This window comes from Erpetoichthys calabaricus, chromosome 7 (assembly GCF_900747795.2).
Source record: "Erpetoichthys calabaricus chromosome 7, fErpCal1.3, whole genome shotgun sequence".
In the NCBI taxonomy this organism is placed as follows: Eukaryota; Metazoa; Chordata; class Cladistia; order Polypteriformes; family Polypteridae; genus Erpetoichthys; species Erpetoichthys calabaricus.
Window position 1 is genome coordinate 176,503,727 of NC_041400.2, and position 565,034 is coordinate 177,068,760.

At 40.3% G+C, this 565,034-nt stretch overlaps 5 protein-coding genes and 1 pseudogene across 6 annotated transcripts in view; 4 read left to right on the forward strand and 2 right to left on the reverse strand.

Annotated features, from left to right (window-relative positions):
• Positions 1-81,278, reverse strand: part of LOC114654898 (uncharacterized) — a 352,238-nt gene extending 270,960 nt beyond the window's left edge. The window contains exons 1-4 of the mRNA XM_028805743.2: positions 81,141-81,278; positions 18,697-18,746; positions 14,313-14,412; positions 665-753 (exon numbers count right to left, since the gene is read on the reverse strand). Of these exons, the coding sequence (XP_028661576.1) occupies positions 665-753; positions 14,313-14,412; positions 18,697-18,746; positions 81,141-81,176 (275 nt within the window). The 5' untranslated portion in view covers positions 81,177-81,278. The remainder of the gene's footprint in view (positions 1-664; positions 754-14,312; positions 14,413-18,696; positions 18,747-81,140) is intronic.
• A 249-nt stretch (positions 81,279-81,527) lies between these two features.
• Positions 81,528-128,563, forward strand: riok2 (RIO kinase 2 (yeast)). The gene is made up of 10 exons (XM_028805744.2): positions 81,528-81,710; positions 98,404-98,542; positions 99,484-99,600; positions 101,430-101,605; positions 103,386-103,474; positions 109,673-109,864; positions 111,501-111,593; positions 114,888-115,352; positions 118,839-118,935; positions 128,308-128,563. Exons 1-10 carry the CDS (start codon positions 81,645-81,647, stop codon positions 128,467-128,469), a joined length of 1,596 nt encoding a protein of 531 aa, XP_028661577.1. The 5' UTR covers positions 81,528-81,644; the 3' UTR covers positions 128,470-128,563.
• A 37,078-nt stretch (positions 128,564-165,641) lies between these two features.
• On the forward strand, positions 165,642-249,607 carry lix1 (limb and CNS expressed 1). The gene is made up of 6 exons (XM_028806024.2): positions 165,642-165,929; positions 202,149-202,312; positions 219,039-219,179; positions 228,942-229,037; positions 233,818-233,895; positions 246,907-249,607. Exons 1-6 carry the CDS (start codon positions 165,848-165,850, stop codon positions 247,207-247,209), a joined length of 864 nt encoding a protein of 287 aa, XP_028661857.2. The 5' UTR covers positions 165,642-165,847; the 3' UTR covers positions 247,210-249,607.
• A 5,461-nt stretch (positions 249,608-255,068) lies between these two features.
• Positions 255,069-289,458, reverse strand: LOC127528839 (2'-5'-oligoadenylate synthase 1-like). The gene is made up of 8 exons (XM_051930045.1): positions 289,223-289,458; positions 280,662-280,830; positions 273,945-274,135; positions 268,507-268,667; positions 263,415-263,539; positions 261,644-261,833; positions 258,324-258,533; positions 255,069-255,508 (listed from the first exon to the last, which is right to left on the reverse strand). Exons 1-8 carry the CDS (start codon positions 289,376-289,378, stop codon positions 255,352-255,354), a joined length of 1,359 nt encoding a protein of 452 aa, XP_051786005.1. The 5' UTR covers positions 289,379-289,458; the 3' UTR covers positions 255,069-255,351.
• Positions 289,459-305,887: 16,429 nt separating this feature from the next.
• Positions 305,888-430,245, forward strand: epg5 (ectopic P-granules autophagy protein 5 homolog (C. elegans)). Of its 2 annotated transcripts, none has more exons than XM_028805745.2 (45): positions 305,888-306,001; positions 323,105-323,612; positions 327,299-328,342; positions 333,264-333,507; positions 335,111-335,247; positions 339,555-339,662; positions 340,057-340,130; positions 340,838-340,952; positions 342,784-342,898; positions 343,800-343,950; positions 345,868-346,029; positions 348,270-348,427; positions 352,464-352,618; positions 354,313-354,453; positions 356,182-356,346; positions 360,688-360,810; positions 361,007-361,266; positions 363,230-363,370; positions 363,819-363,960; positions 366,515-366,712; positions 366,848-366,958; positions 369,011-369,133; positions 373,908-374,074; positions 376,412-376,639; positions 379,581-379,701; positions 384,035-384,182; positions 384,742-384,913; positions 385,670-385,832; positions 387,332-387,474; positions 388,659-388,815; positions 390,095-390,289; positions 394,637-394,850; positions 395,233-395,375; positions 399,869-400,076; positions 404,347-404,422; positions 404,509-404,612; positions 407,675-407,850; positions 412,211-412,396; positions 412,479-412,685; positions 417,443-417,587; positions 417,722-417,964; positions 418,629-418,848; positions 420,655-420,870; positions 426,280-426,394; positions 427,515-430,245. In XM_028805745.2, the coding sequence occupies exons 2-45, from the start codon at positions 323,556-323,558 to the stop codon at positions 427,695-427,697; spliced, it is 7,854 nt and encodes a 2,617-aa protein (XP_028661578.2). In that variant the 5' UTR covers positions 305,888-306,001; positions 323,105-323,555; the 3' UTR covers positions 427,698-430,245. The 2 variants fall into 2 exon arrangements, with proteins under 2 accessions (XP_028661578.2, XP_051785986.1); XM_051930026.1 differs by lacking the exon at positions 305,888-306,001 and adding an exon at positions 322,674-322,742.
• Positions 430,246-469,276: 39,031 nt separating this feature from the next.
• On the forward strand, positions 469,277-470,584 carry LOC114654903 (tubulin alpha-1A chain-like; annotated as a pseudogene).
• The last annotated feature ends 94,450 nt before the right edge of the window (positions 470,585-565,034 follow it).

Genomic DNA, 565,034 nt, shown 5'->3' on the forward strand with positions numbered 1-565,034 from the left:
AAAATGGGACCCTTAGCTTCATATTTTGCTGCACAACCTTTAGAGACAATCACTATAGTTCTCAATGAGAATTCTGCTACTCTCAACAGATAGTTTGGCACACTCATCCTGAGCAAACTGCTCCAGCTGTGTCAGGTATGAAGGGGGTCTTCTCCAGACTGCATGTTTTAGTTCTTTCCATAGATGTTCAATAGAATTCAAATCAGGGCTCATAGAAGGCCACTTTAGAATAACCCAATTTTTGTTCTTAGCCATTTTTAGGAGTTTTTAGCTGCGTGTTTTGGGTCGCTGTCCTGCTGGAGGATTCATGACCTGCGACTGAGTCAGAGCTTTCTGACACTGGGTAATATGTTTCTCTGCGGAATGTCTCGATGGTCTTGCAATTTTATTGTTTCCTTAACAGACTTGAGGCAGTCCATGCCAGGTGCAGTAAAGCAGCCCCAAAACATAACTGAGTCTCCTCCATGTTTCATAGTAAGTTCGGTGTTCTTTTCTGTGTGGACATTCTCTCAGAAGCATTTTGGCTTGTCAATAAGCATTTTAGCAAATTCCAGTCTGGCTTTTTTATGTTTTTCTTTGTATATATGTGCATCTGCAGTACATCTGCAGTGACTATTGCAGATGTTGACCTTCACAAAAAACATATGTAAATGTAATATAGTACCTTATCTTGTCATTGAATGACTGTAGTAAAGTTTCAACTTCCAGATGTCGTGATGCTTGAGAACTTAGCCCCTCTGCAAGAAGTATTACCTTAAAATAGGAAAAAAAAAATAAGTAAATTAAAATATACAGAAGCATCCACAGTATTAGCATTAACAAAGCTTACACAAAAGAAGGTAAGCTGATGGTATATAAACTACTGAAGCCAGTCTAGCCAGTGTTTAATTTCAGAATTCAAAGTTTTGCTTCTCTTCTGCTCGACCCTATTAAACAAATGTTTTTATAGGTATTCAATGAATTGAATGCCTTTTCAACGAGAGAGTACTGTATTCTGTTATCAATTTACCCATTTTAATTCCTATCTAATAATTTTATAAAAGGTCAAATTACTACTTTTCACTGAAAGGCTAACGCCATTGTAACCTTAAAATAAAATAAGGCAAAATTTTTTAAATTCAACATTTGCAGTAAACAATAAATTTGGCATGTATGTGGTCAAGTTTTCTTGAGCACTGCTGCGCTCCATTAATTCCTGTAACACTGATTCAAATATTTAGTCTTTCAATGCGTGACATACTAATGTATGCAACTGTTTTATTTTTTAAAGACGGCAACCATTCATATATCATTAACATTAATTTAATCTATATACAGTATATAAAAGCCAAATACCACTGTCTCACTCATCATGAAATCTCCCAAACCATGAGGACTTGGGACTTGCTAAGAAACGGTTTTAAAAATTTTGTGGTCCAACAGTGAAATTTCTTATAGTTTTTTACACCCGTTTGTATGTCTGTCCGCTTTTCACGAGACAACTACTTAACGGATTTAGATCAGGTTTTTTTCTATAATTTGCTTGAAGATTCCATTGATTTTGTGACTTTCTCATCACGCTAAGTATCATAGTTCGCTTGCGGTACTAATTTACTAGCGCAAATCCGAGAAAGACTCATCAGGCTGCGGGGAGGGGGTCGGGGCCCTCCTTACTCACACGTCTGCCTCGGGGCATAACCTTAACTCCGTTTAGTTTAAGAGAACTACTTAACAGATTTAGATCTTTTTGTTTCTAAAATTTGCTTGAACATTCTGGTTGATTTTGCAACTTCTCTCATTGCGCAAAGAATCACAGATTGCTTGCAGGAGTGATATATTTGCGCTAATCCAACACAGAGGTTGCGGGCCAAGGGGAGGGGGAAGAGTGACATCAGGAGTAGAGAGCTGGACAGGGCCCTCCTCACTGTCCTGTTTCACTAATACGCGAGCGAAGCCGTGGGGAATAGCTAATGTAATGTACAATGACCAGGAAAGGTGGAGAGCCTTTTATCCAACATTAGAAAGTGATTGTATTCTTGAACAAATAAAGACCACAGACTCTGAGAGGTTTAAGTCTACCAGAATTCTCTTCATCAATTAAATGAACGACATTACAATTAGATTTATTAGAAACACAAATTTACAAGGATATTCAGTAGTATCTGCTTTTATCTTTGTAAATATATTTTTAGCACTAGTTGAACATGCAGACCTCCAGCTCTCAAATAAAATGCAAATGAAAGGAATGAAGCTCGCCAATACAGTATAATGATAAAACTTGAATATGAATTTTGAACATAGAGGCTCCAATAGATGTCAAAGATGTGGAGCTGTTGACCTGACAGTACAAATAAAACAGAATGGAAAACACAGTCAGAGGCGGTATAATGCGAAAGTCAAAAATGAAAGAAAAGTGTTATTGGAAAAAATAAAAAGAGCATAGAAAACATAAAGACTACCCATTGCAAGAATGTGGTGAAACATTAAACCAGAAGCTTGAAGTACTGTGTGTTTCAGCTGTAGTGGGTCCAGTGTAAACGGGGTGAAGTATGTGTCAACTTGTGGAAGCTGTATGTCGTCTGTGTGTGCTTGCAGTTTGTATTCTTCTTTCCTTCTGTTTGTAAAAGCGTAAGAGCATGGACCCCAGGGAAGGAACACCGGGTTGGCTGGTGTATGGTGTGGAAGAGATTGCTACAGAACTCTGTACTACAGGACATCACCAATAGCAGTATCCAGTAATGCTATAAATGTGATGTAAAGCTGATTTACTCAAAGCAACAAAATGAAAGAAAAAAAAAAATCAGCATTGAAGCCTAAAATTAGTACATACTTAATATACTGTGTGCTTTAATAAATGTTTACCACCAAAAAAAGTAAAATTTACTAATTACTTTTATTCACTGAAATGTGCTGTCTCCCGTTGATCTATTTCTATCACATTCTAAAAAAAAAAGAATCTCTAGGAGCTATATAAAAAAATCGGGGTCCATTCTGTTCCATCAAGGATTAGGTCCATTGCTTAGTTGGTGTTTTGTGTGTGTGTTTTTTTTAATCCGCCTGTATTTTTTTTACTTAAAAAATTGGTTAATTGTGGTTCTTGATCCATATTGCAAAGTGAACGGCAACATGAGTGTGGACAACTGTGGTGACTTTTTCAAAAATGCAAGGTTGTACATTTCAGAGTTATTGACAGGTCTGGTGTACACAGTAAAATGAACTGTATGCTTGACCAAGGACATGACCGTGGGCTGAATGCTGCATAGATGATGTCAAATATAACATCATAATATGTAGTTAATTGGTTACACTAGTACATAAGCCACTTTTGCACCCATTCATTTCTCAGAATAAAGGGGGTGTTGTTTTGTAGATACAGGGTGGTTAATCCTTACCCACAATGATATAAAAAGACGTAGTTGTGCATTGCATTTCATAGTGAGCATTTGTGAATGTAGCTGTCAGGAGATACAGTAACGCAGGTCACAATTTGGGGGGTGCTGTCACCTTGTTCATGAGTGGAAGGTGGTAAGAACTTTGTTAGGTTTTGCAAATACCAGAGTCATGTAAGACAGGGGTGTCGAACACTGGGCCTGGAGGGCCGCAGTGGCTACAGGTTTTCATTCTAACCCTTTTCCTAATCAGTGAGTAGTTTTCACTGCTAATTAACTCCTTTTCCATTCATTTCAATAGCCCTGTTTTTAAGGATTCAGTCCTCTGAATTGATTCCTTTCTTCATTAAATGGCAGCCAAACAGAAATGAGACGTGAAACGAGCCAACAGATGACCAGCTAAACCGGGATTTCAAACTCCAACCAATTTCACTCCAAACAGTCCCTTAATGAGAAGCTGATTCTTGCGGTTAATTAAGCCCGTTGTTTAATTCAATGGCTTGTTGTTGCTCTCATTCTGCCACAGCAGACATTTCCAAATCTGTTGATTTTTCTGTTTTTTCTAAGAACATTATCAAAATGTTTTGGTGACCTGAGAGATCAACTTTACAGAGATCTTCACCTTTCTTTGTTTTCAGATATTGTGTGATGGGCACAAGTGAGCTGGTCATATGGTGGCTTGTTTGATGTCTCATTATTGTTTGGCTACTAATTAAGGAAAAAGAGACAATTAAGGGGCCTGAGTCAAGTTAATAAAACTAAAGCAAAAGAAGTTAATTAGCAGTAAAAACGGCTCACTAATGAAGAAGGTTAGAATGAAAACCTGCAGCCACTGCGGCCCTCCAGGTCTGGAGTTCTACACCTGTGATGTAAGTGATAAAGACGATAAGCTAGCCTGTGGAACGCAGGTAGCATTCAGCACCTGTTGGTGTGTTTCTTGTCCTGTCAGGTATGTGGTTTGAACGTATGCACCTCTCACGCAACACATCAATCCCAGTTATTTCAACAAAATTAATGCCATGGTCATGAGTTGCCAAGGTTGTTTTAGTGTCAGACCTGCGGTGTGATTGCTTGACCATAAATAACTGGCCTTTCCTGTCAGTGGTGCAAGGAGTGTTCATATTGTCTGAAACCTTAACTCAAGGCTCGTGTCATCAAGGCCTTCATTGCAAGTGGTGTGTGTAGCTGTGTATGTAGCATCAATGCAGAATTCTGCAGCTGCCGCACCTTCAGTTTATGGCTCACACTGCACATGCTGCATGGCTGCGCTTTTGTTGTTTTTAGGCATGCTGCACTTCAACAGGGTATGTGACTGTGCAGATCCTATCAGGTCAGGCGCACCATCGCATGTGTGCCAAAATCTTGGGTCACATGGCATGTACTATGGGATAAGTTGTCACTTCAAAGGAAGATCAAGGTTCAAAGGCCAGGGGTGGGTGTTTGATAGACAACTCTTGCAATTTATATATATATATATATATATATATATATATATTATATATATATATATATATATATATATATATATAAAATTCACTAAGCCAGAAGACAAGTAGCCACCCATGGAAAGCACGCCGGAAGGGGCGTGGATTCACTAAGCTGCCGACAAGTAAGACACCCATGGCGCACGCAGGAAGGAGCCACGCCCACCAACTCTAAGACCATTTGATACGACGACAACTCGCAGAGCCACGCCCACCAACTCGGACGCGACGCCTCGGAAAACATGCCGTCATTTCTGTTTGTCTGTGCCACAGTCCACATGCAGCTCTGAGCCACATTAACTTTTCATTAGTCAACCTCAGTGGAACCTTGGTTCACACAGAGGCAGCGCCAGAGAGAGACAGAGGCACACACAGGCAGTGCGAGAGAGAGAGCCACACACACATAGGCAGCGCGAGAGCGACAGAGAGACAGAGGCACAGAAAGGCAGCCCGAGAGAGAGACAGAGGCACACACAGGCAGCCCGAGAGAGAGAGCCGCGCACACACATCAGCGCCACAGAGAGCCGCGCACACACAGGCAGCGTGACAGAGAGAGCCGCGCAATCCTTTAAAACTGAAGTTAAAACACAATGAAGGAAGCAGTCTTTAAAAACCAATAAGCCCTGTGCCTCTTTTTCATTAGCGTCTCACCTGCTTCACCGCCCTGCAACAGTCGAGACGCTTTCTCAGCAGCTGACCTTCTCTGTGCCTGACTCCACTACTGTCAATCGCCTGATTAAAAATGGTGAACTCCTGCAATGTTACTATCTTGGTTGGCTTTTAAATAGAAGTTCGGATTTGTTGAAATGTTCCTTCTTTTCCCCCTGTGCTTAAAACTCATTTAAAAAAAAAGTGTTTATACAACTGCTGCAATGTTACAGAGAGAGAGAGGGCTCGAGTGCTTCTGAGAGACAGAGGGGAAGGGGGCTCGCGTGCTGCTCAGAGGGGGGGGGGGGGGGGGGGGGGGGAGGCTCGCGTGCTGCTGAGAGAGAGAGAGAGAGCATGCAGCTGAGCAGGGAGCCTAGGTGTTTGTGTCAGTGTTATTCAATGTTTTTACTATTACACTGTGCATTCTATGGTGTAATGATTAACTATATTTGTGCTTAAAAATCTTTAAAAAAATATATTTACATACAGTTCGTACGGTCTGGAATGAATTAATTGTATTTACATACAATCCTATGGGGGAAATTGCTTCGGTTCACAACCAAATCGGTTTACGACCAGAGGTTTGGAATGAATTATGGTCGTGAACCGAGGTTCCTCTGTATATTGACTCTAGAAAACATGATCAGCAAGTCTTTGATAGGCTGCAACAAAATGATGAAAGAACGGGCACATTTTTTTCTCACAAGCTGGGTGGGTGGGTGTTAGTTAGTTAATTAGCTACTCGAAGGATTTCAAGATTTAATATGCACAAGCGGTAACCCTGCAAAAGCAGCCCAAACCAGAAAAGATGGCTGGCAAAAAGTGGCTGACAAATTAAACGCGTGTGCATTGTACTTACTGAAAGCGGCGTAACGGATTTTGCAAATGTTCATTTTTTCCCTCTGCTTAAAAAACATGATTATACGGCGTATACTACGCCGCGGGTTGGTATGCAGCGTGTAAAACAGTTTGTTTGTCGCGGATAATTTGCCTTTTACTTTAACACAAAGACAATTTCCTGTTAGATTTGCCTTTGCGATGACAATTGATAAGGCACAGGGCCAAACTTTCAAAAAGATGTGCATGTATCTGCCAAAACCAGTTTTCAGTCACGGACAGTTGTATGTTGCTCTCTCCAGAGTTCCATCTTTTCATTCACTTACTGGTATGCCTGCAGGAAAACACGTGCAGCGAGCGAGAGAGAGCGAGCGACACACACACACATACAGGCGTGGGAGAGAGAGAGCGCTGGACGCATAAGAATAATAATACTTCATTACATTGATATACCAGTGTTTTCAGTATTCAAAGCACTATCCACACAGGGAGAAACCGGGAAGCGAACCCAAAATCTTCCACAGTCTCCTTACTGCAAAACAGCAGCACTACCATTGCGCTACAAGGCAGTTAAAGAATGCACCGGCCTCGATTTTGTTTTCACTTCTGTTTACAGCGATCAGATCGTAGCGTGCATTGTTGCAATGTTACTTTTCTTGGTGGCTTATTACATTACGGATGTTTCACATGTTAATTTTTTTCCCTGTGCTTCAAAGACATTAAAAAAGTGTTTCTCAACTGTGACTCCAGAACAACTCAGTATGCAAGCTATATTAAGCGTCAACAACGAAGACTCGCTACACCTTAATGAACAAGTGCTGAAACTTATCCCTACCGACGAAGTAACTTTCACCAGCATGGCCTCCATCGTCACAGACAATCCCGCTTTCAGTCACGGACAATTGTATGTTGCTCTCTCCAGAGGTCCATCTTTTCATTCATTCACAGTGGTATCCACAAACCCACCCCATTTGGACAACTGTGTCGTTCAGCAAGTGTTCACCCATCAATACATAATTATGCGGCGTATGTTACGCCACGGGTTGGCTAGTAAATATATATATATATATATATATATATATATATATATATATATATATATATCTATAATAATAAAAGGCAAAGCCCTCACTGACTGACTGACTGACTCACTCACTCACTGACTGACTGACTCATCACTAATTCTCCAACTTCCCGTGTAGGTGGAAGGCTGAAATTTGGCAGGCTCATTCCTTACAGCTTACTTACAAAAGTTAGGCAGGTTTCATTTCGAAATTCAAAGCGTAATGGTCATAACTGGAACATATTTTTTGTCCATACACTGTAATGGAGGAGGCGGAGTCACGTATCGCGTCATCACGCCTCCTACGTAATCACGTGAACTAAAAACAAGGAAGAGATTTACAGCACGAGTCACACGCGGGAACGAAGGTAAATGACGTTAATTTTTGACTGTCTTTTAATACTGTGTAAGCATACATATTAACACATGTGCAATTAAACGTGTGCATTTACGGGGTGATTTCTCAGGCTTAAAAGCTCACCTTTTATCAAACGCGGGAACAAAGGTAACTGACGTTGTTCACTGTCTTTTAATACTGTGTAACCATACATATTAACACATGTGCAATTAAACGTGTGCATTTACGGGGTGATTTCTCAGGCTTAAAAGCTCGCCTTTTACTAAAAAGGTAAATGCAAAACTATTTTCAATCAGTTTATTGAAACGCTCCCGTTAAGGATTGCAATAACATATTCGCGAGATAAAAGAACGAAGTAGGGGGAAATGGAGGAAGAGCCGGAAACAGCGAAGAGCAAAAAATTAATTAAACAATTGAGAACGGAGCGAGTGAAGCATACAAGCATGTTCATAAGGGAAACAAAGCACGGTGTAAAACGTAAGTTTAAATTAAGTTTATAGAAACGCTCCCGCTGCGGATTGCAATAACATATTCGCGAGATAAAAGTTTAATGAGAAGACACGAGGTATAAACGAACCACACGCCGTGGCGCAACGTTAGGGGCAACAGTTTCAACCATTCTATGATCTGCTTCTCGCAACTGAAAGACGGCACATGGCGGATGTTAGCCGACTTGCTGACCGCAACGTTAGGGGCTTCAACTATGGCGCTAACGCCACATCTCAGTGCCAACACTTTGCAGACTCTACTTAAAAGACACGCCCTCCTCACTGGACAGTTAAAAAGACCAATCAAACTAACGATGACATCAAGTATTACCCAATCAAAAGTAGGAAAGGAGGCATCTTCATAAAATGCGTGTGGGATGATTTGCATGACACGCTGCTTTAAAAAAAAAATGATAAAAAAAATACGGGATAAATCCCGTCCAGTATTGATTCAAAACGGGACGCGCAATTTCATTCTCAAACGCGGCACGATTCCGTATTTTAAAGGACGGGTGGCAACCCTACAGTGCCAGGTAACCACCCATACGATCAGATTGTGATTCAGACTAGGAATGCAATGAATGTAATTACCCCGATCTACATACAAGGCGAAAGTCTTGCAACATTCAAAGATGATGGTTTGGGATAATTAGTACTTATTAAGTACACCATGGCACATAAAAGACCTTATGAAGCCTTGAACCGAAAAAAGCAAGATCTCAGAGATCGTAAAAAAAAAAAAAGGAGGTAATGTCGTTTTACTCGCTGTACATTTTAGTCAAACATTACCAGTTATTCCACGAGGGAGACCAGCAGATGAACTCAACGCGTGTTTAAAATACATGCTTCTCCCACGCTCGGTTATATGTCGCGTGTTCTCGGGTAGGTACACCAAAAAATGTATACATTTAAGCATGTAATGGGCAAACAAAAAATGAGGTATACCCGAAGGCACTGCAGTAGTACTCAATGTAACTTTACTTCTTAAATGTTAATTTTTTACTGTTTAATAATTTATACGCTTCTTATATATTGTTCAAATTCTTTTATCAAAATACCAGTGACAGCGCAATGCACGATAACATGGAGTGAATACACCATACGCATCTGCCCACGGCCGCCCTGTTGTGCGCAGATAGGAGTTGATTCTAAAATAAAATAAACATAAAAAGAGTAATACAATCATCACCCATAAAGCGGATAGCAGACATGACGTATTATATGTGTACCACATTTCAAGTCAATAGGTGAAACGGTTTGCAAGCTACAGGTGATTTAAAATCCTGGACAGACCAACGAAAAGCCACGGTAGCAAATTATAGAAGAAGATCCATCCATCCATTTTCCAACCCGCTGAATCCGAACACAGGGTCACGGGGGTCTGCTGGAGCCAATCCCAGCCAACACAGGGCACAAGGCAGGAAACAATCCTGGGCAGGGTGCCAACCCACTGCAGGACACACACAAACACACCCACACACCAAGCACACACTAGGGCCAATTTAGAATCGCCAATCCACCTAACCTGCATGTCTTTGGACTGTGGGAGGAAACCGGAGCGCCCGGAGGAAACCCACGCAGACACGGGGAGAACATGCAAACTCCATGCAGGGAGGACCCGGGAAGCGAACCCAGGTCCCCAGATCTCCCAACTGCAAGGCAGCAGCGCTACCCACTGCGCCACCGTGCCGCCCTAGAAGAAGATTTTACTGTTTAATAATTTATATTTATATGAAATGTGCTTCTTATATATTACTTCATATTCTCATATGATAATGATGTTAATGTTGTTTATATTGATTTCTATGTTATTGTAAGTTCATCTATGTGTGTATATGTATGTATGTATGTATGTATGTGTATATATATATATATATATATATATATAAAAAATATATATATAAAAAATATATGTGTATATGTATATATAATATATCTGTATATGTGTGTATATGTTTGTGTATATGTGTATATGTATATATATATGACAGCAACACTCATAACAATGACAACACAATTACATTGACAATCATGTTACGTTATTTTTAAAATGTTTCCTTTACTTTTTCATAACCTCTTTAACACACTACTTCTCCGCGGGTATTTTGCTAGTATATATATATATATATATATATATATATATATATATATATATATATATAGATTGTCATTTTGTAATCCAGCTGCATTCAATGTATGAAAGGTGCTATATAAATATATACTGTATATTATTATTATTAATGGATCATCATAACTTAATAGTTGTCATTTAATTCACAGGAACAGAGCTGAACTAATTCTCCCAGCAAGCTTCAGAAATGAAAAAGTGAAATGTATGGATAAGGATTTGAGAAATTGTGTATTTAGATGATGTAACAGACACAGACATCATACAGTTTTTGTAATGTTTATTTATATATATTATCACAGCAGACCAGGTGTGTGCTGGTGACAGTGGAGTGATCACCGGCCACTTTATTAGATACACCTTGCTAGCCCCGGGTTGGATCCCCTTTTGCCTTCAGACTGCCGTAATTTTTCATGGCATAGATTCAATAAGGTGCTGGAAACATTCCTTGGGGATTTTGGTCCATATTGACATGACAGCATCATTCAGCTGCTGCAGATTTGTTGGCTGCACATCCATGACGCAAATCTCCCGTTCCACCACTTCCCAAAGGTGCTCTATTGGATTGAGATCTGGTGACTTTGGAGGCAATTTGACTACAGTGAACTCATTGTCATGTTCAAGAAAAAAGTCTGAGATGATCTGGGCTTTGTGACATGGTTTGTTATCCTGCTGAAGGTGGCCGTCAGAAGATGAGTGCATTGTGATCACAAAGGGATGGACATAGTCAGCGACAATACTCAGGCACGCTGTGGCATTTAAATGATGCTCAAATTGGTACTAAGGGGCCTAGAAAATATCCCCCACACCATTACTCCACCATCATCAGCCTGAACCGTTGATACAAGGCAGGATTAATCTGTGCTTTCATGTTGTTGATGCCAAATTCTGACCCTACCATCCAAAATCACAGCAGAAATCAAGACTCATCAGACCAGACAATATTTTTCCAATCTTCTATTGTCCAATTTTGGTGAGCCCATGCAAATTGTAGTCCTCAGTTGTCTGTTCTTATCCGACAGGAGTGGCACCTGGTGTGGTCTCCTGCTGCTGTAACCCATCTGCTTCAAGGTTTAATGTGCTGTGCACTCATGGATGCTCTTCTGAATACCTCAGTTGTAACAAGTGGTTATTTGAGTTGCTGTTGCCTTTCTATCAGCTGGAACCAGTCTCGCCATTTTCCTCTGACCTCTGGCATCAACAAGGCATTTTCACCCAGATAATTGCCACTCAATGGATATTTTCCTTTCTTCTGACCATTCTATGTAAACCCTAGAGATGGCTGTGCATTAAAATCCCAGTAGATCAGCAATTTCTGAAATACTCAGACCAGCCTGTTTGGCACCAATAACCATGCCACGTTCCAAGTCACTTTCTTTCCCATTCTAATGCTTGCTTTAAACTTCTGCAGGTCGTCTTTTGACAATGTCTATATGCTTAAATGCACTGAGCTGCTGACAAGCAATTGGCTGACTAGATATTTGCATTAAAAAAAAGTTGAAAAAGTATTATACCTAATAAAGTGGCCAGAGAGTGTATATTTACATATTATATTCATGTCTAGGCAAGTCCATAAAAATTACTAAATAATAATAGTAAAATCAATCCATCAACTAGTTGTTATGAATTTCATCATTTGATTAAGCCTTTATCATTAATAGTTACTTTCCAGTAAGGGTTCATTGTGGCACTGAATCAGATTTTAGAATTTCTTTTCATATTAAATTTTTTTTATCAGTTATTAGAATGTATTCTGTGGGGTTTTCATGGAGATTTTGTTTTTCCCAGGGCACCACCTTGTGTTGCCATCATCATGGCATGAAAGACATTTACTAGGGTATGTGATTCTGGAAGTTACATGGCTGATGTCATCAATGCGGAGCTATGTTGTATGTGTCACTATCCAAGTTTCTAGATATCAAAGAAAGGGCTGTCTTCGTGCATTTGTTAGTTGTGTTATTAAGAAGTACTGGCTCTGGCTTTTGCTTTGATTCTCAGGATTTAGACATCGATAGTGACTTTCAAAAGGACTGATTTGTGGTCTCAGTTTTCTGCCTGTTTACGTTTTCTTTCCTGATCATCCCTTTACACTTGCTAGCCTTTCATGCACAAGAAGAACTCTAGTTGAGCCCACAATCTTCCTAAAACATTTGTGGCACTGAAAGCATGTCCCATATTTTGTCACCATTTTCAAAATTCTATACCATTAGGGTCCAGCATTAAGCTAAATACTTCTTAATGTTGCATCTTCCCACTGGACTTACTACATTTTAGCCTTGAGGCTTCAAACAGCTATGCTACTTTCTTTTCAGGTTTCTTATGTAGCCCCTCTAAATCTGGTATTTCATTTGGTCCATTGCCGAGCTAGCTATCCTCCTTGAACAAACATAAATCCAGGCATGAATGGCTCTTATACTCTGCTCAAAGCATTCTACAACATAAAAAGTATAGATGAATGAATAATTATCACAGGCTAGAGTAACGTTTGTACTATAGCCATGTACAGCATAGAATCTGTTCAGCAGTTTTATTCCCAGGAGTAGTAGCATATGTTTTGTGTCACAATGCACACAATAATGATGGTTTATTTCAGCAAGGTCCTTTGTCACCTCCTCTACTCTATGCTTTCTGGGTTCTTTTGCTCATATTTTTCATCAGGGTAATAGATGATCTGCCAAAATTTGTATATTAATTTTGAGAGAAAACTGAAAACATGCAGAAATCTAAGTGTTTGATATGAAAACAAAAACCTAAACATATTTTCCCACCTGAAATGAAGACCAAAGGTAAAAAAAAAACTTTTTTTTTATGAATAAGACCATGAAAGGACTTAGACGTTTTGTGTTAACACATACAATGGGAAATGAAGCCAGCACAGTGAGACACATCTACAGTCAGCAGTCAGATAAAAATTATGTAAACCTCCTTTACATGCTATCACAGTATCACAACTGTAAACCTAGAAACAGGGTGTAGAGACAGCTGGATGTAAAGATACAGTATGTCATTTTCCATTTCATTGTGACATATTTTTAAATTGCTTACACAATAATATAATGGTAGTTAGAAATGTCCCTGACAATCAAACTCTGCTCGGCAAAGGACTTGTTGATAAAAGGGTGCCTTAGAAAGCTGAATCTTAATGGATCTACGCGGAAGCCTCAGCAAAAAGATATAAAAAAAACACTAACAATACAGCTTACTGTATCATGTACATGAATTTCAAATTGTAGTTTAGTCTTGAGAAAATCAATAAAAAAAATATAACAACTGTCAGAGGACCGGGGAGGCTGACCAGTAAGGGCAACTGACCCCAGCCCTTCTGGCAGAGCTGCCATAAAACCCGGGCATCCTGTCATTTACTGACTAACCCGGACAGAGCCCCACTAGCAACGACTTGACTACATAGCCCATCCATTTACCATTTGCCTGAGTTTTCCCACTGAAGCACATTTTGTTTTGTTTTTGCTTTTGTCTCCAGACAATGAAAGGGTTGGTGCCCCAAAATTTCTTGTAGTCTTGAAACTGCACCACAGCAACAGATCACTAATATTACAAAAAACAATAGTAATAATAAAAATAGCATACATTTTGGAGCTTCCTATTTTACATAATTTTCAAACAGATAACCAGAAATAACTATCTCAAAAAATAACAGCCAGGTCTAAAGTACTTGATATCTTACAGAATAACAAAATTTGACTGCATCCTTTATTATTGTTCTTACAAAGACAATATTTTACCCACATAACTGTACAGAGAGAACTATAATGAAAGAAATGAGGCATTTCTTTAAAAAAATATTAGTTTTGATGAAGTGCTAATAAACAGTATATAAGCAATACCTTGGGTTTCCATCTCTAAATGTAATGAGTAATATAAAATAATGTGTGTGCTACTTCCGAAGCACGCTTATTTAAAGCTGACCGAGTACTCACCTGTCTTTCTAGCTGCATCACTTGCGCCTTTAATAAGTTCACCCGCTTCTCATCATACTTCTCTCCGCTGCCTTCATTAAGCAGCTGCTGATATTGAGACCTGTGTAGGATATTTTAAATATAACTAAATTTGTATTATAAACTTTAAAAAAATACTGTGTATACGAACTACAACTTTGTACACAATGCAAACTTTTTTCAATATAAAGCAAGCTTTTTTAAAAAAATAAAATAAAAATTAAGTTACATTCATTCTACTTTTACACTAATAATAAAAGAAAATGACACTTAAATTGAATCACAGTTTCAGAAATGAAAATTATAGTATATTTTCAGATCCTATTCACTGGACACAATTACTGTGACTTTATAGTACAGAATGTTACTGACCCTCTCAGAAGACCTTCTCTAATAAAAAAAAAACATGCCAATAAGGACAAAAATATTACTATCCTTCCACTTTTTTTTTTTATAGAAACTCACAATTTTCTCTAATCAAAGATGAAGCTGGCAAGTGCTTGTTTGGTATCTGCCATTTTTAATTTACAATTTAATAGAACAGATACTTTGTTTTCGATTTATGACTATATTACTTTAAAGGAAAAGAAAATGGCATGGCAAAATATTTAGCACTTTTAACCTAATATTTTGTAGCACTCTCTTCGGAAACAATAACTGCAATCAAGCACTTTCTGTAGCTATCAATGACATATTAACTCTTCTCCGCTGGTCATTTTGTCCCACTCTTCTAAAACAAACTGCTCCAGTTCTCTCTGGTTTGGCGGATGCCTTCTCCTAGCTGAGAGCTTCAGCTCTTTCCACCATTCTTCAAAAGGGATTTGCATCAGGACTTAAAGCGAACTACTCCCATGCAGTGTTTTCTTCTCAACCATTCTTGGATGCTTTTTGAAGTATGTTTTGGGGTCTTTATTCTGTTGGAGGACCCATGACCTGCAGCTGAAACACAGATGTATGATATTGGGCCTATATATTTCACTCCAAAACTCCCTGAACGTCTTCGGATTTCATTGTGCTGCACACAATTTGAAGGTACCCAGTGCTAGAGGCAGCAAGGCAACCCCAAAACATCACTGAGCGTCCCCAACTTTTCACAGAAGGGATGGGGTTCTTTTCTTTGAAAAACTTCATTTTGCTTTTTGTGAACACAAAGTTAGTGTCATTTATGAAAAATCTGTTTAAAGGACATTTTTCCCAAATTTTTGTCAACACGCATTTTAGCAAACTGTACTTGAGCTTTTTTGTTGTTCTGTTCTCGAAGTGGAGTTTTTCTAGGATTTCTACCATGAAGCTTATTTTCACTCAACACCAAATGATGTGACTTGAAATGGTTGTACCTTGAGCTTGAAGGTCAGCTTGGATCGGTTTTGAAGTTTTCCTTGTTTTTTTCTACATCACTCAGTCTTTCTCTTCGATTTTGGCTTAATTGCACTCATACAGCCGCATCCAGGAATGTTAGCAGCAGTTCCATCATCTTTGAACATCAAGCCATTTGGACATGGTCTTCTAGCCTTCACCTTAGCTGTGTTTGGCTATTATCTTCTTTCTTACCTTCTCAGACATCTCACTGCTTTTCCTTCTGTTTTCCATACTTAGCACGATGCACACAGGATTTCAAAGCAGCTGAGCGAGTTCATTTCTGCATTTTCATATGAGTAATTATAAGAATTAAGCCACAAAGATACTATTTGAAAGAGGATCACTGCAACACAAGTGCTTCTTATAACTTCTAAAGGCTTACAATAATTTTATCCAGGCCATTTTGGAATTGTTTTATAGAATAAGCATGAATTTAGTTCTTTTCAAACTTTTTTGTTTTGTTTACCTGCAAACCAAAGAAATGCATGGATGGGTGACAAAACATCTTCTAATTCAAATACTTTTAAAGGACATATGGTGCATTAGTTGAATAATATTCAAAGGAACAATGTATTTTAGTCCTATTTGTAAGTGGGAAAAGTATGCCCCATGATTTCAAAGTTGAGGTGCAATAATAAAATTATTGTCATAGCCTTTAGGACCAGGTAAAAAACAACAGTCAAAATGACCACTTTTCTTATTAGAAAGGGATCAGGGAATTCTTTTTTTAAGAGCAAACCAGGAGGGATTGTCAATAAACACTCAGGGCCTAAATACCAAAACAAATATGTGAAAACTGAACATCAAAAATCAAAGGAGAAAACAAAAATAGATGTCAAAAATTCCTAAAGCTAACTCAAGATCCTTAACCCTTGTCACATCCAAAAATGATGGTTTTGTTTGAGACAGTCAAAGCTTGGACATCAAAGTGAATACACAGCCATCTTTTACAACTGATGCATGATACTGTCAGATACTATGCCCACACGTCATCATACACCATGCCAGAGCGACTAGCAACAGACACTGTTACTATGAACAAAATGGCAACCACAATGAAAATAACACAGACAAACATACAACAAAATGGCACCAAAGTGATGTAATAAAAATAAGACAATAACTTTCAAAATTAAAAAGCAACAAAATAGAAATGATGTGATCATAACAACAATATTTAGCTGGTCTGACTGTTCAGACATCCTTCAGTGAAAGCTTTGCATTTCAAATTTAAACCTCTAAAAAACATACAGGATACAATTGGCAAAAAAAAGAAAACAAAAATTAAATTATATACAATAGAGTCCATATTTCTAAAACTGGAATTTTAATAGGATATTGTAGGTAACCAGCTCAAGGGCATACAAGGACTAAGACTAAATGGTATGAACTGAACTGTTTCCTAGTATTTCAAATTACCTGCTTAGTTAGTGATCAATACTGTTAAACAATCCAACAGCAGCATACACTTATTATTTACATTTTATAGCAACTTTTTTTTAACTCTACCTGCAGTTCAAAAGCTTTATTAAGCAAACAGAAGAACTTAGAAGGATAAAAGTACAATGTTGTTTACATGGATATAAAGACATATAATGAATATCAAAGTGGGGGTATTTTTATATTATCTACTGGACTGTGAAAGTATGCCCTGAATGTGAAAGGGTGCCGATGGTGTTAGAATTATTTTTTATCAGTAGACATAACGGCACAGTGGTCAACACTACTGTCTTATGGATCCAGCATCATATGTTTGACTCAATCACCATTTCTGTGGTGTCTGTACATTCTCTCCGTGACTGTTTGGGTTTCCTACCACATTCTAACATGTTAGGTTACCTGATGACTTTAATTTGGACTGTATGTGTATGAAAGACAGCCTTGAGAAGCTCTGGCATCCTATCTAGGAGTGACTTTTTCCTGGTGCTCAATGCTGCTGGAGGAGGCTTCAGTCCTTTTTCCCTTTGTGGACCTAAATTTGATTACTTTTGATAAATTGTGTTTTAAAAAGCTAACAAACCATTTATTTAAAAAATAGTAGGCTTCATGCAAATGTAATACTGTGTATAAATGTACTACTGTACTCTTTTCTCATTTTAAATTATTACCACTACAGAATAAGTCTTACATAAAATTATGTTTTGGTCAGTTTTTTGAAGATGCCTAAAATCCATTTGAGCTTTGTGGTTTTTTTCTTGATGATAAGATGAAGTCATCAAATCTAAATGAGCATCTTCTATGTCTACATCTTGTCACACACGTGTGCATGGGAGGCAGCTAAAGGGCTTGAGTAAGGGCAATTCTGAATCAGACCAGGATGTGGCAGAGTGTACTGATTCTTTTTCTCCCTTTCTTGCAGACCATTCACGAGAGATTCCACCTGGCCCTCTTGATGTCACTTCCGGGTACGAGCCTATGGAGGAAGATCTTGCTGGCTCCGGCCCGTGATGTTGTGTCCGAGCTCGAGCCTATGGCTGATGACCCTTATGAACCCGACTCCTTTGACCTCACTTCCTGTCTTCCCCTTTAAAAGCCTCCACCTTTTCCCTATTCCCTCAGTTCTATTTTGGACTCGGTTTTGTGTACATCAGTGCTGTTTATATTTTTGCAACTTTGCAGCCAGGATACCAAATGTATGGGTGGCTGCCCCAAACCTTACTATGTCTCAGAGTGGAGTTTGTGACAATCTGTATGGACATGAATGCTCCCAAACCCAAGATTATCTTCTTCTGGTGCATGTAGTTATTTGAACACCCAGGTATCTTTTACTGGTGAAGCCAACTAAAGTAACATTAGGGGCCAGTCTTCAGCAGACTTTCTTTGTCGTGGGATGCCACACATTTTCAAGTAGTCATAACTTTATATTCATTGAGCCGTAAAGTGGAATGATGGATTGATTAAGGATATTACACATGTAAAAATAAACATTAAAATAGTATAAAATAATAACATTCTTACATGTTAATTATACATGACATTTACAGCATACAAGTTAAACACAACTTACTTCAAATCTTCAAGATCCTGCTTTAATTTGATGTTTTCCTGATTAAGTTTCTGTAAAGAAAATGTTTGATTATAAAATTAGGCATTCTACAGTCATATTACAGCTGTAAAATTAATTATTTATTAAAATACTAAGAATTGTAATTTTAGAAACAGGAAAGGAAACCCTAGGTGAGAGATCTGGCAATTATGGTAGGTCCTCCATTGGATCTCCTTCGATTATGGTTTTATTTGGCTAAATTTTTACTTTAATATGCAAGTAAAAATGTTTTTCACACAGGAAAATAAAAATATCTTACCCAAAGATATACATATCTTAGTAGTATAATCCTAATTCTAACATGCAGTCAGGAGTATGACTATGCTTCTTCTCCTATGGGGACTATTTACGGGAATACAGAAAGGGATGTGGTCAAAGGAAGAAATCTTCTATCCCATAACACAAAAGGTGTACTGTAGGTTAGGATGATTGGGATGGAGCTTCCTTAATTATAACGTGCAACAAATTATGTTCTCTGAGAAAGGAAATTGACTGTCAGGATTATATTTTTCTGCCTACTGCTAGCTGGAAAATTTAAACCAGATACAAATAAAACTAAATATAATTGATGTTAATGCGACTCACCTAGCGTATCTACAACTATATGAAGAGACAAACCAGTGTAACCAGCACCAACAAAAAGTGTAGCATTAGTTACTTTAAAGTGCAAATTATATACCTGTGTGATCCTAGATGGATCCTAGAAATAGAGAAGCCCCTTAAGATATCACTATATACAGAACCCAGAGAAATTGTTCATGGATAGTCAGTCTATTCAAGTGGTAGCTGATGCAAGATGTGGACCTTGAGGTTATTATTATTGTTATTGTTTCTAATTTGGTTGATACTCTTATCCAAGTTGACTTACAACATTTGAGACATATAATTGGCTAAATTAATTTTGTTTTTTCAATTGGAGTCCAGGCAGATAAAGTGACTTGCTTATGGTCACATGGTGTCAAGAGTCAGGATTTGAACCCACAACCTAAAGTCCAAAGCCTTAACTACAATGCCACAATTCTGTCATTTTCATACAGAGATTGTAGCAAGGTTCTACATAAAGCAATGACTTAAATGAGCACAGATTAGTTAAATGAGGTAAGCTTTTATTGTGTTTAACTTTATTGACATTTGACAATTACGGTAGGTACATGCAGGAACAAGTTAAAAGTAATATTCACACTTCTATTTTTATGTTATTTCTTCTTATTTAAAACTAAAACACAGTACACTACTTGCATACATATCATAGTGATAGATTTTGCTTTCAGGCTATCTCAATTGAATGTATTAGTTTTCTCAATTCATATCTCAAATGACAAGACTATTTTCCCCCTTAAGTTTGATTAAGGCAACTCATTTTAAATATACTGCCTGATCAGATGACAAATGAAATTATTTTTATTTTTCCTTACTCCAGATTCCACATTTGCTACATGCTGCTGCTTTCTTCTCACCAGCATTCACAGTGACAATGTTCATAAGGCTGACGTTCTACCCAGCAAACCACTTTGTGCTCTCCAAGCAGTATTACTTCTGTGGTATACAGTAAATGTGTCATTATATAAAAGATTACATTCCAAAATGTCCTAATTTGATTTAGGGACCAGCACCTATCCTGGCAACATTACACACAAGGTAGGAAACAGCCCTGCACAGGGTGCCATTCCATCACAGTGCTACCTATCTATCTAGTACGGGAGTGCTCAGGTTTGGTCCAGGAGTGTTGCAGTGCTTGAAGATTTTTGCTCCAACCCAAATTCCTAATTAGAAGCCAATTATTGTTATTGACTCAGATATTGCAAAAAGAACATTTTAAGCTTCATTTTTGTTAACTCTCTTCTTAAGATTCCCAAGCCTTAATTGTGTCCTTTAGTGCTAAACTGTTGCTTCTTGTTATCTTAACCAGCTGCCAATTAACAATAAGACCATCAGTTCACTGTATACTGTCTCTTGTTCCCATTTACAACGGGGTGCGTTATGCATGAGGTAATAATAATAATAATAATATAAAATTTTATTTATAATGCGCTTTATACTTTAGCAATCTCAAAGTGCTACAGAGTAAAAATAAAATAATAAAAGAAGAAAATCTATTTATACTTTAACAAAATGTCTTTCTGAAAAGATGAGTTTTTAGATTCCGTTTAAAAACATCAGTCGACTGTGGGGCTCTCAGGTAGTCAGGGAGAGCGTTCCACAGTCTCGGCGCCACAGATGAAAAAGCCCTATCACCCATACTGCGAAGCTTGGTTCTAGGGACTTGGAGAGTGTTAGTGTGTACAGAGCGGAGGGTGCGTGAGGAGGTATGAGGGGTAAGGAGTTCCTGTAAGTAAAGGGGGGCATGTCCATAAATGCACTGATGAGTGAGGAGAACGACCTTGTACTCTATTCTGAGTGGGACAGGGAGCCAGTGAAGGGTTTTCAGGATTGGGGTGATATGGTCATGCTTTCGCACCCTCATCAGGATCCTGGCAACGCTATTCTGAATATACTGGAGTCTCTGAATACTCTTGCCAGGAATCCCGATGAGGAGCGCATTCCAGTAATCCAGCCTGGAGGAGACAAAGGCATGGACGAGCTTCTCTGCATCTGCCAGGGTGAGAGTTGGGTGGAGTTTAGCGATGTTCTTGAGGTGGTAGAAAGAAGACTTACAGAGGTGTTTGATGTGGGTGTCAAAGGTGAGTTGAGGGTCCATTTTAACACCCAAATTGGTGACAGACGTGGAAAGGGGGATGTTTTGGCCAGCGAAAGTGATACTGGTGATGGTAGAAGAGTGGAGATGATGTGATATGCCAACTAAGATGGCTTTGGTTTTGGATCTGTTTAGCTGAAGAAAACTGAGCCTCATCCACGCCTCTATCTCCTCCAGGCAGGTAGTCAATGTAGATAATGGCAGAGGAGCAGAAGAGGAGGTGGGGGTAGTCCTGAGGTAAAGCAGAGTGTCTTCAGCATAGCAATGTAAAGATAAACCATGTCTGCTAATGACATTTCCAAGAGGGAGCATGTAGATGGTGAAAAGGATGGGGCCAAGAACAGAGCCCTGTGGGACACCACAGGTGACGTTGTGGGTATGAGATTTTGCACTGCCCAGGGCGACATGCTCAGTTCTGCCGGTCAGGTAAGATGTGAACCAATTGTGAACATTTCCTGAGAGTCCAATGGTGTATTTCAGGCGGTGAAGGAGGATGTTGTGGTCTATTGTGTCAAAAGCAGCTGTCAGGTCAAAGGAGGATGAGTAAAGAAGGGGAACCAGTATCTGCTGTCATCAGAAGGTCATTGGTGACCCTGACCAGGGCTGTTTCGGTGCTATGGCCAGGGCGGAAACCAGACTGAAACCTTTCAAACAGATCATTCAGTTTGAGGTGATCATGAAGTTGTGCTGCAACTGTTTTTTCCAGAACTTTAGAAAGAAATGGAAGATTGGAGATGGGTCTATAATTGGAGAGAACTTCAGGATCCAGGGTGGGTTTTTTCAGTAGAGGTCTGATGACAGCAGTTTTTAGTGAAGAAGGAATACGGCCAACCAGGAGGGACTGGTTTATGATCCTGGTGATAAGTGGAGAGATGTCTGTTTTAATAAAATATTTGAAGGAAAAAAATGAAAGAGGACAGGTCTGAAATTTACTAATTTGCTCTGGTTCACAATTCATTTTGAAGATATCATTGTAAACAAAAAAAATCTACAGTATACAGTGAGACTGAACTGACATGGCAGAATGAAACACTAACAAACCATAAAATTACACAATTCTGCAATCAGTAAGGATCAGCCTCTAATTAAGCAATTGGGTTTGAACAAAAAAATGCAACCACTGTGGCCCCGTAGGACCATACTTGAAAACCCATGATCTAGCATATTAGAAACAATTATGACATCATATGGAAAACTATTAACTTTGATTTGCTCTAATATTGGCTTATACCATAAGAACATCAATTTAGCACTATTTTGTCCTCTTATAAATCATGTAAAGTTCGTTAAATCATGGAGGTTTTTCTGTAAATTAACATTTGGACCCATATATAGTGCCCTCTGAAATGTTTGGAACAAGAACACATTTTTCCTTGATTTACCCCTCTGCTCCACAGTTTAAAATTACAAATCAAACAATTCAGGTGCGATTAAAGTGTACATTGCAGACATTAATTTAAGGGTGTTTATATACATTTTGGTCACACTATGTAGAAATGACAAAATTTTTTTGTACAAACCCCCACCCTACCCCCGACCCATTTTCTGTGCTGGCAGTTGCTACAAACATTATGGTGCTCTATCCCAAATGATATGGTGGGCACTGTAATTTCACTGCTGTGCTTTTCATACAAGTGACATTCTTGTTCCAATAATACTTTGTTAAGAAAAGGACCTGCTTTAAAGAAAAACTCATTGGTTAAATATAATCAGACCTGAATATAAACCAATCAACTAATGCATAATACCTTTTTTGAAGAAGACAAAAGTCACAGATTATACCAAACTCTAAATATTGTAATCAAGGGCTCTTTCCTCAGTATTTCATAAGCAGGGGAAAATGTATGAAAAAAAAGATGTCTCACTTAATTGGGCCATTATATTGAATAAAAAATCAACAACAGAGAGGAACACTTGAAATATTTTTGAGAAGCAATCATTTAATTTCATTATATGCCACAACTAATCAAATAACAGGCCAAAGAATTTAGCCCAGTAGTAAAGTCTAGTATAAAATTCAAAGTACATCTCTTCATGCTGGGGGTTTGTAAGGAAGACAAAGTTACTGATGTCCTTTTTATAACCCCTACCGAGTTCTCACAAGCAGAAAAAACAAGTCTTGCTGGAAACTAACCGTGACAAAAGATTCCTTAAAAGACATCTGGCTTCACAAATGCACAGTGTCTGAACTGTGGGAAAGAAATTACAGCAGAGCCTCTAAACCAGATGGAGAATATGCAAGGCTGGCTGTTTTTTCTATAATAATAATGCATTCTTTAATTACATTTCAAGAATAGAAATTTCCAAATTTTGGGAAGGTAGCACCTGTTGATTTTAAGAGGCTTTTTTCTTTACTTTATCCATCCATTTTTGTGCAAAAAGATTACTTTCACACCATTGTGAAAGATGTTTAAGATGGTAGCACTTCAGTATAATCCTAACATAGCTCTAGAAGTGTGATTGGTGGCTTTAGTTTTCATTACAATCTGAAACAAAATACTGAAGGATCAGACACCTTAGAATTACTGCTGCAACACTTAAAGGCACATGCAATAATACTAGACCATCAGCTAGAGTATACCCCAACTTGCTGTGAAGTGGAAAAGACTGACCCCTGCATAGTGCAGTTACACCACCGCTGTCACCAAAATAGTCTGCCATTCTTATGACTTGTAGCAGACATTAGACTAGATAATGCATTTTAAGGACTACTCACATCCTTCTCCAATATGCTTGAGATTTCTCCTACTACTTGGCGACAACTTTAACAGTACATGCTTGAAATTCATGTGTTACTCACAAAAAAGCCTCCTTACTTGCTCTACTTGTTCTTTCTACAGTCTCTGACGTTCAAATTCTTCACAACTAAAAACATTTCTAATTACAGTATCTCCATATTTTTTGAAGATAGCTTTTGCCTTGCCCACTCATGTCATTTTTATACTTGAATGGTACGAATATGAATTCAGTAACTTTTTTCATCCATTTCAGCTTGCTGTTAGGGAATAAACCTTGATACCAGATTCTTGTTCACATTAATTCAGTACACTTTGGCGATTGTATACAAAGGCTTTCAGGACCCCAACAAGTATATAATAAACTAGCCGCCCCCTACGGCTCCGCCCGTGTAGTAGTGAAACAGGACAGACAGTGAGGAGGGCCCTGCCCAGCACCCTATTCCTGACATCACGCTTCCTCCTCCCCTCGGCCCACAGCCTCTGTCTCAGATAAGCATGAATATATCACTTCTGCAAGCAAACTATGATACTTAGCGTGATGAGAGAAGTCGCAAAATCAACCGGAATGTTCAAACAAATTATAGAAAAAAAACAGATCTAAATCCGTTATGTAGTTCTCTCTTTCACTAGCTAAGAGGAGGGACCCGCCCTCCTCCCCTCGGCCTGCTGCGTGTCTCTCAGATTCACACAAATCTGCACCGCAAGCAAAATATGATACATAGCGGAATGAGAGAAGTCGCAAAAGCAACCGGAATGTTCAAGCAAATTACTGAAAAAAAATAAACCCCGATCTAAATCCGTTAAGTAGTTCTCTCGTGAAAAGCGGACAGACATACAGACAGACAGGCATTGGATTTTATATATATATATATATATATATATATATATATATAGATAGATAGATAGATAGATAGATAGATAGATAGATAGATAGATAGATAGATAGATAGATAGATAGATAGATAGATAGATAGATAGATAGATAGATAGATAGATAGATAGATAGATAGATAGATAGATAGATAGATAGATAGATAGATAGAGAAAGAGAGAGAGAGAGATATTTAACAAAGACATTCAAGGAGAATGTCATGCAAGAGTCTAGTCCTTCACTGTAATCACAGATATGCTAACAATTCTTTGCTAGACAAAGCTTTTACAGATATGGCATGAATATATAAGGGCATCTTTAGCATATAGATAGTTGCTTGCAAATAGTAGGCAAACACATGTTCTTAAAAGGTAAAGTAGGTTGAACTATATATTAATAATTGGAAATACTGTATTCATGATACTTTCCTAGAGGAGCGTCTGCATACTTTAAAGCACATAGATAAAAGTCAGTATAAAAGCCTTTGTTACATCTTATACCACTACTTCAATGATAACAGTAAGTCAGCTAGAACTCTTACAACTAATCACTTATTTAAAACAGTTAGAAAAACTTTCTCAGCCTAACAGGATTTTCTCCAATATTGTTCCAGAGTTGCACATTCCCTTTAAATAGTCCATTATAAGGTGTTTTCCCAGCACAGGAACTTCTTTCAGGAACAAGGGACTTTTTAGAGACTCGGGAACTTTTGTAGCTGATTTGTTGACCACAAGCACTGGCACCATCTTACAAACCAGTTAGCAGTTTGGACTTTGAAGAGTTATCGGTGAAGATGGAGCACCACACTTTGCACTGCATCACTCTTCATAATCACCTCCCTGGTGCACCATGCCTTGCGCTGCATCAAAGCAATAATCTCTGCCGTGAACTCTTAATCGTGCCACATAAGTACCACATCACTCTTCATAGCCACCCCTCTGGTTCGTCGCAACATGCACTGCAATGAAGCAATAATCTCCCTCATGAACTCCCATGTGAACCTCACTTTGTACAACATCACTCTTCTTTGCACATCACACATTTTGCAAAGTTCCTGAGGTGGGGAAAAGGGTCCATAGTGGCGTCATCTACAAATCACAAAAAGTCCTTTGTTAATACATGATTCCCATATAACAATAAAATATAATGCCAGCCTCATGTGATCAGGGAGCGTTTCAGGGGTTCTGATTAAGTATGTAAGATTAGGAAGAACTGGTGTGTAACTTAGTTATTAACTTCCTTCCTCACTTTCAACATTGAATGGACAAAAACATTTAGGAGAACACCTGATGCCACTTCCAGTCCAACAAGAGAATTCCCACCTCTTTCACCTCCACAACTATATAAACGATTGCCAAACCAAACGTCACGTACAACCAGACCATGCCAGAAACAGAGCTAACCTCGTCAAGAGCCTTTCTCCCACCACAGTCCAACAAGTCCTTGTATTTTTGTGGTTGTTTTTTCCTTTGGCATGTAGCAATTAAATGGGACATCCAACATGGACCCCAACACTTTATCAGTGTGTGTCTCTTGTCATAATAATGACTTTGAAAGGAAATGTGTAGATCTTCAAAATCATTTGGAAATTCCAGTCAAATTTTCACACAACAGCTCCAGCTTTAGCAGCTCCTGAATAAATATTAGGACAGTGAAGTAAAAAATATCCCTTTGATCAAAAAACATCATTTCACTCTACAACATTAAATCATATAGAAAGGAAAAAATCTGAAACAAAGGTAATGTTAGACAGATAGATAATGCTTTATTTGCCCCCAAGGGGAAATTAAAATTTCACAAAAGCTCCAAAAAACAAATAAAATAATTATGATAAAAGCAAACTACAACAGCCCTCCCCAAATCCGAACACACATAAAAAATTATGGCTTGGATAACAAAGAGCAACTACTGTCAATATAGGCTTGTAGGTGGCAGTAAGATCTGGTCAGACCTGCTCGGATTCTGCCATAGGTTTATATTTAACAATACTAATATTTGGATAGAGAAATGTCCACAAAAAGAATAGGCCTAATAGGCCTTGATTCATTGTTTAAAGTTACCAGCATTAAGAATGATTCATCAAAAAGACATTGGTACAGAGTGAATCATTTACATTGCTGAGTCAGCCAGGATAATGTAACTTACTTTCTTTGGCAGTGACATGGATAATTTAATGCCTGGATCACACATTTAGGTTTAATTGTACTGCGCTCCCTTTTTCATCACTGTACATTCACAAAAATTTCCAGTCCTCCTTCTGCTTTTTCGACTCAGTTCGATCAAACTCATTCAGCATTAAAATAGCATGTGAAATAAGAAATGTAAACCAGTTCTCTGCCATACCCAATATTAAAGTACCTAAGCCTGCCATAACTTGCTATGAGATGTAAGAGTTCAAACAACTTGTATGAAAATAATAGATTATTTCTCATAATATGAATTCAGCCCAGGTTTTTCCACTTTACTTTAGTCCTCGCTCCAGATCTTCCCTTCTTCCATCTCTAGACGAGCTTGTAACTTTTATCCTTGCTCCGAATATTTGCCCTTTCACCCAATTTCATTTATGGATGAGCAGCTATTCCAACAGAGTGTAACAGGGCTCTTTAGGTTGCGGTGATCACAGTGCTACCAAGTAAACGCAGCAATTTTTTAATACATCACTCTTTAGGGCTTAGGTTTAGGCAGTCATCTGAACTTTTATGGTCACTGTGTGACATTTCTCAACTTTGCAGCCAGTCTGAGGGACAGTTGAGGTAGGCTGGTACATGGGCCTGCATTGACAGCAGCATCTCTTCAGTTTAGGTTAAAAAACGTATTCAGAAATGTTTGGTAACAAGCCAGAGGCTAAATCTTAACATTACTAATTAGCAGCATTTAAACAATTAATAATGATTCTAAATAAATTGTAAAAAGAGAAAAAGAGAGAAACAGAGCCTCTGTAAATGCTAATACATGGGGCGGTGCCCAGAAGAATGTTCTACAGTTTTGCCCAAATTCATTTATTCATCTTAACTTTAGCATTGTTATTATATACTGTATATTAAAAAAATGGACCTAAATGTCCATGCAGAGCACAATATATAAAGTCAGTTAAGCTGTCATTCCTCACCACATCTTCTCTTGACCCAACCATGCTTAAAGCCAAGTAGCCATTTAATGACAACTATAAGGAGTGCATGTCGTAATCTTGCCAGGATTTTAATTATGCTTAAATGCAGGCCCCAAGAAGTAACTGAGACATTAACTACCTAAATGTGACAGCTAAAGTCCTCATGTTAAGTAAATTGTAGAGCTGTTTATTTTTATTGTCAAAGTCATCAAGCTGAATGTTTGCAGTGGCCTCACTCATTTCTTTTTAATCTCTGTCATACACTTCATACAACACTCTCTAAATTCCAAAGCTGTTGCCACCTAACTGATTTTGGAAGAAAAGCAGCAAATGCTAACTCATTCTGTGCTATGACTGAACTATTTCCCTGAAAACATAAAAAGATGTTTGACTTGAAAGAAGACACTTTAAATCTTTAAGGTAGACTGGACTCTTTTACTAAACTTTATTTGGTCAAGGTGAATGCAAGCATAGAGGTACCCTGTATAATGCATGAATCTGTTAGCAAAAGCTACTGAACTCAAAAGTGGTGTATGACTACAGTCATTTTGCAAGACTTGTCATTACGTTCAATTGACTTGTGTAAAGCAAATGTTTGCCTTCAAGGTGCTACTTGTCTGAATTATTAATCAGGATCATTATACTTATTAATTCATGATACACATAACACATAAACAGGCTTTAGAATGAATGGTAAGAAAAGAGTCACAATAATGGATGTTTACCATGTTAATATGAGTTAAGCGGCTGTATTATATTATGCATTTTATTGTATTATGCATCATGTAAACAGATATTTGGACAGCATAGCTAAACAATTCAGTATTATGGACTGAATGGTCTCCTTTCGTTTGTGAAATTTCATATGTTCTTATATAGGGTCCTGGATTACAGTTTTGAAAACATTTCTGTTTTTTACTTTTCCTGCATTTTATAACTCTGGTGTTCCACCAATGGAAAAACAGGTACCCAATACAAAAGTAATTCCTGCTTTGTGCCAGAAGCTGTCTGGTAGGCTCTAGTCCTTGTGCAACTAAAAATGTAAAACCTAGGCAGAGAAAATAGATCAATATTTACTTATATTATGTTTACACTTTTACAAATGAAATATGTGTTTTCAATTTAAAAGCTTGATTTCTCATTGCTTTCCTCTTGTGCATGGCAGCAGTTTTTTAAGTGGTTTTTTTTTTTGTATTGTTGTAGTTAATAATATTTTAGCCCAAATACATGCATTTGGGAGTTTGTGAGCATTCAACTGGATGCCTCAAGTTTGGATTATGTGATATGAGTTATTTTAAAATTTTTTGCTTACATGTTTTGATATTGTTTGCTGTTCTTGAGTCTCCATTGATGCTCATTTCATCACAGAATTTGTGATCGCTGTTCTTCATAAAAAAAGGAGTTTAAAAGATTTTCTCCATTTCTGCCATCAATGCATAGTAAATAACATGAAAATATCATTTTTGGGTGGAGTGCTTCTTTAGGGGGATTTTGGATGTCATTTTTGTCTTCCTGACTTTCTCATTTTTATTGTGTCAGTTATGTTTTAGTCATGGTTGTTGCTCTGGCGTAAGTTTATTTTTTGCTTATGTAGGCTGTCTGTTATATTCTTATACATAATTCTGTATATTGTGATATTAATCCTGTTTTTGGTTTTGTCTTTGTAATTTTATGATTTTCTTAGTTATTTTGTTTCTACATAGTGCAGCTTGTTTTCTGCCCTGCCTCCTGTACGTAGAGTCTAAGAAGGTGGGGGCCACCTAATTATGCAGCTCTGATTTCGGCCAAAGCAGTACTTAAGCTGAAGCTTTAGGATGTTTCAAAATTTTTCAGCATAGTAGTGTTTATTATGTTTTCTTTTTGATTCGACTTGTTTCTATTCATTATTGGATTCTCTGACTTTTGACTCTCGCATTTAAGGTACTGTTTGTGGTTTGTGTTTATTGGATTTATTTGCTTTAGGCAAAACCTAATTTCTCCTCCTTTTTACCTTCCCCTCTGTTTTTTGTGATTCAGTGGAATCTCCTTAAAAATTCTTTAATATTATTTTGTGCTGGATCAGAGGTTTTTGTGAACATTTTGAGACCTTTATTATTTAACAGCCTGAGTCCTATTTTGGGCCCAGGCTTGCCAGAAAACCTGCCATTTGAGTTTGGGGTCAGGTGGATCCAACCTTAAATAAGGGCAGGTCTGGCCTTTTGTGAGTTTATTGCGGCCTGCCCCCCTTTTTGTGCATTGCGTGGAAATATTTCACAACAGTGCCTTGTTTAGTCATTTTGGTTTTGATAAAACAAAGATTTGTGCATGACCCAGGCCTGTCTGACTATGAGTTAAGTAAAAGAAAAACTCACATTCTTTCTGCAATATAATTCAATTTAAATATTTCAATCTCTCTAAGGTCTGAAAGATATTATGAAACAACTTTCAAAACAGATCCAAGAAAATTCTGAACCAGTTTAGGTTTGATAGTTTACCAATATTAAAACCTTTTCAATAATGTAGAATAGCCGTGTTACACTGATACTATACCACCATAAAGGTTAAAATATGCTGAATCACATAACATTTAAAAAGCCTCAATGGTGCAGGTCATGTATCATTTTACACTCAACAGCCAGCCAGCCTTTAGCACAACTCTGGATTTTTTATTGGACATTTATGACAAGTGAGCAGCATTGATCCTGGTAGGAAGTCCAGCAGACATGACACTTCCAGTGCCAAAACAAGGAGCTTAATTAGTGAGCAGTTCCGGTCTGACAGTCAAGGTCATAACCTCCCTAAGGGAATAATGAGCCAGGCAATGTTTGGGGCTTCAAGCTAAGGCCCCTGTAAACAACAAGAATGCTGCAGATCGCATTAGAAGTGCTAAATTGTGAAATTCAGGTGACCGGACAGTGAACCGTAGACTTGGCACAGACAAGCTGCAATATTCACAATCAAAGTACACTGGATTAACGATGTATTGAATGTTTTGTTTTTAGCAGATAATGAAGTTAAAAAGAAAAAAATTCTGCAGACCAAGCTAATCCACATGGAATTAAATATACTGCATCTGTCCAAAAATACAGCGGATTTCAGTAAGTATACATCTGAAGCCATAACAAATAAAAAATACTAATGATTAATTTAATACTTAATTACCAATTATGCCAACATGGTGAAGTAAGAACATCAGAATGATAAATAGGGATTGCCAATGTGGATTTCTGACTAAAGCACAGGACTGTAAGCCATAAACTGCTTGTTAAATCCCTGCCACAATAAGCGACCACAGTTAAGGTAAATCACTAAACCTGTCAACAGTACCAATGTAGTTTTAAGTGTCTTAATCTTTCCCATGTACTGAACAATTTAATGAAATTTTAAATTATTAAAAATTTAAATTTTGAAATTCTCCACAGAACCAAATGCAAGACAGGAATTAACCCTGGACAGAGAGAGTCAGCCACCTCAAACAAGAGCGGTTTAGAATCACTAAACCAACTAACCTATTCATCTTTACAATAATGGATGAAAAGTAAAATAATGTAAAGTAAACACTTTATTGCAATAACAATGTAAGTTGCATGGAATTTGATTTAGGACAGTTTATATAAATAAAACTTGAACATATGCATTTAACTATCAATAAACAGCAGCCCACAATCAGCCAATTTAATACAAACACACTTAGGTCTGCAAATTGGTACAGATAATTATTAAGGTCAAGATCATGCAGCTAGCAGCCTGTATATATGTACTTTTATGAAATCTAGTAGCTCTAGTCTTGACTGACTCAAGTCATTTAACAGATAGAAGAGTGTGCTGAAGCTGAGTTTTATGGCATCATTGTCATTAGTATACAGTACAGTGATATTCTTATTTGCATGTGCTAATTAACTTCTTGCTTCGCACCATGATAAGTGAATATACAGTGGTGTGAAAAACTATTTGCCCCCTTCCTGATTATTTCTTATTCTTTTGCATGTTTGTCACACAAAATGTTTCTGATCATCAAACACATTTAACCATTAGTCAAATATAACACAAGTAAACACAAAATGCAGTTTGTAAATGGTGGTTTTTATTATTTAGGGAGAAAAAAAAATCCAAACCTACATGGCCCTGTGTGAAAAAGTAATTGCCCCCTGAACCTAATAACTGGTTGGGCCACCCTTAGCAGCAATAACTGCAATCAAGCGTTTCCGATAACTTGCAATGAGTCTTTTACAGCGCTCTGGAGGAATTTTGGCCCACTCATCTTTGCAAAATTGTTGTAATTCAGCTTTATTTGAGGGTTTTCTAGCATGAACTGCCTTTTTAAGGTCATGCCATAGCATCTCAATTGGATTCAGGTCAGGACTTTGACTAGGCCACTCCAAAGTCTTCATTTTGTTTTTCTTCAGCCATTCAGAGGTGGATTTGCTGGTGTGTTTTGGGTCATTGTCCTGTTGCAGCACCCAAGATCGCTTCAGCTTGAGTTGATGAACAGATGGCCGGACATTCTCCTTCAGGATTTTTTGGTAGACAGTAGAATTCATGGTTCCATCTATCACAGCAAGCCTTCCAGGTCCTGAAGCAGCAAAACAACCCCAGACCATCACACTACCACCACCATATTTTACTGTTGGTATGATGTTCTTTTTCTGAAATGCTGTGTTCCTTTTACACCAGATGTAACGGGACATTTGCCTTCCAAAAAGTTCAACTTTTGTCTCATCAGTCCACAAGGTATTTTCCCAAAAGTCTTGGCAATCATTGAGATGTTTCTTAGCAAAATTGAGACGAGCCCTAATGTACTTTTTGCTTAACAGTGGTTTGCGTCTTGGAAATCTGCCATGCAGGCAGTTTTTGCCCAGTCTCTTTCTTATGGTGGAGTCGTGAACACTGACCTTAATTGAGGCAAGTGAGGCCTGCAGTTCTTTAGACGTTGTCCTGGGGTCTTTTGTGACCTCTCGGATGAGTCGTCTCTGCGCTCTTGGGGTAATTTTGGTCGGTCGGCCACTCCTGGGAAGGTTCACCACTGTTCCATGTTTTTGCCATTTGTGGATAATGGCTCTCACTGTGGTTCGCTGGAGTCCCAAAGCTTTAGAAATGGCTTTATAACCTTTACCAGACTGATAGATCTCAATTACTTCTGTTCTCATTTGTTCCTGAATTTCTTTGGATCTTGGCATGATGTCTAGCTTTTGAGGTGCTTTTGGTCTACTTCTCTGTGTCAGGCAGCTCCTATTTAAGTGATTTCTTGATTGAAACAGGTGTGGCAGTAATCAGGCCTGGGGGTGGCTACGGAAATTGAACTCAGGTGTGATACACCACAGTTAGGTTATTTTTTAACAAGGGGGCAATTACTTTTTCACACAGGGCCATGTAGGTTTGGATTTTTTTTCTCCCTAAATAATAAAAACCATCATTTAAAAACTGCATTTTGTGTTTACTTGTGTTATATTTGACTAATGGTTAAATGTGTTTGATGATCAGAAACATTTTGTGTGACAAACATGCAAAAGAATAAGAAATCAGGAAGGGGGCAAATAGTTTTTCACACCACTGTAAATACCTTACCTCAAAACTTCTCTTTTCCTTTTTTTTCAAAACATTCCAATATACATCAATAAATCATTTTTAAGCAATTAGATTCAACCATAACCTCATTTATTTGGAATTTAAAACATCCACGTATCCAAAGAGCAACCCTACAAAGACCTAAGGCAGAAGGTGGCAAGGCTCTACCTAACTTTCAGTTTTATTACTGGGCAGCAAACATACAAGCTATAAAAACCTGGACATGGACACAAATACAGTAGATGAACATATACAGACTTGGTCCACAATAGAAATAAAATCCTGCAGTACTTCTTTATATTCCCTGTTTTGTGCCCCTATAAATGCAAGTTATCGCCAATATACTAACAACCCAATTGTGCTTCACTCACTCAGAATATGGAACCAATGTAGGAATCATTTTAAGATGGAGAAGCTTTTATCTGTGGCACCTCTGCACGAGTACCACCTTTTAACACCCTCTCAAACATATGCAGTTTTTAATGTCCGAAAAACATTTGGGATTAAATAACTTAGACATCTGTACATAGACAATGTCTTTGCATCCTATGAACAATTACATTCCAAACTTAACTTTCCAGCAACACATTTCTTTCACTACCTTCAAATTAGAAACTTTGTTAAAACAGAACCTGCCTGATTTTCCTCATCACCCACCTTCCTCTATGCTGGAATTAAATATTGCTCAGTTTTGAGGACTCAGAAAGCATTTCTGCAATATATAAAACCATTTTACAGTCCCTCCCTTTCAAAGATCCCAGAGGACAATGGGAAAAGGATCTCTCACTCAACATATCAGAAAAGGAGTGGAAGGTAGCAATGCAGAGAATTCACTCGAACTCCATATGTGCACAGCATACAATTCAACTCAAAATTATATATCAAGCACATCTGTCTCGTTTAAAATTGTCTAAAATGTTTCCAGAGCAAGATCCAACCTGCGAATGCTACAATCAAGTTCAAGTCTCACTTGGCCATATGTTTTGGGCCTGCGCAAAATTAACATCATTCTGGTCCAAAATCTTTAAATGCCTTTCAGACAGCTTGGATGTTACAATCCCTCCTAACCCATTAACAGCTGTGTTTCCTGGGCTCACAGAGGGGCTTAAAGTGGAGAAGGACAAACAAACTGTGATCACCTTTACTACACTATTGGCACGCAGACTTATTTACATTTACATTTACATCATTTAGCAGACGCTCTTATCCAGAGCGACTTACAACAGTGTTTGTTAGTTTTTTTTTTTTTTTTCGCATACCCCCCTTGGGGTCAGAGCGCAGGGTCAGCCATTGTACAGCGCCCCCTGGAGCAATTACAGGTTAAGGGCCTTGCTCAAGGGCCCAGCAGAGTAGGATCTCTTTTGGCACTGACGGGGATTCGAACCGGCAACCTTCGGGATACCAGCGCAGATCCTTAGCCTCAGAGCCACCACTCCGCCACTTATCTTACTAAACTGGAATAATCCTAACTCTCCTCTTTTAAGTCAGTGGGTAACTGATGTTATATACTATTTGAAATTTGAAAAAATCAAACTCTCACTTAGAGGATCTGTGCAGAACTTTTTCAAAATCTGCCAGGATCTAATCAATAACATTTTAGATTAAGCTCTTAAAGCACTGAGGAAGCAGATTCTCTTCCCATTTCTTTTTCTTCTCCATTTATCTTTATCCGCTTATTAAACTTATCATCCATCCATCAATTATCCAACCCGCTATATCCGAACACAGGGTCACGGGGGTCTTCTGGAGCCAATCCCAGCCAACACAGGGCACAAGGCAGGAAACAAACCCTGGGCAGGGCGCCAACCCACCGCAGGGCACACACACCAAGCACACACTAGGGACTTATCAATTTACATATTTTTACTAGCTTTAAGTTTTACTCTGTTGGCCATGCTCTCTTTCTCAGGGGTGGGGGTTGATTCAATCCTATTTTTGTAAAAATTGATCTATTTGTATGGAAAGATTATAATAAAATCAATAAAATTAAAAAAAAAAAAAAAAAAACTTCTCTTTTCCTTACCTGAAAAATGTAAACAGGAGAGTGTACTATTTTGAAAAGGGGACATGGTTTTTGAAGTGAATGACCAGTAAACAAGACTTGTAATTAAGGTTTGAAATAAGGAGGTTAGGCTGCTCTTTCACCAAAACTAAACCAATTCACAAGAATCAAAAACATTTCTTGCAAGACGTCATTACCCAAATAATTTTGAACAAAATAAATTATGAGCAAAGTCTTTTAGAGAGTTATCCACAAACTCTGATATAGATTGGCTCCAATGGAACCCTTTAATTCTTTCACATAATTAATGCCTGACATTGTGACCCTCTTGCCCACACCTCTGACAACCAGTACCAGCATCATGATGAGTAAACAAAATGTTGGCAGAAAAGCAGCAAACATTTCAGCAAAGTTAAACTTCCAGCCAATCTAAAATTAAACTTGACAAACTGATTCCTCACTGGTGATGAGTAAACCTAGCTGAATTTGCTTTGCCTCAACTTCAGCAAAATCATAGTATTGTTCAGGAACTTTACCAAAGTCAGCGGAATGCACTGAAGTAAATGAGAAAGGAGAAGCTGAACTAGTTTTGATGGGATTATAATGGTACAATGGTATGTTAAGTGTCCCTGACAGCTAAGGAAAGTCTGCCAACTCTGTTGGACTGATTATTGTGACCAAAAAGGTGTCTGGAGTTGTGAGGCCGCAGTGCTAACCAATTTACCACCATGCCGCTCTGAGATAAAATTAAAAAAAAAATAGAATTAAAAATCAGACAAATAAAATTTCTTTCAGACAGGAAGCTTGAATACACTAAGACTGCCCCTCCACAGACTTGAAAGTATATATTCACCTCTCTGGAACCAAAAAGTACAGATTTGTTTTTTGTTTTTTTAACCTGATGCTTTTTGCTCATTCACTGCTGCTACTTCCACATGGATTCTCACTCCTTCCTGTTTGCATTAACTGTGTAATACTGTTAAAGGGGCAGACTCATTTATTACACACAGGCCACCTAAAAGTAAAAAAAAAACATTAAGTTTAAGAGACAAATACATTGACACATTGCCAGTTTACTTCTGTGTATGCATTTTGTGTTTAAATGCATTCACATGTTTTCAGCTGACTTTTAGCTCACTACTAGGATCAGCGTTGTACACTCAAGGGGCTGTTCCATCCAACATTGTTCTGCTACAGTTCTGTTCTGTCACCCTGGCCTTGTAATTCATCAGGGGGTGCTTTAAACAAAAACCTCATCTAAGCTGGTCATATGGCGAATTTCCATGAAAATATTCGTCGAACGAGGTCACTGGTAAATACTGCATATTCATTGCAAAAAATTCTTTGGCAAATTTCACAGATAAACACTACTACTCACCATCAAAAACTCTGTGACAACCATTTAAACATCTAAAATATCCCAGGTACAGGCTGACAAAAAATAAAAACAATACCAACTCATAACAGTGAGGAATTATTTGCACCAGTGCTGTTTGGTCGCGCAGTAACACCACAGAAAGATTTATAAGCCACATGAGAAAACTTTGTAACTCACTGTTAGCTTTGTGTGGAGAGATTATACAAATCAAGGAGCACTAAGTAATTCTATCGTGTCCCTCATTAGATCATTCAAGTTAACAAGAAACAAAGGATGAATATGGATGGGGACAGTACAAGACCTGACAGTACATTTCATGCCAAGCGCCAGTGAAGAAATTCATGAGAACCTCACATGGAGGTTGACTTTGAATGTTCACCACAATTCAAAAATAACTCAAACACAAAACCTCTCCTGAAAGTCACAATTGACATATCCTCTAAAAAATTGACATCTGCAGCTGTCCTTAATTACTTGCCGCTATACTGAGGCCTTATACACTATACCTGCATAAAAGATTCAATAAAGGCATCCTGGGTCAGAAAAAGTGGCTTTACGTAGTAGAGAATCCGGAGTACAAGTCAAGTCAAGTCAAGTCGGGGAGCATGCCCTGATACATAGCGTTGCTGCACCCACTACACGACAAAACAACTTGGGATCCCGGTTGGTAACCCCGCAGGCAGACACGCGGTCCAGTCCCACCCTCCGGAAATGATCCTCTATCTGCCGCAGCCAGGTGTTACGTGGGCAACTCCTTTGCCTGGTCCAGCCACTCGGGTCCCCAACAATGAGGATCTTACAAGCTGGATCACCCTCGGGGAAACACGCCACATGGCCATAGTGCCGTAACTGACACTCTCTCACAATGCAGGCAATGTGCCTCATTCGGGGCTCCATGAGCAACCACTCATTCGACACAAAGTCAAACCAACGGTATCCAAGGACTTTCCGGAGAGACACAGTACCAAAGGAGTCCAGTCTTCATCTCAGGTCACTGGTTATCATCCATGTCTCGCTACCATATAGCAAGACAGGAAGCACCAGGACTCTAAAGACTTGGACCTTCATCCTTTTGCATAGATATCAGGAGCGCCACACACCCCTTTTCAGCAACCTCATGACCCCCAATGCTCTCCCAATCTGTCTACTGACTTCATAGGAAGAGTCACCAGAGACATGAATGTCACTGCCAAGTTAAGTAAACCTCTTGACAAGTTCGACACTCTCTCCACAAACAGATACACTGCTGATGGCTGTGCCCAAGAGGTCATTAAAGGCCTGGAATACCCAAGAAAAATACATTATAGACAGGGCACTTATTGACACTGTGACTGGGTTAGGATTCAGAGCTGTGGGTCAGCAGTGCTAATCACTGTGTTGACTTGTAAATTACTTTGCAAAAAAGAATCAAACAAATGCAAGTGATGCCAGTTTTATTATTTCTTATTTAGTTAAAACAGAAAATTGCCAGGAATTAAATCACCAATTTCTGAGCTTTCAACAGGAAAATAACAATAAAACGGTTTCACTTTAATGTGTGCATTTAGTCATACATATTAACTAACTTCAACTGGCACCTTCCAAGGTCTGTTTTTTGTCTTGCACATAATGCAACCCTAAACTGGTATAAGCGGGTTTATGAAATGGATGGAGTAAATGGCTTCATTCTTTAGCCTTCACCTGCACAATTGCTGAATGTGATTTTGATGCCCTTCTGCCTTCCACCAAAACAAAATAGCTCCAAATTCCTCGAGAGTCATTTCTCATCTTAGAATCAGAGCATAAAGTTTTGTATGTCAGTTTGTTGTGAGTGTCAGCTCAAGTTACTTCCACTGGGAATGTTCTTTTCAATTGTGCCTTACACTTCGCACAGCATGCTCTAATCAGCTTCAAAGGCACAAGATGCAGCTGCTCAGAGGCGGAAGTTTCATACCTCATACTTAGCCTTATTTCTCAGAAATATTGACTGGCTTAAGTCTCCACCCACTAGGAAAACAAATAATGAAGAGGGTAAGCATTAGTAATCGGACAGTACTTGTAAAATGTGGGAAAAGCTCATACATGGAGTAAGAGTGACACTCTATGGCTACAGATTTTCAAGGGAATTGTCATAGTTCATGGAAAAATGCTTGAAATGCTTACCACTCCCAAACAACTGCATTCTCATTATACTGTATAGTTTACACTTTCTTAGAAATAACTTTCTGAAGTTAACTTTGTTTTTCCCTTGCATATCCTAAATGCCTTGTGTAAATATGGGAAGATGAGTAAGTGGACTGTGTGATGGACTGGTAATGTATATTGGATTCAGAAAGTATTCAGACAGCAAAACTTTCTGTTCATTCTGCTGTTGAAGATTTTATTTTATATCAAGATACAATCAAAAACCCATAATGAAAAAGTAAATACATGCTTTCAGAAAGGTCTGTAAATGTAATAAAAATCGAAAAGTGAAATGTTTCATTTCTAGAACTATTCAGACCCTTTGATGTGTCACTCCAAATTATGCTCAGGTGTTTGCTTTAAATATCCACAAGATGCGTCTAGAACGTGATTGGATTTCACCTGTGGCAAAATGAATTGATTGGATATCATTTAGCAAGGCACATACCTGTGTATATAAAGTTCCACAATTTCACAATGAATGTCAGGACAAAAATCAAGCCATGAACTCCAAGGACCCCTCTGTGGACCTCTTTGATCAAACTGTGGTTAGACATAGATAACAGCAAGGAGATAAAAGCATTTCTAAATCTTTGAGTGTACCCAGGAGCACAGTGGCCTCAATGATTATTAAAGGAAAGAAGTTTGAAACCACCAGGACTCTGTCCGGCCAGAATGAGTAACAAGGCAAGGGAGGTGACCAAGAACTCAATGGTCACTCTAACAGAGCTACAAAAGTCCTGTGCAGATATGAGAGAACAATCAGTCACTGGAAGGACAACCATCTCAGCAGCACTCCATCAATCAGGCGTTTATGAGCTGGAGCCAATCTTTCCAAACAACATTTAAAGGACTCAGACAGCATGAGGAAAAATACTCTCTGGTCTAATGAGACAAAAAATGAACTTTATTGACAGAACACCAAGCAATATCTTGGTTGAAGATGTGACTGGTTGCTAGAAGAGTACCTTCCTTTCACGCACAGTAGCATGTGACGTCATCGGTGTGACAGGTTAAATATCAGCACTACCCTTTCCGCCTCTTCAGTCTATTTCTCTGGTTTCAATTCTCTTGCATGTCCTTTTTAACTACTGTACTATGTTTTTGGTTTCAACCTTCTGATCCCTCTGCCCTACCAGTTCTGACTCTTGCTTTGCTTTAGGACCTGCCTTCATTTCCTGGTCTTGAATACTTTCCCCTTTTATCACTAGTTTGGCTCACCCATAGCAACTGGACCGATGGTTCACCTTTCGGAACAACAATAACCTGAAGAATACAGTAAACACATTAAAACAAATTTTAAAAATGCATTTATAATAAAAAAAGACAAAGAAGGATGTACTTAATATGACGATGCCAGACCCCTACAGATTCCCTCTTCCAACATGGGAGTCTGTGGAACCAACACCGTCGATAGTTATGACCAAGATGTGCTGACATGAGGACAATTCACTGATGATGCCAGAGGATGGTGGAAAAAGTGCTCAAGTGCCTTTATTAAAAGCAAAGTCAAAACACAAGTAAAACCAACAAAAGTGACAATGGTGCAGTGTTCAAATATAAAACATATATAAATCCATAAAATCCAGTGAAAGGTCAGAATAAAAAATAATCAATAAATAAATCCATTAAAAGCCAAGGTTAAAATGCAGTCTAACTTGTTCTGATCTCTGTCCACCTCCTTCTTATGCTCCCTGGCTCACCCATTGCTCGAGTAGCCAGCGGAGACTCAGCAGCCACAAGCTCCTTTCGGCCGACCTCCGTCTTGGCTGCCACCAGGCATCACGGCCAGACCGTCCGAGGTCGGCTCTCCTCCCTTCTTCCTTCGCGTTCACGATGGTCACACCTCGGAAGCCTAGGGAGTGCTCCTGTCTTGCTCGCCACACTCCACCTGGATGTTCAGCGCGGCAAACTAGCCCCTAGAGCGCCACAGCTAACGCTCCATTACGGGGCCCCAGCTCGTGCTGTCTCCTCCTTCCAGGTGGCCAGATCCACCTGCTAAGACTGACTTTCACAACTTTTAACCTCTTTCCTTCTTTTCTTTGATTTTCTTTCCCCCGTTCCTGATGCCGGCCAGTATATATACACTCACGTCTACTTGGGCGCAGTGCCTTAATCACACGCCGCAGAAAGCCAATGAAGCAATTGAGAATGATCGCACCCACACGTGCAGGTGCAACTCGCTCCAACTACCTTATTAACTCCCCACGGTCGTGCAATCGCACCCACGGAGAGCGACATGGCTCTATGGATTTAAAACTTGCCGCTTTTTTTTTTTTTTTTTTAAAAAGAACATTTAAATATACAACAATAACAACAAATCTTATTTTTATGGAAATATGGTAGCAACATGTCCCATTTTGCTTTTGTCCTGTTTTTGTTTTTATTTTTGTTCTTCTGTCCTATTTAAAACCCAACTACATAGATTAAAAACGGTGTAACTGACAGGAGCCCGCATGGCAACTCTCCATTTATATGGTAACACCAAAGAGATCAAAAAGTAAACAAAAATTATATGTTTAAACAAAATAAACTACAGAAAGAGAAGAACACAAAGGGAAACAAACTACTAAATAAACAAGCAAACCAAGAACCATGCAGTCTCTCTGAGTTGGCCTGCACAGATCTTAATTTTCCATCTGTCCAGTAGGGTGGCTTTTCCCCAAGCACACCACAGTGCCCCACACAAGCATTGCTTGTTCATGTTCCAAGTGAGCATGGAAATGTATTGCAAACTGACCTGAGAAGCGTGCTCTTCAAACAATTAGCATCAACGTCTCTACCATCATCCTGTACAGTGTTTGGATGGTTTCATATTTGTAGGTATTGACTCATATCCTGACTGCATCACACTCAAATGAGAATTGCACAAAAGCATGCCAGAGATCAAATTCAAATGACCCAAAAAGGACAAAATAATCCACAAACAGAACATGTGCAACCCTCATGTCCTGAACTGGAAGCTCTCCAAGTCTTGGCTACAAGCCTTCATCTTCATATATTGTCCATTAAAAATATCAACAACAGTAAGGAGAAACAAAATCCACCCCTGGCAGAGTTGTATTGCTACCTTAAACAGATTAGACTTAACAGTAAGAAGGCAAGCACAAGACTGAATAACACAAAACACTAGCCTGTAAACTCTGAAGTATTAACATACATTCCAATTTTTGATATACTGTGTATTTTAAAAGTTTGAGCGCAGGTGGGTCACTCAATTTGTTTAAGGTGAAACGGTGAGTCAGATGGAGTGATTGAACCAGGAACTCCATTAGTTAAACATGTGTCTGAACAACTAGGCCTCACTCCCTGATAAAAAAAAGCCACAAACTCTCCAGTCCCACAAAACACATTAAAAACAGATTTGGCAAACTACTACAAATACTGTATACAAATATTTGTAATAAATGTTTGTCAAATTGGTCCAGATATTCACCTTCTTTTCAGCCACCCACAGTACGTTTTTTCCAGAAAGACTGAAAGTATTCTGTCTATACTATAAAATATTCCTCAGCCTTTTTAAATAGGTTCCACTTATTCTAGCTTTCCAATCCATAGGAATGGCATGAAACACTCTGCATTTACATGTACATACATAGTCGGGTTAAGGTGAATAACCCAATTAGGGCAGAAACCTGGATTCTTAATAATCCGCATTTAACTGCAGATCTAATCTTCTGGAGTTCTTTTTTGGCAAAACGCTCAAACGTCATTAAACTGAGCAAGAAAGAGTTAAACATTGTATCATCGTCTACTACAAATCCGAAAAGAAGAATGAAGTCTGTGCTATTTTTTTGTGTTTTACAAATATGTTTAGCCCACCTGATGCCTTATTTATTGGTTTCTGTTACCAGACTGAACGCAGCTTACTCTTTTGAGCTTGGCTGTGCGACTTACCCTGCACAGAACCCAGTATGTGTGCTTCTTACCATACACCCAGTGCTGCTGGAATAATAATAATGCTGGTACTTTTACTTCAATAAGATATGTGCTTTGTTACTCATTACTTAAAAAAGTAATCTTAGTACAGTAATACCTCGGATAACGACCACAATCCGTTCCGAAAAGTGGGTCGTTATCCGAAATGTTCGCTATCCGAAACAATTTTCCCCATAAGGAATAAAGGAAATAGAAATAATTGGTTCCTAGCCCCTGTTGACTCGCTAATATATGAAAGTTACAGGTTATATAGGTATGTTTTTTAAATGGGAACAGTTATAATAGAGTACAAATGATGTTAAATAAAAATAAAAACATTAAAGAAAGCATTTAAACATAAGAAAACATAGGAAAACTTATCGTTTTGACTGACATGTAGCATTGGTAGGCTTGGCTATGACCGACTGAAAATGCAATGTGTAGGAACAAAATCATTATGAATAAGCACATAACATAATTCTGTAACTAAAAACTAAAGAAATGACACTACAGCATGGAATAAATAAAAAAAAATGTGGAATCTTACCTTTCTAGTGAGGCGATTACGACAGCAAAGGGAGGGTCACGGCAGAGGAGGAAGGGTCACGGCAGAGGAGGGAGGGCATATGACAGATACGCTACGTATGGCAGAAAACAATAGCACTGGGTAACTTTAATACGTAAACACATTTTACTGTTTACTGTACATAACTTAATTTTACGAAACTAATTTACAAAACACTTTTTTTTTATTTTTATGCTTTTTTTTTTATGGAGGTGTGGGGAGGAAGAGGTGGAATTACTGCTTAGAGGGGGACCCCCCTCCATGAGAACATCAGGGGATGTCTTCTGTCGCTTTGAGGTTGAAGAAAAAAACTTGTCCAGTGTCTGTTGCTTCTGCCTTTTTTGTAGCACTTTTCGATAATACGACATCACATTATCATTGAACATGTTCAGGCTCCTACTGCCTACCGCACTGTTTGGGAAAGATTTTTCTACAAACAATTGCAATTCCCCCCACTTAGCACACATTTCTTTAATCACTGAACTTGGGACTTCCTCCTTCCCTTCCTCTTCCCCCTCCGAAGACATATCCTCAGCCAAATTCTTTTCTTACTCAGCCTGAAGGTGCTGCAACTCTTCAGTAGTGAGTTCATTACTGTGCTCCTCCACAAGTTCTTCAACATCGTTATTATCCACCTCCAACCCCATGTTTTGGCCCAGGGAAACAATTTCATCAACAATTTCTGGTTCGAATCCTTCAAAATCTCGCTCTGGAACACAGTCTGGCCAGAGTTTCCTCCATCCTGCATTCATAGTACGGTAGGTCACTTGGTTCCATGCATTATCAATAAGATGAACACAATTCAAAATGTTGAAATGATTCTTCCAAAATTCTTTCAGAGTTAAGTTGGTATCGTTCGTTATATCGAAGCACTTTCTGAATAAGGCTTTCGTGTACAATTTCTTGAAGTTTGAAATGATCTGTTGATCCATGGGCTGCAGCAAAGGGGTTGTGTTCGGTGGCAGATAACGAACTTGAATAAAGTCGAACTCTTCTTCTAAGTACTCGTCGATGTCTGGAGCATTATCCAGCAGGAGAAGGCATTTGAGGGAAGTCACTGACTGACTGACTGACTCACTCATCACTAATTCTCCAACTTCCCGTGTAGGTGGAAGGCTGAAATTTGGCAGGCTCATTCCTTACAGCTTACTTACAAAAGTTAGGCAGGTTTCATTTCGAAATTCAAAGTGTAATGGTCATAACTGGAACATATTTTTTGTCCATACACTGTAATGGAGGAGGCGGAGTCACGTATCGCGTCATCACGCCTCCTACGTAATCACGTGAACTGAAAACAAGGAAGAGATTTACAGCACGAGTCACACGCGGGAACGAAGGTAAATGACGTTAATTTTTGACTGTCTTTTAATACTGTGTAAGCATACATATTAACACATGTGCAATTAAACGTGTGAATTTACGGGGTGATTTCTCAGGCTTAAAAGCTCACCTTTTATCAAACGCGGGAACAAAGGTAACTGACGTTGTTCACTGTCTTTTAATACTGTGTAACCATACATATTAACACATGTCCAATTAAACGTGTGCATTTACGCGGTGATTTCTCAGGCTTAAAAGCTCGCCTTTTACTAAAAAGGTAAATGCAAAACTATTTTCAATCATTCTATGATCTGCTTCTCACAACTGAAGGCACCGTGGCTGATGGTAAATGACGTTAATTTTTGAGTGTCTTTTAATACTGTGTAAGCATACATATTAACACGTGCAATTAAACGTGTGCATTTACGGGGTGATTTCTCAGGCTTAAAAGCTCGCCTTTTACTAAAAAGGTAAATGCAAAACTATTTTCAATCATTCTATGATCTGCTTCTCACAACTGAAGGCACCGTGGCTGATGTTACGTCACTTGCTGTCCGACCATAAGCTTTACCTGGTAGGTAGCCGGACACTCACTTCACTCCCTTTCGGGAATCGAACCTCTCAGGTTTTCTTTTGTTCTTAATTAAAATTTAAAACCAATACTTCACCGCTGCTAAGCCCCTCTAGCGCTGACGTCTGAGGTTCGATTACCGTAAGCAACTGCAGTGAGTGTGTAATTACATTCACGGCATTCGTAGTCTGATTCACAATCTGATTGTATGGGTGCTTACTTCCAGGTAACGCTTACACTTGGCCACCAAGTCAGCTCGAAGTGATCACTCGAGTAAAGGCAGCTTCACAAAAAAACTGATCCTTAACAAACTGTTATTAGTATATTTTCCCTCAATTTAAAAACGTTTTATTTTCTTCTTAATAAAAATTTAAAAGCGGTACTTCGCCGGTGCAAAGCGCGTGGATTTCACCGACTGACACATACAGACATATTCATGAGTGCAGGTACTTCGGAAAGAAAGCACCGCGTAAACCTAAACTTTAAATTAACTTCATAGACCTACAAAAGGTTGCCATTCATTTGAGGCAAGATTGCTTTTCTTCTGTACAACTATACGTTGCATTCTCAAAAGAGTGTGCTTGCACGGCTTCGGATATAGATATATATATATATATATATATATATATATATATATATATATATATATATATATATATATATATGTATGTCTATATATAAATATGTAAGCTTATAAGTACTGCTTTACTTCTCTTTCAGAAAGGAAGATGTAATGATACTTGATTTAAACGATTCCATGTCTTCCTGGGTTTGAGTAGCTTATTGTCTAAAAAGGAGAAACCCTCATTTATAAAACTTTGCTGCAGATGACTTAGCTTATTGTCAATATCTTTACACGTTTTTTTTAACACTTATTGACTGAAACGTGCTTTCACGAAAAAAGTTACGGCTTTGCTACAGGATACACCCTCCACAAGTTAAGCAAGTAAAAATAAAATATATATTTCTGTTTTATTTAAACCTTTTAAGTTCGTATGCATAGCCCCATTTGGCTGTTTAATTTTTTTTTTCTTTCTTCAGTAATATTTAATCTCCTTAAAGAAAAAGAACATATCCATTTTACTTCTTTTGTATCTCTGTAGTAATATTTTAGTGTAAAACAATAACCAGTATTTAAAGTTTTTATGTTACTTTATACATTTATTTTACACAATGTTGAAAAATTAATAAAAAAGCTACATATTTTGGCAGCTGCTGCTTTCATTTTCAATAAAATGAAAAAAGCTCTCCAAGAGAAAACGTCAATAAAGAAGAAACAGTTTGCACTATCTAAAAATCAGAAACCCTCATTTATAAAAGTTTGCTGCAGATGACTTAACTGAAAATAAATTAATAGTTCCTATGTGTATAATACATATTTATCTATTTTACTTATGCCTTTATTCCACCAACTTACAACATCTGAGGTACAATTTGTTACATTACTTTTGTTTTTTGCACAACATGCAGGTGAAGTGACTTCCTCAGGGTCACACAGTGGTGTCAGTACCAGGATTTGAACTGACAAGCTCCGGGTTTGCTGAAATATTACTGAAGAAAGAAAAAAAACGAAAACAGGCAAATGGGGCTATGCATACAAATGTCCATCCGTCCATTATCCAACCTGCTATATCCTAAATACAGGAGCCACTAAGTACATATGTATATATACAGTATATATATATATATATATATATATATATATATATATATATATATATATATACAGTTTATATATATATATATATATATATATATATATATATATATATATATATATATATATGTTATATATATATATGTATATATATATATATGTATGTTATATATATATATATGTTATATATATATATATATGTATATATGTTATATATATATATATATATATGTTATATATATATATATATATGTTATATATATATATATATATGTTATATGTTATATATATATATATATATATATATATTATATATATATATATATATATATATATTATATATATATATATATATATATATTATATATATATATATATATATATATTATATATATATATATATATATATATATATATATATATATATATATATATATATATATATATATATTATATATATATATATATATATATATATATATATATATATATTATATATATATATATATATATATATATATATATATATTATATATATATATATATATATATATATGTATATATATATATATATATATATATATATATATGTGAATGTATGTATGTATATATATATATATATATATATGTATATATGTAGATATGTGTATATGTAGATATGTATATAAGTATATATGTTTATGTATATATATGTTTACATAACCTCTTTAACACACTACTTCTCCGCTGCGAAGCGCGGGTATTTTGCTAGTTATCAATAAGATGAACACAATTCAAAATGTTGAAATGATTCTTCCAAAATTCTTTCAGAGTTAAGTTGGTATCGTTCGTTATATCGAAGCACTTTCTGAATAAGGCTTTCGTGTACAATTTCTTGAAGTTTGAAATGATCTGTTGATCCATGGGCTGCAGCAAAGGGGTTGTGTTCGGTGGCAGATAACGAACTTGAATAAAGTCGAACTCTTCTTCTAAGTACTCGTCGATGTCTGGAGCATTATCCAGCAGGAGAAGGCATTTGAGGGGAAGGTTGTTCTTCTCTAGGTATTCTTTCACAGCCGGGGCAAAAACTTCGGTCACCCACTCGACAAAAAATTGGCAGGTCACCTAGGCCTTAGAATTAGACCTCCACATAACAGGCAATTTCTGTTTTATTACATTATGCTTCTTAAATACTCTTGGATTGTCCGAATGGTAGACTAACAGTGGCTTCAGCTTAAAATCCCCACTGGCGTTACCGCACAATAGAAGAGTTAGCCTATCTTTCATAGGCTTGTGCCCTGACAATGCTTTCTCTTCCTTCGTTATGTACGTTTTATTCGGCATCTTCTTCCAAAACAGGCCTGTTTCATCCGCATTAAATACCTGTTGCGGGACGTAAATTTCTTCTTCTATGATTTTTTTGAATTCTAAGATGAACTTCTCGGCCCCTGCCTTGTCGGAACTAGCTGCTTCCCCATGCCTTATGACGCTGTGGATGCCTGTTCTGTGCTTAAATTTTTCAAACCAGCCTCGACTGGCTTTGAAAACAAAATCACTCAAAGCACTTGTCTCTGGGGTTTTCTTCTTCAAATCTTCGTAGATTTGCAGCGCCTTCTCACTAATGAATGCCTCATTGATGCTAGCACCTTCTAACTGTTTTTCATTTATATACACAAGCAACAACTTTTCTACTTCGTCTATTATTTGAGGCCTTTGCTTTGTTATAATACTCACTCCTTTTGACACATTAGCTTCTTTAAGCTGCTCCTTTTTCTTTAAAATCGTCGATATTGTCGACTTTGACTTGCCGTATTCTCTTGCGATATCCGACACACGCATGCCTCATTCATACTTGGCAATAATTTCTTTTTTCAATTCAATTGTTGGCCGCTGCCTTATTACTGCACTGCTACCAGCTCTCTTAATCTTTTTTGGAGCCATGATTGAGGGCTATATTATTAAATAAAGCAACAAAATCACTAAATAAGAAGGATGCACACCGATAAAGATAATGAACGTCTGTTCGTAATCGTGTCTCGAGCGCAAAGGAAGATGGGAAGCTGGCTGCTGGCCGCTGTCCACTGGTCACGTGTGTAGCAATCTGTTCGCTATCCGAAATTTTGTTCGCTATCGGAGGCAAATTTTTAGTGAAATTTTTGGTCGTTATCCGAATTGTTCGCTATCAAAGGCGTTCGCTAACCGAGGTTCTACTGTACTTTTAACGTGTTACACTGCTGCTCTTGAGATTGTGTTGCTGAGTTCAGCACTGTACGTTCAGCTTGTCAACATAAATTTAGTGATTTCTGAAATACTGAGGCAGGTTATTTCACTCATGAGAAGTAATAATGTGATCATTCAAACATTTGTGTCTGGAAGTGTATTTTGTGGACACCTCTACCTGTGCCTTCTGAAAGTGTGCAAAAGCAAATACATGCGAAGGCTGACAAAAGTAACAGAAATGTGCAGACTACAAAATCCTTAATAGTAACCCGGTTATAGCTTTACATGGCCACATTATCAGGTTATTTGTGGTGAAATCCACCTCTGTTAATCACATTTCTAAGAGGTCATTAACTTAATTTATCTAATCAGAATAAGGGCTCATTTATACTTCACGCTCAGAACGAGTACGCGCCCGCATCATGGCTGCCACGCGCAGTCGGGGGGCGCAGTGTGCTAAAAGTTGAAACGTGACATCAGAGTCTCTGGTTACTATCTACTTGTGACAGAAAGCCGCTTTGCGGACCCTACGAGATCAGTGTGCGCGCTTCGATGTTTGATGAATGGTTCGAAGTGGTGAAGCAAAATGCCGACATACAGATGGATTCGTGGTGCTTTTATATTCAAGCGTTGTATATTCCCGATCGTAATGACATGATACATTTTAAACGTCTCACATACCGTCTTCTGTGCCGTCTTTTTTCTAGGGTTTCCTCCGGTACTGACAGCAGTGGCAAACAGCAATAGATCGCCACACTGAGCACATTACATGTATGATATTCCAACTCTCTGCACATTTAGAATCCTTAGATTTATACTTGATATCACTTTCATGATAAAATGCATTGAAGTATGTATGTTACATTTTACAGATAAATCGGTAATTTTGTTTAAATAATGAATACTGTTAATAATGACACACATGGGGGTGACACGGTGGCGGAGCGTTAGCGCTGCTGTCTTGCAGGGAGTCACGTCGCTGATATTCCCTGCCTGGAATTTACATGTTTTCCTGCTGGGTTTTCACAGTGTGCTCCGATTTCCTTCCAAAAATATGCTGATTTTGTTACACTAAAATGATGCCAGCGTGTATGTGTGTGCATGTATTCACCTTGTGATGAGCTGATGCCTCGTCCAGGGATTGTTTCAGTCTCGTGCCCAATACTAGCTGAAATGGACAAATCCTTGGACTGATGGATTTAATCATTAAACATCTTTTTCAGAGATATTGTGGTAAGGTGTCATCAGAGTTTAATGGGTGTTCCAGGCAATTCACAACACAGCGAAGCCGAACCTGTTCTCCCCATGATTATTTCTCGCACTGCCACCTGGTGGATTCCTCCAGATTTACATAAAGTACACGCACAAGTATAAATAGTACAACACTCGCATAGCAGGAGCGTCCGCTGCAGCATGTGTTGTGTCGCTTGAAGTATAAATCCGGCCTAAGGGTGTACATGGCATTTTTAAAACCAGGCTTCTGTGAATAAGCAGGTTATTGAAGAGCTAATTGAAAAGGTGTGTTACCCAAAACATCTTCAACAAGGTCAATTAGGCTATTCCTACTTTCTAGTTTCTAGGCAATAACAATGATCTCATTCTCGGAAAAAGATTCATTCCCATCAGGTGATCCCAGCATTACCTCTTTATAGAAGGGTATTGCTGTCAGACAGAGAAGTCCCTTAAAGTTATTGGTCTTATCTCCAGGCCGTGTCAATATTTCCACACCTTTCCTGAAAACAGCCTTTGAGATGTTGTGCTTACATGTTCCGAATTGATTCTGCCTCAAAAGAAATGGCTTCTCAAAACATTTCTAACCACTGGGTATTTGTATTGCTATAGTTGTCACATTCTTTGTCTACCAATATCTCCTGATTAAATCCAAAGAACCTTCTGTTAACATTACATGAGTTTAAATTAATGCCTGGTGCTCATCATGGAGTCTGAGAATGTTTGCCACAACAACCACCAATCACCTTTGCACTGCAGCTGTCTTTTTCTGCCTTCACTATTAAGGTCTAGTCAACCATCTCGAGTCCATTCATACTCAATGTCTCCAATTTTTCCAAGATGCAAGAGCAGCTGTTTTGGAGGAAAGAGCTGAATTCATCCTAAACAGAGCCACCCACACAAATTCTCAGGACACTTTCACTACAGATTTGGGCTTCCTCCACACAGCTAGTTGAAGACTCAACCATCTGATCCAACTAATTAAATCGGAGACCTACAGCCTCAGATAACAGCAATACAAAATCAATCATGGTCTTTAAGTCCAAAGAAGTCTGAAACAAACTAAACACATAAACCATCTAACATTCCAACATAATGTCTTATAGACACCTTGAAGAATGGAAAGAAATAGCTAAAACAGAAAAAAACACCGTTTTTAAAAGTAGTTTGTACTGCATAGTTTAACTGTGGCACTTTGAGTAGAGGAGGCTACTAGACCATTACAGCTTAAACCATCAATATACACAAAAATGAGACAAGCTTGGAGGTTTGATACCCTTTGGCTTTAAGACAAAAAACATAAATCTGGGCAGAACAAGAATAAAATTAGTAAATTAGGATTTTTTAATTCTTATTTTTTTAATAGGAGATATGTTTATGAGCGTAACCTACATTTTTTATCATGGCACAAGGGAGCGACAACGCGTTCCACGTAAAATGGAACAGCTAGAGTTTCAACATTAGCTCAACTTTCTTTTCTTTACTTTTGATTTCTTTTGTTGTTTTGTGACTGTTATTCTATATATGTGTGCTTTGACCTTTGTGTACTATACTATTCTTGTAATAATATTATCTGGTTCTGAAAGCGTTTTATATTTTACTTTAATTCTGTTAGTTACTGTATTATATAATGATGTTCCTTGTTTTTTTGTATGTTGTAAGTGGGAGAGGGCCTTCCGTCATTGCAACTGTGTGAACGCTGACTGCTGAAGCATTAACTTGTTTTCAAGATTTGTGTTTTAATTTAAATTCTTAAATATATTAAGGAACAATGTTGCATGATTTGGGGCCATATGTTTAATGCTTCCAACCCTCCACTATTGTGATTTTTTGCCAGTCTGGTCAAATTCGGCCTGTACAGGCTGTGAAGCCTTCTTCTTGAGTTTGGGGCTTGGCCTCTTATTTAAAGCTTAATCTTGAGTTTGAGAGATTTCAAATCATACCAGCATTGTTGGACACACAAGCAAGAATTTCACTGCATTCTGTGCATGTGGCAATACTTTTACTACTACTAATACTACCACCACATGATTTTACTTTACCTATGTTCTGCAAATATGGCAAAATATACACTCGGACACAAGCATATTCTTTTTACTGAGTATCTATGCCACTTCTACAGAAAAGACTTACTATACAGACACCAATGGTACAAATGCATTATACAATTATCCCCTAAATATTGTAATTTATATATAAGTATGTAAATATTTTCAATAAAGGAATTTCAAATTGCTAATCATTAACTTGACTGATATTTAACTGTTGTGACAGTTTAAGGTCTCCGTGACCCCTTGAACCCTCAGACCAGACGTCAGACACCAGGTAAAAGTCCAAAGATGAATATTTATTATAATAATAATGTGCACAAAGTACCACCACTCCACTATACTCAATAACAAATTAATAATCAAATAACAATAACCAATCCTCCACTCCCAGACGTTTAGCCACCCTTCCTCCCAACTCAGCTCAACGTCTGGGTTTTCCCATGGTCCCCGACCCGGAAGTGTTCCTGTCCCACAATCCACAAGTTCTCAATACTTCCGGGTCAGGGTAAAAGTTTGTTTCTTCAACCCGGAAGCACGTCATTTCTTCTTGTCATGTGATCATGACGCACTTCTGGGTTATAGGGCACGTAAGAGTCCAACAGCCTCCCTACAGCGACTCCCGGTGGTCCCCAAGGTATCCAGCAGGGCTGTGTATACAAACTGCAAGGTCCATAAGGCCCTGCTGGAATTCGGGGAACCTCCATGCTGTTGGGAGGGCTCCACCTGGCGGCCTGGAGGTGTGGGACGGAATATTTAGCTGGCCATCCATCACACTGTACAATATTTTGTTATTTTAAAAAAAAAAGCTATTATAATGCTATTATCTGGTACATCACTGTGCCACCCAATAAGAGTTTACCTGGACACAGACGGACAAATCTTACCTCTACCTCGAATACTTGCTCCAACATGATCTCCACTAGCAAGATCGACAGTCTCCAGGAAGGGTGACAAAGGTCATTGTATCTCAGCTATTCAGGATTATGCTATGTTAGCTTTACCTGCCTCAAACAGCAAATTTAAATATATCAAAGTAATTCCGCCCTCAAGATGACCAGCAAGAAATCCATTAATCTACATATACAGTATATGTGCCTGAATCACTGACAAAGCAGGTTACTTTAATCCACATCACAGATTAATGTTGTGACACTGCTGCATGTCAATTAATCCGCTATTAATACAAATATATAGAAAAACTGCACTGTGTACTTAAGATCTGCAACATGTTTTCAACAGAAGTGTTAGACAAGAACTAATTAAGACTGTTTCAGAAAAAAAGTGGAGAATGTCCCCACAGTTTAAGAGGAGACTTCAGAACAATACAGTATACATATAGGAAAATGTACTGTATAAAAATATTTGCTTAAGTCCAAACTCTAAACTAACCTTTTATAAAAGGTATGAAAGCCTAACCTTTTTGGGCTTGGTGTCATTTATCACATATTACATATGTACATATTAGGGTTGTCACAATGCCAAAATTTTAAACTTCAATACAATACTAAGAGAAGTATTGAAATTCCATACTATTTTCAATAGCTTATAAAGTAAATAATGTTACTCAATAAAAATGTATTTAAATAAATGGCAAATCTGTAAACATTAAAATCTTAACATTGATAGAAACAAAATATAGAAATTTTACTGCAGTCCTTTGTAAAAGAAAAACGTTTTCTAAACAATAAAAAAGTATTTTTTAGGATTTATAGGATGTCGCCCTCATCAAAAGGCACACATTTAACTGCTAGTTTGAATAGGGAAGAACAGAAAACAAACCTTAGCAGTAAAGCAAGGTTTTTTTAATTTTTTTTAGAGAAATGTTAAAAACAATAAATAAAGACTACCAATATATCCTACTTATTTTCTGAAATGGCACCCCTCAAGAGTGTATTTTTCTGAGACAGTTTTGTCAACAGCCGTTGCTATAGCTCAGCATTCTCAAATTGTGAATTCAATTTCCCAAATACTTTGCTGTCCCCAGTCCTGTCTCTAGGTCTCAATGTACAGGTCTAGCAGTGATGACTCCTCTTAAGTGCTTTAAAGTGCTTTTGAAAGATGACAAAAAAGAAAAACAATTAAGATCAGGCAATAATATTAAAATAGTAAGTAAAAACAAAACAAGGTAAGGTCAAATGGCTTGAGAACTGAAAAACAATCTGCTGGGATTCCAAGGCCAAAAGACCACTCAGCCCCCAATGGGCATGCTTTCTAACATAAATGTTCCTAAATCAGTCCTGTTTGCTTTCATGCTTCACATGATAGGATTCAAATGAAGTTGGTCTCATGTATAGATTAGACACTCACCATCATTCCATCATCAAAGGGGACTACGTGGTGACTACGTGGTGCCTTGGTAGTGGCGCAGATCACCACCACAGAAGAACCGGAAAAGACAGCAGAGAATAGTGGGGATTAGAACTGATTGCAGATGCCCATTTTAAAATAATGGGCTTTTAGCAGGTTTTTTTTTTTAAATGTTTCACAGTATTAGCCTGGCGAATCTCTATTGGTAAAGTATTCCAGATTTTAGATGCATAACAGCAAAAAGGTTACCTCACCACTTCTTTTAAGCTTGGCTCGTGGAATTATAAGCAGACCTCCAATCGAAGATCTAAGGTTACAACTTGAGGTGTAGAGGGACAGGCATTCCAAAATATAGGACGAAGCAAGATTATTTAATCTATACTAATAAAAGGCAAAGCCCTCTCTCACTCACTCATCACTAATTCTCCAACTTCCCGTGTAGGTGGAAGGCTGAAATTTGGCAGGCTCATTCCTTACAGCTTACTTACAAAAGTTAGGCAGGTTTCATTTCAAAATTCAAAGCGTAACGGTCATAACTGGAACCTCTTTTTTGTCCATATACTGTAATGGTCTGCAGCTCGCTGGCCGTGGGAGGCGGAGTTGCGTATCGCGTCATCATGCCTCCCACGTAATCACGTTAACTGACTGTGAACGTAGTACATAGAAAACAAGGAAGAGCCCCAAAGAGCGCTGAGACAGGCTGTGTAAAGACAGCTTCACAAAAAAACAGATCCTTAACAAATTGTTATTGGTATATTTTCCCTCAATTTAAAAAGATTTTCTTTTCTTCTTAATTAAAATTTAAAAGCAATACTTCACCGCTGCGAAGCCCGGGAATTTGGCTATATGCAGTGAGTGTGTATGCCTGATGAGCCCAGAATTAGGGCGAAACACGTGTCGCGTACTCTTTGCATTATTTATCAGTAAACTATTTTCAACCATTCTATGATCTGCTTCTCACAACTGAAGGCACTGTGGCTGATGTTAGCTGACTTGCTGGCCAACCATAAGCGTTACCTGGTAGGTAACCACCCATACAATCAGATTGTGATTCAGACTACGAATGCCGTGAATGTAATTACCCGATCTACATGCTGTCAAATAAACGAACCACACGCCGTGGCACAATGTTAGGGGCTTCGCCTCTAGCGCTGACGTCCAAGGTTCGATTCCCGTAAGCGAGTGCAGTGAGTGTGTACGCCTGATGAGCCAAGAATTAGGGCAAAACACGTGTCGTGTACTCTTTGCATTATTTGACAGTAAACTATTTTCAACCATTCTATGATCTGCTTCTCACAACTGAAGGCACCGTGGCTGATGTTAGCTGACTTGCTGGCCAACCATAAGCGTTACCTGGTAGGTAACCACCCATACAATCAGATTGTGATTCAGACTACGAATGCCGTGAATATATATATATATATAAGTAGATATGTATATATATATATATATATGTGAATGTATGTATGTATGTGAATTTCCCATTGGGATTAATAAAGTATCTATCTATCTATCTATCTATATGTATGTCTATATTTATATATATATGTGCATATGTATATATATGTGTATATATATATATATGTAGATATGTATATATATGTACATATATATGTAGATGTGTAATTTGTATATGTATATATATGTATATGTGGATGTATATATGTATATGTAGATATGTGTATATGTAGATATGTATATATACAGTGGTGTGAAAAACTATTTGCCCCCTTCCTGATTTCTTATTCTTTTGCATGTTTGTCACACAAAATGTTTCTGATCATCAAACACATTTAACCATTAGTCAAATATAACACAAGTAAACACAAAATGCAGTTTTTAAATGATGGTGTTTATTATTTAGGGAGAAAAAAAATCCAAATCTACATGGCCCTGTGTGAAAAAGTAATTGCCCCCTTGTTAAAAAATAACCTAACTGTGGTGTATCACACCTGAGTTCAATTTCCGTAGCCACCCCCAGGCCTGATTACTGCCACACCTGTTTCAATCAAGAAATCACTTAAATAGGAGCTGCCTGACACAGAGAAGTAGACCAAAAGCACCTCAAAGCTAGACATCATGCCAAGATCCAAAGAAATTCAGGAACAAATGAGAACAGAAGTAATTGAGATCTATCAGTATGGTAAAGGTTATAAAGCCATTTCTAAAGCTTTGGGACTCCAGCGAACCACAGTGAGAGCCATTATCCACAAATGGCAAAAACATGGAACAGTGGTTGAACCTTCCCAGGAGTGGCCGGCCGACCAAAAATTACCCCAAGAGCGCAGAGACGACTCATCCGAGAGGTCACAAAAGACCCCAGGACAACGTCTAAAGAACTGCAGGCCTCACTTGCCTCAATTAAGGTCAGTGTTCACGACTCCACCATAAGAAAGAGACTGGGCAAAACGGCCTGCATGGCAGATTTCCAAGACGCAAACCACTGTTAAGCAAAAAGAACATTAGGGCTTGTCTCAATTTTGCTAAGAAACATCTCAATGATTGCCAAGACTTTTGGGAAAATACCTTGTGGACTGATGAGTCAAAAGTTGAACTTTTTGGAAGGCAAATGTCCCGTTACATCTGCGTAAAAGGAACACAGCATTTCAGAAAAAGAACATCATACCAACAGTAAAATATGGTGGTGGTAGTGTGTGATGGTCTGGGGTTGTTTTGCTGCTTCAGGACCTGGAAGGCTTGCTGTGATAGATGGAACCATGAATTCTACTGTCTACCAAAAAATCCTGAAGGAGAATGTCCGGCCATCTGTTCGTCAACTCAAGTTGAAGCGATCTTGGGTGCTGCAACAGGACAATGACCCAAAACACACCAGCAAATCCACCTCTGAATGGCTGAAGAAAAACAAAATGAAGACTTTGGAGTGGCCTAGTCAAAGTCCTGACCTGAATCCAATTGAGATGCTATGGCATGACATTAAAAAGGCGGTTCATGCTAGAAAACCCTCAAATAAAGCTGAATTACAACAATTTTGCAAAGATGAGTGGGCCAAAATTCGTCCAGAGCGCTGTAAAAGACTCATTGCAAGTTATCGCAAACGCTTGATTGCAGTTATTGCTGCTAAGGGTGGCCCAACCAGTTATTAGGTTCAGGGGGGCAATTACTTTTTTCACACAGGGCCATGTAGGTTTGGATTTTTTTTCTCCCTAAATAATAAAAACCACCATTTACAAACTGCATTTTGTGTTTACTTGTGTTATATTTGACTAATGGTTAAATGTGTTTGATGATCAGAAACATTTTGTGTGACAAACATGCAAAAGAATAAGAAATCAGGAAGGGGGCAAATAGTTTTTCACACCACTGTATGTATATATGTATATGTATATATATGTTTACATAACCTCTTTAACACACTACTTCTCCGCTGCGAAACGCGGGTATTTTGCTAGTGCTTTATAAACCATTAGTAGTATTTTAAGGTCAATTCTAAATGGCACGGGTAACCAATGTAACAATGATAAAACTGGTGAGATATGCTTAAATTTTCTTTTTCTAGTTATGATTCTGGCTGCTGTATTCTGCGCTAATTGAAACTGATTGATGTCTTTCTTAGGTTGTCCTGTTAGAAGCCCCTCAAATCAAAGGGGTTGGCAAGGCACCATTTACAACTTCACCTGGGGCAGTAAACATCCTAGAGTTGGCTCTGTGAACAGCACAGAATAAAACTGACCCACAAGTAAAAAAAATAATTGTAGACTCCTGTCTTGATATGTTAAACGTTTAACTAGCTACAAAAAACATTTTAACCTGTAGAAAAAAAATAAACGCCATATCCCTACTTCAAACACAACAGTCTACATGTTAATACTTATTAATGTTTCCGTAATTTAGAAATAACATAAATCTTGATACTGATTTGCTTGCAGATCTTGCATACAGGGTTGCAGGTATCTTGTCATTTTCTGTCCCCATTTGCTACAAAGTCAAAGTATTTTCAGACACCACTCCGGCAGCCCTTTATGTCAATTAAGAATGCTGGTGAATGGTCAGACACTGATGAAGTGGCCATCTTATGAACAACTCTGAGTGGATGGAAAAAGGGTTATAACTCGAGCCATGGCAAATGGGAAGTGCATTCATAATGGTAGTCTGTAGAATCAATACCATGAAAAATACAGAGTAATCTTAAAATGTTAAAATCGACACTTATCGATGTTTCAATTTACTTTTGACAACCCTAGTACATATTACACAAATGTTCTGTTCAGTGAAAATCCTCTACAAATAAGACTATTAAAAAAAAACACTTTAAGGTGTGACATGCCTAGTGTGCTATTCACTCATTATTTTAGATATCTGATTACCCTGAGCACATAGACATCTATTCACACTACTTCTTGACTATTTGATATACAGAATACAGTATAAGGATTCACAGACAAAAAAATCTGTGCTATTTCAAATTGTACGTGTACAGACAATATAAATCAGTACTTAGTAGGCTATACTGAAAGAACAGTTTTAAATGTTCTAATAGTCTAGCATAGGAGTTGTAAACTACATTATGAAAGCACCATTTAAACTAGTGGTCAAGATAAATGGTTCATATTGAACATTTTGGGCTGCCAAAAAACTAAACATACATGCCAGAAATAACATCAATGTATTTGTATAAGGCTAGAAAATGTGCATATTGCACTGCACCACAGCCACAAATTGTACCAGATATTTTTCCAAAAAGATGTGATCAAGCTATAGACATGTCTTTGAAACAGCTTAACTTAAATTGATTAAAATAAGAAAAATTGCAAAAAAGAAAACTTTCACACTAGAGGACCTAGGAAAACATCTACACTGAATAAAGTAATTTTTATATTTTCAACCAGGAAATATCTTTCTTGGTGTGCAGCCTTCAACTCCTAACACTAAACCAATAGAAAACAATTACTTTTTTGTAAGAAGCCTTGGTAAAATCAGTATAGTTTCCCTTTAATTGTACCCACCCAACAATCTGTTATCGTTTAAAGAACTATTAGATAATGTAACATAGTAATTTTCACATCTAAATTAATATTTTGAATGTACACTTGACTTGTGTTCGATCAAGTAACTTTGGTGCAGCCGACTTAATTTACCCTAAGAAATTACCATGTTCATTTTAATTATTTTGAAGAGCATAACCTAAACCTCAGATGATTAAGCTATGCATTATTAGGGCACTAACTTTAAAAGTGTTTCCCAGTATGGGTCTTTTCATACTCCCGAATCTATACAAGTTGTTATTCACGGAATCCATCCATTTATCAAAAAGTGTTCTAGTTGCACCACACCCCTAATTAAAATAATTACTTGTTTGAAAATGTGAAAATTGTTTTTAATTATGTTCATGTCTGAAACAGCAGCTGCACTCTGCAAAGTTTTAAGGCAGCTGGACAGCAGAAAGTGACGTTACCGTCTGCTAAGCTGAGCACGGGCTGCCCAAACACAGGAGCACAGATGAGAAGGGGTTTTCGGTAAAGCAGATCTATGCGCTCAATGACGGGAAACACAGAAATGATGAACAGTTACAGATGGGAGAATATGGAGGTGTCCAGCCACAGTTACAGACATGTGATTAACCAAATGCAATTCAAACACATAAACACATGCATTCTTCAACCCACTTCTTAATCCAACGCAGAGTCACCAAGGGCCAGAATGATCAAATGAAACAAATCCTTTACTTTAAACAATGGTTGTTTTCTGAGAGATTAAGTGCAATGACTATACAAGCACAGCTAGAAGATGATGCTCTGCAATACAACTGTGTAAAAAAAAGTCAAGTACATTTCCAATTCTATGGCTTTACATATGAAGACATACTGTAAGAAACAATCATGTAATCCGCAAACTCTTTAAGTTAGATATCTTTTACCTCATTTCACAAAGAACACAAAACAGATTTTACTTTCTCATTTGTTATTTATAAAAGTCAACATTCAAAACCATGTGTGAAAAAGTAAGTACAACATATGATTCTGTAGCATTTGAAAACCCCTTCAGCAACATTAACTAATAAAATTGTTTTCTACCTAAGTTTACCACTCACTTGTACCACACTGGAGGAACTCTAGCCCACTCTTCTGTCATTTCACTTCACTGAAGCTTGAGACCATTTGTTTAGAAACAGCCCCACCACAGCATCTCAGAGGGGTTGAGATCTGGGCCAGGTTTCCTAAACATCTCACACCAGTTAGAAGGAACTTAACACCAGTGGGAATGGTTTGCAAGATTCTCACTGGTTTTCTCAGAAAAGAGTGACACAGTCATATGTGAGAATTGCTGTATTTGTAAGCAGCTTTCAAAGAATTGAATGTATAAGGTACTTGTTGCATCAGTAGGTAGGAAATGGCGATTTTACTACATGCTGTCATGATCTGTACTTATTATGAATATTTTTTAGCCTTTATACTTTGAATACTAAAAGTATGGAGATCATTCTGTGGGTTTTAGAGGTCAATGAATGAAATGGTCAGTCTGTTTTTTTGATTTAAAACAGTTTAGAAGACATTATTTTTGAAATATGTTTGTGCTGTGGCACCACTTTACTTTTATTACGTTTGCGGTTTGTGATGCAGGGTTGCTCATCTGTTCCTAGGCAGGAAGATCAGGTGTCTATAATGTGTGACAGCTTTACCACAACGGTATAGAGGTCAGCGTCATACACTTCTTAACTGTCTAAGTTTGTGGATAAATCAAAACAAACAAAATTTCATTGAGTTATTTTGGTTGAAGATACATGTGGTTACAAATTATTCTCTGTTTTTCTATCTCATAACATTTTTCAATCTACAATTTTATCTCACACATTGACCTTTGGTTATTTAATTCTTGTCACTGCACATCGAAATAATAAATCAAAATTGAACGAATGAATCAAGTCAAGCATTTTAACTAGCAAAGCGACCTCAAAGAGACCAGGAAAAATAGGTTATGGAACGCTTCCACACAGCATGATGCAAAGTTATAAATACAGTAAGTCTATCTAGGCAGAGTGGTGGCTCTGAGGCTATGGTTCTGCGCCGGCAATCGGAAGGTCTGCAGTTCAAATCCCGTAAATATCAGAAGTGTTGGGCCCTTGAGCACAGCCCTTAACCTGCAATTGCTTTGTCATGGGTATGACATTATTCTGCATCCTCTAACTTGGAAGCATTGGCACCCCAGGTCCATCAACTTGGCAGCATTGGCACTCCAGTCATCATAAAAAAAAAACCTCACACTGTTCCAGTGTGGCGCTGAGGTGCCACTCGCTGCAGTCGGGTCCCAATCTAAGTGGTCCTTTGTGTATGCTCCCAACCTCCTCTCTCTATCTAGAAAATATTGTGATAATTGTCTGTTGAAATATATTTTAAAGATTAGTTTGAACTTGATGTTTAGTAGAAGGAAACAGCCTTCTAAGTAAGCATATGTTAGTGCAAAAAAACTGAGAGACGTTGTAACCTCTCACTCCAGAATTTTTAGTAATGTTATCACTGATAAGAACTTCTTTTTAGCACTGCCCTGGGGCCATCTGTGATGGGAAGGGTTGGTGGTTCTGCATAAGAATAGAAGATGCACAGAGATGATACAAAAACTGCTCGCAACTAGTCTCACAAGAGTGTTAACCTCCTGAATTTGCAGTTTCTGACATGGTTTACAAGTAATGCCTCTGAATGCAAAGCTGTCACTTATGACATTGTTTAGAAGTTACGCTTTTAAGTACAGAGCTCACTTCTAAACTGCATATAAGTCTTTAGAAGCATGGGTTGCATTCATATGAGTTTCATCTATTGAAAATTGGGAAACTTTAGATCTTATGAGCCCTTCCCCCAGGAAGAATGGGGGAAGAGACAGGAAAAATGCACGAATCAGATGATAAGCTGTTGTGACAGAAAGGGGGCGCTATCGTCCCCTCGAACCCTCGGACAATACGGCAAACAACAGATAAAAGTCCAAATATTTGATTTATTTGTACAATAATGTGCACAAAGCACCCTCCACTCCACAATACTCAATAATCAATAAATAATACACAATCATCCACTCCCAGACGCTTAGTCACCCTGCCTCCCAACTCAGCTCGCCTGTCTGGAATTTCCCAGAGTCTTTTATAGTCCATGATCCGGAAGTGCTTCTGATCCTTCAGTCCATTTGATTACCCAGCACTTCCGGGTCAGATGAAAACTCTTCTTCTTTATCCCGGAAGTACGTCGTTTCCTCTGTCGCTGTGACTAAGACGTACTGTACTTCCGGGTTATAGGGCAAATAACAGTCCCTGGGCCTCCCTGCAGCGACTCCTGGCGGCCCCCATGGTATCCAGCAGGGCTGTGCATTAAAACTCCATTGTCCATGATTCCCTGCTGGCATTCGGGGCACCTCCATGCTGCAAGGAGGGCTCCATCTGGCGGCCTGGGGGTATTGGCCGGGATGAATGGCCGGCCATATCTCACACTGTCTATGTACAGAGCAGACCCGATAGAGAGCAGACAAGAGGGAGTTGACCAGAAAGAAGGAGGCTTCATTATAACTACAAGATCAGGAGCCACCTGAAGGACTACACATCTAGCACTATCACGGTGTACAATTTTGATAGCCTCAATTTGTTTTTGTGTATGGCATTAGCTACAATATTTAAGATTAAAACTTATTAAGCCTGCTTCCTGGCTTGTACAATTTGTTCTACTTTACCACCAAGAGTTGAGAAAACTAGTTTTTTACTCAGCTATGTTAATACACTGTTTAAGAAATAAGCTACAGTGAAAGGTACTCCCGGGTAAAGCTTAGTGGATTATAGCTCTGGGTGCAAGTGCATTGCAACTGAGAACTGTAAATCTCTAAAGTTTGGTAAGTGCAAGAATAGGTAAACAGGGATAGCAACAAAGGTGTAATGTATCACTGTAGTTATAACTGTAGAAAAGAATCAGTGCATTTGGTAAAAGGGGATTTGTGTTTTAAGGAGAGGAGTGTGCAAATGGTAAAATATTTAGTGCTGAGATGCAGTGAACAGAGTCACTGGATTTTAAAGTGCAATAAAACAATAAAAACAGGACAATGCATACTGCATATCTGAAACCCCACCCTTAAACATGCAAATTCTGAGCTGCTGTTTTTTGATATAAAGTTCAGCATTCAGTATAAATGTTTTCATGTTTCTGATCCTTTAAACAAAACATTTAAGACTTTTTTTAGATTTTTACACACCTACTAGGGAACTAAATTGAAATACTTTTTAAAACTTAAAAACAAATTTTGGGCCCAAATATTGAGATAATATTGTATTAAGGAGTTTATAGCAATCCTCACATACAGAATCAATTATCTTGGACTTTTATATTTGTTTTTTCACTGTGTCAATACCTTCTCTAGTGAATCGTCTTCATGACACATTCAAAATATCGTACTGTATATTCAGCTTTATTCCAAATGCTCTACTTCAAAATTGATCAGATCTGGATAATTTGTTCATTTTGCTGTCCAAGTAAAATCTGTAATCTTTTCTAACACCTCTTAAAAGGCATCCGCTTTCGTTTCCTCTACTTTCTTGATGATCCAGGTTTCACAGCCATATGTTATTACTGGAAAGGACCATTGCCTTGACTAGCTGGACTGTTGTTGTAGTAACAGCTAAAACCTTGTTAAACATCAGCTAAGGGTTTTGTGATTTACATGATCAAATGTTGCACGAATGTAATTTTTCTTTACTTTCGCAGTGTCGGATTCAGTGTTTATGATTTTAGTGTTACTGTTTTATATAATAAATAATATTTTTCATTACTTTGTCTGTACTTATACCAAATATTCTTCTGCAGAAAATAAAGTTGTATCAGTGTGCAGACATTCTTCAGATACAGCAGTAATGCCATTTGAGAAATTTGAAATGTACATAGCAGAATCATTTGTGTTACATTAAATCTTTTAAGTGTATATATAGAAGCATTTTTCCATATACACACACACTTAAAGGTTACTTTAACATAAGAAGACATACTGTAGTTTTATTATGTATGGAATTGAAACAGAGATGCTGTTTTTCTTTAAATATTCATTTCCTTCAACTTCTATATATCTCAAAACTAATTTCTTTCTGTGCAAGAAACAGGAATATTACATTTCTACGGTTCAGATTGCTCTGTGTCCATAAAAAAGCAGCTCAAATGAAGCAGCAAATCAGAAATCAAAAGGTGAAAGCAACTTAGAGTAATGTAATTGCAGTGTCAGAAAGAAAGGCTACAGTACATATTATTTGCATAAATTATTCACAAAATAAACAAATTCCGAACATGACAAATAACTCTTAAGTGTTCACAAAAATGAAAATGAATTTAGCACTTCCCTCCATCCTTCTTCTTTCTAACCTGCTTATTTAATTAAGGGAAAAGCAAAGTCCACGCTTATCTCCGCCTCACTGGGTACAAGGTAGGAATTAACCCTGGATGGGTCACTTAGAGTCTCCAATTAACTTAACACGCATATTGTAGGAGGTGTAAAAGGAAACCCAGAATACCTGGTGGAAAAAAAATCACGAGACATGGTAAGAATGTGCAAACTCCACATGGACAATAAATGGGAACAAGGCATCAACTCATGACACTGGACCTGAGAAGCAACATCTCTAAATACCATGTCACCTTGACAAATTTAACATAAATAATGTTATGTACATTTAATTATGTTCATCTTTCAATATATTACAAGCTATAGTCTGTTAACAAAAAAATAATATGTTTTATTGTTTCTACAATGTTACTTAAGGCACTTTTGGGACAGTTGAGCTGCTAGATATTGCTAACAATATTTTCACAAACCTATGGTATATCTTTACACACACACATTGAAAAGGCAGCTACAACCTTTTCAAGACTGACAAAAACAGCATGGGCTCACCGCAAGCTCACAGAAAACACCAAAGTCGAGATGTATATTGCCTGTGCACTGAGCACAATGTTATACATGAGCAAAGTTTGGACAAGAAGAGTAGCTCCACTCTTTTCACATGTGCTCCCTCAGGTGTATATTCAGTATCACTTGAACAGACAAGGTCACCAACTCGAGAGGGCAGGGACCAGCTCCATCTTTACCTTTGTCAAGCACAGAGGTATACACTGGCTGGGTCACGTTTCACACATGGCCAATGGTCAAATACCCAAGGACCTCCTCTTTGGAGAACTGGAATCTGGAAAGAGACCAAGAGAGAGACCCCAGATGCACTACAAGGATGTCTGCAAGCATGACCATACTTGCGCACGTGCTTTACATAAATCTGGAGGATTCCACCAGGTGGCAGAGCGAGATATCATCACGGTGAGAAAACAATGTTTGGCTTCTCTGTGTTGTGAACTGCCCGAAACATCCATTAAATTCAGGACACCTTGCCACAATATCTCTGAAAAGGATGGATGTTTAATGATTATATCCAACAATCCAGGAATGTGCCCATTCCAGCAAGAACTGGGAGCAAAGCAGAAATGATCCCTGGACATTGAATACAAGCACACACATACACTAGCGTCATTTTAGCATCACCAAATCCCCAAACCTGCATGTCCTTGGAAGGAAACCGGAGCACACTGTGGAAGCCATGCAAACTCTGGGCAGGGAACACCAAGGATGTGACTCCCTACTGCGAGGCAGCAGCAATACCACTCTGCCACCATGCTGCCCCCACATGTATAATTATTAACAATTTTTATTATTTAAATGAAGTTAACATTTTATCTGTAAAATGTAATATTCATGCTTTAACACATTTCATCATGAAAGTGACAGTAAGTATAAATCAGGATTCTAAATGTGCAAAGAGCTGAAATATCATATATTTAAAGTGTTTTGTGTGGCAATTGCTGCCAGCTGCTGCTGTCAACACAGGGGAAAACCCCAGAAGCACGTAGTGATTAACAATTGGGTTGGTTTAAAGATGACATTTACGATATTCGACTTTAATGACAAAATAAACTAAGAGATTAAAGTCAAAGTTTCCAGCACATAAGATGGTATGTGAGATATTTAAAATGTATCGTGTCATTACAATGGGTAATATGCAACACTTGTATTGCCTGTGTGAGAAATAGATGAAGAAAAAAAAACACTAATATATTTGCATGTCAGCATTTAAGTTTGATGATTTGTTTCACCACATCGAACCACTCATCAAACATCGAAGCAAGCAAGATTGATCCTGTAGGATCTGCAAAGCGGCTCACTGTCACATGTTGAGACTCTGACGTCATGTTCCAACTTGAACACACTGCTCCCCCCAAATTTATTGCTGGTACAGCAACTCACGCACAAATCATGTTATTTTCTGAGGATGTGTCACTTGAATGCTGGGAACGCATGGAAGCCATGATACATGCACGTACGCATTCTGAACTTGAAGTATAAACCGGCCATTAGTGTCCTGCTGTACACAGTGTGACAAGGACTGTCACTCTTGGATTGGACTTCATTGCCACAGCAGATGTTGCAACATCCAGTCCACCAGGGGTGCAAAAGCATGATCCCTTGAAATTGAAAGCTGCCTACTACTACTGCTTAAGGTTCTGTTGAGAAAGTTGAGCTGCTAGATTGCACCAATAATATCTCCACAAACCTAAAGTACATTTTTACATATTGAGTCAAGTGAATTATGTAAATTATGTGTTTAGTAGTAGTAGTAGTTTAAACAGATAAATTAATTGTGTTTTAAAGAAAGTAAGATTTTTATCACCAAACAACGAATGAATAAGTAAAACTGTTGTATTCCAAATTGTTTTCTTGCATGTTTATAAAATTTATTCCTAACTATACCTTTTTCCCTTCACAAGGCAGACTAAAACACACCAATGTATTTTTCTTTTTACTTTCTCATATACAAAGTATAGGGAAAGTATTGTAATCATCCAAAGATTCAATGTCGAGATTTTGATGAATCTCGATGTTTTAGACCTCCCTGACTTTCTCGTATACGAAGTATAGGAAATGTATTGGAATCCCCTAAAAATTCTGTTTCGAGATTTTGATGAAACTCAATATTTTACACCTCCCCAAGTCCGAAAATACCATTTTTGGAAATCTGTCATGTGTATGTGTGTATGTAAACACGATAACTTGAGTATGCTTTCACTTAGGTCAACCAAATTTTGCATACAAGTATTAGGTACAAAACGTAGAATTCTATCAACTCTTGAGCTATTTCTGTTAACCGGAAGTGATATTTTACCTTTTATTCATGCAGTCCGATTTATTCAACTCTTCTTTTATAATAATTGTTCAATATATTATTAATTTGATCTGACTTGTTGTTGATGGTTCTTTCATGTACAGTACATGATATAAAAATATAATCATTGTCTTCTGGTTTACTTCTCAAATATACATCCCCATACCTGAGTATATGAGAAAGTCTAGGGGAGACCACTCCCGATTTTTTACCTGTATGAAAGATTACATTTTGTATAACAAACTGAAAGCTAACTTTATATTTAACCCCTGAACAGAGTTCTGTCTGTACCTGTTAAATCTAGTGTACACACTATTACTGACCTAGTGTACATAAAGCCAAAAATGTTTTTAAATATGCCTTCAAGAAGGAATGTGTTCTGTTTACCCAGCTTGGCAACAATACTTCTACAGATTGATCAAACCTTAACTGACCTTCATACAGTATATCTCGATGCCTAGCCCACAACAGCATTTTTTATGAGATACTTGTCAAAAAGACGGCTGTTCAAAATGAAGTGTCTTTTGTTATCTGTTTACCGACTGTGGCCCATTTTTAAAAGACTTAATAACAGACTGTTTAAACCATAATCTTGCTCATACTCCAAATGCTTTCCTGTGACCCACAGACATTGTTACATGACCTCAAGTTTTAACCCTTTGCGGTCGTTAGGCCAGAAAACTGGCCTTAGTAAAAAGTGCGCTATAGGTCGTCAGGCCACCGCTGGTGGCCCTGCAAGTTTCTGACCGATTTGCACAGTCGCCTGGTCGAGAAAGTGGCCTGTGTTATTCCTACGTGCTTGAAAAAAATAACTGCTGTAATTATTGGCGTTTTTTCAATAATTAATTACGACTAATGTAGCGTGACGTTGAAAATTAAATACGACTGCAAAGGGTTAAGAACCACTGTTGTAAAGAAAATGTTTACTCAATACTGTATATAAAAGTAAGATCTAGAAAACAGAAACAAAATCTTCTATTCTTAAAAAATTTATATTCAAATTCATTAAATTTTCAAAAATGTCATCATCATTTCAGAAAAAAATTTATTGCAATTAAAACAATACAAGATTGCACAAAAAGCTAGAAAGGTTTTATGATTTTCAGAAAGAAAAAGTCCTACAGACTATGGAGCGGTCTCACAAGCAAAAGAGGAAGAAGCCCAAATAGATTACAGTCCCTTAAGGGCCAATTCACTATTGTTCTATGTGTCATGCCAGAGAAGGCTGGACCACTGAATTTTGCCTAAAAACAATGCAAGTCCTGAACGAACACCCAATCCAAAACTGGCCATTGGCTTTGGATTTAGTTAAATTCTTAATTAGAAACCAATTATTGAGACTAATAAAGGGTACCATTTCATCAGACAGCTTCATTAGCTTATTATTTTTGTTGCTGTGCTAGAAACACTTATTAGTAAGTTTTTTACCTTCGTGGTAAAAAATACAGCACTATACAGCACTGAGCCAACCACAAACCTTAATTTTTTTCTTTAATTTATAATGTAAATACACTGCTGAAAAAAATGAAGGGAACACTTAATCATCACAGTCGAATACCAAGTCAATGAAGCTTCAGGGCTATCAATCTGTAAAGTTAGGAAACATAAACAATTATGAATCAACTTGAATAGGATAAGATTTTTTATCCTATCCCAGAGTAGGTCATAACAAATACTTATAAAGTGTCATGCACTCCCATGTTTGAAAATGAATGACAATTTTATGGCACCTAGAGCCACAAAGTGGTACTCATGATGACATTTTCACAGCTTCCTTGGAAATCATAATGGTGTTTTGTAGTTTTCTGATACTAATGCAAAGTCTTAACTACAAAGATACTAACAATTAGTAATAATAATCATAATCATAATAACAATATTTAAAGTAAGAAAGATGAACAACAGCTATTCGGATTACAAAAAGAGATAGACATATCTTCTGAGGGTATGCCGAATTTCCAAGAAGATGACACCTGGCAGGGGTGGGGGGGGCATCGTTACGTTCAAATAAAAGGCAAATAAAAGGTTTATGCCATTCTCATGGAGTGCACTACAATCATGCATTGCACCAGGCCACTTCACAACAACATCGATAATTATACAGTTTGCATCCTTGACCACCTATGTGTTGATACTATGATATCATTTTCAATTCACGAATGCATGCTCAACCACTCTTGGTACAATGATCTTTATGTGAGTGCCATCAATCACACCAACATCTCCAGGAAAACCAGGGATTTTCATGAATGCAGCCTGCTTTGACATTATCTCACATGGAGTGGTGGGGAAATTCATACCTCACAAGTTCTAAAGGCATTCAAAGTTTGGTGACAATTCAATAAAATGATTGTCTATGCCATATCTAAATCATTTCTAATGCAAAGCTGTATTTTCCCCATGCCAAAATAATGCAACAGTACCAACTCTTTGATTCTGGCTAACAGTACCTGGCTTTTTCATGTGACACATAAGATTTGTTGCAAAAATTATTCCATCTCCTCATTGAAATCTTTTTACAAGTTCATTGTTGTCCAGTATTTACAAAATATTACACCTTTACCAGAATGTGCATGCTGATCTCTGACTGAATGCAATCTTCTAGCAGCTCCTAAGTCATGGTAACATTAGGAGCTGTTTTCTAAATAAGGAAAAATAATAAAATGCTATTTTTCCTACTGCTAAGAGTAGGGCCAAATTTGCATCAAGACTGCTTTCCTACTTTGAAAAACTTGATGAATATGGGCATTGGTCTGACCAGAAACCACCTATATCCTAAGATCAGACTCATGTAAGATCAATTTTGGGACATGCCAGTGAGGATTCTGGCCTGTGTTTGTGGGTTTGTTTTCAAGCCTCACTCATTTTGCTATTTTGTGGTACCAGAATCAGAACATCAGCCACGTTAGTCTTCCAGAACAAGGACTGGGCACATCTGCAATAGAACGAACTTGCATATACAGTAGTGCAGAAACAAGAAGTAGCAACTAGTAATAGCCACCTGGGTGCTGAGCACATTAAATATAATAGCTATTATGAGGGGTTGCCAAAAGACTTTTTGTTCAATTTCACAACATAAAAACTGAGTAGAAGCCATTAGAAAGGGCACCCTGGTGACATGAAAGTGTGAAATTCCCATAGAAAGTAAGAGATAGACGTAGATATGACAAAGCAGAAGAACCTAAACCAATTATATTTAAAGACCGGAAAAAAATTATTAAAAACAACATAAGAGGTTTGACAAACAAGAAAAGGCCATTCAGACCATGTATTTCTTCTAGCTTACCAATAGGTAAGTTGTCCCAATATATCATCCACATTCATTTTAATAGCTGTCAAGTTTCTGCTTCAAACAACACAACATACTGTAGTAAGGTGTCCTAGATCCTCAGGTCACTTTGTGTGAAGAAGTGCTATTTTAAAGTCTAAATATGCCCCTTAATTTCCATTAGTGTTTTAAAGAACGTAATTCACTATCAAACTGACATGCAGCTTCTAAAATATGCAGTAAACATTGGACCATTGTATCCTTTTTTCAGAAATCAAAGTTGCAAGATTTTTCAAATTCTAAATGAAGGGTGGTTTTCCATTCAAGGTATGGTTCTGATTAAAAATTTAAAAGTTCCAGAAAATAAACATATTATACAAAAATGGCTTAATCTTAAAAATCAAAGGAATAAAGGTATGTTTCTTGGTACAATACTATGTCCATTAGTAACGTAAGTACTTTGGAAAATACTGAACAGAATTCTTTTAATAGGAATTAAACAGATCAGCAATACTTTATAAGACTACTACCATGTGTGCAAATATTAATCAATCAGAAAAAATGAATCAGTTAACTTCTACTGCTCCTGTCAAATGGAAACTCATATTATAATGCACTAATTACTGGCAAACGTTCAAACATCATTTGAGTCTATAACACAGAAACAAGCAAGAAGTGAGTGAAAAGGAAATTGGCAATGCTAATACCAGGATGTGTGTCAAATCTGGTGCTCAATCCAAAAGTAGTCATTCCTATTTAATATGTATTCTTTTTAAATGTTCATGCTGCATATTAGAAGTATTTATCCTCTTTTATAAACATTTTTTTTCTCTTTTCTATGAAATTGAAAAGTACATGAACAACTTAATGTGGATTATTTACCTTTGAAAAATGTAAAAAGTATATAAAATTAAATAAAATCATAATCTGTAAATCTTCTATATTAGTTCCAAATTAAAAACAGGAAATATTGAATTCTGTTATTACTCGGGCCTCCTGAGTCAATATTTGAAGAAGGTCCCTTTTACGTAACTCACAAGGATGAGCTTTTTAAATTACAGTGCCTTCCAAATTTTCCACCCTTACTTTTTTTGTCTCATTTTGTTATGCTGCAGCAGTCTGCTAAATTCATTTAAATTAAACTGTTTCCTCATCAAACAGCACTCAAAACCCCAGAAAGACAAGGGATTTTAGGAATTTGGGCAAATTATTTAAAACTAAACAATTTAAATGTCACAAGTATTCGGACCATTTGATATGGCACTTGAAATCTGGTTCAGGTACATCCAATTCTACTGTTCATCACGGACATCTTCTACACCTTGTTTGAAGTCCAGCTGTGGTCAATTTAATTGATTGGACATGATAAGGAAAGGCGCACACACTTGTCTATAGAAGGTCCCACCATGGATCATATGTATCAAACTAAAAAACAAGTCTTGAGATTGAAGAAATTGCCTGAAGACCTTAGAGATGGGACTGTTATAAGGCACGTAATGCTTAAATGCGAAATGTTTGGGACCACAACAACAACTCTTACTAAAGCTGGTTGCCTGGTCAAACTGTGCAATCATGGGAAAAGGGTCATGGTAAGAGAAGTGACCAAGAACCCGATGGTCACCCTGACTGAGCTGTGGGAGAAACATCCAGAATGACAATTGCCACTGCAACACTCCATTAGATAGATAGATAATCTAGGCTTTATGGTAAGGTGTCTAGATGACACATGAAAACTCATGTGGAGTTTGCAGAAAGGCACCTAAAGAACTCTCAGACTATGAGAAACAAGATTATCTAGTCTGATGAAACCAAGATTGAACTGTTTGGCCTCAATTGTAAGCATCATGTCTGGAAGAAACCAGGTGCTGCTTATTACCTATGCAATACCATTCTAAAGGAGAAGCATGGCGGTGCTAGCAACATGCTGTGGGGTTGGTTATCTGTGGCAGTGACTACGAGACTAATCAGGGCTGATGAGAAAGCTGAATGGAGTGAAGTACAGACATATACTTAATGAAAACCTTCTCCAGACTTCTCTGGACATTAGAGTGGGCCATAGGTTTATTTTTCAACAGGACAATGACCCTAAGCACAAACCAAAGACAACATAGGAGTGGCTTAGGGTCAACTCTATGAATATTCTAGGGTTGCACAGCCAAAGCATGGTCTTGAACCTAATTGAACATCTCTGGAGAGACCTGAAAACATTTGTCCACTGACAGTCTGAATCCAATCTGACAGATCTAAAGAGAGTCTGCAGAGAAGAATAGCAACAAAATCCTCACATCCAGGTGTGTAATGCTTCTCGCATCAGACCCAGGAAGACTCCAGCATGGAATTGCTTCCAAAAGTGTTTCAACAAGTAAAGGGTCTGAAAAGTTAAAAATAAAAAACTGAAATATCACATTGACACAAGTTTGCAAATATTTTCTAAAATCTTGTTTTTGCTTTGTCATTCTGGGGTATTGAGAGTTGCGTGATGATTAATTTAAATAATTTTATCATAAGGCTGCAACACAACAAAGTGTGTAAAAAGTTAAAGGGTCAAAATTGTTTCTGAAGGCACTGTATGTGTCAGTCTGAACATATGAATTGCAGTGGTTGTCTAGCCATATTTGACTACAGCCTTCTACAGTCTCCCTAACCAATACCTTTATTGCACTAATGCTTGTTTTTGGAGGATGCACTGTTCTACACAGATTCAAAGCTGAGCGATATTTTACTAGGTTCTTTATAAAGGAATTTACTGTACATTGGGAGATTTTCAGTGTCCTGGGATTTTTATTACGTTTTCTGATTTGAGCATTTCAGCATTGTAACCCAGCATGTGTTATAAAAAGCCATACTTTTCATGATGTTGTTTTTGAGGAAGAGCATACCAAACTATTTTTGCACTTTCTAGAGATTAGCATGGTTAAGATTAACTAACTGAAAACACATTCACTACATATAGGCGAGCACCATTCAGCTAATTATGAACTTTTAGAGAACTTTTCTAGAGAGCTATTCACACCAGAGCCTGCTATGGCATATAAATGTAAAGTACTACATGTAGGAAGTAAACATGTTTCATTTGAATACAAAATGAGAGGATCTCAAATTTCTGCTAATCATCTATATGCTACACCGATCACTCTCCCACTTGGACAGAGGCAGTGGTGTCTGTAAGAATTATGTTTCTAGACTTCTCTAGCGCCTTCAACACCATCCAACCTCTGCTCCTTAGGGACAAGCTGACAGAGATGGGAGTAGATTCATACCTGGTAGCATGGATCGTGGACTACCTTACAAACAGACCTCAGTATGTGCTTCTCAGGAACTGCAGGTCTGACATTGTGGTCAGCAACACAGGAGCGCCGCAGGGGACTGTACTTTCTCCAGTCCTGTTCAGCCTATATACATTGGACTTCCAATACAACTTGGAGTCCTGCACGTGCAAAAGTTCGCTGACGACACTGCTATCATGGGCTGCATCAGGAGTGGGCAGGAGGAGGAGTATAGGAATTTCCCATTGGGATTAATAAAGTATCTATCTATCTATCTATCTATCTATCTAGGAACCTCATCAAGGACTTTGTTAAATGGTGTGACTCAAACCACCTACACATGAACACCAGCAAAACCAAGGAGCTGGTGGTGTGATTTTAGGAGGCCCAGACCCCTCCTGGACCCCATGATCATCAGAGATGACTGTGTGCAGAGGGTACAGACCTATAAATACTTGGGAGTGCACCTGGATGATAAATTGGACTGGACTGCCAATACTGATTCTCTGTGCAAGAGAGGACAGAGCCGGCTATACTTCCTTAGAAGACTGGCGTCCTTCAACATCTGCAATAAGATGCTACAGATGTTCTATCAGACGGTTGGGGCGAGCGCCCTCTTCTACGCAGTGGTGTGCTGGGGAGGCAGCATAAAGAAGAAGGACGCCTCACGCCTGAACAAACTGGTGAGGAAAGCAGGCTCTATTGTAGGCATGGAGCTGGACAGCTTGACATCCATGGCAGAGCGATGGGCACTCAGCAGGCTCCTATCAATCATGGAGAATCCACTGCATCAACTAAACAGTATAATCTCCAGACAAAGGAGCAGCTTCAGCGACAGACTGCTGTCAATGTCCTGCTCCTCTGACAGACTGACTATGCGACTCTTCAATTCCACCCGGGGGGGTAAACGTTAACATTATACAAAGTTGTTGTCTATTTTTACCTACATTTTTATTACTCTTTAATATTGTTTTTTTTTTTTTTTGTATCAGTATGCTGCTGCTGGAGTTTGTGAATTATCTCTTGGGATTAATAAAATATCTATCTATCTATCTATCTATCTATCTAATGAGAAGGACTTAGGAGTCATAGTGGGTCCATCACTATCAACTTCCAGACAGTGCTCAAATGCTACATTATATGGCACAAATTGTAGAAAACAAGTAAAATGAGGTTATACTTAAGCTTATTAAAGCACTAGTGAGGCCTCATCTGGAGTATTATCTACAGTTTTGGTCTACAAGTTATAAAAAAAAAAGATCACAGTGCTAGAAAAAGTCCAGAGAAGAGCAGCTAGGCTGATTCTGGGACTGCAGGGTATGAGTTATAAGAAAAGATTAAAGGAGTGGAAACATTTCAGATTAAGAGGCTACTTAAGTATTTAAAATTATGAAAAGAATGAATACAGAGTGAATCAAGGCTGGTACTTTAAAATGAGTTCAATGACAACAAAGACAGAGTTGGAAATTTGTTAAGGGTGAGTTTTTCAATGGAAATAAATGTCATACATGCAATTACAGTGGTGTGAAAAACTATTTGCCCCCTTCCTGATTTCTTATTCTTTTGCATGTTTGTCACACAAAATGTTTCTGATCATCAAACACATTTAACCATTAGTCAAATATAACACAAGTAAACACAAAATGCAGTTTGTAAATGGTGGTTTTTATTATTTAGGGAGAAAAAAAATCCAAACCTACATGGCCCTGTGTGAAAAAGTAATTGCCCCCTGAACCTAATAACTGGTTGGGCCACCCTTAGCAGCAATAACTGCAATCAAGCGTTTGCAATAACTTGCAATGAGTCTTTTACAGCGCTCTGGAGGAATTTTGGCCCACTCATCTTTGCAAAATTGTTGTAATTCAGCTTTATTTGAGGGTTTTCTAGCATGAACCACCTTTTTAAGGTCATGCCATAGCATCTCAATTGGATTCAGGTCAGGACTTTGACTAGGCCACTCCAAAGTCTTCATTTTGTTTTTCTTCAGCCATTCAGAGGTGGATTTGCTGGTGTGTTTTGGGTCATTGTCCTGTTGCAGCACCCAAGATCGCTTCAGCTTGAGTTGACGAACAGATGGCCGGACATTCTCCTTCAGGATTTTTTGGTAGACAGTAGAATACATGGTTCCATCTATCACAGCAAGCCTTCCAGGTTCTGAAGCAGCAAAACAACCCCAGACCATCACACTACCACCACCATATTTTACTGTTGGTATGATGTTCTTTTTCTGAAATGCTGTGTTCCTTTTACGCCAGATGTAACGGGACATTTGCCTTCCAAAAAGTTCAACTTTTGACTCATCAGTCCACAAGGTATTTTCCCAAAAGTCTTGGCAATCATTGAGATGTTTCTTAGCAAAATTGAGACGAGCCCTAATGTTCTTTTTGCTTAACAGTGGTTTGCGTCTTGGAAATCTGCCATGCAGGCCGTTTTTGCCCAGTCTCTTTCTTATGGTGGAGTCGTGAACACTGACCTTAATTGAGGCAAGTGAGGCCTGCAGTTCTTTAGACGTTGTCCTGGGGTCTTTTGTGACCTCTCGGATGAGTCGTCTCTGCGCTCTTGGGGTAATTTTGGTCAGCCGGCCACTCCTGGGAAGGTTCACCACTGTTCCATGTTTTTGCCATTTGTGGATAATGGCTCTCACTGTGGTTCGCTGGAGTCCCAAAGCTTTAGAAATGGCTTTATAACCTTTACCAGACTGATAGATCTCAATTACTTCTGTTCTCATTTGTTCCTGAATTTCTTGGGATCTGGGCATGATGTCTAGCTTTTGAGGTGCTTTTGGTCTACTTCTCTGTGTCAGGCAACTCCTATTTAAGTGATTTCTTGATTGAAACAGGTGTGGCAGTAATCAGGCCTGGGGGTGGCTACGGAAATTGAACTCAGGTGTGATACACCACAGTTAGGTTATTTTTTAACAAGGGGGCAATTACTTTTTCACACAGGGCCATGTAGGTTTGGGTTTTTTTTCTCCCTAAATAATAAAAAACCATCATTTAAAAACTGCATTTTGTGTTTACTTGTGTTATATTTGACTAATGGTTAAATGTGTTTGATGATCAGAAACATTTTGTGTGACAAACATGCAAAAGAATAAGAAATCAGGAAGGGGGGCAAATAGTTTTTCACACCACTGTATACTGATACTGTACTATGCACTTATATGTGTTCAATTAGTAACTACCTGTGTTACTTGGCTTCGCCTGGGAAATTTCATAAGATAATGGGCCTCAGATAAAGAGCCAAGTGTTAATGGGATGTATCAGAAGTACTATGCAAATAAATAAGTATTTTTCTGTATATAATTGTTTTCTTTTTGTTGTTTTTTGTCCCCAGAGGCTAATATTAGTTCACTCAGCTTGTTACTTTTGAAAATGCTACATATAATTGCCAATGAGTAAAACATTCCTGCTGTAGCTCAACCCTTATTGCAAAACATAATTTCAGAGGAAACTTTTCCTTTTTAATTCATACAGGTAATTAGTAGGAACAATAGGAATTCAATGGTATAAATATAACTTCACCCTGTAGCACATTCTGTAAAAATGGTAGCTCCAATCAGAATTCATTGTAACAGTTTGATTTTTAATCTTGTACCATTAGAAAGTTTTGGAGGGCTTAGATCAAAAGCAATATACAGTGTATTGTGGTTTCCTTTAGCTTATTACACGCAGCATTGACATTTATAGGCTGCATATTTACATGGCCCATGGAATTAACTCAAAGTGTTGTACAAAAAAGAACAGATGAATAGAAATAATACAGTAAACTATGTACAATGTCCACATCCTCTATGTTAACATCTTTAGTGAGCTGTCCAAGCATTCAAACTGACCAAGACATGCCATCATCTCTGGTTTTTGTTGTACTTAGGCCATGAAGTTGGCTGGCATGCTGTATTGTCACTTCCCAGTTTCTGCTTTGTGGACTGGGGAGTAGCGGTGCATTGCGGTCTGACCTCCAAGGGGACACCCCAGTTCTCTGCAATATATAAGTACGTGTATATAAGTGTGACTGCTAGTCCATTCCAGCTTGAATTTGTATCATGAGGAGTCAGAAGATGCCATCAGAACAGGGAGTACTGTGTGTACCCAAGGAGGCCACTTGCTACCCACAACTTCTTTTTTTTGCCTAACTTTCCTTCGTTCACTATACATCTCATTTTCCATGCAACTTGCCACCTTGTTTCTTTTTTCTGTGCAGGGAAACTGCCCTTTTTCACTTGCCAGCAGTCCCATTTTCTTTACATCTGCTTGCAGTGTTTAGTTGCATGAACTACATACTACATTTCTCTGTGTGATCACCGCTGAGGCAAAAAAAGGACATGCTGCCTAAAAATACCCCTCTCACTACAGCATTATTACTGACAAACATTAGTATATTAAAAAAAAAAAATCATGAATCAGTAAATATTCGTTTTTATATAACATCACCAAATTTCAATTAAATCAGTCAAAGCATTTTTGAGCTTTTGGGATATTTTGTCTGATGAAGAGGTTTACCCCAAAATATTGATATATTGAAATGTTCTTTCTTAACGGTTACCTAATGCCCTAGATCAGGGGTGGCAAACTCCAGGCCTGGAGTGCCGCAGTGACTACAGGTTTTCATTCTAACCCTTTTCCTAATCAGTAACCAGTTTTCACTGCTAATTAACTTTTTCCCCATCACTTTAATGGCCCTGTTAGAAGAGTTCATCCCTCTGAATTGATTCCTTTCTTCATTAAATGACAGGCAAGCAGGAATGAGATGTGAAACAAGCTAACAGATGACCAGCTAAACTGGGGCTTCAAACTCCAACCAATTTCACTCCAATCACTTTCTTAATGAGAAGCCAATTCTTGCTGTTAATTAAACCCGTTATTTAATTCCATGGCTTGTTGCTGCTCTTATTCTGCCACAGCACACATTTCGAAAACTGTTGTTTTTCTGTTCTTTCTAAGAGCACCGTCAAAATGTTTTGGTGACCTGAGAGATCAGCCTTACCAAGACCATCACCTCTCTTTAATTTCAGATATTGTGTAATGGGCACAGGGGAGCTGGTCATGTGGTGGCTTGTTTTGTGTCTCATTATTGTTTGGCTGCTAATTAAAGAAAAAGAAACAACTATGGGGCTTGAGTCAAGTTATTTAAAAGAAGTAATCAGCAGCAAAAACTGGTCACTGATTAAGAAGATGGTAAGAATGAAAACCTGCAGCCACTGCAGCACTCAAGGCCTGGAGTTCACCACCCCTGCCCTAGATGTATCATCCTGCCAAATTTTAGTTAAAACTAGTGTTTTTGTTGATGACTGAGGAAATAATTGAGGGATGAGTCAACTTTGCATTATATATATATATATACTGTATATACACTGTCAGGCACACATGTCTAGGAGGCATCCTTAAGGCTCTAAGCAGGTAAGCAATACCACCCCTTGTCAAGATGAGGCACCCTTGTTAACGCAACATATCTTTCTATCCACAGTTAAGGAGAACGTAGTCCAGAAGACAATTGGTGTCACTTCTGGGGCCATGTCATTAGGACATGTCTCTTCTAGGAATGAGCTCCATAAAACAACCAGGGACCAGATGGAGGCACTCAGTTTGAAGACTAACAATGACTGAGATGGACCACTCAGAAGCATTTCTTTGTTTTCATTATTTTAACACACCTGTGTGTTGTTTATTTTGGCCACTTTTTTTCTCCAACTATTGTACTGTATTCCCAGGATTAAACGGGTCCCTCTGGTTCCCCAACACTCTTTGTGGATCCAAGCCTGTTATTCTTACACTACGCATGCCGATCGTGTATTACTCAACGTAAACTGACAGTTTACAGATGTGTGATACAAAGGACAAGGTGAATTTTTTGCACGTTTCTTGTTTGCTACTTGAATATGAGAAAATGATAAAACATTGAGATTTAAGGTACAAAATAGTTTTGGAACCACAATCTCTTTCTGGAACCTCTAATAATTTTAACTTTTTTGCAATTACAAAACTAACTAAAATAATTAAAGTGGTTTTTTTTTATTGGCGCCGTGAGAAAAAAAACAAAACTATGGCCACTTGACTGGTATCATTTCCATAATCTGACCCTTAATTAATAGCCATTGACTACTGCAATAGGCTCTTACCCAAGCCTTAGAAAATTAGTGGAATGTATAAATACACAATAACAAATATTTTCTCATCGGCTATATTCAATCGTTTGTACGTATTAAAAGGTGGTTTTACTTTTCAAGCAGGGTACAGGAAGTCTGTATACTACTGAACGCTATGTCGGTAACTTTCCAGCCGTTACGTCTACAAGTGCGGAGAGCTCAATTCATGTCATTCGTCAAAATTTTGTGATGCCTTACGGTTGTCAAGTCGTAATGACCAAATTCCCTTACCGATCTGGAGTCGCCACTTGGACCACCGGAGGACATTGTTCCGTTCTGCAGGTGTGCAGTGAGCTTTACATGCGTTAGCTGACAGTTGGAAGAAAATCCCCAGTAGTTGCTTGTCTGCTCCTTCAGCTTCCTATCAAATTAAAGCATCTACACTGACGCTTCACCTAGGCAGCGAAACCTAGAAGGTGTATAAAAAGTAAATATTAAAAAAATATATTGATTTAAGTGTGGCGTGTACCTACTCTATAAAAATAAAAATGTATTAATTTACAAGTGTGATGTTTGTTGATTAAGAAAACTACTATAATTTTTTTATCGATAATCCAGAAAGAGAAATCTTTATCTGTAAGGACCTTTTTCGACCTTTCACCGCTGACGTAGAGGGAAGGGGCTGTGGCCTCGCACGTGTGTACTGGAGGAAGTTTTGCTGTTGGGGTGTTCTGGACTGGAGTCTGTTTTTCTTTTTGGAAATCAACACGTTTTTGAGTGAAGAGGATTATAGCAATGGGGAAATTAAATGTTGTGATCCTGCGCTACCTTTCGAGGGATGATTTTCGAGTCCTGACAGCTGTAAGTTGACTTTGGGTTTAGGCAACGCTAGCTAGTACCAAGGCCTTAGTGTGCCGTCTTGTGTTTTGAGTAGTTCATTTTCCTAATGTAATAGGGTAAATCTCTTATATGGTTTGTTAAATATTAGGCGTTAACGCGGTTCTAGTAATGATTCAGTACTTGCTATAAGGGAAGTTCATTTTTGTAGTAATATTAGATTCTTCCAGGTTGACTTGATGCAGCACCGGGTGTTCATATGTTAATGTCAATTTTCCAAGTTGGAATATGTCAGGTTGTGTTGCCACTTCATAACGGGTATTCTTTCAGGCTAAGATCGGCGTTTCTTGTGGAATTCGCACGTTTTTTCACGGCTGTCATATTAAAGTATGGTGCAAATAGACCAGTAAGATACGCCATCATTGTGAGAGAAAATGGTAAGGAGAACTAGCGAAATTGTGCACAGGACATGTCGGCGTCATGGCAAGACGTCTCACAACGCTTAGGCTTCTCTCAGGTGTTTCCATCAGTTCTCACAAACGTTTACTTGTGCACAGTGGAGTCTGGCTAGCTGTAACCAATAGGTAGATAGTTTTAACTTTCTTTGTTCCCGGGGAGAAGCTTAACTTTTTACAGAAGACCAATGAATAAATGTGTACACCAAAATGACTAAAAAGAAAAAAAAAAAGATTGATTCGTTACAGTAGCGAGCGAGGCATGAATTATAAAGGCGTATTTCCGTTGGTTTCAAGGAATCCCAGTTTATGAACACACTGATGCAGAATGATTCGTTGTCTGAAAATACTCGGTGTGACAGAGAGAGGATGTGCAGCATTGTTCATAGTGGCACTTAGTTTTGTCTTCATTCTGTCCTCAGCTGCTACCTCCAGGGTGTCAAGCGTGCATCCCATAACTGAGCATGCATTTTCAGTTAGCTTGTTAATGCGGTGGGCTACACTACAGTGTAGGAAATCACACTGGCCATCACAGATGTAGGACATGCTAAGGCTGTCATTACCCACACCTACAGAAGGGCAGTCTCCTAAAAAAAAGGTTGTTCTTTATGACCAGACCAGCCTATCATTGATATAACAAATACCCAGAGTTCTTGTAGCAGCACCACCTTCCCAGTCACTCCCTGAATAGTGCCCAAGCAGCGGGGCTCATTGGTACAGGGAAAGTCAATAATCTGTTTCTTGGTTTTGCTGCTGTTACGTTGCAGACAGTTCTTTCACACCAAGAAACAAAGTTATCCACCTGACTCCTCTTCTCTGTCTCATCTCCCTTATCAATACAACCCATAAGTGCAGAATCTTCTGAGAATTTCTGCAAGTGATGTGACGTGGTGTTATAATTATTATCAGAGGTCTACAGAATGAAAACATGCTGGAGAGAAAAACAAAATCTGCAAAGGTTCCAAGGCCAGAAGACCACCACAGCCCACATTGGACATTCTGTCTAACATAAATGTGCTTAAGCAGGTTGGATATGGATAGATGGATAGTTCCTTGTTTTTTTTTTTGTTTTTTTTTTTAAGCTTCGTCCTTGGAGTTTTGAGGCAATGGGTCTCATAGACCGTTGGAGTGTCCAGATTCATTCCAACATCACAGGCAGCTGCACAATATGTTGATCAGATGATGGTGGCACAGAAAACCGATAAACAAAATAGGTAAATGTAGAGGTTAACAACAACTGAAAATCCATGAAGTGATATTTCGATGCATGCTTATTTTTCAAATTTTACATTTTTCATTTATAATTTTCCACAACTACCACGATTGCAGTACAGGAACATAATACAGAAGAAATTAAATGTAACAGTAGATGATTTAGAGTCCGAGTAAGTAAAGATAGTAACCTGAGAAAAATGTATTTTTAAAGGTTTGATACTCATTTTCAGAGTTATAAAATAGTTGTTGATCACTATTCAGTTTTTAATTATAACCATAAATGCATCGAGAGTTTATCACAAAGTGAAGTACATTTGATGTATTACTCTAGTGTCGTTCATTATAGAAAAAGATTAGCAGGTGCAGTTGTTAGTATTACTGCTTATTAGGTACATTAACAGAAAAGATCAGAAGTTTTGATGTGTGTTATACTCCCTAATCATTGTGCTACTGTGTAACAATGTGTTACAGACATGCTAGTAAGAATTTCACTGTTCTCTGTACATGTGACAGTAATGACCCTGTAAGCCTATAAAGCCTTGCAGTGGGTGATGAAGACAGCCCAGAATATTACCACATCCTAACTGTCTTCTTATAAAAGGCAAGCAGTATTAATAAATACCACAGCCATCCTGTGCAGTCGCTTTTTTGACTCCTTCCTTTTGGCAAATGGAACAACACCAGTGGCACTCACATCAGTAGATTCATGGAGCTTCAGTCCACATATTGTAAGGTTACTTGAACCACCAATCAAAATAAGAATTATTTTAACAAAAGCACTCTTTGCATGTGCATATATGTACATATGTATAATTTTAACATATAATAGCAAATGTGCATTGTGCAAGTTGATTTTTTTTGTCTTTGTTGGTGTTACTGTTGCTGTTCTAAGAAGACATGGAAGTAAAAATGTCACTGTACTTGGCAATAAACTTGAATTTAAACTTTTCTAAAACACACCCACATAAGATGTGTGCCAATACTGCTTTTTTTCTCCAATGTGCAAAAAATATATGTGTTTGGTCGGTCAGTGAGCTCAAAAAATAAGTACTGGTATATTCTTCTATTCCTGCTTGTGTAGTTTGCCTTATGGCTTTGTGGCACTCAGTTCTCATGGATGCTTGAGGGAAGCCTGAATTTTATTGTCCATACTCACCAACCCATACAGGTTTTTGTGTCGTCCTTCCTCACTACATACATAACATTCAGTGTATAGCAGCTCTGTGTTAAAAAAAAAAACAAAACAAAAAAAGTAGTATGGTCCCAGCAAGCATGATGCAATTGGACAGTTTTGGTGAGCGCCAGTGAGCCCTTAAAAAGAGAACAGGCAAGACACCAATGGATGGCAATCGTTCATCTGTCTGTTAAAACACTGTTTCACACATTTGGATTACCAGTTTTTTATCCGGGATTAATGTTCCTGTCTGGATGTATGGTCTGTCTTGTTCCTGCCTGTTTGTGTGAGTTTGTACAGATTTGTCATGTCTTCTTCAGAGGGAGTGTTTCTAATCGCCTCGTCCCACACCGCATCAGGAAACTGGCAGTACAAACTTTACATTGCTTACAGCAAACCGTTAACAGAATTTTCCACTCGCCATCCATTGTCAACTGTCTCTGCTATGTTGGATCATGTTTTGGACATTTTCATTAGTGTTTATTGTTCAGTGTTTACTGTTGTTGAGCTGTTTTATAAGTGCTGTTGGGTATTTGGGGAGAGCCTTTTGAATAAAGGTTTTTTGTTATATTTCGTGCTTTTTTTATATATATATATATATATATATATATATTTCATTATTAATTATCAATTAATTTGACCAATAACTGTCTCTGTCAGTGAGTGTGGGCATGCTGGGTTTGTTCCTGGAATCCCCATCATAAAATAAGCAATTCCCTTAGTGTCACCACAAACCCCTACGTGTGTGGTGAAGTCAGCACAGAATATTACTTTCTGAAGCATGGCAAACAGTACTCTTAAAGTCCTCAGCCATCCTGCACATTCATCTGTCTCTCTCCAGTATTCAAGACCATGAGCACTTGTACCACTGCATTCGGAGATAATATTTATTCACAGCTTGCAAGGATGCTCATCAGCTGTTCACATTGATAACTGCTTGAGTGTACCTGATCAGTGTTATCGTCTGATGTTAATCTATGATGTTTGCTTTCACTGTCTGTTGCTGGTATTATGCAATTGTCCCATGAGACGCAGATAAGAATTCATAGTACTATAGACACATAAGAAGAAATCTAAACTAGAAAATACAAACTGCAATATTCAGTATTTCTATATTTAGGTTAACAGTTTGGATCAGGAAATAAATATGACTGTCATGGTGATAGACACCCAACAAGCTGCTTGGAATGTCCAGTTTAATTTTTAACAACTTTGCGATGAGTCTTTGAGAGGTTTGATTTTGTCTCAGGTCCTAGGGAGAATCTCTGTGTGGATTACAACTGAAAACCAATTAGCACCCACCCGGAACTTTAGTACACAGTACACATATAATGTTGCAACAAGGTACAAGGAACATGAATGCTTTGGACTGTAGAAACAGTAGAGATGCTCATTTTTCTGATGTGTCATGTTTAACATACCATGGTAGAATGGAAAAAGGGGGACACGATTGTGGCTGAATTCATTGTACCTGTAAGAGCCATTTTCCTAGTTATATAAGACTACGCATTGTCATCTACTAAAGTATTGATTAATCTATGGGAGGTTCCTATAACCCCCATAAGTAGAATTGAATTGGTATATTCTTGCCATTTCTAACAGCTTTGAGTAAACATTATTCTTCAGTTAGATAGATAGATAGTGTGTAAGGTGTAGAAGGCATACGGTTTTAAACCGTGCCTGTGGGACTACGGGCCTTTTGAGTGTATGAAACAACTCTAAGAAAACAGTGCTTATTTAAGTACTGTACCGTACGCTTAAGGTGTACAGAAGAAGAAGTAAAGAACTTTTAAGTACAGAAATAACTAAAGTTTCTCAAGAAAAGCTAAGTATAGAGAATAGTGCTGGGCAGTATACCGGTTCATACCGAAAACCATTTTTTATTTTTTTATGATATGGATTTTTCTTATACCGCAACACCGGTTTAAATTGCCTAAACGACGTTCGAAACGTGGTGCAGTGGGAAACTGTTCAAGTGGGGACCTTTTTCACTGCTACACCGCTAAACACAGATTTGTTGCACTAGGGCTCTTTTTCACTGCTACACCACCAAATAGTGGGCGGTAGCATAGGTATGCCACGCGGTGAAAATGGACAGAGAGCCGAAAAAAAGCAGTCACATCTGTCGCCTGGAGATGCTTTAGTTTTAAAAGGTCAGATGTGTAAATACTGTTTCTATACTACTGGATAATACTGCAAGCCAAGTTGTACTTGTTTTATTTGTTTTCAATACAGTGTAATGTACCTGGGTACTGTGTAATAGTGTGACGACATTTTGACTTTATTCTCGACATTTCCACTTTAATCTTGACGCTTATGACGAGAATATATTCTTTTGACTTTATTCTCGTAATTTGTCATTAAAGTAGAACATCGTAAACTAAACATCATAAAATGAATATTTAATTTACTAGATTTTCTCAAACCCCGTCATAAGTTATATAGCACATTAAATGCTTTGTGTTAAGTGATTCGTTCAGAGATGGGCGCAACTCTGAATGGATGGCATAATTAAACATGTATAACGAAGATATTTTTAAAGTTCTGAACAGTCCGTGGGCTAAATTTATAACTAGTTTTAATTTCACAAAGACGTTTATCGTGTGGTGATTGGTTATGTGGTTATGTGGTGAAAGAAAAAGGAAGGATAGGAACTGGGGTTTTGGTAGCCTACGTCAGATAGAGACAGCATGCATGCAATAAAGATAGCCCGCTCAGAAGAACATGCATTGAATTCTGTGTTCGTGTCTCTGACCAGCAGATCACAAACCCAACATTTACACAATATTTAAGTTAAACCTATGCGATAGCTATTCATACATCCAGTTTTTTGGAGCCTCGTCACACCTGCCATAAAGTTCTCTACACTGAACATACACCTGGGGACCCCTTACTGCGAGGGAGCAGCACTACCGCCTCACTACCGTGCATGTGTAATACCTGCTTTAATGCATTTCATCATGAAAATGATATCAAGTATTTATCTTAGCATTCTAAATTTTCAGAAAGCAGGAATATCATGAAGTGAATGGATTCTGTATGGTGATCGCTTAAGAAGCGTAGTGATTAACCACTGGGTCGGGGAACGTAACACAAAGCATTTAATGTGCTGCATTAATTTATGACGGGGTAAATTAAGTAATTGATTAAACATTGATTTTAGGAAGAAGTTTAGTTTACGACATTCTACTTTAATTATGAAGCAAACTATGAGAATAAAGTGGAAATGTCGACTTTAATCTCAACATAAACGGCGAGAATAAAGTGGAAATGTCGACTTTATTCTCGCCGTTTATGTGGAGATTAAAGTGGAAATGTTGACTTTGTTCTCGACATATAGTTTGTTTTTTTCTTCCCAGTATAGCTTAGCTTGAAGCAAGGTCCATATTAATGCAGTTTGCCTAAATGATGGTTCAGCTGGTAAAGATGTCATCACCAAGTTGCACTTGTTGTATTTTATTTTAATTTGGTGAATACTGTGTAATGCACCTGGGCTTGAAGTCTTGAAGTAATAGTGCAACTATCAGTAATAATACTATTATTTATTTTATTGTTATTATTTATTAGTTTAAATATTATGCAGTTTAATGATGATAAAGTTGTTTAAAAAGTCACTTTAACGTGTCAGTGGACAGAGATTTTTAACATTAACAGAAAGTGTAGTTGGTTTACAAAAAATATTTACTATTTATTCCTTTTCTAAGACATATTCGGTGCAATACAATTTTTGACAAGCACTTCTGGATATTTTACTAAGTCTAAATGCCTCTTTGTATGGTTGAAAATATGTTGTCAAAATTATAGTTTGATTTTGCAAAATTTGTTCAATAAAAAGGTTCTATATTTTGACTGCATCTGTCATGCAATGTGATACCTTCTCCATTAGTGCCACCCCCTTGAAAACTATCACTTTATGAGGCAATGCAAAACTGTATTAATACTTGTGTGCACATTAAAATGTTTTTTTTTTGTACAATGTACAATACTCTTGACAGTGGAATAGGTTATTCTTAGCCAGTAATTGCAGTGGAAAATGTGGTTAACATCCACTCATGCATGGAGAAAAAAATACCGTCTAATACCGTGAAACCGGGATAATTTAGAAAAATACCGTGATATAGAATTTTGGTCATACCGCCCACCCCTAATAGAGAAGATACATTTTCCTTTTTTTGCCTTTTATTCTACGTGTGTAACTATTTTTTCCTTTATTCTTGTGTGAATTATTTGCTTTTAACTTTCACTAAATAATTTTAAAACGAACTTTTGGACTGAGAGATTTCTTTTGACACGCGTTTTACCCGTGCTTGATCTCACCGTACGCTTCGGCGGTTACAGTACCTGTAAACCATTCACATGCACACCAGCACTTCAGGCCTGTCCATATTGGAAGTGCAAAACTCTGCTGGAAAGGCAAGTCATGTAAATCAACATGCTCCTACAACAAGATCAACAGCTGCAGTTGTCAAGTCAGACATCCCCTTTGTCTAAAAGTCTTGTAATGTGACATTGGCTTTACTTGTTAGTGGCTGCTTTTCTTCCTTTATCATGGGAAGCTTGCAATTCCACTGTGTGGCAGTGGAAACTGTTGCACGAGTTCTTACTCACTGTATTCATGCTAAACGAGCCTCTCCGATGGTAACACCGAAACATAACAATAATGGCCTAGTTAATTGTTCGTTAAATATATACAACTTTCTGAAATCTCTCACGATTTATTACATTTATCACACCAGTTAACTAGTGAGGAAGGGGAGTGAGAGCTTTTAATTTGTTCTGTGTTTATATTAATATTGTTTGCCTTGTGGACACTTTTTGTGACTGAAGACAGAGAAGAAAATTAAAATTAGTCAAAACCTTTTATTAATACATACCAAGCAAGGGTAAAATGTCAGAGAAACACAGTCCCAGGACACCGCGCTTCATCTGCCTCGAGCGCAGATGTCCTTGTTCTTTTATACCTTTCTAATCTCCTGATCGTTGACCATGTAAGCAAAAAATAGCATCCTGACTCATTGTACTTTTCCAGTTTTTGTAAAGTCATTACCCTAAAGGTATATTTTCTTGTCACACACATCATCAAAAGAAACTTCCAGAAAGTATACATGCTTTTTGTCACGTACGCAAAACACAAACAAGTTTCATCATTCTGTCCTATTTTCTATACACACATACATTTTGTTCAATTACATCTTTTTATGTTTTCACACTCCTCCCTTTTTGAACAAAAATGATGTGGGCCTATAAATTCTATTTTGAAATGGTTGATGAAAGGGAAAGGGGAGAGAAAATGGAAGAAGCTATACGAGACATGCGCTCATCATGTAGCACATATGCCCTTTCCATAGAGGCGGTAAAGTACTTAGATATTATATAGTGAAACAAAGGGATAATACAACAACCAACCAGGAGGAGGAGACAAAATGTCACAACCAAAGAAATAAAAACAGATCTTATCCATTGTCCCCAGGATCCGAAGGAGGATGCAAACCACTGATCCCAGGGATTTGTAATGCCAGAATTAGTGGAAAGTTCTTTAGAGAGAGCAGTGAGGCCTGCCAATGCACGAGTTATTGATCCATCTGGCGCGGTATTATTTACAACAAGCATCACCAAACATAGCACAGACACCTCCCTTTTCGGCAAGTAACATGTCCAAGGCTAGACGATTTTGCCAAGTCATCAGAGAAGTACGATCAAGCTGTTCATGTATGCCTTCAATAGCGTCTTTGGTGAAGTTAAGGAAACGTTGTTGGTTATAATAAAGGTAATTAATCCAGTCTACATTCTTATTAATAGTAATTTGGGGTATGATAGATTCAAAACCGGCTGCGACCTGATCCCTAGCTTTAAATCTGTCTGGGACACCCCTAGGGACTCCAATAGCATCTATGTATACTCCAGGGCCATGTAAGGAGAGGGAGGTAAGGATAGAAGTCTAAAAGGCATAACTAATTGGATTGGAGCACAGGTACCAGACCAATTAGGGGGAAAGGTGGCAAATAATTTGGACCTACGACACATCCACCAAATATCTGATCTAGGAGTGGTTTGGGAGAGAGGAAAGGAAGACAGAACGGTGTTCAGAGAAAAGTTAACCTGAAAAGTTTGAGAACAGAAAGAAAATGGTAATTCTCCTACCCATGTCGTTCCATAAGATTTGAAACATGTATAATTTCCTTCGTGAGTTTGAAACATAGGGGTATCCATGTGACGGGTGGGGGGAAAAAGAATAGATAGATTAGAACACTTTGAACCAGAGAGGGGTTTCTTGGAAGTAAATACAGAAGGCAGGGCAACCCCACGGGGTCAGAAATGTTAGATAATGGGAAAGGGACTGTAGCTAAATGGGGACGGGCTGCAGCGCATGCATAACAATGAGAACGATTAACTTGCTTTAGCTGAATAGAGAACCCACTGCAACCATCTATTCTGATCTCCATAACCAGTTTCTACTGAAAAAGTGGATGAAAGGGTAGAAATATTCATAATCCTAACAGGAGAAAAATCTAAACCAAAAGTTGGGGAGATGGGTGTGTGTGCCAGAGAATGAGGGGTGTTAGTAACAGGATCGTCAATCTTAATTAGAAATCTCCCTAAAGGGTCTGTTTCAGATACATATACCCCTAATACATAAATACCTGAGTTACAATGGTTGTCAGCACATACAATGAGAGGCATGTCCTTTTTATGATAGAAAACCGATTTTTCAAACCGTATTTTTGGGCCTCAAAAAGGTTGATAACCCCAGTTCTCAGTTCCAGTGTTAGCAAAAACCCATTGCCAGTTGTCGCAGTCACTTCCCCTCATACACACGTATTTGTCAGATCCGGTCCACTGGGTTTGTTGACCAGTCCCACAGTTGATAATAGAGCAGAAATCAAACTGCACTGATGTGGTGATTCCTAACGGGAAAGTCAAGGTGACCAGGGCAGTAGACAAGGGAAAAGAAAAACATAGTAGCACAGCAATCAAGGGTGTCATCTCTTGCAATGTGAGGCGTGAATCCAGGCAGGCAGTCCCTCTCACGGCGTGTGGTGTGGATAGAAGAATTTGGAATGATCCTCTCCACCTAGGCTGATGCCAGTGTTTTCCTCCGAGTATCTCGAACCAGGATCCAGGTGCCCAAAGGAATTGGTAAATCCTTGGAAAGGGGGCTGGTCCTCCAGGCTTGATTAACCTGCTGGTGGATTTCCTTCAACGAGGTTCGCAAACCTGCAAGACTAGAGAGAAAATCATTGGGAGAAAAGGTTTGTTAGTGTGTTTATGAGTCCAGACTCCATCAGAGAGGGACCCTTCTTTGGACCATTTTCTCCTTTCGATATCCGTGGCTGCATTCTGTAAAGAAATAATTTAATTATCAGGGTCCTGGTCATTTCTCTGTTGGAATAAAGAAATTGGTGTGTTATTATATGCAGCCTCTTTAGCAAAGTGGTCAGCTAAATCATTCCCTTTGCTAGCAGGATCCTGTTTTCCTGTGTGAGCTATCATTTAACAATCGCTAGCTCCGATGGTTTGGTTATAACTTCTAAAAGGGATTCGATCAATTTCTGATGTTGGATGGGTTTGCCAGTACTGGTCTTAAGTTGTGCTTAAAAGTTATCTATGTAACATACTTAAACGCGTCTTTTCCTTCATGCTTATTATTAACAAGGAAAACATACGTGCTTGAACCTTTATTCGTATCAAGTGTGCTGACCACTGCGTCACCATGCTCTTCCTTTATAGTACCTAAAATACACAACTTCCATTCATATCACAATTAGACACACACATTCATATCACAATTAGACACATTCTGCTTATCGCCAAAAAACTTGTCTCCCTTCTCATGTAATATTATTAAAAGAGCATTTTCCCTTCAAACTTGATCAGGGTTTAAAAGGAAAAATACTTTTGTATATTTACAAGCCTTAAACAAAAGTGGAGACATTCATTTGCGCTAAACCAATCACACAAATCGATAATTATCTTTTTCAGTTTTTAGTTAGAGCTCTCCAGGACTGGTCTTAAATTCCCTTAGTTTCCATAGTGTTCCATGATCATGGCAGACTCCAAAAGCATACCTGGAATCTGTATAAATTGTTACGATCTTCCCTTCGGACAGCTGACATGCTTTTTGAGTGCTACGAGTTCAGCTGTTTTGTGCACTTAGCTTTATGAAATTTGATTTGCTTCCAGCAGGCGGTCCCCTTGGACCACTGCGTAACTGGTTGAGGGCGCTCCATTTTTCAATTGTAGCATTTGACAAAGTACAGAGTACATTCTGATACTCATAGGGATCCCTTTAATACACTCTATAACACACAAAATCACCCATACCATTTTCAACACACTTCACCCCAGTATTATTCTATATTTACACTATATTTGGAAACAATGCAGCAAAGGAAACAGAAACAAATGGACTCTGAAGAAAAGCAAGTTCCACTCTTCAGGACAAACAAACATAAAACAGCCTCTCAAATACACACGTCACAAGAAAAAAAGAAAAAGACAGAAGAAATTTCATGAGAACTACATCCGTGCTTACTAATACAGCTTCTGTTGTTGCAGCCACAGCACGAAGACACGGAGGAAGTGCTGCGGCCACTGGATCCAGTTTAGTTTTAGAAAAAATAAGTCACCGGTCTTTGTTTATCTCCATGTTGTTGCGTCAGTACTGAATTCATAAATCCCTGCTTTTCGTCCACGAACAAAGTGAATGGACGAGAATGATCAGGCAAACCTAGCGCGGGCGCAGATAAAAGAGTAGCTTTGAGGTTACAGAGCCTTCTCAGCCAGTCGTTGCAACGGCTGTGCTCTTTCAGTAAAATTTAGAACCCACTGTCTGTAGTAGCCCAGAATACCTAAAACAGACATAACCTGTTGTTTTGTTTAGCTGCAGCTTAACCTTAGAAACTTTATGGCCATTTTTCCCCCAGAAACAGCAACAATTTCTGAGTATCTATTGTACAATCTTCTTTCCGTAGCGCTACATATTATTTCCATCTACATACTGTATCAATGTACTACCTTTTTCCGGCCAGACGCCTTCTAAATTTTGGGCAAGAGCTTAACCAGAAACACAAAGGGCTTCTCTGTATCCCTGAGGCATGACGGTCCATGTCCATCGGCGGTACCGCGTTTGACGAGATCGGGATGTACGGCGGAGATGCCAGCCTCTGCTTCGGGAGACAAAGGATATTGGGCACGGTGCGGGCGGAAGGAGGATTTCGGGTGGATCACCAGAGGCTCACAGTGGGCTATCCTTTGAAACACTACTTTAGTTATTAAATGGTCAGGAGTATCAAAAATACCCGGAGTAATTTGTAACCAGTCTGTTCTTTCAAGGCATTTTTCCACCCATGGCCCTATTTTCTCCCATTAACAGTGTGTGATTTAGCTAAGGAAAAATGAGGCACTATTTTGCCAAGATAATATATGTGCTGTGAGCATGTAAGATGAACAGAAGCAGCTGCCTTTGTGGATGAAATAAAAACACAGTAGATGTGAAGGGTTTCGGGGCAAGTACCAGAAGTAAGGAAAGATTCTAGCCAGGTGGTGTCTACTTCTATAGGGAAGTATTGGGCAGTACAGTGTAAAATGTCAGGGGCCTGTAAATTGGGAAAAAACAAGGGGAAAAAGAGTGTAGGGCTTTGAGGAGAATGGTGTGTGGGGAAATATCTAAAAGAGGGTTTGGGGTAAGGGGTAATTTGACACAACAACTTGGGGTTGAACAAGGTATGTCCGCCAGGACGTGACTGGACTTGAAGAGGTTTTGATACTTGAAAAAGGTGAGGTTGTCCAGAAGCAGTAAGCACAGTAACAGTTTTGTTCGAGGTAGGGACCTTTGCCAGCTAGCGAGTAGATCAAGTGGCACCAGTGTCGATTAAGAAAACAGTCTCAGTGCCATCAACGAACAATGTCAGTAAAGGATCAGTCTCTGAATTATGGGTGAGCAAAGGTAGTTGAAAAGAGTGGCTGGAGGTCCCAGCGTTTTCCTATGGCCAGTATTGTTAGTCAGGGGTGTCAGAGGAAACAGGTGGAATAAGGGGAGGTGGGGGCTGTTGCTGTCTGTGAGGGCACTCCCGACGAAAATGTCCAGTTTCACCACAAGCGTAGCAAGAGAAGGAATTAGCATTGGAATTAAAGGGAGAGGGAATAAAAGGATTCTTAGTGTGGTCAACAGGAGGAGCTCTAAAACCACCTCGTCCTCTTCCTCGTCCTCGTCCCCTTGCTCTTAAGCCATATCCTCGACCTTGGTCAGGAGCATTCCTGGTATAATAGTTCATCTGTGCTGCCAATAATTTGGCATGAGAGTTCGATTCGGCCTGTTCAGCATGTCGTTTGACTTCATCAAACGTGGCACTTTCCCACTCAATACAGGAAGTGCAGACCTTGTTTTGTATATCAAAGCGCAAGCCGGAAACAAAAGGTGGAACTGCAGCTCGGGTGCGGTCATCAGCATTTCCCAAGTCCGAGTGATTAGCCATAAGGTCTTGAATCCTATGTGCCCATTCATCAACCGTCTCGTCTTTCTTTTGTTTTGCAGCAGAAATAAGGGACCAGTTCGTTCCTTTTTTATATTTTTCTGCAATATTTTGTCTCAACCCCTCCCATTGTGGGTTAAATTCGCCTTCTCCACCTATCCCCTGTCCTCGAGTTAAAGCTGGGTTCCATACCCATGGAATGTCATTGCGGACACCCCTGCTAACAGTGGCCCATGTGGTCCCAAACTTTCGACGAAGTACCTGGGTCCATTCAGCAGCATTAGGCTTATACATGCTATCTAATTGATCAAGTTGTTCAACAAATTTTAGTCCTCCTACTTCCTTTGGATCTGGAAGTGCATTCACGACATCTTTTAGTTCTTGGATATCCCAATTCCGATTTATCATAACTGTTGTGGGATTTTGGGGTCCAGCTGGATGGGCAGGGTTATAATGGGGATTGGGAACTTCTATTAAAGGGCAAGTAAGTGAATGTGAAAGATCAGAAGAGAAAAAAGTTGGAGCTGGTTTGTGAGTGGAGGTTTGACTTCGAGTGCATTTGGAGACGGGGGTTTGTCTAGTACAGGGTGAGTCATCACGATGGGTTGAGGGGTCATAGTGATCTGTGCCTGGGGATTCATCAGGGGAAACTTCTGCTAGTTGTAGTGCAGGGGGGGGGGGGGGGGGGGCAATCGGAATGGGGAATAGAGGAGGGGATAATAGAGGTGTCTGAGGTCGGTTCTGAGGAGGGGAAAAAAATAATAGGAAAAAAGGGGTACTGCTTCTAAATTTCTATCGATTCGATACGGTCCACTATTATTTACATCTCCTGTCCCCTCTATTGGCCAACGCCCACCACTCTGTCTATTCCGTTTCTTACATGCCTTCTTGAAATCTAAACCTGTCTTCTTTTCTATTAATTTTCTAGGAGACCCATTTTTACGGGGCGTCTGTTGATCCTCCGACAATAATCCTTCCAGCATTAATGATTTTGATCCCCCTGTGCGGCGATTAACAGGCTTACTGTTATAAATTCCCATTATATCCCCTTGCTCTCCCGGGTTCTGTATTTAATTTTCCAACTATATACTGATTCGCCTAATCCCTTGTACGTATGAATCAGCGAGGCATTAAGTGTGCCACTCACTAAACCTAAACTGTTCCCTTCTTAGTTTCAAGGGGAGACACCTAACTATCGGTCCTGATCCAGTTCCCAGGAGAACACGGTTTTGTTGCTTATTCCGTATGTAGATTTATTTATTTTCCCATAGCGCTACATATCTTCCATAGCTACATATCTTCCATAGCGCTACGTATCATTCCGTTCCTAACAGCAATCCTGTAATCTGTGCTCTTTTCGGTTTATTTCCATACCACCCCGTTACTCGTCCCGTTAGCCTGTCCGCTCACATCCCTGGATTCCAGCTCAGGTGACTTCGTGTCCGATTCGGTTCAGCAGAATACTACATCAATACGTCCAGCCGAGTCTAGGATATGGGTGAGGCCAGTATCCTTTCGTCAGACCTTTCGTATGCGTCAAACTGCTTGGGTCAAGTCTCCATCACCTTAAGCAACCCGTTGAGATATGAGTATGACTAGACGGTCAACAGGAAACTCGCCCTCCCGTTATTTAGAAAATAAAAAATATTCGGAAATCCCCCGGTGCTTACCCCAGCCTGGAAGTGTGCAAGCTCTGTCTGGAAATCCGTTCAGTCACCGTGGATGTAGCAAAGAGGAGACCAGGGGCTCCTCACGCAAGAACTGTTTCAGGACAGGGCAGTCCTAACTTTTGCCGGAGCTGCATGCTCTGCTGCCGGATATCTTAAGTTAACGGCAGTCCGCTGTTAAGACGGATCACTGAAATGGTCTCGCCGGAGGAGTCGACCGGCCGTCTCTTGCCCCACGTCCGGGCGCCAAAACTGTGGACACTTTTTGTGACTGAAGACAGAGAAGAAAATTAAAATTAGTCAAAACCTTTTATTAATACATACCAAGCAAGGGTAAAATGTCAGAGAAACACAGTCCCAGGACACCGCGCTTCATCTGCCTCGAGCGCAGATGTCCTTGTTCTTTTATACCTTTCTAATCTCCTGATCGTTGACCATGTAAGCAAAAAATAGCATCCTGACTCATTGTACTTTTCCAGTTTTTGTAAAGTCATTACCCTAAAGGTATATTTTCTTGTCACACACATCATCAAAAGAAACTTCCAGAAAGTATACATGCTTTTTGTCACGTACGCAAAACACAAACAAGTTTCATCATTCTGTCCTATTTTCTATACACACATACATTTTGTTCAATTACATCTTTTTATGTTTTCACAGCCTCATAATGACATTTTTGCATTAGATTGTAGTAGGAGAGCATTTTGAAACAAAACATTAATGGTTTGATGAAAAGAAGCAATCCAACCTGTCCTAGCTCATCAAACATTATTTATGATGAGACCTACAATGATATTTAACTTCTTATGATTTAAATTAAGGTGATTCCTGTCCTCCTTCCTGAATTCTGTATTTTGAAATTAAAATGGCTAGGCCCTAACATTTATTTTGTGAGGAGCCACCAGTGTATGGGACTGTGTGAATGAAAAGACTAGTTGATGAGGCTTAAAGTTATGAATTAAGTATAGTCAGTCTCTTGATGTGCACGCACACATCTGTGGAGCAGTTTAGTTTTACTACTAGTCTTTGTAAAGTGAGAGGATATGTTCACAGTCCTGAAGAAAAAAAGTGTTTTGTATTAATATTTTTGTAAAACAGCTTTTTAAATAAGAGTTAATTGTTTCCATTTCTTTTATAGTACCTTTTATCATGATTGTAATTAGCAATTGCATTACAAAAAGTGAATCATGAGAAAATAATTTGATAACCATTGCCAAAATCCAGCACATACACTTGAAATGTAAGAATAAACCAAAGACCTAGTGTTCTGTTAAGAGGTTTTTAAACCATCCATCCATTTTCTAAACTCGCTAATCTGGAGGCAGGTTGTGGGGAAGCTGGCACATTGCAGAAACAGTCCCTGGACTTATTGCCAGCCCATTGCAGAGTGAACACATACACACCCTCATACTTCAGTGGCCAATCCAAGAGTTTCAAATTTAAACATTATATTAAAACTAATAGACGTTAATGGGGCACAAACATTAAATAAAACTTCAGCAATAAATCACTGCAGCATGGAGACAGACCGTCCAACAACTCTTTAATGTTTGTGTTGAAGAGGAGATCAGTATATCTCTTTAAAATTCTTGTAAGCAAAGCACATTAATTAATGCTAGACATTACAAAACCTAACTTATTTTCATCTGTTAACAGCAGATATATGACCTGAGGATCACATCACAAGTGGATTGACAATAATGACTTACTTTCTTTATTTTACTTTGTGTACAGGTTGAAATGGGAATGAAAAACCATGAGATTGTACCAGCTAGCCTTATTGCATCAATTGCCAGTCTCAAACATGGAGGATGTAATAAGGTATTAAGAGAGCTTGTCAAGCACAAACTTCTGGCTTATGAACGTACCAAAAGTAAGTGTTACAAGTGTGGTCCAACATAAATATGTGAAATAAAAATGAATTGTTTATCATACTCTTTAAATATTTTAGGAATAAAATGACATGAAATATAAATAGATAATTCTAACATTTAAAACAATACATTCTGTAGCAGCAGCAGAAGTACTCACCCAGATCTTAAAGGGGTTAAATTACTGCATTCTCATCTGTCAGATAAGAAGCTCAACAGTTCTTCCATCTGTCCATCAATACATTTTCTTGATAGCTTACCTCGCTTAGGATCATGCTAAAATTTCTTCCATTATTTATAAAGCCATTTCCTTTAAGCGTGTAATGCATTTCCAGCTAAAGCATTTGTAATTGTATATTTCTGTTTTAAAATTAAAGGGTAAGGATGACAGTTTTCAAGTCAGTTATTTTTTCTCAGTTATGTTCTACATTCATTTACGGTGCGAAATTGTGTTCTTAAGTGAAGTGTTTTTATACATTGAAAAAAATAAACCCCTTGCCTGTTTTTGTGGTTTAAAATGGGGTCTTTGAGACACTCTACTTCTCCTCAACTCAGCGAGGTATATGGCACACAAATCAGCTGGCAGCATTTGAATAACATTTCCAGAAATCTGTTTAGGTGTTTTGTTGCCATCCTGTAAAGGAGAATTAGGTTAAATTTTGAATTAACATATACAGTACATTTATTTAGTCATTTTTTTCCCCAATTATAATATTTAAACATAATTTAGAATTTCAAATCTGATAAATGCACGGGTATATTTTTAAACAAAAAGATTGTTTTAGTAACAAAAAATGTTTAGTTTCCGCTACTAGTAAAAGTTAAATTGAATATATTTGAAATGGGAACATTAGTTACTTTAACATTATAAACCTTGCTCATGTATGTAGGTATGCATGTGAATACATACAGTAGATTTTGTTTCTTTTCTTTTCCTTTCCAGCCGTGCAGGGTTATCGTTTGACTTATCCAGGTTATGATTACCTTGCACTCAAGACCCTTTCCTCCCGTGACATCCTGAACTCTGTTGGAAATCAGATGGGAGTAGGAAAAGAATCAGGTACTTCACATAAAATAATTATCCTCATACCTTCCTTAGAATCACCATGTGTAAGCTTTGTTACTGATTATGCAGAGTGTTGAATCTGTAACTATACAGCTAACAGTATTCAAAAAAATTTTAATGGACTTGTGGTAGATGATTACTTATTTCGCAAAATCTATTGCAGCATTAATGGAAGCTCACTTGGGAGATTTACAGGTTTACTAACCTCTGAGTTAATCTTGTAAAGTATAATAATTATTAAATGATTAAAGCATTGGGCTGCAATTCACAAAGTTTGTCAGTTCATTCTCCACCACTGACACATTGTATGACACTAAGCAAACATTTTAACTTCAACTGCTGTAGTTGTAGTATGTAAACAGTTGTAATTTTTGTTTGCTTTTTTAAGTTGTTTTGAATTTAAATTAATACAAAGAATTTATCATTTAATGATTTAAAAACATTTTCAAGAGCACAATCCAGCTATTATTATTTACTGAAGCATTGTGTTCATAGTTGTTTTTAAAAGAATTATATGGTCAGTGACTACAGTTTCTTTGTCCTGATCATGATAAAAGAGAAACCCCTAAAGATACTAAAAACATAGTACACTTTAACTGTTCAATTTTTCATTTATTTTATTGTTTGTAAATGAATAAAGTTTTACAGTGCATTTACTCCATCTACTATTTTACTATTTCAAAGGCTGAAAGCAGTGTAACTATCCATCCAACATATTTGCTAATCTGAGGGGATTTACAGAGCTTTTGTGTGATTCACCATCAGAAGTATTTTAATACTGTTTGTTCATATAAAACTATCAGATCTTATACTGGTTATATATTGCTTAAAGCAAGATTGTTTTATATTTAGTCAAGTGTGAATTAAGAATTACAGATACCTGACACACCCAAATGAAGGTGTACCAGACAGCAGAATGCTACAAGAAGTTTTTATGTGTTTGCAAATGTTAAACAACTTATTATTTATTAATAATTATTTTTTCATAAGCTTTTTATTATTTATGTAGGTTCTGTAAATCCAGTATCATGTATCATTTTATAGACAGTATTTTTGTTCTTGGAGTAGGTACTTTGCAAAATAGGGATAGGCAGACTTTTTTTTGGTTGAGGGGAAAAATGTCAATAATAAGTCTATATAAAATTTAAACCAACACCAAAAAACTGAACTACAGGAATAATATGTTTTTGGACATTCAGCTAATAGACAGTAATTTTTCTTACAGCTTTTTTTTCCCACATTTGTAAATGGTGCACTTTATACTAATTTGTGTACAGACACAAATTCACACTCAAACCCCTGCCTTCAGGGATCCCTGTGCCAGCCAAATCCACCTTTTGTAAATTTGGCATTCCACAAATTCATATTAACTGACATACTTCAAGAACTCATATTGTTCAAGGCAATCAAGCAGCTAAAAACATAAACACATAAGGTAAAATTTTGGGGTTTTTTTTGATGACACTGTATGGCAACTTATTATGCATACACCAGCCAACTGTAGCATCATTTTTTCAAGAACACCTGATAAGGGCTGGAATATCAAATCTTTCTACAAGTAGCCCTTAATGCATTACTTTCAATTGTGTCATGAGCTGAATGTGGCCTGGGGAACGTTGTTTGTCCACTATTGTTCTGAAGGAAAAAAACTAATGGAAAAACTGACTTTCTAGTAAAGATGTTTAAGAAAAAGACATTATTTTATTATGACTACATATGACTATATGTTTTAGTGTTCACGTAAGCATTCAATATCCCTTTTATTTTACTAATATAATGTAATCATATGCACATTAATACAAATGTGTTTTGTTTTCCTGCAGATATCTACATAGTAGCAAATGCTGAAGAGATGCAGTTTGCTTTGAAACTTCACAGACTTGGTAGAACCTCATTTCGAAATCTAAAAAATAAGCGTGACTACCATAAGCACAGGAACAAGATGTCATGGCTTTATCTTTCTCGACTTTCTGCTATGAAAGAATATGCATACATGAAGGTAAACTACTTTTTTTTGTTTTGTTTTTTTATTTGCCCTGTGTTGTTTGTAGTGATGGCCAAGATAAATTTTTAGTCTCATGTTTTCATGCAGAACGGAGATAATAAAGTTTCTGATTTAATGAGGTTCAGTGACGATCAACAAGACAAATGCTGAACAACAGCAAACAATATTAAAACTTCTATGTAAAAAGATATTAAGTCACTGTACGTGTCAGTTATCCAGTCATATGCTCATGGCCTCCAAAAATTTTTTTGCAAATATATTGTTAAATATATAGTGTGTAAAAATAAAGCGGGTTCAAGCAAATTTAAACTTTTGAATTGAAGATATACTCCCTCCTTGCTCACTGGTCAAGAGCTCTGTCCTCCAATAAAAAGCTTGTATTTGAGTAGGAAAAATAAAAACACAAACGCATTTAAAACTCCAAACAAAAGTGGCGCCTACAAAGATTTCTGACAAAAATAATATAACGATATGTCGGTTTATGGTAAAAGGATGGCAAGTGGCACCGTTCCATACTTTTATGCAACTTAAGGTAGCTCTTAGTTATGCAGAGTCATTTTGGGGGTGGGTTGTTTTGTTCAGTTCAGTGTGAGCTCTTGAGAGTCAACTCTTGTTGCTTTGCCAACCCCATCAGCAGGGCACTGCAGAGCAACATAATATGATCATGGATACTGTTTCATTGGTTAGATGTTGGTAAAATAAGCTGCAGCAGAATTTCTGTCAAAATTATAATCATATTTAAGAAAGGTGTTCTGAATAATTGGAAAAAATGGCAGCCCTGTGTATTGGTTAGGGGAAAAAATAAAATATTTTAATATGGTTTACAAATATTAAGTGTTTTTTATTTCAAAACATTTGTGTCATACTAAAAAAGTGAGGGGCCACGAAAAGGAGATACATATTTCTGTAGTGACTGCTATACACAGTTTATTTCTAGATTTTGACCACTTAAACTATTTTGCTCTGCCAGAGTTAAAGACATACAGCACTCTTTCAATTGTTTGTATTAAGGCTGAAAAAATGATGGGTGACAAAGATATTTTTTAGAATCTTATTATCAATTAGTTTCCTTGTAATATTGACCACATTTTGATGTATGGCAGAGATGGAGAATGTAAATATCCTGGAAAGTTGAAGGCAGAAGAACTGAAGTCAGTGTGTTGCAGGGGATGCTGGAGCCTATCCCAGCTAGCACAGGGTGCAAGGCAGAAACAAACCCTAGACTGGGACCCAGTCCATCGCAGGGCAAGCACACACCAACCCCACACTAGGGCTAATTTAGTATCGCCAGCCCACCAAACTTACATGCCTTTGGACTGTGTGAGCAGATACGGAGAGAACATGCAAACTCCATGCAGTGAGGACCCAGGACATGAACCCTGGTCTCCTTACTGCAGCAGTGCTAACATTGCACTACCGTGCTGCCCATAAGAACTCAAGTGTGGAGTCATTTTAACTTTACTTCTGGTAAGAACCATGTCTTGCAGAATCTGTTTAAAATAACTAATTTAGCAATGGAGCACAATTGTGATATGGAAACACTTGAAAAGGAAATAAACAGTCATGCTTGGAAGCATTCTTCCTTCATGGGCATAGCTGTATGATACTTGGTTTGATGTTCTAGTAGTACAAACGTGTGCTTTGCCAATTATGATGGCAGTCATGGTGATTGTCATATTAAAGATTAATCAGAGACAGAGGCAATATTAGGTATGTTCCAAGTCACTTTTTTTAACATGAGTATTAAAATACTAACTTAGTAATTTGCTTATAGGCTTTGTATGACCGAGGATTTCCAGTTCCTAAACCAGTGGACTATAACAGACATGCCGTAGTAATGGAACTGATTGATGGTCATCCCTTGTGAGTATCTGTAGTACCTAAAAAAAATAAAGAGTTCTCTTAATGTGACATTTTTGCACCTTATTTAATCAAATTTGCCATTAACACAATTATTTGTCTTTAAAAATTCTACATTTTAATATATTCTGTGAATGTTAATAATATAACATTGTATCTGTCTTTATGTATTCTTGAAACCATCTTGGGATATAAAGATTGCATTGAAAATGTAGTGAACTGAAAGGATTGTCAACCTTTGTATTTTAATATCATTTGCTTATTTTTTTAATAATATTTTCCTTATAGTATCCTAATGTAAAAATAGACAATGTTTTAAGGACCTTTCAAGTGTGTAAGTCTGTAAAGCAGAATGTGCTTACAGTTTTCCATTTTTTCCCCACGCCTATGCACACAGTGGTCATGCTCCTGGATTTGTTTTCTATGGCAGCATGTAATGTTATTACTGAATCTGTCTTTCAGTGATGATGTACGCTTTTTATCCACTTTTATGCAGCTACATTCTTTTTATTTAATAATTTCTAGGCTTGTTGAGTTATGTCATTCAGTTATATCGTGTTTATATTTGATACATTGGTTGTGCGATTGTTTAGTGGTAGCATATACACATCTGAAGAAATCTGTTCTGCATATTGATTTACTTTTAAATGCAGTCTTTTTTGTTAACTTTGTGTATTTAGCTATTGTTTAATTCTTTCATACTTGTATATTAAACTTTGACTTTTAACAGTAAGGGTTTAAAATATTTCTACATATACATAGAAAAAAGTGTTTCACTTATCCATTTCTGGGTATTTTATGCTGTGAGATCCCTTAAACATTAACAAGGGAAACCTGGTGTAATGTACAGTATTTAAGTAAGATTTGAGAAAGATCATCAGCAGAGTACAGAGCATTGTGGCTAACCTCAATTGTTACATAATGAAAAATAGGAAAAATGTTGAATAGCCCAGGAGCAATGATATTAAAACCTTACTGTGTAGGTCAGTCACAGTATTAAGAACTTTTTTCCATTTTTATGTGTACATCCTTCCAGATGCCTTATTGTTTCAGAAGTCATTTCTGGTCCAGATGTTTTCTCATAGAGAATTTCTCTCTGTATATTTTGTTAATTGCTTGCAGTCAATATTTGATATCATCTGGGATCCTACTTAAGAAAAAGGTTTTAAAGCTACTCTAAACCATCCATGAGAAGGATGTGATGATTTGTTTTTACAGCTGAGGGCACAGGGTCATTTTGGGAACATAAGGAAGCACCCTATGACCTGCTATGCGCTGTCTGAACCCTTCAGTAGACTGTCAGCAATTTCAAAGGCATAACATGGCACTCTGCCTGCCTGATAAAGTGCATGTTTTTGTTTTTGCATCTTCAGAAAGAAACGTGCTTTTAATTTTATTCAAAAATCAAAAACAGAAATAAATGTTTAAAAAAAAAAAAGGTGAGGGCACATCTCCGTTGTCTGCAATTTATTCTAATTATTCATTGCTTTGGACAGCTGTGGGCAATTTATGTAATTCATCTTTATTCAATTGTTGCTTACTTGTAATAGAGATTATGCACATACAATAGAATATCTAGGGAGTCAAATTTGTATATAAAACTGTTTTTTCTTTATGTTCGTGCATATAGAAAACATATTTAATGGCTGTAACGAATAATTACCAAATATCAGGATTGTCTTACTCTGTTTTGACCTTCTTCCCCAGTGGTTTACACAGTGGAAAAAGTAATGTGTTAATAAGTTTAAGTAATAAGTTTGTGGATTGTGTGCCAATGGCAAAGAAAAAAAAAATGAAGCTTGTATTTTGGTTACAGTATGTGATTCAGGTTAGGTTCAATGTTAACTATTCAGTACTTCACAGTGTATGTGATCCTGCTGTGAATCCACTTCTGTCAATTCTCTTGCTTATAACATATTTTAATGTAATAAGTAAATTTCCCCATTACAATGGAAGAAGCTGTGTATTTTAAAATTTCCCTGGTGCAGACTTTTTGACAAAATCCCAATGTTCAGTATTTTCAGTATCGTATTTTTATATAATACAAACATCATGATTTTAAAATATGCAGTTTCATCTTCAGGCTTCTATATAAATATATCAGGTAACAGCGCATGCACAAGTATTTAATGTAACAAGCCATATTTAGGAAACAATATCTCTTATTGTAAAAAATGTCAAAGGCTAAGTTGCCTGTAGCTTCGTTAAGGATGCTGCATTTTTCAGGTTAATGACTTTTTTTAAAGCAATGCAATATTGTTTTCACTCATATTAAATGTACATGGAGAGAAAATAATGTCATTTTTAGCCTATGCTATGCAGATTGTGATCAACAGTGACTTTAAGTTCTGTAAATAGTTTTGTTATGGGGAAGAGGGGATAGCATTTTAAGCAAAATATGGGTAGCACAAAAATACAGTGGTTAGCTTAGCAGCTTCTAATTCTTAGTTCTGAGATTTGGCATGCATGTTGGGTCACCGTGCAGTGAATTGGTATCCAGTCTTGTTTCCTACCTTGTACTTAAATGCGTCCAGGATAAACTCTGGACCTCAAGACGGAGCTGGATTAAGTGGGCTTCATAATGGATATATAGACAAAGGTGTGGTTGTTGCAGCATAATCTCTGTGTAAGCAGAGTGGATCCTCTTGTCTAATGAAAGTTTTTGGATGCTAAATTAGTTCTCCACTTTCTATGCTTGTATCAATATTTTTGAGGAAAAAATCCGTTTGATTTTGTAAGTTATTCTAAAATGTCTGTGGTGGGTTGGCACCCTGCCCGGGATTGGTTCCTGCATTGTGCCCTGTGTTGGCTGGGATTGGCTCCAGCAGACCCCTGTTACCCTGTGTTCGGATTCAGCGGGTTGGAAAATGGATGGATGGATGGATGGATGCCTTCTAAAATGTCCAGAGCACTTTGCTATTAGCAAGTGTAATGTGGATGGCTGAAACTGGATACTAACAAACTGATAAAAGCTTTTTGAACATTCCATAATCCACACTGAATTGTAAACACGGTGTGCGTGTGTTATTTTCCTTTCTTAAACACCAATGTCATTTTTTTGGTAATGTATGTTGTTTGTCTCAATCATTATCACAATCATTCCATTGTTTTAGCATTGCTTTTAGGAGACAAGATGCAGTTCTAGGAGACAAGATTTAAATCCTGAATCTGTTACTGTCTGTATGCAGTTTACATTGTCTCCCTGTGCCTGAATGAGATTTTAGTGGCAATAATAATAGTAACACTGTTTTATTTTACAGTGTTTTCCTCATCCCCAATAAAAGGAAGAACCCACAATAAAATAACAAAAACAGAATCATCAAAAACTTAAGTTACAAAGGTACAGCATGTAATAAAAATCGTCTCAGAATGGGAAAAAAAGAAACAATCTAGGAAACTAGAAAATAAAAAATAAAACAATATTGGCAGAAGAGAAAGGTCTTGAATAAAGATAGTGAAGAACACTCTCGGATGCATTGAGGTAAAAAAATTCCAACATATGGGGGCCAAATTGCTGAATGGGTTTCCACCCGACATAGCCAATTTTGCCTCGAGGATCTCTAGTAGACTGGGCTGTAAGCGATTGACTGTTGTACTATACTATGATGGCATAGAAAAAAGTGTTAATGGGTGGGTGGGGGAATGGAGATTGCGACTGAATTCACCATACCTGTAAAGCATTCATACTTTTATTGGTACTTTAAGAATGAGGCAGGTTCGCAGTACTGCAAACAATTGAAACAACTTTGGTGAAAATATAGTATGGAGTTGTGTAATTTGTCACCTCATTCCATTACTCTAGTTGTGCAATCTGACATCCATAAGGCAGTGAGATCCACCAACAGCCGTCATTAAGTTTAATGTGCATTCCAAGAAGAAATTGTGTAATTTGCTGGCAGCTATGTTTGGATATTTTCTAATGAATTTATCTTTTACCATTTTGTTTACTCAAATGAATGAATATAAGTAGCAGTCATATTCTTCCACCCGGTTGACATTTTCCAATATGTCATCTAAAAACAGTTATTTCAGTCACTTGGAAAGGCCAGTGGCATCCATAGATAGAAAGGGTCAATTTTATGCCTGTCTGCTATCTTCATAAAGTTAGGAGGGGAGAAAGGATTTACTTTTACTGTGCATAACATTAAGTTCTGAAATATATTTTATGCATTGTTTCCAAAAGAATTCAGAGACGGAGGCATTTAGATACGTACTATATATTCATATATTCTTTATTCATTCCCTAAAGTAAATTTGCTCTCTGTGTATTGTTTTATTTATTTAGATTTTTGGTAATCATACTTTTTTGAAATTCTTTCCAAATATCTTAGTGCAGAGAATATTGGTTTGTTTAGTTGTTTACCCAAGTCTTACAGATTGTGTTGTATACCGTCTTTCTTAACATATGGGAAAATATGGCCCACGTTTGTCTTTGTGTTGCTACTTGCAGTGTGACAACATTATTTACTTTCCCAAAGGAGTAAATAGCTATAAGTGAAATATGATCTTTACTTGGGAATATTTGCACATCCTAAGGAGATAAGAAAGGCAATAACCTCAGAAGGTTCTAGTTGAAAAGTACAATCAACCATACAGTTTGATATTGTTAGCAATGCTTGAAAAAGAAAAAAAAAAAAAAAAAAACACTGTTAATGGATCCCAGTTCATTACAACATCACTACATGCAGGCCTGGCATGAACATTGTGTGATGGGATAGTTTTGCCAGGTTACATGTGTGTCTGTATTCATATTCTGTAGTAGGGACCAGAGATGAAACCAGAGAAAATGTGATGTTCTCAAACATGCTTGATAACGAGGCTCTGGAGTTTATTCTGACAGAATTGAACTTAAGTCAAGAGCTATCTCTGGACAGATGAGTCTTTAATCTTAATAGGTATATATTGCCTGTCTTGGACTATATTGTTTGAATCACAGTGGAGTTAGTGTGGCCTTTTTGACACAGCGCATCATAAAAAGACTCTTAAATACCAAAGTAAAAACAACCCACTGCTAATTGATCTCAATTTATTACAGTCACTAAACAAAATAATAGCTATAATTCATTGTTGTAAACCAGTAAAACATGAAACTGTTTTTGACAGCATTTTTGTCTTTTAAATATTTATACCACTAGGTAAAGACTTTTGGGATTAGAAAGAATTTTGGGATCAGATTGGAACACATCCTGAAAGCAGTATTATAAGTCCAATGGATGCTATAGTTCAGCATTTTGAACAAAACCTGAACCCATGAGATAACCTTTTCATTTTAATAAAGAATTCGTCTTTGATTTTCAGGATATTGTTTCCAAATTTGCATGCACTTTATTTCAACTTGATTCATTAAGTGATCCTATTTTATTTAGTTCATTGTGTGTGTATTACTATGGCCAAGGAATATTTCTTGGTGTCAAAGAAATTACTGTGTCTGGCCATCCTTCTAGCCTCTTGCTAACAGTCTCCAATCAGCTTACTTTTTATTCTGATGTTGTCATTTTATTTTTCTCAATTGTTTCAATTTAATTGGTGGTGCAGTTTTGTTTAATTATTAATTTGTACTTTGACTTCGAAACACTGTTGTCAGTCAAGGTTAGATTGTTGATTAAGTGATAAACGAGCAGAACTTAATTTTTCTGACCACCAGTAAAATTAATACTAAGAAAGGTAATGTTATTTTTTGGATACTTTAACACAAGCGTTTGCATTGTTTGGAGTTTAATTATGTAGCACATAATCATTTGCAGTCATCTGTGTAATTTCTCCAGCTGAAGACACAGAAATTAAACAAATTTGCCTAGTCTTGCTATTGTTTCCCTTAATGTAAAGAAGCTAACAAAGGAGCATGCCTGCACCTAAGATAAAACACTTAACTTTGATTGTTATGTACTCAACATATGTGCATCAAGCAGGCCAAATACTTGCATCTGTTAATATTAATGGCCATTTTACCTAATGATTTGCTAACTATTAATAATTGGTAACTTTATTTAAAGCTAGGATCATTAGAATCTCTGGTGGTTTAGAAAGTGATCTGTTTGACCCTTCACATACATTTTTAAAGAAGTCCACAAAAAAAAAAAACACTTTTGTGACTCCGGTAGTTCCATCTAGTCATCTGTAACACAGCATCATCATCGCATCACACAGAGCAGTCACTCTACTTGGCAGCAGTCTCTTATTTTGTGTTGTTTACTTTTTTAGGTGTCAAATACGTCACATTGATGATCCGGCTTCTTTGTACAGTGAGTTAATGGAACTAATAGTGAAACTTGCAAATCATGGCCTGATTCATGGAGATTTTAATGAATTCAACTTAATGCTGGATAATGAAGATCACGTCACAATGATCGATTTTCCTCAGATGGTCTCCACATCTCACCGGAATGCCGAATGGTTTGTGTCCTTCATATGTTTTAGTGAGTTTAAGAGGTGGTGTGGGGTGTTTGAGAGAAATATGTGAATGTCTTTTTGTAGGTCTCCCACTCTGCTGCCGATGCATAATACTGTTGTAAATCCACTTGTTCTTTGAAGGATATTAATTTGATGAGAATCTGTTGTAACTTTAATGAATTTTGAAGAACTTCAATGGGAAAATATTTTAAATTCTTATTTTTCCTGACAAATAATTTTCATTCAATTATACAAAATAATACTGACTGATTGTATTCAACACCTTGTCTTATGTTGATTTTAAACATCAAGGAAAACTTTAAGAAATAAGTTTGGCAATATTTTAATGTAAGTTTTTACAGTTTAAGGTGAATCAAACACTTCATTATTCTTGTATGAATTGAAATGAATGTGAATAAACAAATACATGCATAAATATGAGGCTTAGGTTAATAGGTAATAGATAAATATTATGTTAATTCCATTTGTGTGCATACATTGGGTTTAGGAAATATACTTAATAGTAAAAAGTGCTACTCCAATAATCCACCTAGACAGAATCCTGCTTATATCCTCAAAAGATATTCGAGTTATCAACCATCTTCCCAAGGTCCTCAAAACAGTTGGGTATCTCTGTTTCTGAGGTGGATTCCCACAAACACTGCTACACTATGATAGATTAAATTTACTTCTCTTGCTTGACAATTATGCTTTGAATACTATGTTGCATTAAAATTCATCCAAATGGGAGTAAGCTGTGATAAATGTCCATTCATCCATCCATCCATTTTCCAACCCGCTGAATCCAAACACAGGGTCACGGGGGTCTGCTGGAGCCAATCCCAAACCACCACAGGACACACACAAACACACCCACACACCAAGCACACACTTCCATTCAATGGCACCTAAAAACCATGGCAAAAGGTGCAGATAAAAATACACATTTATAGCACCCAAGACACCTGTAAACAGCCATTATATTCTACTTAAACAAAGGTAGTGTTATATTAAAAATCTGACTTTATGTAATATACTTAGCTTTTTATGCATAAAATTTATATCATATGGTATAATCTATATATATATATAAAAGTCAATGTATGTATGTTCCAGCATCACTTCCGAACGGCTGGAGCAATTTTCATGAAACTTGGTACACGTTTCTCATTAGTCAACTAAAAATACTGTAGGGTGAAATCAGCCGTGGGGGGTGATCTTGTGGTCTTGTATGCACATTATCATCCAATTGACACTCTGAACGACCACCAGAGGGCGAACAGGAGGTGACTGCCAGCATTCTTTATGTTTGAGCACCACCGCTCCCCTGTTGCTTTTGAAATTAAATAGAGTTGGCCGGTTCCGAGCGTGAACTTGATGATAACATACATACAAGGCCGCAAGACAAGCACATTACTGAGTCTTCTTTGTTTATTAGTTTATTTTTAAAGTTGTTTTTTTAAATTATATTTTTCTCAAACAATTAAAAACAAAAAAAACTATTTTGTTCCCGGGCAACACCGGGTATTTCAGCTAGTATTAACTACAACATACTAGACCGAACAATTTGGAGTTGTTACAATTTCAATTTTGGCATATTATTATTGGTTGATTTTCTATATCTGTTTCATTCATTTAGGTATTTTGACAGAGATGTGAAATGCATACGTGATTTTTTCATTAAAAGATTTGCATATGAAAGTGAACTTTATCCTACTTTTAAAGATATCAGGTTAGTATTATGTTTGTACTCTTTGTATTTTAATAAGATGGTGCATGTTAGATGTTATAGGAATTGAAAAGCAGTCTGCCTATTATATCAAAATAGTGTTAGTGTTGTTTTTTTTGTGCCAGACTTGGCAGATGAAAATGAAAACTTAGAATGCGCATGGGGCATAATGATCTGATGGAGGCGTGAACAAGTTATGAGGTGATAAAAATGAATGTTATGGGGAAAAAAAGTTGTGTGGAAGGAAAAAAGGATTGAGGTATTTCTGAAATGTGGAACAAAAGAAGGAAGATTAATGAGTGAAAAGATGAGCCATTATGGATGTCAAAGGGGCCATTACAGTAGACACTCTGAAAACTGGAACAAAGAAATTTGTTAGATATCTAGTCACCAAAGGACTAAATACAAATAATGAATGGTAAACTGTTGTTAGCCCTGCTCTTTTCCTTCATTTAAATCAGAGCTTCTAAACTGGGTGTCACAACATTGCTTTAAGGTAGTCTCAAAGTTTAAAATTTTATCTTTTAATATACAGCTAACAGATCTGCAATAGAAATATCAGATTAGCCAAAAAATTAAGATTCAAGTATTACATAGTTTACTGTCATATAATGCAGAGAGTATGTGACACGTGTTTCGCCCTTAGTTGGGTTCATCAGGTGTACACACTCACTGCACCCCACTTGGGGATCGAACCTCGGATGTCAGTGTCAGAAGCAAAGCCTCTTTACACCATGGCGTGTGGTTCGTTTATTTGACAGCCTGGAGATCGGAGTAATTACATTCACAGCATTCGTAGTCTAAATCTCTATCTGTTACCTACCAGGTAACGCATGTGGTTGGTCTGCCAGTCTGCAAACATCTGCCGCAGGGCCCTCTCGGTTGCAAGAAGCAAATCATAGAATGTTACATAGTTTACTGTTAAATAATGCAAAGAGTACGCAACACGTGTTTCACCCTTATTTGGGCTCATCAGGCATACACACTCACTGCAACCCTCTCAATTACTATATATACAGTATATATTTATATATATTTCAAAATATGCTCAGAATTACCTTAGTTATTCTGCATGGTTCATTTACATTTGTGCTATATGTGTTTTTCATTTATATTGCTTCTTATTATTTTCTTTTTTGATGATGGTGTGTTTGCAAAGCATGACATTCTTATGACTTGTGAACAGTTGCTTAAAAAAAGCATGTGACAACTTCTATCTTCAAACCTCTGTCTTGTGACACTAGGAAAACAGCACTCCACGAAAACAGGATTCTCTGCATGCTTAAAGTAATGTGTTAAAAGAAATCATATGTGATTTCTCCTACATGTTAAACACAATTTTAAAAAATACAGCTGATGAAAACAGATTAGATGTGTGGGACCTGACCGAGTTCGGCACCAGCTGAGTTTCGGGAAGGAGATGATGGTCAATGAATTACAGTACATGCAGAACTAAACTAGACTACGTTTCTCTTTTTCTCTTACTTTTTTTTCTCCATAATTATAAAAAGAACACTGGTAAGCTCAGTATTTATTTTTCACTAGCTAGCCTAGTCCACAATAAATTGTGAACTATTAGTGTAGCACTTAAATAAAAGGGCAGAAGCATCATCTAATTGAAATGAATTCCACAGACTGCAACTGCTGTCTTTAGTGCCTACAGTATCACTTGCAACATGATTACTCAAAGGAATCTTTTTTGACACATTTATTCCAATAAAATGTGTTGCATTTTAAATTCTAACAAAGGCAAATATAATTGATACTGTAACATAATAAAAGAAATATTGAAATAGAAAAAATGGTAGCAAAACAAGACTGATAGAAGAAGCACTAATTCCACATTGAGCCCATTGACCTTCAGACAGAGTGAAATAAGTACCTGGTGGTTTCATGGCAGGAGTCTCAGACTCGGGTCCTGGGAGGCCAGTGTACCCACTTTATACCAGTTAATGGAATTTATTATTTGTTTATACAATTTATTCCAACTCTCATTTTCCCATATTATTGAGGGAAGACCAGCAGAATGTTTCAAGGACTCAGTTGAAATTAGTGTTCTATCTGTAATTCTTTTGTATGTCCTACATTTTTTCTATTTAAACTTTTCTTTATTAAGTTATTGTATCAGTTTGTCTGCTGTCTCGGTTATATGGTATTTGGTATTGCATTCTTGATAGTAGTGCTAATGTTTCTGATGTGCCATTTGTTGGAATGAAAAATGCAATCCATTTAATTACTTCATGAATTACAAATACATTCCAATAAATTGCACACCACAGACTTTAAAGGAGGAAGCTGGGAGCATCCACTGATAGCGCGTTGCTGTACCCACCACACAATGAACTACCTGGATTGGGACCCGACTGTAGCGGGTGACCCCTCAGCACCACACGGGAACAGTGTGAAATTTTGTAACAGTGGCTGGAGTGCCAATCCCACCACTAATCCCAGAGTTTTCCCTGCAAGTTGTTGGACCTGCTTACAGGGCTGGGTGCAGATTAACGTCATACCCAGGACAAAGCAATTGCTGGTTAAGGGCCTTACTCAAGGACCCAACAGAGTACACTCATTTACGGGATTTGAACTGGCAACCTTCTGATTGCTGGCGCAGATCTGTAGCCTCAGAGTCACCACTCCACCCAGACTTTAAAGCTGTTTATAATAAAAAAATGAAAATCAGAAAAATATTGCTGTATAAAAACATTACAATGCATAAATTTTACAAATGCTTGATAATAAAATGCAAGTTAACTTGTCTCACATTTAACCTAATATTCAAGAAATTTGTAAAACTCGCCAGTCATATGTGAGTTGCTAACTGAAAAAATCTTTTATTTGAAAATTTGCAAATATGAACCTGGCTTTTTTCCTCTACTGTATTTCTTAAAATATAGTTACATACTTCAGCAGACAGGCATACTACGCTGGGATGTCTGGCAGAAATTTGGAAGATCTTGGTGTGTTTGAAAAGCTCTGATTTAAATATTTGTATTTCAGTGCTTGAGCTGTATAGACATTGGCTACTCAGGATCCTATTCAAGAGAAAGCAGCTATAAATAATTTATGAACTAGTACTAAAATATTGTGTTATGTGTTTTTATAAAATGTTTATATTAAAATGTTCAGGATTTCAAACATCACTGAAAGTACATACCCACCACTTTATTAAGTCTATATGCTATATTAGAAGAGAAATTAATGCATACTTCAGGAAAAAAGTTTTATTAGAGATATTTATACTGAAGCCTTAGTAGGAAGTGATATTTTTCTAAATGGTGTTTTTCTGCTTATGCACAGAAGGGAAATGTCACTTGATGTGGAAATAGCTGCTAGTGGTTATACCAGAGAGATGCAGCAAGATGATGAACTGCTTCACCCTGAAGGACCGGATGAAGAATGTGAAGATGGGGACTTCAAAACAAAGGAAGGCGATTCAGAATCTAACAGTGAAGAAGAAAGCAGAGGTGAAAGTGAAGTAGTGTCATGCCTGTCTGAAAATTCCTGTAAAGCATTTAACCATATGGAAGAAGATATAGATCTGACAGAGTTCAAACGTTCTCTACTGGAACTTGAAGGACAGAGTTGTGAAAGGAACGATAACTCCAGCGTAGGCTGTTCTGTAAATGACTCTTATGAGGAAGCGGACATGCTGAGCAGCACAGCAAATCAGCAAGAGGATACAAATGTAGACAGCTGGACATCAGAGAAAGAAGATACATGTCCTGATTTAGTTAATCCCTCAGTGACCAACATGGAATTTTGGTAATGTTATTTATCATTCACTTTTTTCGTCTGTAGTGTTAATGAATTACAGGGCTCTTTCATAATTTCTTAGGCATTGTTGGTTACCTTTAATTTTAGAAATAGCCAAAAATGAATACTATTGACACAGAATACATTATTCTGCATAAATGTCTTCTCTTCCCGTGCTGCTCTTTCTAATATTCTAATACCGCTTTTTAATAGAAATGTGTCTTAAAGCATCTGATTCAACAATATAAAACTGAACATTTGAAATTTCATTGAGGCCCTGTCCATGTCCGTTTCATGTCTTGCACTCAGTGCTGTCAAGATAAGCTTCCGCCCCTGCTTAATCCTAAATTATATTAAGCAGATATGAGCATGTTATGCTGTAAATGCTTTTATTACATTAAATTCATAACATGCACACATTTCTTGCATGTTATGTGTTGGACCCTGACCTGAAAGGTGAAAAAAAAAATATGCTAAAACAAGATCCTGTCCATTAGTTGTTCATCTTATTCACTTTGTTTCCTTTTACATCACTGTGCATTTTGTTGTCATCTCCCAGCCCCCAAGGCCTTGAAGCAACAAAGGGAAAGTGGTGTGTACCACTTATAAAATCATAGAAGCCCTTCCTCCTAGTATTCCACACTGAAATGGAAAGACTGAAAAAGCTTCCCTGACTTGTCACACTTCTTTGTTTGATCTTTGTTTTGGTACACGGTTCAGTCCTTACTTTTCTAATGTACTAGTTTAATGAATACATGATGAGGTTTGTTAACTTGGATGCTTGTTGACTATTGGGAATTAATTATTACAGTTGTATTTATGTTGTATGGTTGTATTGATGTTTTATTTATATCAATTTGACAAAACTTTTTTTATGGCGCTAAAGTAAATAAAGTGTATACATTTTTTATTGTATTACAGTAATACCTCCTCCATCGTGGGGGTTGCGTTCCAGAGCCACCCGCGAAATAAGAAAATCCGCGAAGTAGAAACCATATGTTTATATGGTTATTTTTATATTGTCATGCTTGGGTCACAGATTTGCGCAGAAACACAGGAGTAGAGAGACAGGAACATTATTCAAACACTGCAAACAAACATTTGTCTCTTTTTCAAAAGTTTAAACTGTGCTCCATGACAAGACAGATGACAGTTCTGTCTCACAATTAAAAGAATGCAAACATATCTTCCTCTTCAAAGGAAACAGAGAGGAAAGCAAACAAATCAATAGGGCTGTTTGTTTTTAAGTATGCGAAGCACCGCCAGTACAAAGCTGTTGAAGGCGGCAGCTCACACCCCCTCCGTCAGGAGCAGGGAGAGAGAGAGACAGAGAGATAGAGAGAGAGAGAAAAACAAAGTCAAAAATCAATACGTGCCCTTTGAGCTTTTAAGTATGCGAAGCACCGTGCAGCATACTTAACAGCTGCACACAGAAGGTAGCAACGTGAAGATAATCTTTCAGCATTTTTAGACAAGCGTCTGTATCGTCTAGGTGTGCGAACAGCCCCCCTGCTCACACCCCCTACGTCAGGATCACAGATAGTCAGCGCAAGAGAGAGAGAAAGAAAAGTAAGTTGGGTAGCTTCTCAGCCATCTGCCAATAGCGTCCCTTGTATGAAATCAACTGGGCAAACCAACTGAGGAAGCATGTACCAGAAATTAAAAGACTCATTGTCCTCAGATATCCGCGTACCAGCAAAAAATCTGCGATATATATTTAAATATGCTTACATATAATATCCGCGATAGAGTGAAGCCGCGAAGCGCGATATAGCGAGGGATCACTGTATGCATGTGTCTAGTAAATTACCAGTGGCTCTCTGACTAAAGGATCTGATCTGGTAAGTCAGAGGTTGCCGGTTTGAATCCTGGCAGTGACAGAAGGAATGCTACTCCATTGGGCCCTAGAGCAAGGCCCTTAACCTGCAATTGCTCCAGGGTCACTGTACAAATAGCTGACCCTGTGCTCTAACCCCCATAAAAAAAAACAAAAAAAACTGCAGAGTAAGTTGGGGTATGTGAAAAATGACACATTTCTAATACAAGAAATTGTGTATGGTAAATAAATAAAGGATTAAAATCACTAAAAATCACTAAATTCCTATTGTAAATTTGGCAGTTGTGAGGTTCAGAGGTTTCTCTTCTGATTATTCAAGCACAGTAAAATAATTTAAATGTTTTTCTCTTAAATTATGGATAATTTGTCTGATTATATATAGTCACTGACTACATGTTTATTTCATGACATTTTTGGAGCAAAAAGTTGTTCAGTCGATAGCTAGCCACCCATTAATGGCATGTTTCCATAGTGACTAAACGATATTATGTAATCTAATTAAAGTGGTCTACTGTGTGTTAATGATTTTAATCTGTTTTGAGTTGGGTGGTATCCATCTTCCAGTTTTGTCCATGTCTTTTTTTCTCCCCCCCCCCCCCCCCCATGTTTATTTTTGTTTCTTCCTTCCTTTTTTCAGTTTTTAGTCATCATCCTTCTAGAATAGTATTACGCTATTCATATTGGTAGATAATTTGTATAGTCTTTGTGTTATATGGGACTATGTAGCCCATAAGCAGCTTTTGGAAACCATGAGCTGTTGCCATCACAAGCGTTTGTGCATGACATCATCAGGTTAGTGCTTGATTTTAAACCTTAAGAGAAATTAAATAAACAAAGGGCTGATACTTGTATAGTGTAGTATAAGCAAACAAAACCCCAACAACCTTATCACATGTGTGTTGGGTTTTTTTTTTTTTTGCCTAATCCCAATGTACTGGTTATGATTTACTGAACTCAAAACAGTTTTGCTTGCTTGTTGAATGATCTCCATTTACTAAACAATCTTGTCATAACTCCTCTTTAGAAAGCATACCACATATGTACCATAATTTAAACCTAAAACAGAATGCATATAGGGAAGTTAAGCTTGAGAAAAGCAGAAAAATAATCAGAATGGGAGTTCAAATTCTGCCTACCCCCAAACAGACTAAGCACGACTGGGGGAGGCGCACAAAGCCTGCAAGTCATGACATGGGGGCAGAGGTCAATATATATACAGTTTAAAACAAATTTAAAACCATTTTATCATAAACTAAATTCATCCATCCATCCATTTTCCAACCCGCTGAATCCGAACACAGGGTCACGGGGGTCTGCTGGAATCAATCCCAGCCAACACAGGGCACAAGGCAGGAACCAATCCCGGGCAGGGTGCCAAACCACCGCAGGACAACTAAATTCGATATTATTAAATGAATCTGGATTTTGGGGATATTAAATATGTTAAATTAATCCCTTTTACATATATAGTGGGTGTGAAAATATAAAATATGGTGTTTGGGGCTCTTATAGCCTCACATATGAAATTTTGTACTTATGGTATATGTATTGTGCTAAAGTTAACAAATTATATAGCTTTTTTCTTTTTTTTTTTATTAGCGTCCAGTAATCAGTCTTTATCATTAAAGTTCATTAACTTGGTATATTTTCTGATTCAGTAATAAGGGGATTGTGGCACATGCAAGTGAACCCCGACAAAGAACAACAAGCATGATGTCATCCAGTAGTATGACAAGCTGTTCAACAATACCTTTGGTAAGTATGACTTGGTTGTAGAGACATGATCATTTGAAGGGCAGTTTTAAAAATGTTTCTTTTATTTAATGAGGATTTTTAATTACATGGTTTTTTGTTTAGAAATCTTTTAGTTTCCATAGTAAAATGTTGAGATTTGTTTACATACTATACTTTGGTTCTGTTGCACTAAACAAGGTAGATAATGGACTAGACTGAATTGATTATTGTCTGTTGTTTATACTTCAAGCAGAGCATAGAAAAGTAGAAAATGATCTGAAATAATTCTTACTACAGTAAATGGTTTATCATTGCTACGACTTCTTCACTGTGTTTTTTCTGTTTGATTTCATACTAATCTAGTAGCAACAGATTTACCATTTTTGTTCTCAACTATTATCTCATTTGGTGCAGTGCATAAGAAAGCAAGCAAATGTATTTTCAGTCGTACTTCTTTATTTTCTGTCCTATCTTAAATGCATTGAATAGTTTTCTAGTATTCAAACAAATATACTACCTTAAATGTTACAGAGTGGTGCTATTATGAGTTCTTTTTGTTGAATAGCATAATTTTAACTGAACTTTATACAAATGTAAATGAAACCATGGTAATATATAACATATTCTTTGTGTGTATTCCATCTAGGTTTGTTGCTACACGTTTTTTGTTTTTTATATAGTTTTATATAAAGTAGCTAAATAGCATATCAATATTTTGTTATCCTTCAGGCCATGTGTGTTCAGTATTTATGTTTCAGTTGTGTCTCCCCTTAAGCATACTTCATATTATCCAGTTTTAGATTTGTTCATTTTTTTTTTCTTTAATTTTTTTTTATTTTGATGTGTTAAATAGTTTGTTTGGGACTTAGATATTATTCTAAGTAGTATTTATGCAAACTTAATCCAACTTTATCTTAAAGCTTTTGAATTTTTGTTTATTTCTGTAGCATGAGTGCCCCTCTGTGGTACAAATGTGTTCTTGCACTGAAATAAATTGGCTCAGGGATGTCCTCTTGAAACAAGTCAAAGTTAACATTTAGAGACAATGTGTCTGTCTCAAGTGAATTTTAAAATGTCTTGTAATGTATTTTAAAATATATTAAAATGAATTATAAATATCTGGTAAAATGTTTATTTTCTGATATTTTAAATGCACTTTATAGTGTATCTTAAAAGAAACCCTGATCACTATTAGAAATATCTCAAGTGCATTTTGAGATATCTTAAAAGTAATTGCCCATGTATTTTGAGATGCACTTATTGTAAAGTAACTTTTATGCATTTTGAGATATCCCAAGATGACATTCTGTAGTGTCTGTTTCAAAAGAGCGACCTGTCATTTTGAAATATCTTGAAATGCGTTTGAAGTATCTGACAATGATCTGGTTGCTATTTCATGACATTTTAAAATGCAGTAAAGATATCTTATATAAATGCACTTAAGATATTCAGTTTCCTGTCTCTGTATCCAGCAGCTAAATTGCCAAGTTGCTGCTTTCCTGCCCATGGGAAGTGCCACCTGAGATAATGGGAGTCTTGGAATCTTAGGTCACAAAGATTTAATCTTCTTACTGGACTGCCCATCACATATTGTACTTAATTGTTGACTGCCTAGGAGGGACTGTGCACACTGTTGTGATTTTATCTGATTTTTATCTGGCTGTGTAGACCCCCAGGGGTTCATTTTCGCTAGAAGTGCTACTGATTGGAGTTTTTGCTTTTCTCTCCTCCATTGTTAACTGGCTATATTTCAATTATAAGGTTAACCAACATATATTGTTATGGTTTTATGCTAATTGTAATGAAATTGCTTTGTTTTACAGTGTATTCAACCTAATTTGTGCATTCTAATTGTGTATTTAAATTAAATGATTTACAGTCATATGAAAAAGTTTGGGAACCCCTCTCAGCCTGCGTAATAATTTACTTTCAACAAAAAAGATAACAGTGGTATGTCTCATTTCCTAGGAACACCTGAGTACTGGGGTGTTTTCCGAACAAAGATTTTTAGTGACGCAGTATTTAGTTGTATGAAATTAAATCAAATGTGAAAAAGTGGCTGTGCAAAAATTTGGGTCCCCTTGTAATTGTGCCGATTTGAATGCATGTAACTGCTCAATACTGATTACTTGCAACACCAAATTGATTGGATTAGCTTGTTAAGCCTTGTACTTCATAGACGGGTGTGTCCAATCATGAGAAAAAGTATTTAAGGTGGTCAATTGCAAGTTATTCTTCCCTTTGACTCTCCTCTGAAGAGTGACAGCATGGGATCCTCAAAGCAACTCTCAAAAGATCTGAAAACAAAGATTGTTCAGTATCATGGTTTAGGGGAAGGCTACAAGAAGCTATCTCAAAGGTTTAAACTGTTAGTTTCAACTGTAAGGAATGGAATCAGGAAATGGAAGGCCACAGGCACAGTTGCTGTTAAACCCAGCAGGTCTGGCAGGCCAAGAAAAATACAGGAGCGGCATATGAGCAGGATTGTGTGAATGGTTACAGACAATCCACAGATCACCTCCAAAGACCTGCAAGAATGTCTTGCTGCAGATGGTGTATCTGTACATTGTTCTACAATTCAGCACAATTTACACAAAGAACATCTGTATGGCAGGGTGATGAGAAAGAAGCCCTTTCTGTACTCACGCCACAAACAGAGTCGCTTGTTGTATGCAAATGCTCATTTAGACAAGCCAGATTCATTTTGGAACAAAGTGCTTTGGACTGATGAGACAAAAAATTGAGTTATTTGGTCATAACAAAAAGCGCTTTGCATGGCGGAAGAAGAAAAACATTCCAAGAAAAACACCTGCTACCTACTGTCAAATTTGGTGGAGGTTCCATCATGCTGTGTGGCTAGTTCAGGGACTGGGGCCCTTGTTAAAGTCGAGGGTCTAATGAATTCAACCCAATATCAACAAATTCTTCAGGATAATGTTCAAGCATCAGTCACAAAGTTGAAGTTATGCAGGGGTTGGATAGTCCAGCAAGACAATGACCCAAAACACAGTTCGAAATCTACAAAGGCATTCATGCAGAGGGAGAAGTACAATGTTCTGGAATGGCCGTCACAGTCCCCTGACTTGAATATCATCGAAAATCTATGAGATGATTTGAAGCAGGCTGTCCATGTTCAGCAGCCATCAAATTGAAGTGAACTGGAGAGATTTTGTATGGAAGAATAGTCAAAAATACCTCCATCCAGAATCCAGACACTCATCAAAGGCTATAGGAGGACAGCGTCTAGAGGCCAAAAGGAGGCTCAGCTAAGTATTGATGTCATATCTCTGTTGGGTGCCCAAATTTATACACCTGTCTAATTTTGTTATGATGCATGTTGCATATTTTCTGTTATTCCAATAAACTTAATGTCACTGCTGAAATACTACTGTTTCCATAAGGCATGTCATATATTAAAAGGAAGTTGCTACTTTGAAAGCTCAGCCAAATGATAAACAAAAATCCAAAGAATTTAGAGGGGTGCCCAAACTTTTTCATATGACTGTAATTATTTGGTCCAATGCATTATAGACATATACTCATGCAAGTCTCCAAGAACTTGTAATAAGTTATAAAAATTAAATAAAATTAAGTAAATAGAAAAATGAATGTTTCACATATCTAAATTTCTTTATATTCTAATTTTTTCTTAAAATGCAGGTTTCCTCCATCTGAGATATTTTCTAAGGGCTTTGTTGAGATATGACACATTCTTCAAAGAAATTTGTTGAGACAGTTTAATTTTTGCTCAGTCATCTCAAACATATTGCGCTGTACAAAGTCTTACAATTTTAAGATTTCTCATTGAAAAGCATTGGTGAATTTGTAGACTCATCCATATTAAAGCAGCGAAACATTATGTGAGACTTCAAATAAGAATTAGTTTACTGGTTTAATTTTACCTTGAGAGCAGTTACTTGAACTTGTATATTTTGTATATTTTTCTCTTTTATTCATCTGACAGGCACTAAGATGCCCAGTGCAAATGAGTCAAACAGCGGACAGAGCAGCTCATACATCAGTGCCTCATCCTGTTGCTTTAGATAAGTTACCTAATAGAGTACAAAAAAGTCACTTCCATGGAGATCAATGGAAGGGGAATGTAATTGTGTGTTCATATATGACTGAATTGATTAAACAATATTATCTACAGATTGTTATTGTAAAGAACCAACATTATCAACTTGCAGCTAAATGTTATTTGAATGAATTACCGTAATTACATGGGAAAGGTGCAGCTGTCCTAATATAATAAGCACGGAAGTAGTTTAGAAATGGGCAGTGGTGTCAGGAGTTGGGAGGCTTCAGTGGCTTAACATGAACATGAACCCAGGTAGACATGAACAATCGTGGCAAGCCCCTGATCTTCTTGCCCATCATGTGTCATTCGCATTTACGTAATACATGAAGTCAGTTTCTTTGCAAGTTCTTATTTATATAATTTTAACGAATTACTGTGTTCTAACTAATATTAAAAAGTAAACGGGGAGCTTATTTCAGTTTCTTTTCTCCTTTCATAGGTTAATATAGATAGTGATTTTTATGCTAGTATTGGTCATAAAGTATTAATAGATATTTTTCAATTGCTAGTTATTAGATACTGTTCTATTGGGTGTACTTTCAAAAATATTATTTTTAAGAAAATTGAGGAACAATTAGTCAAAGACCCTCCATCATTAACACACCTGAATTGCATGCTGCTGTGTATGAAAGTTATTCAGCTACCACAAGTTTGTTTGTGCTCCGTTTTTCACTCTTTTGTAAAGTGCTGTTAAAAAGCACATATGTAATATAGTCTACTAGCATGTGGAACTGCATTCTATTATCACTATTACTTTTGAATATGACTTACTGTTATAAAACTATTTAAAAAGCAAAAATGTAATGACTGACTGTTGGATGAAATAAATAAAAAATGTGGGAAAAAAGGGGGGAATACCCTTCTGTGGTAGATTACAAGGTAAAGAAGAGAAATCTAAAAGTAGGATTATATGAGACAAAGAGGGATGTTGATGGATAGGCTAGATGGTGGAAACTTCTGAAAATGCAGAGTAAAATTTATAAATTGACAACAGTCCCAAAACTTACATAAAGTTGTGCCTGAACTTGTAACTTGCCAGAACTAGAAATAAGCATTAGTAGACTATCCCATGGCATAGTGCTTACAAGGGGTGACATATGTGCAGTGTACTAGTTTATATTTTAATGGTTGGGATTTTTTGGAAGATAGAAATATTTTCTTGAATACTAAATTCCATGAAATGTACAAGGTAAAGAGAAGATCCCATTGCTGAATTCATTACATTGGTAAAGGCTGGTAGGAAATACTGCATAACAACATGTATAAAGCATAAACTGGTCTTGAAGTTGGAGTTAAAGAGGAGAAAAACTATGGAGTTGATGAAATGGAAGTGGAGAGAACAGAGGAACACCATAGGTTTTAAAAACTCATATTTGAGTAGCTGGTAGAAAAGAAAAGGAAAAAGGAATATCCAAATAGGACCTCAAACCCTGAAAAGTCTCAACTGATTGTTATCACATATGTTCGCAATAGTCTATATTCCCCAATTCACTAATGTCAGGAAAATATAAGATTTGCCACCTTTGCCTAAGATAGATAGATAGATAGATACTTTATTAATCCCAATGGGAAATTCACAAGGTTTGATTATGAAAGACAACAGTTTGTTAAAGCTACTTTCAGCTGGTGTTTAAATATCTGTTGACCGTATGACAAATTTCCAGAGCTTAAGAGACCAGAGGACTCTTCAAAGTGTCTTAAAAGGAAGAAATTACAGCGGTTTAGGAAGTATTAAATGAGATGAGATGGACTGGCATTCTGTCAGGGATGGTGGCTGCCTTGTGGCTGATGTTACAAGGATAGGCTTCAGCCCCATAGAACATTTTAATCAAGAAAACACTGAAAAACTAATTCTAGCTTTTATTTGTATTATTCATATACCTTTTCTTAACTGTTTTATTTCAGAAGGGGATTTATTAAAGAATTTAATGTGATTCCCAACTAAAATGTACCAATATACTTTTAGAAGAAACCAGGCCGTGAGTACCAAATGTGAAAAAAATGAGAGCTGCATGTGTTTTTAAAAACCACACATAAAGGTATCAAACAAACTCATGTCAAGTGCCTTTTGTTTAATGCCTGTCAATGTCATAAAAGCTTCCCTACGAGTGCTTTTTACCTAATGTACATTAGTAACACAATCACAATGATTCTTTTTAACATGTAAAAGGTCATTTTAAGACTTGCAAGGTTTAGGTATTAAATGAGAAGCCTAATGCATTTAGAAACACTGGGTCCATTAATAACTGCAGAAAGTAAAGGCAAAATCAATTGCCCTAGACACAATCCTTCATTAAATCCTCGGATGAAAACAGTGCTTGTGTACCTTAAGCAGTTAAGGCTGGCCAACAAATGTAAGGCCTGTGGGATGTAGTGTTTGTCTCTTCTTGCTCACTACAGATTGAGTTACACATGTTTTGGAAGGGAGTGAATCTGTCTTGAGAGCAGGATGTGGATCTATTTGGCTTATAATGCATATGTCAGTAATATAATATTTCCATCCTCAGGATTCAGTGCCTGCTGTGTCGGACAGGTTTATTTTCTAACTGTTCCACTCAAGGGTATTGGATTTTATACACAAGTTCATAATAAAACAAATGCACATTCATATGTAACACAATCTATGTATGTGTTAAATATACATTTAAATATTTAGGTCATTGTCTTTAAAAACAAAAGTATTCACATAAAGCTAAGTATTTCTACCACTTAAGAAGAAAGGGTCAGTTCTTCTTGTAAAAGCAAGTGTTAACTTCAGATTGCAGCGTAGATGTAAATTGAACTCGCCCAGCTCTGACTCTTATTAAAATTATTCAAAGAACAAAACATTGTCAGACATTTGCTTGTATAATCATTACTTTTACTATCACAAATGATTAAAAAAAGGATTGCACTTACTACTGTACGCTAAATAGTTGTTTATATCAACACAAACCAAATTTCAAATTGTTAGAGTGAAAAAAGGTTTTTGAAATTACGCTGTATGGCCAAAAATCTGTTGACATCTAACCATAACACCTGTATGAACTTGTTAGACATCTTATTCCAAGACCTTGAGTACTAATATGGAGTTGTTTTGAACTTTGTGCCTATAATAGCCTCCACTTTTCTGGGAAGGCTTTCCACAAAATGCTGGAGTGTGTCTGTGGGAATTTGTGCCCATTCAGCCAAAAGAGCATTTGTGAGGTCAGGTAGAAGGCCTGGCTCACAGTTAGCATTCCCATTTATCACAAAGATGTTCAGTAGAGTTGAGGTCAGGGCTCCATCAAAGGCACTCGAGTTCATAAGGGAATGGATCCCCCTTTTTTCAGAGTGGTATGGATCCACTGCTTTACAGCAGGTGGACTGACAATAATTTAAAAGACCCTGTGCCATTAGTTCTGGGGTGAGTATAGGTGTCGCTTTTATGCACATTGTGATATTTTTTTTTTTTTTTTAATTTGTTATTGGCTGTTTAAAATGGCAATTTCAGCCTTGTTAAGCCTGGGTGCCTCCTAGTTCTGCTATGGTGTGAAATATAGAATTTTGGCTGTTACAGAGCCATTTGGTCAATTATCAGCCTTCTTTTTTCCCCTTCTTTACTTTAATTTTTAGTATTTGGCAGCATTGGACTATCAGCATTTATGGAGCCCTTGCCAATAATTTCAGTTATTGAAAGTTTGTTATTTATTGAAGTTTTACTGATTTCTCAGGGACGACTATTTGTCAGCATGTTTGAGGATTTTGGAAAGACGCAGCTAAAATAATGTAACCTCTGCTATCTGGAATAGGAAGCACTACGTGTGGACCTAAATTGAGTCTTTAGAAAACTAAAATAGACAACAAAGTAAGTTTCTCCCCTGAATACTTAAAGGTAATGAGTGAAGCAAATATTGAAGATCATTGGTGGAAAAAGAGAAAAATCAAATATCAGTAAGCATCTAAAGAATAGGTCATCGTAACAAGTGTTGAGCATATTGCTAAAAGATAGGAGAAACTTTAAGAATATGCTGGATAAAATATTATGGAAAATTCAGCATTAACTAGACATACAAGACTGCTGGTGTGAGTGGTCTCCTCTATTTAATGGAAACCTAAATTTGGGTTGATAGAGAGAGGTTTATATATTGTATGTATATATGTATGTTTGCGTGTATGTATTTAGCTTATGTTTTTTGATTTATCCATATTGCAGATGAATTTGAGTATCTTTAACATGTGTCTCTCACTGTAATTGGTAGAATTTAGACCTTCTTATTTTTATTAGTTTGTTTGTTTCTGGTCTTCTGCTTTTTAAGCATTTATTCTGGTAACATATTTACATTTCTCCATAGTTGTCTATATTACGAACCTTTCTTTTAGCAGTTATACTTTATTTGTAGATATTTAAGTAATTTAATTAGTAACAGGGCAGCACAGTAGAGCAATAGTTGGTGTAGCTGCTTCACAGTTCCATGGTCCTATGGTTAAATTATGCTTCCAGTTGTCTTCTGTGTGGAGTTTGCACATTCTCTTTAAGCATATGTGGTTTTTCTTTTTGGATTCTCCAATTTTCTTCACACATCCTCAAAGGCGTACACATTACATTAATTGCCAATATGTATGTGTGCGTTGGCTCTGCAGTGGAGTGGCACCTCATCTAGGGTGGGTTCCCACCTTATGTAAAGGCTGCCAGGATATGCTCTGGCCACCCACAACCCTGAATTGGATTAATTATGTAGGACTGAGAGTGTTATGTTTATGTTACAAATGATTGCATTGTAAAGCCATTAGGGTGCTGACATTTTTTCCAAATAATATTCGAGTACTATTAGCTGTCTTGCGCATTTCTGTCAGCTAGTTTTGATGCTCATCACATCTATAGATACTTATAGTAGTTACAAAATAGTAATATTTAGCAAATATTGTTTAGGTTGCCATGTAACAAATGATTATGCCTGAAAGCTTCTGAATGGTTGTGATCTATTTTTTTTTTTTGCTGCCAACTGCAAAATCTCACATTTTAATAACTGGATAATGTCTTGGTGTCGCCATAAATCTCTAAAGGAAATTCTTTTTGATTTCTTACAGATTGTTTATTTTTAATTTTCCTGAATTATGTTTTTATAGTCAGTTAACATTTCTCCAAATCAAAATATATAGAGTTAGGGTTTGGATGAATGCATGAGAGAGAGCCTTAAACCTGTTGTATATTAAGTCAGTTTTTTAGGTTTCCAAAATGTCTGAAAAACCGTATAGTATATTTTAACCCATATAATTAATTTTACATTATATTTATCATTCCTCTTTCAATACATATGGATATTTTTTGTTTTGCTTGTCTGATCTTCTAGGAAATGGTGAAGCAAAAAGTAAAGCGACAGATGTCAAAACAACAAAAATCTGCACAGAGAAGACGTTTGCAAAAAGGAGAAGCCAACTTGATTACAAAAGAAAGGCGAGAGAACATGCAGAATATTAAATGGAGTCTGGAGGCAGCAAATTTCTGGGGCTGAAGTGTGCTTTATGTAACTGAAGTTAGAAGATGGTGAAATGGTGTTACTTTTTGAAAATCTGTTATCTATAAAATAATCTTTCAAAATATAACTATTGTTTTTTTTTTTGACACACAGAAATGGACATTGATTAAAGCTGACCTCATTTTGAGGTGTTTCAGCTTAACCTTTATTTCCTCCTTCCTTATTCTTGGTATTAGCCCTTCATTTGGGCTCCAAATACTAGTCTTGACTTTTCTTTGTTCTCGGGCCATTCAGAGTACCCCTTCCAGCTATTTTTGATCCTGTCGCGCTCACTTGAGACCACACCTTGCCCATCTTTTATCTACTTTATGACTTAAATCCTTCTTAGCCTCCATTATTCTAAAATTCCTACTCTCTCCCTCTTGTATATCCAGTTTTTCATACCCCGTCATCCAAGACTCTGACTTGGCTCCAGCTACTGCACTCTCTGCCCCCTTGTTTGTCTGCCTATATCCTCATTGGTACTATGGTCCTCTTTTCCTTTTTCTTAGCCGTTATCACATCCTACACCTCTGTGTTCCACCGCCTTGTCTCTTTGACCCCAGGTACTTTCTTTCTTGTCATTCTACCCAACACCTCTTCACCTACTTTCCACTTTGCTATTTATCTCCCTCCTTTCCTGCATACTCTCAGATGGTTGTGCTTCATGTAACACTTTCTCCCTAAACCTGTTCCTAAGCCCTGACTCTTTTAACCTCCACCACCTTATCCTTGGCTCTGCTTGCTCTGGTTTTACTCTTCCTGGTGATTCTGATTTCCCAGTCCGTCACCACCACTTTATTCTGAGCTGTCACACTTTCCTCATTTATAATGTTATAATTCTTTATCTTTTTCAAATGAGATCTTCAACACATTCAAAAGTCTACTTGGCTTTCTCTTCTCCGCTATTGTAAGTCACAAACTGAATGTGTTCACTATTGTTAAATGCCATGGCAAAATCTGCTCTTTCCCTTAATCCCCCATCCTCCATGTACTGTCCCTATCATCTCCATACTCCTTCCCACATGCCCATTTAGATCACTGCCAACAATCACTTTTTCTCCCTCTTGTACCACTCTAGGCTCTTCACCCATTTGTCTCCTCTTCCTCACAGCCCACTTGAGGAGCATACGTATAATTTACATTGATTGCAATCTCCTCAAGGCCAGGCTTGGCACTCTTTACCCTCACGTTCCTCGTGTTCAGACTGACAAGACTGTACTTCAGTTCTTTGAATACTACTACTGCTGCAGATTATTAAAAATGCACTGGCACATCTGGTGTTCAAGCAGCCGGGGTGAGCACGTGTCACTTCTCTCTTCAGGTCACTCCACTGGCTCCCTGTAGCAGCACATATTAAGTTCAAATCCTTGATATTTTCCTACAGATTAGTCAGTGGGTCAGCATTATGTACTGTATATGGAGACATTTGTGAGATCTTATGCTCCTTCTTGGCCATTGAGGTCTGCTGATTAAGATCATCTAGTGATGCCACCTCTGTACTCCCTCAATGTGTTTAAGAAGCATTAGAAGACTCTCCTGTTTGGTGAATTCCTGTCTTAACTGAGCTGTTAGGTTTTTGTAACTTAGGAATTATAACTCCTTTGCATTTTGTTCTGAGCTTCTCAATTGTGACAATCAATTTTATAACCTTTGTTACATAACACTTGCTCCCAAACAGTCCCCAGATTGATTTTTACTCATTTACGTTGATCTGATTTGTAGGTTGCTTTGGAGAAAAGCGTTCTGCTTAGCCAATAAATGTAAATGTAACTTTACTATCCCAGCACCATTTCTTCCTTGCTTATTTGCTCCACTGTACTACAACTTCTAGCCTCCAAACAAATCTCGTGCCTTACTCCCCTTCCATCTAGTTTCCTGCACAGCACACTCCTACCTTCCTCCTATCCATCAAATTATTTCCCATTCATTGCTCCAATATTCAGTCTCCCCACTCTTAGCATTCTCCTTCCCTATCATTTTCTTCTTCTGGACTAATTTCTTTAGCCAGGCCCACCTTTGTCCCGGTAGCGCTCGCACACTTTGCTGACGAGGGTCAGGAGAGGCGTCTACACTTGGACTATAGGGTACACCAAAGTATTTTCCGAAAGTGATTGGATGAATTTCATTAGTGAAGAATAAGGCTAAAATATTCTAGACGGATGCTCATCCTGACGATAACCCTCTCAGTTAATCAGGGCTTGAGGCTGGAAGCTTGTTGGGCTGGTGTGCCCCCTTAGTGGCTAGATTAATCATTTGTATTTATTACAAATAGCTTTGGGTGTAACGAGGATGGACAGGATTAGAAATGAGTACATTAGATGGTCAGTTTAAGTTGGACGGTTGGGAGACAAAGTCAGAGAGGCGAGATTGCGTTGGTTTGGACATGTGCAGAGGAGAGATGCTAAGGATAGAGCTGCCAGGTAAGAGGAAAAGAGGAAGGCCTAAGAGAAGGTTTATGGATGTGGTGAGAGAGGACATGCAGGTGATGGGTGTGACAGAACAAGATGCAGAGAACAGAAAGGTATGGAAAAAGATGATCTGCTGTGGCAACCCCTAACGGGAGCAGCCAAAGGAAGAAGACAAATAGCTTGTTGGACTTTTTAACAGGTAGAATTCAGGTAGTTAGGATTGGCAACAAAATAACATCACAGATGGTAAAAACAGGAGCTTCAAAAGACAGTTGTCTGAGCCCAAAGTTGTGCTCACTGTTCACTTGGGACTGTGCAACCAGACATGACACTAATGATGTCAATTTATTTATGTAGCACATTTAAAACAACATAGGAATGCTGTGGCCAAATTGCTTTACAATAATAGAATAAAAGAAAAACATACAGTTAATATAAATAGAAATAAAATAAATGAACATAAAATAATAAATAGAAGTAATGTTACATAATCACAATGAGGAAACAATCAGTATTACTGAAGGTCACGGAATGCAAGTGAATAGAAATGAGTCTTTAATCTCATTTTAAACAGTTCAGTTGTAGACGACTCCTTTATGTGATGAGGTAAAGAGTTCCACAGGTGAGGAGCAGCAGCTGCCAAACCCCTGTCTGTCCCCCTTAGTTTTACACTTGGTACGAGGGACAACAAGAGACAGCTGACCAGAAGATCTAAGCACTCTAGATGGCTGCTGTAAAGCACACAATTCAGATAAGTAGGCAGGAGCAAGCCCACGTAAAGATTTAAAAACTAGCAACAAGATTTTAAAATCAATTCGAAAACTGACAGGCAGCCAGAGTAAAGAAGCTAATATTGGAGAAACAGAATCAGACTTTCTTGCCCCAACCAGAAAGCGAGCGGCAGCATTCTGGACCAACGGTAACCTGCATATCAGGGATTTGCAGTAATCAAGGCGAGAAAACATAAAAGCATGAGTAGCTTTCTCAAGATCCCTAGAAGATAAAAAGGCTTGATCTTACCTAAAAGATGAAGCTGGAAAAAGCAACTCTTGACTACAGAATTAATCTGTTTCTCAAAAGAGAGGTTACTGTCAAAGATAACACCAAGATTGCGAACTTGAGGTTTGCAAAAGACGGAGAGAGAGCCGAGAAGTCCAAGACCAATGATATAATTCTTAATCCTGCTGATGACAGCACAGGCTCATTAAGAACGACAGTAAGACTGCATACCATCAGCAGATTACCAGTCTGGCTGACTGAAGTTAATATCAGCTACCTCACCTTAAACAAAACCAAAGAAATGATTCCGGACTTGAGGAGGAGAGAGGTGGACCACTCGCCAGTCTTCATTGATGGGGCAGTAGTGGAGCATGTGGGCAGTTTCATATTCCTTGAAACTAAACTGATCACAAAACACCATTGCCATACCCTCATGGGGCCAGACGTGATTCTCAGATGAGAATACACTCTATGGTAGGGGTCTCCAACACGTCGCTCACAAGCTACCGGTAGCTCGCCAAAGGGTTAATGAATCCTACATAAATTTGAAAACTTGATTAGTCAAATTAGAGGTGGGCAATCTTTCCAAAAAATCATATCACGATCCACAAGCTCAATTGTAATCAGTCTTTTCACTTGAGAGAATATCCGGACTCAAACTCATCAAAACCTAAGTGACACTTTATTTTGAATATCAAACAAAATTGAACTCAATTGTTCTTTTGTTCGCTAGCTAAGCGGAGTTAAGGAACACACCCTGTTAGGAAGGCCCCGAGCCCTGCTGCCTTTTTCTCAGATTCGCACAAATAAATCGGTACCACAAGCGACCTATGCTACATAGCGAAATGAGAGAAGTCGCAAAATCAATAGAAAAAAAAAAAAAACAATCTGAATCCGTTAAGTAGTTCTCTCGTGAAAAGCGGACGGACAGACATTGGATTTTATATATTATATTTTAGTAAACCTTCAAAATAATGTGCAGTTAAAGTCTCAACAGCATTCTCAGCATTTCTGGAGCTTAGTAGAGCGAGATAACTATAAGAATCTTCACCATGCAGCTCTGCTTTGTTTGGGTCTCCATACCTCTGTGAGTCTGACATGAATGTCATGAAATCAAAGTTCAGAACGAGACTGACAGACGAACATTTAAATGACTCCATACGAGTGAACCTCAGTGGCTCCACTCCACCATACACCTCTCTTGTTGACTCCATGCAGTGCCAGTCATGTCACTAACTAAACAACACGTCACACATGCAATTGCACCTGTGAATAAAGTGACACAGTGACATGTGACAAAGTGACAAATGAAGAAGTCATATCTGTGTATTTGGAAGTGCATTGTTTTGTTTTGACAGCATTCATGTTTTAATTCAATAGTGTGAGATACGCTAGAAAATGCATCCAGACATACAAAATGCACTTGCAAGTGAACTCAATATTTTTTTGTGATGTTTTAATGCAAAATGTGAGTTGTGGACACCAATATTCTGTAAATGATCAGGCAAAACAAGCTTATTCAGTTTGTTTGGGTTGAAATAAGCTATGAGAATAAACGTTAGAAAACATGAGTAGCTCTCAGCCATTTTCATTTTGTAAAAGTAGCTTTTAGGGGGAAAAAAGGTTGGAGACCCCTGCTCTATGGAATGCTTACTTGTATGCTACTAGAAAAGACCAAGTATTTTTAAAATGTATTGAAAAAAATACTTTCATCCACAGTTTTATGTGTCAAATTAAAATTAGTAAATCATGATTGTGTAGAAATAATTTTGATTTAAAAAATAAACATCCTTGAAACTTAAGCCCCATGTAGTGCAATATTCAATACTGCCAGCAGATGGTGCTAAAGATCCAGCGTGAGTGTGAAGTTGGAGTTCCGGCCTTCACAAATGCGAAGAGCTTCACGCAGGCACACGTGACATTCAGATGTCTGCCTCCAGGGGCCAGTTGTATTTTTACAGAGGCAGCTGTCACACAAACAGCGTTACGTCGTTCAATCTGTGCAGGAAGTTCAAAGTGCAGAGTTGTTTTCCTAAATGAAGTTTGACTGTTTTATGTGCTGTGTGAGTCCCTGGCTCGAAATACATACCAAGACCACAAAGAGAGATTTCAAGTGAATAGAAGCAGGAACTTGCCCGCGGCACTGCCACTCAGGTTCCAATGGTGAGAGGTAAAAACTTAAAATCACAGAAGGTGTCTGCACTACTTTAGTCTAATTTTTCTTAATAATAATAGTAAGCATTTGATACATTTATAGAACCCTTTTCTCACAATTTAAAACATTTCAGTGAGTGGGGAGCCACTTTAACCACCACTAATGAGTGGCATCCACCTGGATGATGCGATGGCAGCCAATTTTGCATCAGTACGCTCACCACACATTAGCTGTTAGGTGGTGAAGGGGTGAAAGAGAGAGACAATTAGAGACAGGGGATGATTAGGGGGCCAGAATGACCAGGTCGTGGAGGGCAATTTAGCCAGGGCATCGGGATACACCCTACTCTTTATGAAGGATGCCCAGAGATCTTTTATGACCACAGAGAGTCAGGGCCTCAGTTTTGCATCTCAAATGAAGGACGGCACCATTTCTCCAGAACAGGATCTACATTTAGACCGCAGGGTAAGTGCCCCCTGCTGGCCTCACCAACAGTTCTTCCAGCAGCAAGCCAAGCTTTTCCTGGATGGTCTCCCACCCAAGTACTGGCTGGGTCCAAACATGCTTAGTTTCAGGTGGATGTCTTCCTCTGAAGTGCATGTGTTATGGTTTCCATTTTCTTAATAACTAGCATCCTTCTTGGGGTTATGATTGAATCTGTGAATGTGGAATGAGCAAAAGGAGGAGACTCCGACAGTCAAACACTGCAGTTTACACTCAGCTCTTGTACATCATGGCGATTAACTTAAAGCGCTAATATAGTACACTTAAATTTAATTAACATATACTATGTATGGCTTCATATTTAAAACATATCCACTTTCAATAAAGGATGTGTCTGTGTGTGCGTTTGGTTGCTATGTCTCGGTCATTCCAACAAATGGCACGTCACAAACATTAACACGGCTTTTCTGAATCCCATACCAAATGGCATATAACAGAGACATAACAGAGTGCATGGTGCACAGTAATCGTTAAAGATGAGGTCTGTGTTGATTACTTCGATTTCAAGCCACCTTAGACAGCACAACTAGTAGTTAATATATATAAGGGGGAGTGAAGCTAAAGTTAGAAAATGGGAATTATTAGAAAATGAAATGAACCTTCACAAAACTGATCATGTCATATCTCAATGTCATCTCCACCCTTCTCAATGCACTTGTGCCACCTGCCTGGGTTCCAGCAGAGTAAAAGGTTTTGTCTCATCCTCACTACCACTCGTGCACCCGAGTTATTGTCGAACACGACCTGCCAAGACGTACTCCAGTCACTGGTGCAAGTTACTGTGACTTGCTGGAGACCACTGTGAAGCCTGATATTTGATCCAAGCTGTGGGGACTGCTGTCTCAACGGGATTTTTTGCTGCCTGCCTGCTCACCCCCTTGTCTGCCCACACACTGCTAAAACACCAAGGCTTGTCTGCAAAAACTGAAATTTGAGGTATTGCCACACCCTCGTTATTCGCCACATTTGGCACCGTGGTGTGATTTCCATCTTTTTTGAACCACTGAAAAACATCTGGGTGGTCATTGATTCAAGACAGATAACAACGTGAAGAAAGCGGTGCAGGAGTGGTTCAGAGGACAAGACAAAACCTTTTATACTGCTGGCACTTCCAGACAGGTGGTGCAAGTGCATTGAGAAGGGTGGAGATGACACTGAGAAATGACAATATCACTTTTGTGAAGGTTCATTCCATTTTCTAATAAATCCCATCTTCTAACTTTAGCTTGACTCCCCCTCATAAAAACAGTAACGTTATTCCCATTTATGGTGGTAGGCTGTTGCTAAGTTAGCATGGAATATTTCTCAATGGATCACTCGGTCATCGTTCTCATGAGGCCACACTGTATACGTCACCTTCAGAAAGTATTCAGACATTCCATTTTTTTGACATTTTGTTATGTTGCAGTCTCACGCTAAAATCATTTAATTAATTTTTTTCATACTTCAAGTGACATTGAATACCCCGCAGTGATAAAGCAAAAAAACAGGACTTTAGAAATGTATTCAATTTTTTTAAAGATACAAGTACTGTATTCAGACTCTTTGCTCAGTAGTCAAAGCCACTATGGCAGCAATTATGGCCTGAAGTCTTCTTGGGCCTGACGTGTCAAAATTCACACACCTGCATTTGTGGATTTTCTGCTCTTTTTCTCTGCAGATGCTTTTGTCAGGTTGGATGGAGAACATCAGTGAACAACTGTTTTTAGATCTCTCATAGACGGAGACATTTGATTGGGGTCAAGTGTGTTCTGTGTATGGGACACTCGAGGACATCCACGCAACTGTCACTACGTCTCTCCGGCGTTGACTTTACTTTGTGCTTAGGGTCCTTGTCATGTTGGAAGGTGAACCTTCAGCCCAGTCGGAGGTCCAGAGTGCTCTGGGGCAGCGTAACTATCTATCACTTTATATAGAGCCTTTCTATCTATCTATCTATCTATCTATCTATCTATCTATCTATCTATCTATCTATCTATCTATCTATCGTGATGATAATAAGTCACCAAACAATTACAGAGGTTTGGGGATTGGCCCCGTATAATGATGAGCTTGAGTTGGTCAAGATGATAATTAAATTTTTATCAGACAATCGACAACAAACTGGTGATTCTGTCGGCTTTTATACAATGACAAAATGGCTACAGGAAATGGTAAGAACAGGAAGTGATGTCACCATGGAGAAGACCGGAAGTGACGGCATCAGCAGGAGCCAGAGGTGACGTTATGGATGTGGAAGTGTATGATGAACCGTTTTCCGAAGAGTGAATTATTGCAGGCATTAGCACCATCATACAACCCCCCATCTTGTAACCATTCACTCACCTCTGGACCTGTTCATTGCCTCCTAAGCGCACGTGTGTGACACTATCTATCTATCTATCTATCTATCTATCTATCTATCTATCTATCTATCTATCTATCTATCTATCTATCTATCTATCTATCTATCATATAGTGCCTTATCTATCTATCTATCTATCTATCTATCTATCTATCTATCTATCTATCTATCTATCTATCTATCTATCTATCTATCTATCTATCTATCATATAGTGCCTTATCTATCTATCTATCTATCTATCTATCTATCTATCTATCTATCTATCATATAGTGCCTTATCTATCTATCTATCTATCTATCTATCTATCTATCTATCTATCTATCTATCTATCATATAGTGCCTTATCTATCTATCTATCTATCTATCTATCTATCTATCTATCTATCTATCTATCATATAGTGCCTTATCTATCTATCTATCTATCTATCTATCTATCTATCTATCATATAGTGCCTTATCTATCTATCTATCTATCTATCTATCTATCTATCTATCTATCTATCTATCTATCATATAGTGCCTTATCTATCTATCTATCTATCTATCTATCTGTCTATCTATCTATCTATCTATCTATCTATCTATCTATCATATAGTGCCTTATCTATCTATCTATCTATCTATCTATCTATCTATCTATCTATCTATCTATCTATCTATCTATCTATCTATCATATAGTGCCTTATCTATCTATCTATCTATCTATCTATCTATCTATCTATCTATCATATAGTGCCTTATCTATCTATCTATCTATCTATCTATCTATCTATCTATCTATCTATCTATCTATCTATCTATCTATCTATCTATCTATCATATAGTGCCTTATCTATCTATCTATCTATCTATCTATCTATCTATCTATCTATCTATCTATCTATCTATCTATCTATCTATCTATCTATCATATAGTGCCTTATCTATCTATCTATCTATCTATCTATCTATCTATCTATCTATCTATCTATCTATCTATCTATCTATCTATCTATCTATCATATAGTGCCTTATCTATCTATCTATCTATCTATCTATCTATCTATCTATCTATCTATCTATCATATAGTGCCTTATCTATCTATCTATCTATCTATCTATCTATCTATCTATCTATCTATCTATCTATCTATCTATCTATCTATCATATAGTGCCTTATCTATCTATCTATCTATCTATCTATCTATCTATCTATCTATCTATCTATCTATCTATCTATCTATCATATAGTGCCTTATCTATTTATCTATCTATCTATCTATCTATCTATCTATCTATCTATCTATCTATCTATCTATCTATCTATCTATCTATCATATAGTGCCTTATCTATCTATCTATCTATCTATCTATCTATCTATCTATCTATCTATCTATCTATCTATCTATCTATCTATCTATCATATAGTGCCTTATCTATCTATCTATCTATCTATCTATCTATCTATCTATCTATCTATCTATCTATCTATCTATCATATAGTGCCTTATCTATCTATCTATCTATCTATCTATCTATCTATCTATCTATCTATCTATCTATCTATCTATCTATCTATCTATCTATCATATAGTGCCTTATCTATCTATCTATCTATCTATCTATCTATCTATCTATCTATCTATCTATCTATCTATCTATCTATCTATCTATCTATCTATCATATAGTGCCTTATCTATCTATCTATCTATCTATCTATCTATCTATCTATCTATCTATCTATCTATCTATCTATCATATAGTGCCTTATCTATCTATCTATCTATCTATCTATCTATCTATCTATCTATCTATCTATCTATCTATCTATCTATCTATCTATCATATAGTGCCTTATCTATCTATCTATCTATCTATCTATCTATCTATCTATCTATCTATCATATAGTGCCTTATCTATCTATCTATCTATCTATCTATCTATCTATCTATCTATCATATAGTGCCTTATCTATCTATCTATCTATCTATCTGTCTATCTATCTATCTATCTATCTATCTATCTATCTATCATATAGTGCCTTATCTATCTATCTATCTATCTATCTATCTATCTATCTATCTATCTATCATATAGTGCCTTATCTATCTATCTATCTATCTATCTATCTATCTATCTATCTATCTATCTATCTATCTATCTATCATATAGTGCCTTATCTATCTATCTATCTATCTATCTATCTGTCTATCTATCTATCTATCTATCTATCTATCTATCTATCTATCTATCATATAGTGCCTTATCTATCTATCTATCTATCTATCTATCTATCTATCTATCTATCATATAGTGCCTTATCTATCTATCTATCTATCTATCTATCTATCTATCTATCTATCTATCTATCTATCTATCTATCATATAGTGCCTTTTCTATCTATCTATCTATCTATCTATCTATCTATCTATCTATCTATCTATCTATCTATCTATCTATCTATCATATAGTGCCTTATCTATCTATCTATCTATCTATCTATCTATCTATCTATCTATCTATCTATCTATCTATCATATAGTGCCTTATCTATCTATCTATCTATCTATCTATCTATCTATCTATCTATCTATCTATCTATCTATCATATAGTGCCTTATCTATCTATCTATCTATCTATCTATCTATCTATCTATCTATCTATCTATCTATCTATCATATAGTGCCTTATCTATCTATCTATCTATCTATCTATCTATCTATCTATCTATCTATCTATCTATCTATCTATCTATCTATCATATAGTGCCTTATCTATTTATCTATCTATCTATCTATCTATCTATCTATCTATCTATCTATCTATCTATCTATCTATCTATCTATCTATCTATCTATCTATCTATCTATCTATTATATAGTGTGTTTTCTGTACAGCACCTTTTCTATTTTTCTATCTATTTTCTATAGTGCCTTTTCTATCTATCTACTGTGTCTTATCTGAACAATGAGATCAATTACAAACGTGAGCGGCCCACTGATCTGTGATGTTGGTTCGAATTGTAAACCTGCAGCCACAGGAATATTCCGGACTGAATGTGAGAACTACTGGTGCAAAGAACTATAAACTTCAGGTAGATCATCAGCACATTAGTGATGTTTTTGTAAAAGAAGGTGAAGGAGGAGGAAGAGAAGATGGAGGAGGAGGTGGAGGAGGAATAGTAGCTGTAGCTGACAGAGTAGGGGGCCCACTGATTTGCGTATCTGCCTCTCGGCTCCAGAGTCATGGGATGAAATCCCAGCCTGTCCACCTTCTGTGTGGATGTTTCCCTCTTTCTCTGTGCACTTATAGGATTTCTTCCAGATACTCCAGCCTCCCATTGACACCCTGAACATGTGCAGGTTAGGATGGTTGATGATTCCTATTGAAACAGGTAAGTGTCTTAGCCCCACAATGGACTCACATCCAGAATTAGTTCTTGCCTTGCACATGAGGCTGCTAATATTGGCACTGGCTTCCACAATCTTGAACCAGAATAAGCTGCCCTTATTTTTATTATTATTATTGTTAGAGTTGGTGATGTTCAGAAGACCACAGTAGATTCTGCTCATTCACACACTTGTTTTTGGTATCGGTGTGCCAGTAGGTTAAATGACTTGCTCATATTAATCCAGGGTGGTGGAGGTGCAAAACAAACAAGCAAGTTCAGTACCTTGGGCTACATCCACACCACCGGGATGTCATTTAAAAATGGTGTTTTTAAACAGAAACAATTTCCATCCAAATTAGCATGTTTATATCATTCATGACTGCAGTGGGTTGGCACCCTGCCTGGGATTGGTTCCTGAGTTGTGCCCTGTGTTGGCTGGGATTGGCTCCAGCAGACCCCTGTTACCCTGTGTTCGGATTCAGCGGGTTGGATAATGGATGGCTGGATATTATTCATGAAGGGATAGTGCCCTCCGTAACGACACATTTTTTCTTTATTTACACCTCGGGTCAACAGTTTAAGAGTTTGGGATTGTGCACTTTGTCACACCCACCACACGACAAACCACCTCAGCACCGCAGTAGTTCAAATGGAATAGGACACTGTGAGGTTTTTACGGTGGCTGGTTCTGCCACCAACCTCCAATTTCTCCCTGCAGGTTGGAGGACCTGCTTGCAGGGCTGGATGCAGATTAACGTTATACTCGGGAAGAGCAATTGCAGGTCAAGGGCCCAACGGAGTGGAAACACTTCCATCATTTACATCCGTAGCCTCAGAGCCACCACTCCACCTGTTTAACATTACAAACAATACAAATAATTGCATAGATGTCAGTCACACCATGTAGAAATGGCAACATTTTTTCTACACGGCCCCCCCATTTCAGGGCACCATAATCTTTGGGATGTGACAATGGCAGGTCGATTTAGTTCTTTGTTGCGTATCCCTTATATGCAATGACTGCTTGAAGTCTGCGATTCACGGACATCAGCAGGTGCTGAGGGTTTTCTCTGGTGACGCTCTGCCGAGCCCCTAATGCAGCCATCTTCAGCTCCTGCTTGTTTTGGGGTCTTGTCCCCTTAAGCATTTTTGTGATGATGCGGGTTCTACTCCATGCTTCCATCCAGCTTCTGGGAGCTCTGAGCCCGACACCATCAGTAAAGTCACTGATGAGCTAGACAGTGAGGCACAACAAAGCAAGGGGATGGTGCAAAAGTGCCAAGTGCTTTTATTAAAACCAGCAAACAAACAGTGTTCAAATAAATAGTGCAGTGCATCTCAAAAATCTTTAAATAAATAATCCAATAAAGCAAGTGAACTGGTGAAGGTTAAAATCCAATAAATAGAAAAAAAATCCTTTAAAAAAAAATGCAGTTATAAAACAATGGCTGGAAGCTGTCCTTCTTAAAAATAAAGCCCGCTGCCTTCTTCTTCTGGTGACTGGTGACTCCCCTGCTTCTCCCATCCAGGCAATGCACCAGGGGGGTCACCCTAGCAGCAGCTGACCTGCTCTGCCTGCCGGTCTTGAGGCTTCCCGATCCCTGGCTTCAGTTCTGCTCTCCCCAGACCGAGACTTGGGTTCCCCAGCGACCAGGACGATCACGCTGGGGCATCCAACTCCCAAGCCTCCCAACTCCCGCTGTCTTCCACGGCGAGCCATCCTTCTTCCAGTCACTCCTGCTCCTCAACTACACACTCAGCAGGAGCGACCACTACCGACTACCGACACCCTGCTAATGCTCACTGCTCAGCTGCCTTCCTTGCTCACTCACACATCAGCTTTCTCCTGCCTGCTTCCTGCCACCTTCTTCTCTTCTCTTAACCTTCTTTCACTTTTTTCTTTTCTTCCCCCCCCCACTAGCCATCTCGCGCTTTCTATTTATTACAGGGACGTGGATCAGATGTGGCAATTAGCAGCTCCCGACACCAATTACGGATGCGGACGACTCCTCGCCAGTGCATTTAAGTGAGGACCATCTGCATCACGCATCACCCTGGAACTGCTCTGGCCACACATACCACACCCCCTCGCTAAGCTGCGAGTGCAGCGATTATTTATTTAAAAAGTGGCCTTTTTGACGTGAGCTGTGGACCCGCTACACCACAGTTTTCTCTTCAGCATATGGAAGGCCTGCTCAATTGGATTTAAGCTTTTGACAAATTCCTGTGCTGCCACAGCAGTCTGTTTGAGTCATTATCATGTTGTAGGATGAAGTGTCGTCCATTGAGTTTGGAGGCCTTTACTAGAACTTGACCAGATCAGATGTTTCTCTACACCTCAGAATTCATTGTGCATCTACCGTCAGCAGTTCCATCATCAATGGAGAGAAGTGTACCAGGACCTGTGCCAGCCATACATGCCCAAGCCATAACACCGCCACTGCCATGTTTAACACATGAGGTGGTCTGCTTTGGCTCTTCATCAGTTCCTTTTTGTCACCACACTTCACTCTGATGAGGTTCATCTTTGTCTCGTTTGTCCACAAGACCTTTTCCCAGAATTCTGCAGGCTCCTTGAAGTCCTTTTTCACAAACTCTAATCTGACCGTCCTGTCTTGGTGGCTAACTAGTGGTCAGCATCTTGCAGTGTGGCCTCTGTGTTTCTGTTCATGAAGTCTTCTGCTGATCATTGTCTCTGACACACACACATCGGCCCACTGAAGACCGTCTCTGGTCTGTCACACAGGCGTTGGGGGCTTTTTCTTTACCATAATGAGGATTTGTCTGTCATCAGAAGTGGAGGTCTTCCTTGGCCCACCAGTCCCTTTGTGATTACTGAGCCCACCAGTGTGTTCTTTCTTCTTCATGATATTCCAGACAGCTGATTGAGGTCATCCTAAGGTTTCACTGATGGCTTTAATGGTTTTACTCTTCGATGCGGGTCCTGCTCCATACTCCCATCTTACTTCTGGGAGCCTCTCACCCCAACACCGTCGGTAATGTAACCGGTTGAGCTGTGCATTGAGGACAAAGCAATCTGAGTAAGAGGATGTTGTAAAGGTGCAAAAGTGATGTTTTTAAAAAACACTCAAAGCAAAAAAGTGCAGTGCTTCAAAACGACAATAAATAAATAATCCATAAAATCAGAGCGATAAAAGTGGAGGTTAATATTCCTTTAAAACGAGGTTAATAACAACAGGCTGGAACCTGTCTTCTTTTAAAACCCGGTGCCTTCTTCCTTCTCCCCTGCTTCTCCCATACGGGCTTTGCAACATGGGAGTCGCCCTACCTGCATTCATCAGCGAGCCTGCTCTCTCTAGGGCTAGGGATTTGCACTGGTAATTGGAAGGTTGCTGGTTCAAATCCCATAAATGCCAAAAGTGACTCTACTCCATTGGGCCCTTGAGCAAGACCCTTAACCTGCAATTGCTCTGTCCTGGTTATGACGTTAATCTGCATCCAGCCCTGCATGTAGGCCCTCCAACCTGCAGGGAAAACTTGGGGATTGGTGGCAGAATTGGCACTCCGGCCACCATGAAAAACCTCATGCTGTTCCATTCCATCTGAACTAACTGCCACATGGCTGCACTTGGGTCCTAATTTGGGTTCCTGAGTTGATTTGTCATGTGGTGGGTGCAGCAATGCGCTGTATCAGTGCGTGCTCCTAACCTTTGCTATCTCACTCACTCGTTCCCGCACCGACTCTTCACTTCTCCAGCCTTACCTCTTCTTCCCACTAACCTCTTTTTCTCTCCCTTCTGCACTCGCGCTTCTCCTATTATAATGGGCACACGTGGCACAAGTGTGGCGATTAGCAACTCCCGGCATCAATTACGGACACAGGCTTCAGTGGGGAACTGCCCATGCCCGTATCGCGCCCAAGGAACCATCTCTGGTCACACTACCACGCCCCATCCTTAAACCACAAGTACAGCGATTATTTAGTTAAAATGGCAGACAGTCAGGGTCCTCACTTTACCACATTTCTTTGACTTTCATTGACGCAGCTCTTGTCCTCATGTTGAACAATGGCAACTACAGACTCCAAAGGGTAGAAGTAAGCCGCGGTATCTTGTGAAGCAATGAAACCCACCCGAGGAATCACAAACACCTGAGATGCCAATGGTCTCAAACATTATGGTGCCCTGAAGTGGTGGGGCTGTCATTTCTACATGGTGTGACCAAAATGTGTTCGATTCGAGTTTTGATGTCACTACACTGGTTACCTGTGTCTTTCAGAATTGACTTTAAAATTCTGCTTATGGTTTATAAAGCCTTAAATAATCTCGCTCCATCTTATATATCGGAATGTCTGACGTCTTATATTCCAAATCGCAACCTCAGATCCTCAACTGAGTGTCTCCTTAGAATTCCAAGAGCAAAACTTAAAAGAAGTGGTGAGGCGGCCTTCTGCTGTTATGCACCTAAAATCTGGAATAGCCTGCCAGTAGGAATTCGCCAGACTAATACAGTGGAGCACTTTAAAAAACTACTGAAAACACATTACTTTAACATGGCCTTCTCATAACTTCACTGTAATTTAATCCTGATACTCTGTATATCCAATTCATTATAATAACTATTCATGGTGGCTCTAAAATCTGTACTAACCCCTACTCTCTCTTCTGTTTCCTTTTCTGGTGTCCTTTTGCCATCTACCCAAAGCACCATGATGTTCCAACAATGATGGATGGATTAAAAGCCAGAAGTCTGTATGACCATCAGCATCAAGTGACTCCGTGAGAACCCTAACTACAAAGAGGACTATCTCATTTATGTTAGGTAGAATGCCCAGAGGGGACTGGGTGGTCTCGTGGCCTGGAACCCCTGCAGATTTTATTTTTTTCTCCAGCCGTCTGGAGTTTTTTTTTTGTTTTTTCTGTCCACCCTGGCAATCGGACCTTACTCCTTTCTATGTTAACTAATGTTGTCTTATTTTAATTTTGTATTTTGTCTTTTATTTTTCTTTTCTTCATTATGTAAAGCACTTTGAGCTACTTTTTGTATGAAAATGTGCTATATAAATAAATGTTGTTGTTGTTGTTGATTCCCCTTAAGTGAAACTCTGCATTGTGCAGTTTAATCAAGATGTCTGAATTGTTTGGTTTATAATTTCAAGCTGTGGAGCAGAGGGGGAGATCGAGGAAAAATGTCTCTTTGTCCCAAACATTATGGAGGGCACTGTATCTCCATCCACTCTGAAATGACTGAAATAGCATATTAAAGAGATGTTTGTCTGCACTGAGTAGGCACACATCATTGGAATAATTCCTTGAAGAGATGGGAATACCGCTGGCCACAAGATTTTTGCGACTGTTAAATTATTTTCCTTCTACACATATATGTAGCTTTCAAACTGAGTAAAATTCAATGCAGATGCATACAGGTGAGCAACACCACGTGCGTCATGAAAAGCAACTCCAGTGAGTCTGCTATGTGAGAATCTGAATGTCTTCCATGAAGGGTGACCAATCAGGGAAGGGCTACATAATTAGCCAATCAGAGCACCATTAGCGCCTGCGTTTTTAACTTTTTCCTTTTTATTCGTTCCCACTGCAATGGCGAGCTGGCGTTTTCTGAAGTTTCCATCTCTCGTTTTCAAAGGTCTCCCTTTTTGGGGATTAAAAATGTTGGGGTAGTGTGGGTGACAGTTAAAAATGGAGGCTAACGTCTGCTTTTTTTAAACGAAAAATGTCACAATGTCTGAATGTCTAACAGAAGTGGCTGTGCACCAAACATTACTGACACTCAAATGTTTGGATTTTTTAAATTTTTTGAGTGTTTATTTGTGAATCATTTTCTCAAAGGGTGGGCTGTTCAAGCTGCCACCTAAAATGCAATGTGATTGTTTGATTAATTGCAAAGATATTCCACATTTATTCACTCCTTTTAGCTTTCCCAGCCCTTCTGATCTTATCTTTGGGTGGTCTTAAGAATGAGGGGCCCGTGTGAGAGGGGAGCCACGAGTCGTCACTGCATTAGACGGATGACCCTTATGTTAAAGTCACTCGCTGCTGATAAGAGGCAGAGCGAGCCACGTCTTTTGTTTCATCACACTTGGCGCACTTCCTCAGCAGTTATTTATTTTAAAGCCTGCCGCTGTTGAAATGTAAACAGAGAACAGGCAGTGACATCTTTGGAAGCCCCCCACCCCCCTTTATTAATCTTTATATACAATGAGATTCCTGTGGCTGATGTGGAGACGAACTTTGCAAACTTTGGTGAACAGCAAAGCCAGTCACAGGCTGAGGTAGTTAGGATGGAATTTGAAACGGTCAAAGCAGGAGCAGTTCGATCAAAATGAGCTGAATGATGATTAGGTGGAGTGGTCAACAATGTCAAAGATGCTTGGTGGTTGAACTTGCAAGTCGAAGAACAGAGCAGTTTATCCCTCTTGAAACATCATGCTATATAGCTTCACATCTCACAACTCTGAGCCGGCCTTAGGGCGAAGTGAACGAAGCAACCGCTTCGGGCCCACAGCTGGAGGGTGCCCACTGTGCCCAAGGTTTTCTTTTTTTCCTGTGATGCGACGCTGCTGCGGAGGGTCCGATGGAGCAACAGACTCCTTCACTCCAACCTCTATTACTCATTTTTTATATATATATAATTCACGGGCAACATATTCCATCACCTAATTACTCCACGTGGACATCTCCACTCGGCACTTCAATCTTCATTACGCTTCACTCAGGCCCGCACGCCTGTTGTTGCCTCCACGGCTCATCTGTGCCTCTGTCCTCAGTAGGTGGCCACTTACGCTTCAGTCAGGGCCGCTCCGCCGCACTGCATTTTCGACAGAGCATAAAAGGGGCCCTTCTCTTCGTAAAGCCATCACTTTCCTTCATATCAATATATTTCCATTTGTTAGACAAAACGTCTTGTAGATAGTAGTTAGGCCTTGCCGAATTTCCACATTTTGAATTTATTGTATAATATAATACAATGTCAGTGTGTTACGGTTACGGTTGTCAGTGTCAAATGGAAATCGTCAAAAAGTGATGGTTGTAGATGCCGGGAAAACGCATTTCTGCGGGTCAGAATGCAGGTAATTGCTTGGTGGCCAGGGCTCTGCCCCAGACCCCCTAGCTGCAGGGGTCGGGCCCCATTTGCTTTTGGGCTCGAAATTGTCTAGGGCTGGCTCTGCACAACTGTCTCAAGCTCATTTCACAATCTGATTCAGTTAGTCAGGAGAACAAAGGAAAAGGTCACAGAGCTTGTGGCTGACATGTTAGGTGAAGCCCCTTCTGGGTCACCATAAGTAGCGATTTTGCACGTCCTCCCCATTGCTGTGTGGGTTTATCTCTGCGTATTCCTGCCTGCCTCTCACATCTCCAACAAACGTGTAACTCAAAACTGGCCCAGTATGGCTGAGCATATTCTGTGATGGACTGGTGCTCTAGTCAGGGTAACCTTCTCAGTCTTCTCCTATGTTGCTGTCATTCTGGTGACCTCGTATTGAAGGAGGCAGCTTGACAAGCTTAATCGATTAGCGAATGAACAGATTAACAATGAAGTGAATGAACAGTTGTATTTGCTGCAGTGATGGCCATGTTGTGTTTGTCATTCCTTGATTGCCTCACAGTAAACTAGACTTTGAAAAGCTTAACCTTCTCCATCTGAGGCATCCTGACATTTTACATGCGATTCAGTAGATTCAGAAAGCACTTCACTTTTTATATTTTGTTATGCTGAATCCTTGTACTAAAAATAATTTAAATTCATTTTCCCAACATCAAGCAACACTCAATACCCAAGAATGACAAACCAAAATATCCCCTTGACACAAGTTATTAGACCCATTGCTCGGTATTTTGAAGCTCCTTTGGCAGCGATTCCAGACTGCAGTCTTCTTGGATCTGACACGACAAGCTTCATGCACCTGAATTTGGGCATTTTTTGCTTTGTGTCCTCTCCCACCATCTATGGGGGGGGCGGGTAGTGAAAGCTTCAGATTCATCAAAAAATTCAATCTCCAGTTTTCAACGAATCTCATCTTTTAGGGTCCACCTGATATCAAAAACATTGATATCTCAATGATGGATGTGTGTCTGTGTCTGTGTGTCACAGTTTCTTGAGGACAGTCTAGAGCTAAAATGGCTGGACGGAAAAATACCAAACTCGAAACGTAAGCCTTTTATGAGATGGTGATGTGCTGATTAATTTTTGAAGCACACTAGAGCAGCGGTTCTCAAACTGTGTAACAAAACAGGAGGTGTGAATTTTGCCATAAGTGGCGTAATTTCGCTATTCGTATGGAAATTTTAAACTTGTATCGGTGTATCGGCGGCAAAAAATATAGGAATAAATTTTATTAGGATTTCAAAAAAACGTTAGGGGGGCGCGATTAAAACTGTTATGAAAACTCAGGTCGCAGATACTTAAAGGTTGAGAAACACTGCTCTAGAGGAACCCTCAAATACCACAATTCTGCAATTAATTATGAATTCTTTTCATCAATTGCTATCGTAATGACCTATTTTAAGATCAGAGCGGTAAATAATTACTGAAATGTTATAGAATAGTTTGGGTAACTTGGTTCCTGGAGTACAAAGCCTACTGATACTCACGTCCAAATTTTTGCCATTCTTCTCTGCAGATCAGGGTTGCCAGGCTACTAAAGGTTTATATGCCAAGAACAGCTTAAGAATAGCAAATTTCCCCCCAAAAAATAGCCCAAAGCCTGAGGTAGACAAAATGACACCCCAGAAGGCAGTAGGGGGTCGGGACGGTGTCAGTGCCAGTGGATTTCGTACATACCATCAATATGGGGGGGGGGGGGGGGTGAGTAATAGAATGGGTATATACCATCACACAACTGGGGTGGGAGGTTCTTCTCAGAGATTTTACAACAGTAAAGAACATATAAAAGTGTGAATAGCAGGGACAGTGGTGCCAAATGGATGAAAAACATGGTAAAAATTTGTCGGCTGGTTGAACACTTGCCCAAAATGTCACATTGTTTTTTTTTTAAAAAAGTAACCCAAAAAACACAACCCACAAAGGCCCATTTTTTACAAGTGGACGATGATCAAAAATCATCGGCGCCAGGCTGTCTTCGCAGGTCTCGGGGTGGGGCATTGACAGCAGCGGCCATATATAGTCACAGTGCATCACAATCTGGTTTGCATTGTAAGTGGTGGTCCTCCCAGGCAAACTTCACAGGTATGTCAGCTACACGAACCTGTTCAACACCACGATCAGCTTGGGATCAAGCAGCCGGGGACCGATCAGCTGATGCTGGTACCTCTCGTTCATTTTCGATCACTTGTATCAAAATCAGATTCGGACAAGTCAGAGCCTCAATTCAGAGATAACGTGCAAAATGTCGTCCATGGAGTATTTTACTTTACATATTCTCTTGAGGGGCAGCACGGTGGCGCAGTGGGTAGCACTGCTGCCTCGCAGTTGGGTGACCTGGGGACCTTTGTTCACTTCCCGGGTCCTCCCTACGTGGAGTTTGCATGTTCTCCCCGTGTCTGCGTGGGTTTCCTCCCACAGTCCAAAGATATGCAGGTTAGGTGGATTGGCATTTCTAAATTGGCCCTAGTGTATGCTTGGTGTGTGGGTGTGTTTATGTGTGTCCTGCGGTGGGTTGGCACCCTGCCCAGGATTGGTTCCTGCCTTGTGCCCTGTGTTGGCTGGAATTGGCTCCAGCAGACCCCCGTGACCCTGTGTTCAGATTCAGTGGGTTGGAAAATGGATGGATGGATGGATGGATATTCTCTTGATGGCGGCACGGTGGCACAGTGGTAGCGCTGCTGCCTCACAGTTAGGACACCCGGGTTTGCCCCCTGGGTCCTCCCTGTGTGGAGTTTGCATGTTCTCCCCGTATCTGCGTGGATTTCCTCCCACAGTCCAAAGACATGCAGGTTAGGTGCATTGACGATCCTAAATTGTCCCATGTGTGTGTGTGTGCCCTGCGGTGGGCTGGCACCCAGCCCGGGGTTTTTTTCCTGCCTTGCACCCTGTATTGGCTGGGATTGGCTCCAGGAGACCCCCGTGACCCTCTGTTAGGATATAGCGGGTTGGATAATGGATGGATGGATGGATATTCTCTTGATCTCTCGCCAGATGTCGATGCCATTTTTATCGTTGTTTGCTCCTTGCTACTCAGGCAAGCGTAAAGAATCTCAGTCAAACCAATGAACAGGGCCGGATTTATATAAAAAGAGGCCCTAGGCTATTCCACTTATGAGGCCCTTTCACCTTCCATTTTTAAGTTTGTAAATTACATGAGAGATAATAAAATTTTGCTAACAATTTGAATGTAGGCCCCTCTTGATCTTGAGGCCCTAGGCTGAAGCCTAGCTAACCTATAGGAAAATCTGGCCCTGCCAATGAAGCTAACTTTCCTTCTAGCAAAGAGAATCCAACTAAAACATAACGGCAGGTTTTGTCACCATTTACAGTTAATTACCACCGTCAACCCCTTCTTTTGACAAAAATTGACATCCGCCCTGAAAGAGTTAAGCTGCCTCGCAAGCGCACACTTGTGAGAACACAAAATAAAAAGCTACCATTAATCCAACTTCATGAGGTTTCACTAACATTGCAGTCCCTGAACTAAACCGCACTTGTAGCCTTTTATGAGGTGCACTTGGGGCAGAGCAGTTGAAGTGAGTGGCCGGAGTCCTCTTTGTGTGCCACACAGATCTGCGCCTGTAACATACAACATGTCTTCTGTGTAGAATGCTGTTTGAATGCCAGCCCCTAATCTCTTTCAAAGTGCATGGCAGCCTGGCATCATTTTTTTTTTTCCTTCTGGATCCGTGGCGCCACTAATGAATGCCATTGTCCCAGCATACATCTATGAAGTACCCAGAAGCGAGAATACGATTCAAACTGCTGCCACTGGCTGAAGTGTCTCAGCAGGCGTCTCTCCATCTGTGCTGTCGTGTTTTCAAAGATCACATGAGTGGAGGAGCCTCTGAGCAGGCAGTCTTTGTGAGCGCCGCACAAAGGAAAGCTGCTCCGGTTTGGCACTTGCCAAATGAAGGCTGATTGAAGAGCTGTGAAAGGCTGACCTGATCTGAGACCTCTTAGTGAAGACTGAATAGCTCTGCTGCCTGGAGGGGTCAAGCCGCTGTAGTACTCCTTTATTTGGGGAACAAAGTATTGATTCATGAAGTGCTAGCTCAGACAGACAGTAATGACGTCCAGGGAAATTCCTCCCAGGCATGTTTCATATTATCACATTTATACTGTCGATATAATTAGAAATGTAAGTTCATATATCCAAAGCACGTGGGTAAGAAGGATATGGAGGCTACACATTACAAAACTGTGAGGGCTGCAGAGTTTCCAACCACTTGAAATGTGGAAAAATGCTTTTAAATCATCGGACCGACTCCCATTCTTATGGAGGTTAATGCGGCGTATGATTGGCGGTAAGAGAATCGCTCCTGCTGTGAAACATGTGGTTGGGACTTTCGTGTTCTAAAGTTGTTATAACATCTGTAGGAAAAGTGTAGGTAGCTTTGTAAAGTGTTCATCATGAAAGGTGTTAAATAAAAGTTTGATATTATTGTGATAGACGGCCGGCAGCTCAGTCCAGCCGGGACGCCCACAAAGTGGAAGGATGGGGGAACGCAAACTCTTTGGGACACTACTTCCCCCGAGACATTAGATGGCAGCTTCATGCAGTTGGATTCCCGCAGGGCACTATGGACATGGAGTTCGGCAACACAGCAGTGCTGGGTACTGTGGGTGCTGCCAGGGGACTCTGCAAGAGAACCGGAGGAGTCATGTCTCATCCATTGCCCGGAAGTACTCCCAAGTCATGAGAATGGAAGCCCCAAAGTTCTTCTGAAGAAAATTCAAGTTCTTCATCTGACCCAGAAGTGCTGGCAAGTCACATGGACAAAAGGACAGAAGCACTTCCAGGTCAAGGACTATATAAAGGAATGCTGTGAACCCAGTAAGTGAGCCAGAGTCACTAGGAGGTGTGGAGGAGATAGAGGGAGAATTGTGTGTGATTATTGTATTTACTTACCTGTGTATGGCTGTGGCTGTGGTGCTTAGGGGCACTATTTATAAAAGAATTAAAATACTTCTTAGTACTTTTACTTTGTGTCCTGAGTGTCTGTCTATTGGGTTTAAAGGGGCAACAGCGACCCCTAGCGTCCACACTATCCATTTTCTTCCACTTATCCAGGTCCAGGAAGAACGGGCCAACAGTCTAAGGATAGATGCCCAGATGTCCTTTTTCCCCTTCAACTCTTGTGGGGGATACCAAAGCATTCCCAGGCCAGCAGAGTGATATAATTTCCCCAGCATTACCTGGGTCTGCTCTGAGGTCTCCTCCTGCATGGACAGGGCCGAAAAAGCTCAGTAGGGAGGCGTCACAGAGGCATCTGTTTTCAGATACCGAAACCACCTCAATGGGTTCCTTTCAATGAGGAGGAGCAGCGGCTCTGCTTTGAGTTCCTCCCAAATGTCTTCGCTCTTTACCCTCTCTGTAAGGCCAAGTCCAGAAACCCTCTGAAGGAAACACATATCTGCCACTTGTATCTGTGATTTAGTTCTTTTGGTCACTACAAACAACTCATGACCAAGGGTGAGGAAAATGATGTGAATGAACTGGTAAATCGAGTTCTTAGACTTTTGGTTCAGCTCTCTCTTCACTATGGTTGACCAGCACAATGTCTGCAGCTGCTTCAGTCCACCTGTTAACCACCTGCTCCCATCTTCTCTTACTTGTGAACAAGACCCTGAGATACCAAAAACTCCTCCACATGAGGCAGCACCTTCTCCCCAATCTTGAAAGGACTCTCCACCCTTTTCCAGCTGAGAACCATGACCTCAGACTTGGAGGTGCTGCTCCTCATCCTGGCCAGTTCACACTTGGCTGCAAACCACCCCAGTAAGTGTCCGAGACCACAGCCCGATGAAGCTGGCAGGGACACATTATCTGCAAAAAAAGCAGAAATTAAATCCTGAGGTCACAAAATTTGACACCCTTCACATCTTGGCTGTGCCTAGAAATGTTGTCCATAAAAATTATGAGCAGAATTGAGGGGGAAAGGGCAGTCCACACCCACCAGGAATGAGTCTGATTTCTATGTCCCTAGAGTCAGTTCTGGTAGCATTTGTCTTTGACTGCCACCCAAGCCACAATGCACCGGACCCTTATGGCTCCTCCTGCAGGTGGTGAGCCCACTGGAGGATGGACCCATGTTGTTCCTTCAAGGTGTGTCCAGCCAGGTCCCATGGGTGAAGGCCCAACCTGCACATGCTCTCCTAATGAGCTCCTCTTCTCCAGGCCTGGTTCAGGTCACTTGATCCTTGCTAGTTTCTTCTATAATATTTATATGAACCGGACTTTGTCTGTGTCCTCAACTAAAACCAAATTTTATTTCCTTCCAAATCCATTGACTGAAACAGCTGAGAACCACAGATGGGTTGGATGCCTCGCCCCATTTAATCCCAGTCTGCATAAGACGATGATTGATAGATATGGATAAAGACAAAACGGGTGGAACTGGGAACACAGCATCAAGAAGACCATGACAACAGTAATAGTGAATAAGTAAAGTTCACAAAACCAAGAAGGATTTTCCTGATTGTAATAAAAGATGCACTTGTTCTGTATTTTTATATTGTCACGTCCAGGAAGACCCCAGGACTCCACAACAAACACTAGGGGGGCCGGCAGGGCAATCCTGTTTAATTAAAGAACCACAAAAGTATTGTGGCTTGTGACCAAAAGTAAAGTTGGCCAATTCAGCCTTTTAAGAAAACAGAAAACAACCACAAAAGCGATAAATCAAACAAAAAAAAACATGAGACACGTCTGGTTACAGGCAGCTCAGGAGGTCCTTACATTTCAGAGTCCAGGGTTGAAATGGGATGTGGCATTCAGGGCACATTCCCATTTCATTGGTACAGACTGGAAGGGGCGGGGCCTTCTCCAGGCTCCAATGGCAGTGTCCGTAGCGAGGTGCTTCTTGAGACTGCAGAGAGAGAACAGTTAGTAACAGCACCTCTTCTCAGTCTGGGCTGGAATTGCTTACCTTGCTTATGCCCTGAAGGTGATCCCCAGATTTGTTCTTTACTTTGCCTTATATGATATCTTGTATTAGGAATTTGTTAGTTTTTGAATACTCCTTGGGGTCAGAGCGCAGGGTCAGCCATTGTACAGCACCCCTGTTAAGGGCTCTGCTCAAGGGCCCAGCAGAGTAAGACCCCTTTTGGCAGTAACAGGGATTCGAACTTGCAACCTTCCAGATACCAGCGCAGATCCATAGCCTCAGAGCCACCACTCCACCCTAGAGGAGATGCACATATATGACAATATTTATTGTTTCACCTTGTCACGTGTACAAATCAAGTGGAGAGGACTCATTAACCAGCATCTTGTTGAAATGTCGTTGCTAACTGTGTCTTCCTTATCCCTCTGATGTTGCTTCTGCTTCGACCCAGAAGGTCCTGTCTCTTATAAGATATTTAAAGATGAAAAGCACTGGAAGTTAACGTTCATTTGCAGACTGGGCTAGAGAGACCACGGAGCTCCAAAAGGTGAATAAGGGAAAGCCTGGAAAGAGGAAGCACCCGACGAGCAACTTTCATTTTGTCAATTGGACTTTTTCTTCTCTCATTTTCATACTTTGCCCCATTAAACGGGGTACTGGTTGACCTCCAACCCTTCGCTGTCTCCATTAATTTCCTTGTCATTACATTCTCAACTTATTAATGCTACAAAACAAAAAAGATGCCATAAGATTATTTGATATATGTAGTTTTAAAAATGTAACTTTAATTAGTAAGACTACAGTTAGGGAAAGGCTTGGGGCAATTAGGATTTTACATAATTAATTTTATTATTATGCATGAAAATGATTTTAAATGCAAATGTATGCTAATTAAATGCACATAATTGTGTGATCTCAGTTCTTGTAATTGGCAATTATCTATGGAGAGAAAAATAACAGGTTAATGATATGCATGGTCTGCCAAGTAGAGAATTTGATAAGATTCAAAGATAAAGGTCTTTAAAAGGGCTAACCGTAATGAGAGTCGAGGTCCAGGCTAAAGATCTAACACCAGAGCGAGGGTCATACACTCTTAAATACTGTATAAGGGTGCCAGTGAGGCTCTTCAGAGTGATGCCATGGGAGAACCATTTTTGGTTCTGTGAGAGAATAAATTAGAAGTAACAATAGTGGTTTGACGGGCACATTGAACTATATACCATATATACTCACATATAAGTCGGGTCTTGGAACCCAAAAAATCAATCATAAAATCAGACCCCGACTTATACGCCTGTTCAAAAATGTGACACTTAATTTTTTTTTTACATCTTCTTGCCTCCTCCAATCTCGCATCAGTTTCTTAGACACATCGAATTTTGTTGCAGCAGCGCAGTTACCAATTTCTTTCGCCACTTCAACCACATTTAATTTAAAACCAGCTTCATATTTTCTTCTGATCGAATGCTCCATCATAGATAAGGGATGCTCTTACGATAAAGGGGTATGAGGGTGTGAGATACAAAAAACACAAATTAGTGCAAACATTGCTTCGGAATAGTTCAGGTATTACTGTGTGGTCACGTAGGCACAATACATAGAAAAAAAAAGGCCATGTGCCCCATGGTTACTCTCTCACGTGGGTGTTAGCACATCATAATCTCTTGGACCAGTAGTGTGAGTTTTCCGCATTCGACTTATACGACTGACATTATAAAATACCAGAAATTATATGGTAAAATCAAGCCCTGACTTATCTGTGAGTATATACGGTAAGAATTTTCTTATGGAGATCTGCTGAAATGGTTAAGTAAATAAAATACAAGGATGTACCAGGAGAAGGTTGACATCATACACAAAATGTACTTGGAGATGATTAAGAGATCAGCAGAGATCTTGTAAACAACAAGCCTGGACAGTTGTCACATACACAGATATTTCCAGTGTAATAGCTTTACATTATAGATATAAGAACAAGAGTGTGGTAGAACAGACTTTTATTTCAATAAGTCATTTGGATGTAAACTAACAAACCAATCAGAGAAATGTATGCATTAATCAACAATGTTATGGAAATTCCGTTATTTATAAAATAGACCACTGCCCTTATTTCTTTAATCATTTTGTAACAGACTGCTGTGATGAATGTTCCCTCTTCGGAATTTGATGAAAAGATAATTAAAGACGCAATGGACAAGCTTCCTCCTGCCCGGTTTCTAACTAAAAGATGCTTTACAAGACTTATCCTAGTAGATGATAAGTTTCTTTGTTTAATTAATATGTTGATTTTTATCCCACAGTTTTCAAAAGGCCCATCTACATAAAGGTTCCAGAAAGAACCTTCATTTATTTAGACCCATAACAGGCTTCATACAGTAAATAGCCATGAGGTTAACAGATTTGTGAAATACCAATGAGCCAAAATTTTTAAAGGACTCTTCCTGCATAAAATAACACAGGCTAAGTTCAGCTTTTCTTAACCTGTTAATGTCCTGCCTGGTAGCCTACCACACTTTAGAGATTTCAGGGTTTTCTTCTACATATTAGAAAAATTTTCAAAGCACAAAGAAAAAACTTAATATGCAAAGAACCCTTTCCAGAATGAAATGGTGCTTTGTCAAGCAATTTTTCTATAAGCAACCACACATCCCAGTAAAGAACCACAAAATGCTGTTAATGATCCATCATTTTTGCTTTGCACCCTCACCCAACATAACCTATTGTCTGTGGGAGAGGAGCAAACGCTTTAGATTTGTCAAAAATTTCGATCTCTGGTTTTCAATGGATCTCGAAATTTTAGGGTTTCCTGATCCTGAAAACATTGATAACTCGATGATGGGTATGTGTCTGTCAGTGTGTGTGTGTCTGTGTGTCATAGTTCCTTGAGGACAGTTTAGAGCTAAAACAACTGGACGGAAAAATACCAAACTTGAAACTTAAGTCTGTTATGAGATAACAATGTGCTGATTAGTTTTTGAGCCAAATTGTGCATGAGAAAGAGGTACTCTAGAGCAGGGGTAGGCAACGTCGGTCCTGGTGAGCCGCAGTGGCTACATGTTTTCATTCAACCCAATTGCTTAATTAGAAACCAATCATTGCCAATCTCAGACCTTATTTAATTTTATGGCTTGTTAGTCTGTGCAATGTAAGGCTTTTATATTGTAGATTTTTTTCCTTTCCAAGGATATCATCCAAATGATTTGAAGCCTAAAACAGATCATTTTCAGTCTGTCACATTTTTCTATTAAGTGTTTTATTAAATCAAACCGTGCATGATGAACACACACAGATGTAATTGGAAAAAAGCTAGCTGGAGAACTGCTGGCTGCTTTGTCTTTTACATCTTATTGCTAATAAGGAGCAATTAAAACACTGAATGCAGCAGTTTAAGATTGAAATAAGCAATTAAGGTTGGAGAACCTTAACAAGCGAGACCACTAAAATGAAGCATTAAAATGTCACTTAAGCAATATGTGCTTCATCAGCAATAATTGAGTTCTCGTTAAGAAACTGGGTTGGAACAAAAACCTGCACATACTGTGGCACTCCAGGACCGACGTTGCCTATCCCTGCTCTAGAGGAACCCGCAAATTCTGCGATTAATTCTGAATTCTTCTCACCAACTGCTATCCTAGTGACCAATTTTATGATCAGAAAGATCAGCATCAGAGCGGTAAATAATTACTGAAATGTTATAGAACAGTTTGGGTAACTTGGTTCCTAGGGCGCAAGGCCTACTGACGCTCACGTCCGAATTTTTGAGATTGTAATTACAAGTGGAGGAGTCAAAATAACAAAACGAAGGTGATAATGATGAGGACACCAGGAGGTGACTAAGCCAAAAAGTGTCTGACAAGAGAAGATGGTCTGGGGCACAGTTAGAGGGCCTTGCAAAGATTAGCCCTCATAATCTCATAAATTTGTAGAGTTTTGTTTATTTAAGGAAGCCCAAAGTGAGGATGGCACATTATGTGAGCCCACATCTTTTATGGGTGCAGGTTGGTTGACATCTCAGGTCACGAGTCAAGGGATTACTAAGGACAGTTGTGTCTACAAACAAAATGGCAGTGACCACATATCCGAAAGAAAGCCATTATGAAATGTCAAGGTCATAGCAAACATGCGAAAAAAAACAAAAAAATCCCAACACCTGGTCTATAATAATTTCCCTAACTATCTAGGAAGTTGTTAAGATCTTACACAGAATGAGTAAGTTACTGAGGTAGATTCAAAGGAAAAAAAATGCTGGATGAACACAGCAGGTTGTAACAGGCAGACTCTTCGCCGGGAGACTGATGGAAGGTCGAAACACAGAGAAAAAGAAAAGAAAATCCAACCTTCTGTCCTGCCAATGTATACCTGTGCATTGTCTGAAGCACAGCCAGAGAGAAAAAGATGGAAAGGATCGGGAACAGAACGACAGAGTGAAGACGCTAAGAGATGGAGCGAAGAGTTGTAACAAGGAGATAATCGAGGAGAAGTGTCCAGGTCCAATATGTAGGTTGACCAGACCTCCATAGTCCCAGGTCTTTCAACCTTGTCTATCCATTCAGATTCAAGTCTTTCATTCTTGCCTTTGCCATGGAGGACTGGAGAGTTAGGGTGTCTGGAAGCCATCCTTTGAGGAGGGGGTTATGTTGTATCTCAGCCAGAACTTCCCCACCGACTCTGGTTCAGTGTCAAATTTGGTCATTTTTGTAATTTGTTGAGCCATTTATTTATGTTAATATGTGCTGTATTTTCTTTGCCTTTGCTATGTTCCATGTGTTGTTTTGAGTGGTCCCCAAAGAGGTGGTGTCACCAGCCAATCACCGCCAGGAACTGCTCCCCGCCCTAAAAATCTGGAGGGTCTCCCACAGTTCCTGGCAGTTCAATTTGAATGTACCAGGGAGGGGTGAGTTCTTGTGCTTTATTTTCTACTGCGATTATTCGATTCTCTAAATGTTTTGACCTCATGCTGGTTTTCACTTCATTTCTGGCTTAATGTATTGTGACTTTGGTTCCTTTGGATTGCCTTATTGTTTACTACAAATCTTTTGCCTTTATGCTCCATGGAGCTTCATTGTTATTAAAGAGAATTTTTGTGATATTCAACTTTTATTTTATAAAGATTCTACAAATTAATTTTTTGTCTAGACTGGGATTTAATAGAATTTCCCCCTCTAGTGAGCATTTTTTAAATGACTGTGTAAGTGCCATGTGGGACAGATGGGCATCCATCCTGACCAGGAAAGGGGAAGGTTCCTTCCCGGACGGGAAGCCCCAGGTGGATGGACAGGCATCCTGGCTAGATGTGTTTTCAGTACAGGATAAAATGAACGGACAGGGAAGGACTGCCGCTGGGGTCTGCTTGTTCCCCCAGTACGCTAGGTGGCAGAGCTCCCATTCATGCAGGGCATCAAGAGACATGTAGTCTTGGAGAACAACCCTGTTGGGGTGTGTGGGTGCCACCAGAGGGAGCTATAAGAAAGACACACACCTCAAAGGAGGTTCCGCCTGACTTGGGAGTGCTGCCAGGCTCTAGTCACTTGACACTGGAAGCACTCCCAGGTCCTGAGATAAAAGGAGCCTTCTGGCCTCATCCAGGGGAGCCAGAGTCGGGAGAAGGTGGACAAAGCTTGCCTGGAGGAGAGATGGAGGATTTATTTATTGTGGCGGTTTCTTCTATTGAAGAAGAACTGAAACCTGTGTAAGATACTGGATCTAATAAAGCCACATTTATGGAAGCCTTTTGACTGTGTGACTGTACTTGTGTTCCGGGTTTGGGGAGCTGCAGTGCCCTCTAGTGTCCATAACTGTTTGGAAACTCACATGCTTTGAGACTCCAAGTCAGAACAACATGTGATGAAAAAATAAGAAGTCCTGAAAAAACTAGAGAATAATGAACTAAAAAATTATGCATGCATAGTAGTGAAACAGGACAAACTTTAAACATCAATAAACAAAAAGGTATCGCTAGCTAAGCCGAGGCAAGGTACGCTCCAAAACACAGAGGTAGACCAACTCCCCACCACTGACATCAGGCTTCCCCCTCCCCTTGGCCCACAGCCTCTGTCTCGGATTAGCGCAAATATATCACTTCTGCAAGTGAACTAAGATTCTTAGCGCGTTGGGAGAAGTTGCAAAATCAACCAGAATGTTCAAGCAAATTCTAGAAAAAAACTCAATATAAATCCGTTATGTAGTTCTCTCGTTCGCTGAGAAGGGTCTAGCTGCAGCTTACAATACCTATGACATAGATCAGGTAATGGCCACAACGTCATTCACAAAACGCCCTTTGACTCAGATAACCCTCCTACAACCCTAATCTTAACCATAGTGTAATGGGGCCCTGATGTTAATCATAATCTAATGCAATAGGTGTTACGTGACTGACGTTGAGGGCGTTTCGTGATGTTGGGGCATTACATGATTGACCTCATAGGTACTGCGGTCTGCAGTTACACTCAGTGGGGGTACTGCGATCTACTCTGTTCGCTAGATAGATAGATAGATAGATAGATAGATAGATAGATAGATAGATAGATAGATAGATAGATAGATAGATAGATAGATAGATAGATAGATAGATACTTTATTAATCCCAAGGGGAAATCCACATACTCCAGCAGCCTCATACTGATAAAAAACAATATTAAATTAAAGATTGATAACAATGCAGGTATACAGACAGTCAATAACTTTGTATTATGTTGACGTTAACCCCGCTAGCTAAGCGGATGAAAGATACACCCCAGGCTGGCACGTGAGTGAGGAGGACACCGCCCCCCTCCCCTCGGTCTGCAGCGTCTCTCTCAGATTCGTGCAAATAAATCAGTACCGCAAGCGAACTGTGATACTTAGCGCTACAAGGGAGGTCGCAAAATCAACCAGAATGCTCAAGCAAATTATAGAAAAATACCCGATCTAAACGTTAAGTAGTTCTCTAGTGAAAATCGGACACACATACAGATGTTGGATTTTATATATATATATATATATATACTGTATATATATATATATATATATATATATATACTGTACATATATATACATACACATACATGCATACATACATACATACATATATACACACACATATATATATATATATGTATATATTCAACCCCAATTCCAATGAAGTTGGGACGTTGTGTAAAACGTAAATAAAAACAGAATATAATGATTTGCAAATCCTTTTCAACCTATATTCAATTGAATACACTACGAAGACAAGATACTGAATGTTCAAACTGATAAACTTTATTGTTGTTTTGCAAATCTTCACTCATTTTGAATTTGATGCCTGCAACACGTTCCAAAAAAGCTTGGACAGGGGCAGCAAAAGGCTGAGAAAGTTGAGGAATGTCCAAAAAACACCTGTTGTGAACATTCCACAGGTGAACAGGTTAATTGGAAACAGGTGTTTGTCATGATTGGGTATAAAGGAGCATCCCCAAAAGGCTCAGTCATTCACAAGCAAGGATGGGGCGAGGTTCACCACTTTGTGAACAACTGCGTGGGCAAATAGTCCAGCAGTTTAAGAACAACGTTTCTCAACGTACAATTGCAAGGAATCTGGGGATTTCATCATCTACTGTCCATAATATCATCAAAAGATTCAGAGAATCTCAAGGCCGAATACTAACACTGGATGCCCGTGACCTTCGATCCCTCAGGCGGCACTGCATTAAAAACCAACATCATTCTGTAAAGGATATTACCATGTGGGCTCAGGAATACTTCAGAAAACCATTGTCAGTTAACACAGTTTGTCGCTACACCTACAAGTGCAAGTTAAAACTCTACCATGCAAAGCGATAGCCATATATCAACAACACCCAGAAACACCGCCAGCTTCTCTGGGCCCGAGCTCATCTGAGATGGACTGACGCAAAGTGGAAAAGTGTGCTGTGGTCTGACGAGTCCATCCATCCATCCATCCATTTTCCAACCCACTGAATCCGAACACAGGGTCACGGGGGTCTGCTGGAGCCAATCCCAGCCAACACAGGGCACAAGGCAGGAACCAATCCTAGGCAGGGTGCCAACCCACCGCAGGACACACACAAACACACTCACACACCAAGCACACACTACGGCCAATTTAGAATCGCCAATTCACCTAACCTGCATGTCTTTGGACTGTGGGAGGAAACCGACGCAGCCACAGGGAGAACAAGCAAACTCCAAGCAGGGAGGACCCGGAAAGCGAACCCAGGTCCCCAGATCACCCAACTGCGAGGCAGCAGCGCTACCCACTGCGCCACCGTGCCGCCCTCTGACGAGTCCACATTTCAAATTGTTTTTGGAAATCATGGACGTCGTGTCCTCCCGACCAAAGAGGAAAAGGACCATCCGGATTGTTATCAGCGCAAAATTCAAAAGCCAGCATCTGTGATGGTATGGGGGTGTGTTAGTGCCCATGACATGGGTAACTTGCACATCTGTGAAGGCACCATTAATGCTGAAAGGTACATACAGGTTTTGGAGCAACATATGCTAAAATCCAAGCAACGTCTTTTTCAGGGACGTCGCTGCTTATTTCAGCAGGACAATGCGAAGCCACATTCTGCATGTGTTACAACAGCGTGGCTTCGTAGTAAAAGAGTGCGGGTACTAGACTGGCCTGCCTACAGTCCAGACCTGTCTCCCATTGAAAATGTGTGGCGCATTATGAAGCGGAAAATACAACAATGGAGACCCCGGACTGTTGAGCAACTGAAGTTGTACATCAAGCAAGAATGGGAAAGAAATCCACCTCCACAGCTTCAACAATTAGTGTCCTCAGTTCCCAAACGCTTATTGAGTGTTGTTAAAAGGAAAGGTGATATAACACAGTGGTAGACATGACCCTGTCCCAGCTTACTTGGAACGTGTTGCAGGCATCAAATTCAAGATGAGTGAAGATTTGCAAAACAACAAAAAAGTTTATCAGTTTGAACATTCGATATCTGGTCTTTGTAGTGTATTCAATTGAATATAGGTTGAAAAGGATTTGCAAATCATTATATTCTGTTTTTATTTACGTTTTACACAACGTCCCAACTTCATTGGAATTAGGGTTGTACATACAGGTGCTGGTCATAAAATTAGAATATCATGACAAAATTGATTTATTTCAGTAATTCCATTCAAAAAGTGAAACTTGTATATTAGATTCATTCATTACACACAGACTGATGTATTTCAAATTTTTATTTCTTTTAATGTTGATGATTATAACTGACAACTAATGAAAGTCCCAAATTCAGTATCTCGGAAAATTAGAATATTGTGAAAAGGTTCAATATTGAAGACACCTGGTGCCACACTCCATCCATCCATTTTCCAACCCACTGAATCCGAACACAGGGTCACGGGGGTCTGCTGGAGCCAATCCCAGCCAACACAGGGCAGGAACCAATCCCGGGCAGGGTGCCAACCCACCACAGGATACACACAAACAGGCCAATTTAGAATCGCCAATCCACCTAACCAGCATGTCTTTGGACTGTGGGAGGAAACCCACGCAGACACGGGGAGAACATGCAAACTCCACGCAGGGAGGACCCGGGAAGCAAACCCAGGTCCCCAGGTCTCCCAACTGCGAGGCAGCAGCGCTACCCACTGCGCCACCCTGTGCCACACTCTAATCAGCTAATTAACTCAAAACACCTGCAAAAGCCTTTAAATGGTCTCTCAATCTAGTTCTGTAGGCTACACAATCATGGGGATGACTGCTGACTTGACAGTTGTCCAAAAGACGACCATTGACACCTTGCACAAGGAGGGCAAGACACAAAAGGTCATTGCTAAAGAGGCCGGCTGTTCACAGAGCTCTGTGTCCAAGCACATTAATAGAGAGGCGAAGGGAAGGACAAGATGTGGTAGAAAAAAGTGTACAAGCAATAGGGATAACCGCACCCTGGAGAGGATTGTGAAACAAAACCCACTCAAAAATGTGGGGGAGATTCACAAAGAGTGGACTGCAGCTGGAGTCAGTGCTTCAAGAACCACCACGCACAGACGTATGCAAGACATGGGTTTCAGCTGTCGCATTCCTTGTGTCAAGCCACTCTTGAACAAGAGACAGCGTCAGAAACATCTCGCCTTTGGACTGCTGCTGAGTGGTCCAAAGTTATGTTCTCTGATATAAGTAAATTTTGCATTTCCTTTGGAAATCAAGGTCCCAGAGTCTGGAGGAAGAGAGGAGAGGCACAGAATCCACGTTGCGTGAGGTCCAGTGTAAAGTTTCCACAGTCAGTGATGGTTTGGGGTGCCATGTCATGCCATCTGCTGGTGTTGGTCCATTGTGTTTTCTGAGGTCCAAGGTCAATGCAGCCGTCTACCAGGAAGTTTTAGAGCACTTCATGCTTCCTGCTGCTGACGAACTTTATGGAGATGCAGATTTCATTTTCCAACAGGACCTGGCACCTGCACACAGTGCCAAAGCTACCAGTACCTGGTTTAAGGACCATGGTATCCCTGTTCTTGATTGGCCAGCAAACTCGCCTGACCTTAACCCTATAGAAAATCTATGGGGTATTGTGAAGAGGAAGATGCAATATGCCAGACCCAACAATTCAGAAGAGCTGAAGGCCACTATCAGAGCAACATGGGCTCTCATAACACCTGAGCAGTGCTACAGACTGATCGACTCCATGCCACACCGCATTGCTGCAGTAATCCAGGCCAAAGGAGCCCCAACTAAATATTGAGTGCTGTACATGCTCATACTTTTCATGTTCATACCTTTCAGTTGGCCAACATTTCTAAAAATCCTTTTTTTGCATTGGTCTTAATTGATATTCTAATTTTCCAAGATACTGAATTTGGGACTTTCATTAGTTGTCAGTTATAATCATCAACATTAAAAGAAATAAACATTTGAAATACATCAGTCTGTGTGTAATGAATGAATCTAATATACAAGTTTCACTTTTTGAATGGAATTACTGAAATAAATCAACTTTGTCATGATATTCTAATTTTATGACCAGCACCTGTATATATAGTGTAAACACGCTTCTTTTTATGCAGCAGTATTTGTTCTTACGATTGAGTGCTCAGCAGCCTTAAAATCTGTGGGTAGAAACTGCCTCTTAGTATCCACCGGTTCGATTACCGGCGCAAAATTGTGTTTGTACGTTCATCTCAGTACCTAAATGTGCGGTGGATTATTAACTTGTGAGCACATCGCATGCTTTGTCCTGACAGCCTTGGCCAGTAAAGTAAAGGCGCACAGAGTCTCTCTTATACTTTGGCTCCTTTCTTATTTGGGTGTCATTGCTCTTCTAGTGTGAGCCGCAGCGGACTGCTTGAACTCCAGTCCCTCCGGGGAGTGAATTTAACGGCGGGGCTGTGGGTCTGCCGCACAGCTAATTAGTTGAACAAAGGTAAAGCAGCCAAAGAGGAACAGCAGGAGGAGGAGAAGGAGGAGGAGGAGGAGGAGGAGGATCGGGGGAAACGTGGGCGCTCTCCGCTCCGCGACAGACTGGCAGACGGACGGACGAGTTGAGAGAGAGAGAGAGAGAGAGACCGCGAGACAGCGTACTTCATTTGGATGAACCAAAGTTAACGAAAAAGTTGTCCATATCTTCAGGCATGAAGGCACTGCGAACAGCTAACTGCGTCAGGAGTTTCCAGAGATGGAGAGCGTGCTGGACTCGGTGGAGCAAATAGTCTGCAACGTGCTGCCCCAGGCGGACGCCGACAGCGTCTTTAAGGACCGTGAGTACGATTATACTGAACAGGGAGCGCAACAGCTTGGCGCTTGGGCATCGTGCCACCCTCGGTGCATTCACGCAGGTTTCAAAGCAGGCATTCAAGAAAGAAAGAAAGAAAGAAAGAAAGAAAGAAAGAAAGAAAGAAAGAAGGTTAATTTCTTTCGAGAATATTATTTGCTAATTTATTGATTACATATTCTACGCATACCCAGAATTCAGCATTGAATATTTTGTATTTGTATGGAATCTACTATCTAGTTATATAATATATAAACATTCAATATATAGTACGTGACTTTACTAACAACTAACATTTAACTTTAAGCTTGATTGTCCCTTTTCGTGTGGTGCATTTATACTTCAGTTCCGCAGTCTTTATCTCCTTAATATGTAACAGTGAGAAAGTGGTCTCAAAACTAGTCATAAAGAACGACCTTGTATGGCTAAATGAATACATATTTTAATTAGGAGCTGTAGAGTGTGGGAAGTTGATGAGAAACAATTTTAGATCATTTTGTGGCAGTGGCTACAAGTTGACCACTTTATTTATAAGAAGAGAGCCCAGAGGTGCAGGTCTAATTGTCGAATACCTGTTGCTTGTCAGCTCGGCAGTGTTAGTGACTGGCATGGACGTTGATCTCAGGTTTCCCTTCTGTTTTTGAGCAGCAGCGCTAATTGTCCTCCCAATCTTATGTAGACTCTTAAAAAATAACCGGTTCTGTAATGGCACTTTACTGGTTTGTGTGTTTCCTCGTAGAGCCATTGCTTAATAAAGAGTCACGTCAGGCTGAGAAGGGTTCACTGCATTTGAAGTTGGGTCTTTGGGCTTGAAAACGGCTGTTAATATATGAAAGAAAAAAGAAAAAAAGAGAAATCTTTAACGAATAGTTGCCTACCTAGGAGAATGTTAACAGATCAAGAAGATTTGCACTGAGTCCGCGTGATTGTAAGAGGACTCTCACTATACAGACAATCAGGTATTTCCCAAATCTCTTACCATCCATTCATGGTTATTTGCAGGACCTGCTACAGATATAAATAAATTAACGTTCCTTGTGGAGCCTTCAGGTATTTGTTCTTTTGGGAGCCAAAAACGTTTCCTCCCTGCTGCATCGCCCTGCAGAAGCACCTTGGCACCTTTATTTTATAACGAGCCTGTTAATTGTATTTCTCTTTTTCCACATGGCACTGCTATTCACAGAGTAAAGGAGTTGAATTTTTCAGTTTAAGCCAACAGATGCGGTGACATGATTGAAATGTTTAAAATTATAGAGCAATTAGCAGAGTGGCTCCAGACTGTTACTTTAAAACGGGTTCAACAAGAATAGAGGGACGCAGTTGGAGCTAGATTTGTAAAGGTTTGTTGAGGAGGGCTCTCTTTAAATACTCCTAAATAAGTGCGGAGAGCACCATTGCAATGAGCCAGATATCCGTTATTATAGCACTGGACCCAATGGAGGCTGCATTTTAACAGCGGAGTTGTCTAAGCCGACTGGCGTATGGCAGAGCAACACTCGTGAAAAAGCTGAGATCATTTGCATTCATATTTGTAAAAGTCCACATTGTGCACCAATTCACACTAACATAATGAATACAGTCCAGCTTATTATCTCTTGTGAAGCACCGGGATGAACTTAGCCTGGTTTGGTGGTCTTAGGAATGGAAGGTCAGCAGGTGAGCGGCGATATTCCCTTTCCATGCCAGAACATGAGAACAGAAAGACTTTACGGCCACAGCAGTACCAGGGCTGGGGTCCCATCAACCATGGAGAGATGCGCTTGTTGGGCACCTGCAACGTCAGGACAGTGGGTGACTCTGTGTCCTCTGTACCCTGGGTGGCAGCATGCGATCTGGCAAGCTCCAGTATGGATGCCTGCAGGGCAGCATGGGAGTTGTGGTCTTATGGGCCTGCGCCCTATCAGGTTCTGTGGGAGCCACCAGGGAGAGCTGTCAGATACTTGTAGCACAAGGACCACTGGGTTCCTGCCTAACCTGGAAGTGCTTTCCGGTGACAATAGATTAAGCACCAGAAGTACTCCCAGGTCTGGAGTTCACAGAGAGTCGTCCACTCGTCCCAGTGACTTGGAGTTGGAAGAGGAGATGGATGACGTTCACCTGGGTGGAGTGGAGGACAATGGAGCAAATCAAGGAAGGGCTGTGCTGTGCTGTACTGTCAGGCGTGAGAACCCTTTACGGCAGTGTGGGGAAGAAACCTGTGAAAGGAACGCATGTTATAAATCAGTTTAACTGGTTTTGAACCCAGGATTGTGTCTGTAGTAGTTGTATCTGGTGTTATGGGGCTCAGTCTGCCCCCTGCAGGCCACACTCTATCAAAAGATTTCTAAATATTTATAAATTTAAAGGTGTTGGCAAGCATTTAACTATTATAAGTCTGGAAAAGGTCCAGAGGAGAACGACTAGGCTGATTCCAGGACTGACTGCAGGGTGTGAGTTAGGAGGGAAGATTAAAAGAGCTGAGCCTTTTCAGTTTAAGTAAAAGGAGATTAAGAGGTGGCATGACTGAAGTGTTAAAAATTATGAAGGGAATTAGTCCAGTGGATCTAGACTGTCATTTTAAAATGAGTTCCTCAAAAACACGGGGACACGGTTGAGAACTTGTTAAGGGAAAATTTCACACAAACATTAGGAAGTTTTTGTTCTCACAGAGAACCACAGACACTTGGAATAAGAGAACCAAGCAGTGTGGTGGACCATAGGACTTTAGGGGCCTTCAAAACTCAACTTGATGTTATTTTGGAGTGGATAACACTGGTGAGCTTTGCTGGGCTGAATGGCCTGTTGTCGTCAAAGCTTCCAATATAAGAACTTCCTATACTGTATATAAATTCTACAGAAAACAATAAAGAGTTAAATGCCATATTATCTCATCATCTAAATGCTGAATGTGCTGGCAAATGTCGTTTTGGTTACACTGTAGCGGTGGTGAGGATGCTAAGATTTGGCAGTTTGTTTGTTTTACTATAGGGGACCCCTGGAACACCCCCAGTATTGAGCTGGCACGCACACACTCACACACAGAGACACAGATAAAAAGGCTCAATAAATAACAAACATAATATGACAAATATTAAGTAAATAATGAGGGGAAAAAAACAACTATTAAACAAACAACGCGTATGCAAAAGCCCATCAAAATGTCAACCATGGCGTTAATTATTTACAAACTCTGCACAAATAAAACTGAACGAAACACCAGACACTACACAGTAAACAATTAACACTCGCGATAACGTCCAAACACAGTCCAGTACAGCAGGAGAGGATGATGATGGTACGTGGAGTGGCAACCCCCTTGTGGACAGCCCTCTGAATAAAATATAAAGCGTTGTACTACGAGGTTTCAGTTGTTGCGTGAAGATTTGGGGTGACTGGGAGCGCTCCCCAGAAGAGGACAAAATCACACGGACACGCAGGCACAGGACAAACACATCCATCCATGGCGGTTGTAGAAAAATATACACAGGTGATGGCAATCCCTTCGGCATCCTTTTGCGGCTTTTTAAAGAGTGTGCCTAATTCTTAGCAACCCTACCCACTCAGAACCTGCCCAATGGGGTAACACCACTGGGGTTGCTGGGAGTTGTAGGAAAATAAAATCGCATATAATCAAATCAAACTTATACAACACATAACCTCATAGTCAAACTAGAAAAAAAATAAATAAAAGCAAAAGCATGAAATAAGACAAAACCTAACAAAGCAGAATTTAACCCCCAACCAAGATAAAGAGCGACGAGCAAAGAGCATTGGCAAAAACAGTTAGAAGAAAATACAAACGAAAGAAAAAGAAGGGGAAATGTCCTTACTCCCTGTTATAAATGCTTATTCTAAAATATTATTAATCACATCTTGCCATATTTTAAAAATATTTTGAACAGATCCTGTAAGTAACAATTTGATTTTTTCCAATTTCCCATAGTATATAACATCATTTACCTACGGACTTATAAAAGGTGGGTTTGGATTCTTCCAGTTAACCAAGATAAGTCTACGTGTTCGTAGTGTGGAATCGGCAGTTACAATCAATTTGTCCTTCTCCAATTTTAGCCCACCAAACACAGCTGTTAACGGGTTACGAGTGATTGTGACACCACAGTACCATATAATCCATGTACAGTGATATTTTCTGTTCAAGTCCTTCTCTGATAATCCTCTTTATCTCTAATGCATTTTGAAAGTGAATAGCCAATGGCTCTATGGAGACTGCAAAAAACAATGGTGATAGAGGGCACCCTTGATGAGTACCATGTTCTACAGGTCTTAATTTTAAAAAACTCAAAAAGCCTGCAATACCTATGACACAGGTCAGGTAATGCCCACAACGTCAGCCACGTAATGCCCTTTGAGTCAGTTAACCCTCACATAACCTTAATCTTACTCATAGTGTAACGGAGCAGCAACAAGCCAGGGAATTAAAAAACAGGTTTAATTGTGGGCATCTAATTAAGAAACTGGTTGGAGTGAAATTGGTTGGACTTTGAGGACCTGACTTAGCTGGTCATCTGTCCGCTCACCTCACATCTCATTTCTGTTTGGATGCCATTAAAGGATCAGACGAAGCAATTCAGAGGACTGAATCTTAAAAAACAAGTTAATTAGCAGCAAAAACTGGTCACTACTTTAAAAAAATGGCTAGAATAAAAATCTGCATCCATAGCAATGGCCAGTGACCTCTTTTATAAAACTATCGAGCTTCACGTGTACACCAAAAAGCAGGAAAATACGTAGGGTAAAAAAAAAAATTGGATTTATAAAACGTGACATGCGCTCATTTCTACACAATTTACCCTTTATATATCACAATCACCTTTGTAAATGTGTGTTTGTAAAGTTCACCTCCACCCTGAAACAGCCCTCTATGCACTATGCTAGTTAACCTTATGCATATGCAATCACAATGCTGCAGGACTTCATTGGCTGGCAGTGCAGTCACATGACACATCCAGAAGTGTGAGACAGAGGTTCTCGTCTCTAAATTAGAGGCACACAAAGTGCCTTCTTTTGGTGTCAGCAACAAACGCAAATTATGTTAAGGTGGTAGTTCATTACTGCTGATGTAAATGCTGTGAGCTCCAGCCACACAATGCCTGAAATAATAAAAGGTCCGATCTCTGGTGACGAAGCAGATTATTAGTCGACTGTGTGTGTAACGGGACGAGTGAAAAACACATCTATTCTCTCTGATGTTGACCTGTGAATGACATGTGTAAATGGAGATGTCGTTTTATACGGCATCATGCCAGAGCAGTTGTCATTGTCAGTCTCATCTTAGCATCACAGATGACTTGTGCATTCATAGGATTTAACTACTCATGGTTAACAAAAGCAGCTTCATTTGCGCCATGTGCAGTGTAGTGCTTCCAAGACATTAGGAAAACCAGATACTGCAGCAAATTGCCTTTTTATGTTGGTAACAGCGTGTTATGATTGATGTGTATATTCACCCACACCACACAAAAACTGGATGTAGCACTTGGTCAATCGGTTAAAGGCTTCCAGCACAGCGGGCACAACGGAGTGAAGCTTGGCTAAGATATTCCTAAATTGTCAGCCAATACCCTGAGAAGTGACAACAGGTGACAGAGTGACGGATAAAAACAAAAAGTTCTTCGGTGCAAATACACAGCATTGGTCCTCTTAAAAGGAAACTAAAATACAGTTTGTGCATCTTATTCATCACTTTTGAGATGTAATATTTCTATTGCACTATTATACTGTATTGAGGTTTAACTGTTTTCTGTTCTATCTATTATATTGTATTTATCCCTTTTTTGACACCCACTGCACTCCCAAACTACCTGGAAAGGGGTCTTTCTTTGAACTGCCTTTCCCAAGGTTTCTTCCATTTTTTTTCCCTAAAACGTTTTTTTTGGAGTTTTTCCTTGTCTTTTTAGGGGGTCAAGTCTGGGTGGCTGTCAAGAGGCAGGGCCTGTTAAAGAGCCTTGTGTGACTTATATATATACACAGTACTATGCAAAAGTTTTAGGCAGGTATGAAAAAATGCTGTAAACAAAGAATGCTTTCAAAAATGGAAGTGTTAATCATTTATTTTCATCAATCAACAAAATGCAGTGAATGAACAAAAGAGAAATCTAAATCAAATCAATTTTTGGTGTGACCACCCTTTGCCTTCAAAACAGCATCAATTCTTCTAGGTACACTTGCACACAGTTTTTGAAGGAACTCGGCTGGTAGGTTGTTCCAAACATCTTGGAGAACTAACCACAGATCTTCTGTGGATGTAGGCTTCCTCACATCCTTCTGTCTCTTCATGTAATCCCTGACACACTCGATGATGTTGAGATCAGGGCTCTGTGGGCCATACCATCACTTCCAGGACTTCTTGTTCTTTACGCTGAAGATAGTTCTTAATGACTTTGGCTGTATGTTTGGGGTCGTTGTCCTGCTGCAGAATAAATTTGGGGCCAATCATATGTCTCCCTGATGGTATTGCATGATGGATAAGTATCTGCCTGTATTTCTCAGCATTGAGAACACCATTAATCCTGACCAAATCTCCAACTCCATTTGCAGAAATGCAGCCCCAAACGTTCAAGGAACCTCCACCATGCTTCACTGTTGCCTGCAGACACTCATTATTGTACCGCTCTCCAGCCCTTTCGACGAACAAACTGCCTTCTGCTACAGGCAAATATTTCAAATTTTGACTCATCAGTCCAGAGCACCTGCTGCCATTTTTCTGCACCCCAGTTCCTATGTTTTCGTGCATACTTGAGTCGCATGGCCTTGTTTCCACGTCGGAGGTATGGCTTTTTGGCTGCAACTCTTCCATGAAGACCACTTCTGGCCAGACTTCTCCGGACAGTAGATGGGTGTACCTGGGTCCCACTGGTTTCTGCCAGTTCTGAGCTGATGGCACTGCTGGACATCTTCCGATTTCGAAGGGTAATAAGCTTGATGTGTCTTTTATCTGCTGCACTAAGTTTCCTTGGCCGACCACTGCGTCTACGATCCTCAACGTTGCATATTTCTTTGTGCTTCTTCAAAAGAGCTTGAACAGCACATCTTGAAACCCCAGTCTGCTTTGAAATCTTTGTCTGGGAGAGACCTTGCTGATGCAGTAGAACTACCTTGTGTCTTGTTGCTGTGCTCAATCTTGCCATGACATGAAACTGTCTTCCACAACCTCACCTTGGTAGCAGAGTTTGGCTGTTCCTCTCCCAGTTTGAAGCCTCCTACACAGCTGTTTCTGTTTCAGTTAATGACTGTGTTTCAACCTACGTGTGACATTGATGATCATTAGCACCTGTTTGGTAGAATTGGTTGATCAGACACCTGACTAGAATCCTACAAAATCCCTGACTTTGTGCAAGTGTACCTTTAAGAATTGATGCTGGTTTGAAGGCAAAAGGTAGTAACACCAAATATTGATTTGATTTAGATTTTTCTTTTGTTCGCTCACTTTGCATTTTGTAAATTGATAACAATAACAATCATTATTTATATTTCTGAAAGCATTCTTTGTTTACAGCATTTTTTCATACCTGCCTAAAACTTTTGCACAATACTGTATATATATATATATATATATATATATATATATATATATATATATATATTCATGGCATTCGTAGTCTGAATCACAATCTGATTGTATGGGTGGTTACCTACCAGGTAACGCTTGTGATTGGTCTGCAAGCCGGCAAACATCCGCCACGGTGCCCTCTTTCAGTTGCGAGAAGCAGATCATAGAATGTTACAAAGTTTTACTGTCAAATAATGCAAAGAGTACGCGACACGTGTTTCGCCCTAATTCTGGGTGCAGTGAGTGTGTACGCCTGATGAGCCCAGAATTAGGGCGAAACACGTGTCGCATACTCTTTGCATTATTTGACAGTAAAACTTTGTAACATATATATATATATAAATTATATTGTATTGTAATATGTTTGTCACATCATGGCACATTAAAATAATGGCTCGGTGATATGAATTATTACACCTGCGAGTCGTCATTTAGCTCGTTTGGCTGCATTTCCCTACTTGACCAAGGGTGTCATCATTTCCCAGTTTCTCTGAAATGTTGCGTACACCGGGTCAAAGTTCCCCTAAATATGCAGTACACACATTTCATCATAAAGTTTTCTTTTATAAATCCTGACGTTTCTGTGGGAAGTTGTGTACAAACATTTCAAGCCTCTTGTTGTGTGTAAACAAGCTTTGTAAATGAGACCCCTGGACTAGAGTTGAAGACCCCGTGGTCTATAAAATACCCCAGGCTAAATTCAGAATTTTATAATCTGGGGTATCCTGCCAAGTAGCCTGCTAAAGGTTAAAGATTTCTGTTTCATACCCAAATTAAAAATCCTTACAAAGCCCAAAAGACCCAATTTTATACGCAAAGACCCCTTGCTAGAATTAAATGGTTCTTTGTTAAGCAAAGGTTCTATGAGGAATCACCCAACCCAGTTAAGTGCCATTAAACAATCAGCATTTTTAGAAGTGTACTAAATATATTCATTTTACTTACAAAATCACAGCCAGGTCTTACTCATTTTTCCGTTTTCATTGCCACTTCTAGAAATCTCTGACAGTGGAGAACAGAAGGCTGTCAATGGGGCTGAGGGCAGGGGTTGAGATCTCAGAGATTAGCCGTCAGAACTCACTGTGAGATACGAAAAAATCGGGCTCTTTAAAGCCAGATGAGTAAATAACTGTGCGGGCGAACCCCCCCACCCAAATCCTTTTTCCTGTAATTATTCCATTTCACCAGAGCGCAGCCTCTCAGGATCAATGTCGGAGATTTCTAGAAGTGGCAAATGGTTCCAGTTTTACACTGAGCTAAAGAATAGGTAGCTCCTATATCTGGCAAGAACTTTAATTTTGCTGTTACCTTAATGCTGTTGAAGATAAAATTAAACAAATAAAGGTCATTGTACAACATTTAAATAACATTTCGACTGAAGGACTATGGATATCAAATCACTCGCAGAATCAGGAGAGTTCAGGGAACTGGAAGGCAAAAGAAGGACTCATCCGGCCATTTAGCAAACTGCAGCGTTTGAGGACGCCATCGTCTGAGGCAGGTGCTCCTACTATAGGGGGCTCTATTAGAAGGATTCAAAGTAAATGAAAGTATATACTAAACAAGGCAGCAAGCTCCTCAATCCAACAACTGGACCAAGTAGGATGGATGACAATTAGATCTTTATTGTTGATCTTGTTGCTTCTGATGAAGGTCCACACATGGGTTGCCTTGTTCTGTTGTTGCTCAACACTGTGAAAAAATTGATCCTGATTTAACGATTAAATGACCGGCTGGTGAGCTACCAATCATTTAACCATCAAGAAGCATTCAGGAGCACAGACCAGGATGTGGCTTCCCTCAGTAAGATTAATGAAGTTGAACCGTTTCTTTGTGCTTCTAATTTGCATCTTATTACAATACACAGTTCATTTGCCTCTAAGAGACTAACAACGATGTCTAAGTATAAGAAAATATAAAAAATGTAAACAAACAGGTTTTACTTTGGTTATTGGACATGATTCAATAATTACAGAATTAAAATGCATGTTGTCCAGTGGAGTAGGAAACTTAGCTCCTCTGATGTATAGGATGTGCTTCAGTTTCGCCAGCATATCGAAAATAACTCTGCATAAATCAGCATCCATTACCACAGAAATATTCAGAACACAATCTTCTTCTTCATCTTCTTTTGGCTGCTCCCTTTAGGGGTTGCCACAGTGGATCATCTTCTTCCATATCTTCCTGTCTTCTCCATCTTTCTCTGTTACACCTTCATATCCTCTCTCACCACATAGGCCTTCCTCTTCCTGGCAGCTTTATCCTTAGCAACAATGAAAAATAACTTTGCTAACCATCATTACATTTTTGTTTTTGACAATGCACAAGTATTGGCGAGTATGAGGGACCATTTGGGGGCGCTTCCTTATGCAAATATGCTAACGTTATGCAAATTTAGAATTCTGTACCATTATGAGTTTATGGCAATACAACAATTATTCATAAAATAATCTTGCCCAGTGAAACAATTGATATTGATAGCTAAACACTTCTCAAATGTAAATTGTATTTTATTTATCTATTTAATATCATTCTTTTAACTGTTTACTGCATTACTGTTTTTTACTGTGAAAATATATGGATAATGTAGGGTATTTTTACAGGTTTTTTTTACAGTGTACTATATATTCCTTAGCCAACTTTTTCCTTGTCGTAAAATCACCTGTAATGAATTGCCATCTATTCTTACAGTATATGATATTTTAGCATCAGTCATATTTTATGTGGCATGGTGGTGCAGTGGTAGTACTGTTGACTCATAACAAAGAGGCTGGGGTTCACACCCTGCATGGAGTTTACATGTCTGTGCCCACCTGGCTTTCTTCCAGGTGCTGCCGTGTCCACCCACAGTCCAAAGACATGCTGGTTAGGTGGAATGGTGAAGCCAAATTGGCCCCTGTTAACATGTACTGTATGTGTGTTCACCCCATGATTGACAGGCGTCCTTGTACACAATGCTTGCTGGGATAGACTTCAGTTTCTCTGTCACCCTGCTCTGGATAAGAGGGTATAGAAAATGAATGGATGGACGCATGGAATTTATATCACAGAAATAAATCAAATAACTCTTACTTATTTAGTTTATTTGTGATGGAGTGGCATCCATCTACGTTTATGTCCTGCTGTTTACCCAGAGTTGCCAGGAGTGGCTCCCTGTAACTGATGGATTGGGGTTGGAAATGGATAGATGGGTGGATATTTAGCTAATGTTTGCATCCAAAGAATTTTACAGTATGGAGTAGTTTCCATTCTTCTACTGTGTGATATGATATGATATGATATGATACAGTTAGGTCCATAAATATTTGGACAGAGACAACGTTTTTCTAATTTTGGTTCTGTACATTACCACAATGAATTTTAAATGAAACAACTCAGATGCAGTTGAAGTGCAGACTTTCAGCTTTAATTCAGTGGGGTGAACAAAACGATTGCATAAAAATGTGAGGCAACTAAAACATTTTGTTAACACAATCCCTTCATTTCAGGGGCTCAAAAGTAATTGGACAATTGACTCAAAGTCTATTTCATGGGCAGGTGTGGGCAAGTCCGTCGTTATGTCATTATCAATTAAGCAGATAAAAGACTTGATTTGAGGTGTGGTGCTTGCATGTGGAAGATTTTGCTGTGAACAGACAACATGCGGTCAAAGGAGCTCTCCATGCAGGTGAAAGAAGCCATCCTTAAGCTGTGAAAACAGAAAAAACAAATCCGAGAAATTGCTACAATATTATGAGTGGCAAAATCTACAGTTTGGTACATCCTGAGAAAGAAAGCAAGCACTGGTGAACTCAGCAACACAAAAAGACCTGGACGTCCACGGAAGACAACAGTGGTGGATGATCGCAGAATCATTTCCATGGTGAAGAGAAACCCCTTCACAACAGCCAACCAAGTGAACAACACTCTCCAGGGGGTAGGCGTATCGATATCCAAGTCTACCATAAAGAGAAGACTGCATGAAAGTAAATACAGTAATCCCTCACTTATCGCGGGAGATAGGTTCCAAGGCCGACCGCGATAACTGAGTTTCCGCGAAGTAGGGACACCATATTTATTTAATTATTTAACGTGTATTTGGACGTTTTTAAACCCTCCCTGTATTGTTTACAACCCACCCTTTACTCTATCAATAACAGAGACAACTGCTAAGCTTATGAAATCGGTAGATAAGTTTACACTTACTGTATAGCGAAGTACACGTAGCAGCTTGTAGGCGGTCATGACGTTGTCGACCTTGTTGCAAAGATTCCTAAAGCAGATTCCATCCAGACTACTGCCTTATCACGTCCACTTGCAACTCATTTTGCGCCCTGGTTAAAGGACACTGCGGCCGTAGATCTTATATGCTTTTCCTCCTTTTTAAATAAAAAGAATCGTGGACTCATTGATGCTGTGATGGTGTCCTGCAGCGGTGTAGCTATTCCCTTCCTTCAACATATCCAAAACTTTTACCTTTTCTGCAATCATTTGCATCTTCTGTTGGCGCTTGGACACGGCACCTGAAGCAGTAGCAGGAGCACGTTAATGCTGAATGAGTGAGATGAGACTTCCTGGTTAATGCAGCACTCCATCGCTGAGCCAATCAGCAGCACACAGGAACTTAACTGCGTGCTCTGATTGGGTAGCTTCTCAGCCATCCGCCAATAGCATCTCTTGTATGAAATCAACTGGGCAAACCAATTGAGGAAGCAAGTACCAGAAGTAAAAAGACCCATTGTCCGCAGAAACCCGCGAAGCAGCGAAAAATCCATGTTATTTATTTAGATATGCTTACATATAAAATCCGCGAAGTCGTGAATCCGCGAAAAGTGAACCGCGAAGTAGCGAGGGATTACTGTACAGAGGGTGCACTGCAAGGTGCAAGCCACTCATAAGCCTCAAGAATAGAAAGGCTAGATTGGACTTTGCTAAAGAACATCTAAAAAAGCCAGCACACTTCTCGAAAAACATTCTTTGGACAGATGAAACCAAGAGCAACCTCTACCAGAATGATGGCAAGAAAAAAGTATGGAGAAGGCGTGGAACAGCTCATTATCCAAAGCATACCACATCATCTGTAAAACACGGTGGAGGCAGTGTGATGGCTTGGGCGTGCATGGCTGCCAGTGGCACTGGGACACTAGTGTTTATTGATGATGTGACACAGGACAGAAGCAGCCGAATGAATTCTGAGGTGTTCAGAGACGTACTGTCTGCTCAAATCCAGCTAAATGCAATCAAATTGATTGGGCGGCGTTTCATGATACAGATGGACAAAGACCCAAAACATACAGCCAAAGCAACCCAGGAGTTTATTAAAGCAAAGAAGTGGAAAATTCTTGAATGGACAAGTCAGTCACCTGATCTTAACCCAATTGAGCAGGCATTTCACTTGTTGAAGACTAAACTTCAGACAGAAAGGCCCACAGACAAACAGCAACTGAAAGCCACTGCAGTAAAGGCCTGGCAGAGCATTAAAAAGGAGGAAACCCAACATCTGGTGATGTCCATGAGTTCAAGACTTCAGGCTGTCATTGCCAGCAAAAGGTTTTCAACCAAGTATTAGAAATGAACATTTTATTTCCAGTTATTTAATTTGTCCAATTACGTTTGAGCCCCTGAAATCAAAAGTAGTTGCCTCACATTTTTGTGCAATCGTTTTGTTCACCCCACTGAATTAAAGCTGACCGTCTGCACTTCAACTGCATCTGAGTTGTTTCATTTAAAATTCATTGTGGTAATGTACAGAACCAAAATTAAAAAAAGTTGTCTCTGTCCAAATATTTATGGACCTAACTGTACGATATTAAAGTGACTATCTATGTAGAGCATGGGTGTCGAACTCCGGGCCTGGAGGGACTCAGTAGCTGCAGGTTTTCATTCTAACCCTTTTCCTAATCAGTGAGTAGTTTTCACTGCTAATTAACTCCTATTCCCTTCATTTTAATAGCCCTGTTTTTAAGGATTCAGTCCTCTGAATTGATTTGTTTCTTCATTAAATGGCAGCCAAACAGAAATGAGATGTGAAACGAGCCGACAGATGATCAGCTAAACTGGAACATCAAACTCCAACCAATTTCACTCCAACCAGTCTCTTAATCAGAAGCTGATTCTTGCTGTTAATTAAGCCCGTTATTTAATTCAATGGCTTGTTGTTGCTCACCTTCTGCCACAGCAGACATTTCCAAATCTGTTGATTTTTCTGTTTTTTCTAAGAACAACGTCAAAATATTTTGATGACCTGAGAGATCAACCTTACTGAGAACTTCACCTTTCTTTATTTTCAGATATTGTGTGATGGGCACAGGTGAGCTGGTCATATGGTGGCTTGTTTGATGTCTCATTATTGTTTGGCTACTAATTAAGGAAAAAGAGACAATTAAGGAGCCTGAGTCAAGTTGATTAAAACAAAAGCAAAAGAAGTTAATTAGCAGTAAAAATGGCTCACTAATGAAGAAGATGGTTAGAATGAAAACCTGCAGACACTGCGGCCCTCGAGGTCCGGATTTCGACACCTGTGATGTAGAGCTTCCATGTCATCTCCATGTGTGGAAGAAATTAAGTTGGAAATATATTAAAGAAATCTTGCCCTCAACCAGGATCTCTTTGAGTCAGAAATCAGGAGAAAGCTTGTTCAGCTGCGTCTCTAATCATCTCTTCATGAAGAGCAAGCCCCCTGTACAGTAGTCTACTAAGGGACATTGCCCTAAGTCAAGGTTGCCAGAAAGTGGTCACAGAACAGAGACGGAGAGAATCATTCTTATAGATAACTGAATTGGCTTAATAGTGCTGAATCTCTGCTTACTCTGATTGGTTCACTAGCTTGCATTCATTCTGATTGGCTCAAGACACATGGGATGTTTCCAGCCAAGAGCATAACCAGCTTACATTCCCCAAAATAAAAGTCTCCTTTCACTGTGTTCATGGTTCTTTACATTACTCTTCAATACTTCTTGAATTCCTGTGCACATGACAATGGTAAAGTCTTACTGGGCACATGATAGTCAATGTAAGTGCCACACGGGATGGACAGGCATCCCAACCACTAGAGGGGATGGTTCTTTACCGTTGACGGGAAGCCTTGACTCGTCATTGGCCATTCCAGCTGAAGTGGTGGTAGTTGGATGGTATGGGGGGACTGGTCATTAGAAGAAGGTGGCAGTGAGAAGAAAAATCTTAAAAAAAAATTGGTTCGGGGTGTTAGCTTGAACCACATCCCATTCTAACACCTTGGCCCTGAATTGCGTGAATCCAGTAATTATGCCCAGTCCATTCCAGACATCCTTCTTGTTATTTGGAGTGAGTTTGTTTTCTGTTTTAGCTTTGTAAGCTTCCATTACTTCACACAGTTTTTTCTTCAGCACCCGCTGTGTATTCTTCTTTGACGCCGGATTTGATTGCTTTCTTTTTTTCACTCAGACAACTTTTTAGCTCCTTTTTAGTAATCCAGGGTTTGCTGTATGCTGTTGAGGGTGCAATAGTGACGACACTGATGTTAACATTTGACTCCTTCTTCCAATTGTTCCATCCGCACTGCCCTCTATTGGTTATCTCTGCATCTACCACTGATTCTAAATATTTAAATGTTATCCACTTGTTTCAGTAGCTCTCTCTGTAGGCTAACTTCTGAATCCTTATTGTCATTAAACCTCTGATATTCTGTCTTCTGGGGGGTGTTCCGGGCATGCCCCACTGGGAGAAGGCCACGAAAAAGACCCAGGACACGCCGGAGGGATTATATCTCCCGGCTGGCCTTGGAACGCCTCGGGGTCCTCCCAGAGGAGCTGGAGGAGGTGGCCGGGGAGAGGGATATCTGGGCTTCCCTGCTTAGGCTGCTGCCCCCGCGACCCGACCACAGATAAGCGGTGGATAATGGATGGATGGATGGATATTCTGTCTTCTTCCTATTGATCTTCAATCCTCTATCGTCCACAGCCCTTCTCCATTCTTCCAGCTTCCACTCCAGTTCCTCTTTTTCTGGTGCTACACAACACGATGTCGTCAGCAAAACACCTGCACCAGAGGGCTTGGTCTTGAATCCCCTGGCTCTGCACATCCATAATCAGATCAAAGAAGTAAAAGGCTTTCAAGAAGATCCCCAGTGCAGAGCTCCTCTAATTGGGATCTTGTCTGTTGCCCCAACACTGCTTTTAACCCGAGTCCTCACTCCCTCATCATATCCTGGACAATCCTCACCATCGTCTCTGGTCCTCCTTTCATTCTCATGTACCTCCAGACCTCTTGACGTGGCACTCTGTCATAAGCCTTCTCTAAATCTGTAAACACCATATGGAAACTTTTCTGATTTTTCTCAATGCTTCTCTACGAGTAGCCATGGGATTTATCACAAAACTGTGGCGACCCAGACATTGTGAGACTTGTCCGGACACCACCAGACTGAGACCACATCTTTATCAAAAGATTTCTTTTTATTGTCGTCCACACAACACAAGTCTATTCAATTCACAGTCCCGCACAACTCACAGTGCTTTAGCCCCAGTCTCCCTTCTCCTGGGCCTTCTCTCGCCTTGTCCCTGGGCCACCTCTACTCTCTCTCCAGGAGCTTCGTCCTGCTCCTGCTTCCGACTCCAGCTCATTGATAGGAAAGAGGCGGCCCCATTTATCCTCAGTTCCAGGTGCTCTGCCTGACGTCACTTCCTGGTGTGGCGGAAGAGTCAGGAGAGCACCCAGAAACACTCCGGGTGACCCTGGAAGGATCATCCTCCATTGGTGTGGCAGCATTAAAATAGTCCCGGGCGGTGACCAGAGGCCCCAACGGTCTCTTCTTGTCCAGGGTGGTTGCCCCCTCATGGCCCGGAGGACGAAAACGCCACCACCTCGTCCTTCCAGGCATCCCGGCCGAGTCTAAACCCCAGCCACGTACCACAACATTTTTTAACTTTTGTGCATGTATGCAGCATTCAAAATGCACAAAACACAATTTAGATGCATACAGGCAAACAACACAACAAGCACCATGGAAAGCAGCTTCTTTATGACCACTATGTTGGAATTCTAACATAGAATTAGAATTAATTGGTCACCTGAAGGGTGACCAATCAGGGAATGAGATGTTGTAATGAGCAGGACCCAATCAGGGTAAAGGCTGCATAACAAGCCAATCAGAGTGTGATTACAGTTGAAAAAAACTCCATTTTTGCCCACCCACATTACAATATCAAGCCGGTGTTTTCAGAAGAATGCGTCTCTCGAGAGCGTATTCAAAAGTTTCCATTTTTGTAGGTTGAAAATAACAGGTTAGTGTGGACTGAAGGTGAAAACAGAGAATAATGTCTGTGTTTTTAAATGAAAACGGTAGTGCGGGCTTGGCCGTAGACTGGCGTCCTGTGCAGGGCTGCTTCCTGCCTTGTACCCCGGTGCTGCTGGTATACGCTCAGATGGCCCTGAATATGTTAGAGTAATTCTAAGCATGTATGTCTGTGTGTATTTACTGTCCGTTTTCTGCTCTTCAGGTCTTTTCTTCAGTCTCCTGTGTACCTCCCAGAATTCCCTCTTTTTGAGCCTGGCACAGCCAGGGTTAATATACTTTAAAAGAGCTCATTTGTCCGGTCACGGCCAATTTTTGTTTAAAAATCGCACTGTAAAAACATGCAGATGGGATTGATACACATTGTCTCCCCACTGAGTGCGTATGCCTCAATTATGATTGTGTTAGGAAACAAAAACAAACAGATGCCGGTGGGGTCCACTTTCTGAGGGGGGCTTGGTGTTACAGACATGGGCTGTCTGATGAAGAAAAGATCCAGATGGGCCTCTCAATGGTGTGGCATTTCTTAAATGTGTTCATCACGCTGGTGTTCAGTCACGAGGCACAGCATTAGTACCCCACCGAGGGGCCATCAGGCTGCGTCAGCCGCTTTTAACATCAACAGGAAACTGGGAATGTAAATGCAATGTAAAAGAGCGCCTCCTATCAGCCAGAAACAAGTGCTGTTCATCATGACAGGTACTTTAAAATGAAACAGCCTGAAGCCACCCTAATTCATGGTGTTTGTGACAAATGAAATGATTTACTTCATGAGGTAGAAGTACACGATAAACAAGAATTCTTGTTTCAAATATTTAAAATCTTAAAACTGAATTGTTTAAAGTCTACAATAGTAATCAAAACTGGTCATTTTTCCCCACTCTGATTAACATCCATAGAGCACTACATCCCTAGTAAAAGATCCAAAATCAAAAATAACATCTTATTCATAATCACTGACCTTGAAACAGTCTGAAACGATACCCCACATGCTTATGTTTAAAATTTGTAATTTTTAACCTTCTGGCAGTGGCTCTTAGAGGGCTAGGACCAAAAGTAAACTATCAAATATTAAATATATTATCAGAATCGTGGACACCAACCTCATAATAACATAAAATGTCACTCCATATGTCTATATTACTGAACCACCCCCCATTTTTTCAAAGTTTTGTGAAAAGGAGTATCTTTGACCCCTCACAGGGTGTTAGCTGACATGGGGAAAGCGTACATACACCACACAGGGAGGACATAAACCCTGGTCTCCTTAATTCAGGGGTCTCCAGTCTTTTTTCCCCCGAGAGCTACTTTTACAAAATGAAAATGGCCGAGAGCTACTCATGTTTTCTAACGTTTATTCTCATAGCTGATTTCGACCCAAACAAACTGAATAAGCTTGTTTTGTCTGAACATTTACAAAATGTTGGTGTCCACATTTTGCATTAAAACATCACAAAAAAAATATTGAGTTCACCTGCAAGTGCATTTTGTACAACTGCATGAATTTTCTAGTGTATCTCACACTATTGAATTAAAACATGAATGCTGTCAAAACAAAACAATGCAATTCCAAATACACAGATATGACTTCTTCATTTGTCATTTTGTTCACAGGTCCAGTTGCATGTGTGACGTGTTTTTCAGTTAGTCAGATGACTGGCACTGCATGGAGTCAACAAGAGAGGCAGGTGTATGGTGGAGTGGAGCCACTGAGGTTCACTCTTATGGAGTCATTTAAATGTTCGTCTGTCAGTCTTGTTCTGAACTTTGATTTCATGACATTCATGTCAGACTCACAGAGGTATGGAGACCCAAACAAAGCAGAGCTGCTTGGTGAAGATTCCTATAGTTACCAGAAATGCTGAGAATGCTGTTGAGACATTATTTTGAAGGTTTACTAATATATAATACTAGCCAACCTGCGGCGTAGCATACGCCGCATAATTATGTATTGATGGGTGAACACTTCCTGAACGACACAGTTGTCAGTACTTGTAGATTAAGGTGTAGCAGGTCTTCGTTGTTGACGCTTAATATAGCTTGCGTACTGTGAGGCTCCGGAGTCACAGTTGAGAAACACTTTTTTAATGTCTTTTAAGCACAGGGGAAACAATGAACATGTGAAACATCCGTAATGTAATAAGCCACCAAGAAAAGTAACATTGCAACAATGCTATCTATGACCCGATTGCTGTAAACAGAAGTGAAAACAAAATCGAGCCCGGTGTATTCTTTAACTGCCGTGTGGCGCAGTAGTAGTGCTGCTGCTTTGCAGTAAGGAGACTGTGGAGGATTGTGGGTTTGGTTCCCAGTTCCTCCCTGTGTGGATAGCGCTTTGAATACTGAGAACACTGCTATATCAATGTAACGAAGTATTATTATTCTTATGTGTCCAGCTCTCTCTCTCTCGCACGCGTGTGTATGTGTATGTGTGTGTCACTCGCTGTCTCTCGCTCGCTGCATGTGTTCCTGCAGGCATACGCCACATAATTATTTATTGATGGCTGAACACTTCCGGAAAGACACAGTTGTCTAAAAGGAGGGAAAAAAATGAACATCTGCAAAATCCGTAACGCTGCTTTCAGTAAGTACAATGCACACGCGTTTAATTTGTCGGCCACTTTTTTCCAGCCGTCTTTTCTGGTTTGGGCTGCTTTTGCAGTGTTACCGCTTGTGCATATTAAATCTTGAAATCCTTCGAGTAACTAATTAACTAACACCCATCCACCCACCCACACACACACACAGCTTGTGTAGAAGGTCAGCTGCTGAGAGAGTGTCTCGACTGTTGCAGGGCCTGCATCAGTGAAGCAGGTGAGACGCTAATGAAACAGAGGCACAGGGCTTATTGGTTTTTAAAGACTGCTTCCTTCATTGTGTTTTGAGAGGGAAACATTCAATTGTCCGTGACTGACAATTGGAGGACCGCTGTCGCACGCTTATTCAGCGATTCACATCCGCGACAAACATACCTCTTCTTACATGGTCCTGCCACGTCCACCCTCGTTCTCAAAGCATACACACCGCCTGGTCATGCGCCCGCTCGCAAGAGCAACTCACGGAGACCTGCCCACCAACTCTAAGACCATGGCGTGTAAAACAGTTTGCGATGGTGTTGCGTGCGTCATAACCGAAAAGAATAATGAAAAGTCAACGTGGCTCAGAGGTGCATGTGGAGTCTAGAAGAGACGAACGTGAATGACACCCTGTGTTGTGAGGTGCTGCGTCCGAGGTGGTGGACATGGCTCGGCGAGTTGTTGTCGTATCCAATGACGTCGTGTTTTGTGAGTTGCTGCGTCCGAGTTGGTGGGCGTGGCTCTGCGAGTTTTCGTTGTATCCAATGGTCTTAGAGTTGGTGGGCGTGGCTGTCTTACGTGCTTTCCATGGGTGGCTACTTGTTGGCGGCTTAGTGAATTATATATATAGATATAAAATCCAATGTCTCTCTGTCTGTCTGTCCGCTTTTCATGAGAGAGCTACATCAGGTTGTTTTCTATAACTTGCTTGAACATCCTGGTTGATTTTGCGACATCTGTCATTTCACTATATATCATAGTTCGCTTGCGGTACCGATTCCGAGATCCACGCAACAGGCTTGGGGGGGAGCGGCCTTCCTCACTCATTCGCCAGCTTCGGGTCGTGTTCCTTAAATCTGCTTAGCTAGCAAACGAAAGATAAAATTGAATTCAACTTTGTTTGATATTTAAAATAGTGTTACTTACAGTAGGTCTTGATGAATTTGAGTCCCGATATTCTCTGAAGTGTATTCCACACATTGAAAAGATTGATTGCAATTCAGATTGTGGATCGTGATGTGATTTTTTGGAAAGATCGCCCACCCCTTATTTGACTAATCAAGTTTTCAAATTTATGTAGGATTCATTAACCCTTTGGCAAGCTACTTGGAAAGGGGTTGCGAGGTACCGGTAGCTCGTGAGCGACGTGTTGGTGACCCCTGCCTTAATGTGAGGCAGCAGTGCTACCACTACACCACTATTCTTCCTTCCTATGAGGATTATCCACTTTCATTAAAGGATAAGTTCAGTATTTTTCAAGTTAAAGTTATTTCTTCACAAACACCGTGGGTATAAAATTAATCAGAAAACATCATTGCACTAATGCAATGTCCCATATATTTGTCTCTTTCTTTTTTTTCTCCGTGCTGCGTCGACATTGTGCACTAGAAGGCGTGAGCATATTCAGTGCAGCAGGAACACTCAATAAAACTGAATAAAAAAAATAAAGTGACGGTGAGATACGAAGAAGGCAGATTCACCAACGTTTGTGAGTCAGCTTTTATCCCTCCAGATCAGAGAATTTCCAGTTCCATTGCCTCAAAACACCACTCACATCTACAGTTATTCCCAGTTTCAAATAAAAACTAACAGCGTCAGATCGCTAGGGCGGTGTATGTATGGTGATCGTGACTGAGAGAATAAAAGTGAACAAGTGAAAAGTTACAAGTACAGTACTATAAATGTACACGGTCTGTTACAGACGCAAACCAAATGTATGTGTGCACAGTATAATCTATCTTACTAAACCACAGTTAATTTATGCACGGCGGACGCACCGATGCGCATGCGTACTGCGCTGTGGCGCCCGTCCCAGAGTCAAACGCAGTGGCTTCCCAAAACGCGGCGGCTTCCCAGAGTCAGTAGGTGGCGCCCAAACAACACAACCTGTAGGGTCAAACGCAGCGGCTTCCCAGAACGTGACGGATTCCCAGAGTCAGTGGGTGGCGCCCATACAACACCACCTGTAAACTAGACTTAATGAACGAGCGCGCCCACAACGCACTTTTGACACAGCACAGGCAAAGGAGGCACGTATCCAAATGGAGGGAGCTCAACGATTAGTAATACAAACACGAGCCCGTATGGCTATGACCTGTAAACGAGCCTGTATGGATACAAACAATGAACGAAGGCGCCCACACAAAGAAACCGCTTTATTTCAAATAGGGTTATTGAATTAAATGGAAACTTTACCATGCCTACAACCTGTGAACTAAACCTGAGGTAAAGCGTGCACGCCAGGTTGTACAGCCGCCCGGACGCGACCGCCCACACCACCGCATATACCCTCCATGATTTTTCATCACACAGAAACTGATTGCCATTCTTGGATTTCCGATTTGCTAGCCAATCGCGGGCTTACTTGTATTAACAATAAGAGCAGCTCACTACAGAAAATGGCAAATACAGGAGACAGTCGGGATCAAAGTCAGCATATCTTACCGCTACGCCACGGAAGCTGTTGTATTGTTCTTGAACCTTTTGTGAAAGTGTTTATTTGATCTTTGGACTTCAGGCTTCACACATTCTATAGTTTATGCCTACATTTTGTAACATTTATTACTAAAATATGAAAAGGTTTCTGTTTTAAAAATGTGTTTACAGAGATTACTGTAGAAACGGAACACACATGAAATGCGTGTGTTCCAAATAACGATCTATTATTTCCACTCTAAAACTCCAGCAGTTCACTCACTCCCAGATAATCAAACAAGGCATGAGCTGGGAAAACTTAGTGAATGTTCTGCGACAGCGGGGTAATGGAATAGCCGGCTGCTTGCTGCTCGTCTTAATCAGCACATTTAGAAGACAAAAGACGCTGATGGAGAAGTGCGAATGGATTTAAGGTGGGCCGGATTTACAATGAGTTTTCTCGTTGGCCCTGGTAATTCTAGTGTTAAAACTCCAAAACAGTGTTAAAAAGTGCAATGCAAAAGTTCCAGAGTAAATAAATAATCAATAAAAAGAACCGAATCATGGAGGTTAAAATCCAAATAAACAATCCATTTAAACAAGGTTAAAAATCTCACAAGCAGGAGTCTGTCCTGGTGCTTCCCCTTTAAACTGGATGTCTCCCCAGCTTACCCATCTCAGTGAGTGAGTGAGTGACGTCAAACCAGCAGGTATAGATGACCTTCTTCCACAAGTCTGGGTCCCTGATGTCCAATGGCTTGCAGCAGGGCTGTCCAGTCCAAACCAAGTCTCTGGTTCCTACTGTCTATGATTCCAGTAGGGCTCCCCATCTGAGCCTCAGCCTCCCGCTGCTTTACCAGACTTATGTGGCAAGTCGCACCATCCAGCACCGCCTCACTCCAGCTCCCACAGCTCAGCCAGCATGATTCACTTCAACATCCCCTGAGCGTCAGCCACACGCTCCCCTGAGACAGGGGTCGCCAAATCCAGTCCTGGAGGACCACCGTGGTTGCAGGTTTTCATTCTAGCCCTTTTTAATGAGTGCCCTATTTATGCTGCTAATTAACTTTCAATTTTAATTGAATTGCTTTTTTAAGATTTGTGAAGTGAGTGAGCCAACAGAACACCAACTAAGTCAGGGCCTCAAACTCCAACCAATTTCACTCCAACCAGTTGCTTAATGAGGCGCCGATTCTTATTGTTAATTAAACCCGTGCTTTAATTCCATGGCTTGTTGCTGCTCTCGTGATGCATTAACAGACATTTCTGAAATTGCTGATTTTCTCTTTTCTAACAGCTCTGGTCAAATGTTTTGGGGACCTGACCAGATCAACATTCCTGACACGTTCACCTTTCTTTATTTTCAGATATTGTATGATGGACACCAGTTGTTTTGGCTCATTTTGTATCTCATTATTGTTTTTACTGTTAATTAAGGAAAAAGAAACAATTAAGGGGTCTGAGTCTTCAAGAACAGATCAAATAAAATGAATTCAAAAGAAGTTAATTAGCAGTAAAAACAAGTCAATAATTAAAAAGAGGGTTAGAATGAAAACCTGCAGCCATGGTGGTCCTCCAGCACCGGAGTTGGTGACCCCTGCCCTGAGGGACCTCCTCACAGCTGCCTGCTTCCTCTCTCTCGCTCACTCGCACCGACACTCTCCTGTATTCCTGCCTGCTCTCTCTCTCTCTATCTATCTCTCTCTCTCTGCCTCTCTCTCTCCTCCATTCTTCTTCCTTTTGTTTTTCTTTCTTCTCTTGCCTGCTCTCCCTTATATGCCTCTGTGGGCGCAGTGCCTCACTTTCACTGAAGAAATTGAGACAGACCCCAACCTCATGTGCAGTGCGTCTCACCCCAATTATCTCACCAACTTCCCGAGCACACGCACCCACAGAGATCGAGCCAGTCATTCACTTATGTATTTAAAACGGGCCGCTAATTTTCTAACTGCCAACCTTTTATTCCACAATCCCATAACACACAGGCATACAGCATTACCAAATATGTCCATTTTTCAAGCCTAGACAGTTGTCAAGTGTTGATCCACATCTTACGATTACACAAACATTATAAAATAGCTTATACATTAAATGTCAGTTTTGAACAAAAAAAAAAAACAATATTATGAAATTTAACCATTTTAAATGAAGACTGTGTATGCATCCTCAGCTCTTCCCTTTTTTCAAAATAACCTTTCACCCCATCAGAGTGTGTTTTCCTCTGAAAACACAAAATCAAAGTGAACTTTTGATTTTCTTCCAAATTTATGTGAGGACTCACACAACCGAATAGAAAACATATTCTTACCATAAGAAAAATAGTACCAGGAATATGCGATAAAACGATTATTTCCAGATTCTTTTTGTTGTCATAAACATACGTCGTAGACAGGGAAGGCATATTTTCCCTTATCAAAACTGAAATAGGACATATTTGGTACGTTTTTAGGCTTTTTATTTTCTACTAGCCACGGTATCTGTCACAGACAGGTAATTGAATGATTAAAAAATATTTGCTATTTCTTGCCATATGTGTACCTTCAGTGTCTTTTCTCCGTATTCATGTGTGTGATTGTCTTTTCACGGGCGCTCCCTCTCTTGAACACATTCCCATAAAGCCTGCTTCTTTTACTTTTTCATTATTTGCGAGGGGTCTTTCTCACCCCCTGTCGTGCTGTCTAATGGGATATGTAACAGGGAGAGCGCCTTGCGCAGTGCACGCTGATACAGTGAGAAGAATACATCAAGGTTTTATCTTAGCCCGGGGCTTCCTTGCATTGGTTCCATTTTGTTGGGTTTTTCTGTTTTAAGTGTTGCAATAAACTGGATGTGGTGCCATTTTGAGTTTATATCGTCATTTTCCAAACTTTGCATCTTACATTACTTTGACATTCGATCTTTCAAATCCAGATGAACTGCAGACAACTAAATTGAAGTTCCACCCTTTCTTTGCAACAAGCTCATTCATTAAAGAAATGCCGTTCATCTCCATCCTTGCATTAATATTGTAATATCCCCTTTCCAGGCAGAAGAAAGAAACCTGTGGACTGGTCGTGGTGCAGCAATCAAAGCGATTTATTTCTTTTTTCTTTAAACCAAACATTCAAAGGAACAATAAACAAGTCAACAAGTATTTACAATCCTCCTATTGCTTCGATCATGGGAGATTCCTTCACTTCAACATTCAGTCTTTCCTGGATTCGCTTGCTTTTACTGCCTTCTGCTTTGAAGACACAGCAGCCCACAGAAACCTTACCTGCCACAGTCCCGCAGCCTCTAAGTCCTGCACGGCAGAAAACCTTGATGTCCAACTTAACCACACATAGCACTATTCTTATCAAAACAAGCTCAAAAAGCTCACCACTTCTTCTTGGGGCCCTGTTTTTCATCCCCGTCTAACAGCATCTCGATTGCTGAGTGGGCAGATCAGATAGAGGGCCTCTGTGCCCACAATTTTCACAGTGCTCTGACAGGTCACCAGGTTGCCAGGGCATGACATGAAAAAATTTCCAGCACAAGAACAGCTAAAAAAACCTGCATAGTGGTGCAAGAAAATAGCCCAAAACTGACAAACTGACACACCGAAAACAAAGGCATGGATTTTAGAGTGAGGGTTAGGTACATACCACCAAACATAGTGGGAGAGCAATACATTGGGTACATACCACCGAAGACAGTAAGAGAGCAATAGATTAGATAAATACCACCGAGAGAACAAGAGAGATGATAGATTAGGTACATACCACCGAGAGAACGAGAGAGCGATAGATTAGGTACATACCACTGAGAGAACGAGAGAGCGATAGATTAGATACATACCACCGAGAGAACGAGAGAGTGATAGATTAGATACATACCACTGAGAGAACGAGAGAGCGATAGATTAGATACATACCACCGAGAGAACGAGAGAGTGATAGATTAGGTACATACCACTGAGAGAACAAGAGAGCGATAGATTAGGTACATACCACCGAGAGAACGAGAGAGCGATAGATTAGATACATACCACCGAGAGAACGAGAGAGCGATAGATTAGATACATACCACCGAGAGAACGAGAGAGTGATAGATTAGGTACATACCACTGACAGAACAAGAGAGCGATAGATTAGATACATACCACCGAGAGAACGAGAGAGATGATAGATTAGGTACATACCACCGAGAGAACGAGAGAGCGATAGATTAGGTACATACCACTGAGAGAACGAGAGAGCGATAGATTAGATACATACCACCGAGAGAACGAGAGAGTGATAGATTAGGTACATACCACTGACAGAACAAGAGAGCAATAGATTAGATACATACCACCGAGAGAACGAGAGAGATGATAGATTAGGTACATACCACCGAGAGAACGAGAGAGCGATAGATTAGATACATACCACTGAGAGAACGAGAGAGTGATAGATTAGGTACATACCACCGAGAGAACAAGAGAGTGATAGATTAGATACATACCACCGAGAGAACAAGAGAGTGATAGATTAGATACATACCACAGAGAGAACGAGAGAGCGATAGATTAGGTACATACCACAGAGAGAACGAGAGAGCGATAGATTAGGTACATACCACCGAGAGAACGAGAGAGCGATAGATTAGATACATACCACTGAGAGAACGAGAGAGTGATAGATTAGATACATACCACCGAGAGAACGAGAGAGTGATAGATTAGGTACATACCACCGAGAGAACAAGAGAGTGATAGATTAGATACATACCACCGAGAGAACAAGAGAGTGATAGATTAGATACATACCACAGAGAGAACGAGAGAGCGATAGATTAGGTACATACCACCGAGAGAACGAGAGAGCGATAGATTAGATACATACCACCGAGAGAACGAGAGAGCGATAGATTAGGTACATACCACCGAGAGAACGAGAGAGTGATAGATTAGGTACATACCACTGAGAGAACGAGAGAGCGATAGATTAGATACATACCACCGAGAGAACGAGAGAGCGATAGATTAGGTACATACCACTGAGAGAACGAGAGAGCGATAGATTAGGTACATACCACCGAGAAAACAAGAGAGCGATAGATTAGGTACATACCACTGAGAGAACAAGAGAGCGATAGATTAGGTACATACCACTGAGAGAACGAGAGAGCGATAGATTAGATACATACCACCGAGAGAACGAGAGAGATGATAGATTAGGTACATACCACCGAGAGAACGAGAGAGATGATAGATTAGATACATACCACCGAGAGAACGAGAGAGATGATAGATTAGGTACATACCACCGAGAGAACGAGAGAGATGATAGATTAGGTACATACCACCGAGAGAACGAGAGAGATGATAGATTAGATACATACCACCGAGAGAACGAGAGAGCGATAGATTAGATACATACCACCGAGAGAACAAGAGAGTGATAGATTAGATACATACCACCGAGAGAATGAGAGAGTGATAGATTAGATACATACCACCGAGAGAACGAGAGAGTGATAGATTAGGTACATACCACTGAGAGAACGAGAGAGCGATAGATTAGATACATACCACCGAGAGAACGAGAGAGTGATAGATTAGGTACATACCACTGAGAGAACGAGAGAGCGATAGATTAGGTACATACAGTACCACTGAGGAGATCAGGAGAGTGATAGATTAGGTATCTATAGTACCATTGAAGAGAGCAGGTGAGCGGCAGATTACGTAAATACCATTGAAGCGAGCGGTAAATTAGGTAGGTACAATATCATTGAAAAGAACAACAGACCGGTTAGTTGGGTCCATACTATCAGGCGAGTGGGAGCAAGGTAGATTAAGTACATACAGTACCACTGAAGAGAGCAAGAGAGTGCTAGATTAGATACATACTATCGAGTAGAGCGGGAGAACAATATATTAGGTACATACAGTACCATTGAACACAGCAGGAGAGCGGTATGTTAGGTAGGTACAGTATCATTGAAAAGAGCAAGCAAGCAGTAGATTGGGTCCATACTATCGAGTAGAGTGGGAGAACAATATACAGTGGACCCTTGACTTACGAACTCAATTCGTTCGCGAGGGCTGGTTGTAACTCAAGTTGGTTGTAAGTCAAGACTATTTTTCCCATAAGAAATAATGGAAATGCCCTTAATGTGTTCAGAACCGCCCACAGCAACACTTAACTTTTTTTAATAGAAAAGTGTTGTATAATGTGCATAATTTACCAAAAACACCAATCATTTTTCTAATGTGCTAACCAAAAAGTTATAAAAAGTGCCTAGCCTACCAGAAACAACAATTTCATACTGTACTCACCATTTAAGTTGACATCTTTGGCTTGCAGGAAAGAAGGAGGAGGAGAATGAAATGGAAGGTGGTTATTGTTTGGAAGGAGTTTCCTTATACAAATGATTCCTTTGTAAAATTGTCGAGATGGTGAATCTCGACATGCTGTACATATTAGCGAGATCGGTCACACGAACGCCACTCTCATATTTCCACACAATTTCCTTCTTCGTTTCGATTTTGATCGCTTTCTTTACCTTCATTATCTTCGCTTCCTTCCTTAGCAATTATCGAAATAAATTATATAAATCACTGCATTGACTGAAATTACATCCACAAACACATGTATCTGGGCTCCGACTGACGCTTACAAATGCTCTCGGCTGTTTGTTTACAATTGCACAAGCGGATACATGTGACCACATTCGGTTCGTAACGCAAGACGTTGGTCGTAATTCAAAACAAAAATTTTGGTTGTAAAGCAAGTTGTTCGCATGTCAGGGCAGTCGTATGTCAAGGGTCAACTGTATTAGGTACATACAGTACCATTCGAAAAGAGTGGGAGAGCGATAGATTAGGTAGATACTATCGAGGAAAGTGGGAGAGAAGTAGATTAGGTACATGCAGTACCATTGAAGGTATGTTAGGTAGGTACAGTATTATTGAAAAGAGCAAGCAAGCGGTAGATTGGGTCCATACTATCGAGGAGAGCGGGATGAACGGTACATTAGGTACATACAGTACCACCAAAGAGAGCAAGAGAGTGCTAGATTAGGTACATACTATCGAGGAAAGTGGTAGAGCAGTAGATTAGGCACATGCAGTATCATTGAAGACAGCAGGAGAGCGGTATGTTAGGTAGGTACAGTATTATTGAAAAGAGCAAGAAAGCAGTAGATTGGGTCCATACTATCGAGGAGAGCGGGATGAACGGTATATTAGGTACATACAGCACCATCAAAAAGAGTGGGAGAGCGATAGATTAGGTACATACTATCGAGGAAAGTGGAAGAGCAGTAGATTAGGTACATGCAGTACCATTGAAGGTATGTTAGGTAGGTACAGTATTATTGAAAAGAGCAAGCAAGTGGTAGATTGGGTCCATACTATCAAGGAGAGCGGGAAGAACGGTATATTAGGTACATGCAGTACCATTGAACACAGCAGGAGAGCGGTATGTTAGGTAGGTACAGTATTATTGAAAAGAGCAAGAAAGCAGTAGATTGGGTCCATACTATCGAGGAGAGCGGGATGAACGGTATATTAGGTACATACAGCACCATCAAAAAGAGTGGGAGAGCGATAGATTAGGTACATACTATCGAGGAAAGTGGAAGAGCAGTAGATTAGGTACATGCAGTACCATTGAAGGTATGTTAGGTAGGTACAGTATTATTGAAAAGAGCAAGCAAGTGGTAGATTGGGTCCATACTATCAAGGAGAGCGGGAAGAACGGTATATTAGGTACATGCAGTACCATTGAACACAGCAGGAGAGCGGTATGTTAGGTAGGTACAGTATCATTGAAAAGAGTAAGAGAGTGGTAGATTGGGTCCATACTATCAGGAGAGCGGGAGAAAGGTAGATTAGGTACATACAGTACCACCGAAGAGAGCAAGAGAGTGCTAGATTAGATACATACTATCGAGGAAAGTGGGAGAGTAGATTAGGTACATGCAGTATCATTGAAGACAGCAGGAGACGGTATGTTAGGTAGGTACAGTATTATTGAAAAGAGCAAGCAAGCGGTAGATTGGGTCTATACTATCGAGGAGAGTGGGATGAACGATATATTAGGTACATACAATACCATCAAAAAGAGTGGGAGAGCGATAGACTAGGTACATACATTACCATTGAAGAGATCAGGAGAGTGATAGATTACATACTGTACATACTATTGAAAAGAGCAGGAGAGCGGTAGATTAGGTAGTTACAGTATCATAGAACAGAGCAAGCGAGCAGTAGATTGGGTCCATACTATCGAGGAGAGCGGGATGAACGGTAGATTAGGTACATACAATACCATCAAAAAGAGTGGGAGAGCGATAGATCAGGTACATACCATGAAAAATAAAATGGAGGAGGTCTATCTTGGAGATATGAGAGTGATAAAATGGGTATATACTATCAAGCAGGGTAGTGGGGGGGTTCCCAATAGGTGAGCAGTGCACTAATACAGCAAAGAAGAGGGTTTGAAAAATAACCCAAAACACCACATTGTTTTTAAAAAAGAAGCTCAGAAAACAAATCCTCCGAAAGACCGTTTTTCCCCACATGGACACTAATCAAAAATAGTCCAATTGGGCTACAAATCTGTGGACAAAGCAACACATCTGACAGCCCCTATTTGAAGGCCTCTTGTCAGGACTCGGCTTTTCAGACACAAATTTGAGCAAGACCACTACAATATGTTTTGACTGTGCACACATACCTGGCTGATCAAATTGAGGCGATCGTTAGCCTGATTTTTATTTTGATATTTGCTTGACTGTTTAACTGTAACAATAGGTACATAAAAAAAATACAGGAGTTTCGATTTTGAATATTACTTGAAAATCATTTCATCGAACAAAACACCCAGACCTATTCCCAGCATTCAGCAGGGGTGCACAAGAGCTGGCAGGGCATTGGCTGACTCTTAAAACAAATGTTGGCATTTACCTTTAGATCTCAGCGGAAACCAGAATGGTCCAGGAGAAGCTGCAGACAGCTTTTTAACTATATACATCATGAAAAGTGTCTTTTCTGTGTAATGCTGGCATAGGTTTGGTTTGCAGACAGTCTATCGACGTATAATGCATTTCATATGCTTATCTTAACTGATAATCTTCTCCATATCTAAATTATTGTGTGTTCTGTAGTTCCAGTGTTCAGCTAACAGGACTCCCCTGACTACCACAGGATATTTCTCATGCTGACCATGAGCTTGTGTCAAGCTAGAAATAATGATCTGCACTATTTGAATAAAAACAAGTATTTAAAAACATGGGAGTCTGAAACGTTTTCATTATTATTATGATAAAGCCACAGTAGTTTACTCCAGAATTGCAGCAATTCGGCCCCTGCTAGCTCAGTCTTTGAAAACTTGTTCCTTTGAAGAGTTTCTGACTACAGTGTAGGGGCAGGTGGATTTAAAATAAATGCAGTTTTTTTTTCGGTGTGAGGGTCCAACCTCCGTGTCTGTGGGAGAGCCCACAAATTTTGTGCTACACCAGTGAATTGAGGGCACCTTTGTCGATAGTTTAAGAAGAACACAGTGTGGACACCAGGGGGAGCTCCAGCTCCCCAAGCACCTAACACAAACAGGCACGGACACAAGTTAAAAGGCACAAAGGGTCTTTTACTGTGGGAAACTCTTTGAATCAAGCGTTTCCCACCACAGCCACAAGTACAAGAAGCAGAGTAGCACACAATAACTCATTTCTCCCTTCTCTCTCTCGATTACTCTTCCATTGCCTCCTCCGCTCCTCCCCGCAAGCTTCATCCACCTTCCACCCGACTCTGGCTTGTCCATCTGAGGCAAGCAGCTCCTTTTATCTTCCTTCCGGTCTTCCATGAACTTGGTCTGAAAGCACTTCTGGGTGAGACAGAAACCCCATAAAATAGGGCTCCCCAGTCCCTGCAGCACCCCTTGGCGGTACCCACGGTACCTAACAGGGCACAGTCGAAGAACTCCATGTCCCATTCCATGTGGCACCACTGTGGCCCAGGGGGGCTGCCATCTAGTGTTCCAGGGGAGATAATGCCCTGTGCATGTCCTCTCCTCTGGTCCTTCCATGTCATGTGCCGTTCCTTACAACGCGTAATTCACAAAGGCGGCAACAATTGTTTAAGAGCTGTGCGTGGTGGGCTGACAGGCTAACTATAAATTTAATCAAGGGAAAATGTTTTTAGATCACGTAATAAAATATTGTTAGCTATAATCCAACGACAGAACTCTCTCTTTGTTATTTTTATAATATATTTTTATCCTGTAATGGAACAAAGTAGCCTTGGATAATTCTGGCATCTCAAACTTCTGGAGTTGTTAATGTCAGATGTCACAGGGGTTCAAGTCGCCCCCCCAATGGGCAGCATTGCCAGTTTTGTTTTCAGTCGTTTCATTTCTGTGGACCGATGACTGGCATTGATGTACTTCTTTGAGTGCATTTGCCTCAGTAGAGAGAAGTTGTTAAAAGCTGACTTAAGGCACTGTTTAAATTACATATGAAGCTTTTTAAATTATTATTTTAATAGTCCTGTTGGACCTGAGTTCAAATTAATTCAACACAAGGTTTTTATTGAGGCCTGAAGAAATCAGTTAGTCTGTCAAAACTGAAAGGTAAATGAATCATTAGCAGCTCTCTGCTTCCTCTGTAAGTTATGAAAAATTCCTTGGCGTCTGGTCAGGTCAATAAACAATTTATGGAACTGGCTCCATTTTCTGTGAGGGTCTTCTCGCTGTCAGCCACTACTGCAGATCCAGTACATGTTGTTCCTGGTTTCCCATAAAGTGAATATGGAATGATTAATGGTGTGTAGTCAATCAAATGTTACTCATAAATATATTATTAAGGTCGAGGCAGTGATGAATGCTGCTCGCTACGTCAAACCCAGCCACTGGGGCTGCATCAGAAAAACTCCAGTGCTTTCTTTACAAATATATAAAAGGGCAACTTTCTGAATGTTTCATGGCCTGTGGAGCAATGATCATACAGTGCCATTCTCAAGTCACTATTAGATAGATAGATAGATAGATAGATAGATAGATAGATAGATAGATAGATAGATAGATAGATAGATAGATAGATAGATAGATAGATAGATAGATAGATATGTAAGGCACTATATAATAGATAGATATGTAAGGCACTATATAATAGATAGATAGATAGATAGATAGATAGATAGATAGATAGATAGATAGATAGATAGATAGATAGATAGATAGATAGATAGATAGATATGTAAGGCACTATATAATAGATAGATAGATAGATAGATAGATAGATAGATAGATAGATAGATAGATAGATAGATAGATAGATAGATAGATAGATACTTTATTAATCATAGATAGATAGATAGATAGATAGATAGATAGATAGATAGATAGATAGATAGATAGATAGATAGATAGATAGATAGATAGATAGATAGATAGATAGATATGTAAGGCACTATATAATAGATAGATAGATAGATAGATAGATAGATAGATAGATAGATAGATAGATAGATAGATAGATAGATAGATAGATATGTAAGGCACTATATAATAGATAGATAGATAGATATGTAAGGCATTATATAATAGATAGATAGATAGATAGATAGATAGATAGATAGATAGATAGATAGATAGATAGATAGATAGATAGATAGATAGATATGTAAGGCACTATATGATATATAGATAGATATGTAAGGCACTATATAATAGATAGATAGATAGATAGGTAAGGCACTATATAATTGATAGATAGATAGATATGTAAGGCATTATATAATAGATAGATAGATAGATAGATAGATAGATAGATAGATAGATAGATAGATAGATAGATAGATAGATAGATAGATATGTAAGGCACTATATAATAGATAGATAGATAGATATGTAAGGCACTATATAATAGATAGATAGATAGATAGATAGATAGATAGATAGATAGATAGATAGATAGATAGATAGATATGTAAGGCACTATATAATAGATAGATAGATAGATAGATAGATAGATAGATAGATAGATAGATAGATAGATAGATAGATAGATAGATAGATAGATATGTAAGGCACTATATAATAGATAGATAGATAGATAGATAGATAGATAGATAGATAGATAGATAGATAGATAGATAGATAGATAGATAGATAGATAGATATGTAAGGCACTATATAATAGATAGATAGATAGATAGATAGATAGATAGATAGATAGATAGATAGATAGATAGATAGATAGATAGATAGATAGATAGATAGATATGTAAGGCACTATATAATAGATAGATAGATAGATAGATAGATAGATAGATAGATAGATAGATAGATAGATAGATAGATAGATAGATAGATATGTAAGGCACTATATAATAGATAGATAGATAGATAGATAGATAGATAGATAGATAGATAGATAGATAGATAGATAGATAGATAGATAGATAGATAGATATGTAAGGCACTTTATAATAGATAGATAGATAGATAGATAGATAGATAGATAGATAGATAGATAGATAGATAGATAGATAGATAGATATGTAAGGCACTATATAATAGATAGATAGATAGATAGGTAAGGCACTATATAATTGATAGATAGATAGATATGTAAGGCATTATATAATAGATAGATAGATAGATAGATAGATAGATAGATAGATAGATAGATAGATAGATAGATAGATATGTAAGGCACTATATAATAGATAGATAGATAGATATGTAAGGCACTATATAATAGATAGATAGATAGATAGATAGATAGATAGATAGATAGATAGATAGATAGATAGATAGATAGATAGATAGATAGATAGATAGATAGATAGATAGATAGATAGATATGTAAAGCACTATATAATAGATAAATAGATTTGTCCCCATGTGATAATCGGTCCGTGGCATTGTGCAGGCATTTAAAATAAATAATCAGGTCCTGAGCACATGCAGGCTCAGAGTGGGTGCAGGTGGGCACATGATGGCGCTGCTCTGGGGTTGACTGTGGTACTTGGCTGATTGTGCGCTCACATGTAAATGCGGGTGGATCAGTCAGACGCTGCAGTCACACCTCGGAGAGAGTGGAGGGTCTTGGCTGCACCCGATTAGGTAGTATAAAGAAGACTTCATCGCAGACAGATGGAGGGAAGAAAAGACTAGGAAGGACAGAAAAAATAATGAAAGGGAGAAAGACAGGTTAAGGTTGAAAGAGAAAAAAAATAACACGAGCAAAAGGCAGGACCAGGAGAGCCCGTGGGAAGGGAATGACGGTAGGCGGTCAGGGATAAGCCTCACAGCGAGGAGTCTGGCACAACTGTTGAGCAATGCTAGGGAGTTTGAGTGGCCTGATATGCGGTGTCTCCCGAGGAGGCAGACGGACTGGTGGTGGGAGACAGGTGTGTAGCTTTGAACGGCGCACCATGGATGCTGCAGGCCTAGCAATGGGAACCCGAGCCAGGAATTAAAGGATGGCTGCACCTGTCAGTGGGCATCTCCTCTTACTGCAAGGTCTGGACAGAATAAGTGGAGGAGACGCCAGGTTTTAGAGGGGAGCACTGGGGCTCACATTCTGAAGAAAGGACTGGGATTTTAACCTTGTTTTATTGGATTACTTATCCTCCACATTTTCACCAGGTTTATTGAATTAGTTATTTTTTAGAAGATTTTTGATCCATTGCACTTTAATTTGTATTTTTGATTGTCTTTAATAAAAGAACTGAGCCCTTTTCGCACCTACCCCTTGCTGCATGTGTGTGTCCTCATTTGCCCGGCTCATCTCAGTTCATGACTATTGATGCACCAGAATACAATGGGGGGCATGGAGTTAACCGGGCGGTCACACCCCATATCTGTATTATATAAGTGCGCACTGATTTATTCTTATTTACTGATTTTGGTATTTCATTTATTTATTTATATCTAATTAGTTGTTTTTCTTTCTTTTCTTGCAGTGTTTTCTTTAAAGCACTCTGAGCTACTTGCCTTGCATAAAATGCGTTATAGAAGTAAATGTTGTTGTCGTTTTTATGCATGAGCTGTGGTGGCAGATTTGATGCCATGAACCTGCACACCAATTCAAGCTGATCTCCACCACTGCTTTTCATGCACATTTGTCTCCTGATTTTGGGGGCCACTATTATGATTAGTGTTACAGCTTCTTGTAACTTGGAGATATGACCTTTCACGTGTATTAACTCTTTTATTGCTCTCCATGGTTTCCCCTCAGTTAATGTAGTTGGAATGCTTCATGAGTTCTGGGAGAGGAAACAGACAGGAGGAGCCCTGAGTCGGTCTGAGAGCCTGGTGGTATATGAGTCGGTGCCGTCCCCCAGCCCACCATTTATCTGCTATGTGACTTTGCCAGGCGGGAGCTGTTTTGGAAATTTTAAGGTAACTTTTCTCTATATAATATCTGTGGTCTGGCCCCAAATTGTTTGCATTGTATCTTAAGTGAAGTGTACAGTGGATTCAGAAAATATTCACACCTCTTCTCTTTCTGTGTATGTTGTTATCCTGCAGCCTTCTACTCAGTAAGTCAGTCAGTCAGCCATTGTCCAACCCACTATATCCTAACACAGGGTCACGAGGGTCTGCTGGAGCCAATCCCAGCCAGCACAGGGTGCAAGATAGGAATAAACCCCGGGCAGGGCGCCAGCCCACTGCAGGGCACACACACACCAAGCACACACCAAGCACACACTAGGGACAATTTAGGATGCACCCAGTGGTTCTCCCTAGGGGGGCACGAAGATGTGGTAAAAAGAAAACAAGAATCAAAAATATGAAAAATACATCTATTGAAACCAAAACAAATTAACTTAAACTACATTCTGATACTAGAAAAATAAATATAGAGTTAGATAAATGTCGATAAAAGTTAAGTAGGTATAATAAAATATGCATCTATGATATAGCATTAATTAAAAAAATTGGTATTAGTGGGCTCCTTTCAAAAAACATTAGGGGGGCGCGATTAAAACTGTTATGAAAACTCGGGTCACAAATACTTAAAGGTTGAGAAACGCTGACCTAACCTGCATGTCTTTGGACTGTGGGAGGAAATCGGACCACCCAGAGGAAACCCACGGAGACACGGGGAGAACATGCAAACTCCACGCAGGGAGGACCCGGGAAGAGAACCCAGGTCTCCTAACTGTGAGGCAGCAGTGCTACCCACTGCACCACCGTGCCGCCCAGCCTTCTACTCATTTAAATTTTATTTCCTCATCAAACAACACTTTGTATCCCACAACAACAAAGTGAAATCAGGCTTTTAGAAATTTTTGGGAATGTATTAAAAATAAAAAAAACTGAAATCTTACACTAACACAATAATTCAGACCCTTTGTTATGACCCTCAGATGAATCCCATTCTGTTGGCCATCATTGAGATGTTTCTAAACCTTGTTTGGGAGTCCACCTTGTGGTCAATTCAATCAATTGATTCAGTGCATTGTGCCCATTGGTGCATTCAGAAACTTGCTACGTTTAGTCACCAATGACGTTGGTTCAATCCAAAACAGACAAATCCTGAACCATCAGAAGTTCTTTGATTGTGAACAGCGCCAGTCCAATGTCAACTCACTTACCCCAGCCAAGTATGAACTCAAAGAAAGATCATTTGGAGTGTAAGACACATCGCTTGGGCAAAGAATGGGCAAACCAGAACCTCCAGTCAAGAAAGCACATCACTACACTATGTTCTTATAAATTATTGTGCAGTTCTCATTTGTCTATAAAAAATTCAAGCTTGAGATTAGTTGTTTCCATCCAGTGAAGTGGTCTGCTTTATGTTTAAGTACTTATGGTTATGCTGATGTGTATAACATGTTGTATATTTAGTCTGACTGGCTTGAGTGGCCATGTAGGGCCTCCTGGTATTTTAGTGTTAATGCAGGTGAACATTATGTGTGTACTTATATTATAATATAACATTATATAACACATTATAAAAATCATTCCCAGAGTAGTCCCCTTGCCACTCCTGTGCTGTTTTTGTTTATACTTGCAATCATTAGATTAGATTAGATTATACTTTATTTGTTCCCAAGAAAATATTAAAATTTTACAGACACTCCCAAACAACTTCAACAGACCAGAATGATGAAACAAAAACAAGATTTTCAAAATTTTTGCAAAAGTATTAAAAATAAGAAAGTAAAATATCACATTGACACAAGCATTCAGACCCTTTGTTCATCATTGAGATGTGCACTGAATACCAATATGACCAAACTTGAAGTTCTAGAAAGTACATCTCAGGAGAAGGAGTTATAGCAGATTCATCAATATCTGCATTAAAACAGGGTACAGAAGCTAAGGAGGATCACACAATGTCAGGTTACTGTATATAGCACCCTGATGTGTGGAGTACAAGTCCAAGGATGTTCTGCTCAAGCTTCATAACACACTGGTGAGGCCTCATCTGGAGTACTGGGTGCAGTTTTGGTCTCCAGGTTACAAAAAGGACATAGGTTATGACTTTCTATTCAGCCCATTCAGCCCAACAAGCTCACTCATTCTATATATATACATATATATACTGTATATATATTAGTAAAGGATAGCCCGGCCACAGACAGACATGACAATGCAGTGTCCACCATTATTTTACACAAATATATACAACTATTATTTACAGTTCACAGTCCTTGGTTTTCTCTCGGCCGCCTCCACTCCTGCCACGCAAACTCCGTCCGTCTTCCACCTGACTCCGGCTCTCTGATTGGAGTGAGGCGGCTCCTTTTATCTCGTCCCGGATGTGTTCCAACAATGACAATGTACTTTCAGCAGCACTCCTCAGTGTGGCGGAAGTGCTGCCCTTGCACCCGGAAGCACTCCGGGCATAAGCCATCCCTGGTCTGTTTGTCCTCCAGGGAGCAAGGACCGGCCGAGTGCCCAGAGAAAAGAAGCGCCGCTCTCCCGGTTCCTCCTTCCTCCAGGCATCCCGGCGGGGCGGGGATGCCATCTATCACTATATATGTATATATATATATATATATACAGTGGTACCTTGAGATACGAGTGCCTCAACATATGAGTTTTTTGAGATATGTGCCTTCACTAGGTTGATTTTTTGCCTTGAGTTACAAGCCAAAATTCAAGATATGAGCCATCATAGAGCTTGTCGCCGCACATTCCAAGGAACTGACGACAGAGGAGTTGACGAAACTACAGACGCAGCAACACACAGAGATTCTTCAGGAGATTGGTATTGCAGAGGAGCCAGAGGTGGAGGAGGTTATCTCTTCAAATGAGATAAAGGAAGTGTTGGCAATGTGGGAATAAGTCTCGGACTTGAATGAAAAGAAACACCTTGAAAAAGTTGCAACTGGTAATGCGGCGGCGCTATTTAATGACACTTGCCTAACTCATTTTAGAAACATTCTAAAGGGGAGGAAGAAACAAAGCTCCTTGGACAGGTTTCTTTTGAAACGCCCTGCGAATGAAAGTGACGAAAGCGTAGCAAAAAAGAAAAAAACTAGTGAAGACGAAAATTAAGTTAAGCAAAAGTGAAGTGAAAGAAAAAAATAATACAATACACTAATCGGCTCCGCCAACATCGGTTTATTTCTTTAGATTCTCTTTTATGTATTAGGTTTTATTTTACTTGTATACAATATTTGTTCATTATAAATACATTTTTCTTATGTTGAAAACATTTAACAAAAAATTGGGGTGGTTTCTGGGGGGCTGGCACGAATTAATCTCATTTCAATTAATTTCAATGGGGAAAATTGATTTGAGATACAAGCATTTTGAATTGCAAGCTCGGTCACGGAACAAATTAAACTCGTTTCTCAAGGTGTATATATATATATATATATATATATATATATATATATATATATATATATATATATATATATATATATATATATATATATGGGTGTGTGTGTGTATACAGTAATCCCTCCTCCATCGCGGGGGTTGCATTCCAGAGCCACCCGCGAAATAAGAAAATCCGCGAAGTAGAAACCATATGTTTATATGGTTATTTTTATATTGTCATGCTTGGGTCACAGATTTGCGCAGAAACACAGGAGGTTGTAGAGAGACACGAACGTTATTCAAACACTGCAAACAAACATTTGTCTCTTTTTCAAAAGTTTAAACTGTGCTCCATGACAAGACAGAGATGACAGTTCCGTCTCACAATTAAAAGAATGCAAACATATCTTCCTCTTCAAAGGAGTGCGTGTCAGGAGCACAGAATGTCAGAGAGATAGAGAGAAAAGCAAACAAATCAATAGGGCTGTTTGGCTTTTAAGTATGCGAAGCACCACGGCACAAAGCTGTTGAAGGCGGCAGCTCACACCCCCTCCGTCAGGAGCAGACAAAGAGAGAGAGAGAGAGAGACAGAGACAGAGTTTGTTTTTCAATCCAAAATCAATACGTGCCCTTCGAGCTTTTAAGTATGCGAAGCACCGTGCAGCATGTCGTTTCAGGAAGCAGCTGCACAAAAGATAGCAACGTGAAGATAATCTTTCAGCATTTTTAGACGAGCGTCCGTATCGTCTAGGTGTGCGAACAGCCCCCCTGCTCAATCCCCCTAGGTCAGGATCAGAGAAAGTCAGCGCAAGAGAAAGAGAAAAGTAAGCTGGGTAGCTTTTCAGCCATCTGCCAATAGCGTCCCTTGTATGAAATCAACTGGGCAAACCAACTGAGGAAGCATGTACCAGAAATTAAAAGACCCATTGTCCGCAGAAACCCGTGAAGCAGCGAAAAATCCGCGATATATATTTAAATATGCTTACATATAAAATCCGCGATGGAGTGAAGCCGCGAAAGACGAAGCGCGATATAGCGAGGGATTACTGTATACACTTACTGGCCACTTTATTAGGTGCAACGACTTGTTAATGAAAAATCTAATCAGCCAATCACATGGCAGTAACTCACTGCATTTTGGCATGTAGACATTGTCAAGACAACCTGCTGATGCTCAAACCAAATATCGGAATGGGGAAGAAAGGTGACTGAAGTGACTTTGAACATGGCATGGATTTTCATGCACAATCATTTCTAGGGCTTACAGAAAATGGACCAAAAAAAAGGAAAATATCCAGTGAGTGTCAATTCTCTGGGCAAAAATGCCTTTTTGATGCCAGAGGTCAGAGGAGAATGGCCAGACTGGTTTGAGCTGATAGAAGGCAACAGTAACTCAAATAACCACTCGTTACAACCGAGGTGTGCAGAAGCGCATCTCTGAACACATCAAACCTTGAAGCAGATGGCCTACAGCAGCAGGAGACCACACTGACTGCCACCCCTTTCAGCTAACAACAGGCAACTGAAGCTACAATTCACACAGGCTCACAAAAATTGGACAACAGAAGACTGGAGAAAAGTTGCCTGGTCTGATGAGTCTCAATTTCTGCTGCCACATTCAGATTGTAGGGTCAGAATTTGGAGTCAACAAAATGAAAGCGTGGATCCATCCCACATTACATCAACTGTTCAGGCTGGTGGTGGTGGTTGTATAATGGTGTAAGGGTATTTTCTTGGCAGACTTTAGGCCCCTTAGTACCAACTGAACATTGTTTAAATACCACAGCATACCTTAAATTTTGTTGCTGATCACATCCATCCTTTCATGACCACAGTATACCCATCTTCTGATGGCTACTTCCAGCAGGATAACACACCATGACACAAAGCTCAGATCATCTCAAACTGGTTTCTTGAACATGACAATGCGTTCACTGTACTCAAATGGCCTCCACAGTCACCAAATCTCAGTTCAAAAGAGCACCTTTGGAAGGTGGTGGAAGATTCTCATGTGGGAGATTCTCATCATGGATGTGCAGCCAATAAATCTGGAGCACCTGTGTGATGCTATCATATCAATATGGATGAAAATCCCTGAGGATTGTTTCCAGCAGCTTGTTGAATCTATGCCAGGAAGAATTATGTCAGTCTGAAGGCAAAAGGGGTCCAACCTGGAACTAGTAAGGTGTACCTAAAAAAGTGGCCAGTGAGAATGCGTGTGCGTGTGTGTATATATACATAAAATTAGACATAACATTAAACAAGACCTGTTAAACCGCCCCGAATCTCACTCAAACACAGAGCACAGCAGGCCCATGGAAACATACAAATTGCAGACTTTCTCTGTACACTTCCAGTTAACCGTGACCTTGACATTTTTTTCATATCCACCCAAATACCACCATAATTAGTATACCGGCCTTTCGATTAGATAGGGTCACAGGTTTTCACATTTTTGGAAGCAGCATCGGGGTGTGTGTGCGCATTAAATGAATACTCACATTCTTCCTGGCTGCCCGAAATTTACACAGCAAAGTAACCCTGCAGTTTCCTGGCTGGCTAAGCAGTCGGCCTCAAATCAACGAAAGAAAAGAGCCGAATGAAATACTGTATGAAGAAAAATAATCAACCCTCGGATTTGTCCAAATTGCAGTGGATCAGCACGGCTTAAATAATTAAACATAACAAATCCCACTTGAAACTAATCAGTCGAGTGTTGTCCGCGAGTCAGACAGGAAGGCCTTCACGTTGCCGGCACCCTGGTAGGAGGATTACTTTTTATAATGTGTTCATGCTGAAGATGGAGATATGAATTTGCAACAGATGTCTCTCTTTGTAAGAAATCCCTGGTATAAGTGTACCATCCCAGGGCATACAGCACAATAAATCAACATCTCATTCTAAGTTTGCCTTCAAATAATATTGATAACATTCACGTAAGCCAAAAAGTGAAAATGTGCAAAAGTAAATGCACTTTGATTTGACCAGCATTATCATCCCATTACAAGAAGTCACAGATGTTGATTGGAATAAATGTCAAACAGTCAAGCATCCAGAAAGTATTCCCAGCGCATCACTTTTTCCACATTTTGTTATGTTACAGCCTTATTCCAAAATGGATTAAATTCATTTTTTCCTCAGAATTCTACACACAACACCCCATAATGACAACGTGAAAAAAGTTTACTTGAGGTTTTTACAAATTTATTAAAAATAAAAGAACTGAGAAATCCCATGTCCATAAGTAGTCACAGCCTTTGCTCAATACTTTGTCGATGCACCTTTGGCAGCAATTACAGCCTCAAGTCTTGTTGAATATGATGCCACAAGCTTGGCACACCTATCCTTGGACAGTTTTGCCCATTCCTCTTTGCAGCACCTCTCAAGCTCCATCAGGTTGGATGGGAAGCGTCGGTGCACAGCCATTTTAAGATCTCTCCAGAGATGTTCAATCAGATTCAAGTCTGGGCCACTCAAGGACATTCACAGAGTTGTCCTGAAGCCACTCCTTTGATATCTTGGCTGTGTGCTTAGGGTTGTTGTCCTGCTGAAAGATGAACCGTCGCCCCAGTCTGAGGTCAAGAGCGCTCTGGAGCAGGTTTTCATCCAGGATGTCTCTCTACATTGCTGCAGTCATCTTTCCCTTTATCCTGACTAGTCTCCCAGTTCCTGCCGCTGAAAAACATCCCCACAGCATGATGCTGCCACCACCATGCTTCACTGTACGGATGGTATTGGCCTGGTGATGAGCGGTGCCTGGTTTCCTCCAAACATGACGCCTGGCATTCACATCAAAGAGTTCAATCTTTGTCTCATCAGACCAGAGAATTTTCTTTCTCATGGTCTGAGAGTCCTTCAGGTGCCTTTTGGCAAACTCCAGGCGGGCTGCCATGTGCCTTTTACTAAGAAGTGGCTTCTGTCTGGCCACTCTACCATACAGGCCCGATTGGTGGATTGCTGCAGAGATGGTTGTCCTTCTGGAAGGTTCTCCTCTCTCCACAGAGGACCTCTGGAGCTCTAACAGAGTGACCATCGGGTTCTTGGTCACCTCCCTGATTAAGGCCCTTCTCCCCCGATCGCTCAGTTTAGATGCCCGGCCAGCTCTAGGAAGAGTCCTGGTGGTTTCGAACTTTTTCCACTTACGGATGATGGAGGCCACTGTGCTCATTGGGACCTTCAAAGCAGCAGAAATTTTTCTGTATCCTTCCCCAGATTTGTGCCTCGAGACAATCCTGTCTCGGAGGTCTACAGACAATTCCTTTGACTTCATGCTTGGTTTGTGCTCTGACATGAACTGTCAACTGTGGGACCTTCTATAGACAGGTGTGTGCCTTTCCAAATCATGTCCAATCAGCTGAATTTACCACAGGTGGACTCCAATGAAGCTGCAGAAACATCTCAAGGATGATCAGGGGGAACAGGATGCACCTGAGCTCAATTTTGAGCTTCATGGCAAAGGTTGTGAATACTTATGTACATGTGCTTTCTCAATTGTTTTATTTTTAATAAATTTGCAAACATCTCAAGTAACCTTTTCACGTTGTCATTATGGGGTGTTGTGTGTAGAATTCTGAGGAAAAAAATGAATTTAATCCATTTTGGAATAAGGCTGTAACATAAGAAAATGTGGAAAAAGTGACGCGCTGTGAATACTTTCCAGATGCACTGTAAGTAACAAGATGTATAAGTTTACAGATGATACAAAACTTAGGTGGATTGGCAGATAATCTTGAAACTGTTGAATCATCACAGGAGGACTTGGACAGCATACAGGCTTGGGAAGATTTGTGGCAGATAAATTTGAGGTATTAAATGTAGGAAGTAAAAATGTGAGGTTTGAATACACAATGGATGGGTGGTTTGAAAATTGAAAGTACCCCTTAAGAGAAGGATTTAAGAGTTGTAATGGAGTCAACCTTATCAATGGCCAGACAGTGTTCAGAAGCCATTAAGAAGGCTAAAAGAATGTGACGTTATATAGCGCCCTGATGTGTGGAGTACAAGTCACAGGAGGTTCTGCTCAATCTTTATAACACAATGGTGAGGCCTCATCTGGAGTACTGTGGGCAGTTTGGGTCTCCAGGCTAAAAAAAGGACATAGCAGCACTCTAAAAGGTCCAGAGAAGAGCGACTGGGCTAACTCCAGGGCTACAGGGGTTGAGTTATGAGGAAAGATTAAAAGAGCTGAGCCTTTACAGTTTAAGCAAAAGAAGATTACAAGGTGACATGATTGAAGTGTTTAAAATTATGAAGGGAATTAGGCCAGTGGATTAAAACTGTGACTTTAAAATGAGTTCCTCAAGAACACATAGACACCGTTGGGAAAAGGAAAGGGTAAATTTCACATAAATATTAGGAATTTTTTCTTCACACAGAGAACCACAGACACTTGAAATAAGAGACCAAGTAGTGTGGTAGACAGCAGGACTTTCAAAACTCGACTTGATGTTATTTTGTAAGAATTAAGTGGATAAGACTGGCAAGCTTTGTTAGGCTGAATGGCCTGTTCTTGTCCCGATTGTTCTAATATTCTAACATAAAGTTAAGCCAGGGAAGGAACTTGGCCAAAGTATAACAAATATGGGACTATAGCATTAAAAGTCCAAAAATACTTTCAATACACAAAATACCCTTCAAGGGAGAGGATAGATGTAAACCTTTGGCTTGAATTAGCCAGGGTTAAAGAAAATTCTTTATAAATAAACAAAATAAGAACAAAAATAGCACAGTAGGAGGAAAATCAGCAAAAAATGGGTTTTCCTTAAAAGGCAGCCCAAGTCTAAAATGAATTCCAAGACAAAATCCAGAAAACAGAAACAAGAAAAGAAAATTAAAAATGAAAATTGAAACTCTAAGCAGTACCTACAATAAAATGTCTGAACTCCACAAACACCAACAACTCTCTGCCAGCCCTTAGCTGAAATGTTAAGTCTGTAGTCGTCCGACTCGGGGGGTTGTCAAGGTGGCCCACCTCGACACCCACAGAAAACGAGAAAGATACTCATGAGACCGATGAGGAGGTGTTACGTTTTATTGGTACACAAGTTTGAATCAAGTGGATATTATTTGGCTTTTTTGACCCTGATGAATAGAAAAGGCTCTTTAATGCCACAGTCAGAGAGAGATCCCTGCGTTTAAATCCCAGCCTGATCACTGCCAGTGTGGGGTTTGCATGTTCTTCCTGTGTCTCCATTCCGTCTCATATGCACACTTACACTATTTTTTGAATCCAGATCGACCCATCTGAGTGAATGTGGCTGCCTGAGGATGCCCCACAATGGACTGGCATGCCCGGTTGCCACCCTTCACTCAGTGCTTCTACAGTTTAAGAAGAATTCACGTTAAAATACAGTATGGATATTTTTTTCTAATATTGATTAATGAAGGGCATGTTAATTCACGATTTGAGCGTATTTCAAGTGCATGGCTTCCTCTGAAGGGTGAGGCAATTTCCTTTCTCCTCAAACTTGCTTTAGTAATCAGAAAAGAACAGCAGGGAGCCATCCTGTAACAGAGGGGCGAAAGGCAGACCCTGAATGGAGGAGCAGAGGGTGCCGGGATTAACGAATTCCCGGGATTGTTAACTCTTCATGAAAACAGCTGAAAAAAAATCTTCAGCTGCAGCTCTTGTTGTTAACCCACAAAGAGCTTGCCATGTTTTTATTATTTCCTTAGTAAAAAAAAAAAAGTAAAACTTTAAAGAATTAAAGAGCAAAACCTCAGAGAAAATAAAATGAAGCTGAATCAGCCACCATTCAGCACATGGTGGGCAATTTCATACAAATCCCATCTCAGAAATTCTCAGTTCTTGTTCCTTGGCTTTAGTGCCAGTGAATAATTCAGTAAGCATAAAGATCTAGGGGGTATGGCGTGAGTTCTGATTAATTGAATCATTTCAGTCCTTCACACATTTGATAAAAAGAGATGAATTCTGAGGGGCGAAAAGGGAAGTTTAAGAAAACAAGCAAAGGTGCAAACGCATTGCAGCAAAGTCCAGCTGAGAGACTTGCCTTCTTGGTTTGCATTCTGGGTGCACTTTATTAAAACGTGCAATTAAAATGGTAATTAAGTGTAATCAGCGTACTGCTTTAAGGTCATTAAGTATAACCATTATAATGCTTTAAGGCTATTAACTGTAATCATTTTACTGCTTTAACATAACTAAGTACAACCTGTCTACTGATTTAAAGTCCACTGGACACCCAAAGGCTGCAGCTTCTCCAAACTTGAAATTAGTTACTACTTCACTGTTTCTTATTAATATGACATGCCATTCACAAAGCAGTTTATTTCAAATTAGAATCTTGAAAGGTAGAGCCGATCTCAGCAACACTTGGATAAGGCAGGAAACAGGCGGTCTGTATCAGGACCACACTGGGGCCAGTTTAGAAATGGCAGTTAACCGAGTCCAGCAAGTCCCTGTGGATGTGGGAGAAAAACCGGAGTAACTGGAGTGAAACTGACACACACGGAAAGAGACAAACCAGTCTGAGTAAAGGGGGGCAGGAATGTAGAACCAGCCTGTAAAATAAAATAAAGTAGTTTGTGAAACTGCACAGAGTGTGTCAGAGTGAGGACTTAAATTGATGGAGCACCAGCCCACTGTGTATAAAGATCTTCAAAGCAAAAAGCAAGTGCATATAAAGAAGGAGAAGGACGCCATGTGTAAAGCCACTCGCATTGTGCCTATGAAATATTGGAAAAGCGCCACAGGTGTGAGTATAACATCTGCAATGGAGCCATCCCTAATTCTGCAGGTCTCAAGCTTCCTGTCACTGTCATTGTTCCTGTCTTGCTTGGCCATAATGTCTACCCATTACATTGTGCCTTTTCTATCTATCTATCTATCTATCATATAGTACCTTTTCTATCTATCTATCATCTAGTTCCTTTTCTATCTATCTATCTATCTATCTATCTATCTATCATATAGTTCCTTTTCTATCTATCTTTCTATCTATCATATAGTGCCTTTTCTATCTATCTATCTATCTATTGTGGAACTTGGCCCATACACAGACAGGCGGACACCATAGGTACACAACCCAACACACGTTTATTGAACATACTATTTACAGTGGACAGCATGCAGGGACTGGCATTAAATTGGGATCCTTAACCAGCCAGGAAGCCTCTGCAATGGAAGGACCAGAGAAGATGACCATTGCTGCTTAATCTCTTCCCCTACGCTCTAGGTGGCAGCCTCCCTGGATTAGGATTCCCACATGGACGCCTACCGGGCATGCTGGGACCTATAGTCCTGTGGGTCAGCCCTGTTGGGTTCCGTGGGGAGCTGCCAGGGGGAGCTGAAGGGTTTCACAATTCCTCCTCTTTGAGACTTCCGATTGACCTGGAAGTACTTCCATTGGACTATGCCCAAGCACCAGATGTACTCCTGGGTCCAAAAGATAAAAAGAGACCACTTGACCTCATCTAGGTGAATCAGAGTCGGGTGGAAGAGGACGAAACTTGCCTGGAGGAGTGGAAGGAGAGAAGAATAAAAAAGAGAATAGATTTGGTTTATGTCACTTTTGGTGCCTTTTATGCAAGGAATTTGTGTTATTAAACCTTTTATTATACCAGGAAGTGTGTCTGTGCAGTTGTCTCTGGGGTTTGGCGCCCTGCAACGCCAGAAATGATGCTTGGCTGAGTTGTTTCTGAGGCATCTACTGGTGGTCACAACTTGTACTTGGAACAAATTGTGGTTTGGAGTTTTGTTTCGACTCCAACTTTGGTTTTGTCATTACAGCTTTGTTGAATTATCAAACAAGTTTTTATTTCTATCTCTGTTCAAAGATTAGACGACTTTTGTGCTTTGAACCTTGCTGAACAACCAAATGATTTTGTGTTTGGACTTTTGCTGAACTACCAAATTATTTTTCTGTTCTGACCTTTGCTGAACAATCAAGTGGGTTTTGTGTTTTAACTTTTGCTGAACAATCAAAAATGACTTTTGTGTTTTAAACCATGATGAACAATGAAGCAAGTTTTGTGTTTTGATTTTGCTGAAAGATGATACGATTTTGGAGTTTTGACTTTTGCCGAATGGTCAAATGATTTTTGCATTTTGACCTCTACTTAACAATCACATCAGTTTCCTGTTTTGACTTTTGCTGAACAATCAAAAACGACTTTTGTGTTTTGAACCATGATGAACAATCAAACGATTTTTGCATTTCGATTTTTGCTGAACGATCAAACGATTTTTGGGTTTTCACCTTTCCTGAGTGATTAAGCGATTTTGATGCTTGACGTTTCCTGAGCGATCAAATGTTTTTTCTTTTCTGACCTTTGCTGAACAATCAAAAGACTCTCGTGTTCTTACCTTACTTTACTTTGATGAATGTTTTTTTGTTTTTTCTCCCTTGAAAGGAAGACCTCTTTTTGATCTCTGCCACTCATTACCAAAGCGTGTCCAAGAGGGTGTGCATTGCAGTATGCCTTGACTGAACATGACTTTAAAGGTTATCGATCTGACTTTTATTGAAGCACAAGAGCTTTCACCACATACTATACTGAAGTTTGTTTTATTTATCTCATGTCTGTCATCCTTAATTCAGTGTCAGGATCAAAATTCTGTTTGTTTCTCCAAACTAATGACCCGTATTTAAACTCTACTGTTGCCTCACTCCCGCACTCGGCTCCTGCCTTGCATTGTGCTTGACTCACTTGGCTTTTTTTCTTTTTTCTTTAACAGAGAAGCGGTGTCTCTTTGATCCTCTGCCCTATTTCTCTCCCTCCCAATGGACCTTCGCTTTTATCTCTGACAATTAATGTGCTTTTTATTTTGCGGCTCTGTCTGTTGATTTTTTTTTTTTTTTAGCCTTTTGGAGTTCTTTAAATCAAAAAGATCATTTGCATGAAATTCTACCGTGGCAGATCAAAGAGGCACAAACTATCCTGTGAGGTTTTATTGTACCCATATTATTCAATAAAACATTAAAGGCTGACTTTTCCATCCATTTAGAGTGGATTCTAAACTTCAAAAGAAAGTATATTGCAAAAGGAGTTTTGTTATTGTTGATGTATAACTATTAAGTCATTCCAACATAAAATGTGCTTGGCTTTTCTCAAGATGACTAAACCTGCAGGTTCAGATACGCCTTCAATGCATCATTTGATTACTGAGTAAGCGTTTGCTCTCTTCAGGGAGCTCATTTATAAAGTTTGCGTACGCTCAAAAAGATGCCCAAAATGTGTGTACGCAACTTCCCACGAAAACTTTGGAATTTATAACAGAAAACCCGATGGGGGAAAGTGTTCATATTTACAGCCACTCTGACCCATGAGAACGCAACATGTCAGTGAAACTGGAAAATGACGACACTCTTGATCAAGTAGCTAAACCAAAAATACACATTTACAAGGGGATTGTGATTAATAAAGGGGAAGTAGTGTAGAGATGTGCGTAACCCAGATTCTATACATCTGATTTTTTATTTTTTGCTGTATTCATTTTCCTGTTTATTTTTTAATCGTGCACAAATTTTCACCCTCGACTCCACGCAAAGTTTTATAAATGAGACCTCAGGTACTTCTTGTTCTGACTCGGCAAGAAACTGATAACTAATGTTTTGAGTATAACTGGGAGATGCATGCAAAAGGCAAAAAAAAAAAAAATAATAATAAAATTAAACAAAGCAACCAAAACCCAGCTGAGAGGCAGAAATCACAGACAAAATTCAGGCAAGACGCGAAAATCAATCATAGAGGGAATTACTAAAAGGGTGTGAAGGATTTATCTACAGATTGGATAAAACTCAGTGTAACTGCTGACCTTTTGTCCCATCTGCTAATGAACTCAAGGTCACGACCCTGTAGACCACGCCCCTAGAAACGCAGGTCGCCACCCTAACAACAGTACGCAAAATGGCTTCCAATGTAGGAAAAGGCTTTAAAACCCAAAAATTCAGTCCTTACCGTGACACTTATAGATTTCATTTTAAATGTTCATTATAGTGAGACAAATATTACAATAGAAGATTGTTTTGTTGGGGGGGGGGGTGTCACAGAAGCATACTTCTTCACTTATAGTATCTCAATATTAACCTTTATCCATTTCTCTATTAGTCATGTGTTAGGATTAACTGTACATGTCGTTATTAGGCCCTGCGGTGGGTTGGCGCCCTGCCCGGGGTTTGCTTCCTGCCTTGCGCCCTGTGTTAGCTGGGATTGGCTCCAGCAGACCCCCGTGACCCTGTAGTTAGGATATAGCGGGTTGGATAATGGATGGATGGATGTCGTTATTAGATAGATAGATACTTTATTAATCCCAAGGGGAAATTCACATATTCCAGCATACTGATACAAAAAACAATATTAAATTAAAGATTGATAACAATGCAGGAAAAAAAAACAGACAATAACTTTGTATAATGTTAACGTTTACCCCCCAGAGTGTAATTGAAGAGTCGCATAGATTGGGGGAGGAACGATCTCCTCAGTCTGTCAGTGGAGCAGGACAGTGACAGCAGTCTGTCGCTGAAGCTGCTCTTCTGTCTGGAGATGACACTGTTTAGTGGATGGAGTGGATTTTCCATAATTGACAGGAGTCCGCTCAGCGCCCGTCGCTCTGCCACGGATGTCAAACTGTCCAGCTCCATGCCTACAATAGAGCCTGCCTTCCTCACCAGTTTGTCCAGGCGTGAGACGTCCTTCTTCTTAATGCTGCCTCCCCAGCACACCACCGCATAGAAGAGGGCACTCGCCACAACCGTCTGATAGAACATCTGCAGCATCTTATTGCAGATGTTGAAGGATGCCAGCCTTCTAAGGAAGTATAGTCGGCTCTGTCCTTTCTTACACAGAGCATCAGTATTGGCAGTCCAGTCTAATTTATCATCCAGCTGTACTCCCAGGTATTTATAGGTCTGCACCATCTGTACACAGTCACCTCTGATGATCACGGGGTCCATGAGGGGTCTGGGCCTCCTAAAATCCACCACCAGCTCCTTGGTTTTGCTGGTGTTCAGTTGTAGGTGGTTTGAGTCACACCATTTAATAAAGTCCTTGATTAGGTCCCTATACTCCTCCTCCTGCCCACTCCTGATGCAGCCCACGATAGCAGTGTCGTCAGGTATTCATCAACTTATTCAGATTAACCCAACCCCAAATAGGGATACCATCAATGTCTGCAATCTGTAGGGTGGCTCTTAAGTGGATGAGTGATAATAACATGAGAAACAGAGAAATTTGCAATTTTCTGTCGAGTCGATAAACACCCTAGCTGGGAGGTTGTTAAGCAGGGCCAAAAAAAAAAAATTTATAGATCGAGTTTGACTACAAAGGCTCATCCCACCACCCTAAAATGAGATGGTCTCTCGATATACCCGTGAGGTTTGTTACAATTGGAAACTACATAACCCAGTTTGCCATAGTAAAAATAAAACTTCCAGTTTCTCTCTAAGACAGTCACACAGTGCTGACTGTCTGTGTTCCTGAACATTTGCCCAAATAGGACCCTTCATATCCCAAAAGAAGGTCATCATGATTTTCTTGGTGAAGAACTGTCATCTGGATTTCTTCTTTACTGAAGAAAACAGGTGTTTCCACTGCATGCTTTGCCCGAAGGAATCCCACTGTGGTGCGTTGTTCAACGATGGTGCAGTCCCACACTGGAGCATCCATGTTCATTTGACCTCTGCTTCAACTGGGCTAATGGTAGAGCTCTGTGCTCTGCAGGTTTGAGCTACCCATAAGCCATTGCGAACGTGTTGTATTGCTTCAGCTTCCATCCGTTGTGGTTACTGCATATTTTTCAAATTGCCTTTACTTTTTGATTCACCCTCTGTAAGTGTCCAAAGTGAGGTGGTCTGTCTAGTTTCCCTGAAGTTTGTCAAAAGTGGAAACTACGTGACCTGGTTTGCTGCAGTAAAAGCAAAAGATCTTGTGCCATATATTGGCGTATTTTTGAGAACCCAAGTGATGTTCTGCCCAGCTCCATAGGCTCATGGTGCAATGGTGCTCTGATGTACAGAGGGTTTTTTAGATGATTTAATTATGAAGGGTCTGAAACTCCTCCTTTCACATCTGCGTTCCACTCCAGAAAATCACAATAAGCACAACGCACAACAAAATCATAAGAAACGCTCATTCAAGTGACCTGCAGGGAACTGTGGGCAGTACCTTGTGATGATGTACTGGAGGCACCGCCTCCTGAGGCATCACCCACAAAACACACTAAACTTAACACAGGAACAACAGAGCAGATAAGTAACAAAAGTAACAGTAAGACAAATAAATAACATAAAATACATAAAACAAGGAAGTGAACCCGAGCCAGGGGAGGAACCTTGGCTGAAACATAACACTGACTAATCATGATGTGTCCTTTTATGTTTTCTAGTGCTGTTTCACCAAGGCAGAAGCCAGACGAGATGCAGCCAGAGTAGCCCTTATGAACTCCGTGTTTAATGAGCTGCCCTTACGCAGGATAACACAGGAATTCATTCATCGCAGCATCGAGGAGGCCGTTTCCATGACCAGTGTAAGTCTGACCAATATTTAATACTCCTTTTAGAAAGTCTTCCCTTCTGCTTGTCTGGACTGCCCATTTCGAATCACTCTAGTGGGTCAGTTTGTTAAGGACAGGGTTAGGGTTTGGGTCAGGACAGAAGACGCGATGTCCCACCTAAACGTGTCTAACATGTGGGAGTGAAAGGCACAGGCCACAGAGTGACCCAACAGCGGCTTTAACCCGGTGGAGACATCATCCTATTAGTGTGAGAAGAGAACTGATCACAAAGGAAAGAGCAGGCCACTTCAAAATGACAAACTGAATGCTGGGACGGGATCAGTTTTAATACATAAGTCAGCCTTAATTAATTAATCTCAAGTGGTAGAGAGGACTACATCAAAGGAGCCATGTTAGTTTATCATAACGCTCTGCTCTGCTGAGAATTCTGTTAACGATGCCAGGGACGAAACCTTGAATAAGGAGCAATGTTTGTGGGCCTTGATGAATATGAAAGAGTGAGTTTATTTAAAATGTTCTCTGCTCTTGGTGTTTGATCCTTTTAATCTTTAAAAAATTAACATGAAGATGTAATGCATGTATTAAAAGTGAAAGATAGTGTTATTATCTAAACAGTGTTGCTTTTGATAAAATGCATAATGTGTTTCACCTGTTAGACTGAAATTATTTTAATTTGTGAATACGGCTTGCCTGTAAGACAATTTTATTTCTTGAAGGACATTTGATAATCGGCAATTTGTGCTGCATATTATCCTTGGAAAGTTACGGCCTCATAGCCAACCATTCCAGCCATCCCACTGCTGCCAACCATTTGCAATGTTATGGGTTGGCACCACACTCCCTAGTTGCATCCAGGAGCCTCTTGAACCCTGAATTCTCCATAACGGTGAGCTGGGCGAATGAGGACATACCCACAGTCAGCAAGGGGTTGGTGCAAATTATTAAATTATTAAAACCAAACTGTCAAATAAACAGTGTCCAAACAGTGCAGTTCAAGAAGATCATCCATAAGTAAATAGATCAATAACATCCAAGTGAAAGGCTGTGAGTTTAAAATTCAATCCAATGATAAAATCAAAATAAAACACAGTCAACCGGGTCCGTCATCGTCTTCCTCTCCTGTCACTGAGCTCAGCTCGCCTTCCTCTCTCCTGTCTCCCCAACTCAACCCATAGCTTGCTCAGCTGGCGGAGACACCAGCAGCTGCAGTCCTCCCTGCCAACTCCCATATTAGCTGCCTCCATCGGTGTCTGCCAAACCGCTCGGAGTTAGTTGTCCCCTCATCAGCCTTCACGTTCTCTCCTGGAATCCCTTGGATTCCTACGGATGACTCCACCACCATCTTATCCACTCCTCCATTTAAATCAGTGGGTAACGATCCACCTCATGGAATGCAGATTGTTCACTTTACTGCAAGGTTACTGACCGCTCTGCTAACCCAAACCCCCCCAATACTGTGCCCACTCATGGTTCTCTTTTTTCTTTTCATTCTACCCCTTCTCGTGCCTCAGTTCTCTTTTAAAAACTCTGTGGGCTGCAGCTGTGGCAGTCATTACTCCAGCACTAATGAGGGATCGGGTCAATCTCACACATGTGCACGTGGATGTGGGATCACTTGCCCTCACATCTGCCAATGAAGCTGCTCCGCCATGCTATCTGCGACCTACCCGAAAACTTGAGTGCATTTATTTATTATAAACTGCATGTTCTGCAGACCCTCTATATCACAATCCTACAACCATTTTCTAACACGCTTATCCACTTCAATGTGGCAGGGAGTCACTTCCCAATCCTTAAAAGGTCGAGTGTAAGGTGTGAACAAACCCTGGACAGGATGCCAGCACATTACAGGTGTTTTGTCATGGTAGACCGTAACAGAATGCCCCAAATCCCAAAATCTTACCACACTGTAAGAATGAACTTCTGTTGCAGCTCAATGATTTACCTCTTTCTTTTACATGTGTAACCCCTGACAATTAGACAGAGTACCAGAACAGGCAGTAGAGTAAGTTACACATATGTTCATCATTTATTATAGACTAGATGTTCCCCGTGGCTCTGCCCGTGTAGTAGTCAAACAGGACAAACTTTACAAATCAATAAACAAACAGGTATCACTAGCTAAGAGGAGGCAAGATACGCTCCAAAACGTGGCCAGAGGTAGACCGACTCAAACGGAGCCTGGCACGTGAATGAGGAGGGCCCCACCCCCTTCCCCTCAGCTCTCTCAGATTGGCACAAATAAATCGGTACCACAAGTGAACTATAATACTTAGTGCGATGAGAGAGGTCACAAAATCAACCAGAATATTCAAGCAAATTAGACAAAAACCCAATCTCAATCCATTTAGTAGTTCTCTCGTTTGCTAGCTAAGCGGAAGCAAGGTACGCTCTGAGGCTGGCGCATAAGTGAGGAGGGCCCCGCCCGGCTCTCCACTCCTGACGTCACGCTTCACCTTTCCCTTAACCCGCAGCCTCTGTCTTGGATTACTGCAAATAAAATGCTCCTGCAAGCAAACTATGATACTTAGCGCTCTGACAGAAGTCGCAAAATCAAATGGAATATTCAAGCAAATTATAGAAAAAAAACTAAATCGAAATCTGTTAAGTAGTTCTCTCGTGAAAAGTGGACAGACATACAGATAGACAGACAGATGTTGGATTTTGTATATATTAAGAGATAATATGCCCCCAATAAAAGCAGAATACGATGAGTGTTGATAAAATAATACAACCTGATAATATGCTACCAGGTGGCTCTCCGTCTTGTTATTTTGACGGTCCTGCTTGGTCTTTGCTCCTCCATGGCTTTTAAATAGGGTGGCAGAAACAGGCAGCAATATGGCCGCCAAGAGAGATGGTCTGCTCAGGATGAAAAATGGCAGAGAGAGAGAGAGAGAGCAACACTTAACACGTCTCTGTAGCCGCTGACACACCTCCTGGACCAGTGTAGGTTGGAAGCATGCTCTGATTACAGCGCATTGCCACTCCCACCACACGACAAACCACCCAGATTGGTGGTGACACCTCAGCACCATTGTAGGGGTGCAACATTCACCAATGAAACCATCTCAGGCATGACCTTGGCCCCAGTTCATTTGATTTGTTCCTACATATCAGACAAACAAGAAAGAAAGGATATACCGGTAATTAGGCCATAAACTGCCTTCCCAAACCTTCTTCTCTTCCGGTGTCATAGATTCTACTTTTCCTTTCCACTGTAGCCTTTTATTTCCAGGGATCACAGTTTCCCTGCACACCTGACCAATTCTGGTCATTTCTCCCCTTCCCCACCAAAGATGGCTCAAAAGCCATCTGAGTTACTGGGGTCATAAATTGTGACAGAGCAACAATTGGTTATGCAGCTTCCTTCCCTTTAAAATGAGATATTAGACTTTTAACTTCCCTGCCTGTTAAAACATTTTAATATATGGTGATATTAGACATTAATTAACAAAAAAACATCATTGACCCATATGGTATATACTATTCTCTATTACATTAGGACACATTCATAACCCTGCATTCAATGGGTGCTGAAATAGAATGGGATAAGACCATCATTCAACAGCAAAGCCACGTCCAGGTCAAGAAGGTAAAGCCCATCCTAGTAATAGAAATCACAAATGAATCAAACTATACGTCCAAACCCTGTTTTTAATTCTGCACCCCAAAGTCTTGCATGTTACATAAATTACATAACGGCATAACAGACAGGGGTAGGGGGCAGAAGTCAATGCCTGTAGATTGGCCAAGTACAAGAGAATGTGCATCAGGATGGACTGACCTTGTGCCTGACGTGGCCAGGATGACCCTTGTAACTCCAAATTTGGATTAAATGGGTAAGGAAATTGTTTGATAGGTGAATGACATGATGTATGTGAAAGCTGAATCGATTACCCTAAAACATGTACACATGGTAAGTAACATAAAATAAAACATCATTTGTATTATCGTAGTATTTCCCTCTACTTACCCTTTACCTGTTCTCTCAAGGGTAAATGTTCTCATCAGGTTCGTTATCGGGTTGGTCTACTGTTGCACTTTAAAATGAACACACACACACATAGATAAACACACACACACAGACCCTAACCACAACAGTGCCCCATGAATGACACACACACGCTGATTAGCCCTTAGCACTTTAAATCACACATCAGCCTGTCACTCAGCACTTCAAGAGACTTACTTATTATCGGCACGGACAACATATGATGTTTTAAATAGACCTCAGACCTAAATGTTACTTTTGGTCTCCAAGAAAATATTAAAACATACAAAGACTCAGTATCCTTGACTATAGGCCATTTATCAGCCAAGAATACCTTCTTCTCATACTGTCCCTTCTTTTGAGTGGCGCTTCTCGCTCTCAGCCTTATAAACCTCGCAGCACAGAAATAATGGCAAAAATCTGGCTACCCCAGGTGCTCAAAGAAATCTAACTTATTAATTCAATCACTCTAGACATTAAAACGAAGCATAGAAAGTTAAAAGCAGCATGGTATTTATTACAAGAATAATAATACCACTGGAACAAAGAATAGAAAATAAGTACTGATAGGAAAGTCTGAATATATATAGTCTTTAGGAAAAGCTTACAAAAAAGTTGAAATGACAAGGATGAATGTCCCAGGGAGGCGTTTGATTTAGCAATGGATGTTCATGCTGCCTTTCTGACGACCAATGCCGTCTTGGTCTGTTCCTCTTCTTCTCCTTCCTCCTCCTCTCCTTCTCCCTCCTGCTCCTCCTTCTGCTCCTCTTCCAAACCAAGGCATATTTATTATGAAATATCATGCCTTGGTTACACAACACATGAACCTGATTGGCTGGCTGTCAATGTGATTGATGAATTTTGCTCAAACTCTTTCCCAGATAATAAAGTTCTTTGATATTGCCTGTTTCCCTTTCCCAGGCCATAAATCCCAGATGTCCATCCATAAAGTAATCAATAGCCTGGGGTGTCAGCAGAGCATCCTTTCCCAGGTTGTAAAATAATTGAGCCCCAGAATGTCTTCCTTTCAATGTAGGAAACAGCTGTTTGAAAGTGAGGTGTTACAAAACCTGCTTTGATCTGTCTTAGTTCATCTGTTGTCTTGTCTCGAACAAAATATAATGGAAACCAAAATGTACAGATTTTATACACCATAACATCATTCATAAAGGCGCTTGACCCAATTTAGAGTAACAGGAAGCCCAGCCACGAGGCATTGGACACAAAGCATGCATGCATTTTATCTGCAATCTACAGTGGATTCAGAAAGTATTCAGACCCCTTCACATTCTGCATACTTTATTGTGTTGTAGATTTAATTTTAAATGGATATGTTTGCTATTTTTACACATCAGTCTACACTCAATAGCCCATAATAATAAAGTCAAAACATGCTAAGAAATGTTTGCAAATTTATTGAAAATCAAAAACTGAAATCTCTCAGTCATATAAGTATTAAGACCCTTAATGTAGTATTTTGTAGAATGCTCTTTGGCAGCAATTCCAGCTTTAGGTCTCTCTACAACCTTTACACACCTGTAGTTTATCCCATTCTTCTAGGCAGATCCTCTCAAACGTCATTAGATTGGATGGGAAATGTCTATAAACCGCCATCTTCAGGTCTCCCCACAGATGTTCTATGGTGGACTTTGGCTGGGTCACTCAAGGATGGTAATAGACTTTGGCTGGATGTATTGTAGTGGAGAAAATTTCAGAGGGAAAGACGCACCAAGAGGTTTTCACCTGAAATGAAGGCTATTAGGAGACATAGGATAGGCAAACAGAGTATATGGCTTTATTGCAATAAAACAATAACACGGACTCAACCCAATTCGGCCAAATCAAGCTGAGCCCTGAACAGGCTGAAAATCATCAGTTTATATAATCATTTCTTATCATCCTGACCGGCTCATTCGCTGTTCCCTTCTGACTCCCTCCTGCACCTGGCTAGCTGTCTTCTCTTCATGGGAACCATTATTATCTCCTGACTTCCTTCTGCAGCTGGCTACCGGTATTTTTACTGTCTATTGTTCATCTTTATTTTCTGCTTCACTTATTTTTCGTTGGCCTTGGGTGGGCAGATGTTCCCTCTCTTCCATTCTTGAGCTTTCCCTATCTTTTCATTTCCCTTCCTTGGCCTTCAAGCTAGTTTATTTGGTGGCCAAAGTTAAACTTTAATTAAAAGGAAATATGGCATGTGCCTTTATTTAACCATTTGCTTGGCAGGCCTAACTTGCATTAATATCTGCAGTAAGGTTAATTCTTCTTTTTAATAAAACCCCTGTGTGCGTCCATGTGTACGTGTGTCGGTGTCTTCTGGTGAAGCGCGCATGCGCGGGGCACAGTGCGATGCTTCAAAGGCCGCCTAACGTGTCACACAAGACAGAGAGAAAGGGCGGGACCTATAAAATATTGTGCGGCCGATCCAATCGGATTTCGGTAAATGAGGTAAGACCTAAAACAGAAAATACGAAAAATCCAATCGGGTACTGAGACGCGGAGACCAGCTTCCCCATTGTTGTGCAAGTGTTCACTCTGAGGATATCAGATTTGCGATTAAGAAGCTTGGCCCAGTAAAGTGTAAAGTAAAAGTAGATTTATTTTCGCGCACATTACATCAGTTGCTGGGAAGAATCTGCTGATTGCCCACTGTTGTGACAGAAAATTAAACGCATATTACAGACAGCAGAGCCAGTATTACTGTCAGAGAAAATTACAGGCATTTTACAGAAAAAATTTAATGAGGTAAAAGGTCCCTTGCCATTTAATATAGACTGTTCCTACTAATGTTTATGGACTACTGTTCTAGCGCCCATTATTGTAATGGGCTTAATGTCTAGTGCTTATATATTTTTCTAGATTTATTTATGCTAATACATAAATATTCTCATTTTATTTACCATATATTACATCATCTTGACCTTGTTTGTATCAATGCCTTTGCTGTCTTTTCTGACTCACTACTTCAGCTGGCTTCTCACGTGCCTACCATGACCATCTTTCTGTATTCCGTCATTTGGTATCATTTCTTGCTTCCTGGCCTTCAAACAACAGGTGTTCTTATTCCCCCTTCTTTTGTCCCTGGGTAGTTTCTGTATGTCATTCTCTTTCTGTTCTATCCTTCCTTTCCCAATATTGGTAATTTAGCTTCAAGCTTAACTAGTAAATGCAATATGACTAATATCTTTATTTAACTATTTGCTTGACATATCTTATTTGCTTGACATGTCTAATTTATGCTAATTTTAATGCTTATAGAAGCTGTTAATTACTTTTATGCTAATACATAGATTTTTATTTTCCATAGTATCTAGTCATTGTTATGATTTGGCTGCACTCTGGAGCACATTTTCTTCAATGTTCTCTCATTATTTGGCTGCATTTGTCCTTCCCTCAATTCTGACCAGTGTCCTTGTCCCTGACAATGAGAGAAACACCATAGCATGATGCTACCATCACCATACTTAACAATGGGAATGGTATTAGGCAGGTGACAAGGAGGGCCTGGTCTTCACCAGACATAATTCTTGGAGTTCTACCCAAACAGTTCAAATTTTGTCTCATCAGACCAGATAACGTTGCTCTTCATGTTCTCACAGTCCTATGCCTTTAACTCAAGAGTGACTTCCATGTAGCTATTCTACCATAAACACCTGATCAATGGAGTGTTGCTGAGATAAGCATCCTTCCCACAGGTGCTCCCGTCTCAGCAGAGGACTTCTGAAGCTCTGTTAGGCTGACCATTGGGTTCTTGGTCACTTCCCTGGCCAAGGCCCTTCATGCCTGGTTACTCAATTTGGCCAGACACGCCTCTCTACGAAGAGTGCTGGTGATTCCAAACTCCCTCCATTTCATGACAGTTGAAGCCACCATACCCCAGGGAACACTCAAAGCTTTAGAAATGGTTTAATCCTCTTTCACTGATCTGCTGTATGTCAACTAAAATTTGATTTTGGAGGTTTTCTGAGAGTTTCTTGGACTTCATTGTTTGGTTTTTCTCCTGACATGCAGTGTGAATTGTTGGACCTTTTATACACAGTGTTGACTCTAGGGGTCACTGTTACCCTTTAAACCCAACAGACAGATACATAGGACACAGGCTAAAAGCACTAAGAAGTATTTTTTGTTCTTTGTTCTTCTTGTACAGTGCCCTCCAAGCACCACAGCCACTATAAACAGGTACATACATAAGCACAAACACAAATCTTCTCTCTCTTTTCTCCTCCACACCTCCCAGCAAGCTTCGTCCACCTCCACCCAACTCTGGCTCTCTTGATAGATGGTCCAACCCGGAAGTGCTTTTCCTCTTCTGGGTCCACATGACTTGTCAGCACTTCCGGGTCAGATGGAGAATTCAGGTTTTCTTAAGCCCAGATGTACTTCTGGATTTCCATCCTCGTGACTCACCAGTGCATCCAAGCTATGAGGGAATTTTGACTCCCAAGGTCCTTCCACAGCACCCCCTTGCGGCACCCACAGCACCCAACAGGGCTGAGATGCCGAACTCCAAGTCCCACGATGCCCTGTGGGAATCCAGGGCACCGCTACTAGACTCCAGGGAAGCTGCCATCTAGCATCTTGGGGGAGGCAGTGTCCTAAAAAAGCTGCCTTCCCCAATCTTACCATATCAGGGGCGTCCCAGCCGGGCTGTGCTGTTGGCCGTCTCTTACAACAGGTATACGCTTTTCTAAATGATGGTCGATCATTTCAATTTGCTGTAGGTGGACTCCAATCAAGTTCTCGAAACATCTCAAGGAGAATTAAAGTAAACAGAATACATCTGACACAGCAAAGGGTCTGAATACTTACAGAAATGAGAGATTTCAGGTTTTGATTTTTAATAAATTTGCAAATTTTTCTAAAAACTTGTTTTCTCGTTATCTTTATGGGCTGTTAATGTAGATTGATGGTCAAAACTGGCAAATGTATCCATTTATAATGAAATCTACAGCACAATAAAGTGTGCAGAAAGTGAAGGGGTCTGAATATTTTCTGAATTCACCGGAGTAGATTAGGCAGCAGGATGGAGAAGAGCGCAATATTGCTACCTTCTCATTTGAGTAAACGGGGGTCCAATTCCGGCGCTCCGCCAGTTTCTGTGCCGTTTGCATCTTCTCTCCACCTGTGTTGGTGTTTCTCCGTTTTATCACCCGCACCCCAAGGAATTCCACATTATGTTAAATGTCGTCTCCAAATTGGCCACATGTGAGTGAAAGGTGCCTTGTGATGGACTGGCTGTGCTGGCAGAATATGCTAAAGCCCAGCGTGATCCTAAATTTGGGTTAAGCCGCTTCTGAAATGGCAGAGTGAAGGAAGGTGATGCAGAATTCAGTCCAGTAAGGGGTCCTTTCCAAGCACATGTGTAGTTTTGGTTCAACGTGTAGCATTTATTGTGGCACAGTGGTTAGTGCTGCCACCTGTCACCTCACCTCCAAAGTCCCGGGACTGAATTCCGGGATGGTCCCCATCTGTGCGGAGTCTGCACGTTCTTCTCTGTCGGTGTGGGGTTTCCACTGTGCTTGGATTTGCGCGAGACGTTACTTGGACATTCCACGTTGGCTCGGTGTGAGTGAGTGAGTGTGTCCATGTAATTTACTGGTCTTGTGCCAACTACTGTTCAAATGGTCGCCAGTCCCCCACCCTGCCCTGTGACCCTGGATTGGGTTGAGTTGATTCAGAAAATGGATAAGTGCAGGAACCTTGTGCATGTGGTTGTGCAACCCATTTAATGTGGATTTTGTTTTTTTATGATATTTTCTTCTTTTTTTGTGTGTAACAAGGGCAGTTTAGGTGATGCCAAGGATCCTGGAACAAGCATTGGAGCCTACTGCTATATGCTGCAGGCAAATGAGGGAAAAACCATGTTGGAATTTCAGGTAAGAGGTGTGTTACATTGTGGGGCTATCGTTCAAATGCATCACCATAGGAACAAACTCTGCTTATGAGTTGAGGAACTAACTGGCATAGCGGACCTCCGTTGTCTTTGTAACCTGTGTGACAGTTTTTCACATCCACTCTGGACAGCGTGACAAAGCAATTAGAACAGGGAAAGGTGCTATTTGGGCACAGTCCGTAAATAACATTGATAGCTCAGATGGCAGTTGCCCATAGGTTCATAAAAAACTCGATGAATATACAAATATGTGAGTATTTATAATGGCAGGGATCCATCAAGAAGGGAGAAGCCGTCCAAATGCTGCCGACACTCTGCTGCATTGGAAGATGTACATTTATCAACATGACCCGCTGAAGAACTGGATGATAATTGTACTGTTCCACAGGCTTCTCTTCAGCCTGGATATCTATGTATAAATGATACTACATTGCAGTTTGGGAGTGGAGGCTACATTTTAAATGAAGTTAAATAAACTGCGCAAAAAAATTAAAGGAACGCTTTGAAAACACATCAGATCTCAATGGGAAAAAAAAATCCTGCTGGCTATCTCTACTGCTCTGGACTGATATGGCGATGTGTTAGGAATGAAAGGACACCTCATCGTTTGATGGAAATGAAACTGATCAACCTACAGAGGGCTGAATTCAAAGACCCCCCGAAAATCAAAGGGAAAAAATGATGCGGCAGGCAGGCGAGTCCATTTTGCCAAAATTTCATTGCATCAACTCCAAATCGTACTCAGTAGTTTGTATGGCCCCCCCATGTGCTTGTATGCATGCCTGATAATGTCGGGGTTGGGGGGGCATGCTCCTAATGAGACAACAGATGGTCTCCTGGGGGATCTCCTTCCAGATCTGGACCAGGGCATCACTGAGCTCCTGGACAGGCTGAGGTGCAACCTGGCGGCGTTGGATGGAGCAAAACATAATGTCCCACCCAGGGGTGTTCTATTGGATTGAGGTCAGATGAGTGAGTGTGGGGGCCAGTCAATGGTATCACTTCATTCATCCTTCAGGAACTGCCTACATACTCTCGCCACATGAGGCCGGGCATTGTCGTGCACCAGGAGGAACCCAGGAGCCACTACACCAGCATAGGGTCTGACAATGGATCCAAGGATTTCATCCCAATACCTAATGGCAGTCAAGATGATGTTGTCTAGCCTGTAGAGGTCTGTGCGTTCCCCCATGGATATGCCTACCCAGACCATCACTGACCCACCACCAAACTGGTCATGCTGAACAATGTTACAGGCAGAATAATGTTCTCCATGGCTTCTCCAGACTCTTTCCCGTCTGTCACATGTGCTCAGGGTTACCCTGCTCTTATCTGTGAAAAGCACAGGGCGCCAGTGGTGGACTTGCCAATTCTGGTATTCGATTGCAAATGCCAATCGAGCTCCACAGTTCCAGGCAGTGAGCACAGGGCCCACTAGAGGACGTTGGGCCCTGAGGCCACCCTCATGAAGTCTGTTTCTGATTGTTTGGTCAAAGACATTCACACCAGTGGCCTGCTGGAGGTCATTTTGTAGGCTCTGGCACTGCTCATCCTGTTCCTCCTTGCCCAAAGGAGCAGAAACCGGTGGGTCCTGCTGATGGGTTTAGGACCTTCTACGAGGGGCCCTGTCCAGCTCTTCTAGAATAACTGATTGTCTCCTGGAATCTCCGACATGCCCTGAGACTGTGCTGGGAGACACAGAAAACCTTGTGGCAATGTCACGCATTGATGTGCCATCCTGGAGAAGTTGGACTACCTGTGCCAGCTCTGTAGGGTCCAGGTATGGCCTCATGTTACCAGTAGTGACACTGACTGTAGCCAAATGCAAAACGAGTGACAAAACAAATGCTATTTAACTGACCAGATCAATAGCCCAGAAGTTTCATTGACTTGATGTTATACTCTAATTAAAAAGGGGTCCTTTAATTTGTTTGAGCAGTATATATTTTATATATATCTTTTTGTACCATATTTCTCTCGTCTGATTATTTCCACCATGGCTAATAAAGGGATTTGTATAAGGTTCCCGTCTGTTCTGCTTTTAATAAAGAACACAATCCCAGGGAGCAAGCACCCCCCTGTTAAGTAAAGAGGAAAAGAGAAAGAGGAGGAGGAGAGGCCAGAAGAAGGACACAGCTTAGCTGTTAGCTAAACAAAACAGGCTTGATGGACTGAATGGTCTTCTCTCGTTTGTCAAATTTCTTACGTTCTTATGTAAAAGATCAACACAAGTTATGTGAGGTTTTTTCACATCGTTCGGCATTGGTCACGTATTGACCATGTTGACTTGAAATATTTAATACTTAATTTCTCCACGAAAACATGAGAATACATTTTTTTAATGCCTAAGAATATCATTTTAGGAATAAGTATTCCTGTAGTAGTGTGAAATTTTGTATATAAGTTGATAAATATTTTGTATGTCTTTATTGGTAACTTAGACAAAGCAATGAAATTTAGTGTTACATTATTGATAAGAAGAGCAATGGTTTGATGGTTCTTCTTCTTCTTCTTTCGGCTGCTCCCGTTAGGGGTTGCCACAGTGGATCATCTTCTTCCATATCTTTCTGTTCTCTGCATCTTGTTCTGTTACACGAACCCCAAATGTCTTTAGGATGGTGTTTTGTCTTGGTAGAGTAATATATATTGCTCTACTTTCCCCTATTGTATTATTAATATGTAGCCTTAGAATGCCTAATCTCACAGACTTACCACTGTTTATAAGGTATTATTGTATATAACTTATCCTCACCTTCCCTTCTATATCTATAACCTCAGGCAATTAGATGTAGTAAAAAGACAAGCAGAAGTTAAGTTACAGTTTAAACAATGTAATAGTATTATTGATAATATTCATAAATAATAACAAAATGCAAAGTACATTTGAATATTGGCAACCATACAACCTGATTAAATGGTGATATGTAGTTCAGGCGGCACAGACTTGTAGTTACTTAAATGTCTCTATTTAAGGCATCATTGGTGCTCAGCTTTCAGCCACATGTCTGTTCAAAATGGCTGCTGAGCTGTTCTCTTCATTGTGTGGTCTTCATCATCAGGTTAGCAAGAAAGATGCTTCTTCATCATATGTTGGTTGGTAAGAGAGAGATACTGAGGTTAAACACATACATTTATAGATGTTCTGTCCAACCCCGAGAGCCAATAGGACATCATGGTACTTAAAGGCCTCTGAGACAAGCCAATTCCAAACAGCCATACCTCAGACCAATGGGGGAAATAGAATATCTTAACACCTGCCCCCAAACCATATGTTAAAGTACACCTTAGCCCATTTGTGGGGGTAGAAATGACTTTAGCAAAGAAACACTTGCCAAACTGGTTTAAAACACACATCCCCCAAATCCTGTCGTAAAATTCAAACAGACCCATTCCTAAAGGGGGGGGGGGGGGGGGGGGGGGTTAAACACTAAATTACACTGCTTTGTCTAAATTACAAATAAAGATATACAGTACAAAATATTCATCAAGTTATATGTAAAATCTCACATCACAACAGATGGAGTCTTTGTAATCTGATGACAGGGTCGGGTGGAAATGCCTAAAACCAGTTTGGCAAGTGATTTTCTGCAGGACTCTCTTAATCAACCCCCACTTGGAGGCCAACCACCTAGCTGGCAAGCTTCACCTTAACAAATGGTATTGGGGGCAGGTGTGAATCCATTGTGTCACACCAGAATTCTATTGGTCTAAAGTTGCCTGAAGACATCAAGTACCATGACGCCCTGTTGGCTGTAGGGTTTGGACAGAGAATCTATAAATTTGCTTGCTTTGCCCCTCCCTCTCTCTCATACCAACTAATGAAGGAGCATCTCACACACCATGAACTGAAAAAAGACTACACTGAGAAACACAACTCAGCAGCCATATTGAGACAGGCATGCGGCCTGTTCTGAAGAAAGCTGACCAAAAATGAACTAGAGACATTTAAAGTAACTACAAGTCCGTGTGCCACCTGAAACTACACATCAGCATTTCTCAGGTTGTATGGTTGCCAGTATTCACTTGTACTTCGCTTATTGCTATTATTTATGAATATTATCAATAATACATTATTTAAAGTGTAACTTAACTCCTGCTTGTCTTTTACCACACCTAATTACCTGAGGTTATAAATGTAGAAGGGAAGGGGGGAGCAGTTAAATACTACAATGCCTAATAAACAGTGGTAGGTCTGTGAGATTTGAGACATTCTGACAAGAATGTAAAAGAGGAAAGTAGAGTAATATAGAACTCTACCAAGACAAAACAACTCCTTTAATGGTACATTTTGCACAATTTCTCTTCACACAAAGTATCGTAGACACAACCAATAAGTTACCAAAGTAGTGTGGTAGAGAATAGGACTTTAGGGAGTGTCAAAGCTTGACTTCACGTTACCTCAGAGAAATTTGACAAATGGGATTGATGAGTTTTGTTGCAGTGAAGGGCCTGTTCTCATTTACATTGTTCTAATATCTGCATGGATTTGGTCTTCCTTCAGGTTTTCCAGTTTTCCCGACAAATCCTCAAAGACACACGTGTGTTAAGTTAATCGATGGTTCTAAATTCAGATCCTGCGATGGACTTGTAACCCACCCAGTTTTGGTTTCTTCATTGCATCCTCCACTGCCTGCCTAGCTCAGCCTGCTATGGCTTTGAATAGGATCAATCAGCTTTGTCAATGCTATATTATTGATTCCATATTGTCCAGTTAAGGGTTTGAGATATTTCAATCTCTTGTGTTCATTATTTCTTTTATTTAGGAGCTGATGACAGTCTTCCAACTGCTACATTGGAATGGCAGCCTTAAGCTTTTTAGGGAGCAAAAGCTCTCCAGACAGGTAAGACCATGACCAGTGGTGATTTTTGTAGACATTACCTTGATTTTAAATGTTACATTTGAACTTCTCGGCATTACTCTGAGAGTCTGGCTCACTGATCTTGCTTGGCAGTGTTGTGAAAAGCTGTCTCAAAAAAGAGTGTCTGGGGCTTCCACAAGACCCATAAAGCAGGCCAGGACCTTCACTTGCCAGTCCAGGAGCGGCTCACCCAATCTAGCTAATCCTCCAACTGCTACCTGCAAGCTTTGGCATAGGGAGGCTGAAAATGGAAAACTGGCTTTACAAGTTCAAAATGTAGAGAAATATCTCAACATATACCAAAATGCCACATAAACATGACCATTAACTTCTAAGTGACTTCTAAAATTGTAAAGGTCTTGATTGAAGGTCAGTGAGTGTGTTTACGTGTGCTTTAATGACCTGGGGCCTCATGTATAACGCTGTGCGTAGAACTCACACTATAACATGGCGTAAGCACAAAAACGGGATTGTGCGTACGCACAGAAAAATCCAGATGCAGGAATCTGTGCGCACGCATACTTTAACGTTCTTCCACTACATAAATCCCGATTTGCGTGAAAAGTAACGCACGTGCACGTGCCTTCTGTCCCGCCCCAACTCCTCCCAGAATTACGCCTCTTTGAATATGCAAATCAATATAAATAGCCTTCTGTGAAAAGACAATGGGAAAAGCACGGGAGAAAATATAAGAATTTCAGCGAATACCAAGTGGAGGCAAAGGAAAAACGTACTATTTGTTGGTTTAAACAGTGGTATAATCAACAAAAGGAAGCTGATCGAGTGACAGAGTGTCGGAGAAACTCGAAGGCTCAACTTCACAAAGTCGCACAGTGCCCGAAATAAAAAAGAAATCACATATCAAAGTCGCCGTGAAAAAGCGAGTCGTAGCCCACCGTCTGAGTGTCATATGAAAGCTTATTAGGGTACAGACAAAAAAAAGGCACACAGTGGGGAAAAAAGCACGAAATGTCAACTTTAATCTCGAAATTTCCACTTTAATCACGTAGTTTATTTTGCCATTAAAGTAGAACATCATAAACTTCATCTTAAAATTGTTTAATTTACTAGTTTCTCTAATCCCATTGTAACTAAAGTAGGACGTTAAATGCTTTGTTCTGTATTTGATCTTCTATGTGCTCTATGTGTATGAATCACTACCTGCTTTTTAAACGGGCTTTCTCTTTCTCCGACAGGACACATAATCCATTACATTCGTGATATTACAGCTCTCTGAATAATTAAAATACTGAGATGTATACGTGATATCTTTTTCATGATGATAGGAATGAAAGCATGTTATTAAACATGGGAACACGGTGTCGCAGTGCTTGTTCATGTCTCACACAAGAGGCTTGCTGCGCCATGCGCGACCTTCAATGAAATAATTTATCACAGCAGTACTGTCTCTTTCAAACGTACTAACCTCCAATTCCTGTCCTTACTTTTCTTTCTCCAAAAACTCAATCGCCACACAATAAGCTATGTAATAGACGTGAAGCCATCTGTAAGCTTAGAACTTCGATTAAGGAACATTGAAATATCTTAGTAGTACGTGTTTAATTATTATATCCGTCTATCTTTCCAGTGTCGCGTCAGCACCAGCAAGAATACAGCGCAAGACAGGAACAATAACTAGCTAGCGCTGCGGCACCGTGTCCTCACATGCATTATTAACAATACAGATTATTTAAATGAAGTTAAAGTTTTATCTGTATAATATAATCAACATGTTTTGCTGCATTTCGTCTTAGAAATGAATACCGTCATCACATGTAAATACGCGCTTTATAAAGTGGCACAGGTTGTGCAATATTATAACTGTAGTGCAAGTTTACAGTGAGGTAATTGTACTTATAAGTCCAAACATTTCTACAAGGAGCACTTGATGGACTGATTTAGTGCCTTTAGAGTTCTTGGGATGAAACTGTGTCTAAACCGCGAAGTCCGTACAGGGACTAAAGCGTTTGCTGTGGCTCAGGCAGCATCTGCTTCATGCTGTGTACCGATAATTCTCTTTCCAATCAGCTGCTGCTGTGATTCCCCACTTAGATACAGTGATATAAATACTCCGAGTGGTGCAGTGAGAGTAATGTGGAAAAAGATGATCTGCTGTGGCAACCCTTAACGGGATCAGCTGAAAGAAGATGCAGTGAGAGTTACAACGCTAAAGCAGTTATGGTATTTGGAATACTATGGCTATTCCCTGGACCATTATATTGCTACAGGTTAATTACAATCAGATGCATTACACTAATAAACAATATGCTGTTAATTTCAGTGTATTTATAAAGCCGCGCCAGGAATGTGGATTTAAGAAAGAAAGGGTGATCACACAGGAACAGTAGCACTGCTTTGACACTGGGTGCTGCCAGTCTGCAAAACCGGGCGGATAAATTGCGTACGCCAAGGAATGAGTTACCGTGGAAATGTGCATGGCTTTACGCCAAGTTTAGGTTTTATACATCGCGATTTGAGCGTGGAAAGGTTCGTACGCAACATTTCTGTGCATACGCACCGTTTATACATGAGGCCCCAGGTTATTCACAGAAGTCTAGTTTCTAAAAGGCCATATGACCCTTATTCTGGTTAGAGATACCAGGTTATTGGCCTCTGAGAAACCTGGTCAACACACGCATAGACGAGGACAAATTTGTTGTTATTGTGCATATGGAAACCATTTATGAATGTTAATATCCATTTTTATTTTACCAAATCAATGTTTCTACATGTTTGTTTACTTTGGAGTAAATGTTACAAGATGTTATTTTAATTTATAATCTGATTTTCACTTTAGCTTTGTGTTCCTGGGAATCAAGTAGCTTACTGCTTTACTTAGAGGGCGTAATCATTTCTATAATTGTGTTTACATTACGAAGTACAGTATGCCAGAACTGGTCAAGGAGCTATTGATAAAATGCACAAATAATATAAAATATGCTTTTTTTTGGCAAATTCAATACATGATGTCATGTTGGCTTTTCCGCTTTTCTTGGTTTAAAGGCTTCAGAAGGAAAAAGAAGCTTATTGAACTCCCTTCTTTTTGAGCATGAAGGTTTTGAGTTAAATTAAATGAGGTTTTATGACAAACACACAGAATGACAGCGATGGATGGACGAATCTATCTATCTATCTATACTAAAATTATCTATCTATCTATCTATCTATCTATCTATCTATCTATCTATCTATCTATCTATCTATCTATCTATCTATCTATCTATCTATCTTGTGTAAAAGGTTAAAAATGATAAGTATAAAGTTAATTGCATCACAGTTTTGCTAATATTTTCTAGTGCTTTGAATGTCTAATTCATGGTGCTTGGTGCTCTGCTGTGAACACTGTGGCAAGGAAAATACTCATACACGTCACTAGATGGCGCTATCGCTAGGGAGGAACCCTAAAACACCACAGAGGCAAGCGCGGCAGATTAAATCCTGCAGCCAAGCTGAACACAAGTTAAAGTTTGTGCCTCTTTGTTTCTAACGAACAGGTGGGTTAATTTTCCTTCCAAACGAGATGTAATACTCCTGAGTAAGACATAAGAGTGTTGTGAAGCTGTGTACATAATGTGCAAAGCTGGGAGTTAAGTAGTTTGGTGTAATTTGGTGAAATTAAGATGTTTAGCTATACACGGCAAAGCTAAAGCCACAAGGGTTGTTTTCACATTAAGCGCCAGACACGTTTGATAATTGATAAGCTTTCAATCATAGGGTTTTAGAAAAAAAAAGAAAGATGTCAGCTGGATAATTTTACAAGTGCTAATTTATATGGAGTACAATATGTGTTCTGTAATATTGTTAATACTTGAAATTATGGTATATAGACTGTAACATGAGTTGTTCCAGTTAGTGTTGCATACCTGGTGTTACAATGGACATATTGTGTTAGCTCTGGAATAAATGTTATGTGTTTGTGGTTATGAAAAATGAGATTAAATCCTGCAGCCAAGCTGAACACAAGTTAAAGTTTGTGCCTCTTTGTTTCTAACTAACAGGGTTTAGGAATACCCTTCTTGGATCGAGGCCTCGGAGCTATGTTGTCGGGAGCTACATGCTCCAGGTAGGGCTTCCCAAGGCAAATAGGTCTGAGGTGAAGATCCAGATTAACTCGACCCTGAGACCCCATATGGATTTAAAACAAGGATCGGCGTTTCCCTTGCCCGGGAAAGGGTACCCGGGGCCCCACACTGGAGCCAGGCCCGGGGGAGGGGCTCGCTGGCGAGCACCTGGTGGCTGGACCTTCGACCACGGGGCTCAGCCGGGCTCAGCCCGAAGGAGCAACATGGTTCCGCTCTTTTGTGGGCCCACCACCTGCAAGAGAGGCCATAGGGGTTGGGTGCAATGTGATATGGGTGGTAGCTGAAGGCGGGAACTCTGGCGTTCCAACCCTTGGTTGCCGAAACTGGCTTTTGGGACATGGAATGTTACATCTCTGGGGGGGAAGGAACCTGAACTGGTGCGAGAGGTTGAGAGGTACCGGCTAGATATAGTCGGGCTCACCTCTACACATGGTCTGGGCTCTGGAACCATTCCTCTTGAGAGAGGCTGGACTTTGTTCCACTCTGGAGTTGCTGTGGGTGAGAGGCATCGGGCAGGGGTGGGCTTGCTTATGGCCCCCCGGCTCGAGGCCTGTACGTTGGGGTTCTCCCCATTGGACAAGAGGGTTGTTTCCCTACGCCTTCGAGTTGGGGGAAGGACTCTGACTGTTGTTTGCGCTTATGCGCCGAACAGCAGTTCAGAGTACCCAGCCTTCTTGGAGTCCCTGGAAGAGATGCTGCGAGGTGCAGCTCCTGGGGATTCTATCGTCTTGCTGGGACACTTAAACGCTCACGTCGGCAACGACAGTGAAACCTGGAGAGGCGTGATTGGGAGGAACGGCCTCCCTGATCTAAACTCAAGTGGTGTTCAGTTGTTGGACTTCTGTGCTGGTCATGGATTGTCCATAACGAACACCATGTTCGAGCATAAGGGTGTCCATAAATGCACTTGGCGCCAGGATGCCCAAGGTCGCAGCTTGATGATCGACTTTGTAATCATGTCATTGGATCTGCGACCTTATGTCATGGACACTTGGGTGAAGAGAGAGGCTAAGCTGTCAACTGATCACCACCTGGTGGTAAGTTGGATCAGATGGCGGGAGAGGCTGCCAGACAGACCAGGCAGACCCAAACGAATAATGAGGGTCTGCTGGGAACGTCTGGCGGAGGAACCGGTCAGAAAGATCTTTAACTGCCACCTCCGGCAGAACTTCAACCTCATTCCGAGGGAGGCGAAGGACATTGAGTCTGAATGGGCCATGTTCCGAGCCTCCATTGTCAAAGCAGCAGAACGGAGCTGTGGCCGCAAGGTTGTCGGTGCCTCTCGTGGTGGCAATCCTCAAACCCGGTGGTGGACGCCTAAGGTTCAAGAGGCCGTCAAGCTGAAGAAAGAGTCCTATTGGGTCTGGTTGACCAGTGGGACTCCAGAAGCAGCTGAGGGGTACCGGCGGGCCAAGCGTGTGGCGGCATCGGCTGTTGCAGAGGCAAAAACTCGGGCATGGGAGGAGTTTGGGGAAGCCATGGAAAACGACATTCGGTCGGCACCGAGAAGGTTCTGGCAAACCATCAGGCGCCTCAGGAGGGGAAAGTGGTGCTCCACCAACACTGTGTATAGTGGAGATGGGGCCCTGCTGACTTCAACTGTAGACATTATTGACCAGAGGAAGGAAAACTTCGAGGATCTTCTCAATCTCACCAGCACGTCTTCCTTAGAGGAAGCAGAGCTGGAGGACTCTGGGGGGGGGGCCTGTCCATAACAGGGGCTGAGGTCGCCGAGGTAGTTAAAAAGCTCCGAGGTGGCAGGGCCCCTGGAGTGGACGAGGTTCACCCTGGGTTCCTCAAGGCTCTGGATGTTGTGAGGCTGTCCTGGTTGACACGTCTCTGCAGCATTGCATGGACATCGGTGGCAGTGCCTCTGGATTTGCAAACCGGGGTGGTGGTTCCCCTTTTTAAGAAGGGTGACCAGAGGATGTGCTCCAACTATAGGGGGATCACACTCCTCAGCCTCCCCGGTAAGGTCTATTCAGGGGTGCTGGAGAAGAGAGTTCAGTCGATGGTCGAATCTCGGATTCAAGAGGAACAATGCAGATTCTGTCCCGGCTGTGAAACACGGGACCAGCTCTACACCCTGGCCAGGATCCTGGAGGGAGCATGGGAGTTTGCCCAACCAGTCCATATGTGTTTTGTGGATTTGGAGAAGGCATTCGACTGTGTCCCTTGAAGCATCCTGTGGGGTGTGCTCCAAGAGTACAGGGTACAAGGCTCGTTGTTACGAGCCATCCAGTCCCTGTACAGGAGGAGCAGGAGCTTGGTCCGCATTGCCGGTAATAAGTCGGACTCGTTTCCTGTTGAGGTTGGACTCTGCCAGGGCTGCCCTTTGTCACCGATTCTGTTCATAAGTTATATGGACAGAATTTCTAGGCGCAGCTAAGGAGCGGAGGGGGTCTTGTTTGGTGACCTCAGAATCTCGTCTCTGCTATTTGCAGATGACGTGGTTCTGTTGGCTTCATCGGACAGTGACCTCCAGCTCTCACTGGAGCGGTTCGCAGCTGAGTGTGAAGCAGCGGGGATGAGAGTCAGCACCTCTAAATCTGAGGCCATGGTTCTCAGTCGGAAAAGGGTGGAATGCTCTCTCCGGGTTGGGAGCACAGCACTGCCTCAAGTGGAGGAGTTCAAGTATCTCAGGGTCTTGTTCATGAGTGAGGGAAGAATGGAGCGGGAGGTTGACAGATGGATCAGTACGGCTCTGCAACGGTCCATCGTGGTGAAGAGAGAGCTGAGCCAAAATGTGAGGCTGTCGATTTACCAGTCAATCTACGTTCCTACCCTCACCTATGGCCAAGAAATTTGGGTAGTGACCGAAAGAGCAAGATCACGGATACAAGCGGCTGAAATTAGTTTTCTCCGCAGGGTGGCTGGACTTTCCCTTAGAGATAGGGTGAGGAGTTCAGTTATCCGGGAAAGACTCGGAGTAGAGTCGCTTCACCTCCACATTGAGAGGAGTCAGTTGAGGTGGTTCGGGCATCTTGTTAGGATGCCCCCTGGACGCCTCCCTGGGGGGGGTGTTCCGGGCATGCCCCACTGGGAGAAGGCCATGGAGCAGACCCAGGACACGCTGGAGAGATTATATCTCCCGGCTGGCCCTGGAACGCCTCGGGGTCCTCCCAGAGGAGCTGGAGGAGGTGGCCGGGGAGAGGGAGGTCTGGGCTTCCCTGCTTAGACTGCTGCCCCTGCGACCCGACCTCGGATAAGCGGTGGATAATGGATGGATGAAGGGTTTAGGAATACACTTCTCCCTGACACCCACCAGGCCTGGGAGGGTAACACTTGCCTACTATACTAAAATATAGGGTTCAAGAGGTGGATACCCGCCTCTACTGCTACACTATCTATCTATTATACACTGCTTTTCACATCTATCTATCTATCTATCTATCTTTTATATACTGCCTTTGAAATCAATCTATAACTTTATATAGTGCCTTTCAAATCTATCTATCTATCTATCTATCTATCTATCTATCTATTATATAGTGCCTTTCATATTTATTTCTCTATTATATGATGCCTTTCAAATCTATATCTGTTTTTCATTTTCTTGTTTCTGAGCATTCTAAAAAATATTGCATGTTACAAATCAAAATGAATTAAAGTCCATCAGGTCCATGACTTTTCTCTTCTGTGTCTTTTTCCATCTGCACTCCTGAGAGCGAACTTGAATTTTATCCACCATCATCATTTTTGCAGTCCATGTTGTAGCTGTATCCTGTCACAAAAGTAATGACTTGGTGCTCATAAGTGGCTTGCGATTTCACGTCTGTGCACTTTATTCCGTGTCTCTCCATTCTACTTTTACATTTATTCGCTTATTGGGTATTTTTATTATCCAACGTGGCTTACAAAAGAGTTCAACTTCGTTGAGTAAACATCACCCTGTGAGACTGTTTTACACAACAACATTATAAAATTGATCATCACAAGTGATAAGCTCTAAACCAAACAGAAGAATGCAAGACTTGTTAATCTTTCCTTAGCTACAAGAATCAATCAAAGCCATTCACAGGTCCAATTCTTTCAGGTGCCACCTTCACAATGTTCACAGCATTAGAAGGTGACATCAGCTAGAAACATGTAGCCATTTTAAATGGAAACAAGATAAGATTTGAGTTTGATTGTGAGCAAGCCTTTTGAAATAAACATATGATTAACTTGGCTCATTCCATATCCTAAAGATGTATAAGGTATTTCATCTCATTAGAAAAGTGTTCCGAACCCTGAGCAAACAAGAGGTAGAGTAGCCATTGTAGGAGGAGAACGGGCATCCCAGCTGGAAAAGAGAAGAAGCCATGACCTGAATTGGAGGCCAGATTGACAACGCAGAAAGACTGGCTGGCAGAACAAATAAATAACTTTATACCTGGCTGGTGTAAGTTAATGGAAGGACCAGAGATAGTTGGGAGTTGGGAGCAGTTCAATCCCCAATATGATAGGTGGCAGTGGTCCTCACATGGGAATCCAGTTGGGACACCTGCAGGGATGCTTGGGAGTTGAGATTCTGGTAGCGCAGCCCTGTCAGGGTCTCTGGGTATCATCGCTAGAGGCTGCTGTTGGGTGAGGACCTCCCTACTTTCTTTATGGCCTGGAAGTGCTTCCTGGAAGATACAGCATGACACTGGAAGCATTCCGGGGTCCGTCTTAAAAAAGGAGCCTGCTGTCGCTCATGGACGAGTCAGACTTGGGAGAAAGTGGGCAACACTCAACTGGAGGACAGAAGGAGGAAGATTGATTGATTTATTCTGATTGTAATTGCATTTGTGGCTGATCGTTGGAAAGAGATTTGTGGAAAAGTCAAATCACGTTGGGGAGCATGCACTGGTACCCACCACACCACGAAACAATAAGGTGCATTGCAAGAAATAAAAGTCCTTTATTTATTCACCAGCTGTGTAAGCCCGTGCTGTAAAAAACCTGGGCTCCTAGAAACTATTGAAATTGTCAGAAAAAAAATGAAAATGCAGTCTGCAATTTCATTTTGCTACGTGCTCGCCTCCGTTGTCTATCAGCGGTTAAGCGAGTTCCTCTTTTGTAGGCCATTTCACTTTGGCGACAGAGTCGCTTTCTTTGAGCTTCATGCTGTAGCCTCGCACTTCCGGGACAGACAGACAGACAGACTTCCACGCGTAGATGTTTATATATAAGACTAGTGGGCTTTGCCCCCCCTGCTCGCTTCGATCATCAACCCCCGGGACTGTGCTATGCACTAACCACTTTGCAGATCTGCCATTCGCGTATGGGGATCTGGATGTACAATTTAAACAGATTTGTTATTTTCATGGGAATTGTTACATATGCATAATAGAGCTAACTATTTTACATTACAGTGAGTAATTAACCATAGTAAAAAATAGTAAAACGTAATACAATTTTGTTCTTTTGGCTTTGAAATTAACACGCAAATACTTTTTAAACTAACATTTTTACTGTAAAACTTCAGTAAAAACAATTTTTGAAATCAATTTTCGTCAATATTGCATTGAATTTTGATTCTGTGTTTGGACTTTCATCATGACAACGTATAACTGCCCGCGAGTGAATTTTATTTCTTTCTATTAAATAGAATGACTTTTTCGAATGTTTGTCTCTGTGATTTGTTAATTGTCTTTACAAAAGCTATTCTAACAGGAAACTGTAAACGTTTTAATATGAATGGCATATAAAGATCTCCCTTTTTGTCTAATGTTATCCTATGAAGATGTACTACATAACGTTTCTTGGATACATCCTTCTTTCTACAGTAAATCGGGCGGTGGAAGACCATACGGTGTTAACGGTTATAGATATTCTTCATGATATTGTAAGTTTATGTTTTCATCTTCTGCACCATCACCACCAACTGTTTCAGCAGAGTCTATTGATACGCTTTTAACCAATTTGCAGTGTAAACCGATTATCATTTTTGGCGTTAATTCATTTGACTTCATCGTTTCTCGCTGCTAGGATTGCCCGTGTACAGTAATTCCTCCTCCATCGCGGGGGTTGCGTTCCAGAGCCACCATATTTTTATATGGTTATTTTTATATATTTTAAGTCCTTATAAATATTCCCCGTACAGTTATACAGCATAAACCCTTTATATTCTCTTAGTTATTAGGTAAGATTCATTGAAATTATGTACGTAAACACAGTTTATATACTGCTCACAAACATACGTATCGTATATCATTGAGGAGTTTTATTTAATACGTAATACAGTTTTAAACATATTGTAATTGAGTAGGTAATATAAAAATACGTGAAAAATCTATAACATGTAAATGCTGTACATAAAACCAAAATGTTATTTTAAAGATACTGTAGAGCGTCTCCGATATCACATTTGTTACAGCCATTACGATAGACAGGCCACCGGCAATAAATACTAACAATGCAAGGAAAAAATTGTATAAAATGTGTGCACAGTTACAATAAACGTACATACATGTACTAAGTAGATAGATAGATAGATAGATAGATAGATAGATAGATAGATAGATAGATAGATAGATAGATAGATAGATAGATAGATAGATAGATACTTTATTAATCCCAGGGGGAAATTAACATACTCCAGCAGCAAAAAATATTAAATTAAAGAGTAATAAAAAATGCAGGTAAAAAACAGACAATAACTTGAATAATGTTCAACATTTACCCCCTCTGGTGGAATTGAAGAGTCGCATAGTTTGGGGGAGGAATGATCTTCTCAGTCTGTCAGTGGAGCAGGACAGTGACAGCAGTCTGTCGCTGAAACTGCTCCTCTGTCTGGAGATGACACTGTTTAATGGATGTAGTGGATTCTCCATAATTGATAGGAGCCTGCTGAGTGCCCGTTGCTCTGCTACGGATGTCAAACCGTCCAGCTCTATGCCAACAATAGAGCCTGCCTTCCTCACCAGTTTGTCCAGGTGTGAGGCATCCTTCATCTTAATGCTGCCTCCCCAGCACACCACTGCGTAGAAGAGGGCACTCGCCACAACCATCTGATAGAACATCTGCAGCATCTTACTGCAGATGTTGAAGGACGCCAGTCTTCTAAGGAAGTACAGGTGGCTCTGTCCTTTCTTGCACAGAGCATCAGTATTGGCAGTCCAGTCTAATTTATCGTCCAGCTGCACTCCCAGGTATTTATAGGTCTGCACCCTCTGCACACAGTCACCTCTGATGATCACGGGGTCCATGAGGGGCCTGGGTCTCCTAAAATCCACCACCAGTTCCTTGGTTTTGCTGGTGTTCAGTTGTAGGAGGTTTAAGTCGCACCATTTAACAAAGTCCTTGATGAGGTTTCTATACTCCTCCTCCTGCCCACTCCTGATGCAGCCCATGATAGCAGTGTCGTCAGCAAACTTTTGCACGTGGCAGGACTCCGAGTTATATTGGAAGTCTGATGTATATAGGCTGAATAGGACCGGAGAAAGTACAGTCCCCTGCAGCGCTCCTGTGTTGCTGACCACAATGTCAGATCTGCAATTCCCGAGACGCACATACTGAGGTCTTGTTTGTAAGATAGTCCACGATCCATGCCACCAGGTATGAATCTACTCCCATCTCTGTCAGCTTGTCCCTAAGGAGCAGAGGTTGGATGGTGTTGAAGGCGCTAGAGAAGTCTAGAAACATAATTCTTACAGCGCCATTGCCTCTGTCCAAGTGGGAGAGGGATCGATGTAGCATATAGATGATGGCATCTTCCGCTCCCACCTTCTCCTGGTATGCGAACTGCAGAGGGTCGAGGGCGTGTTGGACCTGTGGCCTCAGGTGGTGAAGCAGCAGCCGCTCCATGGTCTTCATCACATACGTAGAAAAATAGTTTTGGGTACTCACCAACTTGTCAGATAACGATGACATTTACTGTACTGTCACAGCTGTTCTAAAGAAGCCTCTTCAGGCGACTGTGTAGCACCGCCGTCGTCTTCTTCTACTGAAGGTGTACTAGGCAGTGTTTTGCGTGTAAGGAACATCGTGATGGGCAGTTGCTGGCGCTGCTTTTTCATTTGTGTAAAGAGGTTCCTATACACTTCCATGGCGCCATCAAGAGCATTTTTAAATTGCAAAGAACGAATCATTTGCGGGTCCCATTCTTCAACTAATGTCTGGAGATCTTTTGCCATTCGTAGAATGGTTGCGAGACGCTCGGGAGTTAGCACAGCACCCAGGAGCTTAACCGCGTGCTCTGATTGGTTAGCTTCTCAGCCATCTGCCAATAGTGTCCCTTGTTTGAATTCAAATGCGTCCCTTGTTTGAATTCAAATGGGCAAATCAACTGAGGAAGCACACGTACTGTAGACCGCAGACATCCGCGAAGCAGTGAAAAATCCGCGATATATATTCACATATGCTTACATTTAAAATCCGCGATGGAGTGAAGCCACGAAAGACGAAGCGCGATATAGCGAGGGATCACTGTACTCATTTTTACTGTTGATAACCCTTCATGATGAAATTCTTCAATAAGATTTGGACTTAATACGTCTTCTTTAATTGGGAACTTAAAATGAGGAAAACGTTAAAATTTATAAGAGTGGAGAGAGCAGGAAGTGTGTCTGTCAAAAGCATTCACACCAATGAGAGCTGAGAATACTGTGTGCGTGGTTCAATATGGTTGAGAGGGGGGCGGGACTTGAAAAAAATCTTGTCTCGTCCCAGGATTTTTTTATATAATATAATATAATATATAGTGTGCTGAACTGCTGGGTCTGGTGGTTTGGGGATCTCTGGCACCCCCTTGTGGTTACACCGTTCAGTTTGTTTCACATTTCATACTTTCAAGCTCTGAGAAAGCTGTCTCTTCCAAAGCAATCCCCCAGACTGAGGTTTACTCCATTATGTTGACCTGTTTTGCAAGTTGCTTTGGATAAATGCATCTGCTAAGCAAATAAATGTACAGTAAAAGTAAGAAAACTTTGTTTTGTCTCAACAGGAGGTCATTTCTTATTACTCCCAGCATCCACTTGATGGTTTCACAAGAAGTCACATGGCACTGGACTGGATGGTTAAAGAACAAGAGACGCCTGGCCTCATTTCTCAGGAGCTACAGGTTGCACTTAAAGAGCTGGGAGAAGCCAGAAAAGCTGGACGAGAGCTCCGGTTTTACAAGGAAAAGAAGGAAATCCTCTGCTTGGCTCTCAGTCAGATGTTTGAGGTGAACGGAGCCCCTTGCACCATGGAGAGGACCCTCTGTGAACGCTCATGGTCCGAGTCGAACCTCAGCACAGAACCATGACGGTAAATGCAGAGAGAATCATTTATGGTCTGGGGTGTGTGTCCTCAGATGATGAATCTGAAATGTCTCCTATGGTGATGCCTCTGGCTACCACTTCCTTTGAAGGATTAAAGCTGCCTTTGCCTTAGCTTGTTTAGTTAGTTTAGAATATTAGATCCTGTTAAGGCAGCTGGTTTCTTTTTGTGAATAAGTTTCTACTTTGTAAGATTTGCATTGAAAGACTTGCTCACGTACGTACATTGTGATCTCTCTTTAGACTTTTCACATTCATTAAGCTAATGGGCATCAGGGTATTCGATTGGCAAAAATGCTGTGATGATCCACATGATGGGGAGAACACAAAGCAGGTCAGTCTCCTTCAGCCACACCTTGATTAGCCAACCACTGATGGTCACTCATCTTTAATACAGGGTAACATCATCACTGCATTGGTTTAAACAACCAACTCACCTTCCCTCCATTAATCTCTTTGCTTGACATTTTTGACGTAGCCACTTGCGTTATAGACTTAACCAATATTTAGACAGCTGAACTCCTCCCTGTATCAGATTTGCACCTTGGACACCAGGGTGGTCACATCTCCAGTTGTATTAATAAAGATCATTTGTGAAACTACAAAGCTAACAGACAAGTAATATTCAGCACGTAGCTCAATAGTATGTGAAACAGTACGAGTAATGCAGTGGCAAACACATCTGACTGGCATGTGAACACCAACACACAAATGTCTGAAAATAGCCCAGTAGCTAATTGTAAACTGGTATATAATGGTAAAATGTCTTGTATGTAACTTTCCGACAATGCAACCAAAAGCTTAGATAGGCAGGATGGCTGGGGATGCTTAAAGAATGCATGTGGCTCAAGCACAGGGGTCGGCAACTCTGGTCCTGGAGGACCACCGTGTCTGCAGGTTTCCATTGTAACCCTTTTTTTAACGAGTGACCTGCTTGTGCTGCTAATTAACTTCTTGTGAATTCATTTAAATTGTCTTTTTTTAAGATTTGTTCCCCTGAATTTCTTCATTGTTCCCTTGGTTTGCCTTATGTTTACATAAGGACTATCAGCCACGCAGTGCGACAGCAAAGGACTATTCCACTGTTAACATCAATGTACCAGGCTGGCACTGTATTTGCTGTTAGACTCTAATTAAAGTAAACTTCCTGTCTCCAGCAAAGAGCTATCCCACTGTTAACACCAATATAACAGTTCAGCTCCATATCTGTGACAGAGACGTACATCCTCAGTGAGGTCACATTGACCAGTCCAGCCAAGGAATGGATGTGATGGCCACTTCTTCAGTGTCAGGGTGATGACACCATTCAATGTATCACGATCGCACTGTAACATGATATTTTTGACTACAATGATTGTGTAAATTATATATTATTGTATATTTTTAACTTTGGCTTACAGGAAAGGATAAAAGTTTAAGGGGATTACTGGGAGAAGAAATGTAAGGCAAGCAGTGAACTGAAATCAGAAAAGCAGTCCTATCTTGCAACTTAGCCAAGTTGTTAATTATGTAATCACAAAGAACCAGAAGGTCAAACTATCAAAAGTAATGAACCCATTTAATCTGAGTATTGGCCAGCTTAGATAAGGACATGTGAGAGGTGCCACTTCTTATACTGTACTGTCACATCCATTATATTAAGTACAGCATTTCTGGAAATGTGTTCTTAGTAACCGAAATGGCATACTGTAGTAACCATGGAAACTCAACATGTCAGCATCCATAGAAAAAACTACAACATAAATAGTGCAATTATTTTTACTAATAACAATATTAAAAATACTAAATAAGAACACAGAATCATGATACATACTTTGAAATATTTTATTGTCGCATGTAGTGGCATTTATATCCTGAAGCAGAAATTCATTCGCTGTTATTATACATTTATGTACAGTAGTGATGGGAAATATACATTTCTAGAGTTTCTGTTTAGCCATGTACATTTTTATTTTATGTGTTATTTTTATATTTTTATATTATTTTGTATATTTTGTTATTATTCATGTTTTTGTAAGTATATACTGAATATTATTTTGTTGATCTGTAGTGTTTTTAATATATTTAGTTTTATGGCCTGTCTCCTTAAAATAGAATTTTGGGGGCGGGGCCACCATGATGTCACCACTGAGGGACCGCCCTTCGCCTTTATATTCAGGTGGAGGAACTGCATTACCTCAGAGGTTCATTGGGGTTGAAGAAAAGATCATTATTGCGTTTACTGCTCTTTTGTTTTTCTTGCTTCTGTCTTTAGATTTAGTCTCTGAAAATCATATTGGAGTTGCTTACTTTAGATTCCCTTTTTAGACAACTCCTTTTTGTACTTATTTCATCTTTGGCCATTTTCTTTTTGATTTTCTTAAATAAATTCCTCATTTAAAAAGATGCTTTTGTTGGCCTTGTCCTTTAAAGCCAGGCGTGTTATGGTTTCCTCTCCTTTGAAGGGCAGTTTCATGTATTTGGGTTGTTTTTAAAGTGTTTTTCTGAACTTTGAAAGCCTTAACCCCATTTAGGCATGTACAGGCCTTAAAGCCTGCCTCTTGATTTTGTGGTCAGGCTGCCTGGGGTGAAGCCTGCTTTTGGGTTCTAAACCAAGTGAGTGCTGGTTTAGGGTATTTTGAGGCCTACACCCTTTTTTGCCATTTTATGTCACTAATCACAAAATTTATGAAACAGATATGTTTATGATATTGAAGTGTTAAAAACAAGTTTCTAATGTATCACCGGCATACACACTGTTTTATTATAAAGTCCTTGTACAGTTTTAAATGGTCATAAATTCAGTTGTCTGCATGATAAAATCAATGTGTAAAGAATATTTTGAGGCATGATTCATTTATTTTATCACAGTTTATTAATAAATTATTCATTTGTTCATTACTTTGTCTTCAGAATTGGAATTAGTTCATGACTTCAATAATAGAAAAAGTAAACCACACCCTGCAGTTTACCTGAGCTGAAATCAGTCTTCGCAGTCTAAAGAAAATTTAGAAAAGCACCATATAACTAAGCTACGCTCTTTAGATGAATTGCATAACTAATGTGGTTCGGATATTACTGAAAATCAACTGAAAAACGTTATTTGTAGAACTTGAGAGTCACATCACATTTTTTCATATATTGTAAAGGACGGCTGGCATCGTTACCCGGCTGGGACGCCATCAAAATGGCTAATTTGTGAAGCTTCAGTTTGTACAGCCAGATTTTTGAGTTGGGAGGTTAAGCTGCCTGTGGTGAAGCCTGTGTACCTTGGGGAATTCATAACAGTTGCTTTAAATGGCATCCTTCTGTATTTAATGCTTTATGCAGGAGGGCTTTCATTGTGAAGAGGAAGAGCTAATACAGGTGGAGGAATATTTTGGACAAAATGAAATAAATATAGTAAATGCACAAATAACTAAATGTATTGTGAAACATGAAAGTAAATCATAACAGTATGATTTATGAATATAATTATTTAAATGTCATGAAATATGCTTATTTCTTCATTTATTTATTTCAATTCATGCAACATGAAACTTGACTTACAATGAAAACTGTCACCTTCACCCATCAATATACAAATTCGGAGTCATTCTGAGAGATTCGCCTCTAAAGGCTGCACATACTCAAAGCTGTGACTGTGCCTGTCTGTGGTGGTCATGAGTGGAGGAAATAGTTAATTATAATAATAATACATTTTATTGTTTAAAGCTCTTCACAGAGTCTCAGAAAGAACAGTGGGGTATATGTAACATTGGATACAAATATCTTCTTCACAGAACACGAAAACAGATAAATGTAGGATATACAAAGCATTAAATAGAATAAAAGATAATAAACTAGAGTAAAATACTAAATGCAATGCTAAAAAGAAAAGCCTAAACAATTAACATAATTTGTGATGTAACACACATACACATTATCCTGAGCATCTGGACAGAAAGGTAGTGGCAAGGTTAACACGAATTTTAAAGAAAAGTGTTGTTAACAGGGAGGAGCGGTAGCAGGGTTGCCAGATTTCCAAAATCACAGATTGGTACAGCCACCATTTTGAGCAACCACAAAAAAGATGTTATGGAACTAAGGAAGACAAAAAATAGATCATTTTAATCAAATTATAATTATAGATATATAAACATGTATAATCTAAACATATAAGTATATATAAATAAGTACATATATAGATGAGGACATATTACCTCATTTATTTTTTTTCCATTCAAAATTTAGTTATGCGTATGGTTGATATAACTTGCAACATGTTTTCTGTTTCATATAATACAACACAATATATATATAAACAGAATGTAGATATGCAGATACGACCTACCTTGTCAGTCGGAAAGTCTTTATCAGTATCACTTCACTTTCAAAATGAATTCCACACGAGCACGAGCAGCCATGATGAGCACAAGAAACGTATGACAACACAAGCACACGATGTACAAAAACGCGCACGGCTCAGACACTCGGATTCAGCTGACAGTTACAAATTGTATTCATAAAAGATGGTAAGCTAGGCTATCTATAAAAATTTAGCCAGCCTCTTTTACTAGATATTCAATATAAGAATTGAATTAAGATTTTTTTTTTCTACATACAATTTTTGTTCAATTGGGATTTTTCAGAGGCAATGCAGGACTCAGGATTTGTCTGAACTCGGGACAGTCCCACTCCAATTGGGATGTCTTGCAACCCTGAGCGGCAGTAACATGCGTGTGCCAGCATTCCCTCACACCAAAATACTTACGATAACTATTTTTACTTTAAATTATTTTCTCAAAGTTGCCCCTTTGTGACTTTTTTTAAAGTCCCAATAAACCTCTGAGGTCTAGATTCCTACTTCAAGAACAAATATGTCTCGCCTTTGGTGCTAAAAAGTAAAAGATCCCAGGCCAGCTGAATTTGGGAAAAAATAGTAATCAATGTAAATCATAAATACTGAATATAATCACATAATCCTCTTTAATAAAATCCCTCTCTGTGTCCAGGTGTCCGTATGTGTGTGTCTTCTGGTGAAGTGCGCATGCGGGGGGCACGGTGCGATGCGCGATATTATTGTCAGAGAAAGTTACAAGCGTTTTACGGAAATACAAACCAGTATTACTGCGAGAGGAAATTAAAGGTACACAATACAGTGACGCATATTACAGCCACATACAAGCCAGTATTACTGTCAGAGGAGATTAAAGGCATATTACCGACGCGCATGCCTGTATTACCACCAGAGAAAATTAAAGGTATATTACGGACGTACAAGCCAGCGGACGTACAAGCCAGTATTACTGTCACAGAAAATTAAAGATACACAATACACGGCGGCAGCCCATGAAGAACGGTCAGCTCAGCAAGTAAACATCAACAAAAGAAAGGCTGAAAGAAAGAAAAATACGACCAACAAAAAGAATGTGGTCAAAGTCCCTTGCCATTTAATATAGACTGTTCCTACTAATGTTTATGCACTACTGTTCTAGCACCCGTTATTGTAACGGGCTAAATGACTAGTAGTATCAATAATATTACTACTAATAATAATAATTCTTTATAGTTCCCAAAAATTCCTGTGCAACATGGCTACTTTAATTCAAGAGGCTTTGAAGTCATCATCAGAGTTTGCATCTCACATGTCTGCTGTAAATGTAACACTTGATGGCCATAGAGTCACAATTTATGGTTGATTCACCAATCATAAAATAGCACTTGCCTGAGCCCGCCCTCTCAATTTTGACAGGTGAAAATGACAGCCTTAATTTGCATGCAGTGTCACTGAAATAAGCAAATAAAGAAATAAATACTTAAAGAAGTGAGCAGCAAAATTCATGTTTGTGTGACACAATTATTTATGCCCATGTATCTTTTTGTAAATAAGTGTGTTTGTTTAATTTTGCCAAAAATGAATAATACAAAGTGTTTATTCCACAGACCCTCCCAAGGAGAGCCACCCATGCAAACAGCATACAAAATGGCCACACTCATGAAAAAATTGCACAAATGGCTCTATGATTACATTGCCAAAATAATGTACATATGAATCAAAAGTAACAAAACAGTATACTTATAAAAATATACTAAATGAATCAAAAAGAGCCCTAAAAAATTCTTTACATTTTATTCATGAAGATCCATTTTGTTTTTCTTGTTTATAAATATTAAACATGATAATTTATATTTTGTAAAAACAGAATTGAATGATTTAATTGTCCATAGAAGCAAATGCATATAGTATAAAAGGTGTTTATTGTGTTATTTCTCATAGGTGAGAATTAATGATGAGTGACAGAGTTCGCTTTGCCACAAGTTTGGTGAAATCATGGAAATGTTCGTGAATTTTGCCAAAATCCGCAAAATGCATTGAAGTCAGACGGGAAGAAGGAAATAGTCTTGATTTAATTACAATGGTGCAATGGTCGTTTAAACGTTTCACAGGACTAGAGAAGTGTCTTACATCTATTCTGCAACAATTATATTGGTCAAAAATATGATATGAGCTGTGAGGTGGCAGTGCTAACCACGTCATCACCATACCTGAAACAACAAAAATCGCAGATGCAGATAACCACAAACAAAATGCAAAAAAATGGCAACAAACTAATGCTAAGTAAAAAAAAAAATACAGTGATACCTTGAGATACGAGTTTAATTTGTTCCGTGACCGAGCTCGTAAGTCAAAATGCTCGTATTTCAAATTAATTTTCCCCATTGAAATTAATTGAAATGAGATTAATTCGTGCCTGCCCCCAAAAAACCAGTTCAGTTTCTTTTCAATAAAGTCAGGCGTTAGGCAAGTGACATTAAATAGTGCCGCTGCATGTTCAGTTCCTTTTCAATAAAGTCAGGCGTTAGGCAGGTGTCATTAAATAGCGCCGCTGTATGATCAGTTGTAATTTTTCCAGGGTGTTTTCTTTTCTTTAAAGATCGAAACTTTTTCCCACATTGCAAACACTTCCTTTATCTCACTTTAAGAGATACCTCCTCCGCGATACCGATCTCCTGCAGAACCTCGGTATGTTGCTGCGTCTGTAGTTCCGTCAACTCCTCTGTCGTCAGTTCCTCGGAATGTGCGGGGACAAGCTCTTTGATGGCTCGTATTTCGAATTTTGGCTCGTAACTCAAGACAAAAAAATCGACCTAGTGACGGCTCATATCTCAAAAAACTCATATGTTGGGGCACTCGTATCTCAAGGTACCACAGTATATATATATATATATATATATATATATATCATTCTGCTCACAGAGTTTCAATCATGGGCATACATTGGCCATGCCATGAACCTGCAGCATGGGACTGGCTCATTCAACTGTTTGAAGTCACAGCTCTGGGTGCAGCAGGAATGCCTTTTTTGTTTCCACTCTATCCGTGCAGATACTTTGCACTTTATTCTTCCATAAAGAAGAACGAAATGCCTTGTAAATAGTAATAAAATGTTTCATTATTATTGTTATTATTATTATTTCACAGGGTCTGATTCCTTTAAGGCTTGTTTTGTCTCGTGCTGCACATGCAACTTAGCTATGTGGTGCTGCCAGCGCACACACGGTTCAGTGCTTTATGTCCATTGGCAATACTTTGAATTATTTTCATTATGGTCAGCTAATGTTCCCCTTAAAGTAAAATACTGCAATTTGTTGGGCATGGGCAAAGCAGAATGGGTAACAACCATATAGTACACATGGAAGTTCTACACAGGGCTGCTACAGCTCTGTGATGTCATTCTACCCTTGCAAAGCATTATGGGGCGCTGGGAAAAAAGTGTTCATCTAAGTCAGGGAATTTCTGGGAAAATATTCCTATAAACAAGGTCACCAGCATACACAGCATATTCATTCTGAAAAAAAACCATTATTAAGAATATTTGGTTACTGGGGTATGATTTTCAGTCACAATATATGTTGCATTAGCATTGCTGGCACAAAGCTCTTATTCATAATTAAAAAAATTTTTTGATATTCTGTGTATAAAAACAAAACACAAAATATGTTCAGCGAACTGTAAGAATGAGGTAGGTTTACAACTCCCAGCTCATCCACTAAGAATGTCTAGACAGCTGAAATATCAGCATTTCCACCAGCTTCACTCTAAAACAGACACATTTGCTATCCTGTATTCCTTAAATGTGTTTAATCTCACATCATCCTCTCAGAATCTAATTGCCGTCTATGAAGCTCCAGGGTCCGGTGCACTGCACTCCATTCAGAAGTGGCTTCAGCAAGCTTTGTTTGGCAACAACGGCTACTTCATCCCAAGCATTGCAGTTCTCGCAGACATTAAATGTGGGATTTGCTGGGTCCAAAATGAATGGTCTAGAATAAAAACAAAAATGTTTTCTGTAAATGAAAAAATCTTATTGTCTATAATATAAACTAGGGGGCTCTGCCCCCTGCTCATGTCGCTTGCCAATCCCTGTGCGGGTGCTACACACTAGCCATTTTGCGGCTCTGCCACTCGCATATAGGGATGCGGATGTACGATTTAAACAGATTGTTATTTTCAGGGGAATTGTCACATATGCATAATAGAGCTATTTTAGATTTCAGTGAGTAATTAACCATATTAAAAATAGTAAAATGTAATAAATTGAAAGAAAATTATGTTTCACGTTGCGTTAGAACAAAAATGTATAACACAACGAATACCTCTGTTTGGCTTTGAAATTAACACGCAAATACTTTTTAAACTTACACTTTTACTGTAAAACTTAAGGAAAAACAATATTTGGAATTAACTTTTCATCAATATCGCATTGAATTTTGATTCTGTGTTTGGACTTAAATCGTGACAATGCAACATATAACTGCCCGTGAGTGAATAACGTTTCTTTCTCTCTAATAAATAAACCAACTTTTTCGAATGTTTGTCCCCATGATTTAATAATTGTCATAGCAAAAGCTATTCTAACGGGAAACTGTAAACGTTTTAATGCGAATGGCATATCAAGATCTCCTTTGGTGTCTAATGTTATCCGCGGAAGATGTATTACATTACCTTTCTTGTTGCCTGTTAAAATTTTACATGTCAGAATTGTTCGACCAATTTTTAATACAACTAATCTTGTCCTATTGCATAGCCCATCACTCATACATAAATTATGCAATAATATTACGATACATCTTTCTTTCAACAGTAATTCGGCCGGTGGAAGACCGGACAGTGTTAACGGTTGTAGATATTCTTTGATATTGTAATTTGATATTTTCATCTTCCGCATGATCACCACCAACTGTTTCAGCATAGTCTATTGATACGCATTTAACCAATCTGCCGTGTAACCGACAATGTTTGCGTTAATTCGTTTGACTTTATTGTTTCTCGGTGCTAGGATTGCCCGTGTACTCATTTCTTCTGATGATAACCTTTTGGGATTAAATTCTTCAATAAGATTTGGACATAATAACTCTTCTTTTAGTGATAACTTAAAGTGAGGAAATCGTAATAATTTATAAGAGCTGAAAGCGCAGGAACTCACATGAATGAGAGGTGAGAGGACCATGGGCATGGGCCGTTAACCGGAACTGGTTGAGAGGAGGGCGGGACTTGAAAAAATCTATTGGCAATAGTCAAGATTTTCTTTTATAATAGAAAGATAATGCCCACTAGTCAAAGGGCAAGCACCAAATCTCTCTATTATAATAAAAAAATCTTGGCTTGAGGCGTGATTTTCTCTGAGACACTTTAATGTCCCACAAGACAAGGTAGTGAGACAAAATTACAGCTGCTGTACAAGCTTTTAAATGTTCGATGTGCTGCGCAACATTCAGATCATGCATCACGGCACCAACAGCAGCAGCAGCAGTAAGCCAGCTGATCAAGCAAAGAGGAGGTAAAAACACTGTATTTGTTTCCCATTGTATCACCTTTTAAAAGGGGGTTTCGGAGGAGCGACCGCATCTCCTTAGCGTGCGTTCAGCCCCCCTCTTCACAACGCTAGAGGCAGAGACGCAAAGTGGATGGCGCATAGTGTGCCTCTCCTGGAGGGGGAATAACTCATTCACTACAGCTTTATAACTGGCAAATATCAAGAAATAAATGAATGAAAATAACAATCTCTTTAAATTGTACATCCAGTTAACCAAACCCAGGGGTGGGTAAGCGAAATGAGGAGGGCGTGGAGCCCCCTAGTCTTTATTAAATAAAAAGGTTAATTTCACCAAAAAGCTCAGTAAATATGTGATGCTCCATAGAGCACACTAAGCAAAAAAGAGTTGCAAGCAAGGGCAATCCAAAGCAAACATGTCCCAAAACAGAAATCCAAAGGAAGATCAAAAACAGGACAAGCAGGTGGTCCGCTGCTGGTTCCTGGTGGTGACTGGCAGATGGCCCTGCCTTTTGGGGAACCACCCACTAAACACACAGATCGTAGCAAAGGTAACTGATATAATTAGATCCATCCATCCATTATCCAACCCGCTATATCCTAACTACAGGGTCATGGGGATCGGCTGGAGCCAATCCCAGCCAACACAGGGCGCAAGGCAGGAAACAAACCCCGGGCAGGACGCCAGTCCACCGCAGGGCACACACACACACCAAGCACACACTAGGGACAATTTAGGATCGCCAATGCACCTAACCTGCATGTCTTTGGACTGTGGGAGGAAACCCACGCAGACACGGAGAGAAAATGCAAACTCCACGCAGGGAGAACCCGGGAAGCAAACCCGGATCTCCTAACTGCGAGGCAGCAGCGCTACCCACTGTGCCACCATGCGATATAATTAGATGAGGCCAAAAATACAGAATGGTGCCCATAATCAACATAACACAAAAGAATCAAGAAAACTGAAAAGAGACGTAAAAAATTAATTTGACCTCCTTCTGGCTGAGATATAACAACTGCAAAGCAACACAATGTGAAAATGTAAAGGGGTCTGAATACCTTCTGAAGATACTGTATACATATTTTATTTTGTGAGGAGTGTGCAGTCAGGTTAAGTGAGGACAAAACAATGAGTCAGATTCAGGCACTAAAACAGTAACCTTATGCTTTATATATGCAATAAAAGTCGATGAGTGGGTTAGATTAACTAAATGTAAAAGTCAAAGAATTAAGGGGTTTCTTTCTTTTAAAAGTTGTCACGAGCAACATTATATTTGAAAGCAGCTAAAATTGTTGCTTACCTTGTCTGATGCTGAAGTGCCTTCCTGACAATCCACGAAGATGGACTGTAGTGCTCATACCAGACGATGCAGATATCCAAGTAGTTCACGAGAAGTAACAGCACAGCCCTCAGCCCCTGGAGCAAATTGAAAAAAATGGGCTTCCCTGCCTGCTGCCATGCATAGAGCGTGAGGAGTTCCAGTGTGTAGGATGAGGGCAATCGACGAAACCTGAAATGAGAGTCGTGATTACAAAGGAAAAACATAACATGCGGAGCCCGTTTTTGAAAACACTACAGAAAAATCTGACTGTGGGAGAAAAAGTATGATATTGATTGCCAATGTGTTATACAGTGATCCCTCGCTATATCGCGCTTCGCCTTTCGCGGCTTCACTCTATCGCGGATTTTATATGTAAGTATATTTAAATATATATCGCGGATTTTATGCTGGTTCGCGGATTTCTGCGGACAATGGGTCTTTTAATTTCTGGTACATGCTTCCTCAGTTGGTTTGCCCAGTTGATTTCATACAAGGGACGCTATTGGCAGATGGCTGAGAAGCTACCCAACGTACTTTCTCTCTCTCTCTCTTGCACTGACGTAGGGGGGTGTGAGCAGGGGGGCTGTTCGCACATATAGGCGATAGGGACGCTCGTCTAAAAATGCTGAAAGATTATCTTCACGTTGCTACCTTCTGTGTGCAGCTGCTTCCTGAAGCGACATGCTGCACGGTGCTTCGCATACTTAAAAGCTCAAAGGGCACGTATTGATTTTTTTAATCTCTCTCTCTCTCTCTCCCTGCTCCTGACGGAGGGGGTGTGAGCTGCCGCCTTCAACAGCTTTGTACGGTGGTGCTTCGCATACTTAAAACAGCCCTATTGATTTGTTTGCTTTTCTCTCTCTGACGCGCACTCTGTTGAAGAGGAAGATATGTTTGCATTCTTTTAATTGTGAGACAGAACTGTCATCTCTGTCTTGTCGTGGAGCACAGTTTAAACTTTTGAAAAAGAGACAAATGTTTGTTTGCAGTGTTTGAATAACGTTCCTGTCTCTCTACAACCTCCTGTGTTTCTGCGCAAATCTGTGACCCAAGCATGACAATATAAAAATAACCATATAAACATATGGTTTCTACTTCGCAGATTTTCTTATTTCGCGGGTGGCTCTGGAACGCAACCCCCGCGATGGAGGAGGGATTACTGTAATGGTGTTTTTACAAATTATAAGCCTGGAGGAGAGTACAGCCTAAGTGTTCTCTACTGGAGATCATGTCGTCATTTCCTGTCAAGCCCCCATGCCTCTCATATTATTTGGTCTAACTGATAAATATGCATAACTATTCAGAATTCATTCTTATTTAGAGATTTTGGTTTTGATGCTTGAAATGGATACCATCTACTGACTCTCTAGTTCTATAGGAAGTGAAGGAGATGCCTGAGAGGTTGCGATTGGGGAAAAAAAACCTGACCTGCTTAGTCTGAATCATGAATTGCTGATAATGAATTGTCGATAACAAACCTCACATTAGACATCCCAAGACTCAGAGCTTCTAACACAAAGATGCTCATAATTGTACCTGGCACTAGAACAACTTGCAAGACACCTCACGCTCTTGTTTTCAGTCGACTAGATTACTGTAATGCACTCCTTACAGGACTACCTACGAAAAACAACAATCAGTTACAGTTAGTGCAGAATGCAGCTGGGTGAATCTTAACTAGAAAACGAAAATCTGAGCACATCTCGCCAGTTTTAGCGTCGTTACATTGGTTACCCGTGTCACTCAGAATGGACTTTAACATACCACTAATGGTTTAAAAAGCCTTAAATAATCTCGCCCCGTCCCATACTTTGGAATGTCTGTCCCCTTACACTCCAAGTCGTAACCTCAGATCTTCAAATGAAGGTCTGTTTATAATTCCAACAGCCAACGTGAAAAGAACTGGTGAGGCGGCCTTTTGCTGTTATGCACCTAAAATCTAGAATACTTTACCAATAGAAAATTGCCACTACTAGATAACAATTTAAAAATCTGCTGAAAGCCCATTATTTTAAAATGACTTTTTCATAGCTACATTTTAGTTGTACCCCTATTAATCTATATGGACATTGAATTATCATTCTCGTCCAAGTTCTTCAGACCCCTACATAATCTTTACTATTCTCTGCTGCCTTTTCCGGTTCTTCTGTGGTGGTGATCTGCACCATCACTATCTGATCAAGATACCATGCTGCCCCCTGCGTTTATGAATTAGGTTTCGGGGGTCCCAGATGTCCACATGACCACCATCATCAAATTCTTCCATGTGAAGCCCATAAACCATGAGGACTGATTTAGAACATCTGTGTTAGGTAGAATGCATAGTGGGGGCTGGGTGGTCTTTTGGCCTTGGAACCCCTGCAGATTTTGTTTTTTGTAATTTGTTTCTTTATCCTCCTTCATGTTCGACTTTACCTTTTTCTTTGTTACATACTATATAATATTATTGCCTAATCTTGTTTGCTAATGTTTTATATTAACGTCCTTTTATTTCATTTTTAAAGCACTTTGAGCTACATTATGTGTATACAAATGTGCTGTATAAATAAATGATGTTGTCATGGACTGTGGGAAGAAACCAGAACACTCAGAGGAAACCAACACAGACAACAACAACAACAACAATTTCTTTCTGGTAAAGCCCAAAATCACACAAGGAATGCCACAATGGGCTTTAACAGGCCCTGTTTTTTGACAGCACCCCCCCAACCAATTGATCCCTAAGAAAACAAGAAACATAAGGCGAACATGCAAACTCCACGCAGGTAAGATGACATTACAATAGTAATGGGAGATTACATTGTCTAATTATGTCAAAAAATTGACAAGCCAGTCAAAATTGTCTCTCTATTATAAAAAAAAATCTTGTAAGGCATGGAAGGAGACAATACGTGATTTTCTCGGAGACGTTTTAAAGTCCCGTGAGACAAGGTAGTGCGATAAAAGAACAGCTGCTGTACAGGCTTTTAAATGATCGACGTGCAGCACGACATGCAGATCACGCAGCTCGTCAGCAGCTGATCCGACCGCATCTCCTTAGTGTGCATTCAGCCCCCTTTACAATGCGAGTGGCAGAGACACAAAGTGGCTGTCACGTAAAGTGCCCTGTGTTCGGGGTGGGCGAGCGAAGCGAGTAGGGGGCCCCCTAGTTAAGTCTATAAAAAGAAACATAAAGATAATTTCTATCAGATTCAAAATTAAGGCTCTGCTATTCTGAACTTTTAATATTTGCTCGTTCTGTGCATTACAAGGCTGGATTCAGAAAAGTCCACAGGCTTTCATGATTCTACTTTACAAACCTGTTTTCCTGGTCTGGTCTGGCAAAAGAAGTCTTCATCCAATATTTCGCCAAGCAGATCAGATCCTTGACTCCTTTGGTAGTTATCTTCACAAAATCAACTTGATCTTGTAGTAAACAGAGGGAATAAAGCTGAACTTCGCTGCTGTCTCCACAACTGTAGAGTTTTTTATACAATAGATTTTTTTCATCTGAAAAAAAAAAAAAAAGTCACGGTATGCAAAGTTACTTTTTCTAAAGAAACATAATACCTAAAACAAGCAGAATATTTTTAAGACTATTCTTTGGGGCAATTGAAGCCAAATAGTATAATTGCTATAGGGATGTGTAAGCTGGAAATAGACCAGAAAATGATCAATGCAGAACTGTACAAGATGGAGCAGGGCAGGCAAGAATCAAATCCAGCAGGAACGAGAACCGAGCGTCAAAGCTTTAAATAAGAAACCAAAAGGAAGTCTTAAACATAACAAAGTCAAAGTGAAGACCTGTAATAAATCTCACCACTTCGTCTTTGAAAGCAAAGCTGAATGAGAAGGAGTGCACCAACAAAGTTTGACCCACTGAGGCACAACTCAGAGTGCGATTGCCGCCATATTTCTATTGACAATCACTGTCACATGACCCAAACTAAAATGCATTATGTAAACAAAGAAAAAATAAAATGTTAACAAAGTGTATATTATTAAATGGTACAAAAAACAAAAGTTCATGCTAAAAATCGAGTTTGGTCTCCCCTAGATTTTCTCGTATACTCAGATATGGGGATTGATATTTGAGGAGTAAACCACAAGTCAATGATTATAATTTTTATATTATGTACATTAAAGAATCATCAACAACAAATCAAATTAATAATATATTGAACAATTATTATAAAAGTAAAGTTGAAATAATCTGACTCTGCAGCTGCATGAACAAAAGGTAAAGTACCACTAGCCCAAAAGTCGATAGTACCTAATACTTGTATGCAAAATTTTGATTGAGTGAAAGCGTACTCAAGTAATCGTGTTTACATACACACACAAACACACACAGACATAATTCCAAAAATGGTATTTTCAGACTCCTTCGGAGGTCTAAAACGTCAAGATTCATCACAATCTCGACATCGAATTTTTGGACGATTACAGTATTTTCCCTATACTTTGTATACGACAAAGTAAAAATGAATTCTTCACAGTGTCCAACTAGCCAATCCCTAGTCACAGGAGAACATCAGAACAAGGATAAAATACCAGCAAGACATTTGGGAGGGTAACATCTTTTGTCTCCCATTGACCTGGCTGACTCCTTCAGTATCTGCGTTATTATGTTTCTTTGATCTGTGCCACCACCACCTGATCAAGGCACCACGCAGCCACCCCAGCTGTCCATGAGACCAACCTCATCAAATCCTATCATGTGAAGCATGAAACAGAGGACTGATTTAGAACATCTATGTTAGGTAGAATACCAAGTCAAGGGCTGGGTGGTCTTTTGGCCTGGGAACCCCTGCAGATTTTGTTTTTTTTTTTCTCCAGCCTAACTGAAGTTTTTTATTTTGTTTTTTTCTGTCCTCCCTGCCATTTGACCTTACCTTGTTTTGTTGTTACTTATTCTTTACTATTATTGCCTTATCTTAATTGTTTTTCTTTTCTTGTAACTTTCTCTTTGTCATCTTGTAAAGCACTTTGAGCTACACTGTTGTGTGAATATGTGCTATATAAATAAAAGATGCTGTTGTTATCATCTGCCTTTTCGAATGATTTAAAAGTAAAATTTGCCTTGGGTACCTTGAGAAGGTCTGTGACTGAGCGCATTGTAGCAGAGCATAACATCAAACTGGTGGCTGTGCAAATTTTTGAAACACATCATTTGAAATCTTAATGACACCCGAGTCTTCTTTTCAATCAGCATCCTGAAAGAAACGGGAAGAGGTGGATGAGATGGAGTACCTGGAATATCACTGCAAAGAAAGATATAGCACCGAAATCCATAAGTAATTAATTGTGCTTCCAATCGACAATTTATCTAGTATGCACTCTGACATTCTAATGACCCATGGCTAACCCGGGAAAGGGGATAATTCTGTTTCAGAAAGTTCAGTAAGTCCCTCTTTTAGGGAGCTCTTAAGTAATAATGATAAATGAAGCTTAAGGGTGAATCACATAATTGAAGACATCAAGACTTAAAGACATGTTCTATTTTAACTCACTCAGAGAATAAAATCTGTTTAGTTTCGAGCAGGGGAGTCTGCCTGAGGACCTAACCCAGGCTTTCATAATCCACAAAAGGCATTAACCTCCTTAGCGTTACATTTTCTCTCTTATTATACTAAAAAAGTTTTCCGTCGTGTCCGCGTTATAGAGCCTTGACCACGCCCCTCCACGCCGCTTGCCCAATCATTACTCCTGCTGCGCACATCCTCTCTCCATCCCACCCTGTGACTCTCTCAGTGCTGTTAACTCACCCTTCAATGCAGTCGGTTATAATGGCATGGCAGAAAAGCGAATTATCTATTCATGAACGTCGAATTTAAGATTGCACTAGAAAAACAGCGGCAAGAGCTGATAAAGAATGTCGAAAAAAGAAAATGAACAAAAAAGGGCAGCATATAATAAAAATCAAGAACAGAGTGTACAATATGCGAACAGAAATGCAAAAAAGTAACTTTAATAGAATTGAAGTTAGAGGATAATGTAATTCATAATACAGTGGAACCTCGGTTTGCGAGTAACTTGGTTTACAAGTGTTTTGCAAGACGAGCAAAAATTTTTAATAAATTTTGACTTGATAAACGAGCGAGGTCTTGCAGTACGAGTAGTATGTATACGCTTTGTCTGCTGAGTGTCATGTGATCACAACTGAGCTGATGGTTCTTTTCTCTCTCGTTGCGGGATTGTGGGCAATCGTCTCCTATTCTCTGTCTGAGTCGGTGTGCCTCACTCATAGTAAACATCCGTACGAGCGTATACTGTATACTACAGCATTAGCATTGTGACTGTGTGTGCGCGCGCATGTGTGTGTGCTTGCTCGCGCTCGCATGTGTGTGTGTGCTTGCGCGTGTGAGCTGTGACGTTCGAGTCCCCGTCTTGCACACTAAAACACAAAGCTGAGTCTCAGTACTTTAGCAACACCAGCTTTATTCAGCTTGAAACAGAGACAGCAGTCAGGCAGGGCCCTGCGCATTTATAATGTTCCTTGTTCCTTGTATCACCCATTGACGGCAGGCGCTTATAGCATGTCCGCGATCTTTTCAGATTCGCTTTTTTACGGCGAACTGCTACAGCGCTGGGAGACTGCGATTGCTTTGGGACGCTCTTCCACGTGTCGTCCCGTTGGATGGAATCCCACAAGAGTTTAGAAACTCACTCACACCAGCCATGATTCTTTTCAAAGGTAAAGTGCAGGTTAATTTGTTTTATGTATTTTTACTTTATATTTTGTATTAATCATTTTTATATGAATAGTTTTGGGTTGTGGAACAAATCATTTGAGTTTCCATTATTTCTTATGGGGAAATTCACTTTGATATACGAGTGCTTTGGACTAAGAGCACGTTTCCGGAACGAATTATGCTCGCAAACTGAGGTTCCACTGTATTGATTTTGATGAGACGTTAATGCTATTTAATTTATTTACTTTTTATTCCATTTTACTTGTTCTTTTTTACTTTTACTTTTTACTATATTTTATTATTCATTGATATTTAAAATAGACAGTTGTAGTGAAATACTCAAGTAAATGATTTTCTGTCTATAATAACTAAGGACAAACCGTCATCCTCCTGCGCCCCATGTACTCCAACTCTTAAAATAAAAACGCATTCTCTAATGGAGGAGCGCCCCAACTCCCTTCGAGTGGCTCAGCTGCAATATAACGGGCAGGGGTTGGCAAGTGAAGTGAGCAGGGGGCAGAGCCCCCTAGTTTCTCAAAAAAAACCATGTAAAAAAGCATTGCATTTTTTTGTTTCTTGAAAAATGACATTTTTATTAAATCTCATCTTTCTAATATAAAATGTGCAAAACACCGAAAGTACAAAGTCAGAAGTGTAAAAAGTATAATAATGATACAAATAATAATGATGAATATTTTAATTATATTTCAGTTCTTTGGATCTCATACAAACTGAAAGGCTGTGTGATACAAAGAACTGAAATATAGTAATAATATAAATGATAATAATAATAATATCAAATGAATAATAATAATGATGATGATAACGCTGATCTATATATATATAAAAGCCAAATACCACTGACTCACTCATCATGAAATCTCCCAAACCATGAGGACTTGGGGCTTGAACTTTGGAATGTAAGTTACCCTTGGCCCATAGGTGCTCGCTAAGAAACAATTTAAAAAATTTCGTGGTCCAAGCGTGAATTTTCTTATAGCTTTTTAGACCCGTTTGTATGTCTGTCCGCATTTCACGAGAGAACTACTTGACGGATTTAGATCGTTTTTTTTTTTTCTATAATTTGCTTGAACATTCCGTTGATTTTACGACTTCTCTCATTGTGCTAAGTATCAGAGTTCACTTGCAGGAGTGATATATTCACACTAATCCGAGACAGAGGCTGTGGGCCGAGGGGCGGGAGAAGAGTGACGTCAGGAGTAGAGAGCTGGGTGGGGCCCTCCTCACTGTCCTGTTTCGCTAATACGTGGGCGAAGCTGCAGGGGATGGCTAGTCCCATATCCATCCATTCATCCATCCATCCTCTTCTGCTTATCTGAGATCGGGTCGCGGGGACAGCAGCTTGAGCAGAGATGCCCAGACTTCCCTCTCCCCGGCCACTTCTTCTAGCTCTTCCGGGAGAATCCCAAGGCGTTCCCAGGCCAGCCGAGAGACATAGTCCCTCCAGCATGTCCTGGGTCTTCCCCGGGGCCTCCTCCCGGTTAGACGTGCTCGGAACACCTCACCAGGGAGGCGTCCTGGAGGCATCCTGATAAGATGCCCGAGCCACCTCATCTGACTCCTCTCGATGCGGAGAAGCAGCGGCTCTACTCTGAGCTCCTACCGGATGACCGAGCTTCTCACCCTATCTTTAAGGGAGAGCCCAGACACCCTGTGGAGGAAACTCATTTCAGCCGCTTGTATTCGTGATCTCGTTCTTTTAGTCACTACCCATAGCTCATGACCATAGGTTAGGGTAGGAGCATAGATCAACTGGTAAATTGAGAGCTTTGCCTTATGGCTCAGCTCCTTTTTAACCATGACTGACCAATGCAGAGCCCGGATCACTGTGCACGTCACACAGATCCGCCTGTTGATCTCTCGCTCCATTCTTTCCTCACTCAAGAACAAGACCCTGAGATACTTGAACTCCTTCACTTGGGGCAGGATCTCGCTCCCAAACCCATATATACTGTCAAAATACGTCTTTTGTGTGGTAGATCTTTGAACGGGAAAACTGCTTAGGTGTACGGTCATTTACCCAACACTGTTCAGCACAACAGTTCGTCTCAACAACAATTCTTTCAATCACATCATCATCAACAAATAACTTCAATTAAGTAAGTGGATCTTGGTGGTCAACGTTCACCTTTATTCAAAATCAAAACGAGGTGATACTGGTTTATTTGAAGCAGGGTCAACAGAAACCCAAATACGAGCGTCCCTTCCGGATTCATCAGAATCACTTTTGGTTTCACTGTTCATTTCAGTTCGTTGCCTGAAGACAGATTCACTTCGTCATCGTGGTTCCTCAACATCACTGCTTGTATCAACTGTCAAGAGCATACAACATCTGGGCTGCTAAAAAACATATCTAATGAGATGCCATTATGAGCCTAGGAGAAGATGCGTCTACACCGTTGCCCAGGTAATGCTCCAGTCTGACGCTTAAGTAAGACATGCCCATACTGTTGCCCGAGTAATGCTTGGCATTACCGTTGTTGGCACTTTTCCAGTCTGAGTAATCCTCGAATCGATTACACAAGACATGTCTAGAGAGTTGGCTGAGTGACTAACGTTTTTTACCACTGTCTTCACAGCCCGAGTGACATTCGGGTCTAATTATAAGGAGGTTAATAAAATAGAACCAGCAGAATTCCTTTAGCTTAAGAGTGACTCACATACTTGAAGACACCAGTGGAAATCAAGAGGAAGTGCATTTAGAATTGAAGCCAGGAAGCACTTCTATATGCAAAGAGTTGTGGGAATCAGGGACAAACGTCCAAGTCATGTACTTGAAGCAGAAATCTTGACAGCCTTTAAAAATTATCTGGATGAGTTATTGGCTAAACAGATGAGTTTGATGGACTGAATGGTTTTCTATCATTTGTCAAATTTCTTATGTTCTTAAAAAAAACAAACTAAGACAATAAAGGAAATTGATTTTCAGCAAGGTTTCCCAAACACAATCTAACCAGATTAAGGTGAGGAGCAGGCACTGATACAGTGTGTTGCTGCACCCACCATGCGGTGAACCACCTCAGGAACCCAAATTAGGACCCAAGCTCAGCTGTGCAATGGATGACACCTCAGCACCACACTAGTTTGAGCTTCGTGCAAATTTTAAAACAGGCTTGCACGTGACTGTCACTCCACTTTTATTTTTATTTAATTTTATATTATGCTCAATCAGAGCTTTTTTGGGAACTAAATACATTTTATCTGTTTTTATTTCTAGCGATATCTTAATTAGCTTACATTTACTTTATTTGTGCTCAGCAGAAGCCTTTATCCAAAGGAACTTAGAAACATTAGTCTCTCCAATAGTTGCAGATGGTGGTTGAAGTCTGAAGCCGGGATACCATATTGTCTGCTGTCAGGATAATTGCATGTTGAAGCCAAACAAAGTAGACAAATAAACCTCTAGGTTATAAAAATGATAAAACGTTGGGTGAGTTGTGAATTACTGCTCGAGTGGTGTCACTTACCTGTTGGCCATCGAGGTCTTCTTTAGGTTCTCTTCCAAGGCTTCAAGGGCTGGTGTTATATTTTGTTTGCAGTCCTCTAAACTTCTGAAAGACTCACTGAAGAACACAATGTCGATGTCAGACCAGTCTTGTGTATCTGTTCCTTTTATAAAAGAGCCACCCTGTAGTAGAAAGTCATAAGAAGCTTTACTTGACTGTGATATAGCGGGTCCGCGGCGCTAAACGGACGGCCAGTTTTTAAAGAAATAATCGCGGCTTAAGGAGGGGGCGTGGTGGCATGGCTGGAGCGGTTCCCAGGCACGATGCACTGCAGGCGTTTCCGCACTTAACCGCACAGGATGAGGGGTCGCCTGTGGCTGTAATTGATGCCGGGAGCTGGTAATCGCCACACCTGTACCATGTCCCCATTATAAAAAGGAGAAGCGCGAGTGCAGCGGGGAGAAATAAATAAAGGGAAAAGAATAATCAGAGGTGAAGGAGAGAAGAAGGCAGGAAGCCGTAACAGCTGGTGTGGGAACGAGCGAGCAAGCAGGTTCGCTGGTGAAGGCAGGTAGCTGGGAAGGAGAGCCCCGAAGGAGCAGCAGTGTGTGGCCGACACTCAGTGATGGGCAGTTGGAAGTGGTCATTCCTGCTAAGCGGTTTCTAGGAGCTGGAGTGACTGGCAGTATGGATGACTCGCTGCAGAAGGCAGCGGGAGTTGAGGAGGCTTGGTAGGGTGAGCCTCAGCGTGAGCGCCCTTGCCATTAGAAACCCAAGTCTCGGTCCGGTAAGGTAGCTGTACGGAGCCAGGGGACGGAAGGCAACCAGACAGATGTAAGGTCAGCTGCACCTGCAGATAGGGCAACTCCCCTGCTGCAAGGCCCATATGGGATGAGTAGGGGAGCCACCAGGTAAAAGGACAAGATACGGGCTTTTTAAAAAAGGGACTGCTTCCAGCCTATTGATTTTTTAACCTCGTTTTAAAGGATTATTTATTGATTTTTAATCTCCACTTATTGCACCTGCTTTTGTGGATTATTTATGAATTTTTGAAGCACTGCACTATTATTTTTAATAAAAGCACTGAACACCTTTTTCTCCATTCCTTTACTCGGTGTGATTTGTCCTCATTGCACAGCTCATCTGGTTACATAACCGAAGGTGTTGGGTTCAAGAGGCACCCAAAACAAGATTAGGGAGCATGGACCTGGACCTGCACCATCACATTGACAAGGCTGGTTCCTCATGTCCATCCCACTTCATCCAAGTTTGCTTTCTTCCCATAATGCACATGCTGTTGTAAACCTACATACTTTCTTTAATTTGTTTTGTCATGTGAGTTTGTCTTCATAGTTTTTTTGCATCTTGGCAGGCTGCGATTTTATTTTTCTTATTGGTGCCACCCATTTTGTGAGGTTCTTTGTGTACAGTTGCTAGCAAGAATGTAACCACTTGATTGCAGGAAGGATGGATAATGTCACCATCCGATTAAAGGTGTTGTGCTCTTCCAGGTTATCCGAGATTCTGGATTCAAAATAAAAACTTTTGTCGTGGTGAGTGCTTGTTTCTCAACTGCAATTTTGTTTGTTTTTTTGGTTTTGACTCGCAGTATTCTTTTGATTTTTCAACTTTTTTAAGTCCCTCTCCGGGTACCTGCTATCTACTGGATGCTATAAGTTGTAACAGGTAACTTAATTGATTTTCTTAACTGTAAAAGTGTTTTAGAGACCTGTGTAAATAAAAACCGGAGGACTCACATCTGTTCAAGTTTATTACTCTTCAGTGCCATACAAATCCAGTGCTTTTGTTAGCTCGGCTATTGTGGGTTACGGAGCACACCTCTAAAACGTTACACACTTATCAAAGTGCTATAGCTTTACTATCTAATATACTTTACGTATCTGTCCACTGCACTTGTCACCACCATCTATCACCTTTATACACTAATACATTTCACCCCACACTTCTGCCCCCTCTTAAACCTTACACCTCTCACTCACCCCCATAGGACGTATGACCGCCCCTTACAATTAGAACCCTCTCCTTCCAGACCTCCCATTTCCTCAGAAAAAGGTTAGAAAGTGACAACCTTCACATCAAAGTATAAAATGTAAGTATGGAAAATAAAATGATATCTAGATATGAATGAAGTGCCCTGTGTCATGTAAGCCACCAAGCACAGAACAAATAAACATTTACAATCATATGAAAAAGTTTGGGAACCCCTCTCAGCCTGCATAATAATTGACTCTACTTTCAACAAAATAAGATAACAGTGGTATGTCTTTCATTTCCTAGGAACATCTGAGTACTGGGGTGTTTTCCGAACAAAGATGTTTAGTGACGTAGTATTTAGTTAGTATGCAGTATGAAATTAAATCAAATGTGAAAAACTGGCTGTGCACAAATGTGGGTCCCCTTGTCATTGTGCTGATTTGAATGCCTGTCACTGCTCAATGCTGATTACTTGCAACACCAAATTGGTTGGATTAGCTTGTTAAGCCTTGAACTTCATAGACAGGTGTGTCCAATCATGAGATATAAAGGTATTTAAGGTGGTCAATTGAGTATTTGAGAGTCCCTTTGACTCTCCTCTGAAGAGTGACAGCATGGGATCCTCAAAGCAACTCTCAAAAGATCTGAAAATAAAGATTGTTGAGTCTCATGGTTTAGAGGAAGGCTACAAAAAGCTATCTCAGAGGTTTAAACTGTCAGTTTCAACTGTAAGGATTGGAATCAGGAAATGGAAGGCCACAGGCACAGTTGCTGTTAAACCCAGCAGGTCTGGCAGGCCAAGAAAAATACAGGAGCGGCATATGCACAGGATTGTGAGAATGGTTACAGGCAACCCACAGATCACCTCCAAAGACCTGCAAGAACATCTTGCTGCAGATGGTGTATCTGTACATCGTTCTACAATTCAACACAATTTGCACAAAGAACATCTGTATGGCAGGGTGATGAGAAAGAAGCCCTTTCTGCACTCACACCACAAACAGAGTCACTTGTTGTATGCAAATGCTCATTTAGACAAGCCAGATTCATTATGGAACAAAGTGCTTTGGAGTGATGAGACAAAAATGGAGTTATTTGGTCATGACAAAAAGCACTTTGCATGGCGGAAGAAGAACACCGCAAATCATGCTGTGGGGCTGTGTGGCTAGTTCAGGGACTGGGGCCCTTGTTAAAGTTGAGGGTCGGATGAATTCAACCCAATATCAACAAATTCTTCAGGATGATGTTCAAGCATCAGTCACAAAGTTGAAGTTACACAGGGGTTGGATATTCCAACAAAACAATGACCCAAAACACAGTTCAAAATCTACAAAGGCATTCATGCAGAGGGAGAAGTACAATGTTCTGGAATGGCCATCACAGTCTCCTGACTTGAATATCATCGAAAATCTATGGGATGATTTGAAGCAGGCTGTCCATGCTCGGCAGCCATCAAATTTAACTGAACTGAAGAGATTTTGTATGGAAGAATGGTCAAAAATACCTCCATCCAGAATCCAGACACTCAAAGGCTATAGGAGGACAGCGTCTAGAGGCTGTTAGATTTGAAAAAGGAGGCTCAACTAAGTATTGATGGCATATCTCTGTTGGGGTGCCCAAATGTATGCACCTGTCTAATTTTGTAATGATGCATATTGCATATTTTCTGTTAATCCAATAAACTTAATGTCACTGCTGAAATACTTCTGTTTCCATAAGGCATGTCGTATATTAAAAGGAAGTTACTACTTTGAAAGCTCAGCCAATGATACACAAAAATCCAAAGAATTAAGAGGGGTGCCCAAACTTTTCCATATGACTGTACTTTCATTTACCTTACACTAAAGCAACCTCATAGCTCCATTACCTGCAGTGTATAATGATTCACTATTCATTACGAAAAGTCCCAAATTCAGGCTATGTGACCTGATAAACAACAGGTCAGGTCAGGTTGGGGAGCATGCACTGGTACAGCGCATTGCTGCACCCACAACACGATGAAACAGCTTAGGATTCCAGTTGGCAACCTTTGCTGTCCAGTCTTAAGGGAAATGACCATCTATCTGCTGAACCAAGGTGTTATGTGAGTGTCCCCTTGGCCTGGTTCAGCTGCTTGGCTCCTCAGTAATCAGGATCTTGTAAGCTGGATCACCATCGGGGAATCACGCCACATGGCTGTAGTGCTGTAACTGACACTCCCTCACAATGCAAGTAGTGTGCCTCATTAGGGACTCTGTGAGCAACCAGACCAGCGGTACCCAAGGATTCTCTGAAGAAACACAGTACCGAAGGAGTGCAGTCTTAATCTCAGGTCACTGGATAGCATCCATGTCTCGCAACCACATAGAAAGACAGGAAGCACCAGGACTCTAAAGACTTGGACCTTCATCCTTTTGCAGAGATATTGAGACCACCACACACCCCTTTCCAGTGACCTCATGACCCCCCAATGCTCTCCCAATCCGTCTACTGACTTCATAGGAAGAGTCACCAGAGACATGAATGTCACTGCCGAGGTAAGTAAACCTGTCAACGAGGTCACCACTCTCTCCGTAGACAGACACACTGCTGATTAGGCTGTGCTTAAGAGGTCATTAAAGGCCTGATCTTGTTTTTTTTATCAGGACACTCGCAAGCCCAGACACTCAGACTCCTCACTCAGTCTCTCGAGAGCCTCAATCAGAGTCTCCATTGACTCCGCGAAGATCAGCCAAGGGGGTGGGCTCACTCACAATTTTGCCTAAAAAAATGGTCATGAATAAAGAATGGGACCAAAACAACCTCCAAGAGCAACTTCGCCCAACTATCCAAGAACAGTTTTGTGACCAACAATGCCTTTTCAAGCATGATGAAGCACCGGGCCATAAGGCAACAGTGATAACTAAGTGGCTCAGGGAAGAAAACATCGAAATTTTGTGTCCATGGCCAGGAAACTCCCCAGACTTTAATCCCATTGAGAACTTGTGGTCAATCCTCAAGAGGTGGGTGGACAAACAAAAACCCACCAATTCTGACAAACTCCAAGCATTGATTGTACAAGAAGGGGTTGCCATCAGTCAGGATTTGGCCCAGAAGTTGATTTCCAGCATGCCAGGACAAATTGTAGAGGTCTTGACAAAGAAGGGCCAACACTGCAAATATTGACCCTTTGCATAAACTTAATGTAATTGTCAAAAAACGGCCGTGAAACTTATGAAATGCTTGTCATTATACTTCAGTGTACCATAGACAAAAAGATCTAAAAATGCTGAAGCAACAAACTTTGTGAAAACCAATACTTGTGTCATTCTCAGAACTTTTGGCCACGACTAACTTGTAGTTTTTGACTCCTGTTCTCTTGACTATTCTTTGTGTCACCCATTCAAACAATCTTCATTTCTTGGTCTATCAAATCTTAACTGCTTTTTGGTTGTTTTTTCACAACAGTTATAACAATCAATTTTTGAGGAAGAGGAGGCTCTCACCTTGACAGCTCTGTTCACAGACACCGGGCAGCAATCAATAAGTAATCTTATCATTGTTTCCACCTCTGCAGAACAATCGATCTTTACAAGTCCGGTTACAGGTCGAAGCTTTGCATCCACAAACTGTCTCAGCTGCTGTGACCCTTTACTGAAAAGTATGCTGTGAGGTGAAAATCCAGTGGACATTCTAGCTGTGAAAAACAGAGAATTGTTGGGTCGGTAATGGTCAAGCTTGATGGTAAATTACACGAGGGCTGATTAGTCGGTCATTTATGGCAGTGAGAAAAGCAAGGCCATTGAGGATAAGTGCAGAAAGCTGGATTTTGCATTAGGTCTAAATTTTGACCCCTTGCCTGTTCCCAATTACAGCATTGCCCACTTCCCAATCATACCTATTGTTCATGGAAGACAAAAATTTTTTTCCTTTTTGAGATCTAGCTGGAATTCTATAAGAAAGCAACAAAATAATACAATAAGACAGAGAGGGGTTGGAGGCATGCGCTGATACAACATGTTGCCATACCCACCACACAACGAACCACCCGGATTGGGACCTGAGTGCAGCCGTGCAATGGGTGACAACTCAGTACCACACTGGAGCAGTGTAATGCTTTCTTTATGGTGGCTGGACTGCCAATCCTGCCACCAACCAACACCATACCCACCTTGCTCAAGGGCCCAAAGGAGTAGAGCCACTTCTGGACTTTACAGGATTCAAATCAGCAATCGCAAGGAGATCTGTAGCCTCAGAGCCACCACTCTTTGCATGGGTTATTATTTATGTGGATTTTCAGAAGGTTTTTGATAAGGACTTTGTGATCAAACTATTAGAATCAGACATTCAGGGTGTGATCTGTACGTGGGTTCAAATTGTATTCAAATGAATGAAGCAAAGGGTTATGCTGAGGTGAAATTTTCAGTATTTGGTGATGTCTCTTCTGTTATTAAGTCGGGTTTACGTAACCTTGGGGTTATTTTTGACCAGTCCCTGACGCTTGATTCATACGTAAAATCAGTCAGCTGCTCGTGTTTCTTTCATTTAAGAAATCTTTCTGAACTAAGAAATGCTGTCAGAATTGGAGATGCTTATTCATTCTTTTATTTCCTGACGACTTGATTACTGTAATGCTCTCTTTACGAGTTTGAGTGAGTCTCCTCTATCATGTTTCCAGTTAGTCTAAAATGCAGCCGCCAGGCTCCTAACTCGTGCTGTGATCATATCACTCCCATTTTGCATACACTACACTGGCTCCCAGTGTTTTATAGAATTAATTTTAAACTTTTGGTACTTACTTTCAGAGCTTTGCATGGACAAACTCCTGAGTACCTAACCAGCCTGCTCCAACGCCATACAGCTTGTCAGACTCTTAGATCTGGGCAACAGGGCCTCATAGTTGTCCCACACACTCAGCTGAAAACACGTGGGGATTGAGCCTTTCAGTCTGTGGCACCAAGACTATGGAATAGCCTGCCTTATAGTCTGTGTGCAGCTGAGTCTGCTGATTCTTTTGAAAAACTAGGGGGCTTCGCTCGCCAACCCCCATGACTGCGCTAAACTTGTGGATTTCACTTTCACCAAACAACAAAACTTTTCATTTTCGTAGATACGCCTCTTCATTGGGAAGACACACTACTTTTCCCTGATGGCAACACAAATTAGACGATCTACAAGTCTCCGACTTAAAGTTTAAAGCCAAACAATATCTACATACTTCTGTCATATCACCTATGTCCATATATTCGATCTCTTTTCGCTTTTACTTTTATCAATATCGCATTGAATTTTGATTCCATGTTTGGAATTACATTGTGACAACGCAACGTATAACTGCCCGTGAGTGAATATCGTTTCTTTCTCTCTACACGAACCATGTCTGACAACAGCATTCACACAAATGAGTAACGATTGAACCGTGTGCATTGCTGTAAATGTTTTAGATGTGGACAGGATTTTTCCAAATCTCTTTACATAAAGTCTTGTCTCACAGAGCTTGAAATTTTCTCTCGCAGGATTTCATTTTCACCAAACAACAAGTCTTTTAATTCTTGACGATACGCCTCTTCATTGGGAAGAAACACTACTTTTCCCAGATGGCAACACAAATTAGATGATCCACAAGTCTCCGATTTAAAGTTTAAAGCCAAACAATAATCACATACTTCTGTCATATCACCTACTGTATGTCCATATGTTCAATCTCTTTTCGCGTTTAACTTTTCATCAATATCGCATTGAATTTTGATTCCGTGTTTGGAATTACATTGTGACAACGCAACATATAACTGCCCGTGAGTGAATATCGTTTCTTTCTCTCTACACGAACTGTGTCTGACAACAGCATTCACACAAATGAGAAATGATTGAACCGTGTGCGTGGTTGTAAATGTTTTAGATGTCGCCGGGACTTTTCCAAATCTCTTTGCATAAAGTCTTTTCTCACAGAGCTTGAAATTTTCTCTCACAGGATTTCACTTTCACCAAACAACAAATCTTTTAATTCACGCTGATACGCCTCTTCATTGGGAAGAAACAATACTTTTCCCTGATGGCAACACGAGTTAGACGATCTACAAGTCTCTGACTTAAAGTTTAAATCCGAACAATATATTCGATCTCTTTTCGCTGTTCCGTTATTTCGCCGAGTAATAATTTCCGTTTGTTAGCGCTAATGCGATCTTTACTATCATTTTTTTGAGACTTTTGAATTTTTATACTTCCATTATCTCTAACCTGCTCTGCATGTTTATCGCGCCAACGTTTTTGAATTCTTTACGATGTTCTACTGTGTCATCTACTTGTTGTCTTTTATTTCCAGCCTCGGGCGTGGTTAAATCTCTTGGCACAAAGTCTCATCTCATGGGACGTGAAAGTGTCTCTCTGAGAAAATCACGTCTCGTCTCTCTTCCCAAGATTTTTTTATTATAATAGAGAGACATCTGGAAACATTTCTATTTAAACAGGCTTTTAATGAGTGTTGAGTAGTTCCTGTTTTGTTTATTTATTATTTCTGTTTTAACTGTTCTATTTGTAGTGTATTGCTGTTCAGTACTCTGTGACCTTTTGTCTATGAAGGGAGCTACAATATGTAATTAAACAACTACTACTACGTTGTTAAAAGTGATGTTCCTTAAGGGTTAGTGTTGGAGCTGCTCTTTTTAATATCAATAAATGACCAGGACAAGAATATAATCAATAAGCTGGTTAAGTATGCAGATGATACCAAACTCAATGGGCAGACAGTGAAGAATCAGCTAATTTCTTGCAGAGGGACTTGCACAACATGCAGGCTTGGGTGGACCTGTGGCAGGTGAAATTTAATGTAAGTAAATGATAAGGATTACAAGTACTGAATACACAGTGGCAGACACTTGACAGTACTCCTTAAGAGAAGGACCTGGCAATCAGAGTAGACATATCACTGTCTACATCCAGAGGGTTTACAGAAGTAATCAAGAAAACAAGCTTTTTTCATTTGCTAAGAGACAGTTGGCAATGCTGAAGTCGCTTACTCAAAACTCCTCACAGAGTTGGCACAACATCAGTTTATGTGGGCCAAACTGTGAATCGGTTTCCATTGCTTTCATACAAAATGCAGTCAATGACTAAACATCTCAAAATTCACAAATTCTTTTCTCACTCAAAATCCACCACCATCAAAACATGCAGATGCTTACATACTGTTATCAAAACTGTTAAAAAAAACTGAATGACGAGAATTTGCTAAATCACTATCAAGACCCTTCTAAAATATATTGTAAACACCAGATAATATAAAATAAATGTTGTCAATTAAAACAAGATCAAACACAGCGGGTCTGTGGCAGCCGAGTACCCAATGAGGTGTTTTGCTGCCATCTATATATATAAGAGGTCATCTTTGGAAACATGGACCAAGCAGGACAACAAGGAAGAAGAACTGATGCAGGAAGAGAAAGAGGGAGAGGCCATAGAAGGAGGGGAAGACCAAGGACAGTGGTCGCAGATAAAGGCTACAGTCATTGACCACGTACAGTGAGGAAGGGTTAAGAGTGCAGCCAAATCTGCAGAGTGCCACAGCTGCATCAATCATGACAATATCCCACCAAACCAGCAGGTAGGACTGTGGTACAGTGGGGTCCGGAGCTGATCGCCACCGTTTAGAATAAATAATCGTCACACTCGTGTCTTGGTAGGAGGGGGCGTGGTGGCATGGCAAGAGTGGTTCCCTGGTGCGATGCGAGAGTGGACGGCCCCACAGGTGTGGGATCGTCTGTGGCCCTAACTGGTGCCGGGAGCTGCTAATCATTACAGCTGTGCCACGTCCCCTTTTTAAAAGGGGAAACGCGAGTGCGGGGGGGGGGGGGCATCAGATTTGAGAAAGGAAAGAAAAAGAGACAAGAGAAGAGAATGAATGGAAGCAGGTGGATGGGAGTGAAGCCCTAAGAGGAGCGAGTGGCCAGTGCTCATTAGGGGGCGGTGAGTCACTTCTGTTGAGCGTTGTGGAAGCAGGAGCAACCATCATGCTCAGGGGAACTTTTCCTGGGTGGAGAGATTGGCAGCGGTGGAAGTACAGAATGCCCGTGCCAGATGGAACATGGATTAGCAGCGGTTCGGGTGGAGCAGGGCTCGGGGTTGCCCACAGATGCCGTGGACACGGGGGACACGGGGGACACGGGCCGGATGAGAAGGGAGTCTGCACCTGCTGGTTGACGTCTCTCCGGGCTGCGAGGTCCAGATAGGATAAGCCGTAAATGACGTCAAGTTTAAAGGAAGGCACCAGGGCTTGTTGGATTTTAAAATGAGTTTTGTGCGCTGCGTTGTTTTAACCTCATTTTTAATTGATTTTTCTGTTTATTAATTTTAACCTTCACAGTTCATTTTATGGATTATTTATTTGACAGTTTCTAACACACTGCATTACTTTGGACACTATTTGGTTTTGTTTTTTTTTGTTTTTTTTTTAATAAAAGCACTAAACTCTTTTGAATCTTCCTTTTGCTTCATGTGGTGTCCTCATTTGTACAGCTCATCCCAGTCACGACTATCGATGGTGTCGGGTTCAAGAGACTCTCTGATGAGAAGAGGGAGTATGGAGCCGGACAAGGATGCAGCCTTCAGCAGTTTGTCACAAACAAGGAAGGATGTTCGGTGATACATCATGGTGTGTGGAGTACAAGTCCTGGGAGGTTATGCTTAAGCTTTGTAAGCCACTGGTGAGGTCTCACCTGAAGTGCTGTGTACAGTTTTGGTCTCCATATTAGCACTACAGTAAGTTTAGAGATGAGCAACTAGGCTGATTCCAGGACTGAAAGATATGAGCTATGAGGAGAGACTGAAGGTGCTGAACCTTTACAGATTAAGAAAAGTGACAGGAAGAGGGGACATGATTGGAATTTTTAAGACTATAAAAGAAATTAACACAGTAGATCCAGTTGTTACTTTAAAATATGGCAACAAGAAGACAGGGATACATGTTAAAGGCAGATTTCGCACAAAAGTTAGAAGTTCACTCAAAGAACCAATGACAGATGGAGTGCGGTTCCAAGTACTGCTTTGGAGAGCAGGACTTTAGGGACTTTCAAATCATGACTTGATGTTGTTTTGAACAATCTACTGTAGGTCATGAGAATGATCACACTTGTTGGACTGAATAAACTGTTCTCGTTGCAACTGAATAGGCTCAATAAAACTGGACACTTGAAGACTGGAAGAACATATCCTGGTCTGAAGAATCTTGAGTTCTGCTGAGGCACACAGATAGTTTGGTCAGATTTTGGCACCAACAGCGTGAAATCATGCACCCAAACTGCCTTGTGTCAATAGTCCAGGCTGGTAGTGTAATGGTGTGGGGAATGTCTTCTTGGCACACTTTGGACCCGATAATACCAATCAGGCATCATTTGAATGCCATGACCTATTTGAGTATTGCTGCTGACCACGTTCATCCCTTTATGGCCACAATTAACCAATCTTCTAATGCAGGGGTGGGCAATGTCAGTCCTGGAGGAGGGCAAATATTGGCCTGAATTAAGGACTCCCCCACAGTAGTCCCCATCTCAGCTATCATGGACAGTGACTAATTCTTGTGATGGTTGGCAGTCGGCATCATTACCCGGCTGGGACACCTCCTTAATGGAATGACAGGGGAAGATGGCTTATGAAGGGTGCTATCTCCCTAGAGTAGTTATCTGGCAGCCCCCCTTGGGGGCTATGTGGGAGTTGGTATTTTTTGGCTCAGCCCTGTTGGGTTCTGGGGGTGCCACCAGGGGGTGCTGCAGAAGCTACAGAGCCCTATTTTGTCAGGCTACCGCCGCACCTGGGAGGACTTGAGGATCTCACTTACGAGCCACCTGGAGTATTCCCAGGTGCAGAATAAAAGGAGCCTGAGTCGGGAGGAGGAGGACAACACTTGCCAGGAGGAATGAAGGCAGAAGGAGATGGAGAGCCAGGTGGTGCTCTTTATTTGTGCTTGCTGTGTGATTCTGTGGACTGTGTACTGTACTATAGGTATGGGAGACGAGGGAAAAGTGCTTCCCCACTTAAATAAAGTGTGTGCCGTGCAACACTTGTGCCTGTGTCTGCTGTGTTTGGGACGGCTGGAGCGTCCTGGTGGTCACACTCTATAAACAGAGCTGAAGAGCAGGAATGATATACTGTATTCTCCAGTGGCTACAAGCAGGAACTGTTATGTGGAGGCTAAAGAAGCTTAACACAACGTCTTGACCCAGGATTCTTACCTCGCTTGCTGGTAGTAAAATCATGGTGCTGTCTCTCATGTTGTTCTCTTCCAAATATTGTGCCAAAGGCCTTTCGACACAAGCGACATGTCAGACAAGTTTCTGTGGCTATGAAGAGTGTCTCTCTTTGGGGTGATACCAAAGCCAGCCTCTGATTAAAGTGAATAACCTTTTGTGAGAAAAATGAATATAGTCGTTACATTACAATGAACATGAATGTAGTGGCACATTTCCCTTTACTTAACCAAATACTCTTAAACCCACTTAATCGATTCAGGGTTGTGGAGGTCCGGAGCCTATCCTGGCAGCACTGAGTGCAAAGCAGTGATATTTCAGTTCTGATACTAATTATAATTTTAGCTTTTATTTTATTTTATGAAATTAATTTTTATTTTTATTTCGTTCTAGTTTTCAGTGGAATCAACAATTTTTATTTTTATTTAGTTCTGTGCTTAAAATTTTAGTTTTTATTGTTTTTAGTTCTGGCCTATTTACAAAATATAAGCACAATTTTTGTTTTTTTTCTGTTGGAAGACCAAACACGTCGGCCTACACATATTTCAATGCAAGATATGCTTCTGTCAACAAAATACACTCACAGTTCATAATGTCATTAAATACAGCTTGACTATCAACGATCAAACAGATTAAGTGGCCTAATGATGGATGCATTCAAGGTGGAGATGGGATTACATCAGGGATCAGCTCTGAACCCTTTCTGATTTGCAATGGAGATGGACAAGTTGACAGACGAGATTAGACAGGAGTCCTCGTGTACTATGATGTTTGCTGATGCCATTGTGATCTGTAGCAATAGTAGAGAGCAGACTGAGGAGACCCTGGAGAGGTGGAGATATGCTCTAGAGAGGACAGGAATGAAGGTCAGTAGGAACAAGACAGAATACATGTGTGTAAATGAGAGGTAGGTCAGTGGAATGGTGAGGATGCAGGGAGTAGAGTTGGCAAAGGTGGATGAGTTTAAATACTTGGGATCAACAGTACAGAGTAATGGGGATTGTGGAAGAGAGGTGAAAAAGAGAGTGCAGGCAGGGTGGAATGGGTGGAGAAGAGTGTCAGGAGTGATTTGTGACAGACGGATATCAGCAAGAGTGAAAGGGAAGGTCTACAGGACGATAGTGAGACCGGCTAAGTTACTGTATATGGGTTGGAGACGGTGGCACTGACCAGAAAGCAGGAGACAGAGCTGGAGGTGGCAGAGTTAAAGCTGCTAAGATTTGCATTGGGTGTGACGAGGATGGATAGGATTAGAAATGAGGACATTAGAGGGTCAGCTCAGGTTGGACGGTTGGGAGACAAAGTCAGAGAGGCGAGATTGTGTTGGTTTGGACACGTGCAGAGGAGAGATGCTGGGTATATTGGGAGAAGGATGTTAATTATAGAGCAACCAGGCAAGAGGAGAAGAGGAAGGCCTAAAAGAAGGTTTATGGATGTGGTGAGAGAGGACATGCAGGTGATGGGTGTAACAGAATGAGATGCAGAGGACAGAAAGAGGAACAGATGATCCACTGTGGTGACCCCTAACGGGAGCAGCTGAAAGAAGAAGAATAATAATAATGAGTATAGTCAACAAGATCAAATGTTTCAACCCAAGAAACCAGTCTGTGCAAGCACGTTGCTGTTGAGCTTTAAACAAGCACGCATTCGAGAGATTTGTTCATGTTGCAGTGACGTTTGTTACACAGGTAAGCCACACAGTGAAAATATTCGCTTGACGAATGCCTGTGATGCAGGTGCACAGACAAAGTCCTCAGCCACTGGCGCCATGTTGACGATTTCTGCTGCCAGTACTGAAGTTCAGTCATGGTGACAGAGAAGTGCTGGACTTCCACTAAGTACTGGTTCAGCTGGTCCTGCACTGAATCTCTGAGACTCTTTTTCTTCTTCTCGCACGCTACATTTGCTTCTGCCTGTAATTAAAGTATTTACACACATTACTTTCTTGCTTTCTACCCGCAAACTTCTGTGCAAAACTCGCCATCGTCAACCACACGTGCTTATCGCTTCTAACTGACGAACCAAATGTGCTCAACAAACAAATAATGGTCCTTTATGGAAGCTGTGCCACGTGACTACAGTAGGGTTGAGGTACAAGATCACCGCATAGTAAACAGCGCAATATAATTGAGCACTCAGTGCGACCTGCAAAAAAACCCTCTGCACGACTGAACCGCATTGAACGAAAATGCTGTTGCATTTTATTTCGTTTTTAATCAATTTTTGTTCTCGTTTTAGTTCGTTCACATATCACTAATTTGTATCTTTATTTAGTTTTAGTTTCTCCCTTTACCTTAATTTCAGTTCTCGTACTTATAAAACAAAAAACAACATTTTAAGTTTTAGTTCTCCTTTTTGTTATGAAAATATTACTGGTGCAAAGGAAGGAAACGGTCCATTGTCAGCACTGACGTTCACACTGCAGGCCAGTTTAGAGTCACCTGTTAACCTGCCATCTTTGGAGTTGTGTGCGGAAAATGCATGCAGATACAAAGAGAATGTGCAGACCTCACATGGACAACAACTGGACGCACCGTTTAAGCAAATGAAGCAGCAGCACTCACCACTGTGCTACCATGCTGCCCCATCCTTTTACTTGATTTGTGGACACGTAGCTTAACCCCATGAAGATTAAACCACATTTAGTACTCTCAATGAAGAAGTACATTGAATTTGAAACATTTAAACTTTTCAGATGTGCTTAATAAGATGATAAATTCCTTTATTTAACATTGTGAATGGGTATCAGGCAGCTATCCCAGCTTTAGATAGATAGATAGATAGATAGATAGATAGATAGATAGATAGATAGATAGATAGATAGATAGATAGATAGATAGATAGATAGATAGATAGATAGATAGATAGATAGATAGATAGATAGATAGAAAAGTAGGAGGAGAAGGAGGATGCTAGGAGCATGTGCTGATTACAGTGTGATAGATAGATAGATAGATAGATAGATAGATAGATAGATAGATAGATAGATAGATAGATAGATAGATAGATAGATAGATAGATAGATAGATAGATGATAGATAGATAGATAGAAAAGTAGGAGGAGAAGGAGGATGCTAGGAGCATGTGCTGATTACAGTGTGATAGATAGATAGATAGATAGATAGATAGATAGATAGATAGATAGATAGATAGATAGATAGATAGATAGATAGATAGATAGATAGATAGAAAAGTAGGAGGAGAAGGAGGATGCTAGGAGCATGTGCTGATTACAGTGTGATAGATAGATAGATAGATAGATAGATAGATAGATAGATAGATAGATAGATAGATAGATAGATAGATAGATAGATAGATAGATAGATAGATAGAAAAGTAGGAGGAGAAGGAGGATGCTAGGAGCATGTGCTGATTACAGTGTGATAGATAGATAGATAGATAGATAGATAGATAGATAGATAGATAGATAGATAGATAGATACTTTATTAATCCCAATGGGAAATTCACATTGGAGTGATCAATAAATAAAAATAGAAAAATAAAAGTAGAAAAGTACACATACATATACAGTCATACACGGAGCTGCTGAAAAGGCTGCCACTCACGGCGGCGCCAGATGTTGATTGTTTACCACTCAGTAAGTGCTATGAGGTGGAAGGCAGATCGTACAAGACCCTGAATTATTTCAAGAAGACAGTGGGAAATCTCCATAATTCTGTTAGGCACTATTTGGTATGTCTATTCATGGTGTATTGAGTCCTCTAGCCCAGGGGTCCCCAACCACCGGTCCGCGACCCACTACCGGGCCGCAGCCGTCTGACAGCCGGGCCGCGAGAGAACTGCCGGCAACGGAGACTCAGACTTTTCAGAATGCTTGGTGGGCGGGGCTTTGCAGCGGCGCAGAGAGAGGAGAGAGAGACCGAGGTGAGAGAGTATTACAGTACAGCAAAGTATTGTTACAGTCCCGACAGTTTCCCCATATGACACGAGACTATAGAAATCTCGTTACTACGAAGTACATTCAACAGATGATTTCATTACAACGAGGTGACCTTGAAATGCTTGAATGAATCATCCACAGAGTAGTTAGATCTGTGGCCGCAGCTCAGTTGTACACATTTAGGCTAAACAACGATCCCCAAACAGAAACATTGTAAAAAAAATTCTTTCTTTGAACTTTCCTCGTACTGTTTTTTTTTTTTTTGATGTTTTTGTTTTCTGTGGTTTTCAGTGATACATTTTGCTTATTGCTTGTCAACATCTGAAAAACATCCATTGGAATTTAACTCATTGTCACCCTCCTATAGAAACGGCAGACACGAAAAAAACGATAACAGTGTTAATGTTTGTGATGTGCAGTCTGTTGGAATGGCAAATGCAAAGCATAGGTCTTTGTTATATGCAAAAAAAGAAGAAAAATCTCGGGTTGCAAACGTATGCGAACTGCTGAATAATAATAGAAATGTTATGTAAATTGTGTATAAAACTGCAACACACAACCCCCCCCCTCCAACACCGACCGGTCCGTGGAAAAATTTGCATCTAATAAATTGGTCCTTGCTGTCAAAAAGGTTGGGGACCACTGCTCTAGCCTAACGGAGAGGACCTCCTATCTGTGCAGAAGCAACTGCTGCTGACACAGGGAGCTCTAGGTGTGGTCTAGGACTTCTATATGGAAGTGACTCTCAGGCTACAACTAGGAGGGCTTTTAGAACATTAAAAGTGGCGATGACAATAAGCCATTTAGCCCAGTGAGCTTGAAAGAAAAAGAAAAAAGTCCTTGAAACTGCCCCCCCCCCCCCCCCCCCCCCCCCCATTACACTAAACCATCCTGACTTCATTTGTACCAGCACATTTTAAGTTAGGTGGCATGGTGGCACAGTGGTAGTGCTACTGACTTGCAGTAAGGAAACCAGGGTTCACGTCCCAGTTCCTCTCTGTGTGGAGTTTTCATGTTCTCTGGGTGCTCTGATTACCTCCCTTAGTCCAAAGACGTGCAGCTTAGTTGAACTGGTGATATTAAACTGGCCCGACTGTGTGATTGGGGTGTGTGTGTGTGTTTGCCAAGCGATGGACTGTCACTCTGGCCAGGGTTTGTTCCTGCCTTGCCACCAATGCAGTCTGGGATACCCTCCAGCAGACTCCTGTAACCCTGTTCAGAACTAAGCCAATGACTGAGATCATATATAACATTTAACCTTGTGCTTTGTTCTCTGATAACAGTTTATATATATGAAGTCTTATTTTTATACTTGGGACTTTTAATGTTTAACTAGTTCGGGACTTTACATAATACTTAATTCAGATGTGTGTTTCTGGAGTATACCATTTATCAAAAGCTGACTGGTGAAAATGAAAGTTCATTCAAATATGTTATGTAAATGAACCTGGCTGATATAAAGAAGTGCTGTGCGTGATTTCTTCAATCTGCCCTGCTGCTTTAACAAGAGCCTGTGGCTCTCCACGTACAGGTGCAAATAAACGACGTCCATGTTTGGAATTTCAAATATAACAATGGCTCAAGACTGTTCTTTATTGACTAAGCATTTTCCACAACTCTGTCCTATTCAACTGGACTGTCCAGGGCTTTGTAACAAAGGGGAAATTTTTGTTTACGACTGACATTAACCATTTCACAAAAAACAAGAAAGAGATAACTACCCAATTCTTATGATGCTTTCTTTTTAATTAAATGGCTTTACATATTTTTATTTAAAAGGTTATTTACATCTAAAGTAATATAGAGTAATATTCATGCAGATTATTAAAATATGTACATTGTTAACTCTGGATTCAGGTTTTATTCTCCAGTAATGTAACGATTACTGGTCTGTAGTCAATGAAATGTTACTCATAAATATATTATTAAGGTCGAGGTAGTGACGAATGCTGTTCAATAGGTCAGGCCCAGCTGTGGGTGCTGCTTCAGACAAACTCTGGTGCTTTCTTTACAAATATAAAAAAGGCAACTTTCTGAATGTTTCATGGCCTGTGGAGCAATGATCATACAGTGCCATTCTCAAGTCACTATTAGATAGATAGATAAATAGATAGATATGTAAGGCACTATATAATAGATAGATAGATAGATAGATAGATAGATAGATAGATAGATAGATAGATAGATAGATAGATAGATAGATAGATAGATAGATAGATAGATGTGAAAAGCAGTGTATAATAGATAGATAGATAGATGTAGATCTTTTATTGATCCTTAGGACAAGCTGCAGTGTTACAGTACCCCATATGTAATAAGTCTAAAGGCAAAATCACCACTACAACCCTAACTAGGACACATGGAGTCAAAATGAATGAATAAATTAATATCAATAATCTGGTAAAACTTTAGTTTGGATACTGCAAACTTAAATCTATTGCTTATTTACTATTATGTAACAAGACCTTAGCATACACTTCTTTGGGTCAACAGAACACTTTCAAATCATTGGTAAAGTGCAATGCGGCCTTCTAACATAACTTCACTTTGGGGTGGTCTGAGGTGGCTTAACTGAGACACATTACTGTTAATATTATATATTGTAGCAGACAGACTGGCATCCCAGCTGAGACGGATTACCTTCCCTTACCTAGCTGGTAGGCCAACATAATGAAGGGAAGAGCAACAGCACTGGAATCCCTGCAGCAATGGATGTGAATCACATGTCTAGCTGGGAGGCCATAGGACAAAATAGATGGAGCAGTATTACTCTTTCTCTTTTCCAGTAGACCACATACATGGGACAATGGGAGGCTGCCTCTCACATGCAGGTTGATCTCCCCATACATTGGGTGGCAGCATCCCTTATGGCGAACCACAGTATGGATGCCTGCCGGGTACCATTGGAGTTGTGGTCCCATAACCCTGCCCTGTTGTGTTCCATGGGTGCTACCAGGGGAAGCTGTCAAGTAGGGATGGCTCAGGTTCCACCTGACCTGGAAGCGCTTTCTGGAGGCATGCAGTTGTAACTGGAAGTATTTCTGGGTTACTTAAAAGAAAGCCCTCCACTTCACAGTGGGGAAAGGTGATGGACAAAACTTGCCTTTGAGGAGTGGAAGAGAGAAGGAGAAATAAGGATTGTGCAGTGTGAAAAGAAGCCTGTTAAAAAGGCACACAATTCAATAAATACTTGCTTTGAACGCGGACTCCTGTGTGTGGAGCGGTGTCTGGAGTTTTGGGGCTCAGTGACGTCCCCTACAGACCACAATATTTGGTTTAAGACCTGTGAATCCTTCATATTAACAAGTAATTTAACCATCATGTCCATATGCCACAATGCACAGAAATAGATAACAGATCGACTCTTTAATTCCATCTGGGGGGGTAAACGTTAACATTTAACATTATATATAGTTATTGTCTGTTTTTTACCTGCATTATTATCATTCTTTAATTTAATATTATTTATTGTATCAGTATGCTGCTGCTGAAGAATGTGAATTTCCCATTGGGATTAATAAAGTATCTATCTATCTATCTATCTGTCTGTCTATCTATCTATCTATCTATCTATCTATCTATCTATCTATCTATCTACTTGCAAGTGTTATGAAGACCCAATCAAGCCTTTATGAAGGGTCTTGTTACATGAGCTCTTTCAGGGCTAATGTCGACTTTTGTCAAAATTCAGGGGAAGAGGACGGTAATCAGCTGTAAACTGCAAGAAAACTCACCCTTACGTTTTAGTTCGACTCTCTTTGCTAGAAGGAAAGTAGCAAAAAACAAACAACCTCTAAAATGATATCGACATCTGGCGAGAGTCCAAAGCGAATGTGAAAAGCAAAATACTCCATGGACATTTTACGTAATTTTGTTGAATAGGACTTTGACTTGTCAGACTCCAAGTTTGATGAAAGTGATCTGGAGATGGATATCGAAAATGAAAGTGAGGTACCAGCATCATCTGATCGGTCCCCAGCTGATCGTGGTGCTGAACACTTTTGTGTAGTTGATGCGCCTACAGCAGCATCTGCCTGGGAGGACCACCACTTATGATAACCATATTGCGTCACCGCCACCCACTTGCTGTGCGAAGACAGCCAAGCAGCCAGTCCACTGTGCATTCCTGCTGACCACCTAGGTGCCCCCACGCAGCCACTGCCACCAGACATGCCAAACATGCACCATCAACAGCCACAGCACATAGCAACAGACGTTTTATGTTGATTTATGTGTGAAACCATCGCTTTGTGTTTGAGTTTTTTGGAAAAAATATTCAGCCCTCAAAGAGTTAGACTGAACGAGTAATTGATGCATTTTTGCAGTACCTAAACTAAAGTGTTACCAATGCTGAATGGTAACTAGGACCTCCAATAGCGCTCCCTGCAGGACAGTGACAGAATCAGACTTCTGCTGCAGGTGTCAGGGTGTCAAGCAGAGGGTGTGAGATGTCGTTCATGATAGACAACATACCTCTTTTTGCCACTGTCTCCAGAGAGTCCAGGCCTGCGCTCAAAACCAACCCAATGTATTTTTAGTGTACAACTTAAAACTACCTAATAAAAGTAGTCAATTGATTTAGAGGTTATGTCAAAAATGATGCTATTTAAAAATGAACGTATTGATATAAAGTATATCTCTTACCTGCTTGTGCTCCTGCATGCTTTCTCGTAAAATTTCTCTTCCACACATATCGCAGATGTCTTTACCAATATGCTGGGTCCGAAAGTGAAGTTTGAGGGCAATTTGGCTGGCAAAATCATTCCCACATCGATCACAATTATAAGTTCTCCAAGACATAATCTCTGTGACGCTTTAGCTGAGTTTATAAAAACAAAACAAAACATAAAGATTGTTACAAATCTTTACAAATCTTTGGGTGTTGCGCATATAGTGTAAAGCTTGAGATTCATTTCATTCACTTAAGGAATCACTAAGGTGCTGCTTGTTGTGTAATTGCCATTGTTAAATGCACATTTGCTCTGAGGCACTGAGCTGGAAGGGTGAGTGTGTACGGCGTCTCCAGGATACCTGCTAGGCAATAGCCAGCACTCGCCCGACAGAAACAATTAGCAACCTCCATTGCAGTTCCATATAGTCTTGATAAAAGAAGACAATATGTATATATGATCAAAGGAACAGCAAAATCTATGGAGCCCAATGCATTCAATTATAGTGCATAAGTGAGGTTGACACACACTTTATGCAAGTATGTTCCTCTCTGTTAAAGCACAAATAAAAAGTAAATGGATGAATTTTTATTCTTACTATATTTTTAATTATTGCATAGTATGCTGACTTATGAGTGAAGCGTTGTTTTGAACTGAATAGCTTGCACAGCAAACAAATCACCCTTACAATAAGTAAACACATCCTTAGGCAATTTACAGATGCAATCTAATTATTTACACGTGTTTGAAACTGGCGGGTCAAGTGGCTTGCTGAGATGAGGGTGGTGGTCGTTGGTGACTAAAGTGTTGTGCTTTAAAGCACTGGTTGCTGGATGAACATTTTTTAAGAAAGCAGTTGTAATGTAATTACCTTGGCTAAAGGCACCAACCCAATATCTATACAAATAAAACTGTAAACTCCAGTCTTTTAAAGTTTTCAGCTTTATTTGATGTTATTTATCCAATTTGCACACTAAGGACCTCATTTCAACCCTCAGATTACATGTGTCTGTTTGTTTTTTTGTTTGAATACCTTCTTCTTCTCCTTCTTCTTTTGGCTGACCCCATTAGATGGATCACCATATCCATCTATCCCCATCTTTCATGTCATTTTCTGCCACACCCACTGCCTTCATGTCCTCCCTCATCACATCCATAAACCCCCTCTTTGGTCTTCCTCTGTGTGTCCTGTGGTGGGTTGGCACCCTGCCCGGGACTGGTTAATAATCCATCCATCCATCCATTTTCCAACCCGCTGAATCCGAACACAGGGTCACGGGGGTCTGCTGGAGCCAATCCCAGCCAACACAGGGCACAAGGCAGGAACCAATCCCGGGCAGGGTGCCAACCCACCGCAGGACACACACAAACACACCCACACACCAAGCACACACTAGGGCCAATTTAGAATCGCCAATCCACCTAACCTGCATGTCTTTGGACTGTGGGAGGAAACCGGAGCGCCCGGAGGAAACCCACGCAGACACGGGGGGAACATGCAAACTCCACGCAGGGAGGACCTGGGAAGCGAACCTGGGTTCCCAGGTCTCCCAACTGCGAGGCAGCAGCGCTACCCACTGCGCCACCGTGCCGCCCCTGGTTAATAATAATAATAATAATAATTCATTACATTTATATAGCGCTTTTCTCAGTACTCAAAGCGCTATCCACACAGGGAGGAACCGGGAAGCGAACCCACAATCCTCCACAGTCTCCTTACTGCAAAGCAGCAGCACTACCACTGCGCCACCTGTGAGGATTGTTTCCTGCCTTGTGCCCTGTGTTGGCTGGGATTGGCTCCAGCAGACCCCCGTGACCCTGTGTTCGGATTCAGCGGGTTGGATAATGGATGGATGGATATTCTTACCTTAACCGATTATATAAATATACCCAGCCAACACCAGGTAATAATAAACTCTATAATGTACACATGCTGTAACATTCAGGAGCATTTGGCGACTTAATATGAAACTTGAAGCGTTTCACTTTCTTTATTTACTTCATCCAAGTGTCTCTTGTTACACTTTTGTTTATGAAATAAGTTTTGTAACAATGAGTCACACTGAAAAGTAATAGTGATAAGAGAATGCAATTGCATAAGTTAGTAGTCTACATGAAATACTTTCTTTTTAACAACACTTTACAATGGAGTTAAAAACAGAGCACAAAGAGACTTGTGGTGGCTCAGTGGCTCTCATAAACAGCAGACTACAATTCAAGTGATGGTGTTAGTTGTGGTGGGTCTGTGACTAATTGTTGTTCAGTTTTCTTAAATATAACATTTCTGAAAGTACGCTCAATATAGTAGTATCCAATAATTGGCAATTGAAAGATAACCATTAATACCAAATGACCAATGCTAGCATAAAATCACTATGTACTTTACTCTATGAAAGAAGAAAATTTGAATATAACTTTAAATATTAGTATTAGTTAAAACACAGACATTCGTTAAGATTTTATAAATAAGTAAAAACTTGGAAAGGAACTGATTTATTGATGGAAGGGATGGCCGGTAGCCTTATCTGGTCGGGACACCCATGAGATGAAAGGACCTGGGGAGAAAGCATGCATAGGGCATTATCTTCCCAGGAACGCTAGATGGCAGCCCCCCCTGAGTTGCAGCAGATTCCCACAGGGCAGCATGGGACATGGAGTTCTTCAACTCAGCCCTGTTGGGTTCCATGGGTGCTGCGAGGGGGTGCTACAGGGACTGGGGAGTCCTATTTCATGGGGTTTGCATTTCACCCAGAAGTTCTTTCGGACCACGTGTACGGAAAACTGGAAGTACTCCTGGGAGGATGATAAAAGGAGAGTCCTGCCTCAGATGGACGAGTCGGAGCTGGGATTGGAGATAGGCAACACTCGACTGGAGGAGTAGCGGTGTGGTAGAGAGAGGGGGAGAGAAGAAGAAGAGACACCTGTTTCTTGTTGGTACAACGTATTTTGTAATAAAACCCCTTTATTTGAAGCCAGGACTGTGTTTTGTGTGTTCATGTTTGGGGTTTTGGGGCTCCGTGGTGCCCACTAGCCTTTACATTGTATAACAGGAATACGAATGGTACACAATGGGCAATAAGATTAGGGGCTTGCTTGCTGTGATCATTCGTGTACATCTAGGACTGAAAGATCAGGGGCTGGGCACCACAGAAGCCCCTCACCTCCTGATGTCACTGTCCATTTCTAAACTTATCTTATATTTCTATCAGTTAGGGCGGCTGCACCTTTTCCATGTTATTAATTAGTTCAAACACCATTTAGCTGCAGGTTGATATTGTCATTTTTTACAATAATAATCTGTAGATAATATTAGTTCAATCATTTCAGTCTTATATAAGCTTACATGATTGCTGTCCATCCATCCATCATCCAACCTGCTATATCCTAACTACAGGGTTACGGGGGTCTGCTGGAGCTAATCCCAGCAAACACAGGGCGCAAGGCAGGAAACAAACCCCGGGCAGGGTGCCAGCCCACCGCAGGGCACACACAAACACACCAAGCACACACTAGGGCCAATTTAGAATCGCCAATCCACCTAACCTGCATGTCTTTGGACTGTGGGAGGAAACCCACACAGACATGGGGAGAACATGCAAACTCCACGCAGGGAGGACCCGGGAGGTGAACCTGGGTCTCTTAACTGCGAGGCAGCAGCGCTACCCACTGCGCCACCATGCTGCCCTGATTGCTTTCACCATCTATTTATTTCCAGAGAAGTGCTTTTTTTTTGCGTTCCATTAGTTGATTCACCTAAACCAGCAGGAGAAGGGCACTGTTTGCCCACTCTACTCAGCATCTGACTACCTTGCATTGGGCATCTGAGCAGCTGTCAGACAAGTAAACCAGGAAAATACACAAAATATACAAGTTCAAGCAACTGCTCTCATGGTAAAATTGAAACAGTAAACTCATTCCTAGTTAAAGTCATACGGAACATTCTCCATTTTAAGATGGACAAGTTTGCATATTTGCCAATGCTTTTCAATGGGAAATTTTGAAATGTTAAAACTTTGTATAGTGCGATGTGTTCAAGATGTAAGAATGAAAATTGAACTGTCTTGACAAATTTCTTTGAAAAATAAGACTGTCACATCTCAACAAAAATTGGTCCACTGGGCAAGTTGATTCGTGTGGACAGACAGACAGACATGGGCTTTCACAATAAGTGCTTCATGCATTATATGCAAACTCATCTAAATATGATTAAATATCTCAGATTCGACTTTAAAGTTCAATGACTAACCCAATGGTCACATTAACTGACTACATAAACCTCCTTTATTTCATACAGAACTTTTGTCTCGTTGTTTCTTTAGTTTGTCACTCACATTTTCCAACAATATTCACATTTAGTTAACTAGCAACCCCATGCCATCCCAATATGTGTGGGTGAGAGTGTGCCCAACGATGGACTGGTGGCCCATTCAGGGTGGGGTCCCACTAACACCCTGTACTGCTGGGATGGGCACAGGTCTCCAGTGACATTAAGTGGGATACACAGGTTAGGAACTGAATGGATAAATGGACCTTTCAGCAGTCCAATCCAAGGCAATTTACAAATATAGAGCCAAAGTCAAAGAGTTTTAATAAATTTAAACTGGCTGAATGATTGAAACGGAGTGGAGAAACGTGTGTTTTAGAGACTTAAGTCTTAGCCACTGGGCTGTGCAATAAACTTATTATAATGATTAGGAAATGCAGGTTTTTAACTAATGATGTATTTTTCCAATTAACCGTACATTGAGCTCTAGCAATAAATCCCCAGCAGTAGACTTTAAGCGCCAATTAAATTGATGCAACCTTTCAGTTAGTGCTACAGTTCCTTAATAACTAATGGTAAATTATTTTCCAAAACTAATGGAAAAACAGTATTTTGGGAGCACTTAGAGAAAACAATTGAAGAGCAATTAAACTGATGAAACATCTAATGATATTTTCAATTGAATTTATGAGGTAGGTCTTGATTAAATTTGTTCGGGTTTATGCTGAATAGGCAAAAACAGATCATAATGCATTACACTACAGAACCATTTTGTTGCTTAATTAGAGAAGTGTTATGACCGATTAAGCTCTATTTATCACATCTCTAGTCTGTTGTAGTGCACAGAAAAGTTGCATTACATGGAATAAAAAAAACTGAAGGCACGGACACTGAAACTAGGGGATCACAAATTTCCTCTTTGACAAAATATTTCAGGCATGAATAAAGATGGTTCCTGTATGTAACCACACTAAGTCTATCATAAAACTGACCAGTTTGTTAGTGCCATGGTCTACAGAGGACAGTTGTCTTTTCCAACACCCCAACTCAAAAACATCTGTTTTTTTTCTGTGCACATAGGTCAGGTCATATTGGGGAGCATGCATTGGTACGGCGTGTTGCTGCACCCACCACATAATGAAACAGCTTGGGATCCCCGTTGCCACTCATCCCAAGACAAACATGTGGTCCAGTCCCACCCTCTGGAAATGACCCTCTATTTGCCGCAGCCAGGTGTTACGTGGCATCTCCTTGGCATGGTTCAGATGTTTGGATCATCAACAATGAGGATCCTGCGAGCTGGATTAACCTCAGGGAATCGCACCATGTGGCTGTAGTGCTGTAACTAATGCTCCCTCATAATGCAGGTGATGTGTCTCATTCAGGACTCCGTGAGCAAAACAAAGTCAAACCAGTGGTACCCAAGGATTCTCCAAAGAGACACAGTACCAAAGGAGTCCAGTCTTCATCTCCGGATCACTGGATAGTGTCCATATCTCGCAACCATATAGCAAGACAGGAAGCAACAGAACTCTAAAGACCTGGGACCACATGCATAACGCCGTGTGTAGAATTCGCACTATAACATGACGTAAGCACAAAAGCCGAAATGTGCTTACGCACAGAAAAATCCAGATGCATAAATCTGTGCGTTCACCAACTTCCACGTTCTTCCGCTACATAAATTCCGGTCAGCGTGAAAAGTAACGCTCATGCACGCGCCTGCTGTCCCGCCCCAACTCCTCCCAGAATTACGCCTCTTTGAATATGCAAATCAATATAAATAGCCCTTAGACTCAGCGTTCTGTGAAAAGGCAATGGCAAAAGTATGAGGAAAAATAGAAGAATTTCAGCGAATACCAAATGGAGGCAAAGAAAAACTTATTATTTGTTGGTTTACACAGTTATATAAGCAACAAAAGGAAGCCGATTGAGTGACATAGCATGTCGGAGAAACTTGAAAGCTCAAGTTCACAAAGTCGCACAGTGCCTGAAATAAAAAAGAAGTTGTCACATATCAAAGTCGGCGCGAAAAGGCGACTCGTAGCCCACCGTCTGAGTGTCATATGAAAGCTTATTAGGGTACAGTGGAAAAAAAGCACGAAATGTCAACTTTAATCTCAAAATTTCCACTTTAATCACGTAGTTTATTTTGTCATTAAAGTAGAACATCATAAACTTCATCTTAAAATCGTTTAATTTACTAGTTTCTCAAATCCCATCGTAACTAAAGTAGCACGTTAAATGCTCTGTTGTGTATTTGATCTTATATGTGCTCTATGTGCCTGAATCACTACGTGCTCTTCCTCCGACAGGACACAGAATCCATTACATTCACAATATTACAGCTCTTTGAATAATTAAAATACTGAGAAGTACATGTGATATCATTTTCATGATGATATGAGTTAAAGCATGTTATTAAACATGGGAACACGGTGGCACAGTGATTGTTCATTTCTTACGCAAGATGCTTGCTGTGCCATGCGCGACCTTCGATGAAATGCTTTATTACAGAAGTACTGTCTTTTTCAAACGTACTAACTCCCAATTCCTGTCCTTATTTCTTTCTCCAAATACCCAATCGCCACAAAATCAGCTCTGTAATAGACGTTAAGCCATCTGTAAGCTTAGAACGTTGATTCAGCGCGAGGCAGGAACAAACCGTGAACGAAGCTCAAGTTTCTTGCTAGAGCTGCGGCACCGTGTAGTTAAAAGTTAAATCTGTATAATATAATAAATATATTTTGCTGCATTTCTTCTTAAAAATGATATCGTCATCATATGTAAATACGCGCTTTATAAAGTGGCTCAGGTTGTGCAATATTATAACTGTATCATAAGTACAATTACCTCACGGTAACTTGCAAGTACAAACAGTTCTGCAAGGAGCACTTGATGGACTGATTGAGTGCGTTTATAGTTCTTGGGATGAAACTGTTTGTGAACCGTGAGGTCCGTACAGGAAAGGCTCTGAAACGTTGGTCGGATGAGAGCAGTTCAAATAGCGAATGGCTGAGGCAGCGTGTGCTTGATGCTGTGTACCGATAATTCTCTTTATGATCGCTGTAGATCTGTGATTCACACTCAGATACAGTCATATAAATACTCTGAGTGGTGCAGTGAGAGTAATATGGAAAAAGATGATCTGCTGTGGCAACCCCTAATGGGAGCAACTGACAGAAGAGGAAGAAGAAGAAGGTGCAGTGAGAGTAACAACGCTAAAGCAGTTATGGTATTTAGAATAGTTTGACCATTCTGTGGACCATTATATTGTTACAGGTTATTTACAATCAGATGCATTAAACTAATAAACAATATGCGGTTAATTTCAGTGTATTTATAAAGCCGCATCAGAGATGTGGATCTAAAAAAGAAAGGGAAACCACACAGGAACAGTAGCACTGCTTTGACGCTGGGTGCCACCAGTCTGCAAAACCAAGCAGAGAACTTGCGTACGACAGGGTATGAGCTACCGTGGAAATGTGCGTGGCTTTAAGCCAAGTTTAGGTTTTATACATCGCGATTTGAACGTGGAAATGTTCTTATGCAACATTTCTGTGCGTACGCACCGTTTATACATGAGGCCCCTGGACCTTCATCCTTTTGCATAAATATCAAGAGCATAACACACCCCTTTCCAGTGACTTCACCAGGAAGAGTCACCTGAGACATGAATGTTGCCGCCAAGGTAAGTAAACCTCTCGGAAAAGTCGACATTCTGCAGACAGACACTGCTGATGGCTGTACCCCAGAGGTCATTAAAGGCCTGAATCTTGTTTTTTATCAGGACACTCACAAGCCCAGACACTCCGATTTCTCACTCAGACTCTCGAGAGCCCCAATCAGAGCCTCCATTGACTCTGCGAAGATCACAGCATCGTCAGCAAAGTCAAGATCCGTGAATCTTTCTTCACCAACAGAAGCCCAACAGCCGCTGGACCCCATGACCCTGCCAAACACCCAGTCCATGCAAGCACTGAACAGAGTAAGAACAAGAACACACCCCTGACAAACCCCAGAATCAAATGGGAAAAACGCAGAGATTCTCTTTGTTTATATTTATTTATTTGGCTGACACCTTTATCCAAGGCAACTTACAAAATTTATGATACAATTTCATTTGGTTTTCCAATTGGAGCACAGGCAGGTCAAGTGACGTGATCAGGGTCACACAGTGACAATAGTGGGATATGATCTCACAACCTCAATGTTTGAAGTCCAAAGCCTTAACCACTAAACCACATTAACTGATTGCCTGCCTGTTTACAAATGCAGCAAAACGAAAATGTCAAAAGGAGGTGAAATGGTATCAGATGAGCAAAAAGCCTTTGGAGGACTTCACTGGTCTTCCTCAAAAACTGGTCTCATACCAGGCAGCCTGACCCCAAAACTCAATAGGTAGGATTCAAACCCTGTACTGTACATGTCCAAAATGGGACTCAGACCCTTCAACTTTAAACTTTAAAAAGTCCAATAGAGAGAAGGAAAGCTATAAAACAATCTCTGGCCAAGCAAAAAAACAAAGCAAGTTCTTTAAATTTAAAGAATTTATTAAACAGTTTCAAATTCCAACATAAAGGCATTTTATTGTCACCAGCTAGACTGGAGTTTGGAACGAAGTTTGTGGGAGGAAAGAAAAAAATAAACGTGACTTTCTGTGTTATCAGATAAAATTAAAGAGCCCCGCCAAAGGTAAACACTGAAATACACAAAATCAACAACGTCAGCAGCCTCTCCATTTATATTGTCAGGACAGCTGCATAATCAGTCGGCCTGCCTCCTCGGCTTCCACTTTAAAGGAATACTCCACAAAAATAAAATATTCATTCAGTATTTTACCTACATCATGTAGCTTGTAGTTATGGCCAAAAAAAATCATTTCATGTTTTAATGAAGAATGGAGATAAAAAATAAGTTTATGACACAATAGAAGTCAATTACAAAAAATTCCAAAACAATGCATGCATTTTTATACTAAAATATTGTTAAATAGATAATTCCAGAAAAAAAATCACATCATAAACAGGAAACAAAAGTCACATGGGATTGATTTTGGAATTAAAGATCCGTCTCTTCTACTCATTCATTGGTCAACAAACTTAACATCAATTAAAAAGATATTTTTTTTATGGATGATTTTTATATTGTTGCTGTGGTTCAGAGTTAGTGTCCATAGACATCCAGTATATCAGAAAGTTTATCTCCATTCTTCATTAGAACATGAGATTTTTATTTTCCTCAAACATTAATATAAACTACTGTACATAGGGTAATTAACATATACAAAAATATTTTTGGGTGGAGTATTCCTTTAAGACATTGTGGCATGTGGGTAGAGTACTGGGCTATAAACCACAGTTACCAGTTCAATCCCTGCCTCTAACGTACCGTGTTGAGCCTGGCCTCCGAAAAATTAAACAGTCAGTCAAATGGGTTATATATCCCAGGATTCCACACTGGCACTGGTAGGGCAGAAACACCTTTCATTAAAGCATCGGCAAAAGAGACAGATGTATCATCAATCGATTTAGCCTTCAGGGCAGTCAGCTCTATGGAGAGAACAAGCCCCTCTGGCAAAGAGCTTTGACCCTTCATGTTTCCCCAAATCTATCTATCTATCTATCTATCTATCTATCTATCTATCTATCTATCTATCTATCTATCTATCTATCTATCTATCTATCTATTATCCAACCCGCTGAATCCGAACACAGGGTCACAGGGGTCTGCTGGAGCCAATCCCAGCCAACACAGGGCACAAGGCAGGAACCAATCCTGGGCAGGGTGCCAACCCACCGCAGTCTGTCTGTCTATCTATCTATCTATCTATCTATCTATCTATCTATCTATCTATCTATCTATCTATCTATCTATCTATCTATCTATCTATCTATCTATCTATCTATCTATCTATCTATCTATCTAACTTTGGAGCAAGAATGCAGAAGTATTGTTCAGTCTTGGCATGATTGTAATTAAAAAAAAAGCTCAGTACTTCTTTTGTCAACATTTAGTCCTTCCTATGCTCTTATCATCAAAATACAGAATTTCCACTTAGGCAAACTATACAAGGGGTTAGCAAAAACTGCACCCCTTCAATGTTGTCTTTTTTCATTCTGTTTGTGGGTCTCACCCTTGTAACACTCTTGAGACTGCTGGGAGGGCAGTGTAGTAGGTGGACTGTTAAGACTTTAAACCACAAGATGGCTGTTCCAATTCTGGAGTCTACACCTACTGTGAAACCCTCAGCAATCTGCTTAACCTTCCTGTGCTCCAATTACAAATAAATAAGCAAAATCAACATAAAATGAATCCTGAGCTTAATAAACCAACATGGATAAGGGCACTTGCCAAAACACAGCAATAAATACCCTTGTTAATTTCTTCACTCTTCAGGCAATATGCTTACACAATTATTTTTACGATGCATACCCACTGAGCCTTTCATTTTCAATTCTGCTGTTCCTGGTGAAGATTCAAGTGGGATACGTGTACACTTTACAATTACCAAAATCTGAAATTGAATTCGACAGTATTATATCGGACACATACCTGTATAAAGGCATAAAGATTACTTGGGCAAATTGTGTCTAACCCCAGAGTTTAGACGTTGGTTAGGTAGACGTGTGTCTCTAAATAGGCTCAGCGTTGTCTTTGTGCGTGTGGCCTGCAGACAGACTGGCTTCATTACCCAGTGCTCGTTTCTATTTAAATGACTAGGTAACTGCTGCTCAAAGTAATGGATATGTGGCATATTTGCTATAAACAAGTTAAATAATACTGCATAATATATCACAATCTAATACAGAGCCCATTCATTACATTATGTGTCTAAAGTTATTTGGAAACAATTATAAAATAAATTGTTTTGTAACATAACATTGCCACACCCATTTCATTAACCTTATGATTGTGAGAGGCCACAGTCTATCCCTGTAGCATCAGGCTCAAGGCACATCAGGAACCAACCTTGAATGAAGCGTCAGTCCATATCATGGTGTACAGACATATCTTTGGGATGTGAGAGGGAAATTATGGAGCACTTGGGGCAAAACCAATGAAGACATGGGGAGAACATGTAAATTCTGCATAGAGAGTGACTGAATGTGGGACTGGAATTCAGGACGATGCACCCATGAAGCAGCAGAATGAAACACAGTGCCACTAGGCTGCTCTGTATGACATATAAAAATCAAAGTATAATTGTAAATGTATATATGTAGTTTAGTACAGACTCCTTCAGTATCAATCAGTTTTCACCATATACTTTAACAAAGCACATATTTTACGACTGAGAACTGATAAACTGTAGGCATTATCAAAAGTAAAATGTAAAAACATACAAACGTACTTAATATGTTAGATTGTCTGCAAACTTTCTAACATCTATTGAATCATCTTTGTTAATACTCATGTTGCTTGTATTGTTTTAATAAAATGGAACAAATTGGGGTACATGACTAGGCTTACGTTAGAGCCACAGTAGAACTGGAACAAATTTTGGTTTGCTAAAGGCTTATCTAGTAGATCTGAGACTACTCCAAACTGAAAGAGGGGGGGGGTTCCAAGTGGGTTGGATATAAAACATAAGCAGATGACCTCTTTAACTTTTATTAAAATGCAGCTTTACTAACTTATATTTCTCAGCCAAACTTAAAGATTATTTCTATTTTCTTCACAGTATATTATTATAACAGGGTCCTTGATCATATTTCATGTTTTGATAGAGGTTATACTAAATTTATGCAATATTATTATATCCCAGATTAGTTACTTCATTGTTTATTCTCCCCCACCTCTTTGATATGGTACTTTCCCACACTTACCACTAATATTGTTGTCAGTATTGGCCAAAACCTGGACCACGTTAAATGTACCTGCATTTTAGAATAACAATAAAAATGCTGAAAAGGTAGTCTACTAGAGGAGAGGAAAGCAAGTAACCTATGTATATTTTTAAATGAGCAAGTAACATATGTATATTTTTAAAAGCGTTAAAAAGGATTTTTTTAATTAAATAAAATGTACAATCAAACATACTGAACAAAATGTTGAAAAGATCCCCATATTTACCAGCATTAATATTTACTTTATTTAAAATCTTCAAAAATTCCATAACTGATTTTTGTTGTTGTTGTTGTTTAATTGCGATCTCGAATCTGACTCTTTCTGACCCGATGGACTTTAGCATGCCTGCATCTGAATTCATCTTGTTGGGATTGAGCAAAATATAATGAAAATACAGAGAAAAAATTAGATTTTATACAAGACAACATATATATATATATATATATATATATATATATATATATATATATATATATATATATATATATATATATATATATATATATATATAAATACACACAATGATCATCCACAACAATAAATCCAGGTCCTCCATATGCCACCAAAATGGCACTGACCCAACCAGGCATGGACTCCAAAGACCTCTGAAGGAATGTTTTTGTGGTATCTGGCACCAAGACATTTGCAGCAGATCCTTTACATTCTGTAAGTTGTGAGGTGGGGCCTCCATGGATTAGACTTGTTTTTCCAGCACATCCCAGACATGCTCAATTGGATTGAGATCTGGGAAATTTTGAGGCCAACTAGAACTCTGTCATATTCTTCAAACTATTCCTGAAGTACTAGGGTGTTGTACCGTGTTAGCCATTATGAATGTAGAGAAAAGCCAAGCAAAATGACACCTTTTATTGGCTAACTAAAAAGATTACAATATGGAAGCTTTCGAGGCCCCTTCTGCAGGCAAGATGTACATGATGAGTTGCCTCGAAAGCCCTCGAAAGCTTGCATATTGTAATCTTTTTAGTTAGCCAATAAAAGGTGTCATTTTGCTTGGCTTTTCTCAACTATTCCTGAGCAATTTTCACAGTGTGGCATGGTTATTATCCTGCTGGAAAAGGCTGTTTCCATGAAAGTGTGTACACGGTCTGTAACAACCTTTAGGTAGGTGGTAATGTGTCATTGTGAAATCCACATAAAGGTGAGGACCCAAGGATTCCTAACAGAACATTGTCCATTGACAGTGGCATCATTCTGCCTCTGTCAGCTTGCCCTCTTCCCATAATACATTCTGCTTGCATCTCTCCCCCAGGTAAACAACACACGCACACACATGGGCATCCACATGATTTAAAGGAAAACGTTATTCATCAGACCAGGCCACCTTCTTCCATTACTCTGTGGTCCAGTTCTGATGCTCATGTGCCCATTGTAAGAACGTTCGGTTGTGGACAGGGGTCAGCATGGGCACTCTGACTGGTCTGTGGCTATGCAACCCCATACACAGCACGATGTGATGCACTGTGTGTTCTGACACTTTCTCTCATGGTCAGCTTTAAGTTTTTCGGTAATTTGTGCTAGAGTAGTGGGATCTGACCAGACAGGCTAGCCTTCCCTCCACACATGTATCCATCAGCCTTGAGCACCCAGGATCCTGACGCTAGTTCACTGTTTGTACTTCCTTGGACCACTTTTGGTAGGTACTAAATACTGCATACCAGGAACACTCCACAAGACCTCCTGTTATGGAGATGTTCTGATCCAGTCATCTAACCATCACAATTTGACCCTTGTCAAATTTCTCAGATCCTTATGCTTATTCATTTCCTGCTTCCAACACATCACCTTCAAGAACTGACTGCTCACTTTCTGCCAAATAAATTCTACCCCTTGGGAGATATCAATGTTATTCTCTTCACCTGTCTTGGTTTTAATGTTGTGGCTGATTGGTTGTAACCACTAGGTGGTGCCAGAGAGCCCCAAACCCCAGACACAACCTCAAAGACACAGGTCCTGGGTTCAAATGAAAGTTTTATTACAATAAATACCTTCAAATTGGCTTCTTGTCAATCACAATTCTTTATCTCTCTTTTCACTCTTCCAGTCCTCCCAGATGAGCTTTGTCCTCTTCCACCTGACTCCAGCTCCCCGAGGTGAGGTGCCGGACTTCTTTTATGATGGACACGGGAACACTTCCAGTGTCAGGATAAAGCCTATAGGAGGCACATCCAGGTCAGGTGAAAGGTTCCCAAAATAGAAACAGTCCCTCACTGCAGCTCCCCTTGACAGCCCCCATAAAACCCAGCAGGGCTGTCCCACCAGACTACAATTCCATGCACGCCCTCTGGGCGAATATATGGGAGCAGCAATACAGGAGCACCGACATCCATCATTTCAGGAGAGTATGCACTCCAGAAAAGTTGCATCCCCTGGACATTCCATTACTTTGGCCTTTCGGCCAGGTATGAAACTTCTATCCAACCTTCCAGGAATGCCAGTCCATTCATATTGGTAGTTATGTCAGCTTCTTGTTTACGGCAGACAATGTCAGAACATTCATGGCCATCCCCACTCATCCATGTCATCCATTACACGTTGTATATGTCTGTTTAAATTTCTTATACATACGCATCTGAGAGTCACCTTCCAGGCTCATCCAATGTAAGCAATATCACCCTGGGATGAGAGGGGTCACTGTTGCTAACAGTACCATTTCTTTCTTTTCCCATAGAACAGGGAAGATGCTCAATGAGGGCAACTGACTCCTCCTCTTTCAGTCTGAGGACTGTAAATTCAAGGCACTCCTGGAAGGCGGCATCTCATTTGGACATAAGTTCAGCCCAGGATGGAATTCTATCCCAGACGTAACCAGGGCCGTTCTTAGGCATAGGCAAAGTAGGTGACCACCTAGGGCCCCCACTGCCAAAGGGCCCCGCCCAGCCTTTTTTTTTAGCCGTAAACCAAATACAACTTACAGGTCCATATTTCAGAAGTACAAATTTTCGGTGGGAGAATTATCAGTATGGTTACATGTGAGCAGAGAGGAAACAGTGAGGACAGGCAGCATCAACGGTGACGGTGGGTCCTGGGGTAGTGGGTGGGGCCCCAATGGGAGGGCAGATCATGCTCCTTACCTGCCAGGGCGTCTGCACATCAGATTGATTATAATGGCTTTGCATTAATATCAGCTGAGCACGAAGTTATCGACTCCCTCGATTATTCACACTTAATGTAACTTATTATTAATCAAAGACTTTGCAAAAATGAAAGTATGCAAGATATTTTTACATTAAAGGTTTGATTTACATGCTACGTTAGCTTTAGTCAGTAGGTTCCTTTGACATGTTCCTCTCAAATCTGGTATATATAATATAGAGCATAATCATAACATGATAAGCTTTACCTCACTAACTGTTACACATTTATATGGATAAAAGAATTATTATGCATTCATATGGATAAAATAATTATCATACATTCATACAGATAGAAACATTAAGGCCCCAACAGGTACCTTTGCCTAGGGTCCCCAAAAACCTAAGAACGGCCCTGACGTAACTCATTGCATAAGAAGGCACTGCAGCCTTGTGTTTTTGTTTGTTTGCACCACCAAGCGCTATTTCTGTTACAGTTGACTCCTTTATTAAATGGGGTGACCTAGCCGCCACCACAACATTTATTTTGGAACCCATATTGTACTAAATTTTCTATTTGGCCTGAAATGCTTTTCCAAGGGCAGCACGGTAGCACTGCTGCCTCGCAGTTGGGAGATCTGGGGACCCGGGTTCGCTTCCCGGGCCCTCCCTGCGTGGAGTTTGCATGTTCTCCCCGTGTCTGCGTGGGTTTCCTCCGGGCGCTCTGGTTTCCTCCCACAGTCCAAAGACATGCTGGTTAGGTGGATTGGTGATTCTGAATTGTCCCTAGTGTCTGCTTGGTGTGTGGGTGTGTTTGTGTGTGTCCTGCGGTGGGTTGGCACCCTGCCCGGGATTGGTTCCTGCCTTGTGCCCTGTGTTGGCTGGGATTGGCTCCAGCAGACCCCCGTGACCCTGTGTTCGGATTCAGCGGGTTGGAAAATGGATGGATGGATGGATGCTTTTCCAAAAATCAATAATACTAATTACAATAGCAACAGAAAACCATTTATATATAATCAAACCAGGAGCAGATCTTGTAGAATCCACTCTTAGAGGAGCCCCAATAATGAAACCCGTATCCCACTTGTCCTTCTATTCCACCCTAACACTTTATCTATCCCACGTTATTAAAGAAAATTTTCCAATTCTGAAAACTAATCTTTCCTGAAGAAGCCTCTTTTTTCCCAATCCTAATTTGAACCACCTCTGTCGACGACTTAACCTATATAAACCTCTCGTCCACAGCTCATTTCACAAAGAAGAGCCTTATTTCTCTTTACAGTTGACAAAAAAGTATTCAATCCGCGCGGATGCAACAAATTTAAAAGTCTACACTATGATGACGTATAATTTTCGCGTTTTTCGCGTACAGTTTGACACTCTTTGCTTGCCGTATGAAAGAGAAAGGCGTGAACTGTGCTCACGTGACTGAGTCTTGATTTCCTGCAAAACAACAAACAAGAGCTCGACCTGTCTTCGGAAATCATGTCTATCAAGCACAGTTCGTTGTATGTCGAATGACAGCGCCTTTGACTTCATGAAAGAGGTATATTTTGTGTTTTTTTTCTTGTAATGTTTGTTCTTTCCTAGTAGAATAATGATTTGGGAACGATTGTCTGGACGTTCACTTGGGTTTATTATAATACACGCTGAGGTTATTTTCTTCATTAATAATGGGCTTTTTATGCTTGCAGGCGTGTGGAATACTTATATAACAGTGTTTGAGCCATTTGTTGAAGTTTCGCTTTCGTAATTATTTTATTCTCACCAGAGACACTGAGTTAGCTCAGTGGCGTGTTGTTTAAACGAACGCAATGTGTATTTACTGACATTAAAGTAATATGATTGCGACGCATTCCGTTCTCGATTAAAGTGAAATAACTTAATCGTTTTCATTAATAAATTAGCTCAAAGAGTGTTTTTGCACAGTGTTCAGAATTACGACGTCTGCTTGGTTTTGTGTGTAGTTTGTTAAGATGCTGTACGGAGTCCGTGCCTCTTTATACACTACGTGCTTTTGTATTTTTCTGTATTAATCATTAGAACAACATCCATGTTGCAGACTGGTCTGTCGTTATCATTATGATTTAAAGCATTTTTTAGAAACGGCTGTGTCTCCTCCTTAGTTTGTGGGTAGTACACCGAAACATTTCAGTCAGTTTTTACTTTTTATACTGGTAATGCGAGTAATGGTAAACACGATATTCAGAACTATGAGCTGGCATTCCTTTTAAATTCACACATTAATTTTCCGGATCTAATCCTGGTAGCTCTGGGCTTGAGGCGAGAACCACTCATGGACAGGATGTCAGTCCACTGCTCGACACACTTACATTTACACCCGCGCCGTTTTGATAAATCTTTGTGAAATAGTAAAATATATTTCAAGATTTCATTAGACTTGGTTATGCCCCCAAAACAACAGACACTCAAATAAGTAGTGCTACTGCCAGAACCAGAGACAACCTTCTGGAATATAAAAACAAAGACAACAAGAACCACATTCTCCTTGTTGTCATCTATAACCCACATCCTAAAACTTGAAACTTGCACTTCGAAAAATTATAAAAGAACTTCACCCAATGCTAAACAATAATGAAACGCTGAAAAATGTATATCCAGAACCACCCCTCCTGGCATAAAGACAACCACCAAAACTGCAACAACTAATTGTCCGAAGCTCTCTAAGTGAACCAACAGATAATGGCTCATCTCCCTGCCTACAGAAAAGTTGTAAAATGTGTCCTTACATTTATGATGTAGATTGTGTGGTTCTGCCACATTAATGGCTAGAACATCACATAAAGGGATCATTTTCCTGTAGATTGTTTAATGTGGTCTGTATGAAATGTCCCAACACTGCACTCTCTGTGGGAGAAACTGGACAAACACTCCGCCAAAGAATGAATTTCCACGGTTCCACATTAAACTTGGCAACAGAGATGTTCCTGTTGGAGCTCACTTCAACAGCCACTGTGAGAGGGACTTTAAAGTCACAGCACTTATGGGAAACTTCAGAACATAGCAAGAGAGAAAAGAATGGGAAGTTAAACTCATGCTAAAATTTAACACATTAACAACATGGTTTAATTAGAGACAAGAGTTTTATGGCCAGGTATGAGGATTGTTTGCATGTCTTGGACTGACCCAGACATCATGACTACAGATCCACTTTGTATTAAAAACTCATCAGAAACTTCAAAAGACTTTGTTGGACAGTTATCTTATCAAAAGATCTCAACTATACATTGTTCTCCTCTCCTTCTAAATGAATCTTAGCCTGGAGAGGTCTATTCATTTTAACATCTAAGATGTCTCACTTAAAGGTTTTCCAATGTTGTATCTGTCCTGGTGTCTATATAAACACAAGGAATTCCAGTTTCTGTATTACATCTCGCCTGAAGAAGGGGCCCGAGTTGCCTCGAAAGCTTGCATATTGTAATCATTTTAGTTAGCCAATAAAAGGGGTCATTTTGCTTGACTTCTCACTACATTCATAATGGCTATGGTACAACACCCCAGTATTCCAGACATGTAATAACTAGGGGGCTCTGCCCCCTGCTTGCTTCGCTCGCCAACCCCTGGTCTTGGGTAACCCGAATTACTGTAATGTGATTCACATATGCTGTGTAGTTTGGACGTGTGAGGATGCCGTATGTTTAATACGGAGCGTTCGTTTATTCTTATTACCCATCTGGTGTCGAGCCTGTGTTTTCTGTGGTTGTACTGTTAATATTGTATTACTGTAATGTGATTCACATATGTTGTGGAGTCCGGATCTGTGTGGTTTCTGTACTATCTCGTGTTTATGCTTACGGTGTGTTAGAAGCGCGTGGACCAAGCTGTGTGGTGTGGACGTTTAGTTCAGAAGCGCATTGTAGGCGCCTGCGCCTTTCGTACTTTCCCGCGCCTTCTGTACTATCTTTGTGGACCTGTGGGGCCTCCATAGCCTCTTCCGTTTGACTCTGGGGTGCAGCACAGAATCCTCTTTTTTGTGTGGCTGTGTCGTTAGTCGTTAGCTATGGGCGTGTTGTTCCTTCATTTCTCATTCACGTTAGTTGAGCTCTTTCGTTTTTGGGCCGTGACTCCTTCGTTCACGGTGGATCAGACTTCGCTTGCGGTTTATGAGACGCGCGCTGTAGGCGCCTGCGCACTATGTCTCATGGTCCCATCGCCGTGTACTTGCGTCCGTGCCTTCTGGTTTACCATTCCTGGTTAGTAATATGGATAAAAATGAAATACAAACTTTGTGCCAATATACACAGACTTATTTTGTAAATGTTACAAATAAATAGTATTAAAAGGTTAAAATAAAGGAGGGATTCATGGCTTTACAATAGGTTATAGTTTTTTGTTTTTTTTTTCTTTTTGCTTTAGCATTTTTCATTCCTTTCAATGCATTAATATAATGAGCAAATTCCGGGATACTTCTTAATAGATGTCAAGGTATCTTCTTCAACTCCATGTCTCGGTAGTTTGTTCCAGATTCCCACAAACTCTTGGCTTAAAGAAGTGCTTCCTGGCTTCAGTCTGAAATGCACTTCTACCTTATTTCCATTGATGTTCTCGAGCACGTGTTTCTCCCTTAAGCTAAAAGAATTCTGCTGGTTCTAACTTTATCAATATCTTTTGAAGACCTGGATTAGGTCCCCATGCAGTCTCCTCTGCTCGAGACTAAACAGGTTTAACTCTCTGAGACTGTCACAGTAGGACATGTCCTTAAGTCGTAAGTTGCTTGCCTCTGCATGGCTTTGAATGCTGCTATGTCTTTTTTTTTTTTTCTATCATGGTGACCAGAGCTGCACACAATTCTTCAGATATGTTCTCACTAGTACATTACATAGTATAAGCATAGTGTCTCTGGATTTATATTGAACAGTTTTTGCCTTTGGCATTTTTCATTCTTCCTAGTGTATTAATCAAATGATCAACTTCAATTTTAAAGTTTGTAAAGTTAGGCATCTTCTTGGACCACTTACATTTATGAATGTGGAATTTACCAAAATAAATACTGCCGAACATTGAGCAAAACTTCTTTATCCTTTAAGAAAATATTAACAGCAGTAGTCATTTTAGAAAACAATTCCAGATCACTCAAAAATAGTTTTGTGTAAATACATTCAAAAACAAGTAAATAATACTTTCCTCCTCAAAGTTACAACAAACACAGGTTATTCAATATCTATTTTAAACCTCATGAGCACCTGGTTTACAAGATAAATACAATGAATAATGTTGAAAGTAACCTCTCAAATTTTATTTGGAATTCAGTACTTTCTTGAGATATTATATACTTACTTCCAATTAATGTCTTCAGACTGGGAAAGCCAAAAACATTTTGCTGAAGGAACCCACACTTACTTATACTGGGCCAGTTTGTAGTTGAAAGTCAACCAAATCTGCATGTCATTAGGAGGAAAATAAATGCAGACAGAGAGCAAGCCTGTCTTCTGGAGCCATGGGACAGCAGGGTTCACACATCCTACCCACCCATCCAGGTCTAACACACTATCTATTTGCACTTGCTAGCCAGCCTCTCCTGCATGCCTTTGTGCATGTTGTTTTTCTGCTTTTCCTCCCAATCATAATTTGCAAATGTCCCAAAAACACTGCAAGGGCATGTCCCCTTGAGCTGTGAGGCAGCACAGCTATTTAAAATTGGTATTTATAAGAACAGCATTAGCATTACTCAGAATCATTACAGATGTATATGGCATAGTAAAAGTTTAAGTTTATTGTTGTATTTAGAGGCAGTCTTATGACAGTAATGCAGTCAGTCAGAAATCTGAATCTGTTGCGATTCTTCGTTATCAGCTCTCTTAATGGCAGTTCTTTTCACCTCCTTTTGACAGGGTGTGACACACTATTTATTTCAAATGAATATTTTGAAATTCATATTTTCACAAACATTGTAGCAGTGCTACTTAAAAACTGCATCTCCCAGCAGTCGCTGCTGGGGTCAAAGGTAGCCACAGGCAGATAAAAGGAGGGCAGAGGGCAAAGAGAGGAAAAGTTTTTTGTTTTTGGTTTGTATTGTTGCGGTTATTTGTTGTCTCTCCTACTGTTATTTGAACTGTGATCATTTTTGTCTTGGACTGTATTTGTTTGTTGGGGACTGGATTGTCTGTCTACTTGTTCACTGAGAGCTGTATTGGATTATTGGATTTTTCGGAACAGTGGAGCGCTCCCGAATCAACCATCAACCTCATCAGTAAATACCGGTAGGACTGTATTTTCCCTTCTCCATTGCAACTTACAGATTCGCTGGACTTAACTTGGTCACTATTCATCTTTCAACCTGTTTCTTATATATGGACTTGGCTGTGTGGTGTTTGTGTTTATTTTGTGTATGTGTAATATCGCCGAAGGGGTCAGGGGTGGTATTACTGTTTTCATTTCTCAATTCATGTCATTATATTTATAATTGTTTGTCATTCCCAGTGTGCTTATTTGTCTCTGTGGTGAGAGTGTGTGGGTCGATCCAAGGCTGGGGACGTTCCTGGGATCTCTGCTTTTAAAATAAATAAATCACAGTCTTCGTTGGCGGTGTGAATCTTAGCAGCTCCTGACCGCTACAGATTTTGGCGAGCCGGGTAGGAGCCAGGTTAATTACGTTCCCTTCTGACTGACTTTACATACACATCCGACAGAAGCATGTCTGTTGTAAGCGCAGTGCAGGCCGAGGAGCTTGAGCTGAGTGGACCGCTGGTGGACGTGCGTCCACAGCCTAGGCCACGTCACGTTACGGTCAGAGCCCCGGAGGAAGAATTGAGCCTGCTGGATTCCCTGTGTGTCTCCAGTCCGGAGCAGCCCGAGACGGATGAGGGACGGCTTCTGCATGACCTGACGTTGCGCCTTGAACAGCTAGAGACGCGGGTGGATCACATCGCCGGCAGTTTTCTCAACCGAGATGAAACCATCCATGATCTCATCGATGCCATGGCCTCCCGAGTTTCCGGTGAGGCGGTTGTGAGGGTGCAGCGTCTGGAGCAGTCCTTCGCGAAGTGTGTGCAGCGCCTGGAAGCCAATATGAGGGAGGAGATCAGGAGGCAGGTGCAGGATAGCTGGCGTGCCGTCACGCAGCCACTGGGGCAGTCGACTCCTTTAGCGGGAGTGGGGATCAACTGGGGACAGTCGTCCTTGTCCGTTGCGATGCCGCGGATGGAGTTCCCTAAGCTGGCCCCTCAGTGTGCACCCATGGGCATTGTCGACTTTGTGGAGGAGGTCGACTTGTTCGTGGAACTGCATCCTCTGAGTGGAGCCGAGCTGCGGGGATTCCTGAACACGGCACTCAGCGGGCCGGCGCGCTCTTGGTGGTTTGCTGAGCGGCACAAGTGTAACACCTGGGCGGAGTTTCGCGCTGCCTTCCTGAAAGCATTCCTCTCAGATGAATACCAGGTGCTGTTGGAAGAAAAGCTCCGGACCTTTGTACAGAAGTCATCGCAGAGTCTCAGGGACTTTGTCTCTGAGTTCCGTGCGTTGTGCCTTAAGTGGCGATCTGCCATGCGTAAGGAAGAGATATTGCGACGTGTCCTTGACGCTTGTGACCCTCGGGTGGCGGCTACTTTGAGGGGGGTCGTGAAGTCGGTAGATGAGTTGGTGAAGGTGGGGTCCCGAGTGGAAAAGGACTGGGCGGCTATCGGGATTAGTGGGTCTCGAAAGGGTCCCACGTCTCGGGATGTCCCCTGTCCCAAACCACGAGGGAAAGCCTCAGTGGATCCCCGTGCCGATCTCACCCTGGTGCAAGCCACCTTGCCCCTCTTAGTGCTGCCCGTTCAAGTGCGAGGTGTCACTGGAGAGGCGGTCGTAGATACAGGGAGCACTTATACCCTTATGAAATACAGCTTGTGGTAAAAACTTAAAGTGCCTCATGAGCAATTAAGGGGAAGTGCAAAAGTAAAATTCTTTCTTGCGGATGGAAGGGCGCACGGGGCCAGGGGAAGGGTTCCTATGAGGCTCTGCTTACATGAGACACACTGGGAGACAGAGGTTTACATCCTGGAAGATGACCACCTGTCGATGCCCTTATTACTGGGAATGGACTCTCTTGTGTCGGTAGGTCTGACTATCCATCTGTCGCGGCTGGAGTATGAGTTGCCGGGGGGTGAAGTCCATCGGTTTGGGACGAAGGCTCAAAGCAATCTGGTTTGGCCTAACTTGTGTTATTATCTCGCGCAGTTGGTGGATGAGCCCAGCCCAGTAGAGAAGGCTATTCTTGAACAGCCGGAGCTCGTTCAGCCACTGCTTAGGAGGTGGCACTCGTTGTGGACGGACAAATTGGGTCGGACTGAGGTGGTGTGTCATCACATTCACACAGTCGACCCTGTCCCTGTTCGGCACAGAGCCTACAGAGTGTCTCCTCTGAAAAGAGGAATAATCAAGGAGTGGGTTGACCAGATGTTGGCAGAGGGGGTCATCGAGCCTTCCACCTCGCCATGGGCTAGCCCCACGGTACTCGTTCAGAAGGCCGACGGGACCTACCGATTCTGTGTGGACTATCGGGAGCTGAACAAGAAGACCTTGGATGACGCTTACCCCATGCCACTCATTCATGACATCTTGGAGTCTTTGCATGGGGCAGCAGTGTTCAGCTCCCTTGATTTGAAGTAAGGGTATTGGCAGGTGAGGATGGGGAAGAGTAGCATGGAAAAGACAGCCGTCATCACCCCGGAGGGGTTGTTCCAGTTTCGGGTGATGCCCTTTGGACTGAAAAACGCTGGGGCGTCATTCCAACGGCTAATGGAGCAGGTACTCCGGGGACTCATTGGGAAGACCTGTTTTGTTTTTATTGATGACATCATTGTATTCTCCCCATCTGTCCAACAACATCTTAAGGACCTCGACCACATCTTCCAGAAACTGCATAAGGCTCATCTCACCCTTAACATCAAGAAGTGTAGATTTCAGCAAGACCATCTGAACTTCCTCGGCCATGTGGTGTCAGCAGACGGAGTCCGAGTGGACCCGAAGAAAATTAAGTCCATCTTGGACTACCCAGCGCCCCAGGAGGTAAAAAGTCTCCAGCGCTTCCTGGGGATGGCTGGGTGGTTCCACAAATTTGTGCATGGGTTTGCCGACATCGCTGCCCCTTTGTTCCAGTTGCTGAGGAAAGGATCCCCCTGGGAGTGGTCACCAACGTGCCAGGACTCTTTTGAAAGACTCAAACAGGCCCTGATATTGCCACCAGTCCTGGCACAGCCTGATCCGTCATTAACCTTTCAGGTCCACACTGACGCAAGTGACCTCGGGCTCGGTGCCGTTCTATGCCAAACTAGCCAAGGAGAGGAAAGAGTGGTGGCCTATGCTTCTCGGTCACTAAAGGGCGCCGAGTATAATTATTCCACCACCGAGAAGGAATGCCTCGCTGTCGTGTGGGCCGTGGAAAAGTGGCGGCACTTCCTGGAGGGAACATCGTTTGAAGTCTACACTGACCATAGGGCTCTGACCTGGGCATTCAATTGCCCGAAGACCACGTCTAGGCTAACAAGGTGGGTATTGCGCCTCCAACAGTTCACGTTCAGGGTGTGCTATCGGAAGGGTTGTGCTAACGTTGTGCCCGATGCCTTATCACGGGTTCACGAGCCCGCGCCAGTGGTATGTGCGGTATCGGTCTCTAACCCTTGGCCTGATCTTCCCCTGAACATGCAGGAAATCGTTCAATCTCAAGCAGCCAGTCCTGTATGTCAGGGGTTGAGAGAGGGCTCGGGGGGGAGGCCTGACCGCATACATTATAGGGAACTTCAAGGGGCACTCTATCGCTGCGTTCCAACAAAAGATCGGGGTTACCATTATCAGTTGGTAGTGCCCGAGACATATGTGCCCAAGTTCCTACAGTATTATCATGATAGCCCGATCGGTGGTCACCTTGGACGTACTAAAACACTGTTTAAAATCTTGGAGGTGGCATGGTGGCCGACTGTACGCAAAGACGTCTGGTCCCATGTCCAGACTTGTACCACCTGTCAGCAATACAAAACCCCACCTGGTCTCCCCTCAGGACAGCTTCAGCCAGTAACCGTCACCACCCCGGGGGAAAGCCTAGGCGTGGACCTAATGGGACCATTTCCTTCTAGCAAGGACCGGAAGACCTACCTGATGGTGGTTGTGGACTATTTTACTCGCTGGGTGGAGCTATTCCCTTTGGCTAATGCCACCGCCAAGAAGATATGTTCCACCCTGAAGGATGAGATATTTACCCGATGGGGGGTGCCGAAGAACATCATCACAGATCGGGGCCCGCAATTTACCGGCTCAGAGGCCAAAGAGTTGTGGAAACAATGGGGGGTGGTTCACCTGAAAACTACAGCATACCATCCCCAATCAAATCGCACTGAGCGGGTGAATCGGACCCTGAAGACCATGATAGCATCCTTCGTCGGAGACCACCATCAGGATTGGACAAAGTGGCTGCCTGAGCTGCGGTTCGCATTGAACACGGCGGTGCACGAGGTTACAGGTGAAACCCCTGTGTTGTTAGCTTTAGGCAGACAGATAAACGGTCCTCTGGAAAGGATTATTGAACTCAACCCACCTAAACCAGACACATCACTACACAATCACCTGCAAAGTATCCAACACATCACACAACAGGTAAAGGAGAGGATGGTGAAGTCCCAGTCCAGACAATCTCAATCGTACAACCAGAGACATAAGCTTGTGCAATTCTCGGTTGGGGAGAAAGTCTGGATCAGGACTCATCCCCTCTCCAAAGCCTCTGAGAAATTCACTGCTAAACTGGCTCCTAAGTGGTTCGGCCCTGCTACGGTTGTCCAAAAGAAGGGACCTGTGACCTACGCAATAGAGTGGGGATTGCCAGGGACTAAAAAAATAGACACGGTAAACATCTCCAATCTCAAGCCTTGGTTCGGCCGTACACCACGGCCTGGGGGTGGGGATTGTAGCAGTGCTACTTAAAAACTGCATCTCCCAGCAGTCCCTGCTGGGGCTGCTGGGGTCAAAGGTAGCCACAGGCAGATAAAAGGAGGGCAGAGGGCAAAGAGAGGAAAAGTTTTTTGTTTTTGGTTTGTATTGTTGCGGTTATTTGTCGTCTCTCCTGCTGTTATTTGAACTGTGATCATTTTTGTCTTGGACTGTATTCGTTTGTTGGGGACTGGATTGTCTGTCTACTTGTTCACTGACAGCTGTATTGGATTATTGGATTTTTCGGAACAGTGGAGCGCTCCCGAATCAACCATCAACCATCAACCTCATCAGTAAATACCTGTAGGACTGTATTTTCCCTTCTCCATTGCAACTTACAGATTCGCTGGACTTAACTTGGTCACTATTCATCTTTCAACCTGTTTCTTATATATGGACTTGGCTGTGTGGTGTTTGTGTTTATTTTGTGTATGTGTAATATCGCCGAAGGGGTCAGGGGTGGTATTACTGTTTTCATTTCTCAATTCATGTCATTATATTTATAATTGTTTGTCATTCCCAGTGTGCTTATTTGTCTCTGTGGTGAGAGTGTGTGGGTCGATCCAAGGCTGGGGACGTTCCTGGGATCTCTGCTTTTAAAATAAATAAATCACCGTCTTCGTTGGCGGTGTGAATCTTAGCGGCTCCTGACCGCTACAACATTGCTTCCAATTCTTTAACCTTGCATCGACTCCAAAATGATACAGGGCAAATCCTGTTATAGCGAATACCGAAGTAACAAAATTTTCAGAATAATGAATACTTTTTGTTGGCCCAGACAAATGTTCATACAATATCATGTTTAACAGATTTTGTTTTAACAAGATGTAAATTGCAGTAATATTTTCTCAATCAAAAATGGCCACCGAAGATAATAATGCAATACAAAAAATACTTAATGCCTACATTTTCGCCAAGTCTCAGGATCCCTGCAACAGACGGTCTCTTTCTTTTTAGACCAAAAGAAAGTGACAGTCTGTAGCAAAACTTCCAGTCTTGGTCAGTCTTGGCAACAGTGTAGGCGTGACATAATACAGGTATATCTGAACTCTGAGTCAGTGCTCCACTGAGCGTCCATGTGGGTAGCTGAGTCGTGTGAGATTGTTGTGTGTTTTTTACCACGTTTCATAGCACTTCTCAAGTTCAAGTACACAAGACAGGACACGGCAGTTGTCCAGCTTTATCTCTCATCTTCACATTAGAAGAAAACCTGCGGCTCAGAATCACCTCTGTAGCAGACCAGGAGAGTGTGAGGAAGAAAACCTGCGGCTTAGACTCACCTCTGTAGCAGACCAGGAGAGTGTGAGGAAGAGCAGGTTAAAGCCTGGTGCTATGTGTTCTAAACATCATGCAATAATCATGTTACGCAGTAAACTTGATCCTGCAGAGGACGATTATTTACTGTGCCCTTGGTTTAATGTTTAACAGACACAGCACAGCAGCTACGGAGATGCCCTTGTGCTGCTGCCATTACAGATGCCCAATACAATAGTATACATATTTTTCCATATTTGTTTTAACAAAATTTCTATTATTATAAACAAAATATTTTTATGGTCCCATGATTTACATTACAACGGAATTCCACCAGTAGCCGTAACTGAACAACAGGGAGCATACACAGCACTTATGACAACATATTGTTAACTTTTAACCACTAGTCTCTTGATGTCTTTGAATGACAATGAATAATCTGATTTTACAGATAGGTTTTTCCCTTGATAAAACTTGTTTATTTTTAGCACATGTAACCTGCTCTCCACGCTCATTAATACGTATTTATATGTTTACTAGAATTCTGATTAATCAAAACTTTTCAGCGGTAGACAGTTTATCATAATCAGAAGCTTGCTTTCTGTCAGAGCAGCTCTTTGTAATTCAAAATCACTGCACTTACTTTTAACACCACCTTCATGAGGTGCTGCATTGGTTTTGACATATGACACTCTGTGACTGTTTAATTGTTCCCACACACTTTTAAGCAATATTCACTCATGGTTGTCTCCAGACATAAATATTGCACATCTGGCTCTGCAAGACTACATATTGATTAGCACACGCAAGTAAAAATTTTACTGTACTCTTTACATGTGACAATATTGACTCAATGAATCTGACTAGTAAAGGCATTAAAGACAGTCAAATACATGTTGGTTAGGTTGTCTAGCACTTCCAAAATTGACCCTTACAGAGTGCAAGTGTGGTTATACATGTATTAGTGGACTCTATGATAGACCTAAGCAGGTCTACAGATGTTTACTGCCTTCCATCCAGGGCTGCCATGTTAGGCTCAGCCCCCATGGCCATAAAATGATTACATGTGTTTGTGTATTATATGTTATGTAACTATTAAGTGTCACGGACATTAAAAACAAGTTATCATAGTAGAAATTGCACTATACAGAAAATAAAATTCATGATCACAAATCAGCAAAATCTGAATAACATGGTAGTCAAATTCAGAAACTGTAACTAACTGTGGGGCATAGGAGTGCAATAATTTGACTTTTCTGAAGGACAGAGAGTTGGTAGTGGTTTAAGTTCTCCAGGACTTCTATTAAATTTTTATTTTCCACTATTGTGTTGTCAGGGGGGACATATCTTACTTAGGCATACTAAAATGTGGATCCATAAAGTAGAATGACAAGAGAGTTTTAGGTTTATGAATCTATGAACAAAAGTAAATAAAGATATACTATATGTGTTCATATAGGTTGTATTTTATTTAATGCATTACATTTTTAAATCTGTGCAGAACTCTAATCCTGACCACCAAGATGTGAACTAATTAGAAATTAAATTGACCTAATCATTCATGATTGTCTGAAAAGCACACCAGTAAGCATCATGGGCTCAAACGTCTAGGGACCTGGTTTCAGCCAAATCACTTTTGTGTGTTGCTTGCAAATTATTTCAGTTTCACCATGGGCTTTTTTTCAGTTTTCTTCACATATCCCAAAACTTTTGTGGCCGAGTGTGTTTTACCCTTGATGTAGTTGCGATGTGATAGCCTCCCTGGCTCAAAAGCAAAATTGAAGAGGGCAAAGGAGGTCTTTAAAACAAACTCTTGGATATTTGGTCAATACCCTTAAATTATCACTGCAACTTAATCAGTTCATTATCTTTGAACCACTGAGTAAGCCAAATCTCATTTATCGACTGAAAAAGTTGTATTCTCTAATGAGAAAAAAAGCATGTTACGTGTAAAGTAAAATAAAAAAATTTGTTCAATCTCTATGTTTGCCAATCCACTAAAGAAAGAAATTGTTTAGGATACTTCAAAAAGCATTACTTGTGTGTGTAAATTCTTATAAGGTACAAATGCTAAGCAGTTTACTTATCTCTATGTACTGAATTTATGACAATACTGCTATATAATGCCTCACTGTAACTACTCTTATTATGTTTAGGCAAGTCAGAAATTGTCTTTCTTTTAAGTCATTCTGGTATATATTTAGAAGGGGGTTTGTTGTTTGTCATATACAGTATCTCACAAAAGTGAGTACAGCCCTCACATTTTTGTAAATATTTTATTATATCTTTTCATGGGACAACACTGAAGATATGACACTTTGATACAATGTAAAGTAATCAGTGTACAGCTTGTATAACATTGTAAATATGCTGTCCCCTCAAAATAAGTCAACACACATCCATTAATGTCTAAACTGCTGGCAACAAAAGTGAGTACACCCCTAAGTGAAAAATATCCAAATTGTCCCCAAAGTGTCAATATTTTTTGTGGCCACCATTATTTTCCAGCACTGCTTTAACTCTCTTGGGCATGGAGTTCACTAGAGCTTCAAAGGTTGCCACTGGAATCCTCTTCCACTCCTCCATGATGACATCACGGAGCTGGTGGATGTTAGAGAGCTTGCGCTCCTCCACTTTCCGTTTGAGGATGCCCCACAGATGCTCAATAGGGTTTAGGTCTGGAGATATGCTTGGTCAGTCTAGCACCTTTACTCTCTGTTTCTTTAGCAAGGCAGTGGTCAACTTGGAGGTGTGTTTGGAGTCGTTATCATGTTGTAATACTGCCCTGCGGCCTAGGGAGGGGATCATGCTCTGCTTCAGTATGTCACAGTACATGTTGGCATTCATGGTTCCCTCAATGAACTGTAGCTCCCCAGTGCCGGCAGCACTCATGCAGCCCCAAACCATGACACTCCCACCACCATGCTTGACTGTAGGCAAGACACACTTGTCTTTGTACTCCTCACCTGGTTGCCGCCACACACGCTTGACACCATCTGAACCAAATAAGTTTATCTTGGTCTCATCAGACCACAGGACATGTTTCCAGTAATTCATGTCCTTAGTCTGCTTGTCTTCAGCAAACTGTTTGCGGGCTTTCTTGTGCATCATCTTTAGAAGAGGCTTCCTTCTGGGACGACAGCCATGCAGACCAATTTGATGCAGTGTGCGGCGTATGGTCTGAGCACTGACAAGGTGACCCCCCCACCCCTTCAACCTCTGCAGCAATGCTGGCAGCACTCGTACATCTATTTTCAAAAGACACTCTGGATATGACGCCGAGCATGTGCACTGAACTTCTTTGGTTGACCATGGCGAGGCCTGTTCTGAGTGGAACCTGTCCTGTTAAACCGCTGTATGGTCTTGGCCACCATGCTACAGCTCAGTTTCAGGGTGTTGGCAATCTTCTTATAGCCTAGGCCATCTTTATGTAGAGCAACAATTCTTTTTTTCAGATCCTTGGAGAGTTCTTTGCCATGAGGTGCCATGTTGAACTTCCAGTGACCAGTATGAGAGAGTGTGAGAGCGATAACACCAAATTTAACACACCTGCTCCCCATTCACACCCGAGACCTTGTAACACTAATGAGTCACATGACACCGAGGAAGAAAAATGGCTAATTGGGCACAATTTGAACATTTTTCACTTAGGGGTGTACTCACTTTTGTTGCTAGCGGTTTAGACAATAATGGCTGTCTGTTGAGTTATTTTAAAGGGACAGCAAATTTACACTGTTATACAAGCTGTACACTGACTACTTTACATTGTATCAAAGTGTCATATTTTCAGTGTTGTGTCATGAAAAGATGCACAGTACACATTTTTGTAAATATTTTATTATATGTAATATTTATTTATTCATTAAGCTTCTGTACAAAGTCAAATCCCCTGGAGACAAATGAAGTGCTGTCTTTCTATTTTGCATTTTATTGTTTGTTTAATATTGCTCAGAAACATGACTAATAAGATGACAGCTAAGAAGAGTAAATTAAACTGCATTTAATGTATGATCCAATATTCACTGACTTTGCTTGTATTGATTGACTGCTGTTGGGACTGCATTCTTGTCATAAGACTGCCTCATGAATGTAACAGTTTCACTGTACTGTGTAAATACAACAATAAACTTGAACTTTTACTATGCCATATATATCTGGAATGATTCTGAGTAATGCTAATGCTGTTTTTATAAATACCAATTTTAAATAGTTGTGCTGCCTCACAGCTCAAGGGGACATGACCTTACAGTGTCTTTGGGACATTTGCAAATTATGAGTGTGCATGTTGTTTCTTTGGTTTTCCTCCCAAAGGCATGCAGGTGAGGCTGGCTAGCAAATGCAAATAGATACTGTGTTAGACCTGGATGGATGGATGGATGGATAGGTAGGTGGGTAGGATGTGTGAGCCCTGATGTCTCATGGCTCCAGAAGACAGGCTTGCTCTCTGTCTGCATTTATTTTCCTCCTAATGACATACAGATTTGGTTGATTTGCAAAACACATGAATCAATAAATTTACCTAACGCCACTGATACAACTCCTGCATACCTACAGAGAAGACACATTTAAACTAGTAACTAAATAACATTACTGTCTAATTAGAAATGCAAACATGCCATACCATAATACAGCTGCTGCATTTTAACATGTTGTATATCCATGGATCACAATGCTTATCTAAACTCTGTTGTTGATTTGCCAAATATAGATGAAATAGTTAAAATGACAGAAAGCTATTGTAGCAGACAGAAGCACTTCTCAGATCCGTGGGGCTAAATATTCTGTGTTTCTGTGTCCTTACAATGTATAAATTAATAATTAAGTTGAATTGTGCTACTGAGCTCCTGAATTGATAACGGCAATTTTAGCTTTTTATTTTCTCTCAACGTCAAGTCTTTTGTTCAATTCCTTTTACTCTTGCCATGAAACACGGTCGTTTAAAGTGCACAGGCTGGAGGAAATTGGGGTGGGTTTTCAGGTAGAAACTGTGTTGGTGGAGCCTGTTTAATGGCAGATTTTGCTTCTATTCACAACAAAATTTTGGGTTGCCCCCAGGTGTCTCCAGGCGTGTGTTCTCATTCGAGAATCATGTCTGGCCCTCCTAGACTAATCACTGTGCAAAATGTTGTCACTCTGACATTATAATCGGCAAGTATTACTATGTTAATTCAACACTTCCTTCTTCAACTCAGCTTTTATGTTCATTCATCCATTTGCAGTCCCAATGCATAGGCAAAACAAAAGACATTTAATATACACTATAGCATTACCAAAACCAGCACAACAATACAATGTAACACAACAAAAGCTGCAGGACTATACAGCTCGAACAGTGCTCAATATCCATAGTAAAGTGCAGAGTGTTAAGTGACAGTATATAATTGGAGGAATTTTATAGGAATATGGTACTGCGGGACATGTGGAGTTCAGAAGTCTGACAGCTTGGGTAAAGAAGCTGTTATAGGACCTGGCAGTGCTGGTCCTAATGTTGCAGTATCTTCTACCTGACGGCAGTAGGTCAGACCGTATGTGTGATGTGTGAGAGATGAGATGTCTTCCTCAATGGCAGAGGCTTTATGCATACAGTGTGTCTGAAAAATGTCCTGGATCAAGGAGAAGAAAACCTGTATGATCCTCTTGGCTGTCCTCACTACGTGCTGCATAATGTTGCACTCATGGGATTTGCTGTTCCCAAACTACACAGTGATACATTTTGTCAGGACACTCTCCACAGTTCCTCTGTAAAAGGTGGTAAGAGTAGGTTGTGGCAAGTTGATTTGCTTCAGTCTTCGTGGAAGAAAAAGGCATTGTTGTGCCTTCTTGACAACAGAGTTGGTGTTCTTCCTTTCCTCAAAACTTCTCTTAGTTACTGTTCAATTCCTGCTTTTTTGCACAATAATTCTGTAACAGAAACCAGCTTGAACTTTGCACTGAACTATAGCTTATTGGGAAATGAGATCTGTTACCTTTGTACAAATTAAACATGTTATAATTGTTTGAGTTTAGTCTACTACAAATATTTGGATGAATACTTTTGCCTTTAGTGTGTCAGTTGTTATCAGTGATACACCATCAGTTTCTGCCCAGCCTTACCGGGTGTTTTTTCTTAAAGGGTATTGTTCCCTGTTCATAGACTTTCTTATTTAATCAACTCTCAATGTATAATAATCTGCACAAATCAGGCATTTCCAAGCAGTGCTTTCTTATGTATTGTGTGCACTTCATATATCAATTAGTATATCAAAGAAGTTTTATAGTTTACATAGTGATTGGGAAAAGTTTGATTTTAACTATTTCCTAAAAAGTGCAGTTATTTTAAAAAATTGCAGTTTTTTCTAATCATATCAAGTAAAAAATGCTGTTTATTATGTTAATGCTTTGTACTTAATCAGTATGTTTTTGACAATTGCATATGAGTTTAATCAACATGTATATACAATATAAACTGCTTTTGTATTGTTTTGTTGTGAAATAGCCAAGAAAACAAAGAAGTGCCTCTGCTGAATCACCATGTCTGTATGGAGTTCAAGAAAGACAAGTAATCAGCAAAGAAGTGTAATCCATGTCCACCACTTCTGAAAGAGTTGCCACGCTGACAAGATCAAATGCTGGACTACAAGCAGTATAAACAGATTGTTTCTCAGATGCCAATCTTGCACAGTAAGAGACATAGCATGAAGAAGGTAACATTCTCAAAGATGCAGGATGATGTTGTACCTGGCAGAAAAATGACTGCAAAGCACATATAGGTCCATCAGTAGGACCAGGCTTAACTGCCTGCACTGCCATCAAACCTGGTAGGAAAAAAATGTTTATTGTTGATAGCTGTAAATTAAGAGACAAAGCACAGCAGAAAAAACATCAGATAACTTTAAAGAAATTCATCTGAAAGTCATAAAGAAAATACATCTGTGAACCCTGAAAAAATGGCTGAGGCTGTAAGATCAAAGAAACAGAAGAGTAAACAGAGTGGAAAATCCCAGGTAAGGCAAACGGGTATGCTGTAAGAATTTTTAAAACTTGCTTTTCTAGTTTTACTTTTTTAATGTTCAAAACATTTTTCAGCCTTTTTGAAGCCACTTGCAAGGCAGTTTACAAAAATAGATTTTAAAAAATGGACAGAAAAGCATAATTATGAATGTTTTCAATATTAAAAAAAAAGTAGATGTTGTATTGAAAAAATAATTGACTTTTAATGGAACTGTCTTGTTTAGAAGAGTTTTGAGTTTTCTTCTGTAGTCATATTTCAGCCCACTATTTTATGTAGACCGACATGTTCTTTCTGGAATATATGCATTAACCTAGGGTTTGCCACGGAAGCTTAAACCATGTAATGCTTTTTATGTTAAATCAGCCCTAATCCTAACAAGGATACCAGAGATAAAAGTGTAGAAGTTTGAGAACATGAATTAAGATTGTAAACGTTAACACTGAGGTCTGCATTGATTACTTAGATTTCAACCTGTGTTGGATAGGTAGCACTGCTAGTTAAATTTTAAATACTTTGTTTTATAGTGCATTGTCCATAAAATTTTAAATGTTTAAAATTTTCAAAAGTGTTTTAAATTTTACTTTAACCTTTAAAGGTAAAGCTGCCAAAATTGTTGTCAATATTGGTCTAGTATAAGTAGCAGAAAGGCATGTTTGTCTCTAGCTTAATTAGCAGAAATACAAATATTATGGGCCATTGTGGCTTTATATGTTTATGTATTTCAATGTGCTTAAATTAAATTAAAAGCTATAACATTTTTTTCAATTTTATTGTGTGGTAAATGTCAACCTGTTAAATGTTTTAGGAATTATGTTTAGGTACTGTTTTTTTTTTGTTTTGTTTTTTTATTTGTAAAAATGCTCCCAGTGCCTATTGTGGTCATTTCAGTAGGACATTGCTATGCTAATAGGGCTTGGCAATATAATAAAACTCAATATGCAAAATCTAATACTGTAATGTTCACCACTTTTATTTAAATTTCAGCAACTTATGCTAAATGTTAAAAAAAATCCAGGCAATCTTTGGAGCTCTTTCTAACTGTGTCTTCGTAGACTCTGCTCTTGTAACCACACAGTATTGAGCAAGAAAAAAACTGAGCATGGCTCAGACGAGGAAGCATGTAAAACAGACTGAGTTAGTGTTGCTGTTTGTAAATGGTTTGACTTTCCCAGGATAACAGTTCAAGCAGTACAGCACCTAAAGATAAAATATATTTCCGCATATGGGAAGGTCATTCTGACACATGCAATGTTTCCCTGACAAAACGAGTCCCTGCTAAGCAAATTTCCATAAAATGTATAATGTTCCAATGCATAGAATGTGCATGGACGAACAGTGGAGGAGTGGGTGTTTTGAGAATGTATTGAAATATATAATATAGTTTTATTCCTAATAATCACAATATGAATTTAAGTATATATTGCCTAGACCATTGTACTAATGGTTTTTGTGTGCAGTGCACTGAGCTTAGATCCGTGTAGTTTTATTGCATTCCAGCAGACAGTAATGTTGGGTCACTGTTTTGTGTGGTTCCTGAAATACACTTTCCATTCACTGTGCCTAAAATTCTACAGGAGGTGAAAAAATTAATGCTGCAGAAGTAAAGAAGATTTTGCAGACTTTCCTATTGAGGCTACTAAGAGACAGATATATAAACATACAACTGAAACACAATAAAGGCAAATATAAATAAAAAAATAGATTCTATTGCTGGTGATAGTGAAGCATACAAAAGTGATGATTTTGCATAAACGGTAAACTCTGAAGCCACTGGTGAGTGTGTGGTGTAACAAGTGTATTGGGTTACTTTCAACACTACCATTCACTGATTCCCAGAGTTCACAGCAGATTTATCATATGTGGATTATCCTTTGCTGAATATCTGTCTATTAACAAGTGACAACACATTAGATGTAATTGTGACTGAGAACAACCCATATGCACAGCAACTTGTCACTGACCATTGAAAGCTAATGATTTAATAATCTAATGCTCATTTATGAACTGCTGGGTTTCATTGTCCTTATTGTATACACTAATTCAAAAGCCTAATGTTGAAATGTATTGATAAACAAAAACATTATGGACCATCCAAGTGAAAAACTTGTTTGCATTTTGATGATAGCAGTTACTTTTCACTTTGCACAGTAGTGAGAATTCTTCTTTGAAAATAAAACCATTCTGTACACATTCCTGAGCAGAACGTTGAGTTGGACAAATGCAGTGGTAGCTCTGCTGCCTCGCAGTTAGGAGACCTGGGTTCGCTTTCCGGGTCCTCCCCGTGTCTGCGTGGGTTTCCTCCAGGTGCTCCGGTTTCCTCCCACAGTCCAAAGACATGCAGGTTAGGTGCATTGGCGATTCTAAATTTGCCTTAGTGTGTGCTTGGTGTGTAGGTGTGTGTGTGTGTGTCCTGCGGTGGGTTGGCGCCCTGCCCAGGATTGGTTCCTGCCTTGCACCCTGTGTTGGCTGGGATTGGCTCCAGCAGACCCCCGTGACCCTGTGTTCGGATTCAGCAGGTTGGAAAATGGATGGATGGAAATACTGGACATTTCATACAGTTGTGTAAATGTTTCATTTTGTTGACTAGATATCAAAAAGTTTAATTTTTTTATTTTTATGTATTCCATTGATCAGATTAGAATAACAGCAGAACACAACATTCCCAACCCTGCATAATCTAACTGATGTTCATGAGGAACCAGTGCCTCCTGGGGGATACCTGAAGCACCTAGTACGATGCAAATTAAGTGCAACTAGTGCACACAACTACACACGCACACTGCCAGTTTAGAATCTATATTGATCTTACACACACACACACACACACCCACACAGATGCAAGATGTCCTTGTGGAGTTTGCATGTTCAATGACTAGGTACAGGACTCCTATCTAGAAGATGTGTGAGGTAACAGTACTAACCATTTTATCACTGTGCCAACCATAGTAGAATAGTTAATTGTTAAAATATTGTACTGGCCCTTTACTAATAAACATATGTAATTTTAGTATAAAAGCAATGAAGAAAAGTGCTTAAAGCAACTTTTATCCTCACTATGATGGCAGCTTTGAAGACCCTTTTTATAACAGATGTACTACTTTAAAGACATGTGTACCTATATCATTGCACAGTAATTTTTCCTTAACAGCGTCCAGAGCCCCAGTGCCCTTTTATGGAATTATGAAAAGTTTGTTGTTGGTGTTTTTTTTTTCTAGTTTTAAAAAAATAGAAATAATTTGCAAAAATGTTAAGTTCATATATTGATTAATATCAGAGTTACTGTGATTAACAGTGCAGATGTCTGTTTTCGTTTTTTTTTTTTTTTTGCATTTTTTAGTCAAAAGCAAAAAAAGATTCAAAGCTTTGTGCATAAAGCTTATTCTCATAAAAAGGTAGGTGTAAATGTATGGTGGTGGTGATGATGTGGAGGCATTGCATTCAAGACTTTGGAGTAAAACAGTCCTATATGTATGGCTTTGACATTGAATTACAATTTTATTTTTCCATGTGTCTCCACCTAAGATCTCCTGATAGTTTGATAAAAATGTCCCTTAGTCCAGTCTGCAACTGTTTTATAGTATTAACAGTGTCCAAGTCCAAGTAGTGTTTTTTTTTTGTTTTTTTTTTTTGGGTATTCTTTTAGATTACATGTACTATTCTTTTTTTTTCCCCCATTAGCACACAAGGAAGAAATCATCCAAAGAACTGGATAAAGAAATACATTCAAGCTCTTCGGGTACCACTGTGAGTCCTTTTCAGCAAAATGAAGCTGAGGAGTCTCCACAGGATAAAGTAAATTTTAAGAAAAATCTGCAAGATGTAGAAGAGTTTACAGACATACCATTGGGGGAGTCGGAGAGTTTATCTGCCAAGGATGGAAAGAATAATCTTTCATCAATGCCTTCATCAGTGATTAAAGATGATAGATTAAAAGACTCTATAATAGTTGCAACTATGAATGGAGAGGAAAACACTTCTGCTACCCAACCTGTGTGTCAGGATATAATGTTCAGTGAGCAGGGGGGCACTAAAAATGAAGATTCTATTAGTGGACATCTGAATATCAGTGATGTTGAGATAAGCTTTTTAGAAGATGAAAAAAGAACAAATGCTATACAAGTACAATTTTCTGAAATTAATCTTCACCCCCAGAATGTAAAGTGCCAAAATCCCAAAGCAGTTTTCGAAGTCAGTAGCAATAGTGCTATAATATGCCCTTCTCTGTGTTTCTCTGCATCTGGAAAAACTTTGACTGAGAAAAACGACTGTGAATCATTGGTGGATCTGAATTTTACTCCTGGACCTATGTTAGGTTCCATGGAGGTGGTCCGATCAAGACAGAAAACTCCAGCTGTTCTGGCATTATCAGAACAGGAGAATACTGCAAGTTTGATTCCTGTTGAGCATGTTAAAGCAGACAAGACGCATCAGAGCCTCTATCCTCAGCTGTCTCACTTACAAACGTCTTGTCGGGCCTTTACTAAAGAACAGTTAAGGTTGTGGGAACCTGGTTCTTGGCTAGAAAATGTAGAACACCATTTGTTGCAGTTCATGGCTCTTGCCCATCAGGAAGGCCATGAACTCTATGAACTGCTGATGAACTACTGGCGGTGTCGTAAGCAGCTCTGTCAAGCCCAGGCAGAGTTGCAAGCAACCAGTTCAGACTGTAAAAGTGCCCAGAATCGCTTGTGGACCTTCCGGGATGAGCAGCTTACCCTTCAAGTAAGCCAAGCCTCTTATGTCAAAATATTGATCCCTATCTGATGTAGCATTCTATTGTTTGTTCTGATTCATATTATGAATTACCTCAAAACACTTAACCTATATTAAATACTTTTATGTGAATCAATGCTGGGGACATAAGTAATTGGGAAAAAAACTTAATTTCCAATAGCTTTTCTTGAACTTTACATCATAGTTCATTTCAATCAATAAGTATACCATTTGGTTGCAAAGGAAACAAATGAAATGCTGTGATGCATGATAAAACAGCCAAAACTATATGAAACAAACCATTTGTTGAGTTGGTATTGAATATACAGTATCTGTCTGTAATTGCTTTTAATTAGTCAGAATATGAACACAATAATCAATGGGCAATTTACTATGCTGTGCTTCGCTTCAGTTACCGGTCAAAAAAAGTAAAAAAAGAAAAGATAGGTCTTGAAAATGTGTAGTTGATTTGAAGTTTTCAGATGCACTTCCCATCTCCTACCTGAAGATATATATATTTTTTCTGCTTCTGTGTGTTACCATTTTTTTTTCTGAGGTGCTCAAAATTGTGCTATTCTAACCATTAGTTTTCAGCTGTCTGTGTGCTTGCCAGATATGGAAAGAAAAGAATAATCTACCTGTCCAAATATTTTCTCAGCCCACTTAGTCCAATTCAGGATAGATAGATAGATAGATACTTTATTAATCCCAGGGGGAAATTCACATATTCCAGCAGCAAAAATATTAAATTAAAGAGTAATAAAAAATGTAGGTAAAAAAAAAACCAGACAATAACTTGAATAATGTTCAACGTTACCCCCTCTGGTGGAATTGAAGAGTCGCATAGTTTGGGGGAGGAATGATCTTCTCAGTCTGTCAGTGGAGCAGGACAGTGACAGCAGTCTGTCGCTGAAACTGCTCCTCTGTCTGGAGATGACACTGTTTAATGGATGTAGTGGATTCTCAATAATTGATAGGAGCCTGCTGAGTGCCTGTTGCTCTGCTACGGATGTCAGACCGTCCAGCTCTATGCCAACAATAGAGCCTGCCTTCCTCACCAGTTTGTCCAGGCGTGACGCATCCTTCTTCTTAATGCTGCCTCCCCAGCACACCACTGCGTAGAAGAGGGCACTCGCCACAACCATCTGATAAAACATCTGCAGCATCTTACTGCAGATGTTGAAGGATGCCAGTCTTCTAAGGAAGTACAGGCGGCTCTGTCCTTTCTTGCACAAAGAATCAGTATTGGCAGTCCAGTCTAATTTATCGTCCAGCTGCACTCCTAGGTATATATAGGTCTGCACCCTCTGCACACAGTCACCTCTGATGATCACGGGGTCCATGAGGGGCCTGGGTCTCCTAAAATCCACCACCAGTTCCTTGGTTTTGCTGGTGTTCAGTTGTAGGAGGTTTAAGTCGCACCATTTAACAAAGTCCTTGATGAGGTTTCTATACTCCTCCTCCTGCCCACTCCTGATGCAGCCCACGATAGCAGTGTCGTCAGCAAACTTTTGCACGTGGCAGGACTCCGAGTTATATTGGAAGTCCGATGTATATAGGCTGAATAGGACCGGAGAAAGTACAGTCCCCTGCGGCGCTCCTGTGTTGCTGACCACAATGTCAGATCTGCAATTCCCAAGACGCACATACTGAGGTCTGTTTGTAAGATAGTCCACGATCCATGCCACCAGGTATGAATCTACTCCCATCTCTGTCAGCTTGTCCCTAAGGAGCAGAGGTTGGATGGTGTTGAAGGCACTAGAGAAGTCTAGAAACATAATTCTTACAGCGCCACTGCCTCTGTCCAAGTGGGAGAGGGATCAGTGTAGCATATAGATGATGGCATCTTCCGCTCCCACCTTCTCCTGGTATGCGAACTGCAGAGGGTCGAGGGCGTGTTGGACCTGTGGCCTCAGGTGGTGAAGCAGCAGCCGCTCCATGGTCTTCATCACATGTGATGTTAGAGCGACAGGCCGGAAGTCATTCAGCTCACCAGGACGTGATACCTTTGGGACTGGGGTGATGCAAGATGTTTTCCAAAGCCTCGGGACTTTCCCCTGTTTCAGGCTCAGGTTGAAGATGCGCTGTAGAGGACCCCCCAGCTCTGATGCACAGACCTTCAGCAGTCGTGACGATACTCCATCTGGACCTGCTGCTTTGCTGGCACGAAGTTTCCTCAGCTCTCTGCTCACTTGCGCTGCTGTAATTGTGGGTGGGGATGTCTCTCCTATGTTGGTATCAGCAGAAGGATGTGTAGAGAGTGCAGTACTCCGAGGTGAGAGTGGGTTAGGGTGGTCAAACCTGTTAAAGAAGATGTTCATTTGGTTTGCTCTCTTCACGTCTCTCTCGATGGTGGCACCCCGCTTCGAGCTGCAGCCAGTGATGATCTTCATCCCATCCCACACTTCCTTCATGCTGTTGTTCTGCAACTTCTGCTCCAGCTTTCTCCTGTACTGCTCCTTCGCCGCCCTGAGCTGGACTCGGAGCTCCTTCTGCACGTGCTTGAGCTCATGCTGATCACCGTCTTTAAAGGCCCTTTTCTTCTGGTTTAAAAGGCCCTTGATGTCACTTGTAATCCATGGCTTGTTGTTAGCATAGCAGCGTACTGTTCTTACTGGAACTACAATGTCCATACAGAAGTTGATGTAGTCAGTAGTGCAGTCAACAACCTCCTCAATGTTCTCACTATGTGATCCCTGCAGGATATCCCAGTCTGTAGTTCCAAAACATTGTCTCAGAGCATTCTCAGCCTCCGGGGTCCACTTCCTGAATGATCGTTTGGTTACAGGTAGGACTCTCACTTTTGGTTTGTAGTGAGGCTGAAGCAGAACTAGGTTATGATCTCCTTTCCCAAGCGCAGGCAGCGGGGTGGCACTGTATGCGTCTTCAACGTTTGCATACAGTAAATCAATAGTCTTATTTCCCCGGGTGTTACAGTCCACATACTGGGAGAATGCAGGTAATGTTTTGTCCAGCGTCACATGGTTAAAGTCTCCAGCGATTAGCACAAGTGCCTCGGGGTGCTGCGTTTGTAACTTAGCAACAGCAGAATGGATGATGTCACTCGCTATCTCCACGTCCGCCCGAGGAGGAATATACACAATGACAACAATGACATGTCCAAACTCTCTGGGCAAGTAATAGGGACGCAGACTTATGGCCAACAGTTCGATGTCCCTGCAGCAAGTGGAGATTTTGACTTTAACATGTCCAGAGTTACACCACCGTGTATTAACATAGAGAACGAGTCGTCCTCCTTTGTGCTTCCCACAGGTACTTGCGTCTCTGTCCGCTCTAACGGTGCTAAACCCGGGTAGCTCCACATTAGCATCTGGGATGGTGTTAGTTAGCCACGTTTCGCAGAAACACAACAAACTGCATTCTCTGTAGGTTCTGACATTTTTCACCAGCGCAGCCAGTTCGTCGATCTTATTTGAGACTGAGTTCACATTCCCCAGAATAACAGAAGGCACCGAAGGCTTAAAACGCCACTTTCTCGCAAGCTGCTTCATTTTTAGCTTAGTGCCGGCTCTGCTGCCACGATACCGCCTTCTTACCTCGTCAGGTAAATAGGGAACCACACCGGCACTGGCATTTGTTTTCAGCGCTCGAAGTTGAGTACTTGAATAGGCGAGTCTCGGCGTGTAAAAATCCATGCCCATGTTGTAAAAGTAAGTGTGTCCAGGGAACGAATCCACATAAAATAAAGTGGTAGGAGTGATCAATAAATAAAAATAGAAAAATAAAGGTAGAAAAATACACATACACATACAGTCATACACGGAGCTGCTGAAAAGGCTGACGTACAGAGTCTATCTTTGCATCATTTTGTGCAAAACAGGTGTAAAATCTAGAAGTCCAACTAATGGGTTCTCTCACACTTAGTAATTGTGGACCAATTTAGAGTTGACATTTAATGTAACGTGTATGTGTTTGGGATAACAACCAGATTGCTGGGAGAAGGAGGAGTCAATATTCTAGACATTTGACCCGTACAGACCTTGTTCATGAAGAATGAATTCATTTGACCCAAAACTAACAAATCCTAGTAATGTCCTCTATATGCTGCAGGTTAGAAATAATCTATGAAGCTTATTTAACATTTACTTACACTTATGATACAATTGGTTACATTTCTTTTGGTTTTTACAATTGGAGCAACAGGCAGGTCAAGTGAATTGCTCCTGCTCACACAGTGGTGTCAGTAGAAGGATTTGAATCCGCAACCTCTGGGTTTGATGTTCAAAGCCTTAATCACTACACCACAGTGCCTGTTGTTCTCTAGCAGCTAGAAATTCACTGATAACATAATACATGATTTTGCAATTATTCATGTTCAGTTGTTTCTGAAATAAGACACTATAAACCAAAAAGGCTAGAAACATGTAAAAACCAAGGTCTGGTTTTTGACATCCTATAAAGTCAGCACCTTATAATACTCCATTGAGGTTTAGGCGCAAAACATTTTGATCACCTCTCACAAGCCTGAATTAAATAAGTACAGTGACTTTTGAAAAGATTCTATCCTCTTGAAAGTCATAACTATTCTGTAAAAATGCAAGCAGTCTTTTTACAGTGTTTATTTTTTAGAAACATAATTTTGACAAATAATTTACTTTGGCTTTAAATATAAACAGTGAGAGTACCTAGATTGTCAGTAAAAATACTTATTGGAAGAATATGTGAATTTTTTTAAATCCAGAGAACGGTAATGACTTTCAAGGGAGCTAAATACCTTTGTAAGGTACTTGATATTTAGGAATGTAGAAGCTTGGTGACATGTTCTGATTGTATAGTGTTTTAAGTTGGTGTTTATATTGGCCCACATTGCCTCTGGAAATCTGTTCAGTGTATGTTAATAGCCATTGTGTGATTTGATTTTACTAGTCTCAAGACTGAGAGATATGCATATAAATTTATTTTTTTGCAGGGTGTGTGTGCTGACCAGACAAAAGTTTCTGGCTATCATCGTTTTCAGAAAGTGCTGCTTAATGAATCTGTAGTTTTGGAGATAAAAAAACTTTTTGAAACAAAGGCAGAGTTGCTGCATCAAACTCTTGCTTTACATTCATACACTGTGGTGCTGTCAAGACTTCAGATAGAGTCTTTTCTGTATCGACTGCTAAACAGCATTCCACCGGCAAGGAAAGTGGCAATAAAAGATTATCCTGCAGGTGAGTTTACAAAATGAGAATTATCATATTTTCTTAGAAATGAAAAATCTTTGGTAGGATCATATTAATATTTTTCAGAAGGTGTTGATTTTTTTTTTATTTCACAGAAAACTGTGAAGTATTAGAATCAGTAACGAGAACATTTCACAAGTGCACAATTATTTCCATAAACTATTATGCCATTTCTCTCTCTTTTTCTCTGTACAATATGTATGTATGTGTGTACACTACTGATGAAAAGTTTTCAAACACCCCCATTTTTCTAGTTTTTATTGAAATTTAAGCAGTTCAAGTCCAGTGAATAACTTGAGATGGTACAAAGATAAGCAGTAAACAGGCAGAGGTTAAAAAAAAAGTTTAGGTTTCCAAAAACTGGAAAAAAATTAATTTTCACAGTTGCACAAATAATGTGCTAGCAACTTGCCACCTGCAACAATTTAAGTTAATTAAGCCTTGACATTTCCTAGTTATGTCACAACTTTTGTTGTTTACATACAGAACTTCTGAATCAAAGCAGACTGGCAATGATATGTGTTGCTATAACATCTGAAGTCTTATTTGGACAATGTTGCAATCATAATGGTGAGAAAAAAGGACAGCTAGACCATTATAACCCTTAAAAGTGTAGGTGTTTCCTTTACAGGAATTGCAAAGAGCTCCAAGGTGTCAATGAGTACATTTTTCTATAGCATCAAAAGGAATTTGGCAACTGGAGTAAACTCTGTAGGAACAGATCTGGAAGCCCAAAAGTCACAACAGATTCAGAAGACAAGTTTTGAGTCAAGAGCTTGTGTGATAGGCACCCCTAAGGACAACAGCTTCAAGCACAGCTTTAACAGTTATTGAAGTAAGCAAGTCGCACATTCTGTGCTTTAATTTCAAAGTACGTTAAGACATTAAACTGCCTAAATTTCAATTAAAACTGGATAAATGGGTTCTAAAACGTTTGACTATTTTTGTAATGGCTTTCCCACTGCCACTCAGCCTGTAAATCCTGTGACTCAAAGCCTTGTCTTTACAGTCAAAAGTGAGACTTTCTTATGTAGACCACTGTTAAGCTGTGCTTAAAGCTGTTATCCTTTATGTAGGCACTACTGATAATTCAAAACAGCAATTTGAAGCCTTAAAATAAGATTTGTTTGTTCATTCTTTCTTTTCCCAAACTCAGTTGTACATATCAGGGTTGATACCAACTGTCGGTTGGGGAATTTAGTGTTGACTGCCTAGACTCAGTACTTGTGCATTGCTCATAAAACTATTTTCAAGGACGGGTGTTGAACTTTTCTACAAGTGTATTTATTTATCATTGTACATTTTCTTTTTTCTTTTTTTTTAATGACCTCTTGTATCTTAAAGTTAAAAATACATATATTTTCGTATTTGTCATCATTTTTGGTATATTGTTGCTGTGAGACCTCTCCCCAACAGTTTGTTTGCAAAATCCATACACTCTGTATTACAATATTTTTGTTTCATAGTTTTTTGGGGGGTTTCTTTTGATGTGCACAATTTGTAGCAAGAATAAGGTGTACTTTGATAAATTACTTGTTATATGAGTATTATCATGAAGCACACTGAATTGTATTTCCAATATTTACTACAGAATACGCCGATATGGAGTCTCATTCCTGTTCACTTCAACCCCTAAAGGAGAGTATTAGTGTTTTGTTCTGCTTTACTCGACGGGTACTTGACGACTGCCAGTTCCAGGCAGACATCCATCTTTGGCTACAAAAACTGGTAATCTTGTACATTTTTGCTATCTGTAAATTATTTATTTTTGCTGGTTTTATACTGCCGCAGCAGATTTCGCAAATGTCTTTAAATTACCAACGCTTAAAAATTTGGATAAGTATGAAATCTGTTAATTCAAAAGAAAATGAAAACAAAAACATGACAAGACCTGCTTTCAACAAAGTAACCTCCTAACATAAAGTATAAATTGTATAACTTTATCTTTCATTATAGTTGCAGTAGAACTTTATTTGTCCTAAAGGGAAAACTTGGCTTTTCAGAATGTGTATAAATAAATAAATACATGCATACATAAATATTATAACAAGCAAATATACACAAAAACTACTAAAAAGAAATAAAACCTCTGATGCATCTAAAAATAAAAAGAACAGTCAACAGGGAAGTATTATATTAGTGTATTGCAATTGGTATAAAGGAGCACCAACAGAATTTGTTTAGATATGTCTGCTGAATAATTTGTTGGCTAAAACTTTCTTAAAGCTAGTGTGTCAGACAGAGGGTGGTATGTAACATAAAGGCTTAGGATTTTGCCTTCATCCTTTCCTCCTTTACTACCTCCAGCAGACTGAGAGTGCATACAATAACTGAGCCTGCCTTCTTAATCAACTAGTTAATACGGTGGGCCTTCCTTGATGTGATGATGCCAGCCCAGCACACCACAGCAAAGAAAATTGCACTGGCTATTACAGAGTTTTAGAGCGTGAAAAGGGTGTTATGACTCATGTTACAAGAGCTTAGTCTCCTAAGAGAGAGTCTCCTCTCTCCTTTTTTATATGGTATATCTATTTATCTTAATTTTTTTGGACCCCAGGGAGAAATTTGTAATAATATTATCTTGTCTTTCAGTAGTTACTCTATTTGGCAACTGTCGAAGGATTGTACAAGATTGATATATACAAGCACAAAAGTGGAACCAAGCAGGATTTTTAAATAATAGGTGTGATAGCTGCAATACTGTACTGAAATTCAAGCCTTGTACCCTAAGTTCTTGTCTATAAGCCGGACTCATGTATTAGCCGGAGACCAAAAATCATACGAATTTTTAAAATAAAATCGTATCATAGATAAGCCGGACTCATGGATAAGCCGAACGTACTATAACCTATAACTAATAGAAGGGAGGGAGGTCAGTGGTCTCACTCGCGCCCATTTAATTTCTTTAAGTGGGGAGAGAGTGTGAGATATTGGCGTCTCTCTCACTCCCTGCATGGCGCGGTTAATTGGAGCGGCCGGAGCGCGTTCTTTCTGCTCTGGGCGTCAACACGCGCGCGTAGCGGTCATTTAAATTGTGATTTTGTTAAATTTGTTAAAATGGATAATGTAAAGAAGACTCGAAAATCTTATCCCAGTCATCGAAAACTTGAAGCGGTGAGCTATGCCGAAAAGTATGGCAATGCGGCGGCAGCTAAAGAGTTCAGAACAGACGAGTCAAACATCCGGCGATGGAAAAAACAAAAGCCTGTTATAAAAGCAATGCATCCGAAGAAGCGCTGCCGTCGGTCCCGAAAAGAGTTTTGGCCGGAATTGGAGTCACAATTGAAGACATGGATTATCTCCAGACGCAATGAAAATAGAAGAGTGTCGACCACTGGAATTCGTTTGAAAGCGAAAGAATTGGCAAAACATTTAAAAATCAATGACTTCAAAGGCAGCAAATGTTAGTGTTTTCTGTTCATGAAAAGACACAACTTATCTGTAAGAGCCATTACATCTATTGGACAGAAGTTATCACAGGATTGGGAAGAGAAAATTGCTGTCTTTGGGGTTTTTGTCAAAAATGCGATCAATGGAGTCAATTTCGAACACATCGGGAATATGGATGAGGTCTCCATCAGTTTCGATATGCCCAGTGGTTTCACAGTTGAGACAAAGGGATCAACTGATGTCAGAATCACTACCACTGGCAATGAAAAGTGCAATTTTACTGTTGTCTTGTGTGCTACAGCCGATGGTGGAAAATGCAAACCTTTAGTGATTTTCAAACGAAAAACTATTCCTAAAGATGTCTTCCCTAAAGGTGTTGTTGTCGCAGCAAATGAAAAGGGATGGGTTGACGCGGATATGGTCAGCTATTGGTTAGAAAACATTTGGCGTAAACGCAAGAATTCATTTTTTTGCCAGAAATCAGTTTTAATATACGATTCGGCTCGACCTCACATCACAGAAGAAGTCAAAGAAAAGGTGAAAAAGTATTCACAATTGGCTGTTATTCCTGGAGGACTGACATCTAAATTACAGCCACTGGATCTAAGCGTTAATAAATCTTTTAAAATCAAAATGCGTGAGAAATGGGAGGACTGGATGGTCAATGGTTACCATTCATTCACTAAGTCTGGATCAATGAAAAGGGCCTCTTATGCTGAAGTATGTCAATGGATCGACGAATGTTGGAGTGAAGTAACCGCGGATTGCATTAAAAATGGATTTAAAGCCGCGAATATCTGCGAATATCCAACCGAAGTGCTAACAGCTGTGATATCTCGTGCCACTGATAGTGAAGAAGAATCTGAAGAAGAATCCGAAGATCAAATCGAATCTGAAATTCCAGAATCTTTTAACGAGCTGTTTGATCTCTTTAATACTGAATCTGATGAAGAATTTGATGGCTTTGATTAATAAAAATTAATTTTTAAAAATGTATAACTGTTTTTAATAAATTGATTTTGTGTACGCGCTTCGCCTTTTGCGGATTTTATATGTAAGCATATTTAAATATATATCGCGGATTTTTGCGGACAATGGGTCTTTTAATTTCTGGTACATGCTTCCTCAGTTGGTTTGCCCAGTTGATTTCATACAAGGGACGCTATTGGCAGATGGCTGAGAAGCTAGATTGCTTACTTTTCTCTCTCTGTTGCGCTGCCTATCTGTGATCCTGACGTATGGGGATTGAGCAGGGGGTCTCTCTCTCTCTCTCTCTCTCTCTCTCTCTCTCTCTCTCTCTCTCTCTCTCTCACTCTCTCTCTCTCTCCTGACGGAGGGGGTGTGAGCTGCCGCCTTCAACAGCTTTGTGCTGCGGTGCTTTGCATACTTAGAAGCCAAACAGCACCATTGAATTGTTTGCTCCTTTGAAGAGGAAGATATGTTTGCATTCTTTTAATTGTGAGACTGAACTGTCATCTCTGTCTTGTCATGGAGCACAGTTTAAACTTTTGAAAAAGAGACAAATGTTTGTTTGCAGTGTTTGAATAACGTTCCTGTCTCTCTACAACCTCCTGTGTTTCTGCGCAAATCTGTGACCCAAGCATGACAATATAAAAATAACCATATAAACATATGGTTTCTACTTCGCGGATTTTCTTATTTCGCGGGTGGCTCTGGAACGCAACCCCCGCGATGGATGTATAAGCCGGACTTATGTATAAGCCGATATTCTATTTTTTCATTTTCACAACTTTTTTCCTTAGATAAGCCGCGGCTTATAGACAAGAACTTAGGGTAGTATCAAAATAGCAAAACCGGACTAAATTGTTTAATTTCGATTCTTTCTTGTGCCGTGCATATCTTCTTAATTTGAATCAAACACCTACCCCTTCTGAACATTCTCTGTATGTGCCTGATTTTATAGATATCTGATGTTTACAGATTCTAGTAAAATTTTAATATAACTGGGAAAAAACATTTAGAGGAGGATGACTCTACACATATACAAATAAATGAAGTTTAAAGAAAACACCTTTTAGCCTATATACTGAATACATATATGTTGCATATAGATGCATGTTTATGACATTATAGTCATGCAGTGATTTATAGTATTGACGTATTCCTACAGAGGCATTTACTCATGTTGCATATTCTGTCATTATCTGCACTCTTCTCACTCTGTCCAGTGTTAGTTTAAGCCCTGTGCCTGATACTGTTACCATTATCTTCATTTAAGTGTATGCTTATATTAAATTGAAAAAATGATCATGTATTGATTAAAAATATTTGATTAAAATTCTATAATACTGACAAGACACATACACCCCACCATCCTGGATTAAGGGTTTTTGATCATAGAGATGTAGACTGATATTTCTCCTAATAATAAGAATGTAATGTTTTTATCCATCATGAACAATGCTTGTACCTTTGAGTTTCAGTGATTAAAATTTGCTGCATTGATTTTTAGATATCTATGTAAATAATAGCTATTTAATTATTGTGTCCATAAAATAGCCCAAACAGAAATATTTACTGTTGTTGGGAATTTACAGATTATCCCCCTTCATTTGTAAATAGTGCTCGGTTCTTGGCTGTGCTTATTTCACAAGTCTTGATTATTTGAATTCGGTTTGTTTTAGGTGGCTATCTTACAATGCATCGGCTCAACGGGGGATCAGTTATTCCTTCTTAATCACATACTTCATTGTCCTGCTGGAATTGGAAAGTGGGCAGCACCTTTCCTTCAGGTGTGCTTTTGTTCAGTTTCACATTAACCATCAGAATATATGTAGTTGTCCATTATAAGTTACTGTCAAAATGGTGTTAGTTACCTCTCTAATTATTTGTGCAAATGTGAACGTGTTAAAAACAACTTTTTTTTAAGTTGCTTTCATGAGGTAGACATGAAGAATCCTCCACCTTATATTTAAAAGATCAGATCATTCTGAATAGTTTTTTATTTAAATATTTGATAGTTAATATTATTGATATTGCTGTTGTTATTATTGTATGTATTATTGTCCAGCCATAATTATTAATTTAATTACATTTTTATTAGTAAGGCATACTTGTCTTAAAGAAGGTTTAATGAGTGTCTGTGTTTTGTTTGTTTTTTTTTTTTGTTTTTTTTTCTTCCCCTAGATAAAGGTTTTAAATAACCCATCTGGAGTTTACCATTTCATGCAGGCTCTGGCCATACTTATGTCTCCTGTGAAGTAAGTCATCTGGAGTACTACTTGTCAGCTTCTTTTGAAAAATATCTTGTGTACACACACAGTTTATAAACCTTTTTACATTGCATTTTTGTACTTATTTCTTAATGTCTTGGTGTATTGTGGGTACTCACTGTCTTCTCTTTTCTTTGTTGTTTTTACTAATTGAAAGCACTTTACAGCTTCTCTTAGGCTTTGGAGAACTGCCAACATCACAAGATATACTTTGGGGGCCATTATTAAATACAATTAAGGGTTATTTTCACAATAACACTGCAGTAACACAGCAATGAATGCAGACAGTGAGAATGCTAGAGGCTGGTTTAAAAACCCTTTCATATTGACACGTCAGCATGGTGAAAATGATGCTGGATTTTTGCTGCATGCATAATGTGGTGATCGTTTATTTCTGGAGTCATTGGGTACAGGGATTCTGTATACTCTTCTATGGAAAAATATATATATATATATATATATATATATAAATAATGTGTATGTATTACTGATATTGCTTATTACTTGACTATAATTTTCCTGTCTTCAGTTTAGGCATTCATTTTATGGATTAAGGCTGCTGCATTTTATAGGGAACGAGAGACAGTGCAGTAAAATTATTTCTTACATGTGCTAATCAACAGGCAACTTAGGTAGCCATTTTAAAGTTTAAACAATTACAGGGTTTTTAAACTTTTTTTTTGTATCATTCAAAGAAACCGTGATGACTTTATGTGTTACATGAAGCCTACCAAGTTAAAAAATGAGTCTGCTTCTAGTTTTGGAAAAGAATCGGGCAACTGGACCCTTGTGGATGAAGGAGGAGAGGAGGTTAGTAACAAAACAAATTATATTCCATGATAGTTAAGTTGTGGTTGTTCAATTCAACGGTGATGTTGTAGTAATACTAGCTTTTGATACAGTTACATTGTATCACAAAATGACATTAGAAAGAAGTAAACTTCACAGTTGTATCCCTTTTAGGGAAAATAAATTCATTAATAGTTTTCATATGTCTTCTTTAAAGAATGTGAACAGGGCTATTCAAAGAATTTTGTAAGAAAAAAAGAAGAAGAAATATTTGATTGCTGAAGTGGGATTGAGTTCTCATGGCTTATTCTGTAATGGGTTACCTGCTGCTTTGGGAAAGTTTAACTAGAATGTTGTGGAAGGTTTATGAAATCTTGGACTTAAGATTAATTTGAACAAGAGTATATTGTTTTCTGTAAATAACTTTGCATTTAAGAAAAATTTTGATCAGTTTCTCACAACATTTGACATGCTTAGTAAACATTTAAACACCATTTTCAGTGTATTCCAATTTATATTGGCAAATTCTGCTTTAAAATTTGTAGCTGTATATTTGGCCACGAAGGCCTTAAATAAACAATGAATCGTTCAGTAATCTAAAACAGAGGAACGTAGCATGAAGTAACATCCTGTTATATTAGCGAGTTGTAAATATACTGCACATACTATAATATTATAAGATTTATCAAAACATAATTGCAATTGCCTGATTAGTCATAAACAGGAAATCCTTATAGATATTTCCAAATGATAATTTGGCTTAGCTTTTTTCTTTTACTTTCACCCAGTAAAATATTTACAATCATCATAAAATGGTTTTAAGATATCTTTAAATGAAACTGAGATATTTTGAATTGATTTAGGTACCTTTCATTGAATTACAGTTTAAATGAATTAGTCACATTTAAATAATTGTCAATTGCCCCAAGATATATATAAATAAACTACAACTATCTTTAACTGACTTAAAGGAATTACACAATTCTTGTTGAACCTCCATGATAATTTTTCCCTGGAAAAAATGTTTCTGATCAACAGAGGAAGTTCACAACATGGTCATGGGGTGTTTATTGATATGTATAGATCGCTTGAAAATTTGCAATGTGAAACACAACTGAACTAAAAAGAAATCAAAACTAAGTTTAAAAAAAAAAAAAAAAATAGCCCCCTGATTCAGAACAAAGCTGGTCTGAGTATGAAAGCACCTTTATAAGTGTTTGACAGGTGCACAAGATTTAAAAAAGAGAGAGAGAGAGAAATGTGACGACTGCAGTTTGGTGCTTTGAGGAAATTTTGGGAAATGTTTGGAGTCCATCAGTGATTTTTATTTATCTCAGTCATGTGGCCTGCCAATCGATGATAGATGTTTTCATCGACCATTGTTTCAGACCTATTGCACATTTATTTATTTAATAAAGAGGAAGTGATTTAAAGATACCTGTAACTGATTTAAAAATGTCTGTAAATTACTTTTAAGAGTTTCCCTGCTGTCAAGTACTAGGATTTTCTAGATTATACAACCCCCAATAGTGTTCCACACGCATGAAATATTTTAAGTGGGATTAAACAATTTGGAGTTTATAGATGGCAATCTCCTACAACTTAAACCCTTAAAAACAACAATAAATCTTCAGCATTTACCCCTAAAGACATCAAGGAAGCTATAGATTTTTTTTTTTTAAACCTTTAACGTTTTTTTATTTTTTTGATCACTTAAAATGTCTATTTAATTGAATGCAAAATTGGTTATTTCCAATACATTAATCCAATTCAGCTTTATTAACTCTGTTAGTCATGTAAAAATAAACTGAAAGCATAAACAGTGGTCTCTGATTCTGTTATCTTTTTTAAGGATGAAGATCCAGAAACAAGTTGGATGCTGCTGGCAGAAGACGATCTTATTACTATTTTCTGTCAGTTTCCATTTGATGAACTTTTCAAACATTTACTAGGTATTGGTTCAAAAGGTAAATCTTTGTTACATTTCTCACTGTTAGTTATGTAAGGAAAAATAATTTTTTCTTTCTAAATTGTTTATTAATTACATATCCTGGAAGTGTCACTTTACCACCACTTTGTGTAGCAGGTCTTTCTTTACATACCTTAAACTTGTAATCTAGAAAATGTTTTATTTTTATCATTTTCTTATACATGCATTGTTTGTTAAAATTTGCACATTCAGTGTTAAAAGAAGTTGTATTGATTTTCTCTTTGACAAATTCTGGTAGTTCTATAAAAAGATGTAAAAAGATGTGAATTTCCCCTTGGGATTAATAAAGTATCTCTGTCTGTCTGTCTGTCTCTGTCTGTCTATATATCTATCTATCTATCTAAAAAGGAGACACAACAAAGTGAAAAAGTTGGGGCGCCTTTTTGGTGACTTTATTTAATTTGAAAGAATGCATTAAATTACAACATGCAGTAATTTGCAGAGTCGTCTCTCCAGATGCTAGTTCAGAACAGAACTGAGAACTAAATGGTCAGTTCCCGGGTTGTATAGTCACTCAGCAGGAAGAGGCGGGTCCAGGAGGGTGGGCAACAGAGGTGACATCAGTGATGGAGCGGCTGTCAGACTTTCGTTCTGCAGTGGGAAGAAGAGGGAGGGCATTAGGTGACAATCAACCATTGGTTCCACGAGTAATTACCATCACCAGAGCCCTTAAGCTGTCTCCCATGCGCACACGTGACGGAGGATATCGGTTTCTAATACACAATATGTCTTCTCATCTTTTTTAGTTTTTATGTATACCAGTAACTCCAATGTGTATTATTCAACTTCCAAGTTTTGTTTTTATAGAATTTCTTTCTAACATTTATTCTCTGTTTAGAGAATGAAACATAAAAAATGTGTTCTTCCTTTTTGAATAGGTACTTACCAGCCTAAGGCAACATCAAGCCAGAAAATGCTGAAAATCTTTGCTTTTGCTTCTAACCTTGTGGAATTATTGGCTGTCGGTCTAACCACATACAACAGGGCTCGGTATCGTCAGTTTGTCAAACGCATTGGCCACATGATCAGGTGATTATGCCTTTATTTTGTTTATCCAAAATGTAAATTTTCACACTCATTTCTTACTATGAGAAATGCATAGAATGTGTATGTTGGTTTCACTGAAAAATTTCACGCAGTGTGAAACTAAGGAGCTTGACTCCTTCCAATTAAAGATAAAATTGTTAAGCCCATATAATACTAGGCACTACCACCACACAATCCCTCCATAACAGATGCATTTCTGCCAGCAAAAGCAGAGCCATATTATATTGGATATGAAGTAACCACAAAACTGCTTCACATGAAAACTGATCTTAGTGCAATGTCAATCAAATATTTGTTCTTTGTATTTGGCTCTTTTTCAGTTTGCAATCAATAGAATTATTATGTCTCTTGTGTTTATCTGTGTTTAATGCTGTAGAGGGCAGTTTAAAATTGTGGTCACAGGATCCTGCTTCACCTGAAGCAATTGTGACAGATATTTTACTATGCGAAGATGTATAAATTGTAATCTTACTTGAGGAACTAGCTTACAAATATCTCTTCTCTACTGATCCCAGTGAGCATACATACTGCGTGAACACTCCGTGGCAAACTGTCTTCTTTTACTTGGTTTACAAATACAGAAACCCTCTGTGGTGTGTTTTTTTCACAGGTGATGTTGGTTTGTAAGCAGCTGACTGTTGTATGTTTCTTTCAGGTTTATTTTGACAGATGAAGAATATCAGAGTTTTAATGTTTGAAAGATCATCCAGCTTCTTGAAAGCTTGTTGCAAAAGCAATATCTATCCATCCATCCATTTTCCAACCCGCTGAATCCGAACACAGGGTCACGGGGGTCTGCTGGAGCCAAACCCAGCCAACACAGGGCACAAGGCAGGAACCAATCCCGGGCAGGGTGCCAACCCACCGCAGAAAAGCAATATCTTGGATGCAAATTACTTTTTCATTAATAAGCATTCACAAAATGCTGTATGTTGCTGAACAATATATTAAATTAGAGTCGTTATTTAGCACGTCTACATGTGCTTCAATAACCCGATTATTCACAGAAACAAGATATCTAAAGTGCCATGTAAACCCCTATTCTAGTTAGAGAAATCAGGTTATTGGCCTCTGAGAAATCTGACTTAATTGAGGTAGATTTCTCCATGAATAACTGGGTTACGGTTAGGGATTTTGTAGTCTGTGCATATATTTGCTTCACACAGACTTTCAGCAGCCAGGGTTAGATGTGTCCACAAAATACATTTCCAAAGGCAAATATTTGGCTGATCACATTTTTCCTTCACCTGTTTGAAGTAATCTGTCTCAATATTTCAGAAATTGGTAAATTTCTGAGCTGAAGATGCAGTGCTAAAATCAGGAACACAATCTCAAGAGCAGTATGATAACACATTAAAAGTAATGTGCATTATTTAGTTTAATTACTTTTTAAGGGATGTGTAATCTAGCGCAGCACGTATCTTTACTGAAGTAAAAATACCTGCATTGTTATTATTCCTGCAGCACTGGATGCAAGGCAAAAAAGTATATGTACCACATCCTTCTCAGGTTTCAATTGCACAGCCAAGCAGAAAAGTTTTCTACATACAATCCAGTAACAAAAACCAATAAACAAACCATCAGTTTGATTAAACACTAAACAAATTTATAAAACTCAAGAAAATTCACAATATCCAATGATAACTCTTATCTCTTTTTTTGCGCAGTTTAGTAACATTAGAGCATTTTGCCAAAGGAGGACTCCAGAAGATTTCTTGCATGTGTAAATACGGATTATTAAGAAACCAAGTTTCTGCTTTAACCTGATTATGTGTGTGCAAGGAAATACATTGATTGAGCAAACTGCACATATATAATTCGACAATAGAAATCTTACATCAGTTTTTTGTCTTTGCATAGTCTAAGTAATTCCTATTTTTTACCTTCTTTTTCTTGCAGAATGACATTATGTTATGTGAGTGACCACTGGGCCCAATATGTTAATGGTGTTGACATTTGCAAAGCAATGCTGGAAGTCCATTCCTTCTCCATGGAAAAGCTACAAGTGGAATTTGATGAGCTTTTTCTGAAGGCTGTATTACATGTATTGAAGGCAAAAAGGTAACTAAAATGAAATTGTCAAAAGCTAGCAAAAATATTTGGAAATAAAGTTACCTGATTTAAAATATAATGCCTGCAGTCTTGTCCGGTGCCTTGTTTTAAGATCCTTTACCCGATCATTTTGTTAAATATAAAATATAGAGTATGCAAAGTTTCAACAATTTCATGTGGTGAGCAAGACTGAAGATGATAGAACAATCAGGATCTGCACTGGTTAATAAATGGGAGAATATAGAATATTTAAATTTTGGATAAATACAACAGCACAGTAAATGTAAAATAATAAATTAGCAACAAATTGGTGACACAATGATCGTGCTGTAGCCTCACCAGAAGGAGACTGGGGTTTGTGTTCCGGATTCTGTCTCTGTGTGTGTGTGTGTGTGTGTGTGTTTCCTCCAGGTTCTCTGAATTCTCCCACATTCCAATGATGCCCAGGTTTAATGAACTGACATTGTTCAATTGGCCTTAGTAAGTGGATGTGCGTGTATTTTCACCCTTTGATGAACTGGTACCTTGTCCAGGGATTGTTCCTACCTTGTTCCCAGTTCTTGCAGGGCTCTAGCTTATCTTTGACCCTGTTCAGGTTTGGAAAATGGGTGGATGGAATGAGAACATTTCCTCAGGAATCACTTTTAAATCTGTGAAAAGTTATGTAAAAACTTGAGTGCATTTTTCATGAAAACATTAGTTCTTGCTAGGATAGTTTAATTTAGTTTAAAGTTGTATGTCAGCTTAATTTTTCCATGATTGGGATGTCACGAAAGTATTTGGGCTTATTCTGCCATAATGCCTACTTGCCATGGCCACATTTTTTAGTTTTCGTACATTCTATAGTACTTCTGTTTTAACTCTTTTGGTGTCTTCTATCAAGCTGATCTTGTATCAAGGAATAGTTTGACCATAAGACATAGATCAGAATATGGGTACATAAACATGGCTATTCATGTATCACTTTCACTTCTTTAAAAAAAAAAAAAAAAACATTAACAGGGTACTGTGCTTACCCAGAAAAGTGGCTTGGCTATTCTACTCATGTTTTAAAGAAATACAGAGTCCTGATGTGAAAAGAAAAGGTTTGTAGGGAAGTGCTGGTGGTTTCCCAGCCTTGCATTGTTGAATAAAAAAACTGGCTGCACCATGATTGCAGTGTACCACTTCAAATCACATTGTGTGTGGAGTTAAATTTTAACATGTTATTAAATAGGGGTGGCTTTTCAAATCTAAGTCGCACAATTGTAAATTGCTAAGAATCTACATGTGCTATGTGATAGGTGGTGCCTTTTCTAGAGTCCAGCAGCTCCCGTAACCCTGAAGAGGATAAGTGAATCAGAAAAGAGCCTGATGGAAAATACCTCGTACATCCAAGTTGCAGTTTCAAATGTGAAATTGGGTAGCTAGGTACAAGACACTGCTAACAATATTTACCATTTCATTAGTCAGTTTAACTTTTTTTTTATGCTGCTTGTTCCTTTGGTACAGATTAAATGTGATTGTTGTATTCTCTGGGCTTCATTTGCTTTGTTTGTATTATTGTGAAATAATGAACAACATCAACCTAATATTTTTAGCCTTTATTTCCCTTCCTATCAAAAATGCCACCAAAAGCTGACTAAATAATTAGCAAAGAAATGTATACTGTTAACAGCCCACACTTGCGTATAAGTGTACTTGTAGACAAGTACAATATTTTGAAAATCCATATTACAAAAAAAAAAAAAAATTACCTTTCTCAAAATTTGAATGATATGGCTGCTTTACTTTACTCAGCTGGTAAGTTAGGATCCTTCTGCTGTTGCCACAGCACACAAAAAATTGGTAAGTACTCATGCGCTATGGTGTTCATCTTTATTTATTTGGCTAGGCTTAACATCCACCTTCAGAAACCCATACCATTTCCATGGTGGTAGAGAACTGCATTTCCAGTCTGGAGGTACTGGCTATAGGTCAGAGTTACTGAAACTATTGCTGTACATCACTTGCAGTCATTTAATTAACATTGTCTTGCTTTTCCCAGTCCGTCGTAGTGGATTTGGAATGTTTCCAAGAAAGGTCTGAAGTTACTCTTATGATGCATACAGAAAAGTAGGAAGAATATGGGGAGGTGGAGTTGGGTAGTCACTGAGAAGTGGAATGTCCAATATGAAACAGTTGTTTTGCATTTAGTTTGTAGGTACTTTATTCTTCCAGAAAATAATAAATGCTTTGTTATAATAACATTTTTTAAAATTTTTGAACAGACTTGGTATTTGGCTTTTCATGTCAGAAATGCCATATGGAACTCTGTCAAGTGCGATGCTGTGGAAAATATTTTACATAATGCAATGCACAGAGAATGACAACTTGGAAATGCTAAGCACAAACCTGAATCCTTGTGATTGCATCCAGAGACTGAAAGGTGACACCTCTTGTTTACTTTGAAAAATGCAATCCGTGCAAACATTATTTAATCGTTACTTTGAGATGTTCATATAGTAAGTATATTTTTGGACTATTGTGGGCAAACATGCATCTCTTTATACCTTTACAGATTGCCTTAAACTTTGACATTCTACTCCCGTACATCAAGTTGTTTTAAATAATGTGGAACAATGCATGTACTGCACAAAATTATTAGTGTTGTAATGTTTCTCCTATTTCAGTTACACTTGTATAAAGCTGGATAACCAGTACTTGTTGTTTATTTCTGGTGCTAGTTAAAAATTGCCAACATAAGCAGATTTAACTGGGGAAGAGGTAATTTTAAGATCACTTCTCTCTGATATATGTTAAACATTGCAGAATAACATAACATTCTCAAACCTTTGTAATTTAGTGTTGGGCTTTAACTTCCCACCACCCATCTTAGAAACAACTAGCTCAAGGGAGAAAAAAATGTATTGAATAGGGCCCTCTCATGCATACATCCACACTCACACAGGGAAAGTTTCTCTATGACAAATAACCTAACCATTGCATCTGTGGGCATGTAGGACAAAAGCCCACTAAGATACACCTTGGGATTCAAGCCCATGGTATGTAAATGTATGAAATTTAATTATATGAAACCTCAGCTTGATCATTGCCTATGTGGATTCACGTTCTGCATATTTGTGCATGCTTGCAGTAGTATGCTGTGTGATGCACTAGCAACCTAACAATAGATTCTTCCTTACATTCGTTGTTGCCTTGATAGCTTCCAACTTCTCATCACTCTGGATTCTAGAGCTTCAGGAAATACGAAGCTGGATGGATAATACCAATGTTTTTAAAAGTTTCAAAACCAGTTCATTTTCATCCTTTGTGCATATAGCAAAGTATTTCCATAAAAATTGTCATTCAATGTTTGTAAACATGTCCCAAAAATGTTTACTATTTTATGTTTATACATTTAGGGGAATCCCATGTTAATATCCAGAAAAGGAGCACAAGTAGCAGAATGCTGTCCCATTAGCAGTGGGTAAAAGCAAGGCTTGACTGGATGACATTAGGTCATAAATACGTACAGTGGGTACGGAAAGTATTCAGACCCCCTTCAATTTTTCACTCTTTGTCATATTGCAGCCATTTGCTGAAATCATTTAAATTAATTTTTTCCCTCATTAATGTACACACAGCACCCCATATTGACAGACAAAAAAAAGAATTTTTGAAATTGTTGCAGATTTATTAAAAAAGAAAAACTGAAATATCACATGGTCCTAAGTATTCAGACCCTTTGCTCAGTATTTAGTAGAAGCACCCTTTTGAGCTAATACAGCCATGAGTCTTCTTGGGAAAGATGCAACAAGTTTTTCACACCTGGATTTGGGGATCCTCTGCCATTCCTCCTTGCAGATCCTCTCCAGTTCTGTCAGGTTGGATGGTAAACGTTGGTGGACAGCCATTTTAGGTCTCTCCAGAGATGCTCAATTGGGTTTAAGTCAGGGCTCTGGCTGGGCCATTCAAGAACACTCACAGAGTTGTTGTGAAGCCACTCCTTCGTTATTTTAGCTGTGTGCTTAGGGTCATTGTCTTGTTGGAAGGTAAACCTTCGGCCCAGTCTGAGGTCCTTAGCACTCTGGAGAAGGTTTTTGTCCAGGATATCCCTGTACTTGGCCGCATTCATCTTTCCCTCGATTGCAACCAGTCGTCCTGTCCCTGCAGCTGAAAAACACCCCCACAGCATGATGCTGCCGCCGCCATGCTTCACTGTGGGGACTGTATTGGACAAGTGATGAGCAGTGCCTTGTTGTCTCCACACATACCTCAGTGCAAGACACATGACAGCCCGCATGGAGTTTGCTAAAAGACACCTGAAGGACTCTGAGATGGTGAGAAATAAGATTCTCTGGTCTGATGAGACCAAGATAGAACTTTTTGGCCTTAATTCTAAGCGGTATGTGTGGAGACAACCAGGCACTGCTCATCACTTGTCCAATACAGTCCCCACAGTGAAGCATGGCGGTGGCAGCATCATGCTGTGGGGATGTTTTTCAGCTGCAGGGACAGGACGACTGGTTGCAATCGAGGGAAAGATGAATGCGGCCAAGTACAGGGATATCCTGGACAAAAACCTTCTCCAGAGTGCTAAGGACCTCAGACTGGGCCGAAGGTTTACCTTCCAACAAGACAATGACCCTAAGCACACAGCTAAAATAACGAAGGAGTGGCTTCACAACAACTCTGTGAGTGTTCTTGAATGGCCCAGCCAGAGCCCTGACTTAAACCCAATTGAGCATCTCTGGAGAGACCTAAAAATGGCTGTCCACCAACGTTTACCATCCAACCTGACAGAACTGGAGAGGATCTGCAAGGAAGAATGGCAGAGGATCCCCAAATCCAGGTGTGAAAAACTTGTTGCATCTTTCCCAAGAAGACTCATGGCTGTATTAGCTCAAAAGAGTGCTTCTACTAAATACTGAGCAAAGGGTCTGAATACTTAGGACTATGTGATATTTCAGTTTTTCTTTTTTAATAAATCTGCAACAATTTCAAAAATTATTTTTTTTGTCTGTCAATATGGGGTGCTGTGTGTACATTAATGAGGGAAAAAATTAATTTAAATGATTTTAGCAAATGGCTGCAATATGACAAAGAGTGAAAAATTGAAGGGGGTCTGAATACTTTCCGTACCCACTGTATATCCACAAACATATGCAGTTATTCACACTTGACCAGCTTTTATATTTTTCATTCAACCTTATAACATATTTTTTGTACTGTATATGAGCAGAAAGCCACAGGTCCTGCATGTAGACTTCACAAAGCAAAATCAAATCTGGATGCAAGCCCTGTGAGACAAATTCTGATCTGTAAAATTCCAGTTTTCATTAAATAATTGCAAACTGTAAAACAACTTATTTAAATGATTTCAGATTAATGCTAGACTTAAACTCTAGGTTTAAAATTGAATCTACCCTTAGCAAACTGTTCAGTAGATACTGCAGTATTATGCCTAACAGATTCTGTGATCAAACTAACAGAATACCAAATGATCATTGACTCATTGTCTACTTTTGGTGGGCAATAGTGATATTTATCTCCATAGGCATTATATTACATGGTATGCATATAGATACACTCGGCTTTAATTTTGCATTTTCTTTTGTTAAAAGAACTAGTTACTTGTTTACTAGATTAGGACAGGACAGTGGCGCATTGGTTAGTGCTGCTCCCTCACTGTACCTGGTGCCTGCTCTCATATCCTATCTCTGCCACTGTCTGTGTGAAGCTTGTACATTTGTATGAGTTTTCCTCCAAGTGCACTGGTTTCCTTTCCATCTCAAAGACCTGCAGGGTGAGTCTGACTTACTCATATGCATCAGTCAGAGTAGGCATATTCTGTGTATATGATTATACCTTGTGAAGAACTGGTTATATAGATTTCATTCATACCTTGCTGTTGATGCTGTATGGCTAGACTACTGTATATTAATTAATTTTATAAGTCAGTGAATAGTTTAGAATTCTACTGATTTCATTTTATGATAATTTGTTCAGTTTATCTGTTAGATGCTAGTTTTAACAGTGCTGTTTAATTCCAAAAAGATTGTAGAATCAAGTAAATAATCACTTTTAGAAATGGCACTAGGAAACTGCAGGTAGTTTTGTGTCCTTCACTTTGTCATTGAAAGAGGAATTCATTAGTATATTATCATTAACTTTTGTTGTTCTTTTCATGAACATCAAGTGCTCTAACAGACAACTTTCCTTTCACTTACAATTTCAAGTTCAGCTATTTAGTTTCTTACGAAACCTATCTAATAATAAAAGCCAGCACAGTTTAAATAGCTTAGCCCTGTTACCGAAAAAAATGAATAAAATATATACTACCATGTTTATGAAATATTCTAAGTGATACCAATACCTAAAAATTGTTAATTTTGATTAGGAAATGTCTGATTAATTAAAATGTATTATTATTATAAAGAGCAGCAAAGCTCCAACTATAAAATTGGTTTGTTTATTTTTAGATCCAGAGGAGCAGAGCAACTTTCAGTGTTGCCTGTCAGAAATGAATAGTTCAGATGGAATTTGTCTCCTTACCACCTTTGCTCACATGGCTCAGCCAAAGCGAACTAGTGCAGATGCTGAGTTTGTCAGAACCATTGTACTTCAGATTTATGAGGTAAATTTTAAATTTAAGGATAATTAAAAAGATATTTTTTGTATTACAGTAATCCCTCCTCCATCGCGGGGGTTGCGTTCCAGAGCCACCCGCGAAATAAGAAAATCCGCGAAGTAGAAACCATATGTTTATATGGTTATTTTTATATTCTCATGCTTAGGTCACAGATTTGCGCAGAAACACAGGAGGTTGTAGAGAGACAGGAACGTTATTCAAACACTGCAAACAAACATTTGTCTCTTTTTCAAAAGTTTAAACTGTGCTCAATGACAAGACAGAGATGACAGTTCAGTCTCACAATTAAAAGAATGCAAACATATCTTCCTCTTCAAAGGAGCAAAAAAATCAATAGGGCTGTTTGGCTTGTAAGTATGCGAAGCACCGCGGCACAAAGCTGTTGAAGGCGGCAGCTCACACCCCCTCCGTCAGGAGCAGAGAGAGAGTGAGAGTGAGAGAGAGAGAGAGAGATAGGGAGAGACAGATAAAAAAAATCAATACGTACCCTTTGAGCTTTTAAGTATGCGAAGCACCGTGCAGCATAGTTAAAAGCTGCACACAGAAGGTAGCAACGTGAAGATAATCTTTCAGCATTTTCAGACGAGCGTCCGTATCGTCTAGGTGTGCGAACAGCCCCCCAGCTCACACCCCCTACGTCAGGATAACAGATAGTCAGCGCAAGAGAGAGAGAAAGAAAAGTAAGTTGGGTAGCTTCTCAGCCATCTGCCAATAGCGTCCCTTGTATGAAATCAACTGGGCAAACCAACTGAGGAAGCATGTACCAGAAATTAAAAGACCCATTGTCCTCAGAAACCCGCGAAGCAGCGAAAAATCCGCGATATATATTTAAATATGCTTACATATAAAATCCGCGATGGAGTGAAGCCGCGAAAGGCGAAGCGCGATATAGCGAGGGATTACTGTATTGCTGAAAAATGATATTTTCATATTCTAAATCATTGTGTATAGAAATTTCAAACTTTTTTTGGTGGAAAGGTCAATGAGCCTTGATTTAGATTATAAGCAATTTTCCTGGCCTTTTTATCATTAAAATAAGTTAATATAAAAGCAACATCTAATTTGGAAATGGATTTTAGCAAAGCCAACTGAAAACATAAGACTCAGAACTGAATTTGTAACGATTATGACTAAAATGTTTAATAAAATACTTTAAAAACACATTTTTGTGCAAATTGTATTGCTTTAAAAATGTTTGAGAACTAGCACATTTATTTTTAGAAATGAAATTTATTTTAACTATGTATTTTTGTACATTTCCTGTTTAATCAGTAAATTCCAGAAATTATATTTTTTGTTCGTAAAACGCTAAAACCATTACAGATAGAAAATAAAAACAAAGATTTTGCTATTGTAAGCAGTAAGAATGTATCAGATTAATCAACTGAAAAGCCAATCAAATAAGAAATATGAGTAGCAACACTGAATGTTTTTCCACGTTTTAATTATTAAAACTTGACAATGAAACCACTTAGTGTGACAGCTGTAGAAAATACAGATATAATAAACAGAATGTATCAAATTTTATATTTCAATTGTAAAATAATTAGTTTCAGAAACTGAAGGTTAATTCAGCACTAACGTAATGCCTCTGATACATTTACGCTTGTGATACCTTTGTACAGTAGGCCCCTTATATATTTCTACTTTGTTTAACTGTATTTGTATTGTCTTTTTAGGTATGTTATGTGAGTCTGTCCACAAGAGAAACTTTTTCTAAGGTTGGAAAGGAGCTGCTTGCAGCAATAGCAGTTGCTCATCCACACATCATCTCGGTATTGCTGGAGCAAGTTTGTAAAACAATAGAAAAAGTAGGCATGGTAAGTTTGTTTATTTTGTAGATAAATAATTTGTGTAAATCTATAATACATTTATGATTATGATTACATGTTGATGTTTACACCATGTGTTTACTTTTCAAATGAAATATCCAGATTTCATGTATAAAACTTGTAGCAACTAAGTATACAGAAATAATTTAAAGGAGGAAAACAAAATAAAGGCTGCCTAAATTGCAAGTTGTTACATTGTCAATAAAATTTAAATTTAAGACAAAAGCATTTATCAAAAATCAAACGTGCCGCAGGGTTTTGCCTGCTGTCCTCATATGCAGCAGCAATAGCATCTTTTAAATATATACAGTCCATACATATATGAGGGGGGTATCCAAAAATTCTATGTGTTGGTCAATAACAATGGAGTTGGGTGAAGTTCTTGAATATGCCACTAGATATCATGTTCCTACAAGTATGTAATCAGTCTGCTAAGCTGACCGAGGGTGTTATTTCTGGCTTTTATTGTACAGTTGTGCTGGTGACTTTTGGTGATTTTTTTTTTTTTTATTTTTTTTTCCCTTCTCCATGTCACCATGGCAGATGTTTTAGAGGCAGTGGTAATTGTTTTCTTCAACACTGATGACTGATTTTTATACAGTTTGTTCCTCATGTACAGATTTTTAATCAGTGACATTACCTGCTGTGGTGTCTATGGGAAAGCATCTGAGGGAAAAAAAAAATAGAGTCTGAAGCAATGGCACACGAAATCTACATATTGCACCTTGTAAACACACCTGTGCACACTACATTGTTAAAGAGTTTAGGAAAAAAAACAATATGGCTGTTGCTCTTCACCTTCAACTGCGCCTGACCCGCCACCAGATCTCACTCACTGTGACTGTTTTTTGTTCCTGAAAATCAAATTGAGACTGAAAAAGGTTTGATGCAATGGAAGAAACTGTGTGACTTTGTTAAATTCCTAATGTTACCAGTGGTTTGAGGTTTCTCATTAAAAAATATGCAGATAAGGTCTGTTGGCACAAGAGTTGTCCTCATACCGTAATTTAACTGAATCCCTTTATGACATTTGCTTATAAAACCAGATCTTGTAAGGAATGTCTAAAACGTTTTGACAATCAAGACAGTCTTCTAGCTTTTCTTCTGCTTCTTTAATCCAACACTGAACTACTTTTATTGCCAGATGTCTTGTAAGCTGGCTGCAGAAGTACAAACAGGTGACCTGATAGTGAAGTGTAGTAGTGATCTAGAAAATTGGCACCCCTCATGGGGCAGGTGACAGGATGATAATATTTAGGGTAAATATTCCTTAGATTTGAAATGTCTGAGGTTGTGCACACCTATTTCACACAAGTGGACTGTACAAAGGAGGAATTGTTTCTTAGGCAGGGATTGTGCCTTGCCTTGATTAGTCAAGCTAAAAGTTTATTGGATAGACTGTGCATTTTACATATGTTTGTAACCTGAAAGGGTCTCTTTATCTGATTACTCGCAAAAAGCCTACTGCAATAACAAATGATTTTGTATTTTGGGGGCTTTAGAAATAAAATTCTATTTCATAAACATTTTTATTATTGATAAACTGTAGCAAGTCTAATATTGTCTAATATCAAATGTTTAGTCATGGAATAAAGTAGATACTGCCTTATTTTATAGAATAGCAAAAGAAGTAATAGACGTGATGATCACTGGAGAAAAATGTTTGTTCCAATGTATGCTAAAAGAAATATAATGTATGCTCTTTTCTTTCCATAGGTGTCATTATACTTGTTTAAGGATCTACCTCTTTATCTTTGGACACCAGCTGCAAGTGAAATTGCTTTGATTCGCCAGTGGCTGCTTGACTATAATCTTTCTGCTGTTGAGAATAAGTTGGCATGCATAATATTAGAAGGTCTTAACTGGGGAGTTAATGAACAGGTACAAATTATAACGAAAGCTGATACCATGTTAATATGTGATAGGCTACCACATGTGATCAGTGAATTCTCTGTAAACAGTGAAGGGAAGTCTGTTAGCAACTGAAATACTCTTTAGGAGAGCATTTTTTTTATCCTGAAAAACATCTCACCAATCCTGTGACATTCTGTAACATGGAAAGGACATCATCATTTAGTAGTATTCAGTCTTTGGTGTTTTTTACACCTTCAGCCTGAGAAATTCGCTTGCCAACTTAATATTGACCTTAAATTCTCATTCTAAGTAAGTGTCTAAGGATTCTAAAATTAATATTTTCAGGTATAAAAAAATAATAGATTTGTGAAAGGTTTTCCCTACTGTATGTTTATGTGAGAAATATAAGGAATTGTTACATGCTCAGGTTGAATTTTTAGGTTTAAAATATAAGTATATGTTTTAATAGCATAAAACATATTTATTCAGTTTTCTTCCTTAACAGCACTTCTTTGCTTATTTAGACTACCTGCCTGCCTTCCCCCTTCAGGGATATCTGCAATAACCGCTTTTATTCTCAAACAGTTTATGAAAAAGCATATATTTTTTAACACAATTTCACATTTCATTTTAGGAATCTGAGATAGAATTTGTTGTTCCCATATTAAATGTAAAGTAATAAAGCTCGGCATAAGGAATGATACTGTTAGACCCTGTAATGCTTATTTAAAAATTAGGAACACCAAGGTTCAGATTTCTTGTTTGTTAAACTATCCACATGTCCTAATAGTGCACAAGGAGTGTTTCTGTTTTCATATATTAATTTGTGATAGTAGAATAAGTGAGCTTGGTAAATATTTAATTTTTTATTTCAATATCAGTACATTTTTCTTTTTTTTTCCCCAAACCTACATTTTAGCTGTTGTCCCATCTGTGCTCAAGTTTACAGATTTCAAATTTAAAAGAGTGTGTACTGTCTTTAAACAATTCTGAGTTTCTTTTTTGCTCTAGATACTTTTGTTTTGAGAGGAGCTGGTTACAATTATTTAACTTTGTATTATTTTTCTCAAAAAAAAAATGTTACAGTTTATGCTTAAACTGGTGGCACATTACATGACTTATAGGGGATGTTGCACTTGATAACTGCAGTTACTGATTTCGTCGCCTTATGCTTGCAAACAACAACATTTATTTCTATAGCACATTTTCATACAAACAATGTAGCTCAAAGTGCTTTACATGATGAAGAAAGAGAAAAAAGTCAAAATAAATCATTCAAATTAGGGAACACTAATTAACATAGAATAAAAGTAAGGTCCAATGGCCAAGGAGGACAGAAAAAACAAAAAAAACTCCAGACGGCTGGATGAAAAAAAAAAAAAAATCTGCAGGGGTTCTGAGGCCACGAGACCACCCAGCCCCCTCTAGGCATTCTACCTAACATAAATGACCTCAATCAGTCCTCATTGTATTCAGGGTTCTCATGGAAGAATTTGATGATGATGGTCATGTGGACTTCTGGCCTTTAATCCATCAATGTAGGGACATCACGGTGCTTTGATTAGGTGGTGGTGGTGCAGATCACCACCACTGAAAACCGGAAAAAACAGAAGAGAAAGCAGGGGTTAGTACAGATTTTGGAGTCACCATGAATAATAATGGTAATTAATTGAATATACAGACTATCAGGATTTAACCAAGATAAAGCTATGAGAAAGCGATGTTAAAATAGTGTGTTTTCAGCAGTGTATTAAAGTGCTCCACTGTATTAGCCTGGCGAATTACTATTGGCAAGCTATTCCAGATTTTAGGTGCATAACAGCAGAAGACCGCCTCACCACTTCTTTTAAGTTTAGCCCTTGGAATTCTAAGTAGACACTCTTTTGAAGATCTAAGGTTACGATTTGGAGTGTAAGGTATAAGACATTCCGATAATACAGTATAAGATGGAGTGAAATTAAGTCTTTGTAAACCATAATTACTATTTTAAAATCAATTCTAAATGGCACAAGTAACCAATGTAATGACATCATAACTGGGGTGATGTGCTCAGATTTTCTTTTCCAAGTTAAGATTCTAGCAGCTCTATTCTGCACTTGTTGCAATCGATTGATGTCTTTTTTTGGTAGTCCTGAGAGGAGTGTGTTATGGTAATCTAGCCAACTGAAAACAAAAGCATGAACTAATTTTTCAGCATCTTGTAATGTTATAAGCGGTCTAAATTTTGCTGTATTTCTTAAGTGAAAAAATGCTGTCCTAGTGATCTGATTAATATGTGATTTAAAATTCAGGTCAGAGTCAATAGTTACCCCTAAATTCTTTACCTCCATCTTGACTTTTAATCCTAATGCATCAAGTTTATTTCTTATAACCTCATTATATCCATTATTGCCAATCACTAAAAATTCTGTTTTCTCTCTATTTATTTTGAGAAAATTACTACTCATCCATTCGGTAACACAAGTGAGACATTGTATCAGTGAATCAAGAGTGTTGAGGTCGTCAGGTGCTATTGATAAATACATTTGTGTGTCATCAGCATAGCTCTGGTAGCTCACGTTGTGCCTTGAGATAATTGAACAATTCTGTGACAGCTTTACAGCACAGATTGATATTTTCAAAATGTCATAATTTCAGTGCTTTTTCTGACAGCCAACATGCTGCCTGATAGAGACGATGCTGTATGAATGTTTTCCTGGTATGGAGAGTTCAGCCACAATTTCTACTCCTTTTTTTTCTTTTTACAATTCTGTCATTGTATAAAAAATAAGGAGATAACAAACAGACAAGTCCCTTCTGGTTGCAAGGTCCAATACAGTGATCCCTCGCTATATCGCGCTTCGCCTTTCGCGGCTTCACCCTATCGCGGATTTTATATGTAAGCATATTTAAATATATATCGCGGATTTTTCGCTGCTTCGCGGGTTTCTGCGGACAATGGGTCTTTTAATTTCTGGTACATGCTTCCTCAGTTGGTTTGCCCAGTTGATTTCATACAAGGGACGCTATTGGCAGATGGCTGAGAAGCTACCCAACTTACTTTCTCTCTCTCTCTCTCTCTTGCGCTGATGTAGGGGGTGTGAGCAGGGGGGCTGTTCGCACACCTAGACGATAGGGACGCTCGTTTAAAAATGCTGAAAGATTATCTTCACGTTGCTACCTTCTTTGTGCAGCTGCTTCCTGAAGGACATGCTGCACGGTGCTTCGCATACTTAAAAGCTCAAAGGGCACGTATTGATTTTTGACTTTGTTTTTCTCTGTCTCTCTCTCTCTCCCTGCTCCTGACAGAGGTGGTGTGAGCTGCCGCCTTCAACAGCTTTGTACCGGCGGTGCTTCGCATACTTAAAACAGCCCTATTGATTTGTTTGCTTTTCTCTCTCTGACGCGCACTCCGTTGAAGAGGAAGATATGTTTGCATTCTTTTAATTGTGAGACAGAACTGTCATCTCTGTCTTGTCATGGAGCACAGTTTAAACTTTTGAAAAAGAGACAAATGTTTGTTTGCAGTGTTTGAATAACGTTCCTGTCTCTCTACAACCTCCTGTGTTTCTGCGCAAATCTGTGACCCAAGCATGACAATATAAAAATAACCATATAAACATATGGTTTCTACTTCGCAGATTTTCTTATTTCGCGGGTGGCTCTGGAACGCAACCCCCGCGATGGAGGAGGAATTACTGTACACGCATTCCTTACTCCTCTTGCTATATTATATGCATTGTGTTTCTAGGCTGAGCACTCACTGGTTGTCAGCTGTCTCACATGCACACAGACTGCCCCTAAGACTTAAGATAAAATCAAACATATTTGTTTTTTGTCAGGGCAGGTTGTAGAATGGTTAAACTGAGTTACTGGGTATGACTGACCGTGCAGCTGGCGGTTACAGGAGTATGTTGTGACTGCCTCCAACTCGCTAAGATTATATATATGAAGTCTGAGACTGGAAATTACTTGAAAAGTCATTTAATGTGACAGGGTTGTAGTTTTAAAGGAATTTGTGCTGAGTTCTCAACAAAAGCTTCAAGTTGTTTTTAAACATAGATGTTGCTTTGTTCTAATTTTTAACTAAAGCTGAGTCAGGTTAAATGCGTTTATTTCAGTCTAGTAATACTTACATTTTTAATATCAACACAGCAAGAGATTAATTGAATTAGCACATACAGTACCTGGGTGTCTGTTTGACCCTGTTCAGTTGTATATAAAATCACATTTATCTGAGAAACACTGATTATGAAAATTTAATCTGTCTTGACTTTGAAGCTACTCAGGTATAAAGAAAGGTGTATTTTTCTGTAAATTGAAACATGATATTTGTTTTTTCAGGTTCTTATTGAAACTGTGACGCTTTGATTTCTTTGTATTTTTTAGACTGGTGATTTAGTTTTAGATCCTTTGCTTCATTCTGAGGTTGCCTTACTAGTGGTGGAAGCTTACCAGAAGTTCCTAACTGATAAACCCTACAGTGGCATTATTTCAGAAAGCATAAAACAGGTAGTCTTTGATAAAATTCCTTTTTCACCATAAATATTTTGCAATTGTTAGTGTTTATACCTTTATTTTATTATTTTGTATACGGAATTTCTTAGTATTCTCCAAATCCAAATTTATATAGACCCACTGTTACAAATACCTCTGGTTAATTAAAACTGCTTAATACATCCACTCAAATTTTTTCTGTTTTATTTAGGTTTCCTACCTAGCAAGTGTGGTCCAGCTGAGTCAAAATCCTGAAACATCTTTTAACCAGTGGGCGTGGGATCTTGTGCTGAGGTTGAAGCTGCATTCAAATGATCGCTGGCCCCAGAATGCTTGGTCCCCAATTCCTTCTATTTCAGCTGTACCGGAGATTGCAGAAGCACCCTCTTTTCATCCTTTACTTAAAGCAGTGAAGGCCAGAATTCCTATTGGTTGTTACCTTGCCTTAAACATGACATCACTTGGGCACAGGTAAGCACATCTAAATATTCAAAATATTGTTTATAAAGGTGAAAAAAGTTATTGATATATTATTTAGTTTTGACTGTCATTTAATTTAACTTGATTCACTTTTTATTAGCTTTTGATGATTTGTATATGCAAGTAAGAATTTCACTATATTTTGTTCATGTGACAGTAATGACCCTATATATGTATGTAATATTTACATGTATTATGTTTATATTAGACTTGACTTCTGAAGCAGCTAAAATGTCCCAGTATTTGTATTATAAATACTGAAATGCTAAATCATTTAAAAATGTTATTTAGTAAATGATTAATCTATCCAATCTTTTATCAATAAATCAATTAATCTACCAACTAATTTTAATCAAATAAATTAAGTAGGCATATGAATGTCAGCTGTATTTAAATACTTTTATATGTAGAATTAAAAAATATCAGGATATGAAAAAACAAATCTAAAATAACTCCCAGGAGAGAAACAAGACAGCACTGTTAGCCATAAAACCTTTAATTTCAAAAGCGTAAACATTAAAAAAAATAAATTGATTAATAATGCAGTTATTAACATAAGTTGATATCAGCAGTGCAACTTGAAACAAGACCAAATAATTAGGCTTTTAGGCTCCTTTAGACTTTAGTGCTACAGTGGATTTATTCTAATATTAATTTTCCACGAATCTTTTTAGAAATCCATCTTAGACTGATATAGATGCTATCATAGAAATCATTAATATAGCAGCTAGGCATATTTGATATGAATCAGCAACCCCCTAAATATCTTAATCAGCAGGTTACTCTATATAGTAAGTGAGTATTAATAATCCATCAAAATTCCTGTGCAAAAGCTTCTGTCAAACATGAGAGAGTTCACTAAGAATGGTACAGCTAAAAAATTACTGTTTGTAGTTGATACAGATATGGGAGGCAAAGTAAAGTGGAGGAAAACCTTTACATCGATGAACACTTCCTATGTGGGATTCAGTACAACACTTGTAGGGTGCTCCTTTCTGGTGAGATGAGGGCAGCAGGACAGTTATCAGGCTGTCTGCTCCGATTTAAGAGAGAATGGGGGAAGAGCCCAGAACAATCATACTTAGATGTGCGTAGAATCATGAATAGAACATTGTGCGTAGAATATTGCTGCTCAATTTTTACAACTTGCTGATGAGCAGTTTTCTGTTAGATCCATGAGGTGACAGTTTCAAATTGTAGGCCGTGGTATAAATATCTGGTAAACAGAGAAAAAGCAGCTGTATTTGAAATAAGCACACTTGTGAGTAATAATGGTGGAAAATGAAAAGTGCATTTAGCAGACAATTGATCTGTTCTGTCAGAAGAAATATTGTGGTTCTAAATTTTGTTCTAGTGCTAGTTCCTAGTATCAGTTTTTCAAGTTAAGTAGCTTAATTCACAACACTAACAGAACTACAGTCGAACAGCTAAGTATGTGTAAGTGGGTTATTTGCAGTATTGTTGTCTAATAAGTGTAAATGGGTTACTTGTGGTATTGTTAGTTTGTTCATTGCTATACTTCAGCGTGCTTCCTCTTCAGGTCAGATGCATCCATTGACCTACAAGTCAATTAAGAAATTTGATTAAAATTTTTAACCAATTACATTGATTAATCACAGAAACCCTGCTTAATATGTGCTTCATGCTGCTTTGCTTTCATTTTCTGAGAGTTTTGAGTTTTAGAGTCATAATATGTTCGACAATTGAAAAACAAATAGACGCTGAGTAGACCTGTACTCAATCTGAGTCTTAACATCATGTGCTTGTTATTACTTACTTTGTGTTTATTGATTTTTCAGCATAACATTTTTCTGAACTGTACTACTTATAATTGAAGGTTTGTTGTTTAGTTAAAATATAATCGGTGAATTCCAGATTTGAAAGTCCTGTTCCCTGCTACGTTGCTGTTTATTTTGTTAATACATCTAAATTGTACAATATTCTTTTATTACAGTTTAGATCAGTTTTGTCAAGAAGGTGTTGGACTACTGAAAGTACTGGTCCAGTCACGATACTTGAGATATGTGGTGCACGTTCTGAAGAACCTTCTGCCACTTGCCTATCCCTGCCAGTACTACCTTCTTAAGAGTGAAGAGTTAAGCACTGCTTTTGTTTTATGTTTTGTCCAATACTGATAGAAACTGTTTTCAGTATAATTGAAAGCCTAACCGTTTTTGTTTTATTGTTTCAAATATATCTTAAACAATATAGAAATTATAGTAAATAATGAATGGTGCTTTTATATAAAATGTTGTTTTTTACCTTTTTTTTAATAATTTGTTTACAATAACTGAAATCATTTTGTGTATTGATGGTTGTTTTAAATAAAAAACGTAATTTTTTTGAAAAATTTAATTAATCAATAGTTACCCTTGTTAATATCCGAGGCTGATGTGATTTTAAATAGTTTTCTTTGTGTAATATTTGTATTTATTTTAATGAAAACAGACACTAACTTTAAAACTTTTGTATTTTTTATATATTTGTTTGGAATTATAAATTACCTTTGTTTTTTAAAGTATCATTTTTTAAATAATTTACAGGTTTCTGAGCACCATTCATCTCTTTCTCCACATCGACAGTGGGACACAAGGAATGACACAACAGGTTACACACAAAGTAACCCAACATTTGACAAAATCTAGCTGTGGTGAAAACATTAAATATCTTAACAGTGTCATCCAGGTGTGTCAATCTTTATTTTGCACAAATTGTTTTTTGTTCCAGAGAATTGTTACAAGTATTATGCAATTTACTGAAGTTAAAAAGAAAAGGTAGTCTCACTTTTTTAAGTAAATAATATATTTAAATTAGTTTTTTCCTATTTTTTCTTAAATTGCTCTACTTATTTATTTAGCAAGTAATGTTTGCTGAATTAGTCTTTTGAACATATTTTCCTATTACACCTTACCTGTTAGCTTATTAGTATACAAAGCAGAGTATTCACATGTATTATTTAAGATGATTCTTCTTTTACCTGGTATAGTTTCCAAAGGTGTTGCGATTTACTGATCACACTTGTTTACCTTTTGAGTTCAAAATTTTTTGAAGGAATTCTATCATGACTGCAAAAGAGACAGCTAATGAGACTATTATGCTATGACAACAAATTAGTACTCTAGATAGTTATTCCTTGTGCAGTAAATTTTCGTAAGAGGAGGATTAGATTCAGAAAAAGACAGTAAAAGCTGCAAAAAGTATTTTTTGAGATAGTACAGTAATCCCTCACTTATCGCGGGAGATAGGTTCCAAGGCCGACCGCGATAACTGAATTTCCGCAAAGTAGGGACACTATATTTATTTAATTATTTAACGTGTATTTGGACGTTTTTAAACCCTCCCTGTATTGTTTACAACCCACCATTTACTCTATTAAAAACAGGGACAACTGCTAAGCAAAATGAAATCGGTAGATAAGTTTAAACTTACTGTATAGCGAAGTACACGTAGCAGCTTGTAGGCGGTCATGACGTCGTCGACCTTGTTGCAAAGATTCCTAAAGCAGATTCCATCCAGACTACTGCCTTATCACGTCCACTTGCAACTCGTTTTGCACCCTGGTTAAAGGACACTGCGGCCATAGATCTTATATGCTTTTCCTCCTTTTTAAATAAAAAGAATCGATGTCCTGCAGCGGTGTAGCTGTTCCCTTCCTTCAACATATCCAAAACTTTTACCTTTTCTGCAATCATTTGCATCTTCTGTTGGTACTTGGACACGGCCCCTGAAGCATTAGCACGTTAATGATGAATGAGTGAGATGAGACTTCCTGGTTAATGCAACACTCCGTCGCTGAGCCAATCAGCAGCACACAGGAACTTAACTGCGTGCTCTGATTGGGTAGCTTCTCAGCCATCCGCCAATAGCATCTCTTGTATGAAATCAACTGGGCAAACCAACTGAGGAAGCAAGTAAAAAGACCCATTGTCCGCAGAAACCCGTGAAGCAGCGAAAAATCCGCGTTATGAATTTAGATATGCTTACATATAAAATCCGCGAAAAGTGAACCGCGAAGTAGCGAGGGATTACTGTAGAGAAAAAAGAAGAAGCAGAAAACAAAAATGGAGAAGGATAACAACGAAAAATGAGAGAGAAAGTTCTATGTTGTTTTAGCACAATGTCACCTATTTGGTATTTGGTACACTGCATTTACACTGTGCACTTTAAATTCTGCACTCTTCCAATATGTGAAATTAAGTACTTGCAGTAAATCCTTACTATCTGTAGAATCTGTTCCTGCAGATTTGCTTATCCATGATTAAATAAATATAACACATTTAGCAATGCTTGTGCATGTTCACAGTAATGCACTGTATTAAAAAAAATTCCAAGAGGTCTACCATGCATCAGCAGCATGTGAGATTGAGCAAAACAGCTCTGTAATTCCCTTAGATGTCTGGGGTTGCATATTTGCTACGCTGAATGGACCAATGTGTGTTTACATAGCACTGAGAGGCATTCATGATGGGGACTGGGGTTTGCAATTGTTCCCGCAAACGAGGAATTCTCAGTAAGTGCAGGTCAGAAGCTTGCACTGATTAAGTCCCATGCCTTTGTACACAATGCCTGTCACTGCTACCGATTGGATGGTATAGGACGGTTCTTGGATCAGCCTGTAGCGGAGTGCCTAGAAAGACGATGAACTTGACTATAGAGTAAGTCAAATCTGTAAAAAGGTTTCCATAGGTGAATCTCAGAAGGATCATAACCAATCCTTGAGGGGTAAAAGTGGAGAGCTGGCATGTTCTCCCGACCCTGTCTCCCCCTGCCAGTCCCCCACTAAGCTGGTGTCACAGAGGAACCTTAGCTGTTTTTTTCCGTAGCATCAGTGCTTCAGTTTTCATTTCTGCCAGATAATTGGCTGTATTTGCATATTTGGTTGTACTGTACTTTTGTACATGCGGTGCATTTGGTAGTATTTAAATGTTGTTATTAAATATTTTTAATGCTGACATTTGGTCTTGCTTGGTAGGTAAGATGCTAAGTAAGATAAAGGTTGGTCTCATCTCCATAACTTTTGAATGCTTTAGTCCTTCATAGATTTCACATAAAATTACAGGGAGACCAATGTGATATTTCAAATCTTTTATTACAATTAAAAATACTAAATATACTTATAATAAAAGCAAAGAGGAACCCTGCTGCTGAGCAATTATTAATTAATTAGTTCTAGTTTAACAGAAACACTGTACTTCTGAAACCAAATGATTTTCTTTTCTTGTAAATATTTTTATTTTAGGCTCATGTATCTGAGAGTAGCCTTTCTGGACGCGTTGGCCCGGCAGCTGTCCTAGAGTTTTGGGCACAGATTCTAACTGATCAACATGGTTGGCATAGAGACAAAACATTTCTATATCTTTTAGACCACCTATGTAGAGCTGCCTTTTTATACCAGCAAGAAGAATGTCTGCATAAACTGTTATATCAACAGCATAAGGTAGCTTTTTAACTTACTTGACCAGATTACTTTTTATGACACCACCCCTTGCTGTTTGGTGTTATCTTGTAATAGTTTTTACACTACAATAATATGAATATTTTGAAAATGCCTAATTTTTGTTTTGCCCTTTAGAATGCTTTGGGGTATCATGGGGACAGAGGGCTTTTTTCTTCTGTAATAAACTGGATATGGGCAGGAAATGTAACGCCGTCTTTCATTGAAGGAAGTTATCTGTCTGCTGAGGTAAGTCACTGCTTGACTTGCACTTTATTTGGAAAGACTATGCTAATATATAGAATAGTACACTTGATTTGTTTACTTCTAATATTGCAGATTAATCCAGTTTAAGGTTGTGGGAGTGGGTACTTATGCTAAAAACTATGACAGGAGTCATTGTTATACATGATACAAGTCCACTGCAGGGCAGTAACACACTTATACCCTCACTCACCAATGTCAATCCATCATACATGTCGTTGTACTGACCAGGCCATAACTGAAAGCCACTGTTAAGGACCTTAGGGAGATTATTACTAATTACTGTTCCACTTTTAAGAATTTAGATTTAAATTAAAATATTAAATCTGAAAAATATGTAAACATTATTTCCACTTAGTCAGTGTTTCATAATTTGAAGATGATTAATTTTTTTGCAAGCCACAGGATTATTTAAACAATTTAGAAAATGTACACATGGCATATATTCAGATACATTTGATGATTGTGCAGGCACTGTAGCCCCCAATGGACTGAGTTCAGTAGGTCGATTCTATAACATTGTCATTCCATTTAAGAGTTCTGGGGCCCAGAGGGAAAAAGGCTGAAAACAAGCCTGGGCAGGACTGTAGTCCATCACAGGCAACACTCTCATTCACATACACCATATTCATTCAAAGTGCCAATTTGCAAGTGCCAATTAACATAATCTAAATAAGTAAATAAAACCCTTTTACAAATTACTGGGCTTGTGGATGACTGGCTGTATTAAGTTTTATGAAATGGGACTTGCAAAAACAAGTAAGCTATGACAAATTTTAGGGAATAACAAAAGTGAAAGGCAACCTTTTATTACAGCCATTGACCATCTTGAATGTCAGTTGAATGTGGTAAATTATAGGGCATCCAGATTTTCAAAGTCCCAAATTGGGACGCATGTATAACACGTGTGCTCATGTATAAAGCTCATCATCATTTGTTTAATGGCTGCTTTATCTCATCGTCATTAGAGAAGGATCAGGGCATGGAAAAAATATAAACGTTGGTGCGCTCTATTTTTTCAGTCACTATTGAAATGATGCTCAAATTCAACATGTGTTCATAATGAAGCTTTCACCATACCTTTGACTGTATCACTATTCATATTTTACATTTAAAGGGTTTTGTGCCCCTTGGAATTTTGTAAATATATTCTAAATATATTGTGAGGCTGCTTGTGTCAGCAGAGCAATGTTTTATTAGATGGGCAACCTATTAAAACCTGGATGTTTTTGGTATTCTTCAGTTATTTATTGGGTCACATTGCATTAAATTGGGACCGTGTCTGTCACTGGGACATCTGGTCACCCTAGTAAATTATAGTGTCATTAAAATAGTGAATCATTATAAATTGCAGATAATGGAGCTGTGATGTTGGTCTAATGTAAGTTAAATACTAACTAAATATTGATTTGCCCTGTGCACAGTGGTTTACATGCCCCATTGCTCTACATTTATATCTAGATAACCTCTTTTTTCCGTGCTTGCATTTTAGACTGTTACAGCTTAAAGCATCTGTTCTGCTTTCTGGTATCTGTTCTGTTTGCACTCAAGAATTTTTTAGGCAGAAATAACTTACCGATGTATAGGTTTCTCCACACAAGAAGTCACTGACTGCAGCTTTATACCCGCACACGCTTTCTGTGTCTATTTTAAGTGGAAAAGAGGAACGTATACAAGTTGGTGTAACTTCTGTCAAGATAAAATTGAACTAGTAAACTAATTCATAGCTGAAGTCACACATAACATTTCTCTGTTTTAAGATAGGCGAGATTAGGGCTTTTCAGTGGTTTTGAATTTTTTTAAACTGTGTACAGTGCAAACTGTTCAAGATATCTCGATGAGAATTGAACTGTCATGATAAATTTCCTTGAATAATAAGTGATCCACGTTTCAACAAAATTGGTCCATGTGTAGGCAGACAGACATACATGGGCTATTGCAATAGGTGATTTGCGTGTTATGTGGGAACACATCTAAAAAAGTGTCTAGCAGAATACGCTTTCATGTAACTATGTTTTATATCTGATTTGTTCATAGGTTTGGTTCTCCTGGATAGTTCTGAACATGGAATCTATATTTGAAGAAGATTCCCAGCTTCGTCACTGTATGGAGCAGGAATTGTTAGCAAATTCCTGTATAACACCTGATCATGCTCTTAAGGTACCATTTCACGTTATAAGTTTTTTACATTATGATGCTACGCCTGAAAGACTTCAGTCACAAATTATCATTGTGGATGAAACATGAATACAATGACATTATCCAACATTTTCCCCAGAGGAAAAAGCTTAAGATTATAAATTTTGACAACTGCTTTTTTTTTTTTTTTTTTTGAGGGTTTGATTTTGGACATAATGCCATATGGTCAAACTGTTAGCTCAGATCTGTACACAGAATCTGAAAAAGTTGCTAAAGTATTTTAAGGTGAATTTCTTGCAAAACTTTTGTTGAATTTTTCTTTCACTACAACAATGTACAGCTATACACATTTTAAACACAGAAAGCAAGTCGATACCTTGATTTTCTGTTATACAGTACTGTGCAAAAGTTTTAGGCAGGTGTGAAAAAAATGCTGTAAACAAAGAATGCTTTCAAAAAAGGAAGTGTTAATCATTTATTTTCATCAATCAACAAAATGCAGTGAATGAACAAAAGAGAAATCTAAATCAAATCAATATTTGGTGTGACCACCCTTTGCCTTCAAAACAGCATCAATTCTTCTAGGTACACTTGCACACAGTTTTTGAAGGAACTCGGCTGGTAGGTTGTTCCAAATATCTTGGAGAACTAACCACAGATCTTCTGTGGATGTTGGCTTCCTCACATCCTTCTGTCTCCTCATATAATCCCAGACACACTCGATGATGTTGAGATCAGGGCTCTGTGGGGGCCATACCATCACATCCAGGACTTCTTGTTCTTCTTTACGCTGAAGATAGGATAGTTCTTAATGACTTTCGCTGTATGTTTGGGGTCGTTGTCCTGCTGCAGAATAAATTTGGGGCCAATCATACGCCTCCCTGATGGTATTACATGATGGATAAGTATCTGCCTGTATTTCTCAGCATTGAGAACACCATTAATCCTGACCAAATCTCCAACTCCATTTGCAGAAATGCAGCCCCAAACGTTCAAGGAACCTCCACCATGCTTCACTGTTGCCTGCAGGCACACATTATTGTACCGCTCTCCAGCCCTTCAGCGAACAATCTGCCTTCTGCTACAGCCAGATATTTCAAATTTTGACTCATCAGTCCAGAGCACCTGCTGCCATTTTTCTGCACCCCAGTTCCTATGTTTTCATGCATACTTGAGTCGCTTGGCCTTGTTTCTACGTCGGAGGTATGGCTTTTTGACTGCAACTCTTCCATGAAGACCACTTCTGGCCAGACCTCTCCGGACAGTAGATGGGTGTACCTGGGTCCCACTGGTTTCTGCCAGTTATGAGCTGATGGCACTGCTGGGCATCTTCCGATTTCAAAGGGTAATAAGCTTGATGTGTCTTTCATCTGCTGCACTAAGTTTCCTTGGCCGTCTACTGCATCTACGATCCTTAACTTTACCCATTTCTTTGTGCTTCTTCAAAAGAGCTTGAACAGCACATCTTGAAACCCCAGTCTGCTTTGAAATCTTTGTCTGGGAGAGACCTTTCTGATGCAGTATAACTACCTTGTGTCTTGTTGCTGTGCTCAATCTTGCCATGACATGCAACTGTTTTCCACAACCTCACCTTGGTAGCAGAGTTTGGCTGTTCCTCACCCAGTTTTAAGCCTTCTACACAGCATTTTCTGTTTCAGTTAATGACTGTGTTTTAACCTACGTGTGACATTGATGATCATTAGCACCTGTTTGGTATAATTGGTTGATCATACACCTGACTAGAATCCTACAAAATCCCTGACTTTGTGCAAGTGTACCTTTAAGAATTGATGCTGGTTTGAAGGCAAAAGGTAGTAACACCAAATATTGATTTGATGTAGATTTTTCTTTTGTTCGCTCACTTTGCATTTTGTAAATTGATAACAATAAACAATCATTATTTATATTTCTGAAAGCATTCTTTGTTTACACACCTGCCTAAAACTTTTGCACAGTACTGTATTTCTACCTCTTTGGATTCATTGTGGATATTAAGCATCAGAAAAATGTTGGGACTGATGACCAGCTTATTGAAGTAGCTGCAAGTGCAAGGTTCAGACTGGTACAAGAACAGGACACATGCTTTTTTTCTCGGTGAAGTATATGGCATAACTTACTTAGACTTTCAAAAAGGCTAAAATATAATTCCTCACCAAATTATAATTCTAAACTTAACTAGAAGCCATTGGAAACAGAGAGGAAATTTATAAAGACCGATTTTGTTCCCAGCATACTAGGATTAAGAGTGCAGACAAAAAGAGGATGATCTTCACAGAGTGAGGTCATAATTTATAAAGGATTTTTGTTTGAACACTTATTCTTTTGCTGTTGATTCTAATACATTTAGCAAACCTCTTAAATGTATAGATGACAGTAACATTTAACAGGTGGTAAAGTACTGTATGGGTCTGCAAAGAAAACCAAAAAGACTTTATAGACATTCTTTAAAACTGGAAACAGCATTGCAAATACAGTTAAATTTGCAAAGTTCTAGACATAGGCAAAGACAACAAACTGAAGTGGATTTAGGAGTATGTATGTACAGGTATGTATTTAGCTCTGCTTAAGAGTTGATGAATCCGGTGTATCTCTCCATTATAGTGCAGGTTGTACTCTTTCTAAGAGAAATGAACCTCTTTGTTCTTGAACCAAGATAGCTATGTTAGACCTAAATTTAGATCTTTAGAATTTTCGAAGGCATTGGTAAAATTAATCCAGAAGGATTATTTTATCTTTATTAGTGAAATATCTTCATGGTGAAATACAGCACGTTCTTAAAAATACTATTGGAAATCGAGGAAATGCATTTAAAATGGAATGTTCAAAGCACTTCTTCACACAAAGCAGTGTGGTAATCTGAAATAGAATACTTTGTAACGTAGTTTAAGTAAACTCCTTAAAAACGTTGAAAAACCTATGTGAATTAGATGTTGGAACAATCTAACTAGTTACTAACCAGACATGCCTAATAGATAGATAGATACTTTATTAATCCCAAGGGGAAATTCACATACTCCAGCAGCAGCATACTGATAAGGAAAGAATATTAAATTAAAGAGTAATAAAAAATGCAGGTAAAACAGACAATAACTTTGTATAATGTTAACGTTTACCCCCCCTGGTGGAACTGAAGAGTAGTATAGTTTTGGGGAGGAACGATCTCCTCAGTCTGTCAGTGGAACAGGACATTGACAGCAGTCTGTCACTGAAGCTGCTCCTCTGTCTGGAGATGACACTGTTTAGTGGATGCAGTGGATTCTCCATGATTGACAGGAGCCTGCTTAGTGCCCGTTGCTCTGCCACAGATGTCAACTGTCCAGCTCCATGCCTACATATATAATATACCAAATAGTTACTGTATCTTTAATTTTGTCAAATTCTTCTTGCTGTTATCTTTTGGATATTGTGTAACTAGAAATGCCCCAACTGATATAGTGAACATTTATGTTGAATGTCAGTGCTCCAGAGTTTTGCTAAAGTGATTTCCCATTGGGATTAATAAAGTATCTATCTATCTATCTATCTATCTATCTATCTATCTATCTATCTATCTATCTATCTATCTATCTATCTATCTATCTATTATATAGTGCCTTACATATCTATCTATCTATCTATCTATCTATCTATCTATCTATCTATCTATCTATCTATCTATCTATCTATCTATCTATCTATCTATCTATCTATCTATCTATCTATCTATCTATCTATCGCTGTTCAGAGTAGTTGAAGGTAAGAGTGCTAAGAGACATTTCTGAGGTGGTAAAAACAGAAGGTTTGAGGGTCTAGGAAATTAAGATTTGGACTTTCTTCTAAAAGGAGATGAGTAAACTAAATAGTTTTCCCTAGGCTACTTTTTTATCTTCTCTATATCGCCCATGCTATTCTGAATGCATTAAGACCATAGACAGCACTGTAAGTACAACATGTGCGCAGTAAGGTTGCACAGTATACCAGTACTGAAAAAGTAGTTTCATTACCAGAAGTAAATGTTAATTTCGAAAGACCTTGTGGTCCGCTGTTTGTTCTTAAAAATTTTCAATATGCTGTACACTCCTCAGGGGAAATCAGTTGACATGCAGGAAACTTCATAAGGGAAGTCATCCACCCCACCCCCAACATGCTGGAGAATCCATGGTGGACAGCACTCTCTTTGATGTGCTGTAGTCTCCAGAAAGGAAACAGCAACCCTAAAGGGCTTTGATGTGCGGGAGACTCCACGGGAAACCCTTATCTGTTATATCAAAGTCAAAATTTTAGTATCGATCCAACATCGGTGAGCAGTATTAGAACTGCAAAGCAGAATGGCAGATGATTTCAGTTTCAAATTAATCAATTTACCATAAACTAAGGCAATTGTATTTTCACCCTCCCATCCTTGTAAATATTTAGTATTGGCAAGAAATATTCATATATGTACACCTAATACATACTTACTGCAATACCACTCATCTCCTTGTACTTTTTTTTTTTTTTTTTTAAAGTAAAATACTTAATGAACTATACATCATTTGCATTTTGTGAACAACAAAGCAACTTTTTCTATTGTCTTGTTTCAGACATCATAATAAAATTAATATATCCAAGAGAGTTCCTTTTACTTGTCTATTGTCTTGTTTTCAAAAACATTGGAAAAATTGATGATTAGAGCAACCCAAATGTGTTGAACAATTTGAAAATATATTTGCTAAAATATTTATTTTTTGTAATCACTACCACTTTTCACAAAAACTGTATATTTGGCATATTTGGACTTCATACATTCCAATTCAATTGTTCTTTTATCTTCTAGAAAGCACAGAGTCGACTGAAGCTACCCATTGTCCCATCTCTTTCAAGACTTATGATTTATCGCTGGGCACACCAGGCCTTGGCAACACCTGCTGATCATCCACTGCTTCCTTTGATATGGCAAAGATTTTTTCAGCTCTATTTACGCCAGCCTGGACCAGAATTTGGGTATCTGCTCTGTTTTGTGTACCTTTTTAATAAATAGAAAATCTCTGTCCATGTCCACCAAAGAAATACTTTTGGCTGTGATCTATTTCACACTTCTTCAGTGGTGACCCTGCAGTTACCCAAGCTAAATATTTTCTACCATGGGTCAACTTGAGTTCAACGTTTCTTTACCGATCAAGTACAATTTTATAAATGCCTTCACACCTACAAATAAAGTACAGTTGTTTCTTCTAAAAGACCTACTACCTAGTGTTGGTATATTTTTGTAGATTGGAGTTAAATCAGAGGATTAAGTTGTACTTTAAATTTATTGTCATAATAGCACACTCTAAAACAGGCAAGTGTCTGTGAAAAAAGCTGCTTTTGCCATTTATTGCAGAGTAACAATACATGAGTTGTCTTAATCAGTGAAAAACTCTGCCAGGGATCTCTCGTTGGATTGGTAGATTTAGTAAAGAGCCCTGGTCCATTTGGTTTTCTTCTTTGGTCTTTCTTTTTTAACACTATCTGTTCTTCTAATTTCTTAAAAACCTCCTGGGTAAATGGAGGAAACAACAGAAAGGCCCCTTCTCCATTATAAAAATATCAATATTTATTTATGTAGCACATTTTCTTACAAAAGTTTTGCTCAAAGCTTTTCAAGACTTACCAAAGGAGACTTATAGCTGTAATTGCTGCCAAAGAGGCTTCTATAAAGTACTGAATTAAGGGTTTGCATACTTAAATGAATAAGAAATTTTACTTTTTGATTTTTAATAAATTTGCATACCTGTCTGAAAATGTGTTTTCACTTTGTCATTATGGGTTATTGGGTATAGATTGATGGACAAAAAAAGTAACTTCATCCATTCAAAATTAAATCTACAATACAATAAAGCACGCAGAAAGGAAGGGGTCTAAATACTTTCTGAATCCACTAGTTTTTACTGCAAATCTTTGATCTGCCAAGGGATGTCTAATATTTTTGGGTGCCATCTTTTTATAAGCTTATAGTGATGATAAAGAGCATCACGAGATCAGGGTTGCATGACCAAAAACAATCAATCCACAACCAATATTTTTAATGAAATTAAATCAGTGTCACTAAAATGTTGTTTATGATATGTCTATCCCATAAAAAGATAGAATTGTGTAAATTGATAAGGACAAATAACCCAAATTAAAGCAAACAAAGCTGTTTGAATATTTAAGATGTTATGCAAAATCATTTATATTTATACCAGACTGTTTATAGTTTTTTACACATCTGTAACTAGTTATATTTATAAACCAATGCATCTCTTTATGAAACCTACTGCAGATTTGTTGTATTTTAATATATGCTGGTTGCTACGTTTATATGAGTAAATAGTCATGAAATGCTTTATTACCTTGCTGTTGTTATCTGAAAGGATCTTGGAGCTTTTGCCTACTAGGATGCAAGTCATCATATCTGAAGTAACAGGGCCATTTCCAGAAGAGGTCTTAGTTGTCCCCATTTCCAGGACTATACTTTTCACAGAAAAATTTCAGCCAGTTGTTCAGGCACAAGAATCTACTTTTGGTCCTATTCCATCAGCAAGGATCTAGAAAGAATGACTTTTACAACAGTGGTCCTCCTTTTTGTCTGGGGAAAAAATAACTAATGAGGCCAGTTTCAGCATCACTGAATGGCAGTGACAAGTTCACACATGTCTTCTCTTAATCTCCATTTACTTAAATTGATAAGGTTCAACTCCTTAAATCTTTCTTCATACCTCTCAGTCATGCAATCAGTCTTCTAGAGGTGCAGTGCCTTTTTCTAATTATGGAGACCAAAACTGTACACAGTACTCCAGGTGAGGCCTCACTAGATAGATAGATAGATAGATAGATACTTTATTAATCCAGTGAGTTATAGAGGTTAAGCTGTCCAGATGTAGACAGTGATGAGTTCGCTGTGATTTCTTACCACTTTGCCTTGTTCACTCTTCTGTTTTTCAAGCTGGAGTACTTCTTTAAACAGTGCAGAATTATTTTTTTTTCCTCTTAAACTGTTTCAAGAGTTCAAAATTAAGTTATTTTCTGTGAATCGATGAAGTATCAGTTCCATTATGTTTTTTTTTTCTTCTTCATTTGAAACTAACAAAACTGGTTGGTTGCACTCTAACATTTATTTTTGTTAATCAACAGGCATGTCAGAACATTTTAGTTCATATTTTCAGTAAATTTGTAATGTTTAAGTTAACTGTATGTTACTTGTAATTAGTCCATATGTCAGATATTGTAAACTTCCGCTTTAAACTAGTAATGTGTTTCTATGCTTTCAGAATGGAACTCTTGCTTTTAGTTTTTATTTTTATTATGTTTTTACTTCAGATTGGAAGCCAAAGGTTGCATTGGTAGACGTTACTTCCACAGCTCAGCCCATCTGAACTTGCTGAAAGATATGAGACATCGTCTGACAGAAGTAGCTGATTTTCATCATGCAGCCAGTAAAGCACTGAAAGTGCACAGAGACCTGGAACACAGTGATGAGGAAAGAAACTTAGAGACACCAACAAGAGAACATATGACCTCTCCACAGTTGCATGAGGAACTTGTTCGGTAAAAAATGTTACATTTATTTATTAAAAAAAAAAAACAACTTAGCATAACAAATATATTGTGTTAAAACTAAAGAAAAAATAACACATGACTACATTATGTCAAGATATACATTACGCACATTAAATGTTGTTAATCATGACATCATCTGGAAATATTTTGATGTTTTTTTTAATTTCACAGCTAAAAAGTACTATTGACAAACTTAAACTTACAGTCCTCTTGATGTTATTTCATCATGTCTCTTAGTTGAAGCTTTTGATGTTCTGGGTCCATTTTTCTTAGCTATTATCAATGTTTCTATTAGTGAGGGTGTATGCGGTGGTAGGACTTTGCCTGAAAAAGGCAGAATTAAATCCTGGAGTGCTAGCTAATTTTCGCCAGATTTCCCCAATGCCATTTCAGGCTAAAATCTATCCATCCATCCATTTTGTAACCCGCTGAATCCAAACACAGGGTCATGGGTGTCTGCTGGAGCCAATCCCAATCCCAGGCAGGGCGCCAACCCACCAATCGCCAATCTACCTAACCTGCATGTCTTTGGACTGTGGGAGGAAACCGGAACACCTGGAGGAAACCCATGCAGACATGGGGAGAACATGCAAACTCCACGCAGGGAGGACCCGGGAAGCGAACCCGGATCTCCTAACTGCGAGGCAGCAGCACTACCACTGCGCCACCGTGCAATTTATTTGAGATCTACCAATCTGGCCTTCAGCGTTACCATGGCATTGAGGCAGCCCTCCTAAATATATTTAATGACATCTGTTTCATTACTGGCTCAGGTGGGGCTGCAGTCCTTATCCTCCTAGACCTTTCTGCAGATTTTGACACTGTTGACAATCAGATCTTGCTGTTGCGGTTTGACCATCTGGTTGGGCTTAAAGGAGCTACTCTTAACTGGATCAGGTCATATCTTGCCAGCAGACACTTTCAGTGTCTTTCACTTCCTCTTTCTCGTTTATTGCTCCTGTTAAATGTTGTGTTTCTCAGGGATCCATTTTGGGTCCTATTTTGTTTTCTATATATCTTCATCCTATAGGCTAATATTTATTTTCACTGTTACGCTGATGATACACAGGTTTATATTCCTGTGTGTAACTCTGCAATTAGCTGTGCAATTGTCTTTTTAAACTAAGGTCCTAGATAGCTGACAATTTCTTGAGCTCGGTCAAAATAATCCAGAAGTGCTGATAGCTGGTCCTTCAGCCAAACCTCAAATTAGTCTTGAACTTTTTGGCTCTGTCACTGACTTTTGCAAACTTCAAGTTTGTAATATTGGTGTCATTATTGACAGTAACCTCTCTTTTGAGAGAAACATTAACTGTGTAGTCAAGAGTTGCTTTTTCCAGCTTCATCTTTTAGCCAAAGTCAACCCTTTTTTTATTTCCTAGGGATCTTGAGAAAGCTACTCATGCTTTTATCTTTTCTTGGCTTGATTACTGCAACTCATATTCTGGGATCAGCAAACCCCTGATACGCAAGTTGCAGTTGGTTCAGAATGCTGCTGCTCGTTTTTTGGTTGGGGCAAGAAAGTTTGATTCTGTTTCTCCAATATTCGCTGCCTCACACTGGCTGACTGTTAGTTTCAGAATGGACTTTAAAATTTTGTTGCTAGTTTTTAAATCATTACATGGGTATGCCCCTGCATATTTACCTGAATTGTGTGTTTTACACCAACATCCAGAAAGCTTACATCTACCGGTCACTTGTCTCTTATGGTCCCTTGCACTAAGTGTAAAACTAAGGGGGACAGGGCTTTTGCAGCTGCTGCACCTCATCTGTGGAAATGTTTACCTCATTAAGTTTAGGAGTCACCTTCAACTGAGCTGTTTAAAAGTAGATTGAAGACTCATTTCTAGCTTTCAGTGACCTTCACGGATACTGATGGTTTCCATACTCTTAGTCTCTTCTTTCTTTTTCTTTAACTCACAGCTGGTCATACTTTGTTTTATTGTACTTTATTTCTATTTATTTTATTTATGTTCATTTTATGTTTTAATGTAAAGCACTTTGTCTACAGTATTACTGATGTTGTTTTAAATGTGCTCTATAAATTGACATTGACACAAATTATATATTATTTAACAAAAAGTGACATGCTTCTATTGTTATTTTGAAATCGGGCTGACTTTAAGCAAGCAATTTTGTATCTTAGCCATAAGGGCACAATACCTACCATTTTATCCTAGTATATTTTTACTTTAAATAGGTTGTCAGAGATTCTTATTAATGAAAGCTAAATAAAAGCAGTAGACAATGTTTACCTCAGCCAAAAGGCCAGAAAAAAAAATGTTATTTTAATCTGAAATGATTGTAAAACTATAAGATATGTGTAATTATCCGGCTATTCCAAATGGTTAAAAATGAAACTAATTTTAATTAGCCAATAAACATATTGTACTATTTTTAAATGGTAAATGAATTAACAAAAAGTGATACTTTATCTTTTTTTTTTTTTGTGGTTAAAATCAACTCTCATGTTGTTGAACAACATCAAAATATGTTTTTAATCAGTTTTTTTTTAAGATAGTAGAAGAAATATAAATTATTTTTATGTTTAATGCAATCAGTTTTTCTGCAGTTTTATAATGATGGAAAATCATGTTTTCAAACAAGTTCTTGATAGTTGGTTGTGGTGGTGTATGAGAATTAGCAGTCTTGCTGAAATAAGCTAAGGAAATATTTAAGGATCAAATATGAGTATATTATGTGAAATATTACCTTAAAATAGAGTGAAAATTTCCATAGTAGGATTGTTATTATTAGGCACCTTAACAGTTACATTTTGCATTCACAACTAAGTTATCTATAGCAGATTCATCCCTAGCATAATTTTTTCCTGTATTTTTATTCTGAAACATTGAAAATAACTAAACTAAATTTAGTTCTCTTGAATTTTCTTGCTGCCCTTTGACTTTTTGATTTTTTTAATCCACAGTCTTTTCCAAGTGTTTTCCATTTGGCTCGGAGATGACAACCTACAGAGGCAGGAAGTATACTTGCCTTCCTTACCAAAGCAGTATGATGCACACAGGTTGGCCAAAGTAATGCAAAAACAGGTAACACAAAATATTACATACTGCTAATAGAAATCGGTTGTCTAACTTCTAATTAAATGGTTGGCAGATTAAGAATGTATGTAAGTATGTTTGCTATTTTTGACTTGTATTTAACTTGTAGTCAGAGCTGTCCCTACAAGGGTGTAGAACACAGGACAATTCAACCACATTATTTCTACTGCAGAAGTGTAAGTCTTTCTGAAAATAAAATTTCCACCTTTAAGGATTTACAGTGGATATAAATAATCTACACACCCCTGCCAAAATTGCAGAGTTTGTGTAATAAAAAATGAAAAAAAAGAGAAATCCTGTCAGAACTTATTCCACGTTTATTTCAAAACTGCAGTCTAAATTCAGAAGGGGAAAACAGATCAAAAACTTTAGTAAAAAAAAAAAAAAAAATACAAAACCTGGTTGCATTAGTGTGCACACCAATTTAATAATTAAGTGGTTTAATAACCAAGGATGTGACTGCTTTCAGAATCAACCAATCACAATAAGTCTCATCTCAAATAGTAATTAGTACATACCTGACATCAATTAAAGTGCCTGTGATTGAGCTTAGAGAGAGTTTAGCTGTTCCTGTAGGATTATTCGGATATCCTCTTGGTTGCAACTCCAAAAGATGTTGGCTTTTAGAACATGAATGGAACCTCAAAATTGAAAAGTATCATTCAGGACAAAGGTACAAAAAGTGTACAAAGCATTAAAAATCCTATGGAGCATGGTGAAGACCGTCATCAACAAATGGAGAAAATATGACTCAACCAAAATCGAGACTGATGACCAAGTCATCTAAGACTCTCAAGACTGATGAGAAGACAAGGAGAAAACTGGTCAAAGAGACCACCAACAGGCCTACAGCAACATTAAAGAAGCTGCAGGATTTCCTGGCAAGTACTGGTTGTTCCCTACATGTTACAACAGTCAGTCGTATTCTTCATATGTCTGGATTGTGGGGTAGGGTAGCAAGACGAAAGCCTTTCCTCATAAAGAAAAACACTGAAGCCTGGCTAAACTTTGCAAAAAGGTATACCCAGGCTCCCGCCACATGTACAAATGTATTATAGTCTGACGAAGCCAAGGTTGATAAATTTGGCCATAATTCTAAAAGGTGTATTTGGCTTAAAAATAACAGCACATCATCAAAAGCACACCATACCGACAGTGAAGTATGATGGAGGCAGCATCATGCTTTGGGGTTGCTTTTCTTCAGCTGGAACTAGGGCATTAGTCAAGGTGGATGGAATCATAAATCGCTCCAAATATCAGTCTATTTTGGCACAAAACCTTCCATGATTCTGCAAGGATCCTGAAGATGAAGAGGAACTTCACCTTTCAGCATGACAAAAGCATACATCCAAATCAGCAAAGCAATTACTTCATCAAAGGAGGATCAATGTTCTGGAATGGCCCAGCCAGAGCACAGACTTTAATCCAGTTGAAAATCTGTGGAGTGACCTCAAGAGAGCTGTACACAGGAGATGCCCTCAAAGTTTGACAGAACTGGAAAACTTTTACAAGGAGCAGTGGACAAGAATTGGCAAGTACAGATGTGCCAAACTGATAGACTCTTAACCAAAAAAACTGAGTGCTGTAATAAAATGTAAAAAGGTAATTAGTATTAGTTTAGGGGGTGTGCACACTAAAGCAACCAGATTTTTGTTATGATCTTCTTTTTTCCTTAATTCACTAAACATTTTGATTTGTTTTCATCCTCTTTGTAGAGATTGAAATTTTGCAGTAAAGGTGAAATAAGCCCTGACCGGATTTCTCTTGGTTTAATTTTATTATTACACAAAACATGCCATTTTAGGAGGTGTGTGTGGACTTTTATTTTACTTATACTGTATATATACAGTGCATCCGGAAAGTATTCACAGAACATCACTTTTTCCACATTTTGTTATGTTACAGCCTTATTCCAAAATGGATTAAATACATTTTTTTCCTCAGAATTCTACACACAACACCCCATAATGACAACGTGAAAAAAGTTTACTTGAGGTATTTGCAAATTTATTAAAAATAAAAAAAATTTAAAAATCCCATGTACATAAGTATTCACAGCCTTTGCTCAATACTTTGTCGATGCACCTTTGGCAGCAATTACAGCCTCAAGTATTTTTGAATATGATGCCACAAGCTTGCCACACCTATCCTTGGCTAGTTTCGCCCATTCCTCTTTGCAGCACCTCTCATGCTCCATCAGGTTGCATGGGAAGCGTCAGTGCACAGCCATTTTAAGATCTCTCCAGAGATATTCAATTGGATTCAAGTCTGGGCTCTGGCTGGGTCACTCAAGGACATTCACAGAGTTGTCCTGAAGCCACTCCTTTGATATCTTGGCTGTGTGCTTAGGGTTGTTGTCCTGCTGAAAGATGAACCGTTGCCCCAGTCTGAGGTCAAGAGCGCTCTGGAGCAAGTTTTCATCCAGGATGTCTCTGTACATTTCTGCAGTCATCTTTCCTTTTATCCTGACTAGTCTCCCAGTCTCTGCCGCTGAAAAACATCCCCACAGCATGATGCTGCCACCACCATGCTTCACTGTAGGGATGGTATTGGCCTGGTGATGAGCAGTGCCTGGTTTCCTCCAAATGTGACACCTGGCATTCACACCAAAGATTTCAATCTTTGTCTCATCAGACCAGAGAATTTTCTTTCTCATGGTCTGAGAGTCCTTCAGGTGCCTTTTGGCAAACTCCAGGCGGGCTGCCATGTGCTTTTTGCTAAGGAGTGGCTTCTGTCTGGCCACTCTACCATACAGGCCTGATTGGTGGATTGCTGCAGAGATGGTTGTCCTTCTGGAAGGTTCTCCTGTCTCCACAGAGGATCTCTGGAGCTCTGACAGAGTGACCATCGGGTTCTTGGTCACCTCCCTGACTAAGGCCCTTCTCCCCCGATCGCTCTTTTTAGATGGCCGGCCAGCTCTAGGAAGAGTCCTGGTGGTTTTGAACTTCTTCCACTTACGGTTGATGGAGGCCACTGTGCTCATTGGGACCTTCAAAGCAGCAAAAATTTTTCTGTAACCTTCCCCAGATTTGTACCTCGAGACAATCCTGTCTCGGAGGTCTACAGACAATTCCTTTGACTTCATGCTTGGTTTGTGCTCTGACATGAACTGTCAACTGTGGGACCTTATATAGACTGGTGTGTGCCTTTCCAAATCATGTCCAGTCAACTGAATTTACCACAGGTGGACTCCAATGAAGCTGCAGAAACATCTCAAGGATGATCAGGGGAAACAGGATGCACCTGAGCTCAATTTTGAGCTTCATGGCAGAGGCTGTGAATACTTATGTTCGTGTGCTTTCTCAATTTTTTTATTTTTAATAAATTTGCAAAAACCTCAAGTAAACTTTTTTCACGTTGTCATTATGTGGTGTTGTGTGTAGAATTCTGAGGAAAAAAATGAATTTAATACATTTTGGAATAAGGCTGTAACATAACAAAATGTGCCGTTAGAGATGGCAAATTGCCAGCATCCCCGGTCACAATAGTATACATATTTTCCCCGTAATATCTCTTATAACGACATATATTTATGGTCCCATGAGTTTTGTTGCAGAGGTATTCCACCTTGTATATACTCCACTTTTTATTAATGTACACATACAGTTTTGCAAGGCGTTGTTGTCTTCTTGATTGAAGAAAAAAGTGTGAACCATCTGATCAAATTTGAAACAAAAACGACATACCTGCTGCGTGAAGTGCAATTTCAAACAAATACTACATAGCATGATTATTCTGTGCCTGAAAGATTGTAGCTGTGTGAGTGCAATGATTTTTTGTTTTCAATAATTATTGCTAGTTTATGGTCATTTTATTGGTTGCAGCGTCAGTAGAGGAAGGAAGACAGCCAAGAGACTGCTACCTCTGCACAATTCTTCTATTCAGTGTGTCATTCTATGGCTGAAGACACTGCCACAAGTACATGATAAACAAAAGGCTTGTTTTGGCAATTTCTAGAACATTAGTACTGTATTGTAAGTAAATACAGTAAGTACTTGCCTACAATATGGTAAGTACTAATGACTTCAACTCAGTCAACCATAAATTGGTCTGCAGTAGAAATAATGTTAGGTTTGTTTAATACTAATCAGCAAAAGCATAATTCCCTCCACTGTACAAGTTTAACAGCCAACAGTTTTCTGCTATTTAGCATACTCCTCTGTTAAGATGTATCATAATAATATTAATAATCTTTTAAAAGTAATTTTAATTGAACATAAATAAATATTAGACCTTTACATATGTTGTGGACTGTAAATGTATTTTGTTGTTTTATAATTTTATTTCTTTGTTTTATTTTTGTGGTTTTATTTTTCTTCAGGACCTGTGGATTGAATATATCGACATCAAAAGAGTACAGCATGAACTAAAAGAGCTTCTTAGTGTTTGGACTAATGGTTGCCTTGAGCCAGCATTTGTTCATAATAACAGTGTTTCTATCTTTACTGACTTTATTAACCCTCAAGCAGGCAAGTACCTTATATTATATTTTTACAGCTTTTTGTAGTTTTAATTGACAAATAACTTCATTAAAGGTAGGTGCTGTCTACAATACCAAAAATGTTAACATTTTAGTGTTTCAGATGCATCTGTAAGGTAGAAAAATGTTAGTTTAAGGATAAGTGTGGTATTTTTCAAGCCAAAGGTATTTCTTCGCAGTCTTGGTATGTATCAATTTGCCACATGAAATTGCTTTCTAAAGGGAAGCATTGTTTATAAATCTTCAAAAATACCTAGTCTGCACTTTATAATAGAGGTTAAAAATTAAGAGAATGAAATTGTATGATATATTTTTGATTGATGCCAGTCAACAACAACAACATTTATTTATATAGTACATTTTCATAAAAACATAGCTCAAAATGCTTTACAAGATGAAATAAACAATATTAGGAAGTATTATCAATGGCACAAATTGTGTTTTCAAAATCCAAATTGGTAAATATTTTAGCAGTTATAAGCACATCATAAAATGTTGTTTTCTTTCTTATTTATGAGCCAAGTTATCTCATCTACTTATACTTGTAGCACAAGAGCGAATTCTGACAAATCTAAAGAAGCATGATTGCTCACAGCCGCCATTACCTTTGGTACCAATGAGAGCTCCTGTCCAAAATATATCCATTTCAATGATGTCTGATGAAAAAGCACTGAGAAAACTTGTACACCAGAATCTGACTACACTGCAACAACAGGCCAAGTATGTAAGACAGTACCATAATTAAAATAAATTTTTTTTGCTATTTGCTACAGTTTCTTGATTTTTATTAGTTAATGTGATGGTGTTCTTCTTTCATTGAAAATATATTTAAGCAGAATTCTACTTGAGCCAGAGCTGACTGTGAAAGTTGTGTTAAACATTTTTGAAATTTTTTTATTCATAGGATTTTATTAAATATAAACCGGCATGAATAAAACATCACACATGCTGAACGATATTATCACTTCCACAGGATGTACAAATTAAAAAAACTATTTGGAACATGTTTACAGTAATTTGCAGTGTTATTAATATTTTTTTATTTATGTAATCTTTTTACCTTTTCATTTGGTGCTGATGCTACTGTAAAAGTGTTTTATGTAATTGGTAACACTTTTAATATATATTTTTTGTAATTTTGCTTTTACAATTTCAGCCAGTTTCCTCATCTGTTTATGCATATATTTCAAAGAAAGTAAAGATCTTTAACTGTTATCATATCACCTCTAATCAAAACATGCATTTAATTCATTTTGTTGTCCAATGAACAAATTAGACCCTGTTGCTTTAAAGTTATGCTTTTGATTATTAAAAAAGATTTTCAAATAAAATATGTTGTTTTCCAAATCTGTTTCACTAAACTTGAACTCTGTTCAAATAATGCATTTTGATACTAAAATTGGTTGCTGAGCGATCTAATCATCATGTTTATCTTTGCAATTTTAATTCAAATGCTTTCTCTCTGTGGAATTTCAGATTGGCAACTTTATGGGAGTTCCAGCAGGTAGCACTAGATAGTGAGTTGTTGGACACCCTACCTCAGTTATATAGTAACCGAGAAGAACAGCTCTCTGTACAGTTGGAGTGCCATGGAAGTGGTGGACGGTCTTGTCAGGGCTCTGCTATTGTTAATGCCAAGGTTAGATTTGCTTGTTTTCATATTTCTTTGCACATATGTCAAATTTTATATAATTAAAGAAGAAAAATATGCAGGAAACCAGTTTCAATTCAAAACATGATGCAAGGAGCATTAATAATAAAATATAGTTTATTATGTAAAATAAATAGTTGTTTACCATGAACACTGTAAGCTGGCAGAGCCACTTAGTTTTTTACTTTTTATATATATATATATATATATATATATATATATATATATATATATATATATATTAGACAAAAAGCCTGTTTCGACAACGTAAGATGAAACGGGCACGAGTTTGTGTCAGCAGTGTATGAAGAACAAATGATAAGTTAAGAAATAAATAAGAAAGTGATGTAAGTAATGATAATTAACTAAGAGGTTTGAGATATGTATGACTTTACCATGGCGAAAAATACGGTACACTTACAAAATACATGCCGAAAAATACGGTACGCTTACAAAATACATGCTATCTATGACAATGTTTTTTGTTTGTATACTGGAGGCCTGTCAGTATGCAATTGAAGTTGTAAAATCTCTCTGTAGACTACATTTTTTGTGAAGACACTCTCACTGTTTGGTAGTAATTTCCCTTGATGTGGCCCATCTTTAACTTGCACCTTCACATCACTCGCCCTTCTGACTCTTGAAAAAGCCACATACAATTGACCATGGCTAAAAACGGGTTCGGCAAGGAATATTCCTACCATGTCAAATGTTTGTCCTTGTGACTTGTTTATAGTCATGGCGAATACTAGTTTGACAAGGAACGCCCTTTGAATTTGGAAACACATGTAGTCTTTAAGCTTAATTTATTTTGTGTCATGTGCATAAAAATTGCCATATTTTATAATTATGTAGGCCTATGGCAGTAAAAGGGAAAAAATGAGAAATACAAATCAACGAAAAGTAGAAGAAGAAATGAAATTTTTTTTGTAATGATTTTAGTCCGCTTTACTCATTACTGTACAGGCTTGTACTATTAGTTGATGAATTTTCCAGGCCTATAGTATAATATTGAATGATGAATGTTCCAGTAAAATATGGAATAGTAATAAGTATAAGCACCACAAACCTGATATAGGTGTCTTGAATGAATGTGTAATTGAATCAGAATGCGTAATTAGGCCTCGAGCTGTAGTCGAAATCGCCTTTCAGGCGTTTATTTATATATATATATATATATATAAACTCTCTGAATATACAGAAAGTTTAAACTCTCAAATTCTCTCGCCTTACCAGAATTGTTTCAAAAGGTTTAATATTCATAAAGATTTTGTGGCTTAATTAAATCCCTGAAGTGGTAAACAAAATGGTTTGGCTAAGGCTGGTTCTTGAAAAATAAGTGAATATTTTGTGAATACATTAATAAATGATATTTTATGAATACATTCAAATAATAATGATAAAAGGAACTTATTAATATAATTGCTTTGCGTGATGTATGCAGTTCTACTTTGTTCATATGAATGTATAATTGACATTCTTTACAGTTTGAAGGCATGCATAAGCATGAAGCAGTCCAGAACCAGATTCAGAGTCTTAAACGTGACATTAAACTGCTTCAGGCAGATGCTACAAAACCTCCTCCTCAAAGTGTTGCTGAGGCAGCTGTGCATGTGGAAAATTTAATCACGTAAGTCATCATGTCTTCAGTAACATCACATGTGTTCACAGTTTAAAAAAAAAAAAAAGTATTAATGGTTAAGTAGGTTATCATAGTGATTTAAAGCATATTATTGTTCTATTTATAGTAATTAATGTTTTTTTACATTTATTTCCTTCACAGTTGCTTTTATCCAAAGTGACTTACAAAAGAGGTAAACATAAACAAGTAACATGAGGCTAGGGCATGTTTTGTTCAGCAAGTATAGTGTTTTTTTGTTGTTTTTTCTTCAATCAGTTAGACAGATATTTACAGAAGAGGTGGATTTTCAATTACCTATTTATTCTGCAGCTTAGATAATTAGGACTCAAAACTTTTTCCGAATAACTGTTTTAATTGTGCTAATGTATAACAAAACACTTAATATTATTAATATTATTGATTGTGCTGTAAATCAAAATGTATCATATGCTGAATGTAACATAGGTTTATGGAAAGCAAGGAACCACTTCAGTTGCTTATGCAAACAATAATAGATAATTTAAGATGACAGATGGGAACTTGATTGGAGGAAAAATTATTGGGTCTGCAGTTGTAGCAGACCTCAACAGCCTAGTATCTGTCTTCTTACTTTGTGTTCAACCCTGATGATTACTTTTAAAAAATTAATATGCAGCCTTCTCAAGTGTGGTGCTGAGGTGTCACCCGTTGCATGGCTGCACTCGGGTTCTAACCTGGGGTCCTAGGTTGGTTTGTCATGTAGTGGGTGCAGCAATGCGCTGTATCAGTGCATGCTCCTAACCTATATTTTTTCAGAGTGATTGAAAAGGAATTATGTCTGTTTCGGTTTTTGCTGGAGAGGAAGTGTTTTTCCAGTTTTGGGAAATGTTTTGACAGTGTTATTGCTTTTTACTGACAAACTATTAAATAGCGCATAAGCAAGATGTTTTTATCAAAATAAAACTGAAACATGTATAAAAATTATTCTCAAATATTTTCATTTACTTTTGCAAAATTAAAACAGCCTGTTGACTAATGTGATGGCGTTCATGAGAATAGAAATGTTTACAGGATATATGCTGAATACATAGGTTTATTTGTACATTTTATTGTGAGCATTATAATAAATTATAGCTGCGATAGGCTTTTTTGTTTGGTTGTCATGCAATTAAAAGTGTTTAAAATTAATTATTTCTTTTATCCTTGTATTTCAGTACCCTCGTAAACACATACAAACTCCAGTACACTGCTTTGTTGCAAAAAGTTGGAATTTCTACGTTTTACCAGGTGGTTTCCTTTGTGTGTGATGACACCCAGCGGCATCCACCAACAAGACAATTTTTTTCCTTCTGCATTGAGATGCTGGGACAGGTGGGGACACTTTTTTTTCTATTTTTATAAAGCTCTTTATATTGTTTTAACAGAAACCAATACCTAGTCTGCAATATCAAACAGTGTTTATCTATGCCAGAAACATTGTTCTTGAAAGAGAATGAATGTCTTTTGATTGTATGCTTCGGTTAATATGAAATGCTAATATAAACCTCACCATCAGCCATGCTGCAAAATAGTACATATATTTTTTGTGTTTACAGTTTTACACTTCTATATCTCTGCATCACAAACATTGTACAATTCAGTGAAGTTTCTTTTAAAAATGCTGCTCATTAATTTGATTACAAAATGTGTTAAATCCAAGGATATTATATCTTTCACAAAGTATGAGTATTTGATGTTTAAGGCATTTTCTTTTTACTGTACTGTAGTTAGTATGTATATTAGGTGTTGACTACAGAGCAGAGGTTGGCGAACTGTGGCCCTTTGGTGATCATGGAAAATGAGTACTTCATTTCTTTTGTGAGATTTAACATCCCTTAAAGAAAAACAACACTAGTGCAATAGATTAAGAAGGAAAGCTACACATGGTCATAATCATAATATCCTCTTTAATAAAACCACTGTGTGCGTCCAGTGTCCGTGTGTGTGTATCTTCTGGTGAAGTGCGCATGCGCGGGGCACGGTGCAATGCTTCAAAGGCCGCCTGACGCGTCACACAAGACGGAGAGGGCGGGACCTATAAAATATCGTGCGGCAGATCCAATCGGATTTCGGTAAATGAGGTAAGACCTAACACATAAAACATGAAAAATCCAATCTGGTACTGAAACACGGAGACCAGCTTCCCCATTGTTGTGCAAGTGTTCACTCTGAGGATGTCAGATTTGCGATTAAGAAGCTTGGCCCGATAAAGTGTAAAGTGTCAGTCGTTGAAGGGGTTTTCCGAAATATATGAATTTTCATGATATTACAATACAATGACTTTTAAAAGTAGATTTATTTTCGCACACATTACATCAGTTGCAGGGGAGAATCTGCTGATTGCCCACTGTTGTGACAGAAATTTAAATGCATATTATGGACAGCAAAGCCAGTATTACTGTCAGAGAAAATTACAGGCATTTTACAGAAAAAATGTACTGAGGTAAAAGGTCCCTTGCCATTTAATATACACTGTTCCTACTAATTGTTATGGACTACTGTTCTAGCGCCCGTTATTGTAACGGGCTTAATGTCTAGTTCTATTAATAAACACAATAAAAAACACTTTAAGCATATAAAAATACATCTTTCTTTTTCTCTTAACATGCAGGTATTTATTCGAGATACTGCCTTTGAATGCAAGAAAATGTTGGCAACCATCCTTTGCAGCAGACATCTGTGCAATCTCTTGTCTCCTTACTTTACCCCAAATGCATGTCCTTCAGATTTTGTTTCCCTTTATGATGAAGTAGTACAAGCACTTTGCTCAGACAGTAATGATGTAATATTCATGCTTCTAACTAAGGTATGTTGCTTAGTTAATTTGTATATTGACTATTATATCACTGAAGTATTGATGTTTCTTTTAGACTTATTTCTAAACTTCAGCTATATTTCGTCTTGGAAGTGTTGCCTGTTTTGGACATTTATGGTTCTTTTTATTTTCAGTTTATTTTTTTTCCCATTTTGGTTTTGCATTTATTATGCTAATAGTTACACATTTGTGTTTCTGCAAAATATTTCATCAGTACCTTATATGAAACATTATTAGAGACTAGATTGTAATACAGCTGGACTTGTGCCAGCACACCAAAGTGACATGCCTACTATTCTTGTAAAATCTTGCTTACTGGCTTTTTTTTGGCAGGGTTGATAAATTTGAAAAATGGATCAGAAACCTGTAATAAAAAAATTTAATAAAACGATACATTAAAATGTTAATTTTAAAATTTCAAAAATAAACCGCAGTATGAAAAAAATACAGAAACAATGCAATAATAAACCACAGACATCATGGAAACTATCCAAATGGGCCAAAGCTCTTAAACAACAGCAATATTTATTTATATAACACAAGATGAAGAAAGAAAAATATTAAAATTTATGTCATTGGATCAGTTTTTTTGAGCATTATTTTGACAATTTTTGCCCTTAGTTCCAGTTACAGTGTTTTGGGGCGAAAAAAAATACTGTTCCATTAGTGATCTTAGCTAAGAATAATAAAAAGGTTTAACATTGAAGACAGATATTAATTTGAACCCAAGTAGTTTAGGCCCATTTTAGTTTTTAAACCAAATGATAAAGAAGAGTCTGAAAATTAATTTAAGGCTATTTACTGGCATTACTCCAAACAAGGCCAGTCATTACATTTTCCAAATGCAAGCAGTTTGCAAACAAACCTAAATACAATCCCCCAGTTTCTTTTGATGCCCTCTACCACTTAGTTGATGGTTTCAATATCCACGCTCTTTTTCTGTTAAGATTTTTTTAAAATGTCTTATTGTAATTTTGTTACAATTAATTTTTTAAGCAGTTAATACCTTTTTATGTATTTGTTATTTATGAACTACAATTTGCAGTAAAGCATTTGTTTATACATACACAGAAATCACACTTTCTTTTCAGTAGAAAAAAATGCCATATACTTATGAATATTCAAGAGGCTTCTGTTAGTAGTGAATGTATGCCCTTGTTTCATAAAGTTGTTTGTTTTTTTTTTTTTTTTGTTTTTTTTTAAAGTAAAAATGTGGTTCAACTATTATCACACCACAATCATGCCCAAAACAAACACAACATCATTATAACAGTTTACTATATGTATGTGTCGTAATGGCATGCCCCGATGCATCAGCTTATTTATGTAAAAGTTTCATAAGCATAGGGCTCCTCTCCTGCTGTAATGCGTAGATTTAAATATTAAATGTGCTCTTTACTGTTTTTGTAACGTCTTTTGTATTTATTTGAATATTATCTATAGTATATTCTCATTCAATCATTTTATACAGACATTTTAATATGGTAGAGGTTGATTCACCTAGTTAGAACCTAAACGGTATATGGTACCAATACTACATTTGAGATTTGAGACCCCATAACTGCTAAAGCACCATACCTGTTAACCTGTTCAACCCTGGGACTTCTGAATTCCAGCCCTCTGTAAACCTCCCTGCAAAAAATGTCGGCATTCTCCTGCAGCATCTAGAGAATCTTAACAAGGCAAGAAACATCCATGAAACAGGACACCACTCCATTGCAGTGCCTACTCACACTTGCATATGCCAGTATGGAGTTGATAGTTGCCTGAACTGCACATCTTTGAACAACAACAACATTTATTTATATAGCACATTTTCATACAAAAAGTAGCTCAAAGTGCTTTACATAATGAAGAAAGGAAAAATAAAAGACAAAATACAAAATTAAAATAAGACAACATTAGTTAACATAGAAAAGGAGTAAGGTCCGATGGCCAGAGTGGACAGAAAAAACAAAAAAAAACTCCAGAAGGCTGAAGAAAAAAATCAAATCTGTAGGGGTTCCAGGCCATGAGACTGCCCAGTCCCCCCTGGGCATTCTACCTAACATAAATGAAAATGTAGGTGTTAAACTTAAGTACCTTAAGAAAACCTCATACATACAGTACATGTGACAGACTATGTCTTGGGGTGGTATTTGACCCCTTAATATTATGGTATTTTAAAAGCATGGTCTTTTAACATGTGCTACAATGGTCACAGGCTCTCAATGGCCTTACAATGGAAAAAGCCAGTTCAGAAAATGAATAAATAGGTGGTTATTGATATAAAACATTTACAAATAAAAGTATTAGTTTTTTTTTGTTTGTCAAGTGCATTGGTCCATAGGTTCAGTCATGCAGGAACCCAACCAGTTTTAAAATCATTGCACCATTCTTTCTTTTAATTGGTCTGACCTTTTTATATTTTATTCTAAGAAATCCCAGAATGTTTGCATTTTTGCCAAAACTGTAAATGCTGTGTCTTTTTTTTTTTTTTTTTAAATTCATCCTTATTTACAGAGTTGGCTATCTTAATTCTGTCCAGACTATTGATAACACTGAACACTAAAGGAGAACAATTACTTCAGTGCTGTATTCACAGGGCCACTGGTGAAAATGGCAGTGTGGCAATGAAGTACTTGTTCCCTTTACCATTCAATGTTGATTTCACCCGTGTATGTACTGCTCGTTGTTAATCACCAGAATTTGATACTATTAAGCAAGCAAACTCTACAGAAAAGGGCAAATTAAAAAGAAAATGTCAAAAGAAACCACTTAAAACTGTGGCTATAAATATTTGTGAATTTCTAGGTGGAACTGGAACATAGACAGAGAGAGAGAGAGACACTGGTGCTCTGGGTGGAGGTTCAAGTGATTTCCCTATTTGACCTAGGCAGTAGGCAATCCAGCACACATTTGGACTACATGATATGACTAGAAAGAAAAGGTCATGATGTGTTAGCAAGAGGGGTCAGAAGATCTCATGTAGGCCAGGTTGCAGTTTAAGGTCTCTGGATGTACAGGCTTGCCAGGTAACACATTTTAGGTAGGACATGGATCCTACTGGAAAGAATGGGTCAGTTAAACCGTAGAGCAAAAGTAGCTGGGTAACTTCCATGGAGAGATTGCTTTTTATTAGCTACATAGTACTGCTTGTAGGAGATTGTTTCTTGTTTGGTGTCGCTAAAACCAAAATGAGCCTCAGACTCAACCCAAAGCTTCTCAGACATGCAAGTCTAGAGTGTGGTAGTATGTTAAGTTAGAATGGGATGGGTCAGGGCAATGTGTTTGTCAAAGAACAAGAGTCCTGAAGCAAGAAGAGATTATGCTTTAGCAGCAGTAATGGTTTGAGTAAGCGAATGACCCATTTTGTTTGGTTAACCGGGTTTCAACACTTGTGATAGCTGGGCCCACTGGGCAGTTAGAGTTTGCCTTGTTTATGTATTTGCTTTGTTTAACCCTCCCCAGAGTATTTTATTTTATTTAAAATGATAAATTATTTAAAATACCCAGTGCCTTAACATTATTCTTGTTTTGGAGAGAAAATTGGAAGTGTTCTTCATTTGTAGTGGTCCAGTAACACTCAGATTCACACCGACGTACGGACAGTGATATGTTTATTTATTTATTTATTTATTTTTGGTAGGGATCCCACTTGCACATATAGACACAAAATAATAGTATATAAACTAATAAAGCTGTATATTAAATGAAACAAAAACAACTAATAAACGGAACCCTCCCTACTCCCCTATGGCGATAAGATGATAAACACCTAACAATAAACACTAACAACCAAGTCCATAAACAGTCTAAATGCAATGGTAGCGGATGAAGTGGAACACAGGAAAAGATGACGAGCCAGGGAACAGCTTTCTGTAAGTAATGCATTAAACAGTCCTACTGGTAGACCTGATGCAGCAAGGGGTGAAGAGATTTTGGGAGCGCTCCCTCCGACAAAACACGATGACCATTCCAATACTACTCACATGACAGACAGGCACAGGACATCCTTATGGGTTCATCAGTCCAGGATAGAAGCAATATTCAACGGTGGTATTACAGATGAGACCAGACGGGTGACCACTAACACCAAACAATGGGACTTATTTCACGGTTTACTCAGCTCCCTTTTAAAGTTCCCGCCGGCCCTTGTTGTCCCCAGCAGCCCATGTGCCTGTTGCAGACGTTTAATCAGGGTAATACCCCTGGGGCAGCTCGGAAATGGAGTCCCTTAATCTATAGCGCTACTACATATTTATACCTAATGAAAAAATGTAAAACTGTACATGTTATGGGGAAGAAATGTATTGTTACTTTGTTGTTGTTGTTAATAATTTTTTTTTTTCTCTCCAGTTTGATTTGGAGAACTGGTTGACATCTAGTCAGCCTCCTTTTACAGAACGATCTAGGCTGATGGAACTTATACACCAAGCACTGATTGTATGTGGCCTGAAACCTGAAGAAGATGTTTTAATGCCTTTTAATATCTTCTGCAAACACTGGGTTAAACTTCTGCGCTTCCAATTTCCAGATCACTACAGTGATTTTCTACGACTTTTAATGCAAAGTAATTTTGTTGTGCATTTATCTGTTTGAAATATATGCTTATTTAATAAGATAACTAAAACTTAGCAGCCTTGCTAAATAGTATAATTTAAATACAGAACATTTTTAGTAATATTAACATATACACTAGACTACAATAAGTTGTCAATTTAATAGTCCTCAGTTCTACATTCTGCCTGTTTTTGTTTAGTTCACTTATTTTTGTAGTGATGTTAAGCATTTTTTGGTTTTGTCAACCTATGTTGGTGATTCATACAATGAAAACATTGAAATGAATGAAAGCTTCAAGTGATGGGTTACAGTTCTGTTATAAAAATGTAGACAGTAAAATAAAGAAAGCCAAACACATTACAACTCTCTATGAATTTCCTTTTTCTGAACAGGTTCTGCTGAACAATTGATAAGTCCTGATGTCTGGAAGTCATCTCTAACTGCAATAGGATGTTGTACCTTGACAAAATATAAATCATCGAAGAGTCCTTTGCCTCTTCAGAAGGATTCAAGGAATATTCTTTCTTCTCAACAGGTTTCTAATTATCATCATTTTTAGACCAACATGCATACACCATTCTTTTCTTTAATATAATTTTTAGGGTTTGGTAGATTTCAGCGTCATGGTTTTCAACTTAGAAAAATTAATTTTATTATTTAAAGCTTTGCGTGGGTTGGTAATGTTGCCAAAGCACTGTTTAAAATAACTAAATGAATTTTTTTTTCTTTAAATGACTAAGGATTATAAACCTTTCAATAAATCAGAACTAATACCAAATACTATGCTGTGTTACAGTGGCGCAGTGGTAGCACTGCTGCCACGCAGTAAAGAGACCTGCGTTTGCTTCCCAGGTCCTCCCTGTGTGGAGTTTGCATGTTCTCCCCATGTCTGCATGGGTTTCCTCCGGGTGCTTCGGTTTCCTCCCACAGTCCAAAGACATGCAGGTTAGGTGCATTGGCGATTCTAAATTGTCCCTAGTGCAGTAGTGGGCAACCTTTTTTCGCACTAAGGCCACTGACTACTGCTTTAACTCGAACAAGGCCGCACCATGATGAAGTCATTAACAACATATTATTATTAAACTTTATACTGACCCCAAAGTGTGTAAAAGTGTAAGAATAATCCATAACACATATTAATTCTGTAATTTTCAATGACTTTGTTGAGTCTGTTTGTTGGTTGACAGTTCATTAAAACTTGGCTCAAAAGTTGTTGTTCTTAAACATAGCTGGCCTTCCGAATGGTCATCTGTCAGGACTGCGGTATCGATTTTTAACGTACTTCATATGAGAGAATGTACATTCACAAATGTACGTGCTACCAAAGCATGTTAACACCCGTTGAGCGTGTTTGCGCAGAATGGGGTAGATGTGAGCATCACGCCAAAATGAAATCAAATCCACAGAATTTTGGGATAGCTTGTGTTGAGCATTTGGATCTTCACTAAGTTCCAACAATTCCATTTGGAACTTTTCTGGCACATTTGTCAGGTTCCATCAGGTGTGGCTCTGAAACCAGCCGTAAATCATTGTCATTGACACGGATATCGGAGAATCGAGCCTCAAATTCAGCGACTAGTGAACTGAGCACTTCACAGAACTCATCAAAATGTATTTTTACAGATGGGTTGTTACTGGCAAAATTACTGAGAGAACTGCTGCTTTTGAAACTTGCCATGAAACAATTTCAGCTTGCGCTGAAAAATTTTTATACTCTGCCAGAGGTCACAGACACTTTGATTTCTGCCTTGGAGTTGCTTATTCAGACTGTTGAGTTCACTCAAAAGATCGCTGAAAAAAGCCAGGTTCATGCAAAAGTTGATGTCATCGAGTGTACAAACCACTGATTTGCATGAATAGAACTCTTTGATAGTGCCTTACAGTTCATAAATTCTATTTATAACAGAACCTCTTGACAACCAGTGAGCATTTGAGTAATATAAAATGTCGTCTTTCTCAGTTGAATCATCATTTTGGAGGAGTTCTCTAAACTGGCGATGATTGAGGGCTTGTGCTCGAATGAAATTCACAATACCGATGGGGTCTTCCAATGTGTTGTTCAAGGTTGCAGACTTGGCACATAGAGCTTGTTGGTGTATAATACAATGCAGTGACAATAATGTGGGAGATTCCGGATATTGAGAGTGAATTTGTTGTTTAAGTACAGTCACAAAACCGCCCGTTGTTCCTTCCATTACAGGAGCTCCATCTGTACACACAGCAACAAGTCTCTTTAGATCCAATTTCTTCTCTACACAAGTGTTGTTAAATGCTGTGAGAATATCTTGTGCCTTTGTTGTTGATTTGAGACTGATTAGAGACAACAACTCTTTCATGGATGTCAAATGTTGGTGACATTGTTCTGATGAAAATAAGCAGTTGTGCCGTATCTGTTGTATCGCAGGATTCATCCAACGCTACAGAATACAAAGTATTGGACTATTGACATATTTTGTTCAGTTGATTTTTTAAGTCGACTGCGATCTCACCTTGGTGCCTCACAATTGTCCTTCGTGATAGAGATAAATCTTTAAATTTTTGAAGTTGAGATGGTTCGAGACACTGAACAACTTCAAGCATGCATGATTTGAATAGCTCTACATCAGTATATGGTTTTCCAGCGGCACCCAATTTGAAGGCGACTCGAAACGTTGCCTCAACTTCGGGATTGTGAGAGGATGATTTGAATTTGGCGAACATGGATGTTTCTTTTGTATGGCTCTTGTTCAAGGAATCATACGCTTGCTTTCTGGCCTCATCTTTTAAATTGATGTACTTCATCTGTGACCTACAACTCTCATAGTGCTGTTTTGCATTTGATCTCTTTAATGTTCTTATTTGCGTCTTGCATCTTAGGCACATCATGGAGTTTCCTTGTTTTGACATGAAGAAATCCAACTCCCATTCACTGTTGAACTGTCGATTTTCATCGTCTACATGTCTGGATTTCTTTGACGGCGGTAACTGCATTATATGTCCAGTAGAACACAACAATAATTATCAGATGAGGAAATGATGGATCTGACTACTTTCGTTTAAATTTAAGCATGCTGAACTTTAACCCTTTTCGGTGCCATTTGATTGGCCACTTTAGTTACCGCGGGAAATAATTACAGCGGTACTCGCGAAAATATACAGTGTGCATGCACTCTATCCGCAGTAAATATCTAGCTTGACTGCTATTGGCATAACTTGCATTCAGTTTGGCTGTATTTCGTTAGCTGTCATTGACCATTCCGTCAGGTATGAACGTGGAGACCAAACGAATCTTCGTTTACATTGTTTGTTTCGTTGAACATTTTCGGCTAGTGTGAACAAGCCAAAAGGTGCAATCACTTGTTTCACTGATACCTTCATGATGGCCACAAAAAAAGACCTTGAAGGCCGCACTTGCCCACCTCTGCCCTAGTGTGTACATGTGTGTGCCCTGAGGTGGGCTGGCACCCTGCCCGGGGTTTGTTCCTGCCTTGCGCGCTGTGCTGGCTGGGATTGGCTCCAGCAGACCCCCGTGACCCTGTGTTAGGATATAGCAGGTTGGAGAATGACTGACTGACTTGACTGACTATGCTATGTTACACTGTGATAAATAAGTTATGAAATACAAAGTGTGATATTGTGATAAATTGCGTTATTATGTTTTTTCTATATGGGAGCCCTATGAAAGCCCAGCATGAAGAGGTTTATTTTGCAGCTAATGTTCCATCTATGAGAAGTTTGCATACATTTTCTTTAAAAAATCTGGTTGTTGTTAAAAGCCATGTTTTGTGTTGTTTGTCTCATTATGAGTGAGTGTGTGGCAGTGTCCAAATCAATGCGTTATTATTACTGGAGATGTGTTGGTACAATTGCTAATATTGCTGCTTCATTGCAGCTTAATTATTATTGGGTTAAAGGTGAAATTTAAAAGTTTAATTCAAACTAATCCAGTGCATTTTATACTGTAGTCTTAGTGGATGCTTTGAGTATAGTACAGATAAGATAGCAGTAGTAAAGTACAAAATCTGTGTAACGTAGACATACATGTTCACTCTTATCTATTAGTACGTTCATATCAACAGATCACTACATTCAAAGTTATGTAATCATCCTGTGTCAGCTTTACTAATTATGATAAAGTAATGGGAAAGTAAAATAAATACTGTTCAATATAGGAGAGGAAAGCAAAAACTGTGATAAATTTCAGATACACTGCCACCCTGAGAGTTCAATCCTTCTGAAAAGTCAAAGCCAAAATCTTACTGATCTAAGTTTTCTAAGTGCTTAACCTGTCAGTGGGCACTTTATTCTATGCTACAAAGGTATTATTGATGATGATGGCTGAATCCTACAATCTTCTGATACACGAGGCTGCCCTTTTATCTCTTAAGGTCAGAGATCTACTTCCTAAGGCACTTGGAAATATAGTTTGTAAGGAATACAATAATACAAAGACTAAAGTGAAGTTATCATAGATTATGTTTAAGTTCCATTTCAGCCCCTCAGACAAATACTATTTTCTCACTCATTTATTAATTGGTTAATAATGCAGAAGACAAGAAGCTGGAAATTATTGGCAAGAATAGCTACATTTTATCATAAGAATGCAAATGATTATTATGCTTCAGAATTCAGAGGGACACATTATCTATATTTAGACTGTAGTGATTGAAAGCTACTATCACACTTTTTCATACACTGAAAACATAATTGATATGCAGGACTTAGACCACCTAATAATGGCATCTGACAGTTTGTCATTTTTAAACCTATGTATTACAGTACTAGTGAAGACTCTGAAAAAATTATGTGACTCAGCAATACTAGGTTTAGAGGTTGAAAGTTTAAACTTAAGTCTTATGGTGCTTTTTTTATAAACATTCTGTCCTTGCAAATTATTTTGAAAAAAAAAAATCCTATTAAAAAAACTTCTATTTTTCTATAGAAAGACAAAATACCCCTATCTGTATCATTTTGCTGTTGTTTTTAAGTTTGCTTTTTTGTTTTATTCTTAAATCAACAACTTCTGATATTTTGCCTTGATTTCCACAGATTAAAGAGACAATTGAATGGCTTTCAGACTTTCTTTTAAATTTGCGCCTATCTAATGCTGATTTTCGCAGCTTTAGTCTTTTTTCCAAATGGGGACCATACATGGAAGAAGTTAAAACTTTTTGGTTCTACTTGATAAAACAACTTATTGAAATGACATTTACTGATGTATCCAAGGAGCCAGTGGGAAGCAGCCTTATTTTGCAAAGTAAGTTTATTACTTAAGAATTTTCATGTTGTTTCAAAAGTAGTTTCTCTGTTTATTAAAGCAATGTGCATTTTATTCTTAGGTGTCCTGTTGTACTGTTTTCTGAAATGAAAGTGAAATTACTTCAATATGGACCACTGCAGTGTGCAGTTTAATTATATAAGATGTAATATTCAAGGTTCACTTTTCTGAATACTTTAGCAAAATATGCTGGTTTGATGGCTAGCAATGAACACGGCTTCTTATCTCTAGTCTCCTCTAGTGTTGCAGCAATGGAAAGAATAATAAGCTGTTTATTTCTTTAATATCTGTTTCTATCCATTTAAATTGTGTAATGCGTTTTTCTTCTATTGTCCAATTTTGATGATCCCATGAGAATTGTAGCCTCATTCGCTTGTTCTTAGCTTGATTGGAGTGGTACCAGGTGTGGTCCTCTGCTGCTGTAGCCCATCTGCTTCCAGGTTTGAGGTGTTGTGCATTCAGAGATGCTCTACTGCATCCCTTCTTTGCAACGAGTGGTTATTTGAGTTACTGTTGCCTTTCTATCAACTCGAACCAGTCTGGCAATTCTCTTCTAACCTCTGGTATGAACAAATCATTTTCACATAGACATCTGCCGCTCACAGTGGCCGATGCGTGTGTATATATGATAAATGTTGTCTGGTCCCACTTATTTGTTAGATATCAGCCTATTTAATCTAAGGAGCATTTTTCCATCTATAATTTACACATCACTAATTACCTCCCTAGCAGTCTCTGTTACTGTTAGGTTATCACAAGTATAAACTTTAGAAAATTGAAATTTCAGAGTATTTGCTGTTTCCATATATTGTAATTTACCTTTAAAGTTTCAAATATACACTTCACTTCTTCTTCCATGACCACTCTTTTACAATTAAAATAATACTTCTCTACAACTGCCTTTTAGCTTTCCTTTTTAAGTGTTACTCTCATGAACCCTACAGTTAACAATGCCTTATATGCACCTTAATTATCTACTGCAGTGTTTTCTTCAATTACATATTTTGTTTAAACTACTGGATACTGCTATCATGCATTGTATGTAAAACACTTATAAACCTGTCCCACATCTCTTCAAGTGACCTCCACATTTAACAGCCTATCCAAACTGGTATTATTTAGGCTTTGCCACATCTGCTCAAAATTTGCCCTCCTAAAACTAAACTTTACAGTTTTAGTTGTTGACGGTGCACACTGTTAAAACACTGCAAAATGCATTATAGACACTAGATCCTAACAGCTCAGTCACACTTATCCCATGATGTCTATCCTGCTTATTACAAAACACTAAATTTAGACAGGCTTTTCACTTTGTTGGTACTCTAAAATACTGTGTTAAAAGACGTACACTGATAGCATCCAGAAATTACTATGCTTGTGCTCTTTACTTGTAACTCCGTTAATATTTGTGAAATTAAAGTCCTCCATGACTATAATATCCCCCTCTAAATTTGCTTTTTTACTATTATGTAAAAAATGTATATTTACCATTGTTTGCATAGTGGGATCTATAACATACTCCTAATATAAGGCCATTGTCGCTAATGGTCTCTAGTCAAATTCGAAACATCCTCACTCAGATGTGACTCATCATCTAATTAAAAAAATATTTGCAACCCATCAATGCCAACTCCAAATTATTTCAGTGTTGCCCACCTTTCCAAAAAAAAGTACCCTTCTTTTATATGTATCCCCATCGCTATTATTTATCCATTTTTCTGTTATTGCTGTTATAATTATGTGTAGATGCATATAAATCCAGCTCAATTAATTGTATTCCTAATTCTCTTAGCATTAAGGCTGGCGATTTTTAATGTATTACTAACTTTAGTTTTTTAACAGTGGCCTGCATCTCTCCATGTCATTTTTGTATATTTATAGTTATACTACAGTCTGTCATCTTATGTGAAGTTCTAAAACTGGCCTGTCCTGAACTCACTGTTCCCCAATCCATAGCATAAATGATGCTCATCTAGGCCACTCAGACCCCTCCCCAGTATTTTGGTAGTCCACTGCTTCAGTTGTAACTAGTCATGGTTGAACAAGCCCCATCTGTTTCAAAAGGAAAATCAATGTCACATAAACCTATTTCCTTCTTTGCTAAGATTTGAGCCATGCTTTAAACCTCATCTACCCAGCCTTACCTGGGCTGTGCATAGAACATGCAGAACTTTAGAAGATACCACCTTGTCATTTCAGACCTCAGATTGTCACCTAACTCTTAAAATTTGAATTGGAAAATAGGTGAACAGCTTTTACATATGTTACTGGTTCCAATATGAAGAAGTACTCCTGAAGCCACCCCCCACCTTTTGCCAAGATGATATGTTTCAGAAGGCAACACAGTGTACGAGACTTTTTGTCTTTAGAGCAAACTTGCGTCTCAGTCCCCCTAATTATTTAGCCACTGTTTCTGTTTTCCTCTTTTCTTCTAGTGGCTTTGAAATGACCCTTTGTCACTTAATTATCAGAGTGACTGTTCAGTTCCAAATGGCCTTGAAAGCTGGTGGACTCATCCAGCTCTGGGGTTGATGCCTCAGATGGTGTGAACTTCTTACTTTGTGCTTCTATCTGACCCGGATCCTCCTATTTCTATTTCTGTGGTTTGGAGTCTTCTCCCTTATCCCTTTGGTGGTCCACATGATCTGGCTGAAAGATCCGTTTGCAAGATCAGCTAATCTATCACTACAACATACTCTTCAAGTCAAGTTCAGCAACACAGAGCCACTGCTTTACCTGCCACTGACACTTCACCTGTTGTGCTGCAGAGCTGCACATACTCTTCACTAAAATTCATCCTTGCTCCTGGGCTGCTAAAAAAAACAAAAAACTGGGGAAAAGGCTATAGAAAGTCCTGCCCTGCACCTCAGTGCAACAAAAATCAAAGTTTAGGAGCAAACATCATAGTTATTAAGTTTAATGTGCAAGCACCACACAGCACCCAGCCCTCAGTATAATGCAACAGGAAGAATGATGTCAGCATGCATTATATGATCTGTATATCAGCAAAGCAGTATTGAGCAGCTAATATTAAATACAGAAGTTGAGCAGTCAACATTTTCATAAATCTTTGTGAGACACTCTAGAAGAATGTTATCTTTGGCCTCATGTTTATCTTACACAGTAGTAGGTATAATCCCCTGCTACTGAATTTTAGTGAAATGGTTTTGAAAGTGAAATGAAAGTGATGTTTCTTGGAAGACTGAAAGAGTTATTTAGGGACGGAAAGGGCAAAAGTGTTTCAAGGAGTGCCTTGTTTGACATATATGCTTTTGGAGTGAGTGGATGGGTTGTGGTTTCTGAAATGAGTTTGTTTTGCTGTTGCAAAGAAAGTCGAATCTTTTGCCCTGTTCTTCTAACTACTAGTTTAGGCTTAGTAATTTTCAGATGTGGTTTTCATGAAAATGAAAACCATGCAGAAAACCTTTCTTGACATAGAATTATAATTTTGATAGCAGAATATGAAATAATTGCTGTCTGAGAGTACTAAAAACTAAATACTCTTTATATGAATGGATCATGCCTAACGTAACAATTTTAAACCCAAATGGGGAAGCAGAGCTTATATTTGAAATGCTGGGTGTAAGGCAGGAACCAGTTCTAAATTAGTCATTGACCCAATGCAGAGCCCGCGCAGACACATAGACATCCACAGACAGACAGTGTTGGATTTCAAATACTCAATCAACCCCACACTTTCATCTTTAGGATGCAGAGGAAGACCAAAGACGACAAATAGTTATATAAAGAACATGGAAGCTACACACAAACAGTGACTGGGTGCAGAATTTGGAACCCAGTGATGTCCAAGAGGCGACAGTGACGCCATAATTCCATTCAAAAAATGCACATATAGTTATGTTACTTTTTTAACAGTGCTTTAAGTTTAAAATCAATATTATTGGCACCCTTGCATTTTAGGTATATCATGTACGTTATGTTCAATTGGAAGTCTATCAGATGTTGATCACCAGAATATGTTACTTGGGTGTCCATTTATATACAATAAAAAGATTCCTTACCAACTTGCATGTAGTGTTTTCAGAGCAGAAAATGAAAATATGACTTGGGTGCTGTTAAGGCCATCCTTTTCCTATCTTTTTTTTTCCTTTTTTCTGGTGATTCTGTACATAATATAGCTAAAACGCAAGGTGTCAATGAAATAAACTAATAACATACTGTATACAATGTGTGAGATGTGCACATTCAAAGTTTCGCAGTTTTAAACTTTATTTTTTCCCCACTTTAGCGATTAGAACTTTGCATAACAAGATTGTTGGACTTTTTCAACCATGGATCCTAGTTCTTGATACTGGAGATGCAAAGTATGTATATACAGATGTTTTATTTATCATTAAATGATTAGCTTCTATTTAAACAGAAGTTAATTTGACTTCATTTGCTTTACCAGCAATCCCCGCTGTTATCCATGGATGGAGACTGACTCTGCTGTTGCTGCTAGTATGGTTACATTGTTTACTGAATTAATTGATATGTTGCATGGAAAGTTTAAAGGTAAGCAAAGCATCCTGTGCTCTGTTTAAGTTGTTTATTTACAAATTTGAAGTTAATAAGACCCAGACAGAGGAAACTTATTATAATGCCAATACCAATGTCAGTTGCATATTCAAGTCTGGTTTCAACTGTACAGTTGCTAGTACACTTAGATATTATGTTGAATGGTACGTTCAGTTGCTTAGCTGCTATTTTATGCAGAGTTATGTTAAAGTACCTTGTTAGCCATTGTGAATGTAGTGAAAAGTCAAACAAAATGACACCCTTTATTTTTAAAGTACCAGAAAGAAAAATTGTTTTTATATAGTTCTACAATTGGAGCACTAGCCTATTCTGAGAATTGATCAGGTCCGGTCAGGCCCTGTCATTCTGGGTAACAGAGCTAGCAGCCTTGTAGTTTATATACTGTACAGTGATAGTGGTAATTCTTTTTCTGTCTGTCAGTATACTTGAATCACAGTTTAAATATAAATGACATGTTGATGAGAATTTTGAAAACTAAAGCATTTATATATCTGTATTTTACTGTTGGAAAGAGCTGAAAGTAATTAACTTCCCACAACATGCAAGCCTTGATATTCACAGATACATAACTACTTATCTGTCTCTTTGGAAAAAACAATGTAAAAAGCTTGTCATTGCTTCCTGTGAAACTGAATTTTTTTTTTTAACTTCCTCTGGAAAGAACAGTCTCTGGTCCCTTTTTATATCTATAATGGGTCTGTTAACTTCAGATAGTATTGTGTTGGGACAGAGTTTAATTCTCTTTTGTTAAGAGATATGAATGGTTAATAAACAGTTTATGCAAAGCCCTTTTTTAATACTTTTTGGATTTATAAGCATTCGTTTTATCTATAAATATCCACAAATATATATATACAGTACATAAAATCTAATACACTGTATCGGTAGAAGCAGAACATTTCAGCTATGAAGCCTTGCTCAGTAGCTGAAATTTTGTGTGTAGCTTTCTTTAGCTATTTTCTATTTACAGAAATACACATTTGTGCATTTGCCTGTTAAATCCTTTTAAACAATTAAAAGGCATTGCATCATCCTATCCACCCCTTAACCTGACATTGACTTAGAAATGCAAGTGTTTTTAAGAACTGAAGGTATTTATTCTTAAATAAACTCAGATAAATGAACATAAAGTACAAAGAAGAAATGAGTAAAATTCCTGTTCAGGTCTATCTTTTTTATAGATCTACATTATAATGGATTGTTAAGTACAGGAGTATGTCGCCACTTACCGTTCACACTGTACATTTTTCATCTCCCAGTACCTGTTCTCTCTCCATTAATTTCTCACCTTTACTTTCTAGCTATCTGAGTACTTTTTTCTTCAGCCTCTAAATTCCTACCTCACTGTGCTTTTATGGGGCGGCTATTTAAACACCAACCAGGGTTAATTTCAGGCATAACAAATAGCCCTGTAAAACTTTGAAAAAGCCAAAAAAGAAAAGTTTTCAGCGTCTTCTAGAGTCTCCTGTGCTTCAGATATTCAGGAGCAATCCTGTTTTTAGATATAATTTTTATAAGACAAATGTGTTAAAAGAATTTCCCTCTAGTGTAGTGCTCTCTAATCACTAACTGAATGTAGGAAATATAATACTTTGCATAATTTCTTTGTTTTTAGCATATTATAGTGCAGCTACCTCACCTTGACTGACATTCTCTGGCTTTTGCCTACTGTTGACAGTAAATCCACTGCATTCTTTTGGCTAACAGGGAGAAGTCACTCGGTGAGAACATACAGTATATACACAAACTCTGGTTGTCACTATTTCAACATTTAACACTTTGATACAATACTATGAAAAGTATTGAAATTCAATGCCATTTTCGATACTGAAGTATATAATGTAACTCAATAAAAATCTTAAAATAAATTGCAATTCTCTATACAATAAAATCTTACATTGATGAAAACAAGTAATAGAAATTGTAGTCTTTATAATTCAAATATTTCGAGTAGTGCAATCGTTTGTAAGAGGTAAGAGTAAAGTTCTGTAAACAATAAAAAGTTAAAGAAGTCAACAGTTTCTTACTTAGTGAAAACAGATGCTTTTACTAGGGTAGTACAATGAAATGTTATAAATGTCATTAACCTTAATTGAATAAGTAGTGTAATTATTTGTAAACTGCACACAAAAATATTAAAACAAACATAAATAAATACTCAAGTAAAAAGAGCAATAATGTGGTCTTTTGTAAATAAATGTTCAGAATAGTAACACATAAACAGACCACTAACAAACTTAAAGACTTTTTGTTATATGTAAACAGTGCACTTTGCATTTTTGTTTAAATAAACTACAATGTCTTTGTAACTTCTAAGTGTTTGCAAGAAAGACTAGCATGTCAGTGTGGCCTTCCGTGAGGCGTGCCTTTTGGTGGGCTGCAAATAAGCCCCAAAATATTAAATAAATGCTGTAAGTTTATGAATAGCCAGGGGGGTAGCGCCACTGTTAATGCAATTAAGCACTTTAAAGTTATATCGCCTCACATTTTGTAGCAATTGTGATGAAATATAAATTTAAAATTGCATGTAATAAAATAAATTAATACCCTATAGCAGCACAATATGTGGTGACAGTTTAAAAATCAAGGGAACGATGGAGCTATAGTGCTAAAGATTTGTGTACCTGTATGAAGAGCACAGAATGAAACTGGCCTGCAGGACAAAGTAACTGCAGAACCTTAATGTTTAAATGGTTTCAGAATAACGTTTTAACCTACAGAAATAAACATCACAATACTACTTCAAATGCAACTGTAATAATAAGTATATTATTGAAGTAATTTTAAAATGTTAAAATCACTACCTTTCTAAATTTTGATGTTTTTGAAAACCCTAACACAGATATACCTAGCACCCCAGTAATATGAATATTTGTAAGCAGTGTAAATGTAATAACTGCATGTTTTATCTGAAACTCAAAATGAGTTTGATTCTGGTTAAATTACAGTAAAGATATTAAGTACTTTAGCAATGTATTCTAGTATAATTTTTATCTTAATATATTTTAACATCCTGAATATATTTTTGCTTGGTGCAGACAAGTTGCTTCCTGGACAGCAAGGGACAATGTGGCTTCATCTTATGCATTACTGTGAGACATGTACTGCATCGAAAATGCCAGAGTACATCCTTTACACCTACCATAAAATATACAGCAAACTGCAATGGAAAGACTTGCACCCTGATCAAGCTCTGATGGAGCAATTCTTCAAAGTAAGAAAAAAAATTAAGTTTTCCTGCTTACTTTGTTAAAACAATTGCCAGATTTATTTAATTTGGTAACGTACATATTGCATATATCTGTATAGACAGGGGTTGATATATAGTAAGTGGTATGCAAGTATGCATATACAGCAAAACGTTTTTCTGTCATAAGTGCCAAAATGCATACCTGTTTTTTGCTCTACAAGTTGGAGCACAAGATATCATTACTCTAAACAACTGAAGTAAGTCAAAAGAACTAATTTTGACATGTAAATTACGAAGTTTCAGATTACTATGGTTATACAGTATCCTAGTTGAACAGTGAAAGCCTATGGTAGCATCTGTGTGTACAGACGGGGCTAGCGTTAATCCTGGTATATACAATACAGCTGTTCCAAAGTTATGGCAAACGGCTGCCGTTGTGGACTTATTCTGAACTGTGGAAGCAATAAGAATTTAAAGAGAATTGTGCAATGGGTAAATAAGGAGCTAATTAAGAAACTGCAAAGAAAAATCAGTTCTATAAGGTGCAGAAGACCACTAATTCCAATGTTAATTATAGGGCTAATGAGATGTAACATGACTGAATTCTTTAACATTTTGAAGGAAAGTAAAACCGTAGATTCCAGCTGTTATTTTAAAAAATGTTCAACTAAATTGTTAAAGGTAGATTTTAAACAAATATGGTTTTGCCTTCACACAATAAACTGAATACTCAACTTGATGTCATTTTAGAGGAAATTGGTAAATTGAATTGGCGAGTTTGTTGGCCTGACCTGGCTTTTCTTTTTAAAATTGCCCTAATGTTCTGATTTTTATGTGCTTGAGAGCTGCTTTAATTTAACTGATCACTTGGTTTCATAGTGTACTATATTTAATCAGGTGCATTGTCAAGCTTCTTAGTTTCTGTTTGTGGAAAGGTGCCATGAAGAAAATTAATGTGTTGTAGTGACTTTGTGATGAGGAAGTAGATGTGTTTGTTAAACTAGGCAAGTTTCACTATACACACTGGTGCGCATGGAGTCATTAAACCCTAACTAAAAATTTGGAGACTTTTTGTAGCGATTAGAAAGTGCAATGACTTCCAGACTTTCAAGAAATCTGTACTGAACATTTTCACTGCTTCTTATCTAATTTACTTGATATTGGTGGTATATTTTGGGAAAAGTCTACTGCATTACATTGTCAGGTAGAGCTGACATATTAGACAAAAATTAATATTTGAATATTCATATTAAAAATAATTTTATATTCTAATATACTCAAACATGGGTAAAAATTCTTAGTGCCATATACATGTCTATGCTGTATGCATTGTTATTTATATTTTATTTATTATTATAAACATTATTACATTTTTGTTTGTTACACATCTGCAAATGATGTTAAGCATATAAAGTTACATAAAAAAATCAATTGAAAACTGCCTCCTGTAAACAAATGTGACACTTGAAAACACAGGCCTTCACTAAAGCATGGTTCTCAGGACAGAAGAAGTGATGTAATCAAAATGAAAGTGGAATGGGGCACAGGTCCCACTGCCTCTTTACACACTTAATACACATAAGAAACACTGTGGGGGGGAGTTATGATTGTTCAAATATATTAAATACAATCTTTTACAAATTTTTATTCATTTATCTGTCATTCTTTAAAAAATTCAATTGATTGCCGCAATGAATGCTTAACAGTTTTAGTAAAATATAGTTGTAAGTCGGGGTGTGTCATGTTTAAGAGTTAACTGGGAAGGTATCAGGTGCAGAATGATATTTTTAGAGTGCTGGATAAGTATTTAAAAACTGCTGTTTGTACTAGTGTACTGTATACAAAAGTGCAAAGCAGTGAGGCCAAAGTATGTTTTTAGAAGCAAATGTCTGTCCATTTTTCAAAAATATAAATAGTACCATACAAAAATGGATCTGTATCATACCACTATACTCAATGTGTATAGAGTGACATGATGCCAAAATTAGTGTGCTATAAATAACACTAATTTGAATAGCGAAATTAATCTATCCAACTCCTAATTGGACAGTGTATATATGAGCTCAGTGTAGCTGTGGGATAATTCATGCTTTTATTGAAAATGGTAATTTCAGGGTCATTTCAAGTCATTACCTCCTTCTTTTCAGATGCACATGCTAACAAGAACAAAGTGGATCTGTTAATAACTTTGATTTCTGAATTTGAAGCACAGAATGCATCATTAAATGCATGTGACAAATTTCTGATTTTTGATCCATCTACTTGGTTAAGGAGAAGCAAGAAATATGCAATTTGGGAAAACAATTCAGAATGTGGCTGAAACATGAGTTTCTCTGCTTTGATGCATGTTCATATTTGCAAACTGATCACTTTGCCCCCAAGTCAGCAGTTCAACTGTGGTTGAAAACAGCGTATCACCGGGTATTTTGTGAACAATGAAGATAGGGTGACAGTGAAGATGAGACAGAGTCATACAGGTTCTTAATAGAGTACTACTAAAACATTATGTTAATAAGACCCAAACATTATGCCCCCTTGTGGCCCGGGGACGTATAAGCCACCTCCCGGTCCTTCCAGGCGTCCCGGCTGGGTCTGTCCCCCAGCCTCCTGTGACAACTTTCAGACAACAAGTATTAGTGCTAGAAACAGAAATAGTCCTATATGAAAGGGTCCTGCTGAAGGTATGAAAAATATAAAAAGAAGTTAATACTTAAGTCCATTCAAATTCCATGTTTCATATTTATTAAATTGTTATATACACTGCCTGGCCAAAAAAAAAATCGCCACCAAAAAAAAGGTCACACACTCTAATATTTCGTTGGACCGCCTTTAGCTTTGATTACGGCACGCATTTGCTGTGGCATTGTTTCGATAAGCTTCTGCAATGTCACAAGATTTAGTCCCATCCAGTGCAGCATTCATTTTTCACCAAGATCTTGCATTGATGATGGTAGAGTCTGACCGCTGCGCAAAGCCTTCTCCAGCACATCCCAAAGATTCTCAATGGGATTAAGGTCTGGACTCTGTGGTGGCCAATCCATGTGTGAAAATGATGTCTCATGCTCCCTGAACCACTCTTTCACAATTTGAGCCCGATGAATCCTGGCATTGCCATCTTGGAATATGCCTGTGCCATCGGAGAAGAAAAAAATCCATTAATGGAATAATCTGGCCGTTCAGTATATTCAGGTAGTCAGCTGACCTCATTCTTGGAGCACATACTGTTGCTGAACCTAGACCTGACCAACTGCAGCAACCCCAGATCATAGCACTGCCCCCACAGGCTTGTACAGTAGGCACTAGGCATGATGGGTGCATCACTTCATCTGCCTCTCTTCTTACCCTGATGTGCCCATCACTCTGGAACAGGGTAAATCTGGACTCATCAGACCACATGACCTTCTTCCATTGCTCCAGAGTCCAATCTTTATGCTCCCTAGCAATATTGAAGCCTTTTTTTCCGGTTTGCCTCACTGACTATTGGTTTTCTTACGGCTACACAGCTGTTCAGTCCCAATCCCTTGAGTTCCCTTCACATTGTGCGTGTGGAAATGCTCTTACTTTAACTATTAAACATAGGAGTTCTACTGTTGTTTTTCTTTGATTTGATTTCACCAAACGTTTAAGTGATTGCCGATCACGATCATTCAGGATTTTTTTCCGGCCACATTTCTTCCTCGAAGATGATGGGTCCCCACTATCCTTTCAGTTTTTAATAATGCGTTGGACAGTTCTTAACCCAATTTTAGTAGTTTCTGCAATCTCCTTAGATGTTTTCTCTGCTTGATGCATGCCAATGATTTGACCTTTCTCAAACAGACTAACATCTTTTCCACGACCACAAGATGTGTCTTTTGACATGGTTGTTTAAGAAATGAGAAGCAACTCATTGCACCAGTTGGGGTTAAATAACTTGTTGCCAGCTGAAAGATAATCGCCCATGCAGTAATTATCCAATAGGAGGCTTGTACCTATTTGCTTAGTTAAATCCAGGTGGCGACTTTTTTTTTGGGCCAGGCAGTGTATATTACGCTACAATTAAACTTTAAGGAAAATATAAATTTGTGTTAATATTTTACTGGAGAAAGTGCAGTAAATTCATTCTTGTTATTAAATTGTTACATATGTTACACTACTATAATAATTCTTTACATTTATATAGCGCTTTTCTCACTACTCAAAGCGCTCTCCACACAGGGAGGACCCGGGAAGCGAACCCACAATCTCCTTACTGCAAAGCACTACCACTGCGCCACCTGTGAGGTCATGAAACTAAGTACGCTATAGACTTGCAATATTTTACAGAAAAAGTGTAGTAAATGTATTTTTGTATACTCATGAATTCTCAAAGAATATAATTAATCAGCCTAATATTTCTTTGCAGGTGGAAAGAGGTAGTCCAAAAAGTTGTTTTCTGTTCTTGGGAACAGTTCTGTGTGAGGTGAACTGGGTGAGTGTTTTGAGAGATGCCTTAAATCCCCATCCCTGTCCAGACTCCCAGTTGATGGTTGTCTACCTGCTGTATTTAATGATCTTCTTGGCCAAGGAGGATGAACTAATTTCCAAGCCCGTAAGTTTCAACAGAGAACTTTTCTTTATACTTAAATTTTAATTTCAATGCAGATATTTTAATCTTCTCTTTCTTCTCACAGGAGTCCCCTCTTCTAAGCCTGCTAGGCCAGTCCACATCTATTCCGTGGAATTATGTAGACATTGCTTCCTATCAGAACATCCTAGGCTATGTTAATAGCCATTACCCACCAGCAATTATCATCAAAAAAGATTCTTCCTCTGAACTGACTGTGAAATTACTAAGAATGGCAGCTGGTTTTGATGCTGGAGAGAAAATACCTCATCAGGTATGTAATATATGTAGTCTTTTTATTAGGGATATCATTTAATTTTTTTCAGTTATTCTGTTATAGTTCAACAAATCACTTGAGTATTTATTCTGAATCACCACTAGTATATTATGTTGCACAATAGAAACATTTTAATTTTTTTTTTTATGTAATGCACTTACATTTAAGAAACAATTTTGACTGTAGTACTGTATAATTAATATAACATGCAAATACAATTATTATAACATACACATACAGTCATGGCTAAAGGTTTTAAGAATGGCACAAACAGTAATTTTCACAAAGTTAGCTCCATCGGTTTTTATGATGGCAGTTTGCATATACTCCAGAATTGTATGAAGCGTGATCAGATAAATTGCAATTAATTGCAAAGTCACTTTTTGCCATGAAAATGAACTTAATCCCAAAAAAAAAACATTTCCACTGCATTTCAGCCTTGCCACAGAAGGACCTATTGACATCATTTCAGTGGTCCTCTAGTTAACACAGGTGAGAGTGTTGACAAATATAAGGCTGGAGATCACTCTGTCACGCTGATTGAGTTAGAATAGACAGGTTCATTTGTTGTGAAGAAGTCTTCATGGCGCCCAAGAAAGTCCAGAAAGTGCCAGGACAGTCTCCTAAAGTTGATTCAGCTGCGGGATCGGGGGTGGATGGGGTTCCTTTGGACTCTGCAGTTGTAGATGCTCTATAGAGAGGGCAGTGGGGTCCTGGTGATCTTCTCTGCAGTCTTTACCACTCTCTGCAGGTGTTTGCGGTCCATAGCAGTAGTGTTGCTATACCATATAGTGATGCAGCTGGTCAAGATGCTGTCAACAATGCAGCTGTAAAAGTTGCTGAGGATCTTAGTCAACATACCAAATTTCCTCAGCCTCCTCAGAAAGTACAGCCGCTGTTGAGCCCTCTTGACTAGCTGTGTGGTGTTAAGTGTCCAAGTGAGGTCCTCACTGATGTAGATGCCCAGGTGTTTAATGCTGCTCACCCTTTCCACTTCAAGCCCTCATATGAACAGTGGTCAGTGAGGTCTCCTCTCCTTCCTCATGTTCACTATTATCTCCTTCGTCTTGTCTGTGTTGAGGGTGAGGTTGTTGTCCTCACACCATGATGCCAGACTGTCCACCTCCCTCCTGTAGGCCACCTCATCCCCCCAGTGGCACTGCGGTGTTGTCTGCAAACTTTAGGATGATGTTATGTTTGTGGGAGGCAACACAGTCGTGTGTGAACAGGGTGTAGAGGATGTGGCTGAGGACGCATCCCTGTAGGGTGCCTGTGTTTGTGATAATGGTGGCTGAAATCCTATTACCAATCCTGACAGACTGGGGCCTGCCAGTCAGAAAGTCTTGGAGCCAGTCACAGAGGATGAGGTGCAGGCCAAGTGCAGACAGTTTATGGGGGATAACCGTGTTAAAGGCGGAGCTGTAGTCAACAAAGAGCATCCTGATGTAGGAGTCTTTGTTCTCCAGCTGGGAGAAGGAATAATGTAGTGTGGCCGCGATGGCATTTGAGATGGACCAGTTTGGCCAATAGACATACTGCAGGGGGTCCAGAGGGTCCAGTATGCTGCTCTGAATGTGGGCCAGCACCACTCTCTCAAAACACTTCATGATGATTGGAGTGAGTTCTACCAGCCTGTAATCATTCAGGCAGGTGGGTGGGCTTTTTTTTTTAGCAAGGGGGACGATGATCGTAGTCTTAAAACAGGATGGAACTGACTGAGGGAAAGGTTGAAGATGGAGGAGAAAACATCAGCCAACTCGTTGGCACATGCTCTGAGAGCCCGCCCAGGGATGTTGTCTGGTTCAGCTGCCTTACGGGGGTTGATCTTCCTTAGTGCTTTGTGTACCTGACCTGAAGAGACCATTGGGGGAAGGGAGAGGGGGTTGGGTGGTCCAGGTGTATGTATGCCTCCACTCTGTGTTATTGCTGGATGTCTCAAAGCGGGTGTAGAAAGTGTTGAGATCATCCGGCAGACTGTCTGTGGAGCTGATTGTGCTGGTGGTGGTCCTGTTCTGTTCTGTGATGTGCTGTAGGCCCTGCCACATACTTCCAGAGTCAGCAGTAGAATAGAAGCCCTCCAGCTTCTCTCTGTACTGCCTCTTGGCTGCTGTGATTGCTTTTCTTAGTCCGTACTTTACAGCTTTGTACTCCGTCTCAGTGCCTGATCTAAATACAAGAGAGTGAGCACGCAGCATGTGGCATACCTGACTGTTTATCCACACACCCCTTTAGCCTTACTGAAGGCTGCGGTGCGGTCTCCTCGGTGCACAGAGTGAGTCTGTAGCTGAACGGCGCATTCTGGGACTTTGTCTGAAAGCCAGGTCTCAGTGAAAATTAGAGCGCAGCACTCTTATTTCCCACTATGCTGTAATCCTGGCTCTTAGCTCATCCAGTTTGTTTTCCAGAGACTGCACATTGGCTAGCAAGGGTAGTGGTGGTCGGCTAGCGCGGGCTTTCAGCCTAGCGTGGAGCTCTCCCCTCTTGCCTCGCTTGCATCGCCATCTCCGGAGCACTCTCCTGGGGTCAGCTTGGTCACTCGAGCTTGGTGCTACAGGGTCTTCCTGGGTGTGGTTGTGGTTTTGGCTGCAGGAGTGAACAATGAACTGTAGCTCAGTTGGTATAAAACCGGTAAATTCCAGAGGACTGTGTGAGTTAGCAATGTCCAGCAATGCCTGTCTGCTGTATGATAGTAGTGCAAAGCATTTGTGTGCTGTAAAGAAGGCGAAAAACAAAAACGCAAAACAAAACAAAAAACGGCATGGAGTAGAGCGAGCAAACGCGTCTGCCATGGATGGCGCCATGATGAGTTAATTTACATTTTTCATAATTTACATAGTTCATTTACATTTAAAAACTTGCATTGCTTTCTCTTCTCAACAAACAGCATTTCCTTAAGCCAATTCAACCTGCTGTTGTAAATGGTTTTGTTCCTTTGTTGGATTTACTAGGCAAGATAAGTTACAGCACTTGCTAATGTGAGCCAGTAATTGTAAAGTTTTAGTAGCGGCTGGAATGATTGATGGCTTTTTATCTATTGATAGTTTTTTAAACTACAGATAATTTGCTTTCTTAAGTTTAATTTCCCTTGTGTGTGCTTAACATGGATTATCTCTTTGCAGCCATGACATTTGTCTAAAGAAACAGTGGAACAGAAACACCTATGTTCAAGCAGTTTTGCACTCACATCAGACATATCAGATTGGGGGGGCATATAATCGACAAATATAAAAGATAAATAATCGAGCATAACATCGCAAGAAAATTCTGTAACAATGTTTACTGTGCTATGTTTCATGCAGGTGTTAGAAAGGGTGATTTGCTGATCAGAAAAGCTTAATAATGTCTCTTGTCTTGGCAACGTTTCCTTCTTTTTTGCATTTGTCACTTTTTCCTGTGTTAAATTTCTTCAGACTACTAATATTCAGCCTTATCTCTATCTGCCAAAATTATCCTATTTTGGGGAAAGTTGTGCATTATTACTCCTTACATCTTGAGAGATTTCAGTGTAGATTTTTAAATTTCCAACTCTGATAAAGGACATGGGTACAAAAAGCAATCCTTACAGATAGAAGCAACTCATTCAGAGTCCCTAAAAATAGATTTTAATTCCAGTACCCTCTACCTTTCTCCCCAAAGAAGTGCATCCAGTATAAAAGCTTATTTTATGCACACTGCTAAAAATTGCCTGTAGTTTTTTAAAAAAACACTTTTACATTTCTGAAACAGACTAGCAGACTATTGATATTACATGTTTAAATGAAAAATATAGTGGTGTACAGTGTTCATTTGCATGGTCTATAATGAGAATGTTAATTATCTATCCAATCTGTATCCCACTTAATTCAGTTCAGGATAATGGGACAGTCTGGTTTAAAAAAAAAAAAAAAAAAAAAAAAATCTTATTTGCGATAGTAGGGGGCAGGTTGAGGAGACCGTAGAGAGGTGGAGATATGCTCTAGAGAGGAAATGAATGAAAGTCAGTAGAAACAAGACAGAATACATGTGATGAAAGTCAGTAGAAACGAGACAGAATACATGTGTGTAAATGAAAGAAGGTCAGTGGAATGGTGAGGATGCAGGGAGTAGAGTTGGCAAAGGTTGATGAGTTTAAATACTTGGGATCAACAGTACAGAGTAATGGGGATTGTGGAAGAGAGGTGAAAAAGAGAGTGCAGGCATGGTGGAATGGGTGGAGAAGAGTGTCAGGAGTAATTTGTGACAGACGGGTATCAGTAAGAATGAAAGGGAAGGTCTACAGGACGGTAGTGAGACCAGCTATGTTATATGGGTTGGAGATGGTGGCACTGACCAGAAAGCAGGAGACAGAGCTGGAGGTGGCAGAGTTAAAGATGCTAAGATTTGCATTGGGTTTGACAAGGACAGACAGGATTAGAAATGAGGACATTATAGGGTCCGCTTAAGTTGGACGGTTGGGAGACAAAGTCAGAGAGGTAAGATTGCATTGGTTTGGACATGTGCAGTGGAGAGATCCTGGGTATATTTGGAGAAGGATGTTTAGGATAGAGCTGCCAGGGAAGAGGAAAAGAGGAAGGCCTAAGTGAAGGTTTATGGATGTGGTGAGAGTCTCTTTGAAAATGAGCATTTTTAAGACTAAATACAAATCATAACCAATTCAAGCTTTAGATGTTACTATTCAAGTGCATTACAGCAAATTGAACTTAACATGTTCTTAATCTTGAAGACACGTCCACCTTTTGTTCTAGAGAGTAAAACATTATGTGTTTTGTTTATAGCATATGACTCTGAAATGTCAAGCATTTTTGCACCTTGTGGTTGAATTCTTATGTGCCTTGGACCAGAGTGGAAGCATCAGCCTTGTGGCCCTGGATAAAGAAATGGAAAACCTGCTAGAAAATATGATATTATTTAATCCACCAGGTATTTATTTTAAAAGATTCCTAAATATTAATAAGAATGGATAAGTTCCTAATCGTCACTGACATGTCTGAAGTCTTTCAGATAAAAACAAGTAAAATAAAAATAAATATATGTAATATTTTCTCTTTTTCCAGAGACAGACCTTCAGCAACGACACATGGCAATATGTGGTCTGTTTTCAGAAATATTAAAGCTACTGAATACTGCCAGCATATCCACATCTGAGGCTCTACAGAACAGTCTAAGGAAGTGGGTGGAGAGGAAAGCCCGGTCACCATTGGTTATGCCTCTTCTTACAGCGGCCTGCCGTAGCCTTGCCTCTGTTCAGCATATGGCTCACATCACTGAAGCGTGCATTTTTGCCTATTTTACAGATGGTAAGATTCAGGGCTATAAGGCTAGCAACCAAGACCATAGACTATTACAACTCATGCTAATTGTGTACATTTCCAGATTGGCCAGCTAACAATTTATTATGCAATTTTTAGTTACTCTTAATTGTGGACTATGTCTTTTTTTGTAAAATATTTTGATTAAAATGTTTTTACCAAAACCCCCATTGGATTTAGATAGAATTGTATTAATTATTATTTACATTACTATTTAATGTGAAATTTCCAATTTCTGATTTTGCATCAGAAGCATCGGACTTTATAATGTATAGCCATTGCTTGGACACATTTCAGCCCTACAGCATTTCTGCTACTGCATATAGTAATTGATTTGATTTTTAGCCCATAACAGTCTGTTCTACATACCTTTTAATTCCTTGTAAAATATGACATTCTCACCATTCCTCTCTGATTCAGTATTTTATTAACTTTTATCTTTTTGTGTTTTTTCTTCCCCCTAATACGTATGATTTTTTTAGCACATTTTGTGTTAATCAGAAACTTTTTAAGTTTGTTAAGGCTGGTGTTTGCCTTAATAATTATGACCTTCAGGTATTTTGTGGTTTTCATGTTAAGATGTTTTAGAAAAGCAGTTATAATTGATGAATGTCTCCGTTTCACCTTTCTGGAACCATCTTTTTCTTTATAGCTACTTGCCATGATCAGTACTCGGGTTGGGGTTCTATCCTTGTTTCTCTTCAAGTGCCAGAACTAACAGCAGAGGAATTCTTGAAGCAGTGCCTCACTTTGGGAAGCTACTTGACTCTGTATGTCTATATCCTGCAACTCCTTAATCTAGAGCAGACTTTGATCTGTGAAAAGAGATGTCTTATTCTACTAAGAACCTGGATGGAAGAAGTGTTTCCCAGGTTAGAAACATCACCAGAAACCTCGTAAATATATTGAGTTCCTAAATAGCATCAGAAATAAGTAGTTTCACTGGAGCATTTTAAAATTTATGTTTGAATGTGTAGTGCAGTTGTTTTTCTAATCACAACTTAGATTTATAGCCCATTGATTGTGTTTTATGTACTTTAAAACTATAGATCTAGAGTCTAAGATCTGTTGAATTTTTGTTAGTGTTAGTAGTATTTCTTTTTACTTGTTATTGGCTTTGTTACAGTTAACACCCATTGATATCCAGTAACATAAGAATTTGATTAATCAAACTGTCCGTATCGGGAATGCACAAGTGCGCATATGTTTCTTTTTAAAGGCTATAGTACTTATTTTTGCCCATACCAGGAATTTTAAATTGATGTAACATAGTTTGAAACCATATAGGCTAACAATGTCTTTTTGACTTCATGAACGTCAGAAACATTCCACATTAGTGGTTGATACTGTTAAAATCATGTGAGAAAGTGAAATGAAATCACTCTTGTCTATTTCTAAGACGTAATTTACAACTGTTTATAAAGACTTGTTTAGCTGTCTGTTACGCATCCGTCTCAGCATTCCAATTTAAACAGGTTTGTCACTTCACTGTCACTGCTTACTAAATACAACACTTTCACCTTAAGTTTCTTTGTCTGTTTTATTCATTAATTCATTTTCCAAACTTACCTAATACAATAGTGGGTCACATAACGTAAGAGCTTACTCCAGCAGTATCTGGTGCAAGGCAGGTACCATTCCTAGAAAAGATACCAATCTGTTGCAGGACATACTTACCTAAATGAGACAAATTCACAATCAGAAATCAACACATCCTGTCTGTCTTTGAAAGACGGGAGTAAAATAGAATATCTGGAAAAACTCAGATGGACACAAGTCTTAACTTTAATGTGTATATATAGTAGTTTTTTGATCCAAATGTTAGCAACTATAAATTATACTTTTATTTACACATATGCTTCAACATTTTTAAATAACTATACTTTTCCTGCATGGATTGCATGTTTTGTCAGGTTTTCATTTATAGGATGACAGATATGCTTAGTTGAATTTAGTAGCATTGGGGATGTATGAGTGGAAAATTACAAGAAGGATATACTCATTTACCAGAAATAAAATGGAGTTTAACCTATACAATACAGAAGCAATACCCAGCATAGTACTATTTAAACAGCAGTGAATTTGTAGAGCAGGAGTCATAAATTGAACCTTATTCATATACTGTACATTATAGTATGCACACATTCTTGAGAGTACTGTCCTTATCGCCTGTTTTTATCATCCATTTTTTCATGCCAGAACACAGTCATTTCCACATTTATTTTTCCAGTACCACCATGCATTTCTTTATTTTTTTAAACTTATCTGTAATAAATAAATGATACTATTAAAACAAAGTAAACAAGTTATGTATGGACTTCTGTTTCTGTATTGGCTGCTAGACCTGCACTGACTTTCTTACATCTTCCCTGAAGAAGGGGCCTGAGTTGCCTCGAAAGCTTGCATATTGTAATCTTTTTAGTTAGCCAATAAAAGGTGTCATTTTGCTTGACTTTTCACTGCATTCATAATGGCTAACATGGTACAAAACCCTAGTACTACATTAATAGAAGACATAAATACATAATCAAACAGTGAAGCTAAGAAGAAAATAATGGACTGCATTTTGTAAGATAACACAACTAGTTTTTAAATGGCATATGTTTCCATGCACTACACTGAGACACACAAAGTTGTTTAATACAATAATATTAATATACGTTATTTCCATCTTTTAGTAATGCTTCAGATGAAAGCAAGCTGTTCTTGTGGTGGCATAAAGCTCTAGAACTGGTATTGATACAAGCCGAACAACCTGATGTTTGTGGACTGCGTCATCTGCTGCAGACTCTTCTTGCACTGCAGACTCGGCTCAGTCTTTTGGGGGAGGAGAGACTCGCATCTGGAATTCTTGGAGCCATAGGCCTTGGGCGAAAGTCCCCACTGTCCAGCAGGTATAGAGCTACTTTTCCTATTTTTTGTAAAAAGAAGTAAGATTTTCTTAAATATATTTTACATTATCATTTCTATGTTGTAACCAGTATCAGGTTAACATTTTGATTCTAACCTATTAAGAGTAATAGAAGTGATTAATGTCTCGATGCATGCTCAATAATCCAGGTAAGGAAATCCTAGAAATTTGATTCTGTTCATCTGGACAAAGTTTTTTAAGTGGGAGAAATATTTCGAGACTTATCCAAAGATTGGTCCATCCCAAGGATCGGGTCCCACGGCACAAACAGAGTAACATAGTTTACGCAGTTAAGTGCCAGGAGGAGTGCCATGAATTGTACATCGGGGAAACCAAGCAGCCACTAGCTAAGCGCATGTCACAACACAGAAGAGCTTCCACGTCAGGCCAGGACTCCGCAGTCTATTTACATCTACAGGATAGTGGTCACTCCTTTAAAGATGAAGAGGTGCACATCCTGGACAGGGAGGAGCGCTGGTTTGAGAGAGGAATCAAGGAGGCCATTTACGTGAAAAAGGAACGACCATCTCTGAACAGAGTAGGGGGCCTAAGGGTACATCTGTCGCCATCTTACAATGCTGTGATTGCAGCCATTCCTCAACCCTCTATGAATGGTTCACACGTCTACTAATCAGTGGACAATTTGCATATCACTGATCAACTGGCCCTTTGTCAAAGGTGCTAGTTTCTGTGATTAAGCAAAGGTACTGTTTATAAGGTTGGGGAAACCTGCAGTCAATTGAGACTGAGGAAGAGACTTGGATAAATCTCGAAATATTTCTCCCACTTAAAAACTTTGTCCAGATGAACAGAATCAAATTTCTAGAAGTGATTAATCATGTTGCATTTTTCAACATAATCCCTGTAAGCACCAGTTACTTATTTTTTGATGTTTGCAAAGCTTTCCAGTGCCACTCACTTAAGTCTGGAGATAGTGTGAAAGAAGAGTTAAAAGTTAAGAAAACACCTTTTAAAAGTTAAGCTGATTGAAACATCATGGAGATTCTTTTAACACAGCCACAGAATTTCAGATAAAAGATGGATTTTCAAGCTTCTACATAGTTACATATGGTAAACAAAATACTAGGTCTGCAGTGCTATGTGCCGTCTCTGTACTGCAAGAAGGATATGAAAGATGCTAGACTAATTTCGGGAGTATTGGTCATGAACTCAGGAGAAAGATTGAAGGAATTTAGTCTTTTCACCTTAAGCAAGGTGGGATTAAACATTGGCATCAGAGAAATGTTTAAATTGTAAAAAGAACTGGTAAAGAGTTGCAAATGATAGCGAGTGGTGCTGCCTCCCTCAGATACAGCTTCATAAATTCATATCTTGCTCCTGGCCATTGTCAGTGGGGTTTTTCTCTGACATTGCCAAAGATGCAGAGTTAATAATTCCACATTGGCTCTAATATGTATATGAATGTGTGTGTGCGATTAGACCATACAATGGACTTACACCCTGTCCAGGGCTGTTTTCTACCCTGGCACCCCATGACCCTGTATTGGATTAAGCAGGATTAAGATTGTTCTGTAAGAACTGCTAAAATGAATGGCAGCTTTTATTTCAGTATAATACATTTAACAAAAATATATTGAAACAGGGGGCGGCACGGTGGCGCAGTGGGTAGCGCTGCTGCCTCGCAGTTGGAAGACCTGGGGACCTGGGTTCGCTTCCCGGGTCCTCCCTGCGTGGAGTTTGCATGTTCTCCCCGTGTCTGCGTGGGTTTCCTCCGGGCGCTCCGGTTTCCTCCCACAGTCCAAAGACATGCACTTTAGGTGGATTGGCGATTCTAAATTGGCCCTAGTGTGTGTTTGGTGTGTGGGTGTGTTTGTGTGTGTCCTGTGGTGGGTTGGCACCCTGCCCGGGATTGGTTCCCTGCCTTGTGCCCTGTGTTGGCTGGGATTGGCTCCAGCAGACCCCCGTGACCCTGTGTTCGGATTCAGCGGGTTGGAAAATGGATGGATGGATATTGAAACAGATAGAAATTATTTTTAAGTTTTTGCAAAATATTTCCTCACTCACAGAGCAGCTTACCTACAGCAGTTAGGGTATTTGAAAGCATCATATATGTTGACTTGACATTATTTTAGCAATGTCAGTAAAATATTTATTAAAGAGCTGTGTTGAACTGAATGACTTACAGTATAATCATTTAAGAAAATTAATAGTCTTTTGTTATTTTTTCATATACCCTAAGTTCTTGTCTATAAGCCGCGGCTTATCTAAGGAAAAAAGTTGTGAAAATGAAAAAATAGAATATCGGCTTATACATAAATCCGGCTTATACAGTAATCCCTCCTCCATCGCGGGGGTTGCGTTCCAGAGCCACCCGCGAAATAAGAAAATCCGCGAAGTAGAAATCATATGTTTATATGGTTATTTTTATATTGTCATGCTTGGGTCACAGGTTTGCGCAGAAACACAGGAGGTTATAGAGACAGGAACGTTATTCAAACACTGCAAACAAACATTTGTCTCTTTTTCAAAAGTTTAAACTGTGCTCCATGACAAGACAGAGATGACAGTTCTGTCTCACAATTAAAAGAATGCAAACATATCTTCCTCTTCAAAGGAGTGCGTGTCAGGAGCACAGAATGTCACATAGATAGAGAAAATAATCTGTAGCAAACAAATCAATGGTGCTGTTTGGCTTTTAAGTATGTGAAGCACCGCGGCACAAAGCTGTTGAAGGCGGCAGCTCACACCCCCTCCGTCAGGAGGAGAGAGAGAGAGACAGAGTTTGTTTTTCAGTCAAAAATCAATACGTGCCCTTCGAGCTTTTAAGTATGCAAAGCACCGTGCAGCATGTCGTTTAAGGAAGCAGCTGCACAAAAGATAGCACCGTGAAGATAATCTTTCAGCATTTTTAGACGAGCGTCCGTATCGTCTAGGTGTGCGAACAGCCCCCCTGCTCAATCCCCATACGTCAGGATCACAGATAGTCAGCGCAAGAGAGAGAGAAAAGTAAGCAATCTAGCTTCTCAGCCATCTGCCAATAGCGTCCCTTGTATGAAATCAACTGGGCAAACCAACTGAGGAAGCATGTACCAGAAATTAAAAGACCCATTGTCCGCAGAAATCCGCGAAACAGCAAAAAATCCGCGATATATATTTAAATATGCTTACATATAAAATCACAATTTAAATGACCGCTACGCGCGCGTGTTGACTCGGCGACGCCCAGAGCAGAAAGAACGCGCTCCGGCCACTCCAACCGCGCCATGCGGGGAGTGAGAGAGACGCCAATATCTCACACTCTCTCCCCCCTTAAAGAAATTAAATGGGTGCGAGTGAGACCACTGACCTCCCTCCCTTCTATTAGTTATAGGTTATAGTACGTTCGGCTTATCTATGATAAGATTTTATTTTAAAAATTCGTATGATTTTTGGTCTCCGGCTTATACACGAGTCCGGCTTATAGACAAGAACCTAGGGTAATTAAATTCAGTCGCATCTTCATGTCAGGGTCAAAGAGAACAGCTTTGTTTATCTGGGTGGTTGCTACTCCACTGAAAACAATATACAGTCATATGAAAAAGTTTGGCAACCCCTCTTAATTCTTTGGATTTTTGTTTATCCTTGGCTGAGCTTTCAAAATAGCAACTTCCTTTTAATATATGACATGCCTTATCGAAACAGTAGTATTTCAGCAGTGACATTAAGTTTATTGGATTAACAGAAAATATGCAATATGCATCATAACAAAATTAGACAGGTGCATAAATTTGGGCACCCCAACAGAGATATTAGATCAATACTTAGTTGAGCCTCCTTTTGCAAGTATAACAGCCTCTAGACGCCTCCTATAGCCTTTGATGAGTGTCTAGATTCTGGATGGAGGTAAATGTAATGAATTATTATTATTATTATTATTATTTTTGACCATTCTTCCATACAAAATCTCTCCAGTTCAGTTAAATTTGATGGCTGCCGAGCATGGATAGCCTGCTTCAAATCATCCCATAGATTTTCGATGATATTCAAGTCATGGGACTGTGACGGCCATTCCAGAACATTGTACTTCTCCCTCTGCATGAATGGTTTTGTAGATTTCGAACTGTGTTTTGGGTCATTGTCTTGTTGGAATATCCAACCCCTGCGTAACTTGTGACTGATGCTTGAACATTATCCTGAAGAATTTGTTGATATTGGGTTGAATTCATCTGACCCTCGACTTTAACAAGGGCCCCAGTCCATGAACTAGCCACACAGCCCCACAGCATGATGGAACCTCCACCAAATTTGACAGTAGGTAGCAGGTGTTTTTCTTGGAATGCGGTATTCTTCTTCCGCCATGCAAAGCGCTTTTTGTTATGACCAAATAACTCAATGTTGGTCTCATCAGTTAAAGCACTTTGTTCCAAAATGAATCTGGCTTGTCTAAATGAGCATTTACATACAACAATCGACTCTGTTTGTGGCGTGAGTGCAGAAAGAGCTTCTTTCTCATCACCCTGCCATATAGATGTTCTTTGTGCAAATTGTGCTGAATTGTAGAACGATGTGCAGATACACCATCTGCAGCAAGATGTCCTTGCAGGTCTTTGGAGGTGATCTGTGGGTTGTCTGTAACCATTCTCACAATCCTGCTCATATGCCGCTCCTGTATTTTTCTTGGCCTGCCAGACCTGCTGAGTTTAACAGCAACTGTGCCTGTGGCCTTCCATTTCCTGATTACATTCCTTAGAGTTGAAACTGGCAGTTTAAACCTCTGAGATAGCTTTTTGTAGCCTTCCCCTAAACCATGAGACTGAACAATCTTTGTTTTCAGATCTTTTGAGAGTTGCTTTGAGGATCCCATGCTGTCACTCTTCAGAAGAGAGTCAAAGGGAAGCACAACCTGCAATTGACCACCTTAAATACGTTTTCTCATGTTTGGACACACCTATGAAGTTCAAGGCTTAACAAGCTAATCCAACCAATTTGGTGTTGCAAGTAATCAGTATTGAGCAATGACATACATTCAAATCAGCAAAATTACAAGGGGACCCACATTTATGCACAGCCAGTTTTTTACATTTGATTTAATTTCATACAATAAAATTCTGCTTCACTAAAAATCTTTGTTCGGGAAACATCTCAGTATTCCTAGGAAATGAAAGACATACCACTGTTATCTTTTTTGTTGAAAGTAGAGTCAATTATTATGCTGGCTGAGATGGGTTCCCAAACTTTTTCATATGACTGTACGTGCTTGTTAAAAATGTAAAACAACTAGGCATTATAGAACCCTGTAAAGTGAGTGATGCTTATTTTTAAAGCATTTCTTGGCAGATCACAAACTTCTCAGAAATAACCAGTGTTGGCAGATTAATGCTAAAACATTTTGGCCTATTGAATGTACTACGTCAGGTTAACCTCTTAAACACTGATCATTTCTAATCTGCAGATTTCGAGTGGTGGCCCGAAGCATGTCTACATTCCTATTAGTACAGGTCCCTTCAGAAGAGAGACTACGACTTCAGCCAGGAACTGATTTACAGCTTACATCAAAAGCACAGCAGGTGTGTTGGCCACTGAATATTTTTATAAGTAATTTTTTATAACCCATTTAATGTGACAAATATACAAAAATAGAGACTATCAGGAACAGGGCAAATACTTTTTCAACGCATAACTTTAAAATCGCACATAATAAATGAATGTGCTGTGGCACCACAGTTCACAGCAACAGTTCGAAAATTGAGGGACCAAAAGAGCCACAGTACTACAAAGTGTTGTCCCTGAATGAACAACATAGAATAAAACTGTCCCACAGGTTAAAATAATTGCAGATCCCTGCCTTAATACCTTAAATGTTTAACTGATTACAAAAAAGATGCAACTTTTAGAAAAAAAGTTAACATTACAGCCCTATTTCAAGTGCAACAGTTTATAGATTTATATTTATTAATGTTTCCATAATTTAGAAATAAGATGCATATCAAATTCATTGTATTGACTTGTGTCTTGGTCCTTTAAGCAGAGCTGGTCAGCCTATTAAATGACGTAGGTGGTCGCCATTTAGGTAAGTTATGGGGTGTGGATCCTGAGGGGGAACCCATATGAGCTTTGGCCATCACTACCTTTAACTGTTTCACTAAATTGATTGTGTTAGCCACTTTAGTTGGTATTGTGCAAAAGCAAATCTTGCATATATGCGTGCATGTTATTGCATGGTGTTGTGTCCCTATTTGCCACAAAGCCAAAATAATTTTAGATGCCATTCCGGCTGCCCTTGTTGTCAGTTAAGCGTCCTAGTAAAGGTTCTGAAGCCACTGACGTTTCCATGCTAACACCTTTTAGTGGGTGGAAATAGGGTTACATCTCTATCAATTGCAAACCGAAAGAAAGTACATTCATAATGGAGGCTGCAAAATAAATACCATGCAAAATTAATATCAGAATAATTTTCAAATGTTAAAATTGATACTTATCAATATTTTGATACTTTCAACAAACCCTAGGTGCTGCAACCAAGTATTAAAATTATGGGAAAAAATTTAATTCTCATAAGGTGATACCTTATTTGGGTAACTTTGTTCCTTAAATATAGAATTATGACTGAATAATGTGCTCATTCAGATTTCCCTTTGTGTAATATTTTAAGTAAATGTTAATGATTTGTACTTTTCCTTTTCTCAGGCACTGGATGTTTTGGAATCAATGCCTTCAAATAAGCAGTATGCTGATTTTCAACAATCAATCAGTCACGCCACCCAATTTATTAGACATCCTGGCCACTGTTTACAGGATGGTACTCGACTTCTGGCCCTGCTTATTAACTCACTATATCCGGATATTTACTATCTCAATATAATACGATAGCTAAAATGGCTTCTTGTATAGACAAGCACTTTTAATTGAATTGATAAACTTCTTTAAAAACAGTGTTTGAGTTAAAGAAGCCTAGCAGAAGCACTTGTGGTTTTGTTTGTTTTTTTTATATGTACATAAAGATTGTTGCCCTTGTTGAACATCATTTCCTCTTTCTGGAAAAAAAATGTTATGGTCTATTGCACAGGTTTTAGATATGCTTGGTTTTTACCGCACATCTAAAACTTAGTAATTGAGAACTGACTTTTTTGCCACACATGATTTACAGCTTCTGGTGAATTTCTTTAAAGATTGCTATTCTTACTCACTTGTTTTAATGTTCACGATAAGCAGTATTCAGTTATCTGTTTTTATGTTTGAACCTAAGCTTTATTATAAATTTTCAATCACTGAGTGGCAATATATTCTTACTACGTTAGAATAACAAATTCACTTTATATTGTAAAATATTAAAGTATACAGCTCAAAAATGAAAAACTGAGATGCAATGACCAATTTTGTGAATGGCAAGCACCCAAACTTTGCTCAGTTACAACAGTGGTTTTGCAATCCTGTACACCAACTGTAAGTTTAATAATTCCTTTCCTGTGTTTTAACAAATTACTGTGCTTTCAGACTGTTTTCATATAAGACTAAATGATGTGAAACACTATTTATAATAGTACTTGTAATGGGGTTGGAGCAGGAAGAATATACAGAAGAAAGTGCATAATCATCAACACTATAGCAGTTGTCAGGAATAAAATATATAATTAAAATTATTCATTTTGACATTTGCTAGTTTTTCTTTGCTGCAAGAAGCTTTATGTTTGCAATCCTTGCAACGTTTTGAAAATTACATTTTTACTGTCTCATTTAGTACAGTATGGCCTCTAAAATGTATTCCTGACAAAAGTTTTGCTCCTTTACAGTTGAATGGTATTTACTGCTTTTTCAAAAATTAGGTAGGTTTTTCATTTTCTGAATGGTTATTTTATTGTGGAGGGTGTAGTGCATTGGCAACATTTAGTGGATTTGCTTTTAGAAATTTTAAAGTTGGTTTCATGAGCTAATATTTCACTTGAGTACAGTATTGTTGTCAAAGTTATATGTTTAAATACTGAAATAAGAGATTGGCAGATCTGACTTCATTTTTAAAAATGTATAACAGACAATCAGGAGGCAAACAAAGATAGAGTTCATTGAATCTGTATGTGATTTAATCTAGATTGGAATCTTAAGGGTTGTTAAACGAGCAGTATTATCTGTTTAAATGAATCTAATAAAAAATATATAATTTATATAAAATAAGTTATTGGGGGAGTGAGACAGCTTGGTTTATTTATTGAAGGAGATTTTTTAATGTGGCATCTTTAATCAGGCCTTTGTTTATTTCCTAGAATTTTCACCTAATAAAAAAGCTTTATGCTAGTCCTTTAGGTTTCACAATCACTTATTCACATATAATTTAATAAAAAAAAACAGCTTAAACAAGAATGAAATCATTCTTTTCACTGGTCACTGCTTTTTCATGTGTTTATAGGTGATACACAAAACCTGTTTTCATAAATGTCATTTGTGTAAAAGTGAAAAATATATAAACTGTTTTGTATTTTTTTGTTTCTTTTGTGAATTTGATTTAATGATCATTCCAGAAAAAAACTTTTAAATAAGTGTCTGATGATGTGAAAAAAATTATAGTGTGTAAAAAGTCTGTTAACATCTCCTAAAAGTGATGGAAAAGTAAGAATCCTTTTTATGATTTATGCATAATCTGTTCTCATGATAGGCCTTGCTTTTCAGGTTCTCTAGTTTATTTTAATTTGACTTTCTGCAAACATAACATTTAAAGTAGACAGAATTAACACTGAGCTAATGAAAATCTTGATATGTGCATGTATCAATTTTTATATATGTAATTCATTTTTGTTTTAAGTAATACAATGTTACTATCAAAATACTCAGTAATCTAATATCAAAGTTAAAATGTGGCTTGTCTTATAAAAAGAAATTTAGTACCTGACCTACCAGCACCATTCTGAGGACTACTAATTCAAGGTTTGAAACTTTTTTCCTTCAAAGCTTTATATGTTAATGTTGCATTTTGCCAAAAGCATTGAACAGTACAAATCATCAGAGGGCATATTCATAAATTACTGAACCATTTAATGCACTGATAAAGCAAAAAGATTTTTTTTATTACGTATTGTTTGCAATTAATGTTTTTGCCATTCAGAAATGAGACTTGATTATACCCAGTTTTTGTATACTTTTAGTATAAATTATTGTGCTCTGTTTATGAACAGATATTCTGAAAAATTAGCATTTGAAGTTAAAACTGGTACTGCTTATGTCAGCAGTTAATTGCACATAATATAGATGCAGTTTATTGCTGTGTCACACAATCTGTTTTTTGTGCCATTCTAGTGTGTTGAACTTGTCTACATTTTATTGTAATTATCCTTCAAACACCTGGTCATTTGAATATGTGTGGAAGAAGATTTTCACATTATTTGATGATCAAATTATGTGTTATATAATTAAAATAACTCTGGTTGCATTTTTGTTTATTGTGAATTATTAAACTATAGTTCTTTCAGTAGCTAACAAAGTAAGCATATGAAGTGAATACTCAATTAAATAGTTACAAGAATAACATATATCCAGTAACCTGGTTTCCAAATCCAAAGTTGCAGGGACCCTAAACTAGAAGGGTAGAACCTACAGTATTGGGCTACCAGACTTCGCAGGAGTACAATGACTCACATTACCCTGTTTCAGAAATCACATGCATACCTCTCAGATGTGCTTAAGTACTGGAGTGGAAGAAGAAAACTGTGGCAATCACTCCAACAATGTTTAAGTGCTCCACAAATGTTAGATTATTTGGGAATTGAACTCCAGTCTATGGAGCTGTGTTAAGGACGCTCACTCCACAGAAAACAAGTTACAGCCTATAAAAAGTATTCACCCATTGACAATGTAAATTAACACTTTACATTGAATCACTGTGGATTAAATTTGACTTTTTTGACATTGGTCAAAAGAAAAAGACTCTCTAATGATGAAGTGAAAACATTTTTGCAGAGTGGTCTAAATTAATTACAAATATAGAACAAAAAATAACATAACAGAAGTATTCAATGCCTTTAATTCAGTGTTTAGTAGATGCATTTGTGCCATCCATGACAGGCTCGAGTCTCTGTGCACTGGTCTCTCCCTTTCAGCTTTGCACATCGGCTCTTTGCCATTTTTACTTATTCTTCTTTGCAGAACTGTTTAGGCTTTTTCAGGTTGCATCAGAGTTATTCTGAAGGAACAGTATGTCAAGAGTGTTTTGGAGGTGAAAAGAGTGTCAGGCAGAGTAATGATTATGAAGCTGGAAATTGGAGGTGTGATGGTGAATGTTCTTATTGCATATGCACAGCAAGTTGGGTGTGCAATGGGTGAGAAAGAAGATTTTTGTAGTGAGTTGGATGAAGTGATGAACAGTGTACCCAAGGGACTGAAAGTGGTGATTGGAGCAGATTTCAATGGGCATGTTGGTGAAGGGAACAGTGAAGAAAAGGTGGTGATGGGTAGGTATGGTGTCAAGGAGAGGAATGAAGAAGGTCAGAGGATAGTGGATGTTGCCAAAAGGATGGACATGGCTGTGGTGAATACGTATTTTAAGAAGAGGGAGGAACATAGGGTTACGTACAAGAGTGGAGGAAGATGCACACAGGTAGATTACATCCTATGCAGAAGAGTTGATCTGAAGGAGATTGAAGACTGCAAAGTGGTGGCAGGGGAAAGTGTAGTTAAACACCATAGGATGGTGGTCTGTAGGATGACGTTGGAGATCAAGGAGAGGAAGAGTGAGGGCAGAGCCAAGGATCAAATGGTGGAAGTTGAAAAAGGAAGACTGCAAGGTTGAATTTAGGGAGAAGGTGAGACAGGCACTGGATGGCAGTGAAGAATTACCAGACAGCTGGGAAACTACAGCAGATGTAGTAAGGGTGACAGCAAGAAGTGTGCTTGGCGTGACCTCTGGAAAGAGGAAGGAGGTAAAGGAAACCTGGTGGTGGAATGAGGAAATATAGGAGAGTATACAGAGGAAGAGGATACAGAGGATGGCAAAGAAGAAGTGGGATAGTCAGAGAGATGCAGAAAGTAGACGAGAGTACAAGGAGATAAGGTGCAAGGTGAAGAGAGAGGTGGCGAAGGCTAAAGAAAAGGCGTATGATGAGCTGTATGAGAGGTTGGACACTAAGGAGGGAGAAAAGGACCTGTACTGATTGGCTAGACAGAGGGACCGAGCTGGGAAAGATATGCAGCAGGTTAGGATGATAAAGGATAAAGACGGAAACGTACTCACAAGCGAGGAGAGTGTGTTGAGCAGATGGAAAGAGTACTTTGAGAGGCTGATGAATGAAGAGAACGAGAGAGAGAAGAGGTTGGATGATGTGGAGATAGTGAATCAGGAAGTGCAACGATTAGCAAGGGGGAAGTAAGGACAGCTATGAAGAGAATGAAAAATGGAAAGGCCATTGGTCCAGATGACATACCTGTGGAAGCATTGAGGTGTTTAGGAGAGATGGCAGTGAAGTTTTTAACCAGATTGTTTAATGGAATCTTGGAAAGTGAGAGGATGCCTGAGGAGTGAAGAAGAAGTGTACTGGTGCCAATATTTAAGAATAAGGGGGATGTGCAGGACTGCAGTAACTACAGGGGAATAAAATTGATGAGCCACAGCATGAAGTTATGGGAAAGAGTAGTGGAAGCTAGGTTAAGAAGTGAGGTGATGATTAGTGAGCAGCAGTATGGTTTCATGCCAAGAAAGAGCACCACAGATGAAATGTTTGCTCTGAGGATGTTGATGGAGAAGTTTAGAGAAAGCCAGAAGGAGTTGCATTGCGTCTTTGTGGACCTGGAGAAAGCATATGACAGGGTGCCTCGAGAGGAGCTGTGGTATTGTATGAGGAAATCGGGAGTGGCAGGCAAGTACATAAGAGTTGTACAGGATATGTACGAGGGAAGTGTGACAGTGGTGAGGTCTGCGGTAGAACTGACAGATGAATTTAAGTTGGAGGTGGGATTACATCAGGGATCGGCTCTGAGCCCTTTCTTATTGCAGTGGTGATGGACAGGTTGACAGACGAGATTAGACAGGAGTTCCCGTGGACTATGATGTTTGCTGATGATATTGTGATCTGTAGTGATATTAGGGAGCAGGTTGAGGAGACCCTGGAGTGGTAGAGATATGCTCTAGAGAGGAGAGGAATGAAGGTCAGTAGGAACAAGACAGAATACATGTGTGTTAATGAAAGGGAGGTCAGTTGAATGGTGAGGATGCAAGGAGTAGAGTTGGCAAAGGTGGATGAGTTTAAATACTTGGGATCAACAGTACAGAGTAACAGGGATTGTGAAAGAGAGGTGAAAAAGAGTGCAGGCAGGGTGGACTGGGTGGAGAAGTGTGTCAGGAGTAATTTGTGATAGACGGGTATCAGCAAGAGTAAAAGGGAAGGTCTACAGGATGGTAGTGAAACCAGTTATGTTTTAATGGTTGGAGACGGTGGCACTGACCAGAAAGCAGGAGACAGAGCTGGAGGTGGCAGAGTTAAAGATGCTAAGATTTGCATCGAGTGTGATGAGGATGGACAGGATTAGAAATGAGGACATTAGAGGGACAGCTCAGGTTGGACAGTTGGAAGACAAAGTCAGAGAGGCGAGATTGCGTTGGTTTGAACATGTGCAGAGGAGAGATGCTGGGTATATTGGGAGAAGGATGCTAAGGATAGAGCTACCAGGGAAGAGGAAAAGAGGAAGGCCTAAGAGAAGGTTTATGGATGTGGTGAGAGAGAACATGCAGGTGATGTTGGTAACAGAACAAGATGCAGAGGACAGAAAGATATGGAAGAAGATGATCCGCTGTGGCGACCCCTACCAGGAGCAGCCAAAAGAAGAAGATGATAGCTAGTAAGTTTTAATCCTTAAATAGTATATCTAATGTGATACAAATAGAATGTGGCTTTGCAAACCATACAACCTGTTACTGATAGATGTGTAGTTTCAGGCAGCACATAAACTTGTAGTTACACTTGATTCTCTTCTTAGCCAGCTCATTGTCTGCATAGGGCCAGACAGATTATGGCTACTGAGAAAGAGAGAGAGTTTTCTCAGGGTGTAAAATGGCAGAGAGAGAGAGAGCAAGTCTCCTCCTCCTCTTGCTGTCACTCTGTACCTCCTGACTCCCCTTTGAAACAGGTCAAGCACAACACCTCATACCAGCTTTGTTCCTGTCAGAATTTTGTTGAGTTTCAAACAATCAAAGAAATGGTGCAGGTAATTAACTCGTAAACTTGTCCCCCTTTGGCAATTCCATAGCATAAGTTAAGGTTTGGGGGTTATTATGTGGTATAAACGGTTAAGATTAGGACTAATGTAAGGTTAAAGGTTAGTGTCATGAGTGGTGTTGTAGATGTGCGGTGTGGCTCTGCACTTGGATACTTCTTCATCTACCCACACAAACACCTCGTACGGGGCTCTCCGTGCTTAGAGCGTCTTGCATCCGGTAAAATAACACTGGTGCTTATTGTCCCCTTGCAACTTGTGTGTCTTGTTCAGGGTGATTATAATTTCAGTAAAATTAGTGACCCAAGTGTGATACCATCTTCCAAATCGACAGAGCTTGAATGAGGATGAGTTTTCAGAGTTCAGTTAAAGGGTGCAACTGCTTTTGTAATAGGGAAAGTTTCATTAATGCTGGATTTTAAACAGAAGATTGTAACAGTGTTCAGCGTGAGAGTGTTAGGGTCCAGTGATGGCCCTGCTGCTGCTGATAACAGGTGCTGACCTTGTAGGCCACAATTAATCTTTCTGGTGTCATCAAGTTATGTTCACAGTGGAGCTGTTAGTATGAGACCCAGTTTAAGAAGAAGAAGATTGTAACAGTGTTCAGTGTGTGAGCTTGTTAGGGTCCAATGATGGCCCAGCTGAGGCTGATAACAGAGTTGCTGACCTTATAGGTCACCCATCTTTTGAGATGAAGACCTGTCTCTCCTTATTTGCTGGTCAAGAGCCCACATTTTTGATTTTGTTTGTTGTTGTCCAGCATTGGTCACTATAGATGCCTGTTCTTTCAGAAACATTTTTATCATCACTCTCCATGAAGATATGGGATTCAAAAAGAATGTGGCCATCACTACAAACTACATGGGGTAAGTAACATATAAAAAAATCTAATTTTTGAGTGGAGTATTCTTTTAACTGTATCACTGGATTATATGAGTCCCACTCTTTGCATTAAATCTTTAACTTGAATTTAATTACCTGAACAAAATTTATTTTTTTTTAAAAAAGGTTCTGCTGATTGCTCATTTCAAATATGATTTTAATGGCTTTTTTTTTACATTCCATTATTCTAAGAATACTGCATCACTGAAATGAATTTCAAAGAAACCACTGCGACCTTGAACATAAAAAATAACCTACTAATTTCAAAATGTGCACACTAGAGGGTGCTCTCTGCAAATGTTATCCGGTATCTGTTACTGGTTCGTAAGGAAAAACGTGAAATGCATTGTGTAATGTCTTGTTGCAATGTGCATATCTGCTGTCATTTACAAGGTTACATTTTAAATTGTTCCTTTAGTGTCCACCATTGTGAGCCTCTTATGACCCAATGACGCGACCGTACTGTAAAATAACACTGATGCTTATTGTCCCTTGTCACTGATCTGATTTCAGTAAGATTAGTGACCAAGTGTGATACCATCCTCCCACTACACAGAGCTTGAATGAGGATGAGTGTTCAGGGTTCATTTAAAGGGTGCAACTGCTTTTGAAATAGGGAAAGTTTCATTAATGCTGGATTTTAAACAGAAGATTGTAACAGTGTTCAGCGTGAGAGTGTTAGGGTCCAGTGATGGCCCTGCTGCTGCTGATAACAGGTGCTGACCTTGTAGGCCACAATTAATCTTTCTGGTATCATCAAGTTATGTTCACAGTGGAGCTGTTAGTATGAGACCCAGTGACATGAAGGCTCAGCCCAGTCTCAATTACAGTGGTGCCAGAAGTGGGATGCTCTTCCACAAGAACCTTTCATTTAAGCATTAGTTATGGTGCTGTCTCTCAAGGTTCCTGATCAGTTTCTTTGGTTATCCTGATGTTGTCTTGTAAAAAAAAAAAAATTAAATCTGATGTTAGAACAAATGTAATTTTAAATCTAACATTGTTAGATTTGTGGCAAACTACTGTAAGGTGCTTCAAATCAAATCACTGTTGCATTTTGTTTATTGATGTATTGGCATTATATCACATTTATTATATAACTAGCTGTGTAAGCCTGTGTGTGCTGTAAAAAGTACAGGGTCCTAGAAACTATTGAAATCGTCAGGAAAAAAAATTGAAATGTAGAGATGTCAGGTACTTAAAAGGAACTACTCTGGGCGTCTCTCTCCTAGGAGGTTTCATTCATTCATTCATTCATTCATGCTTGCATCACTTGTGTAGTAGTGGCTAAGCGACTTTGTCTTTCTTCGGAAGTTTCGTTTTGCCGACATGCTGGCCTCACTTGCGTATCCTCAGAGGTGTAGCCCTTACCCTGTCTCCACCTCTCACTTCTGGGCCAGACAGACACACACACACACTTCCATGCGTAGATGTTTGTATACAAGATTTGTTGCTGCTAGGTTATGGCAAATGTGTTCTAAAATTTTACACGTACAAAAGATCTAAGTTTTGGAGTATGGTGGTTATCGTCCCTAGTCATGACGGTAGACCGTGATTATATGTTATTAGCACATACAAGTAAGCATGTCACTGAACTTTATACATGCCTGTGTTGCTTGATTGGACTGGCACCCTCTCTTGGGTCGATTCCTGCACAGTACCAATAGCAGTTTTTATGGGTAGCATAGAGGTTGGCACGGCTTCTTCGCTTCCCCAGTCACTGGGGTTCAATTTCCAACTTGAAAACTCCCTACATGTGTGGAGTATGTGAATTTCCCCTTGAGATTAATAAAGTATGCTATCTGTCTATCCATCTGTCCATCCAATTATTCAAGGTTCACCCTACATTCCAGAGAAATGTGTATTTGGTTCATGAACACCTCCAAATGAGTTTGGGTGTGTGCAGGAGTGCCTGTGCTGAACTAACGGGCCTTTCATTCTCATTCATGTAAATATTTAGACTCTTAGTTGAGCACTTTTGGAAACAATTACACCGTCAGGTTATCTTGGCTAAGTCTCCACAAGCTCTGCACACCTGAATGTGGACAGTTTTTCACATTTTTCCAAGCAGATCTTCTCAATCTTTGCCAGATTGGATGAGGCGTGTTTGTAAACTGCCATCTTCAGGTTCAGACGTTCTCTGGGTTTTAAGTCTGAACCCACCTCATGTGATTGTGATGAGTAAAAGAAGAACCCATGTATCTTGACTGTCAAGAAAAAGTTGTAGTTGTTTTTTGAAATATTCCAGCATGTGTTGGATATCCATCCATTTTCCAACCCGCTGAATCCGAACACAGGGTCACGGGGGTCTGCTGGAGCCAATCCCAGCCAACACAGGGCACAAGGCAAGGAACCAATCCTGAGCAGGGTGCCAACCCACCGCAGTGTGTTGGATATATAAAGTGTTATTTTTGCCTCTCAATGTGAATTTTCCTGCCCTTTTCTAGTGGATGAAGCAGGTTCAGAAAATGGAAGGATAGACAGATTTGTGTAGCTAGAATGAGTAGTGGATACATATGAGGGACATGGTGGCTGCAGGTGAGGTAAACTAAAGGCTTTCCTAATTTATCAGTGAACATTCAAATGCAGGTAATAAAGCTGTGATGTTTGGAGGTGACATGAGGAATGGCAAAAAGGGAGGAGTAGCGAAAATCAGTCAAAAAAATACAGCGCTGGGCAAGATACTTGAAAATGCAACTTGCACACGATAAGACAAATGTAAATTTTAGATGGACAACATCCATGAAACAAATGAGCTAACTGAGAGCAAACTGGCCAGATGTGCCCAAATGGCAATCGGACGACTCCCCTCATCATTCCTTTGTCATTTGCAGTAGAACATTTAGCACAGCATAAGATTGACTTTTTTGAAATTAAGGTCATTTTTTTCTACAATCTTAACCTGCTGATAATTTGGCCCTGATGCTTGCTTTGGTTGAATAAAGTCATATTTAGTCATTTTGCAAAATAACAAGTCTCAAGTTAATTACAATTGCTGCCTATGGAGCACAAACATAAAACTTGCCAGATACAGTGCATCCAGAAAGTATTCACAGCGCATCACTTTTTCCACATTTTGTTATGTTACAGCCTTATTCCAAAATGGATTAAATTCATTTTTTTCCTCAGAATTCTACACACAACACCCCATAATGACCACGTGAAAAAAGTTTACTTGAGGTTTTTGCAAATTTATTAAAAATAAAAAAATTGAGAAAGCACATGTACATAAGTATTCACAGCCTTTGCCATGAAGCTTGAAATTGAGCTCAGGTGCATCCTGTTTCCCCTGATCATCCTTGAGATGTTTCTGCAGCTTAATTGGAGTCCACCTGTGGTAAATTCAGTTGACTGGACATGATTTGTAAAGGCACACACCTGTCTATATAAGGTCCCACAGTTGACAGTTCATGTCAGAGCACAAACCAAGCATGAAGTCAAAGGAATTGTCTGTAGACCTCCGAGACAGGATTGTCTCGAGGCACAAATCTGGGGAAGGTTACAGAAAAATTTCTGCTGCTTTGAAGGTCCCAATGAGCACAGTGGCCTCCATCATCCGTAAGTGGAAGAAGTTCGAAACCACCAGGACTCTTCCTAGAGCTGCCCGGCCATCTAAACTGAGCGATCGGGGGAGAAGGGCCTTAGTCAGGGAGGTGACCAAGAACCTGATGGTCACTCTGTTAGAGCTCCAGAGGTCCTCTGTGGAGAGAGGAGAACCTTCCAGAAGGACAACCATCTCTGCAGCAATCCACCAATCTGGCCTGTACGATATAGTGGCCAGACGGAAGCCACTCCTTAGTAAAAGGCACATGGCAGCCTGCCTGGAGTTTGCCAAAAGGCACCTGAAGGACTCTCAGACCATGAGAAAGAAAATTCTCTGGTCTGATGAGACAAAGATTGAACTCTTTGGTGTGAATGCCAGGCGTCACGTTTGGAGGAAACCAGGCACCGCTCATCACCAGGCCAATACCATCCCTACAGTGAAGCATGGTGGTGGCAGCATCATGCTGTGGGGATGTTTTCAGCGGCAGGAACTGGGAGACTAGTCAGGATAAAGGGAAAGATGACTGCAGCAATGTACAGAGACATCCTGGATGAAAACCTGCTCCAGAGCGCTCTTGACCTCAGACTGGGGCGACGGTTCATCTTTCATCAGGACAACGACCCTAAGCACACAGCCAAGATATCAAAGGAGTGGCTTCAGGACAACTCTGTGAATGTCCTTGAGTGGCCCAGCCAGAGCCCAGACTTGAATCTGATTGAACATCTCTGGAGAGATCTTAAAATGGCTGTGCACCGACGCTTCCCATCCAACCTGATGGAGCTTGAGAGGTGCTGCAAAGAGGAATGGGCGAAACTGGCCAAGGATAGGTGTGCCAAGCTTGTGGCATCATTTTCAAAAAGACTTGAGGCTGTAATTGCTGCCAAAGGTGCATCAACAAAGTATTGAGCAAAGGCTGTGAATACTTATGTGCATGTGCTTTCTCAGTTTTTTTATTTTTAATAAATTTGCAAAAACCTCAAGTGAACTTTTTTCACGTTGTCATTATGGGGTGTTGTGTGTAGAATTCTGAGGGAAAAAATGAATTTAATCAATTTTGGAATAAGGCTGTAACATAACAAAATGTGGAAAAAATGATGTGCTGTGAATACTTTCTGGTTGCACTGTATGTCTTCGTCCACACAGAAAAGTCAGTGATTTCACAACAAATGCCTGCATGACGAGAAAGCAACGTTTGGAAATAATCACTTCTGTCACCGACATCTGCCCATATATTTATTTTAGGGAGGAATAATAGTCACAGATTCTTAATGGTTCATGACTAGTGTGGGTGGAATCTTCATGTAAATAACACCACGTGATGGAGGTGACAGAAACGACAGGAAGCTCTCAGTAGTAAAATAAAAAAAAAAGAAAAATACAGAAATGAAACAAGCATCTTGAATGTTTTAGTACAAAATACTGATACAACTGTAATGATCAGTACCCAAACCCTGGATAAGAAAACAACTGAATTATGATATACTGTTGTGCAGTAGTCAGAGAAGTCGCCATTTTGTGTATCATTTGTGTGCCCCCACCGCTATATTGTTAGCAATGGCTTCGCATTGCTACCACTTGTCGACTGGAATTGTGACAGGTGACCACGGGCCCCTATAGGGTTGAGCTTCCATGCTGTGTTCCCATGATCCCCATACCAACCAGGGCGGCTGCCCCCTCACTGTCCGGAGGAGGCGTAATCCCTTTTCTGGACCTTCAGGGTGTCCCGGCTGGGTACCACTCCCAGCCGCTCGCCACAGTGCCCTGTCGCCAGCTGAGACACATAGGCCCGTCCCGCGAGGGCAGGTCTACCACGGCAGGGAGCCAACACACTCCAGTTTAGGGCCCGGTCCTGCAAAACATAAACTGGAACAAGGAGTGGAGACTTTGCCTTGACGCCGCCACTCAGCATCTGTCTTGTACAGAGGCAACGCACCCTCCTCTGACCAGTATCCCGGCACTTGCCACTTTGCCCCCCGGGCTGGGACATCTGACGGGACCACTCATACCCCCATCACCTCAGCTGGCTTCGGGGCTTCCCTCTGCCTCCACAGAGGGCGGCCCTTCTCTGGACATGAGCACCCTGCCTCACGTCCTTCTTTATCGGAGGAGCCGGCTCTCTTCCTCCGGTTCCTCCTCTTTTTCTGGGATGCCATGACGGTTTGGGTCTCACTATGGGAAAGGAATAGACCCCGTGCCGTGTGCATCCCAGTAAAGCGACATGAGAACAACGGCACACATCAGCTGGTGTCCTGACGGCCCTCACCGCCGAATCCACTATCGGAGTCCCCGCTACTTGAATCTGATCACCCATTCACGGTTCTTTTCGCTGGGGCCTCCCTTTTCGTTTACGGTGCCAGTTTTACTCACCTGCACCACCACGCCACTCCGGCCAGAGAATACAGCGTCGCGCCGTTCCACCCACTGTCTCAGCGTCTTCATGGACGCGGCCACCTTCCCCTCCAGCTCCTTCAGTCCATTACGGAGGGCACGTATCACCTGAAAGAGCGACTGCGGGCTGAAGGCAAATCCTCCAGCTCACGCAGAGCCGCCAGCAAACACAGTCCATCAGCCAGTGGTGGACTTACCTGTCGATCAGCCCTACATGCTGGCTGTGTGCTGTGGGGCCTTCTCCGCGGCCCAGTCGGGTCCTTCTCTGGCCTAGGATGGACATTTGTTGGTCCCGCCTCCTACCAATCATCGGCAGGCACACAACACACACCGTCCAATCCCTTGCCTGTCTCGGGGAGGGACTTCCGGTTCTCAGCCATCTTCCCCTTCAAGCCCCTGATGCAGTGACGAGCCTCCGGGCAGCTGCTGCAACGGCTCATCCTCCACAGCTCTTCATGGTGCCGCCGCACTGACGAAGCCCCACAGATCGACACGCATCTGCCACTGACGCGAATCCAGGAAGTCCCTGCCTGCAAAACAGACACAAAGTCCGGCCCCCCAGGGCCGACTGCTGTTGGGCAGGGAACTTACCTCCTGGGTCCCATCTGTCCAAGGGGATTTCCCCGGTGTGGCCTTGCTAGGTGTGATGCCATCCCTTGTGTCCTCAGCAGTGGTGCACTCGTGGGAGTCTGCTGCACTCCTGCTATGCCAGATATTGTCTTCCTGCTTCAGGTGGGGATGGCACTTCTGGGAACCGTTGGTGGTTCTCTGGGTGAGTCGCTGCCACGGGGTGGTGCGTGTGTGGGCTCACCTGCTGTGCCGGGCCGTCCAGAAAATTATTTACGTAGGTGGGTCCCCACCTTCAACCAGGCGGACAGTCCCATCTGGGATGCCATTGTGAAAGGTAGCCCGGACACAGAAAGGCAGACACCAATGGTTCAAGCACCAACACACGTTCATTCATATTTTTCATATTTACAGTGCACACAACCCAGTACATCTGTCCAGGCCTCTCAACAATGTCTCTCTCTCTCTCTGGACCGCCTCCACTCCTCTCCACCGAGCTCTGTCTTCTTCCACCCGACATCAGCCATCGAATGGAGGGAGGCGGCCCCTTTTATGCTCATCCGGATGTGCTCCAGGTGTCTCCCAATGAACTTCCGCCAGCACTTCCTGGTGTGGCAGAAGTGCCGGCTGAGCACCCAGAAGCACTCCGGGTGTCCCTGGTATTCCTTCCGCCAGCACCTCTGGGTGTGGCGGTAGTGCTGACGTCCAGGGCTCTGTAGGCATCCAGGCGCCCCCTGGCGGTGACCTTATAGGGTTGAGCTTCCATGCTCTGTTCCCCTAGTCCCCATACCAACCAGGGCGGCTGCTCCCTCGTGGTCCGGAGGAGGCGTAATCTCTCTTCTGGTCCTTCAGGGCGTCCCGGCTTGGTACAGCCCCCAGCCGCTCGCTACAATAGTCAAGTGGGAAAAGTATAATAATGATATGACTACTGCTAATAATAATACCACCATATATACTGTCAAAATAAGTCTTTTCTGTGGTATATCTTTGAATGGGAAAATTGCTTTCCCGACATTGTCAACGTTCACTTTTATTCCTGGCTGCCCCACAAAATCGAAACAAGGTGGTGCTGATTTATCTAAAGTAGTTCTCTACAGAAACCCAAATGTGAGCGTCCCTTTCAGATTCACCAGAATCACTTTTGGTTTCACTGTTCGTTTCAGTTTCACTGCCTGACGACAGATTCACTTCGTCATCACTGCTTGTATCAACTGTCAAGAGCATGAAACACCTGGGCTGCTGAAAAACGTTTCTTACGAGATGCCATTATGAGGCTAGGAGGAAACACTCAGGCCTGACACTAACGTGAGATGCGCCCATACCGGTGCCCGAGTAACACTGTTAGCACTTTCACTACCCGAGTATTCCTATACCCTTATTGTAAGACGTGTCTATACTGTTGCCGGAGTGACACTTGGGACTATCGCTTTTAGCACGGTTTTCACAGTCCGAGTGACGCTCAGGTCTAACACTAGAGAGTTTAATTCTCTCCATAATATGAATTGTCTTGTGGTGAGTTTAGCTTGTCCTGCTGTTCATCTTTATCTGCAGTTGTGGCATAACAATTTACTGCTGTCCAAATAAGATTAGCTTTCTGGATGCTAACTACTAGTAAGCAGGCCTCTGGAATAGGAGGAGTAGTCAGACCCAAATCCCTGAACTCTACCCTGCCACCCGACTATTATCAATTTAGTAGTGCCCTTATTTAATGTGTGTGCAATTGGGAAGACAAAGTGGTCTTTTATGGCTTTCGAACTGCATGCTCGATGATAATATTAAACTTGTTTGTTTTGTTACTCCGGATGCCATCAATGGGGAATACGACGCATGTTCTTAATGTTTCACATTTGAACTTCTGCCTCATTGCCTCAGCAGAAGGAGTCAGAATTTTAAATGAAAGGGAGCAGTTTGATGAGATGGTCCTCTTAACCCGGCCAAAGTTTATTCATGGGAATTTCAGTCACATGTTTTATTGACTCAAAGCAGTAACCAGAGATCATAGATGGAAATATCGATGCCAAAGATCAGGGCCGTCTTAACAGCATCATAGGCCCCCACACAATGTAGTGAGCTAACAGAAACATACACGGGAATCAGAAACATCGTGGGCCCCCAGCCAGTGCCCATACGTTAAGAAAGCCCTGCCAAAGATCAGTGCATGAAGGTCAAAATAAAGAAACATACCAGACTCTCAAGGTTTAATCCAATATTGGATGACCAGAAAGTGCATCATGTCAACCTTTAAACCGTTGTGGTGATGACATCACACAGCATTACACACTCGGGTAACAAAACCATAGCAGCAGTTGACGTAAACAGTCCTTAAAATTCAAGGCTCTCATAACCAGTAGGTCCAATGGGACTACAAATAAGATACATACATATATATTTAATGTTCTTAAACACACTCCCAATAATTTTATATGAAACAAAATTGAATTCTACAAGTAGAAAAAAAAAAAGGATGAGCTTACACCTAAAAAAAAACATGCTGGAGAAGATCAGAAAAAATTTGAAAAATAAATTAAGATCATGACATCCTTGAACGGAGCAGTGGTAGTGCTGCTGCCTCACAGTAAGGAGACCAGGGTTTGTGTCATGGGTCCTCCTTTTGTGGAGTCTCTGTGTGGGTTTATGGCGGGTGTTCCGGTTTCCTCCTATGCAGGTTAAGTGAATTGGCCCCAGTGTGTGTGTGTGTGTGTGTGTGTGTGTGTGTGTGTGTGTGTGTGTGAGAGAGAGAGAGAGAGAGAGAGTCTGGTCACCCAGCGATGGTCTGGCGCCTTGTCCAAGGAGTGATCCTGCCTTGTGCCCAAAGCTAGGTGGGATAGGCTTCACCGAGGAGGCTGTCACATGCCTTTGACTCAAAAGTGGCCTGTGACCCTGGTCTGGATTAAGCAGGTTAGAAAATGATATGACGGGGCATTCTTGAGCGTATACAGGAGCCTCATGTTCGTACAGTCCCACCATTGGGTATGAAGTGGACAGCAGCCCACCATTGGTCAAATGCACACACACCCCTGACATTCAGGGCTTCTAGTAGTTCATGCTGTCGTTCTTCAGCTCCTTACTCCTCCTCATGTGTTCCTGTGGGCTGACCATCTTGTTTTCTTCCTGATGATGTTGATGGTGTGTAGGTGTCTCCTGCTTGGTCTTTAACGATTCAGTGCAATGGCTCAGAATCTCCTTCTTCAGCTGCCTCCTCTGCTGCTGCTCTCCATCTACACCCCTTTAATGAATCAAATCTTTCATTTCCTTCTTGACATCCTTCTCTTTACTTTCAGTGCAGGCACTTGCTCACAGGCTCAGTGAGGCAATTGTGGAAGACACCAGAGACATTTTTACGATATAGTATAGTAAAGAAATATAGTATAGAAATAATACTAATGATGTAGTAAAGAAATATTTAACAGGTGTTCCCACAGTCGCCAGGTATGCCAACTGCTCGCTACAAGCCTCCAGAAACGAGGCATTCTTGAAGCAGCGCCAGCTATATGGGACACAGTGTGGTCTAATTCAGGTGACCCACATGGGCAACACCAGGGACACAAACCTTAACAGAAGAGAAGACCTCAAGACAGGAGTGAAAGCAAAGATAAGTAACAGTCAGCAATAAGGCAGGGGTCTAAAATCATAGGCACATGGGGGGAGAGAACTGAAAGGAAGGCAATAACATCCACCTTCGGCCCGGGGTTCACATTTCAGTCTGGGAAGTGTTAAGGATGCTCATTCTCCTCATGGCTTCATGCGCATTGTCCCACATCTAAAAGACCTTTCTCTGTTATGGTCCACTCTAGGGTTGCCCAGTACACCCAACTGTGTTCAGATTCCATGGGCCGCTGTCTGTTCACAGAAGTCCCCCCCACAGGCTCCCAGACCATGAGCTCATCATGAGAAGTGCATCCACTTGAGCCAGAAGAGACTTCCTTCAGTACTATTGGCTATTTAGGCTGTAGTTGGGTGCATTGGGGGGGGTTTCTCTTCTTCACAGTGGGCCCATTTCATTTGAGCCCTGTAAAATAAGTGCAATTGCACCCACTAATAGACTGACAACCCCCTTAAGGTTGCGTTCTTCCTACTGCACATTAATACATTTCCATGGTCTCTGTCTGGTCAGGTCAGGTTAGGGAGCATGCACTAGTACAGCTGCACCCACCACGCAACAAAACAGCTCGGGATCGTAGTTGGCAACCCCCCAGGCAGACACGCGGTCCAGTCCCACCCTCCAGAAATGACCCTCTATCTTCTGCAGCCAGGTGCTACGTGGGTATCCCCTTGGCCTGGTTCAGCCACTCGGGTCCTCAGTGAGTATCCTGTGAGGAGGATCACCCTCGGGGTATCGCACCACATGGCCGTAGTGCTGTAACTGATGCTCCCTCACAATGAAGGTAATGTGCCTCATTCGGGACTCCATGAGCAACACAAAGTCAAACCAGCGGTACCCAAGGATTCTCTGAAGAGACACAGTACTGAAGGAGTCCAGTCTTCATCTCAGGTCACTTGATAGCGTCCATGTCTCCCAACCATATAGCAAGACAGGAAGCACCAGGACTCTAAAGACTTGGACCTTCATCCTTTTGCATAGATATCTGGAGTGCCACACACCCCTTTCCAGCGACCTCATGACCCCCCATGCTCTCCCAATCCGTCTACTGACTCCATAGGAAGAGTCACCAGAGACATGACTGTCACAGCCATGGTAAGTAAATCCTTTGATAGAGGAATCCGACTAGCATTGATTAGTTAATTCTCTGACTACTGTGAATTCTTCTGCAACTCAACCCAACCATTCATTAATTATCTTGTAATAATAGTCACATATTATAAACAATGTAATGAATAACTAGCCATCCTCAATTCATCTAAGTAGGTTTATAAATTAACAGGTGGATGGTCTTAGAACTAAGATGACTATGTGTGAACTGGGTCTCGAACCTTGATCTTGGTCTTAATCAAAAGCTTCTGGTAATGTGATACACGCTGGTGAAGCAAACCGTTTGGGTAGACGCTACCACCACAAGGATCTTGGGATTTGCGTCTTTCTTTTGGTAAACTGCTGGACAGGGTGATATGCCAGAAAGGAAAAGAACAGCAGTGACATCTTCTGAGTGCAAAGCACATGGCTTACCCCCTCATATGAAGAACAACAGCTGTGCCATCTGCTGGCTGTCAAGTATGGGATACAGAATGCACAAAGCTAAAGACAAACAAATGTCCCCGCAAACTGACTTTTGCTTCTGACCTCCCTCCAGACTGACTGTTCTTACCTTAAGATACAGTGCTGCACACTCTGGTGGCGCGATAAAGAACTCAAGAGGTGGCATCTCATGAGGATCAAGCCAAAGAGTGAAGCCACTTGAGTGATGAACTACGAGAGGTAAGCCTGAATATAGAGCCATGTTTTGGGCATATTATCTATAATACCGAATAAATGTTATGTGTCACATTCTCACCTGACTGTTCTTTTACTCTGTCGAATTTCCTGCAGTTACAGATGTACAGTAAAAGAAAGGCAGACATACAAAGGTCATGGGTAGGATTTGAGGCAGCCTGTGAAGGTCTTCACTGGGTGCCGTGAAAAAGTATTTGCCCCCTTCCTGATTTCCTCTATTTTACTTCTTCAAAACGCTTAACTGTTTCTGATCGCTAATCAGACTTAGCATATTAAACACAATGCACAGTTTTTAAGCGATGATTTGATGTATCGAAGGAAAAAAAGTTGACCAACACCTGCGTCGTCATCCATGTGAAAAAATTAATTGCCCCCTTAGTCACTCAATCAAAATTAAGAGCTCTCTCTACCAGAAAATATGGAAGGAGAATGTTTGGTCATCAAGTCCATGACCTGAAGCTAAAACGCAACTGGTTCAATCTCCCAATGAATCAGATTTCAGTGATAACATTAGTCCAGACACACCCAAGCTTGACAAATCTAAACATCACTTGAGTAGAACCTTTCCAGCAATGTGAAGTTGGATAAAAGATCTCAACAAGCAGCCCATCATGCTTTGATCCATAAAATTTCAAAAGACCTGAGAAAGAAAGTCACTGAAGTACTGTATATCTGTTGGAAAAAAGTTCTAAAGCAAGCACTAAAATGTGGGTGCTCCAGTGAACCAACATGAGAGTCATCATCTCCAAATGGAGAAAATTTGGAAAAGCAGTAAATGTGCTCAGAAATGGTCGACCTAGCGAAATGACTCGGGAGAATGCGTAGGAAATTCTGCCAGAAGGTCACAGAAGTACCCAGACGAACAAGAAAGAACTGCAGGCCTCTCTCATCTCAGTTAATGTGAGTGTTCAGCCATTAGAAAGAAACTGGATGAAAATGGTATCCATGGAAGAACTGCAAGGTGAAAAGCACTGCTAAACAAGAGGGACATAAAGGCTCATCCAACATTTGCCAAGAAAACACCTTGACTACCTCCAAATGTTTTGGGGTGATGAGTCAAAAGTGGAGCTAATTGTTTTAGAAGACATGGGTCCTGTTACATCTGGCCTAGCTTTCCACGGTAAGAACATCGTGCCCACACTCACATGCTTTGCTGGGATGCTTTGCGGCTTCAGGGCCTGTGCAACTTTCCATATTTGCAGTAAGCAAGAATTCAGAGCTCTCTCTACCAGAAAATATGGAAGGAGAATGTCTGGTCATCAAGTCCATGATCTGAAGCTAAAGTGCAACTGGGTTATACAGCAGGACAGCAAACTGAAACCTAAGCACAAGTCCACCTCTGGATGGATGAAAAGAAAGGAAAGTGATGTTTTTTTATGAGTGGCCATTTCAAAGTCCTGACTGGACTCCAATTGAGATGTGGTGGTGGGACCTTCAAGGGGCTGTTCATGGTGGAAAATCCTCCAATGTGGCTGAATTAAAGCAACTTGGTAGAGAAGAGCGGGCCACAGCAGCGCCACAGACTGATCTCCCCCAACACACAACCATGTATGAATTTTGGGGGGGCAATTATGTTTTCGCATGAGTGATGTAGGTGTTTCTGACCTTCTTCTTTTTGTTTTTCTCCCATTGTGTTTTCTCAGGTTGTCTTTTGTGTTATGCCAAATTTGGAGATCAGGAACAATTCAGTGTTAAGAGTAAGCAACAATGTAAGAAATCAGGAGTGGACGGCATCGTACATAATAAAAGTGTATGCAGGGAAGAATAGCACCACCATAAGACCCTGCCATGACTTAACAGGTGGCCCCTGGTGGGCTGCGGCTCCATCATTTTCTCTTTCATTTGTATTTTGGCTCCATGACCCTGCACCTTTTCTTATTTTATTGTTTTTTACCCTTTTGGCCTCGTCCAGATTTACTTTCTCCGCTTTCTGTTTCTCAGCTTGTGTCCATTAACGGTTTTGTGCACAGTGTCGGTTATACATGGCTGGCATATAATCCGGGGCTGCTTAAGGATGGCTGTCAGTCGGCCTTTTTCCTAGCACAAGCTCTCTGGTGTGTTTTTTTTTTTTTTTTGTAATGAAATCCCCACAAAGCCCCCCCAATTTCGAGCTCTGATGAAGACACCGTGCAGCCCGGCTCTCACTTGTGCTTTTTATAGAAATGCTGGCTGGGTCTCTGATGCACTCCTAGTGGACTGAGGCCGACAGCTTATCAAGAGCGTGACGCTTCCCACAGCATGGAGTGAAACACTGCATGAATTCTAACTGCGAGGAGGGAGTGGGCACCACACGGCTCCCTACGCTCATTTCCTGCTTGGGCTGCTGCTTCCTTAGTAGTGTTGCCTGCCTTCCGTCTGAAAGCTTCGAAGTGTAGGCTGCATTCATTAAGGATCTCTCAGCCGCTGACATATCAACCAGCAGACGGCAACTGTGGAGAAAACTGCTTACGAGTGCCTCCATTTTTAGATGCAGTAAGCACATCTTCAGTATCGGGGGACCGCAGAGTTAATGAGCACAAGAAGAAGCAGAGCCATCAGACCTCAAATGATACCGTAAATAAAATTAGGGAAAACACAAAATGGCATCTTCTCATAAGAACGTAAGAAATTTTATAAACGGCATGACACCATCAGTCTCATTTAGCTAATAGCTAAGCTATCATGATATCTCATCTGCATCCTTCTTAAAGATTGTCATGGTTTCTGCTTCAATTCTGAACCAGGTCCTTCTTAAAGGTTTTCAGTTTTTCTGCTTCATATCTCACCCAGATACTTCTTTAAGGTTGTTGAGGTTTCTGTGTCAGCTCTCATCCAGATCCTTCTAGAAGGTTGTCAACAGTTCTGCTTCATATCTCATTCAGATCCTTCTTGAAGGTTCTCAGTGTTTCCACTTCAACTCTCATCCAGATCCTTCTTGAAGGGTATCAAGGTTTCTGCTTCAATTCCGTGTCTCTGTATTTTGTTTAAGATTCCCACAACTCTTAGTGCCAAATGCACTTCCTCATAATTCCTTGAGTATTTGATTCACCAGCAAGTTGAAAGAATTCTGCTGGTCCTAGTTTATCAAAGGTTCTCTGGTAACATATACTTACTGGGACCAGGTCATGACTGGAATATAACTACTTCTTCTTCTTTCGGCTGCTCCAGTTACGGGTTGCCACAGCGGATCATCTTCTTCCATATTTTTCTGTCCTCTGCATCTTGTTCTGTTACACCCATCACCCCGCATGTCCTCTCTCACCACATCCATAAACCTTCTCTTAGGCCTTCCTCTTCTCCTCTTGCATGGTAGCTGTATAATTAGCATCCTTCTCCCAATATACCCAGTATCTCTCCTCTGCACATGTCCAAACCAATGCAATCTCACTTCTCTGACTGTCTCCCAACCGTCCAACCTGAGCTGACCCTCTAATGTCCTCATTTCTAATCCTATCCATCCTCATCACACCCAATGCAAATCTTAACATCTTTAACTCTGCCACCTCCAGCTCTGTCTCCTGCTTTCTGGTCAGTGCCACCACCTCCAACCCATATAACACAGCTGGTCTCACTACTGTCCTGTAGATCTTCCCTTTCACTCTTGCTGATACCCGTCTGCCACACATCACTCCTGACACTCTTCTCCACCCATTCCACCCTGCCTGCACTCTCTTCTTCTCCTCTCTTCCACAATCCCCATTACTCTGTACTGTTGATTCCAAGTATTTAAACTCATCCACCTTCACCAACTCTACTCCCTGCATCCTCACCATTCCTCTGACCTCCCTCTCATTTACACACATGTATTCTGTCTTGTTCCTACTGACCTTCATTCCTTTCCTCTCTAGAGCATATCTCCACCTCTCCAGGGTCTCCTCAACCTGCTCCCTACTATCAAGTCCAAGGGGACTCCTGTCTAATCTCGTCTGTCAGCCTGTCCATCACCATTGCAAATAAGAAAGGGCTCAGAGCCGATCCCTGATGTAATCCCACCTCCACGTTGAATGCATCCGTCACTCCTACCACAGACCTCACCACGGTCACACTTCCCTCGTACATATCCTCTACAACTCTTACATACTTCTCTGCCGCTCCTGACTTCCTCATACAATACCACAGCTCCTCTCGAGGCACCCTGACATATGCTTTCTCCAGGTTCACAAAGACACAATGCATCTCCTTCTGGCCCTTTTCTAAACTTCTCTATCAACACCCTCAGAGCAAACATCGCATCTGTGGTGCTCTTTCTTGGCATTCAACCATACTGCTGCTCACTAATCATCACCTCACTTCTTAACCTAGCTTCCACTACTCTTTCCCATAACTTCATGCTGTGGCTCATCAATTTTATTCCCCTGTAGTTACTGCAGTCCTGCACATCCCCCTTATTCTTAAATATCGGCACCAGTACACTTCTTCTCCACTCCTCAGGCATCCTCTCACTTTCCAAGATTCCATTAAACAATCTGGTTAAAAACTCCACTGCCATCTCTCCTAGACTCCTCCATGTTTCCACAGGTATGTCATCTGGACCAACAGCCTTTCCATTTTTCATCCTCTTCATAGTTGTCCTTACTTCCTCCTTGCTAATCCGTTACACTTCCTGATTTATTATCTCCACATCATCCAACCTCTTCTCTTTCTCGTTCTCTTCATTCATCAGCCTCTCAAAATACTCTTTCCATCTGCTCAACACACTTTCCTCGCTTGTGAGTATGTTTCCATCTTTATCCTTTATAGAAGTAGTGGCAGGGGACACTCTTTTCACCTCCACAACACTCTTGACATACTGTTCCTTCAGAATAACTCCTACCCCATTTCTCCTCCCATCCACACCATGATAGAACAATTTGAATCCACCTCCGATCTACCTGACCTTACTCCCCTTCCATTTAGTCTCTTGTACACACAGTATATCAACCTTCCTTCTCTCCATCATATCTGCTAACTCTCTCCCCTTACCAGTCATACTGCCAACATTCAAAGTTCCTACCCTCAGTTCCACTCTCTTTACTTTCCTCCTGCCTCCGGACACGTCTCCCCCCCTCTTCTTCTTCTTCTTCTTCTTTGGCCAACAGTTTGGCCAACCCTGTTGGCTAACAGTACTGGTGGCGGTCGTTGGTAACCCGGGACTCGACCAATCTGGTATGGAAATTTGTATTGTTGTCCGCATATTGATTTGGCAAAATTTTACACCGGATACCCTTCATGACGTAACCCTCCCCATTTATCCGGGCTTGGGAGCAGCATGAAGAAACACACTGGTTTGTGCATCCCCTGTGGCTGGGTTCATGACTGGAGTATGACTGATGGTCATAATAGGAGACTGCTATTTCCACCTGAACAAGCCACTACACCCTTCAAACCAAACTTAGTCTTGTGGTCTAGCAGTCCGAAAGCTGTGTGAATCTCGCGCTGCCCTGGGAAGACACAGTCGGTCTGCAGGTGCTAAGCAGCATGGATGGAAGGTGCAAATTCTTCCAATGGTCAAGGCTGCTAAAGGGATGGGGTGCCAGAAGTTGGTACCAGTGGAAAAATATAATGGTAAGGTGAAGAGGACACACCAGTGTGCAAAGTTGGGCTCTCTGGAGATGATGTGGGTTTAAATAAATGAAACCTCTCCCTCTCCGAGTTGATAACATTTATCTCCATTCTTTTCACAAGAGCAGCGATGACCACAGTTGGTATTGTGGTTGATGCCTGCTCAGAATACAGTTTACAATACAATACAATATTTATTTTTGTATAGCCCAAAATCACACTGGAAGTGCCGCAATGGGCTTTAACAAGCCCTGCCTCTTGACAGCCCCCCAGCCTTGACTCTCTAAGAAGACAAGGAAAAACTCCCAAAAAAAACCTTGTAGGGAAAAATGGAAGAAACCTTGGGAAAGGCAGTTCAAAGAGAGACCCCTTTCCAGGTAGGTTGGGCGTGCAGTGGGTGTCAAAAGAAGGGGGTCAATACAGTACAATACACAGAACAGAACAAATCCTCAATAAAAAATAAAAAAATTTTAGAAGTACGGAGCAGAATTTAACAGTAGATGATATCACGTAATAAGATTTGGATAATTTTAGTCTCCTGGAGACCTCATCCATCAAGCTGCCTCCCCCATTTGGCCATTCCACGGGTGAAACAGTGCTGGGCCAGCCAATCCGATGAAAGGACCCCTCTTTCTCACGATTCCTGCGATCCTCCATCTGGGATGACTTTACCTTAGGCAGGCAAAACAACTTGGCAGGTGGGCCGTGGCACCAAGTGCCACATTTGAGTACCGAGAAGAGAAACAGAATAGGTGAGGGTTAGTATCCAATTCTAACTATCATGTTACTTATGTTTTAGTGCTAATGACTAACAACAGAGATACAGTCTGTACAGTTAATCAGCAGCTCTAGTCAGGGTGTGCTAAACTGAAGTAGTGAGTCTTCAGCCGGGATTTAAAAGCTGAGACCGAAGGGGCATCTCTTATAGTAGCAGGCAGACCATTCCACAGTTTAGGGGCCCTGTAACTAAAAGCTCGACCTCCCACTGTTATTTTATTAATCCTTGGAACCATAAGCAGACCAGCATCTTGAGGTCTTAATGTGCGCACTGGTTTGTAAGTCATGATAAGTTCAGACAAGTAAGCTGGACCTCGGCCATTTAATGCTTTATATGTTAAAAGAAGGATTTTGAAATCTGCCCTAAACTTAACCGGGAGCCAGTGTAAGGATTTAAGAACTGGAGTTATGTGTTCGTATTTTCTTGTTCTTGTAATAATTCTTTCAGCCGCATTTTGGATTAACTGGAGGCTGTATAAAGAACAGTTTGAACATCCAGTGAACACCGCATTGCAGTAGTCAGTCCTAAAAAGCGCCTTAATTTCCTAACATTTTTTTAACATTTTTTCCTAACAGTTTTGGAACTCAGAACTCTTTGTTGTACCGGCAATCAAAGTGTACCACGTGAACATCACTTTAAGGATAAAAAAAAAGTGCTAACTTTACAAGTAGCCAAAATTTACACTGGGTGTTACAGACTCAAATCAAATGTATGTTTTTATTATGTTATAGTCTCTCTATTATAAAAAAAAAAAAAAATCTTGGAAGGTTAGAAGGAGACGGGACGTGATCTTCTCACAGAGACACTTTCACATCCCGCGAGACGAGTCTTTATGCCAAGAGATTTAACTACACCCGGGGCCGGAAATAAAACAAAGAGTAGATGACAAAGTAGAAAGTCGTAAAAAAAAAATTCAAAAATGTTGGTGTGATACACATGCACAGTAGGTTAGAGAAAATGGAAGTACAAAAATTCGAAAGTTCTTAAAAAAATTATAATAAAGATCGCATTAGTGCAAATGGAAATTATTACTCAGTGAAATAATGGAACAGCGGAAAGAGATTGAATATATTGTTCGGATTTAAACTTTAAGTCGGAGGCTTGTAGATCATCTAATTCGTGTTGCCATCAGGGAAAAAAAAAAAGTAGTGTTTCTTCCCAATGAAGAGGCGTATCCATGAGAATTAAAAGATTTGCTGTTTGGTGAAAGTGAAATCCCACGAGAGAAATCATTTCTCATTTGTGTGAATGCTATTGTCAGACACATTTCTTGTAGAGAGAAAGAAACGATATTCACTCACGGGCAGTTATACGTTGCGTTGGCATGATGTAATTCCAAACACGGAATCAAAATTCAATGCGATATTGATGAAAAGGTAAAAGCGACAAGAGATTGAATAATATCGACGTAGATGATATGACAGAAGTGCGAGCAAATCGCATGGCATGGCAGCAGAAGTAATGCAGCAGCTGATTGAGCAAAGAGGAGGTAAAAAAATATATATATATTTGTTTCCAATTGTATCACCATTTAAGAGGGGGTTTTGGAGGAGCGACCGCATCTCCTTGGGGTGCGTTCAGCCCTCCTCTTCACACGCAAGCGACAGAGATGGGGTCTGGGTTGGCGAGTGAAGCGAGCAGGGGGCAAAGCCCTCTAGTAGTAGTAATAATAATAGCAACTCACTACTCAAAAACACGCAGCGCCAGGACTCAAACCGCCAACCTTTTGGTTACAAGGCAGCAGTTGTTACCTCTGCACCATCCAAAAATATATATTTACTTTCTGACAGTTGACATTTGCGCTTGGGTTTTTAACTCATTGACAGTAACATGTAAATTGAAATTTACCTTTGATTATATTCTTGAATAAAAGCACACATTTATTTCATATTTGGACTAAAGTCTTCGCACATTATACACTTCACATCATTATTAGTATAAGATGGAAAAAGTTTCTGCTTTAGGTATGTGTTCAGCATTTCCTTTCATCCTACACTTACCCAGATCTTTGTAGACATGGAACACACATGAAATGCATGTGCTCCAAATAACGATATGCTGTATTATTTACCCTATACAACTCCAGGAACCTCACACACAGATACCTTGAACTGGGAGAACTTTTTGCCCAAGTTGCACTCCGTCAAGGGAGGGGATAGGCCAGCAGGCTGCTTGTGCTGAGCGACACATTTACAACACAAAAGACGCTGATGGAGAGGTGCGACGGGATTTAAGGTGAGTCGGGATTTCAAGTTTGTTCGTAGGTTTCAGGGATTCTAGTGTTAATAGACCCAATACATGCAGAATCGTCTTTGAGAATTTCTAAAAGTGGCGTGAGCTGCTCTTATATTTATAGTTGGAGGTGTTGCGCTTTACAAGCCTGGGAAGGTTCAAGAAGGCAGGGGTAGCTTCCCAGGGCAGTGGACAAACAGCCACACAGATGATAATGAAGGTGGATCACAGAGAAGGTCACAGCACCCGACTCTGACTTCTGTAGCAGAGCAAGAATAGCCGTTACTTTTACTTCACGAGGTGTTTCCTGTGACATTAACAGCAAAGAAGGTGATTCTTCTGGAAGTACGGCTGTGGATCATTCGTGCTAAATAAACGTGGACATTATCAGGATTTACTCTCATTCGGTGTGAGTGTCTCGGGTTTCCATCTCAGTGCTTGTTACAGGATCATTCTTGGTGCTGGTGTGAAGTAGATAAGCACAATATCCTACCTTATTATGATCTTCTTCTTCTAATATTTTGATTATTTTTATTATTATCATCTTTGAGATGAAGCCTTAGTGTTGATATCAGAAAACTATGAAATGTCGTCATGAGTCCCTCATGGGGTGCCATATCATCGTGACGTCATTCATTCTTTCATTCGTCATTCTGCTCTCGTTCTTTCACAGCAGACTGTCGATTTTCTGTTTTTTCTAAGACCAGCGTCACGATGTTTGGGTGACCTGAGCAGTCCAACATGACCTAGACCTTCACCTTTCTTTATTTTTAGGTTTGCTGGTCATGTGGCGGCTTGTTTTGTGCCTCATTCTTGTTTGGCTGATCATTAAGGAAAAAGAAACATCTAAGAGGTCTGAGTCACGTCAATTAAAAACTAAGGCAAAACAAGTTAATCAGCAAGAAAGACGGCTAACTAATTAAGAAAATGTTTAGAATGAAAACCCGCACTTGCTGTGGCCCACCAGGACTGGAGCTCGACACCCCTGCAATAAATCATGGGGGTCTGAGTGTTCTTTCAGATTTGGAAGCACACAGGTTGATTTTCTCCAGCGTTCCTCCAACTGGAGTTTTTATTTTCCTGTCCACTGTGGTCATGTGGCCATAACTTGTAATTTGGTTGCTCATTAAGTTTCAGTTCTTAAGTTCTTACTTTCTTTTTGTGGCTCTGTTTAGCTAGCATGTATGAAAATTTGCTGCAGAATCCTGAAATCACAGTCGCTCGATACCCGACACTGCATCAAAGCCGGGGTATCCTTTCCTCTCAGTCTCCATCATTTCGATGACAAGTGAGACCAGGTAGTCGGCCAGTTGTTCCAAATGTTTTTCCAAGCATCAAATCAGCAGTATATTTGAGTGCTGCGGGTTGATCTTTGGATGCCTACAAGTTTTCCATTTGTAAATCTGATGGAGACAAAATGGGAGCTGGTCAGGCAAAGATGGGGAGGGAGGATAAGATAGTATGGTGGACTGTGTGGTCGTGGTGACACTTGTGTTTGTTTGCTCCAGGGGCTGAACAATGAGACAAAACAATGTTCAGATTGAAGGCCTTGCTTGAGGCCCCAACAGATTAGGACCCCTTCCTTCAGTAGCGTGATTTGACCCGACAACTTTTCAGACTCCAGTGTCATGCTTTCTTCCTTTCTTCCTCACAATTTTCCAGCTACGACTTCAACGATGGTCAACTCTTCCCCTTATAGTTTATTTGCACCTTTCTTCATGAACCATCGGCCGACCTTACAATTCCACCATCATCAGGACTCAGGAAAGGCACAAATGGCCCATGACACCAAACACACCACATGGCTACCACTACATGCTGAGGTGGCCATCTTGTAGTTTTATTTCCTTTCATGGTGTTGGTATGGAAAGACCCAACCAGATCTCAACAATAGATAGATAGATACTTTATTAATCCCAATGGGAAATTCACATTCTCCAGCAGCAGCATACTGATACAATAAATAATATTAAATTAAAGAATGATGATAATGCAGGTGAGAAAAAGACAATAACTATGTATAATGTTAAATGTTAACGTTTACCCCCCCAGGTGGAATTTAAGAGTCGCATAGTTTGGGGGAGGAACGATCTCCTCAATCTGTCAGTGGAGCAGGACGGTGACAGCAGTCTGTCGCTGAAGCTGCTCTTCTGTCTGGAGATGATACTATTAAGTGGATGCAGTGGATTCTCCATAATTGACAGGAGCCTGCTGAGCGCCCATCGCTCTGCCACAGATGTTAAACTGTCCAGCTCCATGCCAACAATAGAGCCTGCCTTCCTCACCAGTTTGTCCAGGCGTGAGGCGTCTTTCCTCTTAATGCTGCCTCCCCAGCACACCACTGCGTAGAAGAGGGCGCTCGCCACAACTGTCTGATAGAACATCTGCAGCATCTTATTGCAGATGTTGAAGGACGCCAGCCTTCTAAGGAAGTATAACCGGCTCTGTCCTTTCTTGCACAGCGCATCAGTATTGGCAGTCCAGTCCAATTTATCATCCAGCTGCACTCCCAGATATTTATAGGTCTGCACCCTCTGCACACAGTCACCTCTGATGATCACTGGGTCCATGAGGAGTCTGGGCCTCCTAAAATCCACCACCAGCTCCTTGGTTTTGCTGGTGTTCAGGTGTAGGTGGTTTGAGTCGCACCATTTAACAAAGTCATTGATTAGGTCCCTGTACTCATCCTCCAGCCCAGGGATATCTTCAGAGAAGACAATACAACCAGGAGATTCAAGACCCACATTGTTAACTGCTTTCATTCTGGGTACCATCCCATCCATTATTTGTAAGCTTTGTTATTCTGGTATTTTTATTTGTTAACACTGTATGGACATCAGAGTCCAGGCTTTTCCTAACTTCTCCTTCCCGACCATCTCTCTCTCAGAATTAAACTCTTACAAGGCCCTACCTGCTTTGGTTCACCAAAGTTCAGCTTACGCAGTTCTCGTATCTACCATGAATTAAACTTTTAGATGTCTTAGACTTGCCCACTTCCTCAGCTGACAACATCTCTCTTTGCATTTGTGTTTCTAACGGAATCATTTTTGAACCACTCCTGCCATCTGACTTCATTCTCCTCGGAATCAATCCTCATAAAATGACAAGCTGCTGTCCAACAGTCAAATTCTTCAGACTCGCATGCGTTTTGCTCTTCTGCGGATGAGAAAGGAAGAAACCTGTAAGATGAAAAAAAAAATGATGGAAATCTCTCTGCCCGTCCTCTTGTCAGTGATCAACATTTAGTTTAAGCAGCAAATCCTATACAGTATATGAAACAAGAGTCAACAAATCTGGAATGAGCAAAGGAGAAGATTCACAGATCGTCTGCTGCCATCTTCTGTTGCAGTTATTGTTAAATAATGAAGGATTCATTCTGTCTCCTGTTGTTTCCAACTGCTATGATTTCCCCCCAAAACAAATGTCAGACTTAGGAGGGAATTTATTGCATACCCTAATGACAAAGATGAAACTTAATTACTTCTTTTAATTAAAACATTTGATGAGAAGAGGCCTTTCAGCCCAACAAGGCTTGCTAGTCCTCCAAAATAACATCAAGTCGCCTTTTAAAGGTCCTTAAAGTCCTACTGTCTGCCACACTACTTGGTCGTTTACTTCACATGCCTATGGATTTCTGTGTATAGAAAAACTTCCTAATGTTTGTGCACAGTTTCCAACTGTGTCCTGTGTTCTTCATGACCTCATTTTAATGTCGCCGTCTTCATCCACTAGACTAATTCCCTTCATAATTTTAAACACTTCAGTCAGGTCTCCTCTTAATCTTCTGAGACGACTCAGCTCTTTGAATCTTTCCTCATAACTCATCCCCTGTAGCCCTGGAATCAGCCTTGTTGTTAATTTCTGGACATTTTCTACCACTGCTGTTTCCTTTATGTAGCCTGGAGACCAAAACTGCACCCAGTACTCCAGATGAGGCCTCACCAGTGAGTTATAAACCTTGAGCAGAACCTCCTGTGACTTGTACTCCACACATCAGGGCGCTATATAACCTGACATTCTGTTAGCCTTCTTAATGGCATCTGAGTACTGCCTGGCAGTTGATATTGTTGAGTCCACTACGACTCCAACATCTTTCTCATAAAGTGGACTTTTCATTTTCAGACCTCCCATTGTGTATTCAAACTTGTAATTCTTTACATTTGCTGATATTAAATTTCATCTGCCATAAATCTGCCCAAGCCTCTCTGCTGTCCAAGTCACTCTGTGATGATTCAGTCCACCTGTCTTGGTATCATCTGCAAACTTAACCAGCTTGTTAATTTTATATTCCTATCTAAATCATTTATATATATTAAAAATAGCTGCGACCCCAGCACTGACCCCTGTGGAACGCAACTCTTAACATCGGCCAATTCTGATAAAATTCCTGGCACCATCACCCTCTGCTTCCTGTGTCTGAGCCAATTCTGCACCCATCCACACACCACACCCTGAACTCCCACTTCTTTTGGTTTGACATCCAACCTCTCATGTGGCACCTTATCAAATCCTCTCTGAAACTCCAGATGAATAATATCATAAGTGCTTCTCTGATCGTATTTTGTTGCTTTCCTCACGAAATTCTGTAGTGAAACACGACCTCCCTCTTCTAAAACCCATGCTGACTGTTCAGTAAAACTCCGGTTCTTACCACGTGAAGCTCAATCTTATCCTTCATAATTCCTTCCATTAATTTTCCTGTGATGCACATGAAGCTTACTGGCCAATTGTTTCTTGGATCTGCCCGGTCACCCATTTTATATGACGGGATGATATTTGCCATTTTCCCGTCCTTCTGAATTTCCACCGTTTCCAGTGACTTCCTGTGTCAAGGGTTTATATCTGTACTCGCTAACCTCCTTAAGAACTTGAGCGGAAATATTATCTGGTCCTGGTGATTTGTTTGATTTCAGCCTCTTTAATCTGAGCAGCACTTCTCTCTCTACGATTTCTAAATCACTCAGAACCTCCTTAGTAGTCCCTGTTACCTCTAGGAGGTTATCCACTTCCTCACTTGTGAAGACTTCAGAAAAATGTAAGTTTAGGGAGTCCGCTATTTCATTGTCCATATCTTTTAATTCCCCTTCAGTATTCCTGATGCACTTCACCTCCTCCTTAACTGTTATTTTACTACTAAAGTAATGAAAGATTCACTACTAAGATTTATGACAGTTCACTACTAAAAAAATGAAATATTGTGTATATATGTATATACTGTATATACAGTACAGTATATATATATATATATATATATATACACACACAGGGTGTTCCAGATCTAATTACGCAACTGTTTCACTGACAACCGTCTCCCCGCCATTTTGGAATGCAGGGCAGGTGCTGCCATCTATCGGCAACAAAAAGAATGTTAAGTGAAATCTCTGTGCAGGGCAGGTGCTGTGAATTCTCTATGTAATAAACTTAATAAGTTATAGCGTAATGAAAATTGCATAATTAGATCTGGACCGCCCTATATATACTGTCTGTGTGTATATATATATATATATATATATATATATATTGTGGTGGATGGCCGGCTAAATATTCTGGCCCTCACCCCCAAGCCGCCAGGTGGAGCTCTCCCGACAGCGTGGATGTTCCCTGAATTCCAGCAGGGCCTCATGGACTTTGTAGTTTATATGCACAGCCCTGCTGGATACCATGGGGACCACCAGGAGTCGCTGTAAGGGAGGCTGCCGGACTCTTACTTGCCCTATAACCCGGAAGTGCGTCATGGATCACATGAGAAGAAGAAACAACGTGCTTCCGGGTTGAAGAAAGGAGCTTTTTATCCAACCCGGAAGTGTTCAGGATCACATGGAGAGAAAAGAGAAATGCTTCCGGGTCAGGGACTGTATAAAGAACTCTGGGAAACCAGTACGCTGGGCTGAGCTGGGAGGAAGGGTGGCGAAGTGTCTGGGAGTGTGGAGGATTGATTATTGTGTTGTTTATTGATTATATGAGTATTGGGGAGTGGAGGTGCTTTATGCACTTTATTAGTGTCCAAATAAATAATTCTTGGACTTTTACCTGGTGTTTGGCGTGGTACCTGAGAGTTCGAGAGGTTGATAAGGGCCTCAACTGTTACAATATATATCTGTATATATACAGTAAAACCTTGATTATCCATCAGGGGTCAGGATTAAGGCCATGAAAGATAAGAGAAAGGACGGATAGCAGAACAGCTACTTTAAAAATGATAACACAGTAGATTAGTTTAGCAAATAGTCATATTTAGTTACGAAACAAAACAATTTTAACAAAATATAATATTAACAAAATTAATTAATTCATAAAATTAATGACCAACATAATAAACAAGTATAACTCAGAGGTGCTGGAGTTTTCTATGTTTTATGTAACAAACGGTGCCCTGTCTTATACTCCGTCATCTTGGTCACATAGCACACACCTCCAAAACAATAAAAGACAGCTTTCCCTACCAATCGTTTTATCTCCTGCCACTCATGTTCTGTCTTTTTCTTTACCGCAGACACTCCTGCTTATGGTCTCCTGACTCTCTACTCCAAACGTCCTTCCGCCACACCTTCCTTTTTCTCCTAACTTCTCTCGTCACTCATCTCCTGAGAGGCCTGTCCACGCCTCGCAGAACAGAAGCCCTTCACTCAGTCCCATCACTTACAGCTTTCAAAGAGAAAAGCTACAGAACTGAAGGTACGTAACTAACAGTGTGATTTCAACATGCAGCCTGACAGGTGGTGCTGAGGAAGAACACTACGCGCTAGCGCAAGGGACGAGTTTTTTGGTCCTGATGGTTAATTGAGTGACAGATAATCGAGGTTTTACTGTGTGTGTGTGTGTGTGTGTGTGTATATATATACATCCATCCATCCATTTTCCAACCCGCTGAATCCAAACACAGGGTCACGGGGTTCTGCTGGAGTCAATCCCAGCCAACACAGGGCACAAGGCAGGAACCAATCCCGGGCAGGGTGCCAACCCACCGCAGGACACACACAAACACACCCACACACCAAGCACACACAAGGGCCAATTTAGAATCGCCAATCCCCCTAACCAGCATGTCTTTGGACTGTGGGAGGAAACCCACGCAGACACGGGGAGAACATGCAAACTCCACGCAGGGAGGACCCGGGAAGTGAACCCAGGTCCTCAGGTCTCCCAACTGCGAGGCAGCAGCGCTACCCACTGCGCCACCATGCCGCCCTGTATATATAATATAAATTGTGGCGGACGGCCGGGTCCCGTGCCCAGCCAGGACGCCCCTTCACTATATATTCAGGGGAGCAGCCCTGGACAGTGCAATACCTCCCCCTGGATGCTGGATGGCCGCCCCCCTGGGTTGCAGCGGTGCCTCAGCCTCCCACAGGGCTCCATGGGGGTTAGAGATTGGTGCAGCCCTGTTGGGCTCCCCAGGTGCCGCCAGGAGCTGCTGGACACTTCTGGGCATTAGTTTCACCGCACCTGGAAGTGCAGCCGGATGTCTGAAATCAAGCACTTGGAGTACTTTCGGGTGCCCAATAAAAGGGGCCAGCGGCCACCACTCCATTAGCCTGAGTCGGGAGGAGGAGGACGAGGTTGCCTTGGAGGAGTGGTGGTGCAGGAGAAGAAAGTATGTGGTGTGTTGGTACTTTGGGGACTGTGTTGTGGCTGGGGGACACGGGGAAGACGTGCCCTCCAGCTGAAGAAAATAAGTTTGGACACGGGAGGCACATATAAAAATATAACAATCTGTGTTGAGTCGGGCACATATATAGCGCCTTGTTACAATATATATAATATTGTGGCAGATGGCTCCTCTGATGGAAGGACTGGGGGAGAGGGCATATTCAGGGCAATGCCTCCCCCGGAACACGAGAGGTCAACACCCCCTTAGAAGCTCAACCCTGCTGGGGCCCGTAGCCACTGCCAGGGGGTGCCTGGACAGTTTCAGAGCTCTGGGTCGCAGCACTTCCAGGCGGTCTATAAAAGGGGCCGCCTCACTCCAGTTGAGGAGCCGGAGTCGGGAGGAGGTATATAGATATATACACACACACAGAGGTAGAGGGGGCATGCAGCACCCCAAACCCGGACACAACAGACACAGAGCCCCGTCTTGCCACACAACACCCGTTTATTTTAAGTGCTTTTCCTTTGCTCTCCACTACACAGCGCAGTATGAGCACCAATGCACTGTCCCTTTCTCTCTCTTTCTCTGCCTCCACTCCTCCTCCAGCAAGCTGCGTCTTCTCCCACCCGACTCTGGCTCCTCGAGTTGTGGCTCTTTTTATGGAGCACCCAGATGTGCTCCAGGTGTTCCTCGATCTCCTTCCGGCTGCAGTTCCGGGTGTGGCGGTAGCCCTTCAGAGGACGGGTCGGCTGTACTCCATGTGCCCTCTGGTGGTGGCCACGGCCCCCAGCAGGGTTGAGCTTCCATACTCTAAACCCGTGGCACCGCAGCACGCCAAGGGGGGGCTGTCCTCTGTTTTTACCCCATGCAAGCTCCTTCCCTTGGTCCATCTGTTATGGAGGCGTCCCAGCCGGGTAAGAATCCTGGCTGTTGAATGTTCAGGTAGTTGTATATACAAGGAGGGATATAAGTACTGATCAGTAAGTACAGATACCGTGATATGAATACAGTAGAGTCTCGCTTATTCGACCTTCGCTTATCCAACATTCTTTATTATCCGACGTCCCACCGCAAAAAAACAAAAATAAAAAAACGCATCAATTGGCAACAAGAACTGCAAGTTGTGAGCGTGAGCGTAGTCGATTTTTTGTTGCCAAGTTCATTTTTTCAGTTAAATTTTTCTGTTGTTTTGTTGTAAAACATGATTACAGTAGATTATGTGGCCAGCCCTCTCTGGCGTGTGTGCGTACGTGTCTCTCTCTCTCGCTCGCGTGTGTGTGTGCGCATGTCTCTCTTTCTCTCACGCACATGTGTGTGTCTCTCACGCGCGTCTGTCTAGCGTGAGCGTAGTCGATTTTTTGTTGGTAAGTTCATTTTTTTAGTTAAATTTTTCTGCTGTTTTGTTGTAAAACATGATTACAGTGGATTATGTGACCAGCCCTCTCTCTCCTGTGTGCGTGTGTCTCTCTCGCACGCTCGTTTGTGTGTGTGTGTGTGCGCGTATGTCTCTCTTTCTCGCGCGCGTCTGTCTGTGTCGCTCTCTAACGCTGCACAGCGAGAGACTGAACACGTGTGGAAATCATCAGCGCGCACAAACCGAAAGGGAAACTGGCTTGTTCGTATACCGAGTGTGTGGTCGTGAACAGATGCAAAAATTTGGCAAACTTTTTGGTCGTAACCCGATTTGTACGTGTTCAGAGATGTTCGTGAACCGAGGTTCCACTGTATTAGGTTCGTAATGTGTAAAATTATAACATAGTTTGAAATTTAATAGGCTTTTTCTTAACACCTCCCATTATCCGACATTTTCGCTTATCCGACGTTCTGCCGGCCCGTTTATGTCGGATAAGCGAGACTCTACTGTAATACAAATATACGTATCAAGTATTTCCGTGTACAGAACAGATCAATGTAAACAGGTGAATATTTACAAAGAGCACAGTCAGAAGTCATTGATATTTAGAAAGGTCAGCTATCGAGTGTGAAGGGTTGAGAGTTCAGAATGGTGATGGGGTTTTAATTTAGAAACTGTTCCTGCGCCTCCTAGTGAGGGACTGAAGGCTCATGTAGCGCCTCCCTATTGCGAGAAGGCTAAACAGGCCACGGTCCGTGATGATGCTGTGAGGCACCGTGTGAGCTGTCGGCAGCAGGATGCCAATGATACGCTGGCCAGTTTTCACCACCCGTTGCAGGGCCTTCCTGTCCGCCATGGAGCACTTGCCATGGCACACCATAACGCGGCGGGGGACAGGAGAAGCTCAACAGGATCAGAGGTGGCAGGCAGGCTTTCATTAGCATCCAGAAAAAAAAAAAGTAAAGTCGCTGTTGCGCTTTGTAACCAGACTGGAAGAGTTCAGTGTCCAAGAAAGGTCCTCAGAGATGTGGACGCCCAGGAATTTGAAGCTGGAGACGCCCCCCACCTCAGCCCCATTTATATGGATGTCTGCTGCCTTTTAGTTTTCTGGTAATCCACAATGAGCTCCTTGGTGGTCTTGGCACATCCAGACCAGCGTCACCAACTGGTCACCCATTCTCATTTTGAAATAACAAACATGGGGAGATGGCACAGATGGGTTCAAATCCAGTGCCCCCCTCCCGCCCTCATCTGTCTGTGTTTGCCTCCCACTTTCACCAAGACGTGCAGGTCAGGTGACCAGGAGACTCCAGATGTGTGGTCTGAGGGTGGACTGGCTCCCTGCTGCCCCCATGACCGTGGACGCCCTTACACGGCCCTCCTTTGTGGATGACGTGTGCGTCGAATTTCATTCAAGAGTTTCTTTCTTTCTATTTTTTTTTTTCCAAATTTCACAAATTAATCAAAGAAGCAAATTCTGTACCGGAGTGCAATTAAGACAACATTTTATCATCACGCTGAGAGCGTCACTTGTGCTTCAAGGATGAAGAGCTGTAATAAGTGGGTTAGCAGATAACCTCTTGAGAGGAGTGTGGGGGCGGAGGGGGCGTCGAGGCCGCAATCCATCGCTAAGCCGACTTCACGAACGTTTCCAGACGCCCACGCCGGAACACTCTGCTGCACATGAAGCCCAGACATTCCTCGGCTGCACTCTGAAATTCATTGATTGATTTCTTTATTTTATTTTTTTTTCCTGAATAAGCCGGACCTGCCCAGTGAGCAGAATCAATGGAGCGAAGTCACCGAGTCAGGTGCCGTCACACCTCCCCGCCTTTCAACGTCTGACAGGTGTCACCTCAGTGTGCCAGCAAGAAGTCGGGCGCGAAAGGTGCCTCCCACCTGCCGAGTCCTGGGGGCAAACCCACCGTCGTCAACACGGGTCAGGTCAGCTCACTTAACAGGAATGTGCGAGGCGAGGCCCACAGCAGTAGAGCACCATTAACATAATCCACTTAAGTGTGAAGAAACCAAAGCACATTACGGGAGTTTCACGCGCAGACCTACTGTACTCTTAATAAATTCAGTCATCAAACAATCAACAGGCCGTGTGCTGTAGGAGAACTATAAGTGGATGACCCTCCATTGGCAGCAGTGACCACTAATAAGAGCGGCCCGACACTCACACGGAGTTCTGGACCCTTCTTAGGGCATCTCCATTGGGTGAAGGCCTGAACTCTGACTGGACCACCTCAAATGGTGGGCTTTCTTACGTTGTAGATTAACTTTTTTGACGTTCATGGTCATTGTCCTGCAACGTCTACCAGTGGACAGCCACCAGCAGGATACCTTGTTAAACTTGGGAATGTATTTTTCCCCTTGATGATGGCAAGCTGTCCAGACCCTAAGGTAGCAATGCTGCCCCCAAATCCTGGTTCTCCCTCCACCGTACTTCACCGTTTGGGTGTGATGATTCCATGTTGGTATGCAGTGCTCTCTTTGCGCCTTACGTACTGCACGATTCATTCAATCTTCGTTTCATCAGTCCGCAAAACATTTTCTCGGGGGCATAATGGAGTATCAAAGTGGTCTTTGGCAAACTTCAGCTGGGGAGTGATGCTCTTTTTTTTATTTCCTCCTATTTTGCATATGATAGACCCAGTGGTGTCACTTGGCTTGGTGTCACCCAAACAAGGCCAGATTAAGACCCCTACAGGTCCCTGGAGCTCCTTAACAGAGAGCTGATCATTCTATAAACGACGCAGCACACGGACACCCGCCCGTGTAATGCTGTATGGAAATCCCATCGTCTCATCGAGTTAGGGTTGGGGGGTCCACCCCTAGTGATTTCAGCCTAAAACACTGCCCTGATATTTTATAGACATTTGGGTGTCAACCCTCTGATGGTGTCATGCAGTGTGGTCCTTACGCCAGTGACGTGGACTCGTGAACAGAGACGTCCGCCTGCTCCAATGATTCCTTCCATTTTTCCTCGCAGAGCATTCTGCACTGTGCCTCAGCTTCTAGAAGGAGCAGCCACAGTCCTCCATCAGTACTGGAAGTTCTTGTGGCAAAATTGGATGGCATCATGAAAAATCCCCTCCGTCCCCTCCCTCTGGGAGGCCTTTTAACCACAAGCTCACTCCACCGCAGAGAGCTAAGTAGCAGCTGTTAGGGGGTCTTTTCTGCCCACTGCTATCAAGCAATTCAATGCTTCCTCCTGACTGTCATCTCCATGCTTCACAGATCCTACTCCCACCTGGACATGTTCATGATCTTTGACTTTTCCAGTGCCTTTCATCATCGACTGGGGGCTTTGAATCTTGATGCCCCCATAATCTCTTGGATCATGGACTACCTGACCAACAGACAGCAGTTTGTGAGGCTCGGGGACTGGTGGTGTGTAATACTGGAGGGAGCTGTCATGGCACACAACAGTCTTCTAGCACAACATCAGCGCTTGTCATCTACAGAAATTTTCAGACAACTCATCCATCATGGGCTGCAATAATAACGGAGATGAGTCGGAGTACAGGAAGGTGGTCGAGGACTTCATCTTGTGGTGCAGCGACAGCAACCTGGAACTCAACATCAGCAAGACCAAAAGAGCTGGTGGGGGGCCAAGGAGCCTCTGACACCATTCAGGGGGAGGACGTGGAACTGGTGCAGGGGTACAAGTACCTGGGGGGTTCACATAAAGAACAAACCGGACTGGTCTGACAACACAAGAAGGGCCGGAGCAGACTGGACTTGCTAAGGAGACTCAGATCTTATTGATGGGTGCAGCAAACTGCTGGAAATGTCCTATCAGTCCATAGTAGCCAGTGCGGCGTTGTACACTGTGGTCTCAAAAGAAGCAAAACTTACCAGGAAAGCCCGCTGAATCACAGAGCGGACCCTGGACACACTGGATGCTGTTGTGAAAAAGAGCATGATGGCACAATTGGAAGCAATCATTAAAAATCCCCTCCAGGAGGCGCTCACTTGGTCACTTTTAGCCGCCGACTCATTCCACTATGGTGGGCTAAGAAGAACCTCGTCTTATTTACCTACTGCTATCAGGCAATTTAGTGCTTCCTCCCAATGCCCCAAACTAGATGTCTACACTCTTATTGCCTTTATTTATTTTTTATTTATCTCTTGTGGTATCTGTCCTCCGAGTCTGGGATTTATCAAGTGAACACATTCAATCTAATTTATACACTGGACTGACAAACATCTAAACTCTCTGAAGCCACTTTGTAACTCTGTCCATATTTATGCAAATCAACAATTCTTGACCGTAGACCTTCTGCAATCTTCTCTCTGCTTTTTGCAGGGCATCCTTCTTATCAGCAGATGCTTCTTGTGAATAGCAAACACAAAATATTTAACCCTTTTTAATTGGTCAAAGTATCACTAAACCACGCCTCCAAACTCATTTCATTGGTTGGCCTCCAAGTTTGCTAACTCCTGGTCATTAGCCTTGGGGTTCACAGACGTTTCCCAACCTACACAACCTGAAAATGTTTGAATGATCCAAATCTGTGAGAAGGTGACACCCCATCTGTGGTCCAGTGACTCACGTCCTGCTTACAGAGGAATCGAAGCATTACGCACATCCCAATCTGTTCCTCGGAGAGTCGCAGTCAGGGCGGGAGATGGAATGGTCCTTACGGATGATACTGCAGTTGTGACCCTCTGGGCTGGCTACTCTGAGCAGCTGTTTAAAGCTCATCCTCCAGCTAGGACGTCGGATATCTCGGGGTCCACGGTTCTTGAGGCTGATCCTCCAATTAGCTGTGAACCACCCAGTCTCACTGAGGTGGCACAAGTGGTGAACCAGCTAAGAGTAGGGAAGGCTGCAGGGATCTGTGGTATCCGGGGTGAACTTGTCCAGGCTGGTGGTAAGACTGTCCTCCTGGCATTGCAAGAAATCTTTGCTTCCATCTGAGAGACGGGCATGTTCCCAACTGACCGGAAAATGGGACTTGTTGATTCCCAACTTCTATACCCGAGCACCTTGATGTCAGAAAGAAGCACATTCCAAAAATATGTGAATGCATTTCCATCCATGTTGGCCAAGCTGGAGTCCAGATGAGCAATGCCTGCTGGGAGTTTGTACTGCTTGAAGTATGGGATCCAGCCAGATGAACAGATGCCTGGTGACAAGACTATTGGAGGTGGAGATGAATTCTTTAATACCTTCTTCAGTGAGACTGGAGCAGGAAAACATGTCCCTAGAGCTGTCTTTGTGGCCCTGGAACCTACTGTAGTTGATGAAGTCCATACAGGAACATACTGCCAGCTTTTACATCCTCAACAGCTTATTACAGGCAAGGAAGATACAGCTAACAACTATGCCCATGGACACTACACCATTGGCAAAGAGATAATTGATTTACTGCTGGGCATAACCAGTAAGCTAGCTGACCAGTGTACAGGTCTTCAAGGCTTCCTCATCTTCCATAGCTTTGGTGGAGGCACTGGCTCTGGCTTCACCTCCTTGCTGATGGAGCACCTACTGTATATGTTGACTATGGCAAGAAGTCCGAGTTGGAGTTTGCCATTTATCCAGCTCCTCAAGTGTGTGCACCTGTTGTGGAGCCCTAAAACTCCATCCTGACAACCCACACAACCCTTGAGCATTCCGACTGTGGCTTCATAGTAGACAATGAAGCCATATATGATATCTGCTACAGAAATCTGGGTAGTGAGCGTTCCACTTACACCAACCTGAACCGTCTAATTGGCCAGATTGTCTGCTCCATCCCAGCCTCCCTCTGTTTTGGTGGTGCCCTGAATGTTGACCTCACTGACTTCCAGACCAATTTGGTGCCTAATCCCAGTATTCACTTCTTTCTGGCCACCTATGCCCCAGTCATCTTGGCTGAAAAAGCCTACCATGAGGCAGCCAACCAGATGGTCAAGTGTGACCCACATCATGGGAAATACATGGCCTGCTGTATCGTGGTGATGTGGTGCCCAAAGATGTCAACTCTGCCATTGCTACTATCAAGACCAAGAGAACCATCCAGCTTGTAGACTGGTGTCCCAGGGTGGTATCAACTACCAGCCTCATACAGTAGTCCCTGGTGGTGACCTGGCTGAGGTACAGAGGGCAGTGTGTATGATGAGCAATACGAGCGCCATTGCAGAGGCCTGGGATCACAAGTTTGATCTCATGTATGCCAAGAGAGCCTTCGTTCACCGGTACGGTGGAGAGGGAATGGAGGAAGGAGAGTTCTCAGAAGCTTGAGAAGACATGGCCGCTTTGGAGAAAGACAACGAGGAGGTGGGAACAGACACAGTGTAGGTGAAGAGAATGAGGAAGGTGAAGAACATTAAACAGTTCAAGAGACATTCCATGTCATTTTTGATGTACAAAGTTCACTGCTTTATAGTGCCTTGTTTTGACATGTTCAGTTTACTCTCAATATTTGCAATAAATGGAAAACGGGACTCGTCGTCCCTATCTGGAAAGGCGGCCACAACTACAGGGGGATTACACTGCTCTTGGTGCTGGGTAAGGTCCTTACAAGGGTCATCCTCAAGAGGATCTGTGATCACTTGCTCGCCTGCAAGCAACCAGTTTTATGTCTATGAAGTCTACCATCGGCCGCATCCTGGCACTGAGGGTTCTCATGGAGCGCAAACACAAATATCGGCAGAGCTTCTTTGCAGCCTTTGTCGATTTTCACGAAGCATTCGACTCAGCTGATTGAGCTGCCCTGTGGGACATACTGAGGATTTGCGGGATCCCCTCGAGGTTGCTGGATATCATGGCCAGCCTGTACGCTGGTACTGTGAGTGCTGTGCAGAGTGGAGGCAGGACCTCTACGTTTTCCCCAGTTGAGTTCTGGGGTCCGTCAGGGGTATGTTCTGCTCCTACTCTGTTCAATGCTTGTATGGACTGAGTGTTGGGCAGGATCGTGGGGTCCAGCGGCTGTGGGACATCTGTCGGCAAAGAAAGATTCACGGATCTTTCAGTGAAGGCTCTGATGAGACTGAGTGAGGAGTCTGCGTGTCCTGATCAAACCAAGATCCAGGCCTTTAATGACATCTTAGGCACAGCCATCAGCAGTGTGTCTGTCTGTGGAGAGAGTGTTGACCTCGTTGAGAGGTCTACTTACCTTGGCAGTGACATTCACGTCTCTGGTGACTCTATCTATGAAGTCAGTAGACAGATTGGGAGAGCATGAGGGGTCATGAGGTTGCTGGAAAGGGGTGTGTGGCGCTCCCGATATCTATGCAAAGGGACGAAGGTCCAAGTCTTTAGAGTCCTGGTGCTTCCTGTCTTGCTATATGGTTGCAAGACATGGACGCTATCAAGTGAAGACTGGACTCCTTCGGTACTGTGTCTCTTCGGAGAATCCTTGAGTACCGCTGGTTTGACTTTGTGTTGCTCAAGGAGTCCCGAATGAGGCACATTACCTTCATTGTGAGGGAGCATCAGTTACGGCACTACGGCCATGTGGCACTAATACCCGAGGGTGATCACAGGATGAGGACCCGAGTGGCTGGACCAGGCCAAGGGGTCGCCCACATAACACCTGGCTGTGGCAGATAGAGGGTCATATCCGGGGGGTGGGACTGGACCGCATGTCTGCCTGGGAGGTTGTTATCCACAATCCCAAGCTGTTTTGTCGTGTGGTGGGTGTAGCAACGTGCTGTACCAGTGCATGCTCCCAGACCTGACCTGATTATTATAGTTATTATATTATATACTGTAAATGAAGGCTACGACAGAAAAGTCATTGGAAAAGCCGTGAAACGTGGCATGGCCTTTAAGTCTGTCCTCTCGTCCTCTGCTGCCCTTTGTCCAGTCTTCTGCCAGTTTGGCACAGCAGTCCTCCCTGCTGTTGACTAGAATGTCATTTTTAAGGGGATCATCCCAATCACCCACATCGTTTGGATTCAACCCCCTGTGGACCTTCCGGATGACCCCTCGTGTTCCCTTCCTGCACATGTTCCAGGAGGGCCCCTCGGTGTCTCAAAGTTCCTCTCACTGATTTCTTTCCTACAAAATTCCATTTCTCCCCTCAAATTGTTCTTCTCTTGGACTTTTCTGTTCTCTTTTTAAATTTCTTCTTCCCAGCAGAGGCTCTCCTCCCTCAGTACAATCACTTCTGAATTGGCCTGAGCCCCCTGCTGCAAATCCCCTGCTGTGCTATCCTTTAATTTCTAGAAAGCCTCTTTTTTTAATCTTACATTATTAGAATTATCTAGCAAGGATCAAAGGTGCGCTCGGCTCCCGGATTCTAAATTAGCAGTCCTCAGCACGACTTGTCCGCACTCATTTGGAGGGGAGTGCTGATCCGGCGTCCTTGTTGGCTTTTTTATTTCTTTTTTATTCTTCCTCCTCCTTTGTTCTTCTTACGCTGTCCCCTCTCGGGCCGCTCTTTATTCATACAGGACTGAGGACGGGGAGTCGCATTGTGGTGTTTGAAAGTGTGGTTTGTTATCTTAATTTAAATAATACAAAATGTAAAAACAAAAAGCCTCATTGGCCACTCTTAGCTTGTTTGATGATTCCACCTCATTTATGAATTCTAATATTAAATAATTAACGTCTCTGTCTGCAGGATGTGACAGCCTGACTCGGTGACAGTGTCTTCCAGGCGTCACCTCAGTACGTCAAGCAAAAGTCACAGAATTCCTGAATGGGCTGAAGGAGATGCAGGAGCCCGGGGTTCAAATCCACTGGCGTCACGTCACGAAAGTACAAGTGAGTGGAAAAGAATTGTGGGCAAGGCCCACCGCAGTCGAGCACCTTCAACATAAGAAATACGTTTACAGAATAATATTAATAACATGATAAAAAGATATTCAATATTCAAAATAACTACGACAAAAATATCACCAATAAACAGGCCGCATCAAAGGTTTCTAATAAAGACTGTTAATGTTTAAAAGGTTGTCAATGCATGGACAGATAATGATAAAAATAATCATAATCCATCCATCCATTTTCCAACCCACTGAATCCAAACACAGGGTTATGGGGGTCTGCTGGAGCCAATCCCAGCCAACACTGGGCACAAGGCAGGAACCAATCCTGGGCAGGGTGCCAACCCGCCGCAGAATAATCAGAATATCCTTTAATAATAATAAAAAGATTACTAATAAAGAGTATTAACAGTTAAGAGGTTAACAAAAGGACAGACAGATATGATAACAATCCAACCTCTGCTCCTTAGGGACAAGCTGACAGAGATGGGAGTAGAGTCATACCTGGTGGCATGGATCGTGGACTATCTTACAGACAGACCTCAGTATGTGCGTCTTGAGAACTGACAATGTGGTCAGCAACACAGGAGCGCCACAAGGGACTGTACTTTCTCCGGTCCTGTTCAGCCTATATACATCGGACTTCCAATACAACTCGGAGTCCTGCCATGTGCAAAAGTTCGCTGACAACACTGCTATCGTGGACTGCATCAGGAGTGGGCAGGAGGAGGAGTATAGGGACCTAATCAATGACTTTGTTAAATGGTGCGACTCAAACCATCTACACCTGAACACCAGCAAAACCAAGGAGCTGGTGGTGGATTTTAGGAGGCCCAGACCCCTCATAGACCCCGTGATCATCAGAGGTGACTGTGTGCAGAGGGTGCAGACCTATAAATACCTGGGAGTGCAGCTGGATGATAAATTAGACTGGACTGCCAATACTGATGCTCTGTGCAAGAAAGGACAGAGCCGGTTATACTTCCTTAGAAGGCTGCCGTCCTTCAACATCTGCAATAAGATGATGCAGATGTTCTATCAGACAGTTATGGCGAGCGCCCTCTTCTACGCGGTGGTGTGCTGGGGAGGCAGCATTAAGAAGAAAGACGCCTCACATCTGGACAAACTGGTGAGGAAGGCAGGCTCTATTGTTGGCATGGAGCTGGACAGTTTAACATCTGTGGCAGAGCGAAGGGCACTGAGCAGACTCCTGTCAGTCATGGAGAATCCACTGCATCCACTAAACAGTGTCATCTCCAGACAGAAAAGCTGCTTCAGCGACAGACTGCTGTCACCGTCCTGCTCCACTGACAGACTGAGGAGATCGTTCCTCCCCCACACTATGCGACTCTTTAATTCCAACCGGGGGGGTAAACGTTAACATTATACAGTTATTATCTGTTATACCTGCATTTTTATTACTCTTTAATTTATTGTTTTTAATCAGTATGCTGCTGCTGGAGTATGTGAATTTCCCCTTGGGATTAATAAAGTATCTATCTATCTATAAAGAAAAATAATATGATAAAAATCATTCACAATAAAATATTAACAATAAAAATGTTACCATTGGATGGACAGATAATAATAATAATGTTTATACTACTGTTGTTAAAAGTAATATTAATAAAATTGTTACAATAAAAGTCATTAATAACAAAAAAGGCTACCAATAATTAGAGAAATAATAATAATGATAATAATTTACATATATCATAATTATTTTATATACTGTATATACTAGCTGTCCCCTGCAGCTCCGCCCATGTAGTAGTCAAACAGGACAGTGAGGAGGGTCCTGCCCGGCGCCCCACTCCTGACGTCACGCTTCCCCCTCCCCTCGGCCCGCAGCCTCTATTTCAGATTAGTGTGACTACGAGGTGAGACACAAAGGTAACCGGACAGGGCGTGGGGCTTTCCTGGAAAACCACCCTCTCAAACCGCCGACCGGCTAGGTGTATCCTGTGAAGACCCCAGTCAGGATTTGCCAAACCAACAATCGCTACACGAGTTGCTGTTATAATGTCGGGTGAAAAAATGAAACAGCGAATCAACATCAAATTTCTTGCGAATTTTCTCTTTTGTCGTAAAGCAGTTTTTGACTGAGAAAATCATTCCTGTCCTCGATCATCCTCCCTATTCGCCCAATTTAGCTCCCTGTGATTTCTATTTGTTCCCAAAAAATCAAAAGTGACCTGAAGGGAACACATTTTTCTTCAATGGATAACGTGAAGACAGAAACGCGAGCCTGTTGAAGAACCTCAAGCAAGAAGACTTCCAGCACTGTTTCAATCAATGGAAGATAAGTATGGAGCGGTGTAGAGATTGGGAGGGGGAGTATAGAGAAGCTGACAGACAATGTTTAGAATGTGGTAAGTCATCAATAAATATGTTTTTTTACCAATCCTGTTATTTTTGTGTCTCACCTCGTATATCACTCCTGCAAGCAAACTGTGAGAGAATAAGAGAAGTCACAAAATCAACCGGAATGTTCAAGCAAGTTCTAGAAAAAAACCTGATCTAAATCCGTTAAGTAGTTCTGTCATGAAAAGTGGACAGACAGACAGACATTGGATTTTATATATACAGTATATATATATATATATATATATATCTATATATAGAGAGATATCTATATATAATTTTAATATTGTCATTAATTTACTAATTAAAATTGTTACAATAAAGTTCTTTTATAAAAAGAAAGGCTACCAATAATTGGAGAAATAATATTAATAATAATAAGGCTATTAATTTAAAGGTTGCCAATGGATAGACTGATAATGATAAAAAATAATAATAATAATATCCTTTAATAATAATAAAATGATTACTGGTATTAACAATAGAAAGGTTACCAATGGAAGGACAGATGATAATAATAATATCTTTCATAATAATATAAATATTATTCATAATGAAAACATTATTAATAAAGGTTATTAATAATGCAAAGAGTACAAATAAAAATGATATCAATGGATAAACACATAATAATAAAAATGTCACTAAATGGTTATGAAGAAAGGTTATCAATGGATGCATCATGATAATAATAATAATAATAATAATAATAGTCCTATTGAAAAGATCCAAGGTCACCACTGGAATGGCGCTGGAAGCTCCAGACCACCCAAAGGCAGATGTCGCGCCCCTCTCTTCTCACAGACAGAACAGCACAGCGGTAGCCACAAACTCATCAAACTCCTATTTGCGTACATCGCCGCCATCGTTCGCTTGAGCGACTACCCTGAGTTGGCAGAGATGAGTTCCCCAAGCTTGTGAAGACCCATGGTGCCGGCGGAGGTAAAACACTCCCTCATGGCAGCAGCAGATCAGGAGCCAGTACTCGCCAGCGTGGCCCGATGAAGCTGAAGCTGAGAAGATCCAACTGCTGAAAAAAAAAATGCCATTGCATGGCCAGTCCTCCCAGAGTCTTGACAAATCATTCGTGGACAAAACAGCAAGTGTGGCGAAGAAGAGATTGAAAGTCTAATCATTACAGCACAGGACCAGGACCTCAACACCAGGCACCATCAGCAGAACATCTTGAAGCAGCAGGCCAGCAGTAAGGCAGAGGACAATCGCAGCTTCTACTGAATACATAAACTGGCACAACTAGTGGTCAATCTGTGGTGAGCTAGGTGGACAAATGCCTGATAAATGATACCAGCACCCAGTGGATGGGGGCTGTCACCATCATCGGAGACACCAGCATCATGTGGGACGTGGCGTAGTGTTTCAGCAAACCATCCTGATATGGTGGTCCATCCCAAGGAGAAGCAATGCCCCTGGCTGTGGTCATGTCCTACGGCAGGTAGGATGAGGTCCTCAGTCCAGTTCAGTTCCCTTCTCCAACTTCTAGTAGGTCCCTGAGCCAGTCGTGTAACCAGCTGGTGCTCAAAGTGTACTTAAACCACGGGACTGCATGCTCATCTGGTTGGTCACCTTGGATAAAAAGCACCAGCCAAGTATGTGATAATAATAATAATTATTATTTAGTATTCGGTACACTGTTTTAATCCCCAGGCGCAATTGAATAATAAGAATAATAATAATAATAATAATAATGTACTTCAGTCACTGAAAGGTCACCCCAGGACTCTGATGTTGTCTTAGATGTATGGAATATGGCGTGTCGCACCGAGTAGTAGCACCACACACATCACTGTGTTCCTGAGAAGAGGGGTCTGAAGCTTCAGCAGCTTGTGTCTGCTCTTCTGACACGGCGTCTGTGCTGACAAATGGCAGCGATAGAAGTCTTGTGCGCAAGATGGTGAGGGGTGATCACAGGCCGAGGGCGACAGCACGGCTTTACAGCATTTAACGACACGGAAAAAAATTCAAAGGCACTCAATCACATCTGATTTTCTCGTAAAAAGTTTAATTGGCACATTTACTCCGCAGTCTCCTCAGCTCGGTCTTTACTTCACGTTCAAGTCCTGGCTGCACTGCCATGTGTTCTGGTGATTGTGTGTGGCTGACGGTTCTTCTCCTCAGTATCTCCTGTCTTTGTGTAGTTGGATTTACTTGGAGTGTAGGTGGAGTTACGCAGAAAAAAAGACATTTTTAATGTGGCGAGAGCCTCCTTATTGATCGCTGACACAGTTAGTGGTGATTAGTTATTGAGCAGCGGCGGCTTCAGTACTCTTAATGAGAAAAAAAGACATTACATCAAAATAAATAAATAGAAAACACCGCTGCACGTAGATGGTTTAAACAAGCTGATTAGAATGTGAATTCTATTAAAAAATAAAAAAAATAAATACATTTGCCTGTCACTCTGAACTGCTCTATCTATTATATAGTGCCTGTCCCTTTTATCTAACAAGTACGTAACGAGTCAGGAGGGTCTCAAATCTTTATCTTGATACTATCTAACTATTATATAGTGCCTTTCATATCTATCTATCTATCTATCTATCTATCTATCTATCTATCTATCTATCTATCTATCTATCTATCTATCTATCTATCTATCTATCTATCTATCTATAGTGCCTTTTAATCAATCTCCCTATCTCATATATACTGCCTTTTTATCTATCTATTGTAAAAGAAACATACAATAAAGAGTTGGGGTGCCAACCTGGCCACCCCATATAACTGGAATCAAAAAAAAAAACAAAAGAACACAATTTTTGCAGAGTTGTCTTTGAAGACTTTAGTTTAAGACAGAACTGTCCCATGACTGAGCTTTCCAGTTTTGGGCCCTTCTGAAAGGAAGAGGTGGACCCAGGTGCCATACATTTTTTTTATATACGGTATATATTATAATGTACCTTTCTATATACTGTACAGTATATATTTTAAAGGTAACATATATATCTAGCAGGGCGGCACGGTGGTGCAGTGGGTAGCGCTGCTGCCTCGCAGTTGGGAGACCTGTGGACCTGGGTTCGCTTCCCGGGTCCTCCCTGCGTGGAGTTTGCATGTTCTCCCCGTTTCTGCGTGGGTTTCCTCCGGGCGCTCCGGTTTCCTCCCACAGTCCAAAGACATGCAGGTTAGGTGGATTGGCGATTCTAAATTGGCCCTAGTGTGTGTTTGGTGTGTGGGTGTGTTTGTGTGTGTCCTGCGGTGGGTTGGCACCCTGCCCAGGATTGGTTTCCTGCCTTGTGCCCTGTGTTGGCTGGGATTGGCTCCAGCAGACCCCCGTGACCCTGTGTTCGGATTCAGCGGGTTAGAAAATGGATGGATGGATGGATATATATCTAGCATTACCTGGCTAAAGCTTGCATTATCCAAGAGAGCTGGGTAAAGCTGGAAGAAAATAGGACTTTTTAACTTTACCCGGGTACTCTTAGGTTTACCTTTTGGATAATGTGAGCTCTACCCGGATAATACTCGGTTTATCCAACTTCTGGTTTTACCTGTAACATATATATATATATATATATATATATATATATATATATATATATATATATATACTAGATGTAATACCCGTCTAAGACAGGTTGAGATCTAAGTAATCAATGTAGAGCTCAGCTTTAATATTTGCAGTGTACCATGCAGGGGGCATGTCTCTGTTATATGCTATTTGGTATGGGATTTATAAAAGCAGTGTTAATGTTTGTGCTGTGCCATATGTTGGAATGACAAATGCAATGCATTTTATTACTAAAAATGTTTAGCATGCACCATCTTTTGGAGTGACAGAGACACAGCAACCGGGCAGACACATAGACAGACATGCACATACTGTACGTATCCTTTTATGAAGGTGGATATGTCTATGATATAGCCCCTTATCTATCTATCTATCTATCTATCTATCTATCTATCTATCTATCTATCTATCTATCTATCTATCTATCTATCTATCTATCTGTGGTCATTGCTGATCTCCATCTCCATTTCTTGTTGCCTCTGCTCGTTGGCTTAACACCTCAGCAGCCTCAGCTCTCTGTTCTTGGCTGACAGGAGTGGAACTCAATGTGCTCTTCTGCTGCTGTAGCCCATCTGCCCTAAGGTTCAACGTGTTGTGCATTCTGAGGAGCTCTTTGCTTCCCACAGTTCTCCAGAGTGCTTATCCGAGTTACTGTGGTCTTCCTGTCTGCTCGAGTCAGTCTGGCCATTGTCCTCTGACCTTTCTCATCAACAGTGTATTGCTGTCCACAGAACTACGACTCACCGGATGTGTTTTTAATTTTTTTTTCCAAGTAAACTGTAGAGACTGTTGTGTGTGAAAATCTCAGGAGATCAGCATTTTAGAACTCAATCCAGCCCGTCTGGCACCGGTTGAAATCGCTGAGATCACATTTTGCCCCCATTCTGGTGTTTGATGTGCACAGTAACTGAAGCTCCTGACCCCCGTATCTGCAGGACTTTATTCACTGCGCTGCTGCCACCTGATTGGTTAATTAGATAACTGTATGGATAAGCAAGTCAGTGGGTGTTCCTAATAATTTTCCCCATCTGGCTATACTGAGATTAGAGATGACGCCATAACACCCACATAAGGTGGTCTCCTTTGGACTTTGGGTAGTCAGTTCCCTTTCATCTCCACACTTTGCTCTCGCCATCACTCTGATGAGGTTCATCTTTGTCTCGCACTGTGCTGCTTTCATTTTCAGCAAGTCTCTCATAACCCTTTGTGTGGGGCAACGCACATCCTCCTCTCAGCGCCTGGGTCAGGCCGTCATCTAACCCATAGGACCCTCACGGTGACAAGTGTCCTTGTCTCAGCGTCCTCTGCTGCCCTGTCTTCCTCCTTTGGCCTACACGGGTTGCCCGTGGCCTTTGTGAAGAGGACGGCGTGTAAACTGCATTTGCTGTGATTACATAACTACAGACATCGCACTTCAGTCCATCCTGCCAGCTACCTGCCTTTAGACGATGAGTGGGCGTCTGTGAATTGAAAAGAATGAAATAATGTGGAGAAATTGGCAGAGAGCGGCACGTCTGCCTGCCATGTGTTAAGTGCCACAGCAACTGGGGTGGGGGGAGAGGAAGCGGCAAATGTAAGTAACACAACCAGGCAGAGAAGAAGCCCTGCGATCGTGAGGGGCTCTTGAGAAGTAGAATGTAATTAACCAATCAGAATCAGCCAATCCTACGTCACGAGGTACATAGAATATTCATTTTAAGCCACATTCATTTTTACGTTATGTATTCATCTGTCCATGCTATTAAATGATGAGTTGAGGTCAGGGTCATACCAAACGGCGGGCACACGCCAGAGCAGATCCAAGCACTGGGTCAGTTTGGAGTCGTCCCTCAGTTTGTGGCGTCAGATTCTGACAAATTCTTAAACCATCCTCAGGGTGACCTGCTAAGTCCGAGTTTGAGCCACACCCCTCTAGGCCATTGGGCCTTTGTTGTCATGGTAACTCTGTTCTCCATTTCACTCGAGACCCTCATTTTTGACTTCTCATGCTATGCAAGATGCAGGCTGCTGCTCTCACCTATAGGGAGATGTGAGACGTGAAACCCGGCCTGTCTTATATAAACGTAGCCGTGCCACTCGGCTTCGCCTGGGACATTTCTGGAGACAACGGGCCTCGGCTTTAGTGGCGTCAGGTAATCGGATGTGTCACAAGTGTACTATGCAGCTAAATGAGAGCTTTTCTACAGTATACGTGATGTTTGTTATTTTTTAAACGGGAGTAATATTATTAGTTCACTTGAATATGCCCACCATAATGTTTGGGACAAAGACACGTTTCTCCTTGATGTACCCCTTTGCTCTACAGTTTAAAATTACAAATCAAACAATTCAGGCATTGTGATTAAAGTTCACGTTGCAGACGTTCATTTAAGGGAATTTACCTACATTTCAGTACACACCATGTGGAAATGACAACACTTTTTAGACAGGGTTTACACATTTCAGGACACCATAATGTTTTGGACACAGCAATGGCCGGTCTATTAAAGCCATCATATTGAATAATGTCCCTCACATGCAATGACTGCTTGAAGTCTGCGATTCACAGACATCAGCAGGTGCTGAGGGTCTTCCTCTGGTGATGCTCTGCCAAGCTGCTAATGCAGCCATCTTCAGCTCCTGCTTGTTTCGGGCAGCTTGTCCCCTTAAGTTTTTTGGAAGGCCTGCTCAGTTGGATTTAAATCAGGTGACTGGCTTGGCCATTCAAGAGTCTTCCATTTTTTACACGCAGTCTGTTTGGATCATTATCTTGTTTTAAGATGAAGCGCCGTCCAGTGAGTTTAGAGCCCTTTTTTGGAAACTGAGCAGATCAGATGTTTCACCTACACTTCAGAATTCATTGTGTGTCTGCCATCAGCAGTTCCATCATCAATGAAGACAAGTGTGCCAGGACCTGTGCCAGCCATACATACCCAAGCCATAACACCCCCACCGCCATGTTTAACAGATGAGGTGGTCTCCTTTGGATCTCGGGCAGTTCCTTTTCGTCTCCACACTTCACTCTGATGAGGTTCATCTTTGTCTCGTTTGTCCACAGGACCTTCTCCCAGAATTCTGCAGGCTCCTTGAAGTCCTTTTTCACAAACTGTAATCTGGCCGTCCTATTTTTGTGGCTAACTAGTGGTCCTCATCTTGCAGTGTGGCCTCTGTGTTTCTGTTCATGAAGTCTTCTTCTGATCGTCGTCTCTGACAGACACACACACATCGGCCCCCTGAAGACTATCTCTGGTCTGTCACACAGGCGTTGGGGGCTTTTTCTTTACTATAGTGAGGATTTTTCTGTCATCAGCAGTGGAGGTCTTCCTTGGCCTACCAGTCCCTTTGTGATTACTGAGCCCACCAGTGTGTTCTTTCTTCTTCATGATATTCCAGACAGTTGATGTTGGTCATCCTAAGGTTGTACTGATGGCTCTAAGTGTTTAATTCTTGTTTCTCATCCTCATGATGGCTTATTTCACTTTCATTGGCACAGCTCTTGTCCTCATGTTGAACAAAGACAACCACAGACTCCAAAGGGTAGAAGCAAGCCGAGGTATCTTATGGAGCAATGAAACCCACCTGAGGAATCACAAACACCTTTGACGCCAATAGTCCCAAACATCATAGTGCCCTGAAGTGGGGGGAACCTATAGAAAGTGAAATTTCTACATGGTGTGTCCAAAATACAGTATACAATACAATTTATTGTTGTATAGCCCAAAATCACACAAGAAGTGCAGCAATGGGCTTTAACAGGCCCTGCCTCTTGACAGCCCCCCAGCCTTGACTCTCTAAGAAGACATACTGTATGTGCAAATCCCCTTAAATGAAAGTCTACAATGTGCACTTTTAACCACATTTGAATTGTTTGATGTGTAATTTTTAACTGCAGAATAAAGGGGGTGTGATGGATGGCCGGCTTCATATTCCAGCCCTCACCCCCAGGAGGAGCTCTCCTGACAGCATGGATGGGCCCCGAATTCCAGCAGGGCCTCATGGACTATGTAGTTTTTATGCACAGCCCTGCTGGATACCTTGGGGACCACTGGGAGTCGCTGTCGGGAGGCCCGTGGACTCATATATGCCCTATAACCCGGAAATGCGTCATAATCCAATGACAGGAAGAAACGACGTGCTCCCGGGTTGAAGATAAGGACTGTTTACCCTGACCCGGAAGGAATAAGGACTTGTGGGTAATGGACAGGAACACCTCTGGGTCAGGGGGTATAAAGGACTCTGGGAAAGCCCAGACACTGAGCTGAGCTGGGAGGTAGGGTGGCTAAGTGTCTGGGAGCGGAGGAGAGAGTATTATAGTTGATTGGTTTATTATATGAGTAGTGTGGAGTGGAGGGTGCTTTGTGCACGTGATTATTGTAAAATAAAGAAGTCTTGGACTTTTACCTGGTGTTTGGAGTGATACCTGAGGGTTCAAGAGGTGGATCAGAACTTCTACTGCTACAGGGGGAATCAAGAAAAAAAATGTCTCTCTGTCCCAAACATTATGGGGGCGGGGGGCACTGTACAACCGTCCATGAGTAAAACATTCGTGACTTTCATCATTTCTTGCTTTTCCTACTGACTGGCCTTGGCAGTTGTTGATGGTCATTGGAAAACACAATTTTAGAGGACACTCGATTCTTTTGTGTTTAAACAAGTAATTAGTTGTAATAATGGGAATTTTGGGCATACATATAATTTCACCCTGTAGCACCTCCTGTAAAAATGGTGGCTTCAATCAGATTTGAATGTAACGCTTTGATCTGTAGTCTCGTACCGTTACCAAGTCTTGGAGGGCTCAGATCAGAAGCAGTACACACTGAATTGTGATTTCCTTTAACATTTTACATACAGCACTGACATTTACTGCCTGCACACTTACATGGCCCATGGAATGAACTCAACATTTTAAGCATTGTACAGATATAAACAGGTGAGAAGAAACAATACCGTGAACTATGAGCAATGTCCACCTGTCTGTCTGTAAGGGACCCCCCCTCTTTGCTGTTGAAAGTTTCCAAGGAATGCCATCGCTCCTGGCTTGTGTTATACCCAAGGTTCAAGTGGGCCGATATGATGTACCTGCACTTCCCTGCTTATGCTTTGCGAACGGTAAGCGTAGCGGCACATCAGGTTTCAGACCGCTGTGGGGACACCCCAGTTCTCCGCAATGCTGCATGCATTTTACCACCAAGAGCCCATCTGTCAGGATCAGGCCTTAATTTTAGGGTCTTATTGCTTTTTCTCTATTAGACACCACTTTGCATAAATGTCGTTAGAGTCGCAGTCCATGTTTCTAGAAGCATGGTCCCCAGAGTTCATCGGCAAAGTCAGCGTTTGCACCAAGCTTTATCTCATCTATGGATACATCCTTCAAACACAAAAGGAAACTCTCTCTTTGCTTATTGATTTTCGTGTCTGGTCTGATTTTTGACTTTGATTGTTGCTCTCGTTTGGGTTTCTATCACTTCATTTACATTTTATTTGTTTTGTTTTGCCTTTTGCATGTATCTAGCAGTTCATCTGAAAAAAATGAGCTGCTGAGCCAGGACACCATTGTCCCCCACCCTGTTTTTTGAAGTATATGTTGTCACGCATGCACGTCTTAGCGTCACCATCTCAGTTTGTCAGAGGTAAGCACTACAACCCCAGGACTCCAGGGGGTGTGATCACTAACTTTTCAGTCTCTTGTGTCACCTTCATGTCTCATGTTTTACAGTATGTAGCACAATGGAATAGAAAAAGATATAAAAGAGCAAAGATTGAGGCTGAACTCGCCATACTGTTAACCCTTCGTACACTATAGGATCAGTCAGGCAGCACAGTATTATTGGCGGTCACAAAAAAAGGAACGAGTGTGGGAAGGACGGCATGCAGTCACTAAGTTTGACCTGGCCAGCGATTTTCAGTTGTGTAAACAGATCAGGGGATACAGAGACACAAGATAAGAAGCAGTAACTGAGAAGAAGAAGAAGGCAAGAGGGGAAAACAATGATAAATGGCAAAATGAAGAGAGAGAAAAACAAAGATAAAAAGTGAATGGAATTGACAGTAACAGGAGGAAAATCACCACAGAAGAAGAGGGATAAACAAACACTGAAGGGGCTAACAAAAAAATGTAGAAGAACGGGGGACAGAATACAAAAGAGAGTAACGGATCACGAACATGAGAGGGAGAAACCCGAAACAAAAAGAAAAAGTGAGAAACATAGAGACAAAACAAAAGATTAGGAGACAAAGGCAAAAGGTGAGAAGAGAGAAACAAATACAGATGGTGAAGGGAAGAAGGAGAAACAGACACAACACGAGAAGAAGACAGAAGGCAAGATGTAGAGACAAAGACAGAAGAGGAAAAACACAGACAGAAATCAAGAGGCGAGAAGAGCAGAATGAAAACTTAAGAGACGATAACAGAGACAGGAGGCAATTGAGGAGAAACGATGACAGAAGGTGAAACAAATACAGACAGAAACTGAGACGAAAAATTAGAAGGAAAGGGTAAAAGGAAGAAACACATCCACAGACGTGAAGAAGGAAAGGCAGAAGAAGAAACAAAGACTGAAGGAAATGGGAAGTAGCAGATGGAGAACGTGATGGGGAAAAATGAAAGGGGGAGATTCAGAGACAGGAGGCTACAGATAGAGAGAGTATGAAAGATTAAGAGAGAGTGGCAGAGACAGATAATGAAGGAAAGAGGAAGAAATAAAGACACAAGATACAAGAGAGGGAGAAAAAGTTAGAAGAGGAGAAAGAGGTAAGGTGAAGGGACTAAATGATGAGCGAGACAGAATCTGAAAGGAGTAACGAAGACCAAGACAGAAATCGAAACAAAATCAGACAGTCAAGTCAAGAGGAGAAAGAGTGACAGAGACGGAAGGTGAAAGGACTAAACAATGAACGAAACTGAATCTGATAGGAGTAACATAGGAAAACAGAAAACAAGATAAAAGCAGAGTCAAGACAAGAGGAGAGACCGTGACAAAAACAGAAGGTGAAAGGACTAAACGAAGAGTGAGGCAGAATCAGAAAGGAGTAACACAGAACATGACAGAAAGTGAGACAAAATCAGAGAGTAAAGTCAAGAGGAGAGACAGAGACGGAAGGTGAAAGGACTAAGCGATGAGCAAGACTGAATCTGAAAAGATTAACATAGGCCGACAGAAAACACCAACAAAATCGGAGAGGAGAGACAGTGACAAAAGCAGAAGGTGAAAGGACTAAACGATGAGCGAGACTGAATCTGACAAGAGCAACATAGGCTGACAGAAAACAAGACAAAATCAGAGAGTAAAGTCAAGAGGAGAGACAGAGACGTAAGGTGAAAGGACTAAATGATGAGCGAGACTGAATCTGAAAGGAGTAACATAGGCGAACAGAAAACAAGACAAAATCAGAGAGTCAAGTAAAGAAGAGAGACAGAAGGCGAACGGACTAAATGAATAGCGAGACTGAATCTGAAAAGAATAACATAGGCAGACAGAAAATGAAACAAAATTGGAGAGTCAAGAGGAGAGACCGTGACAAAAACAGAAGGTGAAAGGACTAAACGATGAGTGACAGCAGAATCAGAAAGGAGTAACACAGAACATGACAGAAAGTGAGGCAAAATCAGAGAGTAAAGTCAAGAGGAGAGACAGAGACGGAAGGTGAAAGGACTAAGCAATGAGCGAAACTGAATCTGAAAAGATTAACATAGGCTGACAGAAAACAAGACAAAATCAGAGAGGAGAGACAGTGACAAAAGCAGAAGGTGAAAGGACTAAACGATGAGCGAGACTGAATCTGACAAGAGCAACATAGGCTGACAGAAAACAAGACAAAATCAGAGAGTAAAGTCAAGAGGAAGAGACAGTGACAGAGAGAGAAGGTGAAAGAAAGAGGGAGAAACTGATATGAAGTGGAAGAGAAACATGGGAGATAATTAAGGAGGAGTGACACACACATATAAGGTGAGAGAACGAGACAGTGACAGAAACACAAAGGGAAAGGGAGTAACAGGGATACAGACAGAAAGCAAGAGGAAGAGTCAAGGGGAAAAGAAGAAGGAGAGGCAGAGACAGAAAATGTTGGGCTGACCACTGTGCCTCACAAACACCAACAGATCCCATCAATTTCACCGATTTTTTTTTAGTCAAACTTTAATGTATTAAATTCAAATCCCATCCCAAACATTATTGTTTCCCTGCATCTGTGTGGCTTTTTCTCAGGTACTTCTTTATTCCTCCCACATCGTCAAAACGTACACATTAATTTACTTCATAACTGAAAACTGGCCCCATACTTGTGAGCGTGGGTGTTATTCTGCCCGAAAGCTGGAAGAGAACCAGGAGATGAAATGTATTCAAACCCAGAAACAAATCAAAACTCTGAAGACAAAGACCTTCGCACCAAAGCCTAATCGCTAATCAGGAATCAAAGTCAGAGGGAAAACAGAATGTTCAATACACCAGAAAATTGAGAAAGAAATTCACACTCCATTCGATTGTGTTTCTATCCAAATCATGGATACGACAGAATAATCCATCTTCTGTTTAAGGGGTCGCCTTTAACTGGGAGAAGCATGCCGCTAACAGGAATGACACCATGACAGCGCCCATATACAAGACAACATAACGTTGCGGTACCATAATCAGGAACTGAAACAATGCAGAAGTAACTGTGTAGAATTGTTCCAGACATAAAGAGACCCACATCCCCATGTATGTTTATGCTTAGAAAATTCGATCCCAAGAGAAATACATTTTCAAAGTGAACACCTCATGTCAGGTGTACTGTATGTGAGGTGCTGCCATCCTTCTTGAGTTGGTCCCTCAGTTGTGGTGCCAGGATCAGTAACAGTAACCCTGAACTGTAGGAGCGAATGAGAACATGGATGTACAGCAGTGTAAGTAACCCATGATCAGCATCATCTGGCACTGCCTGGTCACCATCTTTCAATACTGAAGCCAAAGCCCAGTCCTCGCTGATCTCTGATGTAAACTGCACCGTGGATTTTAGATAGGACTGTTATATCAGAGAGGATGTCACACATGCCAGATTTAACATCTCAGCCACGACACTCTACAACTGTGTCAAATGAGACGTAATTTGGCCTCGCCTAATTCACGTTACACTTAGAGAAATCTGTGGAGACAGCAGTGAAGGGAAGCGAGCGAGGAGTTGTGTTTTTTTTTTAGCATTTCTCTCTCTCTCTTTTTCCAGGTCCACAGCAGCTTCCTCCTCACTGGAACAGTTACATAATCCTAGGCATAAATGACAGAATTGGGTGAAGGAGACGATGTGCCTTCAGGCGAATGGTCCACATTAAACAGGCTATATATCATCACTTCCTGTCTGCTCCTCATCTTGCCACCTGAACTCACTAAAATCCTCTCTGCCAGTCGGGCATCACAACGTCTCATTGAACCTGAGTGGATAAACGGTATGAGATGCTATCGGTATATTTTATCTGCACACTCGAGACACAAAGGAGAGAAATAAAAAATATTTGAATGGTTTACATAACCCTGGATGTGAAAACAACAAAACTGGAATAATATACTAAAGCCAACATAGCATAAATTCCCTGGAAATTGAATCGGTGGCACTGAAGGTTCATAGCAAAGCACGATTTTGAAATAAACTATCGGATCCCGGAGCTTGCAGGTTCACAACGGGTGCGGGTGTGTGCATGATGGCGCCCCTCTGAGGTTGATTGGGAGGCTTGGCTGATCGCACATTCACCATCAAATGGGAGCGGGTCAGTCAGGTGCTTCATTCACACCTTGGAGTAGGTGGAAGACAAAACCTGCCACCATTTGGGCATTATATAGGGGAACCTGCATGGCAGAGACGGGGATGGAATCAAAGAATGAGGATCAGAACAAAAACAAAAAAAAAGAGAGAAATGAATGAAGGGAGGTTACAAGAGGCAGGATGGTGAGGAGGTGGTCGGGAGTATGCCCGTGTGTATGCCAAGTGTGGTGCTGGCACTCCGACTGAGCAACGAAGAGGAGTAGGTGCGGCCCCGTTGTGCAGCATCTCCCTGTTGGAGCCGACCGACTGGCTGAGGGGGATGTGAGTGGGGATCAGCTGGGCGGGGGGGGGGGGGGGGGGGGGGGGGGTCCTAAGGATGCTGAACAGACTGGTGTTAGGACCCCGAACCCAGGAATTAATTGAATGGGTGCCCCTGTTGGGTGGTTTTAGAGAGAGACGTTGGGGCACATGACTGTTTTAAAAGCCTGGGATTTTCACTTCATTTGAATGGAATTACTTATTTGGATTTTAACCTCCACTTGGCACCTTTGATTTTATGGATTATTTATTGTTGGACTATTGACGGAAGATTGTGTGCTCTACTTTGGACACTGTCTGGTCTTTAATAAAAGCACTGAGCACTTTGCACCAACCTCCTTGTAAGTAAGTAAGTAAGTAACCAGGGAGTGTGCAGCCAACCCACACCGTCACAGGCCCTCTGATGCTTTATAACACAGTGGGAGTCGTCAGAGAATAACGAGTGTATTTTCGTATTAAGTACCCAATTGGTTTTATGCTTGATGGCAGCTCCCTGTGCTGTGAAACATTGTAAAGAGCACCGCATACCATTCTTCCAAATGCCAACTGTCTTTCCGTGTTCATATTCATTAACTGTTAAAACCTATTCCTGCAGGACTGGGCAGACAGCTGGAGTTAATTCTGAAAGGGGTGCAACACCAACACAGGGCACAATCATGAATACAACCTCCCATGGGGCCAATTTAGGCTATGTCCACGCTATTACACTTTTGGGTGAAAAAGGCAGACATTAGATTCCATTTTTACCCTCTGTCCACACTACCCTGGCATTTTCAACCACCAAAAATATAGACTTTTGAAAATGCTCTCCAAAGCCGTTTATTTCTGAAAATGTCGGCTCGCTGTTGCAATGTGGATGGGTGAAAATGCAGATTTTAGAAAATGCCAACTCTAATCGCACTCTGATTATACTCTCTACATCCTAACACAGGGTCACGGGGGTCTGCTGGAGCCACTCCCAGCCAGCACAGGGCGCAATGCAGGAACCAATCCTGGGCAAGGCACCAACCCACTGCAGGGCACACAAAAACACACACACACACATACTAGGGACAATTTAGAATTGCCAATGCACCTAACATGCATGTCTTTGGACTGTGGGAGGAAACCCACGCAGACACGGGGAGAACAAGCAAACTCCACACAGGGAGGACCTGGGACATGAACACTGGTCTCCTTACTGTGAGGCAGCAGTGCTACCCACTGCGCCACCCCCAATTCTCATTCACTTGATTCACAAATTGAATCATTACCTGAGAACGAGGCACACAATTCTCATTCATTTGATTTGTGAACTGAATCATTACCTGAAAATGAGTTACATGATTCTTGTTCATTTGATTCACAAATTGAATCATTACCCGAGAATGAGGCCAAGAATTATTGCTCGTTTGATTCATGAACAAAATCATTACCTGAGAACGAGGCACATGATTCTCGTTCATTTGATTGGTGATTTGAATCATTACCTAAATAATGAGGTGCACAGTTCTCTTTCATGCGATTCACAAATTAAATCGCTACCTGAGAACGAGCTTTATAATCTCGTTCATTTGATTTGTGAAGTACAGGCAGTCCCCGGGGTACATACAAGATAGGGACTGTAGGTTTGTACTTAAGTTGAATTTGTATGAAAGTCGGAACAGGTACATTATTTTAATAAATGCTATTGTTGACCGACTGTAACCAAGTGCTCTGCCAATGAATGATGGAGTTTCACCTCTCTCTGACCTTTCTACTTTATTTTCCATGGTGATGGTTTTTCTCTTCTATACTGTATCATCAGCACTTGCATCAGATTTGTGTTTCAGAGACATTGTTGAAGGGTGAAGACAAAAGGTTAAGATGAGCTCTTCTGCACAGCACTGTACACGTTATCACAGCAAGAAGGCACCCATCGTCAGCAAGTCTGGTGTACTGAACAAGAGACAACTCCCTCTTGCTATTGAGAATGAATGGGGGCAGCGAGGGGCGGTTCATCACCCACCTACCACACAGTCACCTCCACTACAGTATGCAGCCTGCAGCGTGCGTCTGCCCACCGAGAACGAACACGGTGCGGCCAAAGGCATGTAGTGAATTGCCCACCACCGCCCACATTCAACAGTCAGCCACCCGAAGCACACTACAATGCTACCCCCTGCTGCCCCGTTCACCCTCAATGGCCTCCGTTCAGCCACAACCGGGTCACCGCTTGCAGCATTACCAGCCACCCACCGAAAACGATTCGGGGGGAGCTGTGTGTAGTGGGCGGGCAGTGAAACGCTCTACACCGCTCCATTGTGCCTGCGTCCAGTCAGGAGCAGTAACTGCGGCGGTGTAGTGGGCGGACAGCGAACCGCCCCATTAAGCCTCCATCCTGCACACGAGCGATAGCTGTGGCCCCAGTGACTATGGACCACGGGTCACCGCTCACTTGCCGCCAGGACCCGTCCGAGGGACACAGGGACACTACACTGCACAAGCAGCGAAATCGCAGCCCTCCAGCCACTACTTGCAGCGTCCTCCAGCCAAAGATGACGGAGCGGCAGTTAATGAGGCACATGTGTCACAGCTGCGGCCTCGTTCGTAAGTCGTAGGTCGACTGTTCGTAACCTGGGGACTACTTGTATATCATTACCCGAGAATGAGGCACATGATACTCGTTCATTTGAATTGTATCACCTTATTTTTAATGGTGCATTTAACTACATGTATGTGCCTTTTGCTTCTAAACAGGACATTGTGAAATGATATGAATTATCTGCATGTTAAAAATATAATTTATTATATATAATTACTGCGGCGGGTTGGCACCCTGCTCGGGATTGGTTCCTGCCTTGTGCCCTGTGTTGGCTGGGATTGGCTCCAGCAGACACCCGTGACCCTGTGTTCAGATTCAGCGGGTTGGAAAATGGATGGATGGATTATATATAATTAACTATGAATTATTTGATTATACATTTGCACTGAGATTCACTCCAATTTGTTAACTGTTGCCAGCCCAGGATCCTGTTAATCAATGAATCAATTCACTTCAAGGGATAGTTTAAAAGACTCAAATCAGTAAAGTAGTTCAAAATCCCCACCACTAGCACAGCAGCCGCTCATCCTTCCTGACATGGCATGACTTGAACTTGGGTTGCAGGATTACAAAGTAGCCTTCCCACCCAGCTGCACTAAAGGAAACCTCCTTTAATGCTGTGGTAGAGAAGTTCTTGGGTTCACAACCTGCTGCTTCTGCTACTGCAGTGTCTTGGATGACAGGTGGCTGAAAGAGAAGGCATCACCCTGAGTGAGTTCTTGAGCAGAGGCACATGCTAATTGTGAGAGGTGAGGAGTGGATATCTCCAATGGATCCATCATCTTCTTTAAGCCACTTACATGGTTTAGGATTGCAGCACTGGGGGTAGAAACCGACCCTGGACAGGGCACCATTTCTATCCTAAACACACAGTGCCCTGACAAATGAAAGGTTTTTGACTCACGCTCCATGTCAACCTGAGGGAGGGCATCAAAGCCCAGCAGGTGTAAATGAAGACCTACTCGTCCTGCATACAAAGTTGTCATACTGTCCTGGAGCCATTCCACCCTGAGCCTCCCTTTCAGTCTTTTGTTGCTCCCTGCACATTTTCACATTGAACTGCATATGAATTCCAAGAGAACAAAAGCAACACATTGCAGATGTACAGTACGAACAAAGATGAATCCAATTCCTTGAAATGTTCTAGTCAGTCCTCGAATGAAAGCGTTCCAGGAAATTGTCTGCAGGCCTCTTCGCTTGTCGCCTTGCCAGATGGAAACAAACATTTTTGTTTTTCAGTAAAAGGACATGTACGGTACACCACAGAAGATCCAAACACATTGGCAGCCGGAGCGGACACATTTATTCTGCAGCGGAACGTCGTTTTCATACTTCAGGACAGGCAGATCTCTGGAGACAGAAAAAATAATCGAGAGTTCTTTGGCACCTTATGAAGGAAAGCATTTGAGCAAGCGTCTGAAGGCCTGTACATGAAGGATGGCTTTTAGTAGCTCAGTTACCCCTTTCAATTAGTCCTCATACATTGAGGGATAGGAGAAGCGTGGCACAGCCATTGGCACTGCCATCTTATAGGCCCAAAGTTCAAATCTTTCGTTCAAAATTTTCTCAAGTAGTTGGGTCTCCTGTCACATTTCTGGGCTGCACGTGTTTGCTTACAGTGCTAATGAATAGTGTTTGCCCCCTTTATTGTTATTAAATAAATTAAAATAAATTTAATTTGGCTTTTTTTGACACATCAATCAGAAAATCTATTATCAAAAGAAAAACAGATCACTGCAAATTGATGTAAATGAATTACAAACACAGAGAGAGAGAGGTTGGGATCAGGGGCTGATTGTCGCGCCCACCACACGACGAACCACCCGGTTTGGGACCCGAGTGCAGTGGGCGACACCTCAGCACCACGTTGGAACAGGGTGAGGTTTTTTTTTTTTTTATGGTGGCCGGAGTGCCAATCCTGCCACTAAAAGCCCAAGTTTTCCCTACAAGTTGGAGGGCCTGCTTGCAGGTCTGGATGCAGGTTAACGTCATACCCGGGACACAGCAATTGCAGGTTAAGGGCCTTGCTCAAGGGCCCAACGGAAACAAACAATAATTATAAGTATTCACCCGCTTCAATATGACACCCCTAAATTTTGGTGGTGCAGACAGTTGGTTTTAGAAGTCTGACAATGAGTTCAAATGGCGATCACCAGTCTAGGATTTCAATAGAATGTAATATAAATACATTTAATCTGTAAGGTCCACCTTGAGGTGAATCACCACGGTGGTCTAACCTACACAATTAAGACCAAGGAACACTTCAAGCAACTCCATGAAAAAGAGTACAAGTCAGAGAATGGAGACAAAAACATCTCCAAGTCACTGAATATCCCTTGGAGTTCAATGAAATCGTTCATTAAGAGTGTGGCACAGCTGGATATATGCTAGAGCAGGCCATCCACAAGCAGAAGAGGAGTGAGGAAGGCCGCCTAGAGACCCTGAAAGAGTTACAAGCTGCAGTGGAGGAGACTGGAGAGACTGTTGCCCGAGTGCTTCAACAGTCATGGCTTTATGGAAGAGTGGCAAAGACAAACAAAAATGGTGTCAGCAGTGGGAATGGGAGCCCGAAGGAACAATCAGTTTAACGAGCTCGTCAATCCAATTTACGTCATTTTGTTCAAAAAGACGTCAAGTTAGGTTTTGAGTTGAAATGAATGACGCTGACGGTCTCGTCACGACAGTGCATGTCAAGGCCAGGGTTATATTAAAGGTGACATTCAGTACTTGTAGTCGACATGTTGAATGCAGAAGATATTGGCAGGTGCACAGACCTGAGTGACTTTGATAAGGGCCAAGACCAGTTTGACTGGGTCAGAGAACTTCTGAAACAGCAAGGCTGGTGTGGCGCTGACAGTCAGCCATGGTGACTACCAACTATCGGTGATCCCAGGAGGGACTTATCGATGCAAAGCTGTCCTGTGTGACATGAATCAAGAGAAGAGCTACAGTGATACAAATTGCAGGATAGTCCCAGGAGTAATGGTTCCTGACACACACAGTGTACTGAACCCTGATGGGTATGGGACATCATAGCCACATCTAGTCAGACTGCCCATGCTAAGCTCTGTCACTATAAAAGCACCTGCAGTGGGCATATGAACATCGAAACTAGACCTCGGGTCAATGGAAGAAGGTCACCTGGTACGATGAATCCCATTTTCTGTTCAATCACGTGGAAGGCTGGCTAAGTGTCCTTCATTTACCAGAGAAAGAGATGGCACTGTGGGAGGAAGACAAGCCAGTGGAGGGAGTGTGATGCTTTGGGAAACGTTCTTCTGGGAAATTCGAAACATTTCTATGGACGTTCATTTAACAGGTACCACATACCTAAACATCGCTGCAGACCAGGTGCACCCCGACAGAAGTGGCATCTTTCAGTAGGATACTGTACCTTGTCAGTCTGCACAAATTGTTCGGGAATAATTTGAGGAATATGATGAAGGGTTCAAGGTGTTGCGTTGGCCACCACATTCCCCAGATCTCGATCTGAATGAACATTTGTTGGGTGTGTTGGACGACTCTGCGTCAAAAATTACAAGAGTTAGGGGATCTTCTGCTTACATCCTGGTGCCCGATGCCACAGGACACCTTTAGAGGTCTTGTAGAGTTCATGTCTCGGTGGGTTGATACTGTTTTGGTGGCACATAGAGGAGCAGCAGAATATTCGGCAGGTGGTCATAATGTTTTGGTTCACCAGTGTATAGCTTAATCATAACCTCCCATTCTATGCTTATATATTTACTGTATATGGGTGGTTGGCACCATTACATCAGGGAACTCACAATGGAGAACTGAATAACATGACAGAGTGCCATTTAGTTGAGGATTGTACTGGGCTGGCCCATCCAGAAGATGTTTATTAACTTGTGGCAAAAAGCATGCTGGGCTGCCCGCTGTGCCCTCATGGCACTGTTAGCCTACACTCAGTACCTTGTATTCTATTTGAAAAATGTGGAGTGAGGGTGCCCTGCCATGGACCAGCACCCTGTCTCGGGATGGTGAATTTGAACTGGAATGAGTGGATTCAGGATGGGCTGAAAAAGCTAAAGAAGAAGCCTCAATCCTCCAGCACGTCACTTTAATTTGTGTCTCCCCTTTACTCCATTAGTCTCATACGGTCACATTTTAGGGGTTTTGCAGCCTGGCATCTCAAGGCTGAGCCACCATGTCTACCAATCTTGGACCAATTTGTCTGGACACTCTAGCCGTTGTGTAACACACAATCATGCGTTTTATTTTTATGTCTTGTTATTTTCTTTCCTCGTTTGCTCCGCTTATGAAAGCACTTGGCACTCGAAAGATGCCAACCTCCAAAACTCACAAATAAAGCTGAGGACTGGCATACAGTCATGTACAGTATGTGCTCCTTAAGACGAGGATTACCTTGCCTCGCAGCACATTGTGCGTGGGCGTCCTGCGCCAGCAGACGGCGGTTAATGAATCCTCAACTCGTGCCACGATGTCAATCACGGAGTTCCCAATACGAGTTATTTTTTTGTCACCAAAGCAAGCAGCTAGGACCTCAGTGGGGTCACACATGATGGAGCCTGTCACGGTTATGGTCTTCATTATGTGTAGATGTGGGTGAGACACAATGACAGATCATTGATTTACATAACGCTGCATAAAAGTACTGAAAATCCGCAGAAGGTGAAGTCGAGCCTCCTGGATGCCAGCCTCTCATCAGCACAGGCTGATATAAGGGAACCCCGACTAGTCAGGTGAACAAGGGGGCTCCTGATGTCTAATGGAAACTTTGAGGGTCCCATAGTGGCCATCAGGCTCACTCTCTCGACCTTGCTACCCTTCGTTACACTCAGCCCTTTCCAATCCCAGATAAGCCTCCATTATCTCGCCAGCAATAAATCGCTCAGGGCCTGCACTCCTGTCCTGGAGTGTAAAATTATCATATTTTGAAATTACACACTGCTTATATTATAAGTTTAAATTTGCTCAAACGAATGAGGATGAACTGAATTTACAGGACCCTTAAAGCAATAGAACTACAAGGGCAATTAATATTGAAAGCGTCCTTTTTTGTATATTCTTCCCACAATGCACCAGTAGTTTATGACCTTAATGATTCTGTTTCAGTTGGTTTATAACTTAATGGTAAAGGGAAAGAAACACAAGCACAGACACCACAGGATCAGAAGATGTTTCCATTAGTTTATAATTTGAGAACAGAAAAGACTTCCTGATGTCACACAATCAGAAGTTGTTTTCATTCGTTTATACGAGATTAAATGGACAGAAGGAGTGAAACCTGCTGAAGTTCATTGAAAGATATTGGCGCAGCACGGAAGTGAAAACAGAAGTCTCAACGAAAAGTTTATGAATAGGAAGAAAACATGAAAAACTTATGTAAGTGACGAAGCTCAATCTGGTCGACCATCAACATTACGCACACAAGAAGGCTGACGAATTACGTTGCCCATTGTTGTTGTACATTTGGATATCAGCTATAGATCTACACATGCCATACAGCATGATGACTTGGGGTACCATAAGGTTTGTGCAAGACGGGTACCCGAACAGCATACTGATCTGCAACAGCCAACTTCGTTCTGTGAATTTCAGCAGGTCTTACTCTGCAGCAGACCCCAGATGGCTTGTGAGGGTGAAATGAACACAGCAAAATACAGAGAAATGCTGGAGCAGAGCCTGATCGAGTCTGCAAGAGAAGTGCACCTTGGGAGAAGATTTGTTTTCCAGTAAAGAAACGATCCCAAGCAGAAAGAAGAAAGGTGCCCAGGAATGGCTTAAAAAAGTTGATGTGAGTGTCGTGGAGTGGCTGAGTCAGAGTCCAGATCATGTGGTGAAGCTGAGCAGGTTGCACTCCATCTGCATACAGGAATCTCACTGTGGCGCATTGTTCAACAACGGTGCAGTCCCACAGTGTAGCGTCCATGTTCATCCTTCGCGTGCAGAAGGAACTCCGAGTCCAGCTCTGGGTGGCGAAGGAGCAGTACAGGAGAAAGCTGGAGCAGAAGTTGCAGAATAACAGCATGAAGGAAGTGTGGGATGGGATGAAGATCATCTCTGGCTGCAGCTCGAAGCGGGGTGCCACCATCGAGACAGACGTGAAGAGATCAAACCAAATGAACAACTTCTTTAACAGGTTTGACCACCCTAACCCACTCTCACCTCGGAGTACTGTACCCTCCACACATCCTTCTGCTGATACCAGCATAGGAGAGACATCCCCACCCATAATTACAACAGTGCAGGTGAGCAGAGAGCTGTGGAGACTTCGTGCCAGCAAAGCAGCGGGTCCAGATGGAGTATCGCCACGACTGCTGAAGGTCTGTGCATCGGAGCTGGGGGGTCCTCCACAGCGCATCTTCAACCTGAGCCTGGAACAGGGGAGAGTCCCGAGGCTTTGGAAAACATCTTGCATCACCCTAGTCCCAAAGGTATCACGTCCTAGTGAGCTGAATGACTTCCGGCCTGTTGCTCTGACATCACATGTGATGAAGACCATGGAGAGGCTGCTGCTTCACCACCTTAGGCCACAGGTTCAACACGTCCTTGATCCTCTGCAGTTTGCATATCAGGAGAAGGTGGGAGCGGAGGATGCCATCATCTACATGCTACACCGATCCCTCTCCCACTTAGACAGAGGCAGTGGTGCTGTAAGAATTATGTTTCTAGACTTCTCTAGCGCCTTCAACACAATCCAACCTCTGCTCCTTAGGGACAGGCTGACAGAGATGGGAGTAGAGTCATACCTGGTGGCATGGATCGTGGACTATCTTAAAGACAGACCTCAGTATGTGCGTCTTGGGAACTGCACGTCTGAAATTGTGGTCAGCAACACAGGAGCGCCGCAGAGAACTGTACTTTCTCCGGTTCTGTTCAGCCTATATACATCGGACTTCCAATACAACTCGGAGTCCTGCCATGTGCAAAAGTTTGCTGACGACACTGCTATCATGGGCTGCATCAGGAATGGGCTGGAGGAGGAGTATAGGGACCTAATCAATGACTTTGTTAAATGGTGCGTCTCAAACCACCTACAACTGAACACCAGCAAAACCAAGGAGCTGGTGGTGGATTTTAGGAGGCCCAGACCTCTCATGGACCCAGTGATCATCAAAGGTGACTGTGTGCAGATGGTGCAGACCTATAAATATCTGGGAGTGCAGCTGGATGATAAATTAGACTGGACTGCCAATACTGATGCTCTGTGCAAGAAAGGATAGAGCCGACTATACTTCCTTAGAAGGCTGGCGTCCTTCAACATCTGCAATAAGATGCTGCAGATGTTCTATCAGACAGTTGTGGCGAGCGCCCTCTTCTACACGGTGGTGTGCTGGGGAGGCAGCATTAAGAAGAAAGACGCCTCACGCCTGGACAAACTGGTGAGGAAGGCAGGCTCTATTGTTGGCATGGAGCTGGACAGTTTGACATTTGTGGCAGAGCGAAGGGCACTGAGCAGGCTCCTATCAATTATGGAGAATCCACTGCATCCACTGAACAGGATCATCTCCAGACAGAAGAGCAGCTTCAGCAACAGACTGCTGTCACTGTCCTGCTCCACTGACAGATTGAGGAGATCGTTCCTCCCCCAAACTATGCGACTCTTCAATTCCACCTGGGGAGGGTAAACGTTAACATTTAACATTATACAAAGTTATTGTCTGTTTATTACCTGCATTATTATCAATCTTTAATTTAATATTGTTTATTGTATCAGTATGCTGCTGCTGGAGAATGTGAATGTGATTAATAAAGTATCTATCTATCTATCTATCTATCTATCTATCTATCTATCTATCTATCTATCTATCTATCTATCTATCTATCTATCTATCTATCTATCTATCTATCTATCTATCTATCTATCTATCTATCTATCTATCTATCTATCTATCTATCTAGGATCTCCTTGTAAATGTTAATCCCAAGGTGTGGGAGTAGACCAACTTGCTAAACAAACTTGGTAAGTCTCACAAGTCCCATGATAACACACATCTCCTCTCCATTTCACATTTTTACACGAATACACTGGCCATGAACTCAGGTACTCAGAGCCAGAAAGCAGCATCTTTCCTGGCCAAGTTATAAAGGAGTCCTTCTGTATTCCAAAGGCCCACCGAGTTTGAATCCCACTCCTGCTATGGAGGACAAGCAAAAAATGGGCTCCACCTGAGCAAATTCCTCAGCAGACACATAACCCTTTCTATAAACTTCTGGAAATCCTCCCTCCTTTCCATTCCTCTGTTGATCGAAGCAGCACTTTCACTGCAACTCCCAAGTATTTTGAAGTGAGGGACCACAGATGGACTTGTTCACAATCACTTTTGGGATCATGGCCCATAGTCCCTCTAAGGACATTTCTCCCACCATTTCCTTTTGTTATGTTACTTGCCTCTGGGTTTTCCCTCTCCTTCTCCTTGGCCAAGTTCTCCAGCTTTTCTTTCTCCCTGAGGTCATAGAGATCTCACTGCTCACCCATGTTTCACTAAACTTTTCTGGTCACATGAGACTGCTTATGGGTGGGAGTGGGCGCCAAGGGATGGACATTCTTATCTTTTGATACTTTAATGGATCAACACTGGTTGGTACTATCCTACACCAGTGTATGGTCAATTAATACTAAGCAAATTTATTTTAATAAACGTATCCTGGCCGGGATGGAACCTGCTCCCTTACCTGGTCTAGAAGACAAAATAAGAAATGGTCAGGAAAGGAGCTGCAATCTTCCCCCTTTGTGCCAGGAAGTGGACATGGAGGGACGCTGCGGCAGCAGGCGCACCAAAGCCGGCGTCTTAGTAGCCACAGATGGGCATGCTGGGTGGGGAAGCAACCTGACCAGTGAGGCTGGGATCAGTGGGACACTGCCTGATATAGTCAGGTCATTCCCCCGTACACTGGGTGGCAGAATCGCTTCCAACAGACCTCAGTATGGACACCCGCAGGGCAGATTGGGAGTTGTGGTCCCATAGGGTTGCCCTGTCGGGTTCTGTGGTGGCCACCAGAGGGCAAACTGTGAGTGACCACCTGACCCGGAAGTGCTTCCTGGACAGAATGGATTGAGCAGCAGACGTACTCCCAGGTTGGGAGTTAAAAACGAGAGACCAGACGAGTCAGAGTTTGGGAGCAGAGAAAGGCAATACTCATCTGGGAGGAGTGGAGGAGTAAAGAGGAAAACGAGAGCAAAGGAAAAGGAAATTGGAAAAGAAGCAACTGGAAAGGTACTTTGTTAGACAAAAACATTTAATTGTGAACCCGGGACTTGTCTGTGCAATTGTGTCTGGGGGTTTTTTGACTGTTGTTTTGCCCCCTAGAGACCACATAAGGAAAAAGCAATGCAGTTGTCATTTTGTTCCTCCATGTAAATGTGGACTCTTGCATAACTTCTTTTCTTTTTTTAACGACAGAATCCAAATGATTTTCAACTCTTTCAACATGTTCCCTCCATGTGAAGAAGCTACATGACTTTGCATTACTCATTTTTACAACAGCCTTCTCCTGTTAGTCATGCAACATCCCATTAATCACTGCAGTCTTCAAGGATGTAAATTGCTGAAGTGCTCATCTAAGGTTTACAAAGCCTGCCAAGACCCCCCGAGTGACGGCTCTCAAAGGTCCTTTTTAAAACATTGTGGTCATAGCTCTAAGGGTCACCTCCTCCTCCTTAGTTGCCCACCACATTGGAAAGAACACATCTGAACTTGTGCCCCTACCAAAAGAGAAGAAGTAGAATGAAGAAAGAGTGGCCGTCACTGCTCTGGTCACTCTGGAGTGTGAAGACTGGCCGTGGGCCACCAAGCTAACTATTTGGTTAAAAGGGGGTAGACCACTCACCCAATGGAGAGGGTGTAACGCGCAAGTGGTTTAAAGTTGAGCCTGTTATGAGGTGAAGGTCTACTATGGTTGGCCACTCCCACTTTTCCGTTATAAATGTTGTGCATTGTGGTGGACTTCCAGGGCCCTTACCTGGCTGGGAAGCCTCAATAGTGGAAGGGCTGAAGGAAAAAACAGGCACAGGACACTACCACCCCAAAGCACTAGGTGGCAGCCCCCCGGACCTGTTACAGCACCCCCGATTACCACAGGATACCCTGGGACTTGGAATTTGTAGGCTCAGCCCTGCTGGGTACCAGAGGTGCCATCAGGGGGGGCTGCAGGAATCGGCAAGCCCTATTTTATTGGGCTTCCGCCACACCCGGGAGTAGCAGATCATGCTAATGGGCCACCTGGGGTGCTCCCCAGCATAAAACGGACCACCTCACTTCATTCAGGGGGCCAGAGTTGGGAGGAAGAGAGACAAAGCTTGCTGGGATCAGTGGAGGTGGAAGAAGAGGCAGAGAAAGAGAGAAAGAAGAAGAAAAGAAAGGCATTGCTGTTGAGGTATTGTGCTTGTTGTGCTTTGCTATTGTGCTGTGCAGGTGGTAAATGATTGGGAAGCATTTCCCACAAGAAAAATAAACACTGTGGGTTGCTTAACTTGTGTCCTGTGTCTGCCTGTGTCGGGTTTGAGGAGATAAGAGCCTGCTGCAGACCACAGTGCCTGCACCTGCCATCCCAGCTGTGTGTCATGAATTTTAATTTAGAACTCAACCTAACATTATGTTGTGGTTTTACTTTCATTTTGGAATTGAACTTTTACCATTACTTTTGTATCTCTGTTCCTTTGACTGGGTGAAGTCATTTTTGTGCATTTGTCGACTTTAGCAATAAGGAAGTTCTGTCATAAGATGTAAGCTGGTGACTGTTAATTAAGATGGTAGCCTGGAGAAATGAGCAGGGTTGGTGTCAGGAAAGGCATTAAGCTGTAAACATCACCCATATATTCATACATGAAACCCAAAAAATCGATTATAAACTCAGACCCCGACTTACACGCCTGATCAAAAATGCGATACTTACATTTTATTTGTTACATTTTCTTGCCTCCTCCAATCTCGCATGTTTCTCAGACTCATCGAATTTTGTTGCAGCAGCACAGTTACCAATTTCTTTCACCACTTCAACGACTTTTAATTTAAAACCAGCTTCATATTTTCTTCTGATCAAACGCTCCATCGAAGATAAAGGATGCTCTTATGATGCATACATTGCTTCGGAATAGTTTGGGTATTAACGTGTGGTCACGTAGGCACAATACATAGAAAAAAATGGCAGCGTGCTCCGTGGTTACTCTCTCAGGTGGGCGTTAGCATATCGTAATCTCTTGGACCAATAGCGTGAGTTTGCCGCATTCGACTAATATGACCAACATTATAAAATACCGGAAATTATACAGTAAAATCAAGTCCTGGGAGAACTTGTCCGCGTGTATATATGATATGCTCTCCACATGGCCCAAAATTCGGGATTCAAACAAAACAAGTTTTTTAATGTAGTCAGTGACTTTTCTGAAGAACAAATGATTGTCATCTTAGCAAGGTTTCTGACTATGGCTTCTGGATTTCATATTGGGCCTTGGTGCTTTCACTTTTGTTGATTTTTCCTGGTTTTGACCTTTGCCCATTTCAGACAATGGTTTTCTCCTGTTCTCCTGATCTGTTTCTCACTGTTTTCCTTCTGCCATTTCATAGCACCAGTAGAGCACTGTGATTATCAGCATCAGTCCTCTTAAGATGGTGACACAGTACACGACTTCTAGTTGAAGGAGATGGAACAGAAAAAGGAAAAAACAACTAAGGACTTCAACCAAACTCCACATATCTGGAAAACATTTGGACAGTCACCAGCACTGTCAGGGAGCACATTAAGTAGCTGTCAAAATTAGGTGAGCTTGGGATGCTTTTGTGGTGCACTGGGAAGGATGAAGCTGTGCTGAGAAGTCACAAGGGAGTCATGTAATCCATCATCCCCTGCGATTCTTAGTCGCATATTGTGACATCGTCAAGACAAGTTCCATCGACTCAAAGTGGCACAATAGGAAATGTAAAGCTGTGTTTAGATATATACAGGCAGTCGTGTAATCCATAATCCCCACCAATTTCAAGTCATGTAATCAGTCTGTCATTAATCCTTCATTCCCCTGCCATTCTTAGCTGTGTTCAGATATCTACAGGCAGTCATATAATCCATAATCCCCATCGACTTTAAGTCATGTAATTCATCATCCCCTGCAATTGTTAGGTGTATAATCTCACATCTTCAAGACAAGAGCCAACCATTTGAAGAGGTGCAATAGAAACTTTTAAGATGTGCGGAGAACTTTTGAGGGATTTATGTAATCCATTATCCCCTCCGATATCCTCTACCATTCCTAGTCATGTAATACATCATCTCCTGCAGTTGTTAGTAGTATAATCTGACATCCTTGAGACGAGATGTGGTGCATTATGAAGTTTGAAACTATGCTAAGAAGTCATGTAATCCATCGTCCCCTTCAATTCCTAGTCATGTAATCAGTCATTCCCCTGCCATTCTTAGCTGGATGATCTGATACTCTCAAGATGAGATCCTGAAACTCAAAAGTAGTGCAATAAGAAATTTATTTACATGGCTGTCAAAATTAGGCAAGCTTGTGATGCTTTTGTGGTGCCTTATGAAGTCACGAGGAAGTCATGTAACCCATCATCCTCTCCAATTTCTAGTCATGTAACCCGTCATTCCCTGCCATTTTTAGACGTATAATCTCACATCCTCAAGACGTGATCCAGCAACTTGAAGTTGTATGGTGTGACGCCAACCATTCATTTGTCCATAAGAGACCGTGCATCATAAATCAAACATAATGGGGTGCTGCTTCCAGGCTGCAATTGATAAACAAAAGTTTATTCTTTTTTAACTGTGTGATTTATAATCTTGTGAGCAGCACTGTACTGCATAATGCTTTCTGAAAGCTCACATGGTGGCTTAGTGGTTAGTGCTGCTCTTTCACAGCTCCCTTGACTGACTTGGGTTTATTTCAGGCCCTTTTCGCTAATGGCGTTCTTCTTAGGCCCATACAGGTTTTATCTGGCTATTAGTGCTTCCTACCACACATCAAAGATGTGCATGTTATGTTAGTCTGTGGCTCTAAATTTGCCTGGAAAGAGTGAGTGGGGGTGCCTCCAATTCAGAAATTCTTCCAGCATCACTCCCAGTGTTGGTGGGATATGCTCCGGCTCATCTTGGCCCTGAAATGTTAAAAAGCAGCCTAAGGAAAAAAGATGGATGGATGTCTTTCCAAGCTGTATGGCCGCCCATCAGAGCTGCATGTAACTTTCTGTAGTTGATTCTCAGCACCATAAAATCATCTTTATGATTTGTAGAGCGCTGGAATAGGCCAAAAAATCTGGCGAGCCCCTTGAAGAGTAAACCCATACCCGCTTCTGTCACCATATCATGCCTGCATCTCTCAAAAAGTGTTGCCACCCTGGCCTGACCGTTAAAGCTGGCTTCATAAAATACACCTCAGCGCTTTCCAGGCTTCTGAATCTTCAAAATGTTTCTCTCCGTTATGAGTTAACCATGCGGGCCTGATGGAGTGAGTGGTCTCCTTTCGTTTGTCTTATGTTCTTATCCCTTGAATAATCATGTAGCAGCTGGTTAGATGTTCTGTACCGTGCTTGTCACATATGCTCTTGAACAGAAGCGCACCATGGACAGGATGTTTCACGTTAGCTTTTAAAACATTGACAGTTGGCGAACATCTGAAACTGAACACGTTTTCCTGAAGGATGAGACATTTCTTAACTTATTGTTCATACCTTTCATTATGAATCAAACGCAGTGCTCTTCAGTGACGGCTGCACTCCAGTTACCTGCCCCATTAGGAGACACAGGGATCTTATTTAGAGGGGTCAGAATTTATCTGCTCAGTGCCTTCGTTGTGGAGCCTTACAAAAGGCCGTTCCATTCAGAATTGCAAGTCAGTTGCCTCCATGAGATGAAACTTCATGAAAGGAGGCTAGTTAAAGTCCACCACAGGCCTGAAAGTGAAGGTGAGGGTGGCATAAAATACTACTGGGACATGGCCTCATTCTGTTCAGGACATACACAGCACTCTCCATGTTAGAAAGGCACACAGGACAAATGAAGACCTCAGCCATACTGCACAGCTGCTTTCTCACTCTTCCCTTCTGGACCATCAGCACTCGCATCAGCAGATTCTGGGGGGTTTCTACCTACAAATCGTAAGGCTGCAGGACAGTCAATCATGAAAACAAATATTGTAACATAACAATCGGTGTGTATACATACACTGTGTTTATTGAGGTCAACATAATTCCATCCGAAGTGGTGTTCCCATTCCCAGCCAGGAAGACATTAGAAGTGGACAACAAAGATGGATGGGTGACCCGACCAGATTGGGTGCTGCTCCCCGTCTCAACTGGCAGGCAGGATTAATAGTTGGACAGAGGGAGACTCCCCCCCGGGAACAGTTACTCCCCCAGTACACTAGGTGGCAGTGCTTCTCTATCATGGTTCAGAGTTGGACATCCACAGGGTTACATGGTACTTGTAGTTTTGGAGGTCAATACTTTTGGGTTCCATGGGTGCCACCAGTGTATCTTCTGGCTCTTACACCTGGACTGAAGGTGCTTCCTGGGTGCAATGTTCTGCCACTGAAAGTACACCCCTGGTCCGATATGGTCCACCTTACCCGGGGAGTTGGATTTGGGAGAGGAAAGGGACAACGATCGCCTAAGTGGCGTGTAGGAAAAAGGAAAGAGGAGATTTGTGCTGGTCCTTGCGGAGAATTGAAGAAGAAACCCATGAGAAGGTAATAACTTAATTGAACCTGGGTCTGTTGTTGGTCTAGTTGTGTTTAGGGTCCTAAGACACCCCCTTCATGCCACTATATATACAGTAATCCCGCGCTTTGACTTTCGCGGATTTACACTATCGCGGATTTTATATGTAAGCATATCTAAATATATATCACAGATTTTTCGCTGGTTCATGGATTTCTGCGGACATTGGATCTTTTTATTTCTTTTAAATGCTTCCTCAGTTGGTTTGCCCAGTTGATTTCATACAAGGGACGCTATTGGCAGATGGCTGAGAAGCTACCCAGTCAGAGCACGAGGTTAAGTTCCTGGGTGCTGATTGGCTCAGCGACGGACAGCAGCATTCGATTCTGCTTTGCGTTAGCCATTCAGCATCTCGTCTCGCTCATTCAGCATCAACGTGTTTCACTGTTGGTGAGTACCCATAACTAATTTTCTACGTACTTAGTACATGTATGTACATTTAGTGTAACTGTACACACATTTTTTAAAATTTTTCTTGCATTGTATGTATTTATTGCTGGTGGCCTGTCTATCATAATGGCTGTAACATATGTGATATCGGAAGACGCTCGATATCTTTAAAATAACATTTAGGTTTTATTTATATTTACATGTTGTAGATTTTTCATTTATTTTTATATTACCTAATCAATAAACTACATTTTTCTTAATAATAATAATAATAATAATAATACCAGTAATAAATTATGTTCTGAATGAACTGTACCATTTTAAAACTGGCAACAATTGGCGGTGTTACCAGCTGAAATCAGCTGAGAATGTAAACATTACCAGAATGCAAATGGCACATGACTGCAGTGTTCGTATTTTAGAAATATGATACTAATACTAAAGGAATAATCATAATATGTCTAATATAACTGGGTAAGTAAGTAAAATGAGTGCATTACTGTATATACAGTAAATATAAAATTATTTTTGTTAAAATATGTATTATTACAATGTGTTTAAAACTGTATTACGTATAAATAAAACTCTTCAATGATATATGATACGTATGTTTGTCCGTAGTATATAAACAGTGTGTTTACATACATAATTTCAATGAATCTTGCCTAATATCTAAGAGAATATAAAGGGTTTATGCTGTATAACTGTCCGGGAAATGTTTATAAGAGTGTGGGAGAGTTTATAAGGGCTTAAAATATATAAAAATAACCATATAAACATATGGTTTTTAGTTTGCGGATTTTCACCTTTCGTGGGGGTTCTGGAACGCAACCCCCGCGATCGAGGAGGGATCACTGTACACTGATCAGCCACAACATTTAAACCACCTGTCTAATATTGTGTAGGTCCCCGTCATGCTGCCGAAACAGTTCTGACATGTGGAGGCATGGACTCCAAGAAGTTAGCAGCAGATCCTTTAAGTCCTGTAAGTTGTGAAGTGGGCCCTCCATGGATCAGACTTGTTTTCCAGCACATCCCACAGATGCTCAATCGGATTAAGGGAATTTGGAGGCCAAGTCAACACCCTGAACTATTTGTCATGTTCCTCAAACCATTTCTGAACAATCTGTGCATTGTGACAGGCCGCATTATCCTGATGAATGAGACCACTGCCATCAGAGAATACTGTTGCCATGAAGAGGTGTATATGATCTGCAACAACCTTTAGGTAGGTGGTACGTCTCAAACTAACATCCTCGGGAATGTCACGGCCCAAGGTTTCCCAGCAGGACGTTGCCCAGAACATCACACTGTCTCGGTCAGCTTGCCTTCTTCCCATAGTGCATCCTCCTGCCATCTCTTTGCCGGATAAACGATGCACATGCACCTGGCCGTCCACATGATCTAAAAGAAAACGCAATTCATCTGAGCAGGCCACCTTCTTCCATTGCTCTATTGTCAAGTTCTGAGGCTCACGTGCCCATTGTTGGTGTTTTCTGTGGTGGACAGGAATCAGCATGAGAAATCTGACTGATCTGCGGCTACACAGCAAGCTGCAATGCACTGTGCACTCTAACACCTTTCTCTCATGGCCAGCATTATGTTTTCCTGCACTTTGTGCTACGGTAGCTCTTCTGTGGGACTGGACCAGACGGGCTAGACTTGACTCTCTACATGCATCAATGTACCATGACCCTGTTGCCCACTCACTGGTTTGTCCTTTCTTGGACTACTTTTGGTAGGTACTAACCACTGCATGCTGAGGACATCTCAGAAGACCTGCCATTTTGCAGCTGCTTTGACCCAGTCGTTTAGCCATTAACGTTTGACCCTTGTCAAAGTTGCTCAGATCCTTAATGCTTGGCCATTTTTCCTGCCTTCAAGAACTGCCTGTACATTTGCTGCCTCATCTATCTCACCCTTTGACAGGTACTATTATAAGATAACTAGATAATTAACGTGATTCACTTCACCTATCTGTGGTTTGAATGTTGTGGCTTATTTTTTTCAATCAGTTCAAGATCCTGGAGATCGGAGCTCACTCCAACAGCATCGGGCACAAGGCAGGAACCATCACTGGAAGAAAAGAAGTGAGCTCACAAAGGACTTTCATCATTCCTTCCATTTTCTGTATTTTGTATGTGATTACCTGCACAGCCACAGGTCATTTTTGAAAAGTGTGGCCACTAAGGGTCTAATTTTAGCAGCAGCAGACACGTTCCCACACAGAATAAACAGAAAAGGATTTTTCTAGGCTTATAGTAAAACAATGGAGTAAATGCCGTCAAGGACCATAGACAATGCCACTCATGGGCCAATTTGAAACCGCTTGAGTTTTAAATGACAGTCAGGAAGGATTTGGTATTGAAGGCCACCAGCATAATTTTTGTTAATCCATTTAAAAAGAAATAAAAGATGTGGGATGCCTGCCTCGCAATGGATTTCCTGTACCTTTCAAGGCAGGCGAGACGGTACAGCGACAGCCCGGAAGTTTCCTGTTATGTGCCACACTTCAGCCTACTCACATGTGCTTGCGTGTGAACGCTGAGATTCAGTATGTGGGTGTAGCGGTGCGTTGGAGGAGCAAGAAGAACAAAAAAAAAAAAAAAACGAGGGAGAGAGGGAGAGGGAGAACCTCTGCCGTCAGTCTTCACTTTCCCTTTCAGGGAATGTGCTCTAAGCCATCCCCTCGTAACATACGCGCAGCGTGACTAAAGGACTGAAAAGACGAAAATGATAACTTGTGGGCTGCTATAGGAACTGTTACCACAGCAACCGACTCTCACAAGCCCATAATCCTGAATTAACCCCTTCAGAGAAGTGTGCTGCTATGTGCCGAGAGAGAGAGATAGATGAACAGGAGACGTGGACGAGTCTGGGGCTGGGCGGTTTAAATGGAGATTTCAATTTTCTGCTAATTAGGCTCCAATGTAGGCTGGAGATGAATGATTATGCTAACACGCTCTTAGTGTTTGATTGCGTGAATATTTCAAACGCAGCCTCCATTCCTAATGATGCTTGGCATTTTACAAGTCTTTAAAAATCGCCCCTCACATTTTCCAGGCTGTTTGATCTCCTCGCTTCCTAAGTGATTTTGTGAAGCTGTACAAGCACTGGCCTAGTGGGCACAAAGCTCTGGACTCCACAGCACAGGGATGCTGGTGCAGCTCCCACCATGCCACTGATTCATTTGGTGGTCCTGAGCAGGGCGGAGCTTCCATCTGCACCCTAAATGTAAAAATATGATTTGTAAGTCACTTTAGATAAAAATCATTTTCTAATAGAGTGGAACAGTGACAGAGCAAGATGTAAAGGACAGGAAGATATGGAACAAGATGATCCGCTGAGGCAAACCCTAATGGGAAAAGCCGAAAGAAGAAGAAAAAAATAGAGTGGAACAGGTGTACAGTATATTAAATAAGGATACAATGAGAAATGATTTTTGGAACAAAAACTCACTAGGCAAATTATTATTATTACTATTATTAATAACAATAATAACAATTACTTTCAATATAATATAATGACTGCGGTGGGCTGGCGCCCTGCCCAGGGTTTGTTTCCTGCCTTGCGCCCTGTGCTGGCTGGGATTGGCTCCAGCAGACCCCCGTGACCCTGTAGTTAGGATATAGTGGGTTGGAAAATGGATGGATGGATGGATAATATAATAACTGCGGTGGGCTGGCTCCCTGCCCGGGGTTTGTTTCCTGCCTTGCGCCCTGTGTTGGCTGGAATTGGCTCCAGCAGACGCCCGTGACCCTGTAGTTAGGATATAGCGGGTTGGATAATGGATGGATGGATAATATAATAAAATATATAATATATATTTTATATAGTGCAGTCATGGAGGGACACCACTTCACCCCACTCCCACCAATGTGTTGCACCCACCTGGACAATGCGATGGCAGCCATTCTTGTGCCAAAACGCTCCCACACATTAGCTATTAGGTGGTGAAGGGGTGAGACAGGAACACCTGTACACCTGCTTATCCAGGCAATTATCTAATCAGCCAATCACATGGCAGCACAGCATGAAGATAAAGACCAGGAGCTTCAGTTAATGTTCATATCAAGAACCAGAATGGGGAATAAAATGTGATATCTGGGATTTCAGCTGTCACTTGCAGTGATGTGCAATGAATGAACGCAGTAGTTATTTTGTACCTGTCTTGGTCTTTGAACAAATATACTGGTATAATGACATTAAAGAATGAATCTTTTCGAGGCGTGCACAGTGCGTGCTACGTTTTATACTGACTTCCGAGACAGTCCGGAGCTATCATCTTAACTTCACTTAAATGAATACCCTATCAGGAAACTGTTTCAGCAAAACAGTCATGACAACAACTAGCCAATGACTGACTTGGTAGCTGACACCAAGCACCGCCCATTGATTGCTTCACTCTGACTGAGTGACTACTACATGACTGATTGAACCAGTATGCCCCCTAGTGATCTGGAGTACCATTGCACTCACTCCAGTACAGTACACTGAACTAGATCACTGAAGGGAGGAATGAGCTGCAGACACGTGGCACACATAACATTGAATCTCAGCTCACTGACTGAATGGAGAATGCACTTCAGGGACATCAACTGCAAATTGCTAATATTTTTATGGAACTGCATTTATAAATGTACGATTATAATATGAACAATATAACTTTGTTAGCCTATGTTTTAACTGTAGCACACACTAACAGCATACTACAGGCAGGGCTGGCACCACTATTGGGGCAAATTAGGCATTCACCTAGGGCACAAATCATAAGGGTGTTGGGGGACCCAGCCACACTGGTTAGCTACTGAAAAGTTGGTTGGCACACTAATAATCTTGGCCCAATGGCGCAAAACAACCTAACACTGGCACTGACTAGAGGCACACATTGTCATGCACAACCTGTCCCATTCTAGTTATGTAGGTGACAGGCTGGCTTAATCCAAAACTGTAATCAATTTTATTTAGTCATAAAAGATGTACGCACTCACATGTTATGTTTTTGACATCTAGGCTATAAAAATGTTTGCTTTTTTGATTATTATGCATTAATTATTTATTTTATTGCTTGGTGGTTAAAATTAGGGTGCAAGATATAATCACTATAGATAACCTGTTTCCCACAAATGCCACAGTCTGGTTTTTATGTCCTTAAAGTTGCTAGAGGATGATGAAATGTCAGAAGCAAAATGGAATACACAGCCAGCCGATGCCAGCACTGATAACGTTCAGTCCTACCGCTCAATAATTTGGCAAAAATGTTCATTTTCTGTGATGCGTCTCAATTGTAATCCTGAAGATCAAAATCCATCTTCCAGCAGGTGGCTCCTGTTGTGGATTTTCTGTGTTAACATGCTGTCGCACCTCACCTCCTGATGTCTCTCGCTCTCTCTGTTTCCGGGTTAAGTCCCCTTTAGGCCAACACTCCAATCCGCGCTGTGTCTCCTCCCCAAAGGCGGAGATCCCCATCATGGGACAAACCCACAGCAACCCATTTCCTCAGCATTTCCAGCGTACATTAAGGAGAGGCAAACTAACAAAAGGCCAATAGTACATGTGGCACCTGCTATAACTATTATGAAACTATTCTAGATTTTAAAATAGAATATAGCTTCTTGTTGTTTTTAACGTGAAGAAATCAGTGATTCAAAGATTCAAATCATTTTGGTGAACCGAACAAATAAATCAATTCATCAAGAATTGTTTTGTGCATCACTAGTGGCTTGACAGTTAGTTGCCAGACAGGCTGTAACTGCTGATCTTCTGGGATTTTCACACACAACAGCCTTTATTGTTTATCAGAAAGACATGAAAAATAAAAAAACATCTAGTGATCGGCAGATCTGCAGATGTAAATGCCTTGTTGGTGAAGATGGTGATATGCTGAATTGAGCTCTGGTGATGAGGCAGCTAACCACTACCATGACAATCTCCACAAAGAGAGGTGCCAGGCTCAGAAATGAACCCAGGGCCCTGAGACTTTGAGGCAGAAGTACTGACCAGGCCACTCTAAATGGTATATGCTGAGGAAACATCACAAGATTAGAACATTAGGACAATCCAGACGATGACAGGCCATTCAGCCCAACAAAGCTCACCAGTTCTATCCACTTATTTCTTCCAAAAAAACATCAAGTCGAGTTTTGAAAGTCTCTGAAGTCTTACTGTCTACCACACTACTTGGTAGCTTATTCCAAGTGTCTATCATTCTTTGTGTATCGAAAAACTTCCAAATGTTTGTGCAAAATTTACCCTTAACAAGTTTCCAACTGTGTCCCAATGTTCTCGATGACCTCATTTTAAATTAACAGTATCGATCCACTGGACTAATTCTCTTCATAATTTTAAACATTTCAATCATGTCACCTCTTAATCTTCTTTTGCTTAAACTGTGAAGGCTCAGCTCTTTTAATCTTTCCTCATAACTCATCTTCTGTAGCCCTTGAATCAGCCTTGTTACTCTTCATTGGAACTTTTCTAGTACTGCTATGTCCTTTTTGTAGCCTGGAGACCCAAACTACACACAGTACTCCAGATGAGGCCTCACCAGTGTGTTATAAACCTCCTGTGACTTGTACTCCACACATCAAGGTGCTATATAACCTGACATTCTGTTTGCCTTCTTAAAGGCTTCTGAATACTGTTGGGAAGTCGATAGCTTAGAGTCCACTGTGACTCCTAAATTCTTCTCATAAGGTGTACGCTCAATTTTCAGACCTCCCATTGTGTATTCAAACCTCACATTTTTATTTCCTGTGTGTAATATTTTACATTTACTGACATTAAATTTCATCTGCCACAAATCTGCCCAAGCCTGTATGCTGGCCAAGTCCTTCTGTGATGATATAATGGATTCCAAATTACAGTATTTGCCAATCCACCTATCTTGGTATCATCTGCAAACTTAACCAGCTTGTTACTCATGTTCCTATCTAAATCATTTCTATATATTAAAAACAGTAATGGCCCCGTCATTGACCCCTGCTGGACACCATTCTTAACATCGGCCAATTCTGATGAGGTTCTTTGCACCATCACCCACTGCTTCCTGTGTCTGAGCCAATTCTGCACCCATCTAAAAACATCACCCTGAACTCTCACTTCTTTTAGTTTGATGCCCAACCTCTCATGTGGCACCTTATCAAATGCTTTCAGAAAGTCAAGATAACTAATATCATCTGCTCCACTTTGATCGTATCCTTTTGTTGCTTCCTCATAGAACTCCACCATGTTAGTAAAACACGACCTCCCTCTTCTAAACCCATGATGACTGTTCAGAATAACTCCTGTACTCGCCATGTGCTGCTCAATCTTATCATTAATAATTCCTTTCATTAATTTTCCTGTGATGCATGTTAAGCTTACTGGCCTATAGTTGCCAGAATAGGGACCTACAACTTTAGGATATTTGCCATTTTTTAGTCTTTCAGAATTTCTCCAATGCACAGTGACTTCCTAAAAATATGTGTTAAGGGTTTATATCTGTACTCACAAGCCTCCTTAAGAACTCACAGGTAAATATTATCTGGTCCTGGTGATTTGTTTGATTTCAGCCTATTTAATCACTTCTCCCTCTACAATATCTAAATCACTCAGAACCTCCTTAGTAGTCTTGTTTACCTCTGGGAGGTTATCTACTTCCTCAATTGTGAAGACCTCAGAAAAATGCAAGTTTAGGGTGTCTGCTATTTCACTGTCTGTATCGATTAATTCTCCTTTACTATTTCTGACACACTTGTCCTCGGCTGTTCTTTTACTGCTAAAATACTGAAAGAATCTCTTAGGGTTATTTTTCACCTTATCTGCTATATTCCTCTCCAACTGTCTTTTAGCCTCCCTGATATCCTTCTTAATGGTTGCCCTTATGTTCTCATATGCTCTATGATTCACTTTGGAGTCATTAGCCTTATAAATTGATGGCTGGGATTTGAAATCAGAACCCATTGTATGACACCACTGTAAACATCCTTTACTGAAACTAAGTCCTCCAAGATCTGAGGTAGTAGCACAAGCCCTGGTCAATCACACCACCTGCTACTATGTACAGTGCCTTCCCAAAACATGCAGACATCTTCACTTTTTCAGGTTTTGTTAAGTTCCAGCCTTGTAAAAAATCATTTGATTTCTTTTTTTCCCTCAACAAGTAACACTCAATACCCCAGAATGACAATTCCCCAGAATTTTATCATTTTTTGTGAACTATCCATTCATTCATCCAACTCGCTATATCCTAACACAGGGTCACAAGGGTCTGCTGGAGCCAATCTCAGCCAACACATGGAGCAAGGCAGGAACTAATCCCGGGCAGGGTGCCAACCCACCGCAGGACACACACACACACACACACAGTAGGGACAATTAAGAATCACCAAAACACCTAACCTGCATGTCTTTGGACCGTGGGAGGAAACCAGAGCACCCAGAGGAAACCCATGCAGACACGGGGAGAACATGCAAACTCTATGCAGGTCCCCTAACTGCGAGGCAGCAGTGCTACCACTGCGCCACCATGCAGCCTTTTTGTGAACTAATATAATATAATATAATATAATATAATATAATATAATATAATATAATATAATATAATGCATTACTACAAATGTTTGTTAATTGCCATCTGCTGGAATGACAAATGCAATACATTTGTCCCCGTTATATGCTATCTTTTTTTTGTTCTTTATTTCGCCTTATACAATTTCTTGTATTAGGAATTTGTTAGTTTTCACATACCCCTTGGGGTCAGAACGCAGGGTCAGCCATTGTACAGCACCCCTGGAGCAATTACAGGTTAAGTTTCTTGCTCAAGGGCCCAGCAGAGTAGGGTCTGTGGACGAAGACTCAGACAAGACAGCAGGTGTGGTTATATAGCAGCTTTATTCTTCAGCGTCACAGTGAGCAGAGTTTCAGAAAGCAGGCAATCAATATTACTTGACAGCGTTAGGGCTCTTCTGAACCCCGTCTGTCGGGTGGGGCAAAGTTTTATACCCCTAGAACCCGTGATTTAATATCATTCCAGTCATCTCTCAAGGTTGAAGTTTTAAGCAGCTTCATTTCTAAAACAATGATCTGCTTAACCCTCTCAAAGTACACCGTGTCCTTGACTGAAGTTTTTAAGCTTTGCAGCAAAGATATTGGTGGCTTGCAGCTGCAAAGAGAAAAATAATAAAGTAGGCAGGCGCAGGCTTTTCATGATTAGAGGAAACGGGATAAGGCAGACTCATGTTTGGAATGCTTAGACCTTGAGTCCCTTGGACAAATATTTTTCTGTTTGCTCATTAAAGCATGCTTTTACATAATGTATGATTTCGTAAAGCTTACTTCTGCTTAACTCAGACATGGATTAGTACAAGGGAACGAAGAGAACATTCATCTTCCACAGGTCTCTTTTGGCAGTGAGGGGGATTCGAACCGACAACCTTCTGGATACCAGCACAGATTGGTATGGGATTTGTAAAAGCAGTGTTAATGTCTGTGATGTGCCAACTGGTGGAATGACAAAGACTTAGCAACTGGACAGACACACAGACACTTATTCTATTATTACGTTGGAAGATAGATAAGGTTAAACTAATAAATGTATGTTCCTTTGTACATTTAAAAAATTAGTCACACCAAATTGAATCTTATAATTTTAGTTTAATTTCAATTATTTGCTTTCAGCTTTGCTTTAGCACACAGTTTCTTTTGACTCATTGACTGCAATGGGGAGGTATCATTCACTGATTCCTTTCGGTTCAATCTGAATCATTACCTGCTAACAAGTCACACAATTTTTGTTCATTTTATTCTGAATCTGACTCATTACCGAAGAACGAGGCACAGAATTCTTGCTGATTTGATTTGTGAACTGATCACTACCCAAATGAGGTGTGTGATTCTTTTGATTCAAGAACAGAATTATTACCCAAGGACAAGTCACACAATTCTAGTTCATTTTATTCTCAATCTGACTCACTGACCATGAACGAGGCACACAATTCTTTAATTTGTGAACTGATCTTCACCCAAACAAGGCACACAACCCTCTTTTATTTGATTCAAGAACGTGATAGGGGGTGCCACTTAGCTCCCAGACTCCAGACACAGTGCATGTACACAGCCAAGGGTTCAAAATAAAGTAAATTATTCACAAATATCTTTTTCATGCCTTTTCTTCAAAAAGTACTCACAAGCTCAATTCATATATTAATTCTCCTCTTCTCTTCTCCTCCAGGCAAGCCTTGTCCTCCTCCTCCTGACTCCAACTTATCTGGATGAGGCTGAACGGCTTCTTTCATGCCAGACCTGGGAGTACTTCTGGTGCCACAGGATTACACCTTTGAAACACTTCCGGGTCAAATAGAATCTCCGTAAAATGTGCAAGTTCTCTCTCCACAGCTCCCTCTGGCAGCACCCCTGTACCATGACAGGGCTGTCCATCAGGCCTACAATTCCCAAGCTGCCCTGCAGGTGTATAAATGGGAGCTCTACCCAAGGGATGCTGCCATCTGGTGTACTGGGTGACTACATGGTCCTTTCCTGTCCTTTGATCATATCTTTCTGACCAGGAAAATTATCTGTAACTACCCAGGATAGGACACCTGTCCATCCATATCCTTCCCTTATGGCCTCCTGTCCAGGTAAGGAATGTCCTACCCTCCTGGTCGGGTTGCCAGTATTATCCACCTTGGCACCTACACTACATAAAATGGAAAATGGATGTAGAGATAGCAAAATTTGTACATTCTCCCCATGTAGTAGTAGCAGTAGTAGTGCCATCTTATGTACAGAGGGCAGTGGGTTTATCTCTGCAGAGCTCCAATTTCCTCCCACCTTTGCCACAGGTCAGTATATGAAGTTTCTACTCTGATAGATCTGCCCCAGTCAACTGTAACTGCTGTTACTGTAAGGGTGAAGTGTTGAGGAACAACAACAGCTCATCCTTGAACTGATAGACCTCACAGAGCAGGGCGGCCAAGTGTGCGTAAAAGTCGCCTACCTTCTGTTGCTTCACTATCAACAAGAGGGTCAAACTGCCTCTGGAGGCACCATCAGCACAAGGACAGTGCTACATGAAATGGGTTTCCATGGCTGAGCATCTCCACACAAGTCTAAGAACACTATGTACAATACCAAGAGTTGGCTGGAGTAGAGTAAAGCACACCACCACTGGACTCTGGAGCAGTGAAGATGTGATCTTTGGAGTGATGAATCATGCTCCCCTATCTCACTGTCCCATGCACGAATCTAGATTTGGTGGATCCGAAGAGAACGCTACCTACATATTGGTCAGTGTAAAATTTGGTGGAGGATGGACGATGGTCTGGGGCAGTTCATAGCTAGGCTCCTAGGATCCAGTCAAGGGTTCTGCAAATGCTACGCCAAAGACATTTTTGACAATTGTGATCTTTGAGCTTTGTTGGGGGACCCTTAGACACAGCAGCACTTGAAGCTGTGCAGAGGAGATAAACCAAGTGCAGCCCAGAATTTAAGGACCTGTCTCACTCTGGCAGACTCAGAGAATTAAACCTGTTTAGTCTCGAGGATAGGAGACTCCGTGGGGACCTAATCCAAGTACAGTAGAGTCTTGCTTATCCGACATAAATGGGCTGGCAGTACGTCGGATAAGTGAAAATGTCGGATAATGGGAGGTGTTAAGAAAAAGCCTATTAAACGTCAAACTATGTTATAATTTTACACATTACGAACCTAACATCTCTGAACACGTACAAATCGGGTTACGACCAAAAAGTTTGCCAAACTTTTGCCTCTGTTCACGACCACACACTCAGTATACGAACAAGCCAGTTTCCCTTTCGGTTTGTGCACGCCGATGATTTCCGCACGTGTTCAGTCTCTCCCTATGCATTCCCTGTGCAGCGAGAGAGAGCGTGAGAGAGACAGCGCGAGAGACACAGACAGATGCGCGAGAGAGAGACACATACACACGAGACAGAGACACGTGCGCACACACGAGCGTGCGAGAGAGACACGTACTAGAGAGACACACACACACAGGAGAGAGAGGGCTGGTCACATAATCCACTGTAATCATGTTTTACAACAAAACAACAGAAAAATGTAACTGAAAAAATGAACTTAGCAACAAAAAATAGACTATGCTCACGCTCGCAACTTGCAGTTCTTGTTGCCGATTGATGCGTTTTTTTGTTTTTTTTTTCGGTGGGACATCGGATAACACGGAATGTCGGATAAGCGAGACTCTACTGTATTTAAAACTCTCAAAGGTATTGATAATAATAATAATAATAATAATACATTTTATTTAATAGGTGCCTTTCTTATCACTCAAGGTCACCTTACAATAAAGTTAAACACAATTAATAAAATAAAAACAAGAAAATGATAAATCACAAAGCAATAATTAGTAAACAAACAAATATGACAGGCAGTAACAGTGTAGAATTCACAATTGATATGCCAGCTTGAAAAGATAAGTTTTGAGAGTAGTTTTAAACTGTGCTATTGAATCAAGCTGACAAATATGAGAGGGAAGAGAATTCCAGAGTTGAGGAGCACTATGAGAGAATGCTCAAGCTCCCATAGAACTGAGTTTGATGTGTGGTACAGAAAGCAGAGCTGCAGATGAAGATAAATTGATAAAGCAGATCCAGCTGAATTATTTCAGTTTAATGGTGAGTCACATACTTGAGGACATCAGAGGAAATTAGGGGACATGCATTTAAGACTGAAGCCAGGAAGCAATTCTTTACACAAATAGTTGTGGGACTCTGGGACAAACTACTGAGACGTGAAGTTGAAGCAGAAGCCTTGACAACCTTTATGAAGAATCTGAATGAGATATCAGGACAGCTTAGCTGTTAGCTAAACAAATAAGCTTGATGGACTGAATGGTCTCCTCTCGTTGGTCACATTTCTTATGTTAATGTTCTTTTCCAGCATGCCTGTGCCCCTGTACACAAAGTCGGGCCCATTAAGTCATGGAGGACCTAGAATGACCTCAACCTAATTTAATACCTTTGGGATGAACTGGAATGCAGATTGAGAGCCAAGTCTTTTCGTCCATCCTAAGCACCCGACCTCATAAATGACTTCGTGCCTGCTTGGGAACAAATTCACACAGACACACTCCGAGATATTATGGAAAGAAAAGCAAAGCCTGTTATAGGCACATGGCAGAGCCAAGGCCATATTAATACCATGGCTTTGGAATGGGATCCCCATCAAGCTCATATAGGTGGGATTGTCCGCTGTTCAAACACTTTTGGTGATAAAGTGTATCTGGTGTTCCGGGTTCCTCCCACTGTTCAAAGACATGCAGGTTAGGTGTATTGCTGATCCTCTATTGTTCCTGATGTGTGTGCTTGGTGTGTGGGTGTGTGTGTGTCCTGTGGTGGGCTGGCGCCCTACCCAGGGATTTGTTCCTGCCTTGCACCCTGTGCTGGCTGAGATTGGCTCCAGCTGACCCCCGTGATCCTGTGTTAGGATATAGCAGGTTGGAGAATGACTGCCTGACTGACTGGTTATGAACTCTTGCTTGACTCTTTTTGACTTTGACATTAGGAACCCATTTGTTTTAGACCCACGATATTAGCCTTTCTGGTTATGTAAAATGTTATGTTATATCACAAAAACTATTGAAGATAAGTTGAGGGATGTTATGCTCAAACTACATAACGCTCTTCTGACACACCATCCTGAGTTTTGTGTGCAGTTCTGGTCATCACATTATAAGAAAGACATAGCAGCACTTGAAGCTGAGAGCAACCAGGTGCATCCTGGGTATTAAGGATATCTTCTACTCCAACAAACTCAGAGAATTAAACCAGTTTAGTCTCAAGCAGAGGAGACTACATGGGGATCTAATCCAGGCATTTACAATCCTCAAAGGCATTGATAAAGCAGATCCAGGAACATTCTTTCAGTTTAATGGTGAATCACGTACTCGAGGACATCAGTGGAAATTAAGGGGAAGGGTGTTTTATAATGAATCTAGGAAGCACTTCTTTATGCCAAGTTTTGTGGAACCTTTGAACAAACTACCAAGACATGGAGTTGAAGCAGAAACCTTGACAACCTTTAAGAAGAATTTGTATGAGATACTGGGACAGCTTAGCTATCAGATAAACAAACTGGGTGGAAGGACTGAATGGCCTCCTCTCGTTTGTCAAATTTCTTAGGCTGTTTTTTTGACTCTTCCTTTTTGCGTGTCACCTTCTCACTCATCTTGTATTAAAATGTCTGCCTACCCTTCTGGCTTCAGGCTTTTATGGCATCTGCCAGGTCAGCTGTCCTCTACACTCTTCCTTCTTCTCTCTCTTTTCTACTGCTGCTGTCCTAGTCGGTGGTCCTTCTGGGCATTTTGCACTCCTATCTCTCCGGTGGCCTTTCTGACACTCTCTCTGTTTTCTGCATGCTTCCTGTGAGGTTAAGAGATCTTGTGCCAACATGCTGCTCTTGCTAATTTTATACCAGACTGGTACCTACCTATTAAAAGTTATAACATTTTTTATTTTGTCTTAATGTATTTTACAAAAGCCAGGACCTCTATTTCAAGCACACCCTCTATTAAGGACCTCTTTGACGCTTCTCTTTATGATGACAGAATGAAAAGGAAGTACAATTTAAAATCATGCGCTTTACTACAAATCCTCTCAAGGTGTGCCAATGTACTGCATCACAGGGTCACCCTTATGGTATCGGGGTCTCCATACAGGAAGAACTCAAAAGCCTCTGCTTTTAATTGGAATGTCTCCACAAGCACATAGGAATGCAATTCTGCTAATCTGTCAGCAAACAAACGTTCATCTATGGTGGAACCAACTTAATCGAATTCAAGGTATCTGCAGGCTGGAGTCTATTCTGGAAGCACTGGATGCAAGGCAGCAAGCGATCCTGAATGGAGTGCCAGGACAGACTCCCGCATACTTGGCCATTTTAGAGTCACCAGTCAAACTGACAGGCATGTCTTTGGGGTGATGGAGGATGACCCACACATATGCAAATCTGAACCTGGAAAGGCAGCAGCACTAACCAATCCGCCAGCGTGTCCGGCCCACAAGAAAAACAGCAGATTCAAATGGTGAAGACAAGAAGAGCAGGGGAAGAAACAAGTGCTATGAGTTTGCGGAGCAGCTCTTCCCGTGGACTAATGTGCCTGCATAATTGAGGCTTTTTCATCAAAGTCATAATAAATGGCATACATAATTAAACACATTTTTTTCTTTCTTTCAAATCATTTTATTCTTTTTATACGGTAATTGCTGGCTATTATTCAGAAGTTCTGACTAATGCATGTAAACAGGACAATGAAGGAGGCACATTAAGCCCGCTGGCTAGCTGTATAATTTTAATTTCAATTTCCATTTGACTGCTGGCTGTTCGATGGAATTTTCTGATTTTCACAAGATTCTAAGATCACACTGGTAAGTTGTTGTTGCTGCACTCATGCTGGGTTTATAAATATCTGCTTGTTATTTCAAAGGGTTCACTTTGTTGTAGATGCACTTTGTTAAAAGAATAAAAAAAAAAAACAGTCTTTAAATATTTAAAAAATAAAGTCGTGTCGTGACTCTACTGCACCTGTAACCGTGAGTTCATGCAGACTGCTAGGTCACAATCACAGATTGTCCTGGAGGATAATATCATTTTCTGAAGCTTCAGACAAGTTTTTTTTTTATTTTAATTTTACTCAAATGAACTATGATGAACCGCAAAGGACCTAACTAATTTACAAACGCATTTACACGACCCTCGAAGGTAATACCAGCTTTTGATCAATAATTGTACATTGTCTTCTTGTAACCAGTAGTTGACCTATAATTTATAAACTTAATGCATATGCCTTATTATTTAAATCATTTATGGTGCTTTGAGTTGGATAGATAGATAGATAGATAGATAGATAGATAGATAGATAGATAGATAGATAGATAGATAGATAGATAGATAGATAGATAGATAGATAGATAGATAGATAGATAGATAGATAGATAGATAGATAGATAGATAGATATTTTATTAATCCCAAGGGGAAATTCACATACTCCAGCAGCAGCATACTGATACAAAAACAATATTAAAGAGTAATAAAAATACAGGTAAAAACAGACAATAGGGCGGCACTGTGGCGTAGTGGTAGTGCTGCTGCCTCACAGTTAGGAGACTCGGGTTCGCTTCCCGGGTCCTCCTTGCGTGGAGTTTGCATGTTCTCCCCATGTCTGCGTGGGTTTCCTCCCACAGTCCAAAGACATGCAGGTTAGGTGGATTGGCGATTCTAAATTGTCCCTAGTGTGTGCTTGGTGTGTGGGTGTGTTTGTGTGTGTCCTGCGGTGGGTCGGCACCCTGCCCAAGATTGGTTCCTGCCTTGTGCCCTGTGTTGGCTGGGATTGGCTCCAGCAGACCCCCGTGACCCTGTGTTCGGATTCAGCGGGTTGGAAAATGGATGGATGGAAACAGACAATAACTTTGAATAATGTTAACGTTTACCCCCCGGGTTTTAATCGAAGAGTCGCATAGTTTGGGGGAGGAAAGATCTCCTCAGTCTGTCAGTGGAGCAGGACGGTGACAGCAGTCTGTCGCTGAAGCTGCTCCTCTGTCTGGAGATGATACTGTTTAGTTGATGCAGTGGATTCTCCATAATTGATAGGAGCCTGCTCAGTGCCCATCGCTCTGCCACAGATGTCAAACTGTCCAGCTCCTTGCCTACAATAGAGCCTGCCTTCCTCACCAGTTTGTCCAGGCGTGAGGCATCCTTCTTCTTAATGCTGCCTCCCCAGCACACCACCGCGTAGAAGAGGGCACTCGCCACAACCGTCTTATAGAACATCTGCAGCATCTTACTGCAGATGTTGAAGGATGCCAGTCTTCTAAGGAAGTATAGTCGGCTCTGTCCTCTCTTGCACAGAGCATCAGTACTGGTAGCCCAGTCCAATTTATCATCCAGCTGCACTCCCAGGTGTTTATAGGTCTGCACCCTCTGCACACAGTCACCTCTGATGATCACAGGGTCCATGAGGGGTCTGGGCCTCCTAAAATCCACCACCAGCTCCTTGGTTTTGCTGGTGTTCAGATGTAGGTGGTTTGAGTCGCACCATTTAACAAAGTCCTTGATGAGGTTCCTATACTCCTCCTCCTGCCCACTCCTGATGCAGCCCACGATAGCAGTGTCGTCTGCGAACTTTTGCTTGTGGCAGGACTCTGAGTTGTATTGGAAGTCCGATGTATATAAGCTGAACAGGACCGGAGAAAGTACAGTCCCCTGCTGCTGACCACAATGTCAGACCTACAGTTCACGAGACGCACATACTGAGGTCTGTTTGTAAGATAGTCCATGATCCATGCCACTAGGTATGAATCTACTCCCATCTACTTTACAACTTAATGGTAAAAGAACTGGAAACAAAAACAGACTGCACAGGTAAGTATTAGGATGAAAGCATTTGGGCAGAGCCATCCTTCACCAGGATAGGTAGGGTGGTCAGGTGAAAGATGACAAAGTCCTTAGAAATGCTGGGGCACCAACAGTGTCACCCCATTTACTTTAAAGACAAGAAAAAGCAAAACAAGCACACAATTGAACAAAGTCTAAACAAAAGCAAAAGCAACAGCCACCTTGGCTCTTCTTTTAAAGAGTCTGTACACTAGAGTTCCGTACTCATTCCTAGCCAGGGTCTAAATGAGATGCAATCTCAGTGTCTGTCTTTTATGGTTCTCAGACTGGAAAGAGTGAGGATAGTTGGCCTCTTTTCAGTGCTGAGGAGGGAAAAAAGAGATGACACCATTAGCGACGGCACCCCATGTGGCCCCCGTGGGTTATTAATTATATCTTTGACAAGCCTAGAAGGTGGTCTTCGGACGTGCATGTGTGACACTAGCCAGTCATATATGTGTAGTATCACATAATCTGGAACCCCACATGTACTTTTGTCATAAATAACAGCCCATCAGAGGGACAAAAAGAGAGTGAGGAGGGGGGGGGAGTATGACATCGAAGATACGTCAAGAAAGAGAGATGTGGTTCCATCTGGACATCAGTGAACGCAACTCATGCATCAACCCGATTGCCAAATCAAAAAGCTGCCTAGGACAGCATCCATCTTTGACATTGTTACAGACTTTTAGTAAGGTTTCTAAGACTATTGTAACAAAATACACAGACAAGATTTGGGGCACCTGCAGGAAAACCTCGTATTACTGAAAATAAATAAGAGTTATAAATGCTTTGAAAAGAGCAAAAAGATGTCTTTATAGATGCGAATCTCAATGTGACTGTTCCAAAAGTGGAGATACTTCCAGTTAAGTACAGGCCAGGGAGGAAGAGGCAGGACATACACCGGAAGTGATGTCAGATGTAAGACTGTCAATCATCCAGTCTGAAGAGGGAGGAAGAGAAGAGGCATTAATACACAGCACCATTTTGTGGATTGGAAAGGAATCTCCACCATCAGTGTCTTTAAGCTGTCCCCAAGGTGCACGTGTGTGACAGTAAATATGCATCCAGTCTTCACTGTCTTATTTTCTAATATACTGTACTTTAACAGTACTATTCTACTTTAATAAATACCACGTTGCCCTTAAATCTAGAGTTATTGAAGTAATAAAGTAAATACAGGGTACCTGGTGCAGGGGAAGATCACTGCTCTTCTTTTAATACAGTGATATCAGGCTGAGAGGGGCAACCCAATAGTAGAACAATGTGGTAGAAGTAAAACATTGTTGGCTGGTATATGGGATATAACTAGAGGCGGTATCAACCGTCATGTGTCTAGGATATTCTTGAAGACCACAGTAGCATTAATGTCTAAATTATGTCTGGGGACACCCGTATGTTGTTCATGCCAAACACAGTAAGTCCCTATGTTGCGTACTAGGGAGTGAGAGGCAGTTTAGGTGGCACTCATATGTACTTATGTGAGTAGGCCTCTATGTGGAGTACTAAAGGAGTGATCATCATTGAGATGCTTATACACCTTGTTTGGAGTCCATCTGTGATGGCACATGATTAGGAGAGACACACACCTGTCCTTAGAACAATGACCAATGGAATGGAAGGTGCTTAGTGAGGGAAGAAATTAATTTAAATTATTTCAACACTAGGCTACAAGCATAACAAAGTGTGTAAAAAGTGAAGGGGTCTGCATACTTTCTGAAGGGACTGTAACCGTTAAGGAGAGGTTCTAGGAACACAGGACCACTCCAGAGAGCTTTCCTGTCTGTTCTTCTTTTCACTCTGCATACAAATGGTTTTAAGTACAACTTTGACTTATGAAGTTCTCTGATGACTCCTCTATTGTAGGCTGTATTGATGACAGAGAAGAGGAGGAGTACAGTGGAGGACTTTGTCAAGTGGAGCAATGACAGCAACCTGCAACCAAATGCTATACAAACAAAGGAGTGGAGAGTGAGCTTCAGGAATACCAGGGAGACCTTGAGATGAGTCATTATGAAAGGGAGGAGTAGGAGGAGAAGGCCTACAAATATCTGAACATCCATCTGAAAAGTAGATGGAACAGGGTGGACAGAACAACCCTGCTTTATAAAAAAGGGTTAGAGCAGGCTTTTTATTCTGAGGAAACTCCATCCATCCATCAGTTTTTTAAACCCAATTATCCAGGGTAGGTTCACAGGCTTATAATGTGTGGGACAAACTGCTGGGAATGTTCTACGAGCTTGTAGGGGCTACTGTACTGTGGAATGCTGATAACACCAGCTCAGGGTATGCCAAAACACCTATGTGACATGGTTAGAAAACCCAGCTGGATTACTGGACTAACCAAGGACTCACTAGAGACATTGGCAGAAAAGAAAAGGATGCAAAAATTAGAAGCCATCTTCTCCATTATCTATCGATCGATCGATCGATCGATCGATCGATCGATCGATCGATCGATCGATCGATCGATAGATAGATAGATAGATAGATAGATAGATAGATAGATAGATAGATAGATAGATAGATACTTTATTAATCCCAAGGGGAAATTCACATACTCCAGCAGCAGCATACTGACACAAAAAACAATATTAAACTAAAGAGTAATAAAAATGCAGGTAAAAACAGAAAATAACTTTGAATAATGTTAACGTTTACCTCCCCGGGTTGAATTGAAGAGTCGCATAGTTTGGGGGAGGAACGATCTCCTCAGTCTGTCAGTGGAGCAGGACAGTGACAGCAGTCTGTTGCTGAAGCTGCTCCTCTGTCTGGAGATGATACTGTTCAGTTGATGCAGTGGATTCTCCATAATATATAGGAGCCTTCTGAGCGCCCGTTGCTCCGCCACTGATGTCAAACTGTCCAGCTCCATGCCTACAATAGAGCCTGCCTTCCTCACCAGTTTGTCCAGGCGTGAGGAGTCCTTCTTCTTAATGCTGCCTCCCCAGAACACCACTGCGTAGAAGAGGGCGCTCACCACAACCGTCTGATAGAACATCTGCAGCATCTTATTGCAGATGTTGAAGGACGCCAGTCTTCTAAGGAAGTATACCCGGCTTTGTCCTCTCTTGCACAGAGAATCAGCATTGGTAGTCCAGTCCAATTTATCATCCAGCTGCACTCCCAGGTATTTATAGGTCTGTACCCTCAGCACACAGTCACCTCTGATGATCACGGGGTCCATGAGGGGTCTGGGCCTCCTAAAATCCACCACCAGCTCCTTGGTTTTGCTGGTGTTCAGGTGTAGGTGGTTTGAGTCGCACCATTTAACAAAGTCCTTGATGAGGTTCCTATACTCCTCCTCCTGCCCACTCCTGATGCAGCCCACGATAGCAGTGTCGTCAGCGAACTTTTGCACATGGCAGGACTCCCGAGTAGTATTGAAAGTCCGATGTATATAGGCTGAACAGGACCGGAGAAAGTACAGTCCCCTGCGGCGCTCCTGTGTTGCTGACCACAATGTCAGACGTGCACTTCCCGAGACGCACATACTGAGGTCTGTTTGTAAGATAGTCCACGATCCATGCCACTATCTATCTATCTATCTATCTATCTATCTATCTATCTATCTATCTATCTATCTATCTATCTATCTATCTATCTATCTATCTATCTATCTATCTATCTATCTATCTATCTATCTATCTATCTATCTATCTATCTATCTATCTAACATCATGCCTTTCTCTATGTACTGTATCTATAATATAATGCCTTAAATATGTAATGACCCTATCAATTAATCAATACATCTCTTTCATATACTGATTTTTCTATTTATGATATAGGGCCTTTTTCCTTTGTACAGTATCTTCCCAATTTTGCCTTTTATATCTAATGGCCCTATAAATCAATTGATCTGCCTGTGTTATATACTGTCTTTTCCATGCTTGTGTATAGTGCCTTTTTGCCTACTGAATCTACTTGGCTTTGAAATGCAGTTTTTCATAATATGTACATGTTTTAAAAATGTGTGCAACTTACACAGGCTGCAAATTTAATCTCCCTCTCCCTCGTACAAAGCTGTCACACCAGTTTGATACTTTTCCATCTTGACTGTGGAGGAGATTTGAATAAAAATGAAACATGAAGTTATGGAAAAAGATTTGCTCCACTTCATCACGTCTGTAAATGCTGGCAAAACCTCACCCCACTGATAAGAAGCTACAGCAATTCTTTTGTCTTCAGGTAGAGATGAAGTTTCTCCGCACACTAATTTAGACTAATCCACAGACAGCTTTTAGAGTGGGCAGGTGATGTGGGACATAAAATCTCCATTGCGAACAAAGTGTGCCCCCACTGCATTTCAGTGCTGCTTTAAGTCAACTAAGTTCACTGCTCCTTGCTGAACACAGACTCAAAGCACTTGCACAGAATTACAAACACTAAATGCTCATAAAAAGTACATTTGTGCATTAATTATTTTTCTTCTTTACTGCCAATTTTATCGACTGTGTTTTACAAAATCAATGTACAGTACACACAATATATTTGAGTTTACCATGACGACCTTTAAGAAGGATCTGAATGAAATATTTGGACAGCTGAGCTATTTGCTAAACAAACGAGCCTGATGGACTGAATGGTCTTCTCATATTTGTCAAATATTTTATGTTTTTCTGAGTGATATATATGATAACACTAACACACCATACAGAACAAAACTGAAAGGCAATCAATGATTGGTGATGAAGGTGATCAATGTGTGTGTGAGTGTGAGAGAGTGGGGCCTGCCATGGGCTGCTGTCCCATCCAGGGTTGTATTATATGCAACATATGAAGTGTAGCAGATAGAGGCTTTGTCCACCTCTTGAACCCTCAGGTACCACTCTGAACACCAGGTAAAAGTATAAATGGTATTTATTTTGTTATAACGTGCACAAAGCACTCCCCACACCACACTATTCATACACTACACAATTCTCTCTCAATAAACCGATACCTCCTCGCCCAGACACTTCGCCCTCCTACCTCCCAGCTCAGCTCAGTGTCTGGGCTTTCCCACAGTCCTTTTATATGCCCTGACCCGGAAGTGGTTCCTGGTCAAACCCACAAGTCCGTTCTCCTCCCGGGTCAGGGTAAACAGTCCTTTTATTCATCCCGGGAGCACGCCGCTCCTTCCGGTCACGTGATGCTGACGCACTCCCGGGTTATAGGGCACACAAGAGCCCACTAGCCCCCCTACAGCGACTCCCGGTGGCCCCCAAGGTATCCAGCAGGGCTGTGTATATAAACTACAAAGTCCATGAGGCCCTGCTGGAACTCGTGGCACCATCATGCTGTCCGGAGGGCTCCTCCTAGCGGCCTGAGGGTGGCGACCGGAGTCTGTAGCCGGTCGTCCATCACAGAAGGTACATTAAAAGGTAAAGGCAACTTAAAAATTATGTGGTAACCACAATGGATAGAAGCTGATGCAATACAACACATTCATAACGGCTTATGGGAGGGTAGTCTGAACACACAGTGCAGCACAGCACTCTACCATTAGTCGAGTGGAAGCCAAGGTCAAATGAACATGGACATTCTGCTGCTGGACTAAACCATTGTTGAGCAACACGCTGCAGTGAGATTTCTTTGGGAAGAGGGAGTGCAACCTGCTAAAATTCACCAAATGATCTGGACTCTGACTCGGCCACTCCAGGACTTTCACATTGTTGTTTTTAAGCCATTCCTGTGTAGCTTTGGCTTTCTGCTTGGTGTTGTTGTCTTGCTGGAAAACAAATCTTCTCTCAAGGTGCACTTCTCTTGCCGTGTAGGGTCTCTTGTGGAGGAGCATCTCTAATAACATCACATTGTCACCAGAATACTTCATAGATGGGGACAGTGTAATTTTGATAACATGCAGTGTCTGGCTTATAGTTAACCAAATATCCTTACCATAAAAGCTCGGTTTGGGTCTCATAAGACTATAGAACCATTTTTCAGCTGAACTTCAGAGTTTCTGGCAAACTCTAGCTGAGATGTCACATGGTGTTTTATGCTCTTTTCTGCTCTCCCATAAAGCTGACTGGTGAAGACCCCAGGCAATAGCTGTTCTGCAAACCTCCAATCATAGCCACTGTAGTTTGTAACTCCTTCAGAATTCTCACAGGCTTCTTGGTGGCCTTCTTCAGTTATCTTCTTCTAGCTCATCACTCAGTGTCCGTTCATGGCCTACTTTAGGCAGATATACAGATCTGCCATACTCTTTCCATTTCTCCATAATTGATTTAACTGGACTGCAAGAGATAATCAGTGACTTGGATGTTTTTGTCTCTCTGTCTACTGACTTGTGCTTGAAGTGTTTGTCTTCATTGCGTAGGTAGGGCCACCATACTGGCTCATCTCAATCTCAACTGATACCTGAGACAGGTGAACTAATACATTGAACTAATTCTGAGATTTCAAAAACCAACTGGCTACACCAGTGAGGATCTAGGGTGTATATGAAAAGTTATGCAATCAATTACTTTCGTGTTCTATATCTGGTAATTTAGTCCACTTTGCAGATATCTGCTTTCACTTTGACATTAAAGAGTCGTTTTGTGATGGGTCAAAAAAGCCAAACTAAATCCACTGTGATTCAATGTTGTATAACAATTAGGGTAGAGTAGAATACTGCTCAGAAGAGCATGCTCTGGCACATTTAGTCTAATAAATATTCAATTTAGTCTGTCTTGATCCACTCAGACCTATCACACACTAAATAAACAAACAAACAAACAAATAAAAATAGATAGATAGATAGATAGATAGATAGATAGATAGATAGATAGATAGATAGATAGATAGATAGATAGATAGATAGATAGATAGATAACAATACTCAATAAATAATTAAGGCTCTACAAATATTCATTCGTTAATGCTGAAATTATCTTAAAATTAATATTCAAATATGTATAAAAAATGGTTAAAAATTGTAATAAAAAATCTTGAACCAGTTGTGGATTTGTGGAAGAAACCTCCTCCTTGTGGTGATCAATAAAAATTGCCAATTAAACCAAATTAACAAAACTTTAATTAATATTAATATTTCAGATTAAAATACCGCTTTAAAATCAATTAATTAAAATGAGCATCTAAGTTTTAAGCATTACATTTCAGTTGATGTATTTTAATATTAATATAAAAAGGAGTGATTTAGGCAAAGTATCGGGGCCCTAAGAAAATTTTGTAAGCAGGGCTTAGGTTAGGGTTAGTAACATGGGAAACCTTGTGAGGGGTGAACTCTTTTTATAGGCACTGTAATCATTCTGTATCGATGTACATACTGATGGTTTAACTTAAAGCAACTTACAAATCACAGTGAAACAGTTGCTTACTTAAGGCCGCTAACCTTTCTGCCAACTGTTCGATTTTCTGCCAGAGGTCTTTGTTACTGATGGTATTCAGCCAGTGAACATGGAGGATCTCTCTTAGGTAGTTCATGAATGTCTGACCTTTCTTAATGTTTGTCATTGCTGTCCTCTATGTTTCTGCTTTATATAGGTCAACTGACTTGATGTTGGTATTGAACAGCCTGACCCTAATCTGTAATGGTTCTTTAGAGCTCTAGATGCTCTTCCTTTTATAGGAAAGCTGTTCTTGCCTTTCCAGTTCTTCCCCTTGTATGTGTGTCAGTTCTGCTCCACTTTTTGATGGCAATTCCCACATAAGTAAAGGCTTCCACTTCTTCTAGTGCCGTGCCTTCCAGGCTGATTGGGTCTGGGGTGACTGCAATGGTCTTCAGGATCTTAGTCTTTTCTTTGTTTATGTGGAGACCAACTCCTTCTGAAGTATTTACCACACTATTTGTTCTCTCCTGCATCTACTTGGGGATGTGGGACAGTAAGGCCAACTCATCAACAACATGCAGACCCTCAAGTTGAGCAAGGTGAGAGTAAGCATCCTTGTATGGATTACTCTGCTCTGTATTTCTTGCTTCATACATGGTCCCTACATTCCCACATGTTCTGATTATTGATTGTCCTGGTCAAAAGAAGGGCTATCACACTTGTGGCTTCAAGATACCTCTTGTTTTTGCCACATGCTGTCATAAATTTTACTAGTGAAGACTCTACCTCTCCAAAACCTGATGCATCTTGGGTTACCTATGCTGTTTCCATAGTTATCAATTTGAAATAGTGGGGTCCCAACGCCCTCCCCTCTCCTCAGCTCGGATTGGGACCGGCCATAACAGAGTTTTGTATATTTCTAATGTATGCTAATTAGGGTCACATGGTGCATGTATGGTGATCACTGAGCTCACATACTTATGGCACTGAGTCCTCTACCTCTGCCTCATTTCTTATTTGAGCACCTTCAGCAGCCTAGTAGAGGCCATTTTGAATCTTTTCCCTTTTTATGTTCATCTCGCAGTACTGCAAGATCCTTCATACAGTTTGCACCTCTGCATCCCTTAAGGTCATACGTGTCCAAACATTAAACAAACAAGGCACTCAGGAAGGCACACAGCGAGCTTCAGAGTAGATCATTACATAAGTGAAGTGTTAAGCTAGAGTCAATGTGCACTTTAACAGGTTTGGTCATTCTTTGATGGTTGAGCCAGCTGGTAAAGCACCATGAAAGTTGTTTATTACCATCTGGTCATCTGACTTACTGTCTGTCAGCTAAACCTTTCAAATCTGTTGTGTCTTTGATGATGTACTTCAATGTTATTCAATAGCTGGTAGGACACCACAGCTAGGTTTGACATTTCCCAACACTTGGGCTTCCACTTCATACATACACTGACATCAGTCTGTCGGTTTTTCTTTAATACCAGCCTGGCATTACAAGGTGCTTTAAGATCCCATGTGGGCACAAACTGAAGGGGTCAAAAATTCAGGAAGATTCAAACTCTTCATATTGTAAACGGATTTCCATCACAATTTTGGATTTTGGGACAAATATAATTCTATCAATCTAAAACTATGAGATAATTCCTGTTGTTTACATTGATGTTCCCTTCTGCACATGTTTCATTGATTAACGTTTTTTATCTGGCTGCTATTAATTCACATTGTTATGACAATGACATCATCACTGTGATATTTTAGATCAGGGTTTTTGTTGTGGGCACTGTGGTTTTTACACTCATTTTCTATGAATGCAGTCATATTATATATAATGTAGCAGTGACAACCATTTCCTCCCAAGTGGTCTCCAACTTCGCAAGGTTTCACTATAAAAGTTGACGTTATGGTAATGCATTCAAGCCTTTAGATAACTTACATGAAAACTGTCACAGTGTACTTTAACTGGGGTTTTGTTAAGAACTTTTCTGACAGTGAAACATTTTCATGAAGGTCTGTAAATTTTTAAAATATCAAATTATGAAATCTCTCATTCATTTAAATATTTAGACCCTTAATTCAACACTTTGCGGAAGCCCCTTAGGCAGCAATTAAGACTTTGAGTCTTCTTGATTAAGTTTCAACAAGCTTTGCAAAACCGAACTCATGCAGTTTATCCTATTCTTCCTGGCAGATTCCCTCAAGCTCCATTAGATTGAAAAGGAAGTGTCTGTAAACTGCCATCTTCAGGGCTCACCACAGATGTTCTATGGGATTTAAGTCTGGGCTTTGGCTGAGCCACACAAGGACAGTCCGAGACTTGTCCTGAAGCCACTCCAACATTGTCTCAACTATATGCTTCAGGACATTGTCGTGCTGAAAGGTGAATCGTCACCACAGTCTAAGGTCTTGTGCACTCAGACAAGGTTTCCGACCAGTCCACCCATTCCTGTCGCTGCATGATGTTGCCAACAATATGTTTCACTGTAGGGGTGGTACTAGGGAGGAGATGAGCAGTGCCTGGCCTTCCCCAGACATAGTTCTTGGAGTTCCGCCTAAAGAGTCCAACTTTTGTCTCATTAGAGCAGAGAATTTTTTTCCTCTTGTTCCAAGTGGGCCTTCATGTGCCTTTTACTCAAGAACGACTTCCATCTTGCCACTCAACCTTAACCGCCTGATGGATGGAGTGCCACTGGGATGGTAGAACAACTGACAAGTCCTCCCATATCGGAATAAGGTTTCTAAAGCTCTGTTAGAGTGATCATTGGGTTCTTGGTCACCACCATGACCAAGGCTGACCCGGTCACTCAGCTTGACCAGACAGGCAACTCTAGTAAGAGTCCTGATAGTTCCAAACTTCTTCCACATGACAATTATTTAGGCAACTGTGCTCCTTAAAACACTCAAAGCTTTAGAAATGGTTTTATCCAGCCTAATTTGATCACAGGGCTCTACAGAGAGTTCTTTGGATTCCATGGTTTGGTTTTTGTCCTGACATGCAGTGTGAATTATGAGACCTTACAATAGACCTCACAATGTGCTGCCAGGAACTGTGGGAGATTTACTGAGTGGAAGGCAATTCCTGGCGATAACTGGCAGATTGTCCCAAACCTTGGAGGGACCACCCAGAAAACATAAGGAACACCACCAAGGCATAGTACACAAAGCACATAATATTGTACATGAAAGTGTCATACACATAAAATAATGGCCTAAAAGTGAACAATAAATACATAAAACAAAAACTTGAACTATAGCCCAAGCTGAAATAAAACAGTCATTATGTGTCATTGAGCATAAATTGCACTTGAAGGGGTCTGAATACTTTCCGAATCCACTGTACCGATTTCTGATTCTGTGTATCTTGCCAGACAGAGATAGACTAAGCAGTCAGAGTTTATGCAAATACCAGCAAATGAAACCAGTCAAAAACCAGAATATCAAGATGTCTGCGGCCAAAACAAAATGCTTAACTAAACTGTAGTCAAAAAGTGGATCATTGTAATTCTTAAGGTAAGAGGACACCAATATTGCACACAAATTTTGTGATTTATTCACAATCTCAGATGCCGTCAAACATGTGGTGCCAACTAATAAAATGTCAGTCCGGTGATAACCCATGAAACGACTTCCTCAGCTCTGGTTTTTTGACTTTTTTAGATTTCAGACTTTTAGGTTTGTTTTTTTGATTAGTGTTTGCCTCATTTACCTTTTGTTTTTACTTTCTAAATTCTTTATTAATAAACTTTAAATATAAAGAAAGACTGTTTTTTGGCATTTGGGGCCAACAGTTCATGGTTCCCCTCTCCCTTTTATGAGGCTTTTTTGAGTTTAGAAATCTTTACCCCGTTTTGGTTCTTGAGTTTGGGGTAAGGCCCACTTGGTCAGTATTTGCAGCCTTCACCCCTAGTTTTTGAATTGAATGAACATTTTGAGTTGCATGAGTGGGGCAGTTTGCAACAGAGGAGACGCTCGAGTTGATGCAGAATGAGAAAGATTGGGTGGAGTTCATGACCGCATTGTGGAATAATCTCAAAAGCCTATTTTAAGTAATCTTGATTTTCTGACAAAGGAAACAACTGGGAGTTGCATTACTTGTACAATATTATATGTTAATTTGCAGATGGCTTATTAGAGATGCGCTGTAAAGTCATCCTGCCACCTCATCAGCATCAAGTAATACAATGATCTGGGAATCCCACATTGCTGGTGAATCTCCCACAAGTTTGCATACTTGTCTATGTGGGATGAACGCAATATGTCCAGTAAGTGCATGTGGGGGATTGCATATAATCAGTCTCTATGTGCTGATGCAGCCATAATACTTCATATTGTCAGCCTGTAGGATAAAAATGCAAAGAAAAGTACTTACTTAGTCCACATCTAGAATATTGCCAACAAGGCAGAATGGTAGATTTATTATATAAAACACACAAAGAAGAAAACAGCAGAATTAATAAATGAAGAAATAAAACCCCTACCATCCCACTTTGCTTACCTACAGTACCTAAAGAAAATATTCAGGTCTCTTTACTTTTTCTCATTTTGTTATGTTGCAGCATTGTGCTAAAATCTTTTAAATTAATTTCGTCCCTCATCAAATAGCACTCAATACCCCGAATGACAAATCAAAAACAGGATTTTAGGAATTTTGGCAAATACATTAAAAATTTAAAACTGAAGTATCACATTTGCACAAGTATTAAGACCCTTTGGTATAACTGGCTAAAATCTGGCTAAGGTGAATCCCATTCTACTGATCATCGAGATGATGCTATACCTCATTTGGAGTCCACCTGTGGTCAATTCAATTGATTGGACATGATTAGGATGGGCACCAGCTGTCTGTAGAATATCCAATAGCTGAGCAAAAACCATACCATGAGGACAAAGGAATTGCCTGCAGAGCTTGAAGACAGGATCGTGATAATGCACAGATCTGGGAAAGGCTTCATAAAATTCCTGCAGCACTGGAGATTCTCATGAGCACAATGTCTTTTACAATTCTTAAATGGAATAAGTTTGGAACAACCATGATGCTTCCTTGAGTTGCCCACCTTGCCAAACTGAGCAATCGTGGGAGATGGGCTTTGGAAAGAAAGGTTGAAAGAGAACTCCATGTTCACTCCAGCCGAGCTGTGTGGAGATCTGACAAACCACCACTACAATATTCCACTAATCTAGGCTTTATGGCAGGAATGCACATCTAAAAGACTCTCATACCATAAGAAACAAGATTCACAGGTCTGATGAAACCAAGACTCATCTGATTCTGAATTCTAAGCATCAAATCTGGACAAAACCAGGCACTACTCATCACCAGAATAATACAATTGCATGGTGGTGCCAGTGTCATGCTGTGAAGTTGTTTTTTAATGGCAGAGGCTGGGAGACCAAACAAGGTTGAGGGAAAGCTGAATGGATCAAAGTACAGAGATATCCATAATGAAAACCTGCTCAGGGTATGCTGGACCTTGGACTGAGCCGTAGGTTCATCTTCCTTCAGGACAAAGACCCTAAGCTGAAAAAAAGACAACACAGAAGTGGCTTAAGGAAAACTCTGGGAATGATCTTGAGTTGCCCAACAAAAAGCCCAAAGTTGCACCCAATCAAACATCTCTGGAGATCGCTGAAAACAGCCATTCACTGATGGCCTCCATCCAACCTGACCGAGCTTGAGAGGATCTGCAGAGAAGAACGGTAGGAAATCCCCAAACCCAGGTGTACCAAGCTATTGTCATGTCAAACCCAAAACGACTCAAGGCTGATATTGCCGACTAAGGGGCTTCAACCTATTACTGAGTAAAGAATATCTGAATACTTGTGTCAATGTGAGATTTCAGCTTTTTTCCATTTAGTAAATTAGCAAAAATTATTAAAATCTTGTTTTTGCTTGGCCAAGTGTCGCTTGAGTTGAGCTAAAATGAACTTAAATGATGTTAGCACAAGGATGCAACATAACAAAATGTGAAAAAAAGTGATAGGGTCTGAACGCTCTTTTGAATGTAATGTTTGCACAAAAAAATGCTTGCTTGGGATGTAGGAAAAAACCTACCATAACCCACGGAGAAATTTGGTGAGAAAGTGACCAGGCTTTGGATCAAAACCAATCTGGAGCTGCACTAAGCCACCATTTTTATTAATCTATTAATTTCTATAAAGTACCTGTATTAAGTCAAATCTCTGAAGGAGTCATGGAGGAGCCAGACTCTAGGCTGACAACGGGAACTCACTAAGCATCTCCCACATTCACTCAGTCCACCACTTAAATTAATAAACGAGACAGACTCTTCTTGTTTAAAAACTTTATGTTCATAAAAGTTATAAGAGTTGGAAGTAAGCTTCCAGAAAAAGAGGCTGGAAGGTAATGTTTATAAAAAACAACGAATACAAACTATTTTAACACCTCTTAAAACTATGTGGGTGTGCTGCTGCAAGCAACAACAGTGAAAAAGAAAAAACAGAGAACAGAGACAAAAAAAAAAACAGAACACAAGAATTATGATGCCCTTCCACCATCTGTGACAGAAAACAGTTCAACCTAAAAGTGCATTAGATTTAGAATGTGAGATTAATTGTACTGATTATTAGCTTTACATGTCTGCTGTGCTCACAACTGCCACTAGAGTGCAGTACACAAAGCCCTACATCAATATAAAATAACTGGAAAAGATCATAACATGCTGCAGTGATGCTTCAAGACACCAAAAATGACTCTGCAACATCACAGACCTGGATTTAGCTAGCTTCAAGCACATCCATATCATGCTCTCTTCCAGGCCCTGGAGAATCCATCTTCACCCTGCCATTAAGGCTCAGATAGGGGGCATTGAATGACTCAGTCATTAGACTTGTACACTTGAATTAATGTGCTGACGGCAATGGCATAGAAGATCACTGAAACAGTACATTCAGTGATGACCCTCATCTTCAGTAGATGCCGCTCAGATGTACTGCATTTGTTCCCTAGGTGAATCTCAGAATACTGTTCTAGTAGTCCAATATGAGGTCTCTGATATTTTGTGGGACGTGGTGCAGGTCCAGTGCTACATCCACTGGCTTGACAGGTATATTAAAGCCCAACCACAGCTCAGCTGAGACTCCCTTTTCCTCCCATGTCTCCCTAGTTAACTGTAATTAATGTTGTGCACTCAAAAGTTCCAATAGTGCTTTATGGGAGGGTGACAAAGAGAAAAAAATGCACATGACATCTCAGTTAGAGTGTGCTAGAAGCAGATGGCAGACATCTCCATGGTCTGATGAGGCCAAAATTGAGATGTTTGGCCATGAAACTAAATTTTTGAACACAGCACATTATCGTATCATCAACAACATACCATCCCCACCATGAAGTGTGGTGGTGACACCGTCATGCTATGAGAGATGTTTCTCTAAAGCAGGCCCTGGAAGGCTTGTGATGGTAAAATTTATGCAGCAAAATATAGAGAACCTGATGCAGTTTGCAAGAAACCTTCACCTTTGGAGAAGATTTGTTATAGCAAGACAACGATCTGCAGCCTAAAGACAAAGCTACACAAGAATGGCTTAGAAACAACAATGTTAATGTCCTGGAGTGGCTGAATCAGATACCAGATCTCAACTGAAAATTTGTGGTAGGACTTGAGAAAGGCTGCTCTCTCACGATTACCATGTAATCCGACAGAGTACGTGCAGTTATCAAAAAAAGAATAGAGAAAAAGTCCAGGTGTGCGACAGAGTCTTGTGTACACAGTCATAAGTCTATCATGGCTGCCAAAGTTGTCTTAGTATTCACTTGAAAGGGGTGAATACTTAAGCAATCATTCATTTTATATTTTAAATTTGTCATTACGTTAGACCACTTTGCAGAGATATGCTTGACCAGTGTCAAAAGAGTCAAATTAAATCCACCATCATTCAATGTTGTATAACAATAAAATGTGAAAACTTTTATAGGCACTGTAATAGCACTGACTAACGTTTATGTTGAGTAGTAGTAGAACTTTCTAGTGTTGAATACCTTTTTCCATGTGGCATGTATGTGATGTAAAGAGCAACTCCAGAAAAACACTGTACAGTATGGTCAGAATTTCTTGGTCACCTTCATTAGTGTTGGCATCTTGATGGCTTTGCAGGATTTTCCCGGCATGTGCAGATACAGTAAATAACAGTGGAATTCCATGGCTGCAGCTGTCATACGGTAGAAGATGAAATGCACTGAAAGATTTGGAAAGAAGTAATATTTACCATCTGTCTCGAGACTCACTGGAAGAAATGTGACAATGATCCAACACCCGCTTTAGAGTCGGCGGTGCAACTCTGCAAGAGGTGCGAAAAAAAGGCTTTTTTGGAATGGCCTTCTCAGCTTCCACATTTAAATGAGACAAGTGAGATGCTCGAGCATGATCTGAAAAAATAAAAATAAATTCAAGAAAAAGCGCATGCCAGGCACCACATATCTGACCTTAAGAAGAAACACACAGTTGGAACAGACTGATGTAACTCCCCAAGGAGTGCCAAATTGATTAGCGGCTATTTAAAAAAAAAAAAAAAAAAAAAGCTGCAATGCAGACAAGTGCTCACCATGGAGAGCAGCAAAACAAAAGACACCCTGTTCCACATCTACACATCAAATCAAACCTCACATTTTTTAGTTTTGGAGCAAATGTGTTGTCATTTCATAACATTATTTAAATAACCTTGACATCTACCTTTGAATTCCTTGAATCATTACAGAGGGACTTGGATGGCATACAGGCTTGGGCAGATTTGTCCATCCATCCATCCATCCATTGTCTCCCGCTTATCCGAGGTCGGGTCGCGGGGGCAGCAGCTTGAGCAGAGATGCCCAGACTTCCCTCTCCCCGGCCACTTCTTCTAGCTCTTCCAGGAGAATCCCGAGGCGTTCCCAGGCCAGCCAGGAGACATAGTCCCTCCAGCGTGTCCTAGGTCTTCCCCGGGGCCTCCTCCCGGTTAGACGTGCCCGGAACACCTCACCAGGGAGGCGTCCAGGAGGCATCCTGATCAGATGCCCGAGCCACCTCATCTGACTCCTCTCGATGCAGAGGAGCAGCGGCTCTACTCTGAGCCCCTCCCGGATGACTGAGCTTCTCACCCTATCTTTAAGGGAAAGCCCAGACACCCTGCGGAGGAAACTCATTTCAGCCGCTTGTATTTGCGATCTCGTTCTTTCGGTCACTACCCATAGCTCATGACCATAGGTGAGGGTAGGAACATAGATCGACTGGTAAATTGAGAGCTTCGCCTTGCGGCTCAGCTCCTTTTTCACCACGACAGACCGATGCAGCGCCCGCATTACTGCGGATGCCGCACCGATCCGCCTGTCGATCTCACGCTCCATTCTTCCCTCACTCGTGAACAAGACCCCGAGATACTTGAACTCCTCCACTTGGGACAGGATCTCGCTACCAACCCTGAGAGGGCACTCCACCCTTTTCCGGCTGAGGACCATGGTCTCGGATTTGGAGGTGCTGATTCTCATCCCAGCCGCTTCACACTCGGCTGCGAACCAATCCAGAGAGAGCTGAAGATCATGGCCTAATGGAGCAAACAGGACAACATCATCTGCAAAAAGCAGTGACCCAATCCTGAGCCCACCAAACCGGACCCCCTCAACGCCCTGGCTGCGCCTAGAAATTCTGTCCATAAAAGTTATGAACAGAATCGGTGACAAAGGGCAGCCCTGGCGGAGTCCAACTCTCACTGGAAACGGGTTCGACTTACTGCCGGCAATGCGGACCAAGCTCTGGCACTGATCGTACAGGGACCGAACAGCCCTTATCAGGGGGGCCGGTACCCCATACTCTCGGAGTACCCCCCACAGGATTCCCCGAGGGACACGGTCGAATGCCTTTTCCAAGTCCACAAAACACATGTAGACTGGTTGGGCAAACTCCCATGCACCCTCCAGGACCCTGCTAAGGGTGTAGAGCTGGTCCACTGTTCTGCGGCCAGGACGAAAACCACACTGTTCCTCCTGAATCCGAGGCTCGACTATCCAACGGACCCTCCTCTCCAGGACCCCTGAATAGACTTTTCCAGGGAGGCTGAGGAGTATGATCCCTCTGTAGTTGGAACACACCCTCCGATCCCCCTTCTTAAAGAGGGGGACCACCACCCCGGTCTGCCAATCCAGAGGCACTGTCCCTGATGTCCATGCGATGTTGCAGAGGCGTGTCAACCAAGACAGTCCTACAACATCCAGAGCCTTGAGGAACTCCGGGCGTATCTCATCCACCCCCAGGGCCCTGCCACCAAGGAGTTTTTTGACCACCTCGGTGACCTCAGTCCCAGAGATGGGGGAGCCCACCTCCGAGTCCCCAGGCTCTGCTTCCTCATTGGAAGGCATGTTAATGGGACTGAGGAGGTCTTCGAAGTACTCCCCCCACCGACCCACAACGTCCCGAGTCGAGGTCAGCAGCGCACCATCCCCACCATATACAGTGTTGACACTGCACTGCTTCCCCTTCCTGAGACGCCGGATGGTGGACCAGAATCTCCTTGAAGCCGTTCGAAAGTCATTCTCCATGGCCTCCCCAAACTCCTCCCACGCCTGAGTTTTTGCCTCAGCAACCACCAAAGCCGCAGATTTGTGGCAGATGATATTTAATGTAAGTAAAGGTAATGTAAAACGCACAGGACGTAAAAATGTTAGGTCTGAATACACAATGGGAGGTCTGAAAATCAAAAATACCCCTTATGAGAAAGATGTAGGAGTCATATTGGACTCATCACTATCAGCTGGCAGAAAGTGTTTCAGCAGCCATTAAGAAGGCTAACAGAATGTCAGGTTATATAGCACCCAGATGTGTGGAGTACAAGTCACAGGAGGTTCTGCTCAAGCTTTATAACACACCGGCGAGGACTATTCTGGAGTACTGTGTGCAGTTTTAGTTCCCAGGCTACAAAAATGACATAGCAGTGCTAGAAAAAGTCCAAGGAAGAGCAACTAGGCTGATTCAAAGCTACAAGGGATGAGTTATGAGGAAAGATTAAAAGAGCTGAGCCTTTACAGTTTAAGCAAAAGAAGATTAAGAGGTGACACGACTGAAGTGTTTAAAATTATGAAGGGAATTAGTCCAGTGGATCAAGACTATTGACTTTAAAATGAGTTCATCAAGAACATGGGGACACAATTGGAAACTTGTTAAGGGTAAATTTTGCACAAACATTAGGAAGTCTTTCTTTGCAAAGGGAACCACAGACACATGGAATAAGTGACCAAGTAGTGTGGTAGGCAATAGGACTTTAGGGACCTTCAAAACTCAACTTGATGTTATTTTGGAAAAATAAGTGGATAGAGAAATTGAGAGCTTTGTTGGGCGACATGGCTTGTTCTTGTCTACATTGTTCTAATACTAGCAGATTTAAAGAATCTTATTTGTGTTAACATCACACTTACAGTTAAGGTGACTTGCAATTTGTCCACATTACCTGTAAAAAGAAGCAAGAGACTTTTCAGGATCTCCTATTTTTTGGTTCCATATTTATTACCTAATCTTCCAAGGGAAGACAGTGTGAATATAGGAGTCCTAATTTCACCCTTAGTAATCTGTAGGACCGGGGGAGCCTTGATAGCCCATCTCCACATTTGACATTATGCTGTTTCTGCCATGGCCACATCTCTGATTCCAATAGAGATATTAAAATAACAAATCTTCAGATGCAAACTTTACACTTATGTTTGGGGTTGCTAGTCAAAGTACTGAATAGCAGCATTGTGTACGGATGTTTCAGGATTCAGCTGTATCCAAAGGAGAGTGACCATGCTGGTCCTGGGACTGGGAGGTGTGATATGAGGAGAGATTGAAGGAGATGAACCTTTTCAGTTTAAGGAAGCAGAGATTAAGAGGTAACATGACAGATGTGTTTAAAATAATGAAAGGAACTGGTATAGTGGATCCCTGCTGTTATTTTAAAATATATTCCCCAAGAAGAACACAGAGACATGGTTGGAAAGTTGTTAAGGGTACAAATGTTATAAAGTTTTTCTTCATACAAGCAATCTTAGACCAGTACTTCTTAAATTTTTTTTTTCTCACAACCCAATCTTGACCTTCTTAGTGTCTTCAAGACCCAATCCATGAGTTCCTTGGAGTATCACCACAGATGGTCATCGCTGTGCAAGGTTGGTTGCTTAAACTGCCTGTGCAAACCTTTCCCGTTGAGTCATGACCCAAAAGGCAGTGACCCATAGTTTAACCCTTAAACTGCCACATACTTGGGGGATAATGCACCCCTGAACACCAAATACTTTTTTTGCTGCACTTTTTAAGTAAACGTCACAATTCACAAAGAAAAAGTGAAAAAGTGAAATTTTTTTTTCATGCAAAGAGCATCACAATTGCTGCAACACTGATCATTTTACACACTACAAATGAACTGCAAAAACTATTAAAAAAACTACTGGAACAATATGTACAAGGTGCAACTAACGCCATTGATGAAATTCAGTAAATCACCGAGCCAACTGTGCTTGAACTGGCTGCACGCAAGCACATAGAGGTAAACGCTGATGCTTGCAGGCTAGTCTAGTGAAGTGGCTGAAACCCAGGGACAGTGATTCTACAGTGCTGCAGGGGGCGCCAGTGGTCATGAGCTGGCTGCTCAATGAATGTACGGCATGGACTGATCAGCTCCGGCATGCTGGCAAATTGCATTGGGAACCGACTATACCGCCGTTTAAGGGTTAAGAAACCTTACCATGGACACACTGAATAAGTTACCAAGTAGTGTGGTGGGGAGTAGGCCTTTAGGGTCCTTCAGATTAACCTTATGGACAATCAAGGTAGGTAGCATGGATGAAATTGATGGGTTGAATGGCCTGCTCATGTTGTAATGTTCTAAAGTGAAACTTGAAAACACACCTTACAAGAGGGACCAGGGAATCATAGAATACTTGTCACAATTAGTGATGAGCAAAACAGACAAGTTTCAATTCACATACAGTTTCACAAAACTGACACTAAAATTCATTTCAGACGACAAACAGCCGGATCCACAAATCACAAGGGCTGACTGTTTTTTAAAATCAATTTAATAGTGCTTTGATAAAAAAAAAAGACATTTTCTGGGAGGTGGCAAACTTGTAGATGCCAACCTATACAGGATGGTTGCTACAGTCCAACAAAATGCCCTAGGTTGACTGACTGCTCTAAGCTGGTGCTGTGTGATTGTGTATGTGCTCTGCAATGGAGAAGCAGAACTGGAAAAGTGAACACATCAAAAACTCAAATCAGTATATTATATAAAAAAAATCTTGCTTTCTGTCCACCCCCAATAGCAGTAAATGTGAATAGTCCTGGGCAGACCCCACAGTCGAGCCCCTCACTCCTTCGAAATGCTGCCCACAATGTACAGCATGAAGTCTGACTTCACCTAGGATTACCTTTGTGGTTACAGACAGTCCCCAGAACAAGCAGGCCGTCTGTGTGCTTGTTAAGCACTATAATTACATTATGTAACAGATGCAATTATGTAAATGTTTTGCTCAATAGGGAACTGTGAATATTGTGCACAAAGAAAAACAGTTCATATCTGCTCATCAATAGTACTCCAAAATCTACTATATTTTTGGGAATCTACAGTACTAGAGGACTGTCCTCCCTGCGTGTGACAGACAAGTGGTGTGACAACTACCGCCGAAGATGTTTACAACATTGCTACTAGGAAAGACTACATGCAAGGGACCTCCCATTGTGTAATTATACCTTTGATCTGAAAGGACAAATAGTCCCAGTGGATCTGGCATATTTTGTTTCAACTGAAAACAAATAGTGCTGCATTTCAGCCTAAGAAAAGCACTGATGTCAACGGTCAAGAACAGGGGTCACCAACTCCAGTCCTGGAGGACCACCGTGGCTGCAGGTTTTCATCCTAAACCTTTTCTCAATTAGTGACCTATTTTTGCTGCTACTTAACTTGTTTTGACTCTGGCTGAAATGTTTTATAAGGTTGGCGCACCTACCTGAAATCAGTTAAAACCTACAAAGCCCTGCTGGATCCTCTGCAATTCATAGGCCTATGAGGGTCATTTGAAATATTAGCACAGGCTTTTTCAGCAGTCTGCTAGGCAGAGTGGTGGCTCTAAGGCTAGGGATCTGCGCTGGCAATCGGAAGGTTGCCGGTACGAATCCCGTAAAATGCCAAAAGGCACTCTGCTCTATTGGGCCCTTGAGCAAGGTCCTTAACCTGCAATTGCTAAGCACTTTGAGTAGTGAGAAAAGCGCTATATAAATGCAAAGAATTATTATTAGTAGTATTAGTATCATATGAAATACTATGAGGTGATGATTCTCACATATTATTAACTTAGAGTAAGTGGTCCAGTCCCCACCGCAGATTCAAGATGTGAGGGTCTGAATCTCAGTCTCGTCACTATGTGTAATGTGCACATTCTCCCAGTGTTCATGCAAGCTTTCCTCCCTATTTGTGTTACCTTATTAAGCATCTCTAAAATGCCCCAATATGGCTAAACACAATGACAGTAGGCCCCTGCCCAGCTCCCAATGCTGGGTCCCATCTGCTGTCACGCTAACTTGGATTAATACGATTCAGTGATTGAGGATTCATTTTGAGAAGCATTATATTGTATTAGATTAGATTAGATTAATCACATGGGGAAATTTAGATGTATATAGTAGCAGAAACATAACAAACAAGGATACAGACTCACAGGACAGATAATACAGCCAATTAATCAATCAATCAATCAATCAATAAACTTAACATTAGAATCACTGAATTGCCTGATAGCAGTGGGCAGAAATGATTCCCTGAGACACTTCTCAGCACACCGTAATAGAATGAGCCAATAGCTAAAAATGCTCCAAGAGAGCACCTCTTGGAGGGGATGGAGGGAATTTTTCATGATGGCATCCAATTTCATCACCATACTCTTTTCCACAAACAGCTTCCAGTGTGTCCAGGGTTCACTCTGTGATGGGGCAGGTTTTCCTGATACATTTGTTCAGGCATTCAGCATAACAAAACAGTATGGCGCACAAACTCAATATTTCAGTTTTGGCCAAAAGGAGGTGTGCAAGATCAAGTTATGATCCCAACTAAAGTGAAGGAGGCCAAGAATAAATAAAAAGAGCTGCACAATGGCGCTGTGACAGCACCAATGCCTCTCAACTACCTGTAGAAGAGCACAGTTCAAGTCCTAGGTGTTTTCCCTGTATCTGCATGAGTTTTGTTTCAGAGTGCAAAGAAATGCAGGTTAGGTGGATTGCTGATGCTAAATTGGCCTGTGTGTGTTCACCATGCAATGGATGCCCTTTGTGTAGACAGTTTCTGCCTTGTCCCCATTGCTTGATGGGACAGGCTCCTGGATAAGCAGGTTTAGAAAATGGATCGGTCGAGCCAAGGGTCAACAATGACCGCCACCAGTACTGTTAGCCAACAGGGTGCTGGTGGAAATTGGGCTACTGCTGCCCGAAGAAGAAGAAGGAGAAGAAGAGGGGGGAGACGTGTCCGGAGGCAGGAGGAGAGGAGGAAAGTAAAGAGAGTGGAACTGAGGGTAGGAACTTTGAATGTTGGCAGTATGACTGGTAAGGGGAGAGAGTTAGTAGATATGATGGAGAGAAGGAAGGTTGATATATTGTGTGTGCAAGAGACTAAATGGAAGGGAAGTAAGGCCAGGTAGATCGGAGGTGGATTCAAATTGTTCTATCATGGTGTGGATGGGAGGAGAAATGGGGCAGGAGTTATTCTGAAGAAACAGTATGTCAAGAGTGTTTTGGAGGTGAAAAGAGTGTCAGGCAGAGTAATGATTATGAAGCTGGAAATTGCAGGTGTGATGATGAATGTTGTTAGTGCATATGCACCGCAAGTTGGGTGTGCAATGGGTGAGAAAGAAGATTTTTGGTGTGAGTTGAATGAAGTGATGAACAGTGTACCCAAGGGACAGAAAGTGGTGATTGGAGCGGATTTCAATGGGCATGTTGGTGAAGGGAACAGTGGAGACGAGGAGGTGATGGGTAGGTATGGTGTCAAGGAGAGGAATGAAGAAGGTCAGAGGATAGTGGATGTTGCCAAAAGGATGGACATGGCTGTGGTGAATACGTATTTTAAGAAGAGGGAGGAACATAGGGTTACGTACAAGAGTGGAGGAAGATGCACACAGGTAGATTACATCCTAAGCAGAAGAGCTGATCTGAAGGAGGTTGAAGACTGCAAAGTGGTGGCAGGGGAAAGTGTAGTTAAGCAGCCTAGGATGGTGGTCTGTAGGATGATGCCGGAGATGAAGAAGAGGAAGAGAGTGAGGGCAGAGCCAAGGATCAGACGGTGGAAGTTGAAAAGGAAGACTGCAAGTTTGAGTTTAGGGAGGAGGTGAGACAGGCACTGGGTGGCAGTGAAGAGTTACCAGACACCTGGGAAACTACAGCAGATGTAGTAAGGGTGACAGCAAGAAGGGTGCTTGGCATGGCATCTGGAAAGAGAAGGAGGAAAACGAAACCTGGTGGTGGAATGAGGAAATACAGGAGAGTATACAGAGGAAGAGGATGGCAAAGAAGAAGTGGGATAGTCAGAGAGATGCAGAAAGCAGACAAGCGTACAAAGAGATAAGGCGCAAGGTGAAGAGAGAGGTGGCGAAGGCTAAAGAAAAGGCGTATGATGAGTTGTATGAGAGGCTGGACAATAAGGAGGGAGAAAAGGACCTGTACCAATTGGCTAGACAGAGGGACTGAGCTGGGAAAGATGTGCAGCAGGTTAGGGTGATAAAGGATAAAGATGGAAGCGTACTCACAAGCGAGGAGAGTGTGTTGAGCAGATGGAAAGAGTACTTTGAAAGGCTGATGAATGAAGAGAACGAGAGAGAGAAGAGGTTGGATGATGTGGAGATAGTGAATCAGGAAGTGCAATGGATTAGCAAGGAGGAAGTAAGGACAGCTATGAAGAGGATGAAAAATGGAAAGGCCGTTGGTCCAGATGACATACCTATGGAAGCATGGAGGTGTTTAGGAGAGATGGCAGTGGAGTTTTTAACCAGATTGTTTAATGGAATCTTGGAAAGTGAGAGGATGCCTGAGGAGTGGAGAAGAAGTGTACTGGTGCCAATATTTAAGAATAAGGAGGGTGTGCAGGACTGCAGTAACTACAGAGGAATAATATTGATGAGCCACAGCATGAAGTTATAGGAAAGAGTAGTGGAAGCTAGGTTAAGAAGAAAGGTGATGATTAGTGAGCAGCAGTATGGTTTCATGCCAAGAAAGAGCACCACAGATGCAATGTTTGCTCTGAGAATGTTGATGGAGAAGTTTAGAGAAGGCCAGATGGAGATGCATTGCGTCTTTATGAACCTGGAGAAAGTATATGACAGGGTGTCTAGAAGGGAGCTGTGGTATTGTATGAGGAATTCGGGAGTGGCAGAGAAGTACGTAAGAGTTGTACAGGTTATGTACGAGGGAAGTGTGATAGTGGTGAGGTCTGCTGTAGGAGTGACGGATGCATTCAAGTTGGAGGTGGGATTACATCAGGGATCAGCTCTGAGCCCTTTCTTATTGCAATGGTGATGGACAGGTTGACAGACGAGATTAGACAGGAGTCCCCGTGGACTATGATGTTTGCTGATGACATAGTGATCTGTAGCGATACTAGGGAGCAGGTTAAGGAGACCCTGGAGATGTGGAGATATGCTCTAGAGAAGACAGGAATGAAGGTCAGTAGGAACAAGACAGAATACATGTGTGTAAATGAGAGGGAGGTCAGTGGAATGGTGAGGATGCAGGGAGTAGAGTTGGTGAAGGTGGATGAGTTTAAATACTTGGGATCAACAGTACAGAGTAATGGGGATTGTGGAAGAGAGGTGAAAAAGAGAGTGCAGGCAGGGTGGAATGGGTGGAGAAGAGTGTCAGGAGTAATTTGTGATAGACGGGTATCAGCAAGAGTAAAAGGGAAGGTCTACAGGACGGTAGTGAGACCAGCTATGTTATATGGGTTGGGGACGGTGGCACTGACCAGAAAGCAGGAGACAGGGCTGGAGGTAGCAGAGTTACAGATGCTAAGATTTGCACTGGATGTTACGAGGATGGACAGGATTAGAAATGAGTACATTAGAGGGTCAGCTCAAGTTGGACAGTTGGAAGACAAAGTCAGAGAGGTGAGATTGCTTTGGTTTGGACATGTGCAGAGGAGAGATGCTGGGCATATTGGGAGAAGGATGCTAAGGATACAGCTGCCAGGTAAGAGGAAAAGAGGAAGGCCTAAGCGAAGGTTTACGGATGTGGTGAGACAGGACATGCAGGTGACGGGTGTAACAGAGCAAGATGCAGAGGACAGAAAGATATGGAAGAAGATGATCCGCTGTTGCAACCCCTAATGGGACCAGCCGAAAGAAGAAGAAGAAGAAAGTGGACAGATGGATTTATTATAACAAGTGTCATGCACGCGAGCTTGGGGAGCCGCGGAAAAACCCGACGAGTAGCGTAAAACATCATCCAGGGGATTGAGGCGGAGTACTAACCTTTCTTTCTCTTGTTCCCGCAGAAAGACAGAGACAACGCCGCCATAACACTCCCCGGACTCACTAAACCGCCCGCTGCCACTTCTATATTCCATCCCTTCCTCTGGTCTCACCTTGATGACGTCACGACTCCCATAATGCACCTCGGTTCTTCCCAGCATTCCAGTCATCAGTTTCCGGTCCCTCATTATTTAAGTTCAATCTATGCATGAGGAGATGGTTCTTGTAATGACAGCAAGTCAGCACACTGACCGATTTTTTTGTTTGAATAAGTATTTCTGTACAGTATACGGGGCTGGAAACCCCAAACCTTTATACTTGTCAGTCTCTTTATCACAGTGGCGTAGTCGCAGGATCTATTGTCCGAAGAATGACGGAAGGACAAGATCTGAATTCAGTTCTGACCAGTTTGGCGGGCCAGCTTCAGGTCCTTCAATTGGAGCAGGAGCTGGCGGAGACCAAGACCCGGCTCGCAGCAGCCGAAGCAGTTCGACCGGAGCCCGCGCGGCCTCCACCTCCTCTGATTGTACCGCTCACAGACGCGGATGATATAGAAGCATACCTATCCACTTTCGAGAGAACTGCCTCTCGCAATCAATGGCTGCGCGCGGAGTGGGCGTCCATACTGGCGCCGTACCTGAAGGGGAGCGCGCAGAAGGCCTATCACGACCTCCCTGTCGAGGAAGCCGCTATGTATGACCTCCTAAAGGCCGAAACATTAAGTCGCTATGGTATCACGTCGGACCAGCAGGCGAGTGAACGGAGGCACTGGAGGTATGATCCCAATCGCCTGGGCCGGGCTCAGGGTTTTAAATTCTGGGGCAAGACGGGGCGCTGGCTGAGGCCAGACATAAACCAGGGTCGACAAATTGTCGAACAAGTGGCCTGCGAAGGCTTTGTTAACGCCATGCCAGACTATCTCGCCCAGCAGGTCCGACAACACCCTTTTAAAGATATGAAGAGCCTATTGGACGTTCTGAAGCGTCAACTGGCAGTGAACCGAGTCGGGGGGGCCGGAGAGGTCTGCTCGTGGTGCCCGACAGGGGCGTGTCGCTACTCCAAGCCCTTCCGTCGCACAACGGAGACTCCAGGTAAGCCAAAAGAAAGAGCCCCGGATTTGCCGCGCTGTTTCAAGTGCGGTGAAGTCGGGCACACCCTACCCGCCTGCCTGCAAAATGTGGAACTGATGGACTGCACCTGGGCCAAAGGAGAGAGGTATTGTGCTCTGTCTAATCCTCTGGCTGTCCCGAACATGGGAGTGATTTTGATTAATGGGCACTCGGTGGTGGCATTGTTCGATTCCGGGAGTAAAAATACCATTGTTGCTCACCGATTTGTACTACCGCGACAGTGGGTACCTCCGCATGTGAGTGTCACTTGGGTGCATGGAAAGACCAAGTCATATCTGTCCGCTAAATGCTACATAACCTGGAAGGGCGAACCGAGACGGCTACTGGTTGCCGTGCTGCCCGAACCGCCCTTTCCAGTTATTCTAGGACAAGACTGGTGTGAAAACAATTGCGGTAGAGAAAGCACCACTCCTGCCGCCGGGTTGGGTTTAATTATGGACGGACATGGCACCATCCCCACGGCTCCCACGCCGTGCTCTTCGGCGACTAATGATGATGCAGGGTTCTGGGGGGGATGATTTTTTGGTGACGGACCTTGACCCGGAAGTGCACGCAGAGCAGGTCGAGGTCAACCCTCTGGCTCCAGCCAATCCTTTAACTCTTTTAGGGCGGATGTCGACTTTTGTCAACAGGAGGGGTTGAAGGCTAATGTCGACAAAAGTCGACATCCAGGGATAGGGGGCGACAATCAGCTGTTAATGGCGACAAATCTCACTGTCACGTCACAGGCATTCCCTCTGTGCTTGGAGGAATGCTAGACTCGTTGACTCGGCAACTAAACCTTGCATGTGCGTGAGTTGCGAAATGTAAACAAAGGCAAGATGGCACCGACATGTGAAAAGGCAGCAAAGCAAGTGCAGAAAAGAAAACACTCGGCAGACGATGTTTTGCGCATTATCGCAGAGTCGGACTCTTGATTTTTCAGAATCGGATTTTATTGGCAGTGATCAGGAGATCGAGCAAGAGAGTGAGAAGCCGGCATCAGCTGATCAGACACCAGCCGATGCCGCGCCAGCGGATCTGCTGCCAGTTGAGTGCCTTTGCGCAGCCGATGCATCTACAGCAAGGTTCGCATGGGATAAATACACAGACATTGATCCGTTGAGAGCCGATCTGGCTACCGGAGTTTACAAGACGGCATGGCTTGCTGTTGGACACGACAGATCACCAGCTGCTGTACTTCAGGCTGCTCTCTCCTGATGCTGCTTTTCAGCTACTGTCGACGAGACAAACAGGTAGGCAGAGATTTTTTTTGAATCGCGGGCTGCGTTTGCATCGCATTCTCGTTTTTCAAAGTGGAAACCCACAACGAAAGACGAGATGAAGCGCGCTGTGGCATTACAAATAGAGATGGGACAAAACTGGTGATATAACTTCAGGGAGCATTGGTCCAAATGTGTTTTGTCCCCTGGTGGCTTAGGTACATGCTGCTGCAAAGTTTTATTCACTTCTGTAATAAACAGAAGCAAATCCCATGGGGGTGAGCCAGGCTATAATGCCATACATAAAGTTCATAAAGTTTCAGAAGATGAAAAGAGGTGACAATACGGTTTTCATGCAGGCAGAAAACTTGGTGGCAGTGGCATGGCACGATGGCAAATGGGTGACTTGTCTCTCTACAGTACACACTAACAATATATGTAAGAAAGTGCAGCAACAGACAATTGAAAAATAGGCACCAAAGCAACACATATTGTAAGGAGTGCAATGTGGCAATGACTGAAATTGGCTGCTTTGAGTGAGATCAGACTTTGCTGTGTAAAATGTATGTGATATGTATGTGAAATCATAGAGTATGCAGGCTCATACAACATGCAAGACAGTAACATTTGTCAAAAGTAAATATTTTTTGTTGATTTGATATGTTAAACAATTGCTTTGTGTTCTTTTTTAAAAAATGTTAGTTTTTGGGAAAATATTCAGCCCTGGGAGAAAAGAAACAAAAAAAAAATTAGCCCTAAAAGAGTTAAGCCGCATGGACTATCAGTTTAAGTCCAACCCGGCGTCATTTAAAAGACAGAAATGGAACGATGACTCTCTAAAGTTTGCCCGGAATGCTATCGTTTCGGTGGACGGCAATACACCGGTCGCTCCCATACCACCGAGACCCTACTTCGTTTTACACAACGATCTGTTGTATCGAGTCACGGATCACGAAGGCGAGGTACGGAAGCTGTTGCTAGTGCCACAGACCTACCGGCGGGAGGTCTGTGAACTGGCTCACGTCCACCTCCTTGGCGCCCACCTCGGGGCCGAAAAAACGCTGGAGAGAATAAAGCTCCGGTTTTATTGGCCCGGAATTAACAAGGAGGTCCGTTATTTCTGTCAGTCATGTCCAGACTGCCAGTTACGTCAGATACCCAGGAGGGACCGTGCTCCTCTTGTTCCGATTCCCCTTATTGATATCCCTTTTGAGAGGATCGGAGTCGACCTTGTAGGACACGATGCCTTCAACACGTGGCCATAAATACATTTTAGTCATGGTGGATTACGCGACTCGGTACCCAGAGGTACCATTGCGCTCCGCTACTACAAAGAATGTCGCAGGGGAATTGGTAGCCCTTTTCTCCCGAGTAGGTATACCTAAGGAAGTCCTCACGGACCAAGGTACACCCTTTACCTCGGATACGTTCAGGGAGGTTGCCAAGTTACTCCGTATTAAGCATCTGAAAATTTCTGGTTATCATCCCCAGACGGACTGGTTAGTGGAACATTTTAACCAAACCCTTAAACAGATGCTCCGCAAGGTAGTCAACGCGGATGGTAGGAACTGGGACCAACTTTTGCCTCGTGCTTTTTGCTTATTGGGAGGTGCCTCAAGCCTCCACGGGTTTTTCCCCATTTGAATTATTGTATGGCCACCAACCCCGGGGCATATTAGATATCGTCAAAGAAGGATGGGAAGGGGAGGTGCTTCCCTCCACCAATATTTTGGAATACGTCGTGCAACTGCGCGAAAGATTAGAAAAAATTCATCTTCTTCTAAAAGAGCACATGTTGAAAGCTCAAGCTGCGCAGGTGCGTAATTATAATCGAAACAACACCCTCCGGGAGTTTCAGCCGGGGGATCATGTGATGGTACTTGTGCCTACTTCCCACTCCAAACTGTTAGCCCATTGGCAGGGCCCGTACGAGGTAAAAGAGAGAAAAGGACTCGTCGACGATTTGGTGAAACAACCAAATCGTTGACCGAGCGAGAGGGTATATCATGTCAACTTGCTGAAACCTTGGAGGGATCGGGAGGATCGCCCTCGCCCAGCGAAGCCCTCTTCCTTTTCTCAGAAAAACATGTCCTTAACCTCGGCCCCAATTTGACACGCCAACAGAGACAGGAGCTGGAAAGTGCAATCCTGTCCATCCCTGTAGTAGTCAGGCCGCACCTCGCAGATTGAGCACAATATTGTGACAGACCCGGGGGTGGTAGTGAGGGAACGCCCTTATCGCCTCCCAGAAGCAAAACAGGCCGAGGTGGAGCTGGAAGTCCAAAAGATGCTCGACTTGAATGTAATCGAGGAGGGTCACAGCCCCTGGTTCAGTCCCATCTTTCTCGTTTCTAAGCCCGATGGCTCATGGAGATTCTGCAATGACTTTAGGCGTCTCAACCAGGTCTCCAAATTTGATGCCTACCCTATGCCCCGAGTGGACAAGATCATTGAGCGCTTGGGTACGGCTCATTACCTGACTACTCTTGACACGACTAAGGGATACTAGCAGATTCCCTTAACAGCATCCGCTAAAGAGAAAACAGCCTTCAGCACCCCTAGCGGGCATTGGCAATATAAGGTTCTCCCATTTGGGCTGCACGGTGCCCCAGCGACCTTCCAGCACCTGGTAGACACAGTGCTAAAGGCCCACCAGTCCTACTGTGCTGCCTACCTGGATGACGTGGTCATCTATTCCGGCACCTGGGAGGAACATATATTGCAGGTTTACGCCGTCCTCTTAACGCTAGCGAAGGCCAGCCTCTGCATTAATCCGCACAAATGTTTCTTTGGATTTAATGAGGCCAAATATTTGGGCTACCTGGTGGGTGGAGGACTGGTGAAACCACAATGTTCAAAAGTTAAAGACATCCTGGAATGGCCCCGTCCAATAACCAAGAAACAGGTGCAAGCCTTTTTGGGGTTAGCGAGTTACTACCGCCGGTTTGTACCCTGTTTCTCCGAGAGAGACGCACCCTTGACAAATTTAACGAAGAAAAGGGCCCCTTTATATGTGGTATGGGATCACCTAACGGAACAAGCATTCAGTGACCTAAAGACGGCCCTGACCACGGCACCAATATTGAAAATCCCTGACTTTTCTCTCCCTTTTATTCTTCAGACCGATGCTTCGGACACAGGTCTAGGCGCCGTGCTGAGCCAGAGCATAGACGGTGTTGAGCACCCCGTGAGTTACCTGAGCCGGAAACTGCTGGACTGGGAGACCAGAAATGCTGCGGTGGAACGGGAAGCCTTGGCCATCAAGTGGGCAGTAATGCACCTGAGGTACTACCTGTTGGGTCGGGAGTTTACCCTGGTGACGGACCATGCCGCTCTCCAGTGGATAGCTGTACACAAGGAGTCGAACCCCCGAGTTACCAGGTGGTTTTTAGACCTTCAGCCCTACAAGTTTGCCATCACTTATCATCGGGGCAACCTGCAAGCCAATGCTGACGCTCTCTCCCGAGTTCACGACCTCTCGGTTCGGGCTACCTGGCCCAATGGGTCTGGGCAGAGGGAGGGGGTCATGTCACGCACACGCGCTTGGGGAGCCACGGAAAAACCCGACGAGTAGCGTAAAACATCGTGCCAGGGGATTGAGGTGGGGTACTAACCTTTCTTTCTCTTGTTCCCGCAGAAAGACAGAGACAATGCCGCCATAACACTCCCCGGACTCACTAAACCACTCGCTGCCACTACCGCATTCCATCCCTTCCTCTGGTTTCACCTTGATGACGTCACGACTCCCATAATGCACCTCGGTTCCTCCCAGCATTCTAGTCATCAGTTACCGGTCCCTCATTATTTAAGTTCCCTCTATGTATGAGGGATGGTTCTTGTAATGACAGCAAGTCAGCACACTGACCGATTTTTTTGTTTGAATAAGTATTTCTGTACAGTATACGGGGCTGGAAACCCCAAACCTTTATACTTGTCAGTCTCTTTATTACACAATATAATAATGCAGATGGATTTAATTAGAGATACTGTCACATATACAGAGTACAGTGAAATTCTTAACTTTCATGCCCAACATGCAACAGATTGCAAGCAACATGATAGACAGGAATATAAGTAAATGCGGAACTCAATTTTATGTAATAGAAGCTTACCTGATGCACTTCTTACTTCTAGTTTTAAATACACAACAAAACAGAACATTGCAAACCTACACTCCTGCCTCAAAAAGCCCTAACTCTTGGGTGGGATGACTACTCCACTTGCTAGTCTGTCTAGTACTCCAATTACTCTCGTCTCACTCGCTCCTTTCGCTTTTCTCTCTTCCTGTTCTCAGGCCTCTCTTCCTCCCATCACTTAAGCTCCTGCCAACACAAATTCTCCTGATTCTAAGCTGAACTACACAGTGGACAACAGAGGTTTTAAACATGAGACTGGGGAAACCAGCAAGTATATCCCAGAAATACAACCTCAATTCCAAACAATTTGAGACAGTATGAAAAATGTTAACAAAAAAAAAAAGGTGCAATAAGTAAATTCTATTCAAACTGTTGCAAATAATGAGAGCAGGAGACTCAAAAAGGTTTGTGGATGGCCATCCCTTATACTGGAAAATGCAGCAAAAAAACACATGGTTACATGAACTGAATACAGAAGGAAAAATGGAGGCATTTATATGGTGGAGACAGGAAGGGGGATGGTTCAGGGTAGCCAGAAGAGGGAGTGATGTCTTTGGTAAGTGGGTTCTGAAAGGAAAGATGTCATCAAGAAAGGCCAGAAGTGACGTCATCAGAGGGCAGTTTGGTGGTGACATCACTGTTTGGTTGGTTCTTCTGCTGGTTTGCAGAGGGACAAAAGGAATGATGGTTAGATGACAGTGCCAACCTTTGGTCCAGCTGAGAAACAACAATATTTGAGCTGATTCACCTTCTCCCAAGCACATGTGTGTGATACTGTACTATATTGATAAAACTACACCATCACCTTATTTGATGTTTTACCTTGTGAACTGAATTGTTTTTATGAAAATAAACAATCCATTCAAATCTAATGACTATAACACGCTCAACAGAGTTGGGACAGCTGAGTGTTTACCACTGTGTCACATCACCATTTCATTTAGTAACACTTATTAAGCATTTGGGCACTGAAGACACAAGTTGGTCAAGTTTAGCAAGTGGAATTTTCCTTCATTCATCCATTATGAAATTTGTTTTTCATTTTTACTTGGTTAATCCATCCATCCATTTTCCAACCCACTGAATCCGAACACAGGGTCACGGGGGTCTGCCGGAGCCAATCCCAGCCAACACAGGGCACAAGGCAGGGAACCAATCCTGGGCAGGGTGCCAACCCACCGCAGTACTTGGTTAATGTAATACTGAAATCCAAGGCAATTTATAACATTTGAGATACAACTGGTTATATTTCTTTTGTTTTCCAATCAGAGCACAGGGGGGTGAAGTGACATGGTCACACAGTCTCAGCAACATGATTTGAACCCACAACCTCAGGTCCGAAGCCTTAATCACTACACCACGTGGTCTTCAGCTGCACTATTGTACAGGGACATACTTTTCCCTTCATAAAGTTCCATATATTTTCAATCAAAGATGGGTCAGGACTGCAGGCAGGCCGGTCATGCACCCACACTCTCTGCTTATGCAGCTAATCACTTGCAATCTGGGCAGAATCTGCTCTAACAAAAGGGCACACAAACCTTAGGTTGTCTTCCCATTTCCAATGAGTTATCAGAGTACCATGTATAGGACAGATGCACACTCTGTAGATTAATCTATCATTTAAATGGTACCTTCTGTGAGGGCATCACAACCTCTGGTGATAGCAGCCCAGCCCAGTATGCTGATACCTGTAGTCTCTCTGCCAAGGTATCTTAAGTTCTAGCTCTTCAAGGTAGATCGCTTCACACCAGCAGCCGACATTCAGTGTTTAATTTTGGATTTATCTAAACAGCTGTGGCATTTGCTAATAGAATAGAACACAATATAACTTACCTTATTTTTTTGTATGGTGCTTTTCACTGAGTGAGGGCGCAGAGCACTGTGAACAATTCTCAGTTAAAATACAGGTATAGATAATACTGATTACTAAATACAAAACTGGTACACGTTGTGGCAGACGGCTGGAGACCCTACCCAGCCGGGAAGCCTGGATGGTCCACGAGAGGGACAATACCTTCCTTGGGCCACGAGAGGGTAGCCACCCTGGTCTGCTTGGGGGCCACTGGAACAGAGCTGGGAAGCTCATCCCTGTGGGAGGACATGGCCATCGCCAGGGGGCAACCGGACGATCATGGAATCCTGGATGGCAGCACTTCAGCCACACCAGGAAGTGCTGCCGGAAGAAATCCAGGGGCACCCGGTGTGCTTCCGGGTGCTCATCTGACACTTCCGCCACACCAGGAAGTGTCGTTGGACAGAGCACCTGGAGCCCATGTGGGTTATTATAAAAGGGGCTGCCTCCCTCCAGTAGATGAGCCGGAGTTGGGAGGAAAGAGACTGAGCTTGTGAGGAGGGGAGTAGAGGCGAGAGAGAAGAGAGAGAAAGAGAAAAGAAAAATGGTGTTGCTGTTGTATACTCTATGTGAGGAGAATAAACCTGTGTGTGTTTTGGACATTCTGGTGTCTGTGTCTGGGGGCTGGCTTTCCACAACGTATAAATGCAAATTTGTTAAAAACCATAGAGAACAAAGAAGGAACTGATTAAATATAAATGGAAACCAATAATATCTGTCCATTAATTAATTAATTGAAAAACAATGAAGATTAAAATCATGCAAGAGAAAGTCAAAAATAAAGACCTCGGCCAACTGGCTGCCTACCTGTTCCTAGGTTTTCTATAGCGGAGTCTGTGCTGGTCATCCAATTTATTAAGAGAATCGTTCGATGCGAAGTTTCCAACATCCCTTTATCTGAGATGACTTTTCCTTATGCACGAGAACAGCCTGGCAGTAGAAAAGTAGCACCAGGGTCCACATCCAGATACCCTAAAGAGAAACAGAAGAGAGGAGGGTTAGTAATGGTTTTAAAATACTGTGATACTTACATTTCTATACACAAGACTAACAAGCAGAAATGCAGTATGCACAATTAATCAGCAGCTCTAGTCAGGGCATGCTAGACTAAAGTAGTGAGTCATTCAGCCGGGATTTAAAAACTGAGACTGAAGGTCTCTTATATTAAAACGTAGATGACTCCACAGCTTTGAGGCACTGTAACTAAAAGTTCAAACTCTCAGTTTTTTTTATTAATCCTTGGAATTTCAAGTAGGCCATCATCTTGAGATCTCAATGTGCGCTCAGGTTTGTAAGTAATGATTTTCACACACGAGTGACTAGGGAGCAGCTAATGGACCAGACGAGCAGCGCAAAATCGCAAAACACGGGACTGCGGCGGTGTACTAACCGCTCTCTCTTTATTTTAACAGGAAAGATGAGAAAACATCCCCTAGAGTTTGTCTCCAAAACCCTAGCCAGATGTCTGGGCCGCTTTCGGGTTCCTTCGCTTTCTCTGTTTCTCCACTGACGTCACCACCATCCCAAGACCCTCAGTGTGCCGTTTCCCAGCATTCCCATTTCCGTTCACACCTCACAAAATGTCAGTGTTTTCCCTATTGGTTGTCTTTGTGTGTAACCCATGACTGACCGTACTAATTCCTTACAGAACAATTTACAGTATACGGGGACGGAATCCCCAACCCATAATCTTGGTCTCTGTGTTTCCTTTTACATGACAAACTCATATAAGTAAGCATTGCCTTAATGTGCTACTACACCATGAGTATTTGGGTGCTACACATCACATGAAAACGGATTCTGGGGCTGAAGCACTGCCTGGCCATCCGGCCTCCAGGTGAAATCAAAATACAGGGCGGGGTATGTAATCATTTACTGAATGTGAATGGGGACAATGGGACATATCCAAGGACAGAGTTCAGAAGCAGGTCATTGTCCAAAAGCTAAACAAACCTAACCCTACCCCTAACCCCAAGTTAACTGTAAGCACCATTCCAAACTCTCATTCATAGAATTTGAATTAACTGACATATGTTTATGCACCAAAATAAGAATATTTGCTATTGACAACCACCATCTCAAGGCCAAAGAGTCTACCAAATTTAATTCCATACATATGCATAATAGAAAAGTCACACTACGCCAGCAATTATATCTCCTCAGCTTTTTACCCCCACGTTACCAATCACCTACCCTGCAAGGCAAACCGTTCTGCATTGGAAATGAGAGAGGGGCATGTTGATCCGCCCTGAGCATCATATGGCACTGATTCAGTTGGTCTTTTTAAATTGAGGTGAGAGGTGGAAAAAGAGGAAAATATCCACTAAAAACAGGAAAAGAACATTAACAGACAGCATTACATGCACATTACCTTCATTCTGTGATTTATCTGTGGTACCTTGAAAAAGGTTAGGGATTGACCTGGTACTACAGAGGCAACCTTTAACGGCTTCTCGTTATGCAGCAGGCTACCGCTTTAAGTGTGGCATTTGAGTGCACACGGAGGAGGAACTGATAGAGCAGCATGAAACATTTGTACTTGTTACATTCAGTACCAGATGACTCATTTAGTCTTTTTTTTCAAGCTTTTTTCTTTTTTTTTTTTGTTATTCTTGGAATGCTTGCCTGCAGTTGTAGGGCTGAACCAATTTTCTGTGATAGTCTAGTCTGGAGAACCGACAATCTGCCATATATGTCGATGCTTCCTTTTATAAGGACAATCCCAGCTGCAGCTCTTTTCCAATTGGCTCTCTTTCTCTCTTTTTTTTTTAACAGGAAGCTTTGACTTGAAATGTACTGCAGTGTCTGTCTCCTGTGTGAAAGGCAGACACGAGGCACACACATGTGTTACGTATTGCAACACTCCTTTTTTTAATAAGATTTAATGAGGGGAAAAAAAAGTACTCTTAATTACGGAAATGGAAGTGATGGATTGTCACAGCTTTGATAATTAGCAATTAGCCTGATTTACCACTTATGAGAGTCTGATGTTGCATCACTCACACCTACTCTGATGTACATCAAATGCATGGGAATTATCTGGAACTGAACCCTGCTATGTGGCAAAGCAGTTAACCATGCTGCCTCACAGCTCCTGAAGAAAATCTGCGTTTAATCTGCATGTTCTACCTTTGTCTTTGCAAGTTCTCCTCTCACATCTCAAGAGACATGCAGATGAGCACAGTGACAAACTAGCATGTATCCAGTGGTGAACTGGTGCACCATTTTAGGGCACTTCCTGCTATATACACTCAACTAGCCACGATAAATGTCAAGGACAGGCAAAAAATAATTTTATAATATTTGCTCCCTCTTGCTGTATGTGTACATTCAGCACTTTCCTTGGTATATGCATGTGTCTGAACCTCTCTTGACCCAGAGCTCCCTTTCTCGAGTGAGTTTCCGTAAGGCCTGCTTCTTAGACTCATTATCAACGCACCTTTCATACCTCCTGTCAGCTTGGATGCTTTTTATCTTTGAAGGCGACTCTCTCAGCGTGCCTCATATATGCCTTTGCTCCTCCTTGTTTGTCTCACACTCTCACTTCCTCTATTGATTGCATCATCAAAGCCAAACTGACCAATCACACTAAAGTCATACCGACCAATCAGACTGCTCTGAGGTACTGGGCATACATACACAGACCTTAGCATTTTATTATATAATAGATAAATACTGTTGGAATAAACTCCATTTAATAAAGGTTTTTTTTTTCCACAATGTACACAATTCTGAATCCCTGTCTCTTTCTCCACTCCTCCCAATTTTGATTCCCTGAGTGAGGTAAGGAGGCTTCTTTTATACTGGACCCAGCTGCCATAACATAGCAGGCATGAAGCACCTCCAGGTCAAGCTGAAGCCCCTTGAAGCAGGGAAGCCCTCTGCCAGCATTGCCATCTGGCAGCACCCAAGGACTCCAACTGGGCTGTCCTCCTGAACTACCAAATCAGAAATACATACAGTACTACTACTAATACATTTTAAATCTGATACACATATCCACACATGAAATATATGCAAACACTGATCAGTAAAAGACACATGGAAACTCACTCGGAGTTTGCAAAAATGCACATAAAGGACTCTCAGACTGTGAGAAACAAAATTCTCTGGTCTGACAAAACCAACATAAGCATTATGTCTCGGAGGAAACAGGGTACTGCTCATAACCTGGACAATGACCCTAAGCACAAAGCAAAAACAACACAGGAGTGACTTAGGGACAACTCTCTGCTTGTTCTTGAGTTGCTCAGCCAGAGCCTGGACTTTAACCCAATCAAACCTCACTGGAGAGACCTGAAAATAGCTGTGCACTGATTGTCTCCATCCAACTTGACAGACCTTGAGAGGATCTGCACAGAAAAATAGCAGAAAATTCCCAATTCCAGTGTGTTAAGCCTCACATACATTTGTAGTAATAAAGTGCATTGCATTTGTCATGCCAAAAGTTGGCGCATCACTCACATTTGTAATAATGCACTTTATTACTATGAACATAATGCACCATCTGTTGGAACGACAAATGCAATGCACTTTAGTATTACATGCATTACAAAATACACTCCAATAGATGGTGGACTGCAAACATTAAAGCTGAAGTCTACGTTATTTAGGTTTCAACCTGTCTTAAACGAGTGGTAGAGCTACTAGATAGATAGATAGATAGATAGATAGATAGATAGATAGATAGATAGATAGATAGATAGATAGACTTATATTATTATATATATATATATATACCGTATGTCTATATATATATATATATACACAAGGGGATACCCAAAAATAACCAGAATCTGTAATTGGTGCGTAATCTAGACTTAGTTGTGAATTTCACCGCTAGGTGTAGCATACTTACATTATTCTGTGGCAGTCTGCCAAATGGCGTTGTTCTGTGTTGTTCATACGCCATTCTATGTCTGTGTTTCTTGGTGCTCAATAAACATGTCCTGTGATTTTTGTGATGGGTGATCATAAAGAACAGCATGTCTGCATTAAGTTTTGTTTTCTCTTAGGAAAAACAGCTCCAGAAACTGTAGTGATGCTTGAAACTGCTTTTAAAGAGGAAGCTTTAAGTAAAACACAGGTCTAAGAGTGGCTTTCGCATTGCAAACGAGGGGAAGTGTCACTTGAAGACCAACCAAGATCTGGCCGATCTTCCACAATTAGGAATGATGAAAATCTTAAAAACGCTCGCAACGCAATTTATGAAGATCGTCGCCAGACTATTAAAGAGATTTCTGAATTGACTTGTGTGTCTTGGAGTTCTTGCCACCTTCCCTACTTGCCTAATCTTTGCTCCGTGCGACTATTTCTTGTTCCCGCATATGAAAAAAGAACTCAAAAGAAAGTGTTTTTGTAATGTGGAGGAAGTCAAAGAAAAATCGGTGCAGGCTTTGAACAACATTTCTCTTCAGTGATTCTAAAAATGTTTCCAGCAGTGGGAAAACTGTTGGGACAAGTGCATTCATTCACATGGAGAGGACTTTGAAGGAGACTAAAGTTTCAGAAAGTATAAATTATTAAAATATTTTTTTTTCAATTCTGGTTCTTTTTGGGTACTCCTTCATGTGTGTGTGTGTATTTATATATATTGTCACACACGAGCGCATGGGGAGTCACTTAACGACCCAACAAGCAACGTAGCATACCATGCCAGGGGACAAAGGATGGGTACTAAACTCTCTTTATTTCCACATAAAGAACGAAGCTCCACCGCCTTGAATTCGCCAGGACTCCCTAACAAAACCCAGCCACTTCCACGTTCCTTCCTTCCCTCTGGCCCCTTTCTGATGACGTCATGAATCCCATCCACCACCACGGTTCCTTCCCAGCATTCTGTCTGCCTGTTTCTGGTCCCACCCCATAAATTGTTCCCCTGCATGTACCATGATTGTCTGTTGTACCTTGTAAGAGTGAACACTGACCATGAGTTCTACACAGTATATGGGGCCGGAAACCCCAAACCTTTACGCTTGTTTGTGCTTTATTACAGTGGCGTAGTAGGCAGGATATAGAGCCCGAAGAATGTTGGAAGGGCAGGACTTAAACACAGTCTTGACGACGATGATGACTGAGTTCCAGGCTCTGAAGCTGGAGTAGGCAGCCACGAAGCAGGAGCTGGCGGAGACCAAGACACGGCTGGCAATGGCAGAAGTGGTAAAACTGGAGCCCACACAGCCTCCACCTCCTCCAAACGTTCCGCTCTCGGAGTTGGACAACACAGAGTCTTATTTGATGATTTTCAAGAGGACTGCCTCTCGGAATCAGTAGCCAAGGGCGGAATGGGCGTTCATACTGGTGCTGTACTTGAAGGGCGTTGCACAGCGGGCCTTTCATTACCTCCCTGAGGAGGAAGCTGCTAACTATAACCTCCTGAGGGCAAAGATCCTCAATCGCTACGGCGTAACATCGGGCCAGCAGGCGAGGGAATAGCGGCACAGGAAATTTGACCTCAATCGCCCTGCCAGGGCCCAGGCATTCGAATTCTGGGGCAAAATGGGGTGCTGGCTAAGGCCGGATAGAACAGGTGGGGGTTCGTAAACGCCATGCCAGAATACCTTACCCAGCAGGTCCGGAGACATCCATACAAGAATATGAAAAGCTTTCTGGAGGTTCTGGAGCGCCAACTAGTGGTGAACCGAGTCAGGGGGTTGGAGAGGTCTGCTCGCGGGGTCTGACAGGGATGTGTCGCTTCCCCCGAGCCCACCTGTCGCACTACAGAGGCTCCGGTTAAACACAAGGAGAAAGTGCCAGCACACTGCACTGTTTCAAGTGCGGCGAGGTCTGGCATATCCTCACCGCCTGTCCCTTAAATGTTGAGCCAATGGACTGCACTTGGGCCAAAGGAGAGAAGTACTGTGCTCTGTCTTATCCCCTGGCTGTCCCAAATATGGGAGTGGTGTTGGTAAATGGGCACTCAGTTGTGGTGTTATTTGACTCTGGGAGTAACATTACCATTGTTGCTCGCCATTATGTCCTACCGCGACAGTGGGTAGCTCAACAAACAAGCGTAACCTGTGTGCATGGGTAGACCAGATCATATAGG

What these genes read in the sequence shown, in the direction of transcription:
- LOC127528839 (XM_051930045.1), bottom strand. Translation starts at nt 289,378, where the DNA reads ATGTCTTGGAGAACTTATAATTGTGATCGATGTGGGAATGATTTTGCC. An exon ending in GCATGCAGGAGCACAAGCAG is followed by an intron (nt 280,831 to 289,222) that starts GTAAGAGATATA and finishes TTCTCACAAAAG; the next exon opens with GTTATTCACTTTAATCAGAG. An exon ending in AAGACCTCGATGGCCAACAG is followed by an intron (nt 263,540 to 268,506) that starts GTAAGTGACACC and finishes CGTTTCTTTCAG; the next exon opens with GATGCTGATTGAAAAGAAGA.
- lix1 (XM_028806024.2), top strand. Translation starts at nt 165,848, where the DNA reads ATGGAGAGCGTGCTGGACTCGGTGGAGCAAATAGTCTGCAACGTGCTG. An exon ending in CGACAGCGTCTTTAAGGACC is followed by an intron (nt 165,930 to 202,148) that starts GTGAGTACGATT and finishes GTTTCCCCTCAG; the next exon opens with TTAATGTAGTTGGAATGCTT. An exon ending in AAACCATGTTGGAATTTCAG is followed by an intron (nt 229,038 to 233,817) that starts GTAAGAGGTGTG and finishes TCTTTTATTTAG; the next exon opens with GAGCTGATGACAGTCTTCCA.
- riok2 (XM_028805744.2), top strand. Translation starts at nt 81,645, where the DNA reads ATGGGGAAATTAAATGTTGTGATCCTGCGCTACCTTTCGAGGGATGAT. An exon ending in GGCTTATGAACGTACCAAAA is followed by an intron (nt 98,543 to 99,483) that starts GTAAGTGTTACA and finishes TTTCCTTTCCAG; the next exon opens with CCGTGCAGGGTTATCGTTTG. An exon ending in GCTGTTCAACAATACCTTTG is followed by an intron (nt 118,936 to 128,307) that starts GTAAGTATGACT and finishes CTGATCTTCTAG; the next exon opens with GAAATGGTGAAGCAAAAAGT.
- epg5 (XM_028805745.2), top strand. Translation starts at nt 323,556, where the DNA reads ATGGCTGAGGCTGTAAGATCAAAGAAACAGAAGAGTAAACAGAGTGGA. An exon ending in AACAGAGTGGAAAATCCCAG is followed by an intron (nt 323,613 to 327,298) that starts GTAAGGCAAACG and finishes TTCCCCCATTAG; the next exon opens with CACACAAGGAAGAAATCATC. An exon ending in CATGTGGAAAATTTAATCAC is followed by an intron (nt 387,475 to 388,658) that starts GTAAGTCATCAT and finishes CTTGTATTTCAG; the next exon opens with TACCCTCGTAAACACATACA.